At 38.0% G+C, this 510,209-nt stretch overlaps 4 protein-coding genes across 35 annotated transcripts; 1 reads left to right on the top strand and 3 right to left on the bottom strand.

The window, feature by feature from the left end:
- The first annotated feature begins 23,933 nt into the window (after window positions 1-23,933).
- Window positions 23,934-309,187, top strand: nrxn3a (neurexin 3a). 21 transcript variants are annotated; one of them, XR_014603919.1, is made up of 25 exons: window positions 23,934-24,113; window positions 28,628-29,808; window positions 34,228-34,245; window positions 34,858-34,887; window positions 35,109-35,120; window positions 79,363-79,664; window positions 81,909-82,070; window positions 100,402-100,840; window positions 103,113-103,496; window positions 122,762-122,965; window positions 128,439-128,465; window positions 131,288-131,407; window positions 131,912-132,293; window positions 133,420-133,610; window positions 133,705-133,878; window positions 135,984-135,998; window positions 136,785-136,811; window positions 138,936-139,055; window positions 238,587-238,768; window positions 261,038-261,209; window positions 273,156-273,245; window positions 274,328-274,632; window positions 296,523-296,598; window positions 303,651-304,223; window positions 306,277-306,417. XR_014603919.1 is itself a non-coding variant. In XM_084096194.1 (24 exons), exons 2-24 carry the CDS (start codon window positions 29,112-29,114, stop codon window positions 307,197-307,199), a joined length of 4,431 nt encoding a protein of 1,476 aa, XP_083952320.1. In that variant the 5' UTR covers window positions 23,934-24,113; window positions 28,628-29,111; the 3' UTR covers window positions 307,200-309,187. The 21 variants fall into 21 exon arrangements, 16 of the variants coding, with proteins under 16 accessions (XP_083952320.1, XP_083952332.1, XP_083952319.1 ...); XR_014603920.1 differs by having other exon boundaries at window positions 296,523-296,607; XR_014603918.1 differs by lacking the exon at window positions 135,984-135,998 and having other exon boundaries at window positions 296,523-296,607.
- Window positions 309,188-324,447: 15,260 nt separating this feature from the next.
- On the bottom strand, window positions 324,448-328,050 carry dio2 (iodothyronine deiodinase 2). The gene is made up of 2 exons (XM_084096190.1): window positions 327,462-328,050; window positions 324,448-326,137 (listed from the first exon to the last, which is right to left on the bottom strand). The coding sequence occupies exons 1-2, from the start codon at window positions 327,678-327,680 to the stop codon at window positions 325,580-325,582; spliced, it is 777 nt and encodes a 258-aa protein (XP_083952316.1). The 5' UTR covers window positions 327,681-328,050; the 3' UTR covers window positions 324,448-325,579.
- Window positions 328,051-362,659: 34,609 nt separating this feature from the next.
- Window positions 362,660-390,078, bottom strand: ston2 (stonin 2). Of its 3 annotated transcripts, none has more exons than XM_084097831.1 (7): window positions 390,016-390,078; window positions 383,329-383,488; window positions 382,366-382,530; window positions 374,361-374,543; window positions 366,922-368,793; window positions 365,194-365,396; window positions 362,660-364,012 (listed from the first exon to the last, which is right to left on the bottom strand). In XM_084097831.1, the coding sequence occupies exons 2-7, from the start codon at window positions 383,405-383,407 to the stop codon at window positions 363,935-363,937; spliced, it is 2,580 nt and encodes an 859-aa protein (XP_083953957.1). In that variant the 5' UTR covers window positions 383,408-383,488; window positions 390,016-390,078; the 3' UTR covers window positions 362,660-363,934. The 3 variants fall into 3 exon arrangements, with proteins under 3 accessions (XP_083953957.1, XP_083953958.1, XP_083953959.1); XM_084097832.1 differs by having other exon boundaries at window positions 382,373-382,530; window positions 390,016-390,048; XM_084097833.1 differs by lacking the exons at window positions 374,361-374,543; window positions 382,366-382,530; window positions 383,329-383,488; window positions 390,016-390,078 and adding an exon at window positions 370,851-370,951.
- Window positions 390,079-412,750: 22,672 nt separating this feature from the next.
- Window positions 412,751-506,301, bottom strand: foxn3 (forkhead box N3). Of its 10 annotated transcripts, XM_084096646.1 has the most exons (7): window positions 506,170-506,301; window positions 504,272-504,675; window positions 474,571-475,127; window positions 457,216-457,352; window positions 443,377-443,444; window positions 419,243-419,351; window positions 412,751-415,944 (listed from the first exon to the last, which is right to left on the bottom strand). In XM_084096646.1, the coding sequence occupies exons 3-7, from the start codon at window positions 475,111-475,113 to the stop codon at window positions 415,476-415,478; spliced, it is 1,326 nt and encodes a 441-aa protein (XP_083952772.1). In that variant the 5' UTR covers window positions 475,114-475,127; window positions 504,272-504,675; window positions 506,170-506,301; the 3' UTR covers window positions 412,751-415,475. The 10 variants fall into 10 exon arrangements, with proteins under 10 accessions (XP_083952772.1, XP_083952770.1, XP_083952773.1 ...); XM_084096644.1 differs by lacking the exon at window positions 506,170-506,301 and having other exon boundaries at window positions 504,272-504,740; XM_084096647.1 differs by lacking the exons at window positions 504,272-504,675; window positions 506,170-506,301 and adding an exon at window positions 502,424-502,507.
- Between the last annotated feature and the right edge of the window lie 3,908 nt (window positions 506,302-510,209).

The following is a 510,209-nucleotide window of genomic DNA, read 5'->3' as shown; positions in this document are numbered from 1 at the left end:
TTCAGTAAGATTTGCAAGTGTATACTGTAACAAGCAAACACTGGCATTTAGTATATCACTATATAGATTTTCTTTTCTTTTTTAAATGACCAAAAATAAAACAGCGTAAATTTATAAAATTAAATTACTAATACCAAAATTAAAATGAAAAAAAAAAAAAAAGCGCATAAACCATATGGACTATACATGGCGCTTTTTTTGTCGGTGAGTCTTCAAAATCATCTTTTTTTTACTTTTATATACAAATAAAACGTGTGTAAAAAAAAAAGAAGAAATGGTGGTCTGATGTCATGTCAAGTTATTATCCGCGGATTTTTTGCTGGGGTTTAGTGAGGAGAAGAAATAAGGCATAGGAAGTAAATTAAATGTCACGATCAATTGCCCCACATTGTAGAATGTAATCTCTTTACTTCCCCACAGATGAATGAAGTGGTAGTACACTTACACCACTGTACCTGATGTTGCTTTTATCTACTGCAAATATGGAGATATTTCCTCCCAGCCAGCATAAAAAAATGTGTCCACCTTGAATACCCGTTTTATAGTGTTGTGAAGTCACTGATATTGTGGAATATGCATTCATGACACAATACAAGCTTACACTTTCAAAAAAAAAAAAAAAAAAATATTAACATGGTTTTTTGGGGGCATTGTACTAAAGTGCATTTTGGATGCTACCATGATGGCATTAACCAAAAGTCTTTTTTTATCCAACACTACCAAAACATCACTCTCATGACATGCACCCTCAGTTTTCTCATGTCTATGCAAGATTTGTATTTATTTATGTCTATCTGTACATTTACATTTTACAGTCAAAAGTTTACATACATCTTGCACAATCTGCAAAATGATTTAATTGACAAAATAAGAAGGATCATAAAAAATGTACTGTCCTGAATAAGATTTATAACATAACAGATCTTTACTTATAGTCCACAAGACAAAATAATAAATGCTCAGATGTTTGTATCACTGTATTGCTGTTAACCTGCTTAAATCATGTTATGGATTAGAGGATGGATCAGGGCCAACCTGAAATGGGACATCCATATCTGATCATCCATACTTGGCAGCCTTTGCTTGTATTATCAGGAGTTAAAGCCATTGTGTAGTATCAGTATAAATAAATTTATGAGAAAGCCTTCATGTACACTTTGTAACATTTAATATTTTTTCTTCTCACTTCATCCAACAATTGGAAAGAGACATTTTATGTCTCAATGAGGGTGTAGTTTACATGTGAAAATCACTTTTAAACCATCTGCGTCATAGGAAAAGGAAAGCACGATTGCATGGCTGGTATTCCTGACATTTTTAGGTTGGGCCGAGACACAGTGGTTTAAGCGTGGCTATAGATTTAAGAGGAACGGCAGCCATGAAAGACATTTTAATCTGCTAATGGAAAATCACATTACATTTTTTTCCCCTCCAATTTGGCTCTTCTTTAGTGCAATATTATAGATTCTGGATTGCAACACAGGCTTGGATGGAGCCGCTTTTCTTCTGGCTGTCCGCATGGTAAAACTCAGCATTTGAGATGGAGATTACTGCTCTCCCAAAGAATAATTTTCCCCTGGGATTATCTTCATTTGCTCTTATGCAGCCTTAACTTTTCTCATCGCAAACTATTATTCCATCAGGTGAGGTCGGTGTGTGTGTGTTACCCGAGGGGATCCGTAGTCCCTCTGAATGTTTCAGATGTCTGATATCTTTTATATGGGGTTCCCAGGGAAACTCTGGGAGGAAGATATTCATGTAATCCTGCCAGTCACAATGCTCCAGGTAAAGAAAACACTGCTTACCTCGCTTTGCAGGCGTCACTCTTCCAATCCGTCTCCGCATATTTCCGTAGTGTATGTTGTTAGGAATGTATGTATGTATGTATGTAGCTTATGTATGTATGGTACTGCTGTCATACATACATGCATGCATGCATACATACACACACAAACAAACTTTTACATTAGATGTGATTAATCGAATTGACAGCACTAATGTATAGCCTAAAAAGTATTATTATCATTATTATTATTATTATAACTTTAATTTGACCAAGACGATAAAGATCTGTAATGGGGAAGGGCTATATGACAAAAAATATTATATGAATAATGTTATTTCACGACAGTGATATATATCAAAATATAGTTCTTTTTGCTTTAAATAAAGTTTTTATTTAAACATTTTTGATACCATTGAAATGTCATAAATCTCATCATCACCAATTTCAATATCACAAAAAAACTAATACTAACCTAACTTAGAAGTTTAGGTTAGGTTTAAAAAAAAACTGTCAAGCTCACTGAAGACAAGTAAACAGTCAGAGATAAACGAGTAAAAGAAACTAATTACAAACAATAGGTTAAAAAAATACTATAGAACAGACACAAATGAATTAAACCTACCTGAAAAACTTAAAGCTCTAGAAATAAAATAAAACTACAATAGAACAAAGATACATATGAAATAGACCTACCTGAAAAACTTCAAGCACTAGATAGGCCTATATAGAAATACACACAAATTGAATAAAGTAATCAAATGTACAAAACACTGCATAGTATTCATAGTGTAAATTAAATATATATTTATACTTATTAAAGTTACAAAAGAGATTCAGTCAAGAGCAATTAGATTCAAATTAAATGACAGCCAGCAGCAAGTTTATTAGGCTGTTGTCACTTTAAGACCGAATAGAATACACATATCGAATATAGCCTACTGATACACATGCTTTCTTTCTCAACTGTTTACGTTCATTTAAGACATAAGCAACTGTGTTTACAAGGATACTCGCAAAGACGGGCATTTTGACAGATACAAGTGTGTATTTGACCGTTCAAGCCCAATAAGGTGCCAAAAAACAACTCGGTTCAAGACTCAGAAACCGCCTCAGACATATGCCGTATGCACATATGCCGAAATGAGTCCTATTTCGCTGCTTATTGCAGGTGAACAATTTAAAACCACAGAAGGCTTAAAAACGCATGAAAACAATATGATTTTGTGAACGCGCAGCACAGGTAGGCTACTTCATGTGAGCATAACCGCGATAGAGACGATAGTCCAAAATCTCTACTGGTTGACAAATTTTTACTGGTTAATCATGTCTGCCGATATATCACTCACCTCTAATCTGTAAAGCTAAATCTGTATTCGTGTGAATACAAAATCGTAATCTGAAACCGTGTACTGAGTAGGTACTACATTTGAATTTGAACTTATTTTGCGACCGTAAAAAAAAGTATGTTCTATATAGTATTAATGTGGGTAGTATGAATGTAACCCGGACGTACTACATCCGCCATGCTGTTACTGTCACGTGACCTAACGGCGTCAGTTGTGTCTCTTCACCTCCATTCATAAATCCCCTCCCGTGGCCTCATGGGATTGTAAAGTGTCCATTGAATGCGCACTTCAGCCGGAAGAAGTAGGTCATCCGGGGACTTTTCGCTGACTGTTTTTCGAATACTATGCATTCAGACATGCTACTCTTTTGGCGTACTGTTTCCGCATACTATATAGTAGGGATGTATTTGTTTTCGGACGCAGCCATGGTATAAAGTTACAATCAAATATCAAAACCAACCCTGTATATATTATTTAATTATTGGGGTTCAAAATTACAACCCTTTGATTACCAGACCCTGAGCACTGTTCGTACAGACAAACCTTTCTATATCTTTTGCATTATTTGTTCATATGTACATGATAAGCAGGGCTACAGTTACATCCTCTCAGGCATAAGGTTTCACCAACGTCTGGAAATAGTTCATGGAAGACAGGAAAAAAATTAAGAGAAAGGATAAAAAAAGACCAAAGAGAGTGGAAAGAAGTGTGCATGACCAAAGAACAATAAATCCAGTGGGCATGTATGCTGCTCCTCTGCGTTCTCTGGCTGCATTGGGAAATGAGTTCATTTAATACTGTGAAATTCCATTAGAGGAGAACATGGCGATTTTGTACAGCAAGCACGCCGTTTGCAGGCCCTCTTAGACGCTTATAATTTCCCCATAAGACCAACTCTGATTAAAACGGCCAAAACATATTTATTCAGAGATTACATTTCTGTAATCGCAAAAAAATGGCTTTACTGTTGCTTTGGAAACAGACCAGAAGTGAATGACCTTATTGCGTCTGTACGTATTCACCTCCTGTTTCAATGTGAAAGGTTCAAACCAATTTTCTAGCATTTGGCAGTGAAACAGATACTAGGGCAATGAAAACAATATTAGAAGTTCATCACCTTTCTGACACGGTTAAATATAATATTTTGCAAGTTCAAAAATTCAGGGCTTTTATGATTATTATCCATTTTATACTTTATTCAGACTGCTGCAATGGGCTGGCTTGGCTTGTTTTCTGAAGGATGACAACTATATCAGTTCAAAATGCATACACAGTGACACAAAAACTATTTGGACACTTAAAGGGATAGTTCACCCAAAAATATAAAATTATTGAAAAATAATTTAAATATAAATTTCTTTCTTCTGCTAAACACAAAAGAGGATATTTTGAAGAATTTGGGTAAGCAAACCGTTGATGAGCCCCATTGACGTCCATAGCAGGAAAAAATACTATGGAAGTCAATGGGGTCCATCAATATTTGGTTACCGACATTCTTCAAAATATCTTCTTTTGTGTTCAGCAGAAGAAAGAAATTCATACGGGTTTGGAACATCTTGAGAGTGAGTAAGTGATGACAGAATTTTCATTTTTAGGTGAACTATCCCTTTAAGCCAGATTTTCAAATGAATGTGATTGCATTATAGATCATCCAATCAAGTATGATCTATCTATCTATCTATCTATCTATCTATAATTGACTTCAAGCACAATTATGCAAAATGCTTACAAAATCTTCACTTTTGGCCACTACTGTATACAATGACATTCACGTGGCCACTGTATCCTGTATCTATATATAGTAATAATAATATTCATATAGCAATAATTGACAGAAAAAAATTGTCTAAAGAATACGAGCGAGCAGCACAACATGCCAATCGTTAGCAGGTGCTTGTCTCGTCAGGCCTCTTCTCATCCCTGCATTGATCGTCTGGTGTAATTAAAGAAGAGCTTGCTTATGCAAAGCCCTGTAAATGAAGCACACAATCATTAATTAGGCTTAGATGAAACACATTGTCTGTGAGTTGCTCTTGAGATTTGTCCACCGATAACAAAAGTGCAGTTAGTCTTGAGGCAAGTCAGACCACTCTTAGTTAACTGCCACTCTGCCTCGCAAGGATCAATACTAATCTTACTGATTCAGGCTAAGCTCAGACCGTTTCAATAAACAAGCAGCGAAGAATTGTGCCCTGCTTCAAAAACATGCCAATGTTGTCTTATGTAAGAGAATTTTTGCTCTCTTGAGGGAAAAGCACTTTTCCATTGGTTTAGCCCTTGGAAATATAATTTTAATTCATCTTCAGATGTACACTGTTTTGATGAGAAAGCTTAGAGGTGATGTAGAAAAATGGAGAGCCTGGTTTGGGTTTGCTGGATGAAGAATAAAGATATAAAGTCTAGTAATTTTAATTCGAACTGAAATTATTTAGAGATAGCATTCAGAATCGATACCTACGGAATTGAACCTACTTACGGGGTGATTTTAAAGGGACAAATCTTCCAGAAATTTAGTTGTGTCATCGTTTATTTACCTTCATGTAACTCTGTAAGTCTTATGAACTTCTGGTAAGAAACTTTACTAATATTAGGTTTTATAATATCAACCCCTATTCACTGTCATGTGTTCAGACAGGAATTCATGATTTGAAATGACATGAGCAAATTTTCATTTTTGGCTGGACTCTCCATTTTACAGTAGTAAAACATTTTCCAAGAGCTCAGATCATGATTCTAGTTTTGATCAGTTTTTGCGCTGGGAATTCCGTTGTGTGCAGCACATTTAACTACTACTTTTGAGCATGAGAGTGTGTTTGTTGTAACCTAAAGTTGTCATTACAGCTGCTTTAATGCACCGAAATGTGTTAATCCACAGGGAAGAGTGTAGTTTTCAGAGTAACATCAATATCTCTATGGTACGGTTCAAGTCGAACAATCATTCACACCTTCCTAAAAGCTCTCACTTCACACCTCTATGCTGACAGCATGACTGCCTCGGCCTACATTTACTGTATGTTTGCAAGTCAGTCTCTTGGGAGTCCTCTCCATCGTAAAACAAAGGGTGGGTCTCAAATAACTTCAGGGCTATTACTGAATGAAGAAACAAACTCCTGAATCTCCTTAGGTCAGTGGCAAAAGTGACAGAAAGAGACAGAAAGGAAGATAGATAAAACCTTTAAAACACCCCTTGGAATACTGTACTGGAGTAATGAACGCTCATATAGGCTACATATATAGATTAAAGATAAACAAATACTTCTGAGGATTAAAATGACTGTTTTAAAAGTATTTGTTTATCTCTACCCATTAGAATATTTTGAGAATTCAAAGTGCTTTTAAAGATAATCAAATACTTTTAAAACTTTTTTTGAGTACTCAAGACCTATATATATATATATATATATATATATATATATATATATATATATATATATATATATATATATATATATCCAAATTCATCAGGCATTAGGAGAACAATAATTGTTCCCAACGTGTTTTGGAGAAAAACATTTATTTCATAATTAGATTTTCCCCCCACTTTCAATTATTTTACTTCAATGAAAGGTTAGATTTTTGCTCATTTTTAAAATAAAATATCAAAAGGATTAACAATGCAGATTTATGTTTTACAGCCATCTTTGATTTACCAAGGGGGCAAATAATTCTGACCAGCACTGTATATATTGGGTAAACATTATATATATATATATACACCCAAGAATATATATGATTTCAAATACTCAAAACACTCAAATGTGCATTCTCTGGTATCTTTAACATTGTTTTCAATCATTTCTTCCAAAGTACAGAGTGAATGATCCATTGTGCAGTCATCTTTTATAAAAGAGGCAGCAGGGAGAGTATGCATAATCAATATATATATATATAGACAAAACCAAGCAACGATGAGCGATGGAGGAAGACGAGAGGAAAATGATCCCTCATTGATCTCTGTCTTACTATGCTTTATTGCATCGGAGCGAAGACAATGAACACAGTGTTATTTATTTTGAGAAGTGGAATGCGTCTGCGGTTCTCTCCAACAGTTGAACATTGATTAACTCACATCCCCATTTTACCCAGAAGCCCATAGCTTTAGTCACGCATCGAACCTGATATTTCAATTAACTCGTCCTACAGTCCCATCATGCATTGTTGAAATAATGTTTCTTTTATTAGTGTTGCAATAGATTTGCTTGTCTTCTTTGTTTACACTCTCATCCCATTGGTTTTGGATTTGGAGGTTCTGTAGTCACTGACCCTATGTCTTGTTGTTCCCTTACAATGAGGCAAAAAGTCACTCTCCAAAGCCTTCACTCTCTCTGTTCCTCTCTGGTAGAATTAAGCTGGCAACCAGAACTGCTGAGAACATCACAACTTTTAAGAAGCAGCACTCCTCCGCAAGCACTTAATGACCTCACACTCTTAAACCAATGCACTAACACACACACACTCACTCCCAAATCTGCATTTCTTCTCTTGCCTAGCTGGTTTCCTTATCTAGTTGTCTAATAAACCTGGCATTGTGTACTACAACGATTGTTGGCTCTTTGATGAATGCTTTGTTCTTCTTCTGTATAAGTCACTTCTGATAAAAGCGTCTGCTATACATACAGTGGGGAGAACAAGTATTTGATACACTGCCGATTTTGCAGGTTTCCCTACTTACAAAGCATGTAGAGGTCTGTAATTTTTATCATAGGTACACTTCAACTGTGAGAGACGGAATCTAAAACAAAAATCCAGAAAATCACATTGTATGATTTTTAAATAATTAATTTGCATTTTATTGCATGACATAAGTATTTGATCACCTACCAACCAGTAAGAATTCTGGCTCTCACAGACCTGTTAGTTTTTCTTTAAGAAGCCCTCCTGTTCCCCACTCATTACCTGTATTAACTGTACCTGTTTGAACTCATTACCTGTATAAAAGACACCTGTCCACTCACTCAATCAAACGGACTCCAACCTCTCCACAATGGCAAAGACCAGAGAGCTGTATAAGGACATCAGGATAAAACTGTAGACCTGCACAAGGCTGGGATGGGCTACAGGACAATAGGCAAGCAGCTTGGTGAGAAGGCAACAACTGTTGGCGCAATTATTAGAAAATGGAAGAAGTTCAAGATGACGGTAAATCTCCCTCGGTCTGGGGCATCATGCAAGATCTCACCTCGTGGGACATCAATGATCATGAGGAAGGTGAGGGTTCAGCCCAGAACTCCACGGCAGGACCTGGTCAATGACCTGAAGAGAGCTGGGACCACAGTCTCAAAGAAAACCATTAGTAACACACTACACCGTCATGGATTAAAATCCTGCAGCGCACGCAAGGTCCCCCTGCTCAAGCCAGCGCATGTCCAGGCCCGTCTGAAGTTTGCCAATGACCATCTGGATGATCCAGAGGGGGAATGGGAGAAGGTCATGTGGTCTGATGAGACAAAAATAGAGCTTTTTGGTCTAAACTCCACTCGCCGTGTTTGGAGGAAGAAGAAGGATGAGTACAACCCCAAGAACACCATCCCAACCGTGAAGCATGGAGATGGAAACATCATTCTTTGGGGATGCTTTTCTGCAAAGGGGACAGGACGACTGCACCGTATTGAGGGGAGGATGGATGGGGCCATGTATCGCGAGATCTTGGCCAACAACCTCCTTCCCTCAGTTAGAGCATTGAAGATGGGTCGTGGCTGGGTCTTCCAGCATGACAACGACCCGAAACACACAGCCAGGGCAACTAAGGAGTGGCTCCGTAAGAAGCATCTCAAGGTCCTGGAGTGGCCTAGCCAGTCTCCAGACCTGAACCCAATAGAGAATCTTTGGAGGGAGCTGAAAGTCCGTATTGCCCAGCGACAGCCCTGAAACCTGAAGGATCTGGAGAAGGTCTGTATGGAGGAGTGGGCCAAAATCCCTGCTGCAGTGTGTGCAAACCTGGTCAAGAACTACTGGAAACGTATGATCTCTGTAATTGCAAACAAAGGTTTCTGTGCCAAATATTAAGTTCTGCTTTTCTGATGTATCAAATACTTATGTCATGCAATAAAATGTTAATTAATTACTTAAAAATCATGCAATGTGATTTTCTGGATTTTTGTTTTAGATTCCGTCTCTCACAGTTGAAGAGCACCTATGATAAAAATTACTGACTTCTACATGCTTTGTAAGTGGGAAAACCTGCAAAATCGACAGTGTATCAAATACTTGTTCTCCCCACTGTATATGTATGTGTGTGTGTGTATATATATATATATATATATATATATATATATATATATATATATATATATATATATATATGGCTATATATATATATATATATATATATATATATATATATATATATATATATATGTATATATATATGTATATATGTGTATGTGTATATATATATATATGTATATATATATATATGTATATATGTATATGTGTATATGTATATGTAATGTAATAATTTTTTGGGGGTGTATTTTTCATTTTAGTCTTATTTTGGTCAGTGCAATTTGCTTTTTTTTTCCTCTTCATGTGATCTGGCAGTACTGAGGGCTTTCCACCTGAATCCCAGCTAACTTTCTGGCAAGGTTCTCTTTGGGTGCGTCTCAATCAGCTCCCTAGCTTCATAGGCCGTGAATCAGTAGCCCATTTCGTTTACATGCATTTGGCCACTGATAAGGACCCTGACTCACTACACATTTGGGACACTGATAGTTCTAATATGTGTTCACGCCATGTTTTAATTTCCATAATTACGAGGTTTTTAAACTTGTAAAATGCATTCGCAACCTCGTGGAGCTCGTAATTACAGCCCGTGAAATGGGAATAGTCTGAGAGCTCCTACTTGTACAATGTGACGGCTGTACCACCTGACCAATGCATATTAATTTAGGCGTTAATAGTGGTGCCATAGAAACACATATTCCAAGTCCGAGGACGTGAACAGTTCTGAATAGGACGTCAAGTGTTGTCATCTTGAGACTATACGGTAATTACGACATGGTTTGAACGCAGCATTTCTGGCAACATGACAACTTCCTCGTTATAGCCTACATTATGTCTGCTGGTATTATGAACAACAGCAGCACAGATATATTTCTATATTTTGGAGATCACGCTGTGCACATAGGAACACAAAAACGTATATTTTATTAATAAAATAGCTGAATTGCTACATTTATATTTTTCAGCAATGAGGGGGTTACATCGCTGGTTTTTAAGTAGGCTAATTAAACTCACTTTGTTGTTAATAGAGAGAGGTGTGAACAGACGCAGGTGATTCACACACTTATCTCTCTCTCTCTCTCTCTCTCTCTCGATAATTAATTAAAATAAATACTATAATTCATTCAAATAAATGTAATCTTTCTCAGTAGCCTACTTTATCTCTGTGACTGATTCAAAACGGGCAGAATGCTATATCTGATGAGCCATAACTGATGAAAATAACCGTAATTTTTATCCTTACGGTCAAATATTGCGCTGCAAACATCAATAACAGCTTTAAGCTGTCAATGCTGGCAAATGACCATAGTACAAGCGGGATAATCCATGGCTAGCTGTGCATTAAATGATTTGAATGCATTCTGTGGAGGCAACCACCTTCCGCTTTGCGACAGCTTCACTAACATCAACAAAGGTTAACAAATGCTGTAAAAAATATATTGCTCATAGTTTGTTCATAACTAATGCATTAGCTAATGAGACTTTATTGTAATGTGCTCCCAACATTTTTTTTAAATGTTACCACATTCAGAGAACATTCAAAAAGTAACGTTCAAATTTAAAATGGAATGTTTCCATAATATTTTCTATACATTTCGCATAACCAAAAACAAAAACAAAAAAACTGGATGCTTTGAACATTCAAAGAAAAGACAGAAATAACTTTTTTATAACTTTGTAGGGAACTTATTATCTAGTAGCCTGCTTCTCATACAGTCTGGGAGTTTACAGAAATATGTTTTGTAAATGAATTATAATCATAATATTATATTTATATTCTAATAAATTAGGTTTTTATTGCCATTTCTATTGCACTAAAGAAAATATGTCACCCTGGTTATGACAGTAACATGAGTAACATGATCCTACGAGAAAGCATAAGTTCAGAACATAAGTAATGCTAATCAGCGTTAACGCTGGTGATTGAATAGGTTTTAATAAGCTATTTAAAAGCCGGTGACTCATCATTGACGTAAATGTGAATGTAGAGAAATGAATATCATTTTGAACGTCTAAAACTTTACATTGACATTATAGTGCCTTCCATTCATGTGTAACTTGCTTCCCCCATGAAAGCAATGTCGTTTCATTTTCATGCTCCTCATTTGTCATTTCTATTGTTGCTGTGTATTGAAAAATGGTATATTTGTTGTGCAGAGCATCTCACGTTCCGTCTCTGGCATAGACAACAGCTGCCATCAGGTATTCTTGTTGCATAACGTTGCCATGTATTATTGATGTGGATATTCCTGCCCTTAAACGCACAGGCCAAGATGCAGTGACACATTATACCTCTGCTATATATCCATGTGTGTAGCTGTTCTTCTGATGCCGAAAGACCAGGAAGGACTTAATTAATTTGAGCAAATCTTAATTTAAAAAAGCAATATCATTCTTTCATTGCAGTAGAACAGCTGACAGCTGGATATTTGTGTAGCCTATATGTGTATGTGTGCATGACCTCTTCTGCTGTCATATGTTTACATGGGAGATAAGGGGTCTCTAGGGAAGGCTAGCCTGTTCTGACAGCTACAATAGACCACTGGCCCCAATGGGATCATGGCTTTGTCATCTTTAGGATATCCATTAAACCTTCAAATGAAGTGTAAACTGATATTTTTGAATAGATGTTGTAGTATGAGTGGTCACTTAGTGACTTAGTGAAGTCACTTAGTGAAACATAGTTTCAACAATCACATGAAAAATGTTTGACTGTATGGATTTGTGAATGGTAATGTGGGTGAAAGAAAACCACCACCACCTCGACTGTTCAAATAACATTTACAAATGAACAATACTGCCCATTGTTGGTTCTGCAGCTGCCAAACATGAGTCAATAGAAAGCGCTATTTGCTCAACCTCTGTATGTCATTTCCTGGCCGTTAATGTGCTTTCATTGTCTCGCTTTGCTAAAATTTTCATAACAGTTGAGCACATTTTTTAATTTATTAAGGATGCTTTCCCATGCTGTTATATCCTAGAATATGCCTGACTAAATCCTGATTCCAGTTGTCACCTAAAACCTGATGTTATTTGGAAAACACATCAAATAACCTTTTTTTGTTCTGCAAAGATTTCCATTCACTCTTAGCAATTAAGACCTCAGTGCTGTTTTGAATGCATTCTCTGTGTGTATTTTTGTATCGTGGAAGTATTTTTGTGCCAAACACTTGTGTGATTATAACATGATTGTGCACTTAGCTGCCGGTGGGGTCGAGGCGCTCACGACTGTAAGTCAACATCGTGACGCAGTGGACGAGAAAACGTCCCGACCTGCTTTTGTGTGGGCTGCTCTCTGCAGTTCCACTCAGCATCATTTATTTTATAACGGAGGTCGTGCGTACAGGTTGTGCTATTAAAGCTCTTACAATGGAGTTAAGTTTACCGGGCCAAATTTCATGGTAACATCCTGTTTGTTGGCACGTTGTGTGCTAATCTCAAACTTAAAAGATGGCAAGAAATCACCCTCATTATCTGTAAAAAAGAAAGAAAGAAAAAAAGAAAAAAGTTACTGCCTTAATTTTTTTAATACAATCAACTTGGATGTTTAAGTCATTTCAACTTAAATTGTATTAAACTGATTTGAATCTTGTATAACAAAGTTGAAAATTGCTTAACTTATTTTGATGTTAAAGCAATGTAAAAACACATGTTGTCATAACTTTGTAAAAAAAAGTGAAAAGTTGCTGCCTTAAATTTGAAAGTAAAATCAAATTTGATGTTTAAGTTATTTCAACTTAAATTACATTAACTTAAAAAAATCTTGTAGCTTATACAAATTTTTGAAAATTGCTTAACTTATTTTGAAGAGTTAAAAACATAATGTTGTCATAACTTATTGATCATACATTTTTGGATTTGTTTGGATTGTGAAATATACGGACTATTAACAATTAATCTGTCTGAACAGCATATTCAAATCTTGCAGTAAGATGAATCACAAGGCTCACCTGAAGCAGAAATGGCCATATACAGGCAAGATGTTTTTCCTGTGCCATTCCTCTACCCTTGTGACTCTACACTTCTATTTAAAGCAAGCAGAATCGGCTCGACATAGATAAGTTCTTCTTGGCTCGAAAATAAATGGTCATGTTGAGGAATGAGCCAATGAAGACTTTTAAAGATGGCAGTATAATCACAGTAATTAGAGTGGAGGTGGGAGGACGAAGCACTCAGGAACCCAAGATGAAAGATCCACCGCTGCTGTAGAACAATGTGAAACTGCATTATGCTCACTTATTGTTTACAGTTTTGCAATGAAAGAACAATTCGAAATCATCTCATCCATTTCCCAGAAAAGCATTTGACCAAAGGTTAAAACTCGAGCCTGATTTCGAGGGGAGAGTGAGATGGAGAAGGAGTTTTCAGAAACTGGCAGACAGGCGGAGGATAGGGGGAGGAACTCAGATAACAGATTCAGAGAGACAGAAGGAGCTAGAGTGAGATAATCTCTATAGAATCAGCTCTGGAAATTTAATGGAAGTTGGACCAGTCTGGGGACAGGACGTGTCTATGGTAATGCACTTATGATGTCAGGGCGAGTAATGAGCCACCCGACATCAAGGAAATGAGGCTTTGATAATGTCTGCATTCCCAGAACCCAGACAATGCCCATACTTCTTTGGACAGAAAAAAAAAAAAGGCATGGAAAAGAAGTGAGAGAGAGAACTTCCCGCAATACACGTGGTTCAAATTGACACTCTAAAAAATGATATGATCAATAAGTTATGACAACATATGTTTTTACATTGCTTTAAGTCATCAAAATAAGCAAACTTTAACTTATATGAGATTCAAGATTTCAAGAAGTTCAAGAAGTCAGTTTAATGTAGTTTAAATTACTTAAACATCCAAGTTGGCTGTACTTAAAAAAACTTGTTTACAGTGAAATAATGTTTGGAGAAGACAAATACTTCCTGTGCTAAAAAAAAAAAAAAAAAAAAAAACTTCCACAAAACAACACTGTAAAAAAAATCTGTTAAATTTACGGTAAAAAACTGGCAGCTATGGTTACCAGAAATTTACTGTAAAAAATACGGTAGTAACATTTTAGGTTTTACAGACTTAACTTAAAATTTACAGTAATACACCGTATTTCATTATCTGATATAATGTTAATTTACCGACCTATTATGGAGTATAATATGGAGTATTAATATCTGTTTTATACCATTGTAATACACTGACAACCAACAATCACAGTAGTAATGAGAGTCACATGATCAATCAAAGCTCATCACAAGCAGTTCTTCCACAAGAAAGATAATACTAATAAATATAGTAGCTGCACAGTCTCATTCACACAAACATTAAACACCATCATGTTAACACGCATGAAATTTTAAAAATACAATAAACATTAATTTAACAACATTAAATGTAACATAACATACATAAGTGAAGTGTCACGCAGGGAATTGTGGGAATGTCAATTTACGGTTTTTCGCTGTAAATTATACAATGACTTGTTCATTTTCACTTCCAAAAACTGTACATTTAACAGTATTTTACAGTAAAATTGCATTGAATGTACCATTAGATCTATCACAATTATTTACCGTATATGGTAAGGAAACTTTCTGTTAACCAATTAACAGTTTTTCACTGTAGCATTTTTACAGTCTTTTACTGTTAAAATCACAATAATTTTTAAACAGGTTTGGAATGACAAGGGTGAATTATTCTTTTTTGGGCAAACTATCCTAAATGTACTTTGTTTTAAGAATTTTTAGATATATTTTTACTGAAAAACTAGACAGAAAATATTAATAAAATATTTTTTTTTTGCAGTATGTGGTGGAGGGAAACAGGAGCGTTAGCTGGGTTTGCGGAAGGAGAATTTTGAAGTCAGGAATTGAGTTATGTATCATTATGTGTTTTGATTTTATATGTCTACTGTATGTTTGTATTATAAAATTAGAGAAAGATCAGGAATTGAGGAAGGTGGAATTAGATCAGAACTCAAGCTGGACTCATACTGTCTTCTCCTCTTAGCAAGAAATCACTCAAGTCACGGAGTTCCAGATGCCAAAACTTAGACCTTATTTGTGGAGATAACAAAGCCGAGATGCCTGCAGAACATCAGTAGCATTTGGGTTTGTACCTGCTTTCATATGATCTACCTGACAAATACATTCCATACCTGTCACCACTATGTAGGTTTCCTGTCCACTTTTTAAAAAACAGCAGACTGGAGCCAAAGAACAAAATGGTAAAAAAATGATAAATAATATTTTACCATTTTGTTCTGTGCCTCCAGTCTGTTTTTTAAGAAGTGGATCGGAAAACTCTATGGAGGCGCCCATATATTTTCTCTAGTGTGGAAACAGGAGACTCGGTTTACCTGTATGTGAGCACATTCCATTCCTACACCGGCCTCACAGACACACACAGTTGGAATATGCTTGACCATCAGAAATAATTGTAGAATAAAATGGCTATGATTACATTGATTATGCTTAATTTGCATTCAACTTTATAAAAATATTCTACAAAACTAGCTGTTTAAGCACCACAGCCTATAACATGTTGGAGCACAAACATTCAATTAATGATGTAATTATATTTTTTTAAATGAAAACAGAAGCATTGCACTTTCAAAATTAAAGGGTAGGCAGCAGTGATTCGGGACTGATTTGATGTCAGCAGGTTTCAGAAGCCAAATAAAGGCATCATTAGCTGGTCTGCTTTCTGGTGTATAAAACAAGTTGAGCTCAGTATGCCAGATGGGAACCTTTGGGCTTGTGACAGCGTGTTTTCACTATTAATTTAGAGTCTGTTACTTATCAGACTGTTGGAAGTGATTGTGTTTGTGCATGTGTGTGTAGTCTTGGGTCTAAAAAAATCGAACAGGTGAGGCTGTGGTTTGAGATAACAACGGTTGAGTAAGTTAGGCTATAAATGTTAACATGGGCTGATTCTCCACAGGTTCAGAGTGGAGGGGTTGAGCAGATGCTCTCAGAAGTTTGATCACAGTGAGAGAAAGAGCGAGATCTTGCTTGATGAATGTGGGAATCTCAGAGGAAATGTCAGTGGATGCTCCAGTGACTCAATGTGTTATGGCTCTTTTTTTTCTCTAGTTTTCTATCTCTCTCTTTGTTTCAGTCTGTCAGATTTTCTCTCCCTATGCTGTATCTCTTTTTTCTTAATGCCATTCTGGCTGTTCTGTCTTACAAAAAGCTGATATACAGTATTCATTTTTATTTTTAGCTCCATATTCCTTTAAACCTTCTGCCTTCAAATCTATATGTTTGATAAATATATGTAGCCTATATACATATATCTATCTATAAATTACAGAAACGTCTGTCTGTCTGTATGTCTGTCTGTCTGTGTGTGTGTTATTCGCATATCTCTCGAACCGTTAGTCCGATGGATTTCAAACTTGACAGGTGTCTTGCTATGGGCACGAGTAAGTGCAGTGCCAAGTCTGACGTTGTTTGGATGAGAAATGCAAAAGATATCGTTAAAAATACCAGTAAAAGAAGCACTTAGAAGGTTGTGGTTTAAAAATAAACATTCTGACATTAGAGGGTTGTATCGGTCAAAGAAGCCCCAAGAAGGTTGTGGTTTAAAAATAAACATTCTGATAAAAACACTCTGTCAGCTACACTGTTTACTTCTGAATATTATATTTTATTTACAGCCATCATTTGTAGTAACCTATTCACTAACCTATTCAACCTATTCCGCTGCGCGTCGGACGGTTCACGCCTCGCCGTCGTCCATTAATACCTGATAATGGACACCTCGTCGGGCATTAACCCTTACATATTATATTTTATTCACGGCCATCATTTGTAGTAACCTATTCACAAACTGTTTGCTCAAGCGTAGCATTTTTTCGGAGTTCACTGTGTAGCCTGCTCCCTGAAATCTGTATTGTAACAATGAGCACTCAAACACACCAAACCAACAATTACTAAAAACACACACAAAAAAATGATTATCACTTTGCACTGCTCCCTGAATCGCGACGCGCTTATTCATTTGTGGATGTTAACTGAATCTGTATGTCAGCTATGCTGTTTACTTCTGAATATTATATTTCATTCTGGTGCGCTTAACGTTATCACAACTGTGTAATAGTAGCCTATGCTATTCACCAACTAAACATATCTTATTCAATGCGTTCACAGTCTCTTTCACGGGCATCATTTGTAGTAGCCTATTCACAAACTGTTTGCTCAAGCGTAGCGTTTTCTCGGAGTTCACTGTGTGCTTTCTACCATGCACAAATAAAAATGTCACTGAACTTTTGCTGTGTAATTGTAACAGTGAGCACTCAAACACACCAAACCAAAAATTACTAAAAACACACACAAAAACTGATTTTTCACGGGCATTTTGCACTAGTATGAAATCATTTTGAAATCTTTGGTCACATGACTTTAGCAAATCAGCAAATGAGCAAATCAGGGCTGAAAAACTTTTTTTTTTTTTTACAGAAACGGTGGTGCATTTAACACCCAGTTCTGATGATGCAAGAGTTGCAACTATGGCAGCTGAGAAGGCCAATCTTTGTTTTCTTTTTGAAGAATTTTCGGAGCCTGATGAAATCGGTATAAATACGTGTTTAATACTGCAAAATTCGCTTGATGTTACAGTCACTGCCCTTGCCGTCCAGAATTAACGAGAACATCCCAATCGAATGAAGGGATTTGTGTGGAAACTGTGGTTCCTAATTATTGTGATCCAACATTTGCCTGGCATTTCAGGATGAAAAGACAAACATTTCAGGTGAAGGATAATCCACTTCTTACCTCCGAGACTGTGTTATGATCTATATGACCTTATTATTTTAAATTGTGAGTATTTGGCTTATCATTATTGCTGATCCCTGTTGATATGCTATATAACTCTTAAGACAAACATGGCTTCTAATATCTTCAATTGTTGCGTATACTGAGCTGCAGCGGACACATTTTTAAACGACTTTAATTGGACCCAATGTGCGAGCTGTCTCTTTAATACCGCGTGGTTTATATACATGTTGCTGCTGATTGGGCTGACATTTTTGACACACCCACCAAACAAGAGAAAGCTTATCTCAAACCCCATTGCAAACAGGGGGGCAGGGTTTCATATTATTCTGAAGCTTCCCCAGGCGCCGCCATTGATTAGCCGACCCCCACCTGCTGTTAGCATTCCATTGACTCCCATTCATTTTGGCGTCACTTTGACAGCGAATAACTTCTGTAATATCTGAGGCGTTTAAAGACTCCATTTGTCCATTATTTATTTATAAAGAAACACGAAAATGTATAAAAGGCTCCATTACCTTGTAGCTTACGTTATGGCCCCGCAGAAGCAATTTTTGTAAAAATAGGCTAACGATTGCGTCATAACCACGCGACTCTCTGTCGCACAGTAGAGAAATTACCGTATGGACAGGAGGAGAAGCTTGCAGGCAATCGGGGGGACGTGGAGGCAAAATTACAAAATAATTCATCAGAATACCTAGCAAAAGGTATTCTCCTGCTCCAAGCTCATGAACACCTCCTACTCACGCTCTCCGTCTCTGCAAGTTTCGGAAGGGAATGATTCAGATTTCTCTTAGCACAGCTACTAGAAGACAGACGGGTAGCTCACGTCACATACGTCGTCAAGCTCAGTTTGAGTCTGCGCAGTACGCTCGACCCCCAGGAAGTGAGAGCTTCTAAGTGCTGTGTCCAGTTTATATACTGTCTATGATTGCAAACCGTTTCCAGGAAACATGTCGTTCAACCCGGAAACCGGAAGCAAAACGTTGCGCACCGATTTGAGCTTGAACGTGCCCCTGAGTAATGTCAAACCTCATTGGTTCTCACACGTCATGGCGTCTAGTCACGTGATGTGCAAGAACTAATGAGGTTTGAAGTTATATGCCCCATATTTTACGTAGCTTATACCCCCCCCCCCCCCACCCGCGTATATTATTAAATATATTTAAATATATACAAAACGACCAAAAATATATTTACATAAATATTTTTTCGATAATTTTGTTATTTTTATTTCCTCTTTTTTTTTTTGGCCATTTGTATCTATTTTGTATATAGAAATATAACAATTTATTTATATTGTCCAAATCAGTTTTTAAAATAACATTTTGATCAATGATTTGATTTTAAAGTGATTTTAAAGGCTCATGTTCCCCGACAAAACATGCACAAAAAAAAAAAAAAGTGATTGTGTCGCTTCAGATTCAGATGACGTAGAATTTTGAATTGTATAGGTCCTTTTCACAGGGTTTGAAAGTTTTGTACCTTCCATATGCATAAAATCAGCTGAAACTTTCTTCAAAACATCTCTTTTTTTGTGCTCCGAAGAAGAATGAAAGTCTTTGAAATGACATAAGGGTGAGTAAATAATGACACAATGACTATTCATTAGAGAATATAAATAATGGGTAAACTATTCCTTTAACCGGTTATTTCTACTGTGCATTCACCCTGAAGGTTAAATTATGGTGTATACAGTTTATTATCATACCGTAAGTCCCAGCTGGAAGCTCTTTACTAACCTATCCGATTTTATGAAATGCTGGTTTTAGATTTGCTCAGACTAAGACTTAAAATCATGGAGCAGAAACCTGACTTTCTTATGCGTTTTGCAAACAGAGGTCTTTCATAGTAAAGCCAGCCATAATGCAGCGACTGAACTTATCCTTTTTTCCCTTATCATCCTTTTACAACAAAGCTTGTGTTGCTTGTCTGATTTCCTTCTGACACTAAACTTGAATAAGAGAGAGAGAGAGAGAGAGAGAGGGAGAGAGAGAGAGAGAGAGAAAGATACCTTGGCTGGTGCATCCACTTTATGGAAACCAAGAAAAACAACTAAAAATATGTATTACTGCAAAAAATACCAGGTTAAAAGTAAACCCTGGAACCGATAACTCCATAGGTCAGTCGTTCAGAGCAACGTTAAACAGAATATGAGAACAGAGCTGTCAGTCTCTCCCGGGGTGCTCTCTTTTTTTTAGCTTGTGTCATCAGTTACAACACAGGAAGCTCAGTACTGTGAGTGTGTCAGTCAATATGTTGTTTACTTAGTCAATCTAAGTAAATCTGCTCTGAACTCATACCTGCGGGCGCAACATTGATCCACTTGACCCGGACGGCTTCCAAGTTTAATTGAAAAAGAACAGCTGAGACCTTTATGAATTAACTGCAGAAATCAATATCTGTAGAATGCCACCCTGTAAACTCTCTCCTTACACACCGGTGATGCCAGAGCAGCTAGCAGGTAGGTTGTTTGCAGTTCTTAGGAGAGTAAACAGATGGTTTCGCTTTCTGTCTGTGTTACTGAGTACTGTACAGGTGTACTGTTTATGTACTCAGAATTGTTAGTGAGTGCAAAGACTGTCATCTGTTCTCCTCTTTTAAAGAGGCTCTGTAATCTGCACATTATCAGCTACTACCTGACAGTCAAACTGAATGACAACAGGTGGCTAACATTTCAAGAGGCGCACTAGCGACTGACGCTAGAGACTGCGGTCTTTAGTGTCCTTGTTAGCGTGCCTGCCTCCCATGCCAGAGACGCCGGTTCGTGTCCCGCTCAGAGTGGGGAGAGTAGGACGTGAGGTGTTACATTGGTGCCGTGACCCGGGTGGGAGTGAGGTTTAGGGGTTGAGTGTAACAGAAACCAGCTGTATTGAGAACTGTGCAGGTAAACCTCACTCCCCTGATCTCAAGCAATTGCGCACTAGCAATTGACATTAGTGACAGAAGTCTTTAGCGTACTTGTTAGTGCGACCGCCTCCCATGCTGGAGACGCCGGTTCAAGTCCTACTCGCCGTGGGATGAGTAGGAACAGAGGGGTTACATTGGTGCCGTGACCTGGATGAGAGTGAGGTTTAGGGGGTGAGTGTAACAGAGGCCAGCTATATGGTGGTGGTTGAGGAGACTCCCCCTTTCATATGTAAAGCGCTTTGAGTACCTAGAAAAGTGCTATATAAATGTAAATTATTATTATTGAGAACTGTGCAGGTAAACCTCACTTCCCTGATCTCAAGAGGCGCACTAGCGCTTGATGCTAGAGACTGTGATCTTTAGCGTCCTAGTTAGTGCGCCCGTCTCCCTTGCCAGAGACATCAGTTCGAGTCCCTCTTGGAGCGGGGTGAGTAGGACCGGAGAGGTTACATTATGTCGTGAGTTTGCTCTTTTTATATGGGCAAGTTAAGGCTGCTGTGTCAAAATGCAGTGCTGCATTAATATGAAAGCTGCATTAATATATGCAGCTGTGTACAATGCTTTGTCAAGCAACAACAACTTGCAACAATTTTTTTTATTTTTGTGCACATCGGCATGTAGTCGATTGTAAGTGGCTTAGGCTGATTAAATGATTGGACATGTAATTGAGTTTTATTATTTTAATTAAAAATTATGAGGTAAAATTTTTTAACATTTAAATATGCATGGATGAATTGTTCACAATAAACTCCGCCAATTCCACAGATTTGAATTCTCTCTGGGCTTGCTTCATCATCAATGTGATCTATATCCTTATTTAAATCAATATCTTCATATAACTTTGTATATCTTTGAGTGTCAGGCTGGAGGCCGTATCTCTAGTCTGTATCTCCCAGAAGATAAAGACACATTTATGGAGTTTGCATAAGACCAGGAGCACAGGAAGTGAAACCAAAAACAGTATTGACATGCCACCTGACCTTGTTGTGTATTAACAATAACAGGAAATTGGTTGGATGTGAGTGAGAGAGGGATATGTCAAGCTTTCAGGTGAAGGGACGGTTTGTTAGGGTGGTTTGGAAATCTTGTCTTTGTGCAGTATCTGAAATGTCTTGAAGGGGATAAAGAGAGCCAGTCTGTCACACAGGGCTTGTAGATGCCTCACAACCTATTAGTTGTTGGTGAATACTGGAATGGACAGGCACACAAAAGAGTGGAAACATAACTTTCATTCTCACTGTGTCAATGACACCAAAACATATCTCACAGGCACTGCATGTGATAAAGTACAAGAAGAATTCCATCATTGCAACATGGTTACCTCTGATAATTTCACTGCATCACATACGTATTCATACAGCTTCAGATGAGCTTGACTCTGCAGGCTGGAGAGGTTTGATCCATTCAACTCTGAGACACGCTCAATATTCTGTAGGATCTATGATGGATCATTGGGGCTGCAAATCAATGGCATGGTCAACGCCTATCGATCACAACGTCCGTTTTTTTAGAGTGTTGATTTCACTTGCGTCCCAAGTAGCAAACTATCTGGAAAATAACTTTATACTCTTTAAGTCAAAATACATCTCCACTGAACGCTTAACCCCCACTTGGTTCAAAGTGCAGCTTTTGCATAGCAGTTGTGTTTATGGTAAAGTTCAGCACCAAGGACAGCAGCGCATCATTCAAAAACTCATGAATTTATTGATTTTGGTACAATGGATGTATAGATCCCTATATCAGATGTCTTTATTTGGTCATAAAGTGCTTTATTACAGGAAAAAAAATTCTGCCTTTATTTGTGAGAGGATAAAATTGAGAAAATGCCATATTTTGGTTAGATTCATATGGAAAAAAAAATATTTAAATCTATTTAATGGTGAATGGTCAAAGGTGAAAAGTTATACCTCTTCAAATATGGATCCATAAAGACCACATATGTAGATTTATAAAATTACTAGATTTTATTATTTGTTTAGATATTCTTGACACAAATGCCAAAGCCTGGTTCTAATGTCCTACTATAAAACCGTTTAGTGTTTTGAGTTTAATACTGAAAACTGGCAAAACATGACCATATATGCATTAAACCACTCACAACACATTATTTGCAGGTAATGTTGCGAAATAATAGCCCTAATATAGGCTACTTTTCATTTTTATATTTATTTCAGCCCCTTTGGGAGGAGAGAATGACTGTAATCTTACATTTCCGAGGGGACAGCAAGGATCTACAGATGTTAGTGTTAGATTATATCTATATCTCCCATGGGAAGAGTCATGAACATGGAGATGATCTCAGTTCACAAAACTTCTTCAGCTTTATTTTCTGCATTTTTTATACATTGTCAAGGGGTGATGTAATGATTGACCAATAAGAATATACATTACATCACATAGAAATGTTAGACAAAGAGAAAAACAAAGTCCATCTACAAATGTGTCCAAATGTCTTAGAAGCAGATTTCCTTTGCTGAGCAAATCCAGATCTCATTCTGGGCTGGATTCCAAGAACCACACATACATACATGTAGACTACATTGTTACAGATGTGTGCTGGAACAAGAACAACCTCTCCTCACCATCTCTGCCTTGACCGCCTGCATGAGTACATTTTGGGAGCATATATGCAGTTAAAAACACCCAGACATGAGCATGCAGAGAGGGAGAGAGTGAAAGTCAGGCTGAGAGCCATATTGAGAGCCGAATTATGCTCACAGTTAGCAAACACGACAATGTCATAGACACTGCGTGTCCCTTTCCACATATTAATGTACCTATCGCTACAAAAATAAGTTTTCTCTCAGATTTTACTACACCTTTAAATGGCGCGAGCCTCGCAGTAAGAGGAAGGCGGGGTCGCGCGGCGCGTGTGTGGAAATCTCGTGATTGTCCAACAGTATCTCTGAGCGCGCGGCTCTCTGTAACTGCAAGCGAGCACGGAACGAGACAAGTGCACGCGGGCACAACATCCTCACAAGACCGCGAAAAACCGTTATTTAGTGGAGTGGACCACACATATAGAGCCTTTTGGGAATGTAATGTGGATTATTACTGTACGCTTTGGATATGTTTACGAAAACTGAGGTTAGTCTGTTTCTTTCTTTTTTTTTTTTTTTTGGTACGGAATGATGGAAAGCTCGCCGGGATGTTATAAGTTCATCACTTACTTCAAGTATTCACACTAAGTTGGCTTGTTTTCACAGTGTAAATCGCGTTGTTCTTGAATTTTACTTTTATTTCTGTGAACGTTGGACTGAATCGAAATAAAAGACATTCGCGTCGTTTCCCGGGGAAGCGCGATAAAAATATTAAACTAACCTACATCATTATTTAGGCCCACAAACGAAAAGAGGTTTTGAACTCTAAAAAATACGTTTACGATTATTTATTATTTTATGGGGATAGCCAGTCATCCTCAATATAGAGCACAATGTGGAAACAGTAGGATATTTCTGTCAGAGTTGACTGGTTTTCGAGACACAAAAATAAACCTGTATTCCCTGTTTTTGTCAGCTGCATGACATGTCATATGCCATTACAGTAGGCTATATTTCGTTTATTCTTATTAAGTTAGGCAATAGGCCTGTATTATAGTAGTAATCACGAAAAAAACACGCCTTTTCCTCCGTAAACATGTAGCAAACAATTTCTCGCTTTGGTCTCAGGAAGCCTGTGTTTTTCTTAATCTGCAAAAGTAGCTGTAAATAATGAATAAGAGTTCTCAGGTGTCTGTGGAGCCCATGTTCAACTGCCACTCAGGATAAACAACAACACGCATGCCCACTCCACTGCAGGATCCTTGTGGATGCACCTACACACGGACCGGTCAAATACACAGGAACGCATATCCATTTTTCGTTTTTGTTTTTAGAGTAGCCTATGTATAAAAGGTTTTTTATAAAATGCTCAGATTTTATTTTGATGCACACATGTGGTGTAGGCTACTTAGCCTAATAGCCTACATTTTACTATTATGATGCATTAGTGCACCAATTTATTCAGATTTTTGTTAGACAAAATGTGCAGGTAATTTAAGCATGGCCATGTATTAAAAGTAGGCTATATTTTTTAAAAAAGAATTAGTCTATTTTAACGTAGTAACACGTTGCAGTGATTAAAAATATTTACAAAGCCATATAAATTATTTGATATAAATATCTGTCTTCATGTCACAATAATCGAAATGTTAAGACATTTAAACGGATTTTTTTGGCACGTTTGCTCATATAAAATGCAAATTCAGCTCTTTTGTCGCTTCGAAGTGCTCAAGTGAGTCCAGTGCATTTTTAGAATATCTTAATTCATTCTCATCAATTTGTAATGGCTCATTTAGATCTCCTGGAATTTAATAGACTTTGGTAATAATCCACCGCCACACACTCGCGCTCTCACACGCTCATTTTAAAGGTAGGCTATTCAAGTTTCTGCTTTTTAATAGTCTACATTTTATGTTTTCGTCTAAGTGATAATTGTGCTACGCACACTGTATTTGTGTCTTAAAAATTTTACCGAAATTTGGACATATCCTCACAGGCATTAGCCTATCGTTTGTGTTGAAATTGTCGGGGTAACGTTAGATTATCTTTTCTAAGCGCGGCCTTGTCACACACACTTTCATCGACGCATATATTTCACAGCTGACAGAAATGGAAATGAACACGTATGTTTGATTGAAAATAATGCATCATTTATTTATTCGAGCGTGTTTAATTTCTCCATGAGCCTAAAGTATAATTTCACCCTGTGGTGTTTTGTGACCTCTTTTGTGTGAAATAGAATGCAGTGCCCTCTCACAACAATGTTAAATTATTTTACCGTTGTGTTTATACATGTTCACATTTATCTGTGAGACTGGCATGCATTATTTTAGGTGACTGAATTGTGCACTAATAATTTGGATCGAAAGCGTAATTTCAATGAATTACAACACATGTATGTGTACATTCTGCACCCCTTTAAACGTATAGCGAAAGGCTATTTTAAAAACGAAATATTGGCGCACAAAAGCATTTCAGATTTAATAGCCAACTCCATTTTAACGAATTTTTGCTAAAAATATAATTAAAAATGATATTAATTTATATCTATGTAAAATATAGGCTATTACATTAGGCTACATAAAATAAAATAAAATACGTGTTTGGACGGTTTCATTTATATTGTGTCGTTTTCCTTTATTTTTGTATCGTTTTGTTCTCACGGGTGTGGGTGTATAATCTCCATTTACATATCAAGCCAAGATTATCTAGCCTAAATGTTACTGAGGTATTTTTCAATATAGATAAACGAATTAGAATAGTACAGATTGATAATTCTAAAATTAACGCATACATAATGTATTATAGCCTATTAAATAAACTGTATATAAAATCTAAAATATTTTTTTCATTTTGTTTACTGAATACAAGTAGTGTTTTTTTAAGCAACATGTAGGCTATACATACATTTGTTTCCTTTTGTAACTAATATAGTTCTCATGGTTTTATTTATTTATTTATTTTTTATTCCTTCAAATCGCCTTTGTGTCTGTGTCGCAGAGAAGAATATTTCCTATTGGCGTTGTGTAATGCTCAGCCTCAAACACTCATCGAATGTGCTCTGGCTTTCCAATACACCGCAGTGTGACGTGATCTCTCTGTCTTGATCAGAGCCCTATATAATGCACGCACCCCACACCTTTACCACAGTGAAATTTGGTCATAAATCACATTACTAATCCTCTGGTTTTGATTATGATGGGTGTATAATGAATACTGGCACAAGGATGGTGGTTTTAGGCAAGGTGATGTAATGCCATAAACGTCTGCTGCAGAACCACTCCCGCTTTAATTGCTCACAAGTTGCTGTTCCTCTGCAGTGGGTTGTTTAGGGGGTTGCTGGTGGTACCCGTGCCCACTCTGGGTCACAGGGGGGAGGCTGGATGAGGCCAGGTAAGAGCCTCACGCCTCTCTTGCGCCGGCTGGCAGCCCAGGAGGAGAGCACCGGACGCTGATGTCATCCATTTTGGCCCAGCTCTACCTCGCCCACACCTCCGCTCTACCACGCGGATGCTCGATGGCAACCGTGTCACGTACAGAGCCGAGCTCGCTGAAATGGCGTGCGCCTCCTCCCAAAGCCTCCATGATATCATCGGGGCGCACTGGAGGACATTTTGTCGCAGCGCTTCTGGTGTAATGGTAGAGCGTAATTGAGGCACCTGTGGTAAAACCCAGCTTTGTGTGTCTGATGAATGGTTGGGCCTGCTGTCATTAACATCCCCCCCCCTTTCACCATTACACCTCCTTCTCCTGCTCACCGACTTTTTAAGCAGGATCCAAATGCAGGGGCTTTATTTTGTGGTGTTGTGTGCCGTTCCCAGTGGAGTGTGTCAATCACATATCAATGAGGACAATGATGTGCTCAGTTTAGCCTTTTCACCTCTCTCCTCCTCTCCGCAAGCCCTCACTCGACAAAAAAAAAGAAAAAGAGAAAGCACACAAGCATATTTGGTGGTGTGGGCGCAAGCCAACGTGGAGTATCTGTTACAAGCATGCAGTCTCTCGCTCTTTTTCCCCTCTTCAGCTGCGGAAGGCAGAGCTCTGACGGCATACATTGTGTTTCGGCTCAGTTGAATCGCGTGGGTTGGTAGCACTATTGTCCTGCCGTACCTGCTGCCTACGCCTCTGGCAAGGACACGGGCAATATTAGATGACTATTAGGTTACACCTCGCATGTTGCCATGTAATTGGAGCCTATTCATTTATGCACGTAGGGGACACATGTTAAGAGGAGCTAGAGCTGCGTTTTGCCTTCACAAAAGTCCTACTAATCTGTGTTGGTTCAAGGCCAAACGTCAGCTCAGCATGGGAAGCTTCTCTCACATTTGTAGAACAATACAGGGCATTTTGTTTGTGCTTGAGGATGTGTTAAAATTTTTAAAACATTTTAAACTGTAAAATAAACATTCACGTTGCCTTTTTTTTACTGCATCTATTCTAAATAGGCAAGGTTCCTTAAAAAATAATAATACATTACTTTTTAATACAATTCAATTTTTAATGTCATTTTTATGCATTGCAATAGATTTTTGTTGAAAATGTAGGACCACACCTAAATTAAATATTTTTTTAAACAAAATAATGACATAGTTTTAGAACTAGTTTAGGTGCTGGAAATGTGGAGTATATGTCATGGGAATGTGACATTCATATTATTGTTTTCATGCATTGTGCACCCTGCAAAAATCCTTTTAATTTTCCACATCATCAGATAAACATGGACTCTCTGCTATTGAATGATAGCTGGAGCTGCCATGCGAATAATGCTGTTAATTTACACACTAGATGACCGATAACAGAAGGATCTTTTGGGGGAATTTCCTTAAAAAATATAAACTTTTAATTAGGAGTAGCATTTAACATAAGTGCAAAACAATGACTCATTCAAGTGCAGCTTTTTAAGATTATAATTGTGAAAGTGTGCTGTATTAATTTCTCAAGTAATATATTTTTTATGCTTTTATGTTTTATTTATATATATATATAAAAAAACACACACACACTAGATAGAATGAGACATTGTGAATTCATTTGTAATTTGATGCTTTTCTATTTTGACAGCTAGACGGGGCAGAGTAACCGAATGAACTACATTACCCACAAGGCATCATGCAGACTGCGCTGGTTTCCCTAAATACAGAAAGAGTCCGACCTGGAGGACCTGTCTGGATGATTGAGGTCTGAGGAGATACCAGAAGAAAACAACACCTCAGCAGACGCACAGCACCTCATCTGCTTGTCTTCTCAAGTCGATCCGTTCCAGGAAACGAGGAAGAAAAACTTTTGATTGTCGCCTGACAGAGATTGGATTTTTGTGCAATGTCATTGGCCTTATGACTGTTATTTAAGACTGTTCTCCCTACTAAGTCCCTCACCTCTTTTAGGATATTTTTTGTTTGTCTCTGCGTTGACGATCTCACCTCTTCTCTAGCGTCTCTGGGCATACTGTGGGATGTACTTTGGATACACTGACCTTTGAACCAAAGCAAATTCAATGATTTCCTCCTGTTCAGGATAATAACCCCAAATCTCCAGCACTTTTACAATGAATTTCTTCAGATTCCCAGTCCAGCTGCAGCTGCTGATCAGTACTGTGCTTGGGCCCTGCTTGGGCCTCGAGTTTACAGGGTCGCAAGGCCAGTGGGCACGCTATCTCCGCTGGGACGCCAGCACCAGAAGTGACCTCAGCTTCCAGTTCAAAACAGACGTGTCCACCGCCTTAATCCTGTACTTTGACGATGGCGGCTTCTGCGACTTCCTGCAACTCATGGTGGTTGAAGGGAAGCTCCAGTTGCAGTTCAGCATCGACTGCGCCGAGACCACAGTCGTATCGGACAAGCGAGTCAATGACAGCAGCTGGCATTCTGCCACCCTGAACAGGTACAACCTGAGAACTGTGCTGGGTCTGGACGGAGTAATCAAATCAGGTGAGGTGCGGCCACAGAGGCAGTACATGAAGATCGTTAGTGACCTCTTCCTGGGCGGAGTCCCTCAAGATATTCGCATTTCTGTGCTCACCCTCCCGACAGTGAAGGATCTTCCACCATTTAAGGGAATTATCAGGGAACTGAAGTACAATAGCAAGGAACCTATTCTACTAAGCAGCCAGAGGGTCCGCATGGACATAGAGGGGATCTGCATGGAGAACCCATGTGAGAACGGAGGGACGTGCTCCGTTGTGGATGGGGAGCCACTTTGCGATTGTTCTAAGACAGAATATGTTGGCCGATTCTGCAGCGAAGGTAAAATGGTTTATATTTACAGCTTGATAATACAGCAGATGCAATATTGACTTACATACAATGTAACGGCACCCTACTCGAAATTGTCAGTCTTTACTGCTGTAATGTGAATGTTTCCTTCATCCTCTGCTGTTTCATGCTACTGAAGTATGACTCTCAGGTCCAGGTTAATGCCATCTCTTAGCTTGTCTCCTGAAAGCTGCCCTGTTCTATGCATTTGCAGGTGTTTTGTGCTGTGAATTTTTTTTCGATCAGCCTCCTCTGTTCCCCCATCGTTTCACAGTCAATTGAAAGCGAATGTCATTGAAATGCACTACTAGCATTTTTACCTCTGTAAAGCACTAAGCTGTTTGTCTCTGGCAAGAGTTTTGTGTGTGTGTGTGTGTGTGTTAATCATGCCCGGCTGAGGAGGTGGGGTGTTAGGATGTTAAGGTGCCTTTTCAGATCCCCTTGGTTGTTTTTCTGAAGTGGCCATTTTAGTTTCTCTGGGGATTTGAGGAGGCCATTTCACAGCTCTGGGTTTTGTTGTTGCACCTCTTCAACAGAGAATGAATCAGAGATGGGGGATAATTGCCTATTTATATTGCCTATAATAGTCAATTGCAATTCTTTATAGCGTCATTACTGGTTTTCCTAGAGAGAGAATTTGATGACCTTCTTATAATTCTTTAAAGAATATGCTAATATATAAATATATGGACCTTCTGGTTTGTGGACATTTTTCTTTTAAGTATAATCATAACTAAACTAATTGTACGTTATACTGTACAACAGAAGAAAATCACAACTTTTGAGTTCTTCATGAATCATGTTTCCTGATGGTAATGAAAGGTGCACATTAGTTGTTGTTTTTTCATACTCCTCTATAATTTATGCTTTAAAGATATCCTCTTAAATGCTTTAAGCAATATGAATTTGCTAAATGATGAATTTTAGCAAGAAAACAATTACAAAAACGAATGTCTTGATTAGGCCTAAACTTTTTTCCTCTTGTGATTGAAGTGTTTAAGCTGGGTGATTGATCGGTGATCGGTGCTCTGAGCCCTATGAGTTGTTACCCTCATTGTAGACACAACCTCTCCTGTGATTCTCTCCTTAATGACACAATTACCGAATGTGATTAAAAAGTCAGGATGCTATATGTGTACTCAGGCATGTTGCTTGCACAGCCTCTTTCAGAGCTCAAGAGAGAGAAAATGAGAGAAGGGTTATGTGTAGTAGACCGGGCACTAGGGTTAGATTTATAGGCTGTAAAGAGTACAGAGTTTTGGGCTTGATTTACAGCCGTTGTTCCTCTCCATCTTGTTTGGCTGACTGGGTCCTGCAGTCCACTGATAGGGGCTAAAGCCAGACGTAAAAGCAGCTTTGATGGCTTTGAATGCTGGGAATCAGTTCAGCCAATCATAAAAGAATAAATAAACCTTTTTTGGAGGCCATTTATATTGGAGCACGGGGCAGCCTTAACTGCAGAGCAGTTTGTAAAACGACGACAGCTCAACTTTCTCCACTAGCATCTCTTACAAATCCAAATCAAAACCTGTGTTGTGAAATGACACATTAATGTGTGCAATCAGTGTTTGGTAACAACATTACGAAAACCCACTGAGCAATCTTAATTCCATCTTAATCTTGTGTCTTCAGGCTTTGGAAACATCTGTATGCGGGTAATAAATATCAGGTCAGAGCCATATGGCAAGCTGGTCTGAAGTGTTAAGCATTAGCTTTACGTGCGTTTGACTGAATCCAATTGCCATAGCAGCAGCAACAACAATCTGACACTCCTCTCGATGGCCAGATGGCTAAAATGGCCTCAGAACTGTTTTGCGTTGCCGTGGCGTATGTTCCTCGCTCTGTAAAAATCGTGATAGCCACGGCGCTACATCATTTGCGAAAGCGCGTAATCTTTTGGCGGATTAGAATAATAAACATTTGGCAGCAAAACAAACACTCAATCTGTCTTCCCATGTGGATGGTCTCTGAATTGGTACGCTGAGGTTTATGTTTAAGCTGGCCACTCTTTGCAAATCTCCTTGTGTGTTTTTAACAAAGCAAAAATTCAAAAGTGCATCAATAGGATATGTAGACCTTACTTTTTTAAGGTTAAGACAAGTATTGGGTGTAATGCGTTTTAATTTTCCCTTGAAAAGTAAAGTAAGGGATTACTCTAAATTTTTCTGTAATTTAATTACAGTTACTTCTGATATAATTGCATTAAATACTTTAGAATATTGACCAATTCTATAAAAAAACAATAGTGAATTTAACATCAATATTTAACGTCTAATATTAAAATGTTTTTTTAATGTAACCTTCCAAGTTCAAGAGCAATGTGATTTTATATTATTAGTTTGAAAGAATTTTAAGATCAGTTTCATGTCTATCCTTGAATTGTTAAACTGGTCAAGTTTGATATGTGACTATGTAATTAGTAGCCTAACTAGTAATCAATTACTTTTTAGAGTAACTTACCCAACACCGGTAAAGACTCTAAATATTTATTTTAATTAATTTATTTTATATTTATACATCTATTTTAATTCCCCTCCCACCAGAAATTATGTTTAAATAGTGGTGTTTGTTGTGTGTGAGAGGTATACTATAGGCTAACTGTTTTTGAAGTAATTGAAGGACATTTTCACTTTTTTCGCAAAATTTTTGGATTATAGTTAATTTAATATATTAATTTTATTTATCATTTATTTGACCATCATTGAATTAATCATGACAATTTGGTGTAAATCCAGATTAAACTAATCATTCACTTGTTGATGTGCCACAACTATACATCAATTTTTGTCTCACCACTGTTTCTGAGAAACTAGGTCATCGTAGAAGGCTGACAGTGCATGCAGACGATTGTATTCCAGCCAGACATCAGAACTTCAGTACAGGTCAATTCAAGAGCTGAACACATCAATCAAGTCACCATGGCACTCACATGCTGAGTGTAGCCTAACTCTGCATTCTCTGCTCTCAAATCACATCCTAATACTTTCCCCACCAGGTTAATGCATCTCATCAGAGGACTTAATGTTCTGTACCAGCCTTTAACAAGCACGGCAGACAGACACGCTTACACATATTGGAACGTGTCCCTAAAATGAGTGACCATGAGAGATGACATATTGCATTTTGAGTCAGTACAGACATCAACACATACAGGACTAAATGCATGTCTAATGTAGCTGTAATTACTCTGCACTAAAAGCATTTAATGGAGGCAGACCCCATCAGGTTCCCCTTAATTTCCTGTATTAGCTGCAGTTTGTGTGCACTGGCAACAGATACGTTGGTTCTTTTGCCTGGCTGTGCCTAGTACTAAAAATATAATTCTTTAGAATCATATGAAATTATTCATTGTAATAATCTCAGAGTTAGCGAAAAGCTAAATAATAATAAATAAAACAGTATTTTAAAATATATACCTAGTTATAGTTAAAATGTCTACATATGTTGTTATATTATTTTAAATAAAATTAACATATATAAAAAATATATATATATTTGAGCATCCTGCCATGTGCATATTTTTTTAAATAGTCAAATTAATAGTCACATTTAATTTAATACTTTTAATAGTCACATTACATTTAAAAGCATAAATGCTACACAATGGCTGTGTTTTAGAAGGGTTTTACCGTGTCTAACAGCTAAAGCACAGCACAATAAAAAGCACCACTGCTAAAAATATCAAAGCTTTCAAAAATCGCTGACCTCACTATCGAGTAGTTGGATGTTCGGATTATCATGAACCATCCCTATTGCCTGAACAGATTAGAAAAATCTTAGATTAGCTGTTTTTCATCACACAGAGCATTGCAATACCCGTTTATCAGTGTTGGATGCCCTTTGGTTTGGGAGACGGCCAGAGTGCAATAATGAAATGAGTCAGCCCAGTGCTTCAGTGCTAAAGGCGGCCTGTGACAAAGAGAGAGAGAGTGTGTGTCTACAATGAGAGTAAATGTGGGCTCTGAGTATGGAACAGTGCTTTAGACAAACATCAGCGTCTCATAAATCCACAACCCTCTCTAAAGGGAACAGGTCCCGTTGCCTGTTTGGATTTATGGCCCAGGCGTGGATGTGGGTTTTGGGAGTGTGTGTAAGACATGGAAGATGGACTAGACCTCTTAGATGTTGATGTGTCATGGTGTTTCATACACCATAGATCTGATCCCCCCCCCCTCCTCCTCATTTCCCAGGGAGAAGAGAGGGTGGATGGATGGATGAATGCAAGGGGCATTTAAGGGTTTCTGTGTACATGCACAGGGCAGATGTCTGCTCGGTGCATGCTGGCAGGTGTGTCAGAGTTTGCATGATAGTTTTCATGCAAAGATAATATGAGTGGGCTCTAATGGCTGCAATGTCTCTCTTCTCTTTTTTCTTTTTTCCATTGTGGCTTCTTTGCTGCAACACCATCAGAGGCCAACAGCATCCCAGGTGAGTTGATAATATCCTTTAAGTTGTATTGAATTGTCTTTTACAGGCAGTGAAAGCATTATTGATGCACAGTGCAAACAGTATTCAAATGTATAGTAACAAACGTAGAAATTTTCAAATATGCTTAAAATTATTGCTGTGTTCCCAGTAAAGTTACCATAATGAAAAATAGCCTACTTAAAGACGCAATGAAACCGTAGTAGAGACAGATATTCCCTTCCATTTTTATGGTTATCAAAAAGAAAACAAATGTTTTAAAATTAAGATACCATGCATTTAAAGTAGATGATGACTTTAATCACTACATTAATCATTAAATTCGATATACTTTGCCATGTTTATATTGAACAACAAATAAAATGCAGGGGACAAATAACTTATGTGAAAATAGCAATCCACAATATTCACAAAATATTCCCCTTTACAACCTAAAACAATTTAGCTGTCACATTAGATAAAATAAATAAAATAATACTTCATACTACTACTAATTACCACTTTAACAAGATCAAAGTCAAAACCTTTTTTCTTCCGCCAAGATGTGAGGTCACTGTATGCTCTACATACCTAAAGATGTTCTTCTCTTTCTGTGACTCTCTCTGTTCCTCAAAGGTTTTGCACACATGATGATGGCGGATCAAGGTATGCCACACCCTTTCACTGTTATTCACTCTGTTGTGATTTGCTTATATGTTGCATGCCTGAATTGACTGAATTGCTGTGCATTGAATGAGCTAAACTGTTATTCTGAACCTTGAATGCATAGATGTGGACTGATCTTTGACCGTTTCTTCGTATCTCTCCATGCTTTCCTTCTGTGGATACTCTCCATCTCTTTGTTGCCTTTCGTCTCCTTTCTCAAGCCAAGGGCAAAGGTACAGACCCGTTTTTTTTTTTACCTCAAGTTGTGCTCTCTTGTGTTTACATCCTTGTTATCAGTTCTTTTTTTTGCTAATAGCTGCTCACCATGGGTGACTGAAACAAGAGTATAATTAAATGAGAGTTAATTGAAGGCAAATACACCAAAGGTATTCTGACTGCAGCCTGAGTGGTCTGAACTGTAGAGTCTACCTCCCTGGTGCTCTTATAACCAATAGATATTTGTATCAGCTGCTAAAAATGCTTAGTTTATCTTGCTCGAGACCATGAATAATGCTTAATATGTCAGTTTTTGTTGTGGTTTGGATCTTTCATGTGGAATTTTGAGAAGTGTTGTGCTTGTGTTCAGTCAGGTGCCACAATGACTTCCGCTTTGTGTTTTTTTGGAAATAAAGAAATAAAGAGGAAGAAAAGAACTGTGATATTTCATTCTGGCAGTGCATGTGCGTTGTCATGTCATTTCATAGCTGGCTTCTCTAGTGAGGTTTGTAGATGGGCTCGATTTAGCCCTGACTTGCTGCTGGGCTGAGCATGCCTGTGGAACGCTGTTGAGCCACATGTCATCCCTTTGTCTCACCCAAACCAATATTTCAGCATGTCTCGGAGGGGACAAATAACTTAATTCTTCAAATAGAATAGGCCTGGATTGCACTGGATTTTTTTTTTTTTTGCAGGACATTTTAATTGACTTGTTGTGTTTCCTGTGTTTAGGGTGATTTGCTGGATGTTTCTGTCTGCTTTCAGAGTTTTCACAATAGAGATTTCGGTGTGGACATGAGGACATTTAGCTGCAGAGTAGGTTTGTTTTATTGGAGCAGCACGTGTGAAAACCTGAGTATGCTTCTTTAAGGATTGATCAATTGCAGTGGTCAATTATGAAAACATAATAGGCTAAATGCAAGACTTTTTTTCAGCTTCAAAACATTACATTTCTAATACATTGATTGGTTACAGTAGCATTTTTGGGTGAATGCAGATCTAATTGATTTGTCGAGCAGACAAAATAATCAAAATTCACACTTCATAATAGTTCACAGTTGGTATGAAAGTAATTGTAAAAGTCTAATTTGCAGAACGGAACCTGCTTGATTGCCATGAGGAATGGAAAAAGTTTTCGATTTTTCATGTCACAGACACAAATACATTCTGTGTATGTTAAGTTTTGGTAGCAAAAGTAAAGAGACAAAACATATGACGTTGATGATGCACACTGCTTTGTCTTCTTTATTTCTTTATATTTTTTTTAACCTGGCATTGTATACTATGAATTTTGTTGGCGTTAGGACAAATTGTTTGTAATATTTCTAATTTGTAAGTCTCTTTAGATAAAAGTGTCTGCTAAATTAATAAATGTGAATTAACACTTTTTGGGATCACTATAGGGAATGCTAAATTTGCAGGTGAAAACACCTGTCATTGGACATTAGAAATGCATAGTACAGTATAAAGGGTGTTGTCTTTATTGCATGAATGCTGATATGAACTAAAATGAATCCAGGCATATGCTGCAATTCCTTTTGCCAACCTAGTTTCTTCCCTCAACCCAATTTTAGTGCTAAGTCAGAGCCCAGTCAGCAAGAACCAGGCAGACAGACAATACAGTATATAGCCAGTCAGATGCATTAGCACGTATTTGCCTGCGTCGCATCAAAAGCAGTTGTATTGTAGCGCTGTCTCCGACACTGTCTCTCCTGCTACCTCCTTGCGTTAAATCCCTCTGCTAGACAGGGGGACATTATTACAAATCAGCCTGGCTGTACGCCCAAGTTAAGATGACAAGGGCTTCCATTTAGGAGCCCATTTGCTTCTCGGCTGTGCCGAACGATACTACGAAATGTTTATTTATCTGCATTTGTTTCCATCGCCGCATCTCTTTCACCTGTCACCGCCGAGCGAGTTTGTACTGCTCGTGAATCTCGGAATGTTCCTCTTTTCTTTTTTTTTCTTTTTTTATAATTTCCTCAGAAACCTCTTGCAGTTAAACCTCAGGAAGATTCTTAATTGTAGCGCTTTGTAATGTTTGACAGTGTTGTGTCTGCAGTATCGTAGAGGAAGGAAGTGAGAGGCAGCAGCTGTTTTTGGGTAGCCCAGGGCTTGTCGCTCATGTCTGCGTATCTCAGGGCACTCGGACGCCATTCCTCGGCACCCGTCTGAAGTCAATCATATCAGTCTGCACACTGTTCTCCTCTCTGGCACAGGCATATGTCAGAAAACAACAGAAAGTCAGAGGACAAAGATGAAGAAGGGTCTTTAGGGACTTCCTGTCTGTCATTGTTTTTGAGTCTTCTCTTTATTTCCGTCTGTTAGTTTATCTGTGATGTAACTTTATTTTCCCAGAGGAACATTTTGTTGTATATAAGCTAACATGCATTTGAAAAAGAAATGATGAAAATAGATTGGTGAATTGAAATTTTCATTTCATGACAGCTTTAATCACTATTAATCATTCAAATCAATATACTTTGTTGTGTTTATATTAAACAACAAATGAAATGCACTAAGTATTTTTATTATGCGGTACTGTTTTATAAATGCAATAAGTTTGAGCCAGTGTATTGTGAAAATAGCAATCCACTTCTAATACTGGTAAAAATACTAAAGCATAACCGAGTTCTCATTTATATCTATTTGAAGTATCAGCTTTGTCTATGAATTCTACAACTAGACAAATAAAGTACTGAACTATAAAACGCACATGAATGTTAAGATTAGATCATTTGGTCTAAAAAAAAGTGTGATGAGAAATATTTGAGGGAGTATTGAAACAGACTTATCTTGGAAAATTTGAGCACAGTTTTTGACATTTATTAAGATCTCTTCTGAAGCTGTAGAGGAGAGGTGTGAGAGTTCTCATTTATGTCTCATTGAAATGTCTCATTTATGTCTCATTGAATTATGTAAAAAATAATGTGGATCGCATAGCATATAATGTATGCTAGTATGCAAGTATTTATTGAGTGCATATTTGTGATATGTTGTGATTTTGTTGAGATCTCAAAAGGAGAAGTGTCCATTTTTTTATAGCTTAGACATAATGGAGTTCTCATTTATGGAGCTATCATTAAGCCATCAACTTTGTTTCAGACGTTTCTAATCTGAAAAACAGGAGGCTGTAGCACAAGTCTCTTTCCATTGAGATAACTGGGATTTTACTTTCATGTGCATGGCTAATGATAGTATGATTTTACTTGTCTTTGCTTTGTCTGAGCTGAGAGATTTTCACTAGATTTTTAGTAAATGGATATTCTAATTGATATTTCTTGTGTTTTTTTGTCATAATACCCCTCACACAATGCAGTGTGTTTCACCTGTTCCTCTTTACTATCTTAAATCATTTGCAAAAATATTCATTTTAATGAACGTAAATCAACACAAGTCTGCAAATATTGCCTGCTTTGCACAGCGGTCAGATTGGTTACTGTGGCTCTGCTCCAGACCACCCAGAGATTGCTGAAGTCATTCCGTAAGTGTGCAAGTCTTTGATAGATATTAGTTGGTACAGGAGGCAGAAAATGAGTTGACCTTTTTGGATGGCAATGGAGAGTCTGAGCTTTGTTACAGGACAGAGGGGAGTGGAAACACTGTAGCTCACGCTATGCTGATGAACTCGCATGCAAGGTAATGAATTGAAGTGCCATTATGCAAATGCTATGCTAATTATCTAATCAGATTTGATTCCATTATGTACCCAGCTTCCTAACCTTGAGAAAGTAGGGACTGATCAGCTCAGCTCTCTCCAAAAAAATAAATAATAAAAAATAAATAAAAATTGTTTTTTCTTTTCTTTTCTTTTCTTTTCTTTTCTTTTCTTTTCTTTTCTTTTCTTTTCTTTTCTCAGGATTTTATTATTTTTTTAAACCTCATTTTTTTCTTATCTAGCATAGTAATTCTTGCTTTTTCTTTTATTTTTCTTTCTTTCTTTTTCTTTAGTTTTCTTTCTTTTTTTTCCATTTCAGACTTTACATCATTAATGCTCTTTTACGTTTCCGTTCTAAACTAAACTGAAGCTTTCCTGTCCAGACCAAAGGAACTTCTCTGACCGCATTTGAAATGAAGAATCCTATTGTGATTTCTCACATTTACACCTTGTTTGCTGCTGTACAAAGGGCTCTGCCATGCACCCTTTTCCTCTGAGTGGAGTGTTTTTATGACACCGTTCTCCGTTACCACACATCTGAAGGCAGGCCTTCCTGACAGTGAGGTGACACATGGTGTGTGTGAGAGCCAGATAATGAAATCCTTATCACATGTTTGGGAGGCCTGTAATTCCATTTGCTCTACTAATCCCTCGGTCACTTTGTCTCTCTGGCACTCAGAACAAACCTGTTTAACCAGAATTCCCCTTCCATTGATCTGCAGTTTACTCTCCTTTTTAATTGCACAAACGCAGCCTAAATGTTAATTTAAAATGGATCATGATTGCCTTCTTAGTAATAGTAGGTTAGAGTGTTGTCTTCAAGCAAATACTGAATGTGTTTTTGTGGGAGAGATACAAATGCATGAATCATCTTTTAGGTTCAAATATGTTCGGAAACATGACAGTCGGATTTTACTTTCAGAGCTGTGTTATGCATTTCATGTTGTCCATAATTTGTATTGTTTTTTTTTGTTTTTTTAAATGTCATTCACTGAAGACCCCTCAGGTCTCATCAGTGCAGGAAGAGCTCTTAGGTAAGCCTGATTGAGCCACCTTGCTGACTGTCTGCTGATCAGAGAGCGATGGCTTCTCTTGTGTAATCAGGACCAGCCACACAGGGTGCCCTCAAACAGAATAGCCTCATCACCTCCCCCTCTGTGATTTCCCCCCTCTCCACACGCTGTAACCGAGACAACAGAACTCATCGTCCCCCTCCCCACAGCCCTCTATTTGGAAACCCCAAAAGCTCTTTTCATGGTAACACCGAAAAGAACATCAATCACACCAGATACACACATACACACACACACACAAACAAACAAAAAATGAAGCCTTACTCCAACCCCCAGAGTCCACCCATCTGAATGCAGTTATGGCAATAATTGCCTCCAATTTCCCTGAGTCACACCTGACATATTAAGCTACTGTACACAACGATTTCCTTTCTGGTCCCTAGAGGGAACAAGTGCCATTTGATTATGGCTAAATGTGATTATTGTCCTCACATTCAACTGGCTTGTGGCGGTCCTTTGTCCCTGACAAAACAAGAGAACAAGGCGACCACTCAAATCGTGACAGACCAGCTCGGATGTTTCCCGGTGAACAAAAAAACTGTTAATTATTTGCTGAAATGGGTAATCATGACATAATGAAAAGAATACCAAGTAATCAATCAGATGAACACAGATTCTGTGGGTTAAAAGCCAGTCTCACAAGCTGGTTTGCAGATTAGGGGTTTGCATGTTTGTTGTAAAAGCAAGTTCTAAATTTATTATTTGACTTTTTTACTTATAAAAATGAATAATTATATAAATATTTACATTATTACTTATTTGTGTCCTGTTATAAATTTAATCTTGGACAAAAACCATTCTGGACTGTGTGTTACAGTGATTTTACTATTTTTAAGGGGTTTTTAGCACTCCATTTCACTTACCAGTCCCTTACCTGTGGTAAAGTCAATGCAGTGCACAACCTTGTATGGCTTATTGCTTAAATTTTAAATTTGTTTGCGTGCTATATTCTGGCTTATGGATGCAAGATATTTTTGGCCGATCTCATCATACATGCAGAAGTAGAAGGCACATTTGCAAAAAGCACTGCTTATTTTAACCCTCAGGTGCTCTTCGGTCATTTCTGACCAAAAAACTTTCTGTTTTGAATTAAAAAAAATCACAGCTTCATCGGAATGTTACGAAACTTGGTGGCCACTTCAATTAGTAAGATTTAACCTCTCTGTTTTGCATCACAGACAGGGTGGAATGGAGAACAGAATTAGCAGAAGTGAATGCATGAATCAGTCCAGGCCAGTGTACTTCGATTTGTTAAATTTCATATGATAGTCTTTTCTTTCCAGCTATTTTCAGAGTGAACGGAGTGTTTAGTGTGGTACCTTATCTCATTTTAAGATATTACCTCTCAAGCTTTTTTGAGACATCTCAATCACTCGGTTACATCTTTTTGAAAATGTTGCTCTTCAGGCAATAATAAAAGATTTTTTTTTATTATTTTTTTTACATGAGAGTGAATGGCATTGGTCTGTTATTTGTCATTTGAAAATGTCATGTTTCAGTAATGGAAATTGATTCAGAAATGACACAACTTGTCTTTATGACACTGACAAAAATAAGATGGGCCAAATGTAATGGAGTTCTAGTTTCTATAGAACAAAAAATGGAAAGATGTAACCTTATTTATTTTACACATAAGCTTATAGATTTTTTCAGCATGTTTTCTTTGATATTTTGAAATGTATGTTTTTTGATGAAATATTTAATATCCCAAATTTAGTTGGTTGTAAGGCAAATATAAAAATATCTTAAATAGCACAATGCATTTATTCTACACATACTGTTTTTTTTTTGTTTTTTTGGAGATCTCTCAGTTACAAGGGTCAAGACAATATATATTGTTAATCAGCCATGATAAAATCTGTTTTGGGATAATGAGAGTTTATATGTAAGTCTCCGTAGATATCTGGATCTGCACAGAGCTCATACAGTGCCAAGCTGTAAATGTGTTGTTAGAAGTGGGCAGAAATTAACATCTGGTGTCCAGCAGTGCACCTATTGATCCTCATTACTTTGTATACTTGGAGACAGCAAAGGACTTTCATTCCCACAATCACTCTTTAATTGCGTCAAGCATGAAACAAGCATATTTAGCACTATTAACCATCATTGATTGAGAGTTATCTGAGATCAGAGTTGTTTGTACAGTCTTTCAGGTAGTCTTGTGTACATGCTGGACACAGTAAGCATCTTTATTTAAAGTTTATTAAGAGGATTGCTGTTATAAATAAATATGGAATTAGAATACAGTCAGTAGGATACCATTAATGTAGTTTATAGGAATTGTTTATAGGAGTTTGTTTTTCATCTCTTCAGGGGTGAAAAGTTTTGCTAGAACATATAAAATTAGCTTTGTTCCAAACAAATCCTAGTGAGCAGCTTGGAGGAACAAGTTAAGCAAAGTAGTTATACTGCCTCCTAAAAGACTATCATTTTGATAGTCTATATTAATTATTAGTTTGTATGAAAACAACAGAACGCCATGTTCTCATTTAGATTACTAAATGTGTAAATGTGTGCGTTATATGTGTGAGATAACCTACACCTGCTAGTAATCAATACCCCTCTCAAGCAGAACTTTGTTGCCATAGTAACCCCTCTCAAGCTGTTTCTTTAGGATGGTGTGTTAGCATGGTGCTTGGCCTCTTGTTTTCCCTGGTCTTGGCTAAGTCTAACTAAAGCGGACACTTTCGTGCATCAGTGGAAATCTTATACTAGCTCATGCAGCCCTAACCCTAATTTTCTTTCCCTGTTATAATCCGCATACGGGATTAAACAGTGCGTCACAGTACTGACTTCTGCTTTCATAATATCAACCTTCTTAATGAAGACTTGCATGTAGGCATTTCTCACAATGTGTGGACACACTTAAGGTCTAAGAATAGCTTTGAGAATTATGCTTCATTCCATTCAGCTTCAAACGCCCTGCTTGAGAAGGGCAAGATAAATGCCACTTGATGTTTGACTTGGAAATGGGTGTGGAAGTCTTGAAAATACAGCAAAAATGTTTTCTCATTCATTCATTATCTGTATAATTTAGAGCATATACAGTGAGAAATTGAACACAAAAAGCACTGTTTTCTAATGTGCTATTTTCAAAAAACAAAACAAAATGTAGGCCTAATAACACGCACAAACTACTTTCTACACAGCACAACACCTGATCATGATGACTGCCTGAGGAATCTCTTGGTGGATGGCAGATTCTGACCCACTTTTTACCCTGGTCTGGCTAACCTGCAGTGTGTGTATGTGCTGAGCACCGTTTGAATTGTGTGCGTTGTGAAAAATTCATGAGTCTTGCCTGGGCAAAGGGCCATGAGGAAGCAGGTCAGCCCTGGCCTGGACTTGAGAACCTGTTAAGTGTACACACACACACACACACACAACCTAGACTTCACCGAGCACATGCTCGACAGCAGGTATTTTTACAGGCACTAAAAAAAAGCAGAGAATAAGGCTTGAACCTGTAGAGGTTTTAATTTATTCATTTTTGATTAACATTTTAATTTTAATTTCCCTTATGGATGCACAATATACTGTTTCTATACTTGTATTATTTTGTAATATAATTTATTTACATTATATAAAATATTATATATATTTATAGGATGATGTGCATGCATTTACATTTAGATTGTTTTAGCCATCATCTAACACTCACTTAAAGTGGTTAAAAACACTAATTTAATAACACTGATAAATCTAATATTTAGAAAATCTCACAAAAAAGATTTGTTTTTTATGTTTTATTAAAAAATGTCCTGGCACTTCCAAGCTTGAAAATGGGAGTGAATGGCTGTATGTCTTTGGAAGTCCATCAAAGTGCATCTATCCATGATAAAAGTGCTCCACGCGTCTCCAGGTGTTAATTAAAGGCCTCCTGAAGTGAAGCGCTGCGTTCGTGTAAGAAAAATATCCATATTTAAAACATTATCGACTAAAATAACTAGCTTCTGGCAGACGGCCATACGCATGAAGTTCAAGTGTTCAACTTCAAGTTCAACTCTTTTGGCGTAAATCGATGCGTACGGCCGTCTGCCGGAAGCTAGTTATTTTAGTCGATAAAGTTTTAAATATGGATATTTTTCTTACACGAACACATCGCTTCACTTCAGAAGGCCTTTATTAGTGTGCAGCACTTTTATCATGGATAGATGCGCTTTTATGGACTTCCAAAGACATACAGCCATTCACTCCCATTATCAAGCTTGGAAGAGCCAGGGCATTTTTTTTTCATATAACTCCGATTGTATTCGTCTGAAAAAGCAATGTCATATACACCTAGGATGGCTTCAGGGTGAGTAAATCATGGGCTAACTTTCATTTTTGGGTGAACTATCCCTTTAAGGCCTGGCATCACTGTAATTGTGTGTTTGTGAGACAGGATCCTGCCCTTGTTGTGGACACTCTGACCTGTGCTTTTGGTTAAACGCTGCACATCTTTTCTTTCCTGCTCTTCTCTCTCCTAGAGCACACACGCCGAAAGTAACCGGTGTCGGTGTCGTGCCCGTGTTTGGTGTGAGTAACCCCCCCTCAGTGCTTTGGAAGCCTGAGATAGTCACCTGATCTGGCCTTGCTGTGAAACATAGAGTTTGTGACCTCAAGCCAGATGAGATGCCCTGCCTGCAAGAGCCAGGCAAAACAATAATGAAGGATGATTGTCTGTTTTCAAAGCAAGCAATATTTCATCAGAGGGCAATTACTGTGTTCCTAAGTGCTCAATTTAGAACTTAACTGTTTTATTATGTAAGTCACTGCTAGATCAAGTTGTCTTCTGCTGATGTTTCACAAGACATCCAGTAAATTTCCATGCAAATATGTCAGCGGAGACAAAAAAAAAAAAAAATTAAATGCTGTTCCTTTAATAGTGTTATGATATAATCAGTAGTTTCCGTAAATCAGTTGAGAATTCCCATTGGCCCAAAACACAGTTTTACCTCAGGCAAAGTCAATAGTAGAGGACAGAACATAATTTATCTGGTGCACACATCTGTTGTGTTTAGAAAACATAGCCAGACACCAGTAGATCTACAGTACATTACAATACTAATGAATAGCCTAGTCTGTAAGCCTCAGTGATTAAAATAATAATTTTCATTTATCTTAATAGAATGAATTTTTGAAGTTTTTTGAAGAAGTCTCTTATTCTCACCAAGGCTGCATTTATTAAATCAAAAATACAGTAGAAAATGTATCATTTTAAAATATTATTATAATTACAAAATAATTTATTCTATGATGGCAAAGCTGAATTTGAGCTAATTTCGTGCTCAAGAAACATTTCTTAATATTATGAAATTGAAGACATTGTAGTTCTTAATATTTTTGTGGAAACCATGATATGTTTTATATATTTATTTATAATGTGTATAAAGATTTAATTTTCATTTCATTTCATTTGAAAAAGGGCAATCAAGAAATGTTCTCTGGGAATATGACAGGTGTTTGGAGGGGGTTGAAAAATAAGGGTCTGGTGATGTCAGCCACAAAGGAACGTTGTTTCAGAGAAAAAACATGTTACGGTTTGATGGAAGATTATGAACACAAACACATTTGGTTTTAGAGCCAGTAAGACCAGGAATGTTTATTGAAAAAGTAATAGGGATCTGTTTTGATTTCATGGTGACTTTAATAAAAGCATTTCAGTAGTTGAGAAACACTTACAGATGTTAAAAAGCATTTAGCTCAAGCATTTTTATTTTTAGCTACAGCTTAAGCCACTGTTTCCGGTGTTAGAAATCCAAAATGACACAAGCACCACCATTCCTTTGAGAGGGCGGTTAATGTTTTAAGGTCTTTAGATCCACCATTCACCATCACAAAAAGCAAAGGGAGAGAAAAGGTACGGGTATTCCTTTTTTTAATAGACACTGTGGGTCTTCATCTCTCAGAAAGCTCGATTTAGGAAATGAAAGACTTCAAAGGTTGTGCTGTGCCCTTTCATGTCCCAGATTAAACATGGTACGCTCAGACTGCACGAGTGGGTTCGCTCCACACGCAGGGAAATCCGCTCTGATATGATGCGTGCGTGAACGCTTTTCGGTGTTCCTCTGCATGACATTTTGGTTTTATGTGATATGCAGATCCGTGCATGAGATGCTTGTACCGTGATTGGCTTAGAATAGAAATAAGACAGTGACACATCAGATTATGACATTCTGTCTGCTGTATTGATATTCTTTTCTTGTAGTACATTGGTTTTCGAGTGAACTGATTTTGTGTGTCACAAACAATGTCTACATACTAGACACATCAGATCTGACACAAACATACACACATTTACATGGACACATCTTTGATCTGGCCTGTCGGGAAAAGCTGGCAGCTTCATGGTGAAGGTGTGGACTTCTTGTCAAGAGGTCACTGCTTTGATTACCATTTCGCCTGTCACTTTCCCCCCCATCTTAGTGCTGTGGGAGTGATGGGTAACACAGCTGAGAGCGAGACCACCAGACATTCATGCTTCTGGGCTAATCACATGCTGTTGTTTGGATGTCATCATGTGCTCATGTGTCAACTTTGCTGCCAGGGTTTTGCAAGTCTTGCTCGTATGTGCCAGGAGCATTACGCTGAATGAGGACTTCCTCTGTTTACACCCACTGGCATCCAACATGGCTTATGAATTTAACATAGCCGACCTTTGGTATGAGACTGTTTGCTATTTTGGGTAAGTTGACTGTATTGAATAAAATATTCAGAGCAATGTTAGCTCCACTGCAAGAGCAGCTCTTTACCTGAAATCCATTCTGATGGCAGACTAGTTTACTGCAGTGACTAAAATAAATAATTATTCTGTTCACTTTAAAAATTAAAATTCTGTCATTATTTACTTGGTCCTAAAGTTGTTCCAAAACTGTATGAATTTATTTCTCCTGCTGAACACAAAAGAAGATATTTTGAAGAGCATGGGTAATTAAAGAGTTGATGGGCCCTATTGACTTCCATAGTATGGAAACAAATATTATGGAAGTCAATGGGGGCAGTTTGAGGGTTAGTAAATAATGACAGAATTTTTATTTTTGGGTGAACTATCCCTTTAATCTCTTTCAGTCATTTTAACCAAATGGAAAAGGTTAAATCAATGCAAATTATGATTTTCTATTTTTGTGTGATGTTTTAGCTAGGGGTGTGCCGGTTTCAGAATTGGTGATGACGGTTATGACGTGAGTCAAATGTGACGGTTCGTAACATAACCGTCATCGGGGGGGGTTCGTCTGTTATAGGACAACTTAGTTTGAATAAAATGAATATTTGTGTAGTGTTCAATGTTGTTATCAATAGAGATACGCGGATGGGGTATTAGTTCATAAGCAACCGCATCACAAAACTCATCATCCGCACCAATGTTTTTTGACCAGATTTCAAAGCCGCACCCGCCTGCCATCCGCTTATTGTTTTGCGGTCTATGGACGATGTAATGCTCTGCTGATGCGAGCCGCCAGAAAGCCCTTGTCTGTTCTAGAAAGGATGCAGCAGCAAAGATATTTAATGCTAATGTATGAGGCATAGGCCTACGCTGAGTTTCATTCATTTACGATGAGATGCGCTCTAGTTCAACTTCACAATGCAAGTGAACGCGGCGCATCGGAGCCTTCATGTCACAGTTATTATTATTGTCTCCTATATTTATTTATTAAATACATGCAATTGGTTGATGAAACATTTATTAAAATTAAGATACAATTTGTACAAAACGAAATTCGCTTTAAAGAAAGGCTTTCTACAAAGCAAAACTTAATGAAGTGGTAAAAATCATGTCTGACGATTTATAAAACAAAACTTCATTAAGTGGTAAAAACCATGTCTCCCGATTGCAAATGTTCATTGCTAATGTTTATTATTGCAAATGTTTTTCATTTGTTTAATAAATCTCATAATGATGGCACATCACTATATCATAGCTTTTATTTCTATCTCAAATGATTGGCGGTCGGTCAGGGGGTACTTGGCAAAGAATCAAATACAGTTGGAAACAATGTAGACCATTAATAACACGGACTGTTAACAATTGTTTTTAATTAGTATTGAAACATTCTCTATGCTAAAAAATGTTTGTAAAAAATATTTTAATAACACGGTTTTGGCGGTTATAGAATTGTAATGACGGTGTTCAACTATCCGTCACACCCCTAGTTTTAGCCCAAATCTCCCAAAGTCTCCCAAAAACAAAGCTTTTTGTTTTTGACAAATTGAATTAGCATCTCTTTCTCATTGACACAGCTGGTAAGTAGGAGTGTTTCCCCAAGTTTAGGGTGGCGCACCATGTATGTTGAGGGAAATGTGTAGCTTTCGTCCTATTCGTTGCCTACTGCGTACACAATCAACATGAAACAGCATTTTACAGCTTATTTTACTTTTATAATGTTGAACATTTCCAGGTGAAACAGAATACTCAATGAGAAAAAAAATATAGGATGGGACTCGAGTGTCTACCATCGGCTTGTGAAATGTAGACATTCCGTCCCTTATCGAATCCAGACTTGAATTCTAGTTTGCAGTCACCTTGAAAGATTGCCGGCACCCACTTTTAGAGAAGACTAAAGGTCAAAAATCAACCTCAATGCTTAAATGGAGTAAATGGAGTCCATTTTGATTTCATGTTGACCTTATGCAAACACAGAAGAAAAGGAATCGCTTGTTTTAGCAGGAAAATATTTAATTTGAAACTTGAAATGTGACACGATCGAGTTGTGAAGTCATGTGTCATTTCCTGATATGCTGATACATTTTACACTCCTACTTTTAATCTTAGCTAAAAACTTTTTCTTTTCAGCTTTGGTGAGAATTAGAAATCCTCCTAGGTATGGCATATACGAGTTATACTTTCTCTATGTTGATATTCTGTATGTGGCATTTAATTCTCCCTTTCTAAAGAAAGAATCCTTTTAAGTTTGGTTTCTTGCACATTAGGATATGTAGCTGACATTCTGATGTTGCACTTACAGCAGATTGTTACACACTAGTGTCAGTGAATAGTGAGAGTTTGGGGAACATTTCGAAGCTTAAAATAATGAATACTTCAGAGGTGTTATTTCCACATTCATACAACATTTGGTGAGTTTAAGGTGTCATTCTTCACGTCTGCCAATGACAGAGAGCACAAAGGGGCAGAGGCTCTGCAGTATGACAAATAACCCAACCGTTAGCTAACCGTGCCGAGAATTCCAGGCCGAGAACGGCTTGTAAACGTGCCGTACCAGGCTCAGGTGGAAATTCCTTACTGTTCTTAGAACCGTTCGGCCCGAAGAAACTAAGGACACATTGGTTTAATAACCTGACATGAAAAGAGAGAGCCAATTGTGTCCCAAATGGACATTAGCATCAAGAAGAGGGGTGTTAAGAAGCCTGAAAAATATCAAGTCAAGTCAAGTCATCTTCATTTATATAGCGCTTTTAACAATGTAGATTGTTCCAAAGCGGCTTTACATTGATAATAGGAAATTAAAGTAACAGAGATTGTTTTGGCTTTATAGCAGCTCTAGAATGAAGTTATTGTCCAGCTAAAGTTAGTTTTGATTGATTCACTTCCGTCACAACGATCATTAGTTATTAACTTAGGGGCCGCTAACACAACACCGTTTTAACAGAAAACTCTTAAAGTCCATGTTGCAGGTTAACCACCACTGTCGATTAATGGGTACATAAATCACTCAAGATATGTATATAATTTTTAAAATGTCATAAAAATGGTCTTAAAGACCAGTTTTTTACGTTTTTGGTATTAACGTTTTTTTTTTACCCAATTCGGTGATGACGTCACGTTGGGGAGAAGTGGAGGAAAGGTAGCCTCAGCCTAGTATTATGGTGCGTTCAAGTCGTCTCGTATAGATCGTATTTACGAGTTAAACGCAATTGAACGCCACCACAATGTCGTAAATACTTAATAATTAAATGCATGGTCCGAGGAGAATGAGTGGAGAGTTGGTGAAGTGTCCTGGTGAGTTCATTTAGCAACGCAGCAATGAGCACTGGAGCTAGTCTACAAAATAGTCTACGAGCAGCAGTGCACTAACGGCACTTTTTTTATTATTTTTTTTTACTGTCATTGAATAGCACCGAGTGAAAAATCAACGTTTTCTTTATATCTAGTAGAAGTGATCATGACGTTAGTTCAGATAAGTACCGCTAACCTTTGTTATAGTGTTGTAGACGTAGTACTGGTAAACTTTGTCTTTGTCATCTAGAAATAGAAGGCATCATGCTAGCTATATGGGCGTTTCTTAGCGTTTATCTCTTCCTCCGGTGAAAATGTTGTTGCAAACGTAGCCGCCGCGTGTCTGTCGATGTGTTTGACAGGTGCTTGTGTGGGCGCCGGTGCCGTCCCATGGAAACTGCGTTAGAAAGCTTGTGCTGTGTAGGGAAGTGAGTGCGTTTTGTCGCTGGTCGAGGAGCTCACCCAGCGACCAGATGTGACGTGCCTCACTCAGCATCCAGAGTTTTTACACTCAGCACAAACACAGTAGTTCACTATTGTCAATCTACCTACTATATATTTCTATATATTTATCTAACTAGCTGCTAGCTATCTATGCTAACGTTATGCTATCTGGCTGTCTGCCTATCTCTCTCTATACTAGCCTATCTATCTATCTATATCTGTCTGTCTGTCTATCTATGTCTATGTATTTATCTATAATCTGCGCTATCTGAATACTCTCGTCTCGTCTACTAAGTTACTCGTCTCTCTAGTCACTCTCAATGCTCTCAAGGCGGGCTTTATTAAATTCTCTCCCCAACGTGACGTAATGCAATGCATTGTGGTGGAAAGGAGAATTGCAAACCGCTGTAAGACAGTACCTACTTTTTCGTATTATATTCCGTTTTGTGATACCCAACAACATAAAATACAATGGATAACAGTTTAAATGTTTATTACCAACAAGTAAATTGCACAAATTCGTTGAAAAATTAACCCTGCAACACAGCCTTTAAGTTCTTTCTACGCAAACTTCAAAAACGCAGACCCGTGAGAACGCTGATGGCGTGCACATGCGTATTACGAGTTCAGTCTGTAGGTATGCGCGTTTGAATATGTGCGCAGGCGTGAATATATACGCGCAGGTAGTCCTTCCCTACAAACCAACCCTCAACAAACTACTTGTCTGGCCTTTAAAATTTATAATACAGAAATTTTTATCGCTTCCGCGTAGCCACGCAAACCGGAATTATCCCGACAACGCTTTATCTGTAGAGAGGTATTATCAAAGAACGATAGTAGCTCTTATGACTGTAACACTTCAACTAGAAGAATAACTTGATGTTAATAAATGTTGAATAACTCCAGAACTATAGCATGTATCCATAGCCAGGACTAAGTGTATCCGTATGGGCACCAAGCACTTAGCACCACACACTGAATGATTCAGGGCTTGGTTAGCTATGCCAAAGTGTTTATTCTTCCTCATTTCTATTTTTAGCAGCCAGCTAATATTAACAGTTTTGTCAACTCTATTGCGCCTGTGGCAAAAGCGCTTAAGTGTATCTTTTGCAATTTAAGTGACCTGCATTCCGGCTTAGACTTTTCCCATTACTGGGAGTGACATTTCATTTAGGTCCCATCATTCATCTTTCTTGTGCCTGGGCCTGGGCCATGAGCATCTGCACCCTCTCTCTCTTGCAGCTGAATTTCTTATTTAATGTATTTTTTTTTTCTTTCTCACTTTTAGGGAAGAGTCTAGGTCCTCTTTGTGCAGGTTTATTAGAAAAATAAATAAAAATAAATGATCAAAACATGCATTTTGTCTGATCATCATGCCAGTTTGGAAATGTTATAAAACAAATGGGGAAAACAATTTTGTAAAAAAATAAATTAAAAAAATCATTTTAGCTAGTTTTATTAAAACATGCATTTTGTCTGTGATCATCATCATGTTAGTTTATAAATGTTATATTTGAATAATAAAAAAGACAAATACTGTACTCATGGAAATATTTTACCTCACCTATCTACCCATCATGTTCCCAAAGGTGCCTCAATTATTTCATTTGAAGTTAGTTTGGAACTGACCCTGTTTTAGACCAAACCTTAGATTTACCTTAAATGTGCTCGTTCACATCTCAACAAGCAAACCTTGCGTTCACTTTCAGATTTCACTGTGGTTTGTTTGTGATAGAACCAGAAAGAGATAGTAGATGTGCCCCTTGGGGAATAAATCAACTGGAAATGAACAGCACCGGCTGCTTCCCACGCACACTCAGCTGTGTTATTGTACTGATTTTTATGCATTTCATTTGCTTAGCTATTTTTACTAATTGATAAGATGAAGAGTGATCAAAATTACATTAGCTCATGGGCTTTGGTTTGTGTATGCAGACACATTGCATAAATGTGCATATTTTAGTAAATGGTCTTGACATATTTTTAAGCTTAAGCTATGAAAAACTTTTATACATGTATTTGTTGTCACTGTAAAGTTGAATCTACTACATTTCATCCACTAAGTACATGTGTTCACTAAACTTAAACTTAAAATGTCTAAATTACTTATTTTATTTCATTTTTTAAAGTGACCTCATTAATACAGGAAAATGATTTTGTTTCCAAAAGCACAATTATCAAGATAGCAGAATGGCCTATATGGATTTTGAACCCAGTGAGAGTGACGTATCTGATTGCATGTTATGCAAGGTGAGAATATGTGTGACCCTTTTATTTTAATCAGCATCAATTATTCCTTGTAATAATTCCCATCATAGTTTAATTACGGAAATGTTTCTGTCTGTTATCGGATAGAGAGATTCTCATAGAGTGTGGGATCCCTGACTGACTCATAAGTCATTGGTGCTTAGATTATATTGGAAGAGGTAAACATGCAATGCATAATGGGTTGTAGCTGCAGTCCAGCATGACAGAAATACCAGTTGTACCGTCAGATGACACTACAAGTCTACAAGTGTGTGTTTGATTCCTATATTTGCTCTATCACAGAGTGTCCTTGTTATATTTTTTCCTCTACTATGAGATTGAGTCTGAAACTGCAGGGTGCAGTGCATTCTGGGACGAATGCCACCCCTTTAGGGAACTGGTAAAGGGCATTGATAATTTGTTACAGAGGCAATCTTGATGTCTTTTATATCTTTTACATTCCCCACCAATCCCCAATAGATTTTTCATAGAAAACAGGATTTTTTTTTCTTTAAAATCACTTGTTCTTAAGAAATTTGTGTTTGAGAATATGACCTATTCTATTCTATTCTATTCTATTCTATTCTATTCTATTCTATTCTAGTAAAGTATTGATGCAAATCAGTAAAGAAACAGTAATAATGAATATTTTGAGCCTTCTGCCCTCTATATATATATTTACCACGGTTGTACCAGAAGCTCCTATCCTGCCTCCGGCTTTCAATTAGGTTTGCCAAACAAAATGGCGCCACCATTTTCTCCAGATAGCTTCACTGTTTGAAATAACTTCTTTTTTTTTTTTTTTTGCCTGATTCTTCACAGTGGAAAAGCTTCCCTCAGGGGAAACATTTCTTAACAGCTCTGCTTTAACAAAGAATATTAATATGCAGTTACACAGCACTGAAATGGAAGCACTTGTGCTTCCAAGTTTGTTTAAATTTTACTTTGTTGAGCAGGTTGTGTTTTTATGCTATTTTCTAATGTGCATGTATTAAAAAGTATATTAGTTTTACACACACACACACACACACACACACACACACACACACACACACACACACACACACACACACACACACACTCTCTATCTCTCTCACACACACTCTCTCTCTCTCTCTCTCACACACACACACACGCACACACAATCTCTCTCTCTCTCACACACACACACACACACACACAATAGTTATTTTTAAAAAATATTTGTTACTCATACTAATGTTATCAGAATGGCAGATGTGTTCTGGCGTCATCCTTTTTGACTGGCCAGAAAGATGCAATATATTACTTTTATGGAATTTTTTATTTTTAAATTATTCCTTCAGTTTAAGTATGCAAAAACCTTAGGGATATTAATTGTTTCGATAATTCTAGTTCAGTGGTGACAAATAAGTCCCCAGCTTCAAATGTATCTCAGAATACACAAAAAACTGACATGCGTAAAGCACTAGGGATGTGTTTTATTTTAAAAGCACTGCTCACACAGTCAGAAGACAATTTTGTAGAGACATACACAGGTTATGATTGGTTAGCACTCTTTCTCATCTGATTGGCTGAGAGCTCTCCGTGGTGCTGAACTCAAGAACAATAGTGCTGTAGTAGAGTGTCTGGTGCCCCCAAGGACAGATTATCAGGCCCTCTTCACTCTTCCTCATAATTTGTCCTGAAAGGATGGGGCTTCTACCAATTGCACGGCCTGAGTCTCTTGCGATTTCATGGAGAGATGATTTTGATGATTTCAGTGAATTGGTTTGGGATAATCCTCTTTTGTTTAACCCCCCACCACATGCCCACTGACACAAAACTGTGCTCTTTGAGTCAGTTCATTTTGGTGATGCTTTGTCTGCATGAGTGCAAAATTCATTATCTGTAAATCTTTGTGAAAGAGTAGTTGTGAAGTTAATACTGTTTATAGTCCCCTAAACATCATTTTTAGTTTTATTGACTACATCTATTGCATTTTAACACATTCCACTGTTACTATTATATGTTACTAATCTAGATATACACAAGGTGTTATCGATGTTCAGATTTTGTTTGCTCTACACGTCCAGTCCAGACAGCTGTACAATCTGCCTCAGGCTGTTTGTATATAGCAAGTCAATTCAAGCACATGTACTGAGAGAAAATTAACCCAATTATGCCCACTAATCAGTACCCTGCTCCCATCCAGACGAGAGTAATTGTAGGCCGTGTTTAGCACTTTGAAATTGAGGGCGGAAGAGGCCCCTGTCATTTTTGGGGGTCCAAGACGTCATATAAAGGTTCAGCCAATTACTGTAATCAGCCTCAGACAGCACAGTGTGCTCCAGTCATGGGAGAAATGAGAAAAGAAACAGACTACATCCTTTTCTCTTTCTGTTTGATCTTCTGTCCATTCCTATATTGACATGACTGACTGTTGTCATCCATCCGAAACATTGAAACTGAAATTGTTATATTAAATAATCTGAAGTATAAATATTGATCCTTGATTAAATATTTTATCTTATGAACAGATCACTGTAACTTATACATACAGTACATACATACATTGATGTGAAACATTAGACCTATAAAAATATGTATAATGTTTATATAAATGTGTGTGTGTGTGTGTTTAATGTTTAATATTGTTAAGATTTTTTTTATAGAATTATTTTACATAATAATAATAATAATAATAATGAACTCACCTTTTTTATATTTATTTCTTCATATCCGCAAAAGGCTATACATATTTTATCTTTTATTAAGTTGTAGCCTAATCCATAAAGTAAATGAAACCCATTTGGTCAGAACATTCACCCAAATGTGGCACTATTACTGTAAATGAATGAATAAATGTGTGTGTCTGTGTTCATTTGAGTTGGGAGGTTTTGTTGTCTGCATGTGCTACATTGGATTTTACTCTTGATGAGAATGGAAATGTATCTGGCAGTGTATTTGTATAGCTATGGTTCACAGCTTCTATCTTTGCCCTTAATGCATTCAGTGTTATTTTCATTTCATTTTTTTTTTTCTGCCACTATAGTACACTACACAGAACACATGTTAGTGAATTAGAGATTAACATATTAAAGGGAGATTTCAAAAACACATTACACTAAACGTTTTGTGTTCTTTCTGCTGTTGACTGCTTTCTCCAGGAGATTGTCTTTGAAGCGAGGAAACGGAAGGAGGAGAAGAGAGAGCGATGCCTTGTGGGGCTAATGAGTGGAATCATAGGCGTTTGTGTAGCAAGTTTTGTTGATTAGCTAATATTTGATTTTTCCGCCGCTTGTGCCTCGCAGGACCTTAACTCATTGAGTTTGTTCAGGGAAAACAGCAATGACTTTTTGAAAGCTCAGATTACAGTACCTTGAAAATGAACCTGAAGCTTTTTTGAAAGTGAAGCTTTCCATAAGCCTATTATCATTCCAAAGTTGCCCTTGAGAGTTACATTTTAGTTTTACGCTCAGCAAAAACAGCACCACAGTTGATAAAAGCTATGGATTGCTTGACAAATACCGTGTCGCCACTGTCTCATTTAGGGCCTTCTTACACCTGGTCACTTTTTGTGTTTTTACTGATCAAATAGCTGTTTGGTTTGGTAAAACCGTTCCATTTACACGTGGCAACATAAATGTGTCTCTGCAAAATGGATACAAATCCAATTTTTAATTCCCGCATAAGTTTAGACACCCATGCTAAAGTTGACTAAAAAGAGGAATAAAAAAATCATCTTTTGGAAATTGAACTTAATGCCTTAATTAAAAAAATTAGGAAAAATCCAACCTTTAAGGACACCAATTTTCTTTGTGAATGAATAATGTATCGTAAATAAATAAATGTTCTTCCTTAAAATACAGGGTGCATAAGTCTGGACACCCCTATGTTAAATTCCCATAGAGGCAGGCATATTTTTATTTTTAAAGGCCAGTTACTTCATGGATCCAGGATACTATGCATCCTGATAAAGTTCCCTTGGCCTTTGGAATTAAAATAGCCCCACATCATCACATAGCCTACACCATACCTAGAGATTGGCATGGAGTACTTTCCATAAGATCATCTCTCAATGCAAATCAAACCTATTAGGCTAACTGAAATAAAACCATGCCAATCTCTAGGTATGGTGAAGGCTATGTGATGATGTGGGGAATTTAACATAGGGGTGTCCAGACTTATGCACCCTGTATTTTAAGGAAGAACATTTATTTATTTACGATACATTATTCATTCAGTCCTTAAAGGTTGGATTTTTCCTAATTTTTTTAATTAAGGCATTAAGTTCTATTTCCAAAAGATTATTTTTTATTCCTCTTTTTAGTCAACTTTAGCATGGGTGTCTAAACTTATGCATAGCACTGTATATGCAGTACACATAAACAAAAGCAATAGATATGCGCTGCATTTTATTTATCATCAGCTCATTTCGAGATCAGAGGCTGCAATAGGAGAAAGAGCGGCGATCAGCACTGGTAAGATCATTTAGTCTCAATACTTTCAGATGATTGTGTTTTGAGCTTTCAGTTTCATTTGCAGCAGTGAGCGTAAGAGATTCTCGGCTACTCGTCTGCGGCGATGCGTGTTGCAGTAGCGCTGTCATATCTGGCCACAACATAGCCTTTAACGCACTCTCACGTTTATTTATTTTTTGTACATTTTAGGAGGAGTAAAATTTGTATATGTAATTTCAACAACCAGACACATTTATACTTGTCCAATTTCGTCTGGAATGCGTCTCAAATTGCCTCCTGAAGTGGTTTGAGCGATTGGATTTAAATCCGCCTCGGAGGGCATTTACACCTGTTCTTTTCTTAGCTGGGAAAGCTGAAGTGACCAGGTGTAAACAGGCCCTTAGAAAAGCAAGGCAGTGGTAAATGTGATTCTTGAACGACATCATTGCAATGGAAAGCGTTCCTTATAATGTGTTTTACACATTTTGTGTATTAAATAAGCCTTTTTCTTTTCTTTCCTCTTTTGTTTTCATTCAGATTATTATTCATAAAGCTTGAAATCGTGAAGTAACAAAACAGAGATTTTCCAATTTGGTTTTATTTTGCAAAGAAACACTTTGTTGAATGCAGTAACTGTGTTAGCAATGTGAGATAAGGCTATGAGAAAACTTAGCTGGGAATGGACTGGAGAGAGAGAATATGAGAGAGAAAAACATCACTCCTTTTGTTTTACTCGATTTCTGACAGTCACTTTGCCGCTGAAGCTGTTCCTTTGTGTCTGTGACAGCTGAAAAGACTCAGATAAACAAAAGAGCTGCATCTGCACTTCACTGCAACTTTGACTGCAGCTCCGCTGGGAGATTCCAATCCTCCACCTCTGATTTTCTTTCCCCTTTTGAGACTTCTGTCGAACTGTGCAGCTGCAAGATTTTCTTCATCTAAATATTGAAGAATTTGGACATTGCGTCCCTTTGATAATGGAGATTGAATGTGAAATCTCAAGGTCATTGAGTGTAGCATAAGCTAAATCATGTGATTGTCTCTGACCCGATAGTTTGATGTTCATTTGGTTTCATTTGTATTAATATAATGCTACTTAATTAATATAATGGTAGTTTTAGACCACAAATAAAATATTAGTAAAATTTAAAAAATGTAGATCACCTAAAATGTAATTTATTCCATAGTTTACTCACGTCCACGTCTTACCTTCTACCTTAGCTCTCACATTCTGCTTTAGCATATATAAATTTGAGACATTACAGCCATCTGGGTTACCAGATTTGATTACACTACCGTTTTTTTTTTTATGCTTTAATTGATACTTTAATCTAGCATGGATGCCTTAAATAAAAAAAATAAAAAAATAAAAAATGACAGTGAAGACGTACAAAAATCTAAGAATCCTGAAATTTTTTTTAATCAGTTTTTACAAAAATATTAAGCAAATATGAACTTTTTTTAACAATGATAATAAGAAGGGTTTCTTGAGCACCAAATCAGCACATTAGAATGATTTCTGAAAGATTGTAATACTGAAGACTGGAGTAATGATGCTGAAAATTGCTTAGCCATCGTAGAAATAGTTATTATAATTTGCAATAATATTTCTCAATATTACGGTTTTTACATCCAATAAATGCTGCTATGATGTGCATAAAAGGCTTCTTTCAAAATCATAAAAAGAACTTACAGGCCCAAAATTTTTTAACGTAATGCTTACAGAATATGCACAAATCAAATGCACGAATAAAAACAAGTACAATGCCCTCTACAATGCAAATAAATCACTTGCGTATGCGACCAAATTACACGCTAGGCGTAGGCGACTAAAAAATGTCTTTAATTAGCCAATGGCTTGTGAATTGTACGATTTCAGTCGCCTGTGATTGAGTTAGCGGCAAAAAGTTTAGCACAGATATAATTGAATTGCCTGCTGAGAGAACCCTCCATCGCTTCCATCTCCATCGAGAGGCTTTTACATGTAAAAGTGTAAAGAGTAAAGTTAAGTTTTACATGTTTTACGTGTAAAGAGAAATGACGAGCTAGATCTAAATGCAGGGCTCAACAGGACTGACCGATGTCCAAGAGTTGATAGAACTGTCACTGTCCCGATTGGGCCAGTGCTGCATCGTTATGAAACTTTATCATTTGCACGTTTTTTTTTAGCTTTGCCTATTTAAACATTCAAGCGCATGGTTTCGGCCCAGAATTTTCATTTCGGTGCATCACTAATATATATATATATATATTATATGTATGTAGAATTTTTTCATTTGCATTGTTGCATTCCATGTAAAACTAAAATAAAAATCACAAGCCAATGGCGACTCCAGGTTAAGTCTGTCTTTAGAGGGTTGAGTAAACAGTAATAACATAAGAACAAATAGCAATAGCACAAAAAATACAAATGAAATTGTAATCAAATGCAAAATAACATTGCATAGTTTTCTTTTTTATTAATAAAATATAGATTAATCCTTATTTGCCAAAGTTATTCAGTCAATATCAGTGAGTAATTTTCTTTTTCTTTTGTTCTTTGATTAATGTTAATGAGACAGACTGCAGCAGGTTTATTGGAATCGATTTTCGATTAATAACCCTAGCCAGAACATTCCTCAGGTACAAAATGACGATGAGTAAATAATGACATAACTTTTATTTTCTGGTGAATTATTCCTTGAGATAGTCGCAAAATGTACCCAGTACAAGTAAAAGTGCACAATGGCATTAAACAATTTAAATGGCCACACACTTTTGAGCATAGTGAACTTTTCAAATTGTCTGTAAATGTACATCAGTGTCGATGTGTTCACACCAATACTAAGCAAGCAATGTTTTCTGCTATCTGATGAATAACTCGTACAGTCTTTGACTGGAAAAGGTCAGCACAAAAGCCCTACACGCTCTCCACAGATACTCCGAGCAGATAAACAATCCTTTTCCGCTGTCAGTCGGAGCACTGAGCAAATATGGCTGCCATTCCTGTCTCTCCGCGGTCTTCATGCTCTGAAGTGAGTGTTATGTAAATCAGGCTTCAGAAGTAATTAAGTCGCAGAACACCTTTGACCACATGCACAATCCAGTCTGGTCTAGTTCTGATTGCTGCCTGCCACATAAAAACGGATGTTACAAATATAGATTGTTGTCATGCAGCTTGGAACTTTATTTAGTGACCCAAATATAGTTAATTACATGCTCATTATAAGGCAAAAAAAAGAAAAAAAAAGAAGAAGAAGAAGAAAAAAAAAATCACGAGACTGTAAGCTATTTGGATTAAATATATTTGAGCCTGTATGCATTTGTGCAATTGTCATGTATTTTCATGTTGGTTCCTTGACCTTTCAACCTCAAAGTAGATACTAATAATGCAACAGACAAAAGCTGAAATTATATGAACAGTAAAGAAAACAAACAAGCCCTTACAGACGCTCACCTAGACCACTTTAGTCAAAGTAAATGCTATATTTAATTTGACAAGAATTTGTGAGATTGTACCACGGTAAATGTTTGGCACTGTGGCACTTTTTACTACTGATACCATGCAACCATAATTTTTCTGTGGATTTTTTTTAAATAAAATATAGTATAGTATAGTATAGTATAGTATAGTATATAAAATATAGTCTCTCAGAGCCTTGCTTTTGTTAGAAATTTAAATATGGAATGGTAGCACTTTATTTTACAGTCCTGTTCCCCATGTACATATGATGCACTTATTATAGTGATATTAATTACTAAATAACTGGGTAATAACTAGGTACTTACCCTGAACCTAACCCTAAACCTATCCTAAACCCACGTAGTTCCGTTATATTACCCCATATTTTCTTAGGTAAGTACACCGTAAGTGCATGTACTGTAAAATAAACTGCAACCTATATCTATTCTGAGACATTCTTATAAACTTGTCTTTAATTACAAGCTGTTCTTTTGTTTGTCCTTTTTGATAATATAAACTAAGGCAAGGCAAGTTTAAATATATAGCACATTTCATATACCATGGTAATTCTAAGTGCTTCACATAGAAGAAATTAAAATAATCAAACGAAAAAAGAATAATTAAAACAGTTTAGAATAAAAAATAAAATACAGTACAAACAGTCGGACGAACAGTGGCACAGTGCTCATTCATTAAATGCACAGCTAAACAGAAGTGTTTTGAGTCTGGATTTGAATGTGACTATAGGAGCACATCTGATCTCTTCTGGAAGCTGGTTCCAGCTGCGGCTGGCATAGTAGCTAAAAGCAGACTCACCATGCTTAGAGTGAACCCTTGGTATTTCTAGCTGATGTGATCCTAATGATCTGAGTGATCTGTTGGGTTTATATTCAGTGAGCATATCTGCAATGTATTGAGGTCCTAGGCCATTGAATGATTTATATACCAGTAATAATACTTTAAAATATACAATCCTAAATGTAACTGGGAGCCAGTGTAAAGACCTGAGGTCTGGTGTGATAAGTCTTTGAAAACAAAGAATCTAATTCTTGCAATATTTTTCAGGTGATAGTATGCTGATCTAGTTATTGCTTTGACATGACTACTGAAACTAAGGTAAACAAAACTCTAAACAGCCTGTTGTGGCCTGAACTCTACAGAATAAAAAACACGTTTTATATTCAGGTGCCCTGAGCGGCAGAGGAAGGGGGACGGCCAGAAATGACACTGTCAATCTTCTCTTTGAAAAACTACATGCGCTAAAGCAGGCAGTCAAGTCGGCGTGTGGAGCTTCACACATGAGTGGCTTCCTCTTACTCGCTCTGCCCATCTCCACACAGAGCCAATCCAGAACGGCCCACACAGCAACCACGCACCGCTTGCTATACCTCACCCAGCTCTCTGGGTTTATCCATTAGCTTTAACCTGACCGTAAGGGATCTGGTGTTGGTAGTCATCCTTTGTTTGGTGGCCGTTGGCCCAGACTGAAGGAAAAGAATGATTTAGACTCAGGTCATAGAATAATATCATTCGGTTTATGCCTGCATTCTCCCATCATTCCTCTTCACTGAGCAGCAGTCTCAAACTATACCCACACACCAGCCCTGCACCTTTTTTCCATATTAGCCTACATTTTGCTTTAGACAGTACATATTCTATTTAGGTAAATTGCATGTTCAATAATGAATTATTCTTTAATTTGGTGCTATATTAAAATAGCAAAATGCTTTATATACTATATAGAAAGCATGTATAGGGCTGCATGATATTGGAAAAAACTGACATTTCCTGCGATATATATTGTGATATGAAAATAGTTTTACCAGTTTAATAGATCTCTTTGGAAAGAATTAATCCTTCTAGAATGATTGGGGTGAATCTGCATAGAAAATAATAAATTACAAGCATAGACAGTAGAAAAAAGATACTATAGTGAGACAAGCGCGCATGTGACGAATGACGTCAGAGAAAGTCGGTAGGCTATAACGGCTATAATCCATTTTGTTCTATTACTGCATCCATTCAGAATCGTCCACGTCCTCATCGGGATGCATCGTAGGAACGATTAATTTCAACACCCCTAATGCGCACATTGTGATATTTATGCTAAAACTGTATATTGTGCAGCCCTATGTATAAAGTGACTATATACTCCATATAATTATTGGGGCATGTAAAATAAACCTAGATATTGATTAGGACTGGGACATTAACCATTATAAAATAATGTTTGTTTGTTTATTTATCCTATGATTTTTTTAAATATGTATAAAAAATAAATTCTTTCTTTTTTTTTTTTTTTTGTTCTTTTTTCAAATTTTTAACAGCCTAAAAAGGAAATACATCAGAGGGAATTTAGGATACATTTAGACAGTGCAGTCTGAGGAATTTTAGGCAGTAGGCTACTGCAGGGAGATTGACATTGAACGAGAGAGAGAGAGACAGTGGGGAGGGGTAGACATTCTGAAAAGAGGTGATTATGGGCCGCCTGGGGACTCCTTCTGTCTGGTACCCATGAGAGAACGGGTTAAGAACACTTAGCCCAGGGGGGGTTATACAGACAGGCTATAGAAGGGGGGTATATGAGAAATAGGCCTTCCTCTCTCCTCTCTGGAGTTAGGTCCCTTATGTATAATATGGTCTTCTGAGAGTCTTTGCAGGGTCATTGTGTTTGACACTGGTTTGCCGAGGGGCTTGCGAACTGCTGCTGGCCTGGTGCCAGTTCCTGTGAGGAAGACCCCAGCAGCCGATCTTTCAGACGCATCTGTCTTTCTGTCTCTTACAGTTTATTGAACATATTCACAGTCATATCTACAATCTGTATTTAATCTGCAAATTCATTAAAGTGTCATTAATGCAATGAGAAACAGCTTCCTTGTAATTCTGGAGCACGATTTAAAGATAAGTCTTAACAAGGTAGCATGTCTTTAAAATAAATGTCTAATAATTTATTTTATGGTACTAGTTTGTTTTTATTATTCAAATAGTACTGATTACTTATATTATTAGCAGTATTTCTACATTTGTATTCCCAAAACAGTTAATAGCAGTAAATATTTTACAGTTTTTTTTTTTTTTTTTTTTTTTTTTTGTAGACTAATATCAGGATTGATGTTGACAAGCATATAATTTGCCCATCATTGTCATTACAATTAATGTTCCTTAAATGAGGAAACGCATTTCCCAATGCCACAGGGCATTATAGTGGCCCACTCCCTGGGGAATGAGATCTAGGCTGACCATACAGGCTGATGAACTAAAGCAGCAGTTTCCACTTCCTGAGGTTTTCTGAAGAGCCGGTGTGTGAATGCTAACCTATAGTGCAGTATGTTTCTATATATTTATGTACATTCACATCCATTCTGTTCTTTAAATACAGACTATTCTTAGGTATTTGTTTCTTCGTCCCAGGAGTGCATTACACTCTAAACTTTGTTACTTCCTTGTTTTTGTGTCTCGTTGCTTTCTGTTTGCAAAGTGTGCAACCGTTCTGAAGCATGATGTACTGAGGAGTTTAATGTAGGCAGAACAAATAGAAGCAAAGGGAAGTGTTTACTATTCTGAAGCCTTGATTTGTATACTACTGCTCTCGGGAGAAAATTCAGCAGAGCTCTTTGTCGCTTTAAAGGACGGCAGCTCTTTGTTTTTGCCGCTGGGTACAGCTGCTTACAAGTGGACAACCAATCACAGCATAGTGTCCTACACATAGAAGAAGCAGGTTTTGTGTTTTTGTTTGATGCATGAAATGACTGTAGGTTTGTTTGCTGACTGGGGCAATATTATCTGAGAATACTGCATGACTTACATTTGACAAAGAGAAGTGTAAAATGAAGCATAGGTTTGCAGCTGCCTGTCAGTTTATTCTGAAATGACTTTTTCTCAGCCCTGTTAATTGTTCTCGGACAACAATTTTTTTTTTTGCCTGGCCAATCCCATTCACTTAACTAAACGAAGAAAACACATCGGCTTTAATATGTGTAATCTATCATCTAATTTAACACTCTGAATCCTTCTGTAAATTAGTTTAACATTTTGATTAAGCTGAGCTTGTGCGATCTCTCATGTCAAAGCGTCAATTATTTCCTCTAACTGGTGGAATATGGTACAGGCTTTATGAGGAATTATGGAAAGCCTAGAAGACAGCTGTCTTTAACACTTATGAATCTTGTGCACGCACATACACGGCCTTTAAGTCTCTATAATCACTAATCATTCATGACCAATAATATGTCAAACTTGATTTAGTAGAATCTTCATATTGTTTTACGACCTTTCATTGATTCCCAAGCAGAAAATATGTGATGCACGAAATGATTATGATTCAGCTGTTTCTTTTTCACACGCAGATGAATGGATGTACAGATGAATGGAGAGATATCAAGGGAATAGATGCCCTTGGTGATCAATATCCTTTATCAGTGTCACCTGCTCTTTCTCTTTGGAAGTGAACGGGCTATTTGTGTTTAATGGTGTTTCTTGGGCCATGAGTTTATTGACAGGTACGAGTCATGAATATATCCCTGTGGAGGGTAAAGGTCACTCTGTTTATATTTGTCGAGCAGAGCTAATGTGTTTTTGAGTTGTTGTCTGCTTGTAGGAGACAAAGTGTGTCCCTTTTGTCCTTTTGTGTCTTTAGTTTTAAAGTTTTAAACTCTGATGCAAATTCTCTTCCAAACACGTGCTCCCGCTGGCAACTTAACATGTGATCTTGCATGTGGTGGTAGCAAACCTCTGTACGTTAACGGTTTGATAGTCACATTCACGTAGCTAGCCATGTACAATTTTGATAGCTAACAAACTAATTTCATCAAGGTTTCACACTGTTCCTCTGCCATAAAGTAACCAACCTGAAAAAAAGAACAATTTAACATTACTGTTTACACTAATGCCGTCTATAACACCCAGCAGTGGCAATGCTGAGAATGCCGTTCGTCCTTGCATTCTGATACATTTTGGAATTAAACTATATTTGGGTATATTATAAATTGTATTATTATGCATATACGTGTTTGTGTGTGCGCGATTAATCGAGTAATCGGATAAAAAATTGTGGTAATTAAAAATAGATCCAAGTGAATAACAGCCTTTAAAATGACTTAAAATACAAATATATAATAACAAGCAATAATAATTGGTTCAAATAAAGTATCAAAGTAATCATAATGGTTTTATTGAACAACACTGTTAAAATACACCATGTAAAATAAATGATATAAACTAATATAAACATAACTTATGTACATTGCGTATTATAACATTCCTGCAGAGGGCGCCAGCGGCCTGGTGTTAGTTGTTGTTACACTAACGGCAGGCATGATCAAATCCTTGTTTAATATTGGCCAAACAACATTGAATTCAAATGTCCACTTAATCTTTAATATTTGGTTACTTCTATAAGCAACCCAAACTCAAAGCATGCCGAGAAACGCGATTCACGCATATGTATGATAACTGTGCAACTATGAAACACAAACCGCATCCGACTTTTTGCATTCCAAAATGCAGGTAATTGGAAAGCTAAACAAACAGCACATGCAGAGACTGAGCTTTGAGTGGAGCAGCATTTACTGTGAATGGAGCTGAGGTACTTTTATCTACACACATGTAAATAATTAAAGTGTTGTGCTTCTCTGTGAAAAAACAAACAGCGCATATATTTATTTAACTGAATCACAGCCTTTGTGATTTCACAAGAGCACACTATGCTATATTATGATTTTAAATGGTTTTAATATAGCGCGTAGCCTTAGAAAATGGTGTGATAATGCGGTTCATGGATTCTCATCCGTGGAACGCGCCACTTCCGGTATTTTGCCGGTTACTCGGCACGGGTAAATTGCAATCAAGTTTTTTTTTGTAATAGTGACCCCATACACAAAATAAATATATTTGAAATATATTTTCAGAGTATATTTTGGAATATATGCAAATATTTGAAATTGGCCCAATAAATATATTTCACACTTAACATCATATATTTTTGTTATATTTCAGAATATATTTCAATGTCAATATTGTCATACTCTGAAAATATATTTCAAATATATTCCTTTTGTGTATGGGACAGCCCTCATGTTCTAGCTTATAGTTAGCTTTGTGCCAGTGTTATTCTATCTTTCCAGGTCAGTTTTGTGTTTTGTACTCCTTGGTTTATGAAAGCTGATTTTTCCATAACTGTATCACAGTTTATATTGCCAGGGAAATTATGATTTGAAATGAAATTATGAAGAAAAAAAAAAAAAAAGAAAAAAAAAAAAAATATATATATATATATATATATATATATATATATATATATATATATATATCCCAAAGTAACTCATAATCATCTACAACTGCACTGCAAATGATTTGTGATATTATTCTCATCTCTGCTCTAGACTCTATGTATTGGTTTTGTGTTTGTACTCTGTTATAATTGTGGATATTAAATTAATTGAATGACACAAGCAAAAACTGCAATGTATTTGCTGTTTTCACAAATTTCTTGTATTGTTTTTTGGCTTTTTCCTTCTTTTGAAAACTTAGCATTTAATGTGTACTCCTACCTGTCCAAGTACTTCCCATTTACATGATATATGCACTTTGTTATTGTTTACTGTGATAATACAGCATTTGCATTCGAAATATAAATGCACATGGAAATCAAGTGGCTTTATTTGACCTCACTAAGTGCACTCAGTTGTTGACAATAATGCGCACAGTTACGATGGCCCGCAATTGTATATCGCATATAAATTGTGCATTTGTGTAGTGCAAAATATCTTTCCACTATCCCTAATATAACCTTTCAGTTGTATGTTATAAAACAGTAATTCTACTAACAGGCGATGTGTCTCACTCTCCCTCTTGGTGTAAAATTTGAAACATGTAAAATGCAAATGAAGGGGGTTGGAAAATAAATATTAAATTTGGGCTGTGGCACTAAATGCCTGTCTTATCTGGTTCAAGTGGAAAATGATGGGCCAAGCCCCACTGCCCTCCACCGGCATGTCTCCACGGCAACACTGAGGCAGCTGAAAAATGGCACCCAGACATAGATGCCCCTTCATTAAATATCAGCACAGCAGCTGACAGCAGAGATAATGGCCAATAACACTGTATTATGTTCAAAGTAAATGAAATGCTCGTGGGACTGGCTGTCATGCCTCGGGTAAGAATACATACTGACCCGAAGAACAGGCGTATTTGAGCACTCCTATGAATAATGCTGCCTTTCTGCATAACTCATAATCCACTGCTCACAAATAGAGAGTTAGTGTTCGATTTATGGCTATATGCTTTAAAAATGCAGTGCTATATCATGGATATTTTTGGATCAGACTGTTAATGCACATTTTTTACTATTAATTTTAGTTTGAATTATGTAGGTTTTTTTAATTGATTTAAAAGGCAGACGTCATGAGGTAGGCTATTCAGTGTAATGGAAATGGCAGCCATCATTTTCCTCCTTTTTGTTTCATTGTGATCCGTTTTTTCTGCTTTGTGGCGTTAAATTCACAGACATCTGGGATTTTCATTGGTTGCGTGGACTAACAAACGAGTTCTCTTGTGTGTGCCGACATTTCTGATGATTATCTGTCGTCTTTTCCATTGGAACAATCTCTCCTCTTTGGCTTGTCGATCTGTGGTGTATTTTAGCTTAACCTCACCCCCTGTTTTTCCCCTGAGATGACAGTGTCTTTTTCCTTTGATACCGTGCTTGCTCTAGTTTTTCTGTGCTTTTCTTTTACCTTTTTTAGGATTAGGATTTTGTTGTAATGGCACTATGTGCCATTACACCAAATTACAGCAACAGGAACGGAGCCTTTCAGAGGGAAATGTCACTATAGCTCTGCATTGTAGATACAGTGAAAAATGTGACATTTTCAGCGAATGTAGATCCTACAGAAAAACTCTTGTGAAAGAATCTGTGTTTCCTCCAGTATATAATGAATCCTTGTGATTTAATAAATGTGTGTAATTCATCATTAGTGGCATCATTACTCCTAAAGCCAACAACATCTCCAATGATCCATTAAATGCAGCTTCAGTGCTGTATTTTCAGTTTTTTTTTCCATAGGACATTTTTGATGTCCTTGAAAACAATGACAATTATGTAAGTCTGTGGATGAAAACTATGCCGAGGTTAATATTGGAACATAACATTAAAGTGCACTAATAAAAAAAGGTCTGCTGTTACGACAACATATACTATCTCTCAGTATCATGCTATTAATACATATACATTTTAAAATTAATAATTAAATTGTATATACTGTATACACTACTTTTATTCAACAAGGACAGCTGCATCAAATTGATCAAAAGTGACAGTAAAGACATTTATAATGCTACAAAATATTTGTATTTCATATAAATGATGTTCTTTTCTATTCATCGAAGAAGCCTGAAAACAAATGTTATGCAGTACAACCCTTTTTAATAGAAATAAGAAATGTTTCTTGAGCAGCAAATCAGCATATTAGAATGATTTCTGAAGGATCACGTGACACTACAGACTGGAGTAATGGTTAAATTCAGCTTTTCATAAAAATTTCAGCATAATTTATCACACGAATAATTTACAATTTAAAATGTATTCATATAGAAAGCAGTTATTTTACATTGTAATATTTCACAATTTTACTGTATTGGTGAACATAAGAGACTTCTTCTAAAACATTAGAAATCTCACCCAGACTTTATACATTTTTTATATCTATATGAATATTTGTAGTTACAGCTGTTCTTTTAAATTAGTGCACTTTAAGTTCAATTCTGGATTACAGAAGTAACTTTATTTCAGGAAACGATGAACCCTTAATGGCTTCACATCAACTATAAAACATGGTTATTTTTTTCTGATGTGATGACAATACAAATTGTTGCTTGAAAAACATGATCAATGAATACCTTTACTGCTGTTGGACTGGTAGAGCTTTAATAGTTTTATCGTCTTCTTCTTCCTCTTCCTCTTCCTCTTCCTCTTCTTCTTCTTCTTCTTCAGATGGTCCCTCAATCCTAGAGCGTCATACCTGTAATTGAAAATATGAGAAAAAATTAATGAAATACATTTAATGCCAGAGATCAAAAAGAGCTGGCAAATTTAAATTAGCTGGGTATGAAATTGCTTTCCCTGGATTGTGAAAGCAAATGCTTAAACAGTATCCCGAAGCTTTTCAAAAGCGGAATAACAATTTCAATGGAATGGGGAGCAGAAATGCTTGTCATTTCAAGAGCTGATCTGCATGTAGTTTCACTTTTGCTGCACTAAAACGAGATAGTAGAGGAGATAATACTCTCATCGCTGACAGATGGGCTGATAGAACATGGCCTTTAACAGACTAGATTGTATACTGTTATCTTTTCATTTCTCATCTCTTATTCTCTGGAGGAAAGGCTTTGCTGGTTTGGGAAAGTTAGTTTAATCTGCCACTCTTGTGTTTGAAAAGATCTCATGCCACCAGATTTGAAAGGAACCGCTCAAGCCAGAGCTGCGGATAACAGCTTCATGATGAATTTCATGCTGATTGTGTGTTTTAATGCATTATACTGGATATGTGTATATAAACGGGTGAAAGAAGGTTACCCAAAAATCAAAAAGATTTTCATCAATTGTTCACCCTCATGTTGTTCCAAACCCATAAGAGCTTTGTTAATCTTTGATGAACAAATTAAGATATTTTAAATGAAATCTGACAGATTTCTGTCCCTCCATTGACAGTCCATGCAACTACCACTTTGACACTTCGAGAGGTTAATAAAGAGATCGTTAAACTAATCCATATGAATCGAGCTGTTTAGTCTAACTTTTCGGAAGAGACTCGATAGCTTTATATAATGAACAGATTCAATTTAGGCTTTTGTTCACATATAAGTTACATTGATCAGCAAGCATAAACAGAAGCTCAACCATACAAACCTCATTGGTTTTTGCAGAAGCTCAAACGAGTTACATAACACACGAGAGTGAACCTCATTGGTTCTTGCGTAAGCTAAAAACCTGCTGCGTATAACACACGAGAATGAAACTCATTGGTTCTTGCAGAATCTCAAACATGCTGCATTACACATGAATGTTGATGAATGTTTATGTGAATAAAAGCCTAAATTCAATCTGTTCATTATATAAAGAGATTGTGTCTCTTCAGAAAATTTGTACTAAACCGCTCAATTCATATGGATTAAATCTCTTTATGAACTTTTTGAAGTGTCAAAGTGGTAGTTCCGTGGACTGTCAATGGAGGGACAGAAATCTCTCAGATTTCATTAAAATATCTTAATTTGTGTTCTGAAGATGATCAAAAAGGCCAAAAGAGTTTGGAACGACATGATGGTGAATACATTATGGTAGAATTTTCATTTTGGGTGAACTACACTCTTAAGAAAAATGGTTCTAAACAGTACCAAATTATTGGTTCTTCGAATTGGTTCATCGGCTTGTAACAACAGCTGAACCCTTTTTGGTGCTAAGTAGAACCCTTTTTATATTAAGGTTCCATAAAGAACCATGCTTTGAAAGTGATATATAGGACCTTAATGGTGTTATAAATAACCTTTTCAACAATGTTTGTTTTCATGAATCTTCATATTGTTAATATTATTTTAATATATTATTTATTAATATTGTTTTTTAGTCCTTTATCTGCCTGGTCTTATTATATCTTGTTGCCTCTATTTGGATTTTACATTTAAAAAAAAAAAAAACAGCATGTTGTGTCAATTAGGTAATTTTATTTTTTATTGACATGGCAGATTGTAGCAAAACGACAGTGCTCTACTAACAGTTGTTAGCTGAATACATTAATAAATGACAATTGACTCTGAACACGATATAGATGTAATGAAGACCAAGTTCCAGTGAAATATCTTCACAATCCCCTATGATGTCCTTCATTATGTGTGTATTCTGAGTGGCAGTTTCTCTCTGCAGATGATGAGGTTATGGTACGGGACAGCATCTGAAATACACAATTGAGTTTAGAGTTACATTGTGTCTCTTCCTCCATTTGATTATGTAAAATCAATTATTTCCATGAAGGCAAGAATTAGCAAAAGTATGAGCCCTTTATGTTAAAAGGAAAAAGTGATATAAAGTTATGGGATAGCTTTAATGTTTTTTGAGTCTGGGTATGTTTAGGCATAAAGTCATAATTGAAAAAAAACAATATGGATCATAAATTCCATATCTCTGTTACTTACATTGTGGAGAAGAGAAGATGAGTATCCTAAACTGAACAGAGCTGCTCACACTTGCATGTTCGTTAAACTAAAATATAAAAAGACATGATTGTTAGGAAATGATTATTAAAAAATTTTAAGTTATATTTTATTGACATTTTAAGAAAGAAATGATTTACCTGTTGAGAGTATGTTGACAGTCTGAGCTCCAGAAAATCAGTAATGAGGTGGCTTTGCATATTCTTTATCATAAATCAACAAAGGGTGCTTCAGGACGATACGGTTCTAAATAGAACTGTTACTACATGTAAAGAACTTTTAAAGAACCATCTTTTTTTAGAGTGTAGTCTTTCATGTATCTTTCATAAGACTTGTGAGCATAATGTCTTTCAGAACTTATGATTGCATGTGTGCTTGCTCTGAGAAAGACCAACAGATGGTCCGATCTGGAATTCCTGCCTTCTTGCACCTGATCCGAGTCCAGAACTCCCTGCTGATTTCACTCCCACTCCTGTCCTAGCTAGGCTCGTCACACTCCCACAATAAGGCACCATCACACACACTTACTCCATATAATAATAACATTGCTTCATTCTTTCAATCACTTTTGACATGACCAGCTGTACATCTGCTCTGGTCTTTACAATCACTGGTGAGCTTTGTGGCCTGGTGACAAGTCCTGTTTTACATCTACTTTAACATGACACATTCGTCTGAAGGGTCAAGGCAAGCAAAACATTTTTTTATATTGTGCAGTGTTTTTGTTCGGATTTTCTTTTTCTGTTGTAATCACTGTAAGCAATGACAAATATTATCACGTTGTATCACTCTGCATCTAAAGGTTAATTCTTCTACACAGTGGGTGTGACAGGCAGACTGGCACCCAGACACCAGTGGGGAGGCAGACAGACCAAGAGAGAGATGGAGAAAAAGAGAGAGAAAGCTAATAGTAGCAGCTAAAAGCTGCAAAAGGGAGGAGCGAGCCATTGAAGCTGAACATGGACTGCGGCAGGTCTCTCCTATCCAGAATGTTCTCTCACACACTTAGATCAGCAAACTGCACTTTTTAGGAAAAAAGTATACGAAATAGGGCCTGAAACTCTTATTTCAGGCCCTCTGAACCTCTTACAGTACATATATTTTTTTTCTTTCTTAGCAAATGTTCAGTGAAATGAGATAGTTATCACTCAGATGGAAATTGGTAGTTTGGGACCAAATGTAAGTTTTTAGTTATTAATAGAAGCTTGTTTCCCATGTAATATATAAATATTTTTTCATAATCACTAAAGTAGCAGGATATATTGGTTTAGAAAACAATGCAACATATTGGACACAACTAAATATCAATTGAAAAAACTGTCCAGCTCTCTTGGTATATTCAGACAGCATCTAGTTTTGTTTCCTCTTTTTGTTATATTTAAGCACATATTCAGACACACTTAATCCTGCAAGAAAGAGGAATGTTAGTTATGAATGCTAAAAAAAAGTCCTTCACAATTTTTCTTTTTTTCACTGCAATTAAATTAATATCAATTTAACTGATTGTCAAATTATGCCATGACATCGTTTGATTAGTTATAATTCAGTCCAGAACTATTTGATTAGTTTAAATCTAGCTGGTAGGTATTAATTTAATATTGTATATATATCATCAATATAGATTCTTAAATAAATACTTTTATTCAGCAAGGATGCATGACAGAACAGACATTATAATGTTACAAAAAAATCGATTTAAAATAAATGCTGTTTCTTTGTTTCTACAAAAAATAAGCAGCACAAATAAAACTGAAAGCTGGATTAATAGGTGCTTAAAATAATAATGATGAATAATCTGAACAATCTATAAATATATGAAATATGAGTGATATATAAACTTGATCAAAGGGAGTGGACAGTATAAGTGTAATGTGAAGGAAGTGGGTGGGTTTGGTGCGAGTTGACAATCGGAGGTTGTAATATAGGGTTGCAAGAGGCTGGTGAGTCAGCAGCTGTCTGTGACGGTAGTTTGGCCTGGACACCAGGGTCTCTCTAGGCCAGGCCGGGGGAGATGGGCCCAGTTTCTCCTTCCTTCTTTATTGATTTCCTCCATCACCGCTGCATGACGGATGCTCGGGCTGCACTGTCTGGAAGCTCCCTCTGGATCTGCAGGGATAGATTAGCCTTAACACTGCCCTTAGTTGACAGATGAAGAGAGAGAGGGAGAGAGAGAAATAGATTTAGGGAGATTGATTAGCTCTAATTATGTACTCTATTGCAATGTTTTCATGTTTTGATGACTTTAAAGGCTTAATGCTAGAGCGAGCATCTTTCTTTCTTATAGTGTTTTAAAAGCAAAACAGTTAACCAAAAATCAGCTCATTCTATAGACCAGACAATGCAAAAATGTATCACATTTTCTTCAGATTTGAATATATTTTTTTAATTGTTTTCAGTTTTTTTTTGTGTTAATTTTCATTTCAAATCATGTAATCCACTGAAAAAATAGGTGTAGAAACAATTTATCTCCAAAATTGCTTGTAAATTTCACAGTTAATTGCAAAGAATTAGCAAGTAACACATTGAATTAAACATGGATTTTGAATTTGAAAGTCTGATTTTTTTTATTATTATTTTTTTATTGTAAAACACTGAAATAATTAGTTTATTTACTTAAACTTAAAAAAAAAAAAAATTACAATGTGGGCAAAAATGTAGGTGTGGCAATCCTTTTTTGCTTAAGCAATTTATGACCTTTAAATACCAACATATTTAATATAAAATTTTCATCAAATCTTCATCAAAATGTTTCTCATTTTCTCCTGATGCAAACAAGGCAAAATAACTTCTCACAAACTAATCAAATCCTGATGCACAAATCTTGTTGTACTTTATTCCAAACTGTATATTCAGTTTCTTGAAAATGTCACATTTCGAAATGTATTAAATGTATTGCAACGACATGAGTAAATGATGATAGAATTTTCATCTATGGTTGAACTATCCCTTTAGATATAATTATATATAATATATATTATTATATAATTAACAATGTTAATATTGCTGGAGTTTTGGTTCAACCTTCCACCACTGTCAAAAACCTTGGTATAATCTTTGATTCCTCTCTTTCCTTCCTTCCACACATCTCCTCGCTCTCTAAGTCTGCCTTCTTTCACCTTCGTAATATCGCAGGCTTACATCCATTTCTGAATATCAATTAGCTACCCGTTCGCTTTCATATTCAATTCAAGATACTCCTTATCACATTCAAAGCACTCCATGGTCTTGCCCCCAACTATATTTCTGATCTCATCCATACCTAGTTCCCAGTTCGCACACTTAGATCTTCCGATACCGGTCTGTTGACGATCCGTAGGCACATACTATCATCGTTTGGTGGAAGGGCTTTTTGAACCGCTGCCCCAACTCTTTGGAATTCTATTCCCCAACACATCCGCGACCTTTCATCATTGCACGATTTCAAAACCCACCTTAAAACATAACTTTTTGCTACTTGTTTCCCTGACTCCTGACTGATCTGATTTTTATGTATATGTACCTCTATCTATTATGTCATCCATCTCAGTTTATTTGTATCATTTCTATGTCATGTTTATTTGTACTATATTATAAAGCGACCTTGAGTTTTCTGAAAGGCACTATATAAAATAAACGTATTATTATTATTAATACCAGTAATCTTGATACATTTGTTATAATTTCCATCCGTGTCTTTCATGGGATACTGTATTTCTGTGGAGGGCACTATGTGGCAAACGGCAGTTTTGTTCTTAGGAGTTGAGAGGCCAATTGGTCAGAAAGTTGCCTGCATCCTCTCACATGTGATTGACAGGTTGAGAGCTCTTACCCTGTAATGGCCTCCTCCCCAAAGCATGCTGGATTTAATGGCTTCTCTAACGACAGTACTTTTCTCCACTCCTGGGCCTCTGACACCTTTACGCATGAGAACGTCTCTGACCGTACCACCACCATCCGTCTCTGTGTAGTGAAGAGAAAAAGCGTTAGCGGACCATTGCAATTATGATTCGATAACAATCTCTGTCCCTGGTGCTGATTTGACTAATAATGATGTTTTCATTAAGGTTTCATAATTCAGCAGGTTTACTATCTCGCACACAGCCCATAACCTCCTTTCTGTCGCATTCTCCATTATAGAGGAGATTAAGTACCTTTGCCCCTCATGGGGATTTTCATTAAAAATCTATACAGATAAGGTTTTGTTTTGAAAGGAGTGCTGTGGCGAGACAGAATGTGCTTCTGTGGGAGAATGTGCTTCTGTACCCGGGTTTTTGTTCACAGTATTCTGTATTATAGTTCTAGATTATAGGATGGAAACATTATAGAGGAGACAGTCTAAAAACAAATACAAAGGAATGAATAAATGGCATTCAGTATATTTTAATCTCAGTTGGGTTTTTCTGCAAGGCTAGTATTGATTCCCAGTATGTTACATGGCCAACAATATGTCTTCTTATTATCCTTAGAATTTAATCATGATCCTCACAGTGTAAACTTTTCCTTACTAACATATTGGAAACTGTATTCTCTTGTGGAAGCAAATCACTTTATTCTGTTTGCCAAATATCTGGCAATGAGATTTTTCTCATTCTGTCACTTCTGGTCGTTCTTTATATGTATATTAGGGCTTGGAATTAAATAGTCTTTTTTACATACTGGTTCACATGTACAAAATAATTAATGCCAATAATGTAGCCACTAGTTATAAGATTTATCATATTTTATGATAAACAAAAAACAGTAATCTGGCTAATGCCCTTTAAATGTAAGTTTAAATGACTATAGTCTGCATTTCAACATTGTAAATACCGGTAAGAAGAAATGTTTCTTGAGCACCAAATCAGAATTTTAGAATGATTTCTGAAGGATCATGTGACACTGAAGACTGGAGTAATGGCTGCTAAAAAAATTGCTTTCCCATCGCATGAATATATGACATTTTAAAATATATTAAAATAGAAAACAATTATTTAAATTGAAACAATATTTCACAATATTACAGGCTTTACTGGAATGCCTTTTTTAATGAATGCAGCCTTGGTGAGCATAAGATAAAAAAAGTTTAGCACTACTTTCAGTTACTTTATATATAGAAACATTAATATTAAATTGATTCACAGCCCTAATGTCCATGTTTTTCCTCTTTCTTTTCCCCTTACTGACCCTCATGTATCCTTCACATCTTCCGTTCCACTCACTGTACTATTCCACATCATATCAGCAACTCTTATTAAGTATTCAGATCTTAAGGTGATTGTACGGGGGAACATCTGGCAGTAATGTGGAGCGGTGTCTTTAGTAAAAACAACACTCTGTTTAATTAATAATTGATCAGTACTCTCTCTCCTGGCACTTTAATGGCATGGCAGGACCTCAGGGATGCGGTTACCGCTTGAGTCAGTCAGGAGGAGGCAGATAAGGTGTCGAGGAGCTAAATGAGGGCCCGCTCTCTCAGAATCACGCTGCTAACGGTAGCCATGCTCTGGGGAGTAATAATGCATCTGCTGAGGTGTTGGCACCAGGCTTCTATGCCAGCATGTAGCGCACAATAACACCCATGTGCTTCTAGGAAAACACTGAGCCCTGTTCAGCAGACTGGAACCTTTTGCTTTCTGTTTCGAGCAGGTGATCTAAGTTGCTTACTTACGATGTTGAGATTTAGCAGTTAAGTGCAGGTGTTTGCAGTAAGACACATCAATGCAGGTGAAATATTCACTTTATTTGATATATATCTTAAACAGAGCTGCAGTAAGATCCATGCACTTGAATCATGATTTGAAAATGATACCACCTAATATATATATATATATATATGTGTGTGTGTGTGTGTGTGTGTGTATTATATGTATGTTTAAAATATAACATGCATATTTTAATTGTGTATTTTAATTCATAATATCATGTATGCATACACACATTGATATACTTAAATTAAATAAGCATAAATTATAGATTATATATCAAATTTTGAATAACATTTTATTTTTACATAATTAATACATTATATAGCCTATTATTTTTATTAATATAATTCATTATGATAAAAAAAAAAATGCTATTAAAACAGTTATTTATATTACATCTGTATAACATTTATATATTGTGTATATTTGTATCTGTTCTAGAGAAACTCCTTGAGCCTGTTTGGCACGGTCCAGTAATCTCCACAGGCTAAATATTAAGCTCTTTTTGTTACAGCCTAGCCAAATATTCATGGACTTGAGAATCTCTTCAGCAGTGTGCGATTTGCTCAATGAGTATCCAAGTACGTCTAACTGACAGTTTTTGACATATGGATGAGGCACCACCCTCTCCTGCTGGACAAAACTCTTTCCCACTATCCATTCAGTCATCTTCCATTAATCTGTTTCTTTCAGCTGTGATGAGCGATATAATTTGAATCATCTCTCTGACTGCACAGAAGGGCTGTTTTTTGGTGTTCACCAGCTGCATCAGGGTCCCATGTGCTTTTAATATGTTCCACTGTCAGTCAGTTTGCCCCATTCTTAACCATGAGCTTATTAAAATGTGAAGTGTATCACAGCTGGGCACCAGCACCAGCCATGATGAGAAAAACCTGCTCAGCAACCCTGCAGTCCGCTCATGCTCCCTTAGGTCCAGTCCAAAACAGGTCAAGATGTCTTTACTCGGTCAGTTAAAACACATACATCCACTAATGCTGATCGCTGAGGTGGAGCATAGACTTGGATGTGTGAGTGTTTTGTCAACATTTATCCAGAGAATATATCGACTCCACGGCGGCCCAAGTGAAGCACTGATAAATCAATGATGCCATTAGTGCTGAGGTCCTTTTCTGGCTGCCTGATGTAAATGATGTCCAGTGTTGGTTTGGGGGAACTTTCCATTAGATATGTGTGTTTTTGCCTGCTCTAAGCCACACCACCATAGCTTGGTGATTAATGGACTGGGGACCACAGGGACTAGGAGTGAATTTATTTCCATAAATGTGGATGCAGTAGATTATCTGATCTGAATTCCAATGGCCAATGTGAACTTAGCATGCAATCACTAAAACTTAATTTAAAGTCAATTTGATATCAGAATTCCTCTTTTACTTTTTCAACACGCAATTCAGAACATATTAAAGAAGTTTGTACCCATAATCTTTCATCTTCCACCTCTGAAATGACTGTTTAGCTGATGTCACTTTTTTTCAGCTCTTCCCCTTTAACCACCTGCAATATAGAGACCATTTTTCTCTATCCTATCAAATCATAAATAAATTCAAGTCGCGCCCTATATTTTTTCTTGTTGAATAAAACTTTGAAATTTCACCTTACTGCAGTAAAATGGCTAACCTCCCATAATGTTGACTTTAAAGAATGTTATTAGGAAACCCTATGTTTAATGTTGCATTTCATAGTATTTTTAAAATAGGGGTGTGCAATATGCACTTTATGATAATATTGTGATTTAATAGTCTGTGTGTAAAAGTCTAAATGCCACTTCAGATGCAGCTTCTGTTTAATCTAAGGAGGATCTTATCGATCAGGGATATTGTCATAGTTTGAGCAGTTGATCTTGATGGATTGGAGGACACTACAGCTTTCGTAATTATGATTCAGATGTGCTACACAAACACTGAACATTAGTGCATATATACATCAACGAGAGAAATAATGTCACTGAAGATCTCATCAGATTTATGGCTTTAAATGCACAGTGTCTTTGTGTTTTCTGCTGCCCACAGTGCCTTATTTTGCTATGCATCATCTTGTTTAATTTTGTTTCATCTGGCCTGAACTTAATTGCTCTTCTTCAGAAAACTTCCATAGCTCATATCTTTGGGTTTGTTTTGTTTCAAGAAGCTCTGACACCATTTATTTCCTCTCTTGTAGCGCGAGAAGAGAACGTGGCCACTTTCCGAGGTTCCGAGTACTTCTGCTACGATTTGTCTCAGAACCCCATCCAGAGTAGCAGTGACGAGATCACGTTGTCCTTCAAGACCTGGCAAAGAAATGGCCTTATCCTCCACACCGGCAAGTCAGCAGACTACGTCAACCTGGCCCTAAAAGATGGAGCTGTATCGCTGGTCATCAACTTAGGTTCGGGAGCTTTCGAGGCCATTGTCGAGCCTGTCAATGGCAAATTCAACGACAATGCCTGGCATGACGTGAAAGTCACACGCAACCTCAGACAGGTAATGCTAAAACCTCAGACAGTTTATGTTAAAATCCAATTCAGAGTTAAATGCTACTGTATATGTTTGAGTTAGCACTTTTGGTTACTTTAATTTCTTCGAGATGCTAATGCAACTATTTATTCTCTGAGTTCTTCTACCTTGCCTCGTGTTTTGCTTCCTCAGGCAGTTACCTCTGTCTGAAGCTATCAGTGGTGTGATGGCTTTAAGAGGCTGTCTCTCTCACCCCTCTAGATATTCACCTCACTTCTTCAAATAGTCTGTCTTATCAGGGCAGCGGGGAGAGGCTCCAACCAACCTCAACCGTTCCATTTACCCTCAGCCAATCTTTGTGAACTGTTAAATCACTCCGGCACTGCATTTTAAAATATGTAAATATTTAGGGTGGTTTTGCCCCTCAGGAGTGAAAAGATGTCGCTTTTTGCGTGGGCATGTGGAGGTGTGAGTGCCCACAAGCACAAGCTATTTCAGCTCTGATCCACAAGGACTGTGACATTTTTTTTTTTTTTTTGCTTTGCTTTGTTTAATAGCTGTTTTACTATCACGCCAAGAACATGCATTAGAATTACCTTATACAATTGCCTGCGGAAAGTCAAAAACCATATGAATCACAACAAAAAGCCAGCTAGATAGAGGTCACTTTTCATGGTTATAGCAGAAAACAACACGTTATGAAACATTACATAAGAAAAAGCCTAAAAATTTGAGCTACAGTAGATTTGTTTTGACAAAGAAAAATTCGGAAGATTATTGCTGAAAAATACTGTATTCTGAATGGCTTCTTAAGTATCTGTTTCAGTGAGTATGTGCATTAAGATTAAGTAAGTGCAATTAAAAAAAAAAAGTGATATGCCACAGACTCTGGAGAATCCGTTATATTTCTTTTTCTTTTCCACCTATTCTTACTCTCACTCATATACTTTATTTGTCTATGGATAACATTTGTTCAGAACCCAGACTAACCACTCATGAACCATTGACTAGATTCTTTAATTTACTAACCAGAACCTACACTAATGTGCAACTCATCATGACTTCATTCGAGTTTCATTTTATTAACAACCCTTTTTTACATTGTATAATTTCCTTTCTTCCCCTTTTCTCAAAGCATTCAGGTATTGGACACGCTATGGTAAACAAACTACATTGTCTGGTAGATATCATTCTCATTGTCCTTTTTTTGGGTTTACCGTGTGTTTCCTTGGCCCTCTTTCTCTTTTTTGGGGTTTCATGGCATAATAAATAAAATAAAAAACAGACTGGGGTTTGTATTTCGGGGATTTCCTTCTTTTTTATTTCAAATGTCCTCATCCCATTTTTCACCACAGCTTTACCGTCATTTTCCATCTTTCTTTCTTTGAACTACCTCTACGACCCTTTTTTTTTTTTTTGACGCTTTTTTTTTCTAAAGCGCTTTTTTTTTATTTTATCAAATACTATAAGAAAACTGGCAGAAGCTTTCCTAAACAAAAAAGTGATGAAAACAACAGCATAAAAACAAAATAATAAAAAGCTACTTCAGCACTGGAGCTCTGACAGTTGATTCCAGTTGTTTGCGCATGCCGCGCCGACCCGTTCATGCTGGATCAGTCCTTGTGTTACTAACACCACAACTCTTGTCTGAGCAACCCACCATCTGCCCAGTGTCCTGTCCTGTCTGTATTGTGTTGAAGGTCATGACTTCCTGCGTCCTCCCTCATTACCCCTCATTGCTTTTGCTTTGGTCTCATATGTGCTGCTTCCCTTTGCATGTCGTCTCGGCTTGAAAAAGATGCACGCTTTAATGTTTGCAGTGGTTGTATACCTCACTATTCACATTTTATTAGTAAAAGACCATCTGACCTCTGTGTTGCATGCTCATTTGTGGTAGTATTAGCTCATTTTGGAAGCATGCATATATGTAAGTGTCAACTAACCCAGTGTGCACAGAATTTGAACCTAAAAACAAGCACAAGCAATTTGTCTGTAGTCTGGTTCCTAAAACCAGAAAACCATTTCTAACACCATCAAAGATAAAGAAAATATGCCGGCAAAATATTTTCTTTACCTGTCCTTTGTATGTCTACAAATACTAGGCAAGAACGGCCTACTCAAATCTTGACGTGCAGGTGTTTGGTGCACAATCAAAGACAAACAGCAACCAGCAAGACCGAAGCTAACCTATTCCTTGGTAGAATGGCCGTCACAGCCATGATGTTCATGAATGGAATTTTTTCCTCCCCTTTTGTCATTCCTTTCAATCAGGTGACGATATCTGTGGATGGCATCTTGACCACAACAGGCTATACGCAGGAGGACTACACCATGCTGGGATCGGACGATTTCTTCTACGTTGGAGGAAGTCCAAGCACAGCGGACTTACCTGGGTCGCCTGTCAGCAACAATTTTATGGGTTGCCTGAAAGAGGTAGGTGGTCTGGACAAACCCCTTTCCGCTCTTTCATCTACATGCATCATATCACCAGTTCCTTGTCTGGGCTGAGAGGGAACATGTTTGAATAGACCATCCGCGCAGAATAATAGATTCAGTACAGCTTAGCTTGTGAAAAGGATTGAGCAGACATCATAACCCGTGGTGTGTTTCTCTAATGAAATTCACTGGAGTTATACGTTTCTTGCCCCAACGCGAAATTGTTTCAGGCATATTTAATTTGACTTTTCAATTGTGGTGAATCATTTGATTAAAGTTCTAGAGGCCAGAGAAGAAGCTAAGGTGATTGGATGAGATGAGACTTTGCATAATGATATGTATCATGCTGAAAAAGTGAACCCCAAAGAGATTCTAGTGAACAATTGGGCATGAAGACATCTGTCAATGCAAAATTAAAATGTTCCCACAAGCTGACTCTATAAGGCGAATCTCACAGAAAGTTATATTTTGCTTAAAGATAATGAATCCTGTTTGTAGGACCATTGGGTTTTAAATTATAAAAGATATGTACAGTGAGGAAAATAAGTATTTGAACACCCTGCTATTTTGCAAGTACTCCCACTTAGAAATCATGGAGGGGTCTGAAATTGTCATCGTAGGTGCATGTCCACTGTGAGAGACATAATTTAAAAAAAAAAATCCAGAAATCACAATGTATGATTTTTTAACTATTTATTTGTATGATACAGCTGCAAATAAGTATTTGAACACCTGAGAAAATCAATGTTAATATTTGGTACAGTAGCCTTTGTTTGCAATTACAGAGGTCAAACGTTTCCTGTAGTTTTTCACCAGGTTTGCACACACTGCAGGAGGGATTTTGGCCCACTCCTCCACACAGATCTTCTCTAGATCAGTCAGGTTTCTGGGCTGTCGCTGAGAAACACGGAGTTTGAGCTCCCTCCAAAGATTCTCTATTGGGTTTAGGTCTGGAGACTGGCTAGGCCACGCCAGAACCTTGATATGCTTCTTACAGAGCCACTCCTTGGTTATCCTGGCTGTGTGCTTCGGGTCATTGTCATGTTGGAAGACCCAGCCTCGACCCATCTTCAATGCTCTAACTGAGGGAAGGAGGTTGTTCCCCAAAATCTCGCAATACATGGCCCCGGTCATCCTCTCCTTAATACAGTGCAGTCGCCCTGTCCCATGTGCAGAAAAACACCCCCAAAGCATGATGCTACCACCCCCATGCTTCACAGTAGGGATGGTGTTCTTGGGATGGTACTCATCATTCTTCTTCCTCCAAACACGTTTAGTAGAATTATGACCAAAAAGTTATATTTTGGTCTCATCTGACCACATGACTTTCTCCCATGACTCCTCTGGATCATCCAAATGGTCATTGGCAAACTTAAGACGGGCCTTGACATGTGCTGGTTTAAGCAGGGGAACCTTCCGTGCCATGCATGATTTCAAACCATGACATCTTAGTGTATTACCAACAGTAACCTTGGAAACGGTGGTCCCAGCTCTTTTCAGGTCATTGACCAGCTCCTCCCGTGTAGTTCTGGGCTGATTTATCACCTTTCTTAGGATCATTGAGACCCCACGAGGTGAGATCTTGCATGGAGCCCCAGTCCGAGGGAGATTGACAGTCATGTTTAGCTTCTTCCATTTTCTAATGATTGCTCCAACAGTGGACCTTTTTTCACCAAGCTGCTTGGCAATTTCCCCGTAGCCCTTTCCAGCCTTGTGGAGGTGTACAATTTTGTCTCTAGTGTCTTTGGACAGCTCTTTGGTCTTGGCCATGTTAGTAGTTGGATTCTTACTGATTGTATGGGGTGGACAGGTGTCTTTATGCAGCTAACGACCTCAAACAGGTGCATCTAATTTAGGATAATAAATGGAGTGGAGGTGGACATTTTAAAGGCAGACTAACAGGTCTTTGAGGGTCAGAATTCTAGCTGATAGACAGGTGTTCAAATACTTATTTGCAGCTGTATCATACAAATAAATAGTTAAAAAATCATATATTGTGACTTCTGGATTATTTTTTTTTTGATTATGTCTCTCACAGTGGACATGCACCTACGATGACAATTTCAGACCCCTCCATGATTTCCAAGTGGGAGAACTTGCAAAATAGCAGGGTGTTCAAATACTTATTTTCCTCACTGTATACACAGTAGTCAACATTTGAAGTGGATCAAAGTTATACATGAATTTTGAACAATACCCGTTCTTGTCTTAGGACAACTTTGATGAACTTTTTTGATCCACTTCAAATGTTGACTACTGTATACATACAGTACATACATGCGTACATAACAGTAATGCAGTGTTAAACTTTTTAACTGAATTACTGATAAAAGTTTTAATTTTTGAAAGGTTAATTAATTTTGTCAATGATAACAAAGACTGTAAACCATTTTAATTGTATTATTAAACTCTAAAGTGAAGCTCTAGTGAAGCTATCACTGCCGTTTCCATCTCCTATTACAGGGCTAAAGGCCTGTAACATCGGCGTTTGCGGAAAAAACTCATTTCATTCACTCTTTACAGTGCTGAGTTTTGAAAAAACTGCTACCCTTGTCAGAGATTACAGTAATCAGTCTCATATGTGCTGTGATATAGCGAATGCTTACATAACACTGTGTCCTAACCAGACGCGATAAGATTCCAGCGACAAATAATTTGTCCACACTAGACGCGACGCGACTGCGAGATGCGTAAAAACACTTTGTGTTTGTTGTTCCAGCCGAGACGTCGCAGAAAAATCTGAACTTCCCACTCAAGAGTGGCCATAATGATAGATACCTATCATTCTCACAGTATGAGCCCAAGGATGAAAAGTTTTTTATACACTTCTCAGCTTGTTAAAACCTCACATTTGATTTGGAAACTGATAATGGTATAGTCAGCATGGATCATGTGTCGTGTGCCCGCTCAAACACATGGGGTTTGACCCAGATGACATGATCTTAAGGGTGGTGTATTGCATTTTTAGATGAGGTTGAGTGTACCTAAAATGTCCAGACTCTAATTTCTGTAGCTGTGTTTGCAATTACTATAGTTACTGTAGAATAGGAAAAAAAAGAAAAAAAACAACAACACCAAAACACACTAAAAACCTTCTTCCAAAAAGTCTAGTTTTATAATTTATATGTTTTTTTTATTTAGTTTTAATTATACAATATTATTATATTATAATATTATATATATTATATTGTGTGTTATGTTATTTTATATTCATTTCCATTTATTTTACTCATTCACTACACATTTTTGTCTACTCTGAGGGTGTTTTTGTAAACCTATGTGATATTGTCTTTTATTGGAAGTAGAGTGTAGTATTGTAGAGTGTACCACCCTGTGGTACAGGATAATTACTGCAGTCATTCTGCATTTGGCTATTTACTGTATATAGGACAGAGGTTACAAAAATGGTCTTAGCATAGAAAATCACTGGAAGATGAGCTGATTTCATCATTTTTGTAAGACCATGCCATATTTCAAAATTAAATGGATGACTAGCTTTTTTTAGCACAGATAACAACAAAGTTCTTTATCTTTCTTCAAATGAAACAGACTTTGTATAGATAGGTCATAGTCTTCCTCAGACCCAGCTTGTGTCTGACTCTCAATCTGAGCGTGAAGGACAGTAATCAGGGTATGGCGGGGTGTGTGGCTGCACGGGGGTCTGCCAGCACTAATGACTGGATACTGAGCGTCCTCCACTGCCGAGCTGGAGTCCGCTCCCTTCCCTCCCTTTGTGCTCCGCCATCACAATCAGTTTCCAGAATGTGTGCATGGTGACTGTCATTTGTCACTTTGCTGGGCCGGCTGGATGAAACTGTCCCTGCTCTCTGGACATTTGCTCCAGAGCCAGCACCGCTCTATGGATTCGAGACAGGTCTGAGAGTTCTGATAGATAGGTTGCCCCAGCCTCTCCCTTTCTCTCTCTCTTTCTCTATCCAGCAGATTTGTTTCAGTAAGCACCGCAGGACTGTTAATATTTGGCAAAAGCTTAGAGCTTGAATACTGGCCAGCCTGAAACAGCAGGAGAGGTCTCTGTCTTCTATATCAGTCAAGTAGTGTTCAAATGAAATGGATATGTATCTTAGATATTTTAAAATATGTTGGTGAAATAAAACACTGCATCACTTCAAAATGTTAAAAAATTCTGTCATCATTTACTCACCTTCATGTCATTCCAAACCTGTATGAGTTTTTCTTCTTCCGTGGAACATAAAAGAAGACATTTTGAGCAGTGTTGTTATTGTTAACTAAAACAATTATTATTATTATTATTATTATTATTATTTGGTAATTGAAATGAAGCTGATATAAAATTAAATATAAATACTGAGGGGAAAAAACTTAGAAATGTTAATTAAAATTACAAAGTTGCAACTAAAACAAACAAGTTTAATTTAAATAAGTTTGTTAAAGTTCTAAAATTACTAAAATAAAACAAATAAAAATGATTGAAAGCAATAGAAAAATATATAAAAAGAACTAATAAAATGCAAAAGCACATAACAAAATTAATACAACTGAAAGTAAAATTAAAATAAAATGAAGAATATAAAAATGCCAAATTAAAATATGAAATATTCCAAAATTCTTCAAAGACCTTGTTTTATTCTATGCAGAAGAAAGTAAAACGCACAGGTTTTACATCACAAGAGTAAATGATGAAAGAATTTTTTGTTTTTGTGTGAACTATCAGAAATGGCTAGCAACAATAAGTTGATGATAATTATTCCCATAGGTCACGTGGCTATAAGTTCTTTGTGAAAGTTGAGATTGATTCTTATGTTAGCGAGCATATTTATGTGTATAAATTAAATGTAGATTAATCCTTATTAAAGCTATTAAAGTTATTCAGTCATGAACATTGAGTGATTTTTCTTTTTTTGTTTGATTAAAATTAAAGGGTTAGTTCGCCCAAAAATGAAATAACTGTCATTAATTACTCAACCTCATGTGATTCCAGACCCGTAAGACTTTCGTTCATCTTCGGAATACAAATAAAGATATTTTTGATGAAATCCGAGAGCTTTCTGTCCCTCCCATAGGCAGCAACGTCATTGCAACTTTCAAGGCCCAGAAAGGTAGTAAAGACATTGTTAAAATAGTCTATGTGACTACAGTGGTTCAACCTTAATGTTATGAAACGACGAGAATACTTTTTGTGCGCAAAAACAAAACATAAATAACGACTTTATTCTGACGTAGAACCCAGAAGCGCTGCACTGTGCTTACTAGATCAGCAGCGTAGTAGTCTGACACAGACAAGAAGAAATTGTTAAATAAAGTCGTTATTTTTGTTTTGTTTTTGTGCCTAAATAATTCTTGTCGCTCCATAACATTAGGGTTGAACCAATGTCTTTAATACCTTTCTGGGCCTTTGGCTTTGCTGCCTATGGGAGGGACAAAAAGTTCACGGATTTCATTAAAAATATCTTAATTCGTGTTCGGAAGATGAACAAAGGTCATGTGAGTTTGGAACGACATGAGGGTGAGTACTTAATGACAGAATTTAATTTTTTTGGTGAACGTTCTCGGTTACTAACGTAACCTCGGTTCTCTCTAGAAGAGGGAACGAGTACTGCGTTTTTGTAAAACGCTACGGGAAAAACTCTTTTTTCACGAAATACTGAAGCAAAAAATTATCCTTAATATTCCATATATGTAAAGCGCGTTGCAGCAGTACACAGCTATGGCGAGACAGCTTGCTCGCTCATTGGCTGTTCTGCGGCAACTGCATAAGCCTATCGAGCGAGGCCTGAAGTGACGTCAGGCCAATGAGGGCGCTTCGCGCCCTCCTTGCCACTTCCCGCCGAGACGGGTGTGGCTAACCTCTATAAAAGGAGCTCGAAAAGGCTGATTCACTTGATTTTCATCGCCGAAGCGAACCAGAGTGAACCGTACGCACGGCAGAGAACGCAGTACTCGTTCCCTCTTCTAGAGAGAACCGAGGTTACGTTAGTAACCGAGTACGTTCTCTTACGAGAGTCCTCTCGTACTGCGTTTTTGTAAAAACGCTACGGGAACCCCTTGTAAAACGCCGTGCGTGCTGGGATAAAACACCGATCACTGGAAGCTAACCCAGGTATACAGTGCATAATCACCAGATAGACTCACAGAGAGTCTGGGAATAAGGGGGGGGGGACCTTAATTCCCTATATTGTAGCGTCCGCAGACGCAAAACATGACCTCACAGAGAGAGTCTAGAGACAAAAGGGGAATCCCTCCGTCCTTATATGGCCGCGTCCGCAGACGCGAATATGACATCACATAGACAGGGTGGGGAACCTGAACTAATGTGGGAAATGTGGGTCTTACACAATTCTGCCCATAAAACAGTCGGTAGCGCGCTGCGCATGCGATTTCAGTGTTCTAGTTAGACAGCTGATTCGACTACACCGATAGTAGCTTAGCCTGCAAGGCGGGAACCTCTAGGTTGTAAAACCTAATAAATGTAGACGGCGAGGCCCAGCCTGCCGCCATACATATGTCCTGTAAGGAAATCCCGCTAGACCAAGCCCACGAAGAGGCGACGCCTCTCGTGGAGTGCGCTCTAACACCCAACGGGCACTGGAGGCCCTTGACAGTGTAAGCCAGCGCTATGGCGTCAACTATCCATCTGGATAGGCTCTGTTTCGAAACAGCCATTCCCTTGGAACGTCCACTGAACGAGACAAAGAGCTGCTCAGTCTGTCTGAAGACAGCAGAGTGGGACACGTAAGCTCTTAAAGCCCTAATGGGGCAAAGAAAACTTGAGTCCCCTTCCTCACTTGATCCCGGCAGGGCAGACAGGGAGATAACCTGAGCCCGAAACGGCGTGTTGAGGGATTTTGGCACATAACCATGCCTAGGTTTGAGTATGACTTTAGAGTCATTAGGTCCAAACTCTAAGCACGCTGGGCTCACGGAGAGCGCGTGCAGGTCGCCTATGCGCTTCACCGAAGCGAGAGCCATCAAAAACACTGTTTTAAAAGACAAATGTTTGAGGCTAATAGATTGGATAGGCTCGAAAGGGTCACCTTTCATGGCCGCCAAAACCGTAGAAAGGTCCCACATAGGGACTGAAGGAGGTCTGGGAGGATTCAGCCTCCTAGCTCCCCTGAGGAAGCGGATTACTAAATCGTTCCTTCCTAGTGACTGACCTAGCGTTGTTCCAGAGAACGCTGCAATAGCCGCCACATAAACTTTGAGCGTGGAAGGGGATCTGCCCTTATCCAACAGCTCCTGTAGGAAGGAGAGAACCTCCGTCACCTCACAATCGAGGGGTGATAGGCCCCGAGCTGTACACCAGCCGGAGAAAACCGACCACTTTGAGGCATAAAGCCGCCTAGTCGACGGTGCTCTAGCCTGAGTGATGGTATTCATCACTCCCTCTGCGAGATCAACGGATATCCGTTGAGCGCCCACACATGAAGGGACCACAACTCCGGGTGTGGGTGCCAAATCGAGCCCCCGGCCTGCGAGAGGAGATCTTTCCTCAATGGCACTGGCCATGGAGCGATGTCTGCTAACTGCATCAGGACTGGAAACCATGCTTGGTTCTTCCAGAACGGTGCTACAAGCAGTACTGAGCATTTTGTTTCCCTGACCCGCTCTAACACCTGAGGCAGGAGGGAGACGGGGGGGAAAAGTGTATAGCGGGCAGCGCGGCCACATCCGGGACAGCGCGCTGTCGTTCTTGGAAAAGAACACGGGGCAATGAGCGTTTTCGCGGGACGCGAATAGGTCCACCTCCGCTCTGCCGAATCTCTCCCACAACAGCCGGACTGTTTGTGGGTGTAGAGACCATTCGCCCAGGGGAATGTTGTTCCTGGACAGTCTGTCTGGGCCCAAATTCTGGAGCCCAGGCACATGCACTGCTCTCAGCGAGCGCAAATTGTGCTGAGCCCATGTTAGGAGGCGTTTCGCCAGCCTGTACAGGGATCTGGATCTGAGACCGCCCTGGCGATTTATGTAGGACACCACGGCCGTGTTGTCCGAACGGACTACGACGTGTTGGTCCTTGATTTGGGGACAAAAACGCGTCAGCGCGTTGTGCACTGCCAGCATTTCCAGGCAGTTGATATGTTGGAGCTTTTCTCGTTCTGACCACAGGCCGAAGAACGGTCTGCCCTCGAGCAGCGCTCCCCATCCCGAGGTGGATGCGTCTGTCGACACCATCCTCACTCCCGAGGAAGTCCCCAGGCTTACACCTGATCGGTACCAGTCGTCCGCCATCCAAGGTATCAGGGCTGCCACACGGCTCTGATTGACCTTGAGACGTAACCGGCCGGACACCCACGCTCCGCGCGGTACTCGCGCTCTCAACCAGAACTGCAGAGGGCGCATGCGGAGCAAGCCCAGCTGAAGAACTGGCGATGCTGAGGCCATGAGACCCAGCATCCTTTGAAACTTCCTGAGCGGGGTAGTCGCGCCGCAGCGGAAGGATCTCGCCGCGCGCTGAATGTGCAGCACACGCTGTGGCGACAGCCGCGCTGTCATAGACTGTGAGTCCAGAATGGTACCCAGAAACGAAATCGCTCGACTGGGGTTCAGCGAACTCTTTGTCCAATTGACCGAGATACCAAGATTCTCGAGGTGATCGAGTAAAATGGTTCTGTGCTCCACGAGCTGTGATCGTGATTGAGCTAGGATCAGCCAGTCGTCCAAATAGTTCAGCACTCGCATGCCTCTGAGTCTGAGAGGGGCGAGCGCTGCGTCCATGCACTTCGTAAATGTACGAGGTGCCAGGGACAAGCCGAACGGCAGGACTGTATACTGGTATGTCTGACCCTCGAAGGCGAATCTCAAGTATCGCCTGTGATGTGACGCTATCTGTATTTGAAAATACGCGTCCTTCAGATCTATCGACATAAACCAGTCTCCTCGGCGAATATGCGCGAGGATTTTCCTGGTCGTGAGCATTTTGAAACTGCGTTTCACTAATGCTCTGTTCAGCCGTCTTAGATCCAGTATGGGTCTGATACCACCGTCCTTTTTGGGGACCAGAAAGTATCTGCTGTATAGCCCCCCTTCGCTTTGAGCTTGGGATACATGCTCTATCGCCCCTTTGCTCATCAGTTTTGATATTTCGGCGCGAAGTAGGTGTGCTATTTCTAAAGTCACCGTAGTTTCGACGCGCGCTGTGAAGCGGGGAGGGCGTCGACAAAACTGTAGCGAGAAGCCTCTCTTTATAATGTCTAGCACCCAGTCCGAAACCCCTGGAAGCGCTGCCCATGCCTCTGCATGGCTGGCTAAGGGTTGGATGCGAAGCGCACTCTGTTCGCCGTGCGACAGAGGTGCTTCGGGGCGCAATAACATAGGCGTTACGCCTGTAACATTCGAGGCGGGGAGCGCGCTTATTACAGCGGGCAGAACGCTCGTCCTCGACCCTACTACAGTGCTTAACTGAGTGAGGGAGGGCTGAGAAAGTCTCGTGGGACTCATGCTGTCTGCGAGTAAATGTGGGCGGGAAACGGGCACATTCACTGCTTTGGATGCGCTGCCTGCCTGTGCAGAGCGAGCGCGCACAGGTCCCGTTTTTACAGAGAGCCTGTGATCTGTGAGACATAGTGTTCGTGGGCACTGGGAAGTGGGCACTTTTACTATGTTGGAAGCGCAATCGACCTGAGTCGATTTTATGTGCGCGAGCCCTAAGTGTAGGGCTGTGCTTGTGTGTAGGGATGGGCACTGAGGAGTGGGCATCGACACTACATTTATAGCACCATCGGCCGTGGCCGAGACACCAGAAAATACACTCTTTTCGGGATATATCTGGGTAGCCGTAAAAACGGCTTTTGTGTGCAGGCAAGCGGGCAGCTGTGCGGGCTTGCGCTTTGCAGAAAACGCTGGAACAGTCGCAATTCTTGGGACTGAAACAGCGGCGCGCTTGGGTGAGAGACCGGCCGCAACGGGACTCACACACCTGCGCTTTCCTAGGCGTGCTAGGACTTCTTCGGGGCTTCCGGCTTCACTGCAATCCTCGGCCGCGGCCCGCGCTGAGCGGGGCGTCGGTTGCTAGAGCGAGAGCGGGGCCTCGAGCTGCGCTGCTGTCGCTGCTGTGAAGAGGCGGCCGAAGGCGGGGGCTGAGGCTGAGAGCTCCGCGGGGGCTGTTTTTCACGACTCGCTGCAGAACCAGAGCGCTTCGGGAGGAAGTGCTTGAAGGCTTGAGACGCTTTCTGGGCTTCGGTAAATCTCTCTACGAACTCGGAGAGAGAAGATCCGAAGAGGCCAGCGGAAGACAGCGGGGCGTCGAGAAACGCGGTGCGCTCGGAATCAGCCATCTCCGTGAGCGTCAGCCATAAGTGCCTCTCAGCAACAGTGGCGGAAGCCATACACCGTCCCATGGCTTGTGCAGCAGACTTGGTAGCGCGGAGGGAGAGATCCGAAGCGCTTCTCAAATCCGCGATGCAGATAGCGTCAGGCCCCATCTCGTCCAGCTTACGGAGGAGATCACCCTGGAAAATCTGCAGCGTAGCCATGGTGTGTGGTGCCGACGCAGGCGGAGAAAATTCGCGTGAGCAGCGTCGACGTCATGCGGCAGGCTTTGGAAGGCAACACCGGTTTAGTCCGCCGTCCAGCAGAGGGCGGGCAAAGGTGGGTCGCTATCGCCTGCTCCACCGGCGGAAGTGAAAGGTAGCCTCGGTCTTTAGCATTATCCAAGGAGGAAAATGCTGGCGACACAGACGAACGTGTTCGTGCTGAGTAGGGAGCGTTCCAGGCCTTCGCAACTTCTTCATGAAGCTCAGGAAGAAAAGGAGCGGGCTTTGATTCCGGAGAGGTGCGCTCACCAGGGAGGAAGCTACCATCCAGCCGGGTGCGAGAAGGGAGTTCCGGTGCAGACCACTCGAGGCCGAGGCTCGCCGCGGCCAACGCGAGTACTCGCATGAGCTCCTTCTCGATGCTAGCTCTTGCCGAAGGCCTACGGGCAGGAGGCGCGAGATCCTCGGAGCTCGCCCAGTCCTCGCTGCCTGAAGCTAGCAGAGAGCAGGAATCTTTCTCCCCCGACGCGGCTTCGGAAACAACTTCCTCTGATGAAGCGGCGGCAGACTGCGGGCGCTGAGCATCAGGAAGTGATTCAGGGGAAGCCGGTGAAGCAGGCGGGCGAACCGGCGAGCTTGGTCGGGCTGGAGCGGGTTCCGGGACCCGCTGCGAGCGGCGCTTCTTACGGCGCGGCGGGGAGTGCAGGCTCTGAGAAAAATGCCAGGTGAGTCCTCAGAGTCACCATCGGCAGAAGCTCGCAGTGAGGGCAGCCGCCGTCAGCGAGCGCGGTCGCTGCATGATCCTCACCCAAACAGGAGACACAGATGACATGACGGTCTCCCTCGGTGAGTGGGGCTCGGCACGAGCCGCAGGAAGGCATCTTTAGAAAGACGCAGCTCTTTTAGGGGGTGAGTGTTGCAAGGCGAACACACACACACAAGAACAATAATAATAGAAAGGATATGGCGTCGGAAAGCGCAGCAGGTACGGCGGTAGAAGGCGGCGTTGGCCAGCGGCTTCGAGGGCTCGTCCCGCTGAAGTGCTTGCCTCAGACGACGCGTGCTTCCTCGTGATCCAGCGATGCGTGAGCTTCGCTGAAGAGATGAAAATCAAGTGAATCAGCCTTTTCGAGCTCCTTTTATAGAGGTTAGCCACACTCGTCTCGGCTTCGCGCCCTCCTTGGCCTGACGTCACTTCAGGCCTCGCTCGATAGGCTTATGCAGTTGCCGCAGAACAGCCAATGAGCGAGCAAGCTGTCGCGCCATAGCTGTGTACTGCTGCAACGCGCTTTACATATATGGAAAATTAAGGATAATTTTTTGCTTCAGTATTTCGTGAAAAAAGAGTTTTTCCCGTAGCGTTTTACAAAAACGCAGTACGAGAGGACTCTCGTAAGAGAACTAACATTTTATTAACGGACAGCAACAGGTTTGCTTCTGTCCTCAGCACTACTTCTGGATAACTAAAGTGCATCAAGTACAAAATTAGCAGACTTTAAGTATACCAATTTAGTTTACCAAAAGTACAATTGCAGGGTATCTGTCTGTCTATAAATTACAGGAATGTCTGTCTGTCTGTGTGTCTGTTATTCACATATCTCTCAAACCGATGGAGTTAAAATTAGTCCGATGGATTTCAAACTTGACAGGTGTTTTGCTACGGTGCACAATTGCATGCAGTGTCAAGTTTGACGTTGTTTGGATAAGAAATGCAAAATATATAGTTAAATATATCGGTAAAAGAAGCACACATTGGCTTTTGCCACTCTAGTGGCTGGCCACTCCCCCTCTCACACTAACACTGAGTGAGCACAGTGCAGGACCAGAGGCCACTCCCCCTCTCACACTGACACTGAGTGAGCACAGCGCAGGACCAGAGGCCACTCCCCCTCTCACACTAACACTGAGTGAGCACAGTGCAGGACCAGAGGCCACTCCCCCTCTCACACTGCACACTGAGTGAGCACAGCGCAGGCCACTCCCCCTCTCACACTGACACTGAGTGAGCACAGCGCAGGACTAGAGGCCACTCCCCCTCTCACACTGACACTGAGTGAGCACAGCGCAGGACTAGAGGCCACTCCCCCTCTCACACTGACACTGAGTGAGCACAGTGCAGGACCAGAGGCCACTCCCCCCTCACACTGACACTGAGTGAGCACAGCACAGGCCACTCCCCCTCTCACACTGACACTGAGTGAGCACAGCGCAGGACCAGAGGCCACTCCCCCTCTCACACTGACACTGAGTGAGCACAGCGCAGGACCAGAGGCCACTCCCCCTCTCACACTGACACTGAGTGAGCACAGTGCAGGACCAGAGGCCACTCCCCCTCTCACACTGACACTGAGTGAGCACAGCGCAGGACTAGAGGCCACTCCCCCTCTCACACTGACACTGAGTGAGCACAGTGCAGGACCAGAGGCCACTCCCCCCTCACACTGACACTGAGTGAGCACAGCACAGGCCACTCCCCCTCTCACACTGACACTGAGTGAGCACAGCGCAGGACCAGAGGCCACTCCCCCTCTCACACTGACACTGAGTGAGCACAGCGCAGGACCAGAGGCCACTCCCCCTCTCACACTGACACTGAGTGAGCACAGTGCAGGACCAGAGGCCACTCCCCCTCTCACACTGACACTGAGTGAGCACAGCGCAGGACCAGAGGCCACTCCCCCTCTCACACTGACACTGAGTGAGCACAGTGCAGGACCAGAGGCCACTCCCCCTCTCACACTGACACTGAGTGAGCACAGCGCAGGACCAGAGGCCACTCCCCCTCTCACACTGACACTGAGTGAGCACAGCGCAGGACCAGAGGCCACTCCCCCTCTCACACTAACACTGAGTGAGCACAGTGCAGGACCAGAGGCCACTCCCCCTCTCACACTGACACTGAGTGAGCACAGTGCAGGACCAGAGGCCACTCCCCCTCTCACACTGCACACTGAGTGAGCACAGCGCAGGACCAGAGACGGAGAGGGTCAAAGAAAGCAGCGGAGCTTAAGTAGCGCTTTCTCGGAGTTCACTGAGTAGCCTGCTCCCTGAATCGTCGCGCTTATTCAATTGTGGATGTTAACTGAATCTGTAAGTCAGCTACACTGTTTACTTCTGAATATTATATTTTATTCTGGTGCGCTTAATGTTATCGCTACTGTGTAATAGTAGCCTATGCTATTCACCAACTTAACATATCCTATTCAGTGCGTTCACAGTCTCTTTCACGGCCATCATTTGTAGTAGCCTATTCACAAACTGTTTGCTCAAGCATAGCCTGGTCTCAATGCTAAGTTATTACTGTGTCATGCGCGCTGAAGTTAGCCTGTAACTATGTGATGTTGAATATGCTATGTTAAATAGTTGCCCTGCCTATTCAACAGGATAGCTCATGTCGGCTATGCAGGCTTAAACGAGGTTAACTCTCCTCTTACCGATCATGACGGCAAATCCCCATATCCTTACTGTACACCATACCACTTCATTAACTGTATACTACTGTCTACACTGAACTATATGTCATATACTGTTTATACTGCACTACCTGTCTATACTGTTCACTTTGCACTTTTCTGCATTTTTGCACTTCTGATTAGACGCTAACTGCCTTTCATTGTCTCTATAATTGTAATCTGCACAATGACAACAAAGTTTAAACTAATGTAAATCTAATCTAATCTAAACTCCTGCTACCTGTAAACAGATATCCAAATACGTCACCTAATATCACCATTATAAATTGGTTTGCAACCATGTAGTTCAATTTTCCATATTCATTGTGTCATTATGTCAGTATCAGTATTTGCTTTCTACTTTCTACAAATAAAAATGTCACTGAACTTTTGCTGTGTAATTGTAACAATGAGCACTCAAACACATCAAACCAACAATTACTAAGAACACACACAAAAACTGATTTTGCATGGGCACTGCACTAGTTTATATTAAGTACATAAATATATAAATCTGTTTGTAGTATACTTAGCATAAAATAAATGAATTTCAAATATGTTTTAATATATTTATTTTTCACTAGGGTAACATTTTTGTCTTGTTTTTATTCTTTGATGAAAATGACGATAGATAGTTTTTGTCATTCAAAACGGGTTTTTATTTGGTTATCATCTCGTTTTCGTCAGTGAAATAATGGCGTTGATGAAAATTGACAAATTATTCGTCAACGAAATTAACACTGTGTGGTTGGTTATGATTCTAAGCTGCAAACCAGACCAGATGCTATTATGCCAATAGTCAAATGTCTGGCTGAGCGAGTCTTGACCTGTTAGCCTGACAATGTCCAACTAGGCCATCTAGACCTTTCTGCACCTCATTGCCCCGAGCTCCCATGCAAAACATCCACAAAGGGCCACCTGGCATGCTTGACTAGTAAATAATCAATACCGATTTCCAAATGTTCTCCCTTGTTTGACCTGAGGGCTATTAATTCTTTGAGAGTGGTGGGTAGGCACTGTAGACAGAGATTTATAGTAGAAGCAGACAGCTGTGGATGATGAATGCGGGTGTCACTACAGGCCCAGCACAGGCAGTGAGGAGGCCGCAGGCACGAGGAGGACCCTGAAAATGTGCATAGCTGCTCTTCCAGTTCTCAGCTCAACAGCATGGGCACTACAACAGAACCTTAGCGTCAAACTCAAGCAGATGCCCCTTTACTTATCTCAAGCTCATTACAGTTAGTGAGAGTAGACAGCATTGATTTAATGTACTGTCTTTCGCAACCCAGACTTCTAATTCAGAGTTTTGTGGAAAGATATATTTCAGCAGAACTGACACCCAGGAGCACAATAATACAATATATGAAATGGACTGCACTTCAGATTACACATGAGCTCTTTTCCTAAACCTACTAAGTTCACTTGCTGCCTACTGTCTGCTTAGGCAGCATCTTAACTTCACAAGTCACCAATTTAGATTGCTCTACATAGCAATCTACATCTCTGTACATCACACAGATATTGCTCTTCCTATTGACTCCATTTGATTCTAATTTGATTGTTTTATTTGTTTGTTTGTTTGTTTGTTTTTTTCATGAAGCTTAGTGTAGTGCATTCTAGAATTGTCTTAGACATAAAGTGTGCGATGCTGCCATAAAATTTGGCCTAAACAAATGATAATGTCTACTCTCACTAACGTTTATTATACCATGGGTTTTTATCAAACTTTTTAATCAGAAGCTTTGGGAAGAACATATTGCTTCTCTGGTTGTAAATAGCTTAGCTGTACAGCATGGACTTACATACGAAAGATCGCTCAATCTATCCTTTTTTTGTTGTTTCTATTTTTTGAGTCTGCAAGGCAAGATAACAACCTGATGAAATTTTTAGTCCATCCACACACTCAAACGGATTTCTTTCTGTGTCTGGAACCAGTCAATCCTTACGTTCCCTTGCGGCCGAATCCATAAAACTGAGATAGACAGATCCTTGGTGTGAGTCTTCTCATGTCTATCTATAGGTGGAGCCTCAGTTACAGCTGCTTGCCTTCCCTTCCCTTCAAACTACATTCCAGGTGTTGTTAGATAAAAGCCTGGCATTATATTCAAATGTCAGATTTCTATGGACACTCTATTCTAGTAACCCTTCTGTTCTTCCAGGGGAACAAATATTTGTTCTCAGTTGAAATGCTTATTTTATATGAGTGACATTTTTTGCTTTTCTTCTATGGTTTGCACCATGCTCCAAAAGTCAATTAATGCAATTAAAGAATATTTCAGTGAAGAGGTTTAACGGTTTAGACAACTTAAATGTGATTTTCGAGCTAGGTTACAGAATCAAGACTCGGGGAAGGGTGTGGATATTTCACATCTATGAGCGGCTCATCAGCTGAATTAACTGGCTGACATTTTATGGGCCGCCTGAACGCATCAAAATGACAATGCCAAAGAATGGACCAAATTGCAGAGTATCAATTTGTGTCAGAGACTATGGCTGCCCCTGATGTTGTGGACAATTTGCAAGATGAAACTTGATTTAGGTGATGAAAAATGCACCAGACAGGATAAATAGAAATGATAATGTTACAAATAACAGCAATCATTGTCTAATCAGTGTCTGGCAGTTTTCAGTCATGTTGAAATCCTCAAGGTCAAATTCGAGCCTATGATATGCATGCAGGGATTCTCTGTTGAGTATATATAATCCTTCTCTTTCTTATATTAAATTGTGTGTGTGTGTGTGTGTGTGTGTGTGTGTGTGTGTGTGTGTGTGTGTGTGTGTGTGTGTGTGTGTGCGTGCGCGTGTGTGTGTGTGTGAATTTCAATAATTTTAGTTGATATAATATGTGACCCTGGATGACAAAACCAGTCACATGGGTCACATAAATAAATAAGCTTTCAATTGACGTATGGTTTGTTATGATAGGACAATATTTGGCCGAGATACAACTATTTGAAAATCTGGAATCTGAGGGTGCAAAAAAATCTAAACATTGAAAAAATTGCCTTTAAAGTTGTCCATTTATGTTCGCGATTGTGCTGCATTCACTCACAAAAATAAATGTTTTATATATTTACAAAATATCTTCATGGAACATAATCTCTACTTAATATCCTAATGATTTTTGGCATAAAAGAAAAATCTATAATTTTGACCCATACAATGTATTGTTGGCTATTGCCACAAATATAGCCGTGCTACTTATGACTGGTTTTGTGATCCAGGGTCACATATAGTTGATTTTAAGAAAACACAGTCTATATATGTTGCACCATCATGACAATATTTGAGACATGGAGTTCTATAATATACACTCCATATTCTAGACCAATAAGTGCTTGGAATGTCTCTGATTGTGCAGGTGAAGTAATCTTACCTTCATGATGTAAGAGTTTTAACAGAGCCTGGTACGTCAATCTATCTGACAGCACCATGATGGTTTACAGAGGGAAAATACTGTTTTTGAAAGAACAATAAGAGTCCTCAGCTTGCAGTTTTAGTCTTGTAGAGAAAAATGACTATGTTTGTATGAGATGCGAGGAACCAACCTATGGCTTTGTCTGAAAAATGGATTCCCCTCAGGGAGAATGATATTTATGATCTATCAGATAAGAAGCACGACAGAAGAGAAAAGCCTGCAAATCGCAGTAACTTTTCTTCAGGAACAGAACAGAATCCTTCCATTCCACTCTGTCCTTCCTGCACCTGAGAGGATGTTTGATTTTCTCCCCACAACGTGCAGGATTAACTGTAATATCAGGGCTGGAGCGTTTGTGACGATAACTTGCACTCACAAACAGTGTGATGTTCTAAAATATACCCACAAAAAAAGATCTCCTTCTCTAGGAGTAATTAGCTTAAACGGGCAATTTCACACCCCGTTTGGAGGTTTAATATGCTCAATGCTGGTTTAACGGACAGACTGTGCCAAATAAGGAAGGCACAAACATTAGCAAAAAATATCCCAGATGGCCCTTTACCACATATAAAACTCTATGCAAATGCTAAGAGCACATAACTGATGTCTTACTTTTAACTGACAGGCACTAGGACCCAGAGCACGAGATTTGGGTAGCATGCAGGGGGCAGGGTTTTTTTTAGAGCTTTTGTGGCAGAAAGTGCCATTGCGGCTTTGTCAACCCATTACCATAGTTATCAAGGAAACCAGACCCACATGCTTGTGCCAGCGCAGCCTGAGTCAATTACCACTGAGAGACAGTCATTTGTAGGCAGTGGCCTGGCCTATTGGTATTATCACAGGTCATATTTGAATAAAGTCACCTTGCTGGTGTCTCTATTTAGCATCTAGCATTTAAAAAAAAAGAAAATTGCATATTCATGTTCATTATCTTCGAAAACCAGATAAAGATATCACATATATTATCATCATCATTCACTGATTATTTGCTTACATCCGCACAGGTTGTTTACAAAAACAATGACATCAGGCTGGAACTCTCCCGGCTCGCCCGCATTGTGGACCCCAAAATGAAGATCCAGGGAGATGTGGTGTTCAAGTGCGAGAATGTGGCCACCCTGGACCCCATCTCGTTCGAGACGCCCGAGGCCTATATCAGCCTACCTAAGTGGAACACCAAACGCATGGGCTCCATCTCCTTCGACTTCCGTACCACTGAACCAAACGGCCTTATTCTCTTTACCCACGGGAAGCAGCAGGAAAGAAAGGATGCCCGTAGCCAAAAGAATACAAAAGTGGACTTTTTTGCAGTTGAGCTTCTGGATGGAAGTTTGTACCTGCTGCTGGACATGGGCTCTGGGACTATCAAAGTAAAAGCCACACTGAACAAGGTGAACGACGGGGCCTGGTACCATGTGGACATCCAGCGAGATGGAAGATCAGGTCAGTGTGTGTGGATACTCAGACAAATACACTCACACACACACACTTAAGTGTTATTTATACCATGCTTAACACATTTAATAAATGATTTGAATCCAGTACATACATGCATACATGTATTTATTTATTTGTTTCTACACTACTCTCTATTGTAGTAAAGTTAATATTATTGGCACCTTTATGATAAATGTGATTTTTTCTCATTTGTTGCTTAGGGTAAAAATGTCTGATAAATAAATGCCAAGTAATTCAATGTAAATATATGAGAATTATACATTTTTTAATAATAATAATAGTAGTAATCATAATAACATTAATAATAATAATCATTATTAATTGTATTCATGTATTATTTAATATTTAATGATTGATTATTATTTATTTAGTGACTTGTTTCACATGCAAAGAGATTACAGGATTACAAAATGTAATTCCTAATTAAAAATTTAATTCTAAACATGTTTCACACACAAAAGCAGTTAAAAACAATTTGGCACCCATATTAACAGGTTAGGCCTAAAGGTCAGAGAGAGTGTTGAAAATGGCCTTGTACATAAAAATTACGACAGAAATTACTAACATTAACTAACATTATAAGTAAAATTAAAGAGACATATCCTATATTTCCATTTTCGATGTGGGTAATAATATGCTCTTAGAAATAAAGACATTGTGGTAAATTGTGTCTTATTTTTAAAACCAATTTTTACCTTTAAGCTCATGAAGAACTCCCACTTTGTTTCATTATTAAATCGGTTGGATACTGTAATTGCTTGTGTGTTTTCCATCGGCGTTAAGCTCTGCAGCCCAAAGATAACAGCTTTAAACAAAAAGCGCAGTGGTTAGTCACCAATAATGGACACATTTAGTCCAAAGTAGGCTGACATTTTCATTTCACATCTACTTTGACAGAACTTTCTATTAGAGTTTATCCCCCTCTATCTTTCTCTGTATCCTCATTCACCTCTTTCTTTCTTCTTTGCCCTTGAATCGCTGGCACTCTGTTTCTGAATCGATCGACGACTACTCCATATCACTTCATAGCACAGGGCCCTTGGGAGGTCTTGTAGGATATCAATAATGCGAGGTTTTAGACAGAGCCATGTGGGTGACTGGACCAGTGTCAGTTCTGAAGAGATTATTCCCATTGATCCCTGGTTCCCCACATGGGATGCATTGTTTACATCTGCGTGTCTGTATGAGAGACACCGCTTTACAAGATTCACACACTCCCGATGAGGTCATAAATAGGAAATAATCCTCTCATAGCCCCCCACTCTCTCTATCTCATAGTCTATGGATGGTCATTATATCCCTATCTTTGTCTCTTGTGCACAGCGGACACAGGACAGACTGTCTGAGATTACGCAGTACGGTAATTTACAGTTGTTTAGTTTACAGTCTGTCCACATAAAAAAAGAAGAAAAAAAAGCATGTACTTTGAAAGTATTTTAACATTTAACATTAAAAAAAAAATCCTGTTAATTTTTTTTATTTATTCAGTCCTTAAAATAGCTTGAATGTAACTCTACACCCTTGTTTCATTTAGTATACGTGGCTCCATGAACATGCAAATTAGTCCCACCTCCACTCACTCACACCAGTTTAATGAGTTTTGTGGAATACTTCATTCTGATTGGTCAATTGTGCCATCCAGCGGTATGTTATCCTTCGATAACAACCGGAAAAAACTGATAACACAGGCCCATCTGGGTTACTGTCACTAAAGTCGCCATTTTACGCTTGCTAGGAACAATCTTTTTTCATTGATGTTTCGTGTTTGGTGAGCTTATAAAATATTAAAACAGTTATTTAATTATGTCATCCAGTATCGTGGACTCGCTCTCTCTTGTTTCATATAAATGCAGCTGCTGCCATTTTGTGATGATTGTTTTATACACTGTAATGGAATTTAAGATAACAAACAAGTATGCTTTTTTCTCCAATTATTTATGTGGTGAAATACCATGTAATATGTGGTATGACTGTATGGTATGAGTGGTATGACCTCTGCTTCGCGTCGGGGTCCTGATCACCCTGTCTGGGTTTATTATGCGATAACAACCGGCTGGATGTACATTATCCCTTTCTTAACCATACGTTTCGTCATATTAAAATTACTTCTGGGGACATTTTAGAGGTTAAACACATACCTAAACTGCAACAAAAAAAAATAACCATAAAATGATTTTGGACCTCTGTGTATAACTCTGTGATTTAATTTTTTAAGGATTGCTCATATAATCTTTGTCTCACTTTTGATTACTCCCAGGCACCATATCTGTTAACAGCCGTCGCACTCCGTTCACTGCCAGTGGAGAAAATGAGATCCTGGACCTGGAGGGGGACATGTACCTAGGCGGCCTCCCTGATAACCGGGCAGGCCTAATCCTTCCCACTGAACTATGGACCGCCATGCTAAACTACGGCTATGTCGGATGCATTCGGGACCTGTTCATTGACGGTCGCAGTAAGGACATCAGACAAATTGCTGAGGACCAGAATGGTGCAGGCATCAAACCTTCCTGCAACAAGATGCCAGTCAAGCAGTGCGACAGCTATCCGTGCAAGAACAAAGGCGTGTGCAAAGAAGGATGGAATCGCTTTATCTGCGACTGCACAGGGACCGGTTACTGGTCCCGCTCCTGCGAGAGGGGTGAGTTATCTGACTTTACATTTACTTTTCCTTTATTAGTTCATATAAAATCAACAGGCCTGGATTTCTAGAATACATTTTTCATTTTATTTTAGAATAAACACAAGAGGCGGGTTTAGTTTCGAATGCAACATTTGAATGATAAAAAAGACAACTTACAATCACCGTCACGCTAGTTTGTTTAGCTTCTCACCTACAAAATCCCATCTGCTGCTGTTTGTAAACAGCAGATTAGCTCTAACATAATCAGTTAAACTATAAGCTCATTAATATCTCAGCACGTTGCTGTATGGAAGCTGATGTTCTCCGGCGTTTGGGGAGTCATGCCTGTGATGATGTCATAACTTGGAAAAAGTCCAACCCCACATACAGATCTTCAGATTTGCAGATTTCATAGGCAAAGAGATTACTATTTGCATGAAAAATTAAGTGAAATGTAACAATGTTGAGACAAATGTTTTGGTAGAGGAAATGAATGGGTTTTTGAGTGGTTGTGAATCTTTAGCTTGAGTCTGTTGTGACTGCATGTTAGAATGACTCCATATGGGCCAGTACGTAGGGGTTCCAGGTAACCAGGTAATAGAGGGACTTCCAGCATGTCTGTGAACACTCTCCATAGCAAATTGCTTATTATGTTGGCATGAGAGCTGGATTCTCTTATGGGCTGAATTACGCTGCATTCATTTAGTTGATATTACAAGAAACCATTGTTATCTTCTTTTTATTTTAATCTTGGTCTATATAACATATTTTGATAATCACTTTTGTAGTTTAAACGCAGTAGAGCCGTAGTTCTCAAAGGATTTGAACCAAGTACTGCCAAGTCCCTTTTAGTCAAGTTTCTTCATCCTGCCATCTTGGTAAACGCTGTTTACAGTGACGTATCTACAGCTCCCTATATACTTCAGTGAATACAGACCGAAATATGCATCACTGTTTTTCAAGAAAACAATTCTATAGCATGTATCAAATCACCAATACTATTTCACAACAACAGTATTATATATGTTGCTTGCCTGCTTATGTACTTTTTTTTTTGTTTTTTTTTCTTAAACTAGCTTCTATACTACTTTGTACTTTGTACTACTTTGCAGTAAAGCTAATATATTGTTGACACCGTTGTGATAAATTGCTTGTGATTCGCATCATTTGTTGCTTTGGGGAAAAATGTTTGATAAACAAATGTAAAGCAAGTTAAATGCAAATAGATTAGAAATAATAAATAATAATAATAATAATAATAATTATTATTATTATTATTATTGGGGTAAGGTCAGAATTAAGGTAAGGATTAGGTCACGGATGAAGATTATCTTGGTGATCATTACTCCAATTTCTGATTTGCTGCTTAAAAAAAAAAAAAAAAATATATATATATATATATATATATATATATATATATATATATATTAAGTAGCTTATGGGATGGATTCACAAAAACATCCAGGACATTCAAATTTTAGATTTTAGGCTCATGTTTCTGAGAATGAAAATGCTCTAAATAACAAAAATATGTCTCGAGATTATAAGGGGCAGACATTGACATTGACATTAATTGTTTTGTTTTTGTGTTTGTGTTGTTAGAGCACATGGAATGCTATCATCTTTTGTCTTTGTGCAATGTTTTTAGACAGATGTAAAAGTCATATACAACAGTTTAACACTCCATTGACAGAGAATACAGACTGTACATCAACCTCCTGCACATTCATTTGCCATAAATGTCAGTCATAATCATCGGCAAGGGCATCAAACTATTCTCATTCTGAGTAGAGATGCTTCTAAACATTGTCATTCGACTACACTTATGCCACAAGGCAAAATATTCAGCTTTCTAAGTGTCAGTCACCCACACACATAAACATACACTAACTCTTTGTTGTGATTGATAGCAATGAAATCTGTGCACCTGGAATGCTCATTTGCATGGCTCATGTCTGAACTAATAACCAAACACTGAAATGACTAGACATCCCTAAAATTTAAAAGAGCACTTAATTTTATTAATTACATTTAATTACACACTTAATTGCATAATTATTAGGGATGCTAGCTAAGATGCTTGAAGAGCATCTACATAGAAGCATCTACATAGAAAACGCAGAAGAAATTCCTTGGGACTGGTAAAATCTGTGCACCCTGACTCATTGAGCAAGCCAGTCAGTTATGTTAAGACTAGTAATTTCAGCCATCTTTTCACATTTTACTGCGCAATATGCATCACAGTCAGTAAACAGACTTTGGATCATCGGATGCACCATCTGAGACAAGTAGTCAAATGTCTTATAGTTCTGGGTGAGTTTTTTAACCGCAGATGCGCGATGATGCTGCTTGTGCTTGAGAAACACCCGTATTCTAGTTGCTTCCAATTTCTCACACACAACACCACTTGAACCATCCATAAAATAAGCTTTCATAAAGTTTGGGAAGTTTGAAGTGAATTTCAAGGACATTCGCAGGCTTCATTGCACAGGATATGCGCTGTGAGAAACGCGTGCTTTGCTTGATGTTAAGTGTGTGTGTGTGTGTGTGTGTGTGTGTGTGTGTGTGTGTGTGTACGTGTGTGTGTGTGTGTGTGTGTGTGTGTGTGTGTGTGTGTGTGTGTGTGTGTGTGTGTGTGTGTGTGTGTGTGTGTGTGTGTGTTATAGCCTTAAACCCTCACTCAGGATATCAGGACTACCTGATATTTGTCCAGATCTATTATCTGCTTCATAGAAGCCTGTAGCTGCTGCTCGGGTCAGACAACTGGCTGCTGTCACACACCACGCTGTACTCCTGTCGGTACACATACACTTCAGATTTTCTCTAATGCACACTCAGCATTTCAACCCTGACGAACACCTCTTTTTTCCAGCTTGAGGAAATTTGACATTGTGCTGGACTGAAATTTATAGTATGGAAGTGCTGCAGTTTGGGTAAAGCTAATATTGTTGACAGCTTGACGTGATTCATCTGTTGCTTTGAGAAAAATGTCTGATAAACAAATGTAAAGCAAGTTAAATGCAGATGAGAAATTAGTAATGCTACTACTACTACTACTACTACTACTACTACTACTACTACTAATAATAATAATAATAATAATGATAAAAATAATATAGATGGATAGATTGATCTATTATTCTATGTATTATATTATTTTATGTAAAATATACTTCCAGATGTTCTTTGTTAATTTTCGATTAGTCAGCTTTAACATCTAAACATGTTCTGTCACATACATTTATATTAAACAAAAGCCTACAAACTTAATGAATATAAATATGAATGTGTCTTTTTCTCTGTCATTTTTTGATTGGCATGAATTATATTCTAAACAAAGAAAACTTCCCTCACTGAATAGCTTGCTGGAATATAAAACAACGCAAGCTGGAGAGTCTGAATTAACTGAATTCTGCTTCCTTAACATTTATTAAATCTATTATACAGAATGCAGCTAGGATCTCTCAAGGTCATCGCTTATCTTACGCTTAAAATTACAAACACCCTAACTAAATATGAGCTCAGAAAACTATATTCTGAGGGGTTAAAGAGATGAATACAGTGCTGGATTCATTATAGAGGCCCAATTTTAATTTAAATTTTTACATATTACAATATTGTATCTTTTTTTTTTGTATGTTACTCTAGCATTGACTATAACATTGACCATATTCACAATAAAGCACAGTGCCATAAATTGCTTTTATGAAATGGTTATTGCATAATAGACACATTTTCATTAAAGGGGACCTATTATGCCCCTTTTCACAAGATGTAAAATAAGTCTCTGATGTCCCCAGAGCGTGTATGTGAAATTTTAGCTCAAAATACCCAACCGACCCTTTTTACAGCATGTTTAAATTGTCACTTTTTGAGGCTCAGAAAAACATGCTGTTTTAGTGTGTGCCCTTTAAATGCAAATGAGCTGCAGCTGCACGGCTCAGGGGGCGGAACCTCACAAGCTTGCACTCAGTGTCAGAACAATCTCGGAATAATGATAATATCAAAACAGAAACTCTCAGTAACGGTGTTCATTTCGACCCGGAGTCGGACAATAATGCCTACAGAGATGGAACAGGTATAGTTTAGTTTAATTACGGTTAAAACGTATATGTCATTGCTTGTGTATCCACTATTAAGCCTGCTGTAGAGGACCCCGTCCGAATGATGGCCAAAAATATACTGATGAGTTTAATAAAGTTTATTGTACATAACACAAAAGATGAAGCGTCAGGTTTACTCCAGAAAATCACCCTAAGAGCTGAGTAAACACAGTATAAGAAGTACATAAACGAATTTCGGTAGAGTTGAGGGAACATTTCCTTCGAAAACAAAATTAATCCACCTCGTCTTCAGCGGCTGGCTCAGATTTCGGTAGTATATAGAGAGAGAGCTATGTGGATTAATACATCCAGCCACACAACACCTATATTCTCATCAGTGCAGCAATGGCGGATGTGTACAACTCGCTGTGAACTCGATCAGGGCGGGCCTATGTTAAAACCGCAGTGTCTGTCAACATTCGTGGGTGGGGCCTGTGGCTGTTGTGACGTCACACCAGCCTCATGGCTGAAAACAGGTCGTTGGGAGTCACTGCTTATGATTTATGGGGATTAAAAAAAAAGGAGTGAGTGGATTTTTATCACTATAGGGTGGTTGTGTACACACACTACCAACACACATTTATGTCCAAACACCATGCAAAAGTGAATTTTGCATAATAGGTCCCCTTTAAAACAACATTTTATTAAGCAAATTCATTTCAATTGTCATCTTTCTGCGGGAAGATACATTACAGTCCATGAGATGTAAACGTACAATGATTACTACAGTTTATATCCAGAGTCTATGTTGTGCATTTATATGTCATAATAATGCAAGTTAGTATCATTTAAATCATCTCGGTTATGTATGGTAACCCTCGTTCCCTGAAAGAGGGAACGGAGATGTAGGTTGTGACCGACTAATAGGAATCTCGCTAGAGAGGCCAATCTACTTCGAGTGAAACTAAATGAGCCGATTGCACTTCAGTTTTTTGCTGAGGAGCTGAGCGGATGAGCTGGCTGCCCCGGTGGGTCGCAGCAGATGTGGCGATGGGACGTACGTCTCCGTTCCCTCCTTCAGGGAACGAGAGTTACCATACATAACCGAGACGTTCCCTATCAGTTGGTAACTCTCGACATACGTTGTGACTGACGAATAGTAATCCCTACCAAAGCGCCACAGCTGCAGACCCCATCCAGTGCCCTGTGCGAGCCTCTTGCCCCTTCTTGCCTGGAAGGACGATAGGAGAGGGCTTACACAGAGTGTATCTGTCACTGTTGTTCCGTGATAACCCATACAGTGAGATTATTGGATAACACTGGGAAAGTGTGCCATTTCTGTTAGGAAGGAGAACACTGCTGAACGCACATTCTTCCCCGAAGGAGTTATGTGGAGATATACATATGGACTAACATACTGCATATGGCAGCCGTGGAAGAAATACACATATGGGATCCCCGCAGGGTCACACATTTGGGACCTAGCCCAGACCCGGTTCTCAAGGATTCTACGGATAAAGGCCTGGCGCCGGACGCTCCGCCACGTCTGGGCTGAAGGTGTTGGAGGACTCAACAGGTTTTTCACTCTGGAGCAATAAGGGTGCACAGTAGGGTGCAGCAAGCCGACAGAGCCGGGGCTCTCAGTGCTTCTACCCATTTAGGGTGAGAACACGGGAGGAGACCGGCTCTACACGTAGGCTATAATATCTAGCGAACGTGTTAGGTGTTGCCCAGCCCGCAGCTCTACATATATCTGTTAGCGAGGAGCCTTGTGTCAGCGCCCAGGAGGATGCAACGCCTCTCGTGGAGTGAATGCAGCCTGAGCGGGCAGGGCACACCTTGTGCCTGGTAAGCCAAGGCGATGGCATCTATTATCCAGTGGGCCATCCTCTGCTTGGAGACAGCCTTTCCCTTCTTCCGGCCTCCGTAACAGACAAAGACCTGGTCTGAGGTCCTGAGACTTTGAGTTCTGTCCACGTACAGACAAAGAGCAAGAATGGGACAGAGCAAAGCCAAGGTTGGGTCTGCCTCCAGCGCTTGCAGGTTCACCACCTTGTCCCTGAAGAGAGTGGTAGGAACCTTGGGCACATAGCCAGGCTGGGGTCTCAGTACAACATGGTTGTCACCCGGCCCGAACTCTAGGCACGATTTGTCAACCAAAAATACCCTCTTGAGGGTACCCTACCCTTGTGACAGAGGCCAGTGCAACCAGCAGCAAAGTCTTCATGGAGAGAAGCTTTGAGTCTGCTGATTGCATAGGCTCAAAGGGAGCATCCTGGAGTGCTCGAAGCACCAGGGAAAGATCCCCAAAGGTCGCCATTCTCCCAGGAGCACAGCTCTTGATAGCTCGTCTGCCACACGGTTGAGCACACCGGTCACCGGCTGTACAAAAGCAGACTGAGGCGATTAAACACATCCTGCCGCGACGTGGAGGATTAGATCACGGCAGAGGCGCAGGGACTCTGCCCCTTTGCAGGAACGAGAGTCGTGACCGTCCCTCCGAGATGGTCATCTTCCCACAATGGGTACATGACTCATCCACGAACGCTGCATCAGCATGACACAAGCGTTCGTGACCATCCCGTGATCCCAGGTATCGACTGCATCCAGAAACACACAGGTAGAGTGACATCTTTAAAAAGACGCGCTCTACCTGTGTAAGTTCTTCTCTCCTTGGTGCTGAAGCATGCAGGGGAACGGTCACAGCGAACACAGACAGGGAAGTGTGCAGCCTGTTGTGCACCATCTCTCTCTTGCGGTGATCTTACCAGCCGTAAGAATGGCCTTTCAGCGCTCTTGGCGCACCGTACCAGCTGTAAGAACAGCCTTTTTGTTTTGCTCAGTTTACAAACAACACAAACACAAAAAGACAGAAAGAGAGAGAGAGAAAGAAGTCGACCCCACTGCCGTGCTGTATCACCCGCACCAGATGTGAGAGATCCTCCTGGAGAGCTTGCTCGTTTAATATAAACAGCTTCACTGAAGAGAACAGCATCGAAACGCTCGGCTCCGAAGCAAAAAGCTGAAGTGCAATCGCACCTTCTGCTCATTATATACCTGTGCTGCGTGGCTGAACAGCTGATGCAAATGATTTGCATGCAAATGTGCATTGGCTTGTTTAGTTTCACTCAAAGTAGATTGGCCTCTCTAGCAAGATTCCTATTCGTCGCTCACGGTGTACATCGAGAGTAACCGACTGACTGGGAACTGTTTTATTAACAGATTTAAATATTTTTATTAAATCTGTTATATCTAAATGATTAGTCTTTTTCAGACACATTTTCCTTGAAAACTGCAATACTGTTATAGTTCACAGTAGAACAAATAATAGTGTAAACAGGTAAAACTTGTTTTCATGCGGTAATTGAACTCATTTTACCGCATCGTCTGATGTACCTTGCCAATTTAGTGCTGAGATTTCATTTTGCACATTAATTCCATCAGTCATTAATGTACAAAATTATTTTGTTTTATTAATAAATGCATAACCTCATTTCCGTGTGAACGGCCCCAATCATTACAAAAGTACCTTGACAGGTCATGCTTCAGTAATGCTAAATTAAAAAACGAGATCGGATAATTGTGGGAAGAGCTGATATGTTGATAATTGGCTTAGATATTTTGTTTGTATGCATGATTTGCCATGCAGTTTGTTAATATCATTTATATGTGTCTACACTCCATGTATTAAGGTGTTTTTGTGTTTGCAAACAGGCCGAGTTGTACTGGGAACTTTGGTTCTCTCCTAAGCACCGCTGGCTATAGTGCTTGAAATAATTGCTATTGATTCAGGTAGTGGGAAGGTCATCTATGCTGGCCTGGGGGCCTTAGGGAGCCAAAGTGGACCCCACAGCCACGGTCCTTAAATCACATGAGAGTGAACTGAATGTTACGGCTATGGGTCCCTTAACAACACTCAAGTATAATCACAACTGAGTTTACTCACATTCTGGGGATTTCACCCCCCCCATCTTCAGCAATACAATATTTCTCCCAGCCTTGACCGTAGTGAAACCCATGTGGCACGGAGGCCTGTGTGATTAGTGTAAAACTTTATAACACAAACTGCAGGTTCCCTTAGTAGTGCACTGCAGTTCTGTTTTACTTTCACGCTTTACCACCGAAGGCTTTTGCATATATTGATTTGATACTGTAGTGTCTCTGATTAAGCCACAAAGAGCACATAGAGATGACATCCGTGAGGGTTTATCTTGCAATTACTCTTTCGAGCCTAATCTGGGTAATTATGTCAGTGATTTTACTCTTTCCTCAGGTTGTCTTTTCTTTTGATTGCCTTAATTTCTCTCTCTGTGTCTCTCTTTCATTCTCTTTGAAGAGATGATGAGGGGGAGGAACCTTTGTAAAATGCACAATGATTGGAGTATATCATTTCATGGCAAAATTCACAAAACAAAACAGAGAATTAAAAAAAAAGATCTACATTCGTTCAGTTTATTCATGCAGCTGCAAATGCATTTATCAACAACAAAAAAAAAAAATACATGCACATGCATGTCTTTCACCATTCCATCACATCCAACTTTTGTATAGGGTCTTGTGCTCTTGGGTTGCGTTAAAATATGTCAAGTTAAAACTTGTGTTTTGTACATTTTTTAATTTTTATTTATATATCTATATCTATATCTATATATATCTATATATATATATATATATATATATTTGTGTATATTTGTATATTTATGTATGTATATATGTATATTTATATCATGTGTGTATATGTGTGTGTATAGGCTACATATATCATGTACTCTCATGAATATATATAAAATATTCAGTAGTTATACTAACTATAAATGAAAATTAAATTCTATAAATTCTGTTTTGTTGATTTTTTGTTTGTTTGTGTATATATACTATAATTATATAGTTTTTATAGATATTGAATATTATATATATATATATATATATGAACTCTCTTCATGAATATATATGTATGTATATATATATATATATATTCATGAGGAGAGTACATATATATATATATATATATATATATATATATATATATATATATATATATATATATAATATTCAATATCTATAAAAACTATATAATTAAAATAAATTAAATTATATAAAGTGTTTATAAGTGAATGTTAGTTAAAAATAAATTATATAAACTATGGGCCAGATTTAATAAACAGGGCAAATTAGCGTGAGAGTGCAATTCCAAAAAAGGGTCGATGTGAGTGGAAAGTATGTGTGATCTACTGACGACGCTCAAATTAAAGAACACAGACGCAGCCGGATCATTTCCATGATGCCCAATGCAATCTACCAAGAGCTGCACAAATTAGCGTCTGGTTTAAGACAAAAATAATGGTGCAAATATCTGTAAATTTATCAACGCTAATTGTAAATCACCTTGCATGATTCATTTAAGCACTCTCCTACCATAAATAAATTTTGCGTCCGAAAGAGAAACTGCTACAGATGCATATGCAATAAGGTCAGCCCCAAAAATAACTGTGTCCACACCTTTTCAGTGCTAATTTTTCCACTGTGTGTCTTTAGTAAATCCTGACAGTAGTTTTTTAACGCCAAAGAGGGTTTGCGCTGGCACAAGCTGTTAGTAAATCTGGCCCTAAGTGTTTAAAAAGTAAATATTATTTTATAGATATAGTTAAGAACAATTATGAAGATTTAGAAGTGCCCATTTTGCTGCTTTGTGGTGTTGTGTTTCACTGGTCTTAGATCAGTGTTAATTTTAGCGACACAATGCATGTTCTTGATCGATCATTGCTTTCATTTCAGGGTACTCATGTCCATCAGTAGCACAATGCACACGTTATTCCGCACACACATGATTCCACACACATGTACATGCCCACATTTTCAGACACCTTGGACGTTGAGGTTGAGGTTATGGATCGACACTCAAGTCATGTCTTAGGGGTAAACACATCAGTATAAGATTTCACAGCAGTCGATCAAAACGTGCCGCCCCCGTGGTCCCGAGTCCTTGTTATCTTCCCCCATCCCCAGCAATCTGCCTGATTTCACAGCTTCATATTCTGCAGATTTTCCCTCTCTATCATTCATCTCTCTTTGAAAAGTCTCTAATCATGCTGAATAGCCAATCAGTGAAGCACTAACAACAGCATTCATTTGGCCACGGTACACAAGCTTATCCAGACGGGAACTTTGTGCCTGCCTTTGTGTAGCTCTTTATTTAGGACTGGGTAAAAATGATTCGTTCTTTCGCGAGATGCATCAGTGTGTTGACATATCAGACCCCATCAATAGTGAGTGTTCAACAAGAGTATACAAAACATGCCATTCCATCACGAGAGGGGAGAGGTGGTCTCCGCCATCGCCTGAGGAAATGGGAGATAGCGTTGCTTTCCTTGACAGTTGTGGATATTGGATATTTCAAACTGTCAAAGAGTTTTCACATTCTCACTCTTTATTTTCCCTTTCTCATTCTATTCTTACATTCTGTCTTTGTTACAATACATTCCTGTTTTGTATTATGAATGGACCTTTTTTACATAGCTTTTAGTATTATTATTATTTAGGTCCACTTATGATGTCCATAAAGGGCTGTTCTAAAAGATGGGCAGCATAATTATGATTCTTCTAAGATTGGCCAAAGTCTATGGCAGCACAGCATGCATCTTTTAATGAAATATCCTTATTCATACATTATTAAAGTATTGATTAAACTCCTTAGGTCTTGAAGTGTTTTGTTGTTGTTGTTGTTGTTGTTGTTGTTGTTGTTGTTGTTTGCGTTGGACAGGTAATCAGACCTGGATTTTTTTTTTTTTTTAATCAAGATATCAGAAGCCATTTCAGGTTTTAAATGCATTTTTATGAATTATTTAGTAGATTTCAAAGAACTCTTCTGATACAGATCAGGATTAAAACTCATTTCTGAGAGTTCATCATGACTAATCAAAAGTGGTGAGCTAGAATGAATTAATTAGAATCACTAAATATCTTAAAATAAAGTTTATCAAGAGCTGACTGTGGCCATTTTTTTTATTATTATTATTTGAATAAAGACCTCCAGATATGCTATATGAAATATTGTACTTTTGTATCATTTTAGGATGAAAATGAATGTTTGTCTGCTGATGAATTATGACAGAATATACCCGTACACACAGGAAACAGGTTTATAAATGCATAAACAGAGCAGAAATTTAAAAGACAAGATACTTTATCTCAGTCTGCCATCTTCCATAATACCAATGTTACAGTTTAGCATGAATTTCCGTTGCTCTGAGCTAATCACATTGCTCTTTTTTGACTGTTTGAGTCTGTGATTTAGGACAACACATGAGCTCAGAAGAATCTGAAAGCAACTAATTGTTTTTCTGTTGTGGCAGAAACAATATTTTGTTTCAGTTTTCAGAGCAAATGGAAGCATGTTTCCTTCCAATTTTTGTTATTGTTGTTTGCTTTTGTCTCTGAACACTTATGTCATGCAGACTTGAGTGATTATTGAAATGATCAGACTGTGGAACAGTTAATATTGTTAATATTTTTAATTTAGCACAGACAGCAAACAGCCAAAAGAGAGAATATATATATATATATCTGTTCTTTCTTTCCTTCCTTCTCCTTCTATTTTATTTTAGCTAATACAACATCCATGTAGTAATTATCATTAACATCTCTGACCTAATAGTTAAGTGATATTACGATGAAGCATGTAAACTTGACATCCTTGAGCACCCCTGTACATTTTTCTATATTTATGGAGATATATTTGGTTTCAGATTTATCTGCTCCTAAACTCGTTTAAAAGGAAAAAAACTGTGGTTAGTCACTACATGTTTGTCAAAAATCTGTTCTTGTCTGTTCTTGTAGTTCTTTTTCAGAAAAAACTGCACTGTGGACCAGACTTTAAGGTGATGGTGTCTCGTAAGCAAACTTATAATGTATAAGCTGACTCTCACGTCACTGAATAGTCCTGAGCATTTAAATAGTGTTTTATCACACTGCAAATTCAAGCTGACACAATGTAAATTAGTCATCATTTCGCATTCACACCACACAATATCTCATTTTACATCAATGTGTTTTTTCTGTCCCTCCTCTCCATGCGTGGAGGCACACAGCCGAGGTCTCTGTCACTGCTTGCCCCCCACCCCCCGTCACAGCTGGTTAGAGGAGCAAGAGGTGACGGCCCACGATAATCCACCTAACATGCTCTTAGTAGACACTCACGGGCCTGCTGAATTTTCAGATTGCAGGTGTTGGCAGCCTCAAAAGCCTTCATAAATTATTGTAAGTCGAGGGCCTTCATCGGGTGAAATCAGGCTGTTACACCACTGTTTCTGTAGTAATCTAAGCCAATCACTATCATTCCTGCTTTCTTCCCTTAGAACAATTTAAATGAGCCATGAAAGGACAAGGAAGGAGGGCACAGTGGGGAGTGGGGGGTGGGGGTGGGGGTGGGGAGTGGGGGGAGAGAGAGAGAGAGAGAGAGAGAGAGAGAGAGAGAGAGAGAGAGAGAGAGAGAGAGAGAGAGAGAGAGCGCACCAGAAACATGGGAACTATGACATAGTAGCTAGCATATGTGCCCATAATAGATATAGTTGCACTGGCACCAATTTAAATATATATTATTTATATAATATCAAAATTGAATGAATTTGAACAATTTGATGAGAATTATTTCAGTTCATATTGAAGTCTTGCACTTGCAGACTTTGATGTCTTGGCATATCTGAGCACAGTTTGTGACTCTGAAATGTCTTCCAAACTCCAGAGAAGACACGTTAAATGTCAGGAGAAAAGTCTGGTAGCTCTACATTTAATTTTATTTGCTATCAAGGAGAAATAATAAATATTACAAGAAATTAGTGATTTTTATGGGCCTCTCCCTGCTATTCTCTACTATCTGCAGTAAAATAAGAAACCCAAGAAGAGAGGGATTCATGGAGGGCTTGTGGGTTTGCTGTAAGCAGTGCGGCTCTGCGGTTGAAACAGTTTATTTTCAGTGGCAGGAGAGTTATTGAACTGTTTCTAATCCAGCTCTGAAACTAAATGAGCGCATGACGAGAGCGGTCCGCAAGCTGCTTCCACAATCACGGCTGAAACAGAACAGAGTAAATCTTTTTGTGTCGGCGTTGGGAGGAGCAGAGAGGCACGTGGAGGAGGATGTGTCAACTGTATTTGGTCCTCCTTTTTCAAGGGCGGCTCTAAATTATTCAAATTGTTGCTGCAGTATTGCTACGATTCTCTATTTATGGCAACTGCGGGTGTCAGAAGCCCCCTTCAGGTTTTCACTATAAACCATTCCTGGGCCCACCAGAGCTTGGGAACTGATTTGCGCATTTAAGTGGGTTTTTGGAGGATACTTAAGAAACTTGCACATTGCATAATGCTGGTTATTCACAGTCAGTAATGGATCTTTAAAACTGTTTACGGTGTCCATGTAGTAATTCTTTTAATTTTCTGTGTTTAATGTCAGTTGACATTAATTGTGGTTGTGCAACCCTTTAAATCACTGCATTAATAACATGTTGACATCCTAAGACATCTGCTGCCATCTAGTGGCACATGAGGGGAAATTTTAAAGGATCTGTGATGGTCAACGTAGAGAGATAGAGGACATTTTAAGGACAGATGCTGTTTTCTGGATATGTATCCTGTTTGGTGCTGTGCATACAGAGTGTGCTTCATTTCTTATGCGGAGCAGATTTACATGTTAAGTAAATTATTAATAGTATTTCTGAATTTAAACTATTAAAATTTATCTCAATGTAAGAGAGATAATGGATTAATTTTATTCAGATGACTATAGTCTCAAATTATCTTATGTACTGTAAGACTTATGGAAAATACCAAATAGACAGCCTGTAATTTAAGCCTGGGTTTTGATTGGTTTATGATTGTTAAGCAGTTGTGCTGTGAAAAACCTTAATTTTCTCCCTGCCAAAATATTGCCTATTGAAAGTGACTCTGTTTCATGTATACTATTATAGTAGTGACCTAAAATCACATGCAATGTTTCTCTCTGTCCCTCTTATTCAAGCATGTGTTAGAGACTGCAATTGGCATCATTCGGGTATAGGGATGGGTATCATAATGGTATTTCTACTATTATCGATCCTGTAACAGTATTCTTATGGTTCTTTTTGGCATATTTTTATTTTTTTTTAAAAAGAAAGAAAAGAAACAAATTAAGAACATTATTAACCTTGCTTTATATTATGAATTTTAAAAGAAACAGCAATGTTTGAATAAAACGAATATAAAACATCTATAAATGCACCGGTGAGCAGGCATTTTTTTATGTTTTATATACATAAGATATGATACAATAAGAATAAAGAAACAAAGTACAAACAAATGGTCAAATAAATAAAATAAATATACAATAAAACAAAGATACAAATGAAATAGACAGTGCTTTAATTTCTGGAAGGTCTGCTAACATTACTGTTCAGGTAAGTAATGTGGCCTAAAAAATATATATAAACACTGTAAAATAACACTGCAAATGTTTCACTGTATAAATTGATAGATTAATGCTTATTAAAGCTAAAGTTATTCATTCAAGAGCTGTGAGCAATTTTCTCTTTGCCTTTTGTTGTTTGATTCACAAAAATAGCACATTTGTCAGCATATTTTCTCCCAACTATTTACGCCCATTTAAGACATATACCGTGTTTAGTGAATACTCTCCAAGCCGGTCATTTTGACATATTTTTGTGTGTATTTGATCGGTCAGATGCGCACACGAAGCCTAAAGTATAATTTGCGTCGGAGCGCACACACAAAAAGCCGCCTTGAATTTGGAAACAGTGTCTTTTGCACGGATTATTGTGCTTTTAATAGCTCTTTTTATTATCAAGCATGTCACATAGAGTAGAGACAGTAGGGACTGGATTTTGCAACAATTACCGATTGTGCTGATTCTGTCGTTAAGTTTGGGTTTTAGGAAGAAATGACAGCACCGCTGTGAAGGGAAGGACGTTGCGCTAGACGGAACGCGGCTAGTTTTTAATAGTTTTACCTCCAAAATCGAAATCAAAAATAAAAGTGTAACCAGACGTTCAAATGTTTAGTTCTCTCGACCATCGTCACTCATTAAGTAAGGGCTTTCGTATTGTGCGTGCTGTAGCTCCGCGTGAGAGAGCTCTCTCTCTTCTGGATTGCGAATAGCAAAACTGCATCACAGACAAATTGTTTAATATTATCGCATATAGAAACGGCTGGGAATATAGAATTACAATTACAATTTGTTATTTAATTACAAACATGCACTGAACAATTTCCTGAATTATTTGGTTTTAGTAAAAGGTTTTAGTTTAGTTTTTGTCCACAAAAGCAGAGAATATCCAGCTTTTGGAGTGGAGAGCTCTCCAATATTTATTTATTTATCTATTGAACTTGCTGTAAATACTGTGATGGCCAATAGACGAGGAGTGCCGTTTCTCATACTGTAGATAAAATGTTCCTGCATTGGACACTGATTCCTAAACCTAAAGGTACTCCCACAGCTGGTTCATCTTCACCAAACCAGACTTGTGTTAACTTACAGTATATTACTCTGAATATTAGTTAACATTTATTAATACACCTGAATTGGCCATTGTTATAATGATAATCTCACTCATGCTCACAATGGTTGATTAAATGTCATCAGGAATTTCCCTAAAACCTAAATTGGGCAGTTGGACGCCACACTGCTATAGCAGACGTATAAAAAAAATGTCTCTCTTTACACCTTAATTTGCAGCATGTGGCACCACAGGAGCTGATAAAGGTTAAAGAGTCTAAACGAACAGCAAAAGAGAGGCAACAGCTGCTCTGTTTTGAGGCACTGCTTACCAAATGGTCTCTGCACGTCTCTGCCTCACAGCAGAGACTGAAGGTTGAATTGCTGCCTACATTAATGTCCTTGTCATCTTCAGTTTAGAGTTCGTCGTCTGCTGGTGAGCAGCAGGAAGACTGACAATTTAATGAACATTGATTGCCTTTTATGTCTGATGTTTCTCTCATTATGTCATTGAGACAGAGCTCAGTACAGGTCAGTCTGATCCCTCTGTGCTGCACAGATGATGATGATAGATCATATCACAGATACACCTTAATTAAGCAGCCTGCGCTCACTCAATATTAGAAGCTAAATCAATACATTTGTATTCCAGAGCGCTAGCCATTCGGGTTTATCGAAACGTTATGACACAAACGTGGTACTGGTGCCTCAAGCAAGGCCATGCAAGACCAACAAGGCATGTTTTACATTTTAATGTTCTTTTTTTTTTTTTTTTTAAGTTAACTTAATAACTATTCCTGCAGTGATTATTTAGCCAAATTTGACATGCATTCTTGGTGAGAGTCTTTTTGGACCCTAAGCAGACTTGTATGTTTTTTTTATATATAAGTATAAATACTTATATATACACAAAACTTTATATATATATATATATATATATATATAATCCATCCATAATAAACATAAAAAAATTACAAAAATGTTGCTTAAAAATCAATTTAGATGGAGCTTAGCATGTCACACTTTGGGACACTGCTTGAAATCTGACCCCAAAACTATACATTTGCAAATCTCATTGAACGTGCACGAATAGTCAAATGCATGCAATATCTGTTTGTGAACGATAATGCATATCCAAAAGTTCAGAAGCAGCACAGAGAGAAAAAACTAAACAAAAACAAAACAATTCTGATTAAACATTCCATCTATTCATTCATCAATTAGTGAGATGGAATGTCAGTTAAAGCCCTTTGTTTATTGAATTAGCCTCTCCCATGAGTAATGCTTTTTGCAGCTCATTTGACTTTCATGAACCGTGTTTCATTCGGGTATGTGATTGAATAAGTTCTGTGTTCATTATTTACATAGGAAAACAAAAGATCTCCTTAATTAATATACGAAATTTAGAGTGTGCACAGCATTTTTATGCAGCCATAAGAACTGTATTAATTATCCCAGCTAAAAGAAGAGAAAAAGCTTTACAGTGAATGAGTGCCCTCATGTGCTCTGAGACGGATTTATGAAATGCTTTGAGAGGAAACAGATGTAAAATAAATCTCATAAGTGAGTCTCTCAAGATGGCTGCCGGACGCTGTTGTGTAACATCGGCTCCTTGTTGAGAAACACCGCCACCCTGTGAAGATTTCTGGTGGCTCATTCCCCCTTCACTCTTGGGACATCCTCCACGCCATGTTTCTGTCCACCCGCATCAGCCCGCTACTCAATAACGTTGATGCAAAATCATTTTGATTTGCTTTCACTCGGAGTTAATCATCAGATACTGTAGAGGTTAGTCCCACTTATCTGTTTTTCTTCACTGATGGCCGCTCGACCTCGATTTCTTTCTCCCACTCTCTGCTTAGTATGTCGGGTGTAAAATGAAAATTGGCGGGGGCCCCAGGGAGGATTTGAAAAGCAACTAATTGCACATAATAACATATTGATCGATGTGTAATTGTAGAGTTTGTCAGCGGTTTCTATGCATCAGTATTTAGAATGCATGTGTTCAGGATAGAGTTTTCACGGCTGAGGATTAAATGAGCATTTATTGTTGAGCTTCTCTTGAAATGTGTCATCATTGTATTTACTTTTTTGATTTTATGAAGTCTGCTTCATGTATTTTTGAGAAATGTACCTGAGACAAAATCACCATGATTTTTCCTAGACAGTGAAATTGCCTTTTACAGATTATCAGTTGTTTAGAGTATTATACAGTATATGTAAATATTTGTTAAATTAAACTTTTGATACATGGCTCACGATATATCACAATACAGCATTTCTGCGATAATCAATATATTGCTAGACAATCCTATAATTATACATCACGATATCTGTCTTAACGTCTAGTTCGCCGCTGGTTCCTTCGAGATTCTCCTGTCCGGTGTTATTATGTTTAATTTAATTTAATAAAAAATAAAAAAAAAGTCAAAATAAAGCCTGTGGTAAACATAACTTGACGATACTTTGATGTTTTGTTCTACAAAGTAAACTGCATACTCAAACTGTCTTATAGTTACTTATTAGAAACATACGTTTTCAAAGATAAACATAATTGCTTCAAAATGTGCGTTTTCGCACATGTTGTAGAACAAAACGTCAAAGTATCAAGTTATGTTTACAACAGGCTTTTTTTACACATACATTTAAAAAACCCAGGAAAATCTCAAGGGAGCCATTTCTGAAACTTTTTCTGTTTCTGACGTCATCCCTGCACCACTCTATAGAGACAGGACTAGTTGTCACTGACGTACTTTATTTGAAACCTGTCCGAATCTGCCATGTCTGTGTTTTTTAACAACCTTGGTTACAAAACATTACAGAGCAAATTATCTTTTGTAACTATAAATGTTTTTACTGTCAATGTTGATTAGTTTTAATAAATCCTTGCTGCATAAAAACTAACTAATTAATTTCTTTCAAAACTGACCCCAAACATTTGAACAGTAGTATATATTGTATTATTTTATCTGGAGCAACTTTTGACCTTCATTGAATATTGTAACTAAAACTAAATATCTTGTGCTGCACAGGTTTTCTCAAAAATATTTAGCCTGAGGTTCTTGAGATGAGATTTTCAGTGACCTCTACAATTGATCTCAGGAAAGAAAAAAAAAACCTGCCCAGACTAGCTGCCATTTCTGTCTACATGCTGTAGAGGCAAAGCAGACATTTTATGCTTGACTGGCTTTTCTAATACTTTCGTATGGAGTGTTTTCAGGCCAGCGGTACGTTGAATGACAGTCAGAGGCTGAGGCTGGAGAGAAAGGGCATCGCTGCGTCCATCAGTCCTGTCCAAGCGGTGTGCCTGGCTGGCTGGCTGGCTGTGTGGCAGCTTGCTGAAAATGCAGATGGCAGGAGAGATCTGTTCATTTACCTGTTGAGCCAGTTCATCGAAACCTGTAGGAAAACTCAATGTGCTTTGTTTTAGTCAAGCGTTTTCCCAGGAAGATGACTTCTCTTTTTGATGGCCATCACCTTGACCATGCAGTCTATTGGTATTTCAAAATTGTGTAGGGGTACGATTTGGCATTGTTTATGCTGAAAGTCCAATAAAATGTATCATTTTAAAATTGTTTTATTATATTGTCATTCACGTCTTTTTGTGTGAGTCTAAGATGTCACTCCAAAAAAACTTCAGCCATTTTAAGAAAACTTATTTGTCCTCTCGCAATGTTTGTTTTCTCTCCTGGAAGAAAAGTTTGTTTTTACATTTACAGTATTTATGTCTAAACACGGATCTTGTGTTCTTTTGTCCACAGAGGCGTCTATCTTGAGCTATGATGGGAGCATGTTCATGAAAGTGGTGATGCCTACCGTGATGCACACTGAAGCGGAGGACGTGTCCCTTCGCTTCATGTCTCAGCGGGCGTATGGCCTGCTCATGGCCACCACTTCACGCGACTCTGCCGATACTCTTCGACTAGAGCTGGATGGCAGTCGTGTCAAACTCACGGTCAACTTAGGTATTGTATAAAACCCCCTCCTTCAGGATGCAGTGCTTCTTCTTTTTCTCTCTCTTCCTTTCTTTCCATCGTTCCAGCCCCACCCTCCCCTGAATCCATCATCATTACATTCATTAATAAGATATATTAAGATGTTGTTTTATTGTTTTTCTTTATTTGCATGGTTCACCAGACATTTGATTAAGTTGAGTTTGAATTGATAGTTTTCTTTATAGTAAGTAATTGATTGTAAATTTAACTCAATTTGGCTATTAATTGACGTTGAGGGTTGGGCGGTATGACCTTATATCACTGTGCAAGTAATATACTATTATATATCACAGTAGGGTTACTTATGAGAGACCTTCAAAAATAGTACTTTATTTTATAATTTCATTCAGATCTTGATGAATGCAAACCAATGGATACGTTTATTTATAAAAACTGAAGGTTAAGTCCAACGTTAGCTGCACTCAATGCAACATTAAAGTTAAAAACATTAAATATTGAAGTGAAATCTGTATATATTATATTTTAAATTATATATATATATATATATATATATATATACCATTTTCTGCTAAATTCTGATTTGATGAACCATTATGCATGCACTGCGAGCAATTCTATTTTTAGTCAGGTCCGAATCTTCAAGATTGTGTAACCCTGTAGGCATTTTTGAGGAAAAGTTGTTATACCACATTTTTAGAAAGTTCAATGTCTCCTGAATAAGGATCCACCGTATAACATTGAAATAAGGGTCCCATTTTCTTGTAATTGTTATCGAAACAATAGGTGCATTATTCACAGCCGAAACACTACAGGTGGATAGAGTCGCAACTCGCCCGCCACCTCCTCATATGGAGTCAGAAGCATCTGAGGTCGCTTCGAGCCATTTATATCCCGGGTGACCTGAACCGTGCAGCCGGTCTGTCTCGGTTTCGGCCTCTCGCTGGAGAATGGAGACTCCATCCCCAGTCGGTTCAGCTGATTTGGGATCAGTTCGGGGACGCACAGGTAGATCTGTTTGCCTCCCACGACTCGTCCCACTGCGACCTGTTTTATTCTCTGACCGAGGGCACGCTCGGCACGGATGCACTGGCGCACAGCTGGCCGCGGAGCCTCTGCAAGTATGCGTTTCCCCCAGTGAGCCTTCTTGCACAGACTTTGCGCAAGATCAGGGAGGACGAAGAGCAGGTAATTTTGGTTGCCCCGTATTGGCACAACCGCACCTGGTTCCCAGAACTAGTACTCCTCGCGACAGCACCTCCCTGGCCAATTCCTCTGAGAAAGAACCTGCTTTCTCAGGGACGGGGCACCTTATGGCACCCTCGTCCCGATCTTTGAAACCTCCATGTGTGGTTCCTGGACGGGACGAGGCAGGTTTGAGTACCCTACCACCAGCGGTGGTGGCTACCATCACTTCCGCTAGAGCATCGTCCACGAGACATGCCTATGCGTTGAAGTGGAACCTCTTCGTCAACTGGTGTTCTTCTAAACTTCAAGAACCCACGAAAGGCCCGATCAGTGTCGTGCTTTCCTTCCTGCAAGAAGGGTTGGAGCGAAGGCTGTCTCCCTCCACCCTGAAAGTGTATGGTGCCGCCATTGCCGCACATCATGACGCAGTTGAAGGTAAGTCCATTGGAAAGCACGACCTGATCATCAGGTTCCTGAGAGGAGCGAGGAGACTGAATCCTCCTCGCCCTCCTCTCGTTCCCTCCTTGGGATCTCTCAGTGGTTTTAACTGCTCTGCAGAGTGCTCCCTTTGAGCCTCTGCAATCAGTGGAGCTTAAGTTCCTGTCAATGAAGACAGTGCTCCTGGTTGCATTGCCCTCCATCAAGAGGGTAGGGGACCTGCAGGCATTTTCGGTTGACGAAGCGTGCCTGGAATTTGAACCGGCTAACACTTACGTGATCCTGAGACCCCGGCCTGGATTTGTGCCCAAGGTTCCCACCACACCCTTTCGAGACCAGGTGGTGAACCTGCAAGCGCTGCCCTCGGAGGAGGCAGACCCAGCCTTGGCACTGCTCTGTCCAGTACGCGCCCTCCGTGCTTACGTAGACAGAACGCAGTGTTTCAGGACTTCAGACCAGCTATTTGTCTGTCATGGTGGGAAGCTGAAGGGAAAGGCTCTCTCCAAGCAAAGGTTGTCTCACTGGATAGTGGACGCCATTGCTTTGGCTTACCAGCAGCAAGGTCGACCATGCCCCCTTGGTGTGACGGCCCACTCCACCCGGAGTGTGGCATCCTCTTGGGCTCTAGCGCATGGCGCCTCGCTAACAGACATCTGTAGAGCTGCAGGCTGGACGACACCTAACACGGCCTCTGGGCGACCCCCACGTGTGTATTCCACTGTAAGCCTCTCTGAGCATGTGTCTTTCCCTCGGCAAGCCACCTTGCCACCCCTGGGTTTGAAATATTCCACCTGCGGCTGGACACCCCAGTGATTCTCAATATGCAGCCCCCTGGGGTCATGTGTATTCCAAGTCCCCCCCTTCGGGCTGGGCATAATTGCATATTTCCACTGATATATGCTTCCCAGTGTACCTTGGTACCTTGGCATAATTCCAGCAGCCATTAAAAACTGTCCCTTTCATGTTAATGTTGTTTTTTCATTGTTTACATGTTTAAATATTCTGAGAATGCATAGTTTAGTTCTAATGTTTAATGTTTAAACTGCAAGAAATGCATTAAAACGTTTTTTTTTTTTTTTTTTTTGGCAGCCATTTTGTTTTTATTGTTTATGCCAAAACAGTGATGTTTACAACTTGTTATACGGCAGAAATGGATTCAGCACCTAAAAATCATATAGAAACAACACTTGAAGTACTTTTCCTCAAAAATGCCTACAGCATCTTATCCAGGGCTATTTATCTATTTTGGGACTCGACTATTTGATTTGGCCGGTTGTTCGGCAGTCATAAACAACTAATCTCTAACTAAACAACTAATGGTATGTTCACACTTGTAGTTCGGTTCTCTTGGTTCGTTTGGTCTGGACTGAAAATTTTGTCCTGGTTCATTTAGCGTTCACACTGTCATTTTGCACACGACACCGAACACAGAAAGACACAAAACAAAAACGCTGTTAATGATGTATATTTTGCAACAGAACTTACCGAACATCCAAAATAATGCTGTGTGCTGGGATTAAATGTGCTCGTGGTATGTGCGTACATATGATGGTATTTTTACCAGCTGAGAACTCACAAAGAGCTTAGAAAATGCGTAAAAGAGTCGAAAGAGTGCCAGGAATTCCTCCGTTATACAGACAAACAAAGATCTGTTGCAAGAAGACGCAGTTCCGATGACTGTTCTGAACTCTAATGGGCAATATTGCAACTATGATGAGAAGAACCAGGAATGCTTCAGCATACTGTCCTTTTAAGGGTGACATTACCTCCCGTTTAGAAGCGGGCCGAGCAGACCGAGACCCACCTTTTCAAAGGGTCTTGATTTGCTTTTTTGGTGCGCACCAGGTTTCGTATGGCAGCTTTTACACTTATTTAATGAACCGCACTAACAGTGCAATTGCACCAGAGTTCGTTTTTCAGTCGAACCAAACCTGCCAAGTGTGAACACATCCTAATTCTCCATCATCTTGACTCAATTTTGGCCATATTCCGCTCTGTATTATAACTTTACTACAAATTTCTCCATTGCTCTCAACTGTAAATAATGTACAGCATTCCTGCCCATCGCAAATGTGTCTATTGCATTATAAAGTCAAAAATTATACCGTCGCATGATATATCTAGTACCGTCATACTGCCCAGACCTAACTGACACAATGTTTGGTGCATCTTTTGAATATATTAACCATGATCATTGTCATAGTGAAGATAAAAACTCCTTTGAGACAGTCACAGCACTGCATAACAGAATAGCATTTTTGTTTGATATCAACTTTTGAAATGATGGGTAATTAATTTTTACGATTGCAAACCCTTTCCAAGTGTTGTGACTTTCTGATTGTCAACGTAACACTAATTCCTGTCATCTTTTCTACTTGACAATGTCTTCAGTAACTCTTTTACTACAATCCTCATGTTCTGTCTCAGTTGGCTCCATTCGTACCACATTTGTGCTTTGGTTGGTATTTCCTTTCTGTTACATCACCTCCTTTTAACCATCATCGCCTCTTCCCCCCCTCACCCATTCTCTGACACACATTCTCCATGCTTTGTCAAAAGATGGTATTCACCCCTTCAAAGGCCCTTAGCCTGCGGCCCGGTCGGCAAACAGCCCGAGAACAGAGCTCTCAGCTTCACCTGCAGCTGGTACTGTAGCACCTCTCAATCCTCAAACCGACACCTATTACGGTTAGATGTGAGATGAGAGACCCTAACTGGTCATTAAGTCACTGTGTCATCATTAAAGGAAGTGACATAACTCACACCTCACTGCAGGAAACAGCCTGAGGTTTGACAGTAGGACTGATAATCTGTGACAGCTCAGCCATAGTAGAGACAAACATAGCCCACACACTGTAAACATACTGAAAGAGACAAGAATGTCTTATGACTGCATACACAGAGAAATCATCTGGAATGATTTGACAGCCTGTCAGCAATAAAACACACATCAACTGCATACATACTCTACTAAGTACACTCAGGACTGCTCTATCTTCCAAAATACAAAGGTATTTACTGCTAGGACGATGCAGACCACTACAACAAGACCAACACTAATATGTTTATAGAGATTGTAGTATATTTAGTCCTCATTTGAGTGGTCAGATCTCAGGAAGATCTAGTTGGAGGTACAGAGGCCACTGCATGGTGCTGGTGCTTATTGGATCGAGGCTGTTTGCTCCCACTTTTCTGTTGCGGTTGACGACACATGGTAAATCCAGCCACACAGAGCCCAACCCAGTGCATGATGCCATCAAAATGAGAAGGCAAACGTGAAATCATTATTTTACCATTTTAGTGCCATTAAATTGGTCAATATTCAAGAAACATGCCCTAACACCAACTTCTTGCTAAATGTATTTAAGCTATTAAAGCATATTTAGCTAATGAGCTGGTGTGATTTCTATGGGGCAGGACCTTAGATAGTTCAATTGAAAGCATAATTTTAATAAAATAAAATAAAATAAAGCTCTGGGTTGAATAGCCTTTGTGGTTGGTGAGCTCCAAGCGGCCATTTTATAATTTATTTATAAACTAAACATTGCTTATAAGGCATATACCGGTGTTTCCTAATGCTTAAAATTCATTTAGTAGTAAAATAATCATTAAATCATGAAGTTGTTTTATTCATAGACATGATTATGTACAGTATCTCTAATTCTTGTACAGTTGCTGCTAAACCAGTGATTTTGTGCCGTCTTTACATTCAATTATAATGTTTTTTGATTAATACTAAAAAATGGCCGCCTCTTTGCATGTGGACGTCCCCGGAAGGGTGGAATTATTGTTTTTGGATGTCTGCAGCTGTAACCTTGAAGGATGCAATTTCATCTGTCACTTATTTTCCCCCATCTAGACTGTATCAGGATAAACTGTAACTCCAGTAAGTTAACACTCAAGTTTCATTTTGCTCCTAATGATTCTCTTGTTGAAATGAATGTCTTAAGTCTTATGCCTTTTCCTCCATCAAGTCAAGGAGAGTTTGCTTCTAGTGAAAGGGTCAGTTGACGGATCTCTCCGATCACGATTACCACGATTATTAAATGGTGGTGACTTAATAATCATGGCTTGTTTTTGATGGCCTATAATTTACTTGTCATGAAAAATCTATTTCCTACCCTATTAGCATAATTTATAGAAAGGTCTTAATTTGTACTTAAAAGTTGATGGAATCTTCTAAACTACTTACTTTTTTTTCTGACTTTAGTAAGGAATGCAGTATTTCAGTTTAAAGTAGTGCATGCATTATTATGAGATATTATTGTGCATGCGGAAAAAATGTTTAATTTTCTATTTTTATTATTGTGTTGCAATAACTACAGTTTGTAATTCAGTGTTTGAAGTCACATTATGAAGTCACCACATGTCAACAATTTTTTCCTAAAAATGCACACAGAGCACGCAAAATCTTACCTTTTTATAATGGCATCTAATTTCAGTTTATTCCAATGATATGATGCAATATGCTTTTTGTCGTATTTCTGTTTGTTGGTTGATATGTTTGCTGGGGTGGTTGGTTTTTTTTTAAGTCAAACTAATTAATATATGGCTTAATACACAATTTTTGAAACAAAAAAATATGCTAAAAGAAATGCATTCAGTACAGTCATTACTTGCAAATTTTAGAATTGAAGTACATGAATGACTTTGTTCAATACTACGCTTAAGTTAGCTATGATTTTGTTGATGTTGATATTTTCCACTGTTTTATACTATTATGCCATTATTAGGGGAACGCATTTCTACAGTTTTGGCAAAAACAATGCTTTTACTCAAAAATAGGTCTTGGATTCTCTCTATGACAGTGTTCTGATGTGAAACTAAAAAGGTGATGATAAGTTATAGAAATATTTGATCATTTTTGTAAGAAAACCACTATGATAAACTATAAACTATGATTTTCTCACTTTAAAAGGTAAGAATATTTCATTGCAGTTGTCTTATATTTGCATATATATGTCCATGAATGATGAATACTGTCTATAAATGGCTTGCATGCCTTTTGAATCTTGATAAAAACTATAGTTGTTTGTTCAGGAGCAGTTTCATATGCTGTTTATAGGTGACTATCCTTAAATACTATACTTCCAGTGGTCTGATAAAACAAACGTTGGAGGTTGGATTTCATGCGACTATACTTACAATGAGTGTACAGGAGTTGACTTTAGATACAAAGTGTTTGTGCCAAATGATGAGTGCTGGTGGTGTATTTGAGAGCTGGCCCTACTGGAAATGTACCAAGTAAACCAGTAACCCACATCTTCACCTCCATCAGTCATTCTGATCAAGTAGCAAATACTTACATCATGCTAGATTAGTCTCACATCCCTTTACCTGCACCAGTTCACACTTTCAATCACTCAGATTAATATAATGCCACTAATTATAATGATGTGCTTATCAGAGCTATTAGTTCTTAAGCTCCTGTTACGAGACCTGCATTTTTAAATGCTCTAAGATTATACCTGCGCACGGCAGTGGAATCTGTGCAGAAAGTCTTGATACTGCTGTATTTATGCATTAGTGGTGCAACCCTGGTAAGGCGAGCTGAGAGATCACTCAGACATTTGTGCTTTCAAAGTATGATAATGGTTTCTAGGGCTTGTTTTGATCTGTTATTATTCTCTTTGGAATTATGTAAAGAACAATAATCTGTGTTGCAGCTGTACAGTAGATTAAAGTGCACTAGATATTGTTTTTGGCACGGTATCATGGAGGGATGATCTAATAGACATGATAAATTGCCCGAACAATGGCAGTGATGGCAGTTTGAGAGCTTCATGTTTGTCGAAACTCGTTTATGCCAGTGTTGAATAGGGTGGAGGAGGGTAATATTTTTTCTCAGGAACTACCGATAACTGCATGCTGGTACATAACACAATTTCCCAAGAGCCAAGAGATTTTGAGGGATGTGGAGCATGATTTAATAGCATGCTCTGAGCTGAATCCAAAACACCTCGCTGCTTTCCTCTGTGACTACTCAACTCCTCAAATGTATTGCATCATAAAAATATACTGCTTTCATGTATATTAACTCTGATTCTGACTAAAGGTGAAGCATGTGATTTCTGCATCACTGGTGTTACCAAACAGAATTGTAAAAATAATGTTTTTTTCAAAGAAGTTTCCCATACACACTCCTATCTGTTGGACAAGCATATAGCCCTTCCCAAACGTGTGCTATTGGTTGAGCCAGTGTTGCTAACTTATAAGTTGTATTTGCCTATTAATCCAAAATAAGAAAATTACTTTAAATTGTCAGTTTACCTTCAAAATGTTATTTGCCTGTCTGTTATAAAACAGAGAAATAAATGAATGCATAAAGCAAGGGGTATTTTGTACATTATCATACTAACTTTGAGAACTTTGTCTTTGAGTGTTATATCAAGACCTTTTATGAGTAAAAGCCATTTTATTTTATGGTTATGTTTTAAAGTGATTATTGTGGAAAAACAGAGGACACAAAATTAGCATAGAATTTTAGTTGAGGCTAATGTTTTTGTGTAAAATTCAATAACATCTGCACCAAACCTCTGCTTTCTCTTTTTGTTTAATCATCTATATTGCTAAAATTAATGAACTCTTTTGGCACATAATTCAAATTCAAAGCAGCAAAAACAGTTATCACATTTTCTACATTGAAAGCAAAGGTTTGGTCAGAGACAATTCAGGTTGGCATTAACGTTTCATGACCGTCGTTCTCAGGCAAAGGACCAGAGACACTGTATGCCGGACAAAAACTCAATGATAATGAATGGCATACTGTGCGCGTGATCCGGAGGGGCAAAAGCTACAAGCTAACGGTTGACGATGACGTAGCAGAAGGTACTATCCTCGGTCCTCAATCTGAAAGACAACACAATTCTTGATGGGTTATTGTATGTGAGCAACTATAGATGATTCATGCATATTATTTAAAGCACTAGTTGTTGCAAGAAACTGAAGAAATATCTATGTGAACGGTTTTGAGTTGCTAGTTTTAGTCTTCCGCTACATATTGTGTGGGTTTTATAAATTGTGGGAAATAGTACATACTTTCAGTTTGTTTGGCAAACTGCCTCAGCCTATACATTGCATCTTCAGTTGTTCTCAGTCAAACACTACTTTTGTGTTTCACAGCAATACAATACAAACATTTAGTTTAGGTTCATTGCTATGCTGACATGATGTAGGACTCACTCTTTGTGTTTGTGACTCTCAGTGCTTGAATAAGGGTTTTGGTGTATGTCACTGTATTTGAATTCCTGAACAGCAGTGTAATATTGTTTAAGGGTGTAGTATAGCAGCATTTTTTTCTTGTTTTCCTTTCCAACCTGCTGTGGTTTGTAGGTCAGATGGTGGGCGATCACACCCGGTTAGAGTTCCACAACATCGAGACGGGCGTGATGACCGAGCGCCGTTTCGTCTCCATGATCCCCTCCAGCTTCATCGGTCACCTGCAGAGCCTGAAGTTCAATGGCATGCTGTACATCGACCTGTGCAAGAACGGTGATATCGACTACTGCGAGCTCAACGCTCGCTTCGGCATGCGCTCCATCATCGCAGACCCCGTGACGTTCAAGTCAAAGAGCAGTTACCTGAGTCTAGCGACCTTGCAGGCTTACACATCCATGCACCTTTTCTTCCAGTTCAAGACAACCTCTCCGGACGGATTCATCCTCTTTAACAGCGGGGATGGAAGCGATTTCATCGCTGTGGAGCTGGTGAAAGGGTAAGCCTGTTGAAGTAGTAGTCAGTTACCTTATTTATTACGTTTTTTTTACCTTGCCAGTAAAACCTTACAAGGTAACAAGCTGCTTCAGTGAACACTTATGAGGAAGAACTAGCCTAAGCAATGTCATCTGGAGTTTTAGGCATTAAACCAAGGTGTACAGTGTAAATTTAAGGTGTACAGTACAGTAGTTGAAGCAAGTAAACTAGAAATCTGTGAGCTAAGCTATATATTCTGCTTTTTACAGGTAATATACTTTCTTTCTTTTTTTTGATATCTTGACATAAACTTAAAACATAAATGTTTTTGACCAATTTTTTATTTTTTTTTTACCTTAATCAATTATCGGATCTTTAATATTGAGGCCACTCATAAATGACACCATTTAGTGGACCAAAACAGTATTAACAGCCACAGGTAAACTTAAGGTACAATTTCAGATAAATATTATTATTATTATTATTATTTGATTGTGTTGGTTTCTAGATATACTGTAGTCCAATAACTGACCATTTTTCCCTAATCACATTTTATTTTCATACTGCTTGGTTATTATTGGTTGTTTAATTTTGCCTATCTTTGGTTAACTTTAACTTAATCTAATATTTAGTTAATTCTACCGATAAATGACATCATTTAGTATTCACAGTCAAAGTAACTTGTTTAATGTATTGTTTAAATAAAAGTAAGCCTAAAACAAAGCTAAAAATAAATTCGCAATCTTTTAGATCACAAAGCAGCTTGAGGTAAATATAATGACATAAATAATCACAATTGTAATAATGATGATCATTATTAGTAAAATATTCATTATGCATATGCCTTTTTTGTTGTAATGATGTAGCTATTATTGAGTAAAAAATCAAAAATTAGATGTAGTTAAAAATTGTTTCTGTATATTGGTTATCGAGCACTTAAGAAATTGTTATTCCTGTCCAAGTTTTTATCCAAAATAAGCTTAGACTATTTCATATACAGTGTGCTTTGTTATAAAAAACAGAAGTGAAGAATAATAGAATTATGTTCATTGATTTTGTTTATAAAACTGCTGAGACAGTTGGATTGGAATTTAGGTATGGCATTTCCATTTTCTCATTAAACTGAGCGTCACTTTCCCATCTTTTAGGTACATACATTATGTGTTTGATCTCGGCAACGGGCCCAATGTAATCAAGGGCAATAGTGACCGAGCTCTCCATGACAACCAGTGGCACAACGTTGTCATCACTAGAGACAACAGTAACGTCCACACGCTCAAAGTCGATGCCAAGTTAGTGAGTCAAGTCGTCAATGGCGCTAAAAATCTGGACCTTAAAGGTATGTAAACAGCTAAAATTCATATATTCTCACACACACAATCATGATGTAATCATTAACATCTTTTACCCCGCGGTCTATTGTATCTGTTCAGGTGACCTCTACATCGCCGGATTGGGGCCCAACATGTATAACAGCCTGCCCAAACTCGTGGCCTCCAGGGACGGCTTTATGGGTTGCCTGGCATCTGTGGACCTGAACGGTCGCCTCCCCGACCTCATAAACGACGCCTTGTTCCGCAGTGGTCAGATTGAGCGAGGATGCGAAGGTACAGCCTCTTACAACTCTAGCTCGAGGAGCCCGTTCTTTCTCATGAATGCAAACAGTAGTTCCACCTCCACCTCACTGAGCCATCACAGCATCTTTCTCACCCTGCTTGTCTCATCTCTCACCCAGCCAGCTCTCTGTTGAGCCCACTTACTTATTAATATTCTTATTGGCCACATTGGTCATGCTAGGATCAGCCAAGTCTTCGTTTGTATCAGTTAGTGACATTTTTATGAACATACTTACAGAGAGAATATTTACATTGCAGTATTTTGAGGCAAGGTGAACTTCATGCATTTGATCTGATGTGTTTTGACCTTAAACCATTCAAAATAAAACAAGAATATAGGCAGATATTATGTAATTATGACGACAAATGTGTTGTAATATATATGCACTACAGTTTAAGAAAAAAGCTTTAAAATGAATACTTTTATTTGGCAGGGATGCATTAAATTGATCAAAAGTGATAGTTAAGTTTAGTGTTACGAAAGATTTCCATTTCAAATAAATGCTTGTCTTTTCAACTTTCAAAGAATCCCAAAATGGTATCATGGTTTCCACACACATATTAAGCAGCACAACTGTTTACATCATTTTAAATTATAATATATATATAATTATTTATATATACACACACACACACTTTTTGAAATATATTAAAATGGTTATTTTCCGTTATAATATTTAAAATATAACTTTTTGTATTGTATCTTTGATCAAATAAATGCAGCCTTTGGTTATCATAAGAACATTAAAAATCTTTGTTCAAAAACATTAAAGCTTTTGAACAGTAGTGTATATATAATATGAAATCAAAATATTTGTAAAAGAAAAAATCTCTCTATATATTGGATGGGAGTGAAATAAACATTAGCATACTGCATAATAAAAGTATCTGTGCATTTGACTAATGTCATGCTTCTTATTTAATTCCATATTATAGTAATCTTATACAGAATAAAATAATTAAAGACTTGAAAATCCTTCAACATCATAATTTGCAAAAATATTTTGAAAGACAAATTTGACATTTTGACATTTTTCAATGTCCAAGTATGGTCATATAACCAGCATCAAAATGTTGTATTGTATGTTAAATGCCAAACTTGTTACAAAAAAGAACACAGATCACTTGAAATCCACAAACAAATAATATTTCTTCACTAACTCATTGCTAATATCCATTTTCGTATGTACATGAGATCTCTGCCATATTTCAATGCATGCTTATATCTTTGTTTTCCGTACATTTATTGTGTAGGTTTGATTATTTTTTGTTTTTTGTAAGTCTTTCAGTTTTTGTTCTCAGTGTTCTCTTTTTCTTTATTTGATTCATTATAGTTTTGTTTGAGTAAAACTTTGAGTATAAACATTTTCTTGCTTGTCCATCAATCACAAAATTAATTCTCCATCATCCATCACATCTCAATGTTGTCTTGAACAAAAAGCCTCCTTTTATGTTGAGTATCCTACATGTTGCATTTACATGTTGTTGAACAAAGAATAAAATCGTATCAACCTAAATCGTTTGGTCTTTTGTTGTATCATCTTCACGTTTTGTTGCTTGAGTCCATGGCGTGAGTGTGAAATGTCAGCATGCTTGATAATCGGATACAGAAGTCTGGGACTGTTTTCCAAAGACAAAAATCTACTAAGATCTAGTTTACAAACAACACAGGCTTTAACAGATATGAAAATGTCATTTTCCTTTAAACTAATGCACATTTAATGGTTTAATGTCAAAACATTTAAAACTATTTATCAGTGTTGCAAACCATAAATGTTTTATTTCTTTACAACATTATATAGCTGACCTTCACTGTTAAAGCTTTTGGAACCTACAGTACGTTGTGTGATCCGAAATAGAAGAAGAATATGCTCAAATTTAACATTTAATACACATTTTCAGGACACAGGCTGCCACCAGATTTTCTGATGTAACCGACTTGCTTCAATACATATCTTTAAGATGTATCTGTCATATTTTATACATATTTTTGTAGACAGAGACATATCCGACACCATTTGAATTCAGTTCTTCATTTCATACATGAATAGAACAACTTTGTGTGTGTGTGTTTTACGTTTATCTCTCCCGCACAGCATCCAAAAGTGAACGTGAGTAGGTTTTTATGTTCACAGCCCAGCATGAAAGAAACATCACTCTGTACTGTATGTGCACAGTAAAACTGTAAGCCGTGTATGGAATGGCTCCACAATGGCAACAGAATTCTTGCTGGTTCATATGGCAATGAATGCTCCTTTCTGTTGTAATGAAGCTTTTCATCCACCAGATGGCAATGATGCACCTGTGCTTAGGAAGGCGAGGGCTCGATTACACGCTGCAGTATTGCAGGGGAACATTTTGTTTTTCGCTGAATGCAACATCATTAAAATGTCCCCTCTCTAACCACTTGCTTTATACAATCTTAGCAATTCCTGTTGATTCACATTAGCGTTAGCACATTACCATGCCCGTTTTGTGCATCTGAAAGTCCTTTTAACGTTTTTGCTGTCAGAACAATGGACTAGAATAGAATATGCAAAGGAAACCTGTTTTTTCTGCATGTTTACGGCTGATTATATCTAAACTGTAAATTAGATTTGTCAGGCACACGCTCATCAGCATACTGCAGTTTTAATTTCATTTTATTTTATTTGCAACTAAAGACTTTCACTTTGGTTCAACCCAGCCATGCTGAATCAACCCATCAGTTTCATTACTATTATTATTATTAATAACATTATTTTTAACCCATGGTATGGTAACTCAAGAGTGCAAACCCTTCCTAAGAATGGTAAAGCATGTCCTGTTAGTAAAGCCTTTGCTTTATTAACAGAAGCCATCGACCACGTTCTTACCTGTTTGATTGTTTTCGCTTTTCTGTTTCTTGCTTTACAAAGTTGGTTTCACCAAAGCAGATCTACAAGGTATATAAGGTTCAATTCCATTCCATTCAAGCTGCTGTTTGTCTTGTGCCGGTTTGTTTTGTACTCTTCCCAATACCCAGACATAAAGCGGACACTAGCTGGTTCACTGTAACAATGTCTTGGTATAAAATGGTTCACTTCTTTCTAAAAGACAATGCCCTTGTGTTCATCTCTGAAGGTCGTGAGACTTGCAAAGTGAGACGAGTAAAGTAATGATTGCAACTGAGAGTCTGCATTAATAAAACATGAGCCCTCCTGTATAATTAAGTCTCCACGTCCTGTTTTGCTGTATCTTGTCTTGTTTCTTTCTCTTTATTTATTTTTTTTACACTAATGACATTCAGCTGAGAGAGAAATCTGGCTTAGGAGAATCCATTAAATATCTCACCATGGGTTACTTCTCGCCTGTCTTTAGAAGCACTGAACAGCAATATGATTAGCAAAATAATTAATAGAATTAGCATGAAAATCCATCTGGAAATGTCGGCACGCTACCATAGACTTTAAACTCAGATAGTGTCCCACTGAGCATGTAAACTCGGGACAGATGTGATTTTGACTTTATTATTTAAGTAACATCACAAATAAGAGTGCTTGTTGCTGAAGTGAATATCGTCGCAGCTGTAGGTAAAAAGTGTGATCCAGTATTGTTTGGGTAATTCCTGTTATGCAGTGCATGCAGAGCTTTACAACAATAGTAAAAAAGAAAAGAAAATGAATGTACTTCAGCACTGTTTTCATGTTTTCCAGTGCATTAGACCAGGGGTTCACTTCACTTGTTATAAAAGAAAATTAGCTATAATTTCCTTCTTTTTTTTTTTTTTAATCCTGAGTTTAGTATCTTATTCTGTATAAAAACATACACTACGGTTCAAAAGTTGGGAGTCAGTACGAATTATTTCTTTTTTTCACAAGAAATTAATATTCTTGAGCAGCAAATCAGCATATAAGAATGATTTCTGAAGGATCATGACACTGAAGACTGGAGTAATAATGCTGAAAATTCAGCTTTGCATCACAGGAACAAAATTACATTTTAATATATAGAACATTTGTTTTATATTGTAATAATATTTCACTATATTACTGTATTGTATATTTAATCAAATGGATTAATTAATAAAAAAAAATTACAAATCTTACCGACCCCAAACTTTTGAACAGTAATGGGAACATGACAATGTGCTGCATAATATGGATGGCCCTTATCAGCACTAAGTTGTATAATCTAATGCTCCTCAAACATGTAAATCTGTACAAAAATATTCTCTCTGAACTAAAGGCCAGTTTACATACTGATATGTTTGGCCTATAATGTGCTACTATGACTGAACAACATAGGCTCACTGATTATTCTCTCAGATTTTCAATTCGATGTCACATTTGCCATTTTGATAGCCAAAATTGGGGTGAATCATTTTATGTTGAACTTTTACATAGTACTGAAGTTGCACTTTGCGTTGCACAGTAAATGCGCTTTAGCCTTCTTTCCCTCCCTCTTTTGTTAAACTCAAGTTTATGTTTGTGGTTAACCTCTTGTTTTCGCAGTTGTATTTCACAAGAAAAATGCACTCAAAGCCAGTTTATTTGCAATGATTTTGTTTACACGGTTAATTCAGTGGGAATGCATTCTCCCTCTTACTCTAAATTGGGTAATGAGCTCTATTGTTCTTGCTGCATTCCCTCAAAATGAACCCAAGTGTGCCAAAACACAGGATGTGTTTGGAACACACTCAACTTGACTGCACGTGGCTGGTGTGCACACTATTGTTCTTAACATGTGTAACAATAGTACATACTGGACTATGTACACATCTCGCTATTAAATGTTGTCATTGACCTTTGTTCCCTTGTGCAGATGTGAGAAAGTTCATGCTTGGCCCTATGTCTCAATCTTCTTTTGTAACAAGCAATGTTGAATATGTCTAGAGTATGATGGTTACTACTAAAATCCAGTCGTTTATAGGGAATGCCACGTTTGTTCAACAGCTTTCGGGATGTTTTTTGAGTACCTCTACTAACCCAAACTGCATGTATACTGTAACACACACACCTGCATGGAACCTTAAAAGCATGACGGGACGTTTGCCCCCAGTATTACATTGCTCTGCTTTGCTACCATAGGTCCTAGCACTACATGCCAAGAAGACTCCTGTTCCAACATGGGGATCTGCATCCAGCAATGGGAGAACTACACCTGTGACTGTTCAATGACCTCCTACACTGGGACGCAGTGTAATGACCGTAAGTTGCCCTCCGCCTCGTGCAGTTTCCACATCCTCTCTTTCTCTTGTTTATTTTGCTCTTCGTTTCACTCGTTTACGCAATTTTAATGATCACAAGGACCCACTCTTTGACAGATGAATTGAGCACGCTGTAATCCACATAGCAAATGTTACACAAACACACTAATGGTTTTTGGTTGCACAAAAGCTTATACAAAAGCTCATACATTACACACACACACGCGCACACACACACACACTCAATGCATTCATGTTCTGAAGACTTGTTTGAAGACAACAAAGGTATGTGTTATTCACTACTTTCTGATGCTGGTAAAATATGCTGTATATTTGTACCATTTAAACATTCTCTACAAATTATTGAATAAATGTGGTAATAAATGTGGTAATAAATGTATATATATCCAATAATTAATAAATAATAACAAATAAATAAATAATGATCATATTATTATTATTATATTAAATAATAATTTAATAAATTACTAAAATACTAAAAATATATATATTTCATATTTAATTCCTATTAATATATATATATATATGTGTGTGTGTGTATATACTGTATATATATGTATATATGTATATACACACTATATACATATTTACACTTTTTAATTATTTTATACAATTCTATAAAAAAAAATATATATATATATATATTACAAAATTTAAATACTACGCAATGACTACAAAAAGGCCCCAAAAAGGTTTTGAACACTTAAGCAAAATTTAAAAAATAAATAATTTCATGTGGCATTTATAGAATTGGCACAATCACACTGACTTTATTCATCACCTGAAAAATCACCAGGCGATCATTTTGGTTTAAAAAATTATTCGCAACAGTGTTAGTTTGGCGACAAGGTCCTTTTGTTTGCTAATGCATGGATTTGATGTAGTTATCTAATAGAAAGATGTTTGTGCATCTTTAAGTGTGTCTTAAGTTTCCAAATCATTTATGATACCACTTTATTGTGTTATATTTATCAGAAATTGTTAAGTGTGATATTAGTAAAGATCTGATTGAAGGTGCCATGAAATTCGTAACCGTTAGAGAGACAAAATCATTAAGTCTGCTCACAACCGGCCCTTTAAAGTTCAAATCCTTAATCACTTCACTGAACTCTTCATGGATTTAATCAGATCTGATTATGTAAACGGTGGGTGTTGAGAGTAAAAATATGATAACACTGCATGGGTAGGCCTATATCACAGGACACGGTTGATCTATTCAGACGAAACTTTACATTACAGGTCAACATGTATCATATCTGTCCTAAAAGCCCCGGAGAACCATGTCAATCAACAACAATGCACTTCTACTATGAACAGTCGCTCTTTATTCTATAGTCATAATGATGCCATTCTTTTGACATCACTGCCACAATAAAAGGTGTTATCTTGAGTCGGTGGAGATAAACACCATCCCTACAGACACAGAAAGCGCCTCGGTGAGAATGTGATATGACTGTGATTGCCTTCCTCCCCTCCACCGCAAGAACAACACAGTTGACCTTCCAGAGATTGAAGACTGACATGCATAATAGTACGCCAGCCTGCTGCTTTGACACATCGTATTTTTGTGAGGGGCAGCAGTGAATCAAAAGCATGTTAGTGAAGATAGGGACAGACTTAATTGAATAATGCAGAAAGAGTGATGTGTGTGTGTCGGCTTTGTCAGTCTGGGAGAATATCTGACTTGCTGCTATACGGGAAAGAAATCAAAGGACTGTGTTTTTGTAGCCACACCAAAATTCTTGCTTCTATTCTTAGGGATATGAAAGCTTATTTCTTTAGTATTCAGTCTTGTGCTATACGCAGATATCAGGGGCGTTTCCTCCGAGGAGGCAAGGGAGGCACTGCCTCCTCAAAAAAAGAAAACATATTACAAAAATAAAACAACGCAACTATTACAAAATGTGACGTTAGAAAGTGTATAAATCACTCGTTTTTCTAAAAGTAACTGTCCAACAGCAACACCTTTTATAATTATTTTAGACTTTGTCTCTTACCAGTCTCAGCTTACGCCACTTCAGTTCTTTTTGTGATTCCAGTGGTGTCTCTCCTGGACCCTGGCGGTCGGCCCCTCGTCTCTCAAGTTTACGAGGTAGGGCCGGAACGGCTCAGTCCAGGTGGCCAAACACCGTCCGCTCTCGGGTCCAAGAGGCACGTCCTGAATCCTGCCAACAACGCCAAATTGTGGTGGCAAACAAATTTATATCACTAAATAAGAGACAAGCATTTTCAATTGTCTTTGATGAGGTTTATATTCTTGCAAGAAAAGGTCAGCAGTCATACAGTCACACAGAGTGGCTGCAGAGTGTTGACAGTGAGGGGAGGGCATCCTTCCTCTTTTATAGTTTTGACGCCTAGAATGTTATCTTGAATGTTATCAGCGCCAGGCCAACATCGTCAGATCTGAAGTTAGGGTGCTGATGGCGATCGCGTTACCCGCCCAAACCACTAACCCTACCCTTCACTATAACTATAAGCTCAACCTTAACAAATACGATCCCCACCCAACCACTGAACCTAACCTTAATGACTCTATAAGCTCCACTCCAACACCGGTGTGAGACTGCTGTCCTGGCGCTGTTGTCCTCAGACTGCTGTGGCATATGGTTCTGCAGTTGGTTATTATTGGCTAGTATTGGTTGTGATTGGACACGATTGGTTCGTGCGATAAATCCCGCCTCTTGTTTTTGTACTAAAGTAGTAAACAACTCAGCGACTTAGTTATCACCGCTTTGTCACATCAAAATCAAACTTGAAATGGCCTGAAAACATGATGACACATGATGACATGATGATGGTGTTTACCGAGCTTGATGATCCGAAAATAAATTGAGTCAACTATTAAAAATAACAGCTGAACAGAGGTTCACAAATAATTGAAAACATATTGTTTAAATTGTTACTGCCTTTAGTTATTATTTTGGAATTGATGTAAAAATGCTTAAATTGAACATTAATTACATAATGTAAAAATACTAAATAGAATTGTAGTCTATTTGGTTTCTATTTTTTATGTAATGTAAACATTAAGTGTAACTGGGACACTATTTAACCTCTTTAGTCACTATTTTACACTATACAACACAAGGGTTTTGCCTAATTTCAGAACACTACACGCCACTGGATGTCTCATTTAAAAGAGGTGTATGAGACGTGGTAGGTCATTTTGCTGAGTTACAAATGAATATAGAGCCTTAATAATGAATTTAATGTCCATAGACGAAACAGACTATTTCTTGTGACGCTCATGTATTTGCAGACTGAACCTCTCTAGTCGCTACATAACACTAGGTGGCAGTAATGTTTTAGTTAGAGACGAAAGCAGCCACAGATGTCTGCTGTGTGCCAGAACATCTCATAAAATTTTACTCTTTGAATAATGCATTATTATATAGCACCCTCGTTTCTGAGTATATATTTTAGGAAAATGTATTCTCACATGTTCCTTACTCACAATTTGGCTGAGATTTCTTTATTTTTTTAGATTTTTATTTTTCCAGCCAGATTTATATTCATAGTTTTGTGGGGTTTTCTGCTTTATCTTCATACTGCATAAATGAGCTAATATCTTGTGAAGCTGATATTTAATGATGCAGTTGTATACTTTAATTATTATATCGCAATCATTTGCCCTTTGAAATGTCAAATCATATTATTTATAAATAAGCTTCCACTCAGAAAAATGTAAGCATTTATTTATCAGTCATGCTTTTTGTTAAAACTGTTTTTGCAGCATTTTGCCTTGTGGTCTGTAACAGATAACTTTGAATTTGTTTATCTCTGCTATCAGAATTAGTATCTGCAATAGTTTATCTATTCCTAACAAAACAGAACTTTACATTAGAAAGATCATATTTTCTAGAGTAGTTGTTATCATCTGGTTTTGCCCATACCCAGATTTTGCATTTATGGTGACCCAACAGAGCACCAAAATTTACAGTCAAAAGTAAATAAATGTTCTATTTTGAAAATCCTATCTATGATTATATGGTTAGTTGCATTAGCATTATGTCTTTTAAAGCATCTTCGAGTACCTTGAAAAATTCTGCATATCTCATTTGAATATATGAAGGAATCCATTGCTAGAAAAACCACTAGATATGATTCACTGAATCCAGCGATAACTCTTACACTAATTGGTTGTTTCATTGAAGGAGGCCAGTGATCATCAAAATGCTTTTAGTCAGAATATAAAGCAATGCCCTTGGACCCTAAATTAAGATTAAAATGGAGTGCAGTGTTATTGCATTACAAGAGCTTGTGTAGGAATGAGATGCATTCATTGCCTCTTTCAAGCAGCTATAGCTAAACAAACACCAAATTGCAAGCTGCCCCTCGCATTCCAAGTCTTTGCTTATTAATTTGGACACACTCCGCAATCACGTTGATTGAGCTGCGGTAATAAATGACTGGTTAGAAGCTCCATTGGCTGTTAAATGAACTTGTGGCAAATGAATATTGCTTAAAGGAATTTGCCAGCATCCGCTAGACTAGTGTGAGTTTCTGTCTGAGAACGGAGCTGTTTATTCAGAGGTTTAAACAGCCTCGTTTCATGCAGACTTCTTTTAGTTCCTGAAAGCAAAACAGTCGGCGCTCAAATTCCACGAGACGTTCACAAATGGCTTTTGAAGGAGCTGTTCTACGCGCTTGTTAATGAATTCCCTCAGGTTTTACTGAAGGTGCCTGTCATTTTTTTCTTGGCTGAGGGCCCTTGATGGCCAGCACATGATGTATCTCCACATAGCTTCATACTTTAGTCGAGTTTTAGATGCGGGGAGCTCAAAAAAGTCAAGGTTCTTGATGATCCTGTTTTATATGCTAAAACTTCTGAAGCGGTTTTACAAATTGCCTAGTTAAACAACAAAGCGATTCTTTTACTTTCTGTTTTCCCACAACATTAATTATCAGGGTTAACATGAAATATTGCTTTGCACAATTTAAATGATACCCATCGGCATTCTTCCTTTTTTTTTCTCCCATGTCCAACATTTGTTTCATAAATATATAAATTAAATGACAGATAGACAAATAACATGCTGGAGGGATGGATTTGTTTTCCCTCATGTGTGTCTGACATGAACAGAGTCTCGGTAATTAAGGAGCATCTTTTTCTCTGTCTTTGCTGGAGAGGAAAGAGGAGCAGGATGCTTCACGCCCCTGCTGGTTGTGAGACTTCATCAAAGCTGTGTTCTCCTCACTCCATTAGAAACAGGAGAACCCGTCTGAGCCACGCCATCAATTAAGATGGCAACAAAAGCAAAGGCGCACCTTCAGCTATCTCGTGTCCAATGTAGTGTTACTCAGACAATGCGTCTCAGAGGCGAGGGAGAAATGCATTAGAGATGGAGAGAAGGCCAAGTGCAGGCTTAAATATCAGCAAATGTTTTGCAATTTCATTAACTGATGTGTAAATGCTTTGACTAGAATTATGAAATGACTTCCTGTACTGCAAATTATTTTATTTTTTTTGTGGTGGTTTATCCTAAGGGATAATGTACAGTTAGACGGTTATCAAAACCCCAAAAAGCTGATTGGTCTTATCACACTTTAAAAAAAAAATGTGCTGCCTTAAATTTGTAAGTACAATCAACTTGGATGTTTCAACTTAAATTATATTAAACTGACTTAAAAAAAAAAAAAAAAAAAAGTTCAATCTTGTATAAATTGCTCAACAAAATATATGTTGTCATACAGTAACTTATTGATAATAAATGTTTTTACAGCATACTCTGCTACTTACCAAATATATAAATATTTGAGGATGAAATATTTATTTTAGTTTACCTGCATATTATCTTAAAGCTTCGTCTAAAAGAGTTCACTTAACGTTTAACAGTCAACCTAGCAGCAAGAAAAACACCACAACAATATTAAAGTCGACATGAAGCTGAAGTTGCGGTAGTCTTTTCTTTCTTATTGTGATGTATATGCAAGTGAAACGGCTTTTCGAAGAAGAAAAAAATGTAGAGCGAGACTTGATTTTGTCCATCGGGAATTGATTGGATGGTTGTGGTTTGCTATTGGTCGATCTCATGTGAGTGACAGGTTGTCCCGCCCTCCCCCGTGCCAGTAAACATGTCATCACAGAAGAGAGATGTTGTCGTTGCAAGAGGAAGGGGAAGTTATTTTGATTAAAGATTAAGAGGGAACATGATGAAAAAAATGATGTGCACTGATAAAACATTTATAATAAATAGTGCAATATTTCATAAAAACACAAGAATTATCATTTTAATTTAAAGTATTTTTAAAGGGATTGAGTTCATCCAAAAATGAAAATTCTGTCATAATTTACTCACCCAGTTGAGTTTAATAAAATAAAAAGAGAGAAAAAAAAGGAAAAGAGGAGAAATTGTATAGAATGTATGCAAATATTTACACGAAATGAAGGTTCCTAAAGGAGGTTTTTGCAGGAATGCCATAGAAGAGATAAAAAGAGCTTTTTGTGCAATGGGAAGGTCTTCATGAAAACACAGATGCCAATAAAGAGCCTTTATTTTTAAGAGTATAAAGAATATATATTTGAACTGGAGAAATCAGCATATACCATAATAAAAGTAAACGGACAGAGACAACAGCAATGTTTGCTTTATCTTTCCATTTTTAATATAAATATTTTCTTAAGGTTTTGACATTGAGGAAAAAAAATCATATTTTTTTAAGCAATTGACTTTTAAACTGTCGAACTCAGCCCCAGAAACCCTTGGTGTTTGTTTTGTGCAGTTCATAAGAATCGGTCATCAGATTTCTTGGCCGGTTTGTTGACAGCCATAGCTCATGCTGTGCTATCTGGGTGGGGCTGTTTCTGTGACTCTGAGTTAAAAATGCTGTCGTTGATGAAAAACCAGAGGTGTCGGGAAGATGAATCGCTCATGTGAGTCCATATTCATCACGAAGGTGTCCCGCACTTCCGATGGCCCTTGACACAAGATAAAGAGCTGTGAGACAGGGGAAATGACCTCATCTGACAGCCTCAAATAGAACCAACGGCACAATGGAAATGGATTGGAGCGTTCACAGGAAATATTACCGTACGCTGTATTCATGATGTGTGGTACGATATGCTCGGCCCTCTTCAGCCCACAGATTGAATTGGCAGCGTTTTATTATTTTATTTTAGTTTATGGTGAAGCACGAAACGATGCCGCTCTGAAGGAGCTGTCTAAAAAATACAGCCGGATCGATCGAGCGAAGGTTTAATATCCTTAATTTCTTTCAATCGACCTGGTGGCCCTCTTTCTGTCAACAGAATTATATACTGTATGAGTTAGTGCAGTGTGTGCTTTGTTTTCCGGATTTACTTTCTTTTTAATTGCTTTTGTTTGTAATGACTATCCATTAGTCTGTGTACAGAAGAGCACACTTTGTTACAAACTCTAGCTGCCTCTTTCAAATTGATTTCAATAGTGCTATGATGGTAACAAGACAATACTTTTAAATGCACTATTAGTTTTGAATGAAATGAGTTTATTTATGATAAACATAATCTTGTTTTGTCTGGCATTTTAGATTTATTGTTCTCTGAGCGTATTACAATGTATTATTGAATTGGCTTTGAATTATGTAGAGTGTTGTGGAAACTTACTTTTGAAACTAGTGCATTACAATATTGTGTTACTCCCTAAAAAAGTAACTAATAGTTACTTTTTATGGAAAGTAAGGCATTACTTTACTTTTGCGTTACTTCTTTTCTCCTGGACTGGGGTTACTTGTTTGTTTCAAAAAAGTAGAAAAATAGAAAAAGTTCAATTTTTGGCAAATGTAAAGGCCCTTTCATGCCTAAAGTGAAATGAAAAAGCCACAGTCTGAAGTAAGTTTACACCTGTACAGTAGCAAACCTTTCAGATGTGCTGCCATTCTGGATTGCGAAGAACATTCAACACTCTTACTTCAGCAATAAAAACAACAACACAAAAAGAAACTCAAATGTGATGCTAAACTAAAGTTATTTTTGCTTATTCCTTGGATCATCAGAGATCAGCAGCAAAGACACTGGTTAATAAAGTGAGATTAAATACATAAAGGCCTCGTTTAACAAACAGGGCTTAGACTAAGCCAGTATTAGGCATTTAAATAGCGTCTATAAACGTGCCTTAGAAAAAGACATTACTGGTGTTTATATTGAGACAAAACAATGGCAGTGAAATATTTTAAGATTATGGGCCCTATCTTGCACCCAGCGCAATTGACTTTGTACACTGACGCATGTATCATTCCTATTTTGCACCCGCGCAAAGCGCGCTTTTCCCTCCACAGAAGCACGTCGCTAAACTAGGGAATGAACTTGCGCTCCCTGGGCGGTTCAGCGCAAAAAAGGAGGCGTGTTCCGGCGCAAACGTTCCTTCATGCTATTTTGCAGGTTTAGAAAACAATTGCGCCACTAACCAGGAAAAAATAGTTTAAAGTCAGTGGCGCGTTGCGCATGTTATTCATATGCTATTTTAAGGGCGCATGCTTGGCCATAATCAATGTAGCGTGTGCACAACGCGCATACACTTTGATTCTCTCATCTACACAGAAGCAGCAGTTTTCATTTTTGCAAATCATACATTATTATGATAGATAGATAGATAGATAGATAGATAGATAGATAGATAGATAGATAGATAGATAGATAGATAGATAGATAGATAGATAGATAGACAATTTATTATAAAAGCATACATCTAGCTTACACATTTACCCAAATTATCATACGCCTTAAAGTTAATTTGGGTGGGTTTCTCCATCCCCAACGTCCCTGACGAGAGCATTGCTCTCCTTGGCTGTGAACCGCTCCTGGCGCGCGTCTGGCAAATCCGCCGTTATAATAGGAATCCGCTTTAGAACAAAGCGCGTCTGCTCTTAAAGGGAATGTGAGATGACGCTCTGATTGGTTTATTTCACGTTACGCCCAAACCACACCTATGAATAATGAAGCTACTTCAGACCAACCCATTTTAGATTTGCGCCTGGCGCAAGAGTCATTTATCCCGCTGGGAAAATAGCAACAGCGCCAAGACCCGCCCACAAAGTTACTTGCGCTTTGCGCTTTGACACTTGCGTTTCAGATCGTTAAAATAGGGCCCTATGTCAGTGCAAGTTGCAAAAACAAAGTAATTTGCGTTACTTATTTGAAAGAGTAACTCCGATATTTTATTGTAAATTTAAAAGTAATGTGTTACTTTAGTTACTTGAAAAATGTAATCTGATCATGTAACTTGCGATACTTGTAATTAGTTACCCTCAACAATGATGATGAATGCCTTAAAATTTGAGCCATATGAGGTGAATTATGTATAATAAACATTATCTACCTTTTGGAACACTCCTTTGATGCCTTAAAATGCTATCCTATGTAGGCACCTCACTTGGTTTCGAAGCAGTTTAAGTGTAGAGAAAATCCGAGATATTCTTTATTTAATCTTCTGGCCGTTCGGTGCTCAAACCTTCCAGATAACATTGAAAAATAACGTTGGTATTACTGTAATGATTGAGGCTTTATGTGTTTAGCACTAGACACCTTCAAGGCCTCCATAAGCTTTAAAACCGGAATGACGTACGGTTGTATTTAGAGGAACGGACAGGAACCGCTTCAGTTGAAGCAAGTTTATTTGATCTCTCGCACTTCCGCTGAGAAAACCATGAAACACAATAAAGCATCTCAGCATAATCTATTTATTTATCTTTTCTTTTTTTCTCCAGGACCTTAGTATATTCTTTGAACTCCTCTGCGTCTCAGCTAGAGCATACGAAATCAATCCCGAATCAATACTGTTGTCTGATACCTTTATTTGACCATCTCTGTGCGGGCTACTTGGGATTGCGTGCAACCAACAGACGCGCCTGACACAACCATCAAACATGATTTCCAGCGAGTGACTTCATTCAATATGGCTCATAAAGAAATAGTAGTGTGCAAAAATCCATTTTTGGTCAGGCAAGGTGACCTTGTGGGAGGGGAAGTGGTCTTTGCTTTAAGGCTTAGTCACTCAAGTGGAGCCATCCATCACTGCGCATTTCCAGGAAAAACAAATTATGCCCTGTACCAGCACATAAACGTGGCCAATCAATATTTCTGCCCTGCCTCAAATGTCACACATTTTACACCATTTCTAATCATCTTGTTGTCTTTCCACCCCTGCCAGTTCAATGGAGTGTATCATAGCCATTTATTTTTCTTCTTTTATTATTACTTTTTTTTTTTTTTACGGTTGTTAAAATGTGTGACATCACCTTCCATCTTCTGAACTAATCGGTTTTGTTGCTTGAATCAATTGTATGCTGCTTATAATAAATAACCTTTTTGAGGTTCATTATTATTGTCTATTTATTTTATTTTGCTTTGCATATTATGAGCCATATTGAACATATTATTATTTATACCACCACTTCTCCACTCTTGGGACAGCTTTTTTTTTTTGTTGACAGTATAGCCTATATAATTATCTAGAACAGTGTTAACAGTGTAGGTAGGAAATACGTTTTTTAATTATTATTTAAATTTCAGATTTCTTTTCAGATTACATCTAAACACCATATGCATATCATAAGTGAGCATCCTTAGTCCACAGCATGTTTCAAACCACTTTTACAAAATAAATGAATAAAAGTGGAGATATTGAAGAAGGATTTAGCAAGAGAAAAATGTGATAAAGGCCCACGGTATGGTTAGAGGAAAAACTGGTGCCTTTTCTCCAGGATTTAAAAAAAAAATCAACTCAGATTGGGTTTTTCAAGAAGTCATCTGTTTCATGTTGCCAGAGAATCGTTATGTGGGACGTGGTCAAAGCTCTTCTCTCCTCCTCTCTTATCTGCACAATCCTGCTCTGATTGAAGCAGTAACTCTCAACTGCCTTTGATCAGGTCGTGTGTCACTTAAGACTGCTCTGAATGGAGTCTCATCTTCCTCATCCTGCAGAGTTCCAGATCGGCTTGGGCTCTCAATCAAAAACACAATTAGAACAGCATTAAAAAAAGACAGGGCTGCTCCGTCTTATCCATACAATCAGCTGCCTTTACCTTTCTCCATTCATCCTTCTCTTTTTAATTTTCTCTTTTTTTGTTTCACAGCACGTCAGTTTTTTTGTTGAAGAATTAACCATTGATCGCCTCCGCGCTCCTACATGTAATGAATGAAAGCAGGAAAAGCAGATAGATTAGCTGCTACAGTCCAGCAAGCAGGTTTATTATGTTTTTTGAATTATGATATTTATTTTGTTTGGGCTGGATATCTGCATTCACGTAACGGTACAGATCAGAGATGAATTTGGTTGCTATGTGATGCAATTTCTTAAACTCGTCCCTTTGGCTACTCACACTGTCATGGCAATGAGGAAGATTGTTCCCGGGAAGACGGGCAGCACTTCTGGAAAGCATTAATTACCACAGAATGGGACCATTAATCAGAGCTGTCTATGCCAGACAGAGCAGAAGGCAGCAGAAAAGGCTTCTGGGCTGAATGACTGGAGGTGTTCTTATGCATAGTACCCTAGTGCACAGGAGGACTGCAACCAAACTAGAACATTGACATAATGAAGACAGATTTGCTTTGGGGACCTTACCATTTCATACATGTTGACAGCTAGGGACAAGGTGGACCTTACTGAAATCCCACTACAATTTGCCCTTTCCTTTTCATCTTTTTGAATCATTGCAAATGTAAAAATTCAAAATGCATGGGAAAACAGCTATCAACTATACTGATGTCACAGTATCTCTATGTTTTAAAGCCTGGTATTGAATATTCAGCATCACTGCAGGCACCTTTTCCTTTTCAGCCCCACAAGTGTTGCCACTGTTTAGTTAATTCAGCTAAACAAGAAGTGCATGCTAATTTTGTCAATATTGTGCGAATGGAGACAGACTTGTAATGAACTGAATGCATTTGATCCAGTTGAGTTAATTCAATTCAAACAACCTTAAGGACCCCATGGAATCATTTAATGAATGGAGTTTTCTTTCTTATAGCGACACAGTTGTTTCTACATACATAGAATAAAAGGTCTACATACATAGAATAAAACAAATTTGAAATGTGTAGTTTTATTGTATGGAATATGAGTCAGAAATTGTATTGTGTGTATATAATTATATATGAGTGTGTCACATGTCAGTAAAGGAATTGCAGACATCCCACCTGTCCTGGAAGTTCCGGGAGTCTCCCACATATAGAGCGGTGCAGGGACGATACATTTTTGTACGCTAAAACCTGGAAACGAGTTAGCATCTTAGCACTTCCAGTTCCATCGTCCCGAAGTCAATGGGTTTTTCGAATGAATATTTGGTTAAATGGCTAAAATAAGGTGTTTGTTGAACATAAGCTCAAGACACTTTCACGTTTTATTCTACGACATAAAATACATCCGTATTACCCCGCTCATGATTTTTTAAAGCTGTGACGTGTCTTGAAAAAGGAGGTTGCTAACAAGTGGCTAAATGGGATTACAGAGGCTGTCGGGGACATTAAACGTCATCACGCCGAACAGGTAAACTCAGTCGGCTTTTACAGCCTTGTTCTAATAATCGCGCTCTTACAAACTATTCTAACTCAAACTTTGAGGGAAAATGTTTCTTTAGATAAAAACTGAAAGAGTTGTTGGAAGCTGAACGTGACGTTGAAGTTGGTGTAGTTCGTTTATAGCCTACCTTTAGCTTTTTACTTCTGGTGATTGTATTTAGGCTTCAAAGTTACTGTTTTATTAATTCACTAAAAAGTCCTTTGCTCACAGACTACACTAGTCACTGTTTTTGATTCACTAAAAAGAAGCGGCTTTTAAGAGTCATTTGTTCACTAATCAGACTAGGTTGCACGGTATGTTTTTGATTCTCTAAATGGAATAACTTATAAGGGTAATTTGTTTGTGAATCGGACTACACTGCACTGCTACTATAAAGCTGTACAGGACTGTAGGGCAGGACATATCAAAGGATTACTCTCACCAGTAGCCGTAAATCATAATTTAATATTTGCTTTTGTAGTCGGGTGGCTTCATGTAGCTCAAACAGTGGAGCAAGAACTGATAAAATATGTATCTTGAATGCAATGCCGCTTTGGATAAAAGTGTCTGCCAAATGGATAAACTCACAAAAGGAGCATTTTGTTTGGATGAACACCTGGATATGTGGATATATATGAAGTGTTAGGTTGTAAATGTGTGTATCTGCTCTAAGACAATTTTGTCAACTTTTGAGAGTACACTTGCATATATTAGATGACCTCAAGGCTCCCATTTTGCCTGAACTTGACCTGTTAGCAGTGATTTAGGCAGAGTAAATGCTACATAGAATTCACTTTAGATATTTTAAGTTACTTGAGATTACCCTCATGAATATGGTCTTTCTCCATCTACCTTCTGCCAATTATTGCAGAGAACGGACCGCTATCATATTGAAGACTCATATTTGGCGCAGTTCCTTCTGGCTAAACGTTTATCTTCACAAACCACCAATGTGCTAACCTTAAGCGAAACCACTGGCCATTTTAAGCCGTCTTATTACTCTGAATGATTTCTTTCAGCTCTGGATCGCCTGTTCTTATGAATTCATCTAAAACTGGAATCTAAGTACCTTTTTTATTTTCCCATTGTTGCAATAAGCTGAATAAAGCTTCCCTCTGCCAGAATGTATTTTTTTTTTTGCTTAGCCTAATGTTTTCAGAGATAATAAAGCAGATGCTTTGTTGTTTTTTTAGCATTACTGCAGCATGCATTCAAAAGGAATTTGGCAAATCACATCGATCTCTCGCATCAGCCGCTTTAAATACTCTGTTTAATGTTGCATCACATCTCTGCCTCTAATTATCGGAAACCTCTCTGCTAGGATAAAATGGATAGGGCTTATTTGAACTTCTTCAAGGCCTTTTCTCAAGCAGATTCAGCTTGGCTCTGTCAGTATGCACTAGCTGGGTGGAATTTCTGAGTGATTTCACAATCTCGCTAGAATTTTTCACCATGATTTACAAAGCTCTTGCTCACTTGTGATGTCATTATGATGTCATTAATTTCCCCCCCTAGAAGGACGTTTGCAGATTCAATCCATCTTTAAAGCATCTGTGCACACGTATATCCGCCTGTCCGAACTCTTGTCTCCATCCCACAGATATTCTCCTGCAGAGAACTGATTTACCATCAGCATTTTAATGACCATTCTCTTTGCAGCCAACACCAGCTAATGAGTCCACAATAATTAGTTGAGGTACGTTGAGCAGCACCAGTAAAAGTCCAGGTGGTGTGACTAATTACAAAGGTGTTCAAGGCCTTACTTACACAAGAACAAGAGAGCAGACACCCTCTGCCAATGCTTAGCTCTCAGTGAGAGGCAGGGCGACATTAGGAGACCCAAAAAGCAATCATTCCCACATTATCGTTTCTGCTAATGTGCTATTTTCTTTAACAAGATGATTAAATATTTGTTTCCTGTCAGTAAGCATTAAGTATTGCGGGCAACTCAGTCTGTCACTTTTTCGAAGACATAGCAAGCGTCATGCATCATGGAACATCTTTATAAACAATCAAAAAATGCTCATTTGACAGGTACGTGTTGCATTAACAGCATTAACATTTTCATGTCTTAAGCAAAAAACACAGATGTGCTAAATATACTGCTACATATTTTTAAGGTCTCACATCCGAGCTGTCAGTTTGGCTTTGGGTACCTCTCAGATCCCTTTGCGCAGGTTTTTTTTTTTTTTAAGTCTCTTAGGCACTTTTTTAGAGTGAGGAACAGCTTAAGATGAAAGAGGTAGTTCCCCTGCAGGATTATGTACAATGAATAATTTAAAGTGGAAAAAGAAAGCTCAATTCTGTTAACCTTGTAAGTTATTTATTGTTTTTAGATGGATGTCATGTTTGCTAATATCCTCCCCAGTCAGCCACAACTGAAAATGGAAATTCAGTGGAGTCATTTTAGGGACGTCATCTCCAGAATGCATGCAGACTCTGACGGATGACTTGTACAAGGCCAGAGTTTTTCTGCTTGGCCGGAGGTACAGAAAACCAAAGAAGCCCTGAATATTTATGCTTTATTTTTGATATTTTTGACCTGGACAAACTTGCGCTGTTAAAATGACCACTGAGGAATCCTTCTGACCTGAAAACAATGGGAGCATGCATTTGCTTGTCACAAAAAAATGGACAGTTCGTTTAAAAAGAAATGCCTAACATTATACCATTTATTCATCCGTATGTTGTTCCAAACACACACACACACACACACACACACACAAAACAAAACATATTTTGAGTAATGTTTATGCTGTTCTTTTCCACGGTTTTGCTCCAAAAATGAAACAAAAGCACAATATAAGTTCCATTAAAATGATCCATATGAGTTATATGTTATATAACTTAATTTATAGGAGTATAGATAATATATATATATATATATATATATATACATGTGTTGTGAATGATATTTGAGAGCTATGACAGATGAAAATGTATACATTTTTCTTGAAATTATCTTCAGACCTCAGATCTACACATTTTCATCTGTCATAGCTCTCAAATCTCATTGGGCTGCTTACAGTATATGGTGTTTTTCCTGTCGTTGTAAGCATAAACATTTTACATAGACATAAAAATGTCATACAGGTTTGGAATGTTTTATGGGTGAATAAATGACATACTGTACATTTTTATGTTTTGGAAATCTTGGCTTGCACTCAACTCAAAATCTAGTTCGTCGTCAAAGTTGGTATAGAGGTTGGCATACATGCTTCAGTATGTTGAGCTCACATGAATTAAATCGAGTCCAACTCATGTTGTTTCCCATTCCCAGATCATAAAAACATAATCCATAGTATAGACAGCTTCCTATAAAACCTGGACTTTAAGTATATTGACGTCCTCTCCTCATTGTCATTGTTGAAGGTGATCACTTCGATGCTCAAGAACCTTTTTTTTTTTTTTTTTTTTTACTCCTCCCAAGATAATAAAGTTCTTTCACAGTCGTTAGATGAATTTTTAAATCGCTTTGCTGACAGATGGCTTCTTTCAGAGAGTGCTGTGATATAAAAGGTGAGACACAGGCCAGCATTTTTATGGTTTGAAGGCGCAAGCTGTTGCAGGTGCAGATGCATGGGAGGAAAAAAAGTGTCTGGGTACTAAAACACTATTTCTAGGCCAGGGGAAACATTTTCCAAAGACTACTTGATAAGGGGGAAAAGATAAAAATTGATAAGAGACCCGCACAAAAGAGCAAAAAAATAAATACATTTTGAGAAAATTGAGGGCGATTTGCACGGACATCAAAGGTCAACCGGGACCAATTTTCGTGCCTTGGCTTTCCTCCCAGTAAAGGGAGAGATTTGGCTGACTTGTTCACCTTTTGTTTTATTTCATTTACTTTGTTTTATTTTATTTATTAAGCATTTAATCAAGGTCAGCATTGGAGGTTGACGCAAACATCAACATCACATTCACAACCACAGTGCTGCTCATTTCCAAATAACTTTAGCTGTAGGAACAACACTCTTGAATTTGTAGGTTTATCTTTTTCTAAGTCTTGATTTTCCCTTTCAATCCTCAATTCTTTAAGTCATTTATAGATCTCAGAATTAGCCACTGCTCGGACAGATCAGACTGGCAGATGTTCTGTTGTTTACACAAAGTAGTTCCTCAGAATGTCCTTTATGTGTCCTCTCCCATGGTCATATGATAAATCACACTGCCTTTGGTTTATGTGGCGGCTCGGTGCCTTTGAAGCCTTTGGAGCTACTTTTGGCACGGCATCACCAGGGTTCTGAAGGACTGGAGGTAAACTGTGGAGCCCTCAGTAATTCGCTCATTGTTCCTGGTATTTTCGTTTCCTTTAGAGCAAATGGCTTGTCGTGTATCTCCCAGAGAGAGTTTGCCTAGATGGCGCTTGACTGCTCCCTCAGAACCTCTCCTCGATGCCTGGGCGGTTCATGGGGAGTTTTTGCCCCGGCTAAAGTCGGCGTATCTTCACCTGCGTTCCATTTCTTCCTTCGCTCGTGAATAATTCATCCCAGTCGTGTTTGGTCTGAGGCGGTGGGTCTGTTTCTCCTGCAGATATAATGAGAAGCAGAAGCGGTGGGCTTTGAAAAGGGTTCTGTATGGATGCAGGCCAAAGCTTTACCCTTTCCATGGGTTCAGTGTGACCGTAGAGAGAGCCAGGCTAAATTTACTCCTAATGTCTCTCTGAGATCACCTTCAACCTGCTCTGTTCGGTAATAAGACCTGTTTACCTTCGCCGCTCGGAGAATCAGCCCTGGCATACGCCGCCATTTTCCCTTGCCTCTTAAGAGGTTTTGCAGTATTTTTTTTTTTTTTTGCTTGTGAACTCCAGACCTCATCTTCCTGAAACACATTAGTTATCACATGGAGTGTAATCTGAGTACATGTGATGTTCCATCCCCCCTAGTGTAATGTGTTTATAGAATATGGCATCCTTGTCAGATCAATAAAACCAACATGGACCGACTCAGGGAGGACAAGCCTGGAAAGCAAACAAAAAGGACCGACGTATTATCGTTTCTAATCCTTGTATCGTTAGAACTCCTGCCGAATGTGTGAGACTCAATGTGACATGTTGTCCATGGCACATCTATTTAACCGACAAGTTCATCCGTGCTGTCATCTCAATTGTTCAACCCTGGCATCTCAGACAGGCCGTCTTTTGGAGGACGAGACTGTGACAGTATGGTACGCGGAATTCATTTATGATGAGCTGATTTGAGATGAGCTTGCTGGAGGTTTTATTCCTTCAGGTTAAACATTCCCAAGAATGAGTTGAGCAGGAGAGACAAAAGACTGCGTTTTTGTTCCTGTCCATATTCAGAATGGTTTGCATCCTATACCTGTGTGCCATCGTTACTGGCACACTCAGAGTCACATGAATATACGGATGTGCATTCACAGAACATGTAAATAATTGCCGGCAATTACTGCATTTTGTAGCAAACAGGGAACATAGGAGGCTATGAGGGAAGGTCAGCCAGCATGACCTTAATTGCAGTTTTCTCTGCTCTGTCATTTTCTCAGACAAAACGTTCTCGACCCTTTATTATTTCTCGTGCTTTCATCTCTTCCACTGAAAAGTGCTTGTGAGGGGTGAATTTCATTGAGGTTGGCAACTGAATCTTGTTGCACAAATTCTGTCGCGGCTTCTTTTTCGTGACAGTTTCCCACTGACAAATGTATTTTGTCTCTTTTAATGTCACTGAAGAAAGTTGTTCCCATGCGGTGACAGTTTTTCCTTTTTTCTACACCTCTTTTTTGTTTGTTTGCTTTTTATTGTGCTGTCATAAAGAACAAAGTTTTGAAATATCTCGCCAGTTAGTTGTCACCTTCCTGTGCAGGCATTGTAATGTGTTGTTGCAGCTGTGTTTAAACCAGAGTTTATTCTTTGATTTCTTTTATACTTTCGTTCCTAAAAGTAGTTTTCAAATTGAATTGAATTAAAGTAGCAAGCCGGATGAAGAATTATAATAATCAAAGAAAAATTAAGTGTTTATAGGAATGTTATTTATATATATATAGGAATTGGTTACAGATAATCGTAACAAAACGTGGTTAAAGGTAAAAAAGATAAGCCACAGAAAAGAACTCAATGTGGTATTCACGCACACAGAAAGCTGCCTCTCGGACAGCACGCAATCGCAAATTTGGTTCTCTTCCGTAGCATATATGGCCAAATACACACAAAATTATGTCAATATGCCCGTCATGGCTAGTATTCAAGTTTTAAGAGAACATAAACAGTTGAGAAAGAAAATGTGTTTGGATCAGTTATAATACTATATAACTAGATGTACCGCATGGCGGTACAAAATATGACCGCCGCTCAGGCCTGCACTGGCTTTCCACAAAAAGAAATGACGTGGAGCAATTTGGCTGTATTGCGTGTTTATGTATATACCTAAAAAAAGTAGTAGTATGTGCATGTCTGTCTGTGTGTGTGTGTATGTGTGTGTGTTTGTGTATGTGTGTGTCTGTGTGTGTGTGTGTCTGTGCGTGTATGTATGCGTGCGTACATGTGTGTGCACGTGTGTGTTTGTGTGTGTGTCTGTGTATGTGTGTGTGTATGGGTGTGTGTCTGTGCGTGTGGATGTCAGTGTGTGTGCATGCTTGCGTTTGTTTGTATTCCTGCATGTGTGTGTGTGACAGTTAGGGTTGCCAACTTCAGAAAAGGAAAATGCGGGACAATCGTGGTTATTTATAGTAAAATGAGGGACACTCAAAATATTTGTACTGTATCACACAGTGTACGTCATTTCAGTGTCTGCAGTTAAGTTTGTGTTTAAAAGGTTATCAGACATAAACACATTTGTATTGCTTAACCTATTTATGTATTTAATTCTAAAAATAATTTTAATGTCATACATGAAAAAAGTCACATTACAAACAAACCATAGTTCAAAATAACAGCATTTATCTAAAATAGAAAGCTTTTTTAACATTATACACTAGGCTTACAGTTCAAAAGTTTGGGGTTAGTAAGATTATTTTTTGGGAAAAAAAATAAAGAAAGTAATTGCCTACTTTTATTCAGCAAGGATGCATTACATTAATCAAAAGTGACAGTTAAGATAATGTTACAAAAGCTTTCTATGTACTTTCTAAAAGCTTTAAAACATTAATAATAATCAGAAATGTTTTTTGAGCATATTATTCCCTCAGGTAGATTACATGTTTTCTTGCGTGGCTGGATGTTAGACTCATGAACAATAATCACGTTGTTTGCATTCGCCAAAATTGATTAGCCGAAATCAAAACGTGGACAGTGAAAGGAAATTACCGTTAGCGCGAGACGAGTCCGGCTTGAAGCGGAAGCGACCAGACGGCAGAGGATGTTCGCAAATCAAACAATGATTTGTCTCAAAACAGTGATTAAAAAAAGCTGTGATTGGATGATGACAGGTGTCGGTGATCATTCTCAAGTGTCGTGGTCAGCACTGCTGCTGTTGCTGTTGTATCAGTCAGTGGTTTATCAGCTTGTCAAAAAACGGGACACGGGAGGTCACGCAAGGGACAAATAAATTAGGCCCAAAATGCGGGACGTCCCGCCTAATTCGGGACAGTTGGCAACCTTAGTGACAGTATCATCCTAAACCAGCAACCCTTCGCTCAACACCACCATCTACAGGCCGATGAGTGTACAGTCACTAAATGTGCATATAAATGAATTTATTTTATACCCCCCCATGGATGAAATTCTACGAAACTTAGCATACCCCCAGAGGATGTCAAGTTAATCATACACATGAAATATGGTGCAGTTCTGAACATCTCAATTGAAGATAGGGGCGATTAAAGCAGAATAATATTGCATTTTCATTTTTTATGGGAGGGGCGCAAATCACAAATGAGTGATTATGGGCTAGGTTGATGTGTGCCCTTAAGACCAACATACCATACAAATTTCTTCATCCTCGGTGCCACGGTTCAGGTAGTTATTTAGGAAAAGCTGCATTTTTTGGGTTTGGGGGGGCCCAGCGCGGGGGGGGAGTGGCCCCCGGGGACCAAACGAAATTTTTCCGTAAAAGTCTAGTGGGGCTACATGCCCACCAAATTTCATGTTCCCCGGTGTTTCGTGTGTCCCTGGTATCGTTGACGAAAAAATTCAGTAGATGACGAAAAAAAAAAAAAAAAAAAACTTTGACAATCGATTATGGGCTAGGTTGATGTGGGCCCTTAAGACCAACATACCATAAAAATTTCTTCATCCTCGGTGCCACGGTTCAGGTAGTTATTTAGGAAAAACTGCATTTTTTGGGTTTGGGGGGGGCCCAGCGCGGGGGGGGAGTGGCCCCCGGGGACCAAACGAAATTTTTCCGTAAAAGTCTAGTGGGGCTACATGCCCACCAAATTTCATGTCCCCCGGTGTTTCGGTGTCCCTGGTATCGTTGACGAAAAATTCAGTAGATGACAAAAAAAAAAAAAAAAAAAAACTTTGACAATCCCTATATGACCGCTTTCGCTAGCTACGCTAGCGGCGGTCATAATTATATTATAGTTTAAATTTATACAGACTTACAGGTGCAATGTATGATTTTTAGCGACATCTAGTGGTGAGGTTGCGAATTGCAACCAACGGAAGTTATGGTGGCCGACAGGAAAAGATGTCGTCGTCTGAGACAGCAGAGAGTAGCCAGTTAAGCAATGAAGTTTCTTTACAAAGATAAAGTAAGAAATTATGTTTACTTAATTATTCAGTAAAAAGAAATGTTATTGGAGATATTATTGTTACTTGTTCATCATTGTGTCAGTGTTTTATTCGCTGACTTTAGCTAGTTTCTTTGCACAAAGAACAACATAGTGACGAAGCACGTTTGTCCGTTTAGGGCTACCGTAGAAACATGACGGCGCAAAATGCCGACTTAACACGTAAAGGGACCCGCGGTGTATGTAGATAGAAACTGCTCATTCTAAGGTAATAAAAAACATAACGGTTCATTATGTAATGTCTTTATACACCACTGAAAACATAGTTATGTATATGATAATGCATTTCTGTCTACAGATCCTCCTAAATATTACACAGTGCACCTTTAAAGCATTATCGTATCACATATCGAATATCGCATTATTTAACATATCGCTTTTTTTCTTCAATATAGTGGTGCCCTAATTTTTATGTACACAAGCATCTATACACTTATTTCAATAGGTGACATTTCAAGCATTGCTTATAAATATTGTCTATGTTTCTTGAAATTCTCCACATATTGTTTTAACGGTTATTCAAACTGAAAATTAAAAGTTTTATTATACAGTTGATAAATTCATTTTTGTTACTCCAAACATAATGGCACCAAATATGAATAGTAAGTGAATTTGAACGTTGGTATCAGTTTTATCTGATATAAAAAATAAAAAAATAAAAAAAGTTATATATGAACAATTTGGTGGCCATGGCTCTGTTTATCTATAAAGCATATACAGTTGTGGTCAGAATTAATGGCACCCCTGGTAAATTTGATCAAAAATGGCTGTTAAAAAAATGTTTTTCCTTTTGATCTTTTAATCCAAAAAAATGCAAAAATCTAACCTTTTACTGAAGTAAAATAATTGAAAATGGGGATAAATCACATTATGAAATAAATGCTTTTCTCCAAAACACGCTGGCCATAATTCTTGGCTCCCTGTTATTAAATACTTTTGCAACCTCCTTTTTCCAAGATAACAGCTTCTAGAGCTTTAGAGTCTTCTCCTATAATTCCTAATGAGTTTGGAGAACACCTGACAAGATATCAGAGACCATTCCTCCATACAGAATCTCTCCAGATCCTTCAGATTCCCAGATCCATGTTGGCACTTCTTCTCTTCAGTTCACCCCACTTATTTTCTATAGGGTTCAGGTCAGGGGACTGGGATGGCCATGGCAGAAGCTTCATTTTGTGCTCAGTGACCCATTTTTGTGTTGATTTTGATGTTTGTTTTGGACCGTTGTCCTGTTGGAAGATCCAACCACGGCCCATTATAAGATTTCTAGCACAGGCTGTCAGGTTTAGACTTTTTATCTGTTGGTATTTGATAGAATCCATAATACCATGTATCTGAACAAGATATGTCCAGGACCTCCAGCAAAATAATAGGCCCACAACATATAAGACCCAGCAGTATATTTAACCGTAGGCATGGGGTACTTTTTATCCCTGTTCTGCATCTATCTACACATCTGGTGGGTTTGCTGCCAAAAAAACATTTATTTATTTTTTTTCTCATTTGACCATAGAACACAGTCCCTTTTGAAGTTCCAGTCGTGTCTGACAGCTGAATATGCTGGAGTTTATTTTTGGAGGAGCGAGGAGGATTTTTCTTGAAACCCTCCTAAACAACATGTGGGGATGTAGGGGTTGTTTGATATATATTTTTAGGCTTTCTGACCCCAAGACTCAAGTAATCTCTGCAATTCTCCATCTGTGATCCTTGGAGAGTCTTTGGCCACTCAAACTTTCCTCCTCGCTGTGAATTAAGATAATATAGACACACGTCCTCTTCCTGGCAGATTCGTAACATCTTTAGTTGATTGGAACTTCTTAATTATTGCCCTGATGGTCAAAACGGGGGATTTTCAATTCTTTAGCTATTTTCTTACAGCCACTTTCTATTTTGTGAAGCTCAACAATCTTTTGATGCACATCAGATTTATATTCTTTGGTTTTACTCATTGTGATGAATGATTAAGGGAATTTGGCCTTTGTGTTTCCTCATATTTAAACTCCTGTGAAACAAGAAGTCATAGCTAGACAATTTCATGTTCCTAGTCACCCTGGTGTGCTAAAAAAAAAAAAAGGTAAATATTAATGATTTACCCCCCCACTTTCAATTCTTTTACTTGAATGAAAGGTTAGATTTTTGCGAATTTTTTGAATGAAAGATCAAAAGGATAAACAATGCAAATGTATTTTTTACAGCCATTGTTGAACATATTTACCAGGAGTGCCATTAATTCTGACCACAACTGTAAACTCTCAAATTTCAGTGCTTTTTATTTCATTAATTGGAAATGCATTCTCAATTCAATTCTGAATGATGTGCAGTCCTGCTCCGAATATTTTTACTGCAACAGAAAGGCAAGAATATCTAAAAATACAGCTGTAAACTACAGGACTATAAATACACAAAAATAGCATCCTATATATAATATAATACACGCAACACAAACATTGCAATGCATTGTTTCTAATACATGTCAACTCTGTTCTCTTCATCAATGTGTTGACCTCAGCACATGTGCTTGGGAAGCACTGTGAGCCGTATTTGAAATGCTTACTGAGGAATTCGTTCATTGATTGTCAGCAAAACGTGGCTATGAGACATGCACTTTCTTTATGCCCCAATTCTCAATATTTCATCAAGACGGCATTAACCCTTCGCATGATTCAACTCTTTACCATTCCCATTGTCACATGGTTATTGCTGCATCACTTTGCTGTCTCACTCAACCGCGATGCCCCATTAAGAACGCTCATTGCCATTGTCGTATTTCACACCGAGCCCAGCTATGCAGGTATAACCAATGAAAAACAATTACCTCTGCCGTTCAATAATGACCCTATAGTTAAGATTTGACCTTGCGTGTGATTTGTCTGCACTATAAACAAGAGAATGTCGGCTGTGGGGGGGTCGTCTGAGCGGTCATCAGATTTTGATTATCTTAATCTCTCTGAGGGGCTTTATGGCCACACCGTCGATGAGCAGGATTCAGCAGTTTTCCACAGAAGGTTATAGACGCACGCTTTTTTTCCTCTCCTGCTGTTCTATTACACGAGCAGCTGTGCCATTTTCACTTGCCTAAAACCCCATAAAATTTTATTTCAGCTTTTCTCAAGGTGTCATGATCTTCAGGTTTGCAGGTGGGATGCCATAATGGATGTGTGCTTGAGCGAAGCTTTTTTTTTTTTATATCCCCCAATAAGCATTTCCACACCTCTTTGTAAACACCTGAAGAGTTGTGAATATTAAGTCACTGCATTGGATTTATATGTGAACAAACCCTGAAAGTAGGTCTTAAGCATTTACGACATATTTGGATTGACAGATGGACTTTAATTTAATTTTATATTAAAACACAATTAGGCATCAAACTCCTTGAAACTGCTCATGCACACACATGTATATGTGTTGTGGAACATCTGATGCTGTTAAGTTTTCCTTGCTTTGTACTGTTCTTTTACAATGCAGATGTGAAATAAGCAACCATATGCTCTGTTATAGAATTAACCATCAGTTCTGTCAGGACCACTATCGTCAAATATGATTGACAGTTAGCATACAGTTTGGATTGGCGGTATGGTTCCGTTCTGGGCAAAAATACTCCCTGCGCATCCATGCAGTCTAGCATAGATAAGAGCAGGGAGAGCAGCAATAAACCCCCTTCGGTTAAACAGAACAGAACCTACATGAATGTATTGCAGATATCATTAATTCAAGATTTTAAAGTATAACATCATTCGAGAATGTATTCTGATTCAAGGGGAATTATAATACCATAATGACTGGAGGAGCTGGGGATGGAGGAGGGTAATTAGGGCCTGACAACGCGATAGCTGCTGATAATACTGAAGGAGCTTATATATGTATACAGTTATAGGCATTGTATTCCTATAGGTATATGTGGATCAGCTGATGCGAGCTTGACTAACGTGACCTGCAGAACTGACGCTACACTTAATTTTTAGTGCAACAACAGCCGTCGCCAAACACCAAATCTACGGGTAGCTGTTGTATGTTGTATCTACTTTTTATCTAGAACGAAGGACTTGTGTATTTCTTGCTTTTTATTGACTTAATAATGACAGCAGCATCAGATATCAGCCTCTGACCTGCAGGAACTAGAAGTCGAGTTGGGTTACTCATGCTCGGTAAGGCAGGGAACCGTATGCCGTCCTCTGGTCACTGAGGCTGACGTACATTTGTTAAGTCTGCAAGTTCCCTTGGCGGAACACATCAAAGGGAGAAGGTGTGGCGGACAGCTGGCTATCGGAGACTGTATCTGAAAGATAAATGCATGCATGCCGAGAGCTTCCTCTGGCCCCCTTCCTGTAGAGAGACCGGTGTAATTGAGAAAGATGGCTTCTGCCAGAGTGGGGACACAAAGTCCTCTACGTGCGTCTGTTCCTTTTGGCGAAACAAGGTGAATCTTCTTCCAGAGCTTACAGCATTGATGCGCTGAACTCCTGCCATTGCTGTAGACAAATGGTCCCATCTACAAGGAGGTGTGACTGGTGTAAATTATGGGTTATTAATGTTCCTTATTGAATGTGTATTTATATCTCGGAAAAGGTTGATGGTGTTACTCTGGAAGAATGACTTCAAAGATGAGATGAAAGAACACCTCGTTTTCACTCAGTATCTGGGCATTTCTTTAACTGTGTGCACCTTTATGAAGCGTTGGAAAATCAGTTTTTATAAAACGTGATATTTTCAGTAAGTTTCCAAATTTCCAATTCCATCACAATGTCAACTATGTACTGTATTTTTAATAGCATTATGTGAATTTTTTGGGGGATTCCTTTGTCTGGCTAAAATTCATTTCATAGCTAGCATTTTGAGTATCTGAAATGCACTCAATTAAACATAATTAAATAATGTGTTTTTAGACTTTTTGGATTATTTGGCAAAAAATACCTTGTTTGAAAATTATAAGTTATTTTGCCTCTTTTATGTTGCTTTTTTTCATGTCTCCTTGAAAAAACAAGTTCACTTTTTTAAGATACTTTTTATTTCTTAAAAAAAAAAAAAAAAAAAAAAAAGAGCATTCCAATTTTACAGTTTTTGCAATTATATTAATCTTTTTTTAGTCTTTGGGGCAAGATTTGTTGTTTGTGGTGGAAGTGACACCCGTGGACAGTCAACATTTCACACAATACTTATTGAATCGTTTTATGATGGTTTCACTCCGATTTTATTATTGTATTTTTTTTAAATGTGTAATTTTAATTGCTATTTCTAAGATGGATTGTCATATTTTGAGACTGAATGTCTCAGTATGGGAAAAGAGAAAGAAAAAAAAATTGTTACTGAGTCAATTTGAATGCCACCTTAAAGTTAAATATGAAATAAGTTAGTTTTACTAAACATCAACCCCAGGACATAACAGTACCTAGTTGAAGTACAGTAACTCCCATCTATCCTTGAATCTCACTTAGAGAAAAGAAGAGAAACGTAGAGAAGATCCCTCACGTGTTTCTCAGTTCCCCTGCATACTCAGCAGATCTGTCAATGTTATCAGAAAAGGAGTAGGAGCTCAAAGTGCCTCACCCTTCTCATGTGCGTCCATCACACACACATACACACACTCATTCCCTAAGCCGCCTGGAACGTCTCCTTCCCTCTTTTCTGCCTCGTCGTTTTAGCCTAATTGTGTCGATTCACAGGCAGAGCGAGCCGCATACATAATCAATTCTGATACTCAGACTGAGGATCCCCAGCTTTCCGCACATCAAAGTCGCGGAGCCAGCCAAGACCAGCTGGTTATTCTCGCCCAGCCGTCCCACACAGAATCAGCAGGGGAGGACGGGCCGAGGACAAACGTTTGTCACAAGATACCGGGAATGTTTCCCTACTGTAAATATGTTCTCCTTCACACTGTTAAAGGTGCTGTGCGTAATGTCTCCGCTGAGTGATGACTTCGGTAAAAGCGAAAGGCATAAAAGAGACGCCCGACTTCATTTCGCTTCAATTGCAGACACTGTTATACGGCCTCCTACTGAATGTTTTCTCAGTTGGCCAAGCATCCAGAGAGCTATTCACATAAAAGACTCTGATAGTGCCAGCAACTTTAGTGAGTGATTCATATTTAGAGTCCAGGGCAAGAAAAACAGAGCCGGTCCAGATGGTCCGTCGGCGAGGTGCGGGATCCTACTGCAACCCCATTAAAAAAAGTACATGTCCTCATTGAGCGCTTTCCGATGTCCCGTGCCCCGCGGCCCCTCCGCGTAGAAGTGCTTGAGCACGTTCTGTCGTAATTAATTTCTTGTTCTCATTTTTCCTTCATTTTCTGGTGATCTTTCTTTATTGCTCTGTCTCTTTCTGTAAATGTCAAAGGGGGGTTCCTTGTTGTATGCTTTAGTGGTTTATATCGAGCAACAGTGTTTCCGCGTCTTACAATGGGTAAGCTTGTGCATATTATTCCTACTTAAGTCAGCTTGATGGTGTTAATTCTCTCACGGTCTGCTGGGAGAGCACTCAGCCATAATATTTAGAAACAACACACTCATCATATGATGTATCGTTACACCAGGCTATTAAGACAGACAGCGAGTAATGCCTTGGAGAGCAGCTCCTCAGCATCTAGCACACTCAGAGGAAACTATAGATTACTATCTCTCACACACACACACACATACACACACACAGAGAGAGAGAGAGAGTTCATTTTGATCGCTCCTTACATGGCATGAGATAATGAACTGTTGTCTGAGAGAGCAATTACATTTGTGTGCCCAACCAGGACAAACACAAATCTTTGACAAAAAATTATATTACAGTATCACTCCAAGAGCAAGCCAAGTGTGCACATGTCACGCCTCTGAGCTGAAAATGTTTTGGCATCACATCCCAACTGCATACGCACTTTCTCACACTTGACTTGGCAAGATGCAAACTTTTGGTCTTGACTTGTGGGTAATGTGCGCGGGCTTGTCACGAGAGCTTTGAGCCTTTTGAGATGATCCCGGGGACCCCACCCCCACACACACACACACAAATCACAAATGAAATATATCTTTGAAAGGAATAGTTCACCCATAAATGATTTACTCACCCTTGTGTTGTTCAAAATGCATATTTAATCTTTATTTATTCCGTAAAACACAAAAGGTGATCTGATTCATTTATTTTTAAAGAAAATCCGTATTAATATTATATGGTTTGTGCGTTATACAGTATTATGGGTCTTCTGAAGTTGTACAATATCTTTTTGTAATGAATAGAATGAATTTGAATGAAATATTTGCTGGTAAAAAAAAAAGTCAGTTTAATGTAATTTAAGTTTAAATTACTTAAGCATCCAAGTTGATTGTACTTAAAAATAAGGTAGCAACTTTTTTTTACAGTTGCATCTGGATCATTGAGTGAATTGCATTAAATACATCAGTTATCAGATTTATTTGGTTTAGTAAACTGATTAATCAAAAATGATCCACAGATCAGTAACACTATAAGGTTCATTTCATTAACATTAGTTAATGCCGAACTAACAATGAAAAATACTTTTACAGCATTTGTTATCTAAGTTAATGTTTTATCCTAAAAATTACTTATATGTTCAAATGTATTAGTATAAATGAGCATTAATGTGTTATGAATGAACATTATTAATGAATTAACAAACAATATTGAATTTATAAATTAAGATTATTAAATGCTATCTACCTATTGCACTATGTTAACTAATGGAACTTTATTGTAAAGTTATACATTTCCCACAAATCAGACATGGTTACTTCTCTGGAGACTTTAAATGGAGAATTTTTCTTTTTTTCTTTTGAGAAAAGACTTTAGTAATCTCACGTCTCCTGTCAAATTTCAGAAGACTAAAGTTCAGAATTAGAGATTTCAATGCACACTTAAAAACTTCTAATCAGAAATGACTTTGCTCTAGTGTATGCAAGCAATTTATCTATTTTTTGCATTCCTCTTAGGAATTTTGGGAGAAACATCTGAAACATGTGAACCCTTCATTAGCTATAGTCTCCTGATCTATGAACGCGCAATTTAAAACATTCCTCTGGGAGAATGGTAATATACCGTGATGACACCGCCAAAGTCAGGCATGAGACCACCAAGCAATCTCACCACATGAAAAAATAAAATAAATTAATTAATAAATAGTTTTATTTATTTCTCTCCTTTTTGTCTATTCTTATTTACTTGCAGCTTATCAGAGAGTGAAGCCTTTACTGTATCAGTGTAAATTAAAGCAGTATCAGTCTGTTTTTTTTTTTAATTTTCCTCTGTTTTTCTATGGATTTATCCAAGAAAGAGGTATTTGGTTTAGCAAAGGATTTAAGTTCCCTGCTGCTCTTTTGAAATAGCGCTGTCTTTGATGTCCAGAGGACAGGGCAATGTTTTTTCTTTTCTTTGCACCCATTGTGTTTTATTTTTTCTGTGTGGAATTTTTGTGTGTGTGTGTGTGGAAGTCAGCAAATGGCATTCTGCTTCTATAATGTCACATTTCTTAGTGAAACAGGGTATTCAATGTAACAAATGTAGGACAAGACTTGATTTAATCCATCGGGAATTGATTGGATTATGAAAAGGGGTCTCTATATGACTGATAGTTGAGTGGCATTAGCCGAAAAGGAAAGTCTTGTCTCTCTCTTTGGATTAACATGCACAGAGGAATCATGCTCAGGAAAGTATTAGGAGAGTAAATAGAGTCAATGTTGGTTTCATGTTGACTTTAGCCAAGCAATAAGGCAAGTATGCTTCTTTCTGGTCTAGTCGGGATATAACTCATCTTCTCCCACCAGTAGCGTTAGGCTGGCCGGCACCAGGCTCCCTGTGGGTTACAAAGATCAGACTGGGAGGTGGTTTGCTGCAGGCAATAAATCCTTTGACATAATCTTGCCACATTTGTGGGGAGCTGAACTCCTTTTCGGTATCATTAGCGAGACGTATCATCTGATATGTGGAGATAAGCGGGCATGGAAAATTATTTACTGTGAGGAGCAACGGCTGCTTTTATATTGTTACTGTATCTTTGTTTGCACATTTTAAAACTTCAAAATATTGTTTTTTCTCAGAGCCATGGAGAAGGTGATGCAGGTTTGAATCCGGCATGTCTAGTTTCTTGTTTATCCAAAAAATAATTGTACCATACAATCACTGTCCTGATTATAGTCACGCCATTACGCAATTTTTCATGTTTTGCTGCGTCAATGCAACAGTTAGACTAGCCTGTGATAATTTACGAGGCATACATGAAACTAAATCAATAAAGGTTGTCAAGTCAAAGTCATGTATTAAGCATTTTCGGTCCATTATGTTATGCAGTTAGTCACAGAAGGCGTCAGCTCGCTAACAACGTGCCGTCAAGGCCCATCATGCTATTGAGAGCCTGGTATATTTACATGCCAAAGAGACAAATATGTCTTGACCAATCAATAGCATTTGTTTCAATTACGCTTAAAGTGAGCTATTATAACGATTTTCTGTGCCATATGTTTAGCAGATCACTGATGTATTTCTGACCCATGTATTTGATTAGATGGCAGCTCTCCAGTTGATAGCACTATGGTCCTGCAGACATTGATCTATAAATTGCATTAAACCGTTTTAGCTGCTGTGGTTGAAAGTTACAGTAGCGCCTCACAGAATTAGAGCTGTTGAAACCGCCTTCTCGGTTACACGTTTTCCTCCCTATACTAGATATAATAAATAAATAAAGAATGTGGTAAAAAATAAACATCCTTCCTGTACCCAATTTTAATAAAACAGAAAGTTACAGCCTTCTAATTGGCCAACATTTACTTTTTTTTTTTTTTTTTTTAACTACCTTTTATAATATTACTAATGATTATAGATATATTATTACAGTTGACTAACTAAGACCTTAGTTAAATTAGGACATTTAAGGAGCTTTTATAAACATGCCTTAAAAGAAAAAAAAACATTACTGGTGTGAATCTTAAGACAAAACAATGGCACTGACATATTTAGTTAAAACAGCTCAAACATGCATTTTAGTCTTGGACTAGGCTTGTGAAACCGGGCAAAATTGTAAGGGCAGAATTGAAATGATTGATTTTATAATCAGATGTGAGGATTGGAACTTATAATACGAGGTAATAATAAGTTCTCTCAAAACTCTTTCCAACAATATACAGTATATTACAAAAATGATACATGTAAATGTACGCCAGTGGGCATTTCCAAAAACGCCTGAGGACTTTTCCATTGTTAAAATTAGCCTAGGTTTGCACTTGTACCTATTTTGCTCAGAGGACCAATATTCCAGCAGAGCGTTTTATGCTCCCTGCAACAAAAGATCAATGTTCCATTAGAATAAGTGAGCTGTTAAATTCATTTCAACCTTGGTGCTATTATTTGATTTGGGGTCGCGTTACGACATGTTTGCCTCCTCTCTCACTCCAAATGTTTCACCCTCTCCCTGGCTTAATCCATTTTATGATGGCCAGCAAATGCCAATCAATATCACTCATTGTAGTTTGCGTCTACGTTCCCACAGTGCATGGATTGAGGATTGAGTTTCTACTGTTGAAGTCTCCCAGAGCAGCAGAAGGGTGAGTGTATACGCTCACCCATCTTCTTGATCTTGTGGTGTCTGCTGGCTCATCTCTTCCACACCTGCTCCGATGTGAACAAACAGACGTCTACTTCCATGCAGCTGCTAATTAAATTACAACCATTAATCTTCATCAAATCTGTGCTCGGGCTCTCAAGTTTCTAGTACATGCAGTGGATGAAAGCTCTGAGAAAGGAGAGGAGGAAGAAATGAATTGATAACCTCTTCAGCGAATCATGCTTAAGAGTTTTTCTTCTGCGTCACAAATAACTGACGACCAATTGAATGAAAAGAGACAGCAGCTCAGACCAAATTTGCGGGACGGTGTAGAGCAGACTTGCAGGTTTGTGACCTCAGATCTACAGGTGCTGGCACATATATCACCCCTCAAACTCCTGGAATTGCACCTAGAAGCATTTGTTAGGAAGTCCTGATCTTTAGCTCACCACTTTCCAATGCATTGGCCTGGGCACTTTTTTTTTTTCTCAGCATCAAAACGCACACTCCAAATTTATTTAATAACAGCTGCAATCATTATGAATTCAGAGTATGTGTTTGCAAAACTCTCTGCATCCCATTTCTCTCTTGTACTTCAAATGCAGAGACAACTGGTTGAATTTAAAGAGGGAAGTGCATCAGGCTCTGTATTTGGCTTCTCTTGGGCTTCCTTCAGTTTTATCTGATTATGTGATAATGGAAAAAGTGAGATTACAAGGACCTTGTGTGAGCTACTTGTTGAACTGTCTTATCAGACAGGCTGCATAATTATTCAGTATGTTAGACATGTTTTGCATGATTAATTATTGTTTTGTGGAAGGATTGTTAAGCTTCGCTGCCCTTCGGCAGGCAGCTATGTCCGTGCGCCTGCTTTCGAATATGCGTCAGTACAATATGTAACATGCAGGAGTAGTATGCTTTCCTATATCAGACAGAGATTCACCAGGGTCATTTTAAAATCGTGCCTTGCCTGCTGATAATGAAAGTTTTCATTTAAACAAGCATTTTACTTGAATAGGAAATATGTTACATATGAGTCATATATATATATATATATATATATATATATATATTAGGGCTGGGACGATATACAATTATCTCCCAATTCGATACTATCACGATACTTGGGTGATTTATAATAATTGCGATTCTACAAGTATTGCGATTCGAAATTGCTATGTATTGCAATTTTTGTTTGCTTTTTTAACTCTGGACCATGGGGAAAAGTTAAATGATACACACTTAAACATGATGGTGCTGGTCGTATATCCGTAGATGTTTCTCCATCCGACATTTTTCACTTTCTCGTGTCCACTAGGAAGAGATATGCTGTCATATAATACTCACTGATACAACACATATCGCCTTCAAGAGGTAACTTTCCTCCATGCAACTCGTAAGCAAGGACTAAAATAAAGAAATTTAATATATCACTTACTTAACCAATCAGATGCTGCCAAGCACAAGACTTCACTATCCTGTTGTGACTGATAGAGGAAGGTCAGGTTACAACCTATAGGAAATGGTATGAAATATATAGTCTTATAGTCTTCCTTAGTTTTGTGTGCTATTTGGAAGCACATTAATTGTCACACTTTTAAAACATGTGAGGACGTTTCAGTTTTTTTAAAATATGGCCTTCAAGTGGCACTTGAGATTTAACTATAAATAAATGTTGCTTAACTTGAGTCATTTATGCTTTTTAATGCTTAGGCGCACTGCCAATGAGCAATATATTGTAATGTGGGTAAGATGATACATTATGCATGAGGATGTTAGTGTCCCATTGGAATCTGGAACAATAAATAGTACCCGGTTTTAAGGTTTAGTAATATTGAATCACTGCAATCTGGGGAGATGTTAGCCGCTCGTGTACAGTGCAGGTGAGATCAAGTTTGACCTCTGCTTTTTGTGAGTGGCCTTCTGAATATATGATTTTCTTCAAGTTGACTCCTGCTTCTATTTTTCATCATATCACAGGCAAACATGTGGCCTCTGCTGCTGCAGTCACAGACAGTGTTCATTTCACTGCCTGCCAACTCTTATTAGACTATATTCTTAACATTTCTCAGAGTTGCAACTGCTGGTTGAATATTTCAACACAACTAATGTGGCTCACCCTCATTGCTGATCCAGGTCACTATTACTATACACTACTTTTTTGTCTCCCCATCACAATCGCTCTCGCAATACTTTGATGTCATACACTGATCGGTCTGCACAGCACTGCTTCAAGTCAAACACTCCTCTAATGAGTCATTGAATCATTCATTCAAGCGATTTGTTCTGAAACTCTGATTCATTAAGTAAGTAATGAAACAAGTGAAGTCTTTATGAGCGAGTCATTGAATCATTCCTTCAAGCAAATAAAAAAATTAAAATAATTCAAATTAATTAAATATATTTTTTAAATGGAATGCAGGATTACATTTTTTTTTAACTCAACCTCTTACACTTTTTGAGTTAAACTACACTTAATTACACTACACGTAAATTACACTTTTTTTGTTTGTTTTGCTGCCTATTCAGAATCGTGGGAGAGCCGTGATCTCTATTTTAAACGAACAAATTTGTGATTCTCAGTTTATCCAGAATCGTGCAGCTCTGTGTGTTAATATATTAGCTGAAGTGTTATAATGTCATTTTAAAATCATATTAGGGGTGGGAGAAAAAATCGATTCTCTGATGCATCGTGATTTTCTCTTCAACGATTCTGAATTCTCTGAATCGATTTCAAATCGAGTTTCTTTTTAACCGCAGATGTGCGGTGGTGGCACCATATGTGCTCTTGAAACAGCCATCATTTCTAATTCCACATATGCACACACACAAAAACTCTTGACGTTTCCATAAAAGAATCTTCTATATGTTTCAAATCGCAAGGGCAATCCGAGGCTTCATTGCACAGGATATGCTCTGTGAGAAATGTGTGCTTTGCTTGATGTTACGCATCCTGTTAGGCACCGGTTTTCTTTTTGTGTAGATAATCATTCCTGAGCTCTTCATTTTTTTAAGCTTCAGATAACCATTTATAAAATATATATTCATTAAATTATAGTCTTTTAAAAGATAAAAAAGGTACTGCATAACAGCAATGATCCACAACAACAACAAAAAATGTAATAATTCTGCGAGGCCCTCAATAAAGTGAAATCCCGCAGCTGAGCATAAATTTTAGCCTCTGGCTTTTGGCTGGCGGAAAAATGCAAGTTTTGCAATATGAACCCAGTGTCACAATAAAAACTCATGAGACGAAAGACATGTGAACAGGCGTGTCATGATCTTATGCCCAGAAATGACATACTCCCTCACCTCATTCGAATTTCCCCTCAACCTGATCAAATGGTGTCACATACAGCAATGTCAGTTCACAACAGCGGCAGACAAGAAGCCCTGTCCATCAAAGAGCTCCCAGGAGCTCGGATGCCTTTTGAATACGAAGGGGACGCTTGCAGGTTATTGTGTGTGGTGATGGAGCCCGGCTGGCTACTGGTGGGGTGACAGAGAGTCTATTTTCTACATGACTGGGCTTTATTTCAACCCTGCCGTGAGCGAGATCACAGTGATTGATTTTTCTCCTCTGCCATAAAGCGCTGCGATTATGCACAGCATCCAATCTTTAATCAGAGCTAAGTGTCTTAATCCATTATTTCTGGTGGGGATAGGTGGGCATGGAATCGTTCTAGTATAAACTGCATTTGGTTTCGGGCCAGATCTGGACGTTGGGGTATTGAGATGGCTGGTCACCAGAGTCTGACTGAGGTGTAGTATAAATCAGGGGGTTTCAAACTCTGGACCCTTGGGGGTCAATCAGCGATTGGCTCTTTTATCTAGAAGGCGGGAAGTATTATGCCATATTGCGCATTACAAGGTTATACAAAGGTGAATATAGATTAATTATAATTTTTTTTTAATAATAACAATGTGTGTGAAATGTTTGGAATTGAAGTATTCAAAGCTTAAATATACAACCATGTTGAATTTCAGCCCATAAAAATGCAAGCCCTAAAAATACAATGCATTAAAATGCAAGCACTTTTTTTTCAATTAGTGCAATTCAACAAGCTTTTTTTTTTAAAAACAAACAAAAAAACATTTGCCATTAATTTTCTTCCATACTGAAGTTTATAAAAAAAAAAAAAAAAATCATTAATTTGAATGAATCAGTGTTATTATTATTATTATTATTTAAATCAGTTTGAATGAATGATTCAATGACTCACTCACTAAGACCTACTGGTGTAACAATGTAATTGATACAAGTCTTTAATCTTAATTTAAACTATAAAGTTACTTTCAATAGGTGATTTACTACATTTTGATTGCTACCGAATGAAGATTTGAATGTTCTGCTTTTCACAGGATTTATAGACATAGCTGAATCGTTGTCATTTAGGACTGTTTAACAATTAATGGTGCAGCTTGAGTATTTATATATAAAATATTTAATTACATTTTCTATTTAAAAAAAAAATAATTATTTTAGGAAATGAGTCCCCTTGTCAGTCCCCTTTGATGTTTGCGCATCAAAATACCTGATATAAGGGACATCTCTGCTCTTAATGTGTTGTTGATAAGAAATGGATGAAGTACCTTGTTTGGGTGAATGTGCAAGGATGTGTTTTCAGACTCCAATGAGTCTGTGCATTTCTATTTCAGTGAGCATAAATCCAGAGCTGGGAGCAAAGAGAGAGAGCGCCAAAAAAAAAAAAAAAAACAGCCATGCATCACCACGGACAGGTCATTGGAACAGTGCAATGCAGCGTCTGAGAGTTTCAAGATTAGAGGGGCTAATAATTTTTGAGGGCCATGCTTTATGTTAATGTGGCAGGCCACGCTGTATATTTCTGCTGAGACGGTGCCTTTGTGGCGCTTAATTTTGCTTTAATGGAACTGTTGTGTTAGTATCTGCAGCAGACCCTGAGATTTAAACCCCCTGGAATTAACTGGCTTTATTGCAGAGGACGTCCTGTGATTTATCTCATGTCTCCGGACATCGGGAAGGACACCCAAAACCAAACAAGTAAAAAAAGAAAGACATGGAATGAACTCGTATTGCTATATTTTTGTAACCCGTGTAGGACCATAGCTAATGTGGGTGAAAGTTGCGGATGATTCCAGGAGTCCAGCAGGATTGATGTAGGTACATTAATTGATATACCATCAATTAATAATTCACAGAATTGTGCTTTGTGTGATGCAAATATTTTTAATATATCAGTCTGCTCTGTTTCAGTATTCAATATTTAATATATCAGTCTGCTCTGTTTCAGTATTCAATATTGTAATTATTATAAATGATGAGATGAGAAAATTACACAAATAGTGTATATATATAGTGTATATATATTATTATTGTTTTCATATAAAACAATGTTCTATCTTTTTCATTTAACATTTTAGTTATCTTCCAGACAGTCTTTTTTTTGTTTGCTCTATGATATCCTATCATATTTTATCCTAGATTATTCCCAAACTCTCAGAGCATTTTATTTCAAGAAAAACAAGAACTCCCAAATTCCCCAAAATACGGAGATTTAGTATTTAGCATTTATATCTATAGCCTATAGCAAACTATATCAATTCATTATATCATCATAACTTGATCAATTCATAATTTCACTTTCCACTTCCACTTTACCGCACTAATTCAAAGTGCTTCATCTTGGCTGTCCAAGTTCATATCGGTTTCATTTTTCTTAGATAAAATTCATTAGTGATGATCTAAAACCCTTTTTGAATCATTCATGAGCTTAGTATTAATAATTAATCAATAATCGTTATACACTCATTACGCTAAATGGTCATTAAATAATGTAGTTTATCTTTATCCATCTAACCAAGCTTCATTGGTAGTGTCTTTTTCAAACATTGCTCAACTAAAACAAGACCTTTTAAAATATATATATAAAAAAAATATATAATTTTTTTGGCAAGGAAAACACAATTTATGCTGTTAACCCTATTATTGTCAGACACTTTGATAACTGGCTTTCCTTGTGATAGAAATGTGTAAATTGTAGTTTTGTGCAGTTGTTTGCACAATTTGTTTATTAAAAGTAAACTTTTTTTCTCATTATTAATTATTGAAATTGGCGTGTGGTCCACCTCTCACGCCACAACACACATACATATTCCGACCCACTTCTTTTCAGAAAACCAAGCTGATAAAGGTCACTCGCGCCAGGACCATTTCATTAGCTACTGAACCCAATTTAGCTGTTTAATTTAAATAAATGGAAACTCGTTATACATGCACCCTGGGTTTGCTCCTTTAATGTGGTTGAATTCAAATCCGCATGCAAATTAACCATCAGCGAATGCATTTAACTGTACTAAATGCACATGGTAGTACTACACAGAACATTTTAATAAACAATTTTGGAGGGCAAAGGAAAATAATAATGTAAATTGCTCAGAATTGTTTCATAGCAGGGCTTTATCGTTCCAGCTCAGCTTCTGCCCATGCAGCACAAAATGGCAGTGTTAAAGCAGGCCATCCCAGTGATAGGCTGCACAGTTCATGGATGCCTGAGAAATGCTTAATATGTGGATCCATCCCGTCTTCTACCAGGAGTAATTTAGCCTTTTTGAGCATTCTTATTGAAGTGTCAAATATAACAATGTGAGTGTAGGTTTTGTTGTGCATGTTGATAAATGATAAAGAACTCTTAGTTCTGAAACATGTTTATGTGTTTTTGTGCCATGAATGAACTCAGCATACCTAATTGTTTTGTTCACTCACATACTGTAAACACAATTTTCACTCAATTTGTTTGGGTAGATTTATGTAAGTAAAGACTACCTAAATTTCACAGCTATGACACTCAAATTAAGTAACATTTGTCAATACATTACCCATCAAATTACTTGATTGTTGTTGTACATTTTTAATAGCTTCTTCGCCATGCATAACTAATGTTTTAATGAACATGAAGCAAGATGTTGCTCATTGGAGAAAATAAACATAATCCTTGTAGCCATCCACGGCCTAAATAAGTCCCTGTTCTCAGAAGAACTCAAAAAGCAGATTTTCACCATGAAACAAGCAGCAGAGGGCTCAGGAGGTCATGTTTGGCAGCTCAAGGTGTTTGTAACTGATCATTCGGCAGGGTCTGAACGCATTATGAGACACAGGGAGAAGTGTCACGTCACACTTCATGCATTTACAATGTAATAGGCTACTTGGAAAGATGAAGAGTTATCTGATATGGTGTGAATGTTGCCAGTGATTCCTTTATGTACCGCAGCCAGAGATGTATTAAAGCAATAAGCCATGAGAGGCAGCACGGTGCAGTTGCTTTTCCACGGCTATGGGGACTTATTTGGCATGCTGTTTTCTTAACTTTGGTGGAATCATTTGAACAGCCTGTTTTTTTGTTTTGTTTTTAAATGGTGGCAACAGCAATATTAGTTAGAGTTAGAGACAATATTAGACAGCAAATGGTGCGTATTATTCCATTCTGATGGAATGCTGCCAACTTTATAATATACTACCGTTCAAAAGTTTTGTGTCTGTAACTTAAAAAATCTCAACTTTCTATTCATCAAAGAATCCTGAAAAAAATGTTTTCAACATTGATAATATGAAATGTTTCTTGAGCAGCAAATCAGCATATTTGAGCTTTGTACTAGATAAATTGCTCAAGGTTTGCCCACAGGCTATAGTTCAGAGGTTAGTCCAAACTGCCAGAGAAACTCTAGAGAAAGGAAGCTGAGGAAAGATGATGCACAAACCTTTTTTTTTTCCTGCACAACACATCTCTCATGACATATGTTTATTGCATACAGTATGGCACATCACTTTGATCATGTACTTCTCAGAATTCCAACTCTTTGGGCTATATAACAATTTAAGCTGCACCACTGCTGAGGGGCTGTTCACTAATATTGGCTCACACTTCTCCCAGCTGTTTGGCACTGATACATGGAATTATAGACAGGAAATGTAATATTCATATAGGCCAGAGCGGTGCATTTTAATCTGTGTGAACCTCATGGAGAGCAAAGGGCAGCTCAGAACGAGGAACCCGCTGGGCATTCTGGGACGGGCTGCTGTGGGACAGAGAGCGTTACATGGCTCATTTCATCACACACGTTGCTCAGCGATTGTGGCATTGTGTGTGTGTGTGTGTGTGTGTGTGTGTGTGTGTGTGTGTGTGTGTGTTGTTTGTGTGTGAATGGATGAAATGCATGATTTATGATTTACAGTTCTGCTATTCATTATTGACAGCAGGTATGAAATATTCAAGCTAGTTCCTAAACGTGTATGTTTTTGTGTTGGAGAGTCTATATCTTTTTATTGTTTTTTTGTTTTTTTATGCAACAGCAGATAGACCATACTAAACACTGCCAAGGCAACCATAAAATTCCCTCCTAGAAAAACACAACTACAGCTATTATTATTATTATTATTATAAAACTGTGGTCCCATAATGCATATACTGTACACTACCGTTCAAAAGTTTATGGTTGGTTAGATTTTTTTAAATGTTTTTGAGAGAAGTGTCTTATGCTCACAAAGACTGCATTTCTTTGATCAAAAGTACTGTAAAAACAGTAATATTATAAAATATTATTACAGTTAAAAATAACTGTTTTGTATTTATTTTAGATTACATCATAATTTATAATCTAATTCATACTTTTTACATTTATATTGTTTTACGGTACATTACTGTGCTGTACACTGTAAAAAATGATCGTAATTTTAACGGTAAAAGACTAAAAATGCTACAGTGAAAAACTGTTAATTGGTTAACAGAAAGTTTCCGTACTATATACGGTAAATAACTGTGATAGATCTAATGGTACATTTAATGTAATTTTACTGTAAAATACCGTTAAATTTACAACAACTCATATAATTTACAGTGAAAAAACGGAAATTGACGTTCCCACAATTCCCTGTGTGACACTTCACATTTGATGTATTTTTGTTGAAATAACTATGTTTCTTCATAGTTTTCTTCGTTTTTTCTAATCAGTTATGTACATTAGGGTGTTATGTTACATTTAATGTTGTTAAATTAATGTTTATTGCATTTTTAAAATTTCATGTGTGTTACCGTGATGGTGTTTAATGTTTGTGTGAATGACACTGTGCAGCTTCTATAGTATTAACTTTCTTGTGGAAGAGCTGCTTGTGATGAGCTTTGATTGATCATGTGACTATCATCACCGCTGTGATTGGTGGTTATCAGTGTATTATGGTACAAAACAGATATTAATACTTCAATAGGACGGTAAATTCACATTATATCAGATAATAAAATACGGTTTATTACTGTAAATTTTAAGTTAAGTCTGTAAAACCAATAACGGGTTGCTACCGTATTTTTGACGGTAAAGTTCTGGCAACCACAGCTGCCGTTTTTTTACCGTAAAAATCACGGTTAAAATTTTTACAGTGTACTGTATATGCATTTTATATATATTATACCTTATATGGTAAGCTAAACTACAGGTAAGCAACTAACATTTTACTTTTCTTTATTTTCTATATATAGTGTAGCCTATATCTTGCAAAATGATGCCACTTCACTGCATAAACCATCTTGTATGCAAAAAAATATGCCTGAGGTTGATGCCTGTGGCTAACTAGTCATGCATTCACTGATGTGGTGATGTCCACTGTTTGGCTTTCCCAAAAAACTCTTGGAATATCAGTTTGTCCTTGAGAGTCCGCCGGTCGGGTGCTGACAGTCGGAGTGAGGGATCCAGTCAGGCTTGGGGTGATTAGCTTTAATCTGGCTTCAGTGCTCCCTGACTTCACAGGTCACCAAGCTTCGGCTCTGGCCACATCCACAACCCTTCCAGCCTAAGTGGGCGCTAGAATCAGGCCTGTCTTCCTCTGTCTCTCTTCCTCCCTCCCTCTCGAGAACCACAACCTCACAGACTCCAAGCCTTCATTGTCTGTGAAGCCGGGACAATAAGAGAGATGATTGCCTGAGAAACCTTTGGTGATGTGTTGTGTCTGTAGGCGGGACTGGGTGCGATTTTATACCGCTCACGCCGCTTGCATGGATCTCAAATTTCTGCCTTCCTTCATCTTGCTGATTCACATGATTTTAAGGGGGTCATATCATTAAAAATCTAATTCATGAAATAAGAATTCAATATACATTAAACAAATTCTGGGGAATCTGGGCATCACTAATTACTCAAGTGTTACCTATAGTCACTCTTCAAGAACTACTAGATCCAGATATTTTAAAGTTAGAAACGTCTATGTAACCCCCGTTCCCTGAAGGAGGGAACCGAGACGTTACGTCAGAACGACTGATGAATTGGGCTCTCAGGCGAGATCCCAATTCGTCTTTTTCACTTGAAAATAATGGTCCGGATCACTAGAAGTTCTTGAAGAGTGACTAACACTTGAGTAGTAATGCATTGTATGACCATATTCAGAGTAAACAAGATTATTGATTACATCTCAGACACACAATAATTTTCTGATTAGTAATTAATTGGTAATTCTTTATAATTTGTCATAGTTAGTTGATAGTTAATGAGGCTAATCTCATTCAGTAATTATTGATTAACTACTAAGGAACTTTCTTAGTCCTAAATTTGATATTACTTACTGATTAGTTAAGCTTTTTTTTTCATATTAGTTAATAGTAGTAGCTGAAGTGTTAATGCACTACTCTGTTGTCCTGCATTACTTTCTGTATGGTTACCTATTAATGACAGACCATTATTCTAAAGTGTTACCGAATGCATAAATTCATGATTCATTGTTCTGAATATCAGTAAAGTAATTTAAAGAAGAACGATCATTTCACATTTTTAAGGATAAGAATAATATATTGCAAAATATTTTCAAATATTGTTCTGTTGATTCACAGAGCCCCTAAAGGGACATGGTGGTGGAATAAAATATGGGATGGGAGGAATAAATATATATCAATACTTTTGCGTTCTCTTACAAAAGTTTTGCGTTCCCTTGAGAAACTTTCACAAAAGCATTAATATATATTTTTTCCTCCCATCTCATATTTTTTCATCACCATGTCCCTTTAGGGCCACCGTAATTCCCAGCATTAAAAATGGGTGACTACTTTTTTAATATTTTATTTTATTTTATTTATTTATTTATTTATTTATTTATTTATTTATTTTTTGTTTCATTTCATTTGTTTCATTTAGTTTTGTTTCACCGTGCAAAGGGTGTTTACATAATAGTCTTACATAAATAGCTTGAAACAATATTGCCCATTTAATGATATGACCTCTTTGAAACAATAATAAATTGTGGTGATTACTACCACTCTCATCAGTCAAAATAAAATAGAAAAGTTCACCAAGAACTGGATGGTTGCTATAGGGAGCATTTCTAAGATGGTTACTAGATAGCTAGATACTGCATGGCAGCTTAAAGGACTCTTGATTACAGATGTGACCCCAAACCCTTCTCATTCTCTTCATACCACTAATACTATGTGTTCTAGATCATAATAAACACAAATTTGCATTGATTCATTATCTTTTAGTGCCATGGTTGTGGAGCAGTTGTTTACAGATACCAGATTTTGATATTAAGCGCCTTTCATGCAGTCCTTATCGTTGCAACAAAGGTTCCAATTAACTAGAGCGTGTGCCTTCCATTTCCTCTCTCACTGCATTAAGCCCAATAATGAATCATTGTCAACCACATGGAGGGAGAAAATGAATTGGAGCTAGAGTCCTGGGGTGTTATTTTATGACTCTAGTGTGGCAATTCAAATAGTTACATATTATTATTGAAATTATTAAGAATTATTGGGGGATAATTTGGCCGCCATAACCCATACAAAATATGGAGTGTCACATTAGAGTTGACTAACAGGATGAAAAATGGTTGTGAGCTGGCAAGAGCTAAATGCTGTATGAATTTGAAAGTAAATAATAATAAAAAAAGAGCGAAATTTAGACTAAAAGGTTACTATAGGGATGGAAATGAAGCATGGGGCAGTCGTGCCGAAAGCTCATCTCGGTGAATGGTTGGAGTGCAGTGGAGCTTTTCAAAACTGTCAAAACACTTGTGAATTTTGTCAAGTTTTATCTGTATGCCAAGTGGCTTGTGAACACGGGGATGCCTCTTTCCACTAGATACCAAATATAAACAAATCTTCCCACTCCTTCACTATTATTGGGGATCCCTGAGATTTTCCCCTGGGTTTACATGCACATGTATATGCTGTGTTCATATGTGTGTGTATTTCAGATATAGATTGTAAACATGATGTACTACATCTAACAGATTTTAGTGATATAAACCAAACCATTTACTCAGAAGGACATAGTTCATTTAAATTACACAAAGGAGGCATTGCAAAAGTGCATGGTGATTTATAAAATGTCTGTAAGCAAAAATACAACATATTCTTTATGCTCATAGTAGTTCATATTTTTTATTAGAAGGTAAAAATGTACATAGTGTACCTTTATTTGAGACATATCTAAGCTATGGAGGAGCGAACTAACAACAATGTAGCAAAATGTTCCTCTTGGATAATCGGTCCAAATGGAAGACAGTTGCAGAACTCTGCTGCATTATTAGTTGCATGGTTTATTTAACACACATATTGGTAGTGCTTCTCTCATCTTTAACAATAGAATCCTTTAAGGCAAGCATTTCCCCTCAGAGTAGCCGGTGTGAGGAAACGCGTGCAGAGCATAAGTGGATTACCGTTCTTAAAAGCCTAAACTTGTCTTCTGCTCATGAAATTTAGAAAGCTTCGCAGATGCTTGAGTTCTAGGCTTGATTGTGCTTAACTAGGAATTGCACTTAGAGATGATTCTATTTGAGCCAGAAGTAAAAACGTCCATTTGGAAAAGTTGGGAAGGTTCTAACTTAGGTCACTTCTGAAATTGGCACATGGTCTCAACCAGGGATGACTTCTAATCTCTTATGTCTTAGCTGATTCATAAAATAAAAAAATAAAAAAATTGCATTACTGTGTAGTTTATGTAACTGAAAAAAAAAAAAAAAAAAAAAATCCAAGTGAATCAATATTGAATCAAATTGGAATTTAATTTACTTTTTTAGTATTTGAAAAGCAGTAGTGCGTACGTGTGGTCTCTTTGTCGCCATCTCTGTTTGAAACCTGAAATTGCAGTTATTTGCGGAGTTATCTTCTTTATGTGGGTTGTGCATCGGCAGGCAGGGCTCCTGAGTCAGTGCGGATGAATCTAATGTTTTGAGGTGTATTCCTGCCAACGCACCAGTGTGGATCCTCTCTGTACATCGGAATAACAGTTACTACGTCTTTGAAGTATATATCCAAAATAAGAAGTTTCACTGGAAAATGTCATCTGAACAAGTAACATGTCTGCCACTTTTGTTCCGACCAACTGAACAAAACAAAAAAAGTGACGATAGGCCTAATGACGCAAAGACGAATGGCGGCAAACTAGAAGGCTATTTCCCCCTAACCTATCAAGTTAGAAAACATTATTACAAGAAGATAGTTTTGAACACTGTTTGGTTATGTACTTGCTCAGTATTTGATTTTTTTAATCAAAAACATTTTCGGATGGCAGCTTTAAGTCTCTTATGCTCACCCAGGCTCAGGCTGTTAATGCAAAGCAGAATCTCCAATCTTCAGTGTCACATGATCCTTCTGAAATCATATCCAGATTTGGTGCTCAAGAAACATTTATTTTTTATTATCGTTGTTGAAAACAGTTTTATTTTTTTTAAACGTTAAATGCAAAAAGGGTAATATTAATCGGCTTTAAATCAATTAACGTTAGCCTAACGTTACATGCAGTGGGGGCAATTGAAACACTGAATTTTTTTTTAAATGAATTATTATGATCAAGTCTTTCTCAATGTACATATTTTTAATATGGTACTGTTACTGACCAACATATTGCAGATATATCAGGTAACTTTGTAGTAGTTTTTGCAATTACAATTGCCTCCTGTCCCCTGTTTTTACTAAAGTAGTCTTTCCATCTGCATAGTTCGTCATGCGGCCACCATTTTGAGTTTTAGTCCATAATGAATTGCATCTGTTCTTGCTCCAACCTCAGCTTTTGTCTTATCCCATTGTTTGTTCCAGTGGGTTATTTGTCTTTCTCACTGGAGAAGCCAAGATTTGAACAGATAAAACGCATAATTACCAGTGGCTCACATATTCATGTGGTCTGTTCAAAGCTTTTTACACCAGTGTTCAGGAAACAATTTAGCTGTTTCCATGGGTTACCCTCTCATCTTCCCTAAAAGACATGAAATTAAGCAAAAACAATGTTTTCATGTGGCCGAAGACTACTTTAGGAATTGCAGGTGTTAGCCGCTGCTTGAAAGAGAAGAAAATAAGGAAGGAGAGGAAAAACAAGAAAATAAGGAAAGAATGGTGAAGTAAATCGAAGGAAATAAGCATTGAAAGAGAGAAAAAGTTAAAAAGGAAGGATTGAAGCATGAAAGAAAAGGCTAGAAGGAATAATTTTTGTCTTTGTAGTGGTAAACTAGGGAAAATGTGAACCTAAACTGTCACCTTTGTTTTTTACCATCTGTGGAGTTTCATTTGGTAAAGCGGGCTGATAACACCTGTCATACAAACTAACAAAACTTTCACAAACAAACGCGAGAGTCCCCTAAATAGCTGAAATTTAAAATTCCCTAAATAGCTGAAAGTTTTTATGCTGAATTGTCAGATTCAGTTTAGAGGTCTCTATCTCTCGCACATGTATGGAAATGAGAATATACACAGACATAATAGAAGATGAGAATAGAAGATGATATGGAGTGACTGAGAATTGGATGTTCTCCAGGTTTGCGATAGAAAGCAGATACAGACATAAGCTCACTGCGGAAGAAATGGGAAGAGCGTGTCTGAGGGGAGGGGATCTAAAAGAAGAAGAACACAATAGGTAAATCTGTGACAGACAGGTCAGTATAGACACAGACACGAGAACGAGTGAAAGATAAAGCAAGCAGGAATGAGCGATACTGTACAACACAAGCGGCGGATTCCCAGCTTGTGCCTTTTTTGGGAGAAATACCCATTTAATTTTGGCAAGTGACTCTTATAGCCTTGGTCTCCTCCTGCCTGCCATGATCCATCCCATCATTTAAACTCGCAAGGTAAAGAAAATCTCGGTTCCAGCAGGAAAATTGCACTCGGAAGCAAGTTCATAGCCTGCATTGAGGAGAGTAGCCTCATTCTGCGGCAGTCCAATCTATCCCCCATTGAGACTTTCTCACTGGCAGTGCTGGTGCCTGACACTCCCGGATTGGCCATGATGCCTTCCTCTCCTTGCTGTTGATTGTGCATTATCAGAGCCCCTCACACACCGAAAATTACATGTAGCACCAGAGGTGGTCATGACAATGATAGCTGGTTTCCATGGCAATCAAAGGACCTATTGGAAAGTGGCGAGGCCTGTCGCATTGTGATAATAGCCCCACTCATTTCGCTCTAATTGAAAAAGCTTTTGGGGAAAAAAAAATGTTCCACCTCCTTCTTTCATTGTAGAGCAAAAGCAAGGTAAATAGGCTTTGTGGAACCCCTTAAAATGTATGCATAGCATTTTGTGACCTCTGTCTCACCAAAACGTGTTATTGTCTTTTGTACAACAGCCTCTTGGAGCATTAAGCATTTATATATATATAAATACATTTATATATATATATATATATATACTGTATATAATTTAATGTCCTTATACTCCTATGTAATTACGCACATATGAATACATTGATGTTTAGTTCAGTTTTAAAGCCATTTTGCCCATTTTTACATATGGAAGAAACGCTCTCTTTGCTAATGTTGTAAATTATCCGCCTTATTTTAACGTAAGAGCGGGTGAAGCCATTGCTAACCTGAATGTGCAAGACTTTCGATGCCATGTGCTTCCAGTTATTGTAATTGTACAAAACAGTCTGTATGGCTGAATACAGAAAGGCATTTTACTTCTCCTTATTCAATATCTTTATACAGTAGCTAATATGCTACTATTAAATAGTATTTGTTTCACTATAACAAAACCAGTTCATAAGATTCATTCGTAATGGGATTCAGGGTTCACTGGTCATGCTGTATCTTTGATTCACTAAACAGTTATTTGTTAGTTAATCGGACTGGTCTTGCTTGTTTTTGCATAGCCTACAATCCGTGATTACAACTGCCATTATTTTGCGGTACATAGTGTTTTATTTCATCACAAATTTTGTGATTTTACAACTTATGATTTCTTTCAATATGGCGCTGAAGGTTCAGCCGCAGTGGAGCATTATACTGTAACTCACAATACAGTTAAGTTAGTTAAGCAAAACACAGTGACATCTACAGGACAGGCAGAGCTATCCAATATGTTTTCTCGCTGCCACTTTGTGATTTATCACCCTTGCATTAAAATATAAGAATTACTGCAGGGATCAAACCACTGGAGAAACCACAGGTTAAGTGTCTTGCACAAGGCCGGTGGCTTTTCATTCCATCTGGGATTTGAACCTCTTGGTTAGATTGTACTCAGATCCTGCTTTGAAAGCATTCGAAACACTGAATGCATATTCCTAGGAATGGTTGTCTCCATTCATGGAATATTCTAGTTAACCTCCTTTTAAAGGTCAGATCAGTAGGAGTAATATAATTGTTTTGTTGTTACGTTTTAAAATGATCAGTGTGGCTGATGTCGTCTCCAAAACAATACACACTCAGTTGTGTTTGAAGTCCATTTGAATACTAGCAGTCACAGGTGATAAGTATGTTAAGTCAAAGCCATTGAACAGACTGTAAATAGAAGTGTCATTGAAAATGGAACACATCAATGCTAAGTGAAGTGTTTACTTCATACTGAATGATTCATTGGGCACCGAGAGCACTCTCAATGAAGTCAGTGGAGCTGTGTGACTCTCATACTATTCCTGTTTTTATATTCACAGCAATACTAAGATTTATAGAGAGATATAACAGGAGAATTAACCTTTTAAACTGTTTTGTAAAAATGAGCAGTGATCGAGTCGTGTTTGTGAGCCTTGTTGTCAGAGGCAATTAGCACTTTGAGGACTGAGGACAATAATTCCAGTGTCCTGCAGCAAAACAATAGCCTGGCAAGCCAGACCTACAGTACATCAAGATATTAGGTCTGGCAACTCACCATTGTCAGGGCTCAATCCGAGGGGCGGGATAAACGGCTGTCTTTCAAATTCGCTCTGCATGCAATAGGACAGCGCTACAACCAACCAGAGCGTTTTCCCAACAGCGGAGCTAGTTGATGATAGATTAAACTTTTGCCGTATCTGGCTGGCAAAACTACGAACACGTCTTCCTGTTTTAAGAATGACTTAAGTGCCGTTCTTTGTTCTTTTCTCAAAGAAAAGCTTAACTCCAAGTCCTCCAGAGTCACGGACAAAGCCGATTCGAAAGACCGCTGTTCGCCAGCAGCAGCAGCTCTTCTTTGTTTTCAAGTAGCAGGGAATTCACGCGGAACCGTCACACTCACAACTCTGTCGTCATTATGTAAAGCCCGCCCACCGACTCTATACATGATTTGATTGGCCTGACTAGAGTTTGGTTTTTCCAGCTCGAAAGTCAACGGAGAGTTGCTAGACTGCCCTGGCTGCAAAAAAAATTTTGCTGCCGCTAGGGTGCGTCTAGATTTCTAGGCTAGCAAAACAATTAAATAAAAATGAAAACATGGCTAGCTCTGTAGTGCGATAACAAAAAAAGGCTGGTGATATACACTCACCTAAAGGATTATTAGGAACACCTGTTCAATGTGTGTACATGGTTGTCGGTGCCAGACGGGCCGGTCTGAGTATTTCACAATCTGCTCAGGGACTGGGATTTTCATGCACAACCATTTCTAGGGTTTACAAAGAATGGTGTGAAAAGGGAAAAACATCCAGTATGCGGTAGTCCTGTGGGCGAAAATGCCTTGTTGATGCTAGAGGTCAGAGGAGAATGGGCCGACTGATTCAAGCTGATAGAAGAGCAACTTTGACTGAAATAACCACTCGTTACAACCGAGGTATGCAGCAAAGCATTTGTGAAGCCACACCACGCACAACCTTGAGGCGGATGGGCTACAACAGCAGAAGACCCCACCGGGTACCACTCATCTCCACTACAAATAGGAAAAAGAGGCTACAATTTGCACAAGCTCACCAAAATTGGACAGTTGAAGACTGGAAAAATGTTGAATTGAACATGGATCCATCATGCCTTGTTACCACTGTGCAGGCTGGTGGTGGTGGTGTAATGGTGTGGGGGATGTTTTCCTGGCACACTTTAGGCCCCTTAGTGCCAATTGGGCATTGTTTAAATGCCACGGCCTACCTGAGCATTGTTTCTGACCATGTCCATCCTTTTATGACCACCATGTACCCATCCTCTGATGGCTACTTCCAGCAGGATAATGCACCATGTCACAAAGCTTGAATCATTTCAAATTGGTTTCTTGAACATGACAATGAGTTCACTGTACTAAAATGGCCCCCACAGTCACCAGATCTCAACCCAATAGAGCATCTTTGGGATGTGGTGGAACGGGAGCTTTGTGCCCTGGATGTGCATCCCACAAATCTCCATCAACTGCAAGATGCTATCCTATCAATATGGGCCAACATTTCTAAAGAATGCTTTCAGCACCTTGTTGAATCAATGCCACGTAGAATTAAGGCAGTTCTGAAGGTGAAAGGGGGTCAAACACAGTATTAGTATGGTGTTCCTAATAATCCTTTAGGTGAGTGTATGCTGTGCATTTATAGAAATATGTAGATCGGCAGAGATGGGGGACTCGAGTCACATGACTTGTGCAAATTTAAGGACTTGAGACTTGCTTGACTAAATTAAGAAAATGACTCGACTTGACTTTGACTTGAGATCCAATGACTCGAGACTTGACTTGAACTGTATGACTCGAGAATGACTTGATATACATTTTTATATAAATCATCGCAACATCAACTGATGAACAAAATGAAAGCAACGGAACCATTGACGCTAGTCATCAGATTCTGCGCGATTGCGTGACGCTGCACAAGCCCAGAAAAAACATACATCGCGGTGAGCGCGCGCTAAATACAAAACCATCTCCAGGCCAGCATCGTTTCTTTCTGGATATAAACACTAGAAATTTACCATATTCATACAAGAAGATTTGCTGTACGCATGATAACAGGCAAGGGATATCGGACGACCATCACAACCTCGAACAGTCGAACTTCATTCACCACGTCTAAAAGTAAGCTATGGCTTGTTTAACCTGTTTGTTATAGTTAATTTGACCATCGTTAAATCTAGAGATAATATTGGTCAAAACAGCATGCCTCTTTATACACAATTATGTTTTTAAATGTAGCTTAATGTTGTCAATATTCAAATGATAATTAATGATGGCATATGTTTTGTATAACATTTGCCACATTTCTTTCCAATCATGCTTTAAAGCCAAATATGTCGTTCTTTCCAATGACAAAAAACAACATAGAAAACTGTTAATGTTTTGTGTTTTATGTTTCTCTTAAAGCAGGGTTAGATGTTATCAGGGGGTTGGGGGCAAAATGCCAGCAGAATTAATATGCACCCAAAATTCAAAATGTGGTGGAAAAATTGCCCTAGTATGAGTTATTTTTATAATTATCCTATAACATATGATATTAAAAAAATATTTCCAGAATATTGGCGCGATTGCAAATGTGATAATGATTTTATAAAACAGTTCAGTAAACAAAGAGTGAATATTGTGATGTGACATTTTAGACATAATATTCCAAATATTCTCTGTTTTTGCTCTATTTCTCCAATGACAATAGTTCCAAACAAGCCACAGAAAGAGTTATGCGTATTTGTGATTCAGTGACCTAGTTGCTTAGTTCCAGAACGAATCTGCCGTTTTGAACAAATCAGCTGAATGAATGCTTCTATGACTCGTACATTAAGATGGTGATTTGGCGCCACCTATTGGCTGTTTTAACTTTATAATTAAAAATATATAACTTATTTAAAGGGGATGCCAGTTTGAAGAATGCCATTTGGTGGCATAAGAACCATTATACTTGAATTGTGTATTGTTTAATAGCCTACCTTTTAATGGTCTTCTGCAATGTTTGAGGCATATTTATTTTTTCATGCTTTAATGTTGGCCTAATTTCAGTTACATTTACATTTTAGGCTATGTAGTTTGAAATTTTATTTATTTTTTATTTTTTAGATTTTTATTGTAGTAACCACTCAGCTGTATGTGGAAATGCATATTTTTTTTTAAAAAAAGTTGCAAATAAAACCATATTCCACAACTTCTGTAGTTTTAACTTATTTTAATATATAAATTCTGTGAAATCATCAAACGTTTGTATGACTTGCCAGTGACTTGTGACCCAAGCTACGACTTGACTTGACTTGCTTGACATAAAGCAGTGACTTGACTTGACTTGCTTTTCACAAAATTGACTTGTAGACTTGAAGGTTAAGACTTGAGACTTGCTTGTGACTTGCACATGTGTGACTTACTCCCACCTCTGTAGATCGGTAGAGATTCTTCTGTGCCATTTGCATTACAGTATGTCCAGTAAAAAAATTAAGTTCATCAAAAAACGGTCATAGTCTCCACAAAAAAATATGATATACTGTCAAACCAAAAATTATTCAGACACCAGATATATGTTTTATATCTATATTTTTTTTTTACTAGTGGGTACAGGACACTATAGTTCATTTATGTAAGTGAGGATAGCAAAATAAAGTAAACTGAGGCATATTATACCCAAAAATATACGATAGACTACCAGTTAAAATGATAAAAGTTTGGGACCAAAAATTATTCAGACACTTTGACCTGACCATGTTTTGCTTAAGTGTTTTTTCTTTAATTGCTAATGTGACCTTTTTACACCACAGACTGAACAAAATGAAGCATTGTTTGGTAATTGGTTGACCTAAATTGGTATTATCTAATTCTGTACTTAAATTTAACAGCTGACAGCTATTCAACCTAATTCATTTGTGAGACAGTCTAACAAAAGGATGGCCAAAACCTGAGTTCTTGTCATATTGTATTACCATTTTCTAAACTATATTGGATAAACTGTGATAATGTAAGAAATGAATACATTTGAATACATTTTGGCTTGACTGTATAAATCATTTTAAATTGTAAGAATATTTCAGAATTTTACTATTTTTTACTGTACTTTTGATTAAGAAAACACAAACTTGATGGACATTAGAAACTTCTTTCAAAAACCAACAAACAAAACAGTCTTACTGACCAACTATAGACACTACCATTGGAACTATAGAGTCCCAGGCCGGTGAAAGAGGGACCAGGCTAAATTTCCAAAGTCAGACACAAGCAAAGAAACCTGCCACCCTACGACTATAAATCAATTTCTATTTAGATCAAGCAGATTCAAATGTGAAGGCCTAATGTGGCACTGAACAAACAGGCCAGGAGGATGATGAATGCGAGGGGGAACGTAATGGGCCGACCGACTGATAGCCCGATATCACAAGCATCCATCTTCCTTAATTCCCAGTGCAGTCTACTGGATCCTGTCCAACACACTCAGATGAATTGTCAAAGACACAGAGAGGCATTTTGAATCAGCCTGTTTGAGTTATAGCTGTCACTTCTCTGCCTACCAAACTTCACTCTTTTCATCCCTCTGAAATATCAATTATTCAGCCCTGCTTCAGAGGTGTGCTGAGGTTGTGCAGATACTCTAAAATATCCACTGAAGTGCAGTGTCTTATTCAAACAGTGTCGACACTAATGAGTTTGTAAATGGGCATGAAAATCGGCCAGATCCCAACTCTCTGTGGCACATCTTTTATTTGACCTGTAAAGAAGTCTTGTGAAGTCTTGTCTTGTGAAGAGACAGTGTAAATGAGGATATATTGGTATCATAACACTTTCATGTACATGTAAAAGTAACAATGTTACATTTACTGAATCTCTGTCGGACATTGCATAAGGTGATGCAATGCAGTTAAATTGAAATGTCTATCTAGTACCTTTTGTGTTATGAGCATAAACTCTCCCTTTATATACACTTTTGATGATACTTTTGGATATTTAATTAAATATTTGCTAACACTTTATTTTAGGGTACTATTCTCACTATTAACTAGTTGTTCATCAGCATGCATATTACTAGGATATTGACAGTTAATTGGTATTATAAAGAACATATTAATGCCTTATTCTGCATGACCATTCTACATCCATTAATCCAACACCTAAATTTAATAACTACATTACTAAATATTAATAAGCAGTAATTAGGAGTTTATAGTTAGTTAATAGTAAGAATTGGGCCCTAAACTAACGTGTGACTTTATATTATATGATTTTTATGACTTTATATGATTTTATAAATATTTAGATACTTCAAAGAATGCAATGGTATTGACATTTTAAAAATAATTTATTTGGTCTAAAAAGGGCCAAAAATCCATAGCTAAAGAAAAAAACAGCAAGTCAAAATGTGTTGGTGTTACAACAGGGCTTTAAAATAATGAAAGATAGGTATTGTTATTGATACTGTATATCAATGACATTGTAAATCAGTCTTTTGGATATGCTTGCTTTTGTAATCTTTATGGGTATCAGATATGACTTTCACTTTAGTGCTTGTTTGGATGAAACTTACGGTTTTAATACATAGCAAATACAAAACATTTGTCATGCCTCATTCATAATGTATGTATTCAGTAAAAATAGAGTAGATTCACATTTGGATCGTTTGTTGAGTTGTTTTCCTCCCAGCATTTTAGACTCTGGGTGGTAAATGTATCCCTGACAACTATAATAATAATTCATGAGATATTGCAGAGATACGTATGTATTCATAGCGTGAAATGCAGCATGCTGTAAAGTGACCTAATAAATGGGATGAGATCATTTCGGCACAGTAATCGAACAATGCAGGAACAATCCTTGAACAGTTTTGCATTTTGAAATGTGTGCGTGTTTAAAAAAATGTTTTTACAAAAATCTGTCTTTTTTTTCTGTTCCTGCTGAGCTTTTCTCTCTGTCTGCTCTTAATATTTGTTGTGGAAAACCAGCATGATCTATTTCATAAGTTAAATCAGCTTGTCCAATGAGAGCTTGAAGCAGTAATGCAATCAAAATCAATGGGCTATAGAGATGAAAATAGTCTTTGTCATGCAGCCATGTAACAGTGATTTTGGTCAAATTAAAAGAGGCACGGTTATAAATATGCACAGTTTTTACAGTAATATTATTATTTTGCTGTTGTTGTTTATATTATTTGTAATACACATCATGTACAGTCTATTGCACCCATGGCACAGCTGCAGTGTTAAGAAATGTGGGTAATAATTATTCAAATACAAAATTATTGAAGTAATTTCTCAGTTTGAGAATACTTAACAAACCCAGGTTTTATTTTGGTATGTTTCTTGTAGCCCACCACCATATTACACACCATACAAATTTGGATTCCTGCATACTTCAGCTTGTTGCTATAGGGTCATGATGAGGATATATATATATATATATATATATATATATATATATATATATATATATATATACATACTGTATATATAGTTGTTGTGAGTTGTGGTTATATAAGCATATACATGTTAATCCTGCAAGAAAAAGGAAAGTTAGTTATGATTAATTAAAGATTTCCTTCACACCATCCAACTTTCTTGCGTACACAGAATTTTGACTGTCGGTTTATTTAATTTTTCTGCCTCAAAACAACAAGAATTTGTCTGACAACATCTAAAGAGAATATAGTTGGTACCAGAACAATAGACTGGAATGAAAAAATTAATTGCTATGCACTGTTGACCGGATATACAGAAAACAAAAACAAAGAAATATTCTGAAATGTGTGTGTGTGTGTGTGTGCGCGCGTGTGTGTGTGTGTGTGTGTGTGTGTAATCAAAATATCTGTCCACCCAGAAGTACTCATTATTTTCCAGACATAGCTCACAACACACTTCTACTCATGCATATTTAATTCACTTGCTACTTAGTGCGAGTTTCTTTGACAGATTTGATGCTATGCACAGTTGGCAAATCAGTGATTAGTTTCTTCTAAAAACACTTGTGTATAAAACTGTAAAATATCAGACTCCTGGATGTTGCATAGAGCCAGAAAAATCAGATTTTTACTGTTGATTTTTAACCAGCTCTTCCCATTTTTCTATACAATATGCATTAGATGACAGTATACAGTGGTGTGAAAAAGTGTTTGCCCCCTTGGTAAATATGATCAAATATGGCTGTAAAAAATAAATCTGCATTTTTAATCCTTTTGATATTTTATTTTAAAATGTGCAAAAATATAACCTTTCATTGAAGTAAAATAATTGAAAGTGGGGGGAAAATCACATTATGAAATAAATGTTTTTCTCCAAAACACGTTGGGAACAATTGTTTGCCCCCTTTTATTAAATACTTTTTGCAACCTCTTTTTTCCAAGATAACAGCTCTGAGTTTTCTCTTATAATTCCTGATGAGTTTGGAGAACACCTGACAAGAGATCAGAGACCATTCCTCCATACAGAATCTCTCCATCCTGTTCTCCGTTATAAGATGTCTAGCACAGGCTGACAGGTTTAGATTTTTTATCTGTTGGTATTTGATAGAATCCGTGATGCCATGTATCTGAACAAGATGTCCAGGACCTCTGGCAGAAAATTAGGCCCACAGCATTAAAGATGCAGCAGATTATTTCATTTTAAACATGGGGTACTTTTTTATCCCTGTGTGCACCAAACCCATCTTAAGTGTTTGCTGCCAAAAAAGCTAATGTTTTTGTTTCATCTGACCATAGAACATTTGAAAAGTAACTGACACTACTGGAACTTCAAACGGGATGGGTTCTATGGTCAGATGAAACAAAGTTCAAAAACCAACAATTATTTTAAATATAAATCTTTTGTAACATGTTAAATGGTTTTGTTTTGTTTTATCCATGAAATGCATCTTTGCTGAATTAATTTATTATAAAAAAACATCTTACTGACCTCAAACTTTTTAACTGTTATGTACTCTGGTATGCACACCATGACAAAAAACAAATATTTATTTATTATTATTTTTATTTTAGTGAAAATAGTCCATTAAAGAACGTCTCAGTTACGTATGTAACCCTCGTTCCCTTTCAGTCGGTCACGTCTGTTCAGTATGTTCCTTTGCCGAATACACCGACACATCCATTAACAACATGAACATAGCAGGCAACATCATCACAGCGGTGCCTCCTATTAGAATCAACAGTTGCTCATGACAGAATGATGTCTGTGTGCCGTGAATACACCAGGCATCTGGCACTCACTCCAACAAGCCGCACGGATGTCATCCATTATTGAGATATTATTAAAAAAATCAATACGTTAAACCTCTAATTAGACCCAAATTAATAATGATCATTTAGTGTGTCAATTACAAACTGTGCAGAAGCCAAATGAAGCTCATAAATAGCATGCTAATGAGGCATCATGCAGTCAGGGGCCTCTTAGCATGTTTAGAGCCCATAATTGTATCAGACCCTTTGATTCTTCCTACTGTCAACAATGTGATATCAACAGGAGTGTGAGGGAGATGTCTGCTTACATCTTGTGTACTTGGAAAAGTGAGATTGATAATAGCATTTTACTGGTTTTCTCTGCTATAGTTTAAACCAGTTCATTCTCATTGCTCTGTGGCAAAAATTGACATAATGCTAGAATGAAATTACTTTTCAAATGCATCCCGCTGTATTTCCAAACCTTAATTCCTGGATGATATGACTGGAAAGCTGATGTATGATTATCAATTATCTACCTGTCCACAGAACTGAAAGTGATGTGCACATTTCTTTCATTTTATCTCATCAATCACCAGCAAATACTGAATCCTTTTCTGCTTTGACTGTCATGCCACTAAGTTAGAAAGTGCCTCTCAAAAACTTTTGGATATTACCTAAAGTTTTCCCCGGCATCCTCTGGGCCTTTTTCTTAGTTTACTGATTGAACAAAGCACAAACTTATAAAGTTTCACCCAATGATTTTTATGACACTTTTGAGAGGGGGGAAAATGAAAGAATAAAGAATGAAAAAGAGGCAGGGATGCATGAAGGAGAAAACATGGCTGTCTTAGGCACTTACAGAGATGCTGAAAGAAGATGAAATTTGACATCATTTTCTCATCAGATGCGAGAGTGCTTGTCGTTTTTTATTTATTTTTTATTTTTTTTGTAGTAAGTGAAATTACTTTGCTAAGTTTTTAAGTACTCATCAACAAACATGAGCCATTAACAAACATAAGCCATTAAATAACGTTTATACATCTAATGATTTGTATCAGTAGGCCTACATGTCAATGTCTGGTTTTATATGGCACACAGTGAGCTACGCTTCAAAAATCGATATCACAGAACTATCATATGAGCCTATCAGCTGGATCTTTTATATACAATATAATATTGGGAAATATTATTACAAATATTTTAAAATAGCTGTTCTCTATTTTAATATATTTTAAAATCTCATTTATTCCTGTGATGCAAAGCAGAATTTATTTTTTTTTAAAGTTACTTTTGTAATTCTATTATGTTTTATTAGCTGTTTTGCATCGAAGCTTTTCCCAAAGTATAAGTTTGTGTGAATTAAAATGTTTGGAGATGGCTTCATTATTTTAAACAAGAAAATTTGATGCATTCATGCAGAAAAGTAGTAAATTAGTGTAACAGCCGCTAATGGGCTATGTTAAAATAACAGCGCTCTTTGTTCTTGACGTTCATTTACACAGTCTAACATCTCTTTACTACTTTAAGTAGCAGACAAATCAAAGTCTCTGCATTTGTGTGATGATGAGTGTACGTCCTTATACAGAATGAAAGAATTAGATTTTTTTTTTTTTTACTTTTTTGTTTTCTTTGTTTGAAATATATATATATAAAAACATGGAGTAGTCACTGTAGTTGGGCATAATGGGATCATGTTTATGTTGAGGCAATAACAATCATGCCTGTGAGTTTTCTCTGAATGGTGGTTAGCGTGTAAGTTGTGGTTGATAGCAGATTAGGATAGTCTGTCAGGCCAGTGCTGTGCGTGACGGTAACTGTGCTGCTGTCAGGGGTGTCTGGGTGAGAGACTGCAGAGATGTATAATTATCAGACAAGCCTGCTGAGCGCTGGATGCTGCCGGGCTCCGTCCTCGCTGTGGCTTGTCTCCAGTTTGATAAAAAAGTTTGAGCTCTCATCTTCCCTCTCCTTCTCCAACACTCAGGTTGGTATTCATGGAGGAGAGCAGATGGGTAGCACACGCTCTCACGCTGTCCAAACCCTCCTATGATCGTAAAGATCTCAAAGCATGACGTGGCAGCTCTGTTCTTAAGCTGCGGTTTAGAAAGACACGGCAGTGCCATGGGGAATTTCTTGGCTTTAAACAACCGAACATCAGAGAAGCGACAAATCTGCGCTCGTTCACTGTAGCCGCACCCGGGTTTTAACCTCGATCAACTGGTGTTCACATGATATTGATTATTTGGATGGTTCTCTTCTGATTTTCATTTACATGCCGTTTTCATCCAATTAGAGATGCATTACGTTTTAAAGCATAGAAATGAAACTGTTAGGGTGATCTTGGAAGTCAAGTAAAGGTGTAATGACACTCCCCATAATAAGATTTTCCACCGACTGGGATCGTCATTTCTTTCACACCAGGACACTAAACACTTATTAGAATCTAACAGATCGGCAGCATAAAAAAAAACGTCCTTACTCACCTTGATTTGAAGCTTGGAAGGCAAAGTGCCTTTTACCCATATTGCCTCTTAGTGGAGCATGTTAAAATGCATTCATGTTTGCATTCGAGTTTTTATTTTTTGTCTTGTTTTCCAATAAAAAAAAAATTCTCAAACAAAATATACATTTTATATGTTTTTCCCCCATTGGAAAGCTGTTTTTGTGTGAATTGTAGATCTTATTTTGCTTCTTGTTTTAAGAATGTGATGTTTAAGTCGTACAGCATACCAATGTGTCTTAGCAAAGAAAACTATATATATATTTATACCATGGTCTGTCTGAATACTCAATTCTGATTGGCTGGAAGGTGTGCATTGAAACATTGCACAGGTTTCAAGTTATTTTAATCATATATTATATTAATGAACTGCTTTTTATTGAAGCACACACACATATCACTCACACAGAGAGATTAGAGATCGCACTGCGCACACACAGAGCACAGAAACTTGTTTTCAACGCTGCCCCACAACTTTTTTTGCCTTTTCTTTGCCTCCATTGTCACGGACTGCCTGTTTTGTTTTCATTTTCATGGACTTTTAGTTTGTTTCTTTCAGTTACCTGGTTTCCTTTGTTCCAGTTTCCCTCTCTTCGTTTGTTACCATGGTTTTTGATTAATTAGTTGTCACCTGTTCGTCATTCAGTTCATTCACCCTGTATATTTAAGTTCCTCATTTCATTCAGTTCGTTGTCTGGTATTGCTCGTGTGTCGTGTCTACACACTGTTTCGTAGCCTTTCAACTTGTGGATTACTTTAGTTTGTTTTATTAAGAAATCCTTTGTTTGTTTAGACCTGTTGGAACTTTTTCATCATCATCATCTGGACAAAACATGATAGTCATACAATCGTTTAATGCACAGCTCCTTATGTGTAACCGGTCCTACTGACCCGCTCCGAGTGGGATTCGAACCGGGGTCTCGGCGTGGGAGGCGGGCGAGTGACAGAAAAGACAATGTTTTTACTGTATTTTTGATCAAATAAATGCAACCTTTGTAGGACATAAGAGACTTATTTTATTATTTTATTACAATTAATAATCTTTCCCACTTTACTATTACTATTTACTAATACTATTTATGTACTTAAAATGCTTAACAAAGTATATGTCTCTTAAAATGTATATGTGACCCTGGATCACAAAACCAGTCACATGTCGCACGGGTATGTGGCAATAGCCAATAATACATTGTATGGGTCAAAATGATCAATTTTCTTTTATGCCAAAAATCATTAGGATATTAAGTAAAGATCATGTTCCATGAAGATATGTTGTAAATTTCCTACCGTAAATATATAAAACGTTTATTTTTGTGAGTGAATGCAGCAGAATCGCCAACATAAATGGACAACTTTAAAGGAGATTTTCTCAATGTTTCGATTTTTTTGCACCCTCAGAATCCAGATGTTCAAATAGTTGTATCTCGGCCAAATATTGTCATAACATCCATCAATGGAAAGTTTATTTATTCAGCTTTCATATGATGTATAAATCTCAATTTCCAAAAATTGGCCCATGTGACTGGTTTTGTGGTCCAGGGTCACATATTTGTATACACAAAGGTTACTATTCCTAATACAAGAAACAAACATCTAAAAATATATTAGCCTATGCTTTATAAATTGAAGTCACGTCAGCCAGGGTTAGCTGAAGTCTCAGCATGTCTGCATCCGCAAAATGATTTTGATGATGTGTCAGACCCCGGTGATGCAATATCACGAAACAAGATTTTATTTACCTAAATATCCTCATCGCATAATCAAAAATATCAGTTTCATTTGCGACATTAACCAACCACAGCTATTTCCAGAGCGGGTTTTAGATTCCCTCATTTTCATTTTTCCAATGCTGTCTGCCTTTTCAGGATGAGGAACTCACCGAGGGAAGGACACGGCTCTTCTCTCGGTCATACTGAATTCACTCTGCGTTCGATGAGGATGGTACCCTGAGGCAAAAAAAAAAAAAACACACACACACACACACCAAAGACTAGCCAGCTGAAGCGGGAACACGCATAGGAATACCAAGCAGTCATTACAGTCATCACAAACTTTACTTTATTTAGTTGCTAACGAAGCGCTCAGGTAGTGCTGCTGTGAGACCCATCGAGAACTGTTTCTAAAAACCTTGGAAACATGGGTAGAAAGCAAGGCCCTGTATGTGGCTAGTGGTGTTTTTTCTCTTTCTGATGCAATTCTCTGATTTATTTTTTGTTTGTGTGTGATGTGCAGAGAGGCAGTATGAGAACATAAGGACCCTGAGGCAGAGTGAGGGGGAAACGGGGCTCCTTGGGGTGAGCTGGAAGGTGTCGACAAGTTACTGGACAGATTAAGCGGGTGTGTGAAGAAAAGGTGCTTTAAAGGAAGGGCCTGGTTTATGGGTCGGCTTTGGGTGTGAATTGAGCAATAAATGGACAGATTGAATTCATCAACATTTTTTTTTTTTTTTTTTTACACCTAAACAATTTACACCTGTTTAATTTGCCAATATAAGCTGTTTAAGTTTAAGAAGAATAATTAGCTTATTTTACTATATCTTAAATAAATGCAGGCTTGTTGAGCATAAGAAACAAACAATCTTACCAATCCCAAAACGTTTGGTAGTGCAAATTATTATTATTATTATTTTAAATATCTACCACTAATAACCCCGTGTAGACTGGTTCACCAAACCTATATACTTTTAAAGGATTCACACTGTCTAGAAACATATTTCAGCAGAAAAAAAGCATAAATAAAGAGAAAAGTATTAGAGAGAGACCTAGATCACTTTCACCATCAATAATATTCTTTTTTCCAGTCATGCTATCTACAGTGATATTAAACCACATATACGTATTTGGGTCACATTATTTTATGTCCTGGATCTGGTTGTGTAACTTCTGTTAAATAAGTAGTCATTTCCTCTGATTAAAATCAAGCTAAAGCCAGCAGTGCCATCTTAAATCATGATAGCCTTGACGCTGAATGTTGTAAAATGATTGTAAAATGTAATATTGTAAAATGAGCACTTCATTTTTAGCAGATCCTCCTATAATGATGTTCCAGCCAAGCTCATGATCCAGGTCTCCTAATACAGCTCCAGGCAGCTTAGCAGATGCCACAGAGAGCTAAACACACTCATCTGTGCCCGATTGTGACTGCTGATCCCAAAGCTGTCGACCAAGATGGTGCATGTCCTCCAGGTGGCTCCAGAGTAGGACCGCTTACATGCATCTCATTTTAGTTGCTGGAGTTCCAGCGACTTTTACGCATGCCATTATGAAATCCAGCTGCAGCATACCTCTGTTTGCAAAGAAAAAGTTTTGTATCATACACATAGTTTAGAAATACACCAACCGCTTCAAACACATCTCGAATTATTAATCTGAGGGCGGACGATGATTGTGCGGGCTCAGGTTTGTTGATGAGGAATTTCTTGTGCAAAATGGCAGATATTTTGCTCTCTCATCAGAAGCATGGAGGTCACTCACCCAAGAGACGCCTCAGGCAAGGCAGAACTAGCTCTGAGGACCGAGTTTTGAATTTAATGAAACGCAAAAGACACAGCAGATGAAAAAAAGCAGTCCTTTTGATAAATGAGCACCTTTCCAGCACTGAGGGCTTTTGCCTTCGTCTATCGTTTCCCTGAACCCATCTGTGGAATGAATATGAACTGATTATCGTCATGGAGAATTTAAACTGAACGGTTCTTCATTTAAAAAGCCCCAAATGTTAAGAGAGTCTTTCACCAAAGTAATATCAATGGAAAGCTGATTTGCTGCTGTGGTTTGTAATTCCAATGGCACTATTTACTGTCTGTGAATTGCAGTGGTGGTTAAAGATTCGAAACATTTAGAGCTTTCAAAATAATCCATTCTAGAAAGCAATGTTCTCGGATTTGATTGCCTGTTAAAGAGATATTTCATTTCTCTTTTTAAGGCGATATATACTATTTAGACTTTGCTAACACTGGGAAAACAGGTCGTTCAGAACTTGTCATGGGATTGATGTTACAACCATGAGCATTTTGACATATTACCATTTACATTTACATATCGACGCCCTGATGAATGACAATAGCTATGTTTCCATCCGCCTATTTTTGTGCACATTTTGCGATATCGCATAAAAATTACACTAGATGGAATTCTAAAAATGTGCATAAAAAACGCATGGGCTCAAATGAGTCGGATACATTTTTTATCTGGATTAGAAAACATGCACATAAACTATGACGGAAACACGTTAACCGAAAAATAATAATCTTGTTGCACAGCATCTGAAATGCTGTTTTGGTAATTCCGAAATGCCTGAGCAAAATCTGTCGTCAAAGTGGTTCGGTATAATTTAACAGCTGGATGAAACTCACTGGATGGAAATGGTTTATTCACAAACGTTTTATGCGATATTCCAATTTTGTTAAAATCGCAACTTTAACATGAGCCATGTTTCCATCCACCCATTTTTATGTGCATTTTGGGATGGAAACGGCAAGATGTCCATAAATTTAAAAAATGTGCATAAAAACGTACCCGCGCAATTGAGACGGATACAACTTTTATACGATAAGAAGATCGTTGCTAACCAGCAGACCAATTTCATTGCACAGCTTCTCAAATGTTGTTTTGATCATTCTGAAATGCCTGAGCCAGTGTCTGTCATCAAAATGATTTGATTTAATTCCCTCCCAGGAAGTGTCTTAAATGAGTGCATTCACAAACACCAGGCATCCAAATGCAAGATAACATGACAGCGTTTATTGCGTTTCATCTGCAAGCTCATTTATGATTTATGAAAAAAAAAAAAAAAAGCCGCATTGACTTCCCCAATTGCAGCGGCTTCCATTTTTATTACAGATATTTTGCGCCAATTCTCAGGAAGTGACGATTTTGTTCTCTTGAACACATGGGATGGAAACAGTGCTTTATTCGCAAATGTTTTATGCGATAATACACTTTTGCACATAAGTTAAATTCGCAACTTTGAATGGAAACATAGCTAGTCTGATCTATGGTAGCCAATCATAACAGAGTGCATTTAGAAGTCTATATAAAAGTTATATTTGAGACTTTTAAAATTACAATTACCTCACCTAAATATTTGTACACTCAGTGTAGAATATTGCCTTACAAGGTGACACTGTTACTTTTTTTTTTTTTTTTTTTTTTTTTTTAGTTATGAAATGTATTCAGTTGTGTGCTGAATCATATTTAGGCTATATTGTTAGAAAGATACTTAGACATTTGAAAGCATACAGCTTGAACAGAACACTATATGGTGCTATGAGGTATTTTTTCAATGCACAATAGCCCTACATACAATGGCGTGAGGAAGTTTGAAATAACTAAAGATGGAAACTGAAAAAGTAAAGTGCAGTCAGGTTAAATGTTGTTGTTTCCGCTTGCAGTGCAGAGACAATGTGGTGATGTCAGTAGCGCTGATTCACTTGCACTGTTTTTGAAAATGCACTCTGACAGAAAGATTTCCGGTTATTGATTTGATCTGTTCTTCTGTGTGGATTACTTTACTTATTTAACCAATATTGCTATAGTGAATGAATGTTGGCAGAAATTTCCCACATTGTAAGTGCAGAACTTATGGGAAAGAGTCAAATTATGTACAATACCCACAATCCTGCACCACAATTCAGACCCTGAGAGTTTGCTTTGTGCTCTTTTCCTAAATTAGATTCAATTTTTATATGTTGTGATGTACGAAAATAGTTTTTAAATAAAATTCTTGTAGTGACAGTATTCTTCGAAAACCCATTAACAACTTGTTTTAACAGGTTCATTTTGGGCACACAGTGCAACGTTTTCAACTAATGTCTAATTTAATGCAGAAAGATGCACATTCTCATCATTCAATTATCACATTTTCTTGTTTTTCTTTCCCCTTACATAAGCTCGGTTCACTAAGCGAATCAGAGGTCTGAAGCTCTATTTTAGGAGGCAGGGACAGATCCAGTCAGTCAGCCGTGCCTTCTGGGCTGCTCTGTTTCAGATGGAAGGATATCCCAGAAAAAATCAGGCAGGAGGAAAGAGGAGATTTTGTTCCAAAACATCGTCCATCATTTTGATTCTCTTGTGGCATAGGCGGTGTGTGTTTACTGTTTGAGAGCGGTGTGTGTGGTAGACTTCTGAAATGAGGAAGCAAAGTTCTCTCTCTGGGTTTAATTTTTTTTTTTTTTTTTTTTTTTAATTCATGTTCAATTTGTTGTTTTTACCAATTAAGATGTTAGGAATCAGCATTTCCCTTATCATTATCCACAAGTAACCAGTATAAATATATTTATATTTTGAATGTTCATATTAAAATGCTATTTATATTTAAATCAAATCTCCTTTAAGTCTCTTCAAGTTTATGCAATTTCAATTTGTATTTTGTATTGTACAATAATCAGTGCAATAATATTGGGGAAAAAAGCGTAAAGCTTATATTAGTTACCTCTAGCTGTTGTTCGGTTATTAATATTAAATATTTGATATTGGTATTTAAAAATGACTGTTAAATTTTTAATAATATTAATTTCAATACTATTTTTATTTTTATTCCACTAACTATATAATATTTGAAATTAAATACTCTCATTAAACTAATAATATAATTTATATAAATATAAAATATTTAAATAATACTATAAAATGTATAACATTAACAACATAAATATCATTATTTAAAAAAAAAAGAAAAAAAAGAATGTACAAATGTTTACTTTTTAGGACCATTAGTCAATAAACACTGCATGTGCAATGGTAGACACATGCTTTAATTCTCTTTAATTTTGACTGCTACAGATTATTTTGTTTCAAGTTTTGATTTGGAAGTGATGATGTCATAGTGAGTGGTGTGTTTACTTTGTAAAATTAGTCTGCCCATTTCTACCTTCAGGCTGATTTGCAAACCAGTTGGAACATGTGAGTGATGCGTGATCACGGTGACAGAGAGGCACTGCTTCATCTCACATGACTTTTAGCTTCAGCAGCTCTACAAGAACAGACAGTTTCATGTAATATTTTGTAATATTTCTCATTTTATTTTTGTACTGTCATTTATTTTATTTATTTTTTGTGGAGGAAGCACTACCTCCATTCCCTCATCGCAAAACTGCCTTAGATGTTTAATAGTCTTTTTTTTGTTTTTCTACTTTAACTCCCACAGCTGTCTGTCATTGTTTCTTTCACTCCCTGTATCTCTTAATTTGCTCTTCCTTCCATAATGGGTAGAACTTCATCTCCATCTGAGACAGCAGCTATGTGTTTTCTGTGAGGATTTGTATCGGCATCCCCATTTTTCCACACTTCAACACCCAGACACACACATACGCACGCAAACCACACATCCTCTTCATCCCATTCTGTTTGCTTTGTTCCACCTGTACCGATCTCTCTCTCTCTCTCTCCCTCCTCCCTCCAGCTCAGTCTCCCTCTCTCTCTCTCTCTCTCTCTCGTGCGCTTTCGTTCTCTCTCCCTCCCTCTCACACTCTCATTGCTTAGCAGAGCTGCTGAAAGTGCGTCAAGGCTCTGTCCAAATACAGACAGGCTGAGCAACACTAATCTCAGGAGGAAGAAAATCAGAAGAGAGAGAGTGTGTGTCTGTGTGTGAGAGAAAGCGGTGTTTCAGCCCAAGCCTTTGTATTGCAACACCTTTGGAGCCCAGGAGCGGACAGTGCTGGGAAAAAAGAGGAATCTGTTTCATACTAGAGTTTATCCTTTTGAAGAAAGCAAGAAGAAAAAAAGTCTTCTTCCTCTGCTTCCTTTGTGTGGGATGGACAGTGAATGAGTGGCAGGGTCGGGTCATGACCCTCTTTTCCGCCGGGTAATTGTCGCCTCTTCAGGTCTTGTGAGTGACTGATGCAGCTCTGAGAGGAGCGGACCCCATCGCAGACGCTCCTTCCCATCCGTTCACTCAGCAGCTGTAAAGGGGCTCTTGTCCTAAGTGAGTGCATTTTCACAGGGGCCGGCAGCGGGTGCTGGACGAGGAGGTTGGGACTCCTAGCATGGGGTTTTCTGCATCATGAGAGAACTCTCCTCTCTCGGTTCTTTGCGCCTAGTGTCTAACAGCGAGTCGGGTGTGCGTCATGCGTCCCAGCAGAGTGGCGGCGTTGTGGTTTCATGGCGGTCGAGAGGGGCAGACCCTATCCCGGCTCCGATGGATCCCCTGGATGTGGACTCTGACTTTGGGATGTATTGCCAGTTCAGTGTGGAGTTCCTCGCCCAGCTCGGATAGTTCAGCGGCCGCCGCAGGACCCCCAGGGGTGGCAACCTCATACACCCATCCCGAACACCCGTTACACAATCCCCGTCACCACGCTTCGCCAATCTCCATATACCGCTTCCCGGCGTTCCTCAGAAGCGGCCACGGTGAGTCCCGGCAAGCTAGATTTGTGGAACTCCTAAAGAGTTGCACTTTATGAGACTTTTGTTTGCTCAAGACTCTGACTTGCTCTCACCTCAATGGTTAATTGCGACGAGGGAATAATCAGGATTTAGTTTATTGAGGGAAGATTGTGTCAGACGCTCTAAATGTTGGTTATCGAGGTTTGTATCTGTGCTCGCAGTTTAATTAAAGCAGAGAAGATAGTGCATCAGTGGGGCTATAATAAGTCTGGCTTTAGATTGGGTTTTTGGAACAAGGGGATCTGATAAGCGTTGAGCTATTTTGTGGTTACAGAGAGCGGAGTTCTGTCTCCCAAGGCACACAGGCAATTACCCTATTAAAGTCTAAACCGAGAAGCGGGAACTGTGCTGTGCTATGATTGCTCTTTTGCAGTGGTTCAGTGTCAACAATCCTTTCACAATTGGGTAACGTAGAAATGCCTGAGAAGTGGCTTTAGAGATACGCAATAGTTGGCAGGCGTATTTTAATGTGCGCAAGGGGAAGCGGATATAGACGCTTTGCTTGATGAAAGCAGAACTTTGAGCGAAAACCTGTAGATGTGTGTCTTTGAAGTGATGCAGATTAAGACATAAAGGGCTGACCTCTTTTCACCTCCCACTTTCGCATTTCCCTGTAATCTAATTATTTGACTGAGGCCGATATTGGTTGCTTTGTGTTATTCAAATGTCTTGAAGGGTGCATGCGCTTGGGAAAAAGTACTGAGAATATTCAGAAGGACATTAGGGCAACGTAGCGATTAATTTCCAGCTTACCTTTGCACGCTCTCAGTACACGGCAACTGGGAATAGCAGTCTTAATTCAGCCTTGAAGCCGTTAGCTCGTTAGGGGGAAAACACTTGATTGCAGGAATGCATTTATTTGGAATGTAACAGAGAGGCTTTCTCACCTTATCGGCTTTGTACTTACAAATCACATTTATTCTGCTCACGCAGAGCATTTTGCTTTCCCCTCAGATTTTATTTTTAGACGGATATCTCTTATAAGCTGTATGTGGGTGTACGAGGAGTTCATCAGGCAAATTTACAATCCTTCTGTCTAATTAAATCCATAGATACAAGTTTTCATTTTCCAGTCAGAGCTAATTTACATGTGGGACAACTAGAAGGGATTGTTTTAAGTGATTTTTAGTAAATAGTTATAGATATAGTTTTTTTTGTTTGTTTGTTTTCCCTGACTGACTGAGCTGGCCGGACCATAGATTTATTATGTGAAAGAAAAAAAAGAAGAAAAAAAAAAGACATTTTTCACACAATAAATCTAAATAATATCAAAAAATAAATTTTCCTAATGAGTAATAAAATGTATGTGTGATATAAAAAAAACGATTTCAGCATTCAGACTGAAATATTATTATTATTATTAATAACAACTACAGTGATTATAATGATGCTAATAATAGTTTATTATTATTATTCTTTCTGTTTTAAATTAATATACACTTTTGCCTTTATTCTGGTCCACACTTTTGGTTTTTAAATACTCTTTTAAACTAGTGTTGGACTAGCTAACTTTACTTGTGTTTTTATCTATTGATAAATTTAATTTATTTACAATGGTTTTCATTCATCCTTTAGATCCACAATCTGTTTTTCTCACTGCGTTCCCGGCATTAGGGTCGATGGCTAAATTGCCGTGGTTTGGTCAGTGTGAAAATCCTGGTTGAACGTAGCACTCGGAAGACTTTCCCTCCCCTCTCGATGAGGGCCCCTGGGGCATGATGCCGCATTGGATATAGATGAAAAGCGCTCCGGCACGCTCTCTCATTCCCTGTGTTTACACATGTAAGCAGAATCTCTGGATTAAGTTTCTACATCATTAGCTCTGCTATTATTTATTTATAATTTGATTTAGGTATTCGTCCTGCAGCTTCTGCACCTTGCTCTGCTGAATTCATTGCAAGTCACACAACCTGCAGGGTTGCTCGACGGTTAGAGTTCTATTTGCTTGGACATATAGCCTGCAGTCGAGAGGTCCAAGTTGAAGGCTCTCCGGCTGTCAGAAGCTGTCTGGAGAGTTAGATACTGTATAGAGGAGATGTGCACTGTAATGACAGAGGAAAGAAGCATCCAGGTGAAGACTCTTAGAGGAAGCACTGCTAAGCCAGCACACTCTCTCCCCAAAGCCTCACAACGATGAGAGCATGACAGGCAGAACAGAGTGGATTTTCCCCCAGTTGTTTACCATGATAGTGTGTGTACGCGTGATAGCGTAGCTGTGTGTGTATATGGGTGTATGACGTGAACAGGCCTGAAATTGTGCACTAATGTATTTGTAAATATTCGAGGAAGTAATGTAAAGCATCACAGAACTACTATTTCTAGAAGGCAGTGCTGTTGGTAGGATTGAGTTGGGCTTTATCTATTGGCAAATTAGAATTCTAGGTTCATACTTGCGTGCGCAAACCATTTTCACAGAGCGTTTATAGACAACGATCTACTAAAAATGGAAAGTTTTTCCTTTGCATTTTTCTCGTACAGATGAAAACGTTGTCAAAACGATCCCCTTACACACTGATCCACGAAAACGACTAAAACGCTGTATTTATCATTCCAAGCCAGTAGATGGCGATGTCACTTTGTAAAGAAATGCCTATAGACTGAACATGTAATACACATGCGCGTGATATCACTGTTTTCACAAATTCATGTTTTTGTAGTTTACACGAAGACGATGCGTTATCGTTTTCAAAAACTTGCACTTTGAAACCGCTCCCCAAAACACTGTTGTCACGTAAATGACATTTTTTACATTTTTAGTTGAAAATGGTGTACAGTAGTTTCATTGTTAAAAGTCACAGTGGCAACCAAACCATGATATTTGGATTTGCCATTGACTATGACAGATGGGTTTGGCTCAACTATGCTCGGATTTTGAATAAAAAAGTAAAAATGTATATCAAACTAATCAAAAAAGTTTTCTCGCTTTCTGTGTTTTACTTTTAAAAGCAAACTGTGGTTCACTGGTGCACACCTGAGTTTGAAATACAGCTTTCACACCAAATCAACCGAACTCCAACGTCAAACTGATTTGGTCCTCACCAAAAGCACCTTTTATTTCACCCAAAAATTAAATTCTGTCATTATTTACCCTTGTGTTGTTTCAAACCTGCATGACTTTTTATTCTATGGAAAACCCATTGACTTTCATTGTATTAAAATTATCTTTTGAAATGACATAATTTTAATTTTGGGCTGAATTGTCCATTTTAAATCTACATTTATTAGTATCTTTTTGCTTCTTTATATCTTTATTTCCAATTGCTTTTGGACATAATTGAATGCACTTTGTGCCGTTTGTGACTATGCAAAAGTATGAATAAACTCAGACCTTTTGCTGGAAGACAAAACAATACCGCCTAGTCCAACAAATGATATGCTACCATGACAGCTGTTCAGCTCAGTGTCCGCCAGTACTTTGAAACACATTGTTAGCAATTGAAGTTTAATTAATTAACATCCAGTCACTCTTATACAGACAAATTTAACTTCACTCCTCTTATCGTACTTGACAGAAACTTTCAATCATAATTGCAATAATTGCGGGTCATTATAATCCAGATAAAAGAGGAAGTTTAACACACCTATTGTTAATACACTAGAATTCCCATTCAGTAACAGCTCTTTAATCGGAAAAAGCGACAATTTTAAACTAATTTTCTTCGCAAATTATCTCCTTTTATCACTCTTCAGAAAGCCCTGCTCTTTCAAAATTCCCACACTATACATTTTGATTAACTGCCCAGCATTCGTGTTGAATGGCAGGAGCTATCAAACACTTCACAACGGGCATAATTGACTTTCAAGAGGAACAAGAAGAACATAACCGTTCCATTTATGTCCTTGTTCTTCCATCTCCTGTCATACGCGGCTCGGCACGCGACCGTCGGGCGCCTATCTACTTGGCTCCGTGTCCATTTCCTGTGCTGCGATGGTCTTGCCCCGTGTTAATCGTGTTAAGGCAGAGCAGGTTGTGACGCTGGAGTCGGGTGCCAGGTTTAGCAGTGTAAATAGAGGCAACTCCTCTTTACGTGAAGACCCTGGGACTGAGTCTGCTGGGGGGCTGCGCTACATTACGAGAGTGTCTCTCTGCTAACTGAAATGTGGATCAAAGGAAAGTTTAGACCTGTATCCTCGGGACAAGGATTAATGGAAACAGCAAGCATGGGGAGGAGTGCAAGATAACAGGATTTCACAAGGCCTGTGATGGGAAGACAGTGTGTTGGAGAGAAGGGAATCATTTGAGTGTGCGTGCGAGAGAGAATTGGAAGGCGGAAAAGAGGAAGAGAGATTGGGATTGGAGGAATGGGACCTGCCATGATTTGCACATGAGAATTTCTCTGTGTATCTGCCAAAATTCTCTTTGCGTGCGCTGGAGCTGCCATGTATTTTTTATAGGTTGGCTTTTATAGCTGCTGTGTCTTAGTCCAATTTGGTCTAATTTTGTTAAACGCCATACATTGGGTTATAAATATTATATCAAACATGACTCACATTCTTTGGATGCGTCTTTTTAGATATCCTGAACCGTTGTGCCAATTAGAGGGTTGTATTTTTTCTATGGTTAAATACTTTCTCCTATCCCAATTTACATCAAACTTTAATTAGGCCTTTCCTTTATATTATATTATATTAAACCAAAGTGTTGATTTTAAAACAAATTATCGCTTTATTCTAACTTGCCGCATAGTTGTAAATATATCAAATATGATGACTTGTATTCGTTGGATGTGTCTTTTTAGATTGTGATACATCCCATGTGATTTCTCTTATCCCAATTTTAATTAGGCCATTCTGATTCACTTGAAAAGATTATTATATATTATATTATATTATATTATTCGATATTATATTATTTTATATATATAGGTTTTAAATTATGAATTTTCACTAATGTTTTGCTTTATTCTGACTGAAATTCAACTTTTAAACATACACTGTAAAAATATGATCAATAAATCACAACAACATATGTTTTTATATTACTTAAACTCATCAAAACTTTTTTTCTTTTTTCTTTTACAGTGTACTAATTATGTCTTTTGACAAATCAACAGGGGCTATCTTTTATATACACACTCTCAACCAATGGCGTGCTTTGGGGGCGGGGCTATCTTTTTGTCTGATCAATGAAGTCGGGAACGTGAAAGTGTTGAGGAATCCTGTGTGAAATCAGATGCTAGTGGTACAAAAATCACACACTTTGAATATGACCAATGAATATCTAAGAAGTGTTCATTGATCTGACTAATCCATTACACATAATCTGTATTCTCAAATGTCATAATCTTCCTCTAAATTAAACAAAAGTGTGTAGAAGTGTGTGATTCTCTGCATGCATGTTCTCATATTGAGTTCATCTGCTCAGAGATGTCAGCAAAACGGCCAAACAGTATATGCTTGCAGTCAAGTGATACCAGAGCCCTAATAGCAGAGTGCATCTCTGCATCAAAGTTCTGTCTTTTTGGAGGTGGCAAATCAGTCTAAAGCTCTTATTTCCCACCTGTACTGTGGTGTCAGCGGATCAGTGGCTCAGTGCATTCAGCACAGATTGGATGAATTCAATCTGACATACTGTGGTAAACCAGAGCATCAGTGAATCATGAAAGGAAATGCTGCATTCGGCCTAACTGTCACGTAATGCGGAGAGACAATCATCCAGTTAATCTGCTTAAAGGGATATTGTCAATGTGATGCACAACTGTTTTCACTGTATAAAGTGGATTGTACAGCTGTGTGGAACAGACAGGTAAATGAGGGTTACCATAGTATAAATCATGTGATACTAAATGTGTCATTTTATGAAGTTTTCAGTCTTTGATGGATTCCTACTCATGGAATAAATTCACTGCATGCTGTATTATTTATTTTCTTAACTAACCACTAACTATCCAGTTAAGCCAGGCGGTAAATGTGCTGAAATAGCCCCATGCGCCATATTTAAATGAAAAATGTTTTTTTTTTACATGTATGCATCTGGCAGATGCTTTAATCCGAAGCGACTTGCGTTACATTCAAGGAATATGTTTTATCAGTTCATGCATTCCCTTGGAATTGAATCCATGACCTTGGCATTTTGCTAGTGGCATTTACTGTTTGAATACATATATATCAGTAATAATAAATATATATATATATTTTTTTAAATAACTATTATATGCTCACTAAGATTGTATTTATTTGATCAAAAATACAGTAAAATTGTAATATTTTGAAATGTTATTACAATTTAAAATAACTGTTTTAATATATTTTAAAATGTAATGTATTCCTACTCCTTCAAAGCTGAATTTTCAGCATCATTACTCCAGTCTTCAGTGTCACATGATCCTTCAGAAATCACTCTAATATGCTGATTTGCTGCTCAAGAAAGATTTCTTATTATTAATAATCTTGAAAACAGTTGTGCTGCTTAATATTTTTGTGGAAACCGTGATACATGATTTTTCTTTGATGAAAATAAATGTATTTAGAAAAAGCATTTATTTGAAATAGAAATCTTTTGTAACATTCTAAATGTTTTTACTGTCACCGGTGATCAATTTAAGGTGTATAAAACACTGTCCCTATGAGCAGGTGCACTTTCTCTTTAGTAAATTCCCCCGCACATATATCTCGTATTTTTCACCAGCTGAAATAAAAAAATCAAATCCTGTTCATCCCCTACGCAGATACTCGAGAGAATAGGCAGGGGTGGAAAGTATTAACTGTGTTTACCCCAATGAGAAGAATCCTCAATCACAGCAATGAAGAAGCCTCTCAATGCGAGATAATGTTCAGCACAATGGATGTGACTGTGTCCGCACAGAACCTCTCATTCTCCAGCCACTGCCAGGGAATTAGCCCCAGCAGATTAATCCCATTATGAATGAACAAATTCCCTCTCCGAGATCTCACAGAAAAGAAAAAAAAAATTAATAAAATCTATCGGTTTTATGGAAATCTCTCATGCAAATGCTGGAGTTGGAGTATAAATGGAAAGATTAAAAATGCCTGCTCCTGAAGAAAGCTGAACTAGCTAATATTATTGTATGGAATAATATACGGCCCTGGGTGGTACAAGCAGAATTGCCTGTTTAAGATTAGATCAGTTTTACAGCTTGTTTTCAAGTTCTGCATTACATATTAGCACATATTTGAGAACTCGCTTGTCGCAATCCAGAAAGACACAATAACATTCGAACCCCCTATTCCTGTGGTTTGTCCAACGGTTCCCAGAAAACAAATAAGATACCTAAAGCCAGTTTTTGTAAGCTGGCTCCTTCTTTTGTCAGGCAGATTTTTCCCCCCTTTATTTTGGTCTTTTTGACTGCAATGCAAATGGGAAAGCACCTGGAAAGGCACAGACGGTGCTGACGAGAGAACAGGATCGTCTTGATTATAATTGCGACTGTACAATCAGCATTAAACAGCTCTCCGCCGCAATTGCACGCTTTGCTGTTACACATGCATGCATCTAATTCAGGCCTGTGCAACATCAAATTAGTCCTTGTGCAGCAAAACAAACACTGAGTGTCACTTTCTGGCCTCCGAGGGTTGCGAGATTGTTACATTCATGCTAAACAAATCGTACCTTGCTTTTACAAGGGCACAAGTCACATCAAGAACAGCCAGCAGTGCTGGGAAAAGGTGGAATGTTAGGGTTTCCCCAATATAGAGGAAATGGCAGGTATCTAACACTTACTTTATGAATAACTATTCATGTCAGTGCTAATTATGAGCTGACACACTCACCGTCTTAATGAGCCCTTCAAGCCACTGAGAAAATGCTAATGCTATCAGTTGCAGCCAAGGCTAGTCTCACGCGCTGACACAGCAGTTCCCTATTAACACACGCACTAGGCGTTGGATCCTGCTGTGAAGTAAGATGCATGGACTTCTCAATTGTACCATGACAAAGATAGAGACCTCAGGTTACCCTCTTGCAGGCTCTTGTTAATAAGTAGTTCCAAAGTGATGATGCTGCATTTTAGGTAGTTATGTTAACATACTTAAGATATTTAATGGAGAAATTGTAACTTTCTGATCCAACTAAATGATCCCAATATGTAGGCTATTTAATACTTTTTATTATTGAAAAAATGTACTTGTATTTGTAATTAGCATTTCAAATATGATGCTGAAATGATTTGTGGTTCAGTGAATAAGTCACTCATAAAAAACACCTGGCCCATAAGCATCATTTGTTCACTAATTGCACTAAACTGGTTGCGCTAGGTTCGCTGTTATGTGCAGTCAGCAAGGATATTGCAACAAGAAAATGTATGTTTATGGTTTTTGTATTATTTTGCATGCACTGAAATTCTGAGGCAAAAAAGAACAGCAACAACAAAATGTAGATTCAGTAACAGAGCAGTGGCACCAATACAGTATAATAGATTTTATTTATTTTTTCACTTATGTATTTTTGAAGTGACGCATTAAAATAATACTAAAGTTTTAAGAATAATGTTACAAGAACAGTCATATTTTTATTTTTTTTATATAGTTGTAACATTACAAGATGAAGTAATAATACCTCAAGAATAAAATCAAAATAGAAGAATAATTTCATACACTCAATACATTAATACACTAAATTCATAAAAAAATAAAGGTTAATATAATGGTTCCAGTGTAGACAGCATCACTGATAATAATGGGTTAGTTTTGCTGTTGTCGCTCACGTCTGGTGAGACACGGTATAAGAGTGTGTCATAGCGCCCCCTACCGTATAACAGTGAAAACACAGAAAGCCATACATTTCCGTTAATGGCGGGGAAAGAGTTAAAAGAGGCACTTTTTTTTCATTGTTCAAATCAGAATGCGAACGTTAAAGAAATGTTGGTGTCGGTATTTGTTAAAAAAAAATTGAAGCGGTTCTTATTCTCAGTTTCCTTAGGCTAATAATACCAGAGGCTTATTTGCTTTCATCTACTGATGCGTAAATTCTCAAATAATTGCAATTTTGAGCTTTGAGATCTTAATGAGCTTAATTAAAATTGCTTCAAAGTCTGGAATTGAGCGCCTGAGAAAACCCACATCTCCAGTTTCCATCCCTGGCTTACTTTGTATCTTATTTAGCTTCATCTTCTCTCTTAGCCTCTCTTTCTCTGTCACAGGCACCAGGCGCAGATGCTCCACTTATGTAGGTTATTGCTGGCTTTGTAACAGAATTCCAATAAATCTATGGCTGTGCTATTTTCAGAGCTGCTAATGTTCACCATGGCCGGCGTACTGTTAACTTCCTCACCCTTCAGACTCCGGTGCGGTTGGATGTCTCACTTCTGGTTTCTTTCTACTGGAATAGCAAAGACTGAATTTTATACATCAGAAATAATATAAATGGATACATAAATAATAGAACCATGATTTTAGTTGGAGATTGAAGGTCAATCACCATGTTAAAGTGAACTATTGAAATGTAGCATCAAAAATGGATTGGAACGCATGCATGATTAAGTGAAATGAATTTGTATGGAGGGCTACAAGCACTTATCTATCAGAACTCACCTTGACAGCACACATAATGACTAGCGGCACACCGTAGCCGTCCAAGAGGGACCTATGATTACAATCTAAGAAACTGCAGGGCTTCATAATCACATGTCTATCAAGCCGACTACACCGCACACAGACACTGCCAGGCTTGATAGTACACTGCCAGTCTAATTCGGCTTTGAAAATTAATGGCCATAGGTGCCAACCATCACGCCATTATCAGCCTCCTTTTTCTTTGTCTTTCCGAGTCCATTTCGCTCGAAAATGACAGCTGAAGAAATGCAGAGTGCACCTACACCATCAGAATAAATAAATAAATAAGACCTTAATGCACGGTTACGCTTCTGAAATGATTGGACTCCCGGTTTCAAGCGTACACAGATTAAATGGGTACGTACTATAATGAGACCTTTGTCTGGTTCGAGCTCCATTTATGCCTTGCCCTCTGCATTTCGGCTGAGTTGAGCATCCGGGATCACAGGATGAGGAGATGCATTAGAATGGAGCTCCATGCCACTGATGAATGCCCGTGTGCACAGGGCAAATTAATTACCAGCCAATAGCTCGGCTCCACCACATAATATAGTACTTCCTGTCTGCTCGAGGGAGCTGGTAAGAGCTTAGACACCTAATCATTGCGGCTCATCTCTTACACGCAGATTGTCAGATGAGAGGAGTCTCGCACACATACAGCTTTTAATTTCATACTGACTCACTCTCAGAGTGCCGAGTACATCTGCAAGACAGGCGAATCGTAGAGGACTCGCAGGCTGTGTTGATGGATTTCATACTGATTTTCAAGAAGCTGAAACGTTTAGTTCGTTGCTACCGAAGTTTTTCATGGCATTTTGGACCATCACAGCCAGTGTTGAGTGTAACGTGTTTAGATTGATTGCGGAAGTAGCAAATAAAGCAACACCCTCCTTTTTGTTATAATACAACAGTTATTTATTAAGCATCATGCATTACTTTTCTATTTATTTTATGCTTTTAAGATCCTCCAAAAAGTAGAGAAAAAAATATTGTTTTTGTTTTTTTTACACCTTAATACATTAATTTCTTTTGATTTTTAGTAATTTACTGTTTTTAAGAGCCCACCAAAAGAAGTAACACATTTCTGAACTTATTTCATTTTCTGAACTTATTTAAAATAATATGCATTACTTGTCTTTATTAATTTCATCCTCTCAAGTCACCAATAATTTATACCATATTATCTTTTTAAATAAGTAACATTACTTTAGTTACTTCACTTTTTTGGACTTTTAAGTTAAAAAAAAAAGCAATACTTTATGAATTGACAGCATTTATTTATAAAAAAAAAAGAGAAAAAAAAAAGAACATGCATTACTTTTCTTCTGACTTAATTTATTTAATATTATTTTTATTTAATTAACTCCTCACTTTTAAGAGCCCTCCAAAAAGTAAAGGAACTTTGCTTGAATATGTATTATTCTATTTACATTTCCATTTATTTTCTATTTGATTTTTTTTTTTTTTAAAGGGGGGGTGAAACCGTGCCGTGTGGGCGGAGCTAAAGAATCACGAGCGCGAATCACACACACACCATACATCGCATGCTCCATAGATACATTAGGTGTGTTCGACATCGGCTGCGGCTGGATGTAATCGATCGGCGAGAGTAGCCGTGTGCAGGCGGGGAGGAGCTGCAAACGGAGACGTGAAGTCGGACACTTTCTGGTTCCCGTAGTGACCGCTCACGTGGTGTTTGCATACTTTACCACAGCTGAAGTGAAATAAATGCAATATTTGCCAAATAATACACAGATGTTTCAGAGACACAAAAAACTCAGTATGCTTGAAATAGCATTTCACACCCCCTTTAATTCAATTTATTTACTGACAAATACAACTGAAAGTCTCTCCCTTTCTCATAACAGTTCTATACAGTGTGTGTGATGGCATGTGTGCAGTGCAAGCGAGCGGCATGATACGACTTGACAAAACTAGAACGCTTCTGTTCTAATCAACGAAGCTGTCCACACAGCAAGCGGAACAACGTCCACAGGGGTACAGTTGTATGCACATTACAGACAGTCTTCAACTACAAAACATACAACAAACCAAGCATGATACGACTGTTTTGGAAGAAATAGACCCTTAGGCTGATTCTGAGGAAAAGTAATGCAAAAGTAACATGAAAAGTAAAAATGTTATTAGTTACCTTATGCAATGAAGTGACATTTTACTTTTAAACTTAATGTTCCTTAGCAGTGATCGTGGTCCCCAAGCACATTTTAAATTGTCAGTATCAGATGATGTTTATCATCTACAAGACTTGTCACACATGAGTACAGTAGTCCATCAAACACATTAGCGATATGTATATAAGGCAGAAAAAAAGAGAAATCTGAAAAAAGCAGAGTCTCAGAGGCCAGTGGCTTCCTTGGTTGGCACTGTGGATGAAAAGAGTGCTGGCAGTCCCAGCATGCTTCAGCCCACTCTGCTGTCTACTGCATCACTTCCTCCATTTAGCCAGGAGCCATTATTCTCCCCAACATGGACTGCTACTGCTCAGAGCCCAGAAAATACCTTTTCTCCTTCAAGTCTTTTCACAAGACAACAAAAGGAATCAATGTCACCCACATGTGCTAGGGATATGTTATCTTACTCTCACTCTCTCAACAAGTAAACTGAGTCTTCACCATATATATCCATTCAGCGTTTTTTTTTTTTTTTTTTTGTTAAATAAATTAATACTTTTATTCAGCAAGAATGCATTCAGTTAATTAAAAGTTAAGTAAGTACATTTTATCAATTTTCTTTTTCAAATAAATGCTGTTCTATTGAATCTTCATTTCGGTTGCCATAAAAAAATATTGTGTCGCACAACTGTTCTCAACATTGATGATAATAAATGTTTCTTGAGCAGCACATCAGCATTTTAGTATGATTTCTGAAGGATCATGTGACACTGAAGACTGGAGTAATGATGCTGAAAAGGAATACATTCCATTTTAAAATATATTCAAAAAGAAAACAGATATTTTAGCTATATACAATTCTTAATCTATGCAATAAATGATATATTAATTATTTATGAGGAACAGGCCAAAATTTAAGTTGTTTTTTTACTGATGATATTACTCTCCCCCAAAACTTTCACTGTATTCATTGTTCAGATTTCATTTTACTCTTTTAAGATTCCTCCAAAAGTTGGGTTGGGCACTGGTAAAACAACTAATTTAATTGTGTTGCTTGTAAAATAATTAATTTTGTCATGAATACATAGATATTTTTGAATGGTCATCAATAAAGTCTACCAGCAGAGGCTCTCTGGGCTGTGTTTACCAGCCGACCCAGAACTTTCAAGATTGTTAGCGAACAACGACTTCAGTCTGTTTCTTCTATAAAAGATATGATCACTATAAACTCACTATACAGCAAGAGCTGTGCAAGATTCTTCAAAATGGATTTCACTGAACAACAGCATACTTGTTTGAAACATAAGTTTGCATTAACTATTTCTTTAAACGTCAGCTGAGTGTCATTCTAACATCTGACAGGAAATTGTACAGTATAGCAATATATCGCAGACAGATGTCCAAACACGCGAAAAATTACATTTTCCAGCTGAAAACGCACAGAGAGAATAAACGTCTCGCTGACGTGCGTGTGTGATAGGAGGAAGTGTTTTCATTTTTTTTCAATACTTGAATGTTCAGAACTGCAAACTTCCGAATAACTATTCAAATTTATGTGGCCAAAATAATTATCAGCATTCCCTCAAAACAGTGCGGATGGCAGTCTAAGCCAGCTAATTGCATGCAAATGTGGGGTGTCTCCTACCTGTGAATAGCAGAGCTCAAATCATCACCAAAATAGTACAGGTCATTATTTTCCAGCCACCAGCGCTGTTCCCAGATGCATGTCAGTACTGGTCGAGACAGTGTGGTGAACGGAGATGTGATGGAGGTGGCGGAAAGTCTATATGTCAGTGTGAGAAGCTGCTCATGAGGAATATTAAAACAAATGGCATAACTAAACTCCTCATTCTGATTTCTGAGGAACCAAGAGAAATTCCTCCACCGATAACTCAAAGAGCACATCTCTGTGTATGTGATGGAGAGAGAGACGGAGAGAAACAGAGCGAGAGAGTCTTAGTGTTTCTTCGAAGGTGTGAAATTTTAATGGAATCCTCCTCTCGTTATAGAATGTTAATGGTTTTCTTCCTCTCACTTAAACAGGCTTCCTTATTGTGAGCTCTACTGGTTTTGCTCTTCATATTGAAATTGTGACTTTGCTTAATGGATGTATTCTCATGCATAAGTGCGCTGCGTCGTCTATGAGGGAATGTCTCTTCCATTTCCATAAATTATATGCAGAAGTCTGGGGATGGATGTAATTTTGCCTGACAGAAAACCTCTCATGAGCTCCTCCAGCGTTGTGAAAGAGCACAGCGACTTCAAATTGATTTTCCTTGTTTCTCTCCCGTTGAATCTGCGGCTCTCCGGCTAGTCTCCTCCGAGTTAGTTTTATGAGGAAAGATGTAGTGACCTCATATGCAATTTTCTTTGAACATACAGTACAAAACAAAATGAATACATGCAAATGTATTTTGATATTCTGAAGTCTGGACACGTTAATAATCCACTCTGTGCTTTATTTAATAGTGCCGCAGTGATGAAATTGACTTAAACAGATCGTGAGAGAGCATTGAAGTCTTGTTTTCTTTTAAAACTTTCATTTGTTTCGTATGCTGCACAGTGAAATTACTTCTTAATGTATGACTGTCTGGTTTCATTTTGTCAAGGATGGTGTAGAACTTGTAACTTAATTCAGAATAACCTTGCAGAAGCCATTATAATGTGGTTTTCTCTAAATTCAGACATTATGGGATTATCCGACTACACATCCCATCACGAATATCTGATTTTCTGTATTTTAAACGACAGAGCGGGATGGAGGTTTGCACGGTGAGTTCACCGGTCTTCGGTTAAAAGGAATCTGTTGGGGATTCCAGTGAAAGGTCATCTAAGTGGAGTTTAGATCAGGATTTCCACACAGCACAGCGTGAGCCAATCAGTGCAGGGTGTGACACGGACATGTATTCTGTAAAGAGAGAAGAAGGCCAGTTCTTCAAAGTCTGAAAGAACAAAGGTCCAGGAGTAGTCTGGGTAAATGTTAAACGTTTACAGAATTCAGGGAAAGTGAGCTGGTGCAGAATTGTGAGAGCAGGTGCCGTTTTTTTTTTTTTTTCACGTTCCTCTAGGATCAGTATGGAATCATATTACGGAGTGTCATCATGTACAGGGTTCAACAAAGCGAGGACATATTGAAAATCTGTGATTTAAAAAAATAATTTAAACCTGGAAATAAACACACACAAAAAAAAAATTTTGTGCAAATTATAATTTTCTAACGGATTATGATTAATACGTTAAAAAAATAAACAAATTTGGGATGTAAAATGAAAAAAGAAACTACACTACTGATCAAGTCTCTTACGCTCACCAAGGCTGCATTTATTCGATCAAAAATACAGTAAAAACAGTAACGTTGTGAAATATTATTATAATTTAAAATAGTTGTTTTCGAATGTAATTTATTCCTGTGATGGCAAAGCTGAATTTTCAGCAGCATTTCTCCAGTCTTCAGTCCCATGATTCTTCAGAAATCATTCTAAAATGCTGATTTGGTGCTTCTTTTTATTATTATTAAAACAGTTGTGCTGCTTAATATTTTTGTGAAAACCATGATGCATTTTTTTCAGGATTCTTTGATGAATAGAAAGTTTAAAAGAACAGGATTTATTTTAAATATAAATATTTAACAATAATATAATGGGCTTTACTGTGACTTTTGATCAATTTAATGCATCTTTGCTAAATAAAAGTTTCTAAGCTAATTATTTAGCCGTGTATAGACGATCAGATGTTCTTGCTTCTATTGAAGTTTTGTACTCTAACTGTTATACTGATAAATTAATTTATGATAAAAAACAACAACATTTGCATTAAATTTGAAACAATAATGTAATAATTTTTCACTTGCGATTTCTTTTGGTTCCCATGCTAAGTATATTTTTGTGACTAGTGTTTTGTACATCTTTGTAGCTCCACCAAATGCTTCATGCAAAAGCCTGTAAAGGTTTCCATGTATAATTTATGAAGATATTATTGAAAATGTAGGATTTTCTGGTTCCATAACTTAGGAAATTGTTATAGTAGAGGGTGTACTGAACCTTGTAGAAACTCAATTAGTTTCTTTATGGTCAGAGTCGAGGGCTCCCTATGCTACTTGATTCTGAACCTGAAATGGTGTATTGCATTTTTAAAGAGTACAAAATTAGTCTGCTCCTCAAACTGTATAGGTTTGCATGGGTAGCTCCGGGGCCTCGACATACAGCTTAAAACTCCTGAAAAAATATTATAGGGCTGGAAACAAATAGGCAGCCTGGCACATTTAACTACGAAACACACGGTTCTAGGTATGTTTTTTTGCATAATGGCTTTCCTTGCTTTAGGGAGACAAGAATTGCTTCACATTTCTCACCTTGACATCGGTATTGTCCCACGGCATAGGAAATGCGCAGGGAGTCGGTGTGGGAAAGGGGGGAGTCGGGGCTCCCACGTCTCTCATTCCTATGCTGACAAATTAAAAAGGTTACATTAGATTTCTATCATCAAAGAGAATTAAGTTCTGTAAATGGAAGCGTAAAATGCCTCCTGGGCTTTCTTTCAGAACTATTTTAATCCGCGTTCGGCTCTGATGAAACAGGCCGGCGCAGAGCCTTGTATGTGACGGGGGACAGGTTTCTATCTTTCGCTTTCTTTTACAGCCTGTTCCTCATTTGCACACAATAAAGTGGCTTTCAGAAGGCTTTTTTAAGTGTAACATTGTGATTATGGTACAAATTGATTTCATTATGCAGCTGAATAAACGCATAAATGCATCAAGAGACACAGATTCTTTATCAGCCTCGTAATTGTGCACATTGCCACGAAGTACGGGGGGGCCATCATTTTCACTAATGCAGCAGTATTGCCAACCAGTGTGAGTTATCAGAGTATTGATATACCAGTCTGTATTGATTTTCTCTGTATCATTCAGAGCGTGAGCAGAAGATAATTTCAGCTTTCTCATTTAAATGATCGGCCTCCCTTTAATAACTCAGAGCGGGTATTAATGTAGCTGTCAGGTAAACCTCTGGCCGTCTTTCCTCATGTTGGTTGCTCATGGGAAATGATGCACTCCATAAGAAATAAAGCCCTTATTAAGAGAGCCAGAAGACGAGACCTCACCTGAATGCTGGGGGACTCTCATTAAAGCTGAGAAGAATATTGCGAAGGCCGCGGATTCACCTGCCTCTCTCTGCCGGAACGATTTCTTATTTGTTATGCATGTACTTTTGGCCTGTACATTCTGAAACATTATTTTATTTAAAGGTTCTAATGCTGCGCTTTCTGAACGCTGGTTTCATCTTAATTGGCTTGGCACCTCTTGACCACGATGAAGCGATGTTTAAAAGCTATTACTCAGTTATTCTAAAGGACAAAATAGCTTATAAATAAACCAATTTAGTTCATTATCAGGTCTAGAGAAATAAAGTGAGTGTTGGGGGTCAAAGGTCAACTGAACTGAAAACAGATGTGCAAATGCAAATTAATCAATGGATTATTTAATTAGTTATTTGTTAAATTCTGTACTCCTGCAAGAACTATAATAATTTCTTTTAAGCAAATATTTTATATTAGAGAGCTTTCATTTTAAGTGAAAAGATAATGGCTCTGCAGAGCTATGGACTATTATTAGATGTCATTCATACACATTCCCTGACATAGATTTGTATATATGTTATATGTTATATCACATAGGTTTCAACAAGTTACTCAAAGATATGAAATGAAGGAAAACTTTTCTTGAAACACCTTTTCACCATAAATTATATGCTGACAAATGATCAGTGAGCTCTGAGATTTTAAAATGGCGTGGATATGTGTTGCACAGAAAAACTAATGCCAATTCTTTCGAATGTGACCCAGTATGTGGTCTGATACATTTGCAGCATTGCCATCATGTGAAATGAGAAAAAGTGAACCATCCCTTCTTTAGAGAATAACAGTCATGCGTCTTGAGATACACAGAGAATATTTAAAGCCCTGTGCGATACGGGTCACATTCTCGTCTATTTCCGTGTAAGTAAGAGAGTCTGAGGGTGAAAATTGTTTTCACCTCTCTGTTGAGATCATTTAAATGCATAACATCAAATCTGCTCTTCCTGCAGATGTGGACTCAAGCATGTCAGTGTTTACTGATGTGTTTTCTTTAGACTAAAAACAAACAGACACCTGGCTACGTCGATGTGGTACTGTATTCTTTGTGAAAATGAGTAATTGCATGCAATGTGAGGAATTCACTTAGCATTTCACTGACAAAAAGTTTTGATGACATAATCTCGTCCATTAATTCTTATTTTATCTTTTAGAGGGATACTTTATTCTTCAAAATATATTCCTTCATTTATGTTCCAAAGAAGAAAGTCAGACAGTCCTGGAATTACATCATGGTGATAAAATGAATTTTCATTTTTTTGTGAACTACTTTAAATAGTTTTTTCAGTATGCATTTGTTGCTATAATATATATATATTATATATCGTTAGTGATCCTATACAATTTTTACAAAAAATGAATGGGAAAACAGGCATTCTTTTATAATTTTTTCCTTGTTATATTGTTTATAATGAATTGATTGAGGAATACTAAGGTTTATATCTAACTTTCACTACCCTATTCAGTTTTTAATGACATCACGAGTCACTAAAGACCTGAGGTATGCGTTTATATACATATTTGTAACTGAACCCTTTACAGTAACTCTGTAACTTTGCTCTGTTTATGTAGCATTCCAACCAGCCTGACATAGTAACATTGTCTCAACCAATGGTGTAAGTTTGGGGTGGGGTTATGTTGTTGTTTTTTTCAATGGCACAATGGCAGTTGAGTAGAGTGTTTGGGAAACCTGTCTAACAGTTTAAATAATGCACATCTTATATTAAGTCTAATTTTCCAGAGAAAAAATGTTGGAGAGAACATTTAAGAGAAGTAAATTCACTCCTCATTTTTGAAATTGCAATTGGTGGCACTGAAATTATACCAAACACATTTAACATTTAAACATCTGACTAACAACAAATTTTATTGTAAGGCGTATTGAAGCATTTCCGAGCTCCGTTCTGCTCATGAATCATCGTTAACAGTTCTTCTCTAGAGTCCTAATGTACTGCATTTTACATTTTGGCCTTTAATGAAAGGCACAAGAGATTAATAAATGGGCATTGATGTATTTTTTTTTGTTTGCACTCAGCCTTTCCTTTCTCTCCAGAGCCACATACTGTACAACACACTTGGTGATTAATCCATGAGTTGCATCAGTGAGATGGCGAACATGTTCACCGTGGCCTTCCTATCACGGCACAGGCCACATCCCAGTGTGTGCGTGGCATGTTAGAGCACCTGAGTGGAGCAGACACGGCCAACCAGGTGTAAAATCAGCAAGGCCCGTACCAGAATGCATGGTGACAGCTCTTCATGCTTGGTAGCCTTCATCTATCCTGCTTTCGACCCACACCTAGTCCGCATCCAGCCCTCCCGATTTCTCCCCCCGCCTTCCCGAGCTCTTCACACCAGAGCCTCCTCCATTTATCTCCATCCTGCAGGTCACACATGCACAGCGGGCACTAATGAGTCTGTCCTGCTGTCCCTGTCACCTGCACTGATTGATTGATTTATTAACTTTACAGAAGAGATTCACCGTGCCGCAATATCGAAGTCCCTCGTTTGGGTTCTTTACATTGTGGCCACAAAAACTTGAAAGGAAAAGAGCAGGAAAACACTTTACTTTTTTTCTGCTATGCTTAAAGTCACGATGAAACAGAAGTAGCTACAGATCTTTTCTTCCATATTGTGAGGTACATCCGAGTGTGATGAATTATGGAAAAAGGAAAAATGTAAGTGTAAATGTAAAACCAATGCTTGGTTCTTGAGACCGTTGTTTGATTGGATTATGAGATGTGGGCATTGCACTCAAAATTAGAGGCAGATGAACATGAGATTGTAGGGACGGGATGATAGGAGTCATTTGTCATTTTCATTTGAAGGTCCAGTTATGATATTTTGATTGAACCTATAAAGCCTACTGTATCATATTTGATACACAAATTTCTAAGGGCTATACATTTATGAACATTATCAAAACTTGATTAAAACAATACCTTCTGTCGTCTGATCATTTATACTATTTATCAAGTAAAAGGCCATTTAGTATATTTCTTAAAAACGTCTACCATTTTTAGAAATTAAATGTAAGAATAACTTTTATTTTGTTAGTAAAATATTAGGATGAAAACTTACTGGACTGAAGCAACTTACTGTAGATTTACATGGTTATCCTTTTTTTTTTTTTTTTATGTAAAAATGTAAGTATCAAATATGATTCATCAGACTTCTGACATATTATTGGGAGATATAGAGTGACAACTGATATTTAAATGCATTTTATCCAAGTAGTCTTCTATATTGTTATAAAAATCTCATTGATTTACATTACAAGCTATCAGAATTTGATCTTACTTTTTCGCCATATTAATATCAGCAGCTGCATCAAATGGGGGGGGGGGGGGGGTAGTTCCGCCATATCAAATGGGCCATAAAAGCCCTTTGTTCTCTAAGTTCAATAAACTTCCATTTATTTATTTTTTCATATGTCAGGCTTTACAGTGTTAAATATTACAAGGTCAAAACAAAATTTAAATATGAACCATATGCTAAAATGTTCACAATAAGATCAATAACGTGCATTCAGAAAACAGACTGACTTTAAACACGTTTGTGTCTCTGAAGAGGTAGCAGTCCACCCACAGGAAAGAACGGTTTCTTGGTGTTTCAAGGTGTTGGGTTTTTCGTGTATATATGTTTGGTTGAAAAATGTGTTCCCTGAAGAAAGTGCTGTGTTTGGGTAGACTGCATCCACCATCATAAGCTGCCAAGCCTTTGGCTATGTAATGTTTCATCCTTTTCTACCAAGTGCGTCTTCAAAGGGAGTCGGGTTTAGCAACGTGCAGGGAGGGAGAAAAGAGTGGGAAAGAAAATAATGCGGTGATGGAAATGAATAAGCGCACACACACATAGGTGTTCACATCTTTCGGCAGCTGCTGGCATCGCAGCGGTGAAGCCATTGTTGCTTAGGAGGAGAGACAGAACAACAAAGAAAGTGCTATCAGGAGCTCCCACGTTCTGCCTTCTCTGGCCTGCTCTCTGCCTCGTTCTGAGGCAACTAATGCGATAAGAGGCACGTGCTAAATCGCGAGGAGAGAGGGGAAGAGAGAGCGAAACAAAGAAAGAAAGAGTGGGAGATGGAAAGGGCACTGTTAGAAAAGAGCATTTCCCTCTTTGAGCTCAACCTGCTTGAAGGGGCCTCCAGAGTCCAGCGTTCTTTGTGCTTCCAGTATTAAACTGCACTGCGGATACCTGCAACATTGATGATAACTGGAGCATTTTGATGTTTTATGGAGATCTGTTGGTGCTTTGTTTTCTTTCGCCGCGTTTGTTCATTTGCTTTGAGGATGCTTGGTAATTTGGTTACTGTGCCCCTCCTCTGAGCTTGTTATCACATGCTGTTGGTATCCTGAATCAATGGGGTCTCTCACGCCTTCAGATGACTTGGTTTGTTTGGGCTGTTCTTACTAAGAAGAACTGACTTTATTATTGAGTGTATACTGTACACTCATGGGGCAACCGGTAGCATGAATCATACATGTTAGCCAAGTTCAGCATTTGAGTCTGCAGTGTTGATTCTGTGCTGGACAGTTTCTTGCGAGTGATTGGATGGATGGATGGATGGATGGATGGATGGATGGATGGATGGATGGATGGATGGATGGATGGATGGATGGATGGATGGATGGATGGATGGATGGATGGATGGATGGATGGATGGATGGATGGATGGCGGTTACCATCCATCCATCCATCCATCCATCCATCCATCCAATCACTCGCAAGAAACTGTGGATGGATGGATGGATGGATGGATTAGATAGATAGATAGATAGATAGATAGATAGATAGATAGATAGATAGACATTTGTAAAAAATGTGAAATATCTGTAAAAAATATTTTCTTGATTTGTCATCACAACTTGTTTTATTTTTTGATGTGGTTCAGATAACAATATTTTAAGTTTCTATTTATTAAACCAAACTAATTCGTTGCATTAACTCAAAATTTTATTTTAACGAACTCAAAAAGTTAAACCAACAATAATTTTACAGTATAGATACAGTAGATAGAATTGTAAATTAATTTAGTATTTTATCATATTATATCTTAATATGAAATAATACAATAAAATATAGAAAATACTAAATAATATTATAATATAATATGATAATTGTGATAATTTGAATATGATAATATGTTTATCACAGTCATTGGAATGTTATTTTTTATATTATTAATATGAAAACAATGTTTTTCAAATTGTATCATAGATTTATGTTTGAAATGATACATTTTTGAAAGGAAATTTGTGTTTAGTTTGCTGTATCATATTATATGATATGATAAAAAATGTATGTTACATAAATTGTATAGTATATTGTCATATAAAAATGTTAAAATTGCTTAAAATAAAAATTATTTACAAAATTATAAAAAAATTGCTTAAATATTTTATAATATTATATTGCATTGTTAAAACAAAATTACATCATAATTGATCAGAGATAAAATTTTATTATTTAACCTTCATGAACCAGACTGGAAGAACACTATGTGATTAGTGTTTCTTTGTATTAAGTTTAAATTGTGAAATTGTTTCATACTTTCCTGAATGTCAGAATCTGAAACCATAGGTACACTAGTTCAATCGGCATGGCATGACATGGATAGAAAAATGTCTGAATGGACCTGAAAGAGAGACTTTAGTCAAAAACATTCTGAATTTAAAGCTCATTGTCGTTCCTTCCACTGAAATCCTGTATCCATGGATGTGTGTTCCTAAGGAACGCCAAGGCATTTATCTCCAACATCAAAGCGTTTATCTCCAATCAAAGCCCCTGTGAGCAGGTCTGTTTGTTTAATTGGACAACATCCACAGCGATTTAAAGCCAGCTATGCAAAGAGATCAGATATCTTTGTCTGGATGAGGTCAGCTGTGTGGTATCTCAACTTCACAAACTCTCAAACCACAAAGCCCTGATCAAACTTAAACTTTGTGCGTTTTGGCTAAATTGAGGGAAAGGAAATTTGAGACTGAGTTATGTGTAATTAGAGTCATAAAAAGTGAACCACTCACATAATACCCACACCGAGATCATAGGGACTCGGCCAACGGATGCCACTGATCGGAAAGTTCAAGAACTTCTCCTGTGATAACTATATAATGTTCCCACCAACAGTGTACAGTACAGAGGCTGTCGTCATGACAACAAGGTGGCAACACTTACTCAGTGGACCAGGCAGGGAGAATAACAAGAATTTATTGGACATTAAGGAGGAAGGCTTTGGAGAATATAACCATTAGGCACCGGCAATATTGGTCACGGTGTACAAAACATCACATTAGAGGATGAGACAGCCCAACATATACCCCCTATGCAGTATTAAGTTATATATGCATGTACAAATCCAATAAAATTCACATGAACGACCAGAATGAAAATTTAATGTGGACTGTATATACATATAGTTACTTTTTTCTCTCTCTCTCTATACCAAAGTGAAATAAATCTAACAATATTGTAACCTATTACCAATGCTGGCTTAATGCCACAGACTAAAGTGTGGAGCAAATTGGATAATTTGTCATAATATAACCTTAGGAAATCTGGGAGAGTAGGACTCTTCACAAAAGTAGAAGTAATGGCCAATTATCCCAGTGAACAGTCAAGTGTCAGACAGCTGGGGAACACAGGGAATGGTAACAGTGAGGGTAACACGGCTTACTGCTGTGGCTTGCCTGCATATTTCTTTTCCATTGTGTTGTGGAGACTTTGAAAGCCACATTATGTTCACATGAAAAATTGGAACTTTCTGTGGAGATTACCACCCAGTGTTTTCCCCACACAAAAATACAATTCTTAACCTAATTTAGTTTCCCACTGCAATTTGGTTACAGCAGAGACACAAAAACAGATGCATCTTACCGAAAGATCACTTTAATCTCAATCAGAATGTGCATCTTTCTTTTAAATTGTTCTTTCTCATGGATAAAACACAAGAATTGATGGGCAAAAAAATAATAATAATTTACTCACCCACATGTTGTTCTAAACCTGAGCAAGAAAGTTACAAGGAACACAGACTAAAGCGTTCAAGCTTCAAAAAGCACCATAAAAGTGGCGTAAATAAGTTTTCTGAAGCCAGATAGACTTTGGGTAGGAAGTAGATTAAAATTTGTCGTTATTCACTCAAAATCTTGACATCCACCTAATAGCTCTCTGTGTTACGCTTTCTGATTCATGAACAAATCATTCTTGTAAGTCTGATCTCTCAATGAATCTTGATTCAGTTTACAAAACCTGTCTGAATTTCATTATCTGTCATTATAATTTAAGAATGATAATGATAAACTGAAAAAAAAAAGAAGCTAAATATAAGTTTCATTTTATCATATTATATTAATAATGTTTCCTTTTAAATATTATTAATATTCATTTAAAATTAATACATCTATTATTATTATATTACGTTTTATGGACCACAGTGAAAGAACACTTAATTTCCCAGAATGCACTGGAATTGGAATTAAAAGTCAATAAATGTTGAATCTGTCTGATCTAGTCACACTTGATTCTGACTTGATTCTGTCACATTAAGTTGTCGTATGACTTCAGAAGTCTTGAAATATAGCTACACTGTAAAAAATTTGCTGTAATTATGCAGCTGCTTGCCAGTAACTTACTGTAGATTTAAATTGATGTTATTTACTGGCAACAGTTTGTTCAAAGTTAAATGAACATTAAACATTAACAAGTCTTTGTCTTTACAGAATAAAACTATAAAATAACAACCTAATGCAAAGCATTCTGGGAACCAGAAATCTTCATCAACCTTTTTTTGTTTTTGTTTTCCTTCAGATTTTGGTTCCCAGAATGCTTTGCATGAGGTTGTTATTTTAGTTTTATTCTGTACAGATAAAGACTTGTTAATGTTTAATGTTCATTTAACTTTGAACAAACTGTTGCCAGTAAATAACATTAATTTAAATCTACAGTAAGTTACTGGCAAGCAGCTGCCAGTAATACTGTAATTTCTACAGATTTTTTTTACAGTGTACCTACTTTTCTAGTGATTTTTGCGTTCAACATAAGTTTGAAATTACATATGGGTGAGTGACTGCTGACAAAATGTTCATAATATTGAATTCAAAATGAATTATTCCTTTAATACCAGAATGCCAAACCAATGAATCGAATCAAATCAAAACAACACGGCGGTTACCCAGTGCTATCTTGAATCTAAAAGCTATACGGAGGCTATCGGTGCGAGAGAACTGTGCTTAAAGCCAAACCATCAGTCATTCTCTGTAATTATGATGCTTCTCATTTGTCTTCTCTTTTGTGTGGCGAACACTTAGAGATTATTCACAGTAGATGAGCACATTCTGCTTCAAGGATGTGCTCCATCCTGCTGAAAAGCCAGCCATGAAATACAGCCCGACAAGAAATTGGCAGAAATGTTCACAGTCATCAATGCCGTGAGTGACGTCATCGTTCTCGGTGAAGCTTTTGGTTTCAGCAAGCCTCAGTACCACTCATATTTTCAGCATGTGTGGTAAGACCTAGGTAGCTTTGAAATTTGTAACACGATTCCCCTGCCCACAGGACATTTGCACAATGGATGCTGTCTCTGCATGTGTTTGTCGAATGGAAGTAATTCATAAAGCTTGCCACTCGAATACATTTCCTAATCTTTCAGCTCTAGTGAATAGGGAATCAAAATGCTGTGTGTTGTAATGATTATCCTTCCCTGCTTGTCGAGTTCGCATGTCTCTGAAACAATCCAAAAGCAAACATATAGATTTTTTTTTTGGGGATCCTGTAATCTTGTCAATTAAAAATTATGGAGGCTGAAATGCCAAATGTCGGCTCACATTTCCTGTTGTATTTCAGAGCAATATGTCCTCAGATGAGGTAAGCACTTTGTAATTGGCACAATTACTGCACAGAGTTTTAGTTAAATGAAAACTGTTAATCTCCCAAAGCAACTGTCAGATATTTCACAGATGAAGAATGGAAGGAATGATTGGGAACTGAACAATGCAAACAGTTGTAAATTTGGAGAGGCTGCTGCTGTGGATGCCAAATATTCATAGTGATGTGATATATTTTTGTCCTTTTTGTTGAGAGAGCACAGGAAATGAGAAGAAGAATGCACTGTAAAAAAATATTGTTGGTTTAACTTAAAAAAGTAAGTTAACTGGTTGCCTTAAAATATTGAGTTCATTGAAATAAAAAATGTTAATACAATGAAGGAGATTGATTTAAAGGGATGGTTCGGAGTAATTTCAACCTAGGGTCCTTTGCACCATGACCTTGAGACAAACCCCCCACCCCCGAAGCCTTTTTTCCCTTGGTCGGACATTATTAAAGTTAGAGCTTATTTAGAAATATCAGCCGAATGGCTTATAGTGCAGGCGCTAATGGATCTCGTAAATTAAATTAACAATTTAAATTAAATTAAAAACTAAAATTAAAAATGAAAAATGAAAATACAAAAATAAAAGATAGTAGTAAATACTATTCTATTCAAAATAGTAATAAATTCTAAAATAGTATATCAATAAAAAAAATAAAAATAAAAAAAACACTGGTTGAATAATGTTTTTAAAGTGTTCACAGTGCCACAGTGTTTGGATCAACCAATGGCTTTGGTTTGGGGCGTGGCTATGTGTTTGTTTGACCAATAAAAGTCATTTTAGTTGACTATTGCTAGCTGTGCTACAATTACACACATTAGTAATCATGTAAAATCTGCTTTGAAATTTGAGGGGAGGAAAATTGTGAACATCCTTAAACATCCAATGAAGGTAATGAGGTTTTGTGCATGAGCATTTTGTCAACCCTCCTACGCTCTTACATTAAAAAGAAAACTAGACAGCTATGGAGCAAGACAGGTTTTTCTAATTGTTTTGTTCTCATTTCTGTTTACATCCTTGATATTCATGATTTGCATGATTTATGTTCTTGTTGTGTTGATGAGACTTTTATCTTTTTATTCTTGCGATTTTGGTTGGCAGTACCATCTCACTCCTGAGTACTGGTCCTCACAGTAATCATTACCTCTATTGAATTTCGCTCTCCGGGGAAAGACTTGACTGCCAAGCAGTGCGGCCTGAGCAACCCCTCTTCATGATTGAACGAAAAAGACTTCTCTCGAGTAGCTAAACATGCTTGGAATAAGTTTGAGTGCAATGGTTGGGAAAATTATGGGGGGAGGGAGGGTTAAAGGAGCTGAAAAGAGATCTATCAAAATGCCATCTCTTTGCCGATTTACCGTATTCCCTCTTTTTATCTCCACATTGTGCAGTGAGATCTTTGTTTGTACTAGTCTGCCCATCTGTCTCCCTCCTCGATCTCTGAAGCATTTACAGAAACATTCACCAAGGATCGTTTGGCCAGTCATGTCACACTTGCACTTGAAAATGAAAGAATATGAATGCTATTCATGCAGTTTCGTAAGTGCCCCACAGGCAGAAATGGGTTTATTCAACCCACATATCTTCTGTGGGTTTCACGCTTTGAAACTACAAGCATAACTCATTTGCTAGTTAAATTAAAAACCCAAGTCAATGACGTATGTCTGGTAGCGCTGCCTTTTTTGTCATTGTGTTTGAATCAGAAATCTGGTAAACGCGAGTCTAGAACTTCACAGCAACTCACATTCAAGTTTCCGAGCAGACAGGACTCCTACCTGCTCGCCTTTCTAATCGCCTTCTTATCTAAGTAGCTCAGAACCAATTGCTGAGCTGATAGACTTTAAACCTCCCGACACCCGCTGTGAGAGCGGCTCTATACTGTTGACTCTTGGGATCATTTTAGCACAGTGTCTGACTGCTTAAAATACTCTATTTCAGATATTACATCTCTGTGTGTACAGGCAAGCAATTTTTGAACGTGCATGGTGTCGAGCTGAAAAGAAGAAGCTGTGATGTATGTGATCAGATTGAGCTTTTGAACATTCTCATCTTACTGGCAAATTTGGGGGGACGAAGCTTAGCAGCGCTATTTCCATTTCACACTTACAGAATATCAATAGGGAAGGTGCGGGCGCATCACGTATTGAGCGGAGGCATTTCATCTTCACTTACATTATGATCTTATGCATGATCAAGCGACAGATCTTTGAACTTCCACCTTGCATGGAAGACACGCCATTCTTTTATCTGTCTTGCCACTGTCTTGTTGCAGTTTTAATGCAGCAGCTGAAGGCTGTGGTTTTCACTACGTGACACGCTGCATGGAACTCTTCACCATGTGTGCTTTATCACTTTAACCATACGTCTCAAAGGGACATGACCTTGTTGGTGATTGTCCTTTAACAATGATAAGCGTATCAAAGCTGAGATGAGATGATTAGAGTGCAGTTTTCTGTGGTTATATACTTTTAAACCAAATGAGGTGAATTTCCCCTAAGTAATTGTGTCTCTCAAGGTGTCATCAAGTTCAGCTATTGTGGTGTTCTCGAAAAAATAATGTAATAAATAATAACGTGTGTATATATATATATATATATATATATATATATATATATATATATATATATATATTATTTCTTACATTATTTTTTCAATTAATAACATTTTTAAATAAATAATTTAATTATTATTAAATTATTTTTTCGAGAACATCACAATATATATGTATATATATATATATATATATATATATATATATATATATATATATATATATATATAAACACGCACACTACGGCCGAATCACAGCCGTGCTGATATAGATCAATATTGCATGGCTACTGGTATGATATTGCTCATTTATAGAACATAATCGTTTAATTACATTTGCTTAAAATATTTCATTCTAAATTACAGTTCGTTTTTAATTAAAATATTTATTATATTAGAATATAATATTTAATATAATTTTGTTTAACATCTATACAAATAATTAATATTATATTATTCTTAAAAATGACCCTGTGCTTTCCCATGCTTTGACCTTACAAATAATTGAATTATTTAAGCACAAGGGCTTATGGGTATTTTTGTATTTTTCTCAGCCTTGATTTTGGACTTAAAGGAGAACTCCGGAAATCGGTGTTGCCTACACCGTGTTATCCTCTTTTTAAAATTTGCACCCTGTTGACTTCAATGGGGCAAGTTTTAAACCTGCTTTTAGCCTCTTAACATCCTTGATGTGTCATTACAAGTGCCCAGCCAATGTGAGTGATTCCTTCAGAGTGAACACGTTGAATCTGCTGTCAATTGTCGACTACTGTGGACTTCGACCGAAAACAGGAAATAAATACAGGTATGTGCGCTGGCCGAATTAACTTCATTTTTATTCATATCTTTCACATCTACTGCAGTCAGATTCAACGTGTTCACTCTGAAGGAATCACTCACATTGGCTGTGCACTTGTAATGACACATCAAGGATGTTAAGAGGCTAAAAGCAGGTTTAAAACTTGCCCCATTGAAGTCAACAGGGTGCAAATTTTAAAAAGAGGATAACACGGTGTAGGCAACACCAATTTTTGTCGTTGTTGTCTGTACTGACAGCACTCCAAATTTACAAAAAAATTAGCTCAATGTTAAAATTGACTGGAGTTCTCCTTTAATTATATGGATTTTGAACCCAAGGGTAGAGCACTGTATTTATTTGTCTTATTATTCTAAAATGTGACATTTGAAGTGTGTTTAATATTTAATTAATAGTTCATTGGGACCTACAGTTTAGTTTGATATGCACTTACTAAGTGACAAAACATTCTTATTTCCTGCTTTCCCATACATTTATTTAGTTTTTTGGTACCTTAAATGATTTCAATAACATTCATATCAGCTATACAGACATGAATACACATATCACATTGCAATGTACGTAAATGTGGGGAAATGTCAGGGTGTTTTCTGTTATGCTCTGTAAGATAATTGACTGGTTATTGATGATTCAGGCTATGTATTGTAGGTCAGTGGACTATCTATTAAAGGTGGAAGAGATACCACCCTTTTACTTAATGGAAAATTCTATCCAAGGCAACCATTATTACTTGAATCCTTAAAATAAAGTCTAGACATACATTGTATGCATCTCAATAAGTCCTTTCTACTACTTCTTTTCTGTGTGTGGGGTTCTGTCCTCATTTGAATGCTTATCAGGTTAAGATTCACATTAGCTTGGTTGTTTGAAGCTGGCAGCTAATTTATTAAAGAACATCCTCCATTCTGCAGGCAGACACTGCTTTTGAGTAAACCATTGACACTCCTTCCTCTTTATTAAAATGTTCCGCTGCTTTTCCCTTGTACGTCTTAATCTGAAATATATCACGGAAAATATCGGCAAGCTCATCAAAATGCAGAAAGGAACGGCACACTTAGGTTTCTTAATTGTTTTAAAAGCCTCACAGTCATTACATGTCTGACATAACAGCGCAAGTCTAGAGCACCTCCAAATCATTTTTAAAAAAAGGAAAGGTAATAACCTTTAAGTGCTTTCTGAGTAAAACCATAATAGGAAAAGAATTCGTGCCTCTGCTTATGATATTAAATGCATTACCTCTGAATAATTTTCATTCAAACACAGACACATAAGTGCAAATGAGGTTCAGTTCTGTCTTGTCCGTGAGCAAAAGATTGCACCTATGGCGGCATCGCGTCTCCAGCTGTGACTTGCCGTTCTGTATTGTTGCTATCTGTCAGAAGTTAATGACGGATGCGTCGCCTGTAACGGTAAATTCATAACTTCTTAATGTGTCTGGATGCATCTTGCATATACATTACATGCTGCTGCCCCGATGACTTGCCAAGCTGTCAAGGGAAAGATTCGCTGAAGTCAACGACTCAAATTGAGAATGAGAGCCATAAAGGGACCGTGTCTGCTGGAGATGGAGGGGGGCGATATATTGTGTGAGTGCATGATCCGCTCCAGGGCCAGATGTTCCACTTGACAGGCCCCTTGAGTGGAGGGCAGTTCTGCCAGCTGTCTTCATTCCTAGCGTACATGCAGCCATTTGTTGGTGGAGTGTTGAAAGCGGAGGGACAATCAACAGAACTGCTTTACACTACAATCCCACCATTGCAACTGTTGTCCAAAACAAATAGTCCCGTGAAATTGCAGTTTAACCAACAGTGCTTTTGTTTACCGCGACACCGTTTCATCATGCACCGGACAAATCAGAAAGAATTATTGCCCTGCCTCTGTTCCAGGTGAAGCCTTTTGCGTTTACCTTTTTCCCAAGTATAATGCATGATAATAACAGAATTCATTCATCAAAGGCTCCGGCTGTTATTCCCTGGAAAGAGTTATATTTAACTTGGATAGGTCACAGCATTTTCCAGCAGGCTCTGCTGAGAATATGAGCCTGAAGAATTATGACTTTTCTGACCCAGGTGTGGGCATTATTCATGCTTAAGGTCTGATCGCTAGTGCTACGAGAACGTGAGTAAGAGCTGCCGCTGACTGTTTAAAAATGTCAGGACTTTTCTCAAAGTCTTTGGCCTAGTTGTGGAAACTTGAAGAGGACATTTTAGTGGCATGTCATTGGTTTCTAGTACTAGTGGCATTTTTGGATGTGACAACGTGTCGTTTTCTTCTGGTTTATATTTTGCTGTTATTTGTCTACTGCATTTGAAATGACATGTGAGTGAATTGTGAATTTCACTGAATAGAAATAGAATAACTAAATAGAAAGTTGATATTAGATATAGATTTTTTTGTTGCAATGTAAAAGTCTTTACTGTCCCATCACTGTAATGCATCCTCACTGAATAAAAGTATTATTTTTTTTCAAATTAATTGTATTAATATTTTACTGACCAACTGTTCACTTTGGCTGAAAATTCATGATAGAAACATTTTCTATAGGCTATATTAGGTATTAGGCTTTTTAATTGTCACACTTCATTTTTTATTTTTTACGAAAAGGTTCTTCTGCACACAGTTCCATAAAAACCGTTAGTGTCTCACAGTTTAAATACGTTCAGAGTCAAGTCTCAGTATTACATAAGCTAATCTTTGCATCTCTTCTTGTTTTTTACAGCTGGAACAACGTATATCTTTGGGAAGGGAGGAGGCGTCATAACCTTTAACTGGCCAGCCAACGAGCGCCCGAGCACCCGTACGGACAGGCTGACAGTGGGCTTTAGCACCTCTCTCAAGGATGGCATCCTGATCCGCATCGACAGTGCCCCCGGCCTGGGAGACTACCTCATGCTCCACATTGTAAGTCAGAGCTTTTTCTAATGTCGACCTTAACACCAGTCTAACCCTAACCTGATCGCCCACATCTAGAAATGTCAATACTAAAGGTCAACAACAGACATTTCACATTTGAATATCTCTACAACCCTTTAACATGTTTGGAAGTAGCCAGAGCACACAGTAGACGTGTAGAGATCTGAAACACTGTTCACACCGAATTTGACTAGTAAGCTGTCGAAGCATGAGTCTGTCTACTCTGGAAGTGCTGAAGCTGTACATCGTCTCTGAATGTTGACTTAAGGCCTGTTTAACACTAGATGCGTAAGCAAAGCGTAAGCAGCTTGTATTTTTTTCAGTGCCCATGTTGGCTAAAATACACCAGAGTTAAAGGGATACTCCACTTTAAAATGAAAATTCTGTCATCATATACTCACCCTCATGTTGTTTCAAACCTGTATGAATTTATTTCTTCTGCTGAACAGAAAGGAAGATATTTAGAAGAATATCAGTAACCAGACAGTTTCTGGACTCATTGACTTCCATAGTATATTTTTTTCCTACTATGGAAGTCAATGAGACCAGAAACTGTCTGGTTACTGACATTCTTCTAAATATCTTCCTTTCTGTTCAGCAGAAGAAAGAAATTCATACAGGTTTGAAACAACATGAGGGTGAATATATGATGACAGAATTTTCATTTTAAAGTGGAGTATCCCTTTAACATGAAACAGCACATTTCACCATAAAATCATAAAATATAAGTGAGGTGTTCCATGTTTCACAGTCACTGTACGACATTCAGCACTGTGAGAAAAAAAAAAAATACATGAAAACACATTATTGCCAGGAGTTTTTTTCTTTCCAAACCTCAAAAGCCTGTTTAATGGATTAAAAACTAGAGGTATATCTTAATTTTAAGATTGCTTTTATCATGTAAACTACAAATACAGCATGATATATAGTAGGGGTGCAACGGTTCAAATTGCTCACGGTTCGGTTTGTATCACGGTTTTAGGTTCACGGTTTCGGTATGGTTCGGTATGTGCTATGTTCAGGGAGAAAACGACTACTGTCAAATAAAAATAAAGAAAAAAAAGAACAAATAATCTAACTACAAGCAACATGTTCGAGCATACGGCACTTGCATTAAACAAAGTTTACCAAGAGTGACCGTTTTGTTCATGTTTTTTGATTATCGCTGTTGTAATGTATTATTGGGGAGCCGGCATGTGCATCCATCGACAGAAACACACATTAGAGAAACTGTCTGTTTTACGCATTGTTATTTTCAACAAACCAGATTATAGATGCGTCATTAGATTTGAGATCAACCGCGGTGCAAGTGCGTCCCGAACCGTGGGTGGAGAAAGGTACGGTTCGTTTTTTTTACCGAGAACCGTTACACCCCTAATACATAGTATGTGTTAGAGATGCGCGGTTGGCGGTTACAGCCACGGACTCCGCGGATAAACTGCGGATCGGGCGGATGACGTGACGAAAAATAATATTTTAATTAAATTCGGGCGGGTGGCGGGCAGTTGAACCAATCAAATGAAAGTCTCGCGGCTGTCATCAGCAGCGCCTTACATCGCCCAATCAGCGGATCGGCGGGCGGGTGCGGTTTTGAAAATTGGTCAAAAACGTTGGTGCAGATGGATGGCGGACGGATGATGAGTTTTGTGATGTGGTTGCGGATGAAATAATAGCCCATCCGCGCATCTCTAGTATGTGTGGAAGGTGAACACATGGTTGCATCACTTCAGCGTATGCTGCCCATCATAAACCAAAGCACGTGACAGACAATGGTCAGAGGAGAACAACTGAAAAAGGAGACACAACAGACTAGGGCTCGATAGCACAATCTTAATACCGTAATATCGTTATCAAATCGATACCATCCCAAATACTTTTAAACATTGTTTCTTGTGTGGCAGCACACTGGAGCTTTCATGTTATTTAAACGATGCAATCTTATGTATGTACATTGATCAATGTTGAAAGTATAAAAGTCTAAACTAGATTTAGTTTGAATGATGCACTCACCTGTTGATCTCTTAATGCCCTGTACGTAGTAAGGATGGTCAAGCGACAGATGCTCAGTTTGGGTAGCACACAGCCACCTAGCAGTGTACTTCGGAACAGCCATGTGTTTCACACTGGCAGCATTTGTCACACGCAGTTAAACTGTAAATACAGATGAGGATCGTCCATTATAGGGTTGCGCGGTATACCGGCACTGGGAAAATATCGTGTGTGCATCTTTAAATTAATTTAATTTAATACAGACATGCATAATTAGTGGTCGGAGTAGCTCTGGAGCTTGTCAAGAATAGATGCAGATCAACACAACGCAGCATATGCTTCCTGGATACCTTGTGGGTGGTTTATTTTTATTTTTTGTTGCATGTCCTTGTAAATAATCAATTCAGGAATAATGATGTCTCTCAAAGTGCTCTGTTTTGAGTTGCACAGCTTCACTTTTCCATTAATCTTTGTATTGTGTCAATGCCACAGAAGTTTGTCACTCCACACAGCTACATTATAAAAACCTGTTCCTCAGATCAGCCATAACAACTGTGAATTACTTCAGAAGTGGTGTGTTTTATTTTGCTGACCTGCTCAATGTTCTTTTCAAATTATTAAAAATCAATACATGTACCACACGGAAGCCCATCAGCTTTTTTTTCTACATTTTATCCATGGCAAAGGCTTCTATTTGGCCGGATGTGTCCATAATGTAAATAATTCAGCACTCATGTAATGGATGCTAGTTCGGTAATTAACCTGCTTTTCTGAAAGACAAAAGGATTCATTTTCAGACAATGTTTGTCACCAAGGGGTCTTTTACTCATAAATGAACAATGAGGTCATTTGAGTGTTTCTTTTTTTTTTACATTCAATATATGGCCAACAGAATGTGGATAAACACACACTTAAAGCCCTATGTGCTTTTTGAATGTTACATTTAAAAATAATTGTAACATACTTTTAGCCATATTCATTTAATACCACTGAAAAAAAACAATTGTTGATTTGTATTTCCTAATTTTATAAATGGTTCACCACATATCTGAAAACATCTGACTATACAGTAAATTACTGCGAGTATGTATCGAAACTAATAAACAAACAAACAAACAAAAAGTCATATCTTATCACGTTTGTACATAAACAAGTGACCTTGTAGTTTAATGGGGGGCGGCTGTCTATTTTTTGTCTGAATGTGAATAGGGAATATTTCTCTGGCTATCTCCATCTGTCCACTAGTTTTATTGTGGCCCACGTTGGTGGTCCACTGGGACTCTTGGAGCTCTGTAATGGGCAATATAACTAAGGGCATTTCACTAAACCCTCACCCCATGCCTTTACCCTTTATGACACACATGGACACACATACACACCCTCCCCGTTATAGCAGTGTAGTGCTGATGGAAATAAGCCTCTTCTGCCAAATGAACTAAATCTAGAGCACAACTCAGGAGTAAAGGGAATTAAGCTGCCCGTATTTTACAGGCTGTTTCTAAACGTACCTAACAAGTGATTGGGAGTTGCCTTTGATTAGCATGTACTGGAGTGGAATTAATCTTTGCATTTGGAACACTATACAGGACACATTAAGCTCTTTTTAGATTGATGCGCTAAACGTTTAGTCCTCGGAACATTTATAATGTGTTTATATTCAACTTTAGGAAGAGTATTGCAGTTGGTGATGATGGATCAAAATGTCACTGCTTTATTTTGGGCTGATTGTGGAAGGTTCCCTTCACTCATTTATTCTGCACTGATAATGAGTGAGCTATTTTCAGCTGTAAACGTCTGTCTCTCTAACACTTCTGAACTGAGCGGCTGGTGACACCATGGAATCCCTTGTTAGACATTTTCCGGCAACAAGGGAAATGTCAGTACTGTTGCCCTTCAAACATGCCACCTCTGAAATGGCAAACTCTATGATGGATTCTGCTAACCAATCACTTTATATCTGGCCTTAAACAAACCACATAATCAATCAGGGGCAAATTAATATCAAGATTTAGACCTGAAATACTGCATCGTGACTAGCATTATTAATTCAGTTTTTAATTAGTTTTGTTCTTGAGATAAGTATGTGAACTTAGATAACTAGAGAAGTGTATTGTTCACCTAAAAATTAAAATTCTGTATTATTTACTTACCCTCATGCTGTTCCAAACCTTTATGACCTTCTTTTTCTATATTGTGGAATACAAAAGAAGATGTTTGAAGATTTTCAAGAAGAAAATGGGGTCTAAAGCAACACTGAACCCCATTGACTTATGGAGAAAAAAAAGAGAATTTTTTTCAAAATATCTTCCTTTTATGTTTAACAGAAGAAACAAAGTCATATGGGTTCGGAATGACATGAGGGTGAGTACATGATGACAGATTTTTCATTTTTGGATGAACTATGCTTTTAACTTGAAAGGAACGTCTTACATCTCCACACATGAGGCATCAAAGCAGGGAACATCTGTCCACTGTCAATGTTGGCGTTTCTCACTCTTAAAGTCATCTGATGTGTCTTCAGTCAGAGGAAGTGAAGATACAGAAGTGCCATCTGCTTCTCACACCATGTATTCTGTCCATGTGACATATTTATCCAAATATCATAACAGGTCTTTTCACACCCTCACTTCATAGCCCTCATGATCTAAAAATGAACATGAAACATGATTCAACCCATTCTCATCTTTAGTCTGAAATATTTCTGAATGAAACTGGTAAAGGTGGGTGGGACAGACAGATTGTATCCATCAGAAAGTGGATGTACTGGGAAAATTTTGTAAAAAAAAAAAAAAAAAGATACTTCATATGATCTTTCATAGACAATCAGTCAAAAAAAATGTACACACCTGAAAGAAGACGCATCCTAATCTTTGACTAGTTTCATTCCCTCAAAAAAATCCAGGTGAAAACGTTTTTACTAGATAATCTGTAAATTTCTTACATAAACACACACGCTATAGCTATAATTAGTGATATTGAGTTTAATTATTTTTATTTTATTGTACATGCACATTGAAATTGACAAATAACACATGAACAGTACTGCAACATTCACACATTTGTAATCAAGTTCTTAAATGATCATTTCATTGCTCTGATATAGATAAAACAGCTGCCTTTACTTTGAAGAAAACCATCCAATACAAGTCATTTTGATCCCCTTTTTTGCATTCATATAGGTTTTTTTGGGTCATGCTTTCGATTATTATTTTGACAATCATAAGCACAATCATTACACACACACACCATGTTTCCATGTTTTAAACCGACCCATCACAGAAAACTTTCTGCATTTTTAGATTTTCAAAAAGATCACTTAGTATGATTTATAAGCCGTTTTCCTCATGGGGGACCCCCCATGGTAAAATCAACGTACCTGAACCACACACATACAGTTTTCGCCTCTTTATAGCTATTGTTTCTGTACTACTAGTAAACCATTCATACCGGCGTGCTTGTCATCTGTTGACCATGGCAGTCTCACATGGGTAAACAAATGCACTTTTGTAAGTCGCTGTGGATAAGAGCTCCTGCTATAAATGCCTTTAATTTAGACGTCTTCTGTTGGAGAGAGAGGAAGAGGTGAAGACAGACACTCGTGAAGATGTCCCTGCTTTTCCGGCTGATTGTAACACACATCACACTCATTTAAAATTGCCATTCTGTTTTTCTGTGTTCCTTAAGAGTTAAGCACTTAAAGAAAGTTTCAAATGACTAAAGTTAAATGCATTTTGAATTCGCTTCCTTCCCTAATACGAACAGCAGCGCCTGCACAGCGTTACGTATTTGTTGTAAGTCCGTTGGATACTCATTAACAGCAAATGGCTTCCCTCCACCAGCTGCACAGCTGGAAGTAAGTGTGTAATTAGGGTAAAAAACTAAGCGTTTCAACAAATTGCTTGTGCCCCCATGTTGTATTATCGCTACACGAGTGGATGGGATGTTTCAATTTGCTTTAAAGGTCTTTTCCACCCCCTACAAAGCAAAATTGCCCCGTTTTAAATAATGTTAACCAATGTCTTTTGGGTTTAGAAACTTGCACTTTGGCCAAATAGACGGGGGCCTTAAAATGACATGTTCCAATGATAGGCCAGTCATTTTAACTGAATTATGTCACTGGGTGCTTTCCACATATCGACAGAAGAGGGAAAGGATAAATGGCTCTGACACCAACAATCGTTGCCACCAAAGCTGTTGACTGAAATCCTATAAGAGAGAATGATTTAAGTGTACAGAAAATCAATGGTGTTGATCTCTTTTAATCAGTGAGCAGCATAACTACACATTGCCTGTTGATTTTCAATCCTGCAAACCTCCATACGCTGAATGGCCCCTGCCACAAGCATCCCACTCTGCTTCCATTCAGCCTTAAAGTGCAGAATGATTTTGAGTGAGAAAAGTGAGCACAATTACCCAGCTTGTTCCATTTGCTGCTTGGAGTTCACAGTTTCTATACCAAAAAGAGGGGTATATACTTCATTTTGACAGACTCTTAAGACTTGAAAAAACGATGTGACTAAAACGAAACGCTGTTGTTGTGGGGGGTCTACGGCTGTTTTTTAGAAATGCAAATATTTAAGTTCCTGTTACAGGAGAAATCCACAGAGGAATTTGTCGCAGGTAACTGGGTAATTTATCGATGTCTTCACATAACTAGTTTTCAAATTTGAGCCATCAATCCTCACGAAAGAGTTTGTTATTGACATTTTTTTCTGCTGCAGGGGTATTTGCATCAGGTTTTCATGTTTGCATACCGTAATGAAACTGCATCTGCTTTGATGCTGTGCACAGTGCATTGTATGACAGAAAAGAAAACACATTTCTAATAAAGGTTGATGCATCTCATAGTTCTTGCATTTAAGACAACAGGGTCTTTTAACAAGTTTTATTTTAGGTGTTTTGGGTTTACCACTATTTTATATACAATTTTATAAATAGTGTTAACCCAATAAGACTCGGGTAAGCTCATTAAAATTATGTAATTGATTGAATATATATAAAATGTATTAATAAAATATATATTATATAAAATGCTAGCATTTTGCTGATACTCCAACATTTACAATTTGGTATTTATATGTATACTTATCTTTAACAAAAGAACAATATGCATTCATTTTTTGAAGACCTTTGGATATTTAGTCGACTCAGGTCATTTGGGCAGTGGAACAACCACCCAATAAACAGATGGGGCATAAAACAGGAATATTAATGTGTCTCCATGTTTTCTATAAATGCCCTTAACAAGGGGAAAAAAAACTCCTTAGTAACAGCTTTTTAACTTTTCAAAAGCTAGAAACTAAAGTGGATAAAATTATAGGATGCTGTCGATCTTGCATAACTCTTTTTTTTCAAAGTCTATTTCCATAATCCATCTGAGCTAATCACCGAACAATCAGACATGGCCTTATTCCAACTGTAGCTTAGGAATGCAGGTGCAATACAATCTTTCTGCTTCGTTTTCTACATCTTTCCTCTACGTGTATGGCTGTTTAGTTCACCTGCACATTTAGCAGCATGTGCTGGTTTAGGTGCACAGCTGGTTTGGCAGCTCTGATCAACTCTTTTTGCTGTATGTTACAAAAGTGGTAAGTTAATGTTAATGTGGTAAAAAAGCCCAGCTGAATAAATGATCTTGACATAAAGGAGGCTGTTCTAAATGCGTTCTAAGTTTCTGTTTTCATGGTCACCCTCATCAAAAGAATCCAGCTTTAATTTCTCATACTGCTGCGTTATGAATCAATATTTCAGAGCCTAATATTACCTTCTAATGTTGTTTGAAAATCGAAACACTCCACCATTGTAGCTTAAACCTTCATCTGGCCACCTCTATAAATAATCACTCTCTTATTATCAGAAATGACACGGCCTTTGCCACATATGCATACATGTTTATATTGAGTATTAATCAAATCAGTTATATCCGTTGAACTTAATGCACGTACAGTACATTTCTATCCATAATTAAATTTGATTTATTTTTTATCTACACACTATAAGTTCTAAAACAATATAAGTAACACAAGACAGACAAAGTAAATACATTGGTAAATAATAAATACAAAATAGTTAACCATGTATAAAATGTAATCAATGTAATAAAAAAAGACCGTTATAGTGCTTTTTTTTTTTAGAAAATCAATATTCTTTGTACAGCCAAAATGTGTATTCTGTAGCAAGTCTATATTTAATATCTTTTCTCAGCATGTGACAGATATTATGAGTTTTAAATTACCTATATCACTTCATATTATAAAGATGCTCAGTGCTAAAAAAAACAAAAACAAATAAAATACAGGGAAAGAGCCAACTTCAGCAGAATCATTTTTTGTATGTTTTATAATACGTTTTCTTATGCTGTTGTTACACTATTGTGTGAAAATAATTGGATGTATCAACCAAAATAAGAATTTGATGGATGGATAGATAGTTTGATTGACTGATTTTGCCTAACAGTTATCACGTCTACACTATATTATATCACGTCTACACTATATTATATTATATATATTTCATCCAGGGATTCTTTTGCCTCAGACTTGGGGGTAACACTGCTGTATCTTATATGTCTACACACAGCCACTCTTTCTTTTTTTTTTTTGATCAGTAAATTATTTTACAATTAATGCCTTATTTGGGGTCTGTGATAGCGTGCTCTCAGGCTCCGCAGTGGCTACAGACGAGAATGAGAGTGGTGTAACGCAATCCCCCTAAGGTATTTTTGATCTGGAAATTGCGTTAAATTGGCCAGCAGTTGAAAGCAGATGAATGCGAGCCATGTCTGAAATGGAGCATAATGTGAACGCAGATGGAGAATAAAAAATGCAGATGCCCTGGAAGGTCATTCCGATCAGAGTGCATTGAACCTCGGGGTTCAGTTTTGGAATCTCAGACACGTAAACAGCGAGGAAATTGACACTTCTTCATGTGTTTTGCTCTGAACGGGTTGAATTTCAGTGACTTCCCAGTATTATTTTTTGGTTCGTTGATTGGTACATGCACAATTTTACTCTGGCCACCTGAAAGTGCACAAGCCGATGTTAATGTATTCCAACTAATGATAATGGTCGCAAAGCTCCCCCAGCGATCTTCCTGGCAATTCCCGAAGGACTGCCAACAAACCTCGACTCTTATTAAAGAAAGCTGGCAGCCGCAGGGCACAAATTTGCATTATTTTGCCCAGCCACATGTTTTAATCTGTGACAGGCTTGCCACTCAGTCTAGACCTTCCCTACATGACCCATTTTCCACACAGCATATGCTGTCAAGCGAGATGTGCAGATTTATGAGCAATCAAAACCGCTTCAGCTAAATAAACTGTCCGATCTCCTTGATGGCACAGATGAAAGACACAGGTGCTTCATCTCACCTCACTGAGGTCATTTCTATTGGATTTCCTATCTTCTTCCCATGTCTGCTTCTATATTTACTGATAATCTCGGGGAGGGCGCAACTGGAAGTATTATTTCCAAAAGTACTTCATTGTGTCGCTTTGCATTCACCTCACGAAGATGGTAATTGTGTGTTCTAGGAAAAATTGCGTCTGTCTGACTGCCTCCCCTGCAATTCAGTAACCGGGAGTCTGTACAGAAATCAGACAGGAAATGTTAATTTGGAGTGACTGTGTTATTGATCAAACGCAATAAAAAAATATTCCTGCGCCTTTATGCTAGAGTTTTATCTTTTCTTTATTTTATTAGTATATGTTAAATACACTTTACAAATCTTACCGACCCCAAATGGTCACACTCTTGAACAGTAGTGTATATACAGATTGTATTGAATTATATTTATTAAACTACATTTAAAAATATTTTATGTTTAATGAAAGTATATAATTTATAATAAATTCTAAAAACATTTTAAATTTAAATGTTTGTACTGAAATTTTTGGGAAGCGCTGGATTGGATGAAACAGCTAATGCTTGCGTTTTTCCATTTTGCTCTCATGAACTCTGATTGTTTCATCATAGTGCTCTGTCTTAAAATGATCTCAAAATTATCTAATAATGCAGCATACTGGTCTATAACAAAAGCATAACCATAAGGCAATATATGTTTCTTCTTCAGTGCTGTAAATACAAAAGCACTTACACAAAGATTTATTCAGCTTTGATTTATAGATGCCTCACAGAGATAGAGAAGCGCTCCTGTCTGTTTCAGCAGTGTTGCTCATGGCTAGCGGGCATCAAATCCATTTTATATTCAGCAATTCACTAGACCAGTGTTTCCCACCACTTCTCTGCAGGATTTTCCCCAAAACCAATCATCAACATATGCATCCATCACTGTCTGTGGAAAATGCAATGTAATATTCATGTGTTTCCTCTTCATATGCGTTTTGTATTTAAGAAGTATGCTTTTAGTAATGACAATCTGAATTAAAGAAAAGAAAAAGATTGATAGGCTCGGTGCCAAATGGATTTGTCTAGTTATTAAATGATCAAATTTGCTGAAAAAGTAGGGTTTGAAAGAGTCAAAGCGCTTTGTCTAGAGATAATTTTAGATAACTACAGCTGAATGTTCTCAGAAGAGGGAAAAAAGTCATGTTTACAGCATGCTGTGAAACTGCTGGACTTTCCTTTCCTTTTCATTTCTGAGGAAATGCATGTGATTTGAGTTCCTGCTGTGATTTTAAAGACCTATGAGGGGGAAAGTGTTCTGGAAACTAAATTTCCCCACAATCCACAGTGGGAGAAATCAGTCTAAGAACAACCTAACAATTACTAGTTGCTATCAGACAGGTTAAAATGACCTGCTCGTATTATCCACTCAAATGTACCAACCATTAGGCTAAAAGAAGAAAACCTCCCCTTGAGTGGACTTCTGAATACTTTGACAGCTGGGTTGAGGCAGAGAAAAAAAAAACTTGTTGCAGAATACAGTATACCTGAAGAGTTCTTTCTGATATTTGATGCTTGAAGTCCAGAGGCTTCACTTCTCGGACTTCTATTCTCTGGGGGGGTGATTCAGCTTTTTCCTTTTGTAGAGATAAAGTTGTGTTTCTCTCTCTCTCTCTCTAACTGGAAGCCTGTATTGTTGATAATCAAGAAATGGTGTGGCTCTATCATTGATTTTCAGGGAGTCGCTCCAAAGGTGTTGCGAAATGTATGATCCAGGGTAGTGCAAGTGAAGACCTACAAATCCGTCTTTTAAAGTTATTGTGTCAAAGTCAAAGAGAAGAGAGATGAAAGCAGTTAAGGATCGTAGAGAAGTCTAACTGTGAAGCACCTTATCGAATTCAAACCAGTGACAGCGAGAGTTATTCGGCTTCACATTGTCAAGCGGGAATTTGATTGGCTTTACCCACATGAATGAATGTGTTAATTAGGAGCAATGGTGACATTTCACATTTACATTTATGCATTTGCCAGATGCTTTTATCCCAGCTACTTACATAAAAGGAGACATTTGTATCAGTTCATCCATTTCCTGGGAATTAAACCCATGCCCTTCGGGTTGCTAGTGCCATCTATTGTTTAAATGCTAATTGAACTACTTTTACTACCTTTTAATATTTTTACACTTTTCCAATAAAACCCCGCTATTTAACGTTTGCAACTGCCTGGATGTTTAAGTATTCGCCACTTCATAGTTGCTCCTTTAAACTTGAGTGATTTGTAAATGAATTCTTAGGTCATAAAAGTGACATTGAAAAAATTGTGTTGCATCAGCTTCACTTTTAATGAGATACAAATTTTGTGTAATTTGTTTTTTCCAGCTGTTTGTTTGGATTACACTGCAATGCTTCTTGGCTTGTTGAATGGAGAGAGTCGTCATCAGTGTTAATGAGTGTTTGGTAATCTTTTTGTAAAGCGCTTGCATCATTTTAATTACTTTAGCGTGTACTCCAAATATTGTATGCAAATATGCATACGGGGTAGTTCTGCCTATACCTGGTGCACTCTAATCATCGGTTTTATCTTACAAATGTTTAGCTGCTTCATTTGCAATTCTCAAAACTGAGTGCATTTTTATGCATTTTCATTTTTCATGTTTGTGTTAATCCTGACTCATTGATTATCAGTTCTGGTTAGAGAGACAGGTGATGTCAGACAAATCATGTCTTCAGCCTGTCATAGTCTTCTGCTTCTGTCACCGACCAAATCACTGCATCCATAATTTAGAAACACTGCTTCACTTTGAGTAGTTCTTATCCCTAATGACCGCTTTGTTTGCAGACAAGCCAATGAAGAATGACAGTCCTAAATGGCTTCACATGATGGCAATTGATATTTAAAGTCCAGCGGAACAAATGATGGCACATCGCCAGCCTCGCTTTCAGTGAGAAGCGGCTTAGAGATAATACAACAGGGGTGTTGTTATGAAGAGATCTAAGAAAAGCATCACATATGGTTAGAACCGCATACTAGACTTTCGGTAGAAATGCACACCTCTTTTTGATGCACTATATGAGTGGGAAAGGTGTTATATAGAAAATCTAAAACGGGATCCATCCAGATGATATAAACCAGCGTGTGCATAAATAACCTTATGTGCATGTTATGCCTTCAGCAAAAAAGTGACAACTTTTGTAGAAATAGAAATCTAAGCCGAGAAAGTTAACCATTCAAAAGATTTTGTTTTAGACATTAATACTTTTTTTCAGCAAGGATGCATGAAGTTGTTAAAAAGTGACAGTTACAAAAGATTTCTATTGAAATAAATGCTGTTTATTTTTTTATCCATCAAAGAATCATGGACAAATATGGGTCAGTAATTAAAAAAAGAAGAAGAAGAAATTAATACTTTTATTCAGCAAGGATGCATTAAATTAATCAAAAGTGACAGTAAAGACATTTCTTTTAAAATTATTTCAAATAAATGCTTTTCTTTTAAAATGTATATTCATCTCAGATTCCTGAAAAAAAGTATCACAGTTTCAGCATTGATAATAATAAGAAATGTTTCTTAAGCTCTAAATAAGCATATCAGAATGATTTCTTGAATGTGACACTGAAATGCTGAATGATGCTGAAATTCAGCTTTGCATCACAAAAATAAAAATAAAAAAAATAATCAAATATATTCTTTGTTTTTACAAAAAAGTCCTGACAACTCTGGTTGCCAGAATTATTCTTTAAAAAATACAGTAAAATGTAAACACATTTACAGAACAACCTATACATTACAGTATAAAACTAATTTACAAACAAGAACATTGCTATTAAAACCGGTAAATCCAACAAAATCTATCTTTAACGTATACTGACAACCTCCATTATAATGCAGGTGGTGAAAGAGGAAGCCACATGAAGAATCGTGAAGACATTCATCACAAATAGCCTTTCCATAAGCTGAATTACACTAGTATACAGAAGTTATTCACACAAACACGAAACACCAACATGGCCACACATAACACTAAAATAATGCAATAAACATTCATTAATAAACAGAAGATGTAACATAAAACCCACATGTGCATAACTGATAACAAAAACATAAGAAACATAATTATTTAAACAAAATACTTTCAAATGTGAAGTGTCACACAGGGAATTCTGGAAATGTCAGTTTACAATTTACAATTTGATTTGCTTTTAGTGTTTTTACAGCATTTTAATGTTAAAATTGCACTCTTTTTTTTTTGTACAGTGCAGAAAACCATTACAGACTGCAGCGTTTACCAGATCTGCAATAAACAAGTTACTTCAATAAATGATAGGGGGCTTTTATTCAAAACACACACAGAAGTGTGTTTGATTGCATCTTTTACATACACGTTCTTTCAAAATGTTTAATCCACATATTTGGTCCCGATAATTGCACTAAAATGCAAACAAACAGTTAATGTATTCCCTCTCTCTTTTAGCTTCATTCATTTGTGTCACTTATGAAGGTAATGATGGTTTTATTTTCATGTTCATAGTGAATCTGTTTCCTTTGAGATGCTCCCTCAACAACACACTCACATCATGACATCATACACACGCAAACTCAAGAGTTCACAACAAATTAGTCATAAATTGTGATCGCTGCGCGCACATCGCTGTGATCAAATCTGATCATTTTCGTGTTTGCTGGGTGAGGCACAGCATTCATTCAAAAATGACAGATGTCTTTTGTGAGTGGAACTTGTCAGATCAAACTTTGTGTTGTTCCACATGACGACTTGCAGAACGTGGCAGCTGCAGTAACCATGGAAACAACTGCTTGGGGGTGACGGGGGTTAGAGGAAGGCAAAGAGCACATCTCTCATCTTTTCCAAGTCTGCTCTGAAAATCAACTGTCTCTGAAACTGCCTAACTAAGCTTTACGTCGTAAACATCCTCAAAAAGTGGGATTCCTTTCAGCCCACCGTTCGGGCTCCAAGCCTAAACCCTTTTTATCTCTTGAGATGTCACAATGCCACCATTTTGTGCTGCTTTTTCAGCTGTATTCAAAAAACAAATTTTACGTCTCCTATGTGTAACGTGTATAGTCTGTTTTGGTTTCGTTTTCACTGTTTCCTGTGCTCGTTTTGCCTTTGTTCCTAGTCATCGTTAGTTTCCTAAGTTCTTAATTCATTTACTCACCTGTTCTGTTTTCCATTGATTATTCTCTGTCTGTATTTGAGCCTTCAGTACATTGTTCCATGTCATCAGTTTTTTATGAGGTTGTATTTCTACATTACTTACTCCTGCGATCTTCACTGTAAAAAGTGAACAGTTGGATCAACTTAAAAAAATTACTTCAATTGGTAACACCTAAAGAAATTAAGTTTTCTCAACTTAAATTATCACGTTTTTCACGATCCAACTGTTCACTTGCGTGTTATTATTAAATAGTGTTTTCGATTCATTTCTCATCTTCGTGCGATTTACTACAACCCAGCTGTGACCCAGCTTAATTGAATCCAACATACAATAATGCTGTGAAAAATTATTACATTTAAAATGTAATATGCCATCTGTGATGGCAAAGCTGAATTTTCAGCATCATTACTCTAGTCTTCAGTGACACATGATCCTTCAGAAATCATTAGGTGTGTTTGACTTGAAGCGGTGATGTGCAGACTGATCGATGTATGACATCAATGCATCTCGAGACCGTTTCAGAGCCGCCAGGTCTCTATTCGCTCTCACGGTACTTTGATGTCGGTCTGCACTGTGCAACGCCGCTTCAAGTCGAACAGACCTATTATAATATACTGATTTAGTGCTCAAGAAACATTTCTTATGGAGCATTAGATGATGAATGTAAATTTCAAAAGAACAGCATTTATTTAAATTATATATTTTAAAAGACATATATATGTCTTTACTGTCACTATTGATGAATTTAATACACCTTGCTAAATAAAAGTATTAATTTCTTTAATAAAAAAAAAATGTACGGACCCCACACTTGTTACGTTTAACAAGGTCTGTATTGACAGGTTCATATGTCTAATTACTCTGTGGAGAAAATTATGGATTTTTATTTCCAGCACCAAACTGCTTCCCTCAGTTCTGTTCCTTTTCTTGTGGAAATTCTAGTTTATGGGTTTTCCATCAGTTTACGCTCTAAGCTAAATGCCCATCCTGCATCTCATTACAATTTTTTTTTTTTCAATTGCAATTTGAATTAGTGTCTTGGAAGTATGAGTTGTGTTTTTAACGAGATGTAGCCCACATAATCGGATTGCCCCCTCCGGGTAATGGTGATCTAATTACCAATAAAGTGTAACGAACCATCAGAGTGTAGATGATTTTGTGACGGCCTGACTTTCTCCTTTAGTTTCTCCAGTTGCACTAGAGAGAAAATGCAGTGGCGCGTGCCATTTCGGCACATTTTGCGCCACATTTCGTCTTGAAATATGCTCCTCGTTCTGTTGACGAGGCAAATTAGAAAATTGGGGGGAAAATAGCATTCCTCGTTCTCTCAGCTTTGCTTTGGTCTGCAGAACGGAATAACATCTAGAGGATGTCGGCTCAAGGTGGAGTAGTTTGTGATGTCGCAGAAGGCTATTTAGATAACATTTTGACGGATCAGACTCAGACGAAACACAAATGTCTTTGTCTTTTGACCTCCCTGAGGATGTGGCTGCTCATATTCTGCTCACATGACAGATCATACTCGATGTGATAAGCAGCTGCCTTCTTTTTATTAGTGTTTTTTTTTCAGGATCTGCAACAATTGTTATGTGGCATCTGATCCTTTTGACTTCGCATAGCGTGTTTTAAAATGTCCTGTACATTACTATTTATACACTCAAGGTCCGTGTGAGCAACGGAAAGATGAAAAGTTCTAGCTGACGCTGAAGTAGAGTGCTGTAAAGTGCTTTGCATTGTAGACTTTAGTTTGTTACCTGTAGACCATAAATCATGTCTCACATTCATGTACTTTGGACCTTCATCATTTTTTCTTTTTTGTTTTATGAAGGAAGAAAACAGCAGTGCTGCCCTTGAAACACTATTCCTTTACCTAAATTTCAATAAGACCATTGAAGGCCATTCAATCTCAAACTCACTATGTTTTTCTTTTCTTTTTTTCAGTTGCATATTTGTACTTCTGGAAGAAACTTTGACTCGGTTTACTGTCAGCAAAGTTATTTCAAATAAGCTCTGCCCCCATGTTGTTCTCCGTTTGCCGTATAAGAGTGTCGATGAAGCAAGTTCTGGGTAGATTAAGTATTGTCTGGCAGCTGTCTGTGTTTCGTGGACCCGATATCCTTGGCAGGCAAATCAGCAGCAAGCAGTGAATTAAAGAGCGTTTTCTGCCTCATCAACATATTTGATATCTCTATAAACTACTCTGGAAAAACAGCAGCTCTTCAACACAGATGTCCCACGGACACCAGGCTCCCTCGAGATTTCGCCTGTATCAGCAAAGCTAATTGAAAGGCTGCTGGAAATTGAAAATCTTCTGTCGGTAGTTTGAGTAGCAATGAGCGACTTAAGGGACTAATTATAGTCAGCTTATTTGGGTTCGGTTGATCCTGGACTGGATGATTGTTGTGCTGTTAAAGACATTTTGAGATCTTGCGCTTATAATACGTTTTGGGTCTGTTTATTAAGGCTTTCATAATTGTCAAGCTGCTGAAACTCCATCTATGCTGGTCTAATTAGCATGACAAACAAAACATCATAAACATAAGCACTTTCAGTAATCTGAAGTGAAAGTGTCTTTATTATACTATAAATGCTCTAATAATGCAGCAAAGAATCAAACCATTCGTTTCTCAATTACCATTATGTATTGCGCTTTGAAACATATGTAATGTTGCAAATCCGTGTCCATTCTGTTTACTGCAACTGGCTAATTTTCCATTAAACGTATCCCTTAGCTAGAGAGTTTTTTAGTCTTTCTGCACTTGCTAAACGACACGCCGTGAGAAACAGATTAAAGTAATGAAGTTGTTCCGGAAAAAGATCCCACACTATTTAGCAGCAGACTTGAAAATATTGACTCTTATATTGATGAAACAATCAGCTATAAAAAATGGTCACTTCCATTTTCTCTTTACTACCAATTGAGGAGCATCTCCTCTTATCAGCTCTTCACAGACGGGCACTCACAGGGGGAGAAGGTTCATCTTTTAACCACTTATCAATTTTGTCCAGGTGATACAGTGGGGCAAGCCTTTTTACTTCTCGCACAGCATTGGAGAGCAGGAACAGCACAATTGATGACTGTAATGATTGGAGTTTGCATTCTGGAGCAGGACTCTAACTGTCTGGCTATCAGGGGAGCGTGTCGCAGAATACAAATAAGGCCACGCTTGCTTTGTTCCCACTGCTGTTTATTCATTACTTGCAATGTTTTGTTTATTTTTTCCTGAAAAGCATATTAGAATGGCACATTATAATATTTTGATGGAAGTTAACAGCAAAACAAATGAAGTGGCCCATGGAATAAAAGGGGGATTCAATTATGAAAGATGTGGATTGGGGTGTTTAGCAGTAGAGATTGCTGCCGTTTAAAGAATGCCCTGACTTCAATGGATCATTATCCAATATGCTAGACTAGAGACAACATCTAAAATGAAGAGTAGCCTAATGAATAAATTTGGTCCTTGTATGGTTTCAAACTTCTATTATAAAGATTTAGTTTAAGCCAGTTGTTTGCACAGTGTTTCCAAAAGGACCAGTCTTTCTTTCCATGTAATTTTTTGTCCAATTTTATTTTAGCTTTTATGCTTACTAAATCAGTATGTTTCAAACTCATTCTGGCAATCAGTGTTTTTTCATGTCCTATTCCACTTGAAATACACAATGAACAATCGGATGAGCCAATCATTATACACTGTTTTTGCAGCTGAGTTGTGTATTTGAATAAAACTTTTGAATAATGTACTAAAAGCATCATCCAAAATGATTAAGGAACATTCAGCAATTTATTCGAAATGATTAATGATTGAAATAAATAAATAAATAAATAAATAAAACTGAAAAGGCATAGGACGTCTGGGAATTGTATTAAATAAATAAGTGTTGGGATTCTTGTACAATTATTGAATTATTATTTGAAGTATTAAAGAAATATTATTTTAAACATAAGCATCGGAGCAGTTTTGTTTCAAAATATTTGTATATTATAATATTAATATTAGCATTACCAATGTACAAGAATTTTGTGTCAAAAAAACAAACAAACATAAAACAGGTATTTCATGGCTGTCAGGGTTTTTTTTTTTTTTTTTTTAGGTGAAACTGAGTAACCCAAAAACTTGGTAATAAAAATAATAATAATAATAATAATGGTAATGAAAACATTAAACATTAAAAAAACAAAAAAATAATAATAATGAAGTGATTCAAGGAAAATGGTTGATTACTTGGAAATACCACTCTACATTTTTAGAATAAAAATATAAAATTTCTCCTTTTTTATGATCTTGGACATGTTTATCTGTCATTTGACCCATAATAGATACATAAATCTCACAGAGCTTATTCTCTATTTGAACACTCTTCCTGTGTGCAGTGCTGACACAAACGTGTGTGCGTGACAGACTATTTCCTTTCATGTATCACTTGCTCAAAAACCAAGAGTTTATTCGTCCTTTTACCCTCCTGGATACGAAAGTGTTGCAGTATTAGAACTGAAACGGCGAAGGGGGGTGAGATGGATGTAGAGAAAGAGAGTGCGAGAGAGTCGCTTCTAAACTCTTTGATGCTAAATGTAAAAGAGTGTTTCTGTGATCAAACAATACAGCAGGCTTTCACAAGCTAAAAGTGGCAGTACGGTTAGACATTTCATTGCACTGCGTGTATGTATGTGTAAGTCTGTGGAAACAGATTTAGTAAATTGCCCTTTATGTGTTTTGACTCATTTTTGTCTCATTAATATTTTACAAGAGTGCAGAGATATGTTTTCTGTTGCTTTCCATGCAGGAAGAAAGGCAGGGTTACAGTAATATACTATCCTCCTTCCTCTAAAGATGGTCTCAAAGGACTTGAAGTATCATTGAACACAAACACTTCATTAAAACGCTACCACACACTGACAAGCTTATGAATATATATCCATTAAATACATAAACAAACATTATAATATAGCATAAGCCAGGCTGTATGATTATACTATGGTTATGGAGACATGGCACAAAGTGGAGCCTAATGAAAATTCATATGTAATAGTAATTATTATAATGTCAGTTTAGCATGTCAATTTGTTGTGATTAAAAACAGCAAGATGGAGTTCAACAGAATGGAACAGAAATGATTGATCTTGAGAGGCATTTTTCAAACTTTTTAACTAAATGTGCCACTCATGGTTTGAGACACTGAACACTGAGATGCAATATTAATATATGTGATTATTTGTGAATAATTTGATTAATGAATCTGCATGTCGTGCAATAAATTCATTGAAATATCAGGTTGATACTTATATTAATCCTATGAGAACTGATTGTAAAAAAAAAGTTTTTCATGGAAACTACCAAAACATAAGCAGTGTTACAAGAATGGATAACCAGGCACTTTTCTAAAAAGAGGATTAAAGCTTCAATAATATCCATTTACACGGTTTTGATTAATTCTAAATTAACCTCCAATATTAAGAAAACAAATCATTATAATTATTACATTTTAAATTAAGTGTATATGTACAAAATATTATCAGCAGTTTCAAAATTTACCACATAATTTCATAATATGCGGGTCATTTTGAAATTGCTAACATTTTATCATACACAATACCATTCAAAAGAAGTCTCTTATGCTGACCAAGGCTGATTTAAATTTAAAAAAAAAAAAAAAAATACAGTAAACACATTAGTATTGAAAATACGATTACAATTTTAAAAGCTGTTTTCTATTTGAGTATTTAAGTTTTTTCAGGAATAGAAAGCTGAATTGTCAGTTTCTTTACTCGAGTCTTCAGTGTCACATGATCCTTCAGAAATAATTCTAAGAAATATTATCAGTGTTGAAAAAAAAAAAAAAAAAACAGTTTTTGGTTAATATTTAATATTAAGTAATATTTAATACTTCATATTTTTTGTGAAAATTGTGATTGTGATGTCCTAAATGTCCTAAAAAACTCAGTATATACATAGATAGATAGTAGAAATTATACTTAAATAATTAAAGTCTATCACTTTTGATCAATTAAATGAGATTATTTGTTTCTTAAATATAAATATAAATACTGTATATATTAATGACCCCGATAGTGTACATCTCTGGGACACCAAACATAAAATGAGTAAAGTCAATATCAACAAAACATGAGGGTCAATTAAAAAGGTAGGATGAACATAGCATTCCAGTCTTTGGGAAAGTCTTCCAAATGAACTTGAGAAGACTGGCCCAGATTTCGCTCACAGAGATCTTGCAGTGATAAATGCACTGCGCGGTGATAAACATCTCCCTTGATACAATTTATCATCTGTCGTCATTTTCCATGCTGCAAGAGATAAGAACAACACCAGATTTGGTTTAACATAACCATAAAATATATCCATGCAACCCAGAGGGCTCTGGAGGGGGTAGAGAGAATGCGTTCTGGAGGATGAAACGGTTGAATAGAAAGAAACGCAAAAAATGTAACCGGTTAAGACCAGACCAGCTAAGACCAGAAAACCAGCTTAGGCTAGTTTAAGATGTGTGTGTTTTTTTTATCTTCTTCAGAACACATGGTTAATTCATGACATTGACGATGGATGAAACATTTCCTCGATGTTTCCTGCCCCACCGATGCTCATTGAGGCTGTGCTAATTAATTTATAGTGGGAATCTTTGCAGCTACATTTGCACACAGCCTCTTGGATCCATGAGGGCAAACACTGCACACCTTCCTGTTTCATTAATCATTCTTATCTCTTTCTCTGTTTTAGCTAATGCTATTGATTTAGTCCACTTTCACTGCATTATGTAAATCAATGAGCCTGATTCTTCACCTTCAAAGACGGGGGGTGCTAATGGCTGATGAATACTTTTCATCAAGCGGACAAGTTTATCAGGGGTCACTAATGCTAATAGATTATTCAGAATCCTGCTAGAACAAAAGAAAAGCAAGAGGTGACAGATTCCAAGGGCATCTCTGTCATTAAAAATGAGTCAAAACAGAACACAATGCGTAAAAAATAAACTAATATGAGCAATTTATTATTAAAAAAAATGACATGCTGTGGTTGTCAGACCTTTACCACAAAAATATGGTAACAACATTTGAACTTAAATTTATAGTTAGAAAAAAAAAATATATATATATATTTCCTTAACTGAAATAAATTACTAAAATAAGTTGTTTTACCTTTATAATATACTGACAACCACCTGGTTGAAAATAGAAAGCCACATGATGAATCAAAGTTCATCATAAATAACTTTTCCACTAGCTAATGTAAATATTAGAAGGTGCATGGTGTCATACACACAAATACAAAACACTATCATGGTAACACATGACACTAAAATAATGCAATGAACTTAACTTAATATAAGATGTAACATAAAACCAATGTAGAAAAAAAAAAAGGTATTTCAATGAAAAAAACATCTGAGCTATTCTGGGAATATCAATTTATGGATTTTCACTGTAAATGATAAGTCTTCACTTCTTTTTCACTTCCAAAAACTCTATTACATGAATTAGATGAAATATCTCTTTAGATCTATTACAGATCTATGACATTTATGTATTTCAAAAGGTTTACCATAGCATTTTTAGACTTTTACTGTTAAAATTACAATATTTTTATTTACAGTGTATCTTTAGCCAAATACAGGAAAAATACATAAGGTGTATATCAATGTCAAAAAGTAGCTCAATTGACCTAAATTCATTCCATGTATTTATTGTTAATATATTAAATGTGGTGGACAAAATTGATATTTGCTCATCCTTTTTTAGGAGCAAGGCAAAATTGGAGTCACATTCAACATCGGAACGGTTGACATCGTTGTTCTGGAGAGCAGCACCGCTGTAAATGATGGCAAGTACCATGTAGTGCGCTTCACCAGAAATGGGGGCAATGCTACACTTCAGGTGGACAACTGGGCCATCAATGAGCACTTCCCCTCAGGTAAGACCTCTCACCGACCACTTCAACCTTTAGCTTATGACGTCAAGAAGATGTATGGACAATGCACAGAACTGGACAGCAACTGCTTTCAAGCTATTTCTAAAGTCACTTTGTCTTCCCAGTGAGTGTGCAGTGCACATTCATTCAGGAACTTCCTGTGTGTGTCTCAGTCCCAACAATAGTAAAAACCAGTGCATTTGCAGCCTCTACCTTTTTCCTAAATTCCATTTGTGTCAATTAGATGTTTTGTTTTTTCTTCCATGGCTGGAAAATGATGCCATTTTGTTTTTGCTATTATGTGGGTTTCTGTTGAAACCAATGGATGCGATGAAGAAGGAGTAGACCAAGTATGGGAAGTTAGCTTTCCTGCATACCTCTTCTTAGACACTGGTGGATTTACACTACCTTTCAAAATATGGGGACGGTAAGATGTTTTAAATGCTTATCAACATCTCTAATGCCCAAGGCGGCATTTATACACAAAAATACAGTAAAATTACAGTAAAAACACAATTTCATTAAATTGATCAAAAGTGACAGCAGATGTCTATTTTTTTTTAAATAAATGCTGTGTTTTTTTTTACCTTTCTATTTATCAAAGAATCCCAAAAAGTTTCCATAAAAATATTAAGCAGCACAACTGTTTTCAACATTGATGATGATAATAATATTAATAATAATAATAATAATAAATGTTAATTGAGCAGCAAATCAGCATGATTTCTGAAAATTATTAAATTGATGAAATTACATTTTAAAATATATTAAAATGAAAAACAGTAATGTTTAATTGTACCAATATTTCACAATATTACTGATTTACCGTATTTTCAGTTTTTGCCGCTGGCAAAACCAGCAATGCAGGTTTGAGAGGTGGCGCCCCGACAAATCTCGTGAGAATCACGACTTGCTTTACGGCACGACATCACATACATCAACAACATATGAAGCAGCCTCTATGAAAGACACTAGCACGCATTTCAGACGTGAATCATGGCAGAGTCGAGGAAGAAAACGAAGAAAGCGCGGTCGGAAGAGTGCGGAGACGGCTCTGCGTGAGTGGTATTTACGACGGTAGAGAAAAACAGAAACTGCAAAGTGTGCCTTTAATAAAAAAGGACTGATATTATCCCATTTTAAATTTTCTTTCCATATCTAATATGTCTTTCTTCTCAGTTAATAATGTCTGCTTCAAGAAAAAAGAAATGAAAAATCCTGTACTAACCAGTTCCTCTAAGCCCATATTTTATTCCACTTTAGTATGATTGGATAAATTGGGGAAGGTCGAAAAGTCTTAATTCTCGACTAAGTTTGCCGTGACTTTATATATAAAAAGCAACATTAGTACAAGATTGAAAGGGACACTGTCACAATGAATTACATTGATAGCATTAGACTAATGTGCTGTCAATTGGATCTTTCCTATAATGTAAGGTACATGGAGTACTGTTATGAATTTTATTTTATAAGCATCAACTAAACAAACTTAGAGCTCAAATTAGGCAAAATTGTGAAAATATTTTCATATATTTCTGTCCCCAGAATGAATTAATTAATATTTTTAATTAAACATTACCTTTCAAATAAAATTAAATTACATAAAATATAGAGTTTTAATAGTATTAATAGTTTTTATTAATAGATTTCTTCAGTAACTCTTTCTGCTGGTTACATTGTTACGCCAGTAGGTGGCAACAAGTGACTGTCTTCATATGCAAATCATTCTGAACCGATTCGTCTAAAAAAATACACCGATTTTGTCAGGAGTGGCTTACTGAATCATTTACTAAACCAATTCAAATCACTGATCCATCCTGTAAAGAAACAAGTGACTTTATGAGTGAGTCATTGAATCATTGATTCAACCAATTCGTTGAACAACACTGAACAGCACCACTACTGTAACAGCTGATCCTACTTTGACTTCGTTTGGAACTATTAACGTTGACGGTCAAAACAGACAACGTAACTGCCAATGTTTGGTCTAAAGTGTAAGTTACTCAATATTTATATAATCTCATATTACTTCTTATTTGTTGTACTGTTGTATATAAAATCAATTTCAAACTCACAGCCTTTTTCACCATTTCATATTTTAGAGCTCCTTGATTTCAACAACACCCATGTCAGACAACTTCAGTAGATAACGTTGCCCTGGAGATGCATGTCAGGAGAAATCACAAAACCACAATATTGTAAAATATAAATTCATAAAAAAATCCTGTTTACGTTTGCATGGCATGAAAGCGTATGTGCGTGATCCTGTATCACTTCACTTCAACTTCATTTAAGTCCCCCAGGGGGCAATTGGTTTTACGGCAAGACAGACAGACCATAGAAAATATAAAACAATACAAGAAATACAAAACAATACGAATTACAACCCCCCCAATACACACACACTACGTTGTCCCTTCGTTTGTTTGACAAGTAGGCTGTCTTTGTAGATTTTGTTGAGTTCTCGTCGAGGTGGTCAGACAATCTCAGCGGTGTAATTTTACAAGGAACATGCATATACGCAAAGCCAGTGTAGAGCAATTTTCAGCGTGTCCATCTATTTCTGTTAGAGCATCTAAGGGCATCAGTTTGTGTTCCTGTCGGCACTGAATAAACCCATTTTATGTGGCCAACTCTACTAATGCACCCATTTATCAGTCTGCCATTTATATGAATGATATTAGGCATGAAAAATATATGCAGCCGCTTGTTGCCGTGCTGCTCATTTGGATGCATTATGCAGAAGTCAGTGCCTGCCTGTTTTAGGTCTAAAGTTTCATTTTTGCCAACATGGGCATTTGCAGCAGACTCACATATGAGCTGGGGAAATATATCACTGAGATTTATAGGTGGCACGGTGGTATAACACTTCTATATAAATGTCAGCAAAATTTACTTTCTCTGCCAAAGTTTCAACATGATAATAAAATATTTATATATTCAGTTGGCCACCTGCGAATAGAATATGATTATGCTTGAAGACAGATGTCCCCTCATGGCCGGCTGCTCTTTGCTTTGGCACTGATTTCTTTGTAATGTTTGACTTCTCAATTCGATCTTGTCAGAACGTTGATGAAGAAATATATTCAGCGGAGATGTGCGTGTCATGGTCTTTTTGACAGAGCTGCAGTCCTCAAGTGATATTGTGAGTTTTTGGTGCGCTGCCATGCTATGCTTTATTTCATTTACAGGCTAAATGAAGCAAGCTCTTGAAAAACCCATGGAGAGCATTGAACCGCACTAAACATCTGTGCTTTATTTTCTTAATGCGTCAAAGAACGAATGCCTAATAGTTTCGCAACATCGGTTCCAGAGCTGTGCTTTTGCCAAGTTATTATACCATACCTTGCTGCGCTAAGCACATACAAATAGCAAGGGCAAGTTAGCTCATTCTGTCTTTGAAGCACACTGCCTATTTATCTCCCATGGGTCCCAAGAGGTCAAGCAGAGATGTCTACAGGGCCACAAGCGCGGTCACCTAAAGCTTATGACTGTCATTACAACGTAACCCGAGGCCATGTGCAGAATACTCAGAGAACTTTACACCAACCATCACTTTGAGAATAAATTGTGCTGTGCTTGTCTATTCACTTTACTTGTTTAGAGATACTGAGCCAAGTGCCTTATACAATTCGCACACCCTCCGGTAACAGCTAACAAATACGAATAAGCATAAGACGCTACCTCTTTGCTAGTATTACTCTTTGGTTGTAGGCAAGAGTGTGTGCTTTTTGACTGGATTTGCCTGGATTTTTCCAGAAAATGCTGAAATACAACAGTCTCTATTATTTAGGCTGTAGCTGGCAATCTGGAGTTGAAAATCAGCACAATCTTCTCTCGTTCCGTTCACTTTACCATATAATGGGTTTATGGAGTGGAAATGTAGTTTTCTAACTTAATGCAAGAGCCAGATAAGCAACTTCTTTTCAAGGAACTGTACCATAACCTAACTACTGCAAGCTATAAGATGTTATATTTAGAAAACCACTGATACTAAATCTTGTGAAGAATTATCTCATGTTGTCAGTGATATGCTAACCACATTCAGACACAAGAAACAGTATAGAATTGAATTGCTCAGATCTTTTTTAACCCTTTAGAATGATTGTGACTAAAGCTGATAAATTCAGAGAGATAATGAATTTTAACTACCTCCACCATGATGCCATGTCACCGCTGACTTTTGACATATAATTGGTTTAATTCGTTTTTTTGTATTTTAAAGGGTAATAAATAGGAGTAATTAATTCCTCCACTGAATCTCATCCCTCACCCAATGAATTTCTCGTGTAGCTCAGATGGATATCCAAAAAGATTTGTAGTTTAGTCTTTTGATTCCAACTCTGCAAGTCAGCCTTTGGTAAGTCTTAAGCCTGATCTACTACTATTGTTTTTGTCTTTGTGGTCTCTGATCAGTGCCAATCTTTGATATTTTAATGTTATATATTACAAGTAACCACAACAGTTATCGTATGATATAACAGATGCTTAAATTTATCAGCATTGGTAGATTGGAAGATTTTTTTATATTTAGTTGTTCATGCTCATTTCCCCCTTTTTTACATCTAGATTACCTTTGCTATCATCTGACACTCATTCAGTCTTCAAAAATACGAATAATTTAATAATCTGTAATAAGATAATGAAAAAAAAAAAAAAAAAAAAAAAAAAAAAAAAATATATATATATATATATTTAATTAACAATTGTATATTTTTAAGCAAGTTTTAATACAATTTTGAACACGTCTGTTTATATTTTACATATATTTTATATATTTATACACCTACATTACCTTTGCTATTATCTGGAGCCCACTCTATCTTTAAAAACATTAATCATTTTATACCCCTGCGGTTTGGCAGGAAATGTCGGAGTGTGTCAATCAGATGGAAGCTTGATGCTATGTTCAAGAGACAAGCGTATTCGTGACACAGGGGTTACGGCAATGAACATGGAGGGGATGTTATATCATTTTTGACACGCGTGTATGCAATATGATGGCTCGACGGTGTGTGTCTGTGTCCGCATCTTTGTGTGTATGTGTTGAGAAGAAGATGAGTTCGTTCTTTATGGCTGTTGCAGAGGCTTTTTGATGTCCCTTGGGCTGGTTTGGCAGTTTCTGGACCCAGGCTGGGTAATAGCGAATGACAACGGGGAAAATAGTAGGCGATTATATGCGCTGGGTGCTGCTATTCTGCAATAGCACTGACAGTGGTTCAGACTGCCATACCTCAGTCAAATCACCGTATCATTTTTGTACCATCAGCGAGGTTGGTAGAGATATTCAGTTCTCTCATTTCCCATCTCTTGTTGCACACCCTGCTGATAACTGTTAGTTCAGGTTCACTTCATTCACCAGGATGCTCTTGATTTAGCAACGCATTCTCATCCTAGAGCGTCATATACTGACGCTTTTGAAATTTCGTCTACATTCGACGCACATGGCACCCTTTAGCGTCAATATGAGACGCAGATTATGGGTAGGTTTAGGTCTGGGGTAGGGTTAGGGTTAGACCGCTAGGAGGCGCCTTCTGGCCCATATTTATCTGCGTCTCATATTGACGCTAAAGGGTGCCATGTGCGTCGAAATTTCACTATTTTGACCGCATATTTGATTGTTTTAATGGTAAAATACAATATTTATCTGTGTAGTTTCTTTTTTAAGTGCAATCTACTAAATAGACAGTCAAACCAAAATGTATTCAGACACCTTCAACATTTCTCACATCATTACAGTTTATTCGCTATAGTTTAGAAAATGGTAATAAAATATGACAAGAACTCAGAGTTATCAAATCAGTTGATGTTTCACTGGTTTTGACCATCCTTCTGTTAGACTGTCTCACAAATGAATTAGGTTGAATAGCTGTTAAATTTAAGTACAGAATTAGATAATACCAATTTAGGTCAACCAATTACCAAACAATGCTTCATTTTGTTCAGTCTGTGGTGTAAAAATATCGCATTAGCAATCAAAGAAAAAAACTTAAGCAAAACATGGTCAGGTCAAAGTGTCAGAATAATCTTTGGTCCCAAATTTTACTGATAGTCCACTGTATGAAGAATTTTTTGGTATAATATGTCACAGTTTACTTTATTTTGCTATCTTCACTTACATAAATGAACTATAGTGTCCTGCACCCACTAGGAAAAAAAATATACAAAATTATATCTGTTGTCTGAATAATTTTTGGTTTGATTGTATAAGTAAGCACAATCTTTAAGAAGCTTAATTTGCATTAAATGGCCTGTTTGTAAAATAGTATTTTCTTTTTACGGTGTAAAAAAAAAAAAAAACATGATTTATAACAGGGTTAAACAGATGAATAATAATAATAATTTAATTCTATAAAATAATATATTTAGTTTTTCCCTGTTTTTATTCTACTTTTCGTGTTCAATTCTTTGCAAACCTTTTTTAATATGTTACGTTTGGAGCCATTAAATGTATTTTTTTCTTATAAGGCAGTTACAGCCTACTATTATGTGTGATTGTGCGGAAATGTATTGAAGTGAGCTCATAGGTGTAATCAAATGTAGTTACCCCATGCTGTGTCATCCCTGTAGTTGCTGAAGCAAGCTCAGAAATGATGCTTTAAGGTCCCATGGTGCCCCACTTCAGGAACACCATTTCATCTCAATGACTTCTAAATCAGCATGTTCCGCAAGCACACATAACATATCACGCCACCTTGATGCTAATGTCTGGATGTCGTGCATGATGTTTTTAACCCAAAGTCCTTGTTGTTTTTGTAACCTCTCTGTAAGGTTTCGCATTCTTTCTTTTGTTAAAGCATTATGTGGCTTTTTTTCCCCTCTTGAGACTGAGTGTTGATGCTAAAGTCAGGCTTATTCCTGAAGCAGTAAATTGCAGTAAAAGAACCCCACCTGCTCTTTCTGCCTTTGCTTGTCTCCATTATCCTCTTTTTTAGAGATATTGCTTATATTTGCGCAACCCTGTTTAATATGAATGAGCTTATTTATCTTTTTTTTTCTTTTGTATGACTCACAGAAGAGGACCTGAAATGTTTTCTTTTTTCTTCTCTTCCTTGAACATGTCTTACCAGAAGGCATTTTCCTCCTGTTAAAATAGGACGATTTTTTTTTTTTTTTTTTATCGAGCATCTCAGAAGCAACATGACATCGACAAAGACCTGACCATCTCCTGTAATCTGATCAAGTCCCATAGCAGTGAGCGACACACATTTCATGATAAGAAAACCTTAGTCTATTTGAGAGTAAAAGGAACCTGGTGGCTCGACTGCAATGCAAGACAATTATCTCTCAAAACAAAAAGACAAGATTGCATTTTTGACAAAGGAAGGAACCTTTTATCAGAAAAAGATTCAAGACAGGGTTCGTATGTGTGAAATGGATACTTGTGTATCCTATGAGCCAAATACAATTACTCGTATCAAAAACAAAATCTGTTGCCCTTATAAATCTCTCCAAAGGGGGAAAGAGATAAGCTTTCAATATGAGCTGTCTTTCTAATCCCACGATTAAATTAAACCACCAAGGATGGTGGGATAAATGTTCCCACTCCCATTGTCTCCTTAGCTACTGAGGGGCGATCCTCTGGAGTCACATTTCTTATTTGGGGATGTGTTTGGAGCGAGATAATGTGCAGGAAGACTCTTTCGATTGCGAAACAAGCCAAGTGTAAGGAGTGTTCAGAGAGAGTACAGAAGAAGCTCGAGAGGGAGAGTTAGACAGACGCCGGGGCAACCAGTCGAGTGTTTTAAATTTCAAAATTTCTCCTTGTCAAAGTTAAAGTTGTATTAAGTGTGTGGGCAGTGTGACATATTTAGTTCTTCAATCACAGTAACTTGAGGTTTCATGAAGGAAACCGCAGACTTCATTTTTCAGCCTCCATTTTGCCTGGTTTGTGATTATACAACCTTTTGCACCTTTTTGTGTCCATATTATAACATATTTCTAAAAGAAACAGGATGTTTCGTGAGCAACAAATCAGCCACAATAAGGCTGATGTTGATTATAATTTTATTTGGATTTCTAAATTTGTTGTACATAATAAGTTCTGTCAAAAAAAAAACATTTTATAATTCCATGTTATTTTAGTATTATTTCTATACTATTTTATTATTTATATATTTTAGGTTTTCATTTTAGTTTTAGTCATTTTGTTATATACTTTTGTCATTATATATATTTTTAATAAGTTTATCTTTAATTGATTTTTATTTTTAAGAATTTTAGGAAGTTTTAGGAATTTTAGTACTTAGCTGGCAACTAAAGCCCCTTTCACACAGTGCTTTGAACCCGGGAAATTGCCGGCAAATTGCCAGAGTGCCTTCTGTGTGAACGCAAACACGACCTGGGATTGATGCCGGGATCGATGCCGGGTTGGGGACCTAGTAACATTGCCGTGTTCAGTCCCGGAACGCGCGCTTTGTGAACAAAAGCCGTAATAATGCCGTGTCGTAGTGATGACGCTGAAGCGCGGGATCGTTCGCCAGCTGTGAAACGGTACGTAATGCGTAAGTTTATGATCGAATCAGAGAACAAAATGGACAAGCTTGGTTTCTCGAGAGAGAAATCGCAGCTCATAAGCAAACTTAAGACGCTGCTTTGACATTACAAGTCACATTGATGTCACGTGTCTTTACGGGATTTTTACGGGTCGTGTGTGAACGCACTCTCTCATTCCGGAAAATCACTGGCAGTGTGAATGAACCAAAATCAAACGAACCCGGGTCAAATCCCGGCTCACTTTATCCGTGTATTTTCCGGAATCTCTGTGAAAGGGGCTTAACTGAAATAAGTTTTTCATCTAATAGGCTGTTTGTTTATTTCATTTCACCTTTATTTGAATGAACAAAAACAATTAACATAATTTTAGTTTTAGTTAACAATAATAACACGATAGTAATATGGTTATATTATACTGGATAATACTATTGGCATCCTGTGGTACTTAAAAAAACTCCCCCCAAAAATGAGTATTATTATGTCTATGATACCACATTCAAAACATCATGGCAGTACCATAGCGCTTTTCTGTAAGTGGATCAGGCCCCTAAAAGTTTTCTGCCTTCTCTCTATGATTTTGCCCAAAAAAAACCCCCCACAAAAATAGCAATCATTTGTCACTGTGCAGTACAACACAATAGTGATGAGATTTTCTTGGTTGCTCAAATAATACTTGGCAAGGCCGGTTTCATGCAATAAGCTATATTTGTTTTCAGTGAGATGGCAATGGTGTCTCGTGGTAATTTATCACTCTGTGGTGAGAACTGCACACAACATTGCTAGATTACAAAAGGAGAATGTTCACAATCACACGGTTGTTCTCAAGAATTATTTTGAGTTGTTATTAGCAGCCACAGAGAGGGAGCTGCACTTATCACGCTTAAGTATACAGAAATATAACCATTTCAATGAAATACTTCATACAAATCAAATTACTCAGCCTTTTTTTCTTTTCTTTTTTTGGCATGCACTCATGGTACTGCAAAGCCATTAAGGATTCCTCTAATTTGGACTGAAAGGGAATTAAAATGCACAGATATCACACATTCTTATATGTGTTTGTGAAACTTAATCACAGTAGGAGGAAAACTCCCCCGCAGTGTGTGATCCTGTGCCATGTTAACACCTCCTAGTGCTGTTTCATTTTCAAAGAGCCTTTCATGTTCTCAGGAGTGAGAAAAGGTGTCATGCCCTCTGTACTGCCGGATCAAAGCAACACAAATCCACAAATGTCTGTGAACTAGGCAGCCCTCCATCCCTAACCCTACTTTCCCGGAAAAAAAAACCTACAAAAAAAGCTCCTAAAATATTGTATATTTTTGGTTTTGAATATGAAGTCATTTAGTTTATAAAATGCTTAGATAGACATGAAAAGGAGTGAAGAAAAAGGAATTAGGTCACAGTGCAAGGTGAACTTGAACCTTAATTTCTCACACAAGCACCATAACTCAAATGGACCACAGAAAAAGATATTTGGAAATATGTCTCTCTTTTTTTTTGTCTATATAATAAAAGTTCATCTTGATTTCATGCTGACTTTAAACTGTCTGTATTTGAGGTTTTATTTTTAGGATCTGATGTTGTGATGTCTATAACAGAGCCGGAGCCCTGGATAAGCCCAGCTTTAATGAGTTTCCTCCATCAGGCTACCCTGTAGTGTCACCACTAACACCCTAGCAGAGCTTCGAATGATAGCAGTCGGCATTGCCTCTCTTGAGGTTCTATTTGGAGCACAACACATTCCTTACCAGGGTAAAACTGAATTCGGGACTTAATAGGAGGGAATGGGAAAAAAACTGAATTTGAGAGAGGTAAAAAAAATTACTTTTTACTCAGAAGACATTTTTGAGTGTGAACCATCCATTTAGGGCACAAAAATCTGGGGTAAACTTAGTGTTGGGCACTTGGGTTCTTTCTTTACCAAGCCCCAAATCAATCCACTTTCAGAGGAGCTTAAAAAAAAAAAAAACTTAGGCCACATAGGCCACAATCTCACTGTTTTGACCCATTCAATATGACATTAAAATAATATGATTTTTATTGTGATTATTAATAAATAAAAATATTACACAAAATCCACTTGTTAATAGTTCATAAGACCTCAATGTATTGTCAGGATCCACGGGTATTCATATTGTTTTTGCCTGTACAAGTTTTTTTTGTAACTCCCAAAGTGACGGTAGCCATTGACTTGCATTTAATAGATCACCAAGGACCATGGTTTCTGCTAAAAATCATCTTTACTGTTCTACTGAAGAAAAAAAGACACCTACATATCACGCCCGATATCGACTTTATTTCTATATATCGTACAGGCCTAATTTACTCGCTTTCATGTTGTCTAAAACCTATATGACTTTCTGTCCACTGCATGGCACAAAGTAATATACAGTTGCTGGTACAGTTGTCGCAGAACTCATTCTTCCCTTTTGTGAAAAAAGTCTTAAACTTTTTTTGTTTTGTTTGGCATTCCTCCCAGAGGCTACCTCCGAGCGGTTGGGCTTCAGATGTGTGTGACTCAAATTCCCGGGTTTTGAGGGTATTGGTTGCGCTTCCTGCTGTCTGAGGACGGCTCAGCTAAAGATGGAGGCTCCCTTTGAGCTGGCCCCCTGGTACACCCCTCCTTATAGAGTCCTGAAATTTGGCTCGCACAACATCCTGCAGTGTCGAGCCACCCTCAGCACCCGAAGTCATTGTTGAAACAGCACGACGTTGAGGCCCCCTGTCCTCAAATGACATCCAGAACCCCCTCAGACACAGCTTCCTGCTGTGTCTTCACGAGCCCCCAATAATATGGAATATCAACACAGCTCTTTGGGCTTGCCATTAAAAAAACATCCCCAGACGCATCTCATGAGGGGAGGCCTGCGACTCGCTTGTGCATCGCGTTGGTACCAGCTCATTCATCAAACATGATTTCACAACTGTATAATTTCCGTGGCTTTGGAAAACAGAAGCAGCTGCTGTCTAGTTCTTGTTTGTCAATGGTGCTGTATGATTATGACTATTGATGTGGTTTTCTGTGTGAAAAATTGTAAATATTGACTGGCATCATTAGCAGATAAATGTGTATATAATTATAAGCATGTGAAGCATGAAAGAGTGTATGCTGTCATCTTTTGATGGATATATGGATTGACCGCAGGCAGCTAATCTACTGGCATTCATTACAGATGAACCAAATGTATTATAAATATGTTTTTATCAACTCTGGTGATGATTGATTTAATTACGAGAGAATATGAAGTAGACGTTCAGTTTAAATAGTGTTTCATTACTGGAGAAAAAAAAAAGTAAATTAACTGCTATGTGACTATGAACACAAACAGCTTTCAAATAAAACATGACTAAACAATTCTAAAAGTGTTTAAATAACTTTTAAATAACAAAAAAATATTTTAAGTATTTTAACAGTGATTATTGATTCTTAAAGCTGTCTTTTAAACTTCCAAGGTAACAGCGATAATGAGAGAATTCAAATGGCCAATAAGAAAATTCCTTTCAAATATGCCCGGCCCGTAGAGGAATGGCTTCAGGAGAAAGGTAACTTCCTCCTCTCTTTTAATTTTTTTATTTATTATTTATTTTATTTTTACCATTATCTCATTATAACTAAATAAATTTAGCTGAAGAGAAATGCATTGTATATTGTGTTGCACCAATCACATTTTTTTTCTTTTGCCTTTTCAGTGCTCATTTATCTTTGTCAGACTAAATAATATATTCATTGTTTAATGATTCTATATTGGCCTAGTAAACCTTTTATGAATGTTTTAAATTTAAACGTTAAAAGAATTTAATTAAAACATAAATATCTCTTGACTTTCTGGCTGATAGACAGGAAGGTGGACAGACAAGGTTTAGTGATTTCCCTGTTACAGACAGCAGCTTGTGGCTGGACAGGGAAGTATTATCCGGGAAGAAAACAACAGCATGATTATTGTTTTAGACATTAATTGCATATCATCAGGAATCCTCCTCATTATAATCACTGGAATTACTCAAATTAGGACTTTTTTTTTTTTTTTTTTTCTTACCGTAATCATGGAGTAATGAGGATTTCTGGACTTCCTTAAACTTGAAATTGTATGATAATGTATCCAAAATAATTATTTGGTATCGGTTTCACTTTTGTAGCCCGTTTTGTCCCATGTCCCAAGAATTAGTGATTTGTACATTAGATGGTGTTTATAATCAAGATAACTTTAAGTCTTTTCCAGTAACAAAGTCTCTATAACCTTAATATTTCAGGATACTTTCACATGTCTGTCATAAGACATTTTGTTATTTATTAATTTGGGTGATCTCTCCTCATAGAGACAATTATAGCAAAACGTACTTCAGACATCATGAGCTTGTAGCTAGACTCATTCAGGGAGACATAATGGGTCTGGTTTATAGTCTGGCCCTCCAAATGTTTACGACGTGTCTCATGGTAGTATAACCCAGAGCATTTGGGAAGGAAATGAAGCCGTAGTAATCCAGCACAGCCATCTAAGTCATTGTACCTTGGTTGGGTAGGTTAAGTGCCCAAAACAGCAATGAATCTTGTTGCTGAACGAGATATTGTGTGCATTTACTGACCCATAACCAAGAAATGTTCTGGATCTTTCTTGCATCCTCAGGGCGGCAGTTAACGATATTCAACACCCAGGCCACGATAACAATTGGTGGTTCAGACCGCAAGAGGCCATTTCAGGGCCAACTCTCCGGACTCTACTACAATGGCCTCAAAGTGCTCAACATGGCTGCTCAGGGCAACCCTAACATCAAAATCAACGGCAGTGTCCGTCTGGTGGGGGAGATTCCCGCCGCAGGTTCAGCTAGAACCACGGCTTTCCCCCCAGAGATGTCCACCACCTTTATCGAGACCACCACCACCATGTCCACCACCACCACGAGAAAACACCGAACTCCACCTACAATACAGGTACGACCCCTGACACACAAGCACAAAATCGAATGAAGGCTTCAGTTAAGGCCTCGATTTACTCACAGCAAAGTTCTTCGCTTCAGGGTATAAAGACGCTGCTGGGGGCGACGTTTAGGTGAATATGTAAATATGTACTGCGTGCTTTCCTCTCAATTACAAAAAAAGTGAGAAAACAGCAGTTAAGAAAGCATCTGATCATAGAGACTTGGATATGTTTGCACAATCTCTGCAATTCGGCACTTCAGTCAAGTTACATTACGTTTATTTGTATAGCACTTTATACAATTGATTGCTTTAAAGCAAGCCAGTGTCAGTGTCTCTATCAATTAGAACAACTTCAGTTTTTACTACAAAGCAGATATCCAGTGTGTTCATCTTGCGTCTGACCTCAACGGACTGAACAGAAGAAAACAAACAGATATGATTTCCATGTCAAAGTAGGCGGAGCCCCAGAGCATTACGTAATCTCCAAGGACCAATGGTAGTTTGAAGATGTTAACCAGCCTGAGCAAACTTTTCTGGAAAAGTTTTAGTATGTTTCGTACTCCCGAAACGAACTCCAAACAAACTTTGTTTTGGCCTGATTTTGTTTGAAGTGGTCGTCAAACCAGGTCATTCTGTATTGTGCCTTTAGTCAACTGTTAGCTGTCAGACTTGTTCTTCAGACACATTCTTAACATAATGCTGTGTTTATGCGACTTGCATGTGTTTTTGCATGCGCGTCTACGTCTCCTCGTCCTGTCTGATTTGGAAACTACACCACAAATAACATCTGGCCCAGATTTACAATTAAAAAAATGAGGACACAAATTTCTTGCAACACAACATGGAAAATAAATCTCCGGAATGGATTTTTAGGAGGTTTTCTGCACAGCTACACCTTCCATTCTGCAGAACGTCTCTGTGCTGCTGACAGCGTTGTCCTTAATTTATTACGCTTTCAGTTTGGTCTAATGATTTCCAAAGCACTTATTTGTCAGGCTTAGACCAATTTCTTCAGCTTTGAGTTTGCAGATGCAAATTGGCATTCAAATGAGAAACAATGATTGGACCATGCCCAGGTCAAGTATGTCGCATATGTGGACAGGTAAACACATTGCAACAACAATACATGGTGTCTGTGTGGGATGTCAAAGTCTAAATATGCAAAACAGAGGCTTTTGTTTCATTTAGGAGAACTCACTCAACCAGGTGTGTTTGAGTGATTTTCCAACAGTATGCAAACAACTTGCTCCAGTTAACGCAAGCACAAGCGGTGTCCACAACGTAGTTTTATTAAGGTCGAGAGCCTCTCTTTTATTTTGATGTTTTTCATAACCAACGAGAATTGTTTAGAATTCTCCACGTCCTTTAGATAAAGATACGAGAGCGGGTGCACAAAGCCTCATTCGCATGCTCTTGACAACCAAACAGAGTGCCGCCCACATAAAGTTTGACCGGGAGCCAATAAAACACTGTGGTTTGGCGAAATGCGATTAGACTGGCCATTTCATAGGCATCCTGGTACAAATTGAGCTGGTGGAAGTGATATTAAAGCCATCAGTCTCCTCTGTGTCTGAGACACATTTTGGCAAGAGACATTTGTAATCATGAAGCCCCAACAGTTGACTGCATAAAGAAAGTTTACGAGTGACTAATGCTAAGAAAATTGGGGCTGTAAATGTGTTCTTCCTACTCAGTGCATTTGTTGAATTAAAATAGTACTTTATTTTGATTAAGGAATTAAATTAGTTGAAAATCAATTGTTTATTGCCTCATAATTCACAGTAACATATATATATATATATATATATTATTTCATGGCCAATGTGTTCACCTGTCCACATATGTGACATACGTTATATACATATACGAGGAAGAAGTTACGATTGCTTTCAGTGGTGCACATTGTGCTTTTACTGTCATCATGTTAGTGAAATGTGAGATTACAGTTCTTTTCTACCTTCAGGTCACAAGATAAATGGATCTCTGTTAAGAAAGAGAGCACATCCTAAATTTAAGGATAATTTGTGCCCCAAATTCAGACCTGTGGTCTTCAAGAATCTCCCACAGATGCTAGAGGGTGCTATGTGTGGCGTCTCATTGGACAGAGAACCACGGAGATGGAAATATCCACTAACATTAAGGCTGAAGTTGACCATGTCTGACTTTAGCTGGAAACTGTAGATGCTCAGTGAAGCATTAGACCACATTCCAATCTGAGCACAAACAGGCAAAACGTATGCAAACGCTGCGGTAACGAGAGGGCGTGCGTCTGCCTGGAGCGGAGCCATGATTGAGAATAAAACTATTCTCTCTGACGCACTCTGGAAAACATCACTGCTGTGGGACTTGTTTGCCTTATGAGGCTAATAGATGTTCAAGAAAACACAAGCATGAATTGTTATCAGATCTAATGAACCAGTCACAGTTGCATATTGCGTACGAAAGGGTGAAAGATATGATGGTATTAGGATGAGTCATTTTTTTGGCGTCACCTAACATGACTGGAATTAAGCTTTTGGAAATAGATAATGATACACCCACAGTAATTTCTAACATGTTTATTTATGTATTCATTTTATAAATCCTCATCCCACGCACATTGGCCCATCTTTGGACTCATTTTTGTCACCATTCCTCTAAGACTTATGTTGCAGTGAATAGCATTTTCTGTTTAATTTTTTTGTGCCTTTTTTATTTTTCCTTTGTCACTCTGATAACTAAATATCAATAACAACAAAAAAAACATCATATGGCGAAAACTCAAAGAACCAATCATCAAAATGTTTTTAGTATTAACTGAAAATTGGCAGTACGTTGTTGAGTGATGAGTTTGAAATGAGAATGAAGAACGAATACAGCCCTCATTCACAATCTTGAGGATGAATGGAGGATTGTGGGTTCTTGAGTGGAATTGGCAGGAGGGTTCTCATTAATTCCAGTCAGTCTAGCAGGTCAACAGGCTGGAGGTCATGTTTGCTTTCTCATCTTAATTTGTGCAAACAGGATCAGTAAACAAGTGGTCTGTTACAGTTGGGGAAGTTATTTAATTGTGAACTGCAATCCCTACATGCATTGTGCTGGGATGAGAGATCTATTTTTAAGTCATTTGCGAACTGGAACAAGGTCTACGCGTTTTATTTGGCTTAATTAAGACCAGGGCTGTAGAGACTAAGCGAAGCCGGGCTTGTGTGGATCTCAGCGTAGAACTCTTTCGAGGTTTGCTTAAGTTGCTGTTCTTCAAAGAAATTCGACTGGAAGAGAAGTCTTGAGAGACAGTTCACAAGGAAAGGTTTTTCTTGTTTTAATCATGTTTAGGATAGGTGCAGAAACAAAAAAGATTAGCATAATGCGATTTCTTGGCTTTGAATGACAGAAGAACAGCTCAGCATGATGAGGTGGTTAGCTTTAGCATATCAGAAGCACAAAACATGTTGATTTTTAATAAAAGGGAAAGTAATTTCTGATAATGTTTTAAAGAAGTCTCAGCTAGGTTGTAGCCTGATTTGATGTGGAAGAAGTATCTTTATTTCATTAATGTATCTGAGATTATTCGGCAGGCTGGGATGATGGTAAACCTCAAATATGAGGGGTGTGTTTTCCTCTGGGCGTCTGAATTATTGATGTAAGGTAGGTTAATTGAGCTGCACACATTTTCATATCAGAGGGGTGGGATGATGATATTCATTTCATTTCACATCTGAAGAAGGCTGAGGGACTACAACTGGTCTCGTACGTCCTTTTGCCCTCTAATTGCAGGGATTTGGGGCATTTATGGTTGTTCCATCCCTAAATCACCAAATCCTTCTTCTTTGCTATACCTCTGAAATGTAGTACATTAAAGAACTGTGTGCCAGAGGGGATCAAACCCTTAGTGAGACACAGCAAAGGATTTTCTCTTCGAATTAGCCCACTTTCAGCAATGTTGTCATAAGTGCTTTATTTGCTTTAAACAGGATCCCCGATAGAACGATTTAATGCGCTGGGCATTAGTATGGAAATGCATATTATGGTAGTGTTGATTTTGTTAATGTTTTAGCTGTATATAAGAGCATAATGGAGTAAGACAGAGGTTGATGTACCTGTTGTAAAGATGTTGTAAAGATTAACGTTAGTGTTTAAAACAAATTGAGAGTGACTGAATAGGATACATCAAATTAATTGTAAAAGTTTTATTTGAAGCAATTTTTAAAACAGACTTGCTATTTAAATATTTTTAGGAATAGTAGAACCAAACTGCGTGAAACACAAGAATAATGAAAACAAAAAGATCATAGTCAAAGTTAATAAGATCTGATGGCTGTTAAAATCACACACAAAATCTATGTACTTATAATCCCAGTTTTACAAGCCATATTAAAGCTTTCTGTGAAGAACATTTTCACTCAAAAACAAAAACAAAACAAAAAGAATTAATGATGTCCTTTTCAATGAATCAGTGAGTCACACTGGTTAACAAGAAGGTCAGCATTATCAATGATTTATGATTTTAATGAAAGTTTGTTTGTCAGACAAACATATGGCTTATAATCATATCATTTGGACTACTTTATATTTATATGATACTTTTATGGTGCCTTTTTTGAAAGTTTCAAAGCTCCAGTCAACATTCATTGTAATATGGAAAAGAGCGACCAGGACATTATTCAAATTTCTCCTTTTTCCATAGAAGAAAGAATGAGTCATACGGGATGATGACAGAATTTTAGATTTTGATGTGAACTATCCCAATAATGCAATTTAATGATTTGAAAGCCTGCTTAATCGATTTAGAGATTAATCAATACTGAATGCACAAATTCTTTTAGCACAGTGAATGCAGATCTGGTCTTCATATGTTTCTACTGCATCTGTTTATAAGTTGTAAAACACTGAATCTATGTAAGATACGTATGGGGCCAATTCCAGGGAATGTTATCTGTCACCGTGCATCTGCTGCGCACAGCAGCTAGCATCTCTTGCTGTGTTGTTGCTGGGAGGACATGTCGAGAAACAAACAAATTACTGCAATGTTGTGATGTACCTCACAGAAACAACATGATTTTTTTTTCAGATTTAATTAAGCCGCCGCACTGGGACCCTCGTAATTGTCCACAATGGGAACAACTAATGGATATTTTTGCATATTAATTGCTTCCTCGTGAAGTGTAGAGTTAACAGAGGCTTAGCCGTTTTGGACTACAGCTTCTAATTATCACATAAGTGAACAGATTTGAGCTTAAATCTAAATGAAAAAGTTTAAACGAAAAAACATATGATGACTTTTACTATGTATGCATATGTTTAGAAAACACAAAAACAATGTGCTAAGGTACACCCAGTATGCTTCAAATCCAAACTAAAAGACATTCACTTTCTTCTGCATGAGAGCTGGCAGACAGTTCAGGGGTTAACCGCATGATCCACTGAGACAGAAAAAATACTGTCAGCAACAGGAGTTGCTGCACTACCACAATAAAGAGTAATATTTCTCCAGAGTTGTGTTTAGAATCCAATTATATGGAGGTTGGAGGCGGCCGACAGACCGCTGTGGTGCAGAGGACTGATACGTTTCAGAAGGTGCTGACGAGCCACGTGGGGATGGGATATTACGCGTGGGTAGACGTCGCTATCCCTAAGAGACGGCGGCCTTGATTTATTGAAATGCGCATCAGCCATAGTTAAAAGGGCCAAAGCCATGGGAGCTGTATCAAGGAGCTCCTTAGGTAGATGGAGTCTAATCTCTTGGACACGGTAGTGTATTGAAATGTGAATCGAGTTTCACTTTACTCCAATTTATTTCCTCTTGAGGCATGATACCAAATAAAAGTAACAAACAAGGGACGCTACTGGGAACCGACAAGTTTGAATAACAGTAGCAGTAGCATTTAGGTTGCATTTCCACAAAGATTCACCTCTTTATTGCACCTCATTTCCTGTGTGATTTGGTAATAGATATTTAGAAGCGCTTTTTTGTGAATGTACAGGATTACAGCTGTACTTTAATCCAATGGAAATAGAAAATAGAACATTTTACTTTCACTTGCTGAAAATACAAATTAACACTGTAAAAAAAGTCCACCTATTTCAACTGAAAAACTTTAGTCGCTGCCTCAAATTTATCACAGTAGTCATTTGTCACAGTGAATGAAATTAATGTAGTTAATGATAAATATCATTTTTATTTGAAAGACCCCTTGTGGTGAACATCAAGTTTTTAATGTTATTTATTAATATTATGTCTATGTGGTGTTTTTAATATGCTTTAAGACAAACCATGTGCAAATTCAGCACCATTGCTGAGTATTTTCTACTTAAAACTGCAGTACAAAAAAAAAAAAAAAAAGCTCTCAAAAATGCAGTTTGAAATCGCTGGTGTTTCTTACATCACAAACTACCTTGTAGCCAATCCTGTCAACTTGTGGGCGGGCTTTAGCATATCATTAGCTGTGACCGCTCTGAAGCAGGGAAGTCTCAAGAGAAGCCAGATATGAAAAATCGGGTACATTTAGCAATATAGAGGGTGAATTGATGTATATTACATATGATGTATATTATATGATGTATATTATGATGTTATGATGAACTATATGCCTTTCTCCACTGACGTTCTAAGTTGTTCAAAGCATTTGTAAGAATGCTGATTTTTGAGATGGTGAATGGGAACATGGTTTGTGTAACATTAGCCACACATTATTAGCTGTTTTATAACATAGTCAAGCCAAAGGCTAATCAGATTAATTACCGTTATGTGTCCTATGTTGAAGAGAATGATACATAAAATGCATTACCATTCTGATACATCGACTTGTAAACTAACCTGTAAGAGTGAATGGAGGCAGAGCTAATTTGCATATTCATGAATCCGTGTATACTTTATGAAGCAAAGGTAGAGCTATATTCAAGCTATTTTAAGGCATGAATAAAAAAAATCACAGGAAAAAAAATAATTATGCCATTTTGGCGATTAAAGATGAGTTTTAAAGGATAAAATTATTGACTACAGGGGGACTTTAAAGATGTTCTTTGTTTATATTTGATAAATAATTTATAATTATTATAATTAATTCGAATAATATTTTTATGATAAATCATTTTAATTAATTTGATCACATATTAATTTGATTATAATTGAAAAATATTTGTAATAGTTTTAAAAATATTGAAGGAAAAAATTTTACCCAGTTTTTATACTTTCTTTTTTCTCTCTCTCTTTTTTTTTAAACTCTGTTCTCTAAAGGGCATTTTATGCATGCAAGGTGCTGTACAAATACAATTCAAATACAATATTCAGGAAAAATCTTCTCATGAGGACACATTCCTCATATTCTAATATCAAGGTGTCTGGGTAATGAAATCAGGCATCGGACATGCTGTCTGAACCCAATGTTCCTGTGCCATTGCTCCGTCTTCTGCCTCTATCATTTTCGTCTTCTCCAGACATTACCACACACACCTCTCTATCTCCCAAGACTGTTTCCATCCCCTCTTCAAATTAAACAGGCACGCCATTATAAAAGACAGCACTTTAGATTTGAATCTATAATTGAAACAAACTGTGTATTGCTTTCTAATTTTAGCGAGGACACAAAGAGGAGTGCTCAGGGAGATAGTTTGTCATAAGGTCCCATGCGACCTTGCCCTCCTCAGCCAGAAAGTGATTAAAGATAAGGAGCGAGACCATTCCCGTGTAAACAGGAAGATGAACGGTGGCTGTTTGAAAGCTCTAGCGTTAGCTCGGGACGATTATAGTTTGCTGTGCAGTAGCCTACAAAAAAAAAGTCATGAGTACAAAACAAAATGAAGTGTTCTGGACTGAGTCCTTGCTGCAGGCCATGGTGCAAATAGGTAGTGAGCAAAGTGAGCTTAGAAAGATCTGTAAATCAATAACCAGGTGAAATGCAAAGGGAGGAATAGAAATGGAAAGATGTTCAGTGAAGGATGCATTTACATTTTCATTCAGCTATGAGAATGAATGTTTAAAATATTCTGAATGCTAAAATAATGTCTGAATAATGTACTTAAACACAGATACTGGATGTGTAGTTCACCTATAGTTAATCTTACCATTCATATATTCAAATCAAAGAGCACTCAAATTGATAAACTGATGAAATATTTTATCCTTTCAGTTGACGATCCCTCGTTTTGTCTCAGGGCTAAGCAATGTCCTCTCATCATATAGATACGTCCCTGTTATCGCTCAGGCCTTTTTCTTGGAGAAAACACGATGTGCGATAAGATGTCAGATGGTTGTCATCAGAGAGGTGGAACTCTCTGAATCGTTCTGAAACTGATCTTCTCCCTTCTTATTGATTCCGTTTGTAATACAAGCTGTTCACTCCTTGTACTGCCAAAGTGGAGATAGACACGATAGCATCAAGACTAGAGAAACCCACAGGAGGGATGAAAGAAGATGATTATCTGAAGACCAGAGTCAGCATACTTTTGTTTTAATGTCTGCTTTTGTCAAGATTCTTTTTTGAAGTGACATGGAATAATTTGGGGTTCATAGGGACGAAAAAAGACTAGATATTTTCTTTTATCTTAATTGCATAGTAAGTGGAACCGTTATCTTAACTGTTGATCACCTGAAGAGGCTTGATATACAGGCATGGCTAGAGCACTTTGATTCATGCAGTTGTTTAGCATTCATTTTCAGATCTATTTGTCATATTAAAGGAAAAGTAAGATTAGATGAGTCTTGGGTAAGCTCGTCCTCTAAGCTGTTAGTAAGCACTATGTATTGCCGTGTGACAATATATTTAGATGGTCTTTATATTTAGTTCCCACCACATACAGATTATGTCAATGTGTTTTCTTTTTAGGCAAAAAGAAAAAAAGTTGGTTTGTGTGTCAAAGCAAATTTAGCAGGAATAAAGATTACCATTGCATTTTTTAAAGAACTGTTTTCTCTTCTAGTATATTTTAAAATGTAATTTATTCCTGTAGTGTCAAAGCTGATTTTTCAGCATCATTACTCTAGTCTTCAGTGTCACATGATCCTTCAGAAATCATTCTAATATGATTTGCTGCTTAAGAAACATTTCTTCTTATTATCAATGTTGAAAACAGTGCTGCTTAATATTTTTGTGAAAACTGATCATTTTATTTCAGGATTCTTTGATGAATAGAAATTATTTGAGATAGAAATCTTTTGTAACATTATACAAGTCTTTAGTGTAACTTGTGATCAATTTATTGCATCCCTGCTTAATAAAATAATTAACTTCTTCAAAAAAATTTAAACATTTCTGACCCCAGACCTTTGAACATTTATGTATATCATGTATGTTGATGAATTGCTAACAGTTAAGCCATTTAATTATTTTGCTAAAGATTAGCCATTTATTATTAAATCAATTATAATGATTTCTTCTCATCTTATTCAAAATGTAAACACATGTATTCCCCACTAATTCAACTTACCTCTTGACATGACACCTCTTCTTACCTAGAAGATAATTTATGTAAAAAGTGGCTCAACTTACCCTATTCTACTGTATGTAAATGCTTTGATTTTCTAAACCGACTCTAAACATGTTTGTTTGCAAACTTTTTCAAACCAGGACAGATGTTAAATTGTTAAAACAAAACAATTTTTTTTTTTACAAAGTTTATGTTTAGACATAATTGTATTTTTTATAAGCAAAAATGTCTCTTTCAGCTCAGTATTATGAAATCAGCATCAGCTTTGATCATTAACTCTGTTCCCAGTGGTTGTGACATCAGAATTAGTTCTTTTCCCAGTCATTGAGTCATGAGTTTTTTCCCCCCTACTGATTGTGACATCAGAATTAGTTATTTTCCCATTGTGTAGCAAAGTTCGTTGATAAGGGAAGAAGGAGGCGGGAACCATCGAACGTTTAAACACTTTCATTATACACAAACACAAAACTAAAGTAAATGCGGCAGCACATCACGGGCGACTGCCACACACACATAAACAAAACATAACAAAAATAATCAGGCCTGATCCTCTTTCATCCTTCACTGTCGTCACTCCTCCTTTTATGCTTCCGTAGCTCCTTTGTGAGATGGTGCGGCGCTTATTATCAATCGCCAGCGGCCTCGCACCGTTCTGTCACGGCTCTCGGCCTCGTCCTCCTTGCCACACTGATTGTGACATCAGAATTAGTTCTGTTCAGTGATTATGACATCAGAATCACTTTAGTTTTCACTGATTGTGACATCAGCGTTAGCTCGGTTCCCAGTGATCCATGCTAAATCTCGGCATCAAACATGTTGACCACACCACGTCTTAAATCAAAATAGAGGCATAAAAACATGACAAGAGGAAATTCCTAAATCTCAAAGATTATTCCAGCATCAGCACTTTCCTTGGTGCTGTATAATCGATTCGAATTGAGGGGCTCCTGTGAAATGAATGATCTGGCTTCTGTTTGGACCGTAAATCACACGCTTGCTCCTACTGTATATCTACAGGATTTACATGCACAGACTTAGGATACGCTGATCCACTGCTATGTGCATTATGACTTTGCAGTACTTTTGCAGATTTTGTATACGGGCCCTAGCCTGGGAAAACCCAGACAACTTCCGGCAAATTTAGATTTGCTCTGCAAGTAGTCTGGCAAAGAGCTCATTCAAGCCCATTTCTAATCCGTCGAAATCGCGGCACCAATCAGAAATGTTAGGGCAGGCTTTACACAATGACGATTGCTCTGATTGGTTTTAGGTCTATCCAATTGCGCCCAGAGGCATTTGAGCGACGTCCGTTGGTGAAGCGCATCAACTTTTAAATGCATTATTATATTCAAATTGCAAACATGAGGACAGTCTCCATGAAAGACCCACTGGCAGATGAACGTGCTACTATATTTCTCTCCGAAACGGTAGGAAATTAAATTAGATTTAATAGAGGATTTTAACTGTGACAAGATGGTTGACAGGGCAGTTTACGTGACAGGATGCACGCGACAGATCCGTCCGATAAAGATGACGAAGTAGTATGTCCCAAAGCTTGCCTACTTTTTTGCTACACATTCAAAAGTAAATACCTTTTCTTCACAAAAAGAGTACATACTTTTATGGCGTAGTGTAACTTACATATGCTGCGAATTAGGACGCAGCATATGGCTTTACACAATGACGATCGCTCTGATTGGTTTTAGGTCGATCCAATTGCGCCCAGAGGCATTTGAGCGACGTCCGTTGGTGACGCCCCTTTGGAAATGAGTTATTAATGAAGCTTTGCCAGACCATAACTCAGTTACTACTGAGAATGGTCTGGTTTTAACCAGGCTATACGGGCCCCTTAATCATAAAAAAATATCGTGTATGAGAGAACTATTTTCCATTCTGTATTTTTTTCTTCTTCATTTTTTTCTATATTTGACATAATATTTCAACCATTGTTAACAGTTTAGCACTGAGTGAAGATGGCAGGTTTTGCTGGGCTGCGCATTACTTGATAATAGGCTTTCAGTGTTAATGTATTTAAGTCTGTCCGTGTGTTCATACTGCAGTTCTTTCAGTGTTATTAATGAAATGTCCTGTATTGTTCACAACATGCTCTCTGACCTCAATTAAATCACCCTGCGAGACAAGCCAAATGGAATCAAATGAATCAATAGAAAAAGGTAATTTGGGGGTCTAGGGGTCAGCAGCACTAAATCTGTGAAGCTTTTCATCAAGCACTGAGACTATTTAGCTTTTACACATCAGAAATGTTTATACTTACAAAAAAATGCTTCGTATTATGTCACTAATTTATGCAAGACTGTCAGCACAGTAATTTAAGGTGAAGAAAAGTGCAATGAATTTGGCGTGTGACCCCTTTTAGCTCTTAAAGAGATTTTTTTTTTCAAAAGCTTGCTAGTGCCATTTTTCTAAGTAGCCTATGTTAATAACAAGGGTGTTTGAGTCAAAATGTATGGCATTCTTTGAATTCAAAATTAGCATGTTGTTTTAGATTTATTTGGTCACATTCTTGCTGTTTTTTGAGATACACTGTACAAATGCCAAGAAAAATTGTTCTGTGCCAGTTTTAGTGTCCTTACTGTCAGCGGTGACTACTGAATCCATTTATTCTTCCACGCAGCTAAATTTGCCTATACAGCCGCATAAAGTGATATCAGCTCTTCCTATCAACTAAGCCACATTTTCAAGGACATCATTCACCTCAAATGAAATCTTGCATGCACATGAACAGTAGAGAACTTTGTTCAGTTCGGGCACTGATAGACAGATTTTCAAATTACTCCCCATCCGTTTACGCCCTGTTTGTCCTCTGATGCAGAGCATTTTTGATATTAGAAGGCTTTGAGTAGACCCTGTGTAATCGCATCTCCGAAAAGACCATATTCTTGCATTTTCATAAACATCCTTAGGGTTTCCAGAATAACCAAATTTGCCTGAATTGAGATGCTGGACTCTTCTGCCGTGTAGTTCCCTCCTGCTTTCTGTACCCAGCAGGACACTGGAGCGGCTCACCCGGGCTGTCAGTTATCTTTGAGCAGAGCCGTGGTAAATATCCTGCATTGATTAAGCAGATTTGCATAGGCAAAGCAAGCCTCGAGGCAAAGAGTTGAATGCTAACCAACATCCACAATGTCACAGACCCAAAATACCATCTCGCCCTGCAGCTGCAAGGGTATTCTGCCATAAGTAGGCAAAGAATGTAATCAGACTGCTGGGCACTGTGGAGGAAGTGGCCTGGATTTTGCCAAGCCATGCCACATTTGCCAGAACAGTGATTTTTATATTGCTGGGTGATTATTCAATTACAGGGACTTTTCTGTCTGTTAAATTCTGTTTCCATTAGCCTATATGGTAAGTTTTAATTATTTTTATTGTTACTCTTTAATTATTTGTCCCTTATTTTTAAGAAATGTTCTATCTCTATTTTGGTTTTAGTTTAGTATTATGCATACTATTATAGCATGTATTAATTTTTAGCTTTTATTTGTATATTTTCAGTTTTCATTTTAGTTTTAGTTTTTTTTTAATTTTGAGTCATTTTGTTGTGCTTCTGTCTCTTTTATTTGTTTTTATATATATTTCTACTCAGCTTTAAATTTGTTTTATTAATTTTAGTAGGCTACTTATTTTGTTTGTTTTTTGTTAGTTTTTTTTTTTCATCTAATTTTGATATTTGAATTTATTTAGGCTTTATTTCCTTTAACAAAAAATATTTGTAATAGTTTTAGTTAGCATAGTTAACAACCCTGTTTTGGACCTGCCCACTGTCCAGACTTTTTAACTTACCTTTAATGTATAGTGTTAAAATTAGAGAATTCCATTTTGCACCATTGGGAATCCCACTTTGAACTTTGCACCTAGAAATTTTAGAAAATGTTATTGTTTAATTCATGTGCTATTTATGTGAATAATTTGTGTTTTTGAATAACAAAGACTTACAGTACCAAATACTACTGTTATTTTATTTATTTTTTTACATTATAAAATATATGAAGAGTTCAGATGCAAAAGCCTCTAAGTGCCATCTGAAAATTTCTTCTAGAATGATCATTTTTATCAAGCTCGTATATTTAAATTCAGTAATTTCACTTAAATGACAATTAATAGGTAATTTTCATTGCCATTTAAGTGAATTTACTGAACTTAAATATACAAACTTGATAAAAATGATCATTCTAGAAGAAAATTTCAGATGGCACTTAGAGGCTTTTGCATCTGAATTCTTCATATATTAAAAAAGGTTTTATGCTATTGTATAGGGACCACAAACTGATTTATGATTTACATTATGACTTTTAAGTAGCTTTAGATGTTATTCCAAAAGTGATTTGGTCAGTATTAGAGAATTTGAATGTGGTTCTACAATGATGCTAGCCTCATTCCTGTCCTCCTAATTTTATAGTCTGGTTTCAGGCCACTTATGTGTGAACAGCTTTTCACATCACTTTACTCTGATTGAAATTGTAACATACCAGGGATATTTTTGTATTCCTGCAGACTAGCTAGATTTTATACAATACAATCTTTGATAACAGTCACAATGTGTTTATCTCAGAGGGTGTGCTGTCCACAACAATCAAAGGATCAGGACTGCAGAGCTTTAAGCTCTCTCTCTCTCTCTCTCTCTCTCTCTCTCTCTCTCTCTCTCTCTCTCTCTCTCTCTCTCTCTCTCTCTCTCTCTCTCTCTCTCGGAATGAAATATGTATGTACAATGAGAGCTTTAAATGTTAAAACCACTATGTATCTATACAGTGGGGTTTTCAAAAACGTAAGACAAAAATCTCACTAAAATGTTAGCATTTTCACTAAAATGCTTCTGTTTTACCAATGTGATCTCATGAGAATACGTGTGTATTTTTACGTAAAGTGTAATTCTACCATACGTACATTTACTTACGTTTTATACACACAGAAACGTATAATACTGACGTATTTACAGCACTAAAACGTAACATATTTACGTATTAACAGCACAAAAACGTAAATTATTTACATATGAACAACTCTACCGACGTACATATTTGTATGTTTTATTATTATTTATGCATATTTAAATCGTGGCATTAATGTTTTGACTCTGTTGCATTCAAATGTCTTATCAATTAGCCTACGTTTTCAGTCGCATTTATTAAATGCAGTTTACTCAAGAAATAGGCTAATAACATTTCGCTCTGTTCGTGCTTTCTGCTGCAAACTCGTTTCGGAGGATTAGCCTACATGCAGTTAAACAAGAATACACTTTAAAACCTTAAAAATACCTTAATCGTTTAACCATTTTGTAATATTTAGTTTATTTACAGTGAGACACAAAATGCGTTTTCTCCAATAGCGATCTTCGCCCGGGACGTCATGACGCGGTTACGTGCGCTCTGGTTGGCAGAAGAAAAGTAATAGCTGCACAGCTGCGCAGCGCAAACACAGAAGAAAAATGGTTGTATCGTGCTGTGTGATCGGCAAGATTGGGTACTGTACTGTGTGTATCATCTGTGTACATACCCTTATAAATTAATGGCAAATTATTGTATTTTCATTCATACATTTTACGTAGGCCTATATGTTGTTAACCAATGTTATATACAGGGCCTGAAGTTAACTTTTTTGACCACCAGCCACTGTGACTTTTTACCAGATAGTTTTTGTGTTTTTTTTTGGTCTCATAAAAGGTGAAAAAAAGGAATTGCACAAACTTGTTCTTTAACTTGTAAGAATACACATTTAAGTGCTGTCAAGTTATTAATGAGATCCATACAAGTAATAATAACTCTTAGAATACAGATATAGACCAGCTCGAAAACAAATCACACGCGGCTGTGTTGATGGCTGGGCAGCTGTTAGTTACAGCGTTCAGGAACCGTTAAGCAGAACTAAATTAATATTGTTATTACTGGTAAAGTTACCGGGTAGGCTACCGGACATTTTCTCACCGGTTCCCAACTCCCAACATCTGTGCAACTGTTGTACTGTAGCCTATGTCAGCGTTGCATTGTCTCATCTCATCTCACCAACAGTTTAATACTTAACTCACACATTCAAACATAGTAAGGGCCTCATCTTTCTCTCCGATCATATAACGTTCCGAAACACTCAAACTGCGCTGCTTTCACAGATGCTTTCTTTACTCCAGTAATGTGCCGCCACATTTTTTAGCTAAAATCCAACGAAATGGCTGACTTCGTTTAAATGTCAAAGAACAGTTGCAAAAAAATAAATAAAAAAATTCTCACTCAGGTGATATGGATCAGGCAGAGAACGAACCCTGGTTATATAAAAGCTTAATTATATCTCCTTTTAGCTTCTTCGGACAAAGAATTAACATATGCTGACAAAACACAGGTAGACTGCTGCGACATGTTTTGGTTCTTTCTGCCAACCAGTTCGCGCCCACGCCCATATCGTGACGTCACATTTGACTCCGGCGAACATCGCTATAGAACAATAATACACCAAAACCCAACATAAATTCACAAAAGACATCAATTTTATTAGCTTGATATAATCCAAATCTTTAGAATCCATACGTTTGCAAGAAAGAGATCCAAATTCAGCACTTTATCCAGTGAGTGATCTTCATCTCCATTTCACAGGCTATCACAGCAGCGCGTAACTGTCAAATCCCGCACTCGTGATGAACATAGATATCATATATATCATATATATCTTGTCACAGGCAGGCTCTGATGTAAAGTGAGTGATCAGCACGCACACAAATCCTCTTATCTCGCTGAAATCTTGACGGATTTACAAACGGTTTGGTTTCTTACAAACGTTATTAACGTGGCTATAATTCCGAATGCTTGAACATGTATGTTATAAATTATTCATATGTATGCAGTGTATGTATGTAGTGTCATAACTACATCTCTGACGTTTATAACAAACCAAACCGTTTGAAAATCGGTAGAAAATTGAGCAAGTTATGGTTATTTAAAAGTACATGCACCATTAAACGAGTGAGCGAGCTGTCTGTGGCAAGATGGCCTCCACGTGCGGACGTCGACCTCCATTGGCCAGCAGCGCGCACGAGACATCTAGCGTTCATATATGATATCTATGGTGATGAATTCAAAAAATTCCCCGCCCTCAAGAAGCGTTACGACATGTTTTACGGCAGTGATATCAAACGCTCATTGGCTCTCGCCACAGATTGCGACATGCCGTATTTCAGTCGGTAAACTACATTTAAAATGGAGAAGCGCGCGCGCCTTCACACAGAGCGAAGCCGGATTAACATTTTCATGGATTAATAACTTAAATTCTGATCCATACCTCATTCAAAACTATTATATACTGAAAGAGAGGACTGTGACTGCAACACATCGTCATGTGAACGACTTTTGGTACCGGTTTTGAGTTGACATTTTCGCAATAAATAAATTATTGTGATTACACGTATGTTGTTTTTCTTCATAATTGTAGCCTATGTAGTTTTAAGAAATTGTTATGTGTAGGTTAAGGGGTAAGTTAGGAGTAGGATTAGCTGCTAAAAAAATCTTTTAATGCTATATTGTTAATAAAATTGCCATTTCCCTACACATCTCTGTACGTTTTATCCTTTTTATATTCTGTATAAAATGGGTAACGTTATGTTTAGGTTTGGGAGCAGGGTTAAGGGATCTTCCATTTATCTATAAAACGGTAAAAGGTAAATTATACAGATATCTTAATGATATGAAAGATTCGTAAATATTTAACGTTTTGTAGCTGTAAAAACGTAATAATGTTACGTTTAATTGTTGCAGATACGTCCATATCATACGTTTCAGCATCTATCCAAACGTATAAAACGTACGTTTTCTATCTTTAAAAATTACGTATTAATACTACGTATTAACAATGAGACCAGGCTGGTTTTACATTTACTTGTATTGATTTTGTTATAATTTTTACTTAAATGAACTACAATTTGAGTGAAAGGTTTGTACCATGATCAGTGCCCAAATATTTAAGGTTTAAATTTAAATTTTTGAATCCCACTGTATATACACAGTTTTCAGCAATTGTTTTCTTAAACTTCTGACACAGAGATCTCTGTTCATATTACCTGACTTTTACATCATACAAACATGCTCTCTTTTTTTTTCTCTTAGCTGCAGTCAGTCCACTCTGATTTCTGTGAATTCACAGACTATTATTGAAGCTCAAGGGTGAAAATACAGGCCTGTCCATAATGACCTTTACCTTGTCGAGGTAGAATAATCAGATTTCACTCTTTGCCTCAGCAGGCCAGCAGACAGCTCACTAAAACTCAATACACAGCAGAGCTGCTCATTTTCACCAGGCCAGACGAATAACAGGTCCATAGGGCCCTGTCATCTAAAGCTATGTAGTCCTCATCCTCTACAGCTATGTAGTCAGCTATTATTCAATATGAAGTTTAAGAAAGCCATAGACATTAGTCAAAGCAGACACCGTATTTAATCTGACATGAATAGAAGTGAGGCTGTGAGAGATGGAGGTACAGTCCACTCAATATGTCGTACTTTTGCGTACACAGAAGTCGATCGTTCAGTAGATAAAACTGAAATGTCTTTCCCCAACTTTTCAGTGGACGTAAAATTTCAGAAAACATGGGTTATGAAAATTAAACGTGACAAAGGACCTAATTTTCAGGCACACAACGGTATAACATGCTGAACATTTGTCCCTCAATCCATGTGGTCACAATAAATCAGTGGTTTGTCATCGTAAGCTCGTTTATCGGTCCAATGGCGGTCTCCAATAATACGGGTGAAGGTTTTTGTCTTTCCTTTTATGCAACACAACAAGATAAAATGAAATACATTTTCTCTTATGTATAACCTTGTTATTTCATCTGACTCCATAAATGAAAACGGTTTTAATGATATCTGAGCATCATCAAAACTGAGCGAATGTTTGATTATTCTTTTTAACTCTTTAAGTATATTTTACCCGTTCCAGATTAGGAAACTATGTCGCTCATAGGTCCTCACGTCTTCTGTTTAACGCGGGTCTCACGTTCACAAGCTCATCAGTTTTGGTCACCAAACAGAGTTAATTGCTATATACCTGAGATCGGTCACATTCACGTTTATACAATCAAAGATACTTTGGTATAGCCCCCATGGAATTGCATACACTTGAATTTAACTTAACGTTTACTTCAGTAGAGGTATGGCCACTATTACAGATATAAGCTGACCAACATAACCTCTCTTATAATAGCTTTGGATTGGCCCACGTACACTTATCTAAAGTAACATTAAATTAAAACAGAGGTAAGACACCCAAATTTAGATTGGTCAAGCAGCATTTGATGTTCTAAATGGAAATTCACTTCTTGTCTTTGCAAACCAAGTACACTTGAATTGATGCCTAATCTAATCACTAATCTGACGCAAGTCAGTCAGAATAAAATCATATGTTTACAATTTATTGACCAGGTAATAGAACAATAATTCAAAATCCAATTCATAGAATAAAATCATCGGTTATTCAAATATAATAACAACAATTCAGAAATTGACGAATTATAGCAATATTTACCTGGCAACGAAAACTACACACAGCGATCGTGTGGGAAGTCTACCTACAGACTCCCCGAACATTTTGCCCATTTTCCATATAAACCCAGATAATTCAGTATGCTTACCAAATGGTGGTGTCTGTCATTATAATTAAATTTTGGTCCCCTATTGAGGGGTTCACGTTGTGAGATCAGAATTTGTAATTCAGTGGGTTCTTGATACCTGTGGAAGGGATACTGATTTATATACAGGAGGTAGTTTGAATGGAGGATCTGGGGGAGGGCACACCTTTAAGGGGCACACCACATTTCTCATATTTTATAACTTCTTTTAGCTTTTCATTATGGCTGGGAAATGAGACGATTTTACCAGGCGCACTGAGACACTTTAAATGATACCAAACATGTATAGTTACTTTTTGTACACACTTAACATTGCATAGGTTTTCAGTGAGTTTTAGGTGAGGAGGAGAAGGGGGGAGCAGGGGGACATTGAAAAAGTGAGGTGTGAGCTGCACTGTGTGATGTTGCTGTTACATATGCAAGAGAGAGTTCAAATGTTAACTCTCATGAGAGCCTTTTGCTTTCTCGAGGGGTAGCCCAGACTTGCTGGCACCCGCCTTACACCATCATCACAAGTGAACCCGTATTTATCGTAGTTTGGGTCATTATTCACCACCAGTCAAGAACCGTTTTCAAGTCATAATCATGGCTTGTGGTCACATTTTGCTTTAAATAATTTGTTGGCAACAGATTCTGCGTAACAGAAGGTATATTAGACTTTATTGAATGAAAATCAGTAAACAGATAATTCTTTGTTGATGGTTTTTTAATTATTTAGGATTTAGTATTATTATGGCCAAAATGCATTGTTCTTTAAACAATGTGTAATTTCCTTAAGACTGAAAATAAATTGAACGGATTTAACCGGATTTGCTTATCTGTCGGACAGCATGAAGCATTACACTCTCAGCTTTGCAAAGAGTGAAGAAACAAGCTAATCTTTCAGGAGTTCTTTATTAAGTTTCTGTCACTGTCAGGCTGAGTGTGAGAGAGGGAGGGGAAAAGATTAGACTATTCAGCACAGATGAACGTTAAAGGCTTATATGCCATGGAAACATATTCTCACATTGTTAATATGTGGATTAGGCCATTTTCACATTCCCAACAAAAGTATCAATATGTGAGTATAAAATGGCATAATGCAGCAGCTCCCCACTGCATTCCTGGCTTGTATTAACGCTGAGCTTGTATTATTGTGAAAGAGAATATGACGAACAGCTCTTGAGATATTCAATGCTTTAACTGATTCCAGGATCTGTACGGACAGTACCTGTGCATTAGTCTGCAAAAAGCTTTAGACGTGCATGTATTCACAGACAAACGTATTCAAGACGGCCATTGTGTCAGTAGCGTTTTTTTAATACCGAATATGAACCGTGGGCTCGGCTTGGAACGGTTTATGAGATTAAATGCTGTTTTTTTGCTGTCATTCAAGGGGGAAACCTGAGATAATTTCACATTTTCTCCGCAATCAGTCAATTACGATTCTCATTGCTTTCTGCATCTGTGATATCCTCCTCCCCTTTCAGCCACAGAGATGAGTTGTTTGCCACACTAAATATAAATTCAATGAATAATTTTATATTCACATAGAGCGATATTCCACACCCCGCCGATGTGAAGCGGCACCTCTGCTCAGCCTAATGTGCATTCAAATGTGTTTTTGCACCATTTTCATACCAAAAGCTTCTCAAATCTTTGCTTGAGTCCACCAAGAATATAGAGGGAAAACATTTTATTATTCCGTCAAACCGAATCATATTTATGACCCTGCACTTTCACGTAGGAGAGTGCTTTGCATTGCTCCCTGTGTTATTTAAAATTTCATAAACCTGGTCTACGACAGTACTTATTTTGCCCCACATTCTAATCTGCTCCTAATAAAGACATGCCAAGCAGAGTGTGTGAAAAACGAGCTCGCCGCGGAGGTTGGCATGAGTAAGGGAGAGCGCAGGGGATAAATCAGAGCGAGAGACATTGGAGACACACAGATAATCTCAGAGTGCCGCTGTGTGTTTGGTCCTCTCCTCTCAACGCCGGTGATATACAGTGATGGGAAATCCATGCGGACTCTCGAAAAGGGCGAGATGGAGGTGACTCGTATAAATGTTTGACGTGAGCAGTTTTTCAAAATAAAAGTTTGGAATTAACACCCGAGATGAGCTCAGCAAACTCATTCAATGTCTGTCACCAGTGAATTAATGTTTATTGACGGTGAAATAATGACACTGACTTATAAGCAGGCTTACGTGGAATCTGTTCCTGCAAAGCTCCTCAGCGTTCTGTCATTTATAAAATTCCCCATATCTCAGACTCTTTTTATAGGATATTCGTTTATTAAAAGTTGTGGCTAATTTGATTATGCTTTCGGCTGTTAATAACTGTTTATTAACAGGAAACAGTAAATTTCACTGTTTGTCTATAGAGTTTGAAAGTCAGATTCTTTTGTTCTTTTTTGAATGTGTTCTTGAATGTTTTTGGTCAAGCAGCTTCTATAAAGGTTTTTTTTTTTCTTGTTCTTTTTTTATGTGCACATTTTGATTCATATATATATATTATTATTTTTTACTATTATTTTATTATATTTGAAAAAAAAAAAAAATCTTTATTGGCATTGATGGTTCCATGAAGAACCTTTAACATCCATTAAACCTTTCCACAAAAGGTTCTTTGGGAAACCAAAATGGTTCTTCTATAGCATTGCTGTGAAAAAAAAACAAAAACGTTTTTAACCTTTTATTTTAAGAATGTACCACAGATTTTCCTTCAAAATCAGTGCAGAAAAATGTTACAGGGCCTACAGTATAAATTCAAAACATTATCTGAAAAGGCTATTTAACTTTATGGTGGTACAATCTAATGCATTCAAGTTTCTCTTTTGTTTGTCTATTCTCCTGTGTGTGTGTGTGTGTGTGTGTGTGTCACCGTATTCTAGACCACGGATGACATGGTCTCCTCTGCCGAATGCTCCAGTGACGACGAGGACTTTGCTGAGTGCGAAGGACATGCAGGTGGGCTAGGTCAGTTGAATTTTGCTTGCCTCTATGTGGTGGCCTTTCATTTGCAACTGAGGATCAGATCCTCAAAGCATCGCCTCCCCCCATGGATAGAAAAAGTGTAACTTCCTGTCCAATCCAAGTTTCAACTCATGTACACCAATACAGAGACAATCATATAGTAGGATATCTTGATAAATATTATACAAAACAGAAACAGGCATGCATTTCTAATGCTTAGCTTAGTCCATTCAGTAGCCTTGAATCAGAGCTAATCTCAAATCATTCACCCAAACTTTTCTTACGAGCTACACTTGGCCATGGGGTTTTCCGAAGTGGTTAACATGGTCACACTGATTACTAATTTTGTCCCCAGTGCCTAATATGAGAGCATATGTACAAAATTAGTACAGAAAAGTGACATGTTCTCTGCATTGATGCTTCAAAATGTATCATACTGAGGTTTTTCTGCCATGTGATATTGGACTGCATTTTGGCACATGATACATTTTGAGATTTCTCTTGAACTTTGCTTTCAGCCTTATAGTAGAGTGATATCTATCAGATTAATTGCTGTTGAAGCAGTCTTTTCAATTCCTTTCCTCATTTCAAGAGGCTTGATCTAAATTAAGTTGTTGTAATAGAGAACAGATATCATCGAATTTCTGTGTACAAATTTTTGTTTTGTGTCCTTATGCTTATTTTTAACAATATAATTTTGCCTCAGTGTGAACAAGTTGTTCTGCTAATATTTTCCAACCCAAATATGAAAAATACAATTCAGTGATTAGAAAAAAAAGAGATAGTCAGAAAGAGAGAGATTTGAGAGAAGTTGGGTATTGGCTTTTTTTTACATAATTGTAACATAATTGTAGCTTTGAGAAAATAGTCTGTCATGTCTTTTATGAAACATGCAATTTTTGTGATTGCAGTTAAAGATAACTGAAATTTCATTATTTTGCAAATCATGATTCAAGTCAGAGTTCAAATGAATCGTATTATAATTTGAGTAAAACCCCACTTACAATAATTGGGTGTTTCTTCAACTTCTGGCACTTTTATATTCTAGGGGTTGATTTTTATTAAAAAGAACAGATTTCAGCTATTTTTTCTCTCTCTCTGTGATATGAAGGTCACATAAAAACATATTAAACTAAGTATTGGAAAGTTTTTCTCATATCTTTATCATTTATTTTGATAATATATTTGATTGTTTTAAGCTTGTCAGTCAAGATAATTCATCTTAAAATTGAAAATTGATGATCGAAGCAACATCTACATTTTTAAATAAATTATTTATATGAAATGAAATAATACCTAATTGCCAAAAAGATGCACACAATTGTATTGCTAGGATTTTCTTTTAAAAAAATGTAAAGATTTTTTTTTCCACCAAAAATGCTATGAAATGCATTACATAATATGAAATGTGGTGTTTCTGAAAAACATCAGAATATAACTTGTGTACAAATTACTTTAAATAAACAAGCGAGAGTATAAAAAATGTGTTTTAAGAGAAGTCCACAAAGCCATATGTGCCCCTAGTTGAACAAACACCCAATTATACATGTTTCATGCCTGAAAAGTGAACCAGCACATAACAAGAAGGACAATGTGTGATCAAATAATTTCCAGAGGCCAAAGCCATTTCATGGCCTGTTAGTTTTATCTGTTGGCCTATAATGAGCACACTATCTTTTATCACATATACATGTGCATTGTGCCCCATTGGATGAAAAGGTATACATTTAAGTTTTCATGCAGACATGACAGGCTATCCTCTTTGTTCACTTCAACCTGTTCTTACCCTCTGCAATTCTCTCAAATGTCAATGCCAATTTCTTCCAAATGACATTCATCAGTTTAGCGGTTTGAGAACAATATCCATCTTTCTGGAATCTTTATGTACTCATAAAGAAAGCTATTGGCAGGGTCCCAATCATCCAGTCACGTTTACACAGAAATTCATGCCATTCTAACCTCTACATCAGTTGATGTGAAGCTGCATGAGACATTACCGCTGCAGGGGTGCGTCCTCATATTCGGAGAGTATTCTGTACCGCATGCGTGGGGTACTTCCCCTTGATTTGCCCTCTTAATTTCATGAGCTTGCTCGTGGTTGATGTTATTATTGGTGAAGTCCTCATCTATTTCCCAGCTATCCAAAATCAACATTCCTGTCATCTCGCCTCATCTTGTTCCGCATGATATTTTGGTGTTGAAATCGATTTTTCCTCCATTTTTCTCAAGCATCTGTACCATCTGGGCTTGACCTTGAACATTGCCATTTCAATTAACAAAGCAAATAACAGGCAACAAAATCTTTTCTTGCCATCAAAAGAGCTTTTTTTTAAAGCTCAAGTAGATGTAATCTTAAGAAAGTTGTGTTTTAAGAATGGCCAACATCCTTGAACCTCTTGATCTTCAGCTGACTGAGCCGGTCTGCATATGAAGTAATTTTTGAATGCAGATGGCATAGAAAGAGTTTTATTGCCACAAAACGTGCGCTTCTCGATGTCACGCTTTCTCAAGCAGTCATTTGTGGCATGTAGTATGGTAGCTGCCAGTCAGAGCCATTTACCAGACTATTCTGTCATTATTCAGTGCATGGTGCCATTTTTTGATCTCCATGCATTTCCTCACCATCAGACTAACATGACTAACATGAGTGCTGTACTGTATGTATGAGCCAGTTTCAACAAAGCATCATACCTCAAGCTTATGGTTGCAAAGATTTCCGCTGCATTTCCTGTACCAAATCGTGTTCCTGTCTATCAACTTGTCTGTGTCTTGACGTGTTGTCACGTGATTCTGTTCTCTGTTTGTAAAGAATTGTTGGGTTTTCCCATTTATCCCCTATCTGGAATTCCATAGGAGGGCTTCTCCTGATTAATGATATGCTTCCAAAGTCATTCCTTAAATATTCTTCTGTATTAGTCTCAGATTATTTCTCTGCTCACAAATCTCATTATCTTAAAGTTCACACTTGCATGCAAACTAAAAAGAGTATACTTCTTTTATGTAAAGTTGTATGGATATATTTTTAGAAACTTCACACATTTTGTTTATTCTGAAACACCGTTAAATGGGGCTCATTTTGTGTTTAAATTATTCGGTAATACGGTATTTCCTTTTGAACAAGACAAAAGGTGAAGTGAATTTAAAACTGAAGGGAAGAAGCCTCCAGAGACTCAATTATCTGTGCGATGGAAGAATCTCTCACTCTTATAGTTTATGGTACAGTTTGTATTTGCAGGAAAGGATCAGTGCAATGTATTCACAGTAAAGTTGCCTTGCAGATTTTTGCTAGCATGTAGTGTAATACTAATCCGTTCTACATCTCTCAAGCAGTGTGATTTGTTCAGGCTTATGTGTGGATTTTGATGACATAATTATGGATAATGATGAATCAGGAATTAACAAGCTCCAGTTTTGCTTTGCATAGCAATTTGTTTGTGTCTTCTAAAAAAGTCCTGGGATATTTTTCTGTCATTAAAACCATCAACTTGGCACAAACCAGACAAGAAACCCCAAACTTTTGAACTGTGATATTATGGAGACATGGATAGTACTGCATAGTAAGAATGACCCAAGGAAAAAAAAAAAAAAATATATATATATATATATATATATATTATTCTTTACTCTACTTAATTATTTTTTTCTATAATGTTTTTCATAAAAGTGGACTAAACAACTTATACAAATACAGTGCTATGCATAAGTTTAGACATCCATGCTAAAGTTGACTAAAAAGAGGAATAAAAAATCATCTTTGGAAATTGAACTTAATGCCTTAATTTAAAAAATTTGGAAAAATCCAACCTTTAAGGACACCAATTTTCTTTGTGAATGAATAATGTATTGTAAATAAATAAATGTTCTTCCTTAAAATACAGGGTGCATAAGGTTTGGACACCCCTATGTTAAATTCACATAGAGGCAGGCAGATTTTTATTTTTAAAGGCCAGTTACTTCATGGATCCAGGATACTATGCATCCTGATAAAGTTCCCTTGGCCTTTGGAATTAAAATAGCCCCACATCATCACATAGCCTTCACCATACCTAGAGATTGGCATAGTATCCTGGATCCATGAAGTAACTGCCTTTAAAAATAAAAATCTGCCTGCCTCTATGGGAATTTAACATAGGGGTGTCCAAACCTTATGCACCCTGTATTTTAAGGAAGAACATTTATTTATTTACGATACATTATTCATTCACAAAGAAAATTGGTGTCCTTAAAGGTTGGATTTTTCCTAGTTTTTTTAATTAAGGCATTAAGTTCAATTTCCAAAAGATGATTTTTTAGTCAACTTTAGCATGGGTGTCTAAACTTATGCATAGCACTGTATATTTCAAGATTACTGAAGCCGTACTATAACTTTTTCCTGTATTTTACAGATCAAAATTTTAAACATTATAATTATAATGAAATATATGCAGTATGAAATAATGTGTCTGATTTGCAATCTGTGTATTAACTGTAAAACTAGTGTACTACGACTCATTTATCTTTCTTATATGAACACCAGATGGCATTATATGCTGCACTCATGATTTTACACTCTCACAATACTGAGAAATTCCCAAAAGATGAGCTGGATTTTTGTTATTCACCTGATTCCAGCATATATCTACCTTTTTACAAATAAGTGTAGCTTGTTTTGTCATGCTGATTGGGCAGAGTTGAGCGTCTTTAGACTCAAAGCAATTAGATGCCATTGGAATGCAGGAAATGGAAGGGGGAAATAAACGGTAGAACAAAGAGAAGAATGGTCCAGATTAGAGAGCCAGTATTGCTTGGCCCTATTCTGTGCAGGGAGAGGGGGAGTTGCTTTTATCACAGGCCTGCAGGTGGCCATTCAGCATTGGAGCTCCTGTTTAATTACCTATCCATAGTGCAAGCAGAGATAAGAACACTCTAGACACCGACATTGAGATACACCTCTTGTGTGTGAAGAGTTTTGAATAGTCTCACTTTACAAATAATACTTGAGGTGTTACAGTTTTTGCATTCTTATAGTGCACCTTAATGCACAGATTACTTGTGCACTCTTCTCAGGTACCATCAGTTAGTTAAAAAAAAAAAAAAAAAAACGCTTTACCAACGCTTTTTAAAATGTATTATTAATAGAATGTGAGTGTTGTAATATGTTGAAACAATTATGTTCATTCTACAAACAAATTGAACAATTGAACTCTTCTTCAGGCAATCTCCTGTTTTGGAGTGTCAAGATTTCCCATGCATCATGCAGTACACTGGTATATAATGGTGGTTAAAATAAGTAACACATACAATACAATACAATACAATATTTATTTATAAAGCACATTTAAAAACAAGCAAGGCTGACCAAAGTACTGTACAAAACAGAATAAAACTAAGAAAAATAAAAATAAAACTTCCGATAAAGGAACACACAATAATAGATAAACAATAATTGTAAGGAGAATTGAAAGCCAAAGACAATTAATAAGTATTTAAAGAAGATTTGAAGGTGGAAACAGAGGGAGCTAATCTAATGTAGAGAGGTAGACCGTTCCAAAGTTTTGGGCCTGCAGTAGCAAAAGCGCGATAACACATATGTTGCAGAATGGTTTGTTTGACCCTTAGAAGAGTTTAAAAGTAATTCATCAAAGTATTAAATATATTTTGACACACACTGAGTTAATCAATCAGAATAAAGCCTGTTTATTTATAATTTTAAGTATTTATAAATATTGGTAGAAAGGAGCATTATAAACACAATATTTGTATTGTATTTTTAAGAATCTCATCACTGCTTTCTCCACAACAATGGTCTTTTTTTTTCTTTTTCTTTGTTAGAAAGGAATTGGAATTATTTAGATGATTAGATTAGGTACTAATTTAATATCTCATAAGTAAATAATGTTTGCCCTAAACTTTTCGGAGAGTTGGTTTCTTTTTTGCTAAATAAGTCATCTATTCTGAACCCTCTTGTGGAATTCCTCAATCAATACTCTGCTGCTTTTGAACCAATGTCTGTGGGTACCAACCATGATTATGGATCTTTTGTTATGAGATATAATGACTTTTCTGGTATAAAAGACAAGGAATCTGCCACAAAAAGCGTACAGACAAACACCTGTGACCTACAGGCCCTGGTTAAAAGGCTTCTTTGACCTTTGCTTAACCTTTGATGTCTGATTTGACCCCCAGCTTGCTGTGTTGTTCGTCTACTCTCCCTAAATGCAACTTACTTTACGCATGCGTCAACATCTTGCAGTATAAAAAACTTAACCCATTTTCAGCCAATTTTCCTCTCTCTTTGACATACATCCAGACTGCACGCCTGTTACATGTTTAAGACTAACAATGACAGATATATTTGTCTTTGGGTCACATGACAGAGGAAGCAGTTGTCTGTTAAACTGTCCCTCTTGATTGTGTCTGTTTTATAGTTTGTGCATCTGGTTGTAGTGTGTGAAAATTAGAATTGCTTTGTTCTTTCGTCTCTGGGAATTTTGTCTTTTTAGTTTTACACGCACTCAAATCAATTTCATTTTTTGTTGGTTACCATTTTTTGAATAGCTGAATTTTTGGGTTCAAAATTAGTGGTGAAATTTGAACTAGATGTGAATATCAAATCACAATTATCATTCGTTTGATAACGTGTTTTGATTTTTGGTCTTTTTTTTAGATTTGGAACTAATTCAATGAAAATTCCATGTGCTCAAAGTGATAACTAATCAAAAGAAATGTAAAACCACTAGAATCACATTCAAGAACAATATCACAATACCTCAAATGCAAAAACAACCCGATTTAATACAGAAAATTTGTGTAAGAAATAATCGAAAAGACACATGATGGTCAATGAAAAGGTTCCAGATCTTGATGCACCTCTTGTTTTAGTTTTTTTTTCAAATTCTGAGAGTTGATCTTGATGAACAATTGACGTTTAAAGAATGTTTACAAACTGCATGGCGAAGAAGTTGCAGTTTAGGGTTTGTCAGATTGTCAGTGTTAGAGTTTTGTTCTTTTTCGTAGATGGGCATGTATATGCTCATTGTTTGTATATCCCCATCCCTTCCTTACAGCCAAAAACGTTAATGCTGCCCGACCGCTTCGTACTGCCTATACATGGACATGGCAACTGACTTACACAATCACCCCCATCATTGTCATCTCCTATGTAGTATGTTCATAGGTCCAATTCCCTTGTCACAACCCCCCTCCCCCCTCCTCCCCCTTCTAGCTATGGTAAAATATGTACAGTCATCCATTCACTCAAACCTAAAGATTAAAACCAATCTAAGCAAAAAGTTTAATTACTAGAATGTAGATATTTATTTAACAACAACAAAAAATATGCTATATAAATCAAAGGCTCAAATATGTACAGTTTTTTGTAAGAAAACTGGATTATTTATCAAAGTAACGACAAAAGAGAATAATGGTGAAGTTTATTTTTCATGTTATGTGGTGTGGATGTATGTGTTGTTGCCTCCCTGTACTCTCTCATGTGGGAAACAAAAATATATATCTAACCAGAATCGCAATGACAGTTATTTTGTTTTCACAAAGAAAAAACTTGTCCAAGAACATTCTTACACAACTTTCTTTTGTACGTTTTTTTCTTCATGCCAAAATCATGCGGGCAATTTGTTGATGTAAGTTGACAAAAAATATGGTATGTTTATGTTTATGATATACAGTATATGCCGTATAGTATGCTTAACTACTTAACGTAATGAGATCAGAAGTTCTGATCTCGTTTTGCTAGATTGTTTATATTGCCTGTTTGTCAGTACTGTACTGTTTGCTATGTCTAGTTATTGATAACCTATGGTATTGGCTTTGTAATTTAACTTATGCTATTGGATTTGTAATTTAATTTACTTGTGTTATCATTTGAGCTCTGTCTTTTTCATTTTAAGTTATTTTGAATTTTATTTTTGATTTTTTTGATTTTTTATGCAAGTCTTTGTTTTGTACTAAAACCTGATGGTAGAACTATCTTACCGTTGTAATGACAGTCTGAATATTTAGCAGTTAGAAAGCATAAACAAACCTTCCATGTTCATGAAATGGAACTTTTTGCTTATATTGCATGGCAGACACACTGAATTTTTTATTTTTTTCTTCTAGTGTTAGAATCACTTGTTCCTTGCCGAATATCGACACTTTACAGCTACACATATACTTGAAGAACTGAGAATATTATTTCCGTCAATAAAAGCTTTGTACTTTCAGCATTTCAAGATACAGTAAATATCTACATTCTTAAAAGATTAAAGTCTCACACTTAGAAATCAACCATATTGACAGAGTTCATTCAGCTGTTATTGCACCGTGGAGGTAGTATCTGCCATTGGGCGGGCTTTCTGAAGCCATTCAAAAGGCAAAAGTCAGTGCACTGCTGGGGAGCCAGATCTTTCATCACACATGTACAGTATATATATAGAGCGAGAGAAGATACAAAAATAAACATGTTTTAAGACACAGATGAAACAACATGTTATGAGACTTCATCTCATAGCTTATTTAAATAATATTCTGATTTTATTTTTATTTTTTGAACTTGAGACTTCATGGCAGTAGATTCATATATTTTTTACTTGTGCAAAATATTAAAAAAAATAAAAAAAAATAATATTCAATATATTAATTTTAATTCAATAAGTGTACAAAAGTTGTTTTTTTTACAGCATTTATTAATTCTGATTAATGTTCATTTATATATTATTTATTGCTATTGTTCAAGTTGGCATGCATAGCTAATCTTAAAATACGCAACTTTCAATGTTAAAAATGTTTTTGTAGAAACTAACATTACATTGGCTCATGTTAATTTTCTATGCACAACTTTTTTCTAGAATATTAAAGGAATAGTTCACCCCAAAATCAAAATGATCAAATCAATTTCTCACCCTCAAGCCATCCTAGGTGTATATGACAATCAGAGTTATATTAAATAATATCCTGGCTCTTCTCAGCTTTGTAATGGCATTGAAAAGTGCCTGAGTTTTTTGGCCATCCATAAAAGTAATCCATACGACTCTGAAGCGAAGCCATGGGTTTTTATAAGAAAAATATCCATATTTAAAACTTTTTAAACTATAATCACTGGCTTTCAGCACAAGAGAGTTATGTGGTTTTCTCAAGAGGCGTCTATTGTCACCTGTGATATGTCTTACATCATATGTCGGATCAGAGGTCACCCTTCTGCTGGAACACGACTTTCTCGGCAACGCGGGTATGGCTGTTGCCGAAAGCCCATGATTATGGTTTATAAAGTTTTAAATATGGATATTTTTCTAAAAAAAAAAAAAAAAACATGGCTTCGCTTTAAAAGGCATTATTAACCCACTGGAGTCGTATGGATTACTTTTATGATGGATGGATGCGCTTTTTGGAGCTTCAAAAACTCGGGCACTTTTCAATGCCATTACAAAGCTGGGAAGAGCCAGGATATTATTTTATATAACTCCGATTGTTTTGGCTGAAAGAAGAAAGCACAAACCGGCTCACCCACAAAGACCTGTCGAGTCCTTTTGATGCCAATTTTTTGTCGTTTACTGTATGTTCAATATTGTTTCTCTGTTGTTTTTTGTTTTTGTTTTTTACGTTCTGGCTTGTATCCGTTACCAGAGCTTTTTTTGTTGTTTTTTTAGGTTACCAGTTTTAGAGACTAACTTGCCTCATGTCTGTGTTCAATTGTAGGAGGTGAATTAGTTTTCCCAGTACTAGTAAAGGATCCCTTAGAGCTCCCCTCTGTAGCCACTCGTACACCCTCCATCCCCTTTCCCCCAACCCTCCGCCCCCACCTCACCATTATTGAGACCACCAAAGAGTCCCTGTCCATGACCACTGAGGCGGGGGTACCTTGCTTGTCGGACCGAGGCAGCGATGATTGTGATGATGATGATGATGATGATGGCTTGATGATATCTGGGTATGGCTCTGGGGAAGCATACGACTCTAACCTGCCCCCTACTGATGATGAAGATTTTTACACCACCTTCTCCTTGGTAACAGATAAGACCTTGTCATCGTCGACCTTTGAAGGTGGCTACAAAGCTCACGCGCCTAAGTGGGGATCCAAGGACTTTAGACCTAACAAAGTCTCCGATTCTGGTAGGACTACTACCGCATCTTTTTCCCCCAAGCTGAGCCGCTCCACGTCCACGCCACCCAAACTGCCCGCAGGCAAAATGAATCACAGGGAGCTAAAGCCCCAGCCCGACATAGTCTTGCTTCCATTGCCCACTTCCTATGAGGTAGACAACACAAAGCTGAAGAGCCCATTAATAACCTCCCCCATGTTCCGTAATGTACCCACAGCAATCCCCACGGAGCCGGGCATCAGGCGGGTTCCGGGGGCCTCCGAGGTGGTCCGTGAATCTAGCAGCACCACCGGAATGGTCGTCGGGATAGTTGCCGCTGCCGCTTTGTGCATCCTAATACTGCTGTACGCCATGTATAAGTACAGAAACAGGGACGAGGGATCCTACCAAGTGGACGAGACCAGGAATTACATAACCAACTCGGCGCAGAGCAATGGAGCAGTCATGAAGGACAAGCAGCAAAGCACGAAAAGCGGCAACAAGAAACAGAAAAACAAGGACAAGGAGTACTACGTGTGAGTCCGAGCGTCGCCCCGTTGCTTTGACAGAACTTTGACAGACCTGTTGGGCACTGCGCCGAGAGAGAGGGCGACAGGAGCCGAACCCCGGCACTGTGCCAAGGCGGCGAACTCTGATGTGAACTGTACCATAAAGCACACTTACAACCGTAAGCACACCGCGAAGGTAAAATAGCAAACATTAGTGACCTTACTCCTCTATCTGGTCGGAGACGTTATCAGTGTAGAATATTCCACAGCTACATCATAATCCTAAGTGACTTTTTAGAGGTATGTGAACCTTGGCGTAAATCTCGTTTTTCTTTTCTTTTGTAACTCTGTAAAAAGAGGAGAACGTTTCAAGCATGTAAGAGACACGTAGTGCTGACGTCCGTAACGACAGTGGGACCCAAAAAAATGTTGTTCACTTGAAAAAAAAGGACTCCTGCCAACAAAATAAATAAATATATATATAAATATATATATAAATTCTATATATGAGAAATTTGTATTGTTTATACATTACATGTGGTGTCTTATCATTTTTTGCTCTCTGCAAAAAGAAGAAAAACACTATGTAATAAACTAAACTGCTCAAGACTGGTCACCGAGGCTCTGACAGCACTGCACTGTTATGATTTCCAGCCAAAACTGATCATTTTAATTGTACAACCAATTGTAATATTGCAAATGTGTGAGTTGCCAGAAAGACAGTGATGTTTCCTTGTCTCAGTAAAGCGACTGATTGTAGTGCATGCCATGCCATCCTTCGCTTCAAACACGTCCGCCCACCAGGCCGATCCCATCATCAGATAGACCTCTCGTCCCTCAAAGCGACACGACAAGGGAACGTGTCGCAGATTGGAACTTTTTCAACCGTATGTATGTTGGTCCATTTGCTCTCGTCTCTTTTTTATACAGCTGTCTGGTGCAGACTGGCGCAGTGCTATGATACTGTTAACGGATGTCTATACGAAAATAAATCTAATGTGAAAAGTGTGGAAAAAAAATCCTATCTGTTGTCACAGTCGACTGTGTCGAACGAGAAATTTGTTTACATATTTTATTACATGATAGCAGTTGTACTTTGTAGGTAGATGATGTACATACAAACCTAAGTTGTATTTTGTTTTAAGTAATTCTATTGTACAGAGAGATCATTGATTTATTCAGTGTGTTTCATGCAGAAATATCCGACACTGTCAACTCATGTGAAGGAAGAAAAAAATATACAGTACACACACGTTTTTGTAAGGACAAGCAGAGAATATTGTTAGATTAGAAGTCTAATCTTTCTCGCAGATGTTTCTAAGTCTAAGCATGGGTATTTGACTACTTGAAGCTGTCGATGAAATACAAGACGCACTTCTTAATTGTACCAAGGTTTCCTTGTTATCGGTTGTTTATTTATAGAAGAATCAAAGAAATATGTAATAAAGACAGACTAATATGGACACGGACATGCAGCTCAGATAATTTACGCCGTACGTGTGTTTCTTACCTTAATGTCTTAATACGAGTGGCCTAGACTGCAGTAAGCCCTGTTGCATTGACAGACTTTTTGCCATTTTTGTTCTTATTCATGTATATTTTTGCCATTTTTTGGAGAGAAAAAAATATATATATATTTGTTTATTACTGTACCATAAATAAGATGTGAAAATGTGCCCATGTTATTTTTAATCTTCATTTTCTGTTCAACCTCACGTGTGCTTTTATTCTTTTTATTTATGACATCATAGTCACGTAGCTTCGCTTCAGAAAATATTTGGCGATGGTCTATAATAAAACATTCCATGGAGGTTGATCATATATGGGTTGTCTTAATGTGCATATCTAAGCTGTGTGTGGTGATACATATTTTTCTAGCATCCATCACTTTGTGGACTTTAATTTCCTGTTCTGTTAGGACCTTTTTAATGTGTTAAGAAGAGAATTGGGTCTGAAATATGTCTTTCTTCACATGCTTTCAGTGGATTAAATGACTCACTGTGTTTTTAGCACTGGAAAGGTGAGGTCGTCATTTGTTATAAAGAAGTTGAAGGACGAGTGGCTTTCAGTAGCCAGTCAGAGAATCAATTTCCACCAGATCTTGTACAATATTTTCCTGTGAGACACAGATTTATGAAAGTCTCAGTACTCACAATGACCTGTTAACAGAACAAGAGCAGAGATCTTGAGCATAAAACGGCTAGCAATATTTTATGTTGGTTACCAAGGCAACACAAAGGAACAAATCAGAAGCTGTGACCTCTGCTGGGGTTTAATTGTTTCATTAGATATGGTAATTAAAGTATATCTGACTATAAAGAAAATTAGGAGGACGTTTAATATGCTGTTGTTCGAGAACAAGTACAACATTTGAAATCCTTATCTGTAACAATGGCACAGACTATATGTCAGATTTTGAGATTTGTTAAATAGGCCTATAACATCAAAACATAGAACGTGCAACGTTATTGGATATTTTTAGTTTTGTTGGATCCATTCACACTGACAGCGATTTGGAACAACGTGACTAGAAATCATTCATTTTCAATGACAATTGACCATTCGCAAAGACCCGCCCCCTTTAGTTACTGTTGCTATGTATGACAAGCTATGCCGCTCTCACGCCACACCATGTTCTCACGCAGTGAAAAATACATCATGGAGCAGAGAGGACACTGACAACGCGCTGACAGACAGGACAGACCAGGTTACTTTTGATAGGAAACAAAGTCTCAACTTTCAAATTTGGTCATTTAAAAAAAAAAATGTAAACAATAAATACCGTTTTGTGGCTCTTTAATGTGTCTGACAGATCGCTGTAGAGTCTCGGTTAAAGCTGCTTGTGAACCGATCATCTCTTCCTTCTAGTTAATTTATAGCATCAAATAAACATGAATGAACATAAGAAGGAATGTTGTTTTAACCGCGGAAAGACGTCAGTAGGCCTACACCATTTTTCAAGTTCAAATTCTCCAACGTTAATCTACTAACTCCCCTAACTGCTTTGTCGGATGGCGGATTATGATTGGTCAGATCGCCTGTCAATCAAACTCCCTGCGAAGGGTCAATTGGCAATTTATAGTTTAATGGGTTATAGTAGAACTGTTTTGACATGATATGTCCTGATGCAATGATTTTTAGTGGCCAGACAACTGATTCATTGTCAACATAAAATGGCCTCTTATTTTTTACAGCCAGTGTATCTCTTTTGTGTTTAAAAAGCTTTGACCCCCTGAGTACAGGTCACCAATGAAGTCAACCAGCAACAGGAAAACTACAGTAGAGTGACCAACAGCGATAAAGTCACTCTGAACAAGCATTGGATACGTTTTTTTTCCAGGTGCTAGAGCACAAATCTATATGCATAAAAAAGCTGTTAGATTACAGCCACCCATCCTTTTGATTCCCAGGTGGTGAAAGTAGCCGTCAAAGAGGTTAATCACAATTGCAACATGTTACAAAAACTAGAAAACTTATTTTATTCACTAAGCACCAATATTGTGTGTACTGTAGTATTTTGGCACAGAACCCACATCTTTTTCCCTAACTGCACACAATCCAGTTTGACCAGGTGCCAAATGTGCTGAAATTAGGTTCACACAACTTGTTCGCAATTAATGGCATGCAAATCAAGTATAGCACAGATTTTGTGGCCATGTTTGTGCCATTATCTTATTTGTTTTCTTATTTAATTTAGTTAAGAAATTTTCTTAGTTCCCCCCTGAGATTTTGCTTTATTTACTTTTTTTGTAAATGTCCTATATCTTGACTATACATCATGCATAGAAAGCAACCTCAGAATTCACATGCTGTAAAAAATGATATGGTCAATAAGTTATGACAACATATGTTTTACATTGCTTTAACTCATCAAAATAAGTTAAGCAATTTTCAGCTGTTTTATGTTATAGGCTACAAGATTCAATTTATTTTTTTAAAGTCAGTTTAATGTAATTTAAGTTGACATTACTTAAACAACCAAGTTGATTGTACTTAAAAATTTAAGGAAGCAAATTTTACAGTGCACTTTATGCAGTGGTTTATGTCCATGTCTCTTCTTTTTTTTTCTTTTTTTTTCAAAAACATCATGTGATGTAAAAATCAAACAAATCTGTGTAAATCTCTTTATCAATGTCATTTCATCACTTCAGATCTTGCTGTTTGTCATTGTTACTTATGTTTGTATACATTTTTAGCATTTGCATCCAAATCTCCCATTAAAGGATCCCACAGCCATTCAATATAAATCTATGTAAGATTCCAAATGTCTTGCAAAAGGCCAATTATTTTGACCAGTCCAATATATATATATATATATATATATATATATATATATATATATATATATATATATATATATATATATTACTTTGCCCACGTATATCTGAAATTATCTTCAGCTTTGAGCCCCATTCTCATAGACAAAGCACAGAAATTGGTCTGAATAAAAGCGGAGTGTGAAATGTACAATTTCGTAATGAACATCTTATTACATGGGTGGCTGAATTATTGAACCACACTGACTGAGGGAAACTGTTTTCTGGGCAAAGAGAAAGTTAATTAAAATTCTACAAAGGTTTAAAATTCAATAATCCCTCTACAACTTCGAGATAAGTCCTGTTGATTGGGACCATTCATTAAAACAGACCTTTTCTCTGGTCAAAATTAGTCCCTCCTTTTCTGCAGGAAGACATTTGATTAGGGATCTAGTCTAACTGCCTTTGCATTTTGCAGTTTAATCTGGGTGTCAATAAATATAAAGGAATTGTGATGACACATTTAATATGTTGAATCAGTGGCTTAACTTACTATAAAAGCAAATGATAACACCAGATTTAATGAAGTTTATCGATCACCTGATGAAAATAACACACACCATGATGGTGCTACATGTACATTTAAGCTAACTGTCACAAAATAAATATCAACTACTGGATATTAGCATCCTTATGATGAGATTGACAGGTTATGCTGTGGTATCTGGGATCAATACCATCTGCGTTATAGTATGGCTTGATGCTGACACTTCCATGAGAAAAAATGACACTGGCTTTCATTGACTAGTAATTATGTTTTTTCTTACTCTGCAGGATTCACAAGGGTTTCCATTGAATTAAATTTTGAGGATTACAGTGTTTATGTTGTGCAATTAATATGTTTATCAGTATTGCTCCATAATCAGAAGTTGTTCTGTATATGCCTACAAATCTGGAATCATGACCAGCCCCTGCTGGTAGATGCTGTAACTACACCATTCTGCTGGCAAAAAAATAATAATTAATTCTTCATTAAAAGAAGTATACATATATATTCTGGATCATTTTCCCTATCAAGGTTTGGAAACTTGTTTGTTTTTGTGATTCCATCAGCCAATACTGCTGTTGTTTCAGAGTGATCAGTCACATGAAATGTACAGTTCACAGACAATTGTGTCCAGAACTGAGAGCCCATGAGCAAAGATGGAAGAACTCAACTCATCTCTGGGGAGTCATGTACCAGCCGAACAACTACTACCGAGAGGAGCGGGAATGCTAACAGATATCTTTTTACGAGTATTATAGACCTCCTTGATGATACCCATAAAACATATGCTGTCCCATCCGAGATGTCATCCTGCACATAACAACAGTGGGAAAAACCACTGAATTTTATAGGAACAAAAGCACTGTTCATCACTATTATTGTAGAGACATACGCATGACACAAATAACCCAGAACTCATGCCCGGTTTCACAGACTAAACTTTCACTGACATATCTTCAAATATGTCACTGCCATTGTTTTGTCTCAAGATGCACACCTGTATATATATATTAAGGCACGTTTATAAAAGCTACATACATGTCATAATTTAACTAAGGCCTAATCCTGGCTTAGACTGTGAAACCAGGCCATAATGTTGCCATTTACAAAGCCTAATAATGGATTTAGGGTAAAATTAAAACGTGGTCCAGAGCAATAGTGAATTTACAGACAGTCTATTTTCACTGTCTATACCTATTGTCCCTCAAATGAATAAAGGATCATCAAAACCATGCCATTCTAAAACTGTAGCAGGAACCTGATCCATAGAGACAGAGAGAGACGGAGAGAAAGAGTGGTAAAAGCCTTGATTCATTATTAATCTAGCTGCAGAGCACTGGAGATCAGCCACTGCTCAGGAATACTAACACACCAGTCTGGGACATTGCTGTGTCGGCCTGAGGAGGATATATGTTTGTGCAAAATATGCATCATTGCCATCGGAGGATTAGCTTTGTAAGCTGCATATTCAAGCGTACACAGAAAACCACAAGAATATGATTTTCTCTCTCCATATGTGTGCGTGCATGTGTCTGTCTGTCTGTCTTTAGATTATACATGAAATATTTAAGTACACTATTTCCAAGTCACTAATCACATAAGTTGTGAGATTTCCAATATGACTGTTTGTACATGCAGTCAAATCTTCTCGCTTCCATTAAAGCACAAGATCCTTGGATCCTCTCAAATCAGGCTGGAGAACATCATTAGGTTTTACACAAATTTTTGGAGTTCACGAAGCTTGAGTGCTGCTGTCATTGAAGTAAAAGATAGACAGACCAAACCAAAACACATTCTGACAATTTTTAAATGTCATAAAATGACACAAATATCAAGTGTGCAGATATTAAGAGTTTGGCAAAATCCAAAATGTCATGCAAAACACAGGTTCACATAATGCTTCCAGGGTTTTCTGTTACTGAATGCAGAGCGCCCTCTAGAGACATGTGAGGTGCGTGTGTGTATTTGTGTGGGCTGTGCATATGTGAGATCACTGGGGTTTTGCAGGGGGGTGATTTTGAGCTGCAGGGGGAGAGAACGAGAGCCTGTGGTCAAATCCGCTGTCTGTGCTGGTCGGCGTGACAGACAGCATGATGTACCAATGCTGTATTGTCCGAAGACAATGCCACAGTTCTCCCAAACATTCCCTTGCACAAAATAAGTGGAGCAAAATGTCGGTCACTGAACAGTGGTTCTTGTAAAGACTTCCTCTCTTTTGTTTGCGAAAGAAAAAGACTTTGCAGAGTTGGATAACTACCATAATGTGATCAAGCCTACTTTATGGCCTTCAGTTCCATTCTAATATATTTATAACTTGTTTTAACATATAACTTATGTGAATGTACTTAAATGGGGGCTTAAATAAAACTGGATAATTGGTTTCTGAAAACTGCTCGGATGGGAACAGGAACGCATTCACCAGTTTAGGATAATGTGAACAAATTGTTTTTTCTTTTCTTTTCTTTTCTTTTTTCTTTTCTTTTTTTTTTCTTCTTTGACTATTGAAGAAACATTTGAGACATTTTTCTAAATATGGTCTGAGTAAATCATGACAGAACTTTGAATTTAAAATATTACAGAAGCTTCTGGCATGGATCAGCATCCCATCAGATGATCGATACCATGTGATCTTACTCTTACTTGGCCTCCAAGTACCAAAACGCAACACGATTGTGACATCAACGCCTATTGCGTTTAATTTACCCCACCACAAACAACTTTTAATTTTAAAAAAATAAATAATAATAACTCAAACACACCTATAAACATATAGAATGCTGCATTAAATAATTTCGTAAGGGAAAAAAAAAAAATTATAAATCAACCCCATAGTGGATTCTAAGTGATCTAGTGCTTAGCACATTCCAATTCAGCCTATTGCAAAGGTTCCACCAGTAGTGGGCACTCATGCAACGGAAGCAGTGACATACATCCGAGTGAACGAGACCGAGGGAAGTTAGCGAGTGAAGGGCATGACAATTTTGGTCTGGAACGCAGCCCAAGTCGGACCACAATCGGACACATTTCCAACCAGCATGCATCTCGCTGTGATCACCGGTGATCGGTCCTGCGCAGATTTTGCACATCTCAAACAAGCCTAAGCTGCGTTCCAGTCCAAAATTGTCATGCCCTACACTCGCTAACTTCCCTCCGTCTCATTCACTTGGATGTACGTCATTGCTTACGTTGCACGAGACCCACTACTGGCGGAAACTGCAATGGGCTGAATTGGAACGTCCTAAGCCCTTGATCACTTGGAATCAGCTATGGAGTTGATTTATTATTTAAATTTGTTTTCCCTTTAAGAATTTGTTTAATGCAGCATCCAAATGTTTATAGGTGTGTTTGGGTTGTTTTAAATAAAATAAAAATATAATTAATATATCACAGAGTTGTTAGTTGTGGTGGTGATTAGACAAGATCTGTGGTGACGTCACAATCGTACTGCATTGTGGGCCATATAGGTGCCTGTGTACATATGAAGTAGACTCACTCCCTCGGTCAAAATCAAGGGAACAAGGGTCTGTCCAATATAAACTTCCCTCGTCCACTTCACGAAGTGGAACACACTTCAAAATGGTGGCAGGAATTCCCCCGAGGGGAAGTGCTTAGGGAAGTTCGCAAGTGCGTGTCTAAAAGTGGACTAGGGCTGCGTTCCACTTTTAGCACCAGGGTCTAAATCAAGTTCTGGGTAAATATTTCCCCCTCAGAAAGTCCCTGCTTGCGAGATAGTACTTTTCAAAGTTCAGGAACTTTCAGGGGTGGGACTTGGGCGCTGATCATGCTGATTGGTTAAGTTCATGCCGCATTTTGATTGGTTGAGTCCACGCAGCATTTCATCGGTTGCGGTGCGTGCAGTAAGTTGTTTGCTATTCGAATCAACAATGGCATTTGAAAAATAAGACAGATGAACCGACGATGAGGTTCAGGCTTTATTAAGCTTAAATTCAGAGGATGAAATCCAGCGGGAACTGTAAAGTAGCGTGCAGTCCTACATCACCAGACTATTTGCCTAATCTTCCCCATAGACATAATAAATACATAGACGCCCAATTGGCCGCTTTGGAACGTTGCTGCGATACGTCAACGTGTCCGCCATATTGCTGAGGGCAAGACTGTGCTGTAAACAAATGCAAGTAAACAGGTGAGCTGCGTTTTTTTCTGGATAAAAACTAGGGCTGTGCAACGATTAATCGCGATTAATCGTGATTAATCGCATCCAAAATAAAAGTTTGTGTTTTCATAATATGTGTGTGTACTGTGTATGATTATTTTGTATATATAAATACACACATGCTTGCTATTTTAGTCTGACTCCGGTGGCCAACTAACATTAGCCTTCTATTACTAATTATATAATGACCAAATACAACCAGAAACAAATGTTCAGTCTTACTTGTGAAAGGTAATTCCCCGAGACCTGTTTTCAATTGTGCAGCGATTTGTACAGCCCCAAGCAGCACACGAAGCAGGCATTTTTCTCAATTCCCGTTATGAGAGTTATGGGAAAGCGCCGTTGACGTACGATCCAACGGGCAATAGGGTGTCTATGTATTTATTATGTCTACGATCTTCCTGGTACTTTAGACCGCGGTGGAAACGCAGACAGCAACAGGTCTGGGGGGAAAAAAAGTTCCTGGGACAATTTGTTCAGGGTAATTTCGGTGGAAACGTGGATAATAATTAATTTTGGAGTGGACGTATGCTTTGTAACTTTGCAGACCTTTTTCATGCTCAAACAGCAACATTACACTAAAGAAAGTTGAAAATGTAAAACAAAAAGCAATTAAGTACACATAAAATGCTCTGACAGAAAAGTTTAGCATATAATGCTCCATCATGTGGAGAGAAAATCTGAATGTAAACAGCTAGAAGCCTAATCCTGCTGAGTTTGGTGGCTTAAGCTAGAGGGACGAATTAAGAAACATTTTATACATCAGTAATGGACTATGGAGAAAAAATTAGAGTGACGAGAGAAAAAGTGTGGATGAGAGGAATCTAGTCAGAAAAATAAGCACATTTAAGTTGGTTTGACAAGAGAATCAGGCCAACATAAATATTAGGTTTCAGTAACTGAGCTTTTGCTGCGAACGAGGAGTTTGGTCTATGTTACTATGGAGATGCACCAGCAAAACAAAATAACATTCGCGAATGTGTGAATAACTGTTTTCCCCTACTCTTATCATGAAAAACAAGAGATGCTTTCAGGGAGACGTACTGCAAACAAACGGCTGGAAATACAGACTCCATCCCGGGGCGGCTGTCAGAACATTGAAAGGTTTTGTCAGAGTAATGAGCCGTGTTGGTCTCACTCCTGCAATAAACTCAGCTTAACCAAAAGATGAACCCACCTGAGATCCTTCATTCTGGAAAAGCTACTGCAATCTGTAGTAAATCTTTTTAGAAACAGCATCATAATTAGCCGTTTGTGTTCATGATGTGAGAATGTAAGGTAACTCAGTGGCTTTAGATGTACATATGATGGAAAATATGGCATGCTGAAGTATTTCATTGCGTATTGTAAATCTGCTTGGGTAATTTCTGTGTCAACTTAACCAGCAGGGCTTTTCCCCCTCTGTCATAAAATCATGGCTGGAAGAGAACTCTCTCTAAAAATCAAATTTACTAAATAAAGCATTAAAGGGAAAACATTTAAATCATTAACTCAAACAGATATTTTTGAGGAACGTTTTTGAATTATTTACTTGAGCATACAAGTAAACAGTCTTAACACCTGTTTCTGACAGCCTAACTATTCTTGTAAACACTGGATATCTTTCATTTAAGTGGAGTGAAGAGGTAGACCGCAACTTGACATCTTAAATTTCCTGTCGCAAAACCCCAACGCAAATTAAAACCAAATCTGTTTGGCCTCATGAAAGATTATTCATCTTGCACCTCAGAAACCATCCCTGCTAAATATAGTTTAGTCTAAGCTCAGCTTCTGAGATGGAATGGCTGTCAAGTTTGGGCATGAATCTGGATTATTTAATGAGTCTGTAAATTAAATTTAATAGCAACCCAACCAAGTCATCAAAGAGCTTCTGGAAGCTGGCCCTCTCAAGATTTACAGTCTATATGGTCTATTAAATTTATTCGCATAAAATTCAGCATCTGTGGGGCCAGCTTTTATCAGACGAGCAGGATGATTTTTTTTTTTTTTTTTTTTTTTGATTTATGACTATTTCAACTTGATTCCTAATAAACTGATGAAGAAAAAATGCATATAGACATCTGTGCAGCATCTTAATTCAAGGTCAGAAAAATGAAGTGCATGAAAAGAATGGAGAAAGAATGTTTAGAACACATCTTGTCTAATTGCTGTGTCTTTAATCAGTCAAATGGCGGGAATAAAACAGACTTGGCATTAAACATAGTAGGAAACAAAGCACACATAGCAAGCTGCCAATCAACATTCTTAATAGTTCCTATCAAAATATATGCAAAATACATTCAATATTCATACCCAAAGTTCTTTTTCAGTTTCATCTGTTAGGCTATCACAGCATCAGAAAGAATGAAATGCATGAAGACATAAAAGCATGCCCATGAAACTTTATTTTAACAGCATACCTATTAATGTCCCCTTTAAAATTATGCATTATAAAAAAAGCTGTTATATTAAAAAAGTGTGCTAAAACACAATAGATGTTAATTTTAATAGTAATAATTTAATATTTTAATTTTTATAGTAAATTGATCATACAAGTCAAGAATGATTTTGAGCATTAAAGCTGTTTGGTTTGGGGGTGCAGACTATGTAGACAGAATATATATATTGTTTACACAAACATGTGTTAACCATTGATAGGTAACATTAAATAACATTGAGATCAAATTAAAATCTGTAAATTATAGAAAATTTGTGAAAGTAAACTCACTCTATCATCACTTCAAAATACAGCATGCGTGACGTTTACGGCGCAAAGAAGAACATGGTGTTTGGAAAGAAGCACTTAGTATGACAAAAAGTAAAAATTTTAGGCTGGTCCGCCTTAGAGGTCTAACAGCGCTCATCAGTGTTAAAATGATTGAGATGACCAATCAAATCAAAGAACGCAAGTTCCCTTTCAGTCAGTCACTACGAGTTACGTCAGTGACTGACGAAATGGGGGTTTCGCTAGAGAGCCCTATCAACTTCGATTTATTAGAAAACAAGCCAATGGTATGAAAATACCATGGGTCTGCGGAATTTGCATCGCAAACTCCGCCCCACCGCGTGGGTATAAAAGGAGCCGTGAGTGCAATCTCGCATTATGTTTTTGCTTCGGAGCCGAAATGTGTATGTGCTTCTCCTTCGCCTTCTTCAAAGCAACGAGCGCTCTTCAGTCGGTGTTGGTGTGACGGCGCATTTCAGCGGATTCACGATCCTCCTGCTGGTCTGTGCAGTGGCTTGCACGTGGCTCGTGTTTCTCCCTTGGGTGCTTCAGCACTACTAAAATAACTTTTTCTTTCTAAAAGAGCTGCACGGGCAGCCTTCACCCGGGCCGAAGCAAGGAGGTGGACGCAGGAAGGTGGCACAGCCTGTCTCCGCCAAACACCAGGCTAAGCGGCGCTCCTGAGACGGGCAGCTCAGAGCTAGGGCACAGTTCTTTTCAGGAGCTGGTAGCAGGACCACTCCTTCCCCCGATGGAGGGCCGGGGGAGAATGTTTTGTTCTCCTTCCCCACCGCTGGCCTCACGGTCGGCGGCACCCTAAAACTGTTAAAGAAATAACTGTTTCCTCTTCCTCCGAGCCTCAAGAGGCCACGGATGGCAGTGTGCAAGCTATGCTTAGCCACTCTCGTCCCCCTCTGTCGCCAGACCCCTGTCAGAGCAGGCCACCGCAGAACACTCGTCCTTCCCTGGCCTCCTCTGTCAGGACGCGGAACTTGACCCTGCCCCCACACCGGGACGCTACGCCTCCCATGTCTGGGCCGGTCGTTCTGCATCGCTGCCCCATCGTGGGTATACCTGTAGTTCCAATGACCCCACTGGTTCAGTTTTTGGGAGCCTGGCTAGAGCTTCCCAATCTGTCCCAGGCTCGACTATGCGATTCAGTTCGCACGGTCTCCTCCCCGCTTCTGGGGAGTCCGCTGGACCATGGTGGGTGGCAATGCCCCTGTCATGCATATAGAGGTCGCCGCCCTACTGGCGAAGGGTGTGATCAAGACCATCGCTCCAGCCGAGATGAAGTCCGGCTTCTACAGCCCTTTCTTCATTGTATCCAAGAAGAGCAGTGGGTTACGACCAATCCTGGACCTGCGCATCTTGAACCGAACCCTTCACAGGCTTCCATTCAAGATGTTGACAGCCAAACGCATTTTCAAATTCGTTCGTCCATTGGATTCGTTTGCAGCGATCGACCTGAAGGATGCGTACTTTCATGTCTCCATTCTTCCTCGACACAGACCGTTTCTAGGGTTTGCTTTCGAGGGGCAGGCATATCAGTACACGGTACTCCAATTTGGGTTAGCCCTGTCACCTCGCGTCTTCACGAAGGTCGTCAAGGTAGCCCTTGTGCCACTCAGGCAACACGGGGTTCGCATCCTGAACTATCTCGACGACTGGCTGATTCTAGCACACTCTCAAGAGCAGGTTTGCGAACACAGGGACCTGGTGCTCCGGTATCAGACCCCGGCCTGGATATGTGCCCAAGGTTCCCACCACTCCTTTCAGGGATCAGGTGGTGAACCTGCAAGCGCTGCCCTCAGAGGAGGCAGACACAGCCTTGGCACTGCTCTGTCCAGTACGTGCCCCTTCGTGCTTATGTAGACAGAACGCGGTGTTCCAGGACCTCAGACCAGCTCTTTGTCTGTTTCGGTGGGAAGCTGAAGGGAAAGGCTCTCTCCAAGCAGAGGTTGTCTCACTGGATAGTGGACGCCATTGTCTTGGCTTACCAGGCGCAGGGCCTGCCATGCCCCCTAGGGGTGAAGGCACACGCCACCAGGAGTGTGGCTTCCTCCTGGGCTCTAGCGCATGGCACCTCGCTAACATACATCTGTAGAGCTGCAGGCTGGGCGACACCTAACACTTTCGCGAGATTTTACAATCTCTGTGTAGAGCCAGTGTTCTCTCGTGTACTCGCTTCCAGTAGCCAGTATGTAGGACCTGCTCTGTGTCATCACGTGCTGCGCCATTCCACTCCACGGACTGGATGCGTGCGCTATTTTACTCAGATGAGTTCTCTATAGACCCTGAGTTCCTCCTGCACTGTTGATGCCATCACCAGAGTGCATGCCCGGTTGGTCAGCCCTCGTGATCGGTTAGGTGCCTCCATGTGCATGGTCCCCCGGTTGGGCAACCCCCACATGTGTATTTCAATGGTAAGTCTCCTCCGAGCACGTGTTTTCCCTCGGCAAGAACACTCTTGCCATCTCGAGGTTGAAAAATTCCATCCTGCCGGCTGGATACCTCTGAGTTCTCCATATGCATCCCATACTCGGGTCATATGTGTATTCTAAGTCCTCCCTGCGGATAGGCGCTGTGTTACATATTCCCTTCACTCGTGCTAAGCTCACAACAAGGAGCTGGGGCATGCGCAGGACACTGGAAGACAGCCGCACTGGCGAGATTAGATTGGGACCCCCATTTCATCAGTCACTGACGTAACTCGTAGTGACTGACTGAAAGGGAACGTCTCGGTTATGTATAAAACCCTCATTCGCTGAAGGAGGGAACGGAGACGTTACATCCGCATGCCACTGCCGCTGTACTGCTGAAACGGCCAGGGCGCACAGTCTCGGCTCCTCAGCAGGTAACATAATGCGAGATTGCACTCGCAGCTCCTTTTATACTCCAGCGGTGGGGCGGAGTTTGCGATGCAAATTCCGCAGACCCATGGTATTTTCATACCATTGGTTCGTTTTCTAATAACTCGAAGGTGATTGGGCTCTCTAGCGAAACCCCCATTTCGTCAGTCACTGACGTAACGTCTCTGTTCCCTCCTTCAGGGAACGAGGGTTACATACGTAACCAGAGACGTTTTAGTTTCAGTGTGATGCTTCAGTTTTAAGGGTGAAAGAGTGTAAGGTAAGCTATATAATAGGTACTCGATGATTTGTAAAATTTTGTCATTTTGAACTTAAAATATATAATTTATGGGATTTATTTAATTTGTAGTTGAATGTGATGAAACATTAACTTGGTCGGGTTTTTTGGGGGGCATAAGATTAGTGTTAAAAAAAGATATTATTTGCAAATAGTTCAAATGCATTTAAAAAAAAATCTGGTTCTTTTACAATTCTTCTTTATTCTGTGAAACAAAAATAACGACTTTATTCAATAATTTCTTCTCTTCCGTGTCAGTCTCTGGTGCTGTACAAACACAGTGAAGTGCTTCCAGGTTCTACGTTAGAACACCGGCTCAGTATTGGTCGGCTCCTGCGTCAGCATCACACACGTGTTGAACGTGAACAGTGTCAGAGACTGACACGGAAGAGAAGAAATTGTTGAATAAAGTCATTATTTTTGGGGGGTTTTGCGCATAAAAAGTATTCTCACCGCTTCATAACATTAAGGTTGAACCACTGTAGTCACAGACTATTTTAACAATGTCTTTACTACCTTTCTGGGCCTTGAAAGTGGTAATTGCATTGCTGTCTATGGGGGGTCTAAAAGCTCTTGGATTTCATCAAAAATATCTTCATTTATTTTCTGAAGATGAACAAAGGTCTTAAAGGTTTGGAACAACATGAGGGTGAGTAATTAATGACAGACATTTCATTTTTGTGTGAACTAACCCTTTAAACGCTGGTTGCTCATCAAGCATCAAAGATATTTGGATGTTTAGTTTGAACTCTAACTGTAATAAGACTTAGATAAAAGCAATATTTTGCCTTGTCTGTGTGCTTTATCAGTGACTGAGTTCACCTCCAAAAGCTGCTAAGATTCTTACAGAGTCACAGAGAAGGCAAATGAATATAAGACATAAGATTATGTTGATAATAGCATAAGAACTGTTAGGGTGGATTACTCTGACAGTAAAGACGGGTACTGTATGTGGCTAAAAACGGGAAATTAACTCATACACAAGTGGATGTGTCAGATAATTTACAGGTGAATACAAAAACCTGGATGCTTGTGTCCTCACTGACAATGAAAAGATGACGAGTCAGTCATTAAATATAAAATTGCTTTGTCATCACAACCAAAGGACAATTTTGACCTGCCAAAAATTAAAATTGTGTCCATTTACTCAACCTCAAACCTTTTATGACTTATTTTCTTCTGTGCAACCCAGACAGCAACACAGTGTTGGCCCAGATCAAGCCTGTGGATTCCACACGTACCAGATGTGGGCCGGATTTGCGCCGATACTATGTTGCTGTCTGGGAATACAAAAGAAGAAAACAGCAACAGAAGAAAGTCATACAGGTTTAGAGCAACATAAGGAGGTGCACTGTAAATTATTACAGAAGTTTACTTTTGCAGTGAACTATCCCTTTAAGAACTAATTATCTTTCAGGAATTTTCCTTTTTCCCCTCATCAGATTTATACATGCAGGGAAAAAGTGCATTACATATGAATAAAATATTTGGCATCCCTCGGGTTGGACTGAGCTGATTTACTGAATATATTGATATTAGGCCTAAGATCATTTTTCCGAGAGAGCGTTCAGATCACATCCAAACCAAATAGTCCATTGTCGAAGTATGAACATAAAGAGCTTATCTTTGAACTGCAGACACATACATTTACTTGCATATGTCGACATTTCATTTGAATTTATACTGGCCGATTTGGCAAACGTTCGCTTTTCTAAGGCGTCATGTTTTGACCTTATCTGAATAAATGGGACCAGGTCCCCCCCACCCCCCTCTCGGTCCGGCGTCCTTGTTATGCCCTATAAATGAGAGCACTTCTTCACACGCTGCTTAGAATTCTGTTCAGTACCTGTTTACCAAACGCATTCCTTAGAAGGCACACCATGGGACTCTTTCCTGGAGTGGGGCTTGTGTTTGGTGCTGTTGTGTGGCTCTCTTTTCCGAAGCTACAATCTTTAATGTTGGCAACCTCCCTGCTCCATCGTGCAGCATAGTGCTTTCCAAGGTTGAGACAGTCTGTGAATAACGTCTTAGCGGTCCAAATGGACTAGTTCCGCTCGGATAAGCGATGCCCGACCACAACAAGGGGTTCTGTTTCATGGTGCTTCCCAGGGACATACTCTCCCTGAGCCTTTGCTATTTAGTTATTGGCAGCCTTGAAGAAGCAGAAGTTCAGCCAGAGACCTCTGCGTCACATGCTTTGATTGTGTTGCACATGTTCAGACTCATCACTATGCGTTTCTGCAGACATATATAGTTAATGGGGGGAAAAAACACGTACTCCTTGACCCCTTACAGCTGGTGCATTTCCCTTTTTTATCATCATGCACTCGAAACATTTTCACCATCTGGAGTTCTCCACCCAACTTTTCCCCTCTCTTTTCAATCCAATCACCCCTCATTGAAATTTTCCAGAATCAAACACAAAAAACAGGGGGAAAGACATCGTAGTCAGCAGCAGTTCAGCTTTATTTTTTCTTGCCTTTTTCCTCAATAAAAGGAAGAGAACGGTTGTGGTACATGAGAACAGTTCTGTGAAAGAAAACTCAAAGCCTTCATAGTGATTCAGATTCAGAATGATTGTTTCAGCATGTTAGCAGTCGTGCCCATTTGGATCAGGACGGAGAGGTGTGGTCTCTCATCCAACCACAGACAGGACAGGGGACCATTTCATCTGTGATTTTCATGTGCACACCAGCACCGTATTGACCCAAATGAGCGACTGCGTATCCATCAGAGCATTAAAACATTTCTCTAACATTCAGGAGTAAATCAACTTTTCATCAGCTTTCCTGTACACTGCAGTGAAGGCAAGTGTCCGAACTAAACCCAGTGGCTGAGGCTGCCAGGAACATTTTCCCTTAATTTTTTTCCGGTTTATCAAGAGTGGTGAGATTGTTGTGATTGTTAAGTACAATACAGAGCGAATGACTAGCATTAGTAATTTTCGTAATGGAATGCTGAGAATGCTTTTATTATTGGTGCAAACTAACTGAACAGTGTATCAGGGATGTGAAAGCTGATGGCACATGGAATATGGAAAATGAACGATTGTCAGTTTAAGAGAGAACGGGAAAGCATTACAGGCACATAAACAGGCCACATATTAAAATAAACATTGAATGTCAATAAAAAATAAATTATTCTCTTTTCATAAAAAAGCTGGGTACTTGTGCTTTCTCTTCTGTTCAGCAATTTGGTTTTCTTTTGTAAGCAATATATGTCGCACAAAAATATTGCACACTTTTAACTCTACATTAATCGCAAAAGAACAAGTTATTAATAGTGCATCTACAAATTGTTTTGTTGGCAACAATATAATGTCAGAATTGAAGTGCAAACCACATGGTCAGTATTTAGTTTCTATGTTCATTTCATTTTTTTAAGTGGTTAGGAATGTAGGACACCTGCTGGTCATTTTAGACAATTCAGGAAAAAAACTTGGAGCCCAGCCCAAGTGTTTCCACCGGAGCCAACGTTAAACAGTTCCAAAAGCACCTTACCCTCGATTTCTCTCTGTCATACAAAAATAAAATCTTTTACCATTCACAGAAAAGGCTATTTGACCTCTTTATCCAAGAAATTATCGCTTGCCATAGCTCTTCTCTAGCCAGTGCAGAACATCTTTAAGGTTGTAGAAAAATGGACCCTTACCCCCAAGGTAAGCGATTTTATTCTTCTGTACGATGCAAACCCGCTCGTAGGACACACCGTAGGCTACGTTGGCGTTGTTGTCCATGCAATCGGCCACCAATTGACACTGAGGCGGCAAGGAGAAATGCTCCAGAAGTTTCCGGGCAGCAAACATCCTCTCCTCCAGATTACGGTGTTTCCTCACTTCAAACGAAAAGGGCTCATTGGGAGGAGCCGCCCAGCCGTCTGAGGGGTGAGCCTCATCTATGTAGACAAGTAGGAAGTCTGCCACATCCGAAAATTCCTCAACCATCCGCCGGAAAACCGGCAGCTGGCTTATAAATGGGGGTCAAGTGGCCGAGCCAAAGTTGACCACTAGCGGGCGGTCAGGAGACTCAAAGTCCAGCAAGTGGCACTCGTTGTGGGTTTTACCGCTGATGCTCCAGCGTCTGTTGATGCCGGGGACCTTCACCACCTTGGAGTTTGGAGCAGCCCCGCCTAGCTTCACCTGAACAAGACAGTTCCACATCCACATGTTAATATGTTTAAGGGTATCAGAATCAGAATTTTTCCTTATGGCCAGCCAAAGGATGAGTTATGTATGTATGGCTGGTCTCATGTCTACACTGAAATGAACTATTTTGCTTTAGCTTTGTGGGTTTATTGGCCTATGTAGTTATGGAAACTCAACTGATGTCACCAGGTTTGAGATCTCACATTCACAGTTGCATAAGTACAAAAAAAATTCTTCTAAAAATAATTCTTGGGGGCTTTGTCACTGCTCAAAACTGATAATGATGTTTTGGCCTTGCAACTTTTACCATCACCTGTTTGAACTTTTAAGCATCTTGTAGAAAATGTAGAGCACATGATTTCTTTGAGCTCACAAAAGAAGTAAGTTTGTAGTAAGATGCTTATGATAATGCCATTCTGTGACTTTATAAGGGCATATGAACTTTGGCTCTACATTACTAAACAGCTGGAAACACAAATATAAGTCATCCTATCACTGTGCCAAAAAAAATCTTTTAGTCTTTGGCATGTTATTTTGCCACTAAATGATTTCCTGAGGAAGACTTTGTAACCAAACAGCAATATAGTTAATGGTTGAGGACAATGAATGCACATTAAGCTAGTGTATTTTACCCCACTAGGTGATTTTTGATTGATTTCTAGTTAAAAAGTAACAGGAATGGGAATCCAGACATTTAATGAATTAAGGGCATTGACTCCAGAGGTCACTGACTGTCTGGAGGCCAAAGTTCATACACCTTTATAAGGATTAGAATTACAAGAAAAATTTGTCGTAATTTGAGGATGTACACCTAACTGTAAAAATGTGTTTAACATAAAAACATCTTTTCATTCATTTAACTATAATTTCCGTCTTTTGCATTCTATTTTATAAGTTTCCACTTGATTTTCTTTAACAGTGCGTGGAATTAAAGTGGTCGAAAAGTTATCACTTCAGCTTGTAACTTTGACTTTACTTCATTTAAAGCAGCAATTAGTTAAATGATTTGAACTTTATGCTACAATGTTATTGCATGTAAATATAACTAATTAAAATAACAACTGTAATTATTAAACAAAATGTATATTGACCTTATTGTACAGCATTTTCATCAACATTTAAAAAAAAAAAAAATCCATTTCACTACTTGTGTTCATTTGTAGTAGCATACTTTATATAAACATACTGTAACGTGGACACTAAATTCTAACCAGACATATACTTCATCTCAACATAGACAAATAAATCCCAAAGCCCTCTGAACTTGTGTGATGCAAACTCCACAGTGAACAGACCCAGTGTTGAACTGTCAGCTTACCTGTTTGTAGGCATCCAGCAGAAAGCTGTTCCATATGGAGCGCACGCCAGCTGTGGTTAACATGCGCTGCCACTCACCCGGGGAGCCCGAGCAGCTCAGGAGTGACACCACACGCTTAACCAGCACTATCGAATCATACAGCACGAAAAACAGGCAGTTGGAGAAGAAACCCGGCAATATCTGCAAAGTTACCAGGAGGTCCACACTAAGCATGCCCATTTCGCGCTGATATATAACAGGTGGCTAACGCGCACTTTTGCTTATTTAAGTTCACCTTTCCGACTCATCCTGGTCAGATATCATCTCTTCTTCCGTCCCCCTCCTAGGAAACTTTCATTCACCTAAAGAAAGCAGAGTCGACTTGAGGATGTGGGCGTTTGCGCGCGGTGAGCCCGAATCTGCGTCTCTCCAAGCATCAGGCGTCTTTACACACAGAAGAGCGCTAGTGCTAAACGTCCCCCTCCTTTCTGCTTTACAGTTAACCAAAGGCTACCCGTTGGGCAGGTTCCTGAATCGCTCTGCGTCTTTTTATACCCTAAATCATTCCGGGCTCTGAAATAAAGCCCGCGGGGCTGGTGGGAGCGTGACGTCATCACAAGGGATTTCTCTCCGGACAGGACATGCAACAAAAAGATGGAAACAGATTCGGTGCTTTTAAACGTCAGTTGGTTACAAAAATAGATTAGGTGTCCCTGCATAAAGAGATAACGTTTGCATGGATTTGCATGAAATTTATAAATGTGATTTAAAGTGATATAACGAGGTTTATTGAACACTCAGTTGATGTTTAAAATTAAACGACGAAGACAGACAGACAGACAGACAGACAGATAGATAGACAGACAGATAGATAGACAGATAGATAGATAGATAGATAGATAGATAGATAGATAGATAGATAGATAGATAGATAGATAGATAGATAGATAGATAGATAGATAGATAGATAGATAGATAGATAGATAGATAGATAGATAGATAGATAGATAGACTTATCGGCTTTCCTGTAGCTCAAACAGTAGAGCATTGGCGCTTGCAATGCCAAGGTCATGGATTCGATTCCCAGGGAAAGCAAGAACTGAGAACTGATAATAATGTAAAATATATACCTTGAAATGCAATGGAAGTCACTTCAAAGCATCTGCCAAATGGATAAATTGTAAATGTAGATAGATAGATAGATGCATTAAAAAGCCAGACCTGTCAGGACAAGCCAGAATATGTATTTATAACGATTAGATCATTGTAGATCAGCTGCAGATAAGTGGATGCTTATAGTTGTTGCGGTCAGAAACAAGCTCTGACGCACAACATTGAACGCAATACATTCTCACCCAGTGAAATGAGAGGCTGTGGCCTCTCCCACAAATATTTCTCCATTGTGATTGACAACGTGAAGTCGTCCTCAACAGTGTTTGCTCTTGTTTATCTCTAAGGTTCCCATTTCCTGCTAAACTGCTTCTACTGCTTAAGTCAGACAGATTCTTTACATCCAATGACCAAGTTCATCTGGAGGCAGCGATCAAAGCTCTTGAATCTCAGGGTCATCACCCTCAGCGTGAATCCAGATATGCGACGAAATGATTACGGCAGCACTGTCTCGTATCCCATTGACCCAGAAATTTCATCCAAGCCAATTAAGGTCAGCAACACAAGGATTCCTTTGTCCATTGGTCATTTGCATCTCAAACACACATATCAATCTCTACTTGTGTACACAGTGTTTACATGAGAGGCTGCATATAGTACTTTTCACCTTAGATCTTTGTCCAAAAGAAAACATGGAGGATAGCAGGGGATGGGGAAATTATGAAAATCTGTTTATCTTATACATCAGCGATTCCCAGATGAATGGTTCTGTAACAATAGCAGGATTGATGAATATTGCACTCCCTCCAGCCTACTTTCATGACCAGCTCCTGGCGGGTTGCTCTGACTTGACATTAACCTTGAAGTCTTACGACAGGTCGTCAGGTTTGTCTCCCTCGCTTGTGTTTGGGTGTTCGGTTTGTAGTGTTTGCTACTATAGTTCAAGAGCTTTCTAACTTTCCAGAGCCGTCCGGAAGAGAGCCAGCAAAGTGTCATAATTATGCTTTTCAGCTCAGCCTAATTCATGTGATACGATGGATTGTTGTTTTTGGAAATTAAGTCCTCAAAGAACTTCAAGCAACAGGACATTACAAAAATATGCAGAGCCATAAAGTCTATAATATGCTATGCAGTTTATGTTTACAGGGACATAAATATGTATATTGGCAAAAGTTGCCAAGAAATCCTTGCCAGAGCAGAATAATCATTCACTTTTTGAAGATTATTTTGAGACGGCACTTTTTATTTATTCTGCAAATCAATTATTTCCTACTTAAGCCGTGTTTGTAAAGCTTTTGTAATTGCTATGATGTTTCAGATCATTTTGGATAGAAAACATTTTACTTTTCACACCATAAACTAGATGCTTCCTTGTAATATCTTTTGGCTTTAGGGTCCCTTAGCAATACACAATATTCTCACAATATCCTGCATCACTGAACTCATAACCCTTCATGTTCAACTTGTCAGCTGTTATGGCAAGAACGTTTGCAAAAGGTAAACTACATTTATGAAAATACTACATCAGAATTCCTACTGATAACACCAGTGCCAAAGAGATCCAAACTTGATCCAAATGCGTTAATAATTGCTAGATAAGGCTCATTTAACATGAGATGAATGATGAGATATGGATATGTAATATTAAACCTGATCATTACTTCACTGAAGGTGTGGCTGCATACTTTACGATGGGCAAAAACGCAACAATCTACAGAATATCCCAACACAGACCTCGGTTTATCAGCCATCACATAAAGCAAACCCCAGGAATGTCAGAGAGATAATTAGCATTCAAAACTATTGTGAATCAATAGCAGAATAAGATTGTAAATGTTATAGAAAACTATAAAAGACTCCTTTAGTTGATGGCAGCAGTAAAAGCTACACATGCTATGATCTCAGCAGCACGGCACTACATCCATTTTAGTCATTCAGTGAGTCAAGGTGGATTGTATGTTTCCGTTATTGTTGCAGCTTGGAACTGTAAACTGCCTCATCTGATTCATATGTTCCCCACAAATATTTACTCCCATCTGTGCACTGTGTACAAGCAGGAATTAAGCCAACAGACAATGAGCCTTAGAATGCAAACTTGGCTTGCGACGTCGTTATCCACAACAATGTATAACAGGATTGTAGCCAAAAATTCAATTACCACCTCTGCATTGAGTGTAAACGGGGAGCCGGTGGCCCGTTCTGAATGCACTCTCTGTGCACCAAGTCAACCTGTCTTTCTTGGACTTATAAGAGGTTTAAGCTGTCTCATAAAGTGCATCCAGACTGTGTGCTACTTGGCTCAGAGTGCTGTAGACGTAAGGATAGTTTACTGTGGACATTACAGCAAACTTTCCAATCATTTAAAGATTGTTTTGTTGGTTTTTCGCCACGGGCAACCACTCAAATCAACTTAATCAACAGTTCAGTCTAGATACACGCATAAAATAGAGTCCAAACATCTGAGAACACTAATGAAAATGCTTTATTTTTTTACAAATTATATAAACGTAGCATTTCCAATAGGAAAGGCCCTAATTATGAGCATCACTTTGAGTAAAAAAAAAAAAAAAAGTTGAGTTGAAAAAATACATCTAGAAAATTTGTTTGACTATTATTTTAAACCATGTTTGCATTTGAACTTAAATTCACCCGTTTTCATTTGAATACACAAAACAGGATTAGCAGTCCCTCTCTCACACCACAAAATCCGAGAGTGAGCACATACTTATATAAAAGCTCAAACAGTAGGGGCCTGCAGACTGGGCTTATGTTTTGACTAAAATGTAATGCAGAACTGTCAAGTGGGTCAGCAACGGGTTTCACTAGCAGGAATCAGATGCATGTGCAGAGATTACATTTAAAGGCTTATGAACTTACTACATTCCTGGCCAGCTGTGACAGAAACAGCATTGCATCATCAAATTTCAAGTGTGTGCCTGAAAAATGGCAGAATCATTTGCATCTTAGGTTGAAGCAGATGAAAACTAACCAAACAAATGATGTACATTTTACATTATATATGGGTGGCAACAACCCGAGTAGGATAAATAATGATATAGTAACAAAGAAATGTTGGACACACAACTAGAACCTGTGAAAACTATACACCGATCAGGCATTACATTATGTCCCCCTTCCTAATATTGTGTTGGTCCCCCTTTTGCTGCCAAAACAGCCCTGACCTGTCGAGCAGATCCTTTAAGTCCTGTAAGTTGTGAGGTGGGGCCTCCATGGATCGGACTTGTTTGTTCATCACATCCTACAGATGCTCGGTTGGATTGAGATCTGGGGAATTTGGAGGCCAAGTCAATACCTTAAACTCATTGTTGTGTTCCTCAAACCATTCCTGAACCAAGACGCACACGCACCCGGCCATCCACGTGATGTAAAAGAAAACGTGACTCATCAGACCATACAGGCCACCTTTTTCCATTGCTCCGTGGTCAGGTTCTGATGCTCACGTGCCAACTGTTGGCTGTTCGGCAGTGGACAGGGGTCAGCATGGGCACCCTGACTGGTCTGCGGCTATGTAGCCCCATATGCAACAAACTGCCATGCACTGTGTATTCTGACACCTTTCTACCAGAACCAGCATTAACTTCTTGAGCAATTTAAGCTACAGTAGCTCATCTGTTGGATACAGGCCACACGGGCCAGCCTTCGCTCCCCACATGCATCAACGAGCCTTGGCCGCCCATGACCCTGTTGCCAGTTCACCACTGTTCCTTCCTTGGACCACTTTTGATAGATACTGACCACTGTAGACCGAGAACATCCCTAAAGAGCTGCGGTTTTGGAGATGCTCTGACCCAGTCATCACAGTTTGGCCCTAGTCAAACTCTCTTAAATCCTTAGGCTCGCTCATTTTTCCTGCTTTTAACACATCAACTTTAAGGACAAAATGTTCATTTGCTTGCCCAATATATCCCACCCACTAACCGTAATGAAGAGATAATTAGTGTTATTCACTTCACCTGTCAGTGGTTAAAATGTTATGCCTGATCTGTGTATATAACAAACTATTTAACAAACTGAGAAAATGAGCACCACAAAGAGAACCTTTTCATGATAAAAACACATTTCTACCAAAATAATTGCCTGGAGATCTTGGAAGCAGTGCAGCTTATTTTTCTAAAGTTTCTCATGCAGAATTATTTAGCTCCAAAAATCAACAACACAAGGCATCAAATACCTCATTTTTTAAACAAAAGTTTACACACAATGCAGCATTCAAAAGTCACTTGTTCAGTAAGAAAACAATACTTTGAACATCACCACCTCTGAATTATGACCTTAAGTCCTTAAGACCTTACATATTAGAGCAATAATCAGCTTTGGTGGTAATCAGTGATTACAGCTCAACACTAAAACCGCGCACAAAAAAAAAAAACAATGTGCCAAAATGTTCAAAGCCCCCAGAAGCACCATTAGGAATTTGTCTGCTAAGCTTGAGAAAAGAAAAACGTGTAGATCTTTCACAGCCAAGTCGAGGAAATAGGCGCCACATTCATCCTTTTCCTTGAGTGCTAAAGTTGTGGACTGTCAAGGACTTTGGCCCGCCACAAGCCCAGTGTGGCTGCATTTTTGCAAATGAGAGACCTCCTGCAAATTTCCTCGAAATGTTGGCGTGGAGTTTCTCTACGCTTATGTGTATTTTGTATTGTTTGTCTTGAGCGTGCCAATCGTGTTATTTGCTGGACAGTCAGTGTAAACTCTGTGTTCTGAACATGAGGTTAGCAGGAAGTCTAAATTGGAGTCTAAATCTTGTTTTTCTGAGTATATGGATTCAGTTATAATTAGTGAATTTCTGCATTTGATCTTTCATCCTCAAAGGGAGCGACTTTGAAACAAGAAAGATGCTTAAAAAAGAAAAATGATCTTAAACCGGGATAAAGAATTAAGCTCTGATTCCAATCGTGCAAAAGTTATAAACACACCCGGGAGTTCTGGCAAACCTGAGTCATGGTGTGTAACACTAGATTGTTTCCTCATGGCTCACACCATTATCAAGGGAAAATCCATTGAAAGGGTGTTTGGGGATTTTCTTAGAAACAGTCGATAACTTAAACAATATTTTTACAGTCGTACACTTTACCTGTCGTACCGAGCCGATTGCTGTTAAAGCTGTTGATTTTTTGCATGCAGCACCTGTCCATAGGATAGCCAACATATAATATTCATTACAATGAAAGGTCAGTGACGTACAGAAAACTTAAATAAACACAAGTTTTCTGGCTCCCAAGCACACTTGGCTGATTTTATCTATGGTTTGACGTATCCCTTCCACATTAGCTGTATTAGTACTTAAGCTAATTGTATTATTATTTCAAATAAAAAAACAACAGGATGGAGGATAATTGGATTAATACTGAAAATCTCCATAATCTCTGTAGCTCTGACGTAACTTAATCAGCAAAATTGACTTTTTTCTGCTGACAACTTCTGGATAAGAGATTACTACAATCAATTTATTTGCTGTTTGCATGTGTCCTCTTACCCTCACCGAACCATTGTTGAGCTTTAAAAGGACTATTTCACCTGAAAATATAAATTATGCATGTTTGCTCTCTCTCAGGTCATTCCAAACCTGTATGCCTGTGTTCTGTGGGAAAGAGGGGGAAAAAATCAGAAAATTGTACTGGTTGCTCTTTGTCATGCAATTACCATACAAAGAATGGAGACTGACACTTGCAAGATTGCAAGCTTTAAAAAGAGACACAAACGCTCCATAAAAGTATTTAATATGACATAAAAGTCAGAAGATTAGTTATGACGACTGCGAATATTCAGGTTCTTCTGAAGCCATACATATTTAAACGATCTGAAATTGGCCATTGCTAATTCTCCCATAAACTCTCAAGAATATGGCAAGGAGAGTTAAAGTTCATACATCTGAGATACTTTTATGGTACTTTTTCTTTTTTGAGAAATGAAACCTTCTAGTCCCAATTATAGATCAAAATTTAAAAAGGTTAGGAGAAAAACAAGATGGTTTCTATAAGCTTTGCAGAAAACATTTCATGTAAAATGTCATTAAATGTGGGATTCTCCAAAATGTATACTTGCCCAGCATGTTCCATTCAGCTTTATTGGACAAGAAATCTCTCCAGGTTTAATAAACGACAAAGTGATACTGTAGTGTGAGCAAGTCAATGACTGATTGGGATGTAGAGAGAAATGAAAGAAAACCAAAGTTATCACAGTTTTTTGTCTCAATGCATTTTTTTTATTAAATGAGAGTGAATCTCATCCCATATTTTTTATGAGAGAAAATCTCATCCCCATCCCAAAGAAACCCAAAATCACAGGCTACTGTAGGCCTGTTGCCTTAACGTCTTTGGACTAATTTGAAAGACTGTTGAGTAATTTGAAAGACTGTTGTTGGCCTACCTGAAGGACCCTTGATGATCCCCTGCAGTTTGCTTATCGGGTATTTGTGATATACAGAAAAAAAGAAAAAAAAGGTTATATAGGTTTGAAAGTGTGAATAAATGACAGAATTAAAATGAACTAGCTATAACTGAAATATTCTAATTTATGCTTGAGTTAAAAATATCCGTACCCACAAGCCATATTCACTGAAAGGAAACACTAAACCCAAACTCATGCAGAGAAATATAGGCTTTTGTATAGGTCTGAAAGAACTAAAATGGAAAGTGGAAAATCTCAGGAACCCTGTATCCTGTATTTGTGGCTGCCTTTGAGGGGGGTAGAATGCACAGGGTTGAGAGACAGCTGGGGGTCGGATAGTGTGTCTCCCAAAAAAAAACAAAAAAAAAACATGCATTTGGACATTCTTTCCACTGAGAATAAACACTGTCTGGTCACCGCATAACTATAAACAGTGAAGCATACAGCTTTGCTGTAGCCCTTGCTATCATAAATGATGTAAATGCATGTCTTTTTTGTCCATTACAAATCCAGTAACACAAATAACCACCAAAACAGAGTGTTGCTTGAGAATAATGGCTTTTGGACCACTGCTCTATTGTTAAACATGTTATTGTATGGGTCCATCACTTCAGATTCAAGCCCGAGCCAAATGCACTTCATATGCACAAAATTATGTTTTATTAACAAAGTTTGGGAGGAGCACGTTCAGATAATTAAACCTAATTGAACACATGTGGAGCACATTACGATAATCAAACCTAATTAGACAGGAGTGGAGCACACTCTGTTAATCAACCCAATCAACGAGTTAAGAGGTGTATGTATACAGCAAACTTGCCTCTGTTCATTGACGGTTTAACAGCATCCCTCCACCACCCCATCTCCTCACTTCTACTCCTAAATACAACGGGGGGGGAGTACTCTGGGTTTGGGCAAAAATTCCGAGCTCGGAGCCCTCCCCCCGGACTGCACGCCAAATACGCATAATCTTTACTCTGTTTAATTGATGTAAGTGTGAACTCGTGAATTGGTAATATGTAATAGCAAGTACAAGATGGTCATTTTGAAAACTCATTCATTTTCATTAAGCCTGGTTAGCATGTTTGTATAAGATGGTCAAATAAATGTCATATGGAAACAGCTTTTTCCAGATTAGCAATATGCTTCCAACTATTAAAAAAATCCCACACACTTCTACCATTCAAAACTTTAGGGCCCATAAGATTTTCTGTTTCTTTTTTATATATAAAAACAATACGTTTGTTCCGCAAAGATGCATTAAATTGATCAAATTTATTTATTAAAATATAGTTAAATTGACAGTAATGACTTTTACATCGTCACAAAAAAATCAACAAAAATATTAAGCAGCAAAACTGTTTTAAACAGAAATCTTTCTTGAGCTCCAAATCCGCCTATTAGAATGATTTCTTAAGGATCACGTGACACTGAATTAATGATGATTATTGAAAAATACATTTTTCATTGTATTTTTGATCAAATAAATGGAGCCTTGGTCATGAGAAAATTCTTTCCAAAAACTGACCTCAAACTTTTGAACAGTAGTGTACTGTAGCTTTTGTGTTATCAAAAATACACAGAGGCAGGATTGCAGTGTCAGAACAACAACAGTTGTGTTTTTTTTTTAACTAATGTGTCAGAAAGACTCGCCTTAACTCAAACCTCAAACTCTCATGAACACCTTCTTAAAGGGGACATGTCCAATATGCATGTGTGTCGGTGATGTGTGAATTATGTCAGTAGATCAGTGATGTGTGAGCTTGTATCTGCCCCTACAATACAGTATATAGACAGTTTGAGTCATTACTGCAGATCTTTACGCTGCATCATGAGCCATTTTTAGACTGGACAGCAGGACTGTGAGGAAATCAAAAAGCCAGTTAAAAAACAATGACTCTCCTTAGACTGCAAGTATCAAGAAAAATAAATCTCTTTTCTCCACAGCAATTTGAATCCCATAACTTTCTACTCAAAATGCACTTTTCCTGGATGTACCGTGTTTTTCATGGGATATTTATCTATTGAGTCCAAAAATGGTGTACAATGATGTTTCTATAAACAAGGAAAATAGATTACTTTCTGATTTGAGTTCGGGGGCATAGAACTGTTACTTAGTGACACAATGTTTTTATTTTGTGGTCTTCGAGTCATAACTAAAACAAAAACAAATGGTAGGCACAACTGAATCTTTAGACTCTTTCCAGTGCCCTGAGAGATTCCTGAAATGGGGAGAGGTTTTTTAGTCCAAAATAAATACATGATTTACATAATTCTAAATCTGTAAATCCATCCAGATTATCCACAGTAAAAAAGTTAAATAGGCATATGGAACAACTTTTACCATCAACAAGAAAACAAATCTATAATATTAAAACAACATGTATAGTTTTTGTTTATATATATATATATATATATATATATATATATATATATATATATATATATATATACTGTTTATATAAACACACTTTTTATTGGTAGGCTAAACTGTTATCTTGACAGCCAAAGGTTAACTGAAAACACAACGAAAAGGAAATGTTTAATTTGAACATTTTTAGCTTTTGTAATACAATGTGATTTAAAAGACATATTTTCATGGTTTCTATCATTTTCTTTCAAGCACTGAAAAGAGTACCCATAAAAAAAGTTGCCTCAGCCAGTGGAATTGTTGGACAGTGTTATAAAAATGAGTGATTTATATATCATTCAATCTCATATTTAGTAATACTTGTTTTATTTTTGTATTGTTTACTGTATGTTGCTATGCGATTACTGGGGGTGCTGGATGCTTTCTAGGGAGTTGCCTCCTTCAATGTAAGTCAATGCCTTATCAGCTGTCATGCAAAAATTGTCTGATATATCAGACTTTAGAAAAGTAACAGCACACCTCTCTTCAAAAAGCAGCATTGATAAAAGGTGTCATTTGTAGCATGAATGGTGCAAGATGAGTTATATAGTGAAGTTTAATACTTTAATCCTAAATATGAGCAATAATGATAGTGATGCTTGCCTTGCAAAACCCCAGTGAGTGTGTTGAGATCATTTTCAACAGCATTGCACCATGCCCTCACACTCAAGTTTCATTCTAGACTTGTTATCAAGTCCTCAATGGACAATCAAAATAATCTGGGCTTTCCACGTACGGCTATTTCGGAGGAATTCGACGGTTTCTGTGAAAGGATTTAAGTTTAACAGAAGTGTCTGCTGCATGCTGTGTACTCAGCAAACATAATGTCTCACCACACCAACACAGACTGAGTCACAGTCTGTTTTGGAGCTGGACACTTAGTGACACACAAAATGTATTGAATGAGCGGGTAAAATACTCCCATGCCCCTCGCTTGGAGCACGAAAATGTGTTGAGAGGGCGGAGCTGACATTGTATGCTAGTGGAGTTTGTTATCAAGAGTCCATAGAATTACACGTCCGTCTGTGTCAAGCCATGTTTAGGAAGACATGTAATCCATGTCAAAACCTCAGGCTTATTTCTTACCACAATAGCAAAGAAAGATTTCTAGAGAATTTATAAAATAACGTTAAATTTCACATACCAGGTTTTTTGGAATCACATAAATCATCACAACATTTGTTACATTACAACATCATAAACCCCTACTTCAACCAATAAAACTGCTCCCAGTTCCCACAAGAACGTTAATGCTGACGCTTCATTGATTTTGTGCATGATCTAAACGATTTTACATTGTTAAACAAAGGATATGCGATACTTCCAAGTGTCAAATCTTAGTGGATAGAGCAGAAAGCCTGTGCATGAGCAACGTTAGCTACTATATGTAACCACGGGAGACACTTCAACGGGATATGATCAACTGTTACATGCCTTACATAACTTTGCATAACTTACAAAACCATTCTGGCTGGGGGAAAGTTCACAGTACCAAAGCAAAGAAAGACCATAACCTTACATAATAATAAGAAACAGCTCAGGAAAATTGACCGCCACGGAAGAAATATGATCCGAACACTTACGAAACATTTGACTTTTCCCTTAATTTTTTTTAGCAGCATGCATGCGACAGATGTCTATCCCCCCACCCCCCAGATTTCCAAGAAATCATTGATCGCTTGTTTTAATCTCTCTTGCTTTAATCTCTTTAATCTCTCAGTAATCAAGATGATCCTCCAGATCCTCCAGCACTCAGTGCCAGCTCATTACTATAGCGCACTATAGTATCTTGTGTGCTTTTCCCCCATTTAATCCACATTGGAAAGAATTTAACATGAAGTGCCAGGTAAATTAAGCATTGATCAATACAGTGTTCCTGTTTGAGAACTCATGCATCAAGAAGATGGGAAAACTAAGTTTCTGCTGGATGAGGTGCTGGTGAGGCCAGCTGAAGGTGCTTACCCTTTGGTCTGTGTTGGTCCTTGTGCCCCAGTTGAGTTATTGGAAAACAATACTGTCAGAAAAAAACAAAACAAAAAAAAGCACCGTCCTTCGGATGAAAGTTAAACTGAGGTCCTAACTTTCTGTGGTCATAAAAAATCCCAGGATGTCCTTCGAAAAAGAGTAGGGGTGTAACGCCGCCATTCTAGCCAAACTTGCCCATTGGCCTCTGTCCATCATCATGGCCTCCTAATCATCTCCATATAAATACTGATTGGCTTCATCACTCTGTCTATAACGAGAACAATGTCTCCCCTTTGCCTCCAGCCAGACATCAAATCTTCAGCAATCCAGACAGTCCTCGTTCGTACCATGACTTTTCTCCCTAAAGGAGATAACAGGTAAGCGTAAACACTGCCGCACAGCTGATTTCAACTTAATAACACAATCACTTGTTATGAAAAGGTCATAACAGAAGAGATCAGATCAACTGATCATGACAAACAGCAATGCTATCAGTCAGGATGTGCTAATGCTATACTAAGGTAAGGGCTGGGTAAAAAAAAAAAAAATTGATTTCTTGATTTTAATCGACTCTCATTTTGAGAACCGATACTGATTCTTAAATCCCAAGAATCGATCTTTCAGTCTATGCTGTTTTCAGTTGATGGATGAAAAACTTTAGCGCACCTGAACTTTGTAGTGTGCCTCCCATCCAATAAATCGCAATAAGCTTTGTGCTTTGTTACTGCTGATTTGAAATGCCTCAGCTTTCGAATTCTGTCAAATTCATGAAATTCAAACAATAAATAGCTACTGTTTTGGCGCTCTTTAATGTGGCACGATGTGTAGCGCGTTCAAGCGAAGCTGCAGCGCGAAGCCAATGTGAATCTTTTCCACACTATTTTGCTAGTTACAGCATGAAATAAACATGAATGAACATCAGAAGGTAAGTTGAAAAGTACAGTACAACTCACTGAAATCCATATTATATCTTGTGTAATCGCTCAAGATGTCAATAAAACAGCTTGTAAACAATGTCATGTAATGTTACATTCACCTCAGAAAAGCCATTCAATGTCCAAAAACGTGTTAGTCAGCTAGAAAAATTAACTTAGGAGCATTTTGATAAAAAAAAATATATATATATGCAATGTATTGCAAATTCATTGTATTTCTACTTAACCTGTTCTTCAATATTTTTTGCCATGTACTGTACCTGTAAATAATCGATATTAAATTGAATATAAATTTAATTGCAAGATTGTGAATCGAAATCAAATCGTGAAATTTGTGTCAATGCCTAAAGGTTAAGTTTGACATAAATGTGTTGTTCGTGTTTTTTGTTTAAAGGAACACTATGTAACTTTTTTTTTCTAAATTTACAGAATTTACAGTCAATACATCATCAATCCTTCTTCCAAAGCATGTTTTTGTCTAACCCTGATTCACTATGGTAAGCCTATAAGCATTTATATTTTAGGCCGGGTGCGATGGTTTTTGCGAGAAATTACGTACATACGTCACTTGCCCTTGCATGTCTTGTTATATCTGTAAACAGAGAAAAGTTGCTCCAGCTACTTTGACACATGTATGGTTTGAGAGTGGCATAGGTTAGTTGTCAGTTGCCACAATGAGTGAGAAAGGTTGACATGGAGCATGCTAAATCTCCAACCTCCGGGGAATCACTCTGCTGTCAACATTGATGCGTCATTGCTGCCCGCTGCCCGCTGCCCGTTGCCCGCCATTAATGTTAATCAAAGAACTAAGGGAACAGAGAAAGGGAACACTCGCTGCTCTTGACTAAAGAACTTTTGTAGCTTTAATAAGGATTAATCTGTTTTTAATTTACAATTTATGCAGTGCAGACTGTTTGATAACTTTATTAAATTTCTGTTTAATTATTTTCTACCTGTTAGACAGATAGGAAGGGCACAGGTTATATGACATTATTATGGGTTTATGTGAGGATTGTTTTAAGTTCACTTAAATTAAAGTTTGTTATATTTTTTGGAGCCTAATAATTGTTAAAATTGATAGCTTACAATTACACTGTTGAATGGCTATAATTAATGTTTAAAATTGTTTTCTTTTTATAAAGATAATAGATATACTGTAGAATAGAAGATAAAGTATTAGTATTAATGGATCAAGTGTTGCCAAAAAAGATGCGTCTTCAGCCGTTTCTTGAAAATGGTCACGGACTCAGCCGCTCTGGTTGAGTTGGGCAGGTCATTCCACCAGTATGGAACAGACCAGAAAAAGGTCAAAGAAAGAGATTTTGTGCCTCTTTGAGATGGCACCACAAGATGACGTTCACCTGCAGAGCGCAAGTTTCTGGATGGCACGTAAGTCTGAAGTAATGAGTTTAGGTAGGAGGGAGCAGAGCCAGTGGTTGTTAAGTAGGCAAAAGACAGTGACTTGAATTTGATGCGAGCGGCAACTGGCAACCAGTGCAATTTTGTGAAGAGAGGAGTGATGTGTGCTCTCTTCAGCTCGTTAAAGACCACTCTATCTGCAGCATTTTGGATCAGTTGCAGAGGTTTGACAGTGCAAGCTGGAAGACCTACTAGGGGAGCATTACAATAGTCCAGTCTGTATAGAACAAGTGCCTGGACAAGGAGTTGTGTAGCATGCACAACTTGAGTAGGAAGGGCCTGATCCTCCTAATGTTGTATAAGGCAAATCTGCAGGACCGGGCAGTTCTAGCAATGTGGTCTGTAAAGTTCAATTGATCATCAATCACAACTCCAAGGTTCCTGGCTGACCTTGATGGAGTTATGGATGACGAACCTAGCTGAATGGAGAAGTTGTGGTGTAGTGTTCGGTTGGCCGGGACCACAAGCAACTCTGTCTTCGCAAGGTTTAGTTGAAGGTGGTGGTCCTTCATCCATCCAGAAATGTCTGTCAGCCATGTTTTTGAACCACAGATCCTAGTGATGTCATCTAGATGGAGAAGAGAAGTGGTCCAAGCATTGAGCCCTGAGGCACCCCAGTAGCTATATATGTATACTGTATATAAAAACGCAGAATTGAGGAAAGTCTACAAGCAAAAAGAGAACTTGACAGAGCTAAAGCTAATAAAACAAGAATCACTGACTTGGCTTTTTCAGAGATGGTGAGAAGTGAGGGATTTGAAATGTCGCAAAGATGGCGTTTTATTACTCAACTGATAAGTAAGGTATTTTATTGGAGATATAAATTGCCATATGCCATAAATACCTGTTAATTGGTTAAATAAAATTGTGGTAAAAAATTATTTATATTTATGTTTATAAATAATAAACGTGCGTGTTTGACAGTTAGAAATGGGTTTACTAAATTTACTATTGGTTTTCTGTCTTTTGCTGCACAAAACCTGTTGTTGTCGCTAATGTCCATCAAATATTGATTGGAACAAAGCAAAGTCTGTCAAAATAATATTTGGACCTTGGATGAGGGGTGATTTGTTTGTCAATTACTGTTGTGGTAGACACATGTCCCTTGGGCACTTCGGCTAACAAACAGGCTGAAAGCCCACTCTTCAGACCACAGACTGGCATGCCTCACACAGGTTAATTTTTCCTGGAATGAAACAAAAAAAAGGAGGAGATCAGAAACTGCCGATCATGACGTGAAGCCCTTGTTTATGTCTCAACAAAACTGACAGCGGAGCATCACTTGAACTTGGCTCAGCCACCCATAAATAGCAGTTGGTGTGATAAGAGAGCCCGATGTCTGGCGGCCAGATTTGATATTAACTGGTTTAATGTCTCATCCCAATATAAGTGGGTCAAATGGTCTGTGTGAGTCAGTGGCAAAAATCCCTTCATCCCAAGTGACTAAACAGTTTTTTGTACAGCAGCCATCAATATTTGCAGCAACCCCAATGCCAACTTTAAAAAAAGGAACCTTCTTGAATGTTGTGATATAGTCTTGGCAGATCAGGTGGAGGTTTGAAGCTTGTTTCACCATTGTAAAACGTGAAAATGTCATATATATATATATATATATATATATATATATATATATATATATATATATATATATACACTCACCTAAAGGATTATTAGGAACACCATACTAATACTGTGTTTGACCCCCTTTTGCCTTCAGAACTGCCTTAATTCTACGTGGCATTGATTCAACAAGGTGCTGAAAGCATTCTTTAGAAATGTTGGCCCATATTGATTGGATAGCATCTTGCAGTTGATGGAGATTTGTGGGATGCACATCCAGGGCACGAAGCTCCCGTTCCACCACATCCCAAAGATGCTCTATTGGGTTGAGATCTGGTGACTGTGGGGGCCATTTTAGTACAGTGAACTCATTGTCATGTTCAAGAAACCAATTTGAAATGATTCAAGCTTTGTGACATGGTGCATTATCCTGCTGGAAGTAGCCATCAGAGGATGGGTACATGGTGGTCATAAAGGGATGGACATGGTCAGAAACAATGCTCAGGTAGGCCGTGACATTTAAACGATGCCCACTTGGCACTAAGGGGCCTAAAGTGTGCCAAGAAAACATCCCCCACACCATTACACCACCACCACCAGCCTGCACAGTGGTAACAAGGCATGATGGATCCATGTTCTCATTCTGTTTACGCCAAATTCTGACTCTACCATCTGAATGTCTCAACAGAAATCGAGACTCATCAGACCAGGCAACATTTTTCCAGTCTTCAACTGTCCAATTTTGGTGAGCTCGTGCAAATTGTAGCCTCTTTTTCCTATTTGTAGTGGAGATGAGTGGTACCCGGTGGGGTCTTCTGCTGTTGTAGCCCATCCGCCTCAAGGTTGTGCGTGTTGTGGCTTCACAAATGCTTTGCTGCATACCTCGGTTGTAACGAGTGGTTATTTCAGTCAAAGTTGCTCTTCTATCAGCTTGAATCAGTCGGCCCATTCTCCTCTGACCTCTAGCATCAACAAGGCATTTTTGCCCACAGGACTACCGCATACTGGATGTTTTTCCTTTTTCACACCATTCTTTGTAAACCCTAGAAATGGTTGTGCCTGAAAATCCCAGTAACTGAGCAGATTGTGAAATACTCAGACCGGCCCGTCTGGCACCAACAACCATGCCACGCTCAAAATTGCTTAAATCACCTTTCTTTCCCATTCTGACATTCAGTTTGGAGTTCAGGAGATTGTCTTGACCAGGACCACACCCCTAAATGCATTGAAGCAACTGCCATGTGATTGGTTGATTAGATAATTGCATTAATGAGAAATTGAACAGGTGTTCCTAATAATCCTTTAGGTGAGTGTATATATATATATATATATATATATATATATATATATAAAACCAAGGCTGCATTTGTTTGATCAAAAATACAGTAAAAAAAATAATATTGTGAAATAGAATTACAATTAAATAGCTGGTTTCCATTTTAATACTTTTTCAAATGTAATTTATTCATGTGATGGCTGAATTTTCAGCAGCTATTACGTCAGTCTTTGGTCCCAAATGATTATTCAGAAATCACTCTAACATGCCGAATGGGTGCTTGCTTATTGTTATTAATTCCTATAAATATTATACATTACTATATTGTATATACAACAAAAATTGTATTGTATATTAAATTGTATATTCTGATTGAAAATGACATGATTTTAGGGTGGGAATATTTCTTTGTCCATGACAGACGAAAGCGTTCCAGAAACTTTACACAATAAACACTTCCCACTTAAATGCAAAATATCCTTAAGATTCAATGCTTTACAGCCTAAATTTTGCTATAAATTATCAACAAAAAAAGAAAAAGAAAAAAGAGTGTCATTTCATTAGCTATCTAGTGTGTGGAACTCATCATGTTCTCTCCTGCTAGCGCTCTTATCATGCATGAGCTGGGTTTCTGTTTTTCTCATTATGAGATAGAACTGGCCCAAAGATCTGCTCTGGTGTAGAGGAAACAAATGATGCACTGAGGGAGCGAATGTGGCTGGTTCAACCACAGGTCTTGGTAATGTAATGGGGATCTTTAAATTTGTATGTTGATCCTCAGTTTAAACTGATGGAGTAAAACGTATATTATATGGCCATCCATCCATTTTCCAAGCAGCTTGTCCTATGTAGATGTAGATTCTGGAGCCCATACTGTAGGTGGGTAGGTTGGTAGGTAGGTAGGTTATATCATTTTAAGATTACATGCATCTATAATCATACTTGGCCTGCTATTACATGTCTCTCTGAATTACAACAACATGTTGCTGTTTTTGTATTGTATAAATGGTAAGACTGGAATCCTGTAGGGCATTACAAAGGTATTCAAAAGGCATTAAAAAGGTATTCATAATACACAACGAAACCACAGGCGTTATAAATGCATTACTTTGCATGTTACTGCATGCAATACTGCATAAATCTGTGCTGCTCTTTAAATACTTTTTATTGTAAACACATAGATTACTGCATTACAATATACTCGTTTCAAATGGCAAATAAATGTGCTTTAATAAACTGTGCAATAACAATGGGTGTGTAGCTTTGAATGTCTATTGGATTTTGAGTTTCTTAGATAAAATATGAGAAAGTCATAACTCTTGCACTTAGCTATTCTTTACTTAAGTCATGCCTTTGCCGATATAAATCTTGTTACCAAATGAACTACGTAAAGGGGAATTCCACCCAGATTCAATGTTTTTAATAGTGAGTTCTTTATCCTACAGCTGTTCATGGGACGTAGGCAAATATGAGCTGCTCTGCCAAAAGCAGGAATCAAGAGATCCCATCCATAACACCTTTTGGCTGTAATGCTAAAGCCTCCCAGCTTGAGAGAAATGGCTAGTTAGGGCCGTTGGTCTGAGGCCAAACATATCTCTGGACAAGACAGCTGTATCAGGCCAAAATTCGGGGTTTCCGAGTCAGTAAATGTGTGGTGATGTGCCGCCACATATTCTTAACTGTAGATTAATGGTACACTTGTAAAAATAAAGGTTCCACATTGGGTCTTAGAAATCTGAAGTTGCTATTGTCACGGTTCATAAATCCTATGCCTCTTTCTTGTCTCGTGTTTCTGTTGTTGTATGTTGCGTGCTGATTGTGTGGGCGTGTCGGCTGATCAGCACTCATCAACAATCAAGTTCATCACTCCGTCACCAGCTGCAGCTCATCTCAGCACCTATATATGCTCACTCAATTCTCATCTCCTTTGTCAGATCGTTGTATGTGGTTCCCGGTGTGTGATCTCGTCTTGTTCCAGTCTCGGTGTCTCCTCGTTCCTGTTCGTGTCCCCGTGGATGTTCACCCTGGATTTGTCACGTCACGTCATCACGGCACATCTGACCATCGAAGTCCCTGCGCCACTATCCTGTTTCGCCCTGGACATTATCTATCATCAACTTGTTTACAATAAAGAGAAAAGAGTTAACTTGCATTTGCTTCCGTGTTTCTATCATGACAGCTATATGGTTCTTTGGAGATTAAAAAAGGGTTTTGGATGATTCTTCAGATCAACATATTGGTTTTGGGGTCTTTAAAGCACCAAAAGGACTTGATTTATGTTTTTCTTTCAAACTAGAGGGTACTGTAACCTTTCCAGACAGCAACATAGTGTCAGCCCAGATCCGACCCACATCTGGTACATGGATTCCACACGTACCAGATGTGCGATACTATGTCGCTGTCTGGCTTATTTTCAAGAGTGATGGTCGATATTCTCTGATTTCCATGAATACTAATATTTTCAATGGGAGAGTTTTCAGTGACTGACACTTCAGGCTTTTCTCTAAACTAGCTTTATTGGACAATTGAGTATGTGAATCCAAATCCATAATATGGCTATCTTTTTTTTTTTAGATATATCGTTTACCACAGTATTGAAGGGATTACCCATTTTTACCTTTGAACAAAATTGTGTTGTCAACCAAAACTCACCTACTGTATAAAGGGTGAGAGCCTTTTTGTCAGAGACTGGATTATGTCCTGGTGACATCAATGGTTAAAGGATTAAATGTGGGTTCAGGTTGCCCTTTGGTTCTTGACATAAGTGTCCTAAATTCAGATGGTTAGTTCTGGAAGTCAGTATATGTCATTCGAAGTGCCTTTTGTTCTCTTCTATTGCTGTAAAACCAAAATAACATTTTTTTTTTTTTTTTATAAGTACGGCAGATGATATTTTAAGCACCATAAGATTAAAACCTCTTTTTTTGTTCAGTAAAAATACTGCATTGACAAATAGTTTAAATGTACAAAAAAAATACAACATTTTCAGTGTCATTCAGATATCTTTATTTATCATATATCTTGCTAGTCTGTTTTGCAAGAGAAAAAGAGGAGGGAAGACAGAGAGCAAGAGAGATAGTAATGTTGCATAATAGAGGTGTAAGGCTTAAAAAACCTTTCCGTTCAAATAGCCAGGCTGACTTTGACCCCTCCTAGACAGACGCTAGCTATAAAAAGTCAATATCAGTAGTGCTGACACTGATACATTTCAAAACACTGCAGTTGCTGAAAATAATAAGTGCACCAAGGGTCTGAATGTTCCCTTCACGTGCATTTGTAAACATGTTTATTCATCAGTTAGTTCATGTAAGAAGTAAATAGAATAAAATATCAATTGTAATAATCTTTAAGTGCATAACCACAAATACAATTTCCGTCAAAAAAAAAGTTTCATTAGATTACATCAGTATTACATCATGAATGGTACAGTCTAGCTCTAGTCTAGACCAGTGGTTCTCAACCTTTGTAACTTCAAGGAAATTAATGCAGGAAACAAATTCAATCTAGTGAAAACTTTTAGTAATGCATCCAAACTAAATCTTACTGAAAGCTCTTTTTTTTTTTTAGATATCATACTCAAATTTGTAAAACAACTTGTTTAGATTTATGGCTTCTTATTTTTTTGGAAAATATATATTAATTTAAACATTTAAAATAGCATTTTTGTGCATTTTCCATAACAATAAACTAAAATTATAACTATATAACTTTATTTAAGTTCACTTTTTAAAACTTTTTTTCAATTCAGCATTAATCTACCAAGTGCTGTCTTTAAAAAGAGATCAAGTCTGTGCTCCAAAGCATTCAACATGTATGAACAACATGTTCATTTTCAGGTCTGTACTTAAAAAGTGAATAAATGGATTATAGCTTCTATGTAGATATAGACCATAGGGTTTTTGACTCAATTTTAATGAACCCTTGTGCCAAAAAGGTTCTATTTGAGGAGAAATTTCTTAAATACTTTCATGTTTAACCCTCTTGTGCTCTTCGTGTAGTGGTCTATCTTGAGGGCCCCCTTGAGTTCACTGCAGACCCCACTCCTTTGTTTGAGAACCACTGGTCTAAAAATAAATATTTAATTAATTAATTAATTAATTAATTAATTAATTAATCTAAATATCTGGACATGTGACCGAAAAAGGCCATTGGAAAAAGCACCCACGGTGTGGTTCCCATGAGCTGAGCTTTCAGAAAACATTGAGTACTTTCCAAGAGCAACAATTATATGTTATCATGCTTTTGTTCATCATTACAGGCAATAAACAAGCTACTGTCATAACAAAATCTATGTCAGAACAACATTAGACACAAATTGTGAGAGAATGGAGGAAATGAATAGAAAGAATGAAAGAGAAAGATTCAATTAAAGAGTTTACGACAATTAATGTCTCACACTTGAATGGCATGGCAGTATAGTGAGTGAGTGGACAGGAATTGTGGGTGATTATATCTTGCTGCATGAAGCTTTAATACAATAGAGACAGTGTTTTGAGTCTCTATTGAAATACATCTTGCAAGCACTCGCATGGGCAACACTTGCTCCAGAATACCGTTTCTGATTGGACAACTGTAATCTGAATTGTTGATGCACTTCATTTAACATTCTGAACAAATCAAAGAGCTTCATCTACCTGGAGAAAATTGCAAAAACTCTCAATCATTAACACAAGACTGTCTGACTTGCAAAATCTTTTTAAGTTTCATGTCTGAGAGCAATTGGGAATCCTATCATTATAATACAATTCACAGTGCAACAGAAATAAAGCTTGTAGATTATAGGCTACAGAGCAACCTTGCAAACATTCAATCAATACTACACTCAGAATGAGTGTTTGTAAGATAGCATGAATGTGCAACTATAAAGAACATAATGTACAGAATATAGAAATTATGTGAGGGAAATAAAAAGGTGTTGAGTGAGTCCAAACCTTGCTGCGCATTGTTAGGGTCCATTCAACGCGTATTTGCATTCCACAGTTTTTTTTCCATCGTTTTTCTATGCAAACAAGCTCTAGACGGCCGTCTTTGACAGTTGGCTAGCACATAACGCCGTTGTACCGTAACTTTTCTTGAGACCTTGCTTTTTTCCATTGCACTGCCATTCATCTTGTGTTTTAAAATGCAAAAACACATTCTGTTTGAACTGACCATGTTGCTAGGCCAACTGTTTTCCAGAATAACTCAAATAAGTAATATTTAATGTGTACATGTTTATTCATTTGGTGTCCAGCCATTTAGGGGCCTGTTTACGCCTGGCCACTTCATGCGTTTTTACTGATCGGATAAAACTATCTGATTTGTCAAAACTGTTCCATTTACACTTGGCCACATACATGTGTCTCCGCAAAATGAATATAAATCCGATCTTCGATTCCCGCGCTATATGCAAATTTAACGGAATTCACGTCAGCGAAAGCTTCAAGATCAAAGATCAGTCTCACTACTTTTAATGAAGATGATTATGTGTTGAGAGTCTGCGACTTATTTTCTATTTCATTTGCGGCAGTTTGCATGTTGGCTTGCAGACGAGATACTCAGATACTCCCCTGCAGTGTTATGTGTTGCAGTAGCACTGTCATATCTGGCCATAACATGTCATAATTCTTATAACATGCTCTTACACGTTTATTTTTTTTACCATTTAGGAGGAGTACATTTTACATATGTGGTTTCAACAACCAGATGCATTTACACTCTTCCAGTTTTGTCTGGAATACGTCTCAAATCTTTCAAATCTTCCTGAAGTGATTTGAGTGATCATATTTAAATCTGTATCGAAAATGTTTCGAAAGGGCATTTACACAACATCTTCTCACGATGCAGAGATGCAGAGAAAATGCATGAAGTGACCAGGACCTAATACCTAATACATGAAATGTAGGCCGCCTAATTTTTCATAATGGCCTTTGGAAAAGTGTCTTTCAAAGTCAAACTTTCAAAGACTAGACTTTGACTAATGTGCAAGAATAAGAAGGATTAAAGCATCACAGAGACATTTGAGAAAGATCAGAGAGGAACAGAAGGGGTGGGACTGGTAAGTCAACATCACGACTAACCTGTGAGTAGAGGAAGGACCAGAGGGGGGATTGGGATGAAAAGAAGGAGTGGACCATGAGTCGAGCGGGACAGCAGAGGATATAAAATGAAAAGAGGGAGCTGAGAGCCAAGGGGATTGGAAGGAAGTTGTACATCCAAGAAATGGAAACATATTGGACACTAAAATGGCCATAAACTCCCCAAGAGAGGTCAGGGTTATAGAAAACGGCTGGGGAGATTCAAAGAGGCAAGAAGGCTGTCAGCACAGCCATGGGGAACCAAGGTGCAACAGGTTCAGCAGAACTCAGAGAGAAGGGTGAGTCTGCTAAAGAAAAGAGATGTGGTTTATTATATGCGCACAGGGAGGCCAAGAGGAAGAGATACACACACACACACACATACACATACACACACACACACAGCTGATCTTCTGGGATTTCCATGCACAACCATCTCTAGGGTTTACAGATAATGTTCTAAAAAAGAGAAAATATCTAGTGAGCGGCAATTCTGTGGGCAAAAATGCCTTGTTGATGCCAGAGTTTAGAGGAGAATGGCCAGACTGGTTCGAGCTGATAGAAAGGCAACAGTAACTCAAATTACGACCAAGGTCTGCAGAAGAGCATCTCTTATCACATAATACGTCAAACCTTGAAGCAGATGGGCTACAGCAGCTGAAGACCACACCGGGTGCCACTCCTGTCAGATAAGAACAGGAAAATGAGGCTACAATTCGCACGGGCTCACCAAATTTGGACAATAGAAGATGCCTGGTCTGATGAATCTCAAATTCTGCTGGGACATTCAGATGGTATAGGGTTAGAATTTGACGTAAACAACATGAAAGCATGGATTAATCCTGCCTTGTTTCAATTGTTCGTGCTAGTGTGTGATGCTGCAGGGGATTTTTTCTTGGCACACATTGGGCCCATTACTAATTGAGCATTGACCATATTGTTGTTGATCATGTCCATCCTTTTATGACCCTTGTGTAACCATCTTCTGATGGCTGCTGCCAGCAGTATAACACGCCATGTCACAAAGCTCAAATCATCTCAAACTGGTTTCTTGAACATGACAATGTGTTCACTAAACTCAAATGGCCTCCACAGTCATCAGATCTCAATTCAATAGAGCAGCTTCGGGATGTGGTGGAACTGGAGATTCTCATCATGAATGTGCAGCCGACAAATCTGCAGCAACTGCGTGATGCTATCATGTCAATATGGACCAAAATCTCTGATGAATGTTTCCAGCACCTTGTTGAATCTGTGCCACAAAGAACCTAATAAAGTGGCCAGTGAGTGCATATAAGTCTTTGGGAAGTGCTGGAGGAGACTTTACAGAGTGTAGTGTCAATACAAGATCTTGACCAAAAAAGTAACGCACCTCTCGGTGGCAATAACATCACAACATTTATTTCCATCAAGAGGTGAACCAATTTTTGGTCAGCATCTTGTAATGACAATGCAAGAGTCATGCACCCTGGAAAGTCTACTCCAGCACATCCCAAGGACTTTCAATGAATTTAAGGTCTGGACTCAGAGGTGCCGATTCATGTGTGAAAATGATTCTCCCTCCCAACCATTCTTTCCCAGTTTGAGCCTGATGAATATTGACATTGTCATCCTAGAATATGGCCATGCTGTGTCTTCCTTCATGGTTGTTTAAGAAATGAAAAGCTACACACTCCATCCATTAGAGTTAGAAGAACTGTTGCCAAACATATAACATGATAGAAACTATCATAAGATAAGATAATAATCACTGCAATTATGATACAATCATTGACTCTTAAGCATTTGCCTTTGAACAGTGACTTTTTTTTTTCTTTTTTTTTTTGACCAGGCAGTGTATGTAGTACTGTTTTTATATAAAGTTTTTTAATAAAGTTATATATATATTTTTAGTTATATTTCAGATATATTTTGTCATTCTTACAGACATGAGCTTGAATGATTTCAAATCACGTGGCTTGTTTAGAGTATTAAAGGAGAAGTTCTCCTTTAAAGTGTGCTACTTTTCTAAGCAATCCAATTTACATTTTTTCACTTCGATCAGTAACCTCTAGCAACCATCATAAATGCCCTATTAACCACTAACATCCTAGCAACCTCTTAGCAACAAAACGTATACCTATATCTGTGTCATTATCTCAATCCAAACAAAGTAAATTCAGAGTAAATTCTCATAGATCTCATATATATCAGACTTTCCAAGACAGAGACTGTACGGCTCATCAATGCCTTCTTAAGCCGCAAAATAGATTCAAATAGAATATTTTTCTTTCTTGATCTTCCACGAAAGAAGATAAACCCTGACCTCTTCAGAAAGGGTCTGAAGCCTCTTAGATTACCTAGCTCACCACTAAAACTCAATCAAAGAAGCTTTTGTCAGGCTGTAGTGTCTGGCGAGAGTGAGTGAGCGCCACAGTGACCTTTCTACAATAGCAACTGTTCTACAATGTGAACTATTGAGCTTAACAGCAGTGAATAAGGCCTGTCCATTCTGAGGAGACAATTACATTCTCTAGGAAAGCAAGAGCCTACTCTGCGGCCAACCATCAAATACACAGGCTTTTCTGGATTGAAGCAGTCTATCTGGCCATTGCGAGGTCATCAGCTATATGGTGACAGAGCAGCAAAGACAAACAGCAGAGCCATTGTAAAATTCTTATGGCATCAGAGCTATCACAACAAGCACAGAGCCGCACAGACACTGGGCCAAAATCAACAGGCTCTCCATTCCTTTGGAACGGTCCAACATGATATTTACATTGGAAGAACACGAAGCAACGCACTTTGTGAACATGATCATAGAGACGAGTAAAGGTTACAGATTTAGGGCAATGCTCGGTAGATTTCGACCATGACGCTTTTCAGAGACAAACTCTGTGCGGCTGCATACAATGGATGATGTGTTTGACGGATCGTCTTGGCCGTCTGTTCTGGCCACACACACGAGAGAAATAAACCACTATGGAGTTGGCCTGAATAAATGATGTGTGCATGTCTAACTTAGTTGACATACGTACAGTACGTACCTCTGTGCAGTCCAAAAATGGGGAGTAACCAGCGGGTGGGATGATGGGAGGGCGTACATATGCGTTTAAGTGGCGAGGACGGTGTGGGTCACAGGCCAGATTAAAAGACCCATAAGAGGATTGATATTTGAACAATCCTGTTCTTCTTGTCTTTCAGAAAGGCTGACTGCTTCCTCGTGTTGTCGAGATCTGTCATGGTATTAAAAATGCCTTCAGGGGCTCCTTCAGATTAACTCCCTGTGAAAACCAAGGATGTCTCTGAACATTTTTGGGGGTTTAAAGAAATATTTTACTCAAAAATGAGAATTCTGTCATTATTTCACCTTCCCGTCATCCAAATCCACATGACTCATATCCAAAATGACACAAAAAAGCCCCATAAAAGTACCGTAGTACAAGTCTTCTAAAGAGCTCTGTAAGATAAACAGAATTTTAAGTCAATATTCAGTTACAACAGTTCAGTTCACAAAACTGATCTGAATGATTCATTCACAAATCATTAGTTAAGAGCGCACTGGATTTTCAGTGTATAACAGCTTCAAGGTATGGCTTTAGTAGACTTGGAATATAGTAGTATGAACTACTTTTACAATATTTTATGGTGCTAATGTGCTTCTCCCATTCATTGTTATGGCATGGAAAGCACTATTAAATTATATAAAAAAAGTTTCCTTTTGTGCTGAGACGGGTTTGGAACAACATGAGAATGAATAAATGATAACCGAATATATGATAAAGGTACACTAGACATCGTGCACAGACCGCGATGCTGCCAGGATCACAGTAATCTTTGATCTGTGATCCAGAATTTGCTCTGCCACTTTATTGGTCAACAGGGTCATTTTGGAGGTTTGGCAGTCTTCCCTGACCTTCTTCTGTTCCCAGACAGACAGCAAATTGACAAATGAAAAGACTGATAAACAAACACGCAGACGGCTTCATAGGACATCTGAACACGCTAAGATCCGCTACAGTGCCCTCGGCTTTGTGGGCCAGACGGTCGTGCCAACCATCTTGGTTGGTTGACCACCCACATCAACAGAACACTAACCCATCCAGAAGAAATCAATAATGTGGATTCATCACATGCTTTGACGTAAATGTGGCATGAACTGACAATTTGAAAAATTTCCAGAAAAACATCAAGGTGGTTTTGGATCTATTCAGTTTTCCATCTCCTATAACGGTAAAAGCTGAGAAGTTCAGTTTGCGAGGACATTATTGCACTTATGGCAACATTATATCTTGATGACATAGTGCAGATGAATATAAAACACTGTAGGCCAAGAAAAGCATCTCTGTGGAGGACTAAGGTGCAGCAGCTGTTGTTCTCTCTTCGTTTTTATATTGTTGTTGGCGCCCTCTGCTGGGTAAGAGTTCTCGACACAACTAAAGCATACTAATGACACTGTTGTCTCAGAGCTTTACAATTGTTGCTAGATATTGTACAATATAACTCTGATCAAAGTTTGCCTAAAAAATATCAACTTTCTTTCATGTCAGACTGCATGATACATAACTCGTGTCATGATTGAAAGCCTTTGTATACATCCATCCATTCAGCATCTCTCTTTATGTACAGTTTTTATCTACCTATCTATCTATATAGTATCTCTATACAGTATCTATCGACCTATCTATATAGTATTTATACAGTATCCATCTATCTATCTTTATAGTGTTTATAATGTATCCATCTTGTATCCATATCGCTTTATATTCAATATCTATCCATCCATCAATACATTATCTACCTATCTATCTATACAGTATCTCTCTTTCTATACAATTTAAATCTACCTATATCTATACTGTATTTACCTATCTACATATGGCCTCTCTATCAATTTATCTATTGAAAATTGGATATAGAAACATAAATCACTGAACTTTTTCTCTGTTGCAAAAAGAGAAGTTTACTTTACCTTAGCTGCGGAATAAATTGAAAATAAATATTGAAAAAACTCTAACAATGAACGTATAAAATAGTCCTTGTGAGGTTTGGAGATACTGAATTCAAATGACTTCATAGTTCAACTGCATCTCTTGAAGAAGTCTCACCCTATCACATTTATGCATGTGCAGACAGAGAATGAATTATTAAGAATTTGAGAATCCTCACAGGCGCTGTCCCTGCAGTAGAGAAACCTCTGCTAGATCAATATCTCCTTCACCTAGTGTCACTAGACAAGCACTGGGAAATTGCTGCTGTACAAAATAAAAAAGTTCCAATTTCACTATAGGTCAAAGCGATTACATTTCCAAAATATCAGGCTCAAAATGCCCAATCCTATCCAGGAGTTTCTCTGTATCTCCAGTGTATGGAAATACAATAAAATTGCAGGTTAAGTCTCGAGTGGACCTTTCCTTCGCTTTTGCTGCATTTCAATTTTCAAGATGGTAACTATGGAAACGCATGAAATGTTGACTAGATGATTTGAGGGGGTAATACTGTCTTTGCATTTTAGACTCAGGTTATAGACTGTGAGAAAGAACAGGTTCATGATATTTCTCCTTATACTACAGGGCTGTTGAATGCTTGATTCTGATTGGTTGACGAACGTTCTAAGGTGTGCAATTATTTTCAGGGAAATGCATGGGTAAAGTAGTTCCAGGTCTTGACCGCATCACAGTTCCAAATCACTTCGCCAAATGATTTTGGTTATTTCAAAGGTCTTTACAGCCTAGCCTAAAACAGCAAAAGAACCAAAAACCATGAGACCCCCTGAAAGCCTCAAATGCAAAATTTGAAGGGGGTCTCAATTTGTCAAAAAAATAAAAAATACAATATTTTATTGTTACCAGTGTTAATCTCGTTAACGAAAACTATGATGTAAAATGTACGTTGATTACCTTTTTTCCCCTGACTAAGACAAGACGATGAGAGACGACATACCCACATTAAACGATAACTGTGACTATATCAGTATCGTTGACAAAAAAAGACGAGACTGAAATGTGTTTAAAAAAATAAAAACTTGACCAAAACCACTTATTTTTGTCGAATAAAGGAGGACGAGACAACACATTACAGACTGTTTTTACGAGCGTGCTTACGGTTGCCAGATTTCAATAATTTAAAACCCAGTCAGAGCTTTTTTGTTAAAAGAGCACGTTTTCTACCCGGTCTTTTCTATAGTATCTGGCAACCATGGGCGCGCTTTTTCTACACTGCATGGTTGCACCAGCTGTTCGTAAGTTCTTTCTTAAATTGGAACGTTAAAGAGGCTATATGCAACTTTTCCCCCAAAATAAACGTAACAATAGCCTTTTTATTTGACCATTTATGACTCAAACATCTCCTGATGAGCATACTGACACCTTGTCAGCTCACAGTGGGTGCACCTATAAGCCTGTATCCTATTTTTCCTATTTTCTGTCGGGTCGGATTTTTCGCGCGCTGTCTGCGGATGTGACGTCAAGCGCGTTCATGTTAAACGTTTCAGATCACTCTGCCACCACCGCTAGTCAGCAAACAAACTTAGTTTCTCAAACAATATATGTATTTGACTGTTCTTACCTCTGTAAACATAATGTTGACTTCTTTGCAGCGGATGACTTGTGAAGTGTGCACGTACGAGAGCGAGCAGAAAGGAAGAGCAGTTCCGTTTTTTGGCCACAGGTGTCAGTCGCGAGTTTAAATTTCAGAAAATCGCATGTAGCCTCTTTAAGGGCCCTTTCACACCTGAAAGTCCGCACCAAGGTCCGAACCAGAGTTCATGTTTTGATACTTTGTATACATTTGGTTAGTTTTGGTTTGGTTTCACATTGCAATTATGCGAGCGCACTAAAGAACTTTTCATGACGTACTTGCGTCCTGTCGTCATCATCTACATGGCTGCATATTGACATTGATTGGTTTGTAAACGGACGTGCGTCTGACGTCAGCGTGTCATTTCGGCGGGTAACTTTGACAAGAATGAATGAGCAGACGCATATCGTTGCCAATATACTGTTATTATTACGGCATTACTCCCTCCAGCACCAACTATACTCGACGCTAGTTAAAATTCGCCAAATGAACGTCCTCGTTGTGCGAACATTTTATCATCGCCGGCAGGACGCTGGCCAAATGTGTGTGTGTGTGTGTGTGTGTGTGTGTGTGCGCGCACGCGAATCAGCTGGAAGAAACGCTGTGGGCAGGACTGACAGATCTGCACATAAATATTCTTCTTCAGTTGTTTAGGCTACGCGGGAACCACCGGGACTTCCTGTAAATAGTCCGAAAGTCCGAACCATACAGAAAATGCTTTCACACTAGAAACGAACCAAACCTTTGAACAGTTTGATCCGGACCGAGACCACCTCTTTTCGTCGGACCAAATTTCGTCTGTTTGGTCCGGACCGTGGTCCGGGGGAGGTTTCACACCTGTAATTTTGATTCGGACCAAACTGAAAAGTCCGAAAGTCCGGACCAAACAAGGTAGGTGTGAAAGGGCCCTTAGTAACTACTAGCTAGTTCGTAACTAACTCTGTACTTTATTCCGTTGCACCATTTGTTCGTAAGGCAGAACGTAGCTAGTAGGTCGTAAGCTCTCCGTAAAGTAATGCGTAGTCGCATAATATGATGTTTAGCCTCTATGATCCAATAGCAGCCTTCAAATACATGAGCAGATGTTGTGTTGAAATGCCATGAATCAGTTTATTCTTCATTCTTTTGCCTCACGTTACTAACGGTAAGTTTCCATTAAATACGATATTTGATCACGAATAGCATAGGTGTTTTTATATGTAAATAACATTCAGAAACTGTATTTGGAATTAAATTAATAAGGATCAATAAATAAATATTGATACAAAAAACATAAGAAATTACATTTATTGATTATGACTGATATTTGACATGCACAACATGGACCGATGCACACAGCGGCGTGCTGTTTAGGATGGGTTCGTGTTAAAGATAGCCGCTAACAAAGTAGCCTAATCTTTTCACATAATGTTCTCTCTCTTAAAATGAGTGTAAATGTCAGCATAATCATATATGTCTAAAGAATTGAAGTCTGTCAGGTAAAAGAAGAGCTTATTGATGCAGTTCAATCTGTCTGATATTTTATTCCATCCTTTACTCCTGATCGGAGGCTGCCGTAAATATTTAGTTTATACTTAGAGTTACGCTTCAACTAAGTTTAATGGTGCAACGCAAAAATATTTAGAAGTGCGTAAGTCGTAACCAAGCGGCAACATTCTAATCTGAAAAATGAAGCCTACCCGGAAGTGCGAAAAACTGCAATACATCGAAAATCCGCTAGGGCGAGGTCCCAAAAGGGAGCAAATGTCCATAGCCCCCATGTTAAAATGTCAGTTTTCACAGCATAAATTCATGTTTTTACAGGTTGGTCCCATGGACTTTTATTGTATTTTTCGATAGGTTCCGAGTGCCTGACAACCATGAGGGCTGTGAATTTTTTTCTAACTCGTTAGTTTAGATCGTATTTAGATATAAAATGTATGACAAATAAGGGCGTGGTTAACTTTGATTGACAGCTTGATTGACAGCTTAGGCTGCGCCACGGAGAATGACAACATAAGAAGCGCCATTTTTTAATACAGTTGAAATATAATACTACTGTTGTTTCTGTATCATGAAATGTAGTTTTAAGAGTTTTTCAGGCGAGAATGTAGTTGTTTAAAGCTCAAATCTGTGGTTTATTTATAAAGATTTATGAAAATTTTATCCAGTTGTGAGATCCAGGTGATCACCGGGCGCTCGGCGCTCATGTACCCCGCCTGGAACAGCCTTTCCTCGGCTAGTCGTTCGGACGTTTTCCGCTGACTCTGTAGTGGTTAAACATGAGATATAATTCATCTTGTCTATATCTAACGGGCGATTTTTGGTCTCGTAAATCTATAATTTGTTCCCTGGCCAATCGTTTTGGCTGAGGGGAAGTTTCATTTCAACTTTATAAGATATTTAACTTTACCGTTGTATGGTTAGACTAGATCGAGCTGAATTGTTTGCTTTATTTGTATAGCTTCTTGCAACTTTACCTTTTACTTGTACTTTTATAATAGCTAATATTGATAAAACTGAAATTTAACAAAAAGAGACTGGGTTGGGTTTTGTCATTTTAAATTTTAATACAACGAATATGATCTGTAATGTTGTTTACTGCAAAATCTGTTGTTTAGTACAAATGCACATATTGCCTGGACCATATTAAAATGTTTAATATTTTTATATTATATTTAAAACGAAAAGAGGCAGGTTTGTGTTTTATATTTAGTTTTTTTAAATAGGCAAACGTTATGTGCAGTGAATATAATCAATACGCGTTGCCTGAACCACATTTGTGTGGCTATAATGTTTAAGATTTCTTTAAATGAAAACGAAAAGAGTTAGTATGGTGTTTTATAACATATTCCGTTGCCTAAAATAGATAACCGGAGTAGCAGAGCGAGCTGAGTGACGCGCGCTGCGTCAGAAGGTGGGCGGGGTTAGGATTTCCCAAGATTTTCCAAGATGGCGCCGCCCATAACCCCCATAAACGGCTTCAAAACCGTTCTTCAGAAAGTCTATGGGTGACGTCATAGACGCTTTGTCCATATTTTTTACAGTCTATGGTCGTAACTTAGTGTCCATTTACGTCAAAACTAGGCTAAGTTATAACTTACACACAGCTGGTGCAACCGGCCCCTGGTTACTATGGCAGTACGAGCAGAAACCAGGGAGAACGCGGATATGACGCCATTGACGGAAATAAAGAAACGGTCTGTGTCTTTGAATTAAATTACAAATTTCTCCTGGTTTGAAAGTTGTTGGAAACAGTCGGCATAATGTAAGTACACAACTAAAAAAAATATATATAACATAGATATAGTGATTTTTGCTGTTTTTAAAGCAAAAAAATTACATATTGTACCTTTAAAGATAGCCGCTAAGGTAATCTTTTTACATAATGTTCTCTCTCTTAAAATTTAAGCGAGTGTAAATGTCAGTATTATCATATATGTCTAAAGAACTGAAGTCTGTCTGGTAAAAGAGCTTATTGATGCAGTTCAATCTGTCTGACTCTGATATTTTATTTAAACCGTTACTCCTGATCGGAGGCTGCCATAAATATTTAGTTTATACGTAGGCTAGAGTTACGCTTCAACTAAGTTTAATGGTGCAACGCATGGAGAAGCGCGGATGATCTGAAAACACAGACAAGTAAACTGGAGTTCCGCAATCTTAATTTGAGATTTTCTACTTAAATTAAAGTGTCATTCAGTCGGTCTCCGTTCTGTCACGAGCCGCTTGCGCTGTTTCGTCTAAATCTGCGAACAAAATGCAGGCTGTCTGATATTGTCACACCACGATCGGTCATACTGCAGGCTCTCATTTGCAAGTGCACTGATTGCGTGCCAGTCTCCGATAGGCTATAGCAGGCTACCTGGCATTTATTCAGTTGATTGCTCTTGTAAGTGCGCCAGATTGGTGCCAATTATGTGCAAGTTGTCATGTCTGCATTGTAATGCACAATTTTGCCTCTCCTTGTTATAAAACAACGTGCATCCAAACAACTTTAGCCAATGCAACCTCCTATGTCAGTGTTGCTTTATGAATACTATAGCATATGATATTGCATTGGCGTTTGTTTGAAATGTAACATTATACAGAATAATTCTTGAATCATTTCTTATTTAAGGCCATTCCCGTTTCGAATATGTGATTGTGTATTGTCAACAATAAGCATAAACATTCTGCATTTCCATTTTGTAGTGTGGATCATTCATTGCGACATTTAAACTGATTCTCATGTTTAAGAATATGTTATCTGATAAAATACTTCATGCTACTGCCCAGTGACATGCTTTTAAAGCTACTGATGTCCATTTTTTGGGCCTTCAAAACACCTTAAAATGCACATGTCGAGATCAGGAAAATCTAAATTTTCTCAGGGGGCATAAATTAAGAGTAGCTTACCCATTTCTCCAGGCACCACTACATCACTGAGCATATCGGATTATCACAATCTGTTAAGTGTGTGCATGTGTGTATTGTCATGTAGGTTATAGACTGATTGTCTTGGCTTGCATCCATGAAATGTTGTAATGTTATAGGCCTACTGCATATTGAGAAAATTTAGATCGGTAGTGCGCAACAATCGGGAGATGGGGCCAGGGATTATTATAGGCCAGGCATAAAACATCATTCACTTGTGTGCAATATGTTTGTTTTTTGGTTGTGAAAAAGGTCAAAGACCTCTGAATCAAAGGTAGAGCAACTCTGGTGAAGCACTTGACAGTATTTTGGAAAGTGATAAAGCACCCAAGTACAAATGTGAGAGTTGTGAATGTTTCTGCTCTTCTGACTTGCAGCCTGTTTTGTAGTTCATACATTTTGCTAAAAGGTTAATGAGCATGTCTGTTGATCGAAAATCATGCATTATATTGTGATCATATGGCAAATGTTTTCATTTCAAACTTAAGACAAAAAGCATATACTATAGCATAGAGGAATACCATCCACAACATCAAAATATAAGCCAGATGAGGGAAAACAGCAAGTAACATTTTTTTTAAAAAACATACTTTATTGTATGCATGCCGTCCAGTTGAGAGATGAAGGTGCCTGATTGAATGATTGATGTTAGTGGAATTACAATTATGAAGACAATAAAACATATCTATCCATACTACATCAATTAGTAAAGCATAATTTTTTTAAACATTAACAAAGAAAACCAACCCAACAACAATCAATCCTGAAAAAAAAAAAAAAAAAAAACTCAAGACATAAACAATGACACTAACAATTATTTCGGTAACACTTAGACAATAAGGTCTCATTTGTTAATATTAGTTTATAAAAATACAGTTGTTCATTGTTTGTTCATGTTTGTTTACAGTGCATTAACTAATGTTAACAAATACAATTTTTGATTTTAATAATGTATTAGTAAATGTTGAACTTAACATTATCTAAGATTAATAAATGCTGTAAAAGTATTGTTCATTCTTTGTTCATCATGTTAACTAAATTTGTTAACTAATGAAACCTTATTGTAAAGTGTTACCACTCAGTCGAGTGTTTTCCTCTGTGTTACAGGACAAAACAGCACTATCTTAAATCATAATCATTTTAATTATGATTAAAACATACATTATATAATTTTTTTAATCATTCAAGGTTTGTGCACAGGGAACAATCAAAGCAACTGCGATTCCCGAAACCAAAACAACATAAAATGAAATAATGCACAAATATTATTTGGGAAGTGTTATCTTAAATATATTTAAGCACTTATTACTTATCAGTATAATGTCAACAACCATTAGTTAAATGATGTAGTACACCTGAAAAGAATTGTGAAGAAAAAAATGTTCAAAGCACACAGAAAAAAATCAAAGACATCATTACAGCAGTTTTCACTAGTTTAACACAAAATGTAAGCCCCCTTTAGTCATTTTGAACCAAGTAATTGTTAAACTCAGTAAAAAAAAATACACTCATTTAAACTCAACAAGATGTGCAAAGTAGGCTACATGGTATTTGACATATGATCTATTTCCCCTCATAGGAATACTCTGCTTTAAGAACTCATTGTTTGGCAAAATTTTAATTCAAGATTGAAGATCAATTGAACGTGAATGATATTTTCATTTGGAATTTGTGCTGATCAAAAAAAAAAAAAAAAAAAAGCCTGTAAATGGAATTCAAATATAAATATTCATGAAAACGAATTAAAATGTGCTTATAATAGACTCATGAACACAAATCTAAGGTAAACAATTCGCATCACTAGTACATTTGTACTAGTTTATACATTATACATGTATACTACATTATAAAAGCATTTATTTTTAACTAGAAATTAGTGAGGGTTTGTCTTCTAATTAAAAACAGTTCTGAAATGTGTTAGTTAACGAGTCCCTCATTATTCTCTGTACAAAGTTAAATAGCAAGAAAATGACTGTTCATAGCCAAAATATACACAAATGTACACAAAATCTCAGTGATATCTGCAGTACAGATGGCAGCTGCATTGTTTCAGGCAAAGATGATTATTGGACTTAATGAGATGATTGTGAGTGATTCACTATGGGCAGAGCAATGTTTTCATGTCTGTAAAATAAAAGCTCTGTACTTTGCTGCAACAGTAATTCATATTCTTGAAATATTTAGACATGCAACAAATGTGGAGATCTGGAAATATGCTGTAGTGTTTTGCGAGGGGTCTGTGGTGTGTTTTCCCTTTCTACATATCATTCTTACTGAATATGTTTCAATTTCAAAATATTGCCCAAATGGGCAGTAAATGTAAACGAAAACTAGTTCAGGGTTGAACTTTCTCTCGTTCAACAAGTGCAACCTGTGACCCTCCCTCTTTTCCTGGTTCCTCACTGATGAGTGCACTCGTCTGGCTTCTCGTTTTGAGGACTGTCCACTGTGCTCTCATTCTTCCGCTCGACTGCCACCTACAGGACAACAGAAGCAAGTGCAAGTTGAGTAGTAGCAAATGCTTGCCACAAGGAGGCAGTCCATTACAAGGCAAGGAATTTGGGAGTAATGACCTAGTGAGGCATCACCTGTTTCCACATGCTCATGCCATTTCAATCTGCCCATGACTGACCTCACTGGGGTTCAGACACCTTCTGCCACTGTCCTGCCATGCAGCTATTATGCATTTATCATATACAGCAAGATGCTTCATCAGCAGGTTTCACTGTCATTCCTATACGGAGGTTACAGGCAGAGTTTTACATCTTGTTCCTGCTGTTTGTTGCACACCTCTGCTCAGTGATGAATCACTCCCTGTGGCTGCTGAACAGTAATAGGAACAGATGTTTGTAGAAAACGGCTCCAGCCACCTTAATGACATGTTCGGAATGCAGTAGGGAAAACAAGCTCTGGCAGCTGACGCAGCAGGTTGCTTGAGCGTGACAACTTGTCTTTCAGTGGCTTTGTCACAAGGGTACATGACATTTAGCTCAGACCCGTCCCGAAGGGCTTGAAAATCACCACTAAATAACCACATTCAATTACCGGTTTCCTAAAGTGTGATTTTGAAGGTGAGGACAGGTGTATAACATCTAACAAGGTATAAACATAGTTTTAATCACTGCGCTAACGCATATTTAGTGGAGAGTGGGGTAAGATGTGCCAACCTTTAGTCTAGCAAACGTGCAAAATATGTCATGTGACCGTATACTGTATTTAGAAAGAACCAATCATATAAAACTACCTGTGATTGAGCACTTTAAGTTATATTATAATATAAAAATACATATTTTACATTTTACACTGATTTGTATATTAATACTATTACAAATACTATAACTAATACACAATATTATAAATAAAATGTATTAATTAATATTAACCTTTTTTTGTGGCTGGTTAATGAAAATCTGAGTAATCTGGAGCAAAATAAGGCATTGGATTGTGCATTAATAAATCACTTTATGTTAAAAATGTTATTTAAAAATGCAGTAAATTCGTATTATATTTATACTGATTCAATGTGGCACAGTGTACCCCTAAGGTGTGGAAAGTTTTGTTAGTTTGACCGCATTGCTCCTTGCCTAGAGGACAACTTAAGTAAAAGGTGGCACAGCTTTCTCCACCTTCCCCTCACACACACACACACACACAATACCTGATAGGAGTAATGTGATTTGTAGGTGATCCATTTCTTCAAGTCAGTTCTGTCCCCCACGGACAGAGAGCGAACGGTGGCTTTGGACGCAGAAGCAGAGGGCATGTCAAACTCAACCTCTACCAGGCACTCAAATTTAGGAGGCACCTCCCAATCAGAGCCCAGCTCCAGACGACAGAAGAACGTATGAGGATGTCCCAGTGCTACAAAAAATACCATCCACAACCATATTAATGTAATGTATGCAATATTAAAGCAAATCATTAATTAATGCAAATTACTACAGTACATGGCATTTTAGATGAAGGACCTGAGCTGCATAATATATAATTTATCATTAGCACAGAACTGGCCTCGATTCTGCTAAAATGAACTGAAGATAACTCAAGAAATGTCAGGTGTGCCAGACTTGATGTCAGTGAGGCCAGAAACAGTTTTGGTTTATGTTCATCTTGATGGCGACACATGTTTGAATATGCAAAAAACAAAATGCTAATATTCAGTGAAACTTAAACCTAAACATATCCTTTAAAATTGCTCTTGTAAAGCTATTGTATGGCTTCAGAAGACTATAGCTCACGAGTCATGTGAACTACTTTTATGATACTTATATAGTGTTTTTGTCCTTTTAGGAGCCTGACAGACATTCTTCAAAATATCTAATTTTATAGTCTATTGAAAAATAATGTCATATGGGTTTGGAAGGACATGAGGGTGAGTAAATTAACTTTTTTCAATTTTCAATTTTTTTCCTTGAAACATTACTTCAGAGAACAGAGTCAAAAAAATTTTGAGGAAAAACTCATTGCACTGAATTGTAAAGCTCAAGGATGTCAGACAGTGAGTCTGTGAATTAACAGATAATGACAGCTTGAGCTTTGTCTAACCAATCAGATTCATGCAGGGGGAGGGTACCCTGCTGATGTACTATTGAAAAGCCTAAAGCACCGGCCATTGTCAGAAAAAAATACCAGCACTGGCCACAATGCAAATGCTATGACAACAGAAAATCAACAAAAAGGATAAAAGATTATTTCTACACCACTGCACTTGCTTTGAGAGTCAATACTGCATTAGAGGCATGGCTTGTTACCGCAGCATTGTGATTTGGGGGTTTGTGAGGATTTATTCAGCAGCATCAAAACATAAAAATCCTTAATCTACTATCTATAATAATATTCTCATCATGATAATAGAGAAAAACACACTAAAATAAGAGTAGCGTTCTCAAATATTGGCATCATTGCATAATCTTTCAAACAGAGCAATGGCAAAAAATCATTACAATGTGACAAAATTGTTGGTTCATTTACTGACTTGATTGATCTAACCTCCATCTAATGAAATACAGTAGCTAGATAAAACAAAACAGCTCTAACACAGCTTTGATATTGCATAAGAGTAACAGAGGAGAACAAGATCAGTTTAACCTGAAATGTACAGAGCGCATCATGGCTATTCTACGCTAATGCTATATCTAACTATTTAGATTTTTAGGTCAATAAATTGACCAAAAAAACAGGGAAGACCATGAGTACTCTCAGTGACAGCAATTGATTCATTATGAAAACACAAAAATTGTGTGACTTCTCAACTACTTTAACTTGGAAACAACCAAGGATACCTTCCTGCATTCAAAACCTTTTCAAGAGCCAAGATAATTCCTGTTGTCACATCATTTGACACCATAGCTACGAAGCTACCTCAAATTCAGACCTAAGTTCTCACCTGAGTTCTTGTCTGGCAGGCGACTGATCCTCCACACCACAGACCTAAAGGCCTGTTCGTATTTAGCCGTGCCGATCGTGACCCTCATGGCTGGTTCTGACCCTGATGTGCTGGTTGAACCAAAGCTGGCTCCTTTATTGAACCGAGCCTTCAGGGACTTTTCTCCCGTCACACTCTCCCGCCTAAAGTTCTTTGCCCAAATTTCTGGTATGGGGTAACGGATAGCAACGTTCTCACATGGTATTAAAGTTAAAGGATCCCGATTGGATGAGAATCCCGTTGACATGACCAGCCAGGACTGAACCTCCACTTCCGCACCCCTGACGCAAGCGACTGTTCTCAGGGTGAAGGGAAGGGATTTTTCTGCGAACGCAGTGCGGAAACGCAGTAGTTCAAAGCGACGACCAACCGGTGGACTAAATGTAATGGCACGGGACTCTGTGAACTCTAACTGGTCTGCACACTCATGCAGCCGACAATCCCGCAGTTGAATCCAACGTGATGTTGTGTTTGGAATTATGTCATGCCGAGAAACCACCTCTTTACCTTTGACCTGGACATCATTTAGGCCGATACTACAAGGTGGAGATCCATTCAAGAATGCTAGCATGTTCACTCGGGTCAAAACTAGCTGCTCCAAGATACGGCTGTCCCCTTTGGACAGAATCCCATAAAAGTTATCTCTCACCTCCACGTGGACCTCCTCGTCAGTGTAAGTCGTTGGCCAGTTGAGACATTCTTGATCCACTGAGAGTCCTACGAGCCTCTCCTGCAGAGCATGACGAAAGCTCAAGAAGTCCTGGTAGTTTGTGGTCCCAAGTTTCACCACTTGCTCTCTTATGGGCAAATGAACCACAGTGACCTTGGGCTGGATCTTCCTCTTCTCCTTGTAAACCACATTGTCTAAACTGATGGTATGAACCCGGCCGTTCTCGTCATAGTTCTGGAGCTTGGGTTCAGATATCTCATGCTGGGAGTTCAGCTGGAACTCTTTGAAGGGCTTTTCCAGCCCTTTCTCATAGAAAAGTTGCAGCTGGCCACTGTTCGTCAATCTGACAAATATTGGTCCCCAGTGACGTGAGGACATGATGTTCTTCTTCTCAGGGATGCGCAGGAGCATGGGCCAGCCTTCCTGAGGAGTCATGTGGTCTGGTTCATAGGTGGAATCACCTGTGCAAACTTCATCCACCGAATCATCTGGTAGTGTAGGACTACCATCATGGTCAGGGTCAGAGATGTGTATATTCTTGAGTTGATCCAGACCTTCCACAGGAAAACTTGGTGGGACACTAACTTTTCCAATTGCAGAGTCCTTCTGAGCTGAAAAAAGCAAAATAGATTCCTTTTTGATTTCATCATCTTGATACTCAAAGAATGGTGAGCTGAAGCTGGACATATTCTGTGCCTCTGGACACAAGCCAATGCCTTGGGACGTTTTCAGGTCTGTTTTGTCAAAAAAGGCACTGAAAGGGTTAATAGGAGAAGGTTGTAGGTTGGAGAACTCATCATCGAGGAAAGGGTTCTTCTTGTTATAAGGGACACTGTTGTTCGATAGTGTGTTATCAAAGGCAAAGATGGAATTGGTGCCATTAGGGGCCAAGTCCAGGATGTGTCTCTCTGTCATCTGACCAAAAATGGAAGAGGAAATCAAGTTGCTGTTGGCATCCTGCAGTGGAGAATTGTTGAGATTATCCAGTTTTATATTAGAAGGTCTCCCTGGAGACTGGATGTCCTCATCATCATCATCAAAAGTAACCCAACTGGTAAAGTGGTTGGAGGTGACATATGAATGGCCATTAGTGTGTTGGTTATTTGCTGTCCAGCTGAATGAATCCATGGTTATTTCTTCATCCTCTTGGCACACAGAAGAATCTATCAATAAATAAAGACAGAGCTGTTTTAACACTTTCAGATCAAATTTGAGCTCTCTGATATATAATTCCTTTTATAACAGAAGCATTCTCTCACAGTAATCAACAGAAACAAAGGCACATGTCATATTTATGAGAGGCAGACATAATGTTATAAACAACAAAATGGATGACATCCTTGGTGTTTCCACTCCCTTTTGAGTTTATTTCTGAAACCTATTTCTGAAAAGTCACAATGGTCGGACTATTTAGGTCTAAAAGAAAAAAGCTGGAAAGAAAGACATTTCCACTAACAGAAAGCAGACAGCTTCTAATCAACTACGATTCACAAGCACTTATACATACAATTACTCTCTTTCACATGCTACACATTAATTTCAATACAGATATATTAATATTTCATAACAAGAGGTGTAAGTGACTTTACGTTGTGTTACGTTGAGTTGTGTGTTTTTTTGCACTAGGACAAAAACAAATCTTTATAGTTACACCAAGGTCACAGAAGATAGTGGCTACACATACCACAAGAGCTTGAATTACTTTGTGAAATTCCCCTACTTAGTTGTGAATAATTTGACTATTTACTACATTATAGACATTCTTGCTGTTAGAAATTTTTACCCTCATTCACATTTTTTTAATAATTTATTGTAACTGCTATGCAACAGTTCACTTCAAAAGATTGATTTCACACAAAAATAGTTTTTTTTTTGTTATGTCATGTAAACAAGTTTAATTTAAAAAGGAGACACTGATTATAAATGTACCTTAGGCAAATAAGCATAAATAAGAGTGATAGCAAAAATGATCATCCATTCATTAATGAATCCTTCTGCTCTCTTGGTACTTTAAAATCAAGCTCAAACTCTTGTCTGTTCCAGTTCTCCAATGCCAAATTAGAGAGAGAGTCTTTACCTGTTGCTAGGCACCAGCATTCCCCACCTCAGACCTACTTTCTCTGCCAATGCAACAAAGCACTCAGTGAATGGTCTGTCTCACAGGCTGAAAACTGGCATGACTGCACTATGCATTGAGAGCATATATGCACCCCCAGACTTTGACACATGCTAATTTACAAACAACAATGATAAGATCTGAAATAGAATTATAGACCAAATCAAAAGCCACAAACAACCCTTTTTATGATCTGTAATAGAATTATAGAGCAAAATCCATAAACAGCTAATAATGTGTACTTGAATTGTTCAGGCTACCTTTTCCCAGTCTCTTAAAACATTTACTATTTAATGTGAGAGAGTGTGCACGCTATGGCTTGCGGCTTTGCTAATCTTCTCATGTTAGTTCAACAGGGTTTATCACACTACAAATCTACTCAACTGAAACAGTTAATATAACAGAAAGTAATAAAAGACTACAATACACAACATGTGCACACACAGAAGCGACCACAGACATAAAGAGACTTCAAGACTCAGATATTATCAGCCCTGGAGGAAGGAGGTTAAAAGATTATCCCAGCTCAGAAAAAAAAATGATTCCTGTGAATGCAATGCCCCAAACATGAATACTTATGAACAGAATCTGCACACCTTCAAAGCAAGTTTGATCATGTTCTTACAAGAGCTACATCAAATCAGCCAGAGGGTGAGATACAAATTGTAACCATCAGAACAAAGGTTCAAGGTCCAACCAAGTTTGAGTTAAATTCACACAAAAAAACCAAACAAAAAATCTAACAAATTGACAATATTATCAATATTTTTTCTTCCAACAAAGCTGCAGTTTAATCGCAAAACACACGTATACACTGCAAAATTAGTTTTCTTAATCGGTATATATATTTTTCCAGTAAAATAATAATAATACTTTAATCATCCTTAAAACATGACCAATTTGCTTAAGCAAAACTGATTAAGTTACTTTCTGAGAATATATCTCGAATTAAGTTTTTTTTTTTTACTTGATACTTATAACAAGAACAACAGTATCTTACACAACCTTGCTTCTCAAGTTTGAAATAATTCTTTTGCAGTCTAGAGATTCCGTTCTACTGAGTAAATCAAAAAAGCAAAAGCCTGTTGCTAAGCATCAACCTACTGGTATTTCTTCAAACTTCTAGCTCTAAGTAAAACTCAGCATGGATAGAGTGCTGATCCTGAGGCTGTATAAGCTATGCCAAGTGGGATTCCAACACCCCGCTTCTTTTTTAAAACAAACTACACAAACTTAAATCTTAAAATACAGAATTGAAAGATGAATGCATGCTTAATCAGCAAAAAAAGTTGCCCATGTTATATGTTTCTTAAAAGAGGAAGGAAGAATGGTGAAAATCAAAACTCATATCGCAACAATGTTGATCCAGAAGCATTTATAAGCCAAAGTCAGCCAAAACTTTGATACAAACACTCTATGCAAAGCCTGCCACAGGGAAAGAGACTCACCAGTACAGCAGTCAAGAGTCCAGGTGCTAAAGAGAGAAAACAGATGGGACACCGATTGTGAGACTTCACTACGGCACCAAGCAGTAAGAAGCAGGTCACATGACCTCCTCTGTTCATGGAGTGCCCGCACAGACTTGTAGATGCCTGTTGATCTGCCTGCCTCCCTCTCAGGAGTCGTCTTAAGCTTTTGACAGGTAGCTGTCTTTACAGAAACTCTGCCACACCTCGACACAGAAATGCAGTCTTTAAAAATACGACTGGTGGGAAACAAGGTCAGCACTTAGCTCTCTCATGTTTGTCTGTAACCATGTCCATGAATATCCAGATTATGTGTCATATAAAAGAGAAGACATTATGTGAAAAAGTGATGCAGAAACTGACTCATCAATAATACGATGGTGTGCAACAAACAACTATTTTTATACAGCTATAAAATGTGCAAGTCAACCGGCATCTGACTGCAAACTAAGACTTGAGACAAATGGGTGACAGCTTGTGTTTGCACTGATGCCTTGATCTGCTTTGAGATCGCTCAATCCTTTCCTACAGCACTGAGCTACTGACCTTTATTTTGCTGGTTTCAGATCAGTCCTTCTAACAAACCAAGAGCATTACCAGGGGATTACTGCAGAATTTACTACACCCATTAAACTGATTATTGTTCACATCAAATGCATGTATTGATCTCAAGATTGGCACTCTTACTGTAATATTTCATTTTAAATGCCCATTTTAAACCTTCAAACTATTTATTTCAAACAAGTAAGAAAAATCCTGCTTTCCATGATGCATCCCATTTGAAACTCGCCAAACTATGCTGGTGAGAAGCAGGCAGATATTTCCTATAATGTGAAACGGAGTGATAGCTGCAGGTGTGAGTCACAGGAGGCGGGTGTTTTGCGAGGACATTTACAGGGGTCAAAGGTCAAAGACGGTGAGAAAGCGTGCAAGATTCCCAGCAGGATGTACTCTTAAACAAGCTGTTGCTCTACTCTATAACCTCTACTGATCTGAGATTACAGTTTACTTCTGCTGTTCCCTGTAGAGATTTGTAAACTGACGACAATGTCCTTCTGTGTGGGCTCCACTGGATATGACAAAACCACATACACACATGCTCTTTCTCTTCCTCTCTTGAGCACACATACCCAATGCATCTCTATGAACAACACTATTCAACACGTACCACCGGAAATGGACTAAGAAGGAAATGAAAATGTGCATCGCATATCCTTTATACATTGCACGTCCCAACAGAAAGCTTTCATAAAGACCTGCCTTGCTGCATAAATATTTGTATTCACTCGTGTCCGATAGTCTCTCGACTTACAATGACACATTCATAGCTAACCATGTTTCATTCATGAATAAAAGCTGTAAATCACACACAAAGAATCCCTCTAAAGAAAACATTTGGCATACAGTGCTTAAAGTACACACAACACAAGCCAAGAACATTCACTAGAAAAATAAAATGGAGATGTGCAATGTGTACAAACAGTGAAAGCAGGTCAAACAATTACAGTGGACTATGTACACAAATAATCAGCAATTACAAGCAAATTCCCTCTCAATTCAGATGTAAATAAACAATCATGGACCAACACCCCTGGGTCACATGGTGAAAGGAAAACAAACAGAACAACACCCTGCTGCCAAGATTTCAACATACTGAGAGCAGGAGCAAAGGCCTGTAGGTAGGTCTAATGGTGTCTCTCATAGACAGGCCATATGGAAAATCCAAAACCCACAAATGCTTCGACAAAGACTTGATGATTGCTATTACTATTGCAAATGTTTAATGAGCATGTAGATTATTTGTACTACAGGCATGAATGACACCTCAAAGCTTCCGATTTGTTGAGGACAGGTATGCCGACACCTGGCCAATACAATGGATGAAAAAAAAAAATCCCATGGAGCAACCCAAGTCATATCAAGAGACCAGAGACTAGCATTAATTGAGTAACCAGAAAGCAACATCCAAACAACCTCTCAGAACACCTTTTTTCTACTCGCATATTCTTCAGAAAAAAAAAGTACTTACTTAGATTATTATTCAGATTATTATTATAGATAGATTATTATATACAGATTATTCATTCCGTTATGCTACTATCCAAAGTGACAAAGTAGACTTACACTACCATTTAAAGTTTAGTGTCAGTAAGACTTTTTGAATGTTTTTAAAAGAAAGCCATATTTATTTGATCAAAAATACAGTAAAACTGTGAAATATTCTCTATTTTTAATGTAATTTATTCCTGTGATGACAAAGCTGAATTTTACTCCAGTCTTCAGTGTCACATGATCCTTCAAAAATCATTCAAATATGCTGATTTGAAAGATTTATTATTAATGTTGAAACAGTCATGCTGCTTAATATTTTTGTGGAAAGTGAAAAAGTGAAGAATATTTATATTCTTTTTTAAAGAATGTTCAAATCTTTTTATGATAAAACTCTAGTGCAGCTTGTCGTAATTACACAGTTGTTTAGTGTAACATCTGCTTTAACTAACACTCAGTATCATGCACTGCTATTCACTTCTCCCCGAAGTGAAAATTATGTTGCAGTGACTTCATCTTCCCTCAGTCTGAGAAATGAAGCATGTTGCATTTTAATAAATAAAACCGTCTTAAGCACCTCACCCTCTCCTGTCTCCATAGAAACCCTGGTCTGAGTGAGCTATTGCTGGAAGGCTGAGGCAAGAGGCCTGAGATGGATCGTGTAGGAGCGCTAACCGCTTTGCCGCAAATTACCTGCGAGAGAGAGAGCGTCCTGCCTCAAATCAGCACAGCGTTCCTTCAGAGCCACCATCACTCACACGAGAGGAGCGTCTGAGGAGCAGCTGTCACAGACCGCGAGAATTTATTTGTCCCGATTCCTTCATCATTTACTCCTAAACCTGACGTCTTTTCATTCCGCCTGCGTTCCTGGATGCGACCCTGGAGGCTGTGCTGAGCAACGGAAGGGATTTATTGATGGATAATTCAGCGTGTGAAGCATTTCCTGTGCGATTCTCACTTCCTTATGTCTTCTCATGAGGGGACAGACTTTAATTACTGTTTGAGGCATTGGGTGAATATAAAACCGCCACTTGCAGACGTTCGGATGATGAGAGTTACCCATTTATTAACTAGTATAGACTGTGTGTGTGGTACTCACTTGGAGAGTGAGGACAGGAGGGTGTTTGACTGGGTGGCTCTTCGGTGCTAAGAGAGGGCAGGTCACAGGAAGACGCCCCCATGCTTACGGAGCTGTGCTCCTCTGATTGGGTGGTCCAGCTGCTCTCTGAAGGGGGAACGGTACTCCAGAAACTAGCTGAAGAGCAAATGCTGTGTCTGGGACCTGTAATAAAACAGAAATATCTTTATAGAGATAAACAAGCAAAATTCTGGATTTAAAAAGAAATAGTTCATCCAGAAATAAGGACGTCACTTATGCTCTTAAGGCTGCATTTACTGATCCAAATACAGTAAAATCTTGTGAAATATGATTACTTACAATTTAAAATGACTGTGCTCTATTTTAATATATTTTTAAATGTAATTCATTACTGTGATGGAAAAGCTTTTTCAGCATCATTACTCCAGTCTTCAGTATCACATGATCCTTCAGAAATCATTCTAATATGCTGATTTGCAGCTCAAGAAACTTTTTTGTTATTATTATTATCAATGTTGAAAACAGTTGTGCTGCTTAATTTTTTTGTGGCAACTGTGATAGGTTTTTTAACATTCTTAAGGTTCAACAGCATTTATTTGAAATAGAATTTTTTGAAATAGAATCTAAGTCTTTACTGTCACTTTTGATCAATTTAAAGCATCCTTGCTGAATAAAATAATTTAAAAATAAAATAATAAAAATATTTTTATTGGTAGTATAGATAATTGTTTATATAATTTATTGGAATTTCATTCCATTTTAATTTCCTTAAATTACTTTCCTTAAACTATTTCTTTTCAAACTGAAATTCAACTGACAATTATGTGTAGAAACTGAATTGGAATCCAAAGCCATTGTCATTTTTAATTGTGAATGGTGCACAACCCTTGTATGTGTGTGTGCAAATAAATGTGCGTTGCTAATGAACAGGTGTTATCATTGAATTAGGACAAGAGACTATTAAATATTCACAGTGGGGAAAAGTGCTTTAGTAAAAGGATTAAACATCAAGGGTGAGGTAAGATAGCACAGCATACTGATGTGTATCAGCCTCGTCAAACAATTGAATCAATCTACTCAATGATTTTAATTAGCACTGCTGTAATTGCTATCAGAGGACACATTTTTTTTATGTTATGAATTACTGTAGATAGAATAATGCTTTCATACAACAATGGTTCTAGATTCAGGTTGGAGTAAATATATAAAGTCAGATGACACACTTTCAGTTCTTTCAATACATGTAGGCAACTTTGATGCTTAATCAAACAATAGGGATTCAGAAACATGCCAAGCAGGATGTGTACACTGCCTAGCAACAAATCCAACCATACAGGGTTTTATTCCCTTTCAATGGATTTTCCCCTGGAGCTCAATTAAAAGAGTTCACAAAAGTAGTTCCTTAAAACATTTATGGCCTACCTACAGCATAAAGAAGAACTTGTCAATGTTATAAGAAAAATCTAAAATAATTGGGGACATGGGTTGAAATGGATAAAGAACGGATATCATGTAAATGTTTTCCTTTATTACACAAGAAAAAAAAACATCAGAGAAGTGGTTTGAAGCATTGAACTGACATCATCTGACTGTGAGTATCACAGTGACAAAGACAAAAAAGATGATGTGTCATATGATTATGATGATGATAAGTCTAAGACACGACTGCATCATCAGTTTGAAAAATTAAAGTACAGTCAACTAACAACTAAGAGGAATATAGTGAATATCACTTGACAAGGGCAAAACAAGAGACAAACTTGCTTTGGCGAGTAAATAATACATGGCGATATGTTTACTAGGAAAAGCAACTTACAAAGAATGATAGTTCAACAACTTTTAAAACTGAGCATAAAACTTTTATTAAGCACGCCCAAAGGTTTTGATTTCTACAGAACTCCATGAATGTTCCTCACATTAAGTCACCAAAGGAAAATATAAGCAATACACCCTCAGTGTGTCTTCACAACTGATGCAGAAAAAAAACAAGTGATGCTGCAAATGACACAATGACCTGCTTGTCACTAATATGCACAGCAAAATATCCCCTTTTTATAACAGTTAATTCTTGTTCTCATTGGCATTAGCAAATTGAAATAATTATGATTCTTACCTCAAATTAATAAACTGAATTAGTTTAAATTCTTTAAGGGGTACTTCATCACTGGCAATATGGGCTTTCAATAAAACGTGACTGCCTATGCAGTAGAAATGTGTAAAAAAAAAAGTTTTTAAATCCAAGGCCACTCCCATTAGTCTGCTATGGATACGCTTGACCAGAGTCAAAAAATGCCTTGTTTTAGTAGGAAATACTTCTTAGCAAACTTTTAGTTATAATGGTGTCAACTTGTATAGTTCCCGGGTGCAAGAATAAACATTTAGCAAGAGCGAGTTACTTTTGGTACTGTGAAGGATCCAGAATATTGTAGGCAGCGGCTAAAGGCTGCAAAGGATCGTAAATATGGAGAGAACACAGGAACAGAAAATCTGAAAAAACGTGTTTGTAGTCAACATTTCAAACTGGATGACTACGAACACTGTTTTATCACACCTTTGGGCGTGGCCTAAGCCAGCTCGCACTATTTATACAGTGTGTTTTATAGCAATTATTAGAAAGAAGCAGTCAAGCAACAGGAGGTGACAGTAACTGTACGTGTTTTGTATCTTTTTCTCATTTGATTTAAAGTGCAGTTGTAGTTACTAAGAAACAGTGTTTGTTTACTGTGCTCATGAGCTGAAATCTCGTTGGTGAAGTCTCGTTTGTTGACGTTTAGTCACGAGATAAACAGTTTTGCTAGTGAGGCGTGTCCAGCTGTATTCAATAACGACATTTCAGGTGAGTATAAAATAGTATACCGCGGCAGCCCTCGTGTGAAGCCCTCATTGTGTGAAGACCAAAGAGAGTAAAGACCAGCGACTCTACCTGCGCGACTCCACCGAGCAAGGACACCGACAAGGCACTTGAGTATTATTTTCTTGTTGTTTACTCTCTTCTACACAAACAATTTTTCTTCTCATCTTTCTGTTTGTGACCACTCTTTCACTATGTGTTTTCAAATCCCTACTATTACTAACACGCGTAAATCAAATGTCACACGTAGGAGGCAGCACAATCCTAGCAACCTGCGTACCCTTCTCTTTTCCCGTAGGTCTCTGGAATTGCCAGTCCGCTGTCAAACAAAGCTGATTTCATTACATCTACTTCTAGTCATTCAGGTCTCAGCCTACTGGCCCTGACTGAGACCTGGATCAAACCAGAGGACACTGCCACACCTGTTGCCCTCTTCACTAACTTCACTTTCTCACACACCCCTCACCTGACCGGAAGGGGTGGAGGTACTGGTCTTCTCATCTCAAACGATTGGAAATGTTATCTTTTACCACCTCTGTGTGACAACAGCTCATTTGAATCGCATTCAATTACCATCACTAGGCCTATTCAAATCCATTTTGTAGTATCGTCCACCAGGTCAACTTGGCAGTTTCTTGGAGGAGCTTGATGTGCTACTCTCATCCTTCCCTGAGGATGGTACTACTCTCATAGTTCTTGGAGACTTCAACATCAACCTAGAAAAGCCTCAGACTACTGATTTCCACACTCTGCTTGCCTCATTCAACCTCAAACGAGTATCTACTGTGGCTACTCACAAATCAGGTAACCAATTAGACCTTATTTACACGCGCTGCTGCTCCACTGACCATACACTGGTCACTCCGCTGCACACCTCAGATCACTTCCTCATCACTCTCAACCTCAACCTGCCTCAGAACACAACACAAACCCCTCCACAGGTCACCTTTCGGCGAAACCTATGCTCACTCTTACCCTCTCGTCTATCCTCTTTGGTCTCATCCACACTTCCTCCACCTGATCAGCTCTCAACACTAGATACTAACAGTGAAACTGATGCTCTTTTCTCCACTTTAACATCCTGCTTGGACAACTTCTGCCCCCTTTCCTCCAGGCCAGCCCGCGCCACACCCTCTGCCCCCTGGTTATCTGATGTCCTCCGCGAACATCATTCTAAACTCAGGGGTGCAGAGAGGAAGTGGCGCAAATCGAAAGACCCTATTAACCTTGGTCTTTATCATTCCCTCCTCTCTTCCTTCTCTGCTAATATCTCTACAGTTAAAATGACGTACTATCACAATAAAATTAACAATTCTTCTGACTCTCGCATGCTTTTCAAAACCTCCTCCTCCATCAACCCTAACAGCTGACGATTTTGCCACATTCTTCATAAATAAAACAACCACCATCAGCGGCCAAGTTACCAAACCACAAACTGACACACACATCTTACCAGCTAACACACACATTCTACCCTCCTTCTCTCTGCTTTCAGAGGCAGAAGTCTCCAAACTCCTCCTTTCCAATCGCCCTACTACCTGTCCACTTGATCCTATTCCCACTAATCTACTTCAAGCCATTTCTCAAGCCATTTCTTCCTCAGTTGTACCTGCACTCACGCACATCATAAACGCCTCTCTTCACATTGGTACTTTTCCCACAGCATTTAAGCAGGCTTGGGTAACCCCACTGCTTAAGAAACCCACTCTAAATCCAGCACATCTGGAAAATTACAGACCGGTATCCCTTCTTCCATTTATCGCAAAAACACTTGAACAAGTTGTTTTCAACCAGATCTCTTCCTTTCTAACACAGAACAACCTCCTGAACAACAACCAGTCTGGTTTCAAAAGCGGACACTCAACTGAGACTGCCCTGCTCTCGGTAATTGAAGCTCTGAGACTGGCAAGAGCAGCTTCCAAATCCTCAATTCTCATCCTGCTGGATCTGTCTGCTGCCTTTGACACAGTTAACCACCAGATCGTCCTGTCAATTTTAAAGATCAGGGCTCAGTGCTCGGACCACTGCTCTTCTCCATCTACATGACATTACTAGGATCCTATCACTGCTACGCTGATGACACAACTCTACCTCTCATTCCAGTCTGATGATCCGACGGTTGCTGCTCGCATCTCAGCCTGTCTGACAGACATTTCTGGATGGATGAAGGACCACCACCTTCAACTAAACCTTGCGAAGATAGAGTTGCTTGTGGTCCCGGCCAACCCAACACTACACCACAACTTCTCCATCCAGTCAGCCAGGAACCTTGGAGTTGTGATTGATGATCGAACTTTACAGACCACATTGTTAGAACTGCCCGGTCCTGCAGATTTGCCTTATACAACAATAAGAGGATCGGGCCCTTCCTATCAGAGCATGCTACACAACTCCTTGTCCAGGCACTTGTTCGATTCAGACTGGACTATTGTAATGCTCTCCTAGCAGGTCTTCCAGCTTGCACTGTCAAACCTCTGCAACTGATCCAAAATGCTGCAGATAGAGTGGTCTTTAACGAGCCGAAGAGAGCACACGTCACTCCTCTCCTCACAAAATTGCACTGGTTGCCAGTTGCCGCTCGCATCGAATTTAAGTCACTGACTTTTGCCTACAGAACAACCACTGGCTCTGCTCCCTCCTACCTAAACTCATTACTTCAGACTTACGTGCCATCCAGAAACTTGCGCTCTGCAAGTGAACGTCATCTTGTGGTGTCATCTCAAAGAGGCACAAAATCTCTTTCTCTGACCTTTTTCTGGTCTGTCTGGTCTCTGACCTGCCCAACTCAACCAGAGCGGCTGAGTCCGTGACCATTTTCAAGAAATGTCTGAAGACACATCTTTTTCGGCAACACTTGATCCATTAATACTAACACTTTATCTTCTATTCTATATCCATTATCTTTATATAAAAATAAAAAATAAAAATTATAAAAAAAAAGTACACATACTGTGTTAAGATTAAACTGGGAAGGGTCATAGCACTTGCATATTGTTGTCCTATTGTTAGTTTAACTGTGTCTATTGTTCTCATTTGTAAGTCGCTTTGGATAAAAGCGTCTGCTAAATTAATAAATGTAACTGCCAAAAAGAGGGTAAAAACTGAAAGAAACTGCCGTTCCGTCAGTTCTCTTCAACTACCCGAAGCAAAACGCTGTCGCGTTCAGGTAAGAAAGATGTTGCCATAGTGTTCCATTTTTACCATAATGCTGTTTAAAGAGTAGACAAAGTAAGATACAATATTCAGAGATAAACCTACTTTTACAATAACTGTTCTGTTAATAACCCTCTGTTGATCTGACGGTCCGTGGATGCCAAAATGCTGAAGTATAATCTGTAGTTTTCACGAAAGCCCTGGAGCTGTCAAAAGACTTTAGCTGACAAATAAACATGAATTTCTCGATCCAAGTAACAGAGAGAACGAGTAAACATTGTTCATTCACGTATACTATTACACTTTAACTAGTTTTCGAACCAAATTCAATACATTCAAAACCAAAAAATCTCTGTATTTTCATTTATCCATGTTGATAGTGATAAGTGGAATCTCAATGTTTCAAGTGAATAGTTTTAAAGATTTGAATAATATTCTCAGTCTATGAGAAAAGAAAAAAAGTGTGCATGTGGGATTACTCCACCTAACACTCCTTTTCCTGAGGGTTCCCAAACCACTGATATCACCATAATCACAACTTCAGATGGATCCAAATGTGCTCAGATGGATCCAAATGTACTCTAATGATTTTTAGTCAATAAATCGCATTATGTTCACAATATACTTATTTAATATAACCATGGCAACATGAGGTTTCTGCTGCATTAGCAATAAAAGATAAACTGCTTTTACTCCTTTCTCTCTCTCCCCTCACCCACCAACCACACCTACCCCTACCCCTTAGTATTCATTTGATCTAAAATAATATGAATCTGGATGCCTTCGAATATAAATAATTTAAGACACTGTGGTTGGATAAACCCAACATATGACATTGGCTTCCTGGCTGCTAAACCTTCCTCTCTAGACCACACAAGAAAATAAAGGCATCAAACCAGAAATCATATGTTGGACAGCCCCTGTAATCAGAGTAAATAAGCAGTACTTTAACAAACCCAGGCTTGATCTCTTAGTGATCATATTATGAAAGAATGATAGAGTGGCTGCACCCTGGACTTCATCCTTAGGCAGATTTCATGCAAGAGCAACAACAGCTGAGATGAAAACTCTGCTTATGGCTTCAATTAGGGTTTGAAGGGTTTGGCCATTTGCGTGTTGCTGCACCCGGCCTCTCATAGGAGATTTCCTGGGAAAGAGTTGCTGGCAAAGCTGCCGGGTTTGACAAGAGTGGGGGTGGGTGAGTCAATGTGTGCAAAAAAGAGACAGACAGAGATAAAGAGAGACAGGCAAGTCTAGACCAAGCATCAGGCCTAAAGGAAGTGACACAGTCCTAATCAGCCCAACCCAACTCATTTCTAGAACTCAGTAGAATAATGGAAAACTTTTTTCTCAGGAAAACTGTAAACATTGGGAAATACTTGTTGAAATGGGTGTGGTGTAATGGTTAGAAGCTCAAGGCTGGTACTGAAAGGTTGCCTTTGTGCCCTTAAGCTAGGCATAACCCCAGGTTGCTCCAGAGGAATTATCAATATCATGAGTCACATGACTACTTACTCACTTGTTGAGGAAGCATCTGTCACACATTATTTTGAGTTTATTTTGAGTCTCATTATGAAACTATTATTACCGTACTAATTTTATGAAACAGGAAATGTACATGCACTTACATGAACTCTTCATTAAAAAAAATATATTTATTTTACACATTTTTTATATTAAAAAGCAGGGCAGTTTCAATAAATGGTCTTTTTGGGCAGGGGAGGAAGTTTGTTTTAAAACTGGAATCCTTAACCTTACAGAACTTAATTCTCAGAAGATCTTATTTCCTTACAATATGACCCCTTTCGAAACTGTTTGCATTGCATTTCCCTGTTTTCTAGTATTGTCAATGATTTTTAAACAAACTGAAGGAAGATGGATTATATTGTACTGAATCCTGTACATCCCTTAGGTAGCATAGCATGTGAATCCCAAAGTGAGATTCCACCTTTAATGCAAAAAAAAAAGAAAAGAAAAAAAAGATTTAAGATGTTCTCATACCTTTTACCTGCGTTGAGGGAGGAGGAGAGGGTGACCATGGTTTGTCATCAAACTGAACCCAGGAGTTCGTCTGCTCTGTCTTGTGGCCAGGCACACATGGTACTTCTGCCCAAGTAGAGGAGTCCAGCACAGGCTGGTCTAAAGAGGGCTGGAGGTGGTGCTCATCTACAGAGCAGAAGAAACAACACACAAACACGGTAAGTGAAATACAGCCTCTGCTCAGTTAAAATGTCACAGCTGAATGTTAAATCTAGCAGGGTGCAAGAGCTCTGGGCCGTTCCCGCAGTAATCACTATGGAGCAATGACCTAAGGACACAGGAATCTCACAGAAAGGTCTGAACGCAAACTCAGACAGAGTAAAACAAACTGATACCCAATCCACAAAAGGTTACATGTCTTTATAATTCCTTATGTATGGTGCAAAACTATTTTTCAATTAGGTACAAGAAAGTCATCTAGAGCCTTTCTTTGCCATGTAAAGTAACATTCAACAATCCTTCTATCCAAGATTGGACAAGGTTTTCCAAATGTGTAAAACTCAGATAATCAGGGTAGTGCCATAATTAATTTTTACACGAATGAAAATAAGGCTGTGAGGGATAGAAGTACAGTGTGTTCAGTTGATTTGTTCTGCAGTTTAACAACATGCCAATTGTTCAGCTGAAAAATTATTCATCTTTCCAAAAACAATTTCAATAGACAAAACTTCCATGAAACAGTTTGGAAAGTTGCGAGTTCTGAAAATGACATGACCTAGTACCTTTATACAGTACCTAACATTGTAAAGACTGAAGATCATCTCTGAAGAAGGTCTATTATTGACTGGTCAAATAGGTACTTACATTTACATTTATTACTTTCATCAGCAGAGTATTCAAGGTATAATTTTTTTTTACCATGTTTGATACCAGAGAACTGAACCCACAAAATATCCAGTGACTTGTGAGTAAAGACATACTGACCTGCCTGTGACTCCTCATCTGAAAAAGCGACCCACCCCGGTCTTGGAGTTCCAGTTCTGCTACTGGCTGTAGCAGCCATGGGGAGTTCTGTCCTGTGTCTTCAGTTGCTTGCACCTTGTAACTTTGTCTCACTCCAACAAATCTTGAACGCCATGCCCACCTAAGGAAGGTTTAAGAAGAAAAAAAAAAAACATTAGCTATTCATTGGGGATTTGATCCATTTCAATATGAAGGTATTTTCCTTTAAACTACTGGAGTAGAGTCAAAATATTTAAAATAATTACAATAAACAAGGCTTATTTACACTGTTTTTAAACAGAACAGAAATACAGTATACATTATACATTTCATGTGATCCTTCAGAAATCATTTTAATATGTGGTTTTAATGCTCAAGTAACATTTCTTATTCCTGTCAATGTCAATTTTTTAAAGTAAAAAAATAAAAAAAATAATACATATTTTTTAGATAGAATATCTTTTGTAATATTATACATATCTTTAATGTAACGTTTGATCACTTGCATGCTTCCTTGTTGAATAAAAGTATTCATTTCTTTCTTTTTTTCAAAATCTTACTGACCCCAAACTTTATTTACTGTTCGGGTACAATAGCGTATATGCACCAAAGTTATAATATAATAAATTATAATTATCTGTATTTTTATTAAAACATAGCTATGCATCTGAAATGTCATCTGTGAACTTCCATTGATAATTGATTTTTTTTAGCTGATTTGAAATTGATCAAACTTTTCAACTTTTCTAATTTATGCTAAATAAGATGTTATTAAAATGTCTGTCCTAATGATTTCATGCAGGTTGACACGAGTGGGCACAAAATAGTATAAAAAAAATATATAAAAAAACAAAAAAAAACATTTAAATCATCACAATATTGTGTGATTTTGAATAGTCAACAAAATACTACAAAATATATTGTAAATTCTCAATATATTGACCAGCCCTATTGCTCATCATGTGATAATGAAGAATCGTTCTACTTAGCCTACTTTACAGGATTGCTCTACTGGCTTTACAGGATGAGTTATGTTGTACTTGCATTTGTTGAGAGTTCAAAAAGGTTGCAAATTTGTGGCTTTGACAGCAAGAAGTGACAGCAGTAAACACTGAAGGCTTGTGTAAGTGTTTTTGACTGCCAAACAGAAAACAACATGCTCCGACAGGGCCTTTCTATACAGGATGGAGGCTGTGTGAAGCTGCAGGAAAGACTACTGATAAATCTCTGACAACTGAAAACTATTTATAACACAAAGAGCTACTACAGCCCCTGTGGCTTCTTAGATGCAACGTCATACATTAAAGCAGTGTGTTGTAAATATAATCAAAGTTTGTGTCAAGGACCACTGCACTCTAATGTCTCATTAGTGTTCACAAGGAACTGGGTGACAAATGCACCACCTTAATGTCACCGATGCCCTTCAAAGGTCACAAAGGAGGAAAGGCACAGTAACAAAAGCTGAGAACCATTGTGATCAGGATTTTTCCACATCAGAGAGGGGCCAATTTTCTCTCCTAAATCAAGACCCTGCAAGAAACACACTTTAATAGAGGAAACACACTTGGACGTGCTGAACAATCTAGTAAATTGGGGCCAATTCCGTAACATGTTTTCGCTCTGATGAATCTCCTTTGCATTCACAATCCGGCTACACGCTACCCTTCCTCAGCCCCCTTTATCACACCAAACAAAGCAAGCACCTCCCTCCAACTACCGAATTCATTCAACATCTCACAACACCCATACTTGAATACTGAAACCATACTGAAAAACAACAGCCGTCATTTACTGATTTGGATGCTGTCTATCAGCACTATATTCCTCAGCCATTTCTTGTCCGGTCATGTAACTGTATTTAAAAGTTAAAAGGTTCTTCTTACTTGTACATTTGCATAAAGTATTAACATGACAAAAATAAAACCATGTTAACAGGGCTAAAAAATAAACAGGGCTTTCAGGTCCTAAACGAAACAAAGTCAAACAACTTGAGTTACCACCATTTTCTCTGAACTTGTGAAATGGCCTGAAAACTAACAATAAAAACGAATTATGAATTAACAGGGTCTTTATGAAATGAATGCTAAACAGTAACCATTTTTGTAACTACTTGTTACACTATTTTGTGACACTTTTTAAAAATACAGTACTAGGGCTGTCAAGCGAATATCATTTTTAATCTAATTAATAACATGATGTGCCGATTAATTAGGCCTAATCTAATTAATCGCACATTAAATTTGGCTGAGAAATTACCCCCAAAAGATCATTCACCCCCGGTTTCACAGACAAGGCTTAAGCCTAGTAGTCCCAGACTAAAATGCATGTTTGAGCTGTTTTAACTGAAAGCAACTTGTACTGACATATCTTCAAATATGTCCCTGCCATTGTTTTGTCTCAAAATGCACACCACCAGTAATGTTTTTTCTAAGGCACGTTTATAAAAGCTGCTTAAATGTCCTAGGCCTTAAAGTCATTATTGTGTGAAATGAGAAAAGTATCATATAGACATTACAAAAAATAGTTTTAGAAATAAATATTTTATTTGATTCAACATAGAATTTATTACACATAAACTTTTAGGCTACATCGGCCATGATTTTTTTCAGAAGCTGCATCGGAATTGGTATTTAGATAGGCCTATATTTACAGACCAAAGCAGTTTGGTTACCAACATCCTTCAAAATATCTTCTTTTATGTTCCGCAAAAGAAAGAAAGTCATACATGTTTGAAACGACACAGGGGTGAGTAAATGTAAATAAACTGAATTTAAATTTTTGGGCAAACTATCCCCAAATTATGAAAAAAAAAATTTTCAATGAAATGATCCTCTAAATAAGAAATGAATGTTTATCCCGTGTGCTCACAGAAGACAAACACACGCATGAATGTCCGAACCCCAACACAGAACCAAAACCAAACTAGATCGAACTAGACATTCCGCACATAAAACAAACAACTATAGGAGTGTCCGAGCTCTGTCACCAAACCAAGAGTAAACAGACCGAAGTGACAGAACCCATACAATTTGACTTAATCATATCTGGCAAACACACACAGATGCAAATGAAATTACATTATCTGACTAGATTTTAAAATATTGTGAAAACTTTGAATTCTGGCCATTTTAGTTGCTCTCTGGAGCCTTCGGAGTGTGCAGCCAGAATTTCAAAGCAACACCAATGTTTGCAGCTGCAAAATCTTACAAAACTTTCATCCACTTCTCAGACTCCAACAGGCTTGGGCTTTGGCAGTCTGTCAGTTATGTCAGTGGTGCATGCAGGCATCAACAAGATATGTGCACAATATTCGAACGTTTGGCATAGCTGGCCTGCAAAACTCTCTCACTGTGTCAAATCTCTCACTCGCACGACCATCCGCGAGCTCATGATCATGCATGACATCATTATTCAGACTGTGCTTATAGACACTGCATAATTTCCTGCTGTCAGAGCTCACAGTCTTAGTGAATTTGCATCACGCAGTACATGTGAATAGGAGGATAGGAGTAAAGACAAACAAACCAAAAAGGAAAAACAAAGTGTCTAAATGCAGGAATAAACAGTTATTATCTTTGTGGTGGTGCTGCAATGTCAAGCCACACCTGGACCTCAAAATGCATGGTGGTCACAGACGGTCTACATATGTGACCGTAGCAGAGCGCAAGCATCAGGTGCATCTCATCATGAGAAGCCAACAGGGCTCAGCCTCCTGTTCACCTTTTTCTTAATGTAAGTGCGCGCAAGTGCGCCATTTCCAGTTATTTTAGCTATACTAAAACTGTTGCTTGACATAGCAAACTGTTATTTGTTATCACTTTTTTTTTATTATTATTATCATAATCATAACAAACTGGTTTGCATTGTGTTACTGCATTTTGTTGTTCTTCCAATTATTTACTATTGTGTCTAATGAATCGGAAGAGCACACACATTCACAGAAAAAAGCTAACTTAACTTCCACTTTGCAAATTGTAAAAAACTTGTCTTGGCATTTGGCAACCAACTGAAATTAAATTTAAGTTTAAGTTTAACTAAAATGACTAAAAATGAAACATTTTAAAGACAAAAACTAATGAAAAAGCACATAACAAAATTACTACAACTGGAACTAAAATGAAATTGAAATGATGTATGAAAATATCTACTTCAAAATATTAATAAATACTATAATATTATAAAAAAAATAATCCTTAAATAACACTGGGTCTATGGTGTAGCAATCAAAATGACATAAAATTCATAGCATTCAATCAGACATACAGTATGATATTTGTAAATAGAAAAATATTAAAACAATTCAGAGAAATGGGGAAAATAATGTGGCTGGAGTAGTTTTGCAATGTGACAAAAACAGGTGTTTGATTTCAGACAGCTTGATTATAATCGAAGTGATCAAGATTTGAGTGGTCTAGTTTTGTTTTGCATCAGTCAAGCCAGATTATGTTGTTTTGAAATGTATAGGTAAGGACTTTGTCCCCCCTCACTAACCACTGGCATTAATGGTTCCAGCAGGTTTAAAGGGGCCAGTGCAGAGCCAGATCAGCCACCTTAACTCCTGCAAATGTCTCATACTGTGCTTGGCAAGAGAGACTCTGCCATTCCCTACAGCTTTATATCATGGAGTGGGCTTGCTGGGCTGTCTCACTAAAACTCAGCAATGCACCAAAAGACAACAAAGACTGGTTAGATTTTAATAAAAAAGCGCATACACCCCCCTGCCTCCCAAAAGTTCTCAGCTTCATGCCAAGTTCACAGAGAAACTGTTTACAGAGCAGCGAAGCTCACATGAATAACACCATAATCTCCAGACACTACCAGAAAATCCCGCTGCGCTCAGTCTTCAAAGACACTGCCACCAGTTCCAAAACAAGTAAAACGAGTAAAAACAAATACAAGTAACTGAATCCATGTATAGGTAAAAAGGTCAATCCAGCACCTGGGACAAATAAATGCAGCAAATGAAGGACATTTACCCCTGGACAGCCACACTTACCTCGCGGTAATGTAGCCTGTGTATGAAGATAAATAGTGTATGCTGACAACTACACCATTTATTTTTACCTAAGTGAGACTAAATATAATTGAGTTAATGCAGGCAGGTAAAATACACATATATTTTGTGGGAATATTTTGGGAACAAAATTTTCGAAAATGTCAATGTCAAAACCTGACAAAGGTTCATACAGGGTCTATTCATTATACTTGATTTATATCTGAAATGCCATATTTATTTAGGGTTAGTCTATGAGTAGATTTTTAGATAATTAAATAGAGTGGTGCTTTATAGTCTGGTAGCCTAAATCCCAACAAGGACATGGAAATCCGTGTGTTTCTAATTCTTCATAGACAAAAGCAAACCACACAAGCCCAGTTCTAGCAATGACTCAGAAAGAAAAAGGTTTCTGACATGCTATGTTAATCACATGACAAAACTATACAAAACATGGGCACCACCGCCTCCACATGCTTTTCACAGCAGTTTCAGTTTCACTATTCCCTGGGGAACTGAACACCTCTTACAAACATTTACCATGGTAACCACGGTTTCTGCCAAAGTATCATAGTTACTAGTTATTGCGATTACAAAAACCTTTGGTAACTTTAGTATTTTCCACCACTGTCATTAAAGACCTTCTCGACAAGAACCATTTTCTTTTCTCTGTTCATGGATTTCCTATAGAAACTGAGGTGGGACATAACAAAGGTATTGTCTCCTTTTAAATTAGTTAGTATTGGGCAAGCGGTATTAGAAGGGGCAATTTAGAAATGCAACTTTAGAAAGTATTTGATTGGACAAAAATCTATGCAGTGAGCATGAATCATCAACCTTTTAAGGTATCACCTGAACTTTTTAGACAGCCTGAATACTGACACTAAAAAAAATTATTAAATTTAGTCTTTATGATTTTTTATTTTATTTTCATTTTATCACAAAATTATGAAAAGATGCTGAAATCATCAAATTTCAAGAAGTTCCTCTACTGAGCACCCTTTTTTTTTTCACTGTGGTAACCTTGGTCAAATTAGTGACTGCGGGGTCTTCAAAATCATTGATGAACCCTTCACAAATTCTGAACATGCAAAAATGGCGTCATGTATCAAAAATAAGATGCAACAACGATAGATAAATGTATGCATTATAAAATTGTAGCAGACTGACGAGTGAAACAACAAAATAGGCTAAGTACTGGAACTGGCACAAGTGCACAAAAAGCTCGTGTCCCACAACAGTATATTCAGATATGATCGTTTCCTTTCATTATCATCTTAATCTATGCTGATCAGACAACAATCTGCTGTGCTCTATTATCAAATGAGCAAGACATGCTTCAACATGTAACAATGGCACAAAAACAACTAGAAAAGTCTCCTTATTACATCTACTTCACATAAAAACATCTTCCATATGCGTGTTCAGACATTTGATAACTTTTTGCCACGTATTACACATATCCTGCTGCCAATGTAAACAAAGCACACGCGCTTACAACAACCTGTTGCAACATGCGAGACATATAGTTTCATGGTAACGTATGTAACTTAAATATTTATCCCATAACATATATCGCTGAAAATAATTCAAGATTATTAAGCAAATTAAGTCGACAGTATTTATATAACACAGCGACAAGACAAAAAAACAAGTGCACAGGAATATTTACATACCGATACTACCGTGTTGTTGAGTCTAAGCAGATTGTAGCTCTCACTCGCTCCCGGTGAATCAGCTCTAATGCCCCACCTTACTCACAGCTGATTGGACAGTTGAAACAGCGCTGTTCGAGGCCCCACCTTATTGTCACATGATTGGACAGTCAAAGCAGCGCTGCATCAAATGTCCAATCAGATGCAAATCTGGTGGAGTGTCGAAGAAAGCTGCCCCCAGATCCAGTGCTCATGGCTCTGGTTGCCCCTAAACGCATCACATGGATTAAAAAGTGGGTCTAAATAAATACATTTGTATTGTATTATATTATAATAGTTGAAGTGAGAGCTGTTTGTTTAAAAAAAAACACCTCTGTTGATGTTACATGAAAAAGTTTTTATTTACATTTTTATTTTGTGTTTACCCCATGGACTTTCTTTGTTTGAAATATATAATGGATCTACATACATTATTATATTTAACATATAATTAACGAATTGGATCGGTTGGATGTACATTTTTGTTTTGATATGTGTGTGTTTTGGCATGGCTTTTTAACATTTCTGAATAAAAGGAATTGGAGTGATGTGTTTTATGTAAAACATAAATGTTTCCTACAGGGGGCGCCAAAGTTCTTATAACGCCTGCCATTAAATTTAACTTTATATCAAGTGTCTACGAGCCACGTACGCATGTTGTTGTTGTTGTTGTTTTTTTCATATTAATAAATTGACTGAAAATTTACTTTTTGTAAATAATTTATTATAAAAAGCATTAAATTAGCCTAAATGAAATGAAAACATTAAATGCTTTACACCAAGGGCCCGATTCATATCTTCGAAAGCTTCCATAGGTTTCTATCTGAGGAATGACTCTTATCAATATTATATGAAACCAGCTATCTGATTCTTTATTCTTTGTTTCCCATCCAACGGCATCTACCTGTATGATCACTAAGACCTGAGGCTCAGACAGCTGTGTGTTAAGGTTACAGGTTCTTTGAACCCATTCCTGTCTATCAACCTGTCATGCTTTGAAAAAGCCAGGGACCTTTTCCCAGGAACCCCGAGAGGGAAGAGAATAAGAAGGTAAAAAAGTAAACACAAAACAACTTTTATGTCACCACATCCGTCAGTGAAAGGAAAGCTTTTATTTTTAGCAAAGCAGTGGGGTGATTTCTGGCTCTCTGTACGTGAAATGGCAGAGACCCCTGCCGAGCTCTCAGAGTCCTTAATGAAAGCGCTCAGTCTCTCTCACTCTAGGCTGTCTGTGTTAGCGTGTTGCATAACTACTAGTGACGCCCGTGCAGTCTCTCACTGTTGCCAGGGACGGCGGGCATCTGCCCTCCCGTAGAATAGTCATCACTTCATTCCTGTAGTCGTACATCTGAGCCCTGCTCAATTACAACTGTATTGACAAAGAAGTTTGTCTTCAGAGAATACAGCCTCAAAAGAAAGGTGCCCTCTTTTATAGCTTAGGAACATAATGGTGTTTTCAGCTGTGTTTCATTTAAGTTGCCCTATGTGTTTCATTTAATAAATAATATAGAAATATAGTAATACAGACAATTAATAATAATAAAATTGTATAAAATAATATGAAAATGTGTAATTGAGCTATAAAATATAAATAAAGTTTGGGGTCAGTAAGATTTTTTCTATTAATAGCCTACTGTTATTCAGCAAGGATGCAAAAAAAAAAAAAAAAAAAAAGTGACTGTAAAGACATTTATAATATTACTAAAGATTTTCTACTTCAAATACATACCGTTCTTTTGAACTTAAAGAACTTGAGTCAAAGAATCTTATAATATAATATATCATGTTTCCACACAAAAAAAATAAATGATAATAAAAATAAATGTTTCTTAAAGGGGTCTTATTATGCCCTTTTACGAAGTCTTGATTTTGTTTTTAGGGTGTAATATACTTTCATGTGTCATTGTTCAAAAAACACACTATTTTTCACATATTTTACATTATTACAGCACCTCTCTACCCAGTCTGGCCTGAACGCATTGTTTATTTCCTGTTTCGATTAAGCCCCTCCTTCCGAAATGCGCAGTGATTGGTTAGCTGGTCCCAGTGTGCTGTGATTGGCACCGCTTAGCGTGAGTTCGGGAAATGTCATGCCCCTTCATAACCGCAAACTCTACTCAATATGTAAATAAATAATTTCAAACAAATTCAAGATTCAGACTTAAGAATGTTAACAAACAAGAGGATCGTGCAGAATGGATTACATGCATGGACTTTGCAAGCACAGATTTCACAGGACGTTTCAGAGTGGTATGGGGTTTTTTTTTTAAATGGTTTTTTTTTTTTATTCATTTTAGATACAAAGTTTTACACCATTTAATCATAATACTTGTTGGAAAACTATAGTAATACAAACAGTAATCGATCACAAAACGAGGCTAGTTTTCCTAAGGGGCGGTGAACAGCCTTACAAAAGCATGAGCTTACAAAAACTACAGTAAACACTATATCAACATTAATGTTGGCTAGCAGGCGAAGCTTTGCTCTTTGTTTACACCGAGGCAACAACATTAAACTTATTAATGGAACTCTTAATAGATAATGCAACTAGTAATAATAAGACATACTTACAAGTTGTGATCCACAAACAACAGATTGTCCTGAGAAAGTGGAAACTGATCCATTTCATGAGAAGCTTTTGTGCATAGCATGGATTGTACTCTCTTAGTTTCTGGAAACTCTCCTCCATAAAATTTGCAGCGCACAGAAAAACGTTGGGGTTATAATGTTCAGGAACAGTGTTTAAAATAAATTTTAAATTTTAAAATTTGTCAGCCTTAGGAAGGTCAAACAAATGAGTTTTGGAAACAGGGTGGAACATACAAGCAGACAGGTAAGTCCATATTTTAATTCGTTAATTCGAGGGTCGGTTATCCTGCCAAGGTTGGTGGTTGCAATCCAACACGAATGAATGAAGGCCCGGAAGTCTGTGGCGCAGGCAGAGCAACATCTGACCAAGGTGGAGCCGGAGGGAGCCTGGCAGAGCTGTATGGACGACGGCCACACGTGGAGCCGAGGGAGGGAGAAGCCAAGGTGGAGCCGACTGGCTGATGAGCTGAGTTGGAGTGATGGGCTTGGTGTCTGGAAGCACAGCCAGGGGATCCACTTGCCAAGGTAGAGCTGGAGACCGGTAGGCCCGAGGAGAATACGAGCTGCAGGGCGGAATCAATAGCGGAGGAGCCAAGGCACTGGAGGGAACCAGTGGAGGCGGGGCCAAAGGACTGGCTGGGCAGGACCAGCAGAGATGCCGGAGACTTGGAGCTGGACCAGCAGAGACGCAGGAGACTTGGAGCTGGACCAGCAGAGACGAAGGAGACTTGGAGCTGGACCAGCAGAGACGCAGGAGACTTGGAGCTGGACCAGCAGAGACGAAGGAGACTTGGAGCTGGGCGGGACCAGCAGAGACGCAGGAGACTTGGAGCTGGACCAGCAGAGACGCAGGAGACTTGGAGCTGGACCAGCAGAGTCACAGTTGACTTGGAGCTGGGCAGGACCAGTAGAGATGCAGGAGACTTGGAGCTGGACCAGTGGAGACACAGTTGACTTTGAGCTGGGCAGGACCAGTAGAGACGCAGGAGACTTGGAGCTGGGCGGGACCAGCAGAGACGCAGGAGACTTGGAGCTGGACCAGCGGAGTCGCAGGAGACTTGCAGCTGGGCGGGACCAGCAGCAATGGGAGACTTTGAGGAAAATTCTCTTCCAAATCCTCATACCATTTGTAGGGACCTGGTACAGCTCACCCTCAACAGTGGAAGTATGGGGAGGGCTCCATCCCATGCCCTCATACTCCACTAAAATACCCTCCTCACAGGATGATATAGCCGGCTCACACACCTGGTCAGACTCTCTGTTGGCCTCAGGCTCCAGGGCGATGTTGGGTTCAGGTGTGGGCTCTGGCGTTGGCATCGTGGCAGGCTCAGGCTCTGCATCTGTGGTGGGCTCTCTTGGTTCATAGGAGACTTAGCTGAAGTCTGGCTGCGCTCTGGGGCTGGAGTGGGGCTGGTGATGTCCTCCTCAGCTGGGCAGAAGTTGTACGCAGATCACAATTCACCAGCAACCACTCCACATAGACATGCCTTGCACTGTTCATTTAAGCTAGTCTGAAAAAACACACACAGGGAGCGGTCGGGGAAAGTAGGTCAGTTATTCTGCCATGGCTGGGGGTTGAAATCTAACAAGAATGATGAAAGAATACAAATCTAAATAGTTTTTTACCTACAAACAGAAGTACACAGGAGAATATCAGGAGAACATACACGCAAACCACATTTAACATTAATGATAATGACCATCAACTGAACAAAACTGGGAATATTTAATATAATGAATATCATTAATTTGCAGTTGCACTTGCATAATAGCACTTGGATGAGGTGTGTTATAAGAGCGGAACCAGAAGATTCTGGCACGTGTGTCTTATTAGGATTCAAGGTGAGAGGGAGGACCTTTCGCATGGTCCCTAGTCCCCCATCCATTCCACATGCTGGTAATTTATCCCCTCTGGTTAACCTACTTTCATCACAATTAAAATGCCCAGGGCTTCGATGCATTACTCTTTTCTTCTGTCTTGTTCTCTCTCTTGCAGACACTGAGCTCAATCTTGCTTTTCTCTTTTCGTATAGACCACATAGACTAGCCAGGGCGCCAGTACAGTTTCAGTATTAAAGCAGGCCCCAAGCTGTAAATCTCCCAACATTACATCCAGTTTGTGTGGATCAGGGACGCTCCACAGCCTTCCTTACATATTTACATCTGCTTACCACAATGTCTCCCGCAAACAATGTCAATAACCAAATCCCAAACTGGCAGAGCATTTCAGATAGATTTTATGCCATGTTTCTTGTGAAGTTTAATTCAAATGTTGATCTAATAAATCTCATGCTTGTTTCTGATCCACACAGGCCTTTAAAGTCTGATGAATACATCAGTTCTCCAGGGAGGAATAAACCTGTCCAGTTAAATGAGATTGCAGGAGTAGCTGTGCATCTGGATCAGTTGGACACCCTAATTTTATAATGGCAGTCTCGATCAGAGCAGCTGCAGCCCTTCGCCAAGTCACATTAATTCTCTAAATAAGTTCTCAATGGACTCATAGTGAATCAGTGGGGTCTCTTCTGTCTGCAGGTGGCTGCACCATACAAAGCTGACTAACAGGCGGGTTTGATTGCTACACCATATGAAAAATGATAACGCCAAGTGTCCATGTGTCTTCTCCTTCACCTCAAATTTTAAAATGCCCCTTCCAATGTGGTAAACTTCCTGTCAGAGCAAGTTACTCAATACACAACAAACTACATGGAAATTGGTGACTCGATGTTAAGACAGATTTGGATCTGAAACCTGTTGTAATTTGAGGCAGTTTGAAGTGAGCCATTTAATAAAGTTGTGATGAAACGGAAGTAGCAACTGATTTTTTTCTTATGCATTGTTTTGTATATCCGAGTGTAATGGATTATCAAAAAAGAAAAAAATGTAGGTCTTGTTTTCTATGGATCAGTTGATGACTGGATTTTGAGTTGTGGGCACTCAAAAGTGGAGGCAGATGAACGTGAGCTTGGAGAAGACTTCACCAGAGAGAACTCAATTATTTGAGCAGAAATACAGTAAATAAGTCTGAATATGTGATATTATTACAATTTAAAATAACTAAGTTTTCTATTTGAATATACTTTCAAATGTAATTTATTCCTGTGATGGCAAAGCTGAATTTTCAGCACCATTACTCCAGACTTCAGTGTCACATGATCCTTCAGAAATCATTCTAATATAATGATTTAGTGCTCAAAAAAACATTTCTTATTATTATCAATATTGAAATCAGTTGTGCTGGTAAAAAAAAGTGATAATTTTTTTTCTTCATGATTCTTTGATTAATAGAACGTTCATAAGAACAACATTTATTTTTTTGTAACAATGTAAAAGTCTTTACTGTCCATTTGACCAATTTAATGCATCCTTGCTGAATAAAAGCATCACATTTTTTTTAACTTACTGTCCACAAATGGTTGTGTATTTTCTAGCTTTAGTGACATCAGCCAAAAATAAAAAATAAAAAATAGCTTCAGAGGCAGATAAATGAAAAAAACAATATATATACATATATATATATATACACACACACACATATATATATATATATATATATATATATATATATATATATATATAATGCATACTGATTTATCATTTAAAAATAAATCCAGGAATGTGTGTTAAGTTGTTGATTTTATATTTAACTTTTAATTTAATTAATTTTAATTTAAAACTGAACAATCACATGTACTCAAATAACCACACCAAACTTCATAGACACAATCAAGTAACTACACTATTTTGTGACCATTAATATACTAGAAACGTTTTAATAGAATTGCTTCATGTGGTGCAGGAGAAATGGCATGAAAGTTAATGGAGAATTACAAAGTATTTGAAGTCCTTTCTATGGTAAATGCCGGATGGACAGACTTGGCTGCTGATGGAAGGGCTTTCTGTCCTCCTCTCCCTCGCTCCACTGGACCCAGCTTTCCCTGAGGTTCTTTAGGTGGACTCCTAATGAAAGATCAAGGGCATTAGCTGCCGTCAGTGCAGAAACAGGGTACCTGCAGTTAGCGGGATGGTTACAGAACATTAATTTTACTGCAGGCTCATTTGTAACGTAGAGAAAAGTGTGTGTGTAAAACCGAAAGGGAGAATGACAGAGTAATTGAGAGAGAGAGACAGAGGGAAAGAGAGAGAGATCAACCCTGATTTGAAGCTCTCTCACAAATCCAGTGTCCAAAAGTGTAAAATTCATGGAAAGCATAGTGTGGAGAGCAAAACGGAGAAGGGGGAACCATTCAAGCTGGCATTTCCATCTGCTTCGTCAGCACAACCTCTATGGAAAATGTCAGATTCATTACCTGCTCCCTCTTTTTTCTTTCTCTTTACCTTCAGCTAGTTCATCTCTTAAGCCCTTAACAAATCTTAATGTGATTTGTTCTGTCCTTTACATTTGTCGCTTGACCCCGATGAGGCCTTGCATACTTATCAATGCAGACTTGGTGTCATCAATGGTCTTTTATGTTAGATTTGTTAATAGTATGACTTATTTGGACTTTTCTATTTTGTAAACACTATATTAAAAAAAAAAAAAAAACTTTATGCTAAAATTTCGAAAATCTCCCATTTACTTTGACATTAGCTGCTTTTCCACTATCGGGCCGAGTGGTCCTAAGAACGGTAAGGAATGGTTCCAGTTATATTTTCCATTTGAGCCTGGTTCGGCCTGGCACGATTACAAATCGTTCTCATTCTCATTAGGTCTTCATTACATTTATTTAAATATTGATTGTGATTCTTTATATATCTGAGAAGGTCTTTCATATATATATTTGAGAAGCAAAGTTGCATGAGATATTATAAGGGCCGTTACATAGTCAATGCGAGCAACGCGAGCAAGCAACGTGAGCGACGCGCTCCCTTTCATAGTCTAAACAGTGGACGCAAGCAGTGCGATGCGTGAAATGCAATACACCGCTCACGCAACAGGGGGTAGTAGAGTCGGGTGATATTAGTAGAGTCGTGTCACGTGATATTCAGATCAAAATGGCAACTGAAGAGGAGTGCATCCTATTGCTGATTTTACATCAGCGACAACAAAGGCAGCGCAGAGATAGTCACGGGCACTTTTCCAGTCCGTTTTCACCTTATCTACGGTCTTTCCCATCGCGGTTGCAACCTCTCTCCAGGCATTTTCCAACGCTGTTTTATTGGAGTGTAATTGCGATGAACTGACATATAAATGCAGATGTATATGTATAAATGGTAAATGGTAAATAGCCGGCATTTATATAGCGCTTTCACAGACCTATGGCCACCAAAGCGCTTTACATATAGCCTCACATTCACCCATTCACACACCGACAGCGGTGTCAGCCATGCAAGGCGCCATCCACCTCGTCGGGGTTAGGTGTCTTGCTCATGGACACCTCGACACTTGGTCAGGTGGATCCGGGGATTGAACCACCAACCTTCCGGTTTGTAGACAACCTACATGAACCACTGAGCATATGCGTGCATATAGCGATGCGTAGCCTTGTGGAGGCGTATGCGTACCGATGCGTTGACTATGTAACGGCCCTAAATCTTGAATTATATTTGAAAATGATAAAAAAGCACTTTGCCAATGGGGAAAGACAAATAGGACAAATAAGAAAAAAATATTAACTCTTTCCCTACCATTGAAATAATTTTCCATCATTAAAGCAGCACCAGGTAACTTTTCATCCTTCATAATATATTTCCAAGACTCTTGTGATGGTACATCGGCTTACAATAGGTTGAATGACACGTCTGCCATGGCCTGACGGGGTCTGTATCGTTTTTAATCGTACTTTTCAACTTCGGGGTTCGGGTAGTAACCCGATCACAAAAAGAACTACAAAATTCGACTGCTTTATGGCATAGGCTACCTCACTTCCCCCAACACGTCCTCACATGCTGTTGGACTTGTAAGTATATTGCTTATATTGTATATCACTCGGACAAGCTTTCACTCGTTGGTGTGAGCTAAAAAGCACCTGGCGTTCTTGTTGATGGATTAGTAACTTAGACATCTTCGGAGGCTAGCTGTGCTTGTTCGATGTCTGACGATTTGTAATGCGTTGTGTTTATTCCCCAATCGAACTTGTGTAACTGTCTGTCACACGTTCTACCGTCCACAGCATTACTTGATAGACAAAAATAGGACAAGAATGAGCATCAAACAGAAACAACCCGTTTACGGGGTGTTCGAGGCGCACATACAATACAGACTGCCGACAGTTAAACAGGGTGCGCGCAGCTCTTAAAGGGGACACACCTTATTTCCACTCGTTACAGCTTCCATCCGACTGAACAGGGACTGGTATACAGGGGGGAGGGGATCAGGCCGTGAGTGAAGAGACTGCTCTGCGTGAGTGGTATTTACGACAGTAACGTTAAATACAAGTTGTCCACAGCGACTCTAGGGGTCGTTGTTTGACCAAAACGGAATTCCTACCTAGTGGGGCTTTAATGAGACAACACTTCCATTGAAGAAAATTTTCGGCTTTATATGTTTTCACTGTTATACGGTAGGGGGCGCTATTACGCATCTTCTGAAAGAGTACTGAATCTCCTGATCAAAACAAGACTGGGAACAAATGTGAAGAAGAAGCGGGAACAAATGTGAAGAAGAAGCAGAAACAAGTGATAACATATGTAAGTGTAACTCACATTAAAATATGATTTAAATGAGTATAAATAAATAGATAACTGCAACGATTCATAATATTATAATATGTACTTCATAAGTAAATGGATTAAAAGTATACGTTTCATTAAGAGTTCAGGAAAATTTTAATAAAAAAATGTCTATAAGGAATTGTATTGATGCTTCCCCATTAAGAGAATCACTTACGTACATGTAAGCGAGACAGAACAAGAGAGGAGAAGCGGAGAAATCGAGAGGAGATGAAGGAGTTAAACTTGTTAAAAGCTGATTTTAAGACTCTAAACGAAAGGCATACTAATGCTTACCTAGTCGGCAACATAAAGGGAATACATTTGGGTGAATGACAGCTGTTTGGTCAGGTTTTATGTTCCATTTGGACAAAGATTCTTCCATGGTGTGTATATGAAGATGTGCATGATGCAGAAACAAAGATGGTGGGCCAACCCGGTTCCTTTTCGAAGCAGTTCATTGCGTGAATCACTCTTTGGAGAAAGTCCATTTTCTCCTAATACTGAAGCCTGATTTGTTCCTGTTTATGCGGCTGCACAAACCTATGGCATTTCAACCCGCCAAAACGGATGTAGTTCGGATGAGCACACTGAGTGCATCGCTTGCCTGGGACGTGTCCATGCCGTGACTGCACTCATTCAAACCATCTGTTGCACTGCATGACGAGAACTGCGCTGACAGACCAGCAGCTAAGGACAGCACTGACACCTTGGCAGGTGAGAATGGCGCTTCTCCTCTGCAACTATCAGGTTAGGCTAATAGAGCACATTTCACTCTAAAAGAGCATATTTTCGCTGACGTTTTGTTTCAAAATGCCGCGCCTCTGAGCGCGTAGCTTGCCGGGGCCATGCCCATGCTAAGCCATGTTCACCAAGACGGACTCTCACTGCTAGGTGCGCACGCTGCACTCGCTTGGGGACCTGCCCTTCGTTCTCCACCGTTCTCTCTCTCTCAGAAGCCTGAGAGGAAGAAACAATGGAGTTGCAGGGCTGAGCAGATGGGACTAAGTGAACTCACGCCGGTCCATATCCTGCATGCCTCACTGTACTGTACTGTACGGGCTAAAAGCCTGAGCTCCGCCCACTGCTTGGCATCAGGGACATTTTCACTTCAAGGTGGACCGTTGCTGTGTCACACCTATATCAGGCAGGCGTCCAATTACATTTACATTTATTCATTTAGCAGAGGCTTTTATCCAAAGCAACTTACAAGTGAGAACAATAGAAGCAGTTAAACTAACAATAGGACAACAATATGCAAGTGCTATGACCCTTCCCAGTTTAATCTAATGCACTACGTTTTTTTTTGTTTTTTTTAGATAATAGATATAGCATAGAAGATAAAGTGTTAGTTAATGGATCAAGTGTTGCCGAAAAAGATGCGTCTTCAGACGTTTCTTGAAAATGGCCACGGACTCAGCAGCTCTGGTTGAGTTGGGCAGGTCATTCCACCAGCATGGAACAGATCAGAGAAAGAGAATTTGTGCCTCTTTGAGATGGCACCACAAGACGGCATTCACTTGCAGAGCGCAAGTTTCTGGATGGCATGTAAGTCTGAAGTAATGAGTTTAGGTAGGAGGGAGCAGAGCCAGTGGTTGTTAAGTAGGCAAAAGTCAGTGACTTAAATTTGATGCGAGCGGCAACTGGCAACCAGTGCAATTTTGTGAGGAGAGGAGTGACGTGTGCTCTCTTCGGCTCGTTTAAGACCACTCTAGCTACAGCATTTTGGATCAGTTGAAGAGGTTTGACAGTGCAAGCTGGAAGACCTGCTGGGAAAGCATTACAATAGTCCAGTCTGGATAGAACAAGTGCCTGGACAAGGAGTTGTGTAGCATGCTCTGATAGGAAGGGCCCAATCCTCCTAATGTTGTATAAGGCAAATCTGCAGGACCGGGCAGTTCTGGCAATGTGATCTGTAAAGTTCAATTGATCATCAATCACAACTCCAAGGTTCCTGACTGACCTTGATGGAGTTAAGGATGACGAACCTAGCTGAATGGAGAAGTTGTGGTGTAGTGTTGGGTTGGCCGGGACCACAAGCGACTCTTTCTTTGCAAGGTTTAGTTGAAGGTGGTGGTCCTTCATCCATCCAGAAATGTCTGTCAGGCAGGCTGAGATGTGAGCAGAAACCGTTGGATCATCAGGCTGGAATGAGAGGTAGAGTTGTGTGTCATCAGCGTAGTAGTGATAGGAAAAGCCATGTTTCTGAATCACAGATCCTAGTGATGTCATGTAGATGGAGAAGAGAAGTGGTCCAAGCACTGAGCCCTGAGGCACCCCAGTAGCTAGATGTTGGGTCTTGGACACCTCACCCCTCCATGACACCCTGAAGGACCTACCTGAGAGGTAAGACTTGAACCATTGTAGTGTGGTTTCCGAGATGCCCTTCGTCTTTAAAATTGACAGGAGGATCTGGTGGTTAACTGTGTCAAAGGCAGCAGACAGATCCAGCAGGATGAGAACTTAGGATTTGGAAGCTGCTCTTGCCAGTCTCAGAGCTTCAATTACCGAGCGCAGGGCAGTCTCAGTTGAGTGTCCGCTTTTGAAACCAGACTGGTTGTAGTCCAGGAGGTTGTTCTGTATAAGAAAAGAAGAGATCTGGTTGAAAACAACTCGTTCAAATGTTTTTGCAACAAATGGAAGAAGGGATACTGGTCTGTAATTTTCCAGATGTGCTGGATTTAGAGTGGGTTTCTTAAGCAGTGGGGTTACCCGAGCGAATGTGTGTGTTAGCTGGTAAGAGGTGTGTGTGTCAGTTTGTGGTGTGGTAACTTGGCCGCTGATGGTTGTTGTTTTATTTAAGAAGAATGTGGCAAAATCGTCAGCTGTTAGGGTTGATGAAGGAGGAGGAGGAGGGTTTAGAAGAGAGGAGAAGGTTTTGAAAAGCATGTGAGAGTCAGAAGAATTGTTAATTTTGTTGTGATAGTAATTCATTTTAGCAGTAGAGATATTAGCAGAGAAGGAAGAGAGGAGGGATTGATAAAGACCAAGGTCAATAGGATCTTTCGATTTGTGCCACTTCCTGACCTCCAGGAGGAAGGTTTTCCTGGCTCTCAAAACCTTCCTGCCAGCCCTAGAGAAGCACCACATCCCCGTCCATTAGGACAACATGACGGTGGTGGCCTTAATAAATCGCCAGGGCGGCCTCAGGACTTGGTCTCTTTACAAGATGGCGTGACACCCATGGGCACAGTGTAACCTGGGCTCCCTGAGGGTGGTGCACGTGCTGGGCAGGCTGAACCAAGGAGCGGACATGCTGTCCCAGGGTGGCGTGTCTACAGGAGAATGGAGATCCCAGATGATTTGGAAGATCTTCAGGAGGGCAGAGGTAGACATCTTCATCTCAGAAGACAACACTCATTGCCCAACATTTTTCTCGAGGGAACAGGACGCGTTGGCCCAGGAATGGTCCAAAGCTCGCCTGTATGATTTCCCCCCGATCACTCTTCCCCCCGTTCATCAGACAAATCAGGGAGATCAGATGCTTAGTCCTCCTGGTGGCTCCATTCTGGCGAAACCAGTCGTGGTTCCTCGAGCTGATACAGCTCCGTGGCCAATTCCACTGAGGAAAGACCTTCTCTCTCAGTCGAGAACGTCCCATTTGGCATCCCCAACCCGAGCTATGGAGCCTACATCTGTGGTCCCTCGACAGGAGCTTTTGCAGCTCCCTGTGCCTAACACTATAGCAGAGGCCAAAGCTCCATCTACGAGACGCCGCTAAACCCTTAAGTGGTCTGTCTTCTCTGACTAATTGCATCCTCTTGTGAGGTATTGACCATTCTGTCCTTATTACAGGAGCTGCTGGATAAGGGGCATACCCCTTCCACGCTCAAAGTATACATGGTGGCCATAGCGGCAAATCACGCCCTCGTGCCCGGTCAGTCTGTAGGAAGGAACGACTTAGTTCTTGAGGGGAGCCAGGAGACTTAACCCGCCTCGTCCTCATACTGTTCTGGTCTGGGACCTGTCCACGGTCCTTTGGGCCCTTCGAAGCCCTTCGAAGCCCTTTGTTTGACCCACTACAAGCGGCCATTTTACGGCCCCAGCTTATGGAGTGGAGTCTCCATTGGGGATATTTGTGCGGCAGCCAGATGGTCTTTGCTATCTACCTTCACTAGGTTTTATAACCTGGACGTCCCTGCCCTGCAGGCACAGATCTTGTTCACTTAACTTTCTTGCAGCCCAATAGTGGTCCAGACAGTATTTGCTGAGGCTCCAGCCTCATGGCCTGAGGCTCGCTAGTTAGCCTATGTTTCCTAAGGGCCCTCGTAGTGGCGCCCTAGAGCTGGGCTCGTAGGACAGCTTCTGTTCTTAGCTTATAGCATGGTTCTTTGGGTTTTAGTGATTTATGGACTTAAATATTAATATTAATATTTTGTATTAATATTAATATTGAGTTTTTGGTCACACGTCACCTAAGGTGAGTGTGTCAGATGATTCCTTTCTATATTACAGGGCACCAGCCAAGGAATTTCACCTTGACAATAAAGAACAATCATGGAAGATTGTTGAAAGAATTAGAATTGTAGAAATTATAGGAAGTTTGTCATCTGATCAATTAGGGAAATTTAGGGAAATTCTGGCGAGCTTGTAGAGCCTCTGATTATCAACACATGACACAGTTTGAAATAAAAATGAATTTATTAACAAAAAGATACACAAGAGTAAAATATCACACTCACTAAATACTACTAAGGAAAATGACTAAACTACTGAGGAAAAACAACTAAACTACTAAAAAAAATTAATCAATAATCAAACTACAAACAACTACACAAATGGACGTTAACAAAATGAATGCCAAGTAGACGAGCAACAGATTGGACGAAGCAATGAATGGGTAATTAGAAGTCTATGGAGGAGTCAATTGTGGTCTTTTTGGATGCTGGGATGAAATAGTAAATAAGCATTTACTATGAATACAGATAACGTGTCTAATGTATCTATCTGTATACACTGACCCTAGATCTGTATACACTGATCCTAGATACAGTCTCTATTAGGGCTGGACCCGAATATTCGAACATTCGAATATTCGTTCGGTGGGTTGGTATTCGATTTGAAAATTTGACATTCGAATATTAGTTTTTTTTTTTTTTTTTTTTTTTTTTGCACACCTGGGATCCCCCGCGAAACGGTTCTCATTCGCCCTTGAATAAGGCCGGCGCCACACTGGCTGCGTGGCATGAGCGTCTCAGCTGCGTGGCGTGTCCGTTTTTCGGCTCCCATGTTAACAGGTTGGAGTTTGCACAGCCGTCTCAGGCGCGGCTCGAGCCACGCGGAAAACGCTTGCATGCTAGAAATAGAACCGACGCGTTCCAGCAACGGGAGTGTTCTCTGGCTAGAGTGCAGAACAGCGGAGTTTGTATGGACAGAAGTGCATGCCTGAGCTTGTGTTTTGGGTTAAGCTGCGTTGCTTTGACATTGTGGAAAACAGAATAATAGAAACAAAATGTATTAGCTGTTTTACCCGTTATTAATTATCAATCTAAATTAATCTCGTTTTTTAATTTAACTTAATTTCGTTTTTCTTTATTTAAATTTCGTTTTTCTTTATTTAAATTTCGTTTTTCTTTATTTAAATTTCGTTTTTATTTATTTAAATTTCGTTTTTTTCTTTATTTAAATTTCGTTTTTCTTAATTTAATTTTCGTTTTTTCTTTGTTTAAATCTACCCTTGTGTCAGTAATTTGTTAGTCAGAAAAAAATATTAGACTACCTTAAAAATATTGCTTAATTTAACAGACCTGTGTGTGTATTTTATATCACTAGTGCAGTGTCCGTTCTCGGAGCATATAAGCCCTGCCCGTGTGAGGTGCGCCACTTCCCGCTCACGCTGTTCTGTAGTTTACTAAAAGTTTATTAATTCTGAATGTGTCGCGTCTCGCCTGGCCATCTATATTGCACCAAATGCGACACTGCACTCCCTTGTGAAGTCGATTGGATGAACGGTTCTCGAAATAATCAAAATGCAAACGGACATAAAGACACATAGAGATTCCTGCCTTTATTAGAGAGAAGAATATGTTCAGCCCCCTCTCTCCGAAGCTTCGAATATTCGATGTTCATTACGACCGAAGCTTTGAAGCTCAAAAAATGGTATTCGGACCAGCCCTAGTCTCTATACAAATAGAAATCTCATATTTCAACAACAACCAAATGCCAAGGCCTTTGGGAAGAGGTTTAGTTAGCTTATATTTACGTTCCACGTAAATCGGGTAATTCCTCGGGTAATCAGTCTGGCGATTGGCTATGTCTTCCACTGGTATCTTTCCGCTCCCAGTGGGGGTAGAGTGGATTACTTTCCAACAATTGCAGAGCCGCACTGAGTGCTGGAGGTTCACTGCTGGTTCTTGTGCAATCCGGAGAACTGTACATGTAGGTCAGGCGGTGGTCGATCCGCAGGATCCTTTGCAGGCTAGAGGTTACAAAGGCAAGAGTCGTGCAGGTCAAGCGTTGATTGCTGGAGCCAAAGTCCTCTGCAGAAGTGGTTGAGCTGCTTGAAGGTCCGTACGGATGAAGGTTTAATTGCGAGAGTATTACCTTGGTCATGCTATACGTATAACGAGGGTGTGTTCGCTTTGGAAAGCTTTTATTCTAAAAGCTATTCTAAAAGAGGGGTTTACTAATTCCCGCGTTCCTACTGTAGTGGTGTGACTGGGTTGTTGCATTCCAAGTATCCATCTATCACGTCCCACCTGTCCACCCTGTGGAGCTTGTTGCATTGTCCCAAAACACACAGGTAAATTAAACAGTGTCTGTAGAACCTTGGAAATGCTTTATTTCCTTTCCAAACCTTTCTCAAAGTCCTTGTGGCAGTGTGCTGAACTCATAGAGTCCAGACTTGATGTACATTAGTTGAGGAATCACCCAGATGTCCATTTCTGTGTTAGTGGGTAAGATTACATTGGCTGTTATTCCAGGTGTGGTTTCCACTGTGCGCACAGTTCCCTGGATGAATAAGGAAATATGTAGGACATGTTCCTTACAGTTTCCTGACCATTTTTGTGGTTTTAAGCCAACGTTTATAAAGATTGTATTTTTCTTAGGGCCTTTCTTTGTTCCTACCATGTTCTAACCAGAACTGGTTTGGTGGCCCTGGGCATTCCATGGTCGTTCACACCTTGGTCTGAGGAATGGAGGGTTGAGGTGAACAATGGGCAACTGGTGATTAGATTAGCCCGTGATCCATGGGTCAATGATATCGTCACCTCTGGCAGTCCTGATTACCATAGTCCTATAGTTGTCTTTGAGGGTCCTATCACATCCTTCTGTCTTCTTAATCACGTGGCACAAAGGGACTCCTGTTGTGAAGTGGGGACCTCTGGTGTCATCGTGTCTGCTGTTCACTACAGGGTATATCGTTCCCCAAAGCGTGATTCACGCAATGTGAAAGACTGTTTCAGAAGGGAACGCTCCGGTTACTGACGTAACCTCGGTTCCCTGAGATAATGGGAATGAGCATTACATACTCTGCCGTGCTATACAACTGCACACAGGGTGTATTTATAAGATTAAATTATCCCTAATCTAGAACACAAAAAAGAGAAAAGTGTGTTTTACTTTCTTACCTTTTGTTACCTGTGTTTTATCCCCCACTGATCTGAACTACTGTTTTTATGTTTGCTGTGTTACAGTAAAGTGTTGTTTCTGTATTTAACATCTCCAGCATAATTTTTGATATCTTTCCACCCCACTCCATTAGAACCTAGAAGTAGCGTAAAAGTTGTGTTGGAGGATGCAAGTGCTACATAAGCAGATGCATTATGTAAAATAACGCGATAATTACATTAAACAGCATATGAATCAAAACTGCATAATGTTATTGCATGAAATGTCAACTCAGAATGAGGTATGGGACTGTGCAAGCTTTGGAGGTTTTGATGGACTCAATCTACTCCATCTAATGTATGTTTTGATCATCACTCTGAATCCGATCCAGACGTAGTCTTTGACAAAAACGCGATTTTCTCAGCTTTTTGCTCAAAATGTTGCTTTTTTATGAAACTTAGCCACATTGAAGTGTTGACAAAAAAAAGAATGCTTGATGCTGCTGAATAAATCTTTTTTGTTTGTTTGTTTTTTTATTAAAAAGCAGAGGGTCTGTTCTTTCTTTTGATATATTGCATGTTCAGTTATTCAAACACAATATTCTGAGGGCCATGCTGTCGCTGATTGGCAACTTTTTTCAAAAACACTTATTTTGTAAAAAATGTTTTAGTTTTTTTGCCTTAAGTCAAGTAAATTTATCTTCTTTTAAAGCTGCAGTCCGTAACTTTTTTGGGTTAAAAACTATCCAAAATAAATTTTTGAGCAAGTGCATAACCAGCCAGTGTTCAAAACTATCTGCTTGCCTTAGCTCGATTCAAAACGGTAAGCTTGTAATAATGTTTTTAATTCCAGTGGTACTGGTGGATTTCTCCGTGGCACCGAGGATGAAGAAATTTTTATGGTATGTTGGTCTTAAGGGCCCACATCAACCTAGCCCATAATCGATTGTCAAAGTTTTTTTTTTTTTTTTTTCGTCATCTACTGAATTTTTTCGTCAACGATACCAGGGACACCGAAACACGGGGGAACATGAAATTTGGTGGGCATGTAGCCCCACTAGACTTTTACGGAAAAATTTCGTTTGGTCCCCGGGGGCCACTCCCCCCCGCGCTGGGCCCCCCCAAACCCAAAAAATGCAGTTTTTCCTAAATAACTACCTGAACCGTGGCACCGAGGATGAAGAAATTTTTATGGTATGTTGGTGTCTCGCGCTAACGGTAATTTCCTTTCACTGTCCACGTTTTGATTTCGGCTAATCAATTTTGGCGAATGCAAACAACGTGATTATTGTTCATGAGTCTAACATCCAGCCACGCAAGAAAACATGTAATCTACCTGAGGGAATAATATGCTCAAAAAACATTTCTGATTATTATTAATGTTTTAAAGCTTTTAGAAAGTACATAGAAAGCTTTTGTAACATTATCTTAACTGTCACTTTTGATTAATGTAATGCATCCTTGCTGAATAAAAGTAGGCAATTACTTTCTTTATTTTTTTTTCCCAAAAAATAATCTTACTAACCCCAAACTTTTGAACTGTAAGCCTAGTGTATAATGTTAAAAAAGCTTTCTATTTTAGATAAATGCTGTTATTTTGAACTATGGTTTGTTTGTAATGTGACTTTTTTCATGTATGACATTAAAATTATTTTTAGAATTAAATACATAAATAGGTTAAGCAATACAAATGTGTTTATGTCTGATAACCTTTTAAACACAAACTTAACTGCAGACACTGAAATGACGTACACTGTGTGATACAGTACAAATATTTTGAGTGTCCCTCATTTTCCTATAAATAACCACGATTGTCCCGCATTTTCCTTTTCTGAAGTTGGCAACCCTAACTGTCACACACACACATGCAGGAATACAAACAAACGCAAGCATGCACACACACTGACATCCACACGCACAGACACACACCCATACAAACACACATACAAATCCACATGCACAGACACACACACAAACACACACGTGCACACACATGTACGCACGCATACATACACGCACAGACACACACACACACAGACACACACATACACAAACACACACACATACAAACACACACAGACAGACATGCACATACTACTACTTTTTTTAGGTATATACATAAACACGCAATACAGCCAAATTGCTCCACGTCATTTCTTTTTGTGGAAAGCCAGTGCAGGCCTGAGCGGCGGTCATATTTTGTACCGCCATGTGGTACATCTAGTTTATATCGCGTCTATACTTTGATGTTTATGAGGGGATTTACGAAAGGATAAAGCTCGTGTTGATTCTGATCATACATTTTGAGCAAATTCTCTGCATGGTGACTCTAAAACACCTCTGATTTGCCACTGTGTTCATGCGCTTAATATACATGTCTGTGATTGGCTACAATGCTCAACGCTGAAACAACACAAATAGTTTCGTTTCATTTTTGAATAATATTGTGTCCTCCAGTGCCCGGACTCGACTTTTTCCGAGTCTAAAATGTCCGTGTTAAGTCCGAGTACAAATTCATCCGAGTGCGTGACAAGTCCGAGTTCATTCAAAATTGGACTCGAGTCCGAGTCCCCCAACTGTACTAGCCTACACATCAGTATGCAGACGTTTTATGCATTTGTCTGCACCTGAAGCCAACTTGAGCGTGCAATTTTTTATTAAAACTAAATCTTTCCATGTTTTAGCACCTCAAATCTAGTTCAATGGACATATAATACTGATGACGTTTATGGGTCACCTCAGGTAACATAACCAGGGTTTTTACTAATTATACATCAGTGAAGGAGATAACAGTCTAACCGCCCAAACCCTGGTGATTTCAGGGACAATGTGATTGTAGAAACACATGCCCTCACTGATGAAGTCCTGGCACGTTTCTGAAGCCGTCGTACCAGAGATTCCAATTTCTCTTCAAATCCCTGACTGTGCCCCCATGCAAATCAGGGAGATTAAGGCAAGATGTATGGACTTGCAAATGTATTCAAACATTCTTCCCTTAATGCCACAGATTTGCTGTAATACTCCCATATTTGTGTCTGACTTACAAGGACCGACAAATTGAAGCCACCGTGTGGCAGATTTGAAAGGTTATTATCTCGCGGCGCATTCCATCAAAGAGAGCGCACTTATTGATTTGCGCTGCCAATGAGCACCTCCGTTTCCTGCTACCTTGGAAACGAGAATAAATATTGAAGTAGTTGCAGGTGGGAAGAATGGTTGAGGACTAACAAGTTCTGGTTGTCGGGTCCTCCAAACCCAAACAATCCTCCTGAGACGACAACTTTTTAGGTGATGAAGGGGGCAGCCGCTCCCCAGACAAAACAGTGCGATAAACCCCAGTGCAGTTTTTCATGTTACGTGCTGCCGAAAGACAAAAAAAAAACATTCGGTTGTGCTGAAATGAAAGCCACCTCGCTTTGTTTCCTTGGCAACAAACACATGCAATATGTCTTTTGGAAGTGTGTTTTGGGGCTGCGCGCCGGCTCTCGTGGGAGATTTCAGAAGAACGCTAAGATAGATTTACTGAGTAAATGAAACAGCCTTTTGACTGCCAGTGTGATGTTTGCAGGGATTGTATGATGAGGTCACAAGCGTGGCAAACTCCACAATAACACGCACAGTCAGCCAAAATTGAATAATGACATTTGTTTGGTGTCTAGTTTTGTTTTGAATCGAATTTCCCCCAGACTACGTCGGTGTAAAGCGAAGCACGTTACCTCAGCTCCAGTAACCTGTGTGTAACCTTTGCAAAATAGATGAACTCTGCATGTCTGTGTCTGGCAACAAGCTTCTTGTACATTTTCAGTCTCTCTTTTCCTGCAGTTGCATAGCAACACAGGCGAGCATGGGTGCAGTTGTGTTTCCAAACTAGCACTCTTTTGCCCTGCTTACACCTGATATTAAGATCTGTTTTGTTCGATCCGATCACAAGTAGACGATGGACACACATTTGGATATACACACAGAAGCGCTGCACTGTTTACAACATGAACACCGTCAGAGACTTGACACAGAAGAGAAGAAATAGTTGAATAAAGTCATTATTTTGGTGTTTTTTTGCACACAAAAAGTATTCTTGTCGCTTCATAACATTAAGGTTGATCCACTGACTATTTTAACAATGTCTTTACTACCTTTCTGGGCCTTTAAAGTGGTAATTGCGTTGTAGTCTATGGGGGGGTCAGAAAGGTCTCGGATTTCATCAAAAACATCTTAATTTGTGTTCCGAAGATGAAGGTCTTACGGGTTTGAAATGACATGAGGGTGAGTAATTAATGATAGAATTTTTGGGTGAACTAGCCATTTAATACCACGTGTAAACAGGGCCTAAATTACGAGAGCAATCCGGTCGAATGCATTGTTAACTATACCTCTGGAAGTGGTCAAACGTAGGCAAGCTCAAAAACGTTTTAGAGCCCATTTACACCAGTATTTAGATCGCCAAAACGCATCTTAATAACAGGTGTAAACAGGGGCTTGGATTAAGTATAGGCCACGGACGCTTCCAAATGGCATCTGAATTATATGTGTAAATAAAGTTCACTCCGATGCAAATATCAGACATCAGAAACTGTCAAACCTAAGATTTCATGTTTGTTCCATTTATGAAGGACAGGAAATTGTGTTCAATTTAGCAAAGAAACTTATACTCATATTACTGGGTCATTCAAGTCTTTCGTCAGCTAATCTGCAGTGTGTGAAGTTTTCTGGGGGCTGGGCGGTGGGTTGCTGAGAAGGAAGTGACAATCAGGATCAATCTAAGAATTGTGTCATGTTCCAGATACAGTCACTGCTCCTGTTTCTCATCTTCAGTCATGTGACATTCAGTAATGGATCAGTACATTAAGATGACATAGGGTTTGTGAAGGTTTACGAATTGTGGGAAGTTATTGAGAGTCATTTTATTGTCTAACGTTTTTAATATGTAGCAACTAGATTTTCCAACAGAAAGATTTAAGGCAAGTAAGATTTTTGTTTAAGAAAGAAATTAGGGTCCAGTTAGTTTAGGGTCCAATTCTCACTATTAACTAGTTGCTTATTAGCATGCATATTACTAGGATATTGGTTGTACTTATAAAGCACATATTAATGCCTTATTCTGCATGACCATATTCTACATCCATTAATCCTACCCAATATCTAAACAACTACTTTACGAACTATGAATAAGCAGTAATTAGGAGTTTATTGAGCCAAAAGTTGTACAGTAGTACAATAGTTAGTTAATAGTGAGAATTGAAACCTAATCTAAAGTGTGACCAATCATTTTATACAATGATGCATTCAATTGATCAAACATGACAGTAATGACATTTATAATGTTACAAAAGGTTTATATTCTAAATAAATGCTGCTTTTAAAACTTTATATTCAGTATAGAATCCTGAAAAAAAATCCTTTCCACAAAGATATTAAGCAGTACAACTGTTTTCAATACTGATAATAATAAGAAATGTATATAATAAGTATATAAAAAGATAATAATAAGTTCTTGAGCAGCAAATCAGAATTGTATAATGATTTCTGTAGGATTATGTGACACTGAAGACTGGAGGAATGATGCTGAAAATACAGCTTTGACATCACAGAAATAAATTACATTAAAATAAAAAGCAGTTATTTAACATTTTTACAGTATTACTATTTTTGACTGTATTTTTGATCAACTTAATGCAGCCTTGATGAACATATGAGACCTCTTTCAGAAATATTTAAACAATCTGACTGAACCTAATCTGAACCCTAAGTTTAGGCTAATACTTTTTTTCAGTTTCACTTCCTATTAAACATAATGCCCAAATCAGCTGTTAAAAATGACGTATTGATCCGTCTTGAAGAGTTGTGTGATATATTAAGATATGACTATTTTAAGCAATAATTTCAACAATGCATTTAGAGCTGCACAAAACCATCATGCTAGTTCAAGATCACCTTTGCAACTTTTTTTTTATTGCAACTGGAAGACAATACATCACAGAAACTTGATGGTAGGGTTGGAGAAAAAAATAAAATGAAAGAAAACAAATAGAATTTGTCGTAGCAATGGACAAAGTGGTATTTACATTAATCGATAAAATTGTTGTCTTTGGCAATATGATTACAAGTCAAAGGAAATACAGAGTGCAATTACGCCTCTATATTGACATATTAGCAGGGTGCACATGCCATCAGACCGAGTAATTCATTACAAACCAAATGGACTCCGTTACTTTCATCTTAAACAACTCAAACGCTTAACAGAATGGCAGTTAACAGGAACCTTTCAACAAAACGATCAACAACAACAACAAAAAAAAACAATGAAAAAAAGAAACACTTCGCCTCCAATTAACGTTTTTTTTTTTTTTTTTGGCTGGCTGGCTCTTCTTTTTAACGTGTTTCAGGTTCCTCTGAAAGAACTGGAGAGGAAAAGTTACGTAGTGAGTGTTGTCTTTGAAGGAAGGCAGTGTATAAAGGACTCGTAGCTCTCTCTGCTACCGGTTTCCCAGTTTGAAGCACATTGAACAGAAACGTGATATGGCAGATGTTGATAAAGACCAGCAGACAAGGTTATAATTGGGGTTATTTCGCGTAGATGTGGGGAGGAAACGTCAAGAAATGTCTAGCTTGGTTAGGGAAAGGCATGCCAACTGGAGACATCACATTAACACTCATGGGTCAGATATAACATTCAACACGCTACAAAACATTAGGTCGAACCATTATCATCATCAGATGAACAGGGAAGACAGTGTGACTTCATGAAACACAGCAATGCAGAGCGATATTAACAAATATGACTGAGAATATCTTATACATGGGTACTTGAGAGAAATGCTACAACTCATTGACATGTTTATGAATAACATATCAAGTATGCATGTGTATAGAGTCATTACAGGCTTTGGCACTGAATCCTTAAGTTCTTTACCGTACGTTAAAACAATAAAAGTGCAATACGGTGAGGTCGTGAAAATATATACACTAGCGTTTGCACTGAGCTCTGATATCAATTGTTTTCGTCTATAAGTGCTTAAATATATATGTGTGGAGGCGTAAATATCCGTCTGACTGCCTGTACCGAGAACTGAATCAATACTGATGACTCCTGAACAGTGCTACATGTAAATACGGGAACAAAAAAACTACTTGTACTGCAGATCCAAAGTCTCGTGGAACAAAATGGAAGACCCTGAATAAATCACAGACACGCACATCCGGATTACACATGGAAGAAAAGCAGGCACGAAGCCGGAAGGAGCAGGGGACCGACACTCACTACGAACTTCTCCTTGAAGACACGGACATTGACGTAGCGGGTATTCGTTAGAGGGGCGGCTGTTAGCGTGGACCGAGAAGGCCCAAGCCCGAGTCCTCGTATTGCAGAGAGAGTTTCCCAACAGTCAGTGTTTGTCCCTGAAGAAGGTAATTGTGAAGATGCCTGCTTCAACACAAAGGCGATGAGGACGACAAATCGAAATCAAAACCGACAAAAAAACAACGAAAGAGACTAGGCCTATCGGCATAGAAATTAGAGGCGGTGCCTTAGTTCTCTAGGATCTATATTTATATGAAAATAATTCATGCTCCATGCTAAATACATTATTTACCTTACATGAACTTTGATTTTTTTATTTAAAAAAAACGGTCTTCTTTTTCTTTACAGAACCCATGCAACACGATTTGGAAAATCCTGCTGGCTACATTGCTTAAATTAAGAAAGGAAAATGGTCTAGTGTTACTTTTATACAGTGTTTATCCTGACTGGATGAAATTGCTTATTACATCACGAGGGTTTCAAAAAAAAGAATTAGAAAACGTAAACAAACAAACAAACAAACACAAAACAACTCCACAGTCATTATTTTCCGCTATTAAAATACAATTGGCAGGTATTGTAGCATTAGCTCAGAGTTTTCCTTTTCATTGTGCCGAAGAAGAAATATCACCATCCACTATCGCTTTAGAAGGAAAATATCACTCATTTTGATTGCTTAGGAAAAAAAATGTGGGCAGTTTTGAAAGACATATTGGTAAATGCATCACTTTTGCCACCAAAAAGCACTTTGACAAAGGCTTATGGCTTACTCTCATCGTGGTGAATTATGATTCATACGAGCCAAACGACAACTACAGACATGAGTGTTCTCCACTCGATGCTGCTGGACTCCTTTAACGGCGAGAGCATCAAGGGGAAGTGACATCACAGAAACTGCCCGAGGATTGTCTTTGGCACTGCCCTGTGCTTCTAAAACATCTTATATTACATCAGAGATTACTAGAACCTATAATTATCAGTAACTCTGGCGAGCTGCACCACAAATTAAGAGTAGTTTCACTTTTCACTATGACAATGGGGCAGGGCAAATTTTGCTCTCACTTTTTTTTTCTCCTCTCTCAGAAGAATGAAATAATTTGCTGAATATCTTAAAAAAGGGAAGGCTATGGCTTCAATCTCCGTAGATTAAAAAAAGAAAGAAAACACAATAAAATAAGTGAACCAAAACAAGAAACCCTCAGTAAAATGTTACCTATAAAGATAGGAAAACAAAGTGATTGTTGATATTGCCACAAATCAGTAGAATTCACCTGATGTCCTGGGAAAAGAAAAAATAGTAAATTCTATTCAAAGTGATGTTTTTTTTTCTCTCTCTTTATAATACAGTCTGTTCATTATTTTTGCTCTTTCTGCCCCTTTGCCGTCCGGTTGGTGATATTGTTCAAACAGGCCCTGACTCCCGCCAAATGAAGCAGGGACCCGGCCGCCTCCTTCATCTCCTCGTCGTCACTTTCCGGAGGCTTCTCCGTGCGCCTCTTTTTTAGAGGAAGAGTGTCACTGGCCACTCTCTGTTTGACTTTTGTCAAATGTTGCCGTTTCTTGTGCTGGGCCAGAGCGAGGGCGTCCACGGACCACTCTTTGGGCTCCTTCTTGATTTTGCTCTTGTCGTCGTCCTCGACATCGCTGCCAGTCTCGTTGGCGTGGAAGCTCACCTCGCTTCCATCACAGTGAGCCTCTTCTCCGACGTCCGAGCTGGAAGATTTGGCAAAACTGTAGGTGTGGTCATCCTTGGGGTCGCTGCTGACCAATGGAGAGTTACAGGTGGGCTCGCCGTCACTGGTAATCCTGTATTCGAGTACTGACCTATTAACACAGACGAGAGATGCATTAGTGCAAACCGCACACATGCTGTTCTTGTTGTACTGTGTAAGTGCTTCGTAAAACAAATGAACTACATGCGCTTGCTGTGTAATTATTTTGTGGAGCTGCTTGTAATTATGCTACTATAGTAATTCATTATAATAATATGTGTAACATGGACACTCTGTACTGATGTTTTGCTGTTTTTTTGCACAGATGGCAACAACCTCTGGAACACATGAATATTCAGTCCATTTGTTATTGTATAAAGTGGGTAAATCTAAATCACAAAACCAGTTCTGGGTCATATTTCACCCACAAATCAAAAGAAAAAAAGAGAAAAGGAAATTAAATAATCATATAGCGTACATTAAAAAGTTTGGGGTCAGTAAGACTTTTAATGATTTTAAAAGGAAGTCTCTTATGTTCACCAAGGCTTCATTTATTTGATTGTCAAGAAACAGTGCTTATTATTAATCATTCCTTTTTTCTTTTCTTTTTTTTTCTCTCTTTTGATTACGGGGTAAAATGCTAGAACTACAACTGTGGTTAACACATCTCACAGCTCTTCTTTTTTCATGAAACTTGTATTGGGTGTTGGTAAGCACCACATCCTCAAATGTTAAAAACAATTATTGTAAGCATTTGTCTCTGAAATACACTTGAGCTTTGAAGCACCTCTTCAGCCGACCAACAACAATTAAAAAGTGAATTAATTGGCGGTTTACAAAACGCTCCACTTTTCGGTAAAATAACATGATGAAAAATAAGAGAATAAAGACAGTTCAGCTCTGTTTATGCCTCTTATTCTCAGAAACAATAATGAAGTGTCTTTACAATGACATTTGTTTTGTGCTTCTGGTCACAGTTCAGTTTAAGAGTGAAAAAGAACGCACTTTGCAGATTTGCTGCAGAAACGCTAAACCTCCCTCTGTGGTTCGAAAAATAATCCTAAGAGCTTTTCCACTTCCTGCCTCATATGTGCATTTATGACTCATAAATTATAGCCGCAGCACAGCAGGCTAAAGAAACTGCTTCAATAATTAATGCCTAAATGCAGTGTCACTCATTTTAAAGAGGCTGTTTTACTCTTTGGACCGTCACTGCACGATATGGGCATCATACGGCAACTGAGAGGCTGAGGCCCTGTGTGTGCATATGGACAAAGGAGAGCTGTTGCTGAATGCTCTTATCATAATAAAGGTAATCTGACATATTTATCTGGTCTAGGCCTTTGTTTTATGCAAATAAAATAATGAATCTTACTGGGGGGATTCATATATGTATACAACATTATCTTCGTGACAAATAAGCAAATTTCATTGATGTGATGAAACAAAAACAAAATATTTTTAGATGTATGATTTATCATTATTTATAATTATATAATTTAGTATTTGTTTTACAGCATTTAAAGTAATTTTATTGTACAACAAAATAATATCTAAATAAATGCATGTGGAAAGTAGGGGAAAATGTACTTATATTTTGTACTTATATACTTATATGTATAAATTTTCTTTATGCAGTTACTGCTATGCAAAAGAATATATAGTGCTGGGTAGTAACTGATTACATGTAATCTGGATTACGTAAGTAGATTCCAAAAATTAAGTACTAAATACATTTTAAGATACTCGTAATCGGACTACGGTTACTTTTTATTGATTACATGATTACATGTTATTCTCACAAGGGCTGTAAATTATTTATAATTCATTGATACTTCTTTTTTATCTTTTTAATTTTCCTTTCTAAAAAGCCTACTGCTAATATACGTTCAAAAGTTTAAATTTTACTGTCTTTGGAAGGCTTTTGCGTTTCAAACACATTAAAAAAAAAAATTGTCAGCCGAATCTCTTTGACTTAATATATTTACATGAAGTTGCCCCTGAGATTTTAAGTTAATAAGTTTATACTAAGTTAATAAAGTTAATCAAAATCAAATCAAAAATAGACTACACTGATCCCCGTTTACTTGCATTAGATGGAGAAAATTCCTGCAACGTTTTTCTCAAAAAAGAAGATAGTTTTTCTTTTCAGCTGAGGATAGAAAGTCATATACATCTTTGGCCCAATTTACACCTGGTATTAATATGCGTTTTGGACGATCGGATCACAAGTAGACGAGGGAGACATTCCACGTTTATACCTGCTGTTTTAATCCGTCTTTGTCCACTTTCAACCACTTCTGTCCCGATTTCTTTAAGGGGAGGGTCTATGGGTGGGTATATGTATGGGCTTTTTCAGATCTTTCGTTATAATGGACAAAATAAGCTCACGCAATTTACATATGAACGTGACTGGAGACGACAGAAAAACTGAAGGAATTGTGAGGGAACATTGTGCTTGGTATGTTTTCCGTCGTCAAAACAAACTTGGGTATTGAGCCGACAAAGTTTAAATCCCATCTAGCGAGTGCGCTTTCCATAATGTTTAGTTCAGTAGGCGGAGAGTAGGTGCCTTTTGTGGCTGTTCGAACACATTCTACCACATGAGCGTTTAGACTATGAAAGCAATCCAGTCTAATGTATTTTCGACCACCTCTGGAAGTGGTCAAAAGTGGACAAGCTCAAAATGTTTTAGACCCTGTTTACACCAGTATTTAGCATCGTCCACTTGTGATCCGATTGCCCAAAACGCATCTTAATACCAGGTGTAAACAGAGCCTTGGATGGCCTTGGTGTGAGTAATTAATAAGGACGTTTTTATTTTTGGGTGAACTATTCCTTTAAATAAAAGGAATTTTTACACTATTCTGTTATGTGTTTTAATATATAAAGTAAAATTGGACACATTACGATGTGGTGAAATGTGACCTTGACATGTCGTTCAGAGGACTTTAGGTGAGCGCACATACAAACACACACACTTAGACACTGCAAACCTCTCTATTTTAACCGGTGATTCTGCTGTTTTTCCACCTATTCGAGCCCTATGTTCTAATTACAACCTTTTAGTGCCCAGGCTTATGAATGTTTCACAGCAAGACAGACTGTCCATGTGTTCGGTCATGCCATTAAAAAACTTAGTGTATGTGATCAATTATTCATCTCACATCATGCATGCAAGAGCAGGGCCTAAGCCTGAATAAGGAGGTGTGCTGATGTCTGTGAATGACCTGGCTGTTCTGCTCTAAGAAAAAGCTGCCAGACTTCACAGAGTCAAAGGCAGAGATCAGATATGAACCAAGATCTGCAGTGTGAGCATGATTCTGATTGGCTGATAAACCTGTCAATCAAGTAATGAATCAGCGGAGACAGGAAATGCGCTCAAAGTGACCTGGAGGGACAGGACTGACCTGACAGTGGCTGTCCTGCTGACAACGGGGTTGATGGGAAGGGGTCGGATTCCTGGGAAGAGGCCCTGGCTCATCATTCGAGCTCCGTTCTGGATCACTCCCTGAGGGACTGAGGAGAAAACACAGGTAATGTACATTAATGCACAAGCATATGAGTACCTGCAAGCATATGGGAGCACAAATCCGTAATGCAAACAATTCAAAAGCAAAGTCAATTCAAAAGCATCACACCATGTTTAAGCATTTAGAAATCAGCTTAAAATGGTTTAAATTCCAGCTGTTGATGTTGCAAGGATGAAATTTCCCTGTAGTTTCAAATAGGATCAGACAGTCAAGAGCCGTCCAAAATCATCAGTTTCAATCTGTTCAGCTGGCTTTTGCAACTTCGAATACTAACTGGTACGTAAAAACAAAGAAACAGTGGTTGGTTCATTAGCATGTCAGACAGGGCTCTTGTCTAAATAATACACAATAAACTGCAAAGTGGACTAGACCGAATGCATAGGTCAAAAGTCTGGTTCTAAAGGGTAACAATTTATTTCGATAGTCCACTTTAGACATTATATTAACTATAAGTAACTTTGCAACTACGTCAACTACAGACATTCTACTGACTATAAGTACATGTCAACTTATTATATAACAGTCTTAACAGTCTACTGACATGTAGTTGCAAAGTTACTTATAGTTAATATAATGTCTAAAGTGGACTATCGAAATAAATTGTTACCCTTTAGAACCAGACTTTTGACCTATACATTCGTATAGTGTATAATAAGTATAATATCTAAAGTGGGGGGGAAAGTATTATTTAAAAAATAATGTGAGGGAACAGAACTCTCTAAATCCATCTAAATATGGATAGTCAAATTGTTTTCCACATTCAATCAGGAAACAACCACAAACCCAATGGAAAATTAATTGCTTTCCTAGTTTCCTCTGTAATGTGAGGAAGAAAGTAGCTCAGACAGATGATAAAATTACAAAAAAGATTGTACTACCACCTGAATTAAAAATGGATAAAAAAAGAAAAGAAAAATTTGCCAGGTCTAGTAAATCAGTCACTTGATTTTACAGGGAAGTGGGCTGTTATTTGATTGTTTTCTATAATGCTGATTATGCTACAAGCGCTCACTTTTTCTGAATGACCTCCCCTACAAGAGCACTGTATTGAATTTTATACCTCAAGATAATAAAGAGTATTGCAAGACATTACATTCATGTAAAGGAACGTACAAAATATACTCTCTACAAACAAGCTAAAATGTGATTTATCAAGATCTTGACCAAACAATTGATGCACCTCTTGATGGAAATAACATCACAACATTTATTTCCATCAAGAGGTGAACCAATTTTTGGTCAAGATCTTGTATTGACAATGCAAGAGTCAAGTTCTCTATAAAGTCTACTCCGGCACATCCCAAGGGCTTTCAATGAATTTAAGGTCTGGACTCAGAGCTGCCGATTCATGTGTGAAAATGATTCTTCATGCTCCCTCCCAACCATTCTTTCCCAGTTTGAGCCTGATGAATCTTGACATTGTCATCCTGGAATATGGCCATAATGTGTCTTCCTGCATGCTTGTTTAAGAAATGAAAAGCTACACAATCCATCTATTAGGGTTAGAAGAACTGTTGCCAAACATATAACATGCCAGAAACATAATAATCACTGCAATTATGATCCAATCATACACTCTTAAGCATTTGCCTATTTAAATCCAAACAGCAAATCTTTTTTTGGCTGGGCAGTGTACATACATGTATATAAGTGCCAAAATGCATATCAGATGAGCAGCATCCTCCTTTAATAAGGGTTAACAAGGGACGCCAATTTTTTAGCGCTGCAGTCAAACGGGCTTAATGCTCGCTGCCCTTCTCTCAGTCCAAGTACGGGGCAACATATAGCTCCATCTGGAAAACCAACCTGGACTCGTAGCAGATGGCGAACACAAAAAAAGCACAAAATAACCATCCATTTAGAATCCACCACACTGATCTGGCCATTAGGCAGGAGCATTGTTGCCTTGGCAACTGGTCCCCCTATGTATGCCATAGTAGCGGAACTCAACTAGGTGACAGTGAGTTGTGGTTGTGAAGCCGAAAGGAACATCTGGGCTGGCTGGGTGCCCTCTTCACCCCGCCCCCCAAACCCTGAGGGAACACGCTGCCATAACAAGGTGAAGCGATGCCCTGTGACAGAGGCCGTCCCAGCTAACCAAGTGCACAATGAGAATTGACAGAGATGTGCGTCTCTCCACCAATTAGCGTGGATGGGCTAGCAAAGTGAATGGCTAATGATCTCGCCCCATTGTAGGCGGTTCATGTCGAGCCATCCATCCAGGCATCAGAAACAACAGCAGGACACAAAAGCAAAGCACATTCACAGTGCAGCCACATCAGGAAGGAAGCCAGTGAGGCTTTTGTGCCTGGGGATGTTCCCTCTTTTATGTGCATGAGAGCTGTTAAACAAAGGCTAGCTCCATTGAAAAGAAATCAAATCTGCGATCGCAATGAATGGCTTCACGTTAACACCATTGACCGAGATTTTCTATGTGGCATTATGCGCGGATAATGCTGCGTTTAACAGCAGGTAATAAATAAAGAATCGCGGATGGTGACTTCCAGGAAGCTCAGTGCACACATGCGACAGGACGCTCACTGCGAGGCAGAATCTGGAGCTGTGCAAACATCAGCAGTGATTCAGTGGCGTTTCTGTCACGCCGATGCCCATGGGAAGGTGTCCTGGCGCTCTCACAGGGCACTGCAGAGGCAGTCGGTGCACAAATGCTATCAGACTGTTCATTCGCTCGCTCTCTCTCTCTCTCTCTGCCTTCCTCTCAAGCACATTAATGTATGTGGCAGATGGCCCTGGAAACAGTGGCCCTAATACACAATTCTGTATTGAAAAGTCAGTTTCTCTTTTATTCTCTCTCTAACAACTCTATTCTAAAAGGGGACTGTTGAGTTGATTATCAGCATAATGTTTGTTCCCACTAAAAAACTTACATTCATACATTTTGCACATCCATTTTTGTGTGATGTATTCTACATCATTACTGCAATCAGGGTTATTAAAGTGAACTAAAACTGATTTCAGCTAGTGGCCAAGGTAACATTTCTCATTTCCATTTAGTTTAACTTGATGTACTAAAATTTAAAAAAATAAACAAAATAAACAAAAATAAAAACTAATTCAAAATATCTATAAAAACATTTAATAGTATCTCAATGATAGTAAAATAACACTGCTGCAAATTCAGCTTTGTAACCAAGATTACATTTTGAGGTTGACAAAATTTCAAAAATGACGAAAAAAAGAAGAATCAGAATCATACAGCAAAAACATTTAGATCACATCTGCATAATTCCCAGCTCAAAGAGAAAAAAAATAAAAAGTAAAAATAAAAACTACTTGCCAAAATAATAATAATAATAATCTTTTAAAAAAGCAGCAAAAATAATATAAAATAAACATAACTATTAATGTTAATCAATAATTGAATGTTGATCCCTCTGAATGCTCAGATGGAAACAGTCATTGCTGCTTCTCAAGTAGTTAAAAAATAAAATAAAAGTACTTCAGCACCTGCCTTTGCAATATTTGTCCACCAGGGGGAGTCATTCACAACAAAGCAGGTGTCTAAGGGAACATTTAGTCCACTCTTTCCGGACACATTCATATGATCTTATGAAAGTACATAAAAAAAGTGCATCAAAGTTCATAATGTACCCTTAAAGCTCCATCATCTCTAAATGCTTCTTTGGAACACAAGCATAAGTAAATGAACCCTACATTTTTGTGTTAACTTTCCCTTTTTATACATGATTTTGAACTCCTTCAGATAAAATTTCACTGCAGTCTTTTTTTCTTCTTAGATAAGCTGTACTGAAAGGACTCCTTGGGCAAACTACACACTCAGTAAGAAGTACCTTAAAATGCTGCTTATACAAAGAGTTTCAGGGCGAGAGTGCTTTTGGCCATTGTTTTCTCACAATACAGCTGGGGGCTGCGTGATTCGTACATTTGGGCCTATGACACGCACCAGTGCTTCTGTTGAGCGAGCGCTTCTTTACTCACAAAAGCCAAACAGCAGGGACTCCACATCCTCTCAAGAATCAGCCTCCGCACATGGGGCTCTATGGCCACTGGGCTGCTTTCTGTATAAACACCAGTGGAGGAGGAGGTGTACTGAAGGAGCTTTTGTATTCAACTGGCACACTTCTGTAAAAACAGGTTCAAGTAAGCAAGGTCAGAGGCCATATAGAGTGACTGACTAAAAGCTTGAGTTTGATATAGCGAGAAAATCCTCAGCTTTTAAGCTATGAAATGTACCGTCAGAGCAATAAACACAAATCCAAAGAGACCAACACAGTTCTTATCGTGTATTAGAATTTACAAAAATACTATCTTGCCCCCTAATAGTTCACCCAAAAAGGAAAAATCTGTTACCATTTATTCATCTTCACCCTCCAAACCTGTATGACTTTGTTTCTTCAACATGAAAGGAAATATTTGAAAGAATGTTCAATCTGCCGTTAAATAATGAAAGCATACAGTGACCACAGGCTGTCAAGCTCCAAAAACACCATATGGTTCCATAAAACGAATGCATATGATTTGTGTATTTTTGTGAGGTAAATTCACTGAAAAAAAAAGAAAAAAGTAATGGATTAAAAAATATTAAAATTATTATTAATATTATATTATGTACTTAAATATCAAAATTAATGTAAAAAAAAGCATCACTGTATAAGGTGCAACCCAAAGGCAACCCCCCCACCCCCACCAATCCTGTCTTCATTTTCTTTTTCTTTTTTTCAGGTGCTGAACTCATTCGGGAGCCACATGAGAATCTCTCGTTCCAGGACTGAAGATTGAACCATACATACATTGCCTGATGTGAAATCAGCTCGAGGAATGTCTGCGGCCTAAATATCCGATTCAACGAGTATAAAAGAATCCAGATTAACTCCAGCTAGACTTAATGGTGGCTACAGCTTTGTAGAAATGCGCCAGAGAAACATGCATTTACATGCCTGCTCATTTAATCTAATACTGCATCCGCTGGAATCACTCCTCCGGGGTATAATGAGAGAGACACGGTGAGAAAGGAGATAAAGACAGATAAATACACAGAGAGACGCTGAATGGAAGAGTAAGGGCGATGAGAAATGCAGATGACAAATTCCCTGTACTGTAAACTTGGCACCTGCTGTTGTGCAATAAAGCCCATGCATTTAGCTTAATTCTTTTCCCAGACGAACTATAGGAAGTATATTGGATTTGAGGGGATCGGTTTTCAGCTTGAATATTTTCAGCGTGATAAATGTCAGCATTAGCCGGAATTAAAAGGAAGGAGCAGTCCAATGATACACTGCTATCTTGAGGCATTGAGGCAGGAATAACAGTGCAAAGTGATGCCGGCGTCTTAAACAATTCTCCTACATGCTACAAAAAGCGCTCGGCTGTGGTGATGGATTCCCGGGTGCCGTGAGAAGTCCTTCTGCCTTTCACTGCCAAATAATAGCCCATATACGCACTCCAGAGATGGCTAACGCATACATCACACACATAAAGGCTTGAGAGGGAGAAACAAAGTGAATGCCTTTTTGTTCATAGAGTCGCAGCGACTGCCACGACACAGAACCGAATCCAAACAAAATGTCGTTTAAAGATATAATTTCAGGACGAGTTGCTGTCAGTACATTGGCAGAGATTGAAGGGCCCTTTGTAGGTCACACAGTGACAAGTGACCTCCTTAGGGACTAATCTTCCGCTCGCTGCTTCACAACTATTTACCAGGCTGCCATGGCAACCGAGACTGATATCCGAGCGTTCGGATCCCGCCTCTCGCTCCGGTGACCAGGAGCAAGGTCAGGCCAAAAAGATAAACAGCGCACGGGTCTCAACGTTATGTAACTCTCCCTCTGACAGAAGGCAGATGCGAGCAAACGAATGCTCTTTTTAAAGTCGGCACCAGCTGCGTAAAACAGAGGCAGGCGAGATGCCAGTGCATGTTTTGAAGGCACGGCGTGTGAGCTCTCCCTTTGATTCTTCAGACAAATGAACATGTTGAAGTGCTTGAAGAATTATTCACAGGGTGGAGACCCAGCGTTCATTTTAGTGTCAGACTTAACGCCTCTCACCACGTCTGCTCGTTTGCGTCAGGGCCACAAGGTTAAGCGTCTTTAAGTGGTATGTCTTTAATCACAACAAGCATTTTTGCAAATAAACCTGTAGATCAGGTTGAGTTGAGGTATGAAGTTGGAAAACAACAAAGTCGTTGTGCGATTGCTCTGTTAGTGCGGTTCATTTGATTACTGTAAGTGTGAACGCTGCCAGCTGAACCCTGGTGCGCACCAAACAAGCAAGCCGAGACCCCTGAAAAAGTCCGCTTCCAAACGAACTCTGGTGCGGTTCGACTGAAATATGAACGCAACACGGACAAAAGACATCAAAACGAATCGAAAACGGGGCGTGATACCACAAGATGCAACCCTAAAAAGGACAGAATGCAGAGTGCATTTAGCCCAGAACAGCATTGGTTTGGATGTTTGGCAAGTTCCGTCTCAAAATATTATTTTTTTTTTTTTTTATCTTTAGGTTCGGTTTTAAAAATGATTGTGTGAACGCTAAGCGAACCAGGACTAAATTTATTATTTTCTTTTTTTTGGTTCGAACCAAAAGAGAGATCCAAGAGATCCGAACTACAAGTGTGAACACACCCTTAAAAGGAAAGCTTTTCAAAGCGATGCCATAGATCAAGGGTGTCCAATCCTGCTCCTGCAGAGTTCAGCTCCAACCCCAATTAAACACACCTGAAGCAACTGATCAAGGTCTTACGAGGCATTCTAGAAACTTCCAGGCAGGGGTGTTGAAGCAAGCTAGAGCTAAACTTTGCAGGACATTGGTCCTCCAGGACCGAGTTTGGACACCCCTGCCATAGAAGAACCATTTTGGGTTCCCTAAAGAACCTTTTGGTGAAAAGTTCTTAAAAGAACCATTTTCTCCTTATTGTGAAGAATATAATAAGAAACCACAGAACCATAGATACTAATAAAGAACCTTTACTTTTAAAAATGTAAACCGAGTATCTGATTCTTTTTCATGCTGAGACTGCTACATAGTAGAATCGATTGCATGGATCGTCAGATCTGAATCCACAAGAGCAGCTGTCCCAGTTAAGCAATGAGCCATAGTAGAGGAACGTTCCTCCATCTGAAAAAAAAAAAACCCCTGTTAAAGTTCAATTACCATTTTTATAATGATGCGGATGGGGTTTTGCTTGTTTGCAGCAACAACTAAGTTTAATTGCGCAGTTAATAACATAAAATGCCTTCCCAAAATACACCATGTTGGCAAACAGAACCCAGCCGTTAGATATCAGAGGAAGGGAAATAATCTGAGAACGAGAGAGAAAAAGACAGAGGGGCAGAAATACTACAGAGGCTATAAACCCAGTCGGACTCCTAAAGCTAGTGTTGTTTTTGTTTGAGTTGGCGAAATCTATAGCACACACACACGGCAGGATGAGAATCAGACTGCTTTTAAAAACTATTGCAAGCTAAAAACAGAAAAACAGACAACATTTTGGTGTCCTGCCTCTTCATTTTCATAAGATTAAAGCGACTTCTGTATTCAGAGTGGGTCGCCTCAAAGGCGTCGACTCTGCTGTACCGCTATAAACTAAGCCCGGAGGCATCCGATGTTACAGCGATGAATAAACACGAAGAGCGTGTTTGTGTGGGTGCCATCACGTAGTCTGTGTTGATATGCAGAAATTGCTCTAATTCTGAGAGAAGTCAGTAATTTCCCTCAGGTGCCCGCCTCAGGCCCCGCGGTGGTGCGTAGGCCTCGGGAGTGCTCAGAGATTAAGGGCTTACAGTTGGCACATTAGCTGCTAAATGAATCCTGCTCTGTCACTGGTAACGGGGCCACATAGCTGTCAGATACATTTCACTGTAGTCTTACCTCACTCCTTTTAACACGCTAATGTACACAAACGCTTACCTCCAGCGTTCAGTAACGCTAATCTTACTGAAACATTATTAATTTTGTTATGGCCTTTATGCCCCTTTTATCATTATGGATAGTGAAAAGAGAGCCTTCAATGCAAGGTATAAAGTCAGAATGGAATTGTAGTAGCCATTAAAACACACACACGATACAAACACACTTGGGTGGGCAAATTACACAACCATCAGTACTCCAAATCAGCTCAGTTCTTGTTTAGAGTATGGGGTGTTAAGTTACCCAGCGGTACCCCACAGGAGGGAGTTGTGTTGTTTTCTCTCTTTGCTTTGGTGCATGTCGATACATGCTAGTGGAGCATGAAAAGCCGCTGCTACACAACAGCGTTCACTCAAGCAGTTTTCCTTCTCCCTCCTTCTGACTTTAAATCCCCAAACAAGGATTGTGGGCGGTGTGGCGGAGCCAAACACACATCAGCCGAATGGGATCAAACACAACGGAGACACTCTACGTGTGTGGACACCAGTCAGTCTCGTGCCCTCTGGGACAAGCCCTTCTCATAATGACCCTGTCCCTACGCTGCCCTCCACAATCCAGCTGATAAGCCACTAGCGTCTGTGTGCTTTATGAGCCTCTAATGGCCTCCTCACGCACGAGTAGAGCTTAAAACAGTAGAGAGCGTTTGCTCTGTCCTCCCCCCTTCTACTAGCCCTGCTAAACACACATGCTGGACAATCCTCTCCCTGACATCTTTAAAGGGATAGTTCACCCACACACAACCATATTTACTCACTCACAAGTCGTTCTAAACCCATTTTTCCACACAATGAAAAAGTGGATAGTGACCATGGGGCTGTCAAGCTTTAAAAAATGGCAAAAAGCACCATTAAAATATAGTAGCTCATATGACTTGCACACTTTATTTTATAAATCGTCTTTGTGTAAAAAGATAAATAAAAATTAAATAGGCATTTGCTGAAAATTGAAAGATTATTTTAAACATTTACAGCTAATTTCACATGAAACAATTAATTAATTAAAAAGTAAAGGGAAAATTCTGTCATCATTTACTCACACTAAAGTTGTTCCAAACCTGTATGAATTTCTTCTTTCTGCTGAACACAAAAGAAAATATTTTGAAGAATATGGGTAACCAAAACAGTTCATGGGCCCCATTGACTTCCATAGTATGGAACAAAAAAAATACTATGGAAGTCAGTGGGGCCCATTGACTGTTTGGTTACCCATATTCTTCAAAATATCTTCTTTTGTGTTCAACAGAAGAAAAAAACAAAACAGGTTTAGAACAATTTGAGAGTGAGTAAATGATGGCAGAATTTTTGGGTGAACTGTCCCTTTAATAAATAATACATTTAATCAAACATAATTTGCCTAGAATTCATTTCAAAATCAAAATGTCACATCTAAAATAAAAATTCGAACTTTATAAATATTTCCCTCATTGGTGTCATTTAATTATGTGCATATTAAAAATCTCACTTGTGCAATTAAAACATAAAACAAATTTAATGTTGGTGTATTGTGACCAGTTATAAGACAGAAGAGAAGGGGAAGACTTTCAGTGAATATCTGTTCCTCACACGAGTTATCATTTGACTTCAGAATGGAAAATAGTGAACAAAGAATATGGACTAATTTAATGGCTTTTTGTAACTTTTGGAGCTTGGGCTCAGGGTCATCATTCACCTTTTGTGTTCTACAGAAGAAAGTCGTGGTTTAAAGGTCCTGTTCTTCGTGATCCCATTTTTCAAACTTTAGTTAGTGTGTAATGTTGCTGTTAGAGCATAAATAATACCTGTAAAATTATAAAGCTCAAAGTTCAATGCCAAGCGAGATATTTTATTTAACAGAAGTCCCCTTTCAAAGCCTACAGCGAACGGCCGGTTTGGACTACATCCCTCTACTTCCTGCTTTAATGACGTCACTAGAACAGTTTTTTGACTAACCTCCGCCCACAGGAATACACAAAAAAGGGGGCGTGGTCTTGTTGCGCTCCCACGGAAAAGAGGAAGAGTTGCGTTTGTAGAGTGTGTTTGTCGCCATGTCGTCGAGACGCTGTTATTATGTTCTCCAGGTCTGATTCCGGCTCAAATTGATAAGGTAATATTAAAGACATGTTTACAGTAACACTGAGCGCATGCATCTCCACGTTATGGTAAGAGGCGTGACCTTTCCGGGCAACGCGCACTAAGCTGCTGTCGAATCACAACACAGGAACCGCTGGCACAATTAGAACTCGTTACGTATTTCTGAAGGAGGGACTTCATAGAACAAGGAAGTCATCAGCCCGTTTTTAGGACAGTGAAAACAGCGCTATACAGATAAGTAAATTGTGTGAAAAATACTGTGTTTTTTTACACGCGAAACATGAACACATGTTATATTGCACACTGTAAACACAATCAAAGCTTCAAAAACGCAGGAAAAACGGGACCTTTAAAACAATATACAGGTAGGTGTGAGTAAATTATGCCAGAAGTTTCATTTTTGAGTGAACTATCCCTTTGACTGGTTCGGGAAGTATTTTTTTTATTCAATTTTCCCATAGTTATTTTATAATAGTCTTCGTTAAAGAATTTTAAGCCATGAACCAAGCCAATCACCTACAAAGTGAATCACAACACTAGAAACTTTGATTTGAAGAAAATAAGTTTTAGAAAATCGGACAAAAAGACAAAAGTACAAGTGAAACGCTGAGTTTAAGGAAGACGATGATGAAGGCAATACAAGGTATTAGATAAACACAAGGATAATAGCCAACGTGCGAAACAGCGCACAAACATAAACATAAAACCTGACGAAGAACTGAACACTACAAGTAGGAACTTAAATACACAGAGATGATGAACTAAAAGACAAACAGCTGTGATGATGAGTGTTAGTGTCCATGGTGACTGAAGAGTGGCGGGAAACTAGAACAAAGAAACACACGTGACGAGTGAAAACCAAAACAAACTGAACATAACTGTGACAACAAGACTGTGTGTATTTAACAGTTTTAGTGAGGGAGAGAACTATTTTGAAAATAAACTGAAATAATGTGGGCTGACGGCGTCACCAGAAGGGTTAGGAAGCAAATACCATGGATTAACAACCTCGTAGCTCACAGTTGTCTGTCCTGAAAGGTTTATCCTGAAAGTTATCGTTCAAAATCAATTTCCTTATGGAAAAAATGAATGGAGTTTTTACTTTCAAAACCCGACTGTTGCACTCAATTGCTATGAAAATAAAAGAGCTGTCAGGCACAGACCTTCCCTCCTGTTTTTTTATTTGTGGGTCTGCTCTGTAAAATGAGCCGGTGTGTTGAGTTGAGATGAATGAATAATTAAACAGCTCTTTAAGACATCTTAGTGAGTTCTTCAGCTCCATGCACTCTATGTAAGATCTCCGGACGACTTCCTTCCTCTCGCTTCCTTTCGCTCCCCTGGCCGGGGCTTGCCATCGCCATGGCAACCGTTCACATTTCACACACTTGAGAACAGTATATCATGCAACGGGCGAGGCAAAAACAGGAAATAGCGCTCTGTGCTTAGCCATGGCTTTCTGAGGCCTGTACAGCCGGTAATAGAAACCAGACACATGGTGGCGACTATAAATGTGGAAGCTAACCGGACTGCACACACGCGCTGAAAGCATGCAGCTTAATACTATAATATGCAGCCTCTAACTTCATAGAGTATATATAGAACGTACTGTGAAGAAGCAGAGAAACCAGGCTGCACTTTATATAACAGGGACAAACACATTTCAGAAAATGACTTCTAGAGCCTGACTGAGCCACTGTTCTGAGGTCAGCGGATTGTGCAGTTTACTGTGTGACCGTCACGCACAAATCCCATTCCCACTGACCTCAGACCCCCCTGTGAGCAGTCGGAGAGAGCACTAGAGTTACGAGGTGAACCCGAGGGACGCGTCCAGATAAGACCTTGAAGCCAGGGATTGTTTATTTGTTTTGGCATTTTCAGTAAAGCGGACATAAAACAGAGCAAGACATTTTTGAAGGGCACATCAATGCAGCAGCAGCACAAAGCACTATAGGTGTTTTATCTCCGATCATGCATGCGGAACAGCTGCACAAATCTTTTCAGGCACACCTCTGTAGCGGAGCCGGTAACCCGCGGGACGGTAGAACGCCGTGATTTTTAAGTGCGGGCAGTTCCACAATTGCAGCCTTCAATAAACTTTACACATTCCACAGAGCAATTAGCATGAGCCATGCCACTTGACGATTTCAATTTGCTCAGCAAGACGCAACACCCACGTCTGAGAGAAAACAATGCGGAGAACAGACGCTCTGCCATCAGTCTCCGAGACGAGCGCTCGCTGGCTCTGGAAGACCAAAGACTTTCTCCTGATTAATGTCTTTCGATCTCTTCCTTTCTTTTTCTCTTTCCCTTTCCCAAATGGGAAGAAAAATGGCTTTGGAGGTGAAAACCCAGATTATTATTTTTCAGTGTTCATTTTTCTCTAATGCAAAGTGTTAAGCTTCATTCTGCACTGTTACAGACTACAGACAGGAAAGATTCCTCAAATTGTGCAGCTTGTTAAGGAAAGTGTACTATTATTTTTATTATACTATGTGATTGCTGACTTCGAGGTGAATTCAGCGAACAACTTTGCAACCACCCCAAACACCCTAACCAAACAAAAAAAAGTGCTCAAATATGTTAAGACTGATTTGTTGAATTGGTGTTAGAGGAGTGGAAATGTCCTGGATGATGCATTAAGGGCATCTTCAAATATTTCCTTTCCCTCAACTCAATCCTCCCCCTTTCTTTTTCTGTCACTTCATTTTATTGTGTTCACTAGCCTGACAAAAATGGAGATTTATTCTTCCATCTGAGTCATAGAGACACAATGCCTTCCTTCCTCGGTGGGAGTGGGAGAAGGAGAAAAGATGGAGAGATATAACCAATATACAGTATAGGTCCAAAAGAATCTGAGACCACTAGTGAAAATGCTTCTATTTTCTAATTAATAGTTGGAATGAAAATAATAATTTTTTTTATGTGAATATTAATAATGTCTGTTGAGATGTATGAACCTGGGGCCAGATTCACAAAAAATTCTTAAGAAAAAAATTCTTCTTAACTGACAATTTTTTCTTATTTTCTAAATTAAGAAAAAAGATACGAATATTTATATTCCCAAAAACTTTAAGAATGTTCTTATCTTTTTTTTCTTAAGATTGTTCATCTCGAAAAGAATGTTCTTAAAATCATTGTAGATAACTTCTTAAAGTTAGGATAACCTCCAACCTGTCTTAAATAGCAAAATGTAAGATGTTTAGTGAATAGTTTCAAAGATTAAACATTACAACATAACACTAGCTAGCTAGCTAGCTAAATACAATACATATTACTACTACTACAATATGTATACGAATACTCTGGTGACACCGATCGATCATTTGAGCGTATGTGATGCGCTCACTCAAGCTAGAACTAGCCAGCACACACAAATACAGGACGCATTCACTAGAGAGAGTGCAAGAAAGACGGAGCACAAATAAATAAGAAAGACCACTGCATCTGAGACAGGCTTTTTTTAAATAACGATTTTAGTGCGCAGTGTGTAATATCTGTTTGAAACCTTTAACTTGTGCTTTTTTGTCTTACCTGCTGCACTTAGGTTTATAAATGGAATGGGATCGTGTATGTATTGTAGCACCGCTGAAGAGTCTCTGAAATTTCGTTGTATCCCGATGAAATGACAATAAAGGCTAATTCTAATTCTAATTTGTAACTTGACATGGCACATTAAAAACATGACGCTGAGTGATTAACTCGTGTCAAGCCAGTTGCGACATAAATACTCTGCACGCTTATTATGATATTTATGGTAATCTGCAGGCCGTGCAAATGTGCAAAAAGACCGGCTTTCAGGTGTTTTTCATTCAGCGAGTCTTCAGCAATACCCGCCTTTCAATCAAATAACACCAAAGCCTGTAATTTTGAGATGTTCTTAAAAAATATATTTGAGGACTTCTAAAGAATTTTTCAAGAATTGTACTTAACGTAAATTCTGAGAAGTTCATAAGAATGTTCCAAGAATTTTTAAGAACTTCTTTCTTAAGAAGATTTTCGCGAATCCGGCCCCTGATGATCATGTTCTCCAGCACGATTTGAGATTATCCAAAGAGCATCTTGAGCTTCAATGGAAGGAGAACACAGTTTTCAGTTTTGTCAGATTTACTTATTTGATTAGTGATTTATCTAAAATGTTCATTTTCAAATTATTTAAAATTCCTTTGAAATTATTATTTGACCTTTTCTTGTTTAAATATAAAAATACTTTTCAGGTTTAAATCAGATTTTGGATCCCAGATTTTTAATGTGGACTCAGACTTTTGTTCCCCACTGTATATTTACATATGCTTTATGTTGGCTGGGACCTTGTTTAAAAAAAAAAAAGATAGAGACGAGGTTTCCCCAGACATTTCTCCCTGATGCTGGAAGGCATGTAGCTTTTAGAGCGGACCCCCCATTGTTAGCTGGGGTGGCATCACAGGCAGAAATGAATACATTTCAATGTGACTTCTTAGTCACTCATCTGACTCATGTAGGTTCAAAGCAGCCGCTGTAGAGAATGAAAGAATGACTGAAATGAAAATTTACGCATCTACCTCTAGAGAAGACAGGTAATGTCACCGCCATGACAACACAACCCTCTATTGTGCGCTCTCTTTGCACTCCTTCTCTCAATGTTTCTGTCATTGCTTCAGCTAATTCAAAGACAGGAAGAATTCCAGAACAATTATGACAAAGCAGCTATTTATCAACTGTGAAATCTGAGTAATGGCAGGTGAAATGCAAAAGGTACATTTTCAGGCTGATCCCCTGGAGCTAAGCCTCTGGCCTAGAGAAACACTCCCACATTCATTCATTTACTGTTTATTACATGAAGAAAACATATATGGGGATCTATGTTTTCTCCTGTAAACATGTAAAGCATGTTTTTCTTTAGACAGATTTTCAAAAGTAGCCATGTGTTCTGACAAAAATATGTTTTGAGGGTTAAACCGTTGACAAAGCCAAGCTACATTCACATTATCTAGGCCTGTTAGTGTTCAAAAAGTATGTACATTACAAAGACAAATTAGTGTTAGTTTAAACTGGGGCCGGTTCGTTTGAACCAGTAGGCTATTGGAACGTTTGCCAGTATTTAAAAAAATTATATTCTAAACCTAAAGTAATATTGACAAACTATATACCATTTAAAAGCTTACAGACTTTAGTTTTCATATTTGGTGACAGATTTCCGATACAAATATAAATGACAGAAGCACAGTAATTTATTAATTTGCAACAAGAATATTTATCAGAGTCATAAGGCGTGTTCAGACCTTTATTTTGAAAAAGCAATGGAATTGAAAAATTATTAAATATTGGTAGAAACCTCATAGATGTAAATCATAGATTGAGTAAATCAACAACAAACTAAGGAAACTGAGGGCATTAAATACAAAGGTAAACGAGGAACTAAACAAGACACAGTTGATGACGATTAGCAATAGTAACTATAGAAACAAACTAGCAATGGGAACAAAGAGAACAAAAGAAACAGGAAATAAGAACATACAAACTAAGGGTACGTTTACACGACAACGATATGCTTAAAACCGATAAGTTTTCCTTTGAGTTTTCCGCGTACAGACGACACCATTGCCAAAACGTTCCCCATTCACACAGATCCGCGAAAACGACTAAAAACGCTGTATTCTGCTCCAGGCCATTAGATGGCGATGAAACACTATAAATTGAACACGTAATACGCATGTGCATGATGACATCGTCTTCAGAGATTCGTGTTTTTGTTGTATACACAGAGACCGTTTTCAAAAACTTGCACTTTGAAACCCGGTTTCAAAAGTTTGCGTTTTCAGGCACCCAAAACGCTGTTGCCGTGTAAACAAACGGCCAAAACGCATAAAAAGTTTTACGTTTTTAGTTGAAAACGGTGTCGTGTAAACAGCCCCAAAGAGTAACAGGAACAGAAACCAAAACCAAATGTGATAACTGTTTGCAAATTTTTTGAGGAAATTCTCCTTTTAAATTCTCATAAAATTAGCCCCATTCCCTTCATTGTGTCCAGAGTTGAGTTTATTTGTTCATGTTCAGAGTTTGTTTTTTACCTGTTTTTCCTGTTTTTTCTTAATTTCCTAGTTAATCTTCTACCTGTTAATTAGTTCTGTCTTTCTCCATCCCCTCCGTTACTGATGTGTTTGTTGAATTCAGATGTGTCTTGTTTATCAATCTCATTAGTTCTTCTTGTTTGCCTGTATTTAAGCCTGAGTTTAGTCCTGTCTAGTTGTCTGTCGATGTTGCTATTTTGGATGGTTGTTCTGTTCCTGTTTTGAAGTTCTAAAGATTCCTGAGCATTTATAGTAGTTTGAGTTTATTTGTAATAAAGACTGCTACACAGAGATCCTGTTTCTTTTCTGCAGCAACAAGACTCGAGACACATTGTAAGTGCCTCACAGTATTTTTTTTACCTTTTTAAATAAAATGAGGGATGAGTTGAAATTCTAAATTATTAAAAAAAATGTTTTAAATCAATTGATCTTAACTTTTGAACCTGGATAGTTTCTTTTTTGTGCAAATGGTTGTGATGTCATATTTATCATATGAGACTATCGATAACCCTGATAACGTTACAGTAAGGGAACGATAGGAAAGGATGAAAGGACAAAGAGTGCAGATACAGACACACACTGATATGAAAGTACATATACGCATTCTCATACACATAGTAGATGTGACTACATATTCAAAACACGGCTCAGTTTTGTCACATTCATTTTGATACAACTCTTGTAGAACAAAGAGGAGATAAAAGAGGAAACGTGCAAGACAGCAGGGAAGGGAAGGCGGGCAGGAGACAGCGTTCTCATTCCAGTGAACACTTCCAAGTGTTGAGAATAATAAGGTCTGAAAAGCATTACTGAAAGAGTTCCACAGCTACGTCCAATCCTGACAGCCTTTCTTCTCAGCAAGCAAGTGACTAAGCCCTTGAATTTCAAACTGTTGCGGCTAGTAAAAAATTTGTGAGACGTGTCTCGCTGTAATTAATCAGAATTCAAAAACAAAAGTTAGTTTTAACTTGTCGTCCACTTGATGAATACGAGGCTTGTAGAAAGAAGGTATTACTAATTTTGGTCTGCAAACTTTTAAGGTGTGAAATTATTCTGCATTTCTATGCAGCTTTTACTGTGGACTTGACCAGGGAATATGCAATCATTTCCAATGCATGTCAAAGCACATCAATAATGTTTTTGTGTCATAGTCCTATTGGCCTGGAATGATTCAATGCAAACTTGAAGTGCTATAACAACCCAAAGGTCACACTAAGTCACAGTGAGGGGAAAAGTTCACTCCGGGTAACAGGGGCATTTCACCAAGACTTCCATCCTCCTTATTGGTCACTGTCATGAAAAACATAAGCTGCTTCAAAAATCACATACTTTCTTCCTATATAGTAGGCGAAAAACAGTATGTGGCAACTAGTATGTCCAAATTCAAAGAACTCATAAAAGAGTAGGCAAACATATGTATACGATAGACACTTTTCTTCCATGAGGTCCCAGGAGAGGATTTGTGATTGGCAGTGAAGTGACGCAATTGACGCTGATAGGTCACATGATCATGTCAACATGGGAGATGTAGTACGTCCGGATTACATTGATAGGGTACAACGGGGCTAGAGGCTCCACGGGGAAAAAGGCTCCCTTGGTTTAACTTCCTGCCGCAGCACTTTACAAAACATCCGCTTTTCAAGATGCACGTGGAAATTTGTCTGATCCTTGATGCGATCGTGGGCAGCAACGCATAGTTTATTCTGTGCTAATTTGTGCTAATAATATTTTATGTTTTTTTAAAATGTTGTAGATTTAAGTAGCAAATGAGAATCGCTCGAATCGAATATTATTGAATATATTTTGAGACCAATGTCTTCTGAATGATTTTCAGTTTTGTTCGAGGTAATTAAAGCAAGTTTTTCAATAACGGAAGAATATGGTTAGATGGTTAGATTCAAATGTTAAATATATATCAAGTTGGGTGTCCACCTAAGAGATAATCACCATTTTATAATGAAACCATCATATTTAAAAATAAAGAAAGAAAGAAAAAAAAAGAAAAAAAAGAAGGTATATATATATATATTAATCATATCATATAATAAAATGTGATTTAATGTTACAACTGTAAATCTATATTATAATTATTATGGGATCTCCTTCAATGCTTTCAGAATCTTTACTTTTTAAAAGAATTGTAAGTATTTTTAAAATATATTTTTATATTAACATATTTTAATGACAGTATATTTATTGAACAAAAATGAATTATTTTATTCATCAAAATAAACAGAAAATAGTGCAAACGTTGTTAAAGTGATTGTTGAACAAGTATTAACTTGGACATTATTAAAAACATATTTTAGCTAAAGTATTTGTATCAATAGTTTGTGCCTTTTGCCACTTTTATGATTTTTCACACAAAATCTGTTGCTCCATAAATGTTCAATACGAACATATTTTTTATACACAATGGGAATAGTGAAAAGCACATTTTTTCTTAAAGTGTACCTTTAGCCCCATTGTACCATACTATATAGAACATACTTTTTAGCAGTCATAAATTGCTTATTGAAAATAAGTACCTACTCAAGAGAATATGCTATTTTGGATACAGCTATTGACTTGTTCATTGTTAGCACATGCAACTCAAATGAGCAAATCAAGGGATTTGATGAGGAAAAGTACAATATTACTTTACAACCACCTAGCAACAACCTAGACTACCCCAGCAACCACCTAGCAACCTCCCAAAACACCCTTGTAACTGTACAGAACAACCTTGCAATCATCAAGCAACTTCCCAGAACTCCCCTTCAACCACACAGAACACCCTGCATAGCAATGTGTTAAAACTGCATAACAATGTGCTAAAAAGGCAGTTTGGTCATCTTGGCAACTGCAAACCATTGCCCTAGCAAAAAAACTAGCATCATGACGGTTTTCCAAAAATGAAAAAAAGTTATAATCACTAAGCCTCATTGAACCAATTTACCAACAGAAGCATTTTTAAATGCAGGCACAGCTTTCTACAGTCTTTGAACTTTAGAGGCGCTACTCAACATGAAGAGGCTGAAGAAAAAAAGAAAAGCGCAAAAGAGAGGAAAGAGGGGGGTTTATTTGGATCGTTTTTCATGGAGTGTCAAAAGGGCTTCCACAATCACCAAATCAATCCCGACCTACTGGTAACTGGGCGAGAGGTGAGAGGTGCTTATCTGTGAGAGAGTGTGAGAAAATAAAGGAGCGGAAGAGAGAGAGACAGAAAGAAAGAAAGGGGGAGAGAGAGCAATGATCAGTTTTGCAGTGAAACTGAAGAAGTAAATCTCACTGGTAATCCCTTATTAAACAGTTCTCAGAACTTCTCGGTCTTTGTGCTGTTCTGTGCTTGTCTTTTCCGTCAGTAAAAAGTCTGTTAAAAATCCAATAAGAGGCAGGATATGGACCACTTGTCACAGCGCTAATACACAGTTTCTCACTGCTTCCCAATAGAGAGGCTGCATCCTTTGAAGGCCGCTTTCGAAGGCCGATTATGTCACAGCGGCGCGACGAAGGCTGTCCCAATTCGAAGGCTCTTTCAAATATGGCTTCGAAATGCATCCTTCGTTTCCTGAGCAATGAAGGATAAAACAGATGGATCCTTCGCGGCTTAGCCTTCCCCAGAATTCATTGTGCGCAGGTGACGACAGGATTCTTTTAGAGATATTGCCAGATTTGTACAAATAAATTTGTAAAAGAATTTAATACTTTTATTCAGCAAGGGTGCATTAAAGGGAGTGTTCACCCCAAAATGAAAGTTCTGTCATAAATTGGGGGGTCAGAAAGCTCTCAGATTTCATCAAAAATATCTTTATTTGTGTTATGAAGATGATCGAAGGTCTTGCGGGTTTGGAACGACATGAGGGTTAGTAATTAAAGACAGAATTTTTGGGTGAACTAATCCTTTAAATGAAATGCACACATTTCGCATAATATTACAGAATGTTTTGATTTTATATAAATGATGTTCTTTATAACTTTGCATTAATCAAAGAATCCTGAAAAAAAAACCTTTTTTTTTTTAGCAAATCTGCATAATCATATTAGTATGATCTTTTACAATTAGAATATTAGAATCTAGTATCTTCTTGCATCAAATCAATATTTCATGCGTGTTTATTGATTTATTTGATTGATTGTTTATTGACTTATTGATTTACAATAAGTAGCCGTATTGTTTTAGCAAACTTCCTATCCAAGGATCCATTCAATTCCTGAAGGCCATACACTGAATATCACCCTGAAACATACCACTTTATGGACTTTAAACAGGATGCAAATGCCCCCAATCTGTGTTTACACTGGCTTACAACTTATGACATGTTATGAAGTTTCTGGTAGACTTCAAAGAAAGCCACTAAATGACTAAAGAAAGAAAGAAACTAAATGACCTCTGGGCTGACATGACTGACAATGTGCCAGTGATCGGCCTGTCAGCAATAAAATACATAGTCCATAGTCCTGCATCTAGTCTGACTAGAGACTTATCCGCAAAATCTTCATCTCACAGCAACTTCAGAAGGTACAAGAACACAAACATCTAAATATTTCTAACATTACCTTTGTACTTTAGAGTGCTAAAACTAAGTTTTAAATTACATCTAAGGATCCAAGTGAATCACTTCCACAAAATTAAACTGTTTTATTTGCCTGTCACTCCCTCAAACATTTTGGTTGCCAAGACCCTCAGACGATAGACAATCCTCTGCTTTGGTGTCTCTCTAAATAGTTGCAACGGCAGTGCTAGAAAACAAACCGAGAGCAATTGATTCCAATGCTCGTTCAGCACCAGATTAGCTTTTGTTAGGAAAACAAGGAGCAAAATCTAAAAAAGAAATGGAGCTGGCATGCACCTTTCTTGTTCTGCCTTCGTTAAACCCATTTCACATCCATCTGTCTCTTAAAAAGGATTATTTAGCCTTTAACTTCTTTTTGCTTTGTAAAAACGTCCTCTAAAACTGCTAATTATATCAAGCTAGCACCTTAGATCTAACTGATGTTTCAATAGCTATGCAACAGACAGGGCCTTGACAACCAGAAGAAAACTTTGCTTTAGTGTTTAATGGCATATCTGAGAAAGTAGCATAGCGGAGGGCGCAGTACGCGCAAACTGTAAACGCACGTCAGTGTTTGCTAGCACTTCTGAGCTCAGCAGATGTCCCTCCTACAAATGTGGCAGCCTTTGCAGGTGTATCGCTGCCGCCTCCCCACGCGTCAGATAATATCACAGCCACAAAAGAGTTTACAAAACACACAGCTAACTGCCAATTATACCGAACAAGCCGCTGCCTGCGCGACACCTAGCACTCTAAAGACGCTTTTCGAGAGGGTGTGTTATGAATTTTTTCTGTCATGTAAGCATGTTTAAGCATGAGGGTGATGATGTATAACCAACTATATATAACTAGGCACTCATTCGCATGCATCAGATACTCATTATGGTGCAAGGGTTTATGTAACTAACCGCAAAAAAAAAGCAAAATAATGATCAGGCTGTGAGTGAGTAGCTCTGTTGTGCTACTGTAGGAAGTGGATGTCTGCTGGGCACTGGACTGTCACACTCGCACCTCATATGGAAAACATATTCATAATAACAGCTCTCGTACCGCACTTCCATTAGTGTGCCGCTTTAAATGCCACCAGGTTAATTGAATCTCTGATTACTGTGATTCACATGCGTGAGCCTCATCAAAAGAAATACATGTGGAGAGATTCAAGCACATACTAAGCAGAGATTAGAGCAAGGAAATCAGGAACATTTCGGGATAAGAATATCAAGTATATCAGGACGATGAGCCATGCGCTGTGAAATAAACCAAGCCATCGGTCAATGTCTCTAGAGTTTGGTGAGAATTAATTTCCAGTCAAATTAAATATAGATCACATCTTAGGTGCACTGAATACGAATTCTTTGAGGTGTCTAAAAAACGCATTTGGTCATGTCAATAAGTCAACCACTTGTATCAGTGGGCCACAGTAGCCATAGGTCAACACTTTTATCAACACTTGAAAGTGGGTAAGTTTCATAAAAACAGCAACATTTTGAACAAAAAAGCTGAGGAATTAATATTTTTGTCAGACAATGTGCATAAGCAATGCTTTTACCGCTTGTCTCTGCTTTTCTTTTTCCTGTGTTTGATCTGGATATTCTGTACTCTTTCATAAGATATATAATAGCGCCCCCCATCGTACAACAGTGAAAACACTGAAAGCCGGAAAATTCCATAAATGCGTTGTCTCATAAATGCTTGACTAATCACAACACTGGTCCAGCCAACCAATCAGAGCACATTGCACTTTTCAGAAATAAGGGCTTCATAGAGAAAGGAACTAAACAGTGTGTTACTGACAGACTCAACACAATCTCAACATAAGAGTTCCCCTTTAAACTGAATAAAATTGTTAAGAGGAGGACTGGTTCAATAGTGTAAACTGCGACCATGAACCAGGCATGTTGAGTCATGGTGAGCATTTGAGAAATTCTGATTCTGCATAACTTCCTGTCCTCTATCCACCTTCTCTATCAATAAAAAAAGCAGCAAAAGTCAAATGCAACAAATAGGAAGTCTATTACCCTTTAAACACTACTAAATAAACTACTAAATGCAGTGACTAAATAAACTAAAAACAATGTAACTGTTATTGTGACATTTACTCTCAAAGTGCTGGGTCCAAGATAAAGAGGAAAAGTGCATCCAATCCTCTGCCTGCTGAGGATAATGAGTGTAATAAGGCATTTCATTGCAGCCATTATTAAAATAAGCAAAGAAACAGCCACAAGGTCTAGTTTTAAAAGGCTTGCTTTCATATATTCAACTTTAAAAGGGTTCTGTGTACAGAGCAATTAATTTTTAGGAAAGCAATAACCCTGCATGAAACATGTTATCTTCTAATGGTGGAATATCGTATACTGTTTAAAAGTTTAGGGTCATTAAGATTTTTCTTTTTAAGAAATTAATACTTTTATTCAGCAAGGATACATACAGTTAATCAAAAGTGACAGTAAAGACATTTGTAATGCTACAAAAAAATGATATTTCAAACAAATGCTGAACTTTCTTTTCATCAAAGAATCAGAATCGGCAGTGCTTAATATTTCACAATAAAAATATTTTTTTACTGTATTTTTGATCAAATAAATGTAGCCTTAGTAAGCATGAAATGAGCAACAAAAAACGCTCATATTAAAAACATCTTACAACCTTTTTTTACAAATTTTTTTTAAAGAAAATATAACTCTGTACCGCAATCAAAAATGTTTTTATTTTAAGTTAAAAAAAAACCAAAAACATTTAATTTCTCCTTAAATTAAATTAATATTTATTTTATTAATTGATTTATTTATATACTTAGAATTTTTACAAACTAAAGCCACATATTAAATGTTACTTTAAAAACATTTTATTTCCAAAACTATTACATTTGATTTTACATTTGATAAACATTATGTAGTAGCCTTTTCTGAAATAAGAAAGTGAGGGGAAAAGTGTTACCATACACAGGGTTAAGGAGCAAAGTTCAGGCCAGGACATTTACAATTACCAGTGAATCTTTTATCCATTTAGTTTTCTTTGAATACTTCACACTTCTGTTTGTTCAGCAATGGGGGAAAAGACTTGTATGTCAGAACTGAAAAAGAAAAAAAAAATTCTCTGGGTATTACAGAATGAGGCCGAGAGGTAACAACTGAAAGGCTGGCAGGATCCAAATACCACATTGAAAAGAGGTGAGGAAAATCAGTCTCAGATTTGAAGCAGCTCATTTTAAACCAGGGCAAACACACCAAATAAACACCCACTCAGCTAATTCCTATAGGAGCTAGCCAGGTACATGAATGTGTGCCTTTTGTTGAAGGAAAGGCTCATCTAAATAGCATGCAAATAAACCAAGATCCCTTCTTTTAGTAGAACTGATCGTGGGTAAAAAAAAAAAAAAAGAAAAGAGCACTTGTCAGTAGAACCAAAAACACATTAGGGACAAGAGAGATGGTTCACAACATGTAAATACGGTAACGCCACTCTACCTTGTAGTAGGACTCCCTTGTTTTTTCTGTAAAAGGGACTTCCTGGCCATATTGGAGGACTGGACATACTGTAAAGAAAACACAGCGGAGAGAATGATGAGAAAGTGACACGAACAGATGACGTACAACTGACAGATGGACTGCAATCCTGAAAAGACATTTTAAGAGATGAACAGTGCAAAAGAGAGAGTAAGGGGCTGTTTACACAACGCGTTTTTCTATTCCAATACGGTACTTTTCCATTGTTTTTCTACATAAACACGTGCTAGACGGACATGTAAACCGCTGCGCACGCGTCTTGCGTCCTTTGCAGCGTCTCACGCATGACAAGGCGTTCTACAAATGCGTTCAAGTTAAAATCAGTTTAACTTTTTAAAAAGTGTGACTCGAGACCTTGTTTTTTTCCCCATTCCACAGCCCGCGTCTAAGTGTTCTGTGTGAACGAGCCCTGAGACAGACAGAAAGAGCACATGTACAGTAAACGTATCCACAAATATTCACCATGGTGAACGTAGCGTCTGACAATTTTTATGTTAATACTGTAAATTATCAGGTTATGAGATCATGTTATCACAGCTTTACGTTAATAACATTAACTGATACAACTAGAAAGGTGCAAAACACGTTTTCAAACTGCACTTAGCACAAAATACTTCAAAACACAACTTTTCCAAGAGGGTATACTGTTTTTTGTTTGTTTGTTTTTTAGCTAGAGCAGCTATAGTAACAGCTAAAGCTAATTGAATCATCACTGTAAAAAAAAAAACTTTATTAAAAAACACAATGACCGTTTTTTTAAGGGCACTTTTCATCTGCCCCCCTAAACGGACAATGAGAAATCTCCTAAATATACACAAAAGAGTTTTCAGCAAACAGCTGCTGACCAAGTAAACAAAACATGGAGGCCTATACAATGTTGAGACGTGACTATGCAGCAACATAGTCATTATATCCTTTTTCAAATTGAGCCCTCGTAGTTTTAATGATTACTTTCTCCTGGTGAGATGACAGGGCGGCTCAGGTGATCGTGCAGCAGACTTCAGTACACAGTCGCACAGCAGGAAACCCTTCAGCTGAATTACACACTCCCGATTGGTTGTGTGACTTTTTTTTTTTTTTTTTTTTTTTTTTTTTGCACAAATCAACTGAACAAACAGAAGCACTTTGTCAGCGTTCTGTGATGTCACAGGAAAATGAGATGTTTATTTCTTATTTATTTATATTACTGGTTTTGTAAAACGCCTGCAAATGGCCATTGGAATATGCCTGTGATGAACAGGAAAAAAACTGGTGCTGTGCTGGCTGTCAGAAATACAATCAGACTTCAGGATTTCTCACATATGAAAGCTATTGATTTTTCTTGGAAATCATGGACATTCTTTAGAGAGGAAGGTCAACGGGTCCTTTTCGAAAATAAGTGAAGGTATGAGGCAGGATGTGTGAGGCAGTATCTGAGAAGAATGTAAGGAACAACAGTTATGTCAGGGTTACTATAACAAAACAACATCATACTCAGATTCCTGTATCTCATGAAAAAAAAAAGATGAACGCAATTAGTTTAAATATATATTTTTTTATATATACAGTATATTAGTACAATGAAATGAAACATATATAATAAATGTAGTACTTAATTTGAATGAAATTTAATCATTATTATATTAATATAAAATGTTAAGCATAAATATAAATAATATTACATTACTTGATATATTAATATAATAATAATATATAACCAATATATTATAATATAATTTAGCAATAAATTAATTTTATTACCAAAAATTGTATTATTACATTTATTAATTTGTTGATATTTTATTTAAATGGAAAAAAAAATCCATAATGTAATATTTACATAATATAATAAATATACAAATAATTAAAAACAAATAATCTAAATAAATAAAAGATAAATTACAAGTGATGCAACAGTATAAAAAACTGTAACGAGTAACAGATGGCGATCAAATGTGCTACTTGAGGACGTTTGTGAAAGATATGAGACCAAATATGATCAAAGTTCCCAAATTCAGTCATGAATTTTCTCTTTATCTTTTTCATCTTCTCTAATGCAATATTTTTCCCTGAGCCATGATTTTTCATGCTTCATACTGTTCGCATCCCAAACATTGATCATTTGTGACAGCAAATTTGAATTTCCCGACCTTTTTGTTTGGGATATGTGAAGTATTTGAGCATGCTTTCCCATTTAGCAGGTCCCACAGAGTTTAGAAACGATTTAACCACGTCTCTGTTTTCTGACAGTTCCTTCTGATCCAAATATTTTTCGCTTCAAAGGTTACAAAATATTTTTTTTTCCCGTGGATTAGCTGCTCAGTTACTATCAATTATCCGCTTGTGTACGATTCCTCCTCCGTCTCAATGTTCACTGTGAGCTTCACAAATCTAATCAGGAGCAGTCTAATCTTCAATTTAGCCCTCGATCCACTTTCTGCCTCCCTGTAGATTCAGTATGTGCAGACATTGGCTCTGTCATCTTCCCCTTCTTAATCTTCTTAGAGTATATTAACTAATTGAGAATTAGAACAAACAGAGGTGGCACGGGGCTTTGAGCACATTTGTCTACATGGTGTACTTAAAAGCCCGGGCTTGCGGGTTGACGGGACTGTTTTGGCTCTGGACCTCTTCCGATGAAGGAGCGCTCTATGGTGCGTGGCATCTCTGAGCACCGGGAGGCCGTGTGCCAAAGCGAATAAACACTGCACTGCCACTTCACATTTGCTAATCTCCGCAGGGCTGTCAGACTTCAGGTATCTGCCCTGACAATTGAGGATAATTTAGTGCGAGAAGTAATGGAACCTCTCTATTTCTTTACGGATCCATTAATTACAGTGTTCCGTCAGAATGTGTTTGATTTTTTTCCTTCTTTTTTCCCCGTTGAGAGTGATTAAAACATATCTCAGCACAGCTCAGACACAGCTTGAGATGAACATCTTCATTAGCATACTGGTCGCCTAGCAACTGAAACATCTCTAACTTTCAACTTTGAGATTTTTTTCACTAACCTTACACCTGAGGACAGCATGCAGTCATTACTAATGTACAGGATGCACCAGTTCTGATCCATTTATAATAAAATAAAAAATTAAATTCAAATAAAATTTAAAAAAATATATATAAAAAAAACAGAAGAGCACCATCTCTTAATAAATATAAAGGGAAGAATAATTCCAATAAATGAGACTCCGAACAGTATAAAAACATTCACACCACATATTAAAATATTTGAGTTGAACACTTTGAAAACTGAGTCGAAAGGGCAGGATTTATTAATATGTAATATTAAACATAATTATAAATAATCATATAATTAATTATATTATATTTTAAACAGTAATATTTCAATATTTATTAATATACCTATGATACTCAATGTATTTATTATTAATAAATATTTTATATAAAAAATAAATATTAATATTTCACTATTATTATTTGTATTATTTTGTTGTTCCATTTTATTTAGTCTTTTATTTTTGCTCTTTCTAAAGCATTTTTTCTTTTGAAATGATTTCGTTTAAAAAAAAAAAGATACATAACATATAAATAAAAACTGCATTTAAAAATAAACTAAATAAATACAAATTAGATAATTTATGTCTTGCAAGAGCACCTGAACTGTAATGAATAATGGTATAATTTTGGTGTAACTAATTTAATTTCATTTTATTTATGCCGACAGTCAAAAGTCTGGCTACATGAAACTACCGCATATATTTATGATTACATGTGTCACTGAGTTAGGACTTTGTTTTCAGTTTTGTTGAGTTAGTTGTCATGGTTTCTGATCAGTTCTCATTTAGCTCAGGTGTGTGCATTTCATTAGCCTTGTTTGTATGTGTATTTAAGTCCTCTGTGTCTATTTATTTGCAGTCGGGTCTCGTTCATGTATGCTTGTGTTTGGATTTATTTTGGATTTATCTGCCTGTGGATTTATTAAAGATTACCTTTTCCTTCATCATCGTGTCCGTGAGTGTCCTACAACACAGGATTGTGACAATATGCTTATAAGACGAAAACAAAGTGTACAGTACCTAAGTACAGTACCGAGCATAGACAAAACATAGCATACTAGGCTTCAGATAAATGAGACCTAACTCTTTTGTGGACTGAAACAGTTCTAGGCATAGCACAACCTGAAGGTATTCATGCACCATGCTGCTGACACAGGCACAAAGAGACTGTTGGCTGAGGAAGGGGCCAGATCCCTGCGGGGCTGGGTTCACCATGCCATATCTCCCTCTTTCGGTTTCTCCTTCCATCCCTTTAGCAGTCAAGACCAGTGTTTGTACTTCTAATGCACATATGCTTTGTATCGGGTTACAGCTACGGTATGTGTTGCCATGGACACAGCATGCCTCATGATAGACGACCCAGGTCCTTTTTTAATCAGCTGTAAGAACCAAAAAAATAAAAGCGGGAAAGCTTTTATGATATTACGTTATTTATATGTTATTATGTGCCCTCCACTCTCTGAACATAATAAAAAGAAATGAGATCTCCTGCTGCAATTATTTGGCCCATGGTTTCGCCAGTAAAATTTAACACATTCAAAGGAGTGAACAATCAAACTGCTGGTGATGGAATTTGAACCCATGAGCCCTAATATAGCCTTGCATCAAGCGCCTCTTGTTCTTGAGTAAAGGAACCATTACTGTTACTCATATAGGAGTTTGTTCAAATCATTAACACTAACTATTCAACTTAGACGCAGAACATCTGTGCTACGGACATTAATGATTCCTCAAATCATACACCTTGTTGAGAAGAGGTGTGCTACTATTTTTCTAAGCATTCTGGTAGAAGTACATTAAAGGACTAAGGGGTGTAGCTACTTTTTTGGGGACAGCAAGAACCCACCAAGAACCCACCCAGAACACCCTAACAACGCCATGGTTTCAACTCTAAACATTATTTCTGCTTGCCCGGTCATACCAGTATATTAGACTTCCACCCACATTTTCACTGGCTCCAACACACACACAAAAAAAGAAAATACATGTCTATAAAATGCATTTTGTAAAATATTTAAAATATATATTATATAATTATTTCAAATAAAACGCACAATACATTTACGAATTACGTTTACAATATTTTATTTATTTTGATTTATTATGTAATTATTTCAAAATTATTTTATGTATGTATATAAATACATAAATTAATTGTAAAATAAATAATAAATACAAATTATTTGCAATTAAAAATATAAATAAAATACAAATAATAATAATGATGAAATTTACATTTTAAAAATTCCAGTTGGTTTTGCACGGGCAAGCACCACTCATTTTCTTCAGAACATGTAAAAAAAATATATTTAAAACCTGTTGTATAACTGCACTTGAGGGGTGAAGGGTGATGGGGTTACATCAGGGTACAGGACCTGGAACAGTGTAGAGCCGCTACCTCAGCCTGCATATGCATATCCCGGTAATCTAAGCGGAAACGACCCCAACCGGCTCCCGCGGAACCTCTTTGAACCTGCTCTGTGGGAACGTGGCTCACTCCTTCAGCTGAAATGCCTTTTAATGAAATGTTAACGGCAGTTATGAGAGCCCAAAACCTGTTTCTTCAGGGCTCTGATGGGGCGGCTACGACCGTCGGAGCATTTTCAAAAATGTTAACATCAATAAGGGCACGGCACTCTTTTGCCCTTGCTGGATGTTTGAATGTAAAACACATGTGCCACCGGCTGGAGTCTTGCTGGGTATATACCCCATCTATTTTTAATCCGGTGCGCTCTGTCTGTTTGCTCTGTTAATGCAAACACTCGCACCTTTCAAGAAACAGCCGCTTTTTCCATCTCCATCAAGAGCAGGCAGGTTATTCATTTTTAAACAAAGCTTACCTCCTTTCGCTTGATTCTATAATCTCATTTCAAATCCTATCGCCCACAACACTTTCCTTTTACCCCTACAATCGCAATCCTCTTTAACTAATCTAAAGTCTAATTGGTGCCAGCACCGGTTCTCCCCTGTAGGTTACTTCTTGCCTTGAGGTTTTTAACTTTTGTTCCTGTGAAATCTGAAGCTGCTCTCGCCCGGGATCACGGCTCACAATGGAGGCTTTTTCAGGGCCAGAGGGTTGTAAACACTGCACACAATTACTGGAAAGAATTTCAGAGCAGAAAAGTGATCAGTTGACTTAACTTCAAAAAAAAAAAAAAAAAAAGTGAGGAAACCCGTTACCTTAAAATTAATAAGTAATAAACTTCATGCGTAATTGAAAAAATTAAGTTATGTGAACTTGACCATTCCACATAACTTTATTTTTTCAATTACACATGAAGTTTATTACTTAATAATTTTAAGGCAAAGGGTTTCCTCACTTTTTTTTAAGTTAAGCCAACTGATCACTTTTTACCGTGAAAGGTGGAAGTATTCCTTAACCTGAAAACATGTTTGATAGAGCAAAATCGGTGTAGAACATATTGCATAATATGAGGATAATTATGCCTTATTTTGACTACACCACTGAAATAAAGGTTCTTTATTGGCATCAATGGTTCTATGAAGAACCTTTAACAACCATGGATTCTTTCCATTGCACAAAGGCTTCTTTTCAAATGGCAAAAAAGGTTAACAAATGGTCTTTGGGGAACCCAAAATCGTTCTTCTATTGCTTTGCCATGAAAATCCCCTTTTAGAGCCTTTATTTTTAAGAGTGTAGATAGTGAAACTCAAAGAAAGTGTATTTACAATAAGAGATTCATCTGTACAAACTACTAAATCAGAGCTGGAGGGAAGTGGTTTTAGAGCTCAGAAAAATACGGCTCATGGAACCAGACGGAATTTTTTTCCACAGACTTTTAACAGGAAAAAGGCAGGCTGTTGACAAACCTCCAAAAGAACAAAAATACCTCAAAGACAATAAATCTCCACAGACGCGCTTCCAATGACTGCTTACCACCACCCAAAAAAAAGCCACAATCTTCCACAACCTTCTTTATGTTTCTCTAAATCACCTAAAAAGTTATACAAGGAGCTAAACAAGATGTTTGTGCATGCTAAATGAATTAAAGAAATCCTCACTCATGCTAACCCTTAAACCCTCAAAATGCCTCAACCGCCCCCAAACCTTCTCTCCACAAAGCATGTTCTTCTCAGGCCTACGTTAATCAAAGAGACATGTGACAAGTTACATTGGAAGGTTCATCAGTCTGGGCTGCCGAAGAGCTAATATATCTCTGAACTTTATAGGTGGAAGAGATCCGAGGACACACAGAGTTTCTGCCAGATATGGAAGCCCCATCATTTACACAGCACCAGCCATTAGAGTAAGCGTGAAAAAGTGGGCGATCTTGTCATTTAGTGTTACTGAGAAGACTCGAAGGCAGGAAGGGTGGGGGGAGAAGCACGCAAACAAGCCTGGAGGTCCGGGGAAGATAGAAGCCAAACAAGACAATACCGGACTGGGTCTTTTCATGTGCTTGTATATTGAATTTGTTTTCTTAGTAATGCATTTTTACCCACGGGCTGAAATGACAACTATTAAAAATGAGAACTATGTCAGTCTAGGTGCATTCAGCATTTTTATTTTCTCTCCCTCGCTTTCTTTCAGGGCTTCTTCAGATTCACAGTCTCATTTAAAATTAATCTCCTAAAGCAACTGGACCTCCAGTTGTCATCTCCAATAATTCACGCATCCCCGAATTTTTATGAAGACAGACAAATGCAGGTATAGAAAACCCTAAAATAGGCTCCAAGCCATCCGCGGTTGCCATGGAGAGTTGCGTGTTTCCAGGGCGATAGTGTATTTCTCAAGCGCTAATGGCCTGTCCTTTTGCCAGGCAACAAACAGCCCTGTGATGCAACTGCACCTGTCTCAGCCCTGTGTTACCATGGAGGCGTTCCTGTTGCTATGGCGACCATCACGCTAATAACCTCGCAAGGGCAAACATGCATTGGTGAACTCCGAGGCCCAGCTGTTCCTCCTGCGCTCTCGTGCTCGTTGTGTCTCTCAAACTCTCTGAGCATGTTAAGGAATGTTCGTCTACCTGAGCTCACATTACACAGCCTCTTAAAGGGGACACTATTTTTTCTCTTAAGTCTAGCTATAAAGGTTTCTTACACCAAAAACAGCCATTTTCCATCCTCCCTCTGACCTTTACACCATGTCCTAATCATGCACAACACAACAACATGTCAGGTCATGAAAATGTCTTGCAGTTTCTGTCCAAACCAACCATGAGAGCGACAAAATGTTTTTGCTACTGTATCTTTCAGACTTCTACGTTCTTTCATCCTGATCCACAAAATCTTCATGACAACTCTCTGAAGACTTTTAGCATGGTAATGGATATGACAATGTTAATGTATTTGGTCGTGGTGGAATAGATCTGCTATGCTGCTGCTGAATTGCTGCTGAAGAGCAAATACAGGAACTTGCTACTTGCTATACGCCGATACGCTGCTGTAATAGGGTGGCCATTTCCATAACACCAAAAAGGAGGACACTTTGCGGCATTTAGTGAGGCAAGTATAATTGCATAGGACTCTGGTGTACTCGCAACTACAATACAATTTTGTCCATCATATCGATGGTATCATGACACAGTGATTCTGAAATAGCCCACTCTATTCATTGCCAGACAATTTGATCTACGATATATCTTGATGTAGACCTATGTGTAACAGAAGAGGCAAAAAAGTGTTTGTTCACAGTATTCGCATTTATTCAAGACATTGTGATGTCTGTTTCAAAAACTGACCACTGAGATGAACCTGAGTCTTGACTGAGTCTTGCAAAGTGCACAGTGCCTGAAAACATAACATTTAGGAACTTCTGGAAATAACAGAAATACATAAACAAATAATGAATGAAAAATAAATAAATACACATTTCAGTTCTTAAAGAAGTTCACCATCTGTAGCAGCTCAGGCGACGAGGTGCTATTGTGACCCTAGGGTCAAATTTGGCCATGATGACCCTAGGGTCATCATGGCCAAATTTGTGCTCTTTTGTCCATTCCGGATTAAATGAGGTCTGACGTTTCGGCATGTTAACGTTATGATATGACGTAGCCAGCACGTGGACGTGTTTACATTTTTAACCAATGATATATCAGATATTTATTTCACAACGCTTTCAGCCAATCATTTGTTTGACCAGAGATCTTACGGCATTAGACGCTATGCTGCTGCGTCCCAATAAAGATTCTAGAGCGGGGTTTTTTTTAGGCCGATTCAGCGCAACTCCAAAAAGGAGGACAAATGAGTGTCCGGCTTGAGGCTGCGCCGGACAAACTCTGAAAGCACACAGCAAATTGCTATAGTGAATGGTAACCAGCCATTTAAATGTTGAGCAGCAAGCTCATTGGCTGCAGATGTGACATGAACCAATCAGCTGGTGCCAAGTAGTTAACGCTGTAAATATCATCAGCTGCATTAAAGGATTAGTTCACCTCAAAATGAAAATTTCCTGATAATTTACTCACCCCAATGCCATCCAAGATGTTCATGTCTTTCTTTCTTCAGTGGAAAAGAAATTAAGTATTTTGAGGAAAACATTTCAGGATTTTTCTCCACACAATGGACTTCAATGGCAACCAAGATGTTGAAGTTCAAATCAATGCCGTTTCAAAGGGCTTTGAAGTGCTTCAAAGGGCTCTGCACGATCCCAGTCGAGAAATAAGGGTCTTATCTAGTGAAACGATCGGTCATTTTCTAAAAAAAAATAAAAATGTATATACTTTTTAACCACAATTGTTCGTCTTGTGCTGGTCTGCGACGCACCACGTATTACGTCATCACGTTGGAAAGGTCACGAAAAAAAAAAGAAGAAAATAATAATAATAAATTAAAACAATGATGTCGGACGATTTTGAAGTTGGAAGAGAAAATGAGATGGAATTTTTCGCCCTTCCCTACCTTTTTGAACCGGATGTGACGTGACTCGTGACCTTTCCAACGTGATGACGCAATGCGTGGAGTGTTGCAGACCAGCACAAGATGAACAATTGTGGTTAAAAAGTATATAAATTTTTATTTTTTTTAGAAAATGACTGATCGTTTCGCTAGATAAGACCCCATTCCTCAGCTGGGATCGTGCAGAGCCCTTTGAAGCACTTCAGAGCACTTTGAAACGGCATAGATTTGAACTTCAACATTCTGGTTGCCATTGAAGTCCATTGTGTGTAGAAAAATCCTGAAATGTTTTCCTCAAAAAACTTAATTTCTTTTCCACTGAAGAAAGAAAGACATGGACATCTTGGATGGCATTGGGGCGAGTAAATTATAAGGAAATTTTCATTTTGAGGTGAACTAATCCTTTAAGGACCCATCAGCCTGCACAATCTAGAGTTTCATACAGAACTAGGCATTTCCATAAGACCTATAAACCTTCAATATTTGAGACTTTTTGAACTTTTTTAAAACTTTCAAACAAGACTTTATAGCAAGTTACAGTTATTGTACACTACTGTGCAAAATTTTGGTCAATGTTTTTTTTCAAGTTTGTAAGATTTTTTGAAAGAAGTCTCAAACTCACAGGGGTTGCATTTATTTGATCAAAAATACAGTACTATTGTGATTAATTAACAGTAATGTTGTGAAATATTATTACAATTTAAAATATTTTCTTTTACATTTTAATATATTTTAAAATGTTTTTTTTTTTTTTCTTAAAAATAAAATTTTGGTTTCTTATTATCAATGTTGAAAAAAAGTAGTGCTGCTTAATATTATTGTGGAAACCGTGTTCAGGATGCTTTGATGAATAGAAAGTTCAAAAGAACAGCATTTATTTACAGTGTAAAAGTCTTTACTGTGACTTTCAATTTAATGCATCCTTGCTGAATAAAACCATTAATTATTTTAAATATATACAAACATACTGTATATATTTCTAATTAATTTCATTTTAATTCATTTAAATAGCATTTGAATCTGAACTGCAATTCTGCATCCTGTTTGCTGCTTGAGGAAAATTAAATTAAATTAAAACTGAACAGAAGCTTTGGGTTTTGAACTTTAGAGTATGTCTTCATAGTAAATCAAACTATTCTATTAAAAAAATGATGTCCAATCATTCATGTTTTCCATGATATCCTCCTCCAACCCAGGGCAGTAGCTGAAGTATCTGGTGCATATTGTTGCAGTGGGCCCCCTTGAAATTGCTTTTTTTTTGTCTGCCTCAGTCCCACCACACATACCAATCTACAGGTATTGATGACATCAGAACAGACCATGCCTTCATCCCATCTGTCTACCTGACCAACATGCGTATGAAAAAGAGCCGTAGCCCCCAGCTTACTACTCGCAGGATTTAATAATCTACAGCACTGCTGTGCTTACAAAAACAGAAAAGATGAAAGAGTGGTGCGTAAAAAAAAAAAATAGCAGAAAAGAGGAGTGTGTCAGTCTATGACTCAGCTGATTCGTGTGAATCTTAGGAATGCTATAAAAAGCTTCATTCGGCTTCCTGATAACCGCAGTGGCCAAATAAACACTTTATTACACACTGCTACACGCAGATTCACCATCTGGCCTGCGAGAGAGAGGAAGCCAAGCCTGTGTGTGCCTAACACTACACTGCCATCTTTGCTTCCTTACACACACACACCTTACAACAGGGCCGTCAGAACAATCTGAAATGAGAGGGTGGAACATATTATAAACCTCAGCAACATATGAATATTAATTAGATAAGGTAAAGTTCGGTCAATACGAGTCACTGATTTGCTATATGCATTTGCCTCTTCTGTTTGTTTTTACATGCCCAATTTACACTGCAAGTAAACATTGCATCAGATTCATCAGATTCTTAAGTTGGCCACATGGCTCTTTGGAGATTAAAAAAGTTCCTAATGTTATATAAAGTTCAGATCCGTGCATCGGTATCATCTGTTAAAACAGAAACAGTAAAACTCTCCTGGGGTCTTTAAAGCAGCACTTACAAAAATCTAGAGATTTAAAACTTCTTTGAGGACCTTAAAAAGGTTCTCCGATGGCATTAATCTGTAAAATCCTTTTTGGTTCTAATTGAAAAGTTTATTTTTAAGAGTGTATCTTCGAAAATAGTATTTAGAGGTTGTTATAAGCTGTTGTTTTGAAGAGGTGTAGGCTAGAGGGACCGTCCTCTGTGATCTCCTCTTCCCACAGGGCCTCGGAGTCTTTGAACACCTGGTGCTAATAACCAGCCTAGTGCTGTACCCACACAACATTATCAGCCAAGCACTCAATATAGAAGGGGAATTCGCTGAGAATGAACTGCACCCACTGATAGCGTCATTTATTTGCACATGCTGTCTGCGCTTTTTTAGCACCTGATTCACTAAAGGAATTATGCAAATCAGGTAACGGCACAAACAGAGACAAAAAAAAATTATAGCGGAACACAATTTGCACAGCACAATTCCCTTTCTTTTAGTCTGGTTCTGAGCGCTGAAATGCTGAAAAAGTCTTGATATACCCATATGGCAAAAAATAAATTTCAAATATTCACTCAGTGTCTGTCAGCAAACAGTCTGGCTTGAGGAAATATAAAAATGGAAAAAAATTACTTTCCTATGCCCAAATATATATTACAAAACTGATATTGGGATATTATATATATATATTTCGGACAATATAAATATATTTTGATTAAAAATGTATATTATGCACATTTTTGCAAATATATTTTATGCATATATAATAGCATATCTTTTTTGTATATTTAAAAGAAATTATAAATATATTAACTTAAAATGGCTGTTTTTGTATATTTAAACAAATTAATACATTTATAAATAAAATAAAATAAAATAAACACAAAGAACTACATTTCATTTGTGATAACAGCTCAGCATTAACTGCCAGCCAAATACCACTGGCCTCTATGAATTGTGCAATCTATAATAATTCAAATTTACAAAGAAAAGAAGCATGTGTGCTGTGTAAGGAATGACAACTTAAGCAATCACAAATGCAGATAGTACCTGGTTAAACTTGATTGTGGGTGGTTATTCAAGAAGACTGAATTACCATGTGCAAACGTTTTAAAAATGTTTTCAAAACCAAGGTATAAACAGAAACCTTGGAATAAAATGACTTCAAGTATCAATCTTCTCATCAGGTATGTGAGGATTTTCACTCAGTGTTCTGTGGCGCAGTTTGGCAAACAGTGCAATTTCACCTCCTGCACACATGCGTTTTAGGGGGCAAAGTCTCTTTTTTTAGAGAAATGACCTTATTCAGCATTTGTTTGTCGAGCTGTGAGATTTCTGCCTTGATGAGGCAGCAATGTGCTTGCAGCATGCACTGCCGAACGGAGCAATGCAGGCCGTCGTGACAAACCTACCCAAAAACATCTGAGCAAGACTCCCTTTTCCGCCTCATTCCTTAATCATCTCTCCATGCTTGAGCAACACCTGAAACCTACCCCCAGCCCATCTCTCTTACTAGAGCTGTCTGGTTTAATTCAATCTCTTTAAAAACATCCGTCTCCATTTTCCCTTTCTAGCCACTGAGCTTAAGCTATCAACCTTAACAAGGATATGGAACAAATGAGCGGCCATTTGCTCCATGTCCTTCGTTAAGGATGATGTGCCAGTTCGAGTTTTACAGTAAAGCAATTATTTTGTCTTGCACAGACGAGTTGCTGGAAGCACGCAGACCTGTACGCTGGATCAAAATGAAATGGAGCGGTGAGGGAGTCGCTCAGAACCCAACGCCGGGTCTCGATCTGACAGCTCCGCTCAGCTCACCACTACCGCCTGTGGGTTCCGCTATGAACCAATACCAACAGGGACAAGTGCACAACACAGAGAAGGAGAGAGACATTTGGTGAGGTTTAAAGATCGATGTGTCTAGTGGGCCGGTTGCCTACCTTTGATATGCCTGAGGAGAGGTGGGAGGCGTGGTGAACACCTGGGAATAAGGATGATAAGGCGTCTTCTTCAGCGCCTGGATGAGATTCTGTCTGTATTCTGGGTCTATGCACCACAGGGAGCCCTTCCCGATGCTCTGTGGAGGAGGAAGAGAAATACAGACAGACGTATTTAGTCAGGACAGAAAAAGAAAAAGCAGCTAAACGTGTAAAAAGACAACAATAAAGACCAGAGCACCTGCCAGAACCGGACAAAGATTTGCAGCTCTCGCCGTCTTGTAGCGGAAACTGGTGTTTGCGTACTTCTACGTTCACCTTTTTGTTCAGATCAATTATTCTGGTGTGTGGATTTCAATGTAGGAAATGTATATATATGGACATCAGTTACTTCCCTGTACATTCCTTTGTTATGTTAATTTATCTCACATCTAAAACAGCAGATCATCAGGTAAAGAATGAAATCATGAATATTCAATGATGGATAGCTGAGCATACAAATATAGCATTTATTTTTTTTTTTCTCTTGAAAAAGGGTCTGTCTAAAGCTTTCAAATCCTAGCAGCATTTTAGGCATCAAAACTGTGCTATGGTCAAATTCTAAAGCAGCATCACATGATGTATCCTTTGCGGATTATGGAATCCCAGAATGCATTGCGGTGAGCTCACTGAAAAAAAAAATGTATCCAACATGATGGACAGAAATGTCAATACTGTAATAGTGACATAAAATATAGTATTAATATATAATATTTAGTAAATATTAATTCATATACTGTATATATTAAACATTATATATCCTTGTGTGTATATATATATATATATATATATATATATATATATATATATAATATATATCCTTATATATATAAAATATATTACATACATATGTAATAAAAATTAATTATTTATTACGTTAATATTAAATCCGAAACATATTAATAATAGACATTAATATTATATATTTGATTGGAATCAAATTCCAAGTGTACGAGTGTTATTTGTGTGACGCAAGTCAACAAGATGCAAATGGAACTGTTTCGAGAAAAATGCGTTCACACTTCCGATCATTTTGTTGCTGCAAATCACTTGAATACAAATACGCATCTTACATGGTAAAGCAAAATGTTTATTCAGTGAATTTCTGGGTTAATGGTTTGCTCTGGCTGCAAGATAAGACTGAGTTTGTTAGGTCCAGTAGAGTAAGGGGAGAAATGAGAACCTGACCACCTGCATTACCTTGACCTCCATGTTCTCCAGTTCATTAGTGAAATGGGCAGAAAAATGCATCAAAAAACCAAAAAGTGCAAACTACAGCTAGTACAGATGCTACAGACCACTTAGACAAACTCAGCATTTTAAAAAACAGCAAAGTGAGCGAACGCTCCCAGTATATAAATTAGCTCTCCTGACAGATCCTGCTGAAAACGAGGAAACAGCAAAATGTCACATTGAAAGTGATATCAGGGGGAAATTACTTGAGCTCATTAGTACGGACTACAATCAGTGTCATGTTACTAAGCCCCATTTTTCAGTTCAAGTTATCCCTATACTGTCAGAGATTTACACAATCAGCAAACCACGACGACAGAACAAAGTGTAGAGTATCAGAGTGCTTTTGTAAAGTGAAAGCCTTTTCCTTTCACTCAGGCACTTCAAAGTGTTGGGCAGCGTGTGCTGTTTTGTTAGACAGACTGTGTGTTCTCAATGAATCAATAGTAATGACCTTCAGATAACTGACAGAGAGTCATACTGTGTGCCCTGGGGTAACACACACACACACTGGCCTGGATGGAACGCGGTGTCACGTATTCAAACTTTGTGTGACAAACAAACTGGACGTTGCATTTACAGGAGGTTTCGTTTGCGTTAACTAAAAGCACTGAAAATTGCTGACCACTGTTAATTGAGTGTTTTTTGAAGGGGACGATATATCTTTAACAAATAATGAAAGCTTTAGCATAAGTTCTGCCAGGAAGACTTAATTACTACGTCACTTATTACCTTCACATCTATCCAATCATGTCCTAACACTTGCTGTATAAAAGATCGGTACTTACACATGTTTGAGTTCGCAGATGCTGACGCAACAATTACCTCCACCCTCCCCACCACCACCAGGATGGTCCTGTCCTTACCTCCCGGGGGTCGGCTGCGCCCCTGCCTTCGTCTTCAGGTAGGAAATGCAGATCCGCTACCCTTGGATTATGCACTACGGACGGGGCCAATGCCAAAGAGCTTTATAAATAATACTGCTGGGCTGTTAATAAATTAATGCTTTGTTACATTATTCTATCTCCCGAGTCTTTCTGGTAGAACTGCTGTGAGATTTTTTCAGCGTGAATACTAGATTCCCCCGACAAGGGCTAAGAAACGATAACACACTCTATTGATTGCAGCAAACCCCAAAGCGAGTGCTCGGCTCTTTACCCACAGTATTTGGCTTCAGTGGAAAGATTTGTACCAGCACAAGTCAAACAATTCAAACCCTTGGAGTGTTTTAGCAAACAAAATAAACAGCACGTTTATTGGACTCACAATTCATTTACACTCATGTCTCGATGTTCAAAAGCCAGTAAAACCTAAGATACACAAGCAACAGTAATATATATATATATATATATATTTATATTTATATATTTATATATTTATATAAATATATTTATATATATTATATATAGGATAAATTGCTATAATAATAATAATAAATATATATTAATAAATATAATATATAATACATATAATTCATAATATTTGGAATTTTGTGTTTAATAGCATGGACTACTACAAATATTGCAAGTATAATGAATGTTAATTCAAATAATTATAAATAAATAATTGAATAACAGGCCTATGGATTATTGTATTGTGTCATGTAATATTTTCCAGAGGGAAAGGTCTTTTTTTATTTCCTAGCAAAGAAATCTATTTTCTTCTGAAAGCAGTGAACGCATTTATTCTTAGCACAAACTGACATTCTCCACCTAATTAAGCTGTCAACTTTCCATCAGCGTGTTTTAAACCATACCTGGACCAACCACAAAGATAAATTGCACCATGAAATTCAATCCTTAAATGGCCTGTCCAGTAGATGCTCTGATGGAAATGAAAAATAGGGGAGTAAAAAGAAATGAACAGGATGGAGCCAATAAAAAGGATGAAGGAAGGGAAAATAGCAACTGGTAAAGAAAGAATATAATAATAATTATTATTATTATTAATATTATTATGACTGTATTAGCACAGAAAAATAAAAACCACAAACATTATTATTATTATTATTATTATTATTATTATTATTAGTACTACTACTACTACTACTACTACTAATAATAATAATAATAATACCAAGTTCTGGAATGAAACTCTAGATGGTGCAGGCTGATAGGTCCTTAACTCAATTTGGTAGTGATCACATTATTATCTACATACCGCAGCTGATTGGTTGCTGTTACATCAGCGGCCAATGAGCTGCGGCTACACATTAAAATATCAGTAGTGTTGCTTTAAGCAGTCTGCAGTGCACTTTCAGAAACCCTCCACCTTCCCCAGCTGCGCCTGTATAGATCAGCTACGGGGGGATATTTCATGTATGTTACATGTGCAACAGCAGAATGTCTTACATGCTCACAGCAGCATGTCTGTGAATGTATTGGCAGTAGCAAGTCTCGGTACTTGCTCTGCAGCAGCAACAGGGTAGCGGATCTATTCCGCCAAGACCAAATACATTAACAATGACATATGCATTAGCATTACCATGCTAATCTCTCAGAGAGTTGTCATGACAGAACTACTACTACTACTACTACTACTATTACTGTAGGGGCACAGAAAAATATAAACCGCAAAAAGCTTTTACTACTACTACTAATTATTATCGATAAAAGTAATAAAAATTAAAACAATTAAAAAATAAATTGTATGCTACATTTTTTTATTTATTTTACTTTACCAAACATTACCAAGATGCTAAAATAACTTAAAAAGCTGAGTGTATTGGCATCTTTGTCTCTTATGAACAGGCAAAAGTGTGAGATTAAACAAAGACAATCAATTCTAATTACCATGGCATCATAAATCGTAGGGCACAAGCCCTGCAGGAAAATCTTCTATTGTTGAACTGACTAAAGTCAGTTTCTCACGAGAACATGACATTTTGACAGTTTCAAGAGAGTGGAAAAAAAAAAATCTATTGATGAGCTAAAGTTGCACACCTGAAATATTAGTTAAATGCCTAAATATGCAGATTATGATCATTATTTGAGTACTATTGGTATGTGTAGTCAAAATAAAGCTTCCAACAGGGACACATCCAACTTTAAAGGGTGTGATATGTGATCCTCAGAGCATCAGATTATTCATATACGCTCCGTGGAGAAGAGGCTGCACTGGTCTATCTTTCCAAATGTTCTGTAATCAGGAGAAATCAATAGGTTTCAGAGCACTTTGCCTCAGATTTATCTCCATCTCCTGACAGCTGCTGTGTCCGTCTGAAGGCCAGCTCAATGGCACCAGCCAGTAGAGTCTCCAATCAGAGAGAGGGGGTGAAAAAGGGAAAGGAGAGCCAGGGAAAAGGGGGGGAAAGCACTTGGATTACACTGGTCTCCTAGGCAACAGGCAATGGTGGAGTATATAAAGACTGTTTGATAGTCTTGGCAGAGAGATCTTTCATTCTTCCTAAGAAGCACAGGCCTCTGAAGATGCTATATTCCATTATAAGAAGTAAAGTTAATCCTATCAGTTCCCGAGCAAGACGAAAGACCTGCTATTATGAAGCACCCCCCTCCCCTCTCCCCTCGACCCGACTGTCCAGAGTCCCCCTTTCATGCTCACGACTTTAAATATGTGAAAAAGGAACTGTGAGGAAATACACAACCCAAAGTTTTGGAGCCACTGTTATGAGATAACAGTCAACTATTTCATGCTATGCAAAACTTAATTTTACAAAAAGTCCTGTTTTTTTCTTTACTACAACTGCTCGACTGCTCATACGTTTGTGCTACAGACGTGTGCGATAACTAATTAATTCATATGGCTTGATATGGAGAGGAAAGTGTACTATTACATTTTCAGCTGTAACTTTTACTTTTATTAAAAAAATCAAATGTTATTTTAGAATTTTTTTATATTTACATATTAATAGCTTTTATTATTATTTTGAATTATCTTATATTACTATAATTATATTAATTTGTTTTAATGTCAGTTTTAGTTTAAAATTAGTCATTTTACTGTTCGAGTGTAAACTTTTTTTTTTAATTTAAGTTGAAGTTGTTCATCTAATATTTCTATTTTATTTTATCTTTATTAAAATTTTAAAAATGCTGGTTTATTTTTAGTTAACAATAATAACTCTGTTTTAAACTGATGTACTATATAACAGTTTCATATCAGTTATTGGCAGAGTTAATTATATATTTTTTATTAAATGTATTGGTCGATATTGGATGTATATCTTTGCCGTCATCTCACAGTCACATAAATTTCATTTTTTTCAACTTTTTTCAATTTCAAATTTCAACTAACAATTTCATATTCTGACATCTGAAATGGATATTCATTTTCATACTGTAGCCTACCTTATGATGTTTTGATACCTAAATTCACATATAGCATAAAGTGATCGCTTTTAGTGTTTTATTTTTAATTCATTTACACAAAATAGTAGAATTTAATATTGACCATGTATCAGTCACTAGCCAAACCATGAAAAGTCTTTTACCTAATCAACCAAACAGGTTAAGAAAAAAATGACACTGAATGAGGGACTCAAGCCATTTTTGGGGAGGATTTTAGCATAGGCTCTAAACTGGACCAGTAATAAACTACCACCCCGAACAACCCTAGCATTCTGGCCACTTTTACAGTAAAAGTAAGGATATAACAGGGAGGAGGAAACTGGATTGTGCTAGACAAAAATACCTCTATTTCTGAAAAAAATAAAAAATAAATCATTTCAACAGCACACAGTGTGCTGACTTCCTAAAGTGAGTGTGTTAATGTTCTCTTGGTAAGGTGATCTATATAAATGCAGACATCGACCGAGCTGAAACATGGATAAATCAAGTTGTCCAAAAGGACATCATTGCTTTGGTCTCCAAATCCCAGCAGTCATCAGCTGCTAATGGCTGCGGCCCCAGAGTCGTCATCTCCTCTGAGGCTCTGCGGATTAAATCACATAAAGGAACCGAGTATCAGTGAGCTCGCTTTGTGATTGGTGGAGACGCGATGACCTCGTTCATATTGGCTGAATTCTGCACACAATGGCATTTTTTAAAGCAGGTCTATATTGTGCAGTTCTGCAGTGAAGCATTAAGGGGCCGATGACTCTACTCACCTTCAGAGGCTCTCAGTGCATTAGGAAGGGCATGAAAGGTCATTCATAATGAGGGCGTTTGGGGAGGGGGAAGCTTGGCCGTTGTTGGATCTATTCACTGAGATGAGTCCAACATCAACCCCATCCAACTCTCACTCTTTCCTTTAAATTTTTTAAGGGTGTTCAACTCATTCTGATGGCTGAAGTGAGCATGAAGATGCACCGTGGCAGTGTCTCAGAACAACAAACCACACCTCCAACATTCAACACGAACGCCTGTTCCAATGAACATACTTTCATCATCCATACAAAACAACATAAAAGATCATTCCAACTCTGAACTCCGACTGGATGTCACAGTCAAAGCCAAGCAATTGTAAAATAGCTGATTTATAACTTTAGTTCAGGGTCCAATTCTCACTTTTAACTAGTTACTTATTCGCACGCATATTACTAGGATATTGGCGGTTTATTAGTACTTAAGCAAATATTAATGCCATTCTACATGCCTTAATCCTACCCAATACCTAAACTTAACAACTACCTAAGTAACTGTTAATAAGCAGTAATTATGAGTTTATTGAGGCAAAGGTTGTAGTTAATAGTTAGTTAATTGGTGAGAACTGGACCCTAAACTAAAGTGTGACCATATATAACAGCGGAATTATGTATCAATGATGCATCAAAGTTGATAAACTGCAAGGCAACCATAAACAGCCAACCATACAACTATTAACTGGCAGAAGAATCAATTATTTCAATTATGAATATAAAAAAAAAGAATTATAAGTATTATTAAATAATACAAAATTACAATATATACACACACAATACAATATTCTAGTATTTAGAAATTATCAGGATGTTTTTTTTTTTTAAATACAACTGTAACTATGGAAGGTTTAATTAAATATTTTTAAGTTAACAGAAATTTTCTTATAAATAAAATTATTTTTATAATAATATAATTTAGTCTCTCTATTTATATATAAAGAATATTTATATTTTATTTCTATTTCTATTTTTTATTTTTGGTGGGGGGTGGGGGAATCCTATACTTACAATATTTGTTTCTTTCGTATCCATTTTGTTCTCTTAAAAAGTTACATTTTTGCAAACCCTTTCAGTTTTGGGTGATCAACCCAATTAAAATAAATATCATCATAAGTTTTATAACCGTCCTTTAGCGGTGTAGGAGTTTAAGATTGTGTTGCCTTATCTCTCCAGAAAAACAAACAAGAGACTCACAAAAAATGCTAAACTAAGAGACCCCACTGAGGCAACCACGATCAATAACTTAGTTCGACACCAAAATTGGTCCCAATACAGAGGGAAGTTGAGAGAAGAGCAAAGAAAAAACTTGGGTTTGCTAATGACCTGTGTAATCCTAATTAAAAAGGATTCCTTTGCAGAGCCTGAAGCCGTCCAGAGTACAGCAGACACAAAAGTAAAAGCTGATGACATGATAAACTGAGACAAGTTCTGTTCCCACAGCGCAGTCCGTTCCAGAATACCCAGGACAGAGTGTATGTGGGTGTAGGAGTGTGCGTGTGTGTGCATTCATGTCATCTTATGAGTGTGTGTGTGCCGTGCACGAAGGGTGGCCAGATCAAGCCACGTCGAGATGTAGTCCCACAAAAATCGCCCACTCTCGAGCAAACCGTGCCTCTTGGCGTGCACGCACCATGTTTATTCTGATACGGTCACCGCACGCCGAGATCATACGCAAGCAATATGGTGTCCCCCACGAGTGCAGCATACGGACACGAGGCGTGAGGACACCAAGCTTTGGAATCAAATCAGTGAGTCACTCAACCTTGTGCAGCAAGTGAACAGATTCAAATATGCAATCACATTTTAAACAAAGTGACCTTTTATGCGACTCAATCTTTTGCCTGCTAACTACATCGAAATGTTCCCATTACAGAAACTGCATAATGTACTGCATAACTTTACCAGTGAGACAGTAAAATAGACGTTAAAATAGATGTTTTAGGGGTGTAACGATACCCTCATGTCACAATTCGATACATATCACGATACTGAAGTCACGATACGATATTATTGCTAATACGATATTATTATACTCCAAGACATATGATAAAAGGTTAACAAAATGTTATATACTGTTGATTAAAAATTCTACATTTGGTATTACATTGGGTGTGGAAATGAATAGGCTTGGACTTGGTGCTGATAACCCAATGCACAGGACAATAGTGACACCAGAATAAAAATATTCATGATTCTAAAGCTGAAAATACAGAATTATTTCAGACGAATATGCTTGCACTCTGTCACTGACTAGATATATTTATAATAATGTAGGCCACATTTTACTGGTAACAAGACATTTGGCATTATCAGGAACCACAAATATTCCCCCATTGCATTATTATACATTATATTCAACATTATATATAGCAGTTTAATGTAGTACTAACACTAAAACTCTGTCAAAAAAAAAAAAAAAAAAAAAAAATTCATTCTGGGTGAATATTCACAATACATAATTGTCACTATCCACGATACATATTGTTGCATTTTTGTATTGTGATATATTGTGACATGATATATTGTTACAACCCTAATATATATACAGCAGGGGTGCACTGCTTTTTTCTTCACGTCTATTGCTCATACTTAAAGGTTTGGGCATTTGATCAAACTTTTTGGTGCATAGCTCAACTTTTTGGTGCATATATATATATATATGCACCAAAAAGTTGAGCTATGCACCAAAAAGTTTGATCAAATGCCCAAACCTTTAAGTATGAGCAATAGACGTGAAGAAAAAAGCAGTGCACCCCTGCTGTGCATGTTTTGTTCATTTGGAAAAAAAGCAATTGTGGAGGGAGACAAATAGACAGACAGATATCATGAGGACTGCTGAGGTTCCCTTGCATATCTGGCACCTGAAGCTCCGCCTAAAGGCACAGACAATTGACAAAAGAAGCTGATTTCCATAACCAGATGGTAAAGATTTCTAACACACAGATTAGCTAATTTAACAACACTTCTCAACCTGACAGACTTGTATTCAACACACAAATTCAGACACACTGTTCTGTCGGTGAAAAGACCTAATGACGAAGCACTCATGGGGCTATATCGGTGACAGACTAACAGACAAGTCAAGCAATCTCTAAAATTGCTCAATTGTACAGCTGAAATGACAGCATTAGCTGCAATTATCCTTTCATCTGTTCCACATTAGTCTTGTTAAAAGCGGCAGTCCCAACACGATCCATGCAGTAGCACAATTGTGCTAGGTTGTGCTTTTAAGGAATTGATGCCCAGCAAATTACATTTCTGCAATTATTTACAGTCGTAAATAATGTCGTTCTATTTGACCTTCATTCTGTCGTGAGACACAAAAGGACAAATTTGTAATAATTGTACAGTTTTTTTTCATGCATGTTCACTACTATTTAAAAGTTTGGGGTCATTATGATTTTTTATGTTTCTGAAAGATGTCTCTTATGCTTAGGCTGCATTTATTTAATAAAAAAAATGCAGTAAAACAGTAATATTGTGAAATATTATTACAATTTAAGATAATTGTTTTCTATTATTCCTGTGATGTCATGATCCTTCAGAAATCAGTATTACAGTATACGGTATGCTGATTTGCTGCTCAAGAAACATTTATCATCAATGTTGAGAACAGTTGAAATCACTTTTTCTTCAGGATTCTAAATAGAAAGTTAAAAAGAACCGCATTTATTTAAAATAAAAATCTTTTGTAACATTATCAATGTCCTTACTGTCATTTTCGATCAATTAAATGTATCCTTACTGATCATCATTCACTGAAAGTTTGCCATGCTCTAGCTGTTCTTAGCACATTCATGATGGTTCATGAAGTAGCAATGTCCGATTCATTAACAAATCATTTTTTAATAGTTTTTTCGAATTATTTTTTATTCAGTTTACATACTTTTGCAGATTTTTTAACTTGAAAGCATAGCGATCAGTACAATTCTCCAAAATATCTCCTTTTTTTTTGTTTTCCACAGTCTTATGGCTTGGAACAAGATAAGGGAGAGTAAACAAATAGGGGATTTTTCAAGTTTTGGGTTCTTTAATCATGCTTTCCTTTTGTAAGATGCAAGGTGCTAATAATGGTTGCTTACAACTATAAGAGAAAATATAAAACACTATAAAAATCACAGAGTCAATGTTTTATTGCAAAATTAAATAAGTGGACAGCGAGTCGTGAGTCAAGTAAAGACTCTATTCTCTATGCTCACAACCTACATATCCATAAAGTTCCCCAAAGTTGCCCTTCTTATCATCAAAACTAGTCATAGCTGTGCTGCCATATCGTTGGATAAACCCATGCTTGGACGTCACCAAGCAACAAATTAGATTTTAGAGTTAAATCTCTTCTTGCTCTAATTAAGAGGAAGTAAAAGATTGAGATTCCGGAAGGTGCTGACACCCTGAGAGTCAGCGCTCGGCTCCACGTCTGCTATTGATCGGCAGATACTGTGGTGTCAGCATTAGGATCCCTGGGGAGCGGTCGCATAACCCTTGGTAACACGGCACAGCCTACGAAAGTTGAGGCGGGCTGGTGACGTCAAAGGGAGGTTCGCGTGCAAATCTCCCGCAGCTTCCCTCTCAACCAACATCTGTCCACAGGGAACATAACAGCTGGCCAGGGAACAAGTCAGTGAGCAGGCCGGCTTTATCTTACATCAACCTGGTTTTCAGAGCGAGGGATAAATCGTGTCACACGGATCAGCATTATCGGCGTGACCCTTCATATAGATGGGGATTTGAGAGCGAGGATCAGAGAATGAGATATATTTCTGACACACTGATCTTTAAATAATTAAACTTCTAAACTCAATCAAACAGCCAGAACATCTCTATTACAGTGCTGACAGTACAGAAAACGCTAAACGCAACTGGAAATGCCAATGGCGTGCTCTTCCATCCTGTGTTTCTTCATAAACGACTCCGCTGTTACCTGTTCAACTGCAAATCTTGTGTAACCTCGTCCTGTTGCTATGGAGATGACATCAACAATGGAAAAGACACATCAATCATCAAAGCTCTGTCTATGTATAAACACCGATGCATGTGCCTGTATGCAGTCTTTGTAAGGGACACAAGAGCTTTGGAGATCCACCCATATAACCACCACTCAGGTGCCAAGTTCAGATCCTGTGTTCATAACAGTGCCATGGAAACAAATGACAGGGTGTCATTTCTAGAGCACTTACTCTTCACCAGTCACTACGCATTATAGCAACATGCACTCATGAACCAAAGAGTTTGCACCACTCTAGTGCACAAAACCCTGGATTATTTAACTTACCCAGCTATACCAAGGTTATAATGTGCCTTGAATGCAACATGCTTTTGGATAAAAGCATCTACCAAATGCATTAAATATGAATATAAGCATTTATCCAAAGGCAGATTTATCTAAAGTTTATCAGTATGTGTATTCCCAAGGAAATGAACCCATGACCTTGGTGTTGCTAGTGCCATTCTCTACCAGTTATGGTAGACTGGTAAATAACATAAATAACATAAATTATTCTTTACTGATTAAACACAGCTTGCTTTAATGCAAATGAGGGTTATTACTGATGTGCTGGATTCATAAATGCTAACATTACTTGCTTGACACAATTTAAGATGTGCTACTACCTGCTAGAATGCTGGCGGTAAAGAGATGCATTTTTAGTGATTACTGAAGCAGCAATTTTAAGACCCCTGTGTGAAAATTATACCTTTCGTATAATTTTAGCCATTGTCTAGGCACATTTACGTGACTAAGGTGCAACTGCCCCATGCAACACTAATTGTGTTGCCACATTTGCCCAGTTACTTGATTTGCATAATTCCTTTGTGAATCTGGTGCTAAAACAGTGCAGACAGCATGTGCAAATGATGCTAGCAGCGGGTGCAGCTCATTCTCAATACGTAAAAAGCAAAAACAACATTTTCATGAGGTCTGGATCTTTTAATTTGATTCTCCTTTTGGCCGGAATTAATTATTCCTCTGTAAACCCCTGGGGATTGAGCATCTATCAAATGTTTGTTTATTCAGACTCTTATTTTGCTGGTTTAATTTGCCCCTTACTGTCTCATTATGTCGAGTGATGCATGATTGCATAGCAAATCCACAATGAATCTGAAATTAAAACAGACTTAAAATAGTCATCTCATTCATTAAGTAGGCCAATGAGGCTAGAGAAATTAAGTCAAATACCAAGCGAACAGGCATACAGCTAATCATGACTTTGTGACCTAACAGAAACTTTTTGTTTTTAAGCACAACACAAACAACTCTGGAAAACTTAGGTTGAAGCTCTGATGTTCTATAGCAGGGGTCTTAAATGTTTTTCAGGGCAAGGACCCCTTAGGCGATAGAGACATTGAGCAGGGACCCCCGACACAAAATATGTCAAACAGAGCTATATAATAGCCTTCGTTATTAATAGAAACCAACCATATTTTGGTTTAAAACGATGCTCATTACTGTTGTGTCTGTAGGCCTACCTGTATATTACTTTTCATTGTTAAAATTGAGATTTATGCATCATCACAATTAAAAATCACAATTCATTAGTTGTTCACAGTTGTAAATTATTTTAATGGATTTGCAGAGTCATACATTTTAACTTTACACTAGTCAGATGGACAATTAAACATTTACCTGAACTTTAGCTTCAGGTTTATAAAAAAATTCACATTTTAATTTTACTGTCAGACGGATAATTAAAGTTACTTGAACTTTAACTTAAAGTTTATTAAAACTTAACATTCTAATTTTCCTGTGTGAAATTCATATAATTCAAATTCATACAATAATCAAATCACTGAGCATCTGAAATTAGCGAGTGTTCAGTAAAGTGCAGATGTTATGTGTAAGCAACATTATATCAAGAATAGCAATGTACAGTGAGACTGTCATCACTGTGTCAATTGCAATTTCGAGAGTAAATCCCGCATTTAAATGTAGATGTCACTTCTGAAATTTTGAGCGTGTAATTGGTCATCTGTCCTCTTAGCAGCATGAAAAACCAAAATTTAATTCAATGGATTATATAGGCTATAGCCTCGAAAGCATGCAAAAAAAAACCCCGTTCCCTTTACAGTCACTAAAAAGCTGTTACTCATCTCAGTTCGCAATCACTCAGTTCCATTCAAATCTGTCAATAATAATTAAAGTGCTCAGACAGTCTCCTTGCTGTTTTTCCCCAACACATTCATAATCATTACTTCTGTCGGTGAGCTGTGGCAAGCTTTATACGTGCACTTGAGCGCTGAGTAGGCTATGTAGGCAATTAAAGGCTCATTATTATGATTTACTATATGGTTTATTAATAAACGTGTGATTAGTCGACTAAACACCTAAAATTAACGACTACTAGTCGACCAGAAAAATCTTTAGTCGAGGGCAGCCCTATATACATCGTGTCTTTGTTTGTTATTGAGAGGATTCGTGAGCGTGCAGATCTCAACATCGAACAAAAACTCGGGCATTTTGAGCGGTGAGTGGACTAAATTAAACACCTCTGATTGGCCATTGCATTCAAGAGATCAACAAACATGACTGTGATTGGCTACATTTCGCACCGCTGCAAAAACACGTTGTAAATAGAAACATTTGAAGTTTTCCAGAGCGCATAAAAAAACGCACTAGAGCATTTGCCAAATCTGTTGAGCCAGTATGCTATTATTACAGCAATGACTGAGGAAGGTCTTGCTTTTGTTTCATGGTGCTTATATTTAAACTTGACTTTGTGATGTTTTTTTACCCATGTTTTAATATTTTAACAATTATAAAAAATCTTAATTCTTTTTATTGTTGGCATTTTATTCAGTTTTAATATTCGAATGTTAGTGAGAAGAAAAAAACAAAATGTTTAGATATCAATCTGCATTTGCGATGGACACCGGTTATGCTCATCTTTGGTAGCTCCTTTGAAGGTATCTTGAGTAAAACTGCTCTATATTTAACAAAGTATCATAGAGTCTTGGGGCTTTTGACTGGGTACAGTGCCCTGGTAACAATTCACAGTCGTGGCCTAATGGTTAGAGAGTCCAACTGGTAACCTGAGAGCTGTTGGTTCGATTCTCAATATTGGCAGGAAATGACTGAAGTGCCCTTGAGCAAGGCACCGCAGTAAAAACGGCTGCCCACTGTTCAGAGTGTGTGTCTGAGTGTGTCACCACTCCTAATGTCTGGACACTAACTTGGATGGGTTAAATGCAGAGGACAAATTCCAAGTACAGGTTTGGGTTACCATACTTGGCCTTCACATGTCACTTTCACTTTCACCCCTAGCATTATGGCAGCAACTTTTCACATGCAATCACCATCCAGCAACCACCTAGATCACACTAGAAAACAACACCCTAGTAACTGTGCACAACACCCTATCATCATGGTTGTAAGTTGTGCACATGCAACCACCTAGATCACCTTAGAAACCACCTTGCAACTCCCTAGTAACAATGCACAATACCCTAACATCATGACGGCAAGTTTTGCACATGCAAGTACCAACCAGCAACCACCTAGATCACACTAGAAATGCCTAGCAACACCCTAGTAACTATGAACAACACCGTAGCATCATGGCTACAAGTTTTGCACATGCAACCACCTAGATCACCTTAGAAACTACCTTGCAACTCCCTAGTAACAAATGCACAATACCCTAACATAATGGCGGCAAGTTTTGCACATGCAAGTACCATCCAGCAGCCACCTAGATCACACTAGAAATTGCCTAACACCACCCTAGTAACCATGCACAACACTCTATCATCAAGGTTGCAAGTTTTGCACGCAACCACCTAGATCACCTTAGAAACCACCTTTTAACTCCCTAGTAACAAATGCACAATATCCTAACATAATGGCAGCAAGTTTTGCACATGCAAGTACCATCCAGCAACCACCTAGATCACACTAGAAATGCCTAGCAACGCCCTAGTAACTATGAACAACACCGTAGCATCATGGCTGCAAGTTTGCACATATGCAACCATGCAATGCCATCCAGCAACCAACTAGATCACCTTATCAACCATCTAGCAACACCCTGCACAACACCTTAGCATCATGGCAAAATGTTTTGCACAACCGCAAACATTGAGTAACCACCAAGATCACCCTAGAAATGCCCAAGCGCCTGCCCACAAAAGGCAAGAACCACTTCTTTGTACAGAAAATGTAAAAAATATATTGTTTTTGTTTGCATGAACTTCCTAAGTATATAATAAAGAATTTTCAACTTCCATGAAATATATTTTTGAGCAATAAAGAAAGGAAAAAAGATCTTTTTAATTCCAAAAAGCCCAGAGCTCAAACTGACACAGTTCAGCTGAATAAAGAAAAAACAACTCAACTCTGTAAATCTCAGCAAGGAAATACAATTTCGGATTTAAATAAAATTAGACGAGCACATTAAAAATAAGCATTAAAATGATATCTCAAGACGGGTGCAGAGCATGGATATTGTCATCACAGCAGATGAAAAACACCCCAATCCAAGATTTTTAATTTAATTTAAATTCAATATTAAGTCACCATAATAACAAACAAAGAACGTGCACCGAGTCTCTCAAAACTCATGGCAATTATTTTGACCATGGCAAACAAGGAAAAAAAAAAACATTCATTCTTTATGGACACCCTGCAACCAAAGTCACAGAAGTGTTCTTATTGTTGTGGCAGGAGTGAAGGGGTTAATTGAGCGACACGAAGGGGTAGCGGCAGCCCACTACACCGCCATCGCTGGATTAGCCATTCCCAGCCAGAACACTTTCTCACACACATACACACACAAACAAATCAGTTTCTCTGTTGCTACAGCAACAGCTTACTTTCCATGTCAACTGCAAAGCTGTTTCTATGGAGACACATATACAGAAAAAATTATTTGCTCCACAGCCAGGGACCAGATGGCAGTGAACTGTAAGAGTCACATGGAATGGCTTTACTGTTCTGACTAACTTGTAGGCACATGCACACCATAAACACACACACACACGCTCTCAATATGATACACACGCACAGGAATGCATTTATCAGCCTTTGACAAGAAACAATCAATACTCAATAAGCATCTAATGAGTCCCAATTCATAAGCTTCATCCTTTTATCAAACAATATAAAATGTTATCATACAGGAATCAATTCAATCAACATTTACCCATATTAAAACCGAGATAAGTCTCACCCCTAAATATTGACGTTCATCACACTCCTGCAGTGTAGATTTCCAAAGCCGCTCGTTTAAAAACCAACTCTTTTGAAAAAGTAGTTAGCTAGAATACAAGTTAAAAGCTTTTTAAGTAGGCAAAATCTTTCTAATTATATAATTATAAAATATGGTAAAACATATATATATATATATATATATATATATATATATATATATATATATATATATATATATATATATATATATATATATATAATTAACAATAACGTTCAATTCATTAACATTAGATATTATGAACACTAAAAAATAAATTACAAAAAAATAAAATTATTAACTGATTAATTAAAGCTTACTGTCACAAAAGGATTTTTAAGTAGGGTGACAGCATCAAAGTTAACGTATAACTTTACACTAAATAGGAGTAATAAAACTAAGAAAGCCTATTTACATATACATATATATTAAAAATATATTATATTCAAGTTTTTAAAAATCTGATTGATTGGTAAATCATCTTATGGTTCATTGACGAACCGCTCAAACGAATTCACTGCAAATGAACTGTAATTCCCAGCGGCACTTGACAAAAAAACTGTAGGTAGGTGCATTTATTAATTGCCACATCTATACTTCTAAAGTTATATGCAATACAATTTGACTACAAAAAGCAGTGTAACATTTTGTATTAACCTGTTTCCAACAGAAAGAGTCTCGACTACTACTAAAAAAAGGAGTAAAGACAAATAAAAAGAGCAAAAATTAAATGAAAACTAGAGTAATATAAGGTCAGCATTTCCCACAGTGCAATTAAAGACTGATGCAGAACGATTTTGGCATCCTTACCTGACTCCTGTCCTTGTCCACCTTCTTAAAGCACTTATTGAGGGACAGATTGTGCCTGACTGAGTTCTTCCACCCCGTGGGGGCGTTGGCAAAGTAAGGGAAGTGTTCCAGGATCCAGTTGTATATGTCTTTAACTGGCAGTCTCTTAGAAGGGGCATCTTCTATTGCCATGAAGATGAGGCAGCTGAACGAATAAGGAGGTTTGCAGTTGGGGTTCTGCTTGGCGTCGTAAGGGAGATCCGAGTGGGCCGGGGAGGGTGGGGTGTCATCGTCCAGGTCCTGGACAGGGCTGACGCTTCTCAACACGGGGTCACCGAAGCTGTTGAGCAGGTTCTTGCTCTCGTGGAGCCAGTTGAGGTTGGTGAGTTCCTCGTCCTCCACGCTGCCCTTCTCCAGTTTGATGATGGGAAGAGCCAGGTCCATTTCCTCGGCCTCCTGTAGGGCGCGCGTTATGGAGCTCGCCTGATAGAACTGGCTCAGGCCGCTCGCGACGCTGACCCCGGAACTTTCCAGCTTCTTACTGGGAGGCATAACCGGACCCATTTAGACCAAGGCTCCTACGAAATACACCAAGGAGAACAAGATCACAATCAAAGAACGTCAAAGGTGAAAATAAAACACATTAAGAGCACCATTTGGAACAGAGTCAGTGACTACAAAGCAGGCTTAAGACATACTTAATGCAAATGCACAATCCAAATCCAATACAAAGCTATTGTAGAAGTTTACAGACTGACTGTCTTGCAAGTTGATTTAGATCACTTGATGTTCAGATCACAGCCTTTACCTCCAAGGGACAAAGCATTCTCTGAGAGCACTAAAAGAACGAGGCAATGAGAATCAGTCTGTCAACAGCAAGAATGCACGGCACGTCAGTCTGCTCTCAGAGAAGATGGCACAGCTACAGAGCAACTGAAGAAGCCTTGCTATAGTGTGAACTATTTCAAGTGAATGGAATATAATACTCAAGGTCATCTACAACTGATCTGCTCTGTCTGTTTTATGTTCTCTCAGTTGCTCTTTTTATAGTTGTCGTACACAGATAAAAAATAAAGATGTCAATACATATATAATGTGACAAATGTTATACAATGATTAAATGTGACAGTAAAGGCATCTAGCTATAATGTTACAAAAGTTTTTGATCTCAAATGAATGTCTGTCTTTTGAACTTTCTATTTATCAAAGAATGAATAATGGTTTCCACATCAATAATGAGCAGCACAACCATTTTCAACATTGAGGATAATAAGGAACGTTTCTTGAACATCAAATCATCATATTAGAATGATTTCTGAAGGATCATGTGACACTGAAGACTGGAGTAATGATCCTGAAAATTCAGCTTTACCATCACAGGAATAAATTACATTTTAAAATATATTACAATAGAAACGTTCTGAAGGGATAGAAAGTAAAGGGTTACATTAGTGTGGATTAGAACCCATAAACATTAGCCTACCACTGCACCATACTTTTGAAATTGCTGATCAATGCCAATGCCAAAAAATCTTAATGGACTACTTGCACAATTACTTCCGCGTTCTAGTTAGTACGTATCGGGAGTTTCCGGTTAGAGCGTTCAGCGCACCTACATACATGAGAATGCAGATTATCACTATGTTTTATGGCTGCCAATTGATAATGATCTCTGTATTAATTATCTTGAGCCTGCTGAAATGTTCCTATAAATATATTTTCTTTCCAACTGTGCATTCTGAATAATAAATAGGCTAAATATATTTATCCACTAACCTGCAGCAGTCCTATGCTCGTCTTCTCATTAACCTTTTTTTTCTCTTTCTGACATTTTATACCTGTTGGGTTTACATTTTTAAATGAAATTGACTATTAAAAGGATTCCTTGTGTGCGCTGGTGTTTATTCCAGTCTTTTAAAATAGTTGAATGAATGAATGCTCGCGACGTTCCTGTAACGATGTTAAATAGGCTAGGCTAAGCTATTTAATCAATAACGCACACAGCGTAGAGGAGAATGACAGTCAACTACTTTGAATATTATTGCATTTTGGGCATAAACATAAACATAAAAGATTGACATTGAAAAATGACACAGAATGATTAAAATATTTAATCTAAATAAATAAATTTTCGTGGTTCGTACTGATGTTATTCATCTGTTCTCATACACTTCAGCGTCGCGGTCACTAGTTTAGACGAACACTGACACCCTATGGTGAAATAATGGCGTATTTTTAACACCCGCTGCTTTCTCAGATCTCAGAATGTTCCGATTAGTTTCGAAAATTCTGCACACAGTAAACATCAGAATATACCTTCTCCTGTCAATAAAAATTGCAAAACATTTAAAATCTTATTGCGGAAACTCATTTTAGGTGGCGTTTGTTCAACTCATTGACCACACATTGAAAGTAAACATAACCGGAAATAAGTGAGACGTACTATTTCCAAACGGAAGTGCGTCACAAAGCTCAGTGCAAGTGGCGTTGTGTTTGATCAAGGTTGGAGCTGGACTTTGCAGGGAGGTAGATCTCTGGGAATGGGATTGGGCATCCCTGATCTATTTCAATACACTATTCTATAAAGATCTGGGTGCGACAGAGGGGAAAGATGTCAATCACTGAATCAAATACTCAGAACATGACACCAGAAAAACAGATTGCGACCTTCCCCATGATCACAAAGATCAATTTATGTGGCACTGTCTCTCTTGTCTCACTCCCTCGCTCAACACACTCGATCCATCTGCAAAAGCAATTACTAGAAAGTCACATCAAACATTTAAATACTGCCAAAAATAATTCCATGAAAATATATTTAAAAAATCAAACATTGCTTTTCCTCTTCAAAGAGCAGATTAAGTTTTTCTAAAACAATGTGACCTCAGCTTCAAACTGCTTGTCTTTTAGAATAGAGAAATACTTAAATATTATATTTCAGCGCTGTGGGGCAGGCAGCATTTTGAAGGGGAATGAAATCACCTCGTTCAAACTAGCCATCCGCACATTGAAATGCAACACGGACACTAAAATCATTCATGAAAAATCAATGTACTGCATCTTTCCAATGAGGAGCGCTCATTTCACTCACCCTCCGATGGGGCGCTCCGGTCCCGTGAGCCGCTGCACAGGAAAATTATATTACAGCTGACAGTAAAGTAATTTAATTGTACTGTTGCCATGACAACGCAGGGCTCTGTTTAGGCCTAATTTGCTGGCAACTGCCAATAGTGTCCCGAGAGACCCGAAACTTAATTCTTGACCATTATTTCCAACATCAAAGAAAGTTTTTGCAAAATACTTTCGAGTATCATACGACAACGAAGTGTAATCCATCCTGATTTATTTTAAAACAAATTTTCATCACATTTGCTGTCTTTTAAACATTTTCAAAGTCTTTCATTTAGCTCGAAAAGAAACAAGCCATGGAAGAGATTTTCTTTGAGGGTGATTTTGAAGCTCTTGCACTAGCCACGTGACATCTGAACATGAATTGAAATTCTAGAATCTAGAACAATGATTTTGACATCAAAATACAAACTTTAAGACTTTTTTCACATTTGTAGGTCAGTTCTCTTGGTTCTTTTGGTCCAGGCCAAAAAAGAAAATTATACATTTATACAGTCCTGGTTCACTTAGTGTTCACACTGTAATTTATAACACAGAAACTAAAGATACAACAAAAAAAGGCTTTTATGGCGTATATTTTGTGAAGGAACTTCCCGAACATCCAAAACAATACGATGTTCTGGACTAAATGTGTTTAGTGTATGTGCGTAGATATGATGGTATATGATGGAGCTGAGAACTTCTGAAAAGCTTATAAAATGTGTAAAGGAGTCAAAACAGCGGCAGGAATCCCTCCGTCACACACACGAACGAAGATCTGCTGCAAGGAGAGGCAGTTCTGATACCTGTACTAAACTGTGATGGGCAACTTCGACTTTGACGAGAAAAAACAGGTATGCTTAAGAGTTCTTTCCCTTTTAGGGTTATATTGTGACATCATGTCCTGTTTTTGGTTTGTTTACATGTATTTGGTTGATATTTCAGTCAAACCGCACCAGAGTTCGTTTGGAAGACCCACCTTTTCAGGGATCTCGGTCAGCTTGTTTGTTGCATACCAGGGTTCGGATGGCAGCGCTCACACTTATTCAAATGAACCACACTAACAGAGCAATCGCACCAGAGTTCGTTTTAATCCAACCAAACCTGCCAAGTGTGAACACAGCCTAAGGCCATGAACCAAAATAGAACAATGATTGGTCCAAAAATAAAGGAAAAGCATGTACGTATACCGTTTCCCACATAGTTGTGAATGACACATTGTATCTGATGTCCAGGCTCAGGTTTGTTTCTCTGAGATTGTGTTTCTCTGGCAAATAGCTATAAATGTGCTCTAGTCATGCGTCCAGATGACAGAAAACCAGACCACAGAGGGTGGGTTAAAGCTACAGATAATTAGGCATGATGCTCTGATCAGAGCCCAAATACCATCTGCCTGTCTAAATCAACATTTGTTTGGCAGCCTCATCATAAATCAGTGATTAAATGCATGCATACATGCAGTTAGTGTTTAATATAGTCATATACCGTACATCTGCATATGCAAGCAACCGGCCGTTGGAGCTTGAATAAATTAACGTCCGCTCGTGTCTGCCATGTGTTAAAATGCATAACAATCTTCTATGAACAGCTATGTTCATTTGCATGCCAGTATGACTGACATAACAAAGACAACACAATGACAAAGAACAGGACTTTGTTCCCTCATCACCCATCTTAACATCTGACTATTAACTGCATACACGAGTGCCAAGAGAGATCCTCTATTCAACATGCAGACACGGACAGTCCTGATGTTACAAGCCGAGCGACTGCCAAACTGTCATTGTTTTGCTCGCTTGATTGGGAGAGCTGCGTTAAAACAAGCACAAAACTAATTTAAAGTGGGTCAAGAACAAGTAATGAGTCTATTCATGCTGGTAATAAATCGCTCACTGAGTCACTCAGCCACAAAACCAAAAAAAAAAGTAAACTTTATGTACAACTTGACTTCTAACACGGCACATTCTCAACAAATGATTAAAATGAGACTAAACTAGATTTTTACAACATCAGAAAAAAATGTGAATGTGCAAAACGTTCATTATGCTTGGGTTGTAGCCAGGATATTACTATGCATTTACTAAGGTATTTTCAACCCATCTCTATGCAGTTGTTTGGTCATTGCGTACTGGACCAAGTACAACTACCCCAATCTTTATCTCTCTTCATGCAAACCTGTCAATGGGGTTTGAACGAGTGGAGTTTCCTAGAAGAGTTTATTTTGTTGCTGGAGGGTAAAAGCATAAAGAAAAAAAAGACTACACTGCAAGTAATCAGATTTAAGGATACTTCAGCTTTACATCAAAACAACTGCCATCCATCCCCACAAGACCCCTGATTCCGACACACATCACACTTAATATCCATCTGACATATAAATGTGCCTGTGAGAAAGTAAAAATAAACTCTGTACCTGCTCTGAGATTTCATTCATAAGCTTGGCGTAGGCTTCTCTCGGCTCTTGTGACAAACACTTTCCTTCCCTCTAGACATTTATGTGTAATCTCACACCACGGTACCCATAATTCCGAGGCACTCCGAAGTACGTAATATCTTGCTTTTGAGGGCATAAACACTCCACAGCCTACGTCAAAGTCCCGGCAAGCCTTGACTCATCTGCTCGGAGTGTTTACCTGTGAGAATTCCCTGAAAGGGTGTGACCTTCGGAAACCCCTCCTCTTGTGGAATTACATGTCATGCCCCACTAACCTGACTGGCGAAGCCCCGCCCCCCCCTGTATCCGATTGGACGCAGGGCTGTTAGCTCCTATGAGCTGCAGAGACATGTTTCAATGAAAACCGCCACAAGTAACATCATTTACATGTGAAAAACAGACAGAAGATGACTTAGCTGGAGGACTCCTGGCATTTTCTTGAAGCAGGTAATGTTCGGCGCTTTGAAAACAAATCCAGTCTTGGACGAACAAAAAGTCATGTGCGGTCAATACTCGAGGAACGAGGGAGAGGTGAAAGGTCACGTTCTCTCTGCCGCAGAGGCAGTAAATAGCTGCACTCAGCCTGTTTTTAAAGCAGTTCTCTTATCACTCCACAACAGAGAAGTGGCAGGTAGAGATTTCATACGGCTCAAAGCAAAAAAAACATGTCCAATTCAAAGCCTCGACTAAGCAGACACAAAACCACTATTTGGCGTTCAAATAGCCCCAATTACACAAGAAATAATCAAAGGGCTTTAATCTTGGCATGAAAAAAAAACATTGCAAAAGTTGCAGTGAGTCTTTTTATCCCATTTGAAACTAGAGCTTTTGATTACAGCTGGTCTGTGCAGCGCTTTGCTCACAGTATTGTTATGCCCAGAGCCAAGTATTGAGCAAGAGTTTCCACAGCTTAACACAGTTATCATGGGTTAGTACTTGCAGAAATGATTTACAACCACTCTTTTGATTAATCTACCAAGTGTATTTAATCAAAGCCAAAAACTCTTGTGCACGGACAGTCTGTGAACAATTTCACTATGCTGGTTCACACAACTGACTCAGAGTCAAAACCAGCAATGTTACAGGTTTAAAACAGGTTCAGATTTATTCAACAACATTCAGGTGGATGTGTCTGGCCATCTCGTACCATTTAAAAATATTTCAACTTTGAAAATATGTAGTTTGAGACATTGTCTCCTCTTCCATCTACCCCAGAAAACAGCCTCATTTTACCCTCTGTGAAAGAGGTGAGAGCAGACCATATCTTAAACTGTATCTGAACACATCTGGTATATTAATGAAGGTCTGGCTGAATAGAGTCTCCTTTCAAATGTTGTGTTAGCAACTTTGAATCCATAGCCTACCTAGCTACACTTTAAAGTAGTATAGTCAAGTTACTCTAAACTGCTACTGTAACTGACTACTGACAAAAAGCAATGCTGAAAGAGATGGCTAGTTAGTAGCCATTTAAAATTTCAAATAGCAAATGCAAATACAATAGCAAATAGTTTTGTATAGAATGCATATATGTATTCTTATTCTTTTCTTAAATATTTGAAAAAATATTATATTTTATAAAAGATGATAATTAAATACAGTAAAATAATATTACGTAATAAAGCAATATATTTAATATTTATTTTAGAAATATAATAATAATTATATATGTCATTTACAATTTAATCACAGCATCAATTTTGGCAGATAAATGCTGAGTTTTTGAATAAAGAAAAATCTCAAAAAGGGTTAATATATAGGCCTATCCTAATTTATACAACAAAGCTGAAACTATAAATATAAAGATTAACTAAATATTTGTATTCTGCTATAAATATAAGACGTAAAATACTATCCAGAGCCTCAAATTGGTGAACTTTTTTTCATCGGTTCATTTACATTAGAATGAATCAGATTTTCCAGTGCTACATATGAGAGCATGTCTGATTATTGCCTCAACTCACTCGGCAGTAAAACCACATGCAAATTACAAAGTGTCACTGTAAACAGCAGTGTAGCTTTGTGGTTGCACTACACTGCTACTAGTTGGAAAAAGTCTCTTGAAAAACCTGCAGTATTTCAGAAACAACTGAGAAACTGTCATGCTACTGTTAAATATAGCTTACTCAATAGAATAAGACTAAATTTAGTCTCCAACGCTACTGTTTTCCCCTTAATGTCTCCTTCCTAAGCCTTCCTTTTTGAAATCCTAACAAGGTTATTTACTAGAAAAGAAATATGGTCAACAAGAAAGTATTCTTATTGTTAATTATGTAATTTTAGTAGTATCTGTCATTTCAGTAGTATCTAAATGATCCTGTTCTAATTTAAGCACACAAAGCTGGATTTAAGATATGATATTCTAAAATTGTTCTATCTCACTGCGGACAATAAGCAGATTACGTGAATGTTCTACCTAGCTGAGAGCTCATTAAAGCAGAAACAAAGAATTGATAGTGTCAGAGGCTGCATATATTTTCCCCACAGAGGTCATTAGGGTAGATTAGCACTGTTCTGTTGAGATAGAAACTCCAATTCCTGTCCGTGAGGAGAGGTTCAGTCAGGCTGCAGCGAGAACTGTGTCACTTTAGTTAGTCCGAGCCACACGGGCGTCCGTTACCCTGGTAACGGGAGGATGGCTGGGACAGAGTGACAAGCTGTGTTAATTCTTTCACCCGTAAACCCCAGAGGATCACCACCATTTCTCTTCATTTCCATCGGAATCTGAGACCCCATTAAAACAGTCCGATTTCCACCGCATCTCAGCTTATTACCACCACAGTTTCATTCTTTTTTTCTCCCCTGGATTTCCTTATTGGATACATCAGAGGCAAAGAAAGGTACAAATTGAACAAGAGCTTTGAATAAATGCTGTAATGGATCTCCATAAAAGTACATGCTGTGTTCAGATGTGGATTTATATCCATAATGTAATCACGCTTAATGGATCTCGATCACATCTACCAACCCCCTCATGAAGCAACGCAGCCTCCACCACTAGCATTCTGACAGCAGGGTTTGGATCTCAGGTCGGCCTCTCTATAAACGGCACTGGACTTCTCTTTGCGCTTGTGTCAGGATCTTATGGTATATTGGATGGCAAATGTGCTGCAGAGATGCTAGTTAGTAGCAATTTAAAATATACAAATTACAATTTGTACAAATGTACAAATGTATACACTAATATATATATATATATATATATATATATATATATATATATATATATATATATATATATATATATACACACACACATTATATTTTATAATTTACATTTTATATAAAATTACCTTTAAAAAGTACCTTTTCATCATGTATTTTATAATAATAGCAAAACATGTTATTCAATTTTTTATTAAATGTATATTTAATAAAAAATATTATTTATATAATTAAAAAATAATAAAATATTATTATTATATTTTATAAAATGCATTATAAAAATATTTTAAATACACAGTGTATACACCAGAACCAACAAAATCAGCAACTGGAAATCCAGTGGCGTAACTTTGTTTTAAAAAGTGGGTGGGACAGGAATGGGGGAGGGGTGTAACAATAACAATTGCAGAAAAAAATAATATTACAATGTCCAGAGATCAGTTTCAATAGCACATTGAGTTTAATGTATCGCCATAGAAGTCATGTTTAACATGATAGTTTCATCCTTCCATCTAATACAATTGTTAGTCCCGAGATTGTTCAGATCAGAGAATAAATACATATATTTGCATCAAATGCTTGTGTGCCTTTATGGTCTGGCGGTAGAACTTTTGTTAATCGTGTCGGAGTGTTTCTGGGTTCTAATCCACCCTCGTATAGTTTTTATTTTTCTCTCATTACAACCAGAGATGTTCATCAGCGATAGTACGTCAAGAGCGTGGACATGTTTGTATGCATTTTGTTTTGTGATTTCATCGTAACTAATAGAGAGTCTCCGCAACGGGATAGATTGAAGCGCTCGTCTGTGTGAAGTGCACGAGCGCCAAGAGAGCACAGTTGCCTTCCACCAATGATAACAGCCGCAACGAACGCTCAGCATGACTTCAAAGACAACATATTCCAGCGCCAGATCGCCTCTTATTTAACAAACGAATGAAATGAATGCTCTGCTAGTCAACTGGAGTGGTTTCATTTGTATAATAGTTACATCTGTCACCCGTCACGCAGCAAATTACACCTATGTGGAAATCCCAATTAGCAATGACTAAACTGTAAAACATCAGGATTATGATTTCAGTTTCTACTTTGAATTAAACCAGGGACCTTTGTGACAGCAGTTGTGATCCACAACCATTAAGCAACCACCACCCAGGACAGGCCTGTGTGGGGCTGGAGGGGACATACGGTGATAAGATCAGAATGGCTGCAGCTCCCAACCCGGCAGAGATGAAACGCATTTGACGATAGCAAATCTGACAGAGCTGCAGTGTTGATGCATATGACCCACTACACCACAGAGCCCGGTATTATCGCACAGTAAATCAAATGGACCCGGCTACCATGGAGCGTTTAAACCATGTGGACACACATAGACACACACCTTGACATTCAAATTCCCTCAGAATTCTCCTCCCATAGGTTTATATCTTCTTTGTGACGCTTGCCAGACGGTGAGATTGCACGGCAGTCGAGCTAGGCTGAGGTTTAACATTTCACAGAAGGTCAGTGAGCATAGTGTGATTTGAAATCCAGCAGCTTTATCTCTATTGCAGAAACCGGCCATCTCCCCATGAATGCCACTGCCCTGCTGGGTCTCAGCTAATACAGCAAAGCATCCAGGCATGAGAGTACAGGCTAATCTAATCCCAATGACAGAGGCGCGAACAGAGAAAAATGTCCGCACAACTCCCAGACACATGTACAGGCGTATCTCAACAGGAAACACAGGAGGATGGCGGGTCACTGTATCCTAGTCACCACACTAAACCTGGGGCGGCAGTATGATGGAGTAAGTCCCTGTTGTTGCGAGCGTCAGCTCAGGCCCTGCGGAGAACACCCGGGAGACAGGAAATTGAATTTGCCAGTGTATCGGTGACAAGGGAAACCCAGTTAGCAGCTGAGTCCAAGGATGCAGAGCCTCAAGGGGAGAGGGCACTTAATGAAAATTAAGACACTGCTCACCCAAAGCACTCAATTCAGCTGATCAGCGGGCCACAGTTGGACACAAAGTTTAGACAGTAATAATAATAAAGGTTTCAGTGCCGGTTAGAAACAAAATGGGTTTCACTAGTCCGATCATGTCACTAAAGCATGAGAACTTACTATTCTTTTGTTTTTTTTGTTTGTCTACTGGTGCTATATAGACACTTGTATGAAGAAACTCTCAAATGTGACATCAAGAACTCAGATCTCCTAAGAACCAAACAGCCAACTTTACTCAAGAACTCTTTCAAGTGAGGATATCAAAAAGTCTGGTAACAAGTCAATAAAAAAACAGTCCTGACCAACAGGTGTGTTTGCATGTTAACGTTCAAATGCATTACGTGATCAAAAAGACTGTCTTGCCAGGGTATTCATGTACAGTCAATTAACTGAAATAAAATAAAATAAAATAAAGTACAACATCTCAGGCTATAGGATAAATAGATCACATTGTTTTTAATTGTTCTTTTGCTTAATTCTTAATTTATTATTGAATCAATTCCTTGAAAAACAATCACATTGAAATGTTTAGTGTTTAATTTAATTAAAGTTTAATGTAAATTAATATTTACATTTTTTTAAATAAAGACTGCATATTCTCTCTGCTGTGCATATTCGTTTCTGTATCGAGAATTGTTGACTACTGAAAATGTGGTACCACGACAACTCTACTATCCAGCAAAAAGTGGTTCTTGAGAAGAAAAGGCTTCTTTGCTGAACCTAAAGTACTGCAATGAACCTTTTTTAAGAGGGTTATGTGCTGGAGGGGGAAAGGAAACTTCTTCCTGTTCACTCAGGCCACTCTAACAGGCTCCTAATGAAGGTGCGCCTCACGGGAACTCTTCAGTTGTAGTTTTTCTTTCTTTCTTTTTCCTCAATTCCAAAAGGAGGGAGGGATCAGTATATTGCTGCTTTAGGTTTAATAGCCACGTTAAATGAGCACAAACTGTCTCGCTGCGCAACGCGTTTCATTAGTAAACAGCACTCAAGACGACAGTGCCACTCGGTACAATAACACGTAACAATGCAATTAATGGTGTTACATGCGGGCGGGGCCGCGGTCTCGGGTGCGCTGGGAAGATTATAATTGTTCCAGTCTGACTGCCTCTGGGAGCCTGCAGCGGGGGCATTCATTACCAGACTGAGAGAGAGAGAGAGAGAGAGAGAGAGAGAGAGAGAGAGTGAGAGAGAGAGAAAAGACACGGAGCAGCAGCTAGACAGTACACCATAAGTAGACATAAGTACTCTTTCAAACCCAAGTGAGCTGCCTTGCTACATACTGCCTTTTAAACCAGCATCCTAACCATCATGAAACCTTGTGGCTCATTTGGAATGGTCTACATAGGCATCAACCAAACAAACAGCACTCCCAACAAATCCTCATGGAAGCAGTATATAAGCATATATTAATAAAATTTGTATCTCTGCTATATTATAAATGATAAAAAAATAAATATATAATTCAATTAAATATATATATAAAAAAAATCTAAATGTAATGTAAATAAAAACAAAGACTGCATGTGCCATTTGGGACAGGGGCTTATAAGCATAAGAATACAGAAATATTGGGTAAAATTTAATTTTAAATTACACTACAGTATTTGTATTGATACTGGTACTGAATGAAATGTTAGTTATAATTATTATTTTTATTATTTCTATTGTTATTTTTTCCACTGAACTTGTTGCAGCAGATTCTGGAATTGCATTCTCTGCGAATGACACATGTGACGCTGCTTTAGAATTTGGCTAAAACAAGCTAACTTAGGAAGTACCTTTTTAAACAACCTTCTTCCTAAAATGCTCACTAGAGCATTTTTCACTTTTAATGGTATAATGCGTGTAGTGACGTCACAAATCAGGATTGGTCACTTGTCTGTTGCCTGATTGCCAGTTTCTCTGTAGCTGGCTAAGTCCACTATTTGCACAATGCAAACACAAATTAATACTACAATTAAAATAAATATCTGATTATCCTCCATAACGTGGCTATTTACATCTAATATTATCTGTAAACTCTTGCACTACCAACAACTGATGCATCTGTATTACATTCCAAAGAGCTCCATTATCAGCCCCACAGTGGAAAATGAAACCATATCCATATCGGCTGGGCCGGATCAGCACGGAATGGAACGGTTAAGCAAAGAGAACGGTTTGGCCCAAAAGTGGAAAAGCAGCTTAGGTTTTGGAGCAGAGCAATTGACAAAAACAAACAGCAACAGCACAGACACAGTGTCCTTTTTCCACATTTACTACTCAAAGGGGAAGACAGCACGCAAACCGTTTGTTCTTAAATGAAAGTATATTCGTCCCCAAACAAAAGCATTTTGGAGTGCATTCCTTTTGATCTACGTCTCCAATGTCTTCCAGAGGAGTCAATAAAAGCTATACACCGGCTCCTTTACGAGCCCTGCAGATATATATTAGAGGGGTCTTACTGATTCAAAGCACAGCCATAAACACAATGGCAGGCCTGGCTCAGTGATAAGCCTCCCTTAGTAGAGACTGATGTTATCGGAGCGAGCACTGGACTGAGAGAAGGACCAAGGTGACGTTGAACTCCTTCGAGGGCGAGAGACACCATCAACTGAGTATATCACAGTTCAGTATAGGACACAACTCTTTATCCCTCACACACGGGCACATCACGGCCCAGGGAGCAGATTCTCGACTTTCAACAGAAATCCTGCTAGATGAGGTTGTAAAGCAGTCTTAATCTTTAATAACCTGCATGGATCAGAAACGTTCATTCACGCACCGATGATAATACCATCTCTGGTACCTCAGGATCCACCTCTAATCACCCATCATCCTCCTCTACAATGGCAAACAGGGACATAAACAAGAACAAAACATACAAATTATTGTCAATTAACCCAGTGGTTCTCAATCCCGGTCCTGGCGTACAAACCACACATGGGGCTAATTAAACTCAATAAAAATCCTGAAGCCTCAACCTTTTTTTGCCGCCTTTATTTTATTTGAACTTCTTCAAGTACTGGAGTGATACGCAATGACATGTAAATTTCCCACTCCATTTCTCGTGAAGTGATGTATCGATGTCCCCTTGTTCCCTATGCCATTAACAGTGCCCTTTAAACTGAACATGTACGCTCCTTTCGGATTGAAAGCTTCCTTATCAGGGCAGAATATCCTGTGAAGGGCACTTACAGTCGAATTGAACGATAAGAGATACAAACAAAATGGGCAGAGTGTGTGTGTGTGGGGGGGGGGAGGGAATGGGATTGAGAAACACTGTATTAACCACAAACACATTATAATTGTGATAAATACAAATAACTACATCTTTCAATCATAGTTGAGCACTTTCGAGTGACTCCTTCTGAGCTCTTGCATTTTTATATGCTCATTAAGACGTATTTAGTATATTTACTGAGCCATTTACCCCATGGTGTCATTAGCATAAATACAAATACTAATCATGGTGAGCACTTTCCATTGACTTCTATAGGTTTTATACTGAGCTAATAATGTTTTCTATCCTGTAAACCCAAACCTAACTCTCACATAAACCTTTTTGCATTTTTAGATTTTCATTAAGATATATGTAGTATATTTTCGGGCCATTTTCCTCATGGGGCCATTGGCTGGCTCACACAATGTTGTCAAAACCTAGTCCTAGCCTCAGACGTCACGCCTACGGACCGTTGGCTGAACATCTGACGTATATGACACACTTAACTGGATTTTCGAAGTCATCATCTGATTGGTTAAATTCTACAGGATGTCTGGGAGATGCGTGTGTCGCGTTCATCCGGAAGCAAAGTCGTTGTGACGCCAAACCCCCTTTGTGGAACAAGAAAGCCGTCGTGTTTACAACTGTGACAATGAGTGCTTACCAGTGTCAACTAAACATGGATGTAACCATGTGAAATTCACAGCTACATTGTTGCAGTAAACTTGCACAACATTCTTGAATGAATAATTTGTTGGATGCATGCCGGTCTGTTATCGTAAGAACATCGACTTAACATTTTCACGCCCCTAAACATGACGCTGATCAAAACGAACTGTGATTGGTTGCATTGCATTACAGTTAAACGTCCTCTTGGGCGGTCCTTGGCCAAAGAAAGCTGCGATGGAGTTCAGACCATCAGTCTGGCTACGCGAGACTAGTCAAAACCTGAGCTGCACATTCACACAAGCACCCACCTCCAGCTGAAAACGTCTCCGAGGTCAACTGTGGTCACAGAGATAAGCTATCATTCATCATTGTGGCAGGCGGTGCTCTTGAATTAAGCTCATGGTATAGCTATAACCAGAGGAAGAGGTTCCATATCAGAGCTAAACAAAGCCGTCTCAGTGATAGCGGGGTCAGCGGGAGCATGTGAGAGAGATTCTTAAGCTATCTTGCTCATTTGACCTGCTTTCCTTTCAAACATGATGACTTCACATTCATTCAAGTTTCATATAAAACAATATCTATGTTGTAAAGCAGCCTTGGCAAAGGGGTCATTTTAAGTGTGTATATGCTTGCCTACATTTCAGTGCTTGTAAAGTGCATGAAATGTCTTCACAAATACAGCGAAAATATGTGAAAAGCGAGATTACAATATATACAATGAATAATGACTGGAATGCACTAAGAATCTCTTGTTTTTCTCCCCAGATCCAAATGCGCGGTGTATGTTGTATTTTTTCATAGTGTTACAGCAGAAAATCAGCAGGAAAATAATGCAGTGACTAAAAAGAGCTCTTGCCATATATTTTCTTGTTATTCTATGTCACATTAAAATACCAAGCTTTACGTTATTCTCCTGGTCTGACAATAGAACATTATACAGCTCTTTCAGTCAAACTGACGGATAAGGATTATAAGTGCAACCTTGATTGCAAATGATTTGTTTCAGTGTTTTTCAGTGGAACTTCCCCAAATTGGAAGTGCCTCCCATAATCTAAATCGCAGTAGGCTCGTTAGAAAAAAGGTGGATACATATCTATTGACAAAGAAACACTGCGGATGTAGTATTCGGAATGTATTCATACTACACCCATGTCAAAAAAAAAAAAACTTTGGAGAATAGTACACAAATCTGGTATTTAGTAGTAGCTAGCTACTAGTAGTAGTAGCTAGTAGTTATTGTTAGTTCACTTGAAATGTTATAGGGTGAGACTTGATTTTATCCATCAGGATTGTCTGGATAACAATGATAGTAGTACTTAAACAAAAATATTTAAGTTTGTCAGAGGTGGAGAAAGTACTATTTGATTAAAAAACAGTAAAAACTGATATTGTGAAACAGTAATAATATTTAACAACTGTTTTCTATTTTAATATATTTTTTTTTTAAATGTAATTCATTCTTGTAATGGCAAAACTGAATTTGTAAGACTTTAGATTAGGGTCCAATTCTCACTATTAACTAACTATTACCTATGACTTTTGCCTAATTACTATTTATTAATAGTTAGTAAGGTAGTTAAGTTTAGGTATTGGGTAAGATTAAGGGATGTAGAATATAGTCATGCAGAATAAGGCATTAACATGTGCATTATAATTACTAATAAACTGCCAATATCTTAGTATACTTAGGATGTAACTAGTTATTAGTGAGAACTGGACCCTAAACAAAAGTGTTAGCCTGAATTTTTAGCAGCCATTACTCCAGTCTTCTTTTAAAATTATCTTTACTGTCACTTTTGATCAATGCATCCTTGCTAAAAGTATATATTTCTTTCTTTTTTTTTTAAATACTGACCCCAATATGTAGAAAGAGAGTAAATGTATACATAGATAGAGAGAGTAAATAAATAAAAGAGAAAATATAAGTCTATGGGAGGTATTACTGTATATATATATTTGTGTGTGAGTGTGTGTAAAAACATTACTGCGTGTGCATTGATGGCTGATCTTAGCATGACTCTGTTCATCTGTAAAGGATACAGCCCTTAATGAGGTGAGTAAAACAGCTGCTCTCACAACACTAAATTTAGGCAGTCAAAATCACACACGCATAAACAGGCGCACGCACAAACACTCACATGCTTGCAGTGCTGGCACAGCATAATTAAAATATTATTCATTGCATTTGATTTGCAGTTAAGGTTAAATGGTTGCAAATTATTTATTCCTCAATTAAACAGCACATGTGCAAAGGTGAACACCATTAAATTGTAAATACTTGTGTCAACAGTTTTTTTTTTTCATAATGTGGCATTATTAAATGGAAATTGTGCCCGTGGCGGAAACTAAAATTTGATCCAGGTGAAAATACAAATGAACCCAGCTGTCATTTGCCAAACACAGGCATTTCATGAATGCAAGAATATGGAAAACAGCTGCTATGTAGTGAACAGATAATCCATGATACTGATAATTTAATGCTCAACTCAAACCAGCAGAACATGTTAATCTTATCTGTGTGTTTTAGGATATGAAGAGTTCAGATGCAAAAGCCTCTAAGTGCCATCTGAAATTTTTCTTCTAGAATGATAATTTTTATAAAGCTTGTATATTTAAGTTAAGTAATTTCACTTAAATGACAATTAATAGGTAATTTGCATTGTCATTTAAGTGAAATTATTGAACTTAAATATACAAGCTTGATAAAAATGATCATTCTAGAAGAAAATTTCAGATGGCATTTTTGCATCTGAACTCTTCATATATTTCTTCAGACTAAGAGACACATTCTGCCTTTACAAATCTGTTTTTCAATAAAACTTAAATAAATGGGCAACTGATAAATTGGTTAACTGATTCTCCAGATTTTCTTATGAAAAAAAAAAGGTTAAAAACTCTCCATAAAAGGGTCATGTAGAGGCAGAAAGAGTTTTTTTGCACAGCCCAATGTATGGCTGAACAATTAACTATAAAAAATAATAATTGCACAAATTTACGTTAATACAGGCCTACTGTGATGTCTGCTGTGCTAAAGGCAGTACTCCAGTTCCCAGCATGCCGCCAATGCGGAACAACATGCTAAAGTATTCTGACAGTGTCACAACACCACTTCTGAATCTACATCTTCATTAATGAAATCATCCAGGGACTGAAACCATTCAAATGAATCAGAATCATTAAAATCCTTACTTATCACCCAAATAATTTAGAGTGAATCTCTACCTTTAAATGATGAATGTCTCCATTATTTTGATTTGCGAATAAGAGAAGAAAAAGTTGAAGAAAGTTGATGTACACCATTGTTTAAAAGTAGAAATTCAACTAGCCATCACAGGAATAAATCACATTTGAAAATCTATTAGAATCGTATTAGAATATTAGTAATAATATTTCACAGTATTACATTTTTACTGTATTTTTGATCCAATAAATGCAGCCTCGGTGAGCGTAGGAGACTTCTTTCAGAAACTTTTAAAGACTTCTTCTGTGTCCTGAATCTAGCAGAGACCTAAATCTGATCTGCAGAGAGCAAGAATCCATCTCTAACCTGGGCAGGATACAGACAGATTTAATCAAAATATATAACTTGTTCTTCTCAGTCTCTCTCTGCCTCACTCATACACATCAGCAGGAGCCAGAGTTTGATCAGTAGCAGGCGCACACTTCCTTAAAGGCAGCCTAATCTGAGCGAGTCAGGTGTTTGTACCTTCTGCCAAAGCTTTGGTGAAAAAGTGGAGCCGCATAATCTGACAATGCTCCTCTGACACAGTTGCCTAGCAACGGCGAAGCTTGGGGTCTCAAGCTGATGGTTGAGGACCGGCGCAAGGCAGGATTTATCATCTCTGACGACTTTTATTTGATCTAGACAGATTAACGGGCCCTGCGAGGAGCGGAGGACACACAGGCGTATAAAACCCCCCTCCATAAATACATATTCCAGCATAAACAGCAGGCAGGGATAACAGATGTAGAATTTGTCGCTGGCAAGAGAAGACAGGGAAACTAGTGTTACCTTTTCTAAGATCTCTCTTCTTTCTTTCCTTGCTCCGCAGGCTAAAAGTGAGCCTGAGACCTTATACGTCGGCAGTCGCCTTTGCTGCCAAGTGTGGCTGATTTTGAGGAGATGAGAGCTCTGGTCTTGGCGTGGTGTGATGAGCTGTTGGGAGACTAATTGTGGAGTGTAATCTGCTCTGATTAGCGGGAGAGGAGCAGGCAGGTGTGAGCACACACACACACGCGCGCATCGGCTCGGCCCGACGCAGCTGCAGCCTGGCCGCGTGCCAGAAAAACAAAAAGGCATGAGGCCGAGGCCATGATAACACGCATGCAAACACACAGTCTCCGTCGCTATCCTCTGCCAATTAACCACCAACACACCTATCACACTTAACTGCCTGCCATATGTTTACATCCAGATGAGTTTTCATCTCAGTAACCTTCCCAGGAGCGCAATTCACATGCAATTCTAAAGCGCCAGTGACAAACTATTTAGAGGTATGCACGGGACGCAGGCAGAGCATACATCTTGTTTAGATTTCTGTAGCGTTGTCCTGGACTAGGAAAGGCACAGGAAAACACATGCTGTGCTTGAGTCAGCAGGATCCGGGGCTGGCGCATTAAGTTATCACGCCTCGCTATCCCTACCCACAGCTGACACAGGCAATTACAGCTGAGGTTAATATCACACAGCCACGGACCAAAAAAACTGCATATCTCCCTAGCCCATCGCTCCGAATAAGGAACACCGGGTCCTCGCTGAATTAGTGCTGGGGCAGCACATGCGATGCCTGGGAGAACATTCTGCGGTCGGTCCTTGCCGCAACCTTGAGGCACAACCGCTTGGTTCTATGGCAGGGTCGGAAATTAAAGGGGGCTTGGAGCAAAAATTCCACCAAAATGGGCAAAATTTGCCCCCCAAATTTAAGATGAGGGGGCAAAGAATGCCCCCGCCCATGTTAACAAAATTACGGCTGTCGCAATGAATGAATGAGAAGTGTTGATTGTGGCATTACATTTAGAAGTTACATCAGATTTCCATTTATGCTTTTTTTGCAGCGTTGAGCATTGTAACCAGCAACACATTTTTCTGCCTATGAATGCAATAGCAAATCAAAGGCATTTAGATTAGTCACAGGTGAAAACTGCAGAGTTCACGCTAAACTGAAGTCATCGACCGCTTCAGTGATGGGGAACATTCTTCGCTTATTTCCTTTATATAATTTATTCCAAGTTTGAATAAACATTTTGTTTTTCATGCTACTGAAACAACCAATGTAAAGTCTTGATTTTCTAAAAAAAAACGTTTCTTAGCGTGTTTTGCTTGTGTAGCCAGAACATGACATGCAGTTTCCACACAATACTGTTTTTGTTGTATTATACTTACTGACAATATTATAATATCAAGACCAATAATCGAAATTTACAATAATAATGGTTGTCATAATATTGCAGCCCTAACCCTTTATGTAGGCTATTTACAGTATGCAACTGTTGTGTAAATACAGTCTGTAAAATTAAACATAAATGAAGCTTGTTTCACCACTGCAGTGTAAAGATGTCTTTTGTTGATGTTGATCAAATTTGACTGGTAACAGATAGCATTCTGAGTGACTGAAGTAATTTGTTAAATTTAAGTATTATACATAAAAGTTAACACAGATACATTTAATAAGGTAATTATAAAACCAGCCAAGGTAATTATAAATTATAAAACCAATTTTTACAAAGGTAAAAATTGCCCCTGGAATTAAATTCTAAGAGGACAAAAATTGCCCCTTCATGGAAAAGTTCATTTCTGACCCTGTTCTATACACAATCACTAAACCAAGAGTTTTAACCTGCTAGAGCAAGGTGAAGTGTATAAACCAAAAGGAGACATGGTGGCGATGTTTAATGCTCTCCGGATCACTTAATCTGTGTCAGACGACAATTTATACATGTCATTCCATTACCACACTATAAACTGTCCCCAGTGAAACTCTGCCCTGCTAATCAGCTCCCTCACAAACAGAATTAGATTTCCAATTGAATTGGTTTCGGCCTGGAAAAATATGACGAACCGCCAGGACAATGCAGCCCGATGGCCGTGGAAGGGCGTTTTTTTTTTTTCTGATAATCGAGTTAAAACAAAACACAAGCACGAGGGAGTGCTTTCACGTAGCGCTCTGGCACGGAAAGCGTTGGCAGAGAGGGGAACAAATCTACTTTCCAAACAGACCATGACTGGCTAGAGGTCCATCTCTTTATTTTTCCTTTGGCGTGTGTTGTCGAGGCATCTGAAGACCTGTGGCTCTTTCACTTATCTTCTGCAAACACTGGTGGAGGCTGACTGTCACAAGCCCAAAGTTTGTTCTTGTTGATAATGTCATGGCAACAGAGAGAACGGGAAACTGCACTCCAGCAGGGATGGTGGCAAACACTGCTAAAAGCACACTAAAAAGCAGGAACAACTTCAGAGACATTTTTGCGTTGCTACCAAAAACATGAGAATGAGAAGTGATCTGGAAGACAATGACCATTTTACAATAAATTGTGACTTCAGATTGAGTGAAAAAAATGTGGCGTGATCAAATTATTTTATAATAACAATGTACTAGACTAACAGGTCCAGTTGTTTTATAAAGAACTACTGCAAGTTGTTAAAAAACGTTTTCCTTTGGTCATGTACCATCTCATTGAAGAAGACTGTTACTATAGTACTGATTTTTAATGCTCCTCGAAGCATTTAATTCCGGCATTAGCACGGATAAACCACAAATTCAAGTTGACAAATCATCTGTATGCAAGATGAAGCACATTTCTTCAAGATCTGCAGAAGAGATTGTGAGAGAAAAGCTGTCTAGGGTCATTAGTAGGGTTTCAAAGTCACTCTGCCCTCTGACAGAGAGCGTTTGACAGGTGCTGCCGAGGCAAAGCTTGCCGCAGGAGAGAGAAATGATACCGTCCTGATTAGATCGTCCACCTTAGGGAAGGTGCTGATGCACAGAAATTCTAAAAGAGAAGAAGAGGAGGGCAAGGAGGAGGAGGAGGGGGAGGGGGAGGGGGGTTGAAGAAAGAAAAACTGGAAGTGCAAAATAGAAGAGCTATCAAATGTGCAATGTTTATTTTCTCACGTCACACTGTCCCTCCTTTGGTGTGGTCCGGTGCGTTACCCCCAGCGGATACGTCTCATTGCGATGTGTCAGTCAGACCTCAATCCTCACGCCATTCACAAACTGTCAGACTCCAAGCCTGTGTTACTATCACGTCAAAATTTTGAATGGCTCCCAGAGCACCCTAAGCCCTCTCTCAAAATCGAAATTCCTTTTAAAATCAGTTACTAGATGTGAACTTGGTCCACTTCCATGCCAGACAAAACTGCCAGACTCCGTGCCAGCCAGTTACTGCAACATAAAAAAATAAATAAAAAAAAAGATGTTTGAGAAAATAAACTACTCTTGCAGAATCCACCAAACTGAAATTCGCACTTGTTAACCGGGAATGGCTCCCAGAGCACTCCAAGCTCTCTCCCAATCAAGAACCGATCCTCATCTGGCATTTCATTAAATTCAAACAAGCATTACAATGCATTGGCTCGCACAAAAGCGGAGTAATTCGAGGGGTTAGGCTCATCAGTGATGGCCTCTTCTCTAAAGTCATTAATGAGGGCTCAGGCCAGGCTCAGGGCTTTCCACGAGTCACTAACACTTCTACAACCCCTCTTCATCTGATGAGCTCGTTCATAAAGCCTGAGGAGCTGGGATGCCTCTTTAGAAACGGTCCCCTTTTACAGGCTAAATGAACAGTTATTGAGTGAAAACAGGTCAAGTGGACTGGGGGCACACTGCTAAGTAAAGCTAAAGAGAAAAGTGTTATAGCAGGGGAAAATAGAGAGAAGCAGAGTGCGTAAGCGTGAAAGCAGAGGAGGGCTGTTGCTCGGCATCTGTGGGAAGTGGTGGAGGCTATGAACGAGGTGATTTGCACATTAAAAGCAGCAAATGTAGCGCAGCTTTAAGGGAGCCACCAGCAAAGAATTTGCACTCTCTAAATAAATAAAGTTGAGAAAAAAAACCCTCAACGTTCGGCGTGATAAAACACATTTGCTTGAGTAGTAAATCGATGCAGAGTCAGTGCCTGGATGTCAACAATGTTTTGAATGTGTTTTGACACTGAGAGGTGACAGTCATTCACTGAAGACACATTCTGCCTTGGGCTTGTGATTAGGCACAGGATGTGTGTGTGTGTGTGTGTGTGTGTGTGTGTGTGTGTGTGTGTGTGTGTGTGTGTGTGTGTGTGTGTGTGTGTCTGTGACGAATAGAGAGAATGATACAAACCATAGTGCGCCGAAAATGAAGCTGAGAGCCACCCCGCTGCACAAGAGCCCTGTAAAATACAGTTGTTTATATGCTCGACAGCAGGGCTGTGCCCTCCCTGACAGAACAAAAATGAAAGCAATATCAATGAAATATGACACTGATGATAGACCGGGAGAGGAGATGGAAATGACTTGATTCTCCCGAGTTTTCCGAATGAGATCTGGCCTGTGAGGATGTGTTCAAGCTGAACTCTGAGATGGCTTGCACTTGTCAGGTTTCTCAAACAATCAGGGCATCAGCTCCAGTGGGAGATGTCAGAAATGAGCAGAAAACTCAGCAGGTTTGTAAGAAGCCCACCACGGAAGTGCGGTTCTGTTAATAAACCGCCTCTAAAGGCTACAGCTGGATCCGAAAACCACTTACTCAAACTACATAAAAACACTGCAGACTGTTCCAATCAGCTGAATTTGACATTTTATCTGAAAGCTGACTCCTACATGACCTGTATGCGTATCTGTGTTTGAGAATGTGTATGTCTCTGTGTCTTTGGGCGAACGGCTATAAGCGGGAATAGACCATGTCCACTGGCTGTGCAGCCAGAGTTCTCAATGCCCTTGATGACTCCAGAACAGAGGACAATAGGATCAGTCTGAACAATGCAAGCCCTGATCCAACACTAGGCCCAGAACCACGGCACTATCATCACACAACACACACACAAAGCCACCAGTGCTTCAATGCAAGGAAAAATGTCTGCCTTCTATTTAAACCACTAATAAATCAAACATCAAGCAAACATCTCAACACGTCCGTTGAACGCAAAGTCAAAACAACTACATTCTCCCCACAGTAGACTAAGAATGTTGAACGTTTATTTATTTAGCTTGAAGCATGTCAAATGATATATATTTTAAACTTACAGAATATTGTGCATATCAAATATTGTCCAAAATTAAGATTAATAAAATGAATCGGTCACTACATCAGCATTTGAGTTTCTGCACTAAACATTGTGGATTTGCCAAATCTTTTTTTCTTTTTCTTTTTTTATCGGGGCAAAAGAAAACCACTTTTTTTTTTTATTCTAGAGTAAATGCAAAAATATCGAGATATTAGGGGTGTAACGATACACAGTTCGGTACGCTCCTCGGATTCGGGATCACGGCTTGATACGAGTTCGGTACATTTACATGTCCTGCCCTCCCCCCAGATTCCTGATTGCTTAAAATAAAAAATTAAGGAATTGTTGATTTGTTACTCTAATTGATAGATTGAGCAGTGCTGCGTGGTAAAATGCAACGGCTGTTTTCAAACGTATTGGTTTGATTAATGTGTTGTGCTACTCACTGTCATTGTCTTTGCGCTCAAGAGTTAATTAACATGCGGTGACAATGGTGGATGCTCAGAGTTCAACATTACGCTTTTTCAAGAAATCACGGAAAGATCCCGGAAAGCGAGGAAGAGAAAAAGAGCCTACTTCACCTTTCCACAAGGAGACAGGGAGTGAAGCAGCACCTGAAGCTTCCCAATTCCAGGACATGCATATTTCATCACTGGACTGTAGTGAGACTACCACGACACAAATCGGCACAATGCCAAATGATTTTGTCTCATTATAACAGCAGAAACAGCTTGAAATACTTTATCTAATTATGGTAATACAAATAAGAATAAAACATAATTTGAAACTGTAATCTGTTTTTATGTGTACACTCACAAAAAAAAAAAATTATATATATATATATATATATATATATATATATATATATATATATATATATATATATATATATATATATATATATTTATCATTGTGCTCTGTAAAATAAAGAAAACAAACAGGATGCCGCTTTCTGCCATCCCAGTTTCCTTTCCGTGAAGCTTTGGGAGCACGTCACAAAAATTTATCGAAACTCGGCATATTGGGGAATTACCACCCTACGTCACGCGACGTCACGCATTCAACTGCCCATGTCGGGAGCTAAAGACTTATAATTAGCCTATAGGCTACTAGCTAGCTCTTGTGTGCCATCTGAACTCGTGTTTTGAGTTGGTGCATAGATCGTCTCTTCTTCTTCTGCTCTTTTTCCTGTTGTGGTGGTTAGCAATGCTCATTAGATTGCCACGCACGCCCCCTTCTGGATTGGAGTGTGGATCGCCGAACCGTGACATCCGTACCGACGGACGAATGTGTGTACCGTTACACCCCTACTAGATATATATTGATTATCGACAAAATTTGGAAAGATATCAAGATATCAAATTTTAGGTATTTCACCCAGCCCTAATATATAAATACATATAATTGTAGAATTGAAGTAGAATTAAAGAGGGAAGACAGAGGGGAACAAAATAAAAATGAAAAAGTTACAATACAGTCTACTGGATTCAATCCATCTTGGGTCCCTCCATCAGTAAGTCTTTTATTTATTTATTTATTTTATCATCCAGCAGGCAAAATTGAATGTCACTTAGAAAAATAATACCTCCTTAGTGTCCTTAAAAAGCCTACACAATTTGAGGCTTCATTCATGTCTGTAGCATAAACAGAGCAGGACGAGATACATGCTTAAGTTTAATACTTAGTTCTAGGGATTTGAACAAACACCTAACATTAATTTTGTCACCCAAGCAATAATAATAGTGAAGTGTAAGCAAACACATTGTTTTGAAAGGATCTCAACATTCCTTAAAGCTCTTAACAATTATGTTCAGCCAGAGTGAAGAGCCGCTGTAGTCAGTGAGCACTTTGGGGCACAATCCTTCATCACGCCTGCAGCACAGGCCTTTTGACCCAGGTGTGAACTTGAGTGTCAATACCGCTCTAGAGCATGTTATTATTTGATCGGCAGCGGTCAGCTGGGGATATAATTCCAGTGCATAGGAGAGCCGGTCATGCACTCACACTGGACCTAAGTGGCCAGCCATTTCGGCAGCAGCAATACTTCTCATTTTTCTCTGCTGGAAGCCCAAGTGTTTTCATCATATTTACAGTTATTTTTTCCATCTTGTGCAACCAGAGAGGCGCCAAAAAAAAGGAGAGACAGTGCAAGAAGGAAACAATGTCTTTTAGACATTGGAAGTGGATAAAGTTAATTTTAAATTAGCTCAAGACAAGTATGAGTTTCAAAACATGTCTTTGTAGCTCACCCACTTTCAGCCAGAGCTCAGCAAGCAGTAAACGTGCTTCCCAGAGGTACTGCTGCCAAGGGTCTATCATTCATTAGGCTGCCACCATCATCAAATGCATTCCAGACACTTAATCACTAGGATAGAGATAAAATAAAAAGCTTGAAGGTCACCTGGGGGAAAGAGCGATAGAGGGGAGATAACATGAGGGGTGAAGATGTATGGCCTCATTTTGATTGAGGACGTGATGCCTTCAGTCACACACGACAGAACACCCGATGAGGAGATGCGTTTTGACTGGAGACCTTTATCACAGACTCCAACGATTTGCCATGCTACACATCACAAGGAAACGACCCTGGAGAATTCAACTGCAAATCGCAAGCGAAAACATTTAATAAGAATATCTGAATCTACCCTCTTCCGTATTCACTTTACGGTCTAGAAGACGAGCGACAGTAGAGCGTTGAGCGAAACTCTGAATCTGAACCATCATGCATATTTCCCATTCTTTCCCGTCAGGTGTTTTTTTGCCTGTCTACTCCTCTGATGTTTTGACATATTTCTCTGCCTCGTCGAGCACTCGTCTCTGATTTGCCGTACTGTTTAATGTTCATGAAGGGCGGCGCAAAACTCAGTCCGTTGACAAGCCACTGGCTGTTGTTACAAGATCTTAGACAGACAAAAAAAGACGAGGTGCACCGCTGAGGAGCCCCACACTCCACTGCCTCAAAATAAAAAGCGCCTTGACCTCCTCGGCAGCCAACTTCACCTCTCAACTGTGACGGACGGACGGCACCCCGGTCTCGTCCCGTGGCCCAGCATGCTTAAATAATGCCGGCTCTTTGCACGCCCCGGGGCAGCAGCCACCCACCATACTGGGAAACTTCTGATGCTTAATCTCCTGAAATGCAAATGTGCCAAACGAGAGATGGGGGTCTCGAAGGAGAGCTCACCCTGCTGTAAACGGGCATGCTTAAACCCTCCTTTAAGACTGGCTCAGACTGCACCGACAACCAAATCAGAACTATAATAGTCACTTTCCGGGCAGGAATTTGTATGGCATTTGAATTTGAAAGGATCTATGGTGGGACGTACAATTTTGCTCGAGGATATTGGATCTTTCAAGGGCTTTGTTCGCACGCCATGACGACAATGGCGACGTGCACCAACTGAGGAAAAATTGTCAAGGCAACATGTATCGAATTTCACAAAAGTTCAGAGCAAAGAGATTTCCCTCCCCTCTCCAAACCTCCCGCCGAAGACGAAACAAGCAATCCACGACACATCCTCTTACTTTAAAGAAAACAAGCGGCTGACACATTTCCTGCCAACAGGCCCTTTCCTCAGATAACACAAGTCTCCCGTCAACAGGAAGCCCTTTCACCGGCGGCTCTGCCTCCCTTCGGCACGTCACACAAAACAGCTCCTCAGCCCCAGCCCCCACAGCCTCCCCTCCAACTGTTGAGGAAAACTTGCAGGGGATGCACGCTAAAATCAGAAAGGTACCGGACTTAAAAGTGTGGGCTGTAGCCTCAAGTCCTTCAAATGCTCTTGGTCTGAGAGGCAGCGTTTTAACAGCCTCAATAATACTCCTGAAATCAATTCATGTGCAACCTATGGTATCACCATTACACACAGCCTGCCATTACATCAAACCCCAAAAATAGCTCTGGCCAGACAGACGGACAACATTACAGTCTGTGCAAACCACAGGAAAGGGTGCACACAAAAGCACAAACATGCCCTTTAGGCACGGGTCAATGCTTTAGATTTGTTAAAAGCCTCCAGTTCTTGTGCGCTCACCAGAAGTTTACACGAGTGAGTGCACGAGCGCAGCAACGACGTATAAAGGATTTGAGGAAAGTTAGTAAAAAGCAAAGCAGAACTCACGTTAAGTGCAGAGTGCATTTGAAGAGCGGTGAGAGAAGAAAACCTGAGGCAACCTTCATAAGGCAGGGGCTGTACTGTTTGAGCAGCTGCTAATAGGAGAACTGGCAGAAGAGAGAGAGAGAGAGAGAGAGAGAGAGAGAGAGAGAGAGAGAGAGAGAGAGAGAGAGAGAGAGAGAGAGAGAGAGAGAGAGAGAGAGAGAGAGAGAGCAGACGCTTTCTGCAGGCTGCTGTGATGACATGCAGGCTTTTTTTCCTTTTTTTAGCAAGGGGGCTTATCTTTGTCTCTATGGTAACTGTGTCTCTGGGTGGTTATTAGAAACCCTGAACTTCCTGTGCATCTGCAGGATCAGCCAATCACGCGCCGTGTTTTCATAGGCGGAGATAGCTCGTGCTATAGGCAGTGAAGAGCGGCCACATGAGGGGGCCATGGAAACAGAGGGTCAGGGAAAACTTACAGCACAGCATGGCGTGACACACCAGCGTAAAACAAAACAAAACTGTCTTCATTGTACTCTACATATTTATAGAAACATCTAGTGACCAGAATATAGTGAATCCAAGAGCTAATTTTTTCCCTAGCAAAACAGCATCCATGCCAGAAGCTTTTTCTAAAAGGGACATTGCTATCAAGGTATTTCAGTATTTTTAGGATGAAAATGGAAACTCTTTTGGAAAACACAAACTCAGCATCTCAGATTCCCAGAAAAAACTTGCTATAGCACTGTGGTAAAGAGACTTGCAGACAGACAACCGCAGAAAGCTCAGAGATCAGCAGAACAACCAGAGTTACCAGAGTCCAGCTCTAATGACAATAAATCCACAGGATGTGCTGTGTACCAACACATTCAGGCGGTTCGTTTTAGCAGTAGACTGTGGATGAGCAGAACTTAATGCTCATGAATGCAAATGAACAGAGAGAATGCAGATTACAGTTGTAAAGCAAAAAAGCTGACATGGAGCATGCATCTAGGACAGGGCTTTCAGCTGCTGTGTCCAAGTGTGCACAGAAAAGACAGCTGAACTGAAGAATTGCAATTTAAAACTATCAGATTACAACGGGAAAGCTTCATTTTCCCAGCTCAGCAAGGAAATAAACCAGAAACCAGAATTGAACCAAAAGTTAAAAAGTAAGAATATGCCTATGTTTATCCTCAGTGAAAAGAATGGGAACACACTTTAAGTGTTTATAGGAAGTACACACACACACACACACTCTCTCTCTCTCTCTCTCAAGCGCTCACTGCATAGTTTCCCAGTAGTCTCTCTGTCTCCTTGGTTTAAGCGGGTGAAATCATTTGGACCAATGTGGCTCCCCTGCGCTGACTTGTTTTCCACCCAGCGAGCACATTCAAACTTCACTCGGTGGCTGCTTTATTTAACACTGAATTTGTTGACAAGTCTCGGAGCAAAGTTCCTCACGTAGAACCCTGGGTGCTGAACTCGAGAACATCAAATACAAACATTAACAACCAGAACAGAGTGCCCTACACCCTGAGGGCGAGATGTTACTTCATCGGCACCAAGAAAAACATCAACCAGTCTACAAGGACAGGAAGGGAACGACCCCCAAGGCACGCTCAGCGAGGGACGGTCTAGACCTCTTCCAGCACCGTTTACAGCTGCAGTGACTTCCATTCCTCAGTGACAGGAGCGTGCCCTCTTTCTTGTCTCTGCTGTCACAATATTTCATCCGGCGTAAGTAGCACATGTCCCACACGTAACTAGACTCACCAGCCCAGATCTCCCAGTTGCGTCTAAATGCACGCGAACGCTCTTGCACACCGGCTGACTCCTGACAAATAGAAAGCCCTGATAGATTACAGCAAGAATGATCAATCAGACACAAACCTTTTAATCCAGATCGTCCCCTGATTGGCTGCCTCCGCATGAGCTCCAGATTTTTAAATCCGACTGGTTAATCCCTCCATTTCTCTCAGATTCAGTATTTCAGCAGTGACCACAGTGGGCTCTAACATTCACTTGGCTTTTTTCTCTCCCTCCCTCTTTCGCTCTCTCTCTTTGCACTCTGTTCTGAGACCGCTCAATGAGCTCTGGAACTAAGGGAGCCTGATGAGGAGGGAAGCATCTCGCTGGGTCCTAGTGTCTCTGGTGTTAACTGAAAGAATGCCATTGTTCCGTGTGTTACCCAGGGCTACACTCTACAGACGGCTGATAAGTCCTCCGCTGTGCCAGATCCACTCTCGGGGTATTTGTAGATGGACAGAGATGGAGAGCTGTTTGATATCCATTACCTGGGGGGAAATGCATTAAATATTTGTAAAATAATTTACAAACTGATTTAATAAAGAACATTTTTACAGTGCCAAATAATCATTTTCTTACTCAGTATGTTAATTTTGCTGTATAAATATCTAAACATACATAATAATATACATATATATATTTTGCAAAATGACATATCAAAACTTGTTTTTAGAGAAATCTAGTAAAATTCAATGAGGGTTATGCTTAAAACAAGAACTAATACTTTTTAATACTTTTTAATTAGTAATTATTTTTACAGTTTGTAGTCTTATTCAGCTTGTGTGATACATTCATAGTCTCCTGGAGAAATACAATAACTGAAATTGGTTATTCACCGATAACATATCTGATAAAAATGTCTGTTTGCCACTGTAAGTTTAATCGGAAGGTTTGACATCAATGATTCTCACATGTCTTGTGACCAATTGCAATGTAGCAAGTTTAAATAGTTGCATGGCTTTAGAAGACTTGAAATATATTGCAGAGTAATATTAACTATTACAGGAGACTTACAGTACAAAGCTGAATGGAAAAGAGCAGCCGGAATATTCTGCCTAGCCTCTTATTTAAAAATAAATAAATAAATAAATAAATAAATAGAAGAAGAAATGAGGGTGAGCAGATGAGAATATTTGTTTGAATTACTCCTTTAAGACAGTTGATATCTGACCAAATTGTTTTTCTCAAATTCAGATAAATGACTCAAGTGGGACTAAAGTATGGCATAACAAAATCCCTCCATGACGTCAGCAGCATGAAAGCACACAAATCACAACCATTTATTTTAATTTTTTGCAAATGACGTCAACATTGCAAGCAAACTGATCTTACAAAAGTAGCATCTGTTAAGATCACAACAGATGTCACCTGAAGCCTGAGGAAATAAATACGCTTTTGCAGGTCTTTCTAACGTTTTAGCATCAAAACGCATACTTTTTAATAACAGATTGGAAACAACCACTAAAAGCCTCATGACATTGAAAAGAAAGTGATTTTAGCCATGCCCTTTAAGAGATACTAATATTGTTTTACATTAAAAAAAAAACACATAAAATCCCCAAATCCTTTGCTACCACTCTGAAGTGTTCTCTATTATAAATGTGGCAGCAATGCTAAAACTATTATGTGCACGGACGCTACAGCCAAGGCTATAAATATAAGCAACACATGGAGCGGCAGACTGCAAAACAGGGGGAAATTCGGGCTGCTTATATCTGTCAAGAGCTGCACGAATCAGGCCGCCGGCCATATGATCAGCCTGGGGCTGAGTCCACCTCCTCAGCAGGGAGCTTTGTAACTGCGCTTCTCATTTATTTTCCCAAAAACAGATTGAGAAAGAGATTGGGGAATTTTTGTAAAATACTCTGGATGCTTATGTGAAAAATGCCTCCTGATGATAAAAGTGTCTCAAGTGAAATTTGATAACTGTTATCTAAATAACAGTTGACTAATGTGCTCACAATGTAAACTCAGTGGCTTACCACAGATCTTGGGGGCCCCCCGTGAACAATGAGACAGGGCCCTGGACACAAGTGGAGATGCCATGCACCACTTTTTTTTTTTTTTGCAGACCCGAAACAGCATCTGATGGGGAAAGAAGGTGATGTTAGGCAATTTTGGGCAATTTATACTTTAAAAAAAAATACTTTTAAAGGCTGAAATATCTTTTTAGAATTTATGCTGTAAGTATACAAATTCTAAACAGTTAGTATGCATTTGAATTTCACAAGTGATGATGCAATTCTGGAATGAAGGACGGTTCAAAACACTGTGCAGGTATTTGGTCCACTGTGCTCACAAATCAATCATTAACATTCAAGAGCAAGATACACTGAAATAATTGTGATATCGGTGACTTTAGATTATAGGGTCTAATTCTCACTATTAACTAATTATTAACTACAACTTTTCCCTCAATAAATTCCTAATTACTGCTAATTAATAGTTAGTTAGGTAGTACATTAGTTAAGTTGGGTAGGAATTGGGTAGGATTAGGAATGAAGAATAAGGTCATGCAGAATAAGGCATTAATATGTGCTTTATAAGTACTAATAAACAGCCAGTATCCTAGTAATATGCATGCTAATAAGCAACTATTAATAGTGAGAATTGGACCCTAAACTAAAGTGTTACCAATTTCTTATGGTAAATATATTTATGTCGAATTTGCATAGCATTAAAAAGGAAACTAACACACAGTATACTTCCTGCTTTAATGCAACCTGTACCGAGTAAAATTAGTCTAGATCTGCAGCTTAACCCAAATAAAAGGCTGTGAATTCTAAACACATTTTTACAATAACAGAGTAAAGAAAAAAATGCTTGTGTCCTTGACTGATGCGTAAAAAAATAGAGCTATCGGTTTTTATGTTATGTGAATGAAGCCAGACTCGTGAGCACAAGAGCTTTTCAAAACTGTACATTTTCAGATCAAGCAGTTAATCATGTTCAATAACGTTTCAGTAACAGAAACCGACTGAGCTGCCAAATGCTCTGGCCTCTGAACGTCTGGCAAAAAGATCCAGCTTTTGCAGCAGCTGTAGGATGGAATTCTGTTTGTGTTCCCCAGTGCTAATGTTCAAGTGCCACTAAATATACAAAAATAGCAGCACATCTCATAATAAAGCAAGATCTTCATGAGTAGGTTGCATAAATATATTCATATAAATATGGTTGCAAAAATTACTCATGATGCCATAATAAAAAATAAAAAAACTATAATGACAGCAAATGTTCATGATTTTGCTTTAATAAAACGAATTGTACAGTATGATTGGATGAACAACGATATAACACACCTGTGATTGATTGCACATCAATTGAATTCTATATTAATGTGCACTCACACTCATCTTTGATCATTTCGTTGCTTGGCAACCATAAACAGTCAGCGGTTGAGCTAATGAACTATATTACTTAGCAGGAGAATTGTTTATTATCATTAACAAATGCAATTGTTTATTGAACATAAGTGTCTGTCATCATATTGATGTTGCTGTTTTAGGAAAACAATAAGCCACTCGAGAATGTTACAATGATTTTTCCATATCACACTTCACATGGTAAATGGACTGCATTTATATAGCGCTTTCAACAGACCCATGGCCACCAAAGCGCTTTACATATTGCCTCACATTCACCCATTCATACACCGACGGCGGTGTCAGCCTTTCGGTTTGTAGACAACCTACATGAACCACTGAGCCACTGCCGCTTCTCTAGTAAACCGAGAGGAAACAAAAACAAAGTGGGTTTTGCTGGTACCTATATTCACCATTTTCAACATCCTAAACAAAAAAAAGATAATTAAAAAAAATATATAGCAATGACACTATTGATAAAATAAACTATGTATGTCCATTCCTTTCCTGTATCACAATCTCTTTTCTCTGTCATTAAAATGATTTACATACAGCAGTCACAAGAATAATACAATTAATGTTCCTCTCAGTTAATTACTCCACCTTCCTCTGTAACATCTTTGAACGCATTTGGAAAAAAAATATAAAAAAATACAAAGCCCAGATGAATGTCTTCATCATATAATATTTTGCCCGAGGCACTTAAGTGAATTAATGTAGCATAATTCCTGTGCGAAGTGCTTGCTTAGTGCAATCAAAGGATTAGAAATATGCATTTTTCAAATGATATTTCAGGCAACACTTACAGAAAATAAAATATGAATATGTTTCTGCACTAGGCAGAACATTGGTAACAGTCATGTTGTTGCCTACAAGAAGTGATTTCTGTGGTTTCATATTCTAATGCTAAACTTGTTCAATGGATCAGGCTAAAAAAGAGAGCCATTCACATATGATTACAGGGAAAAAGCTTCATTAGATAGAAAAATGCTTGCAATGACCTCTGTGTTGGATATAGTGTAAGCTCACTTTAGCGTTTGATCATTATCAGTAGGGTGAATCTTAAAAAACCTGTCAACACAAGAAAGAAAGAAGAAAGAATATCTTTCTTTTATAATAAAATTAAGGATATTTTAGAATGATTTTACATTGCAAAATTACTTTCATGACAATTTTGCATATATTCCACCATTCTCATTTCCAATCAAAAATAACACTAAAAACTAGTTCTCACTACTTAAACACAATTAAATAAATAAAAATCTCATTCCCATTAGTGTAATGTGAAAATATATTAAAGGGGACCTATTATGCAAAATTCACTATTACATGGTGTTTGAACATAAATGTGTGTAGAGTGTGTACACAACCACCCTTGACCCTATAATGGTAAAAATCCACCTTCTCCTTTTTTTAATCCCCATAAATCATATGCATATGCCCATGATTGCTGACAGACTCAGTGTTGCCAACTTAGCAATTTTGTTGCAACTTTTCAGACTACCCTAGCAACTTTTTATTCAAAAAGCACCTAGCAACAAATTTAGCAATTTTTTTAATTTATTTGGCAACTTTTAGCAACTTTTGGAAAGTGATTCTAATCCAAACAACACACGTACAAGCTAGCTAAATAGACAGAGCGGTTCATTCATAATTCCTTAAGATCGCTGTGTAAATGTGGAAATCGCTGTGAAAACCGGAAAACAAAAGACAACGAGCACAGGGGCGGGGCTACAGGTCTATATAGCCAGGCACAGAGGCTGCGGGCGGCAGCAGCAGCAGTAGCATGCATTTCACATTTTTGGCAAAAACACATTTCATGTTTCACTGGTTGATAAGAAAATAGCCTACATTAAATGTAATTGTAAAGTGTTTAACTGTACAATATCAATGTTGTATTTAAAAATTTAAAAATCTGATCATGAAAAAGTGTTTGTATTACTTTTACAAATATGTATGTATACATATATATATATATATATATATATATATATATATATATATATATATATATATATATAATTTTTCTTTTCTTTTTTACAAACAAATCTAAATTAGCATTTCAAATAATATACGTATGACATAATGGCGTAATGTTGCGTTGCGATTACGAAATGACGTCATAGCGCAATGACGTCACAACGTCATTTAGCAACTTTTAGCAACAAATTGATCTGCCTTTAGTAACTTCCCCTGAAAATTAGTTGGCAACACTGGACAGACTCTGCTTTATAGACCTCGCCCTGAGTGAGCTGTACACAGTCCGCCATGTTTATCTCCTCGCCAGAGCATTTAACAGCAGCTTTCAAGTAAGAAATGTATTCTTATTAAAGCTACTAAAGTTATTCAGTCAAGAGCAGCGAGTGATTTTCTGTTTTCTTTTGTCGTTTGATATTAACAGCATACAGCAGTAGGTACTCTATATACAGCTGCTTTCACTTTATACACAGATCTGATATACACATGCGCTTTCTTTCCCTAGCTGCTATTTACGTTCACAGACATAACCGACTGTGTTTATGTGAACTTTGTGTGTTTTTGACATAATCTTGTGTGTATTTGACAGTTTAAGCGCAATAAGACGTGAAAAAGAACTTAGTTTAATACTCACAGGACACGCCGTCTGACATCCAGCTTTCTATGCGTGTGCTGTGTGCTCA

This window comes from Abramis brama (genome assembly GCF_963993115.1).
Source record: "Abramis brama genome assembly, chromosome: 21".
NCBI lineage: Eukaryota > Metazoa > Chordata > Actinopteri > Cypriniformes > Leuciscidae > Abramis > Abramis brama.
This window is presented reverse-complemented; position numbering and strand designations above follow the sequence as displayed.

Coding starts and splice junctions, on each gene's coding strand:
- ston2 (XM_084097831.1), bottom strand. CDS start 383,407: ATGGCTGCTACAGCCAGTAGCAGAACTGGAACTCCAAGACCGGGGTGG. Junction 365,397..366,921: donor CCTGCCAGACAAGAACTCAG/GTGAGAACTTAG, acceptor TATTTTTTGTAG/CACTGGGACATCCTCATACG. Junction 364,013..365,193: donor AATCACATTACTCCTATCAG/GTATTGTGTGTG, acceptor GTTGTCCTGTAG/GTGGCAGTCGAGCGGAAGAA.
- nrxn3a (XM_084096191.1), top strand. CDS start 29,112: ATGAATTTCTTCAGATTCCCAGTCCAGCTGCAGCTGCTGATCAGTACT. Junction 133,611..133,704: donor TAAAAATCTGGACCTTAAAG/GTATGTAAACAG, acceptor GTATCTGTTCAG/GTGACCTCTACATCGCCGGA. Junction 273,246..274,327: donor GGAATGGCTTCAGGAGAAAG/GTAACTTCCTCC, acceptor TTGCATCCTCAG/GGCGGCAGTTAACGATATTC.
- foxn3 (XM_084096646.1), bottom strand. CDS start 475,113: ATGGGTCCGGTTATGCCTCCCAGTAAGAAGCTGGAAAGTTCCGGGGTC. Junction 419,352..443,376: donor CAAGGGAGTCCTACTACAAG/GTAGAGTGGCGT, acceptor TTTTCTCCTCAG/TCCCTCAGGGAGTGATCCAG. Junction 415,945..419,242: donor AGCAGGACAGCCACTGTCAG/GTCAGTCCTGTC, acceptor CTGTGTTAATAG/GTCAGTACTCGAATACAGGA.